This window comes from Notolepis coatsorum (assembly GCF_963971535.1).
Source record: "Notolepis coatsorum genome assembly, chromosome: 1".
In the NCBI taxonomy this organism is placed as follows: domain Eukaryota; kingdom Metazoa; phylum Chordata; class Actinopteri; order Aulopiformes; family Paralepididae; genus Notolepis; species Notolepis coatsorum.
The window spans coordinates 181,850,270-182,426,985 of NC_140165.1; the positions used below are offsets into that span (position 1 = coordinate 181,850,270).

The following is a 576,716-nucleotide window of genomic DNA, read 5'->3' on the forward strand; positions in this document are numbered from 1 at the left end:
TTCCAGGTAGACCCTCTCGTCGTTTGCAGAGATTAGGCCCACCACTACTGTGTCTTCAGCTAATTTGATGATTGTGTTGTTGTTCCGCTGTGCCACACAGTCGTGTGTGTACAGCGAGTAGAGGAGGGGACTCAGAACACCGCCCTGGGGGGCCCCTATGTTGAGAGTGATGGGTGAGGAGGTGCAGTTGCCTGCTCTCACCACCTGGGGTCTGCCCGTCAGGAAGTCCAAGACCCACTGACAGAGGTCATAGTTCAAGCCCTGGTCCCTGAACTTGGCTATGAGTTTGGAGGGGACTATGGTATTGAATGCTGAGCTGTAGTCGATGAATAGCATTCTCACATAGTTCCCCTGCCTCTTGTCCAGGTGTGATGCTGCTGTGTGCAGCACATGGACTATGGCGTCCTCCGTGGACCTGTTGGGGTGATATGCAAATTGCAGGGGGTCCAGGTTGATGGGGAGGGAGGAACAGATGTAGCCCTTCACTAGCTTCTCAAAGCACTTCATGGCTATGGAGGTGAGAGCTACAGGGCGATAGTCGTTGAGGCAAGTGGGTGTGGATTTTTTGGGTACAGGGGTAATGGTGGACTTCTTCAGACAGGTGGGGATGACAGCCTGTTCTAAGGACAGGTTAATATGTCAGTGAATACCGGGGCCAATTGGTCGGCACAGACTTTTAGGATGCGGCCGGGGATACCGTCCGGTCCTGCTGCCTTCCTGATATTCACTTTCTTAAAGTTCCTCCTCACCTCATGTTCTGTTATCCTGAACACTGAGGGGTAGATCCACAAAGAATGGATTGCACGGAGCAAGTTGCACCCTTACTTACAATCAGGGCCGGACTGGGGAAATATTTCATACCGGGAGATATAGCGTGAAATATAGCCCCAGTCAGGCCACTTTTTAAGCGGGGGGTCTGGGGGTCCCCCACCAGGATTTTTTTTTGTTACAAAGACTTAATTTCCTGCATTCTGGTGAATTTTAGTGCATGTGAATCACAAACTAATGAGCCAACAATTGCTTAGTACAATGTACTGTTATGAACCTCAAATAAAACTGTTGTGGCACTAGCAATGCTACTCTCTCCACCTTCAAAAAGAAAAAAGCAAGAGCACAACATATTTGTCTATTTACTATTATAATAGAGTTAACCACTCTCTCCACCTATTCAAACAGAGCAAGAGCACAATACCATATTCACTTTACTGATGCACTACCCATCAACAGTTAAAATAGCCCTTACACAAACATTAAATAACAGACCTTTCATTATTACAAAACGACCTGGCTCACTGCCTGGCTGTTACAGTATTCTGCAGAGTGCCATCTGCCATTCCATTCGCCGCCTCCACTGTCAATCAGTTGTATCGCCTGGTCCCGCCTCCACCAATCACAAGCGGCAGCACGGCTCCATTGTGTGTGTGTGATCCGAGGGAGAGAGTCAGATAGTTCTCCAACTCTGTCGCAGACAGTGAAATCCTGGTTGTTCCCCACCCACCTAGGTTATCTAACTATCGCGCCGCGCCGCCGCCACAACTAGAAACAATGGCCTGGCAAAAATATATATATATAAAAAAAAAAACTCCAGGTGCTCCCGATGGCCAGTCCTGGCCTGCTTACAATTCATTATGAATTGAAAATGGGGGACCCTGATGTAAACAAGACAAAAGTCTTTCTCTGGTCTGCATCCCCTTAACAATTGTGTGTGTATTGAGCCGTACTGTATTGTACCCATTCTGCAATCTGTTAATACAATTTTCATTCAATCAATCACCGTGCAGATTGATTGATTGAATGAAAGTTTCAATCAAGTTTTTCTTAATCCAATGTCAATGAGTGACTGACGGTCATACACATTAAATGCACCAACAGTTGCTACAAACAAAACTCTTAAAACTATAAAAATTAACAAAAGTAAGCACAGTCTCGACGGAGCACACAGAGAGGCAGCCGGACGTAGCAGTGCCATCTTGTTTGTTTCAATACCATAGTCCCCTCCAAACTCGAGGCACTGCAACGCCTCTACTTCCTTAGGCGCATAAGGAAGTTCAAAGTGAGTCAGAAGATCCTTAAGAACTTCCACTCATGCACAATAGAGAGCATCCTGACTGGTAACATCACCTCCTGGTTTGGGAATAGCACCGCACAAGACCGTAGCAGACTACAGAGAGTGGCCCGTTCAGCCGAACGCACAATTAATTTGGAGGTGGGCTTCCCACTCTCCAAGACATTTACAACAAGCAGGGGTAAGGCTAAGGGTAAGGCTAAGAAAATAATCAAAGACTCTAGTCACCCAAACAACTGCCTCTTTGAACTGCTGCGGTCAGGCAAGCGATACTGGAGTCTCATGGCCAGTACAGAGAGACTCAGAAGGAGCTTCTATCCCCAGGCCATCAGGATGCTCAACGACAATAACACTATGTAACAAACCATCAAATACACTCACAGCACACACATCCACACATACACACTCACTTAGTTTTAATAAACAACTCACTGTAGCACCCACTTTACCCACTTTACCCACTTTAGACACTTTATCACACTTTATATTTATTGGTAAAGAGATTTGCACTACAATTCATAACTCATTGCACCTTACCCTAAGTTGTACCTCATCCCATTTCTGCATTGTACTGTATACTGTATTGTATTGTAACTCAGTTACAAATGTGTTCTACTCTGTATTGTATATTGTATATATGTATATTGAACACTTTTGTTTACACTTTGTTTACGTACTTGACTTTCTATTTTATACTTTATCTATTTTTATCTAGCACACTCTCAGGAGCTAAACAGAAAAAAGCATTTCATCCAAAAGTATTCTGTATTTTTGTATGACAACTAATAAAGAAACTTGAAACTTGAACTTGAAACTTGATTTGAACCTGGATCCACAGGCAGCTGCACTAACCAGTTGAGCTAAAGGGTTTGACGATGACTGAAACTGACTAATCCATAGTTTACACTTATCAAGAGCCAATTGCGCAGTCATTCAGTATGTCATGCTAATATGTCATGTTCTACAGTAGGACTTACTACAATGATACCCAATAAAACAAGTCATTAGAATAATAGAAGCCTGCTACTTTGCTGGAATGATTAATTTCGAACGTATACAGTACATTTGTGTGTGTGTGTTTGTGTGTGTGCTTGCGCACTGAGGCTCACTAAGCCTTTCTCCACACATATTTATTTCTGGAGCATTTATTTATCCACTCTGGTTGGATGGTGTATTGTACTTGTGCTGTATAATAACAATACATTGGAATCTAATCTCATTTTGAGATCAGTCGCAAATCGCTTCCTGTTTCCGCTTGTCCTGGCAGCGTCTATTCGAAAGGCAACCGGTTCATGCGTTTTGCAAATCTGATTGGCCACTGACGTTTCTGGTCATGTGACATGTGCGCCCAATCGCGTGACGCGCCCATTTCCGCCTCGACCAGCAGCAAACTACCTAACGCCTAGTTTATCACTGGTTAAGCTTAGGCGACTCTTTCGAAGTTGGTTATGGTTAGAGTTTGGAATCAGGGCTGGCGTTCTATCGCCCTGCTCTAAGACAAACTCTAACCATAACCAACTTCGAAAGAGTGCCTAAGCTTAACCGGCGAAAGAACTTGCCGTCACACGATTGGTGCGACCAGAAACAGCAGTGGCCAATCAGAGCGCAAAACGCGAACGTGGAAGCATGAACCGGTTGCCTTTCGAATAGACGTGTCCTGGCAGCCTAGAATATGACACGCCCACTGATGATGTCACGGTTCACAAGGAAAAAACAAAACAATTTCTGTTCCAGCTGAGCACCGACTTTTCACGTTCCGAACCAATTATTTCTGGTGTGTATGCGCCGCCCGTTCAAGATTAGGTTCAGGAACCGGCATCGGCGCGGAGCCCGGCCGGTGTGAAAGGCCTATCAGTGTACTTTCCAGCCAAAACACTTTTCCCACAACCTGAAATGAACTATTGCTTTTATAAGATGTATGAACCTTCCCTTCAATATGCCATAAAGAAATATTTTTTTTATCAATACGTTCCCGTTTTATACCGTGATGAATATGAGTGTTATATCGGAATGGTCTGGGATAATTCCTGCAAGGCTAGTTATAAGGTGCTAAGCTAATAACGTTAAATCGATTGCCGTTTCGGCCCTACACAAGCTAGAGTTAAAAATCCAAATGCATTTGATCGGTATTATGTTCCACCATAAATGCATGAAAAGGAGGGGGGAGGGGGGCAGGGGAAGTCATGTCTGATTATTGATTACCAGTAACGGCATTAGTATTGAATGCTAAAACCGCTAATCAGCTGGATCGGTATGAAAACATTGCACAATCTAGCCAGAATCGACGTCAGATAGTCCTTACCTGTGGCCGGGAGTATTCCAAAAATAATACTCCAATTGTTTGATCGCCATCTGGTACATCCAATGTCGATTAGGGCCACAGCATAATTAATCACAGCATATGCATCGGATGTCCCGTAGACGTTTGGATGCGACCGATTGAACCTATAACCTTGCCGTCTGGTAAAAATCTGCGCCCGGAGACTTACAGTGTAACACAAGGGTCTGGAACAGGTTTTACTGCAGCTCGATACTGCCACCTGGGAGAATCTGGCCGGTACTGCACCCTCACAGTAGGGCTTCTAACGGCAACATACGGGTCCCTGGCATTAAATAGGATATTAAAAAAAGAAAAAAAAAGATAAATGAACCAAACACGTAATATTACGTGGTCTGGCACCAAACGGTTGTCGGGCAATCACGTAATATTACGTGGGTGGCACTGATTGAGTTAACAAACAATAATAATAATAATAATAATAATAATAATAATAATAATAATAATAATAATAATAATAATAATAATAATAATAATAATAATAATAATAATAATAATAATAACAAACAATAAAAGAATGTGCAAAATTTGCTTTAAAAGAAAATTAAGAAGAAATGTAAAGTGCACACGAAAGAATTAAAACAAACAACTTAGCTAACAAACAATAATAATAATAATAATAATAATAACAATAACAAACAACAAAATAACGTCCACATTTGCTTTAAAAGAAAATTATGTATTGTAAAATATGTTACACAATATAATAATCAAAATATAATAATATGCTAAATAAACAAACGAATAAATAAAAATGACAAATTCACTTTGTTCCTTGCAGTGATTCTGGGCCTATACATATATAGAGAACACACAAGAGCACATATATTGGCTGGATTAGAAATGGCACGACAGTCATTTTTACATTTAATTATTTATCATCACATCAGGAACATCTATTGACATATTGTACTCACCAGAACAAACATGCACAGTGGTCAGTGGCAGGGTGGAATCAGTGGTCATCTCATCAGGATGAGCAGCTTGCTGTTCTGACGTTCCTTCAGGTGGTTCTAGGTCTATAAATATAGAAATAACATAAGAGCAAATATATTGACTGGATTTCACATTAAATTATTTATCATCAGGAACATCTATTGACACATTGCACTCACCTGAGGAAGCCAGCACAGCTGAGGTGCATGGCTGTTCCTTGTCAACTGATGCAGCAGGTGGACCCAGATATTTTTAAAGTGAATCTAAAATGATATGACAAAATGTGTATTATCAACATTGAATAATTTCCATTTGTTAAATGTAGCTATTATTTAGTTAGTAAGCATTTGGACAGCCTGACATTCCAAGATAGGCATAGCTCTTGATTAGTTGAATCAGGTCTGACCTGAAAACATTCAACAGGACTGGAGTTGAGAACCACTGAGCTAGTTAGCTAAAGTTAGCGCACATTATGACAGGGTTGAATTTGGCAAATGTTTGACTCGGATAGTCAATGTGCTTTCTGAGGTAAACTTAACGTTAGCTAACGTTACCAACTAACTAAAATTCCACCACACTGGCTAGCTCGCTACACCAAAACTAACATTGGGCCTCATGCATGAAGCGATATAAGAACAGATTTCGCTAGCATTTCCTCTTACTTGGGATTCAGCAAAGTTTTCTTATTGTTGCTTTTTTCTCAGGCAAGAAGAAATTATAAGAGTGGTCGAGAGCACTCTTACCGAAATAAGAAATTCTTACCCCCCCCCCCAAAAAAAGCCTACCATTGGTCAATTGCTCCTAAATACGCCTTTAAAATCCCAGAACTTGTCAAAAATAATAATTGTTATTATTATTATAACTTATTGCGTGTGTTATGCTTCTGAAATGGATTATATATTGCTGTTAGAACAGTTAGATGCTCTGGCCGCCCAGGCCGTCCGCATAGAACGCATATCTTCTAGATCTATTTGCAGAGCCAGATGAGTGGCTGCTTAACCGTTTCAGATTGAGATGTATGCAATACTCTGGAGCATCAACTCAGACACAACACATGCCGCAGTCGTTCAGTATTGACAAAGCCTACATTGCTGGAACGATTCATTTCACACAAACAATACGTATAAGTCTTCGCAGAGAATATTCCATTATTGAAAAAACACTGATCAGAATTGACACCAGTCTGCCCCACTTCTCTGCGCCTCCGGCAGTAACGACAGGTTATGTATATAACCTAGTTATATGAGTACTGGCTAAGCGTCCTGCTCTTAAGCCATACCGAGATATACCTCATCTCATGTACCTATTGTACTCCATCAATGAAAAAAACCAAATACACCCCTCACCTGCCAGGCCCCGCCCCTTAGTGGCGTGCTACATAGTACTGGGCATGGCCACCACTCACTCTTCCTCGGTAAAAATCGTTTCCAAAGAAAAGTTTCCCCAAGGGAACTCAGGGCACGCTAAGAGCGGGACGCTTAGCCAGTACTCATATAACTAGGTTATATACATAACCTGTCGTTATATAGCGTACTTGCATCACGTCCCGCTCTTAAGCCATACCGAGATATGGGGTAGAGCGGACGCGAGGCCCGACAGATGCACCCCCTGAGGACCCGTAAGCCCATATCAAGGGGGAAGGGGAGTCCCGTCACCCCATCCTTCCTAATGAAGAGGGGGCGCAGTCAACTCCACCCGAGTGTGAACAAGAGGGAACTAGAACTAGAGGGAAAAGCGGCAACATCCCACGGCGGGGAACATTAAAACAGTGCCCAGCATGTCAGCAGTAGTGTTAGCATTTAGCATTAGCATTAGCATTTAGCGTTAGCATTAGTGTTTCAGCAGCACGCTCCAGGATCGCTTGGAACCCGTCCACTTCAGTGGAACGTTCACCAAACCATCCCGCCCCTGGCGCCGACACACAACATGGTTGTGTAACAAAACAACCCAGCATTACTAACACTAGCATCAATGCCTGATGACACAGGGCTCACCTGTGTGCGAGCCGGCTCGATAGCCAACCTCGCACGCTGTTTCCTCGATCTGCTGCCACAAGACGAGGGAACATCAGAATAGACCCGACGTGTCGTTGGAACATACCCCGAAGATGCCAGGGGTAAGCAAATCTCCGTAAGTACCCAATATTATCTAAACTTTTTCAAATCAACTAGTTGCATAGGGCGACTTGCATCCGCTATGATGGAAACTAAATTGGAGGAAGAGTGAGTGGTGGCCATGCCCAGTACTATGTAGCACGCCACTAAGGGGCTGGGCCTGGCAGGTGAGGGGTGTATTTGTTTTTTTCGTTGATGGAGTACAATAGGTACATGAGATGAGGTATATCTCGGTATGGCTTAAGAGCGGGACGCGATGCAAGTACGCTATATAACAGCAAAGTTAGGTCTTACCTGGAGCAGTTTTGTGTTCAGTGTCCCCCTGGAAAGTAATCCACTCGTAATCTGACATTGGTCGCACACACACACATGCACTGAGTCGTGAGACGTGTGTGTGTGTGTGTGTGTGTGTGTGTGTGTGTGTGTGTGTGTGTGTGTGTGTGTGTGTGTGTGTGTGTGTGTGTGTGTGTGTGTGTGTGTGTGTGTGTGTGTGTGTGTGTGCAACCAATGTCAGATTGCGAGTGGAAACTCTCAAGCTGTTTTGCATACACCTCACCTGCCTTATAAGGAGCATGCGGGAGTGACTATATGAAAATGAAGTGAGCGCGAACGCGCATTTGAGTTTAAGAATGAGTGGGATGCATGATGCAACCGACCTGGGTAAGAACAGATTTGGACGGCTTGATGAATGTGGCAGTGGCTTTTCTTATTGTTCTCTTAACAGACAGGTAAGCAAGAATATAAGAAAAATAATAAGAGAGTATTGTTGAATGAGGCCCATTGTTGTTATTATTACAAAGAATTCTATTTCATAGGCGGCTGGGTGGCGCAGCGGACATTGCGCTCGTCACCAACGCAAGAGACACCGGGTTCGACTCCGGCTGTCGGCGTTGCCTCCAGCTTGGGCCAGTCGTCATACTAACTCAATTGGCAGAGTTAGTGGGTGGAAGTCGATGGGTGGTAATCTGGATGTTGTGGACAGCGACTCCTACAGGTCGGTTGGGGACGCCTGCACAACAGAGACAGGAAATGGCGGGGGTAGTGTGAGCCTCCCACGCGTTACACCTCGCCAATGAGAGTCCGCGCTGGCAGGTGAAAAGATGTGACAGGCTGCCTCCTCGTGTATCGGAGGGGACACGTGATGCAAGGCTTCTATCCTCCCTACAACCGGCCAGTGGGGGGCATATGCGAGCAACGTCAAGACAGGGGAGGGGAGAATTGGCACAGCGGGTAATTGGGATGGGAGAAAATTAGAAAAAAGAGGAGAAAAGAAAGTGGATAAAAAGAATAATAATTTCTATTTCATGACAACGAAAATGACGCAAATTGCTGTATTGCTGAACTTGCTATATGTTTAGACTGAATGGCAATAGCAAACGCTGGCTAGCTAATGTTGGCTTGGCTAACTAGCAAGATTACATGATCCATTCGCTAATGTTGACAATACGATAAAAATTGCATACCTTTCACCCTGGCACGTTTCTCTTCTTCTTCTTTTCTTCTCTTTTTATACTGCGCCCCGGATGGCTTTTGCCTCTTCATAGTTCTCTAACGTTAGTCTTTCTTTCCTCAACGCTCAATTTTATAAACACTTGACCGATACCCATCAATGCACAGCGCTCTAGCATGTTCTGACTGTGAACACCTAAAGCCAAGGCTCTTAACACATAAAGTGCCGTTCAGCAGGGGGCACTGTGGGCAAATGCCGGTGTTTTGCAGTGCTAAACCTATATTAAATATTATAGCTATGGATCTAATAACGCCGTAGATTGTCAGTGAGTTTCTTCCGGTCAACATGCAAAAAACAGATACTTTTTTCATCAATACATTTCCGTTTTATACCGTGGTGAATACGAGCATAGTTCCAGAGCGATTCTGTGTAATCCCAGGAAACGCAGCCAAAACAGCGTTTATCTGCATTTCATTTTAAATCGTTTAATTTCTTGCCTGATTATTGAATCGATCTGAAACCAACGCTAGATTATCAGTATTATGTTTCATCATGCATCCTCGAAAGGGTGTGTGGGGGGGGGGGGGTACTATGCTTCGAGCGCCACCAACGGCAAACGCTACACAGTACATTACAGACACAACCTGCGATTGCGGCGAGAAAATCATTGGATCAACGCAAGATTGGTAACATATAGTCCTTACCTTGTCTCTGATGTACTGCAAAAAGAATAATCCAATTATCTGATCGCCATTCCTAATATTCATTGCAATCGTTTATCCGACGTTATCCAGCATTGCAGATGATCTGGCGGGCGGGGACCCTCGTCGAGGCAACTGTGGTGACCACTTGTCTTGCCGGAGTGTTTAGAAGCCCCCACGCCGCAGCTCGGCCAAGAAAACAAACCATATCGTTTCAAATGGAGTGCAATAGCGGCCGCAAGGCGTTAGGCGGCGGTATTGGCCGTTTGCGATCTCAGACACATTCAGGACAGCCTGCGCAAGGTGCCTCAATATATTATGAATGGCAATAGCGAATAAAAGAAATAAGGAAACAGAAACGTTCTACGTTTCTGGCACTCAACTGCTGGGCCACAGAAACGTAGATCTACGTTAACGGCACCCAATGTGTTAAAGACCGACCGACCGTTTTAGATTTTTGGCTCATTTTCCCTTATGTTAGAATTTTTTTTAATGTAAAAATAATGGTTGCAGATATAGAGGGGGCGCCAAAACTGCAAAAAAATTATATATATATATATATATATATTATTTTTATTTTGCAACCGCCTATATCGCCTGTAGGAAGCTCCGCCCCATATTTATTTCAGTGTGTTCAAACCTCTGTAAATCTATTACAGTAGCACTCAGAATGGTTCCTTTAAAAAAAAAGGCCAGACTTGTGCATCTGCTACAAATGGTTCGAGGATAGTTACTGTAATGTTTGTGGTGCACAATAATGAAGAGATAGTGGTTTTATATCAGAGCTTTTACTGAACGTTGTTGCAGGTCGCATTACACAACATAACTCTCTTACGTTATCCTAACGTAGGCTACTGCCTGTGATGTCATGACGTCACTGCGTAGTACAGTAGTTTGGATCACTACATTACAAATTAAATTTTTTTTAAGACAAACTGTCAAATAGTTGGTATCACAACTTAGAACGAAACGAACGAACCTCAGGAATAATGCTGCCCATAAACATTATACTTGTTGCATCTCTGTAATCATGTACATTTACATTTAGTCATTTAGCTGACGCTTTTATCCAAAGCGACTTACAAGTTATGTACAAGTCATCAGGAAGGGCACAACTCTATCAGCTGAGTAACAATGTTCATCAAAGTGTTGAGTGCTACAGTGTAGGTTAGTTTATTAGGACAAGTGCATGACAGTAAGGTTAGTTAGGGTTGGATTTTATTTAATTAAAATTTTGTAATATTTTTTTATTATTATTATTATTTTCTTTTTTTCAGATAGTGGTTGAAGAAGTGCGTCTTTAGTCGACCGCGAAAGATTGGACGGGTTTTGGCTGTCCTAACTGGGGTGGGTAGTTCATTCCACCATTGTGGGGCAAGGACTGAGAAAAGGCAGATTCTCCTTGATGACCCTCCCGGAGCTCGGATAGGAGTGGGTCTGAGACGGCCAGAAGATGCAGAGCATAGGGGTCTTGAGGGTGTGTAGTTAGAGACCATTGACCAGAGGTAGGTGGGAGCGGTTCCCTTTGCCACACGGTATGCCAGTTCGAGGGCCTTGAAGCGGATTCGTGCAGCAATGGGGAGCCAGTGCAGGTCCCTAAGGAGTGGGGGGACATGGGCCGACTTCGGTAGGTTTGATATCAGGCGGGCCGCTGCGTTCTTAATCAAACATTTAAGCTATCAATTATACCTTTAGGCTGTAATCATTAGATCTAGTATAGCATGTACTGTACATCTTTGCACTACAGAACTGGTGTGCGTCAGTATTCAAACATCATACCATTATGATTATAACATGCATAGATGAACCATGAAACATTTCTTTTTTTTTATCAACTTTTTCTATTTTTCTCCCATCCCAATTTCGTATCGTCCAATTCTACCCTCCCCTGTCTCGAACGCTGTTAGGCCATGCCTCCCACAAGCCGGCTGCAATGTGGACGAAGCCTTACATCACGTGTCCCCTCCGGTACTCGAGGAAGCAGCCGTCGCATCTTTTCACCTGCACAGCGCGATCTCTCAGCGATGGGGGTCTGCGTGGGAGGGACACGCCGCCCCCGTCGCTTCCTGATTCTGATGCGCAGGCGCACCAACCGACCTGTAGGAGTCGCTGTCCACAACGTCCGATCCCCACCCATCAGCTTTCCCACCCCTAACACTGCCAATTGTGTTAGTATGAACGACCAGCCAAGCTGATAGCAATGCGGAGAGCTGGGCTCGAACCCAGCGTCTCCTGCATTGGTGGCGAGTGCCTTGCCCACTACACCACCTAGCCGCCACCATGAAACATTTCTGAAGGATACTTGTGAGGTTTAACAGTCTCTTTCAAAATTACTCATTCACAGTCCTTCAGTCATAGTCAAGCAGGTAAGGGGGAGGCTGTCTGTGCTGCCTGACTGGATATCTGGGCGGCGGCGGTGCTGGTTCAGCATCTTCATTGTCGTCCGGATCAGGATCCATGTCTGGGTCTAGATGTGGGGGCACATCTAGGGACACTAAAAAAAAGAGCTAAGGGCAGCCAAGGTCAGCTACAAGGACAGGCTGGAGGGCAGACTACAGGCCAACAACACCAGGGAGGTGTAGGCGGGAGTCAGGAAGATCACTGGAGTCAAACAGCAGGGCACAGCTGTTGAGGGCCCCCCAGAGCGTGCAAACGAGTTCAACTCGTTCTTCAACCGCTTTGACCAAAGTGGCCTCCCCACACCCCTCCCCCCACCCATCGACACCAGCACCAGATCACACCTACAAAGCACCCCCCCCCCCCCCACCCACCCACACCCACCAGCACCGGAACCCCACCCCCAACAGCAGCAGACTGCCTACCACCCCCAACCCTGACGATCACTAACAGTCAGGTCAGTAGGCAGCTCTCCAGGATTAGCGTAAACAAGGCCAGAGGACCGGACAACACCAATCCCAGGGTGCTCAAAGTATGTGCGGAGCAGCTGGCAGCACCGCTCCAACATCTCTTCAACCTCTCCCTGAGGCTGGAGAGGGTGCCCCAGCTCTGGAAGACCTCCTGCATTGTCCCGGTGCCCAAGAAGGGACGACCCAGCACCCTCAACGACTACAGGCCAGTCGCTCTGACGTCACACGTCATGAAGACGTTTGAGAGACTGGTCCTGTAACACCTCAAGCCCCTGGTGCGTGACTCCCTCGACCCCCTGCAGTTTGCATACCAGGCAAACATCGGGGTGGAGGATGCCATCATCTACATGCTCCACAGAGCGTACACGCACCTGGAGAAGCCGCGCAGCTCAGTGAGGATTATGTTCTTTGATTTCTCCAGCGCCTTCAACACCATCCAGCCATCACTGCTAGCGGAGAAGCTCTCCGCGATGCAGCTGGAGCACGGCTTGGTGGCCTGGATCAAGGAGTACCTCACTGAGAGGCCGCAGTACGTCAGACTAAAGGACAGTCAGTCTGACATACTGGTGAGCAACACCGGCGCCCCCCAAGGAACTGTGCTGTCACCCTTCCTCTTCACCCTCTACACCTCAGACTTCTGCCGCAACTCAAGCGGGTGCCACCTGCAGAAGTTCTCAGACGACTCCTCCATCGTAAGCTACATCACCGACGATGATGAGGAGGAGTACAGAGCCCTGGTGGAGAGCTTCGTCGGGTGGAGCGACAGCAACCACCTCCAACTCAACACCAGTAAGACCAAGGAGCTGGTGGTGGACTTCCGGAGGGGCAAGAAGAGGCCCCCCCCCGATTCCCATCACCATCCGAGGGATGGATGTGGAGGTGGTGGACTCATATAAGTTCCTTGGGGTACACCTGAACAATAAACTGGACTGGTCGGATAACACAGAGGTCCTCTACAGGAGACTCAGGTCCTTCAATGTGTGCAACAGACTGCTGCAGTCATTTTACCAGTCTGTAGTGGCCAGCATCCTCTTCTATGCTGTGGCATGCTGGGGAGGCTACATCAACTCAAGGGACACCAACAAGCTCAACAAGCTGGTGAGGAAGGCTAGCTCCGTGGTGGGAATCGAGCTACCTAGACTTGAGGTGATGGCAGAGAGGGGGATGATAAGGAAGCTGGCTGCCATCATGGAGAACCCCTACCACCCCCTCTACGACGAGCTAGTCAAGATGAGAAGCTCGTTCAGCCACAGACTCATTCCCCCCCGACGCTCAACTAACCGCCTCGGACAGTCCTTCATACCAGCGACCATCAGGCTCCACAACAGTGGGCAGCGACTAGCAGCCTCCAGGCTCCACAACAGGGAGCAGCGACTGCTACCAGACATTGACCTGGGACTTATAGGAACCCAAGGAGGACAACCTACACTACCTTAGGCATACTGCACCTTATGTGGATACTGTGATACTGTGATACTGTGAATAATGTATATTTCAGTGGATACTGTGATACTGTGAATAATGTATACTCAGTAGATAGTAAATTATAACACTACCTTATGCATACTGCACCTTATGTGACACTGTGAATAATGTGAATATTTTTTTTCAGCTAGTTAGATAGTAAATTAAATTATATTGACCAAATTGACCTAATTGTTTACACTGCCTGTGTTGTTTTTACTACCTGTACCACCCCCCCCCCTTCCCCCATGCTGATATGATGCCTGAATTTCCCCAAGGGGATCAATAAAGGAATATCTTATCTTATCTTATGTGGCAGCGGATGTTGCTGTGCCTTGGGATGGATATTTTTGAAGAATGAACTGTTCCTCGTTGTGGCATAGCCATGCCGTCCAGCAGTCACCATGGAGCCTTTCACGCTTGTGACTTTGAGTGGTTCTTTTCTGTAGGGTGGTGTGAGTTTGTTCTGCTTCGGCTGACGACAGAGCACAGTGTCACCTGGCACGATGTTGGATGGTGTAGCATGTCGTCGGTTGTCAGAACGAGCTTTCATTTTAGATTCCGCCTCAGTGTCTCTCTTGCGCACCTCGCTGTCAGTAGGGATGGTGATACGACAGGCGGATGGTATATTGGTGTTCATTTGTCTCTGGAAGATCAGTTCAGCTGGTGATCTTCCTGTCGTGCAGTAGGGTGTAGATCTGTACTCAAAGAGGAAGATGTTCAACTGCTGCTTCCATGGCAAACCTTACATCGGGGCTATCCGAATGATCTTGCCAAGAGTACGCATAAATCTTTCGGCAATCGCGTTAGCCTGCGGCCGTTATTTTTCTGTGATGAAATCCCATGTAACTGGCAAACTGGGAAAACTGTCACGATCACCAGCAGGTATTCTCTGGACGGGAGGGGACCGTAGAAGTCTGCACTCACAGAATGCCACGGCACTTCTGGTAGCTCTGACATCTTGAGTGGTTCCGTTCTTGTGATTGGAGTGGTAGCCTGACATGCTAGGCAGTTTCGACTGAGGGCTTCAGCCTGTTGATCGATGTTGGGAAATCACACCTTCTCTCGGAGGAGGGCTTTGGTCTTTGCAATGCCTTGATGGCTTTCATGTGCAAGTTCCAGGACTCTCTGCTATAGGGACAGGGGCATGACGATCCTGCTTCCCCGGAGTATAATGTCCTCGCTCGCTGAGAGTGTGAGTTCCGTGCTGACATGTCTGTACTGCTGTAGTGCATGAGCATTTGCCGTTTTGTCTGTCACTCTGTGCCACGTGTGGTTCTTAATGTGGGCACTGACTTGTTGTAGAGTGTTGTCCTTTAATGTCTCTGTTTTTATCTCTTCCAGCGTCATCGCCTTGGGTGTGGTGAGCAGAGATATGATTGAAGTTGACATATTCCTCTGACACTTTCGAGGCTCTTGTGTTCGTGGATGTTTGTATGGCAGGGGTCGGCAATTAGGTTTGGCCACAGGCCAGATTTCCCCCAAGCCTTTGCTTGGCGGGCCAGGATCAAAAACAATGGCTAATTTAATATACTGATAGTGAAAAATGCAGCACCGCGGCGGGTGCATACACTTAATAATAATAATAATAATAACTTTATTTGTATAGCACTTTTCATACAGAGGTTGCAGTTCACAGTGCTTCACAACAGTAAAAAACAGGCATAAGCGAGCACTCGCAAATGGCGGACCCTGATGTAAACAAGACAAACGTTTTTCTCTGGTCTGCATCCCCTTAACAATTGTGTGTATTGCGCCGTACTGTATTGTACCCATTCTGCAATCTGTTAAATAAAGTTTTCATTCATTCATTCATTCATGAACAGCAGATCAGCTGTTGCAGATCACCGCGGTGGGTGATGAACAGATCAGAATGCATGAAAACACGACTCATCATACCTTGTTTGTTGTTAAGTCCTCCAAAATCCCTGGTAATGTTTGAAACATGTCAAATATCCACTCGCCGCCCTCCAATTCCAGATTGGTGTTGAATGCAGCTACTTTATCTGCCAACTTGAACACAGTTGTCATCATTGCCTCGTTGTTGTTGTTGTTGTTGTTGTTGTTGTTGTTGTTGTTGTTGTTGTTGTTGTTGTTGTTGTCGCCACATATTATGCAGAGAGGACGTCGGCTCGGCACGCAAGAATCACAGACCTGTTGCGATAAACCCGTATTTTAAGTATGGCTCCTGTTTATTAAAAGAAGCGTTATATTTCCTTGTTGCAAAGAAGCTATCCAAAGATGTTTATTTAGTTTTTTTTAACACATTTTGTTACTTGCTTGCATCTCGAACGCGGAAGTGAAAGTGCGTTAGGGAAATATACACGCGGCCCGGTGGGACTATTCCATTGGTTCTCCCAGTCCACGTGACCATTTCTAGCATTTCAATTGGCTATAGTGACAGACATGCTTTTGATGACTACCGGTAGATAGATACAGCTTCACAATAAAAGACACCCTGGCATCCCGAGTGAATATTTCCCGCACGTAAAATAAATATCATATTCTCAAAATAATCTGACGGGCCAGAAATTATTGCTGGCGGGCCAATGTCGGCCCACGGGCCACCTAGTGCCAACCCCTGTTGTATGGAGATCAGATGGCATGACATGTAATCCGCTGGATTGTCCGCTCCCTTTTTGTAGACGATCCGAAAGTCATAGGGCTAGAGCCTGAGTCCCCATCTCTCTATCCGGGCAGGTGGCTTGGACCTTGGGTTGTTCCAAATAATTCATAGCGGCTTGTGGTCAGTCACTAGGGTAAATGGATGTCCGTAGAGATATAGATGGAAATGCTTGCAACTCCACACAATCGCTAGACCTTCTCGTTCTGTCTGTGAGTATCTGGTTCAGGGTTGGGTTTTTTTATGAGCGGCGTGACTCTGGCTTGTTTTAGGGAGGTGGGGACCACCCCAGAGTTGAGTGAGGAGTTGATGGTTGCAGTTAGGAATGGGAGGATGTCTGGTGCTATGGTCTGGAGGAGTGGGAAGGGTAGCTGGTCCAGCTGGCATGCAGTCGGACGGTTCAACGTTACTAGTGTCAGGGTCTCGGCTTCTGTAATGGGAGAGAAAGATGACAGAGTGAAGGATGAGGTTCTCGATTCAGTATTTGGAATGGGTGGGGGTTGGGAGAAGGAGCTGCGGTTGTTCTCCTCTTTTTCCTCAAAGAAGATCGCAAAGTCTTCGGCAGAGAAGTTATGTGTAACTTCACCTGAAAATCCTTTAGTTTTCCTATGCCGGTGAACAGCTCTGGGTAGCTGTAAATCAGTTCATCTGCCATGCTGCAGGTGGCAAGGTCGACACTGTTGATCATTTGAATGAGCCCAAGCTTACTACGTAGCTGTGTCATAACTCAGGAGCGAATGGCCATTTCCTTTCAGCACGTAGAATGTTGCCTCCGTGTTTCTGTCCTTCGCCTGGACACTGCACACGAAGACACCGATGATGGGCACAGCGTTGTCTGACCCATAAGAGAAGATCTTGATCTTTGCTGCACTCATCATTGGTTTTGGCTTGAGCGTGTTAAACACAGTTTCACTTATGATGTTAACCGAAGCTCCAGAGTCAATCAGTACTGCCAGTTTAATGTCATTGAGCCTGACATGCGTTCAAGGGTGTTTAGTGCAGGCTTCGCCATTCACAGCAAACACATATTGGTCGTCTTCACTGCTAGACGAATCTCTGTGCGTGCTGTGTGCACTGTGTGCACTGTGTGCGCAGCAAGATGTAGTGACTTGATTCAGTCTTTAGCGAGCATGCAGAGGGAGCTGAGTGTGGTAAGTGTCCAGATTTCTGAACTTATAAACAAGGTACTGCGTGTTTTTCTTGGGGGAGAAATATCCATTTAGCTTCGTTTTTGTAGCATCATAATCATCCTCAGTCTCTGCGAGAGTGTCATATGTTGTGCACTCGTTCTCCAGCCAAATGCAAAAGTAGAGCCCTTTTCCTGCCATCATTCACAATGTTCATTTCTACTAGGAAATTGTCATAGTGCTGAATCCACTTACTCCATCTCGTTCCCAATGAACTCAGGTCTGTCTCAGTGTCGAACGGCAGAATAGCTGCTTGGCTTCCCATGAGGATGGAGTTCATCTCCTCTTCTTTGTAGCTAACACCACGTTGTCGCTAGTTAGCTTTGTTTAGCTTAGCGTAGCACTTCGGACGGGCAAACTTCATGGTTTCTTCTTCTTTCTTCCAGAAAGTTCGACAAGTCCTTCACATAGCGTATAGCCTATGTATCCAGTTATATCCTCATTGCCACTGTAATGTTTGTGGTGCGCAATAATGAAGAGATAGTGGTTTTATATCAGAGCTTTTACTGAATGTTGTTGCAGGTCGCATTACACAACATAACAATTTTACGTTATCCTAACGTAGGCTACTGCCTGTGACGTCATGACGTCACTGCGTAGTACAGTAGTTTGGATCACTACAGTTACCAATTTACTTTCAGAATGCAATCGACAGGATGTTCCATCCGCTGATGTTCCATCGTCCCACCTACACTGATTTGGCTGTCTATTTAAAGACCTCCCTATTCACACACTCTGTACACTGATGATGTTGTGCCAAGTTGCTGCTGCTGTACCTGCGGATAAGATATTCAATGCTCGTGTTCTCATTTTAGTAGTAGTAGTTGTTTTCTATTCAGTCATCACACACAATACAATTATGCACAATCATTACAGAATGTCAATGGGCTTTCATTTTGGCAGTGACTGAAAAGGTACAGGCTGAAGCATAATGCTTATATATGCCTGTACTATATTCTTATCAAATTAAACCTCCAAATAAAAGAAAATAACAAAATACAAATTATTCACATTTGTAACATTCAGAAATAGCTATACAAACCGTTTTTTTGAAAACCAAAAGCAAATGACTCATTCTTAAATGTATATAAGCATTGTTCCACAAGTTAACCCCAACTATAGAAATACAGCCCCTTTCAATCTATTTGTTAGCCTTTAGGCGAGTCAATCTATGAAAAAAAAGCACTTAACCCAAAAAAAATTTATACAAAAGGTTTTTCGATGGATTCCGATAGTATTGGGCGTGCTAAATAACATACTAAAAGTCGACCAAAATCGACCCCCCCCGAAAGCCGCCATTTCCAAGATGGCATCCCAGATGGCGGTGGAGATATTAAAATGGCTATATCTCAAATTGAGAATATGGTGCAAAGGATTTCTCAACTGATTCTGGTACCTCTGGGCATGTTCACTAACATACTAAAAATCTAGGAAAATACACCTCCAGAAAGGCTTAATTTTCAAGATGGCGTCCAAAATGGCGGCAGACCAAGCTTAAAATGGCTATATATCTCAATAGAAAAATATATAACTATGATTTTTTACTTGATTCTGGTACCTCTAGACATGCTTGTGAACATACTAAAAATCTAGGAAAATACACCTCCCGGAAAGGCATCATTTTCAAGATGGCGTCCAAACTGGCGCCCAGGAGCTTAAAATGACTATACAAATACAAATAGCTTACTAAAAAAGGTGTTTGCACTCTCCAGCTCTCAAGCTAGCATAGTTGAAGCCTTCTTTTTGACCATTATAGTTGTTATAGTTAGAGGTGTTTGCACTCTCCAGCTCCCAAACTACCATCGTTGAAGCCTTCTTTTTCTGAATCAGTTTCTTTCTTTCTTTTCTGACCTAGTCCTGTGTTTGGGCATGCCTGGGCGTGTCTGACCTGGCAGTGTTATTTAAGCCCCAGTTTCATTCTAGTCTTTGACAGAGGTGTTTGCACTCTCAGCTCTCAAGCTAGCATAGTTGAAGCCTTCTTTTTGACCATTATAGTTGTTATAGTTAGAGGTGTTTGCACTCTCCAGCTCCCAAACTACCATAGTTGAAGCCTTCTTTTTCTGAATCAGTTTCTTTCTTTCTTTTCTGACCTAGTCCTGTGTTTGGGCATGCCTGGGCGTGTCTGACCTGGCAGTGTTATTTAAGCCCCAGTTTCATTCTAGTCTTTGACAGAGGTGTTTGCACTCTCAGCTCTCAAGCTAGCATAGTTGAAGCCTTCTTTTTGACCATTATAGTTGTTATAGTTAGAGGTGTTTGCACTCTCCAGCTCCCAAACTACCATAGTTGAAGCCTTCTTTTTCTGAATCAGTTTCTTTCTTTCTTTTCTGACCTAGTCCTGTGTTTGGGCATGCCTGGGCGTGTCTGGCCTGGCAGTGTTATTTAAGCCCCAGTTTCATCCTAGTCTTTGCCAGAGGTGTTTGCACTCTCCAGCTCTCAAGCTAGCATAGTTGAATCCTTCTTTTTGACCATTATCTGATTTCTAAAGTGATGAGTGAATTCAGTGCCCAGATCTGTCCCATTTGTAAATTGGAAGATGGAAGTGATTTTGTTGAGATTCGTCAGAAAGGTGCTGATGGGATCAATAAAGCTAGTGTTAAAAGAGGTGACACTGTTCATGTGACTGCTGGCATGAAAGTACATTCAGAATGCCGCAAAATGTACATACATAGCCGAGATATTGATTTACATTTACAGAGGAAACAGAGCGGTGAATCAAGTACCACAAATAAAAGGACTAGTACTAGGCAGTCTGAAGCTCTATTCAATAGCCAAACTGATTGCCTTTTCTGCGGCACAAATGTTCATGAAGGACGTGCCGACTACAGTTACGTGAAAATAGACAACTTTGCAAAGTCTATATTGCAAAGCTGTGATAAACATAAAAAATAGGGAAACAATGTCCAGGCACGCACTCCAGGTTTTTCCAAATTTATTGGCAGCCTGTAATCATGACGTTTCGGTGTGAACACACCTTCTTCAGAATGGCTTGCATGAAGCATGAAGGGGAAGTGACCCTAGTAAATACAAGTAAAACAGGAAGTGACAACATAGGAAGTGACAACACATTCCCACAAGAGATCTGCAAAAAAGTACAAAATACCACTTACAAGCACAACCTTTTCAGAATTATGTATATCAAAAAGAAGCATGTAAATAAAAATAAATATAAAAAAAAAATAAACAGTAAATCACAAAGAGATATATCTATATATAGTTATATATATTTTATACAGAGTAGGCCTACATCTTAAACTCTAAACATAAACACTCATGACCCATATAAGCCATCTTTCAATTATAAAGAATGATAAATGAAAATAGTAAACAATCGAATGAAATGAAATAATCAAATGAAACAGGTCAAAACATTTTCCTCATTGAGGCCTCTAGGCTCTAGACAATCTAGAAATTGTATGAATGAATATAGAAGCATTCCCTTTGTAGCAAGAGCCTGTCTCTGTCGCCGCCTCTTGGTGGTCTCAAGACCTGCTCTATACCCATGTATTTTAAGCCAGAAATATCATGTCCTAACTTCTTAAAGTGCCTTGCAACTGAAGACTTCTCGTCATTTCTTCTTATAGAACATTTGTGCTCCGAAATTCGATTTTTAAAACGTCTTCTTGTTTTTCCAACATAGTAAAGGTTGCAAGGACATTTAAGCAAGTAAACAACAAAATCAGAATTACAGGTAATCCGGCCTCTAACAGCGATACTCCTACCTGTACTTGGTTGTAAATAAAATTTCTCTTTAATCATGCCATGACATTGGGTACAAGACAAACATGGAAAATTGCCATTTGGAATATTAGCCATAAAACGGGTCAATTTTTTGGGAAAATCTGTTTTAACTAACTGGTCCCTTAAGTTAGGTTGCCGTTTGTAGAAGTATTTGGGTGGTTCCTGGAACACACCTCCGATCTTAGGATCTGACTTTAAAATGTACCAGTATTTGTTCACAATATCACGCATATAGAAATAGGGCTGAAGGTGGACACCAATGCTACTGAGTTGCTTTTTACTTTGTCTTTATGTGTAAAAAGGGATTGTCTGTTTATCTGTTTAATTTTATTAAGAGAATTCTCAATAAGGGCCTCACTATATCCTCTAGATCTAAAGTTCTGACAAAGCTCCTTGGCTTGTGTATCAAAAATGTCATCTGTATTACAGATACGTTTATATCTCAAAATCTGACTAAATGGAAGGCTCCTCTTGAGCTCTGGTGGGTGATAACTGCTATAATGGAGAAACGAATTTCGATCAGTCTCTTTTTTGAAAACTTCGGTATGGACAATATTGTCTCTCTTTTTCACCAATACATCGAGGAATGCTATGGAATGTGAATCATAATTCATAGTAAACTTAATAGTCTCTCTCTGAGAGTTGAGAAACAAATGGAACTCTTCCAGGGCCTCTTTGGTGCCTGACCATACAAAAAAGAAATCATCAATATACCTCCAATAAGCTTTAATGTGTCCAACATATGGATTATTATTGAAAATACATTCAGACTCAAACTTCGACATAAAACAGTTGGCCATATTAACCGCTACCGGGCTGCCCATAGCTAGGCCTCTTTTCTGTAAAAAATATTGATCCTGAAAACGAAAATAATTCTTATTAAGGACTTCCTGAGTCAATGATATTAATGCCTCCGTAGAGGGATGTAGCTCTATTCTCTGATCCAAATAATATCTACATGCACTTAACCCATCAATATGTGGGATGCTAGGATATAAACTAGAAACATCCATAGTACACAAAATATCAATAGCTTCTATACTGCACTCATACAGCTTACTTAGAAAGTCGGTAGTGTCCTTTAAATAACCAGGTTGTGCTGCAGCCAATTCTTTAAGGTGTGAGTCAACAAATTTTGAGATAGGTTCTGTAAGTGACCCGATACCAGCCACAATAGGTCTACCTGGTGGGTTATGAAGATCCTTGTGAATTTTGGGCAAAGTGTAAATAATAGGTCTTACTGGGTTATCATTCACCATGAACTTAAATTCCTTCTCAGAAATCTCACCCTCCTTAAGAAGGCGCTTTAGAACCTCTTTGATCTCAAAAGAGAACCGAACAGTTGGATCTGTGCTTAAAGGAATATACACATCTGTGTCTGCTAATTGTCTATTTATTTCAGCAACATAGGAACTCTTATTCTGTACCACTAAGGCCGAGCCTTTATCGGCCTTCCTGTACACCAGATTATCTAACTGCATCAATTCCTTAAGTGCTAGTCTCTCTGACTCAAGCAGATTAGGGAATAATCTAGTTTCATTACTTTTCCCACATAGAAGCATAACTTCATCCTCCACTAGTCTACAAAATGTGTCAACTGATGCATGATTAATCTGTGGAGTGAACGTGCTACGAGGCTTGAACAGTGTTTTAAATGGTCTATCAGCCGTGTCCAATGAACTGACTTCTGGCAGCACTGTGCTTCCAGGAGTAGAATAAACAATATTGTTGTCGACATCTCTAGAATAAAAAGCTTTAAGCTTAATGTTCCTAAAAAACTTAAACAATTCAACCTTTGTAGTGAAACCGTCCACCTTACGAGATGGTACAAAAGAAAGTCCTTTGGACAGTAGTTTACATTGGGAGTCACTGAGGTCTACCTCTGAAATGTTGACTATGTTTGCCACCTCCCCCTGCGTCTTCGGGTTGGAAGCTCTCTTGCCTCGTCGGGTCTTCCTGTGCCTCCTCTCCCTGGTAGGGGAGGAGAGGAGCCTGGCTGAAAAACCTTCCGGCTCCTCGTGTAAGGGCCGATCCTTTCAGGTCCTGGTTGTGTCTCATCTGAGCTCAGAGCAGAGGGGGAAGAGCCAGGATAGGGCCGAGCCCCAGCCTGGTGTGCTTGCCTGCGCATACGTGTGTGTATGAAAGTCTGTGAAAGCCAAGGGTAAACCCTATTGGATTCATAGTCCTGCGTGTCTCTTCGGCGTTTAGCCTGTTTATGTTGCTCAATGTCACGTTTATATTGTTCAATTTTTGCTGCACAAGCCTCCTTAATGGCCTGCAGTTCCTCTGTGGGGATTGACTCACACATGTCAACCTCCAGTGCAGTGATCTCCTTGCGTAAACTGTCAAGCTTTGTGCTTTCATTTTCGATAATTAAAAGCATCAGATCTAAGGAACACTTATTCAGAATAGTACACCAAGTATCACAAAAAGCAGGGTTCCCTCGACCCAATGTGGGTTCCTTAATGATACGCAAACCTCTAGGAATGATGCTGTCCTTCCAGTACTGTGACAGTGTGGTGCCGTGCAATAAGGAACGAGTCTCTCTCTGTCTCAGGCGCAACAGAGAACTGGACATGGCGACGCTCCCTCTTGTAGTATGGGAGCCAGTCTCTGAAGGGGGAAACAGACCGCAAATCCGTGTAGAGTACTCATTGGAAAATGCGAAGGTCTAGAGGCCTCAATGAGGAAAATGTTTTGACCTGTTTCATTTGATTATTTCATTTCATTCGATTGGACACGGCTGATAGACCATTTAAAACACTGTTCAAGCCTCGTAGCACGTTCACTCCACAGATTAATCATGCATCAGTTGACACATTTTGTAGACTAGTGGAGGATGAAGTTATGCTTCTATGTGGGAAAAGTAATGAAACTAGATTATTCCCTAATCTGCTTGAGTCAGAGAGACTAGCACTTAAGGAATTGATGCAGTTAGATAATCTGGTGTACAGGAAGGCCGATAAAGGCTCGGCCTTAGTGGTACAGAATAAGAGTTCCTATGTTGCTGAAATAAATAGACAATTAGCAGACACAGATGTGTATATTCCTTTAAGCACAGATCCAACTGTTCGGTTCTCTTTTGAGATCAAAGAGGTTCTAAAGCGCCTTCTTAAGGAGGGTGAGATTTCTGAGAAAGAATTTAAGTTCATGGTGAATGATAACCCAGTAAGACCTATTATTTACGCTTTGCCCAAAATTCACAAGGATCTTCATAACCCACCAGGTCGACCTATTGTGGCTGGTATCGGGTCACTTACAGAACCTATCTCAAAATTTGTTGACTCACACCTTAAAGAATTGGCTGCAGCACAACCTGGTTATTTAAAGGACACTACCGACTTTCTAAGTAAGCTGTATGAGTGCAGTATAGAAGCTATTGATATTTTGTGTACTATGGATGTTTCTAGTTTATATCCTAGCATCCCACATATTGATGGGTTAAGTGCATGTAGATATTATTTGGATCAGAGAATAGAGCTACATCCCTCTACGGAGGCATTAATATCATTGACTCAGGAAGTCCTTAATAAGAATTATTTTCGTTTTCAGGATCAATATTTTTTACAGAAAAGAGGCCTAGCTATGGGCAGCCCGGTAGCGGTTAATATGGCCAACTGTTTTATGTCGAAGTTTGAGTCTGAATGTATTTTCAATAATAATCCATATGTTGGACACATTAAAGCCTATTGGAGGTATATTGATGATTTATTTTTTGTATGGTCAGGCACTAAAGAGGCCCTGGAAGAGTTCCATTTGTTTCTCAACTCTCAGAGAGAGACTATTAAGTTTACTATGAATTATGATTCACATTCCATAGCATTCCTCGATGTATTGGTGAAAAAGAGAGACAATATTGTCCATACCGAAGTTTTCAAAAAAGAGACTGATCGAAATTCGTTTCTCCATTATAGCAGTTATCACCCACCAGAGCTCAAGAGGAGCCTTCCATTTAGTCAGATTTTGAGATATAAACGTATCTGTAATACAGATGACATTTTTGATACACAAGCCAAGGAGCTTTGTCAGAACTTTAGATCTAGAGGATATAGTGAGGCCCTTATTGAGAATTCTCTTAATAAAATTAAACAGATAAACAGACAATCCCTTTTTACACATAAAGACAAAGTAAAAAGCAACTCAGTAGCATTGGTGTCCACCTTCAGCCCTATTTCTAGAGATATGCGTGATATTGTGAACAAATACTGGTACATTTTAAAGTCAGATCCTAAGATCGGAGGTGTGTTCCAGGAACCACCCAAATACTTCTACAAACGGCAACCTAACTTAAGGGACCAGTTAGTTAAAACAGATTTTCCCAAAAAAAATTCCCATTTTATGGCTAATATTCCAAATGGCAATTTTCCATGTTTGTCTTGTACCCAATGTCATGGCATGATTAAAGAGACATTTTATTTACAACCAAGTACAGGTAGGAGTATCGCTGTTAGAGGCCGGATTACCTGTAATTCTGATTTTGTTGTTTACTTGCTTAAATGTCCTTGCAACCTTTACTATGTTGGAAAAACAAGACGTTTTAAAAATCGAATTTCGGAGCACAAATGTTCTATAAGAAGAAATGACGAAAAGTCTTCAGTTACAAGGCACTTTAATAAGTTAGGACATGATATTTCTGGCTTAAAATACATGGGTATAGAGCAGGTCTTGAGACCACCAAGAGGCGGCGACAGAGACAGGCTCTTGCTACAAAGGGAATGCTTCTATATTCATTTTCTAGATTGTCTAGAGCCTAGAGGCCTCGATGAGGAAAATGTTTTGACCTGTTTCATTTGATTATTTCATTTCATTCGATTGTTTACTATTTTCATTTATCATTCTTTATAATTGAAAGATGGCTTATATGGGTCATGAGTGTTTATGTTTAGAGTTTAAGATGTAGGCCTACTCTGTATAAAATATATATAACTATATATAGATATAATTATCTCTTTGTGATTTGTTTCTTTTTTTTTATATTTATTTTTATATACATGCTTCTTTTTGCTATACATAATTCTGAAAAGGTTGTGCTTGTAAGTGGTATTTTGTACTTTTTTGCAGATCTCTTGTGGGAATGTGTTGTCACTTCCTATGTTGTCACTTCCTGTTTGACTTGTATTTACTAGGGTCACTTCCCCTTCATGCTTCATGCAAGCCATTCTGAAGAAGGTGTGTTCACACCAAAACGTCATGATTACAGGCTGCCAATAAATTTGGAAAAACCTGGAGTGCGTGCCTGGACATTGTTTCCCTATTTTTTATGTATGATATCAGAGGTTACAGCACCCAGTGTCAAGTCTAGTGAGGTGAGCGCGTTCTACTACTTTTTTCAATTTTTTAAAGCTGTGATAAACGAAATGATGAGTGGTCATTCAAAGTCAAAGGTAGAATTGAATACTATAATAGTGATCTACATGCTGCAGACTGTGTGTATCATAATGCTTGTAGCACACATTTCCGGTGTGACCGTGATGTTCCCATGGAATTTCAGCCTGATTGTAATCCAAAGCGGAGAAAGTCTGGAAGGCCAAAGAATGAGGACCAAGAACAAGCCTTCTCAAAAATGTGTACTTACTTTGAAACTAATGATGATGGACAGCTGACCGTTTCTGCACTTAGGTGTAAAATGCAAGAGTATTTGTCTAAGGCCGATTCCATCCCATATAGTAATCAATACCTAAAAACATTGCTGATGCAACGATATGCAAATAGCATATTTATTGCAGAAGGAGATGGCTTGGATTGTATTGTTACAATAAGAGAGAAAACATCAGACATACTCAGATCCTACTATAACAACACAAAACAAAACAGTGATGAAGAGTCTGAGAAGAGACACTTACTTGAAACAGCTGCAAAACTCATAAAAAGTGACATAATGACTAATGTTCCACCTGTTAATGAGTACCCGACTACAGAGACACTAAAACTACAGAATGCCCTTGATTATATTCCACAATCACTCCACATTGTGTTAAAAGCTTTGTTTGTCGGTAAAGAGACAGAGCAGAAAATTGCTAGTATTGGCCATGCAATCATACAGACAGTCCGACCACGAGCTGTCCTTGCCCCTTTGCAAATTGGCCTAGCAGTGCAAATGCACCACTTAAACCAGTCTCGGTTCATTGTAGATATGCTGAATAAGATGGGATTCTGCTCTTCCTATTCTGAACTGCAGAGGTTTTTTGTTGTTACTGCACCAAACATGCTTGGTAAGGATATTGATGTGTTGAACACGACCATCTTATTTGCTGCAGACAATGTAGATCATAATATTCTAACAATTGATGGGAAAGGGACATTTCATGGGATGGGCATGATAGCTGCCTTGACACCAGGACAGAAGACAGACCAAAGGATTCCGAGGTTCAGAATTAATGAACTGAATCTTGTGCAGAGGTCAAAAGTTGTGATAATAGATTATCACTTTGCCAAACACTTTTGTAGAGACACCACATTTAAAGAACTTCCAAGACTCGCAGAATGTAACAAGATGGTTGATCTGCTTTGGGAGTTATCGTTCAATTTCAAACAGCTTGCACCTGGTTGGCAGGGGATGATGCACATTATTCATAAGGGAGATGAACATCCAGGGCAGTCTTCAGTGAGATACTTACCAATGATAGACATGTACTCCGGAGACAAAACATGCATTCTGTCAACACTGGAGTTCATTTGTGGTCTGGCATCCAAACACCACCTTGCCCCAGTAGTTACATTTGACCAACCCCTATATTGGAAAGCAGCAGAGATAATCCTAGATTCACCACAGTGCAGTCACCTCAAGTCCTTTGTCCTGCTCCTAGGAGGATTTCACACATTTATGAATTTGCTAGGAGCAATTGGTACACTGATGGACGGTACAGGACTTAAGGACATTCTAGGGGTAGTCTATGGGGAGAACTCAGTAGCCCATATGATGACAGGCAAATCAGTTCAGAGAGCATTCCGTGGCCATCTTCTGGTTGACAAATGATAATATCAGAAATGGTAGATGATAGTCATGAATTTGCAGCAATGGTTGAACAGTCTGAAGCAATGTATACCTCAATAGTTAAGGGTGAAATGCCATTGGAAACAGTGTTCACATCAGAGACCATCATTACAATAAATGAAGAGCTGGGAAAAAGGAAGATGGAACTGTGTGCTAGATCCAAAACTAGTCAGTTGTGGCTAAATTACCAACACATGTTAGAAGTTGCTAGGTCACTGATAACAGCAGATCGCACAGGTTCCTGGCTTTTGCACCTACGCGCTGTTTCTGAATGCATGCCGATATTTGCTGCGGCTGGGCATTACAATTACTTGAAATCGGCACACTTTTATGTCCAAGAGATGAGTCAGCTTCACATCAACCACCCAGATGTCTTCAGACAATTTGAAAAGGGTTTTCATGTTATCCGTCGCAGCAGCCAATCATGGGCAGGCCTCAGCTCAGATCTTGTAATCGAAACAACATTGATGAGGTCATTGAAGACTACAGGAGGGATGACACATGGAAGTGGAATGACCGACAATCGGAGATCTCTTTGGACAATGTCAAAGGGCATAACATCAGAGTATAACACCGCAATGCAGGAGTTCTCAAACCAGACATACACAACATCAGAACAGCACAAGGATTCAACAGAGGCAAGGATGAAAAGGGATGCTGCTGACCTGGAGAAGATCACTTCAAAACTTGCTATATGTTCACCTTTCTCTCCAGACTCTTCTTTAAGGAATGTTGTTACAGGTGTTGTCGCTGAGGATGGAGTGAACGTGCATGATTATGACTCTGTTGGACGCAACATCATGCACAAAATGATCGGACAGCCGGCATTCACATTTTCATTTAGTAGAAAGGATAAAGCCATAACCCTTGGACAAAAATCGTCTATCAAGGTTGCTCCTGATCGAATCATTGATTCTGCACTTCTTTTTCAACGTTTCCTTATTGTCTCCCAAACTGGAGAGCTGTCATTGGAGGAGGTTATGCGTTACGAACTCAGTCCTTTCCCTCCTGCCCTCTTTGAAGCCGGAAACGTCTTCCGCAAAGCTGATAAACCACAACTAGCGCACGCGATCTGTGATTATGCAAGTGATGCAATCCTAGATTCTGTACCAGAAACGGAGCATTATGTTCTTGATGGTGGTTCACTCCTTCACCGAATACAATGGAAGCACGGACAAAGCTATGGTAAAATTGCACAGTCATATGCAGACTTCACCATCCAACATTATGGCTCAGCTACAACCATTGTGTTTGATGGCTATGAGGATGGGCCATCCATTAAAGACAACACACATCAAAGAAGAGGAAACAATATTCATCCCATTGTCAACTTCACTGCTGAGACAGAGTTCTCAGGTAAGAAGGAGGAGTTCCTGTCAAGAGATCTGAATAAACAGAAACTGATCCACATGATAAGTGATGAACTGAAAGAACGGGATTGCACTGTGGTCAATTCACTTGGAGATGCTGATGTAGACATAGTAAGGGCCGCAGTGGGATCATCTCTTCTTCACACCACAACGCTGATTGGAGAAGATACTGATCTCCTCGTCTTACTTCTTTACTATGCACAGAGAGATAGCAAGGGCCTTTATTTCAGATCAGACAAGTCGAAAGCTGATGGCAGTTTTAAAGTGTACGCCATAAACCATTTGAAAGAAGTACTCGGACAGGATGTGTGTTCTCAGTTGCTGTTCATCCATGCTGTGACTGGCTGTGACACAACTTCCCGGATCTTCGGAGTTGGCAAAAAGACAGCATTCCAAAAACTTGTAAAAGGGGATCCTGTCCTTCAGGCTTGTGCCAATGCATTCACTGTACCAAACCAGACAACAGATGTGATCGATGACCTTGGGTGCCAAGCAATGGCTGTCTTTTTTGGTGGAAAGTGCACAGATTCGCTTGCAAAAATGAGATATAACATTTTCAGCAAGAAGGTTGTCTCAGCTTCATCAACGGTAACGCCTGAACATCTACCACCAACTGAATCTGCTACCAAATTCCACTGTCATAGAGCATACTACCAGGTCATGGTCTGGATGGGAACAGATGATGGTATAGATGCTCTAGACTGGGGCTGGAACCTGCAGGACAATAGATTTGTCCCACTCATGTCAACAATGAATGCTGCTCCAGACAGTCTCTTGAAGGTCATTCATTGTAACTGTACCACTGCCTGCAAGACACTTCGCAGGCTCATGCAGAAAATATGGACTACCTTGTACTACTGTCTGTGGACCATGTCAACTTCATGAATGTGACAATCCACATAACAAGTTTCTCCCAGAGGATCCTGAAGATGATGATGAGTAGGCCTAAAGACCACAATAAGTGGGTCATTTATTTTGTGTTCAACACCAAAGCCTGCTTTCTAGGTTGAATATAATAACCAATTTTAATTTTAGCCAAAATAAGCTACAGGCAGCCATTTTGATGATGCAAATGATGCATTCCTAGCAGATATATTTAGCTAGATATTTTGCTCGTTATTAATGTATAGAGGTGCCAGAATCAGTTTATAAATCCTTTAGAAATGTTTTCCCATTTGAGATACAGGCATTCTAAGCTCCCAGTCGTCATTTTGGACACCATTTTGAAAATTAAGCCTCTTCGGAAGGTGTATTTCCCTAAAACTTTAGTATGTTCCTAAGTATGTCTAGGGGTACTTGGGGTACCAGAATCAAATGACAAAATCATTTATATAATTTTTATATTGACATATATATAGCCATTTTAAGCTTGGCCAGCCGCAATTTTGGACGCCATCTTGAAAATGAAGCATTTCTGGAAGGTGTATTTTCCTAGATTTTTAGTATGTTAGTGAGCATGCCCAGAGGTACCAGAATCAGTTGAGAAATCCTTTGCACCATTTTCTTAATTTCAGATATAGCCATTTTAATCGCCCCGGCACCATCTGGGACGCCATCTTGGAAATGACGGCTTTCGGAGGGGTCGATTTTGGTCGACTTTTAGTATGTTATTTAGCACGCCCAATACTACCAGAATCCATTGAAAAACCTTTTGTATCAATTTTTTTGGGGTTAAACCATATATTGACTCGCCTACTTTTGAACAGTAAACTTCAAACGTCTTTCAAATCATATTTTCTTTCCTGTATTGAAAAAAAAACCTTTGCACACAGTCCAGCTTTAGCTATATAACAGCTATAACAGTGGTTATATAGCATACTTGGCTATCGCGTCTCGCTCTGCCAATGAGATATCCTCTTATCTCCACGCACATATTGTGCACACGATACAAACAAATGCACCCACTTGCACGTGACCAAGCCACTCCCATGTGTTAAAGTTAGAGGTTCTATGTAGGATTGCAAGTAACTGTCTAACTGTATTTAACTGTTTCCACTGACTGTACATAACTGTTTCCACTAGAGGGCGCTATAGGCAGAGCCGCTAATGCTACCACCAGGTGGAGAGTATTTAAGGAGATGTCTCCTCCCCCTCTATCTCTTTCCCACCTGCCTCTCACGGAGAGAAGAACTCATGTACTGCTGCTTTACCATGCAAATAATAAACCACGCTGATTAATGGCTGAAGGTAGAAACCATGCCTCTTGACCACATTATTGTCGCCCCATAGCCAGACTCTGTCAACACCATGCGTCTCCCTATATGACGCCGGAAATGGTCACACTCCACCTTCCTTATTTCGTTTCCAACGTGGAAGTAGCAGTGCACTCCGTGAACTAGTTGTTATGAAAACGTAGGGAGAAATTACACAATGTTGGGTATTCGCCAGAAGTTCACCAGCCCCCGGAACCTTCCCGGCACATCCTAACAGCGCAACGGGCCTGTCCTGGGTTTTCCTCGTCTCGTGACAGCGGACTGAGGGACATCGCGCGACGGTTAGCAGTCGAGCTAAGTCGTGCACAGGTAGGGCCTGCGCTATCAGGCATTGATACTAGCATGGATAATACTGCTCGTTGTCTCGTGAGACGACCGAGTGATGTATTGGCGCTGGGAGCAGGATATTTGGGAAAACATGACTCTCTTTTGGATGTTTTCCGAGTATCCTAGCAGGCAGCTAATGCTAATGCTACAATGTTGGGGCGCCGTTCCCCTTGTTCCCCGCCGAGGGCTGTCTTTACTGTCTTCCCTCCTCTTAACCATTAATGCTGACGGTCAATCAGTGTCTAATGTTGGGGGTTTAACGGGGGCTTGTTTACCATTTACATGGGTGGATGGGCTGAGGCTCAGGGCAGGTGTGCTTTTTGTGAATCTATGAATAAAAAATGGGGGTCCCTGGTGTGGACAGGACTAACGTTTTCTCTGGTCTGCATCCCCTTAACAATTGTGTGTATTGGGCTAGCCCATTCTGCAATATGTTAATAGAGTTTTCGTTCATTCATTCATTCATTTATCCCTTCATGGGTGCACACCGCAGTGGAGGTTGTTGCATGCCTACTAGTGAGGCAGTGCTTCACTAGTAGTAGACTTTGGTCTGCAGCCACCACTGGTGTTCCGTGCTTAGTGAAGCAGGTGGCATCAGTCCTTTGCCCTGACATGGTGGAACGGTGTCCCACCCTGCCATGAGGCGAGTCGGCCCGGCAGGTGGCTGGTGGGCTGATGAAGCCTCTACCGCCGCGGTACAGAATTAGCAGCGACTGGCAACATTGCTCAATTTGCTGTTTTTTCTCTCAAAAATGGTGTCGGTGGTGGGGCCTTAGGGCCAGCCAACGTCAAAACATTGCGCAAGGTTTTGAGGTTATTCAGCTTTTGACCTAGCCGCAAGCTATAACCGCAGGGAGGGCTAGGATGCTAGGACGGTTGTTCACAGGCATTTTTGGTTGGAGCAATCTCCCCTTGAGGGGTCTCCTCCTCAGGGCTCCCCCCTCCGCGGGTGGACCTTGGTCTGTCCACGGAGGCGCGGGCGGTATTTGACCTGGGCTCCACGCTGCCCCACACCGCGCAGCCAGAGGTGAGAGCACGGCCTCGCCAGCGGCTGCGGCGAGGCCCCCGGCCAGCAGCCATGTTTCCCCCACCTGAGATACCCTGGACACAAAGAAAACAGGTGATCACAAGGCCGACAGCCTCGGCGGCCGAGGGATCGGCTACATTAGATGAGCACACCCTAAAAGAACTTCGCCGTCTAGCTGTGTCTAGCACGCTCTCCGCTCACTCCCCCCCGCTACGGGACACATGGCTCTGATTTGTTCCCTTTGGCTGCGGGCCGCGTGCTTTCAGTGAAGTGCAAGCGGACCCACGTTTCGCTTCTCATGGGGACAGGGGCTGACACTCAGTTGCTAGCTAGGCCTGGGTCTGCCTGTGAGAATGCTGTGCTGTCAAGCGGCTCCCACGCCACACGTTCTGCGTCTGTGTTTGGTGAGCCTGGTGTTGTGTCTGTCGACGGAAAAGGTTGTCAGCGGGGGAACTCGAGGCCCAGGAGGTCGCAGCGGGAGGGACCGAGCCACCTGTCTACGATTCCTAGCGGACCAGCGGCAGTTGGCGGCGGGGGCGCTTTGGAATTTTACCACGTATGGCTGCAGTGGTAGCCATATGTCGGTGTGGATGGAGAGAACGCTGAGGGCGGCGCTTGTGTTACAGTTTACACACCCCTGCCCTCCGTTTTTGGGTTTGGTACAGACTCTATTATCAGAGTCCGCGGCAGTGACAGCCCTGGCCGAGGAGATTTGTTCTCTGACGGCAAAGCAAGCCGTCGTCGTGGTCCCATGAGAGGATGCGGTGAGATGCGTTTCCTCCAGATATTCTCTGGTGCTGGACCTGTCCCATGGAAGGTTCAGAATGTTGACCGTCACCCACCTATTAGGCGCTGTCAGGTGGGGGACTGGTTCACCTCCATAGACCTGTAGGATGCGTATTCGCATCCCGATCTTCCATCCTAGGACATACCTACGCTTCCTTTGCAGGGCTTAGCGTACGAGTACCAGAGGCTGCCATTTGGCTACTCTCTGGCTCCCCGCATCAAACTCAAACTCAACTCTTTCTACGCTCGGTTTGGTGCAGACAGTGGCGCCACTAGCTCAACGGCTAGTGACGTCACTGGCGTGCCGGCTGTTGTGGAGGTGGGGGGGCATCCGCGGGGGGGCGGGGCCGCTCTCTCATTGTCGGTACACTGTGTGAGAAGAGCATTTATGCAGGTGAACACCAGAAAAGCTGCTGGCCCAGATGGAATAACAGGACGCATACTTAAGTCCTGTGCTAACCAACTAGCCCCTGTGTTCACCACCATATTTAATCGATCCCTGGCGGAGTCAGTGGTCCCTGCCTGCTTCAAGATGTCTACCATTATCCCGGTACCAAAGAAACCCTCCCCAACAGGTCTCAATGACTACAGACCGGTGGCACTCACCTCTGTGGCCATGAAATGTTTAGAGAGGCTGGTCAAGGATCACATTTGTGCCTCCCTCCTCAGTGATATGGACCCTATGCAATTTGCATACAGGCCAAACAGGTCCACTGATGATGCGGTCTCCCAAGTACTGCACAGCACCCTCTCTCACCTAGACCGCCAGAAGGGGGGCTATGTGAGACTTTTGTTCATTGACTACAGCTCAGCGTTTAACACCATAGTCCCCACCAGACTGGTGGACAAGCTGATCGAGCTGGGTCTGAGCTCCGCTCTGAGCGCCTGGATACTGGACTTTCTCAGCGAAAGGCCCCAGGCGGTCAGGGTGGGGGGCCAGACCTCCAACACCATCGCCCTGAGCATCGGGTCCCCCCAGGGCTGTGTTCTGAGCCCCCTGCTGTACTCACTATACACACATGACTGTGTGGCCAAGTTCAGCTCCAACTCCATAGTGAAGTTTGCGGACGACACAGTGGTGGTGGGGCTGATCTCGGACAACGACGAGAAGGCCTACCGGGAGGAGGTTGAGGTACTGGAACGCTGGTGCCAGGACAACAGCCTGCTCCTGAACATTGGTAAAACCAAGGAGCTGATCGTGGATTTTAGGAGGAGACAGCAGGAGACACACACACCACTGAGGATAAACGGGGCTACCGTGGACAGGGTGAGCAGCTTCAAGTACCTGGGGGTCCACATCTCAGAGGACCTGACATGGACAACACACATAGACTCAGTCGTAAAAAAGGCGAAGCAGCGCCTCTACCACCTGAGACAGTTAAGGAAGTTCAGAGTATCTGGGAAGATACTCCAGTCCTTCTACTCCGGAGCTGTAGAGAGCATCTTGGCTGGAAACATCACTGCCTGGTATGGAAACAGCATGGCACAGGACAAAAGGCCCTACAGAGAGTGGTGCGCTCAGCCGAGCGTACCACGGGTATTGCACTACCAACCCTGCAGGTCCTATACAACAAGAGGTGCAAATCCAGAGCCTGCAGGATAATGAAAGACCCTCACCACCCCAACAACAGCCTGTTCATGCTGCTGCAGTCAGGCAAACGCCTGCGAACACCAGTAACTAGGACAGAGAGACTTCGGCTCAGCTTATTCCCCCAGGCCATCAGAGCCTTGAACACTGAACTCTCCACGCACAAGCACACATGAGCACACACACAACACACACACTGTACACGCTCACACACTAGCAGCCACTTTAACATGAGCACACACACTCATGCTGCACACTCTCACACTTATGGTCACTTTACAGAAGGAAAGGTCACTTTAAGAATAGTATATTATAGCTTGAGATTGTAAAATATAGCATTGTATAGCAGTGTACATAAAGACTCAGTGCCTCATCCGTAGCTAACAGTGTATTGCACTACCACAGGACCTAGCATGTCCTACCATGCTCTGTAAATAACTCATGTACAGATACCGATATGCCCTACTTTGTTACTTGTTATTGGACAATGTCGTTCTATTGGATTCTTATTATATATTACTATTGTAATTATGCACATCGTTGCGGGCAAGACCCCCCGCATTTAGAATAGAATAGAATAGAATAGAATAGAGTAGAATAGAATAGAATAGATCTTTATTGTCATTGTTACAGTTGTTACAACGAAATAAAAAAATGCAACCCTAGGTGCTAGAAAAAAAAAAAAAAAATCCTAAACACAGTATTAAATATAAAAACAGTGGTGGGGCATAAATAACATTAATAAAACAGGGGGGTATAAAATATAATTGCACTATCCCTTAATGTTGTGTGTGTGTGTGTGCGTGGGGGGGGGGGTGCAAGGAGACTGTTGTTTTAAAATTTTGCTGAGTTTAGTGCACATATGGCCCTGGGATAAAAACTAAACTTCAGTCTGTTAGTCCGGGTGGGCATGACGCTGAAACGCCTGCCCGAGCGCAGCCGCACGAAGTGCTTGTTGCCCAGGTGGTGTGGGTCCTTCAGTATTTTTATTGCTTTTTTGAGGCAGCGGGAGTTGTATAGTCCCTCCAGTGAGGGGAGGGGGCAGCCGATGATCTTCTGGGCCGAGTTGACGACCCTCTGGAGCGCCCTCCTCTCTGTGGCTGTGCAGCTGAGGAACCACACATTTATGCAGTAGGTGAGGATGCTTTCCACGGAGCAGCGGTAAAAAGACCCAAGCAGGTCTTGTCTGAGGTGGTAGTTTCTCAGTACTCTCAAGAAGTAGAGTCTCTGCTGTGCCTTTTTCACTATCGCCGTGGTGTTGATTCTCCAGGTCAGGTCATCCTCCAGGTGGACACCCAGGAACTTGATGACCGTGACTCTCTCCACACATCCCCCGTCGATATACAGGGGCTGTATGTCGGTCTTCTTCCTCCTGTAGTCCACGATCATCTCCTGGGTCTTAAGCTTGTTCAGCTGTAGGTTGTTATCCTTGCACAGGGCTGACAGCTGCTCTATTTCATCGCGATACGCGGTCTCGTCACCTTTTGTGATGCAGCCCACCACGGTGGTGTCGTCAGCGAACTTGATGATGGTGTTGCTGGGGTGGACTGCGGTGAAGTCGTGTGTATAAATAGAGTAAAAAAGGGGACTCAGCACGCAGCCCTGGGGGGATCCGGTGCTGAAGCTGATGGCTGTGGAGGTGTGGGGGCCTATTCTGACCCTCTGGGGGCGGTCAGAGAGGAAGTCCTTAGACCACCGGCAGAGGGGATGGTTTAGTCCAAGGTCCATGAGTTTGGGCACTAGTATGTCAGGCAGGATGGTGTTAAATGCAGAACTAAAGTCCACGAAGAGCAGTCGTGCGTAGCCCCCCGCTCTCTCCAGATGGGACAGGGTAGAGTGGAGAGTCGTGGCGATGGCGTCCTCCGTGGACCTGTTGGCTCTGTAGGCGAACTGGTGGGAGTCTAGTCCGGGTGGGAGGCTAGAGATGATGTGATGATGTGGGGCTTGAGGGTCTTTTCAAAGACCTTCATGGGTAGGGAGGTGAGTGCGACTTGACGGTAGTCATTCAGGCAACTGATGGAGTTATTTTTTGGGACCGGGATAATTATGGAGGTTTTCAGGCAGGGTGGGACGATGGCCTGGGACAGGGACTGGTTGAAGATCTTAGTGAAGACCCCTGTCAGCTGGTCAGCGCAGTCTTTCAGCACCCGTCCCACGACGCCATCCGGCCCTGCCGCTTTCCTAGGGTTCACTCCCTTCAGTGTGCGTCTCACCTCATGCTCCGTGAGGATGATGCTGCTGAGGGCTAGTGAGTGTGGTGAGGCTGCTTCTGTCGGCACGGCCTCGGGGGTGGCGTTGATGTGCAGTGTGGATGTTTTTTTCGGCCTCGCCTCGAATCGTGCAAAGAAGGTGTTCAGCTCCTCTGCCAGCTGAGGGTCACCCTCGTTGGCTGAGAAGTGGCTGGGTTTGTAGTTGGTCATCTGTTGGACCCCCTGCCATACCTGTCTGGTGTTGTTGCTCTGGAAGCAGTCCTCGATCTTCCCCTTGTAGTCGGTCTTGGACCTCTTGATACCTCGCTTCAGGTTGGCTCTGGCAGTGCTGTATAGCTCCTTTAATTTAATTGTATACTTGCCGTGACAAATAAAACTCTTGTATCTTGTATCTTGTATCTTCACCAAGTGCGTGGAGACCGCGCTGGGGCCTCTGCGTCGTCGGGGGATCCCAATTTTATTCTACCCTGGACGACGTTCTGGTCCTCGGCCGGTCAGGGAAGATCGCCAGGTCTCATACCAGGCAGGTGGTGGAATTCCTCACCAGCCTGGGTTTTGCTGTAGACTGGAAGTGGAGTACTCCTCTTCCCAGTCAACGGGTGGAGTACTTGGGCTTATTTCTAAGCTCAAGGTCTATATGGGCACCCCTCTCAGAGCGGCGGCGAGTGAATGTTCTCGGCACACTCGGGAGGTTCCGTGCTAGGACGGTTACGGCGGTGTCCGTGATGCGCCTGCTCGGTATGATGGCATCTGCTCACTCTGTGGTCCCTCTTGGCCTCCTCTTCATGAGGAGGATACAGAGGTGGTTTTTCCAGTATGGAAATGGACCCGGTGAGAGACAAGTGGAAGCGGCTGAAGGTTCCCATGTCAGTACTGGGGGACCTCGTCCTCTGGGGAGGGCCTGGGGCCCTCACCAGCGGGGTCCCCGTGGGCAGCAGGCTGTCACACGGCACGGTCTTCGCCGACGCCTCCCTCACGGGATGGGGGGGGACGTGTCAGGCCAACGCAGTAGGGGGCAGCTGGCAAGACCATGCTGCCCGGTCTGCACTACATTCAATGTGTTGGAATTGAAGGCAGTCCTTCTGGTCCTCAAACGGCTCGGCCACCTTGTGGTGGGCAAGCATGTTTTGATCAGGACGGACAACATGACGTCAGCGTTGTATATTGACAGACAGGGAGGAGTGCGCTCCCCCCGTCTGCACCGGGCGGCGGTCGAGCTCTGGCTATGGGCGTTTCTCCATCTGCGCAGCCTGAGGGCTCTCCACATCCCCGGCAGGGAGAATGTGGGTGCAGATGTGATGTTGCAGGGCGGTCCTCACCCTGACGAGTGGGGACTACGTCCAGACTAGGGATGTGCATCTCCATCACTGAGGCCGATGCGATTCGGATCTCGATACGGTGCCAACGATACGATACATTAACAATACATTTGAAGCACCCGGCGATGCGATACGATTCACCCCTGTTGAGATACGATACGATTTGATTTAACATAATGCGATTCGGGGCGATACGATGCGATTCAACACGATGCAAAATAATGATAAAATGTTATGGTATGACAGAGGATTTGGTTGTATTCCTTATATGCAGCTTATATTATTATTAGAAATTAAATAATCTACTGTAAGACAATTTATATAAAAACTCTTGGGTGCCTAAGACTTTTGCACAGTACTGTGTTTGAATGAATGAATGACTTTATTTGACAATATAAAAAAATAAACATGTGACAGAAGAGCACAGTCGGGATATACTGCCAAGGATGAACACAAAAAAGCTCAGAGCTTATTTCCATTGTGGTCCTTGTAGGGGGGTGGGGGAGTGTGATGCTTAAAACATGCATCATACAAAACGTGACATCACAACACATCACATATACCATTTAACATTTATATACATACAGACTCATACAACATGCAAGGGTGCCTTAAGCTAAGTGTCTAGGTCAAGTATAGTCCCTTTTGAGCCATGTCTTCAGGCTGGACTTGAATCTAACGGCATTGTCTATGATTTTCAGTTCACTGGGCAGACTATTCCAATAGACAGCTGCTGAATACAGAAAGGACTCCTTCCCCATACAGCTTCTGAATCTGACTGGCACAAAGTCAGTTGAGCTGCGCCTAGTTTGGTATACGTGGGTGTCTCTGATTCGGTTGAAGTAGTTGTTAAAGTACACTGGCACTACCCTGTGCACTATTCTGTGAACTAGGCACATCCCTATCTGGTTTACTCTGTCTTCCACCTTAAGCCATCTCATGATCTCAAAGTGAGATGGGTCAAGGTGGGTTCGGGCAGGTAGCCTTAGTATTACCCTGATTAGCTTGTTTTGTGATGTCTGTAGTTTTATTTTCTGACTTTTGGGGGCACTGTTGTACCAGGAGCCACACGCATAGTCATAGTGACACTGTATGAGAGCTCCAGCAAGAATCTTCATCGCTGACTGATCTAAAAAAATTGAGATTCTGGCTAGGTATCTAGTCCTGTTATTTATCTTTGTAAGTGCTTGGTGAGCCATGCTTTCCCCTGATAAGCTGTTTTCCAGGACGCAACCGAGATATTTCACAGATGTTTTGTCTGTGAGAACAGTATCTCCTATTCTAATGTTAAAACCTGGCGATTTTCTGAGCCTGACCTTTGACCCGAATAAAATGGACTCAGTCTTCCCCACGTGGAGGGACAGCTTGTTGTGGCCTAGCCAGTCGCTAACCTTCTCTAGTTCTGCACTCAATGTCTGCTCAACCACTTGTTTGTCTTTGTGAGACACTAGTAGGGCGGAGTCATCTGCGTATAAAAAAAGGTCACATGAGCAAGCTGCTTTCAGGTCATTTATATACAGGAGAAAGAGGAGCGGACCCAAAACACTCCCTTGCGGGACCCCGCACTCTACTGTCCGAGGACTGGAGAGTACTCCGTTTATATCTACCACCTGTTGTCTCCCTGTTAGGTAGGAACCAATCAATTTCTGAGCTGCCTCATTAAAGCCTAGGGCCCTAAGCTTCATTAACAGGATGTTGTGATCCACTGAATCAAATGCCTTCTGGAGGTCTAACATTACCATTCCACAGAACTTTCCCTCATCTACCTCTTTCCGGATGTAATCTGTGAGGAACAGCAGGCAGGTGTCTGTGGAATGGGACCTCCTGAAACCAGATTTGTATTTGTACATGATGTTATTAGTTAAGAAATACCCGTCTATTTGCTCATATACTAGCCTCTCAATGGTTTTTGACGCCCAGGATGGAAATGGGTCTGTAGTTACCCGGTTCCAATTTGTTTCCCTTTTTGTGGAGAGGAATAACTCTTGCCGATTTCATTTCGCTTGGAAATGTTCCTGTGTCAATGGCTAGATTGGTAATGTGAGCTACATATGGCGCACTGATTTCTGCAGCATCCTGCAAACATTTACCAGGGATGTTGTCTAATCCAGTAGCCCTTGAGGTGTCAAGTTTTTTAAGCTTTTCCTGGACCTCCATCTCAGTCACTTTCCTAAAGGAAAAAGCATTTGCTTTAACCCCCTGATCTAGGTAGAATTTATGGACTTCACTCTCTATGTTGTTGCCGGGTTTAGCTGGTATCTTTTCCGATATAGTTTTTGCAATGGATGTAAAATAGCTATTCAGACAGTCTGCCACCTCTGATTGTTCTGACCTGGACTTCTTAAATTGTTTAAAAAGATTGTTCCTTATTTTAATAGCTTTTAAAATGTCATCATTAATCCAGGGCTGTGTCCTCTGCTTTATCCTGACCATCTTCCTGGGTGCTACTCTGTCAACTACTTTAAGAAATGTTGTTTTAAAACCGTCCCATGCTTGATCAACCTCTTTGCAGTGCATTACATGAGACCAGTCCACACCCCTTAAACCATCCATTCTATCGACTTTAGCTAAAAACACACACACACAATGTATATATACACACTACTGTGAGACAATAATAATCACACACAAAGGGATAATGGCTTATAGCAGACTTAATGATTTTATAATATTTCAGATAATGAAATTAAATGTTTATCATCAACTATCCAGTTAGTATTTATATTTTAACGTTTGGCCACTATCATTGAACGTAGAGAGAGAGAGAGAGAGAGAGAGAGAGAGAGAGAGAGAGAGAGAGAGAGAGAGAGAGAGAGAGAGAGAGAGAGAGAGAGAGAGAGAGAGAGAGAGAGAGAGAGAGAGAGAGAGAGAGAGAGAGAGAGAGAGAGAGAGAGAGAGAGAGAGAGAGAGAGAGAGAGAGAGAGAGAGAGAGAGAGAGAGAGAGAGAGAGAGAGAGAGGAGAGAGAGAGAGAGAAGAGAGAGAGAGAGAGAGAGAGAGAGAGAGAGAGAGAGAGATGAGAGAGAGAGAGAGAGAGAGAGAGAGAGAGAGAGAGAGAGAGAGAGAGAGAGAGAGAGCGTTTGAGTTTGAGCGTTCTGATGCTCCGTAGCTAACCACACCATGATGGCATTTTGTCAACAACACAGTTTGAACCTGGAGGAAGCGATATAAAGAAACAAATTGCCAATAAATGTGAAGTTATCTTTGAACCTGTTGTCAAGCATCGTCAATATACCCCCCCCCCCCATTTCCTCACTAATGGAACTGGTGTTGCAGAGTCACATTAGTTAGTTAGATAGTTTAGCGTTAGCTGAACGGCTAACTGGCTAACGTTAGCCAGCGGCTACTAACGTTAGCCAGTTGATCAATTCAATTCATGTCTCAACTTCCACTGTTTGTTGATAACTCGCCTAGCTCTCGCCTTCTGTAGTAGCGAAGCAAAGATAGTATCTGCTGTGTGCAGTGCACTATTTAGTCATAGGAACATAAATAGTTAATGCCAATGAATAAGAACATAAATAGTTATTGCTATTATGTAAGAACATAAGTAGTTAATATTATTGGGTACCAAGTCCTTTGAATTACAGCACTGCCCTTTAATTTACTTCATGATGCGAGATAGATATCACGACAGCCACACCTTTCACTGCACAGACTGGAATGTGTTCTTCGACACAGATAACATTAATGTCTACACGGAGACAGTGCTGGACTATGTTTGTACTTTGGTGGAAGAAACAATCCCCACTACCAAAATGAGAGTTTACCCAAATCAAAAACCCTGGGTAGACCAATCCGTCCGTGAAGCTCTGAGAGAGCGCACCAAAGCATACAACGACGGCCTAGTGGCAGGCAACATGAATGACCACAAGGTGGCGCGACACAACGTAAGGAGGACAGTGTCAGAGGCCAAACGGCGCTACAGGGATAAAATTGAACTCCAGTTTGAACAAGCTGACTCTAGAGCTATGTGGCAGGGGCTCAAAACGATGACAGACTACAAAGGCGCCTCCCTCAAACTGAACAGTGACATCTCCTTAGCAAATGACCTCAATACCTTCTATGCGAGGTTTGATGCTGGTAATAACAACACCAGCTCACAAGCCACGGCAATGGGGGGGGGGGGGGGTCGGCTGCTGATGGAGGCGCAGTGTTCAGGGTAACAGAGCATGAGGTGAGGCGGACCTTTAAAAAAGTGAATATCAGGAAGGCAGCAGGTCCGGACGGCATCCCCTAAAAGTCTGTGCCGACCAACTGGCCCCAGTATTCACTGACATATTTAACCTGTCCTTAGAACAGGCTGTCATCCCCACCTGCCTGAAGAAGTCCACTATTATCCCTGTACCCAAAAAATCCAAGCCTGCTTGCCTCAACGACTACCGCCCTGTAGCTCTCACCTCCATAGCCATGAAGTGCTTTGAGAAGCTAGTAAAGGGCTACATCTGCTCCTCCCTCCTCATCAACATGGACCCCCTGCAATTTGCATACCGCCCCAACAGGTCCACGGAGGACGCCATAGCCCATGTGCTGCACACAGCAGCATCACACCTGGACAAGAGGCAGGGGAACTATGTGAGAATGCTATTCATCGACTACAGCTCGGCATTCAATACCATAGTCCCCTCCATACTCATAGCCAAGCTCAGGGACCTGGGCTTGAACTATGACCTCTGCCAGTGGGTCTTGGACTTCCTGACTGGCAGACCCCAGGTGGTGAGAGCAGGCAACTGCACCTCCTCATCCATCACCCTCAACATAGGGGCCCCCCAGGGCTGTGTTCTGAGTCCCCTCCTCTACTCCCTGTACACACACGACTGTGTGGCTCAGCGGAGTAGCAATACAATCATCAAATTTGCTGACGACACAGTGGTGGTGGGCCTGATCTCTGCCAACGACGAGAGGGCCTACCTGGAAGAGGTCAAGGTCCTGGCGGGATGGTGCCAGGAAAACAGCCTCTCCCTGAACGTCAGCAAAACAAAGGAGATGATTGTGGACTTCAGGAGGTCGGGGGTCAAGGACTACAGCCCTCTCAGCATCGACGGGGCACCGGTTGAGAGAGTCAACAGCTTTAAGTACCTCGGAGCCTACATATCCGAGGACTTGACATGGACCACACAAATTGACAGTGTTGTGAAGAAGGCACGACAACGCCTCTACTTCCTCAGGCGCCTAAGGGAGTTCCAAGTCAGTCAGAAGATCCTTAAGAACTTCTACTCATGTACAATAGAGAGCATCTTGACCGGCAACATCACCTCCTGGTTTGGGAATAGCATTGCACAAGACCGAAGCAGACTACAAAGAGTGACACGTTCAGCCAAACGCACAATTGGAGGGGGGCTCCCCACCCTCCAGAACATTTACAACAAGCGTTGCAAGGGCAAGGCTAAGAGAATCATTAAAGACTCCAGTCACCCGAACAACTGCCTCTTTGAACTGCTGCGGTCAGGCAAGCGATACCAGAGTCTCAAGGCGAGCACAGAAAGACTCAGAAGAAGCTTCTATCCCCAGGCCATCAGGCTGCTAAACGAACAATGAACACTACACAACAACAACCACCAAACGCACATAGCACACACATCCACACGCACACACTCACTTTAAACAAACACACTGTAGCACCCACTCCACACACTTTATAGCACACACCCACTTTAAACAAACACACTGTAGCACCCACTCCCCACACTTTATATTTATTGATGAAGGATTGCACTACAACTCGTACACCTTACTGTAAATTGTACCTAAATTGTACCTCATCCCATTTCTGCTTTGCACTATATAGTACTGTACATTAGTACACTGCATAGTATTGTATATTATATGGTAACTCAGAACATTGTACATATGTCTATACCGAACACTGTGACCTCATTTTCTTCTTCTAAATTACATGCTATACTATGTTATTTGATACTATCTTGTCTAGCACAGTCTCTGGAGCGTAACAGTAAGAAGCATTTTGTATGAAAGTATTCTGTACTTCTGTATGACAACTATTAAAGAAACTTGAGAAACTTGAAACTTGCTTTACGGCAGGTGAGTCTGCACTACGCGCAGATGAGACACACACATCCACGGAGATGACGCAGCTGAATGTTGCTGCTGCCAAGATGAAATAGCATGATAAAAACAGTTATCAAACAGTTATAAAAGATTCCCCCAGTTGCAAAACCGAAGAAGCGTTGCAGTTAAAGTAGCCTGCGGTTTTGCAGGCCAGGTTTTTAGGTTTTCCCAGCACCCCGTTCCACCCTGGAAGCAGTTTGCAGACCACCCATCACCACGTGTGCCCACGCGGGGACGAGGCGGTGTGCCGGACCGATACAAGATGGCGAGCCAACCCACTGAACCTCTGATATAGCTCAAGGCTAATGCCAGCCTGATGTGAATACCCCTCTTGCTCAACCCCTGTTACCTCAACAGTCCGGTAGGATTGAACTGATTGAACTTGAATCATAAGAACTTCCACGGATTGAACTGACTTATATCCTTTTCTGATACACGAACTGATTGAACGAGAATACAAGGACATTCCAAGGGCTTTGACCCCGTTCACCTTTTGTTATTTTGATATTGTGTTTTGTATTTGATTTGATTTAATTTGATATATGACTATCGATATTTCTCCTATAAGAAGGGAGAATTAAAGGGTAAATACGCCCAGTAAGATACCTGAACTACTGATGTTCTCTTGTAAAGAGGACGAGTTAAAGGGTCAATGTACCCAATAAGATACTTGAATCCCATTGATGACATTGATTATAGTTGAATCACTGATGGTTCTCCTGTAAAGAAAGATGGTTTAAAGGGTAATTTCACCTAATAAGGTATTTGCATTCCCATAACCTGGAATATTCCTATTGGTACTTTTGTTGTGTTACACCTTCAAAGGAAGAGTTTAAAGGAGCATTTCACCTAATAAGGTATTTGCATTCCCTGCACATTTAAATTTTTAAATGAATAAGTTTAAACATTTACCTATTGAAATGATAAACTGATATAGTGTTTACTAATGATAAACTGATATAGAGTTTACTGATGATAAAAGGATACATCCAATATCCAACCTTGAACCTAGCTTTTAGCTAGAGATAACCTCAGAGACGTCTGAACCAAACCTAATGTGTTGATCCAATCAATCTAGGACTTGATATCGAACGAACCCTCCTTAAAGGAGAGGTTACTGAAAGAATCTAAAAGGGATACTTCAAACAACTAGTACTTTACGTCTGTATGCCTGTATATCTAGCTAGCGCGCTTTTAGTTAATAAACCGGTCATTGTTAACTCTGTCTACTATTCTTTCAATTGTGCATATTACTCCTCTCCTCATTCGAATCTAGAACTGTGCCCGTGGCGAACAGCTGTTACTGTTAGTGACACAAGTGCTACATAAATTTGGCAAGCCAGCCAGGAGGAGTATATCACAATTAACCTGTTAATCTGTAGACCGTTTTTGCCTAAAGGTACATGCCTAAGTAAATGGAAGATTGCTCCACTTCCGCAATGTCAATTAGCATGTTCTTGGTATTGTGACGTACGTGGGTTGGTCATTACCATTATTACTGTATTTATGACACCATCTGAACATCAGGTTAGTATATTTAAATATATTATGTTTTGGATGTGTGTGTGTGTGTGTGCATGATAGCTAATGCTGTCTCTTTTTCTCTATCAGGTGCCGCCCGTCCCTACACTGAAGAGTGCTGATTGCCTAATGGGTGACAGCTGATGGCAATCACCTCGAGAGGGACGGACGGGTGGACAGATATACCAGACAGCACACACTCGTCCGGGCGCCTCATTCTGTCAATTGCCAGTGACCAGAGTGGAGTGGGGTTGCCATTGTTTTCCACTGTTGTGTGGATTGATCTTGTGTTGGCCTTTGTTTCCACTGTTGTGTGGATTGATCTCGTGTTGGCCTTATTGTCACTATTGTGTGTTCTCATGTTCACACTACTTACCTGGTAGGCATTGTGTCTGTGTTGGTGTTGCTGCCAGGTAAGTGTATATATATATATATTGTGGCCTCTGTGCCACTTGCCACCTATGTGGAATTAGTTAATATATATATCTATGTATTGGGCCTTCTGCCTTTTTGCCTCCCTTGTGTGGAGCTATAGTGTACAGTACATATTTCCACTCTTGTGTGGGTTTGTATGTGTAGTTGGCCTCTGGGCCTATTTTCTTCCCTGTTAAGGGATTACTACACATACTGTTGGCTTTTAGGCCATTTTTGCGTACTCTAGTATACTACCTGTGTTGGCTCTTGTGCTCAACTTAATTATAATTATCTTGTGTGTTCTCCCCTTACCTTTCTCCCTGTTTGTTAATTGTTTGTGGGTTGTTTTTTTCCCTTTGTTAAATACTCATATTACAGGTGGAGGTTTGAATTCCTGCCACAGATAATAAATATAATTTACCTTTTGAAAGCGCGTTTGTGTTGTTTTACTATCTGCCGGGACCTTGCTTTAAAAGCATCTACTGAGGGGGTTGTTTTTGTTCATGTGCAGCCTGCTTCAGTTTCTATTCTATGTGGTCATTAGACCTTGGTACATGACAGTATCTAGGAACATCTAGGGACCTGGGGGTATGTATTTCCAGTATCAGAAATATTGTGTCTGTTACTAGGCTGAGTAAATTGTAATGAATAAATTAATTATGATTAATTATGATTTATGATTTTGATGATGATGATCAAAAATGTATACGGGGCACGATAAAATGCTCACTGAGCTCATTCACCACCTTATTGAGATCATGTGTACAAAAAATCTAAGCAAATGAACCGCGGGAAGATGATTAAACAGAAGGATTTGTAGATACAGTAATTAATGATAATCGACTTTAATTATAAATTCATATTTGACCTTGAACTTGACCTTGACCTTATTATGGCCAAATCATACATCTATGGATAGGGAAAATGCTCCTCTTTCCAATGGCAGGTTTGAATCTTGCGGTTTTTACGATAATTAGCATTTTCCGATAAATTTGTATTTCCGATAAAACATATAAAACATCTGTAAAAATGAAAAAATACAATTTTACTACTGTTTTTGATAGGGTTATGGTCTTTACTCTTGGCTACATTTTTTTTTTTAAAACATTGACCTCTTAACATCCAAGGGCCCACATGTGGACGATTCTTTGCCGACCTCTAGTGGCTCGGGTGTGCATTTATTTTAATACAATATATAGATAGAATTAAAGCCCTATTGGTTGCCTGTCGATTGCCCTTTCAGGTGACAAAATCCGTTCAGCGGTTCTCGAGTTACATGCCGATATGTGAGGCGTGCCCCAAAGTACGCAAAAGTACACATTACCACCCCGGACTCCCGGGGCTCTAGCTCCGTCAATCATTTGGCGATCTCGAAAATCTTTGCACAGGGTTGTAGCCAATGAGTGTGGTTTTCCAATGATACCCCATGATATGATAATTGGGGATCTAATACGGTCTCTATTGATCGATTTATAATAAAGAAAAGCAGGGTCCCCCTATAGGGGGACCTTAAGGCTTAACAGGTTAAAAGGACCAGTCTTTAAGTCAGAAGCTTAAATAGCGTGTAGCGATGGACGTAGTTCAAACTAGTAGCGTGAAAATCCCTAATTCGGTCATAGTCAGCGGTATAATCGATATTACCACTGACCATGAACTGAATGACTTTCTGATGAAACACGGCTCCATTCGGAGAAAGCTCCCCGTAGACCCTTCCGAGTTAGAGCCAGAACCACGTGTTATTATAGAATACGACAGTGGCGAAGCTGTGCAAGCACTTTCCCTTTACCGACTAGACACGGCAGACGCTAGTTACCTCATTAGAGACTTAACCAGCGTTTATGTACCTGTAGTCAGCAACACGGCTACACAGACTATCTCTCAGACCTAAAAGAGATAGCGAAACTGAGTGGCGAAGACCTCGCGGAAGTTCTCAGGAGAAAACTCTTCACCATCGGCAACGTGCTCACCCTGAACGATCCTGAACCCCAAAATGGCAGACCAACATGTTCCAAAGGCTGCAACACAAGCTAGCCCCTCACCCAGAACAATCCCAGAGCAGCAAGTCCGACTAGAGCACAGCCAGTCTCCTTCACCAGCGCGCTCTCAAGAGAATGCACAACCTGCTCTGAGACTCTCCGATGTCAACCCACCTGAGGTGAAAAAGATGATTGTGGAGCACATAGTGCGAAGCGAAGACTCAGCCATGCACAGCCAAGCATCACTGAGACTCAGACTCTTCTCTGGGCGAAGACCTCGGCCCAACAGAGAAGTAGACTACAAGACATGGCGTTCCAATGTGGGGCTTCTTCTCAAAGACACAAAATTGTCTGATCTACACAAGTCCCGGAAACTCCTAGATAGCCTCATGGCACCCGCCATTAACATCATAAGGCACCTGACACTGAATGTCCCCCAGGAATGTACCTGGAGATCCTCGACTCCGCCTTCGGAACCGTCGAAGATGGAGATGACCTTTTTGCAAAGTACCTCCATACAATGCAAAACAATGGAGAGAAACCTTCAGCTTACCTTCCACGACTACAGGTGATGCTGAATACCACCTACAGAAGAGGAGGAGTAGCTGCAACCAACCTTGATCAGCAACTTCTAAGACAATTCATCAGAGGCTGCTGGAACAACACCATGATAACCGAGCTGCAGCTAGAACAGAGAAAGAGAAACCTGCCTACCTTTGCAGAGTTCCTCCTGTTACTCCACACGGCAGAAGACAAGCGCTCTTCCAAAGAATGCCGAATGAGACAGTACCTCAACGTTTCAAAGCCAAGGGTATCGAGTAACTACCAGGGCATCTGGAACCAATGCGAAGAGGAATGCACTTCACAGCCGATTCCGGACACCAGCTCCGAAGTCCGAAGTTTAAAGGCTCTAGTTGCAGACCTACAGACACAGCTCACAAGAATACCAAACGACAACAAGAGAAGACAAGCGAGGCCAGCTCCCAAGCAAGAAGCCCCGGAATCAGTTAAACCGAAGCCGACGACTGACAGAGGTACTCCCAAGTCCCAAAAGTCAGAGACTCCAAACCCAAAGAACTACACAAGCAATAGACCAAGACCCTGGTATTGCTTCAGATGTGGAGAAGATGGACACATAAGACCCCACTGCGAGAGTGAACCAAACCCCTCTCTGGTGGTCTCGAAAAAGAAATTACTAGAGGAGAAACAGCATGCATGGGACGCTGAAAACAAAGCCTCCAAGCCTGATTTAAACTAAAGACAGTTTCTGCTGAGGGACAGGCGGGAACTGAGTCACAAGAGAGATGTCCCAGACGGAAGTGGCGAGCCTCCAATATGTGCTCGGCCTCCCATACCAAAGAAGTAGCCCTACCAAAAGGACTGGTTGGAGCTAAATGCACTGCACAAGTAACCATAGAAGGTAAAGAGTGCAGCTGCTTACTCGATACAGGCTCCCAAGTGACAACGATCCCGAATTCCTTCTATCAAGAGAACATGTCTCATCTACCCATCCACTCCTTATACGACCTGCTTGAAGTGGAAGGAGCCAACGGTCAGGAAATTCCCTACCTCGGCTACGTCGAAACGCCCACCCTAGCGCTGATTTTGCCTGATATGCGCTGATAGTTACAAACACCCCAGATATCCTGTACAAGCAGTACGCAGATACTACCAATCCTTGCCATACAAGGTAGTCTTGAAAACCCTTGGAGCCAGACATAAACAGTCTGCGGATTCCAGCATGGGCGAAGTGAAACTATCGCTTCAGGTCAGACCAAAGTCCTTGAGGGATTAGTGAGTTGCAGAGCAACCAACGCAGGAAGATGGGTGATGATAGAGTCCCCAAGGTCAACAGCCTTGTATACCAGTCATCCTCAAGAACGAGTCCGACCACGATATCACCCTGTCTCCGAAGGTTGTGATAGCCGAGATACATGCAGTCATGAGTGTCCAGTCCCTCAAGACACTTGACGCAGAACTATCGACAGACCCTAACCAAAAATCAAAGCTCAAGTTTGACTTTGGAGACTCTCCAGTACCCCAAGAGTGGAAAGAGAGGATAACTGAATGGCTGAACTCCATGCAAGAAGTTTTCGCACACCACGATCTCGACTTCAGATGCACTGACAAGATAAAGCATCATATAAATCTCAACGACAAGCCGCCATTCAAACATCGGGCGAGACCTATACACCCTCAAGATATAGAAGCTGTGCGCAACCACATTCAACAGCTCCTTGACACTGAAGTCATCCGAGAATCTGAATCACCCTTCTCGTCGCCAATTGTAGTCGTCAGGAAGAAGAACGGCAATGTCAGACTATGCATAGACTACAGGAAACTGAACCTCCAAACAGTAAAGGACTCATACGCCCTGCCCAACCTGGAGGATTCCTTTTCAGCACTGACTGGATCCAAATGGTTCTCAGTGCTAGATCTCAAATCTGGTTTTTACCAGATCGAAATGGAAGAAAAGGACAAGCACAAGACAGCATTTGTCTGCCCGCTGGGATTCTTTGAGTTCAATAGGATGCCTCAAGGAATAATAAATGCCCCAAGCACGTTCCAGAGGCTTATGATGCGGTGCGTGGGAGAACTGATCTTGAAGCAAGCCCTCGTCTTCCTGGACGATCTGATCGTTTTCTCTTCAACGCTAGAGGAACACGAGAAGAGACTCATGCGAGACCTGAGCCATCTGAAAGAGTATGGGTTAAAGCTATCCCCCGAAAAGTGCAAATTCTTCCAGAGCTCCGTAAGGTATCTAGGCCACATAGTGTCTGAGAAAGGAGTCGAAACGGACCCAGAAAAGACAACCGCACTCAAAACCTGGCCAAAGCCAACCAAACTGAAAGAACTGAGAGCATTTCTAGGATTCTGCAGTTACTACCGTAGATTCGTCAAAGACTATTCAAAGATAGTGAAACCCCTCAACGCACTTACTGCCGGATACCCTCCAACGAAGAAGCACGGAAAAGCTACAGTGAACTCCAAGAAGTATTACGACCCTAAAGATCCCTTCAATGACAGATGGACCCCCGCTTGCCAGACAGCTTTCGACGCTATCATAGAAAGGCTGACAACTGCCCCTGTTCCTGGTTTCGCCGACCCCAAACAGTCCTACATATTGCACACAGATGCAAGCACACTAGGTCTCGGCGCCGCCCTCTACCAGGAGCAGCAAGGACAGAAGCGTGTCTTCTTTCGTGTAACGTCAGAGGTCCAACTCCGTATCTTGTAGCCATGCCCTTAACTCTGGTCCCACATCAAAGAGGCTGGCTTCTGAGGGTGGTTTGTATAGGGGGCAGATGGTCAGGATGTGGTCAACAGTCTGCTGAGGGTCTCCACACTCACATGCAGCGCTGTCTGCCAGGCCCCACTTCTTTAATGATGCTTTAAAGCGACCAACCCCAGATCTTAAACGGTTCAGCAGAACCCATTGCCGGCGTGGAAGATCGTCTCCTGTGGCGCCATCTCCTGGATCCCAGATGTGGTGATGGATACGGGTTGGCCCAGCACTCTCCCACTTTCTCTTCCAGGCTGCCGCCAGCCATCCATTTCTGGATAGGTCCTCAGTGGTGGAACGGAGCATCTCTTGTGCCACCTTGTTGTAGGGGTGGCGGGACTTGAGTCTGCTCATAGGTGCTGTTGTTGTTCTGGTGTTGTGTAGGATGTGCCAGTCATGCTTCACTGCCTTCCTTGCTAGGGCGAGAGTGGCAGCCTCTCGTCGTAGGCCGGTGCGATTCCTGCAAGGACTGGCAGCAGGAAGACGGGTGTAGCCTTCAGGCATCCAGTGATGATCCGGAGGGCGTTGTTAATAGCCGCATCAACTTTTTTAACGTGTGGGCTTCTGCTCCAGACTGGGGCGCAGTACTCTGCTGCCGAGAAGACCAGGGCTTGGGTGGATATCCGAAGGGTCTTGGCAGTGGCTCCCCAGGTTGTACCTGCGAGGCGTCGGATCAGCGCAACCCTTGATGTTGTCTTTGCCCTGACATCTTCGAGGTGTTGTTTGAAGGACAGTGTCCGATCCAGACGCACGCCAAGGTATTTAGGGGCTTGCTGGGACTCCAGACGCTTGTGGTCAGCATATACCTCCAGTTCCCTCTTGGCGTCTCTGTTGCAGAGATGGTATGCTGCTGAAACGGTCTTGCTGGTGCTGAGCTGTAGGCGCCACTTTTGTAGATAGGCTACTAGGATGTCCATGTCTTGGTTAAGACCGTCCTCCAGTGCCTTCCATGTGGGTCTTCTCAGCATGATGGCAAGATCGTCCGCATAGCCGTACTTTCTGGATGCTGTGACTGGGAGATCGTAGATGTAAATATTAAACAGCATCGGAGAAAGGACTGACCCCTGTGGGACACCGTTCCTCAGTCTTCTGAGCCTGCTGCGCTGGCCATCGCTGGTGTGTAGGACAAAACTGCGGTTAGACAACATCTCCATGATAAACTTCACCATATGCCGATCAGGTACCATCCTCATCAGCTTCAGGTGGAGTCCACGGTGCCAGACAGTATCGTATGTGGCAGTCAGGTCCAGGTACACTACCCCCGCTTTCTCATTAGCCTGGAAGCTGTCCTCGATGTCTTGAGACAGTAGTGTTACCTGGTCCACTGTTGATCTACCACGTCGGAAACCGGCCTGTTCCTGTGGGAGCTGTGTGTCAATTACTGGCTCAATGCGGCTATGGATCATTCTTTCCAATATCTTAAATGGAACACAGAGCAGCGAGATGGGTCGATATGCCTTGGGGTCTTCCGCAGGTTTGTTTAGCTTTGGCAGAGCAATTACAGAAGCACGACGCCAGGTCTTGGGGAGCTTGCACCTCTGATAGCATGCAGAGAGGAATGCACAGAGCCAGTCAGATGTTGTTGTGCTCTGGTGGGTGATAAACTCCGGGTGGATGTTGTCACGGCCTGGAGATTTGCCCGTCTTGAGCTTACTCATGGCCTCATCAAGTTCATCTGCTGTGAACTCTCCTGAGAGGTTAGAATCTACACTGGCCACCTTGTCAAGATGTGAAACCAGGTATCCTGCCCATAAATTGGAGTTCCTTGGCTTAAAATGGTCGGTAACTGAGAAGTTCCAGGATTACCTCTACGGAAGACCATTTCTCGCTGTCACTGATAGCAACCCACTGACATATGTCCTTACCACTGCTAAGCTTGATGCCGCAAGCTACAGATGGTTATCCGATCTATCAACCTTCGATTTCCAGCTGCAATACAGAGCTGGAAAACAGAATCAAGATGCTGATGGGCTGTCCAGACGACCACACAGCAGACCAGCTGATGACCCAATATCAAGAAAAGAGATGGAAAGAATACAACAGTTTACGAAACGACACCTCCCTGAACCAGAGCACGCAAACATGAGTGAAGACATCATTAGAGCCATCTGCAAAAGACACTTAGTTTGCGAAGTGATCGACAACGGCTCTAAAGAGACACCATCCAGCATTGCATCGGTGGTATCACTTGCCCTCCACCCAAGTGCAATCCCAGACAGCTTCCAAGGAGAAGATCAGCTGGGTGGCCTACCCGTCGTTCCGCTGATATCTCCAGCCGAAATGAGAGAAAAGCAAAGAGCCGACACCTGTATCCGTCAAGTACTACAGCTTGTGGAGTCAGGGGAGAAACCTCCACCGACACTCAGAAAGGAAATCCCCGAACTTTACCTTCTACTAAGAGAGTGGAACCGGTTAGAAGTATTGGACGGAGTCCTGTACCGGAAGAGACAAGAAAGCGCACAAACCCATCATCAACTTGTGCTGCCTGAAGACCTGAGACCTATGGTCTTAAAGAGCCTTCACGATGACATGGGCCACATGGGCGTGGACTGAACCCTAGACCTTGTCCGAAAGCGATTCTATTGGCCCAAAATGTCAGCTGAAGTAGAAACAAAGATCAGGACCTGCAACCAATGTGTACGGCGTAAAGTTCCACAAGAGAAAGCTGCCCCGTTGGTGAACATCACAGCCACACGACCACTCGAGTTGCTGTGCATGGACTTTCTCAGCTTGGAACCAGACTCCAGTAACACAAAATCTAGGTCATTACGGACCACTTTACGAAATACGCAATAGCGATCCCTACCGCAAATCAAAAAGCGTGGACAGTCGCTAAATGCCTATGGGACCACTTCATTGTCCACTATGGTATCCCGGAGAAGCTCCACAGCGACCAAGGTGCGGATTTCCAGTCCCGCACAATTAGAGAGCTGTGTGAGCTAGCCGGCATCAAAAAGATACGAACTACCCCGTACCATCCAAGGGGAAACCCAGTTGAACGCATTAACAGGACCCTGCTTAATATGCTGGGCACCCTGGAGAATCAGAAGAAAAGCCATTGGCGAGACTACGTCAAACCTCTAGTACACGCCTACAACTGTACTAAGAACGACACTACTGGATTCACCCCGTATGAGCTGATGTTCGGGCGACAGCCAAGGTTGCCTGTGGACATAGCCTTCAACTACCAGCCAGGCTCACACTCGCAGTACGTCCGCAGTCTGAGATCCCACCTTGAAGCAAGTTACAGAGTAGCTACAGAAAATGCAAAGAAGACGGCGGACCGCAACAAAGCAAGATTCGACAAACGAGTTGTTGAGTCTACCCTGCAGGAAGGTGACAGGGTTCCCGTCAGAAACGTCCGCATCAGAGGCAAGCACAAGCTACAGGGACAACTGATGACCCGATGACACTGAACAAGACTATCCCATCCGCAGTGAGACCTACTGAAGGCAGTTTACCTGACCCAGATACAGCGGATCGGGAAAATTATTTACCTGACATGGATCAGGAAGAGAACAACCTACCTGAAAATACCTTACCAGTTATGAGTTCAGAGGAGAACAATATTAACATGAATGAACCAGAAACCGAACCAGATGGACAGGAGAATGTCCAAGACAATGTGGAAAGAGAAGAGGAAAGAGATGTCAGAGATGGACAGGAGAATGTCCAAGACGATGTGGAAAAATAAAAGAAAAGAGATGTCAGAGATGAACCCCCAAGAAGTTCGACAAGACATAGAGAACCTCCAAAAGTCCTAACTTATCCCCGACTAGGAAACCCACTAGTAACGATAATCCAGTCACTATTCCAGACTCTACACTCAGTAATCACAGACTCTTTAGATGACTCCGACTCCCAAGAACCCCATAGGATTGTGATAATGTAGTCCTGGGATAATATGCACAGGGACGTGCATTAGGATAGAAGGGGAGGATGTAACCCAGGTTTCAGATTCATAACTATTTAGTCATAGGAACATAAATAGTTAATGCCATTGAATAAGAACATTAATAGTTATTGATATTATGTAAGAATATAAGTAGTTAATATTATTGGGTACCAAGTCCTTTGAATTACAGCACTGCCCTTTAATTTACTTCATGACACGAGATAGATATCACGACAGCCACGCCTTGCTTTACGGCAGGTGAGGCTGCACTACGTGCAGATGAGACACACACATCCACGGAGTTGACGCAGCTGAACGTTGCTGCTGCCAAGATGAAATAGCATGAAGCGTTGCAGTTAAAGTAGCCTGTGGTTTTGCAGGCCAGGTTTTTAGGTTTTCCCAGCACCCCGTTCCACCCTGGAAGCAGTTCCAGACCACCCACCACCACGTGTGCCCACGCGGGGACGAGGCGGTGTGCCGGACCGATACAAGATGGCGAGCCAACCCACTGAACCTCTGATATAGCTCAAGGCTAATGCCAGCCTGATGTGAATACCCCTCTTGCTCAACCCCTGTTACCTCAACAGTCCGGTAGGATTGAACTGATTGAACTTGAATCATAAGAACTTCCACGGATTGAACTGACCTATATCCTTTTCTGATACACAAACTGATTGAACGAGAATACAAGGACATTCCAAGGGCTTCGACCCCGTTCACCTTTTGTTATTTTGATATTGTGTTTTGTATTTGATTTGATTTAATTTGATATATGACTATCGATATTTCTCCTATAAGAAGGGAGAATTAAAGGGTAAATACGCCCAGTAAGATACCTGAACTACTGATGTTCTCTTGTAAAGAGGACGAGTTAAAGGGTCAATGTACCCAATAAGATACTTGAATCCCATTGATGACATTGATTATAGTTGAATCACTGATGGTTCTCCTGTAAAGAAAGATGGTTTAAAGGGTAATTTCACCTAATAAGGTATTTGCATTCCCATAACCTGGAATATTCCTATTGGTACTTTTGTTGTGTTACACCTTCAAAGGAAGAGTTTAAAGGAGCATTTCACCTAATAAGGTATTTGCATTCCCTGCACATTTAAATTTTTAAATGAATAAGTTTAAACATTTACCTATTGAAATGATAAACTGATATAGTGTTTACTAATGATAAACTGATATAGAGTTTACTGATGATAAAAGGATACATCCAATATCCAACCTTGAACCTAGCTTTTAGCTAGAGATAACCTCAGAGACGTCTGAACCAAACCTAATGTGTTGATCCAATCAATCTAGGACTTTGTCACACTCCCAGGTCAGGTCAGACCTGGGAGAGAGAACGCCACAGAACTCCCAGGTCAGGTCAGACCTGGGAGAGAGAACAATACAGACATGATGTGAACATTGGTCCCCTACCTGCTGACATTGGTCCCCTACCTCCTGACATTGGTTCCCTGCCTCCCTCTAGTGGCCAGACTAGCCTGATGGTACAGGCGGCCATCTTGTTTTGGTTCCAAGTGATAGAATTAATATCTAATTATCTTTTATCTTGGGCCATCCCTGTCTGTGTGTGATGTCATCTCCCTGTCTGGTTGTTATGTGTGATTATGTCTAGTTTGGTGTATTCCTAGTGTGTTTATCAGATTTTGCCTTTTTGTATTATCTCCTGGCATTTGCCAGCTGTTAGTCATTACAATCAGTGGTAGTATTTAAGACCTGCTTGTTACTGACTTCCTTGTGGCGTCATTGTCTCATGTACCCTCCTTGTTACCCTCACTCTTCCTCCAAGTCCTCGGTGTTCCCCTGCCCGTCGTGTCTCCTGTCGTCTTCCTTGCTTTGTTGTTTTGTATGGAGAAGTGTTTTGTAAGTAGTTCTAGTATTTTGTTTGTATTGCTTTGGATCTCAAGTAAACATCCATTTCTCAAGCTTCGCTCCTCGTCTCTGCCTCCGTTCCCTCTCTGCAAACCGTGTTCTCACCTTCATTTAGCAACCCCATCGTAACAGGACTTGATATCAAACTAACCCTCCTTAAAGGAGAGGTTACTGAAAGAATCTAAAAGGGATACTTCAAACAACTAGTACTTTACGTCTGTATGCCTGTATGTCTAGCTAGTGCGCTTTTAGTTAATAAACCGGTCATTGTTAACTCTGTCTTTGGTCTACTATTATTTCAATTGTGCATATTACTCCTCTCCTCATTCGAATCTAGAACTGTGCCAGTGGCGAACAGCTGTTACTGTTAGTGACACAATTGCTACACAAAGACGCTAACAACAGATGCATCACGAGTTCAACCTGAATTCTAGCCGATGTGCACTTATTCCACCGGTGCACTCGCATCTTGAAAGTGCATGCCAGTGCACCGATGCGAATCGGTGAATCTTAACATCACTAGTCCAGACATAGTCGGACAGGTCTGGGACCGATTCCGTGGCTGCCCGGGATTCTGTACGCATTCCCCCCCATACACCTGATAGCTCAGCTGTTGGGGCGGGTACGTCGGGAGCGTGGGACTTGATCCTGGTCGCGTCGGGCCGGGGCTCAGCTGTGTGGTTACCGGCCCTGATTCAGCTCTTGGTGGCCCCGCCGTGGCCTGTTCCGTGGTCACCGCAGGCCCTCTCTCAGGCACGCGGAACTCTGTTCTGCCTCCTGTTCTGGGGCAGCCTCTAGGCTTGGCTGCTGAAAGTGTGAATCTGGTGGGGATGCGTCTTGACTCTTCTGTGGTTAACGCCATCCGGAATGTGCACGCTCTGTCCACTACCGCGGCTTACGCTGGGAAGTGGCGTATGGTCGAGTGTGGGGGCAGAACATTGTTCAGCCACCCTCTCGTGAAACGTTTCCTGCTTGGCGCTCGGCGTCTCAAGCCTGTGGAATGTTCTCTGTCTCCGAGTTGGGACCTCCAACTGGTCCTGGGCCGGTTGTCGGAGGCCCCGTTTGAGCCTCTTGAGCAGGCGCCATTGGATCGGCTGTCTTTGAGACCGCGTTCCTTTTGGCCATCACCTCCGCTAAGCGCGTGGGTGAGCTGTGTGCTCTCTCGGTGCGGCCTGAGGGCCTGTCTATTCGGCCGATATCGGTGCGACTCTGAGGCCTAATCCAGTCTTCGTGCCAAAGAATATCCGGAGCTCTTTTCGCTCCAGGGATATTGTGGTTCAGGCGTTCATCCGCCTCCTCACGCTAGTGAGTTGGAGGCGAGCCTTCACCTGTCGTGTCCTGTCCGTGCACTGGGTTTACCTCAGTCGGACTCGGGATCTCAGGGCTTCCGTTCAACTGTTTGTTTGTTACGGTGGCCCTCGCGCGGGTGAGGCACTGTCCAAGCAGCACCTGTCACATTGGTTGTGCGAGGGCATTGCCCTTTGCTACACGTTGGCTGGACAGGTCCCCGCCCCCCCGGGGGCGTCAGGGCACACTCCACTCGTGGAGTGGCGGCCTCTGCTGCCCTGTTAGGGGGGGCCTCGGTGGAGGACATCTGTGCTGCGGCCTCCTGGTCCTCCCCGGGTCCTTTCGTTAAGTTTTACCTCGTGGACATGACTGGGGGTTCTGTCTCCCAGGCGGTTCTGAGGTCTGGGACCTCTCCTGCGTCCCGCCATTTGGTGGGCTAGCAGGGGTGTGTGGGTGTGGACCACGGAGTGCTGTGTCACATGTGGTCCCGCCTGTGCTGTGCGTTCAGGGGCGCACTTTGGTGGAGTTGACTGCATCCCCCCCTTCGTTAGGACGGGCGGGTGGACCACTGGTGTTCCGTGCTTAGTGAAGCAGGTGGCATCAGTCCTTTGCCCTGACATGGTGGAACGGTGTCCCACCCGGCCGACGCCATTAGAGGCGAGTCGGCCCGGCAGGTGGCTGGTGGGCTGACGAAGCCTGTACCGCCGCGGTACAGAATTAGCAGCGACTGGCAACATTGCTCAATTTGTTTTTTCTGTCAAAAATGGTGTCGGTGGTGGGGCCTTAGGGCCAGCCGACGTCAAAACATCGCGCAAGGTTTTGAGGTTATTCAGCTTTTGACCTAGCCGCAAGCTATAACCGCAGGGAGGGCTAGGATGCTGTCAACGGTTGATCACAGGCATTTTTGGTTGGAGCAATCTCCCCTTGAGGGGTCTCCTCCTCAGGGCTCCCCCCTCCACGAGTGGACCTTGGTCTGTCCACGGAGGCGCAGGCGGTATTTGACCTGGCTCCACGGTGCCCCACACCGCGTAGCCAGAGGTGAGAGCACGGCCTCACCAGCGGCTGCGGCGAGGCCCCTGGCCAGCAGCCATGTTTCCCCCGCCTGAGATACCCTGGACACAAAGAAAACAAGTGATCACAAGGCCGACAGCCTCGGCGGCCGAGGGATCGGCTACATTAGATGAGCACGCCCTAAAAAACCGTCGCCGTCTAGCACGCTCTCCGGTCACTCCCCCTAGCTACGGGACACATGGCTCTGATTTGTTCCCTTTGGCTGCGGGTTGTGTGCTTTCAGTGAAGCGCAAGCGGCCCCACGTTTCGCTTCTCATGGGGACAGGGGCTGACACCCAGTTGCTAGCTAGGCCTGGGTCTGCCTGTGAGAATGCTGTTCTGTCAAGCGGCTCCCACGCCACACGTTCTGCGTCTGTGTTTGGTGAGCCTGGTGTTGTGTCTGTCGACGGAAACGGTTGTCAGCGGGGGAACTCGAGGCCCAGGAGGTCGCAGCGGGAGGGACCGGGCCACCTGTCTACGATTCCTAGTGGACCAGCGGCAGTTGGCGGCGGGGGCGCTTTGGAATTTTACCACGTATGGCTGCAGTGGTAGCCATATGTCGGTGTGGATGGAGAGAACGCTGAGGGCGGCGCTTGTGTTACAGTTTACACACCCCCGCCCTCCATTTTTGGGTTTGGTACCGACTCTATTATCAGAGTCCGCGGCAGTGACAGCCCTGGCCGAGGAGATTTGTTCTCTGGCGGCGAAGCAAGCCGTCGTCGTGGGTGAGCTGTGTGCTCTCTCGGTGTGGCCTGAGTGCCTGTCTATTCGGCCGATAGCGGTGCGACTCTGAGGCCTAATCCAGTCTTCGTGCCAAAGAATATCCGGAGCTCTTTTCGCTCCAGGGATATTGTGGTTCAGGCGTTCGTCCGCCGCCTCACGCTAATGAGTTGGAAGTGAGCCTTCACCTGTCGTGTCCTGTCCGTGCACTGGGTTTACCTCAGTTGGACTCGGGATCTTAGGGCTTCCGTTCAACTGTTTGTTTGTTACGGTGGCCCTCGCGCGGGTGATGCGCTGTCCAAGCAGCACCTGTCACATTGGTTGTGCGAGGGCATTGCCCTTTGCTACACGTTGGCTGGACAGGCCCCTCCCCCCTCGTGGAGTGTTAGCCTCTGCTGCCCTGTTAGGGGGGGCCTCAATGGAGGACATCTGTACTGCGGCCTCCTGGTCCTCCCCGGGTCCTTTCGTTAAGTTTTACCTCGTGGACATGACTGGGGGTTCTGTCTCCCAGGCGGTTCTGATGTCTGGGACCTCTCCTGCATCCCGCCAGTTGGTGGGCTAGCAGGGGTGTGTGGGTGTGGACCACGGAGTGCTGTGTCACACGTGGTCCCGCCTGTGCTGTGCATTCAGGGGCGCACTTTGGTGGAGTTGACTGCCTCCCCCCCTTCGTTAGGACGGGCGGGTGGACGGGACTCCCCTCCTCCCTAGCTGGGCCCTCAGGGGTTACACTTGTCGGGCCACGCGTCCGCTCTGCCCCATATCTCATTGGCAGAGCGAGACGCGATAGCCAAGTATGCTATATAACAAAAGGTTATTTCATAACCTAGTTATATGAATACTGGCTGAGCGTCTCGCTCTTAGCGCCCTGAGGTCCCTTGGATGGGTTTCCGCTTATGTAAATCGTTCTGAGGAAGGTGGAGCGTGACCATTTCTGGCATCATATAGGGAGACGCATGGGAGTGGCTTGGTCACGTGCAAGTGGGTGCATTTGTTTGTTTCGTGTGCACAATATGTGCATGGAGATAAGAGGATATCTCATTGGCAGAGAGAGACGCTCAGCCAGTATTCATATAACTAGGTTATGAAATAACCTTTCGATTTGTGTGGTCATAGTAATCAGCCTTATAAATGCCTTTTCATGCAAGTATTTTCTGTTTTCATTATCCTTATTATCCTCTTTCCCACCATGTCCCTGGTCGAGCAGGAGGATGAACTTGAATGAAGTGCAATGAAGATGAGATATTAAGTTGAAGATATTAAGTTGAAGATTGATAATCCAAGCTATTCAACACCATTCACCACCACTGTGAATATTATCCTGGCCACAACACTAACGTTAGGCCTATATGCCTCAGCTGACTTCACGCACCTTTTCCATCCTGCTGCTGCAATTCATCTAATCTCAGGAATCAAATCATAGCGGGGTAATGTTCTGTCAAGTCAGAAGATAAAATGGATGTTCATGTTATTCTAAAGATGCCGACACCTCCATTCAGATTCAGACATTTAGTTAAATGCTTCCGATGCAACATAAATAAATTAAATGCAACATAATAGTAATGATAATCACAGGATATATAATGTGCACATGGATATAGTGCAAAGAAGATATATGTTTTATAAATATATAGAGTAATGTACAGGTATGTTTTAAGGTAGTGGAACAGGTACTTCGACAAGAGGAAGTAGTGAAGTGTACAAATGCTGTGGCCCAGGCTAAGTCAAGTCAAGTCAGCTTTAAAATATAGCATGTTTACAATAATAATAATAATAATAATAATAATAATAATAATAATAATAATAATAATAATAATAATAATAATAATAATAATAATAATAATAATAACTTCATTTTATATAGCGCCTTCCAAAAGACCCAAGGTCGCTTTACATAGGGGGAAAAAATAACAAAAGTAACAAACATAGTGGACAGATGACTAAAAGCCACCCAAAGTGCTTTACAGGTAGAACACAATAAAAAAACACGTACAGTACAGTAACAAATAAAATACACTAAATTACAGTAAATAATTATTAGTACACTAAGAAACAAGAGCAAGGTGCAATATAAAAAGAGACAAGAAGTAATAAAATAGATAAAAAAAAAGTCCAGAGTAACAGCAAACGTAGTTGACAGGTGGCAGGCTAACTCTGATCATAATAGGCCAGGGAGAAAAGGTACGTTTTAAGCAGCGGTTTAAAGGACTCTAGGCTCTGGGCAGATCTAATGTGGGGGGGCGTGGGGGATGGGGGGGGGGCTGTTCCAGAGCCGAGGGTCTGCAGCAGCGAAGGCTCTGTCCCCCCTGGTTTTGAGCCTGGTCCTGGGCACCTCCAGCAGCAGCTGGTCAGCAGACCTTAGGGCTCTGGATGGGGTGTGGTGGCGTAGGAGCTCAGCCAGGTGCAATGGAGCCAGCCAATTCTGAGCTTTAAAAACAGTCAGCAGTCATTTTAAATCGAGATGGACGGGGAGCCAATGGAGTGAAGCCAGGACTGGTGTCATATGGTCACGCTTTTTGGTACTGGTGAGAAGACGAGCAGCCGCATTCTGGACCAATTGTAGGTGATGGAGCAGCGACTGGTCAATGCCAACATACAGCGCATTGCAATAGTCTAGCCGAATTGTAATGAATGCATGGATTACCCTCTCCAGATCCCTCTGGGAGAGATAGGCTTTGGTCTTAGCCAGGAGTCTGATGTGGAAAAAGCTAATCTGTTTGTCAAATTTAAAAGCACTATCGAAGATCACTCCAAATTTCTGATGGAGGAGCGGATATTGGAGCCCAGAGGACCTAGGCCTAGGGCATCGACATTAGGGTAAACAGAAGCGTTTCCAAATAAAATTATTTCAGTTTTGCACTCATTTAGGTTGTGAAAATTGGCACTCATCCATAGGGACGCTAGGGACATGTCATTACATACTTGTCTCACGTAATAGTATGGTACCACCGGGCGAGATATTCTCTAACAATGTCCCAATGGCCATCATACTAGACCAGGGGTCGGCAACCTGCGGCTCCGGAGCCGCATGCGGCTCTTTAGCCAATCAGCTAAATTGGCCCAATTTGGCAAATCTTTTTTTTTTTGTTTTTTTTTTTTTGAGATCGATGTCATACTGTGACACTGAAATGAAACAAATTCATCAATTTCATCAACTAAAATATTTAGTCAACAAAAATATTTCATCAACTAAAATATAGATTCCTAGAATCGCATGCCTCTGTGACTATCGATTCCTCTTATCGATGCCATGTTTTTCCGACAGTTGCTCATTTAAAAACAATAACGTTAGCGCCACGCATGCAGCCATAGCAGACTATTTGATTCCTTGACTAGGAAAACCTAAAGGGCTCAATATTGCGACCGTTTTGTGTGTGCAGTGAAAACTGAAAGTACTTTGCATCCTAGTCATTCATTTACATGATATGATAATGATATGATAATAAATGATAAATGACAATCAGAAATGTCAAGTTGCATGTTGTTATTCTAACCAGCTTAGTTCTGTTGCATTTCCAATTTATTAAAAAAAATCACAAACGTATCAGGAATCGATAAAGAATCAGATCGATAAGCAGAATCGATAATGGAATCGCATCGATAAAATCTTATCAATTCCCATCCCTACTAACCATGGATAAATCCCAAAAAAGGAAAGTCTGAGGAAAATAGAGGGTTTAATTCAGCGTGGACAGATTAATTTGCTTTCACGACTAACGATGCAGGCTTACCTGTATGCCTGATATGTGGTGCGAAATTAGCGAACAACGAAAAATGTTCTTTTTATTTGATAGATTTTCCACAAATAAGGGAAGGACTCAAATAGAGCTACATAGTTCAGGGTTTTATTTCAAAGTAGGTCTACAGATGCCAGTGTTTTTTCTCCTTTTCTGTGTTTTATTTCAAAGTAGGTCTACACACATGGTAGTCTTTTTTCAAAGTGGACTACTTTTTATTTTATAAATGTTCCACAAATAAGGGAAGGACTCAAATAATCCTGAATAGTTCAGGGTTTTATTTCAAAGTCGGTCTACACAGCCAGTATTTTTTCTCCTTTTCATAAGAGTTTGAGGTTTTCCTTTGTTATAACAGGTAAAAACAGCAATAAAAAGTCAACATTTTTCTTTTTGTTGCTTTATAATTCCATTAATGCAACAAACTGTGTGCTATAAGTATAAAGTATAATAAATCGCAAATTACTTTGGGTATGCAATTGTCAAGCGTTTTATGCTAAATCTGGGGTATGCTTGGGGATATATAAAACGTTATCTTCATTTTAAGGGTAAATAGGTTGTGTGGCTCCCCAAGCATTTTATTTTGTGGGAGGGGGGAAAAGTGGCTCTTTTGATAGTAAAGGTTGCTGTTCTAGACCCTTGTCAAAGTCCCCCAGCAGGTTGGATTCATGTTCCATCAGGGGTGTATGTTTTATTTGAGCTTTGCTCGTGACACTTAATATGAAGAAAATAATATGTTTTGCACTAACTAGGTTCTTGATGCAGCTGTCAACCTACACTTTCGCAACAGATAAAGAGGCTCAGTTCTGCAAGACCGCGATGTTGTGAATTATAATACTAAAACTACAGTTTTCACTCTGCAATTTCTTTTGGTCAATGGCTTTTGTTTCCATGGCTTTCCAAACAATCAGCCCTACCTGGTAATAGGGGGTAGACCCAAAGTTGATTTCATTAAAAGCAGAGTATATCACTGGCATAGTTTTCATTATCATGTGTCTAAAGTCATATATCTTTAGACTAGAGGTGGGCATAGATTAATTTTTTTAATCTAGATTAATCTATCTGCAATCCTGGATTTAATCTAGATTAATCTAGATTAAAATGGCTCAAAAAAAAAAAAAAAAACTGCCGAAGGCATTCAAAATATGTGTGTTCTACCCAAATAATGACCAGAAGTTATTCCTTCCTTTTTCTTTCCTCCTTATGTTTCTCAGGCCAGGTGGCCCATTACACCATGAGCCCATCTCCCGTTTCCAAAATGCATTACAGACCGTTTGAAAAAGCTGTTTTGCTATGATAATTGGTAATGAAATATCAAAATAATGTTCAATAAGATGTACTTGTGTTTAATAAGTTGTTTTATTCAGAAGTTAACACAAATAAATAATATTACCAGTACAGTACAGTATCTAGCACTCTCAGGAGCAAAACAGAAAGAATCATTTCAAACTTGAACTATGTGACATGGCTTGAATCAACTGCTCCAGTGGAGTTGCTCAGTGGCCAATGGTGTCAACTGTGGTTGTACTGGGCAGCTCCCAGGTGTGAATGGAACTGTGTGAATGTCAAGCAGGGCGTTCCTGAAAAAGAGCATCTGTGCTCAGCGAACCTACCCTGGGTAAATAAAGGTAAAAAAAAAAAAAAGTAAAAAAAAAAAAAAAAATTTTTTTTTTTTTTTTTTTTTTTTAGATTAATGCGTTAATTATATTATCGCGCGATACTAGTATAGCGTTAACGCAGCACGTTAACGCCGTTAACGGCCCAGCTCTACTTTAGACACAGTATTAAAGGTGCTATATCATAAAATGTATGACATACACGACATACATGGGTGGGGGGGTTTGGATATTTACCGGGGCCAGTTTCTAATTGCAGCCTCCCGTAGGTGCTCTTTGAGAGCGGTTTTGAAGGTGGGTAGGGATTCACATTCTTTTACGGCTGTGGGTAAGGCGTTCCACATTGTTGTGGCATAATTGCTAAACGTGTTTAGTCCCTTGTTTGAGCCGAATCTGGGTTGGACATGATTTGTGGAACTCCCTCTGGTGTTGTGGTCGTGGAATTCACTGACCTTTGGGAAGTATTTCGACATGTACATGGGTATCTTAGTGGTGTAAGTGAAAGGCTAACCTTCTGTAGTGTGTTAGTGAAAGGTTAACCGTCTGTAGTGTGGTAGTGAAAGGTTCTGTCTCATTAGGGGCTCTGCTTGGCATCACTCTGCACTATCTCGCGTACATGCACGCGCACTGAATAAATTCCACAAATGTACCTTTAATACCAGTATTAGTCTGACCACACCCCTCATCAGCTTACCTTCATAAGCAGGTGTGTGGTCACCTGCTCTCCTCCTTCTCGCTTTCACCACAAGGAAGTGCCTGGTAGTACCCCACTTGACGTGTTGTTAGTTGAAAAGAGTTGTGACGAGTTTACATTGTGCTTAATTTTTTCTTCTCTCACATCTGTTGTACAAGAAAAAGTTGGGTCATAATGTATTCCGCGGAGAGTAGACCCGCTAGACCTACTCTTCACCAGCGGTGCTCCATTCCCGCCTCCGTCGTGCGCCTTGGTGCTGGGCTGTTGCCACTTTCGTGGTTGCCGACCCAGCCCGGGAGGCTGCCGGTGGATAGTTTGCCTCACCGAAGAGCCGAGGAGTCGGTGCCGTCGCTCTGGCGATGGCCTGATCTCGACTCTGGTTCCTCTGGTTCCGGGGAATCGCCCGTTGGTGAACGGGGGGTTGTCTTGGAGCCAGAGGATTTGCGACGCAAACTTTTCACGTCTGCCCGTTCACGTCGCAAGATGGTAGCGTGCAGGCGCGAACGGCCTGGGTTTGGGGAACTGCTGGAGACCAGCGAAGATGCGTCCGGCTCTGGATTTCCAACTGAGACTGAGGACTTCATGGACGAGGCGGACGGGTTTTTGTATGATGGCCCCGTGGAGGAGAGTATCCCTCCTCAGGAGACCCCGGAGGGGGGGGAAATGGCTCCATGGGGCGCCCTGTTCGAGGATGTCGAGGAACCACCTTGGCCTCATCAGCAGGATGCCCTACTGTCGGCCACATCAGACTGTGGCTCCTTGACCAGTCGCAGCCTACTGCATGTGAGGGATGCAGGGTCGGTGGAGGAAGGTTCGCAGGGGGAACTGCGGGCCTTGTTTCCCGAGCTCATGGCGGTAGCCGCCGCCGCAAACGGCGTGCCGCTGCCGCTGCCATTGCCTGCACCTGTCCCTGATGACCTCATAGGCCATCCCTGGCAGCGTCCCCCAGTGAGAGGGGTGGACGTTGTCTACCCATTTTTCCCATCGATGGGGGCCTATGTTCGTCGGGGTCAGGCGGTGTCCAACATCATGGGACTAACTCCCGCCTACGTACCAGTTACGCGGGTGTCGGGGTTAGTCAAAGGCATGGGGGAGGGCGTGCCTCGGCTTGACAGTCCGATGGCCGCACTCCTCTGTCCGGATATGGTGTGGGAACCCCTATGCAAGCCGGTCCTCCAGGGGAAATCGGCTAGGCGATTGGCTTATTGGGGTGACCAGTCATTCATCGCTGGTACACAATCGCTAGCTGCGGCGTCTAACATCGCCCACCTGGCTAGATTTGTATCGGGGATAATGACGGGCGGCACGGATCTGAACGAGGTGAAATGCGATCAGATCACCCAGGCTGCGGGAGCTGTCCTGCACCTTTCCCAGGTGCTGGCCATAGCCATGGGGAAAGTGCGCGCCCTGGCCACCCTGGGCCAGCGTCACCTTTGGCTGGAGCAGGCCCGTGTGCCAGAGAAGAAGAGAGCTCCTCTTCTGACGGCCGCCCTCTCCGACGCTGGCCTATTCGGGAAGGCCCTGCGGTTGATGACCTCAACATGCAGAGAGATGGCAGAGGAGAGGTCCATTCTCCAACCCCATTTTCCGCCTCCCGTCCTTGCCGGTGGAGTCAGAAGGCTTCCGCGACGTCGAGCTGTCTCCGTCGCCGCTACCACTGCCTCCGCCACCGCTGCTGGCCCTGCCAAGAGGGCCAGGGGACGAAACGGTGCTTCTGCCACCACCGGCCCATCCACGACCGGAGGAGACGGTAGGGAACGTCGTGTCCAGCAGACTGTAACCTACCGTCCCTCCGGGGCTCCTCGGGGTGGCAAGACTCGAGCGGCGCGAGGTGGCAGACGCCGTTAAGTGACTTTTCCCCTCTGTGTCCCCTCTCCTCTACACCCTCCCCGGCCCCTCTATGATTTTGTGCCTTAGAACACTTTTTAGTTAATAAAAAGAAGTTCCCCGATATAAGGGGGACTGTGTTTTGGCCGAACAAACTGTGTGTTTCTTCAAACAATTCATATGGTGGGGTTGTGTATATATGAATCTGCCCTTTTACATTGTGTGATGAGTCGTGTTGTGTTACGAGGTTAAGCAAGGTCTGCAACGTACACTCAGTAATAGGTTCTATTAGCTTGATGCTCCACATGCAGGTAGAAACTGGTGTTATTCCATTGCTTGAACTAAGTATATGTGTCTCACAATGCTGTGTTGTTTAGTTGCAGTAATACTCGTACACACACATTTCACGGCCTAGCCGTTTACTCTCGATCAGCGTTTTTTTCCTATGTACGACATAGTCAACGGGGGTAGGATTCACACACAGGCGACTTGTGTTTTGTTGTAAAATCCTGTACACATTTGTGGGTAGCGGGCATTGTATTAGCTTATGCTATGCATTGCTTCCTACCGGAGGTTTTCAAGATGGCTACGGTTGTTTTTCTGTGTGTAGGGATGAAGGGTGTTTTTCGGGAGGGGGTGTCGAATAAACCCCTCCTTTTCCCACTTGATTGGTTTAGGGGATTTTTGATCTCTTCTGCTGAGCCAGTCAGGGCCAAGCCGGTGGGACGTCTTGGCGGGGGGGGGGGAGGGTTATTCTACCGACTCCTATTACATGACAGGAGCCGGCAGGTTTCCCCGCCCGTTGTAGCGGTGTTGCTATGGCGACGCCTTCCATGAGTTGAGGTGTCTTAAAGGTGTCGAGTTAGGGCGTAGGGCTCACAGTTCTGCTGCGCCCGATTTATGTGTAAACTTGAGTCGGTTGGTCACGTGACTCACAGTTGGCATATCTTTTTCATGACTATGAACTCATGTGGGAAGGTGTTTCACACACAGACAACATGTCTGAGAGGAGGGGGGGAAGCCCCAGGGAAACCGGGGGGATCACCCCTCCTTCCTTACCCTTGATACGACCAAGTTGAACAGGTAACCCTGTTAATATGTGAACACACTGTTCATTGTCATTACAGGCTGAGAAAATAATTCATTCCTCAATCACATGTCACTAAGCATAGCTTCATAGGTTAATTAACCCCCTTAGTTGTGAGTTTACGCTACATGAACACACAGTGACAAGACAATTCACACACAACACGCGTTGTATCCTCAATGTATTGCAGCAACACACGTTTTGGAAAACATCGTTATTACAAAACATTTAGAAGGGAAGGAAAGAAGAAGTGTTTAAAGTCCGGTCGGGACCTTCCTACCCTGAGCGCAGGCCAAGTGAACTGCAATCTGGCTAACGGGACACCGAAGTTGAACACAGCATCTCCTGTGTTGGCGACGAGGGTAACGTCGCTGCGCCACCCAGCCGCTACGTTTCTCCATGTTGACGTAGTCCTCGCTGGCAGGGCTCCCGGTGTAGGTTTGACTAACATCCTCTGTCAAAGATGACGTCCTAGTCAGAGTGTTTAAGGCATGTTATAGTCATAGCAACGTTCAACAGTGTAGCATCAAGCTAACAGCCGCTCTCGACTGATAGCAACAAGCTAACGTTTCCTAGCCTAGTGACACAACGGGCTAGCGCCGCAGCTAACAGCTGACTGGCTAACAGGTAGGCCACAACTAGCACGCAAGCTAAGCAGCTATCACCTGAACTGTACACAACGACATAACAAGCCACACTTCAGACAGGCCGCCGTCTGAAACCCTCCTCATCCTTTAAGAGAGAAGAGAAAAAGAAATGTCAACACAGTTTACAACAGTGATTTTACCAGACATACGGCGGAGCCGGCACAAGTCCCATCTGGGCTGCAGCCGACTTGAACATGGATTTTCCGATAACGAGCATCCATGCCCACATTTCCTCGTTAGGGTGTACTTTCACTTTTATGTGAAAGATGGGGCCTGCATGGGACAGAGAAGCATCCGCTTGTCCAGAGAATCCTGGGATCACCAGGTCCTAGTCGCGGCCCACTAGTTGACCATAATGGGCTTCAGACCAAGATCCTCCGCCGTCGCCTAAGAGGCCGAACAGAGGACCCTAATCTGGGGCCGGCTTTCGTAAAAATTGTCAGCTAACCCCCATAGCACTAACAGACAACTGGCGCTCGCAAGCAAACATTACTCACCCAGGCTCGAAAACCAACCAGTCCCTCACAACAGACTTCCACAATCCAGCTGCATGGCCGGAGGGCCAAACCCATCAGCCGCAGCAAAGGAGGACTGCAGTTTGGGGAGTATATCAGCGACGCAAGCCCCTAATACGTAAAAAACTGTGGAGGTTTAGAATGATCATCATCTTCCAGACACTCCAGTGACGAAGACAATATCGCCGTATTTTCTCGAAAATAGTGAGAGAGAAAATAATGATATAATGTCAACGTATCTCCTTGTTCTTCTGTTTTCCTTTCCTCAGACTAATATATTTTCTCCACGTCAAGTGGGTATATAACAGGCACTTCTTTGTGGATGAAATTTGAGAAGGAGATGAGTGTGTGGCCCCACCCCTGCTTATGTAGGCAGCAGATGGGGGTGTGGTCAGACGGATGTTGGTATGTAAAGGTACATTTTGAAATTTATTCAGTGCATATCCACTGAAGCGAGATATTATGCAACCGATGCTGAGCGGAGCCATAATGAAATAGAACCCTCTGTAGTGTGGTAGTGAAAGGGTTAAAGGAACACTCTCAGTGTTATTTGGCTCTGAGTGACCTAACGGCCACAGTTTGCTGACACTTTTAATGAGCTTGGTTGGTGCCGGGGTTGGGCTGTGTGTCGCTCAGCTCCGCTGGGATCAGATAACATCTCTGTCAAGTCAGGAAAGTGTGGCGCCTCTTGTCCACACAAGACTGTAGAGCATCAGGGTTCCAACCATCAGAACCACACAAGACCCCTGGTGTCCAGCCTCAGTGTTCCAACCATCAGAACTCATTGGTTCCAACTAGGGATGGGCATTTGAAGGCATATCAATATTCAAATGTTATTTTAAAACATGTTTGGTTAATGTGTTAATGTGTTAAAAGAAAATACTTTGACGTTACTTTAGGACATCATCCATCTGCCACTATCCTGATGCATGGCTTAGTTGTTGTGATTTGGACCAATCTTCTTGTAACTGAACAGTAATTTGCTGTTGACATAATGGATATGGCTGCTGATACACTGTAGGTCAGCTCAATGTGCTACAAAACAAAACTAAATTCCCTCCACAAAATACGGTTAGATATATCTGCATATATCCCTGTTCATATACCTGTATACTTACCTGTACATATTGTATCTATATACCTTACCTACTCTTAATAGTTATACCTCTGGCTTACTCCCATTGTATATGTGTTTCACCGTACATAATTACTGTATACTGTACATACATCAGTTTAGCATATACTGTATTACCAGTACTGTAGCTTGTTATATACAGTATATATCACATTTAATCACTTGTACATTGTATATTGTTAATGCACTTTACTGTTACATTTGCACATTTAACACTCTGGTTAGATGCCAACTTATTTTTGTCTCTTGTACTGTACTTGTGCTGTGCAATGACAATACATTTGAATCTAATCTAATGTAATCATACCTTTATCAAGTCAGGTCACTGAAACCAATTGATTTGGGATCAGCGGAAAGATACAGCATGCCAGACTCCTGCTGCAACGCATCTCAAATTCAGTCCTGTTCCAACTTTCTCACAGGTGCAGATCGCAGTGCAGAATGTCAAACAACTCCCCAACCTCTACATTTCCCTCCAGAGGAGACAAGTCTCAAACAGTGAACCCTGAGGCAAACCTACACACCTGTGAGCCCTTGGGAGCCTCCTGCCAGCAGATGGCGCAATCGCAAGTACTTGAATTGCCTCAAGGCATTCTGTCACATCTTACTGTAATCCACAGCAATTTGTGTGTAGACAAACACCCTCTACTAGCCTAGAGCCTTCCTGGCATCTATTACCAGCCCTGTACTACAGAGAATGTGTTCTAAAAGAAACCCAAACTGAGTTGAAAAAAGTTCAATTATTTAATATCTGTGCAGCATGCCTTGTGAACTGTACAGTTGTACATGTATGTCTTCATTACATAAAGTGCAAATACAGACTTGCTCTTTTGATGACCATCTCATAGAGTAAAGAGGGCAGCAACATCTCACTCAGTCAGCGAGACAGCGCCACCTTCAGGTCAAGGACCACAGGCCAGGACAGGAGACACAGCGCAGACGGAACAACCAACGCAGGCTCAAGGTCGACAGCGGGACAGGGAGTCAGCGAGCCTCAGCGCTTCCATCCCTACCATCGACAGTTGAGCGACGGAGAGGTGTGTGGCTCGAGACGCCCAACGCATGACCCTCCTCCCTATACCTGCCTGCAGGAGGTGGCAAGCCCCGGGTCCTGCACTGGTCCACACACCTCTAGCGGTAGCGAGCAGGCACCATGGGTCCCGTACGACAGCAGCTTCCAAGCCTCCAGGCTTATGGTGAGATCATCTAACCATCAGCTATGCTAAATTATTATTATTATTGATTTGATAAATTGGAAAATGGTTGTCTAATCTAATGTAATCTTTGGGAGTAGGGCTAGACCATATGAACCAGTGTTTGTAGATTTGGAGTAGGGCTAGACCATATGAACCAGTGTTTGTAGATTTGGAGTAGGGCTAGACCTATGAACCAGTGTTTGTAGATTTGGAGTAGGGCTAGACCATATGAACCAGTGTTTGTAGATTGGGAGTAGGGCTAGACCATATCAATCAATCAATCAATCAATCAATCAATCAATCAATCAATCAATCAATCAATCAATCAATCAATCAATAAAACAAATAAAACATACACAACCTATATAAAATTACACACAACAGGCAAAAATAACATCACTTAAAATTAGAGCTGGGCCGTTAACGGCGTTAACGTGCTGCGTTAACGCTATACTAGTATCGCGCGATAATATAATTAACGCATTAATCTAAAAACAAACGATTTTTTTTTTTTTTTTTTACTTTATTTACCCAGGGTAGGTTCGCTGAGCACAGGTGCTCTTTTTCAGGAACGCCCTGCTTCACATTCACACAGTTCCATTCACACCTGGGAGCTGCCCAGTACAACCACAGTTGACACCATTGGCCACTGAGCAACTCCACTGGAGCAGTTGATTCAAGCCATGTCACATAGTTCAAGTTTGAAATGATTCTTTCTGTTTTGCTCCTGAGAGTGTGCTAGATACTGTACTGTACTGGTAATATTATTTATTTGTGTTAACTTCTTAATAAAACAACTTATTAAACACAAGTACATCTTATTGAACATTATTTTGATATTTCATTACCAATTATCATAGCAAAACAGCTTTTTCAAACAGTCTGTAATGCATTTTGGAAACGGGAGATGGGCTCATGGTGTAATGGGCCACCTGGCCTGAGAAACATAAGGAGGAAAGAAAAAGTAAGGACTTACTTCTGGTCATTATTTGGGTAGAACACACATATTTTGAATGCCTTTGTCAGTTTTTTTTTTTTTTTTTTTGCCATTTTAATCTAGATTAATCTAGATTAAATCCAGGATTCCAGATAGATTAATCTAGATTAAAAAAAATTAATCTATGCCCACCTCTACTTAAAATACACATCAGCGTCCCACAAATAGACAGCTGTGCCAATGTCTCCACAGCGGTAACGTGTGGCACTGAGCCTAATATCCGTTAAAACCAGAATGATCTAATTTCCAGAGTGATTTAGCCGACAGATGAATTTATACATAAGATTTCTTAAAATAGCTTGGAAGGTATTGACACATGCAGCCACAAACATTTCACTTGCATTAAACCATCTAGGTCTTTTGAGTAATATTCTCATGGCATCATTATAAGCTATCCTGAAGTCTCTGCAAACTTGCTTTTTTGTAGCTTGACCACAAGTGTGCAGTGTAAAGTGGTGTACAATATGCTCTGAACAGAGACACTTTCACTCCATCTGTACACATACTAAACCTGTGTGAGAGAGTATCATCATCATCTGTCATTTGTTCTGTAATAAAATGTCCAAGATATTTTACCTTTTCACAGACCCAAAGATTATTTTGAGACCATTTGAAGTCAGGACATTTTAGACATTTGTGCTAAAACAACACAAACATATGAACCAGTGTTTGTAGCTTTGGGAGTAGGGCTAGACCATATGAACCAGTGTTTGTAGCTTTGGGAGTAGGGCTAGACCATATGAACCAGTGTTTGTAGCTTTGGGAGTAGGGCTAGACCATATGAATCTGTGTTTGTAGCTTTGGGAGTAGGGCTAGACCATATGAATCAGTGTTTGTAGCTTTGGGAGTAGGGCTAGACCATATGAGCCAGTGTGTGTAGCTTTAGGAGTAGGGCTAGACCATATGAACCAGTGTGTGTAGCTTTAGGAGTAGGGCTATGTAGTATCTTAATAGAAGAGACCGTGGTAGTGCTCAGTTGTGCTTTATTCACAGTTGGTATTAATGCAGGTAAACAGTGAAACCGCAGCCAGTCCCTCTGGCTGCTACCTTACTCTGACACAGAGCGCTCCGAGGCGCCTCTGGTTAATGTAACAGTAACCAATCATAAGCCAGACACGTGACACATTAACATTGGGAGTTGTAGTCCTACACTACACTACAGGCTAGACCATGAACCAGTGTTTGTAGCTTTGGGAGTAGGGCTAGACCATATGAACCAGTGTTTGTAGCTTTGGGAGTAGGGCTAGACCAGGGGTCTCAAACTCAATTTACCTGGGGGCCGCTGGAGGTAGAGTCTGGGTGAGGCTGGGCCACATCAAATATTCCACAAAAAAAGGGTTTCAAGTATTCCAAAAATGTATTAATACATCAACAAACTACCCCTTTGCCTCATCATAAAACCTCACAAACACCAGCAACTGAGCATTCTCAGTGGTGTCAGTGGACTCATCCACAGCTATGGAAATGCACTGTGCATTTTTTTTATTCTATCACAAAGCTGTTTAATGAAATCATCAGCCAGTATTTCAGTTATTCTGGTTGCTGTGCTATCTGAGGAGGATTTGCTTTTGTTTGCCTTCAAACATGGTCTCCATCACTTCAGTCATACATTATTTTATTATGTATGCATCAGAGAATGGCTTCTTGTGTTTAGCCAACACCCATGCCACTGAGTGAGGACTTGGTTGCTTTTTATCGTTGTGACATAACTTTAACAATAATTCTGCTTGCAGCTTGATATGATGATTTCATTCCATTTATTTTTGTGGTTCTTAGTGCTGAAAGGTTGCATCAAAATAACTGTGTTTTGTTTCGTATTGGCGTTTCAAATTGCCACTCTTCACAAGAGCTACCGTTTCTTGGCACATTGTGCTGGTTGGAGGGTGGATGAACGCATATTTTTCAGTCCATTCACCTTTGAAATGCAGCGATTTTCACTGTTGACTTTTATTTTACTGGCCATCTTTGAACATGCCATATTTTTCTACTAGCTGCCTGCTGGCAAAACTATGCTACTAGCTACAGTACCTGCAGATTAGACCACTACTGTAGATGCGCTGTCAACTCTCGCTCTGACTCCGACCCGTTGAAAGAGACAACATGCATTCCGTGAAGACCAGCCCTACTCTGCCTCTGATTCGCAGACTGTGGGTGGGGGGGTGGCGGAATGGTGACGGGACGCTGAATATGATTGGACCAAAGCAGTAGACAGACACAGACAGTTGGAGCAGTGCAGCCGGACAGGAGCTTGCAGAGGAGATAGGGGAGAATTTCGAGGATACCTGCTATACGCACTGATGACAGGATATATTTCCTTCCACTTGGTATCACTCCGGAATCACGTTTCAACCACTAACGTTGCTGCCATGAGCCTGCGCTATGGTAGCCTACAAGTGATAAAATAAATAAAACGCCCAACTCGCGCAACGGGTCGGCAAAAGGTTGCGCGCGGGCACACTAACACTAAACTTTGATGTCAAGTAGGGGACCGCAAAATATCATCCTGCGGGCCGCAAATGGCCCACGGGCCGCAAGTTTGAGACCCCTGGGCTAGACCATATGAACATACGGTTATCCTATAACCATAGTTATATGAGTATTGGCGGCGCTCTGCTGAATACATTTCTCCACATGTACCTATACACACCCATCCGCCTGGCCACACCCCCATCCGCTCCTCTACATATGGCCATACTAACAGCTCCTTCCCAAGTCTTTCACCACCGAAGGCGAAGACCACGGGGTCCTCAGGGAGTCCAGCGCAGAGCGCCGCCAATACTCATTAGGGCTGTCCCCGACTAAGGATTTGGATGGTCGACTAGGATTGGCCAAAATTTGCCGTTAGTCGACTATTGGTCGACAAAAAAAAAAGTATAATATTTAATATTTAATTTTTTTTTTTTTTTTTTTTTTTTTATCAATCCATTTGGGCTGTGGGGGTGCTTAATGTCTGAAGGAGTCGACCGAAGGCTTTTTTTCCTCTGCAAAAGCATGCAATTGGTCCACTGATGGATACATCTTGATATTTGTCTAGTCTAGTGTGTTCATTAGATGGGTGAAATCCTATTTCAGTGCCTCTGTGCCTGTTTTCGTAGGCAGTTAGCCTCTGGTATGCGTGCCATTAGCGTTAGCCACACTTCTAGGCCTCTTGTCTTTTGGAAAGAATGATACTACAAAAAAATAAAAATAAAAAAAATTATTTTAATTTTCTTTTATTATATTCGACTAAGAGGTTGGCCAGTCGACTACGGCTCCTTTCGACCAATTAGTCGACTAATCGACTGATAGGGGTCAGCCCTAATACTCATATAACTATGGTTATAGGATAACCCTATGTTATATATCGTATGGCTTACGCTCTGCGCTGCCTACTGGAACACAGGAGCTGAGCAGAAATGTACCCGCTGATGCACCCCACAACCATCAGAACCGGGGAGGACCCGAGCCCCCGGACCCCCCTAGTGGAGGACGGGAGGGAATCGGATCCGATTGTGCGAAGAGGGTTTAGCAACTCAACGCACAGCGTGAGCAGACCGTGGGACTTACCTTCCCACAGAAGAACCCACGACTACACAGGCGCGCAACCCACATGCCACTAGGGAACGAACGGGAAGAAGAAAACCCTTGTTACAACCCCAATATCATGGGGTCAAGGTAAAAAAAAAAAAAAAAAACTGTGGCAAGGCCGTAGCAGCGGAGCGCGAAGGAGGACCCAGCCCCAGAAGGGTCAGGACCCCCTGGGAAAAGGGGGCCTGGTGAGGCCAACGACGCCGCAGCATCGAGACCCCACCAGGCGGTCACTAGTGACACCACCCCCCACATCACTAGCGTATCGGACAGGACCCATCCAAGAGCAGGCCCTTCCCCCCTACAGCACGCCGCCCTGAAGCACTCAAGAGGCTACACCCCCACAGCGGGACCAGGCAGCGCACCGGGGAGACAACCCCCAAAGAGGTTGATCCCTCAATCCAGGTAACAGGTCAAAAGGACTCGACCTGAGCCTGGAGCACTGCAGACTAGACAGGCGCCAAAGGGGTCTGCTGAAAACAGCACCCCGGTGGAAGGGGCGTACGGTATGCTGTGCACCATGTCGCAGCCTCCACAAAAAAAAACACCCTCTAGAGGGGCCGAGGCAGAGAAGGCTGACACGATTGGCAGACATCATAAAAGGTGCAGGGGCACACTCGCAGGCAGACGGGGTCAAGCCCGGCCTAACCCGAGAGTCGACTCCGCTACCAACACACCTGGAAACCAACCACCACCCAACAGGAGGCGGTTGTTCCTATAACCCCCCAAGAAAGAAACTCCAAAACACAACTGCGGGTATACACCGGCTATACAGCAGTACAAGTGTTTCAGTTCTCAAGAAGGGGTTAACCCAGGCCAACAGGTCGACGAGAACGAGTCCGGACTGGGACGTATACAGGGATGCCAGAGGGGTACAAGAACCACCTCGACAGCCCCCTCCCAGCCCCGCCAAGCAGGAGAAGAGAGGGGCGAATGGAGAAGGACCAGGCTCCTTTAGCACAGCGCAAGGTACAACACAATATGGACCAAGCAATAGTGAAGGATAACACGCAGTGACATAACCACGAACACCTCCATAACATCAAACCCTGCAACGCCCGGGCCAACCCGGCATTTTCCCCCCGAAAAAGCACAAGTCCTTCAGGGTACCAGAACAGCAGATCTGCGCCCCGGCGGACAATGGGTTAACTGACCTGGTCCGGCGCGACCAGAACCAGTCCCGTGTCCTAATCACGCCACCATCCCCAGTCCCAAGAGGGGGGTAGGTACGCGTGTCGATCCAAAACATCACAGAGGGTGCCAACAAGACGGTCAGAACATAAAGCACTGCGCCCGGTGGCCCACCCCAAAAGCGTGAGACCCCTCTGCCAATGCTTTGATCTATTCCATTATCACCCCCCAGAGATGAACGAGAATTCATCGAGACTAACCTAGTACACTGGCGCTCGGAAGAGACAAAACTCCATCCTAGTTGCCCCATAAAAACGCTGTTTCAATGATGAGCAACCAAGGCGCGCAAGCCCATGCGTGGTTCCACACAGAAGCACCCAGGGCCAGCACTATGTACACGTCGAGACCCAAAACATATCAATGGTCATTCTAACAAGAACCCAGATAACGTTCCCTCCAAGCCGCCTGGGAGAACGGCAAGAAGCCGGCCAAAAAACACGGATATGAGTCCCATATGACGTGTCCGAGGGAAAAACAACACCCCTGTCAAACCCTCTCTACATAAAGAGAGGAGACGGGGAACCCCCAGAGAGACTTCCCACGTGAGCAATAAATCGAAAAGATATATGTAACATTGAGCTACGTGACCAAAAGCTCAAGACATATGTAACAGAGCGCAAAGCAGAGAACTTTTGTTTAAGTTCATATGCACCGCAACATGGAGCCTGAAAATAACTCACGGAAGTCTCACAACCAATAGAAATGCGCCCAGTGACATACTCTATGGCGGGGGGAATTCCGTGACCCACCTGGCCAAAAAAGGCGTGGAACCAGGGAACTCCCTACCCCCCCTCTCCCTACCCCGTGCCGCGCTGACCAATCTGTGCGACAGGAAGCCCGAAGGACAGAAGGCCCAACCCCCTGACCAATCAGAAAAGAGGGAAGGATGGGTTTATCAGTTCACCCCCTCATGACCCCACACCCCGGATACGATGAAAAACAACCATCAGCGATGATACCCGTGTAGCCAGCATGCTGTATGAAAAGCGCACATCCACACGGGTAAGCTAAACCAACGCATGCCAGCCACAGACAATAACTCGACTGCGAACAGGGTTTATAACACGGCCGTAGGCTTATGTGCGAACACAACACCCATGTTTCATGTTTTAAGAAAAAAACAGAGAAGTTTAAGAGAGGGTCAAGACCTCGGTACAAGCTACATATACGAGCACTTCTATAGGCTAACACTCCAACAAAGTTGTGGACTCGATGCCATGTTTCCCAACGTAACAGAATACACACAACCCCCTCAGACAACTGTAAAATGTACCACTATAAGAAGAAACATATTTCTTCAGGATGAGGAAAGAAAAGCCTTTCGACCGAGTGCTAGCCACAGGCCTTGCCAAGCACACATATATATAGCGACCAGAACGATTTACAAGAAACTGTCCTGCTCTCCCAAACAACCCCACAGCTAGGCGAGGGTTCACACATCGTATCCCCAACATATACAGTGAATAAACACACAGTTTGTAACAAAAAACAGTCCCTCACCAGGAGGGACCCTTTATTAGTCTTAACAAAATCATATGGTTGGAGCGGGGAAGGGAACAGGGGTAAACAGGGGAAGTCACTAGCGGCGCCTGCCGCGTGCAGCACAGGGCTTGCCCCCATGGGGAGCCGGCACGGAGGGACGGTTCTGGGGCACCTGGTCATGTCGATCCCTACCGTTACCTCCGGGCGTGGTGCGCCTGGCTGCGGCGGACGAGGCACTCCCTCCACTTCTGGCCTTCTTGGACGAAGGCCCAGCAGCGGCGGCGGTGGTGGCGGAGGCAACGGTCGCGGTCCTCCGACGACGTTGTTTCCGTCGGCCATCACCGGTGGCATCAGGTGGGGGGAAATGGGGTTGGAGCACAGCGCGCTCCTCCTCCATCTCTCTGCAGGCAGCCGTCATCTGCTGCATGGCCGACCCGAAGAGCCCAGCATCGCAGAGGGGGGCCGTGAGCAGGGGAATCCTCTTATGTTCAGGCACCCTCGCTTGCTCCAGCCAAAGGTGGCGCTGGGACAGAGTGGCCAGGGCGCGCCCCTTCCCGGCGGCTATCGCCTGTAGCTGAGTAAGGTGCACGATGGCTCCAGTCGCCTGGGCGTGAAGGTATTGTTGACGGTCGTCCAACACCGACCCGCCCGCCATCATCCCCGACATGTAGCGCGCCAGCTGCACGATGTTAGACATCGCAGCCAGGCTCTGAGTTGCGGCGATGAACGCCTGGTCACTCCAGTTAGCCATCTGCCTAGCCGATTTCCCCTGGGGAACCGGCTTCCGCAACGGCTCCCACACCACTTCGGGACAGAGAATGGATGTCATCGGGCTATCAAGCCGAGGCACCCCATCCCTTAGTCCCTGGACCAAACCCGCCACCCGCGTGACTGGCACGTAGGCGGGGGTAAGGCCAGTAATGCAGGAGATTACCTGTCCCTGTCTTACGTAGGCCTCCATTGAATGGAAGAATGGGCAGACAATGCCCGTCTCCCTCACAGGACGACGTTGCCAGAGATTACCTATCATATCATCAGGGACAGGTGCAGGCAGAGGCTGCGGCAACGCCACGCCATTAGCGGCAGCGGCGGCCGCCATGAGCTCGGGGAACAAGGCACGCAACTCCCTTTGCGCACCTTCCTCCACGTCGCCCGCGTCCCTCACGTGCGGGAGGCTGCCATGTCTGGCGCCACCATCCAATGTGGCTGATAGCCGGGCATCTTGTCTCGGGGTCGGAGGTTCTAACCCAACACCGGAGAACAAGGGACCCCAAGGAGACGCAACACCCCCTGTCACACCCTGAGGGGGAGAGTGATACGACTCCATTGGGGCATCAAACAAGAGCGCTCCCGCTCCCTCCATATAATCCTCAGTTTCCATCAGAAACGGAGACAGAGCAAGAGCACCCTCGTTTGGCTCCAGCACCTCCCCACAGCCAGGCCGTTCGCCCCTGCAGCTCGCCGCCCTACGACGGGAGCGAGCAGAGGCGAAGAGCCTGTGTCTCAAATCCTCAGCCACCAGAGGAGCCGAACCAGAGCTGGAACTAGGCCATCTCACGGGAGACGGCCTTGATTCAACAGCCCCTCGGAGAGGCAGACTCCCCACCGGATGCCGCTCGGGCGTGTCAGAGCAGCCCCACGACGCACGGCGGACGCGGCAATAGAAAAGCGCTGGTGAAGGGTGACGTCGCGAGCGTCCGAACCCCCCGAATTAGATGTAGACATTATGACTTAGCTTTTTCTCATAAAATCGTGAGAGAGAGAAAAAACAAGAAACAATGTCCATGCAGCTCCTCTCCAACAACTATTTTGCACTAAACTCAAGTGGTGTATACAGACACTCGCCGTGGTGAAAATAGGGAAGGAGCTGTTAGTATGGCCACAACCCTGCTTATGTAGAGGAGCGGATGTGGGTGTGGCCAGGCGGATGGGTGTGTATAGGTACATGTGGAGAAATGTATTCAGCATCTAGGCTGATATGGGATATGTTCCAGTAGGCAGCGCAGAGCATAAGCCATACGATATATAACCAGTGTTTGTAGCTTTAGGAGTAGGGCTAGGCCATATGAATCAGTGTTTGTAGCTTTGGGAGTGGTGCTAGACCATAATATGAACCAGTGTTTGTAGCTTTGGGAGTAGGGCTAGACCATAATATGAACCAGTGTTTGTAGCTTTGGGAGTAGGGCTAGGCCATATTAATCTGTGTTTGTAGCTTTGGGAGTGGTGCTAGACCATAATATGAACCAGTGTTTGTAGCTTTGGGAGTGGTGCTAGACCATATGAACCTCTAATGGATGTGAATTGAGCCGAGTTGGTATTGAGCTTTAATCCCTCATTCCTGGCACAGAGCTCCCAGCGCATAATATACCCAGAACCACCAGCTGCACCAGCAGAGCCTCCTTGTTTCCTCTCCTCAAGCCACACCCCCTACAGCTCCCTGACCCCTCTGCAGCAGGTGAGTGGGCATACTGTATGTGAAGGAGCGCTCTGCGAGTCATGAAGAATGCAACTCATTCCAAGAAATTGTATATTTAAGTGTAGAACGTTTTGATCCAAATCGGATCTTCGTGAGGTTAGGACACACAGACACACACGCACGCATGCATGCACGCACGCACGCACGCACGCACGCACCCATGCACGCACCCACGCACTCACGCACACACACACACACACACACACACACACACACACACACACACACACACACACACACACACACACACACACACACACACACACACACACACACCTACACACACACAATCAGCCCTACCTGGTAATAGGGGGTAGACCCAAAGTTGATTTAATTAAAAGCAGAGTAGTTCATTATCATACAAGTTATCCTAAGTCATATATCTTTAGACACAGTATTAAAGGAGCTATATCATAACATTTATGACATACACGATATACATGGGTTTGGATATTTACCGGGGCCAGTTTCGAATTGCAGCCGAATCTGGGTTGGACATGATTTGTGGAACTCCCTCTGGTGTTGTGGTCATGGAATTCACTGACCTTTGGGAAGTATTTCGACTTGTACATGGGTATCTTAGTGGTGTAAGTGAAAGGTTAACCTTCTGTAGTGTGTTAGTGAAAGGGTAACCGTCTGTAGTGTGGTAGTGAAAGGTTAATGTCGTATATTATGTAAACATCCTAGGTTAGTCACAGTATACACAGCTTGCTAAATGGAGAGAAGAAGAATGGTGAAATGGTTTCCCCCCTTTTGACTCCACTAGCCAGAGGGAGAATAACGTTTGTAGTCAAAACAACCGAGCTTGAATTCAACTCATATTTTATTGTCTGAGGCCCAAGGTGGAAAAGCATGTTAGGCATACAGGGATTTAATCATTCATCAAACAAATAACTAATACATGGTTATCAATTAGCTGGTGACCTCTAACAGACTTTAAACATTCCAAGCAGAATAGTACTCACATATTAGTCATGTTTTGTAAATGAAAGGAATATACTGTGCAATACATGGTTAACCTGGTCCAAGATAGTGACCTTACATTAAACTAGACAACACAAAACAGTGGTTAATCATGGTTACTCATGCACTGCAAATACACTCTCAGATGGGGCGGTGGGAGACCAGACTGGGTGTTGTCTGGCCTCCTGATTTAACACTGTTTCTCTCTTTTATACTAAACATGACATCACAAGTTAGACTACTTTCAGCCAATCAGAGTTACATCAAAAATATTGTCTCTACCAATGAAATGTCTCCATAATAGACCAAGAGGTTGCTGTCCCTGGATTTTTCCTCTCTGCCTCCCCAAAGACCCCCATGTCTATATATGGGCGTGTGTTGTCCTGCAGCCCAGGTGACCTTGTCTCCTTCTGTCTTCGTGGCAGTTTGACCTCCCCCGGTTACTCAGAAGCAAGTCAGTACTTGTTGTGGCAAATGACCCCAATGAAAACACTTTCTACTTCATAATTTCTAATGTAATATTCAATGTGTATGTAATTTCCTTCAGTTTGATACCAAGCACTGATGTGCTAACAGATAGTTGGACCCTTTACCTTGATCTGATATATGTATAGTAATGAAATATGAATGACATGTTCTCATATGTATAATGTGAAATACATGATATACAGTTATTACAGTTAATACCCCAGAACTCTACATGTATTTTCTCAGAGAGAGATAGACAGAGCAAGATCACACCTATATTCAATTATGTTTTAAGAATAGCCCTTGTCCAATATTCACAGTATGCTTTAAACCCTGTAAACTACTGAGCTTATAACTAGAGAATACCTGTTTAACACCATGTTCAATTGTCTACACCAGATGTGTAATATATTGAAGAGAGAATCACCTATGGTGATCTGCTCCTCCCAAACTAACAAATGACCAGCCGCATTTCATTGTATACCTGTATGCCGTGACAATTAAAACTCTTGACTTGACTTGACTTGACCTTCCAATATACCCCTTCCCAAGTTGACAAGGACATTCCGACACTCAGGGCCACACTCAGACCCCGGAATGTGGCACTGTTTACACAGATGAGCCATTGCTGCTGGTGGTGGGGGTTTTACGACGTCCAGTAAGCGATCTGTCTTATTTTGGCTCACAGTTTCCTGCTGTATGCCGTTTTCAACCTGTTATCTGGCATTTCAACAGTAACCCAAGGTTACACAGTCCTCCTTGCTGAAATGAACCGTCTTATCAAGTCAATGATACCACATTAACCCTCTGTAGTGTGGTAGTGAAAGGGTTAAAGGAACACTTCACCCAAAAATTATAACTCACCCTGTGCTGCCTTGAATTTATGGAGATTTATTTCCCTTTGCATGCCTCTATGGTGAACGTAGAATCCCCCAAAACAGTAGCCATACTTGATGAATTTAAGTTAATGTCAGTACATTTGAACAACAGCAAATAAATATATCAACACAATCAGTTTACAAACTCTCAAACACATCGTGCAGTATGTTCCAAGTCTCATCTGTCCAGTTGTACGCTCAGTACCTCCCAAACACATGCATTTTCACAAAAAACCTGCTAACAAAACATTTCTGGTTAAACGCTCTCACGCTGGAATGAGTAGGCTGCTCAGGAAAACTGATTTATTTGTTTTGTTTTGCAAGGCACACTACTTGTTCCTGCGTAAAAGGTTCTTAGCTAAAATGCATGTGTTTGGGAGGTACTGAACATACGACTGGATAAATGAGATGTAGTAGTAGTAGTAGTTTGATGTAGTTTTGCTGTTGTTAAAATTGGCCCCCATTAATTTCAGTTCATCAAGTGCGGACGGCTAAGAGTTTTTGGGATTCTACAAGGGGAAAAACATCTTTATGAATCTTTATGAATTATTAATTAAACAAGAGCTGCAAGCTCTTCCTTATGACTTGAATTCATGTGTTTCACAGTTGGTCTCAGCACCAAAGCAAGGAGGATGTGTGTCAAATCTATCACAAAGGAGCACTCCACAGCCATCAAAAGTGGGCATGGCATATCGCTGTGTTGGTATGACTGAGATGATTGATAATAGGTTTTGGGGTGAAATGTTATCTTGACAACACATTGGCAATGGGTTCGACAAAGATATGACTACGATTCAAACAATCAAGGAACCTGTTGCTACCCAGTTTGTTTAAATAGCAGGTCATGGTGTGGAGTTAAGGCCTCTGCATGCTACAGAAACTTCAAAGCAACTGCAACACAACATCGACAAAGCAACAGTGTTTTAGACACTCTGCCTTTATGCTTCTGCAACATTAACTTGTCCCTGTGTGTGTCCAGTCATTTCGACTAGCAAACGTTGTATTTAACGTTACCTCAGGACGGATACCATTGTATTTACTTGGTTAGCTATGTAGCTAATGTGGATAGCATTTTGAATAGACCCAATGCTAGCTGGCTGGCTACAGCTTTATTTACTAAATTATGGAGGCTTTTTAATCGTCAAGGTAAGAGAGGATTTGTCATGATCAACTGAAGGCGTATGCTATGGAACAATATGAGCTTGGGTTTTCAGAAAAAGGCGAGCTATGTGACGCTGATTATTTAGCGTCAACGCTGGCTTCAACAATGGAGGATATTATTCTCTGCGGGACTAATATTATTCTATGACAGCCCCGCCCCCATTCGCTAACCAACCAATCACTGCTACGCAATATCAACACAACGGTTGTTCAGATTAGATTCTGGGGACATGTACGCAACGTCCAAGCAACACAGTCTACAAGACCCTCTAAAACAACCGCGCTGAAATCGCGCCGATGTTGTGTTGCAGTTGCTCTGAAGTTTCTGTAGCATGCAGAGGCCTTTAGTCAAGAGGAGCTGTGAGAGTGAGGCTTTGAGTTCAATCTATGCCCCAACCCTATCGCTCAAGAACATGCATGTGTATTTTTGTAAACACAGACAGACAACTATATGTTTTGTTTTTTCCCTGGAGGTGAGGAGGGCAATAGAGGCCTTCCCGGGAATTTTTGTGTAGTTCTCTTTTTTCCAGCATGGCTGCCTGTAACATAGCAGCCAGGCCCGGACTGGCCATCGGGAGCACCGGGAGTTTTCCCTGTGGCCTGGCCTGCACAGATTAAAAAAGAAAATTATATATATAAAAAAGAAAAAAAATATTATTATAATTTTTTTATTTTTTTTGCCATGCCATTGTTTCTAGTTGTGGCGGCGGCGCTGCGCGATAGTTAGATAACCTAGGTGGGTGGGGAACAACCAGGATTTCACTGTCTGCGACAGAGTTGGAGAACTATCTGACTCTCTCTCTCTCCCTCACGCGGACACACACACACAATGGAGCCGTGCTGCCGCTTGTGATTGGTGGAGGCGGGACCAGGCGATACAACTGATTGACAGCGGAGGCGGCGAATGGAATGGCAGACGGCACTCAGATGCAGAATAACAGCCAGGCAATGAGCCAGGTAGTGAGGGACTCGGGAGAGATCAGAGAGCGAAAGTCAATTAACGTTGATGTCAAGATGGACAGTGGAAGAAAGAGAAAGGGTGGAGGAGAGAGGGATAAAACAAAGAAAAAGAAAGGCCCTTACAGGAGAGAGTGGTTAACTGTATTATAATAGTAAATAGAAAAATATGTTGTGCTCTTGCTTTTTTCTTTTTGAAGGTGGAGAGAGTAGCATTGCTAGTGCCACAACAGTTTTATTTGAGGTCCATAACAGTACATTGTACTAAGCAATTGTTGGCTCATTAGTTTGTGATTCACATGCACTAAAATTCACCAGAATGCAGGAAATTAAGTCTTTGTAACAAAAAATGTACTGGTGGGGGACCCCCAGACCCCCCGCTTAAAAAGTGGCCTGATTGGGGCTATATTTCGCGCTATATCTCCCGGTATGAATTAGTTCCCCAGTCCGGCCCTGATAGCAGCCATCGGTTTGTACACAGCAATGGAAAAGACGACAGTTGCTATGTGTTGATGATATGTGTTGATATGAGAAATACATAAACAAAAGCATAATAATTAGGTGTCACAGTCTTGTAAACAAGTCACAGTGGATCAGTAATGTCAGGCTTTTCCAGTGTTATATAGTCGTACTGGCGAATCGCGTCCTGCTCTTCGCCATCGAGATATACCTCATCTCCAGTACCTAGTGTACTCCATCAACGAATAAAACAAATTTTATCTCGATGGCACCTGCCAGGCCCCGCCCTAGTGACGTACTATATAGCACTAGGTGTGGTCACCACTCGCTCTTCCTCTATTTTCGTTTCCATCATGGCGGATGCTTGCACCCTGTGAAACTAGTTGTAATGAAAAGTTTAGAGAAATTACGCAATGTTGAGTGCTTACCGGAGATTTGCCTACCCCTGGAATCTTCGCGGCATGTTCTGACGGTGCTCGTATGGGTTCTGCGACTCTGCAGCGGGATACATTTCGATGCATCTCAGCGTAGAGTCTGTAGTCTCCTCGTCTTGTTGACAGCAGACAGAGGGACGGCGTGTGAGGTGTAGCTATCGAGCTACCTCACACAAGGTAGGATCTGCGCCACTAGGCATTAATGCTGGTGTTAGTAATGCTGCTTGTTGTTTTGTTAGACAACCGAGTTGTATATCGGCGCCAGGGGCAGGATGTTTGGGAAACGGACGTTTCCCGGGCTGTCCTGGAGCGCGCTGCTAATACTAAATGCTATAATGCTGGGTCACTGTTCTACTGTTCCCCGCTGTGGGATGTCACTAGGCATGACAATGCTGGCGTTTGTGATGTGCTCGAGTTGTCCCGGGAGACAACCGAGTTGTGTATTGGCGCAAGCGGCGGGATATCTGGATAAACGTTGTTGTTTTCCCCGTTATCCTGGAGTGCGCGGCTAACGCTATGCTATGTTGGGCTACTGTTTCTGTTTTGTCTCCCTGCTGCGGGAATGTTTGTCTACACTACAGTCTTCCCTCCTCTTAACCATTCATGCTGACGGTCAATCGGTGTCTACTGGGGGAGTATTGCGGGGGGGCTTTGTTTACCTTTTCATGGGTAAATGGGCTGAGGTCTAGGGCTGGTGTGCTGTTTGTGAATATTATGAATGAATGCAGGACTGGTTCTCTGGTCCGCATCCCTTTAACCTTGTGTGCATGGGCTAGCCCATTCTACAGTATATTGGTGGTGTTAGTTAATTTATTCATTTAACCCCTTCATGGTGCACACCACAGTGGAGGTTGCTGGTTGCAACCACCACTGGTGCTCCGTGTTAGCATCAGTCCTTTGCTTTTGACATGTTGAAACAGTGCCCCGCCCAGCCGACGCCATGAGGTGGGTCGGCCCGGCGAGTGGCTGGTGGGCTGCTAAAGCCTGTACCGCCACGGTATGGAATTGGCAGCGATTAGTAACTGTTTTCGAATTGCTGTTTTTTCTGTCAAAAATGGTGTCTGGTGGCGGGGCCTTGAGGGCCAGCCGACGTCGACACATCGCGCGAGGTTGTTGACGTTATTAGCTTTGACCTAGCCGCAAGCTATAACCGCTCAGGGCTCCCCTCTCCGCAGAGGATCTTGGTCTTCCGCTGGAGCGCGGGCGGTATTTGTCCTAGGCCCCACACCGCCTCACGCCGCGCAGCCAGAGGTGAGAGCACGGCCTCGTCAGCGGCTATGGCGAGGCCCTCGACAGGCGGCCATGTTTTCCGCCGCCAGAGGTATCCTGGGCGTTGAGTCGACAGGTGTCCACAAGGCCGACAGCCTTGGCGGCCGAGGGATCGGCCATGTTGGATCAGCTCGGCTTGGAATATCCAAGCCGTCGCCGTCCTGCCGCGAGCAGCCCGCTCTCCGATCACTCCCTCCCCCAACATCAGCGGAAAAGGGGCTCTGATTTGTTTCCTTTGGCTGCGGGCCGCGAGCCTTCGTTGAAGCGCATGCGGCCCCACGTTTCGCTTTTCATGGGGACAGGGGCTGACACCCAGTTGATGGCTGAGCCTGGGTCTGTCCGTGAGAATGTTGTGCTGTCAAGCGGCTCCCACACCATAAGCTGTGTTTGGTTGAGCCTGGTGTTACGTCTGTCAACTACAAGTGTTGTCAGCAGGGGGGCTCGAAACCTTTTTGAGGCACACAGTGCGGGCTTCCCCGACCTCGCCTTCGCCAGGCCGGGTATCATGTTGGTGCCTCCCACTCCTGAAAGATTGGCAGTGGTCTCGCAGGCGCGCGTGATTTGGGTGGTAGTAATATCACTGCAGGGCTACGGTGTGTAGGAACCCATGGGGGCCTCACACCTTGCATGTCCGGCTGCAGAACAACTCCTCAGCATGTTCCGGAGGGGTGTTCAGTGGGGGAGCTTTTGTCACCTAGACTGATGTCAGCTTCCCCCGTATCAAACCGGCCCTTTCTGTCGGGGTCCCCCCTTGGGTGCGATTGCCTCGTGGGTAGTGTCAGGGTCAGATGTCCCGACATGGAACGCTCTGCTCGCACGGGTCCAGGGTTGGCTACGCACAGCGGGTGGGACCGGGCCGCCTATCTACAGTTCCTAGCGGACCTGCGCCACATGGCGGCGGGTGCGTTGGGAGTGTCATCACATATGGCTACAGCAGTACCATATGTCGAGGTGGATGGAGAGAACGCTGAGGCGGGGACTTGTATTTACACAACCCCGCCCGTTTTTGGGTTTGGTACAGACCCTATTGTCAGGGTCACCAGCAGTGACAGCTCTGGTCAACGAGATCCAATCTCTGTGGACGAAGCAAGCCATCGTCGTGGCGTTTTCCTCCCGGTGTTCTCTGGTGCCTGAGAAATCGGGAGGGGGGGTGTCAGACCCATGCTGGACCTGTCCCATGGGAAGGTGCAGCATTTTTTGGATCGTCTCCTACCTGTTGAACACTGTCAGGTGGGGGCCTGGTTCTCCTCCATAGACCTGTAGGATGCGTATTCGCATCCCCGATCTTCCATCCTAGGGCTTACCTACGCTTCCTTTGCAGGGTTAGCGTATGAGTACCAGAGGCTGCCGTTCGGCTTTTCTCTGGCTCCCCGCATCTTCACCAAGTGCGTGGAGGCCGCACTGGGGCCTATGCGTCGTCAGGGGTTACGAAGTGTATTCTGCCCTGACAACGTTCTGGTCCTTGGCGGTCAAGGTGGATCGTCAGGTCTCATACCAGGCAGGTTTCCTACCAGCCTGGGGTTGCTGTAGACTGGAAGTAGAGTACTCCTCTTCCCAGTCAACGGGTGGAGTGCTATGGGCATCCCTCTCAGAGCGTGTTGTCGACACGCTCTGGAGGTTCCGTCCTAGGACGGTTACGGCGCTGTCCGTGATACGCCTGCTCGGTATGATGGCATCTGCTCATTCCGTGGTCCCTCTTGGCCTCCTCTTCACCCCAGGAGGAGGTTACGGAGGTGGTTATTTTCCCGTATGGAAATAGACCCGGTGAGAGGCAAGTGGAAGCGGCTAAGGTTCCCGTGTCAGTACTGGGGGACCTCGCCCCCTGGGGAGGGCCTGGGGTCCTCACCAGGGGGGTCCCCATGGGCAGTAGGCTGTCACACGTCACGTTTTTCACCGACGCCTCCCTCGCTGGAGACGCATCGGGCCAACGCAGTAGGGGGCAGCTGGCAAGCCATGCTGCCCGGTCTGCGCTACGTTCAATGTGTTGGTATTGAAAGCGCTCCTTCTGGTCCTCAAACAGTGTTTGATCAGGACGGACAATACGACGTCAGCGTCGTATATCGACAGACAGGAAGGAGTACGCTCCCCCCGTCTGCACCGGGCGGTGGGCGGCTGGCTATGGGCGTTCTCCATCTGCGCGGCCTGAGGGCTCTCCACATCCCCGGCAGGGTGAATGTGGGTACAGGTGTGATGTCGTGGGGCGGTCCTCACCCTGACGGGTGGGGATTACGTCCGGACATAGTCAGGTCTGGGACCGATGCCGTGCCGCCTGGGATTCTTTCCCCCATACATCTGTTAGGTCAGTTGTTGGGGCGGGTACGTTGAGGAGCGCAGGTCCTTGATCCTGATTGCGCCGGACTGGGGCGCAGCTGTGTGGTTCCTGGTCCTGATCCAGCTATTGGTATCCCCGTCATGGCCTGTTCCTTGGTCATCGCGGGCCCTCTCTCAAGCGCACGGGTCTCTGTGTTAGTTCCCTGTGCTGGGCCAGCCGCTGATGGTTTGGCTGGTGAGAGGGTGAGTCTGGAGAGGATGGATCCTTCTGTGGTTGGTACCATCCGGAACGTGCATGCTCCCTCCACTATCGCGGGTTACGCGGGTAGGTGGCGTATTTTCCAAGAGTGGTGTAAGGCCACCCTCTTGTGAAGCGTTTACTGCTTGGCGCTCGGCGCCTTAAGCCGGTGAAACGTTCTCTGGCTCCGAGTTGGGATCTTTAATTGGTCCTCGGTCGGTTGTCCGAGGCCCCGTTTGATTAAAGGGGCGTGTTTAAAATGGCCATTTTGTTTTGTTAAGTGCCCCCATTAAGGGACTGTTTCCTGTTTACTAGTAGCAACTGATTTGCTAAGTGAGCCACTAAGAGCCTGCCCTGTTTAAAAGCAGAAGTCCAGACTGTGTTGAAATCACTCTGTACTGAGCTCTGTTAAGGAAGGACAGGACACACTCACTGAGAAACATTGCTTTATACTGAAAACTAGGGTAAGCCATTTTAAGCTTATTAGTGAATCTTAAAAGTGAGGAACCAGCTGACTTGATTAAAGGGGCGTGTTTAAAACGGCCATTTTGTTTTGTTAAGTGCCCCCATTAAGGGCCAGGTGTTAAGACAGCACTAATTAGTGATAGAGATTTAAAGGCTTGCTGGTTTAGCGTCAGCGAAGCGTCGAGAAACGAAGAGGGACAAAGAGGAGGAGTTTTCCTGGAGTTATTTGCAGAGGGATCCACCAATCCACCTAGTACACCCTAGTCCTATCTTACACTCCACTCTGAAAAATCTCCCTTTCCCTCCCACTCTGCTATTTCTCTACTTCCTCCCTGCCACTCTTGACAAGACAATGTGTCTCATACCTATATCCACAATCTGCTCCTCTAGAACAGATTCAACCCACCCACGGCAGTTTGCTAGCAACCCGGCGAATCTCTCCTACCCTCCTACAGCCACTAATACACCTGTCACAGTACGGGGAGGCTTATGGAATTGTCAATCAGCAGTCAAGAAAGCTGACTTCATTACTGCCTACGCCCATAGTCTAAATCTGCAGCTCCTGGCTCTAACTGAGACCTGGATAACCCCCAATAACTCATCAACACCTGCAGCATTATCTACAAACTATAACTTCACTCACACACCTCGACCTTCCAGACGGGGTGGAAGCACTAGCCTCATGACATCTCCTTCATGGGCTACAAACGTAACACCACTCCCAGAACTGTCACTCTCCTGTCTCGAATATCATGCAGTATCTGTCTCTAATCCTTTCAATCTCACCATTGTTACACTCTACCGCCCTCCAGGTCCACTCGATCACTTCACAGATGAGCTGGACATGCTTCTAAGCTCCTTACCGAAGATGGTACCCCTCTCCTTCTATTGGGCGACTTCAACCTGCCTGACTCATCTCAGTCAGTCATAGTAGTCTCCCTCCTACAATCGTTTGACCTGACTCCCACTGCCATGCCTCCCACCCACAAAGCAGGCAACTCCTTGGATCTCATATTTTCCCGTAACTCCAGCATCATTAACACCACGGTAACTCCCCTACATGTATCTGACCATTCCTTCATATCCTTCTCACTAACTCTCATGCTTAACCGAAAGGTCTTCACCCCAACTCAAACAGTCTCACTCAGACGCAAACTGCCCTCCCTATCCCCCTCTACCCTCTCCTCTGACATACTATCCACTCTACCTTTGAGTGACACCTTCTCTGCTCTCTCCACAGAGATGGCAACCTCCACCCTCCTTTCAGCCCTTGCAACCTCCTTCAACAAGCTCTGTCCCCTCGTTGAGAAACCTGCCCGCCGTTCCCCACCCAGTCCATGGGTGACAGATCCAGTGAGAGAACAAAGACAGGTCCTGAGAGCAGCTGAAAGGAAGTATAGAAAGTCACGCCTCACTGCTGACATCGACACATATCACAACCTCTTGTTAACATTCTCCAAAACCATCACTAATGCCAAAGCTTCTTTCTTCCACCATAGGATCGAGGCCTCTGCCAAGAATCTTCACAAACTGCATGCTACCATGTCCTCCCTCCTCACTCCCCCCCCCCACCCCCCCCCCTCCCTCATCTTTCTCTGCCGAAGACTATCCACACACAAGCACACATGAGCACACACACGACACGCACGCTGTGCACTAGCAGCCACTTTAACACTTTAACATGAGCGGGCACACACTCATGCCGCACTCACCCACACTTATTGCCAAAAGGAAAGGCCACTTTAAATTAGTATAGCAACAGTAACAGTGTATTGCACTACCAAAGCTACCTAGCATGTCCTATATGCTCTGTAAATAACTATGTACAGATACCGAGATGTCACACCATGTTACCTGTTACCTGTTATTGCACAATGTTGTTTTTATTGGATTCTATTATATGTTGTACCACTGTATTGCACATCGTTGCGGGCAAGACCACCCACATTTCATTGTATACTTGTATGCCGTGACAAATAAAACTCTTGACTTGACTTGACTTGACTTGACTTTGTGATCTTCTTTGAGGAAAAAGTGGAGAACATCCGCAGCTCCTTCTCCCAACCCCCACCCATTCCAAATGCTGAATCGAGAACCTCATCCTTCACTCTGTCATCTTTCTCTCCCATTACAGAACCAGAGACCCTGACACTGGTAACGTCGAACCGTCCGACTACTTGCCAGCTGGACCAGCTACCCTCCCCACTCCTCCAGACCATAGCACCAGACATCCTCCCATTCCTAACTGCAACCATCAACTCCTCACTCAACTCGGGGGTGGTCCCACCTCCCTAAAACAAGCCAGAGTCACGCCGCTCATAAAAAAACCAACCCTGAACCCTACCGTCATAGGCAACTACCGTCCTGTCTCTCTTCTCTCCTTCCTTTCTAAAACACTTGAACGTGCTGTATCCAACCAACTTACTGCTTATCTCTTACAGAATTACCTCCTAGACCCTAATCAGTCAGGCTTCAGGACTGGTCACTCCACAGAGACAGCCCTCATTGCGGTCACAGAGGCACTTCACTTAGCAAAAGCGAAAGGCCTCTCCTCTGTCCTGATTCTCCTAGATCTATCTGCAGCCTTCGACAGAGTCAACCACCAGATCCTCCTTGCGGCCCTCGCAGGAATGGGAGTGGCTGGCTCTGCGCTGACATGGCTGTCATCATACCTCAATGACCGCTCCTACCAAGTGTCATGGAGAGGGACCCTGTCGGCCACCCGCCCCCCTGCGGACGGGTGTCCCCCAGGGCTCGGTTTTAGGACCCCTTCTCTTCTCCCTCTACACTAAATCACTGGGTAACATTATCACGTCTCATGGCTTCTCCTACCATTGTTATGCCGACGATACTCAACTCTTCCTCTCCTTCCCTCCCTCAGATATACACGTCTCTGAGCGGATCTCGGCCTGTCTGTCCGACATCTCCGCCTGGATGACGACCAACCACCTCAAACTGAACCTAAGCTAAACAGAATTGCTCCACCTGCCGGCCAAATCCTCCCCCCTAACCGACCTTTCAATCACAGTCGAGAATGCAGCTGTGACTGCGTCCCCGACCGCCAAGAACCTTGGTGTTGTCCTCGATGACCAGTTGAACTTCTCTGCTCACATCGCAGCAACGACCAGAACCTGCCGATTCCTCCTGAGCAACGTCAGAAGGATCCGCCCCTTCCTGACAAAAGAAGCCACCCAACTCCTCGTCCAATTAACAGTCATCTCCCACCTCGACTACTGCAATGCACTGCTCGCTGGCCTCCCGGCCACTGCCACTAAGCCTCTTCAACTCATTCAGAACGCAGTGGCCCGCCTGATCTCAAACCTACCGAAGTCAGCCCATGTCACCCCACTTCTTAGGGACCTGCACTGGCTCCCCATTGCTGCACGAATCCGCTTCAAGGCCCTCGACCTAGCATACCGTGCGGCAAAGGGAACCGCTCCCGCCTACCTCCGGTCAATGGTCTCTAACTACACACCCTCAAGACCCCTATGCTCTGCATCTTCTGGCCGCCTCAGACCTACTCCTATCCAAGCTCCGGGAGGGTCATCAAAGAGAAGTCGCCTATTCGCAGTCCTTGCCCCACAATGGTGGAATGAACTACCCACCCCAGTTAGGACAGCCGAATCACGTCCAATCTTTCGGCGTCGACTAAAGACGCACTTCTTCAACCATTATCTGAATTAAAAAATACATAAAAGTATTATTATGTCATGCACTTGTCCTAATAAACTAACCTACACTGTAGCACTCAACACCTTGATGAACATTGTTGCTCAGCTGATAGAGTTGTGCCCTTCCTGATGGCTTGTCGTACAGAACTTGTAAGTCGCTTTGGATAAAAGCGTCAGCTAAATGACTAAATGTAAATGTAAATGTTTGAGCCTCTTGAGCAAGGCCTTTGGGACTGCGTTCCTGCTGGCCGTCACCTCCGCTAAGCGCGTGGGTGAGCTCTGTGCTCTCTCGGTGCGGCCTGAGTGTCTGTCTATTCGTTTCGATAGCGGTGCCACTCTGAGGCCTAATCCAGTCTTCGTGCCAAAGAATATCCGGAGCTCTTCCGCTCCAGGGATATTATGGTTCAGGCGTTCATCCGCCTCCTCACGCTAGTGAGTTGGAGGCGAGCCTTCACCTGTCATGTCCGGTCCGGGCTTGGGGATTTACCTCAGCCGTACTCAGGGCCTCAGGGCTACCGATCAACTTTTTGTCTGTTGCGGTGGCTCTCACGCTGGTAAGGCACTGTCGAAACAGCGCCTGTCCCATTGGTTGTGCGAGGGCATTGCCCTTTGCTACACGTTGGCTGGGCTGGCCCCCCTGGGGGTGTCAGGGCGCACTCCACTCGTGGGGTGGCGGCCTCTGCCGCCCTGCTGGGTGGAGCCTCGGTGGAGGACATCTGTGCTGCGGCTTCATGGTCCTCACCGGGTCCCTTCATAAGGTTTTACCTCATGGACATGACCGGGGGTTCTGTCTCCCAGGCGGTTCTGAGGTCTGGAACCTCTCCTGCTTCCCGTCCTTCGGTGGGGTAGCAGGGGTGTGTGGGTGTGGGTCACAATGTGTTGTGTCACACGTGGTCCCGCCTGTGCTGTGCGTTTAAGAGGTTCTAGTTCCCTCTTTTTCGCACTTGGGTGGAGTTGACTGCCGCCCCCTCTTCACTAGGAAGGAGGGGTGACGGGACTCCCCTCCCCCCTGATGTGGGCTTTCGGGTCCTCAGGGGGTGCATTTGTCGGTCCTCGCGTCTGCTCTGTCCCCATATCTCGATGGCGAAGAGCAGGACGCGATTCGCCAGTACGACTATATAACGATAGGTTATGTATATAACCTAGTTATATGAGTACTGGCTGAGCGTCCTGCTCTTAGCTTGACCTGAGGTCCCTTGGGGAAACTTTTCTTTTGGAAACGGTTTTCCGAGGAAGAGCAAGTGGTGACCACGCCTAGTGCTATATAGTACGTCACTAGGGTGGGGCCTGGCAGGTGCTGGGTGTATTTGTTTTATTCGTTGATGGAGTACACTAGGTACTGGAGATGAGGTATATCTCGATGGCGAAGAGCAGGACGCTCAGCCAGTACTCATATAACTAGGTTATATACATAACCTATCGTTTTACCTACTCTACCACTGCACAGGAATTAGGCGATTTCTTAACACATTGACCACCGGAGGTCGCTGTGGGCGTATGGCCGTTTGTGCCAGCGCTGTAATGCAATGGGGGTAGTTGCCGGTGTTTGTAGTGCTAAAACTGTTATGGTTTGTAACCGACCCCAATCGCACAACACAAGTATACACACAGGTATGAGAGTAAGCCAAAACTGGGCAAAATATTTATTATTGAACAAAAGGCGGCACAGTCCCTTTAAGGGAAAACACAAAAACACTGGAGTCAAAGAAAATAGGGAAAATGCGGCACTGTGCCTTTAAGAGGCGAACAGGCTAAGGGACTAAGGCTAAGGGACAGGGCCAGGGCAAAATGTCAAGGACCAGGACCAGGGGCACTGGAGAGGGGGACAGGGACAGAGGCCCGGAGAGGCGGGCTGGAGACAGGGACAGAGAACAGGATTAAGGCCTTGGACAGGGCGAGGGCCAGAGCTGCTTACAGGGATGACAGGGTTCCGACGGCGGAGGCCTGGCACGGGAACAGGGGCCCGACGGCGGAGGCCTGGCACGGGGACCAGGGGCCCGACGGCGGAGGCCTGGCACGGAGATCTTCCTCGGATGCTGCAGACGGGCAGCGCAGAACACCGGGGTCCCAGGGGACCGGGGCGAAGAGACGCATCCTCCCGTGGAACTAGGAAGCGATGCGCGCCGGCTTGACGTCTGGAGTGGGAGCGCGCCGGCTTGACGTCTGGAGTGGGAGCGCGCCGGCTTGACGTCTGGAGTGGGAACACCACTCCAGGCCTGGCACGGAGATCCCCCTCGGATGCTGCAGACGGGCAGCGCAGAACACAGGGGTCCCAGGGGACCGGGGCGAAGAGACGCATCCTCCCGTGGAATTAGGAAGCGATGCGCGCCGGCTTGACGTCTGGAGTGGGAACACCACTCCAGGCCTGGCACGGAGATCCCCCTCGGATGCTGCGCGCCGGCTTGACGTCTGGAGTGGGAACACTGGAAAACCTCCCTTAGAGAATTAGAGAGCGTAGACGGCGTCCCACTCCAGGCAAACGGCGACAGGTGGTGAAGTACAGGGGTGGCACGACGTCTCACGCCGGAGACGCGGCAGTAGATTGTAGTAACAAGAACGACCCGACCAGGACTGGAGGGAGGTCCAGGTATTTAAAGCCCTCTGGGGCGCTAATCATAAACTATGACAGCTGTGAAAGGTAGTCCAAGGGTGGGGGCTGGTGAAGAGTAGAGGAGAGTAAATCATCGCAAGGGTGGGGGCTGGTGAAGGAGAGTAGACAGGGAAAGTCCAAAGGTGGGGGCTGGTGAGGTGAGGAGACAGGGAATAAAGGTCCAGGGAACAGGCGAATCCTCACAAAAACTATATTAAATATTATAGCTATGGATCTAATAACACTGTCGATTGTCAGTGAGTTTCTTCCGGTCAACATGCAAAAAACTGATACTTTTTTCATCCATACATTTCTGTTTTATACCGTGGTGAATATGAGTATAGTTGTAGATTGATCCTGTGTAATCCCAGGGAACTTCGTCAAACAGCGCTTTAGTGCAATTAAACACATTGCCATTTCTCGCCTGATTATTGGCCGCAAGGCGTTAGGCGGCGGTATCGCACCATTGCGGTCTCAGACAGAGTGCAACACAGTCCTACAGCATAGCAGGATGAATTATGAATGGAAATAGCGAATAAAAGAAATAACGATCATAATAACGAGTATACTTGTTGTTGGCGGCCAACGATTGGCGGGCTATAATGAGTTAACTCGTTTTTGGCGCAGAAACGGTTAAGTAAGTGGTTACCAATGGTTACAGGCAGTCATACTGGTAGAAAGAAACTACACAAACATTATCTGTGAGGCCTCTATTGTGTGGCTTGTTTTACCAGTGCCATTTATGGAGGAATGATAAGGTTACAAATAATAAATAAATAAACAAATTAATTATTACAAAAGAAAAACGAAAGTAACACCTAATCTGCCAATAATTTGTGCACAAGTACAAGTGCTAACATTGCAAGTTAGAATATGGTGAAAAACATTGCTGTATTCTGTGTGCATGCATGTCTTGTTATATGTTTGTGTTTGTGGGCATGTGTGTATGTTGTCTCCAGTTCTCCTCTAGTGCTTATACTGCAGATGGCAAGTTCAACAGGTCTCAATTCTCTCTCCAGAGTGTCTCCAGGCCATCTCACCAGGACAACACCATGCATTCCCTCTTTCCCAAGCCTATATACTCTTACAGGTAACACCAAGCCTATATACTCTTACAGGTAACACCAAGCCTATATATATACTCTTACAGGTAACACCAAGCCTATATACTCTTACAGGTAACACCAAGCCTATATATATACTCTTACAGGTAACACCAAGCCTATATACTCTTACAGGTAACACCAAACATATATACTCTTACAGGTAACACAAAACATATATACTCTTACAGGTAACACCAAGCCTATACTCTTACAGGAAACACCAAGCCTATATACTCTTACAGGTAACACCAAACCTATATACTCTTACAGGTAACACCAAACCTATATACTCATACAGATAACACCAAGCCTATATAATCTTACAGATAACACCAAGCCTATATACTCTTACAGGTAACACCAAGCCTATAGTATATACTCTTACAGGTAACACCAAGCCTATATACTCTTACAGGTAACACCAAGCCTATATACTCGTACAGGTAACACCAAGCCTATATACTCTTACAGGTAACACCAAGCCTATATACTCTTACAGGTAACACCAAGCCTATATATATACTCTTACAGGTAACACCAAGCCTATATACTCTTACAGGTAACACCAAACATATATACTCTTACAGGTAACACAAAACATATATACTCTTACAGGTAACACCAAGCCTATACTCTTACAGGAAACACCAAGCATATATACTCTTACAGGTAACACCAAACCTATATACTCATACAGATAACACCAAGCCTATATAATCTTACAGAGAACACCAAGCCTATATACTCTTACAGGTAACACCAAGCCTATAGTATATACTCGTACAGGTAACACCAAGCCTATATACTCTTACAGGTAACACCAAGCCTATATACTCTTACAGGTAAGACCAAGCCTATATACTCTTACAGGTAACACCAAGCCTATATACTCTGTGGTGGAAATATGTTTATGTCATTATACAGGCTGTATTACAATAAGTATTCTATCATAGAGGCCATATGCTGTGGGTCACATGATGTGTGTTTCTTCAGAGCCATAACATATGGTTGTGGGAACTGTTCTGTTTTCCTTCCAGGATGCCTATATTCGAATACCAACAGTTTTGTGCGTTTTGCGAATCTGATTGGCCACTGACGTTTCTGGTCATGTGACATGTGCACCAATCGTGTGACGGCAAGTTATTTCGACGGTTAAGCTTAGGCACTCTTTCGAAGTTGGTTAAGGTTAGAGTTTGTCTTAGAGCATGGCGATAGAACGCCAGCCCTGATTCCAAACTCTAACCTTAACCAACTTCGAAAGCTTAACCAGTAATAAACTAGGCGTTAGGTAGTTTGCAGGCTGTTCGACGCGGAAATGGGCAAAGACACAGCTCGTCATGCGATTGGGCGCACATGTCACATGACCAGAAACGTCAGTGGCCAATCAGATTCGCAAAACGCACAAAACAGTTGGTATTAGAATAGACGCTTCCAGGATAGCCATAACATAGTTGTATTATTGATTATTCTAACCACCATCTTGTTCTTTTCTTGTTATATTCCCTTCTCCTACGTCATTTTCATGTATTAATTGTATGTTCAACCAGACCTTGTTCTCACTTCCTAGTCAGACATTTGTGTGAATGACTTTCTGGTTGGGAACTGAGCAATTGCTTGTGTGGCCATACAGGAATAAATCTATCTAATTTTTATTCAACTTTGGACTCAGAAATTGTTACTTGCGGCTCAAATAATCTATTATTATTATATTTTTCCACAACAACTCTTACAGGTAACACCAAGCCTATATACTCCTACATGTAACACAGAACATAATACTCCTAGAGGTAACACCAGACCAGGCTGCAGAAACAAATTAGTGGGGGGGCATAAAATGTTCTCGGGGGGGCACAATGGTTTTTCAACACAAGTTCCCTTTTATACGTTTCAGCTGGGACAACGGCACTGTGGCTTGCTTGGCGCTGCCCACGGTGCTGAACTAAACAGCAGAGAGGCAATTGAAAAATCTAATTTATCTCTATCTTAAGAACATTCACTTACAGTATACAAAAACAGACTGAACGGATATATATAACAGACCTGCTGGGGTAGCGGACTGAGAGCAGGGGACACAAACAGGCTGGATAAGATGGTCAGGAAGGCCAGTAGCGTGGTTGGGGTGGAGCTGGACTCTAGCGAGGGTGGCGGAGAGGAGGAACCTTGCTAAGCTCCAGGCCATCAGGGAAAACCCCTCCCACCCACTATACACAGACTTGGCTGACAGGAGGAGCATGTTATAGGCTCACACTACCTAAATGCAGCACTGAACGGCACAGGAAGTCCTTCATTCTGACAGCCATCAGACTATACAATGCATCACTGTGCCTCACTGCATCACTGAGCACAGAGTGACAGTTACCATCTTCCTGGACTCTTACTTTTTAAACAGCACTGTGCAATATTACACCTACTGTAGACTTCAGTATATTTTTACTGTATTTATTTACTGTATCTTTTATTCTATTTTTATTCTATTTCATTTTATTCTATTCTTAGGCCATTTGTTTTGTTATTCTTATTCGTGACTTGTTCTGTCTAAATGTTTAATGTTGAGTGATTTGCAGTGTAAAATTTCCCTCAGGATAATACTTTTCTATTCTATTCTATTCTATATCTTTGAAAAGTCTCCATTTATTCAACACTTCTGAATTCACTGACAAACTGAACTGACAAAAATAAGGTGCATAAAAAAGCAAACAAAATTCCTCCACAGACTACTCACCATCATTAGTAGAGCGGCAAGCGGCGTTTGGGGACAGAGTGAAATCTTCTTAAAACACTGCCCCTCTCCACTCATTCCTGAACTTTTTTGTTAAGTCCTTCTCAAATGCCAACTGAATTAAATTGGCCTTGCGTCGATGAAGCATACTAAGGCGATGTTCTGTAAAGACGTTCTTGAGGGTAGAAAACAAATTCTCACAGAGTGCCGTGCTAGCTTCAGTAGTGTTGTTGTTGACATCAGTGCCCACTAGGGCTGTCCCCAACTAAGGATTTGGATAGTCGACTTTGATTGAAAAAAAAAATAAAAAAAAAAATTTACCAGGGTGGGCACAGCTGACTCAGTGGGCGGGCCCGGCCCTCTAATGCCCGCCCATGGCGCCGGGTCTGGGTAACACCAAGCCTATTTAGGCATGATAGAAATGTGAAATCTAGAAAATAAATGTGTCTTGTGTAGCCAAATGTAGATTTCGTGTTTATACCTCTTAACAGAAAATAATTCTGTTTGGCTTTTCCTTAACCCTTTCACTACCACACTACAGAAGGTTAACCTTTCACTACCACACTACAGATGGTTAACCTAGGATGGCTTAGAGTAGACGACAGAGTACAGCAACTTGCAATGTGCCTGGTCTACAAGATGCACTACACCACTCAGGTACCCATGTACATGTCGAAATACTTCCCAAAGGTCAGTGAATACCACGACCACAACACCAGAGGGAGTTTCACAAATCATGTTCAACCCAGATTCGGCTCAAACAAGGGACAAAACACGTTTCACAATTATGCCACAACAATGTGGAACGCCCTACTAGTAGGGTCATCTGTGGCACTTCCGTGACCGTGGAGAGCGAAGATCCGTTTCTCAATGGATTTGTCATCTAGGAGGGTTAATAAACAAATTTAGCCGGGGTGTATTTTTTTAAAAGGCGGGGAAAATTCGTGAGAGACCAAAATCCAAAATGGCTGCCGTGGAAATTAACTTTTTAATGGTTTGACCTACACTACAATGATGCACAATACATGGTTTCAGAGCTTATTTTGATCAAGGAATACATATTTGGTGTTTATATAATGATTTGACCTATTGTTGACCTTCAAATGCAAGATGGCTGCCAATTTTGAGCTCCAAAATGGATTTCTTTCAAAATCGTCACAGAGCCTTCATATTAGGCTCTAATGAAAGCTCTGCTCATGATGAGTTGAGTTATGGACAGAGGGGATAGGTGGCTATCTTCCACCATACTCCATCCATCTGTGAAAGTTGGAGACATGATGATAAGAGCTACAGGTGTCTCTATCTATCTCAATCACCTACTCGAGATAGAACCCTGTGGTCGCCCGATATCCCCCAGCGAGGTGCTAAACTCGCTAAGCTCTCGGGTCAATTACTAATCCTAATCACGCTTATTTCATAGTCACTAGTTAGTTATATCCAGTTCATATGAAATATAAGCGTAGAAGAGTTGTTAACCTCTTCTTTGTTTGTAATAAACCGAATGTATGTCTGGGAAAACTCCTTTCCTATAATAATAATTATATATCATCATTATCATTATCATCATCATCATCATCATTATAGGAAAAGCCTATAATGCTAATCATTTGCAAGCCTGATGATATTACTACTCTTTTAATAAGTAGTACTACTAATAATAGTGTAATATTAGCGTAATAATATTAATAATCATTTGCAAGCCCCAGAAGCTCCGATCAGTTTGACAGTCCATAAATCCGTAGCCCGATCGTCCGGCCCTGCAGTGGCCAGACTCTCAAATTCCCACAAATCCAATATGCCCGTCGCATCTAGAGATACTGGCGCTTGCAAGCAACAAATAGTGATATATATATATATATTATATCATTTATATAACTTTAGCTAAAAGCAGTAACCAGCAATTGATTTAATCTGTATTTCAGGCTACCAGAACATAGTCACCTCAAATGAAAGCAGGGCGCGGCCAGCGTCTTGAAACATTGTGATAGAGCAGCACAATGAAAGCAGTCCATGAATTCGATAAAAGTATTTTAACAAAGTTGGTTTAATTAGAAAATTAGACCACAACCTTGTGAGGCTTGTATCCACATACACGCCTCTCATTAAGAGACAGCCGCCGACCACCATGTCTGTCCCACAGTGGCCTGACGACGTCGAGGAGGAGCTACAGGAGTGTTTCAGGTCGACAGACTGGGACATGTTTGAGAGGGCCCATGGTGATGACATTGATGGACTATCCCATTGCATCACAGACTACATCAGGTTCTGTGAGGAGAGCATCGTACCCACAAAGAAGGTACGCTGCTTTTCAAACAATAAACCCTGGATTAGCAAGGACATTAAACACCTGCTAAACAGGAAAAAGAGGGCCTTCATGGCAGGGGACACTGAGCAGGCCAGGGCTGTCCAAAGGGAGCTAAAAAAAGAGCTAAGGGCAGCCAAGGTCAGCTACAAGGACAGGCTGGAGGGCAGACTACAGGCCAACAACACCAGGGAGGTGTGGGCGGGGGTCAGGAAGATCACTGGTTTCAAACAGCAGGGCACAGCTGTTGAGGGCCCGCCAGAGCGTGCAAACGAGTTCAACTCGTTTTTCAACCGCTTTGACCAGAGTGGCCTCCCCACACCCCTCCCCCCACCCATCGACACCAGCACCAGATCACACCTACAAAGCAGCCCCCCCACCCCCCACCCACCCACACCCATCAGCAACGGCACCCCACCGCCAACACCAGCAGACTGCCCACCACCCCCAACCCTGACGATCACAATCAGTCAGGTCAGTAGGCAGCTCTCCAGGATTAATGTAAACAAGGCCAGAGGACCGGACAACACCAATCCCAGGGTGCTCAAGGTATGTGCGGAGCAGCTGGCAGCACCGCTCCAGCATCTTTTCAACCTCTCCCTGAGGCTGGAGAGGGTGCCCCAGCTCTGGAAGACCTCCTGCATTGTCCCGGTGCCCAAGAAGGGACGTCCCAGCACCCTCAACGACTACAGGCCAGTCGCTCTGACGTCACACGTCATGAAGACGTTTGAGAGACTGGTCCTGCAACACCTCAAGCCCCTGGTGCGTGACTCCCTCGACCCCCTGCAGTTTGCATACCAGGCAAACATCGGGGTGGAGGATGCCATCATCTACATGCTCCACAGAGCATACACGCACCTGGAGAAGCCGCGCAGCTCAGTGAGGATTATGTTCTTTGATTTCTCCAGCGCCTTCAACACCATCCAGCCGTCACTGCTAGCGGAGAAGCTCTCCGCGATGCAGCTGGAGCACGGCTTGGTGGCCTGGATCAAGGACTATCTCACTGAGAGGCCACAGTACGTCAGACTAAAGGACAGTCAGTCTGACGTACTGGTGAGCAACACCGGCGCCCCCCAAGGAACTGTGCTGTCACCCTTCCTCTTCACCCTCTACACCTCAGACTTCTGCCGCAACTCAAGCGGGTGCCACCTGCAGAAGTTCTCAGACGACTCCTCCATCGTAAGCTACATCACCGACGATGATGAGGAGGAGTACAGAGCCCTGGTGGAAAGCTTCGTGGGGTGGAGCGACAGCAACCACCTCCAACTCAACACCAGTAAGACCAAGGAGCTGGTGGTGGACTTCCGGAGGGGCAAAAAGAGGCCCCCCCCGATTCCCATCTCCATCCGAGGGGTGGATGTGGAGATGGTGGACTCATACAAGTTCCTTGGGGTACACCTGAACAATAAACTGGACTGGTCGGACAACACAGAGGCCCTCTACAGGAAGGGACAGAGCAGGCTGTTCTTCCTGAGGAGACTCAGGTCCTTCAATGTGTGCAACAGACTGCTGCAGTCTTTTTACCAGTCTGTTGTGGCCAGCATCCTCTTCTATGCTGTGGCATGCTGGGGAGGCTACATCAACTCAAGGGACACCAACAAGCTCAACAAGCTGGTGAGGAAGGCTAGCTCCGTGGTGGGAGTCGAGCTACCTAGACTTGAGGTGATGGCAGAGAGGGGGATGATAAGGAAGCTGGCTGCCATCATGGAGAACCCCTACCACCCCCTCTACGACGAGCTAGTCAAGATGAGAAGCTCGTTCAGCCACAGACTCATTCCCCCCCGACACTCAACTAACCGCCTCGGACAGTCCTTCATACCAGCGGCCATCAGGCTCCACAACAGTGGGCAGCGACTAGCAGCCTCCAGGCTCCACAACAGGGGGCAGCGACAGCGACTGCTACCAGACATTGACCTGGGACTTATAGGAACCCAAGGAGGACAACCTACACTACCTTAGGCTTACTGCACCCTATGTGGATACTGTGATACTGTGATACTGTGAATAATGTATATTTCAGTGGATACCGTGATACTGTGAATAATGTATACTCAGTATATAGTAAATTATAACACTACGTCATGCATACTGCACCTTATGTGACACTGTGAATAATGTGAATATTCCCCAGCTAGTCAGATAGTAAATTATAGTGACCATATTGATCAAATGGTTTACACTGCATGTGTTGTTTTTTACTACCTGTATACTGTGTTGTTTTACTACCTGTACCCCCCCCTCCCCCCCATGCTGCTATGATGCCTGAATTTCCCCAAGGGGATCAATAAAGGAATATCTTATCTTATCTTAACTCCAATCCAGGAATAATAAGTATAAAACAAAACATCTTTCTCAAGCAGACAAAGAAAAAACTCTCTTGGTTGCTATAAAAATCTCCAACCCCCTCTGAGCGAGCGAGCAGAGCCTTATATACTTAGATCTGCATCATATCAAAACGTCCTACTATTTGTTTGGAAACATTGATGTCATTCTTACCAACCAATCAACACACAATCAGTAAGGATGAACGTTAGGTTATGACTATAACCAAGTTCTGTTAGTATAGCGACGCTCGGCATCGCTCTCTGCACTATCTCGCATATGTGCACGCGCACTGAATAAAGACCACAAATGTACCTTTAATCCCAATATTCGTCTGACCACACCCCTATCAGCTTACCCATATAAGCAGGGGTGGGGCCACCCACTCGCCTCCTTCCCAAGCTTTCGCCACAAGGCGAGGTCAAAGGCTGCAGCAGCGTCGGATGTCGAGCGTCGCTATACTAACAGAACTTGGTTATAGTCATAACCTAACGTTCTGTTTCGTATTCGCTCTCGCTCGGCATCGCTCTCTGCACAAGGGAGGCCGAGCGAGAGCCAACGGCCGACAAATACACCCCGCTGACAGCCCCCCACAACCATCAGAACAGGGAGGGCCGAGCCCCCCCGACCCACCCTAATGGAGGGCACCCCCCCTATTAGGGGCTTCACGGGAGGGCGACGGACCCGACCGTGCGAAGAGGCACTCAAGCAACTCAACGCACAGGGTGAGCAGACCGTGGCTTGACCCCACGACTACACACACGCACAACCCGCATGCCACCCGGGAACGAACGGAGGAACAACCTCATTACTGCCCCCAGAATCACGGGGTCAAGGGCAAACCCAACCCCGTGGCAAGGCCGTAGCAGCGGAGCGCAAAGGAAGACCCAGACCCACCAAAAGGACTGGACTCCCTGGAATGGGGGCCTGGAGAAGTCCATGATGCCAGCATCAAGACCCCACCAGGTGGGCACGTAGTGCCCCGCCCCCCACATCGCCAGCGTATTCGGACAAAGGCCCCTCAGCCGAGCGGGCCCCGTCCCCCCAATAGTACACCGCCTGGCACACTGACCCTGCAACAGGCAGTCAGCATGGCCGTAAGCACACAAAAAAGGTTAACCAACGGAAGCAGGCAGCGCACCGGGGAAAAACCAGGCAACAGGCTATTAACCCTAGCCTGGAGACTGCGGACGAGACAGGCGCCAGAGGGGACAGCTGAACACAGCCGCCCCGGCGGAAGGAGCGTAAGCTGGCGGTGTTGCATGACCAAGCCTCCATTTAAAAACCCCCACCCAGAGGGGTCGAGGCAGAGAAGGCTGACACGATTGGCAGACGTCATGAACGTGCAGGGGCACCCTCAAACGGTGAACCCGGGAGTTGACACTGCTCCAACACACCAGGGAATCAACCACCTTGGTGTTACCCAATGCGGTGGTTGTTCCTATAACCCCTCAAGAAAAAACTCCAAAACACACCTGCGGGTATACACCGGCTATACCGCAGTACAAGTGTTTCAGTTTCCAAAAAAGGGTTAACCCAGGCCTACGGGTCGACGAAACATTACTTCGGACCGGGCCTGGCGGTACGGGAAGCACAGGGTCACCAGAGGAGGTCAAAAACCACCCCCACAGGCCCCTCTTCGCCATGCGTGAGAGAGGAGCGAAAAAGAATGTTGAACCAGCCCCTAAGCACACCGTACTTGGTATTCCCAGGCGGTCTCCCAACCAAGTACTAACCAGGACCAACCTGTGTAGCGGCCGAGATCCGACGAGATCGAGCGTGTACAGAATGGCATGGCCGTAAGCCATTACGACAGTGCTGAGTAAAAACGTACCCAACCAGGGTCTCCATAGCGCTTAACCCTGTGACACCCGGACCGACCTGGCATTTTTCCCCCTGAAAAAAGCCCAAGTCCCTCAGGGTACCAGAACAGCAGATCTGCATCCCCGGCGGACAACGGGTTCAACTGATCCGGACCAGCGTGACCAGAACCAGTCCCGTGCCCTAACCACGCCGACATGCCTACTCCAGGAGAAAGGACAGATATGTGTGTCGATCTTAACATGAAAAGAAGGCGCCACCCAGACGTTCGGGCGAACCGCGCCTGGTGGCCCACCCCAAGGGCGTGAGACCCCTCTACATATGTTCAGATCCATTCCGTCATCATCCCCCAGACATGAACGAGAATCCGTCGAAAACCAACCCAGGTCGTGGGATTTGGTCGTCGGAAGAGGAAAAACCCCCATCTCAGTTGCTTTATAAAAACGCCGTTTTAACCACAAGCAACCAAGGCGTGCCAGTCAGTCGCCTGATTACAGCGAGCTAGCACTATACGTGCGTCGGGACACACCCCCATCAATGAACAGGCTATTTAGACCTGTCATTGAATCCCCAAGGCGCCCAGGGAACGACAAGAGGGGTGTGACACTTCCTAACTCCAACACTTTTTGAATAGAAAAGAAGGAAGCATCAACAGTATGTATCCCAGTCTACACAGCCGGGGGTAAACATTTTTCACATTTTTACATCCCACCACCCTCCCATAGGAAGGAGACGAGGATCCCCAGAGAGACTTCCCACGCGAGCTGTACAGATTGAAAAGAATATATTGCACCTTGAGCCATGTAAAAAATTGGTTTTAGGGCTCTCCGGGGAAGAGGCACTGAACCCATACACACTCAATAATCGAATTGAATCGAATACATATACAATAGAATAGGACACCTTCTAGAGGGTCCACTCACTTTGACAATCTGAGGAGGAAGGCTCTGTACTCTGATGGAGGCTCCCTCACAGGAGTCCGAACTCACAGAAGGCCCGAATAGGCGCTTGGTGAGGAGGAGCCCTGACCACCCCCCTGAAACAGATCCATCACATGGACCTGAACAGCACACGGAAGTCCTACCAACAGAGACGCGCGCGGTGACGTACTCTATGGCGGGGGAATTCCTGCGGTGCACACGCCCAATATACCAGGCCGTGGGACCAGGAAACTCCCCCCCCCCCGTAACGTGCCGAACCGCCACGTGACGGGAACCTTGAAGGACAGGGGGTGTACCCCTGACCGACAGAAACAAGGAGGAGAGGAAAGGTTACCAGTTCACCCCTTTACGACCCCACACCCATGATACGATGCAATGACAAAAAGAGAATATGACACAGTCATAGTCAGCTCTATGAAGCGTTTGACAGCTCCACACAGCGCATGAGCTAACCTGCTATCTGATTTTTACTAAGGAAAAAACACAGAATAGAGAGGGCTCTAAGAGCCCCGGTCCAACATACACATGTGCTTCTGTGGCCAGTGCAACCCAGTTGTAGGTCACATGACACACACAACCCATCATCACCTACAAAAAATGGCAAAAACACTCTACAGAGGAACGCCGTTTTTCATAATGAGAGAATACATAATTCTCGATTAGTATCGGCCACAGGCCTTGCTAAGCACACACGACAGCGACCAAACAATCTTTTCTTTCAGGAAAATAAAGTTTCTCCAGCAGTTTTAGCACAACCTCAGCAATCAAGCTAAGGGTTACATCGCATCCCTACCACACAAAAGACACAATGTAGTGCAACATGTCTGATAGGAGGATGAAAAAGTCCCCAGGGAACCGGGGGGAAACACAATCCTCCTATTTTACCCTTAATACGGCCAGTTAAAACAGGAAAACCTGTTAATATGTGAACACTGTTCATTGTCATCACAGGCTGAGAAAAGAACATTCTTTTACTCACTTGTCACTAAGCATAGCTTCATAGGTTAGTTACCTTAGTTGTGAGTACACGGTACATATAAACACACATGATGTTTCTCACACAACAACCAGATCATTTTCTGTAACAACCCGATTTGCACGGAGAAGCTAACTGCCAGTGACAAAGACAGTTCACACATAACTCGCGTCGTATCCTAAATGCATTGCAGCAACACACGTTTTGGGAAAACATCGTTATTCACAAAACATTTAGAAAGGTAAAACCAGAAGACGTGTTATAAGGTCTGGTAAAACCTTGTCCTACCCGGAACGTAGATCAGCGAAGTGCAGTCACAGACACCGTAGGAACACAGCCGCTCCTGTGTTGTTCGAACTGGGCAGCGTCGCCGCTCCAACCCGCCCTACAGTCCTCTTTGTTGACGCAACCTTGCCGTCCTGGCTCAGGGCAGGGTCGACGAACATCTCCTGTCAAAGACGACGTCGTAGTCCAGAGTGTTTAAAAACATGTTATAATCAAAGCACGTTCAACAGAGTAGCATTAAGCTAACGGCCGCTCCAACCGTTCGGGCGCTACTGCCCCTGCTCGCGAGACGCCGAGCTAACGGCGCACGCGACCAGAAGCGAGCTCGCGGCGGCGCGCGAGGAGCTGAAGCTACCCCGCGCCAGGCCTTGGCCTATAGCAGCAAGCTAACGTTACCTAGTGATCACGACATGCTAGCGCCGCAGCTAACAGCTGACTGGCTAACAGTAGGCCCAACCTAAGTAGGCCATGCAGCGATCCCAGCAGGCTAACGCAGCAGCTAACAGCTGACTGGCTAACCGTAAGCTAAGCAGCTATCACCTGAACTTGTATACAATGACATAACACTCACCCAGACAGGCCGCCGTTCTGAACCCCTCCTCACTTTTTAAGAGAAAAGAGAAACAAGATGTCAACACTGCTTTACAACGGTGATTTTACCAACACCCGACGGAATCAGCACAATACCAAACTGGCCTGTGTAGCTGACTTGAACATGGATCTGCCGCTATCGCACATCCATGCACATATCTCCTCGTGAAGGAATACTCTCATTTGGATATGAAAGAAGGAGCTTAACACGGGACAGAGAGATACCCACTCGTCCAGAACACACAGGGATCACCAGTGTTAATGGTCGCGGCCCACTAGTTAAACAAAAATGGCTTCAGACCAAGGTCTTCTGTCATCTAGGAGACTGAACAAAGGACCCTAGCCTGGGGCCGGTTTTCATAAACATCGTCAAGTAGCCCCCATAGCACTAACAGACAAGTGAAGCCTGCCAGCAAACATAACTCACCAGAACCAGGAACCCACCGCGTCTCACAACCGCGGCGCGTCCTACAGCCCAGCTGTGCCTTTACTGCAACCAGCACACAGCAAGGACTGCAGTTGGAAAAGCATGTAGCGGCACAAACTCCCAATACGAAAACCGGTGGAGGATTTTTAGAATGATCATCATCTTCCAGACACTCCAGTACGAAGACAATATCGCCGTATTTTCTCGAAAATAGTGAGAGAGAAAATAAAGATATGATGTCAACGTATCCTTGTTTCCCAAAGCTGCTCCTAATCCTTTCTTCCAGCATGGTGTCAAGTGTGGGGATCTACCGAGGCACTTCTTCCTTGTGGTGAAAGCGAGAAGGAGGCGAGTGGGTGGCCCCACCCCTGCTTATATGGGTAAGCTGATAGGGGTGTGGTCAGACGAATATTGGGATTAAAGGTACATTTGTGGTCTTTATTCAGTGCGCGTGCACATATGCGAGATAGTGCAGAGAGCGATGCCGAGCGAGAGCGAATACGAAACAGAACCCTCCTCTCTCTTCTAGTTGTTACTGTAACTAGAAAAGTAACTAAATATGGATATTGTTACTGGAAAGTCCCTCTTCGAGGGAGATTGTTTTTTTCCCTTTGGAGCATACAATAGCCTACAGAATGAACAACTTGTACTGTCATGATTGGAAGGCCCTGGATAACAATATACAAGATATATATCCAGGTACTTTAGTATATACAATAAACATATACTAATTATATATATATTTTTACACATCACTCATGTAGTTAAATCATCACCCGTTTGTATGATGGCCCTTCTATCGGTAGTGTGATAGTAAAGGGTTAACCGTGGCAGGAGTGGATCGATTTTCCTCGCTGACCGCCAAGGTCGTATACAGAGGGAGTGAAAGCATACTGGGATCACACATTCCTCAAACACCCATCATTATCAAAAGGTTGTTTCTCTCCACTTTTTGGTGTACATTCCATTAAATGTAGTATAGTTATAGTTTATATAGTTATACAGGTTACATAAGTAGGAGGAAGAATACACAAAGACATTCTTCATAATCACTGATGCTTAAGTCAGGGCCATACTTATTCTCTTAACATATGCTTAGATTTAAAACAGATATATACAATAAACATATGCTTAATCCTTTACATCAGGGGTGTCAAACTCATTTTCACAGAGGGCCACATCAGCATTATGGTTGCCCTCAAAGGGCCAAAGACCGTATAAATGTTAATGTAATGTAAAATAAATGTAGCTACTCATTTACATATTGTTAAACATGTTGTTTCTGTATTTATTACTTATTCAAGTTATACATATTGCATATGCATTTGCATAGATGTAAAAATATATGTTAGCGTATGTTATTTTAACAAATTATTTTAGTTTATCAGAACCCCATATTACTCCATTAATCAATGATCAAACCATTCAAGTAAATAACAAAGAAGAAGATCATCAAATACAAGCTATGACATTAAGTTTGTTCAAAAACCTTTTGTCACAGTCAAGAGGGGCAGAACTAACAACTGAGCTGCAAAGAACACGTGGGACAGATGTAGCAGATGTTACAAAAACAAATGGCTGCACACAACCTTGCAGAGGCCATACATCCAACTAATGGAAGATAGTTTAATTAACTTTAATTAACAGATTGCAGAATGGGTACAGTACAGTACAGCTCAATACACACAATTGTTAAGGGGATGCAGACCAGAGAAAGACTTTCGACAGGGTCCACCATTTTCAATTCGTAATGAAATTGCTATTATGTGTCTGCATGAACACACAACTGTAACTGTACTAAAAAATAACAAAATAAGGGTTGTCTCAGTTCACAACTATATTGGTCAAGTTTTGGGTGGGACTTGTTTGCGTCCCTACAGCTTCTTATTCTTTGAATTGAGCGAGATGCTCGGTTATGTCACACAGCCAGTTTGCATCCGACAGTTCAGACAATATTTCTTCAACCCTTTGTTACCTATTCCGCCTGGATCTTTTTTGTATTTTGGGTAAGTGCTTTTGGCTTTTTTCCTTTGTTACTTCATCAATACCTCAGATGTTCAACATACATGTATGTGTAAGAATGTGTAATAACTAAGGCTGTCAAGGTTAAAGCTTTATTAACGCATTAACCCACAATTATTTTAACACCGCTATTTTTTAACCCAAGATTAATGTTAAAAAAAAAAAAAAAAAATTGCGCTCTTGGGGGGGGGGGGGGGGGGGGCACATCAAATGACGTGGCGGGCCACATTTGGCCCGCGGGCCATGAGTTTGACACCTATGCTTTACATCATACAAGTGACAGAGAGAACAGGATTTCAAAATAAAAAGGGTCACTTCGTGGCTCTTCAACACCCACTCTGTCATCCTGGTCGGTCACTATCCTAATAACATCTGTGATGGGGGGACGGGATGGCAATTGCGGGATCACGATGGCTGTGACTCTCAACACCCCCTCTGTCATCCTGGGCCCTCATTCATCAACGTGGCGTAGAATATGTTCTATTTCCACACGTAAGCACAGAATTTAGAATCAGTGCACGCACAGAAATATTGGGATTCATCAACCGTGCGTACACAGGTCCTATGCTCCTCCGTGTTGATAAATACCACTTTGTTCTACCGTCAATGCTCGTGCATGATTATCCATATATGGTCATGAAAGTGATGAAACACCCCCCATGGGATGTGAAATAATGGACTGACCCGAGCGGAACTCTGAGAAACTTCACGGAGATTGTTCACTGCTGTCGAACCAAGAAGACACAACGCGTGTTATGGGATAAATAAAAGGCGGACTTGTAAACGGTGATGTCAGATATCAACGGCTCCCTAAGACCATTGCTGCAATTCTGCCTGGACAGCTCAAAATACTAATAAAGACCGTTCGTTGACCACTGTTTGGCGTTGGTTGTGTGTCATTATAACCGTGCTGTAATATGAATGCCTTTATTAGTTGTGTTCGATTGGCTATATGATTTTTAGAGGCATCTATTTTGTTGTCGGTATTACCGACAACAAAATAGATGCCTCTAAGAATCATATACTATTAGGTAGCCTATATGAATTACATATAATAGCAGCCATAGCCTACATTATGCAACAGTAACTTGCGCATACCAGTGTATGCGACGGACCAGTGTATACCTTATATCATATCATATTCATATAATAGTTTACTCTATCAGCATACCAGCATGTAATATGTTCTTTGTTAGAACTCAACTCGTTATTATTTTGCACATAGATTGCAGAAATACGGGAACGTTTTGATTTACATTAAAAGGCTTTGACATTGTAAAACTAAATACGTGGAATTCTGTAAGCATAATACAAGTCATATCACCCACACGATATGCTCTGTGTCCAGAGCATGTATGCTTTTCATTCATTTAAGACACATTATTGCAAGGGTTTTGTAATACACATACACCCTGGTGTCATTGCAATGCGTTTTTTATTCTTTCTTATACAGTAAAAAGGGGGAAGAACACTATATCGTGGGTGTTCATATGACTTGTATTCTGCTTACAGCTTCGAAATTCCACTTGTTTCGTTTAACGTAAAGCATTTTAAATATAATCAAAACGTTCCCGTGTTTCTGCGGTCTGTGCGAAAAATAATAACGAGTTGAGCTACGCGGAGCGCAGTCAGTCAGTACACCCTGTATATTCCGATAACGCTATATAAACCATGCTGCATTCATTCTGAGAGAAAGATCTATTATTCCAAATGCTATTTATAGGGTTTTGACCATAATTACACTACTGTTGCTATTTTACAATGAACTATAATGAATTACGGTTCATACAGAACATGCCAGTGTTGAAACTAATGCACAGAAGCTCATTTCCTTGTTGTAATAATATATTCTACCACTGGGCGTCAGCTAAGTGTGCTCCGACCTGTGCGTACACATAAGCACAGAGTCAAGTTCAAGTTGAAATTGATGAATCCGACTCTTTGCTTAGAAATGGTCGTACGCACAGGTTAAGCACAAATCTGTGCGTAAGACACGTTGATGAATGAGGGCCCTGGTTCCCTGGTTCCCTGGCTGGATGGCCCGACAGGATAGGGGCCACGTCGTTGCTTGGTAGCTGGCGGGAAGACTTTCATCTGTTGTTCCCGGCCAATGCACCCAGTTGTTGCCGTCTGAAGAACACAATGTCATAGTTCTATGGTCACCCCCTCTGACCTCTTGGATCTCTGTCGTAGTTTGAGGTAGGTCGAATTGTCACTTATCGGGCGACCCCACGGCAGCAGTCCTCTATTAAAGCGTGGTTGGCCTGGTCGTGTGACCCTGTCCGTAGGCCACGCAGGACATCACAGATACAGTCCACAGAGGACTCATCTCTTTTCTATCTTCCAGGCCCATTCTGGGCTCTCGTCGCCTTGTAACTTGGATCCAGGCCGATGTCTCTCTGTCTCCATGTCACAGGATATGCGGGCATAATATCCCCTGTTTCATCGCCTGCCAATTCTCCTTCACCTTTGTCGGAGACGTCCTCCAATCCTGAGCTCCAGGTCGAGCCCGAGAGTGACTGAAAGGTGGTGCCTTTCAGAGGAGGCCCCTTGCTGATAGGTCTCAGTTTGGCCGGTTTAGCTCTCTTGTTCCGAGGTCTAGGAGGTTCGCCCCTTGGGTACTGAACTCTCTCCCTAGATCTTGACCGAGATGAGGACCTTTGAGGATGCTCTGGAGCTTGACCTATCCCGGTCTTCCTCCATTTCTGAGTCCTGATCTGGATCAGTATACTCCTGTTTGCTACTTGCTGCGTCGTCCAACGACTCCGGGGGACAGCCCACCCGTCTAAGAATGCTCCTGGCCTGAGATAGGGCAGGTTCTGATCCTTCAGGTTCGAACTGTACTGTCGGTCTCCTTGTGTTCTGACGTGAGCACTACAACAGTGAGGTCTCTTCTCTTGTACCGACGTGCTACAACACAGAGGTCTCTCCTTGTGTTCTGACGTGAGCACTACAACAGTGAGGTCTCTTCTCTTGTATCGACGTGCTACAACACGGAGGTCTCTCCTTGTGTTCTGACGTGAGCACTACAACAGTGAGGTCTCTTCTTTTGTATCGACATGCTACAACACGGAGGTCTCTCCTTGTGTTCAATAGGCCTGTTAGTCGCAAGTAGAGTTTTCTACTTAGGTTTTGACTTTAAGTAAACATTACGTTACCCTTTAGTCGTGAGTAAACGCTACTTAAAGTTGTTACTTATCAACCCTCTCTTGTTCCTAGTAGATTTTTTTACCAATTAACTTTTAGGCTGTCTGCTGCGCTCTGCAGACCATCTACGTCACCACTGTTCCAGATCTCGAGCATTAGGAGGAGTCTTGGTTGGAGAGGTTCTGCTGATCTGCTGAATCTTGAGTAAGGTTTTGACTCAAATCTGTAATTCATTTTACTCCAGAGGCACCTGACAGCAGTAATTTCAGTTCATATTCTTTCGGCTGTTAATACCTATTCAATTAGTATAAAGTCCAACTCACGGATGTTCTAAGCCCCAGAACCTCCGATCTGTTTTGACAGACCTATAAACCAGTGACTTGGCCGCCTAAGCACCACAGCGTCCTGTATGCTGAAACTTCCAAGTCCCCATAAATCTGATAGGCCCGTCGAATACAGAGATACTGATGCTCGCTCTGTCCCCCCGCGTCAAGGTGCTAAGCTTGACAAGAGTTTGCAGAGTCTTAATTTTATTTAGCAAGCAAATAGTGATAATTATCAGATAATCATTTCCTCGCAAATCCATAGGCACTGGTGAGTGTACATCTCATGCAGCTGATATGGTTGGTACGAGTGTAATCTACCCAATGGTTGCTGTCAGGAAACCCCCTTTGCCTTGAATTACAAAAAAAATCGTCCTCTTTACTCTGGTTTTTTAGAGAAAAGACAGACATTTTCACATAGTATTGTGGGATTAGTTTCTCCACCATGTTTTCCCCTGGATCTGGACCGGGGGTCCTTAGTTCTATTTCCATCATTTGGGCCATTGAGGCCCTTTCGGGGATCTCCAGTCCTTTGAGATGTCTCAATATGCAAGCTAGCGTCTCCTGAGCTAGCATCTCCTGAGCTAGCGTCTCATGAGCTAGCGTCTCATGAGCTAGCGTCTGTTGCGCTAGCATCTGCTGTGCTAGCATCTCCTGAGCTAGCATCTGTTGCGCTAGCATCTTCTGTGCTAGCATCTTCTGTGCCAGCTTCTCATGAGCTAGCGTCTGTTGCGCTAGCATCTTCTGTGCTAGCATCTTCTGCGCCAGCTTCTCATGAGCTAGCGTCTGTTGCGCTAGCATCTTCTGTGTTAGCATCTTCTGCGCCAGCTTCTCATGAGCTAGCGTCTGTTGCGCTAGCATCTTCTGTGCTAGCATCTTCTGCGCCAGCTTCTCTTTTTTTTTATCAAATTTATTTATTTATTATTACTTACATGAAAACAAGACAACACAATAACCACAATAACAATACACAGAACTTCACAGGGAGATAACAGAAACAATAATAATACAGAAATAACAAATTATAATAAAAAAAAAAAAACAGAGTACAACATTTAAAATTTAAAGGGGTACTATCTCATAAATGGCCTTTCCCAGTATTCAACACCGTTTCCTGGCTGTGTGGCCCTATATTAATAAAAACGTATGTCTCTAATTCTCAAAAAGGCGTATTCTTCCAATTCACCTCACAACATTCACCCTCACCGAACTGAGTCATCTCAAAATGTGCATATCAGTGATGTCAGAGATTTCCCAGCTGCATAACAATGTGGCAGTTGCCACCAGGCCACACAGTGGTTGGAGCCCAGCCTCAAAACGGCCTAAGGTCCTGAGGTAGAAAAACGCTGCTTTTGAGTACCCGAATAGAAATACAAAACAATGAACCTTCTTGAAAAACAAAAACCTACAGAGGTGTTCCATAGACTCACAGGAACCGTGTAAAAGTGCCCAAATAGTGAAGAAATAGCAAAATAGCTCCCCCCCAATAAAATCCCCCCAGTTAAAGTCAAGAGGACAACACAAAAGACAAGACAGACAAGACATTTCCTCCTCCCCCTCCCACGAGACCGCCGGACTCCCCCGGACAAGCACCCCAACCCCGCTCAGCCGCACACGACGGTTCTGACCTTTTCAGCTGCTGCGACCCACAGTTCAATCCCAGCCTGCCCCACCCCAATTACCCGCGCCGTGGATATCTCAAGATAAATCACATCCAACAGTGTTAGGGACCAGTTAATCACTGTGAGCTTCTCAGGCTCCTTCCATCTCAATGCTATAAGCTTCTTCGCTGCTGTGACGCCCGCTAGGATAACCCTTTTTTGTTGTACGGATGCGGGTAGTGTTGTTATATCGTTCAGGAGTAGCGTAACAGCTGTGAATGGGATTGTAAAGCCACATAGATCTGAAAGTTTGTCCGTTATTGACCTCCAGAAGCGGGCTACTGGTGGGCAATCCCAATACATATGCATATAAGTGCCAGTGGCCCTTTGAGAGCACAAAGTACACCGAGAGTCGGTTACCAGTCCCATAGCAAATAGCTTCCTAGGTGTAAGATAGGTCCTATGAATATAATTAAAATTAATTTGCTGGTGATTGGGGTTGCGGGAGGACAATGCCACATTTGTCCAAACCTCATCCCAGTCAAACTCTGGGTCCAACTCCGGGATATCCCCACGCCAGATTGTATCCAATGATACATTTTTATACATGGATTGAATTAAGAGCGTATAAAAGTCTGAGACAAACCCTCTGGAGGTTGTCCTGTCCACTATGAGCCTGAGGAAGGAGTGTGGGGGCAAAGCTTGAGCCCACGGCACGCCATGCGCCCTCAGCGCTGACCTTAGTTGAAGGTAAAGAAAGAAGGACTCGCCGGGAAGATCATAAAATTCTTTTAAGTCCTGAAATGCTCGAAGGCCGTTCTTATCATAAATATCCCCCAGAGTATGAACTCCCCTCCTTTGCCATTGAGGAATACTAACCGCTTTGTGCCCAACAAGTAGTTGCTGGTTATTAACATTTTTTAAATAGGGATAGTGGAGTATACTACATCCTATAATCTTAGCGGTGAGACCGCCGCCACTTCTAAGGAGCGCCAAGATACAGCATCTACAGGGTCTAGCCAGCACATCAGAGGTCTCAGTGAAAAGGACCAGAAATAAAGCTTAAAATCAGGGATTGCGAGGCCCCCATCTTGTTTCCTATGTTGAGTGGTAGCTCTTTTGATTCTCTGGCGTTTGTTATTCCAGACAAACTTAGATATCATCGATTGTACCTTGCGCCAGTGGTCTATTGGAGGGGGCAGGGGGAGCATTGAGCTAACAAAATGTATCCTAGGCAGGACGTTCATTTTGATTATGGAAGCCCGGACTTGTAAGGAGTTAGGAAGGGACGACCATCTATCTAGATCCTGGTGTATTTTATCATAAGTACCCGTGAAGTTGTATTTAGTAGTTTGACTTAGTGTGGGGAATATCTCTATGCCTAAGTATTTAAAATGTTCCACTATGGGGATATCAGCTGGTAGTCGCACCGCCTTGGCCAGCTCATTAAGAGGTAGGCAGGCTGATTTGTTCCAGTTAATCTTAAAGCCTGACAATTTACCAAAGTCGTCGATTATTTCCAGTAATTTTGTGGCCGACTGGGAGGGGTCATTCATAAAAATCAGTAGGTCATCTGCATAGAGAGGAATTTTGTGTGGTGTATTATTGATCATTATGGGGACGATGTCCTCCGATTGCCTAATAAATTGGACCAATGGTTCGAGGGAAAGCGCGAATAGTCCTGGGCTCAGAGGACAACCCTGTCTAGAAGATCTGGAGACTGGAAAAAGTGTGGAACAGTTTTTGCCTGTCAGTATCATCGCCGACGGCGAGGCATACAGGACTTTAATCATATGAATAAAACTCTTTCCAAGTCCCATAACCTCAAGTACCTTCCACAGGTATGACCATTATAGTCTGTCAAATGCCTTCATGGCATCCAAGGACAGAACTGTGGCCGGAGCTGTATTGTCTTTACTGTTATCGATTACATGTAACAGCCTCCTAAGATTATCTGCAGCCAGGCGCCCCGGGATAAAACCAGTTTGATCACAGTGTACCAGTACCGTGATAAACTTCTGCAGGCGGCGGGCCAGTACCTTGGCAAACACTTTAAGATCGGCCCCGAGAAGACTCAAGGGCCTATAGCTACCACAGTCATTGGGATCTCTATCCTTCTTGAGAAGTAAAGAAATCAATGCCATGTTGACATCTCTTGAGAACTCCCCTTGTTCGATAGCGCAATTGATCATATCGAGCATCAATGGACCCAATTGGTCCCAGAAAGCTAAATATACCTCGGGTGGAATCCCATCCCAGCCTGGTGCCTTACCCCTTTGCATTTCAGCAATCGTCTCCCTAAGTTCCATAAGAGTGATCGGTTTCCCCAGTTCCTTAGCCTCTTCCTCAGAAATGTGGGATATCTCAAGCCCGCCAATGAACGATTCAAATTTAGAATTATCGAAATTAACCTCTGAGCTATATAACTGTGAGTAAAACTCTTTAAAAGTGTTGTTGATCTTTTTCGAATCAGTAGTGACTGTTCCCTGTCGCGTCTTGATCGAAGGAATATCCGAGAAATGATCATTCGAGCGTATTTTCATTGCCAGTAGATGGCTAGGCCTGGAACCGTGAAAGTAGTAATTTTGCCTTGTCCTATGTATCAAGAACTCAGACTGTTGTTTAAGTATGGAGTTTATTTCTTTCTTGACTAACTTGCGTTGTGTGTTTAGTCGTTCACTATAGTTAGCTTGCAAAGATGTGTAAAGGTCCGCGTATAATGTTTCCAGTCCTTCTAGTTTTTTTGACCGGGATTTATGCAAATTGGAGGCGAAAAGTGTGACATGACCCCTGATAAATCCCTTCAATGCGTTCCACAGGACCCTAGGGTCTTCGACTGTGCCGACGTTGATCTGCAAGAATTCAACTAGTTTACTCCTGAACTCAGTACAGAAATCATCGCTTTTTAATAAGGTTGAGTTAAAACGCCATCTGGGAGCTCTCGTGGAGAGCTTGCCAAAGGTTGCTATAAGGGAAATCCCATTGTGGTCCGAGAGAGCTAGGGGAACCAATGAGACGTCGAAACTATCAAAAATATTAGGGGACGCGAACGCATAGTCTATTCGAGAGAAGGTTTTGTGTCTGGCTGACAGGTGAGAGTAATCCTTGAGGGTGGGATTGGATATGCGCCAGAGGTCTGCGAGCCCCGTGTCCTGGGCCCACATCCTGAGGGCCTTAGAGGACTGTTTTTGGTCACGTGTTTCAGAGGACCCGGACCTATCCATCTCCGCATCCCAGCACGCATTAAAATCGCCACCCACAATGAGAGCGTATCCAGTAAGTTCCAACATATTCCTTGTGATTGTTTTATAGAACGCTGAATCAAATGTGTTAGGGGCATACAATGCGATTATTGCTATCTTCCTATGAGAAAACTCAACTTTTGCTATAGTAATCCTTCCCTCCCTGTCCGACCACACATCCAGGACTTTGATATCAAGGTTACGTCTTGTAACTATAACGACTCCTTTTGTCTTATTGTCGGCTGAGGATGAGGAGATAACATGATATTGTCGATTTGCTAGCCTTGATACATCACTCACCAATAAGTGCGTCTCACTAAGAAGAGCAATGTCAATACTTCTTCTCTTCAATAACCAAAGGACACTGGTACGCTTGTGTGGGGTGTTAAGACCTCCTGCGTTCCAAATTAAAATATTCAATTTAGCCATGGTCGAATTTGTCTAAATGCGTAGAGAACATACCAGTGCAGAGGCGCTGATCCAGGCGGGCCCAGACGGTCAATCCCAAGAGTTCAGAGGAGGAACAATTACACACATATAGGACAACAGTACAGAAAACACAGAAAAATACCACCCCAGTTACAACCCCCCCTACTTCTACTCTATACACCACCCATCCTAATATTAACCTTCCCTTAATATACCCACTCTCCAATCCCCTCCCTATGCTCCATCCACTAAGGATGGTCATCTTCCTATCGTTTCCCACTGGAATCATGGATCCAATAAAACGCTCTTCACTCCGACCCCCTCTCTAGATAAAACCCTGATTAAACCCCCCACTAGTCCAAGAAACAAAAATAAAAATAAAAATAAAGTTATTGGTCAAGGTGCAAGCATTTCACCATCCCTCTGGTCAGGCACATAGGCTGGAATGACAAAATCCTATATAAGAATAGGAGTAAACACCTTCATTAACTCGGAGGTAGTAATAAGCTATACCTGAGACAACCTGTTATTATATATTATATATATATACCGACATTCAATGACCGGAGCCTAAGGCTCAAATCCGGCCAAACCCAGTCCAAACAACAAACAAAAAAACTAGAAACACAACAAAACAGATCAACCGAAGGTATTACTAGTGAAAACAAATGTGAGCATTGGCCCTAATATGAGCCAACTATAAGGGAAAAATGAGCTATTATTATATAATAACTCAACGCCATCCCTGTAACCAACTACTTCTGAATCTGCGTATCAACGTTGCAATGCTTCAGCACAAATAGATAAAAAAATTAAAAAAAATTAAAGCATACCAGAAGACAGTTAAGGCAGGCCCCGATCACAGTTAAATTGTGCAAACAGATGTCATTTAAACAGCAACAATAAAAAAAATATATAAGCCTCCGGTTACCATAGTACGTTGCTCCTGTATGATCAGCTTTTAGCGTCCCACTACGGACACTCAAATACAAATGGATATAAAAAATTAAAGCATACAAGAAGTTAGTTAACACTTTGGCTGCCATGGGTTAAATTAATGATATACCATAGATTGCCAGCGCTATTTGTCTATGGAGAAAGTCCCCTTCTTTGCAGGGCTATAACTTTTTAAATTCTATTGCTACATTGCCATTATTAGGGCCCATTCAAAGTCCTATATGTATTGTTCATTGTGTAGCAACGTTAAACTTTTTCATTCACATATTCATAGTAAAGTATGGTCTAATGTATAAGTATGTTTTCATCTCTTTCTGCAGCTTTCTCCAGAACGTGATATATAGCCCCAAATGCATTATATTGATGATGAAATACAGTTTGATGGCAATCCGCGCGATATAAAAAATTCCAACTAGACGTACTTCTAGAAGTTACTACACGTCATCTGATGTTGACCGGATGGGCGAGGGGGCGTTTATAATTCCGTGGGCAGCGTTATACCAATCATCTAATGTGGGTCAAATGTTGATAATATCAGTTATTATCGAAGACGGTAACGTTACACGCTGAAACTCACCCCAGTGTCCGCGCGCCGTTGGGCGATCATCGTCGAGTAGAAATTTTATCATTATGGGATATATTATTACCCGGTCCATCTCCAGCTTGTATAATGGTATATACGTCCAAATCATGTTGTTTATCGAGTTATTGGCAATCGATCGCTATGCAGTGTGACGAGCTAGAGTGCCGGAACCTATCCCGAGTGGCCGGAAGCAATACGGACAACTAGCACAACCTCCACTGTGCTTCCTGTTAAGCGGTTGCGCGATCGGCCACCAGATGGCGCTCCTGAACCGCCAGAGAGCTCAGTGGGTCCTGCTGGTGGTTCTCAGGCCAGCGGAGGGACATTATGGATCAGATCGCAGATTTTTGAAATATTGATATAAAGACGACGTACAGCGTCCCCCGGCAACTTTAGCATCGCCAGCAAAGACGTTGTAAATCGTTTTTAGGCAGTCAAAGTGTTAAGGCAGGACCCGATCACAGTTAAATTGTGCAAAACGATGTCACTTAAACAGCAACAACCAAAATATGTAAACATTAACGGATCTCGAATGTCCCGGTACGGGCGATAGACATAGCATGCTAGTTAGCCCGAGGCTAGCGCGTCCGCAAGTGATGAATCCAGCTAGCACGCTAGCATCTGTTATGTACATTGTCCAGCTAGCTCGCTAGCATTCATAGAGGTCAGCATGCACTAGGTCAGCATTAGCAAGTAACAGAAGTCATTGAGATGCCCCGCTAGTTTGGATGGGCAAGGACCAGTTAGCCTGTTTGGGCATGACATTATACATTTGTGATTAGTCCGCCATATCAATGTATTTAGGCCCACATCGCCACGTCACTCACCCGACACAGTTATCAAGCTACGGTCTCGGCTATCCCCCCGAGATATTCCTCCGCTTTAGCCATAGACCGAAAAGATCGACGTTCATCGCCCTTGCACAGCACAGATAATCTTGCGGGGAAGAATAGCGTAGGCCTCAGGCCCAATTTCCATAGCATGGCCATGACCACTTTGTACCCGCCTCTCTGTGCTTGAACCTCCGGTGTAAAGTCTTCGAAAATGGCCACTTTGTGATTGCCGAGACTGAGTTCACCTCTCCTGGCACTTGTTCCCTCCAGGACTGGTCTTGCCCGCTCTGTAAGCCGACTCGCACATGGGTGGGCTGGGGAGGACATCCTCCCCCAGTATCTTTTGCAACAACTCCGGCATGGTCTCCGAGGGACGACCTCCCTCACTGCCCTCCGGGACACCAACGATCCTGATGTTGTAACGCCTCTCCCGGGACTGCATTTCAACAATTACCGTCTGGAGTTTGGCAACGTCAGCCTGCCTAGCCAGCAGGGAGCTTTCCAGACACGCCATCCTCTCGCCCTGTTGTGAGGCCTCTGTCGTTAGCGAAGCTAGTTCGTTAGCATTAGCCGTGGAGGCAGCGTGTAGCGACTCCATCTTCTCTCTCAATGGGTCGACCGCCAACCTAATTTCCTCCGTCACTGCCCGATGAAGGGTATCAAAAAATTCCACCTGTGCTTTTCTTTGCGCTTCAGCGAAGCGTACTTCAAAGTCTGCATGGAGTTTGGTCATGACCGAGAGAACAGCTTCACTTATTTCACTGATTCCGGGCGAAGGCGAGGATGGATTCGGTGACAGTCTGCCGGCTGGCGTACTCATGGCCCGGGTCTCCATTAACACCGCAAAAAGTTAAAAAAAAGTCGCCGAAAGTAGTTGACACTCGACAACCCAACAAGAAAACCAATAACAAATAAAAATAAAATAAAGACTAATGGGGTGAAAAGTGTATTTTAGCACGTCAGTAGGGAGCTCTCGTGAAACACGTCCTACTCCATGAATGCCTGGCTCCGCCCCCTTCTGCACCAGCTTCTCATGAGCTAGCGTCTGTTGCGCTAGCATCTTCTGTGCTAGCATCTTCTGTGCTAGCATCTTCTGCGCCAGCTTTTCATGAGCTAGCGTCTGTTGCGCTAGCATCTTCTGTGCTAGCATCTTCTGCGCCAGCTTCTCATGAGCTAGCGTCTGTTGCACTAGCATCTGCTGCGCCAGCTTCTCCTGAGCTAGCATCTGTTGCGCCAGCATCTTCTGTGCTAGCATATTCTGCGCCAGCTTCTCATGAGCTAGCGTCTGTTGCGCTAGCATCTTCTGTGCTAGCATCTTCTGCGCCAGCTTCTCATGAGCTAGCGTCTGTTGCGCTAGCATCTTCTGTGCTAGCATCTTCTGCGCCAGCTTTTCATGAGCTAGCGTCTGTTGCGCTAGCATCTTCTGTGCTAGCATCTTCTGCGCCAGCTTCTCATGAGCTAGCGTCTGTTGCGCTAGCATCTGCTGCGCCAGCTTCTCCTGAGCTAGCATCTGTTGCGCCAGCATCTTCTGTGCTAGCATATTCTGCGCCAGCTTCTCATGAGCTAGCGTCTGTTGCGCTAGCATCTTCTGTGCTAGCATCTTCTGCGCCAGCTTCTCATGAGCTAGCGTCTGTTGCGCTAGCATCTTCTGTGCTAGCATCTTCTGCGCCAGCTTCTCATGAGCTAGCGTCTGTTGCGCTAGCATCTTCTGTGCTAGCATCTTCTGCGCCAGCTTCTCATGAGCTAGCGTCTGTTGCGCTAGCATCTTCTGTGATAGCATATTCTGCGCCAGCTCATTCATGACCTGTGTGAGGTCTCCGACCATAGTGGGCTCGGGTTCCTCGAACAGGTTTCCCCAGCCATTACGATAGTGTGGTGGCCATGCTTCCATTTGAGCTCTGCGCACCGTGTTTGCTTGGTATTTATCCGGGATCAGCAAGACCACCGCCATTGATGCGGCTGGTATTTCTTGGTAGGCTTCCAGGAAGCACCATATGTTTGTATTGGCATCATAATGCCAAATCCCTATTCCAAACAAGGTCATAACTAGGCTTGTTATGCCTGCGTCCTGGGCTTGTCTGAAAATGTTCCTGTAGTATGCCAGGAGTACTCAGGTTTGGGTTTCAATGTCTGCTCCTGGCAGCACGTCCTGCATGGCAATTGTCAGTATCCCTGCATAACCCTTATTTTTAAGGAGGTAGGGGACTCCCACCAGCACCGTGCCGTCCTTAAGGAGGTTATGAGGTTGTCCGGCCACCTCTCTTGCACACCAGTCGGCGTAGCCTGGTCCTGCCATATCCTGTATGGTTTTTGCCATTCCTCCTCCATTACGTAGGCCTCGGTTGGCCAGGTTAACCACAAACGTGTGGTTCCCTTTTGGTACAAAGTTTTGTAACCATATGGAACAGACCCATAGGTGCTGTATGTGCTTCGGGTTTCCCGGTTGAGTTCTTGGTTTAATAGCACAAGAGATTTCATTTACTCTTGACATGCCAGGTGGCATGGTCTGCTCCCCTCGTGGGGAGTTTGGTGTAGGGATTTGGGGCAGTGGGTTCCACTGTGCCTAAAGTCCCAGACCGTCGGGCCAGTATGCGGGGGCCGTAGCTGTCGTGGCCTTCCGTGTTCCAATTACCGCCTGCTGTACAGCCGGCAGCTCTGGGTATAGTGATTCGCTTGGTTCTGTGAATTCCTCACTTCCCGCAAATGTTTCAGGGGACCCCGGGTGTTCTCCCCGATCTCCTAGGTAGTCTAACCCCCTGCCGGGTGTAAAAACTCCCAATCCATCATCCGAGGGTGAATCCTCATCCTCGGTGACGTGGGAATGATTGTGAGACATCCTTAGGCTGCTGTTAGCACTGGCTAGTTAGCCTGCTGTAGACTCTGGCTATGTAGCCTCTTGTAGACTCGGCTCCTGCCGACAACGCCAGCCTGTATGATTGCGCTGGTGACTCTTTAAATTGCCCGACACAGTTGCTGGTTCCACTTCCGTCACAGTAGCAGGACTTTGCTCCTGCTAGCTTCTGGCTAGTTAGCCTGCTGTTAGCTTCCATTAGCACTGGCTAGTTAGCCTGCTGTTAGCATCTGTTAGCACTGGCTCGTTAGCCTGCTGTGAGCTCTTATTAGCTCTGGCTATTTAGCCTGTTGTGAGCTCTTGTTAGCTCTTGGCTATTTAGCCTGCTGTGAGCTCTTATTAGCTCTGGCTCGTTAGCCTGATGTTAGCTCTGGCTAGTTAGCCTTCAATTAGCTCTGGCTAGTTAGCCCGATGTTAGCTCGGGCTAGTTAGCCTTCAATTAGCTCTGGCTTGTTAGCCCGATGTTAGCTCGGGCTAGTTAGCCTTCAATTAGCTCTGGCTAGTTAGCCCGATGTTAGCTCAGGCTAGTCAGCTCCCAGTTGGCTAGGGCCAGTTAGCTCCCAATTGGCTAGGGCCAGTTAGCTTCCAGTTAGCACTGGCTCGTTAGCCGACAACGCCAGCCTGTATGATTGCGCTGGTGTCTCTTTAAGCCGTCTCCAGTCATTAGAGAGAGGGTCTTCTTGTCTGTCTTTAGCCCAACTTTGCGGCCTTAACCGCTCCACCAGCAATGCCCACAAAAACGCTGACGCCTTTTAATTTGCCTCTGCTTTCCTCTGAGGGCCATACAGATCAATATCCCTTGTCTGGCGCATTCTAAAGCGGAAGGTTATGACTTCCTAGGTGCTGATAAGAGCACATTCAAGTAATGTTTAAACTCACTTCTATAATCTGTTCATTCCAGAGTTCTCCGTTATCAATATTCTAGTTTATTTTATTCTGCTGTTATCTTATACCGATTCCAGCCCAAACGCAGGGATGCCATGATAAGAGCTACAGGTGTCTCTATCTATCTCAATCACCTACTCGAGATAGAACCCTGTGGCCGCCCGATATCCCCCAGCGAGGTGCTAAACTCGCTAAGTTCTCGGGTCAATTACTAATCCTAATCACGCTTATTTCATAGTCACTAGTTAGTTATATCCAGTTCATATGAAATATAAGCGTAGAAGAGTTGTTAACCTCTTCTTTGTTTGTAATAAAACGAATGTATGTCTGGGAAAACTCCTTTCCTATAATAATAATTATATATCATCATTATCATTATCATCATCATCATCATTATAGGAAAAGCCTATAATGCTAATCATTTGCAAGCCTAATGATATTACTACTCTTTTAATAAGTAGTACTACTAATAATAGTGTAATATTAGCGTAATAATATTAATAATCATTTGCAAGCCCCAGAACCTCCGATCAGTTTGACAGGTCCATAAATCCGTGGCCCGATCGTCCGGCCCTGCAGTGGCCAGACTCTCAAATTCCCACAAATCCAATAGGCCCGTCGCATCTAGAGATACTGGCGCTTGCAAGCAACAAATAGTGATATATATATATATATTATATCATTTATATAACTTTAGCTAAAAGCAGTAACCAGCAATTGATTTAATCTGTATTTCAGGCTACCAGAACATAGTCACCTCAAATGAAAGCAGGGCGCGGCCAGCGTCTTGAAACATTGTGATAGAGCAGCACAATGAAAGCAGTCCACGAATTCGATAAAAGTATTTTAACAAAGTTGGTTTAATTAGAAAAAGTAAGTTACAAAGAGACTGTATTGGAGAAGTCCAATCCAGGAATAATAAGTATAAAACAAAACATCTTTCTCAAGCAGACAAAGAAAAAACTCTCTTGGTTGCTATAAAAATCTCCAACCCCCTCTGAGCGAGCGAGCAGAGCCTTATATACTTAGATCTGCATCATATCAAAACGTCCTACTATTGGTTTGGAAACATTGATGTCATTCTTACCAACCAATCAACACACAATCAGTAAGGATGAACCCTCCTCTCTCTTCTAGTCGTTACTGTAACTAGAAAAGTAACTAAATATGGATATTGTTACTGGAAAGTCCCTCTTCGAGGGAGATTGTTTTTTTTCCTTTGGAGCATACAATAGCCTACAGAATGAACAACTTGTACTGTCATGATTGGAAGGCCCTGGATAACAATATACAAGATATATATCCAGGTACTTTAGTATATACAATAAACATACTAATTATATATATATTTTTACACATCACTCATGTAGTTAAATCATCACCCGTTTGTATGATGGCCCTTCTATCGGTAGTGTGATAGTAAAGGGTTAACCGTGGCAGGAGTGGATCGCTTTTCCTCGCTGACCGTCAAGGTCGTATACAGAGGGAGTGAAAGCATACTGGGATCACACATTCCTCAAACACCCATCATTATCAAAAGGTTGTTTCTTCTCCACTTTTTGGTGTACATTCCATTAAATGTAGTATAGTTATAGTTTATATAGTTATACAGGTTACATAAGTAGGAGGAAGAATACACAAAGACATTCTTCATAATCAATGACGCTTAAGTCAGGGCCATACTTATTCTCTTAACATATGCTTAGATTTAAAACAGATATATACAATAAACATATGCTTAATCCTTTACATCATACAAGTGACAGAGAGAACAGGATGTCAAAATAAAAAGGGTCACTTCGTGGCTCTTCAACACCCACTCTGTCATCCTGGTCGGTCACTGTCCTAATAACATCTGTGATGGGGGGACGGGATGGCAATTGCGGGGTCACGATGGCTGTGACTCTCAACACATGATCACCCCTGTTTGCTTCAGCAGGGTGGGTTATTGGCCCCAGATGCTGTTTCCACAAGGTTGTCTGACAGCTTTGTCTGACCTCTCACCCTAGACCTGTCCGGTTTGGTAAAACCTGCTAGGAGTTTCCTCCTACTGGCATAGCTCTCAGGGTTCACTGAGGTACTAAGCTCCCTTACCACGACAAGGTGAACAGTCAAAAGGGAGTTTTTTTCTTTTTTTTTTTTTAATATGTTTTGTAACTTTTGTATAACTATGGTGCTTCAACAAATAGCACCCCAAAATAATAATTGATCAACTAGTAGCCTAATGGCCTTAAGGGCAGATTTGGAGGCAACAGCATCTCCCTCTGGCTGACACAGCAACTGAACCATGTAATGTCAAACTGAAAATATAATTGTTAGAATAAAAACACACTAATGTTCACATCACAATATTAAAAAATAAAGGAAGTAAGGGTGGAGAGAAAAGGCTGGTAGAAAACACAAAATACAGAGTATAGGGATGGATATAAAGTAAGCTAAGCAGATGATATAACGTAACAACTTGTTGTTGATGGATGATGAGAACGGGAGACAGAATCACTATTCTTCATCAGAATCTGTTGATTCTCCACACTGACTCCATTCATCATCACTGCTACTCTCATCTGAGCAGTCATGAGATGTTAGCTGCTGGGGCAAGGGGGGAAGGGTATGACACACTGGCCGGCACTTCCCATTCACTAGTTTCTTATACCCACAGCCGTAAAAGTAATGTGAATCCCTTCCCATGAGCACCTACGGGAGGCCGCAATTAAAAAATTGGCCCCGGTAAACGTCCAAAGTAATGAAAGTCCCTAATGTAATCCCTCACATTTAGCACTCACTCATAAGGATATATTTTTTTTTATATTTGATATTTGTTTTTTTAGACATTACAGTAGACAATACGAACGTGACATACATACACTTATCGACAAAACGAACAAAATACAAAAAGAATAAAAAAATACTTAAAAAAATTATAATAAAAAAACAGACCAACACCAACAAATATGTAGAAAGAAATATATATATATATAATAATAATAATAATAATAATAATAATAATAATAATAATAATAATAATAATAATAATAATAATAATAATAATATTTATAATATATAATAATAATATATATATATATATTATATAATAATAATAATAATAATAATAATAATAATAATAATAATAATAATAATAATAATAATAATAATAATAATAATAATAATTTTTAAAAGATAGGTATATATATATATGAATAAAAAAAAATATCAGAGTATTTTGTGTTACAGAGTTATCCCTATACAGTGTCCTTGTTTCAGGAGGTGAGAGACGTAGTCAACCGTTCCACATACGAGATAAATGGTTGCCACACCACATAAAATTTCCCACTTGATCCCTGTAAAGTATATTTAATCTTTTCAACTTTTAAATGGTACATTACATCGCAAATCCACCTGCCAAATGAGGGAGGATGTTCATCTTTCCAGTTCATAAGAATGAGACGTCTTGCTAGAAGGGAGGAGTATAAGCGATGCAGTTCAGTTGTGCTTTTGGTAGATGTAAGTCGTCGGAAAGGACACCAAAAAAACCCAGGAAGTGACACGGTTCCAGTACCCGACCTGCCCGGTCTGAGTAGAGCTTAAATATGGACGACCAGAAGTCTGCTAGGCTAGGACATGACCAAAATGTGTGATACAGACCGGCCGGGGCTTGTTTGCATCTGTTACAAGTAGGACTAATCTCAGGGAACATTTTTGACAGTTTGAGTTTGGATATATGTAGCCGATGTACAATCTTAAATTGAATAAGCCTGTGTCTCGCACAGATAGATGAAGCGTGATTTTTTTTTAGTATTCTTGACCACACCTCTTCTGATATGTCTGTTTCAAAGTCCCTTTCCCAGTGCCCCTTTATTATTGAGAGTGACGAGTCCTCCATCTCGAATATGTTCATATAAAGCTTAGACATAGTTCCCTTGAGCTCAGGTTTTATCTCCAGGATTGAGTCCAGTGAAGTATCTGGAGGCAGGGATGGAAATGTAGTGGATTGACTACGTATAAAGTTTCTAACTTGTAGGTAACGAAAGAAGTGTTGTGATGGCAAATCATACTTGTTCTTAATTTGTTCAAATGACATAAATATGTTGCTTTCATAGAGCAGTCTTGTGTTCAAAACTCCCTTTTTGAACCACTGAACAAATACGTTATCTAGGAGGGAGGCCGGAAACAGATGATTCGCTGCAATTGGAGCATAAGTAGACATAGAGATTAAACCATAACTTTTTCTAAATTGGGACCAAATTTTCAGGGAGTGTAACACTACAGGATTTAGACAGGACTGGGGAGATTGCAGGGGAATTGAAGAGCACAAAAGAGCGGAGAGTGAAATGCGGGCAGTAGAACTAGCTTCGATGTGTAACCAGGCAGGAGCGTCCGGGGCAGATGTATCATGTAGCCAGAACAGTAAACTTCTAATATTCGCGGCCCAATAATATATTTGGAAGTTTGGTAGGGCCAAACCCCCAACAATTTTCAGTCTTTCAGTCAAAATATTTTCCGGATTCTGGGTGGTTTGTTGTTCCAAATAAATATTGTAAGGATATTTATAATAATAGATTGCTCATAATGCCCCACAGTGTAACTGGATATAGTTACAATGATGAGGCCGCTTCCAAATTGCTTCATGCAGAGACATTGCTTGGCTTTAATGAATAATCCACTATTATAGCACATTATAATCCATTATGGGTGTATATTCTGTGTTACCCGTTATTGCTATTAGCATAGATCTCTCTTCCGTAATGACCAAACGTAGTAGTACAATATGATGACCAGGATCATGTTTCCCAAAGCATCCTGTGCTGTATTTGTGTAACTATACTGCAATAGATAGAGGTGCACCTTGTGCTAGATATGCTGCTGGTACAGTAGGAGGAATGTGGATGTTCCATTCTGGAGGGATTTCCTTCCACTTTTCAGACATCAGGTCGGAAACTTGAGTAACTTATTAGTTCCTACTTCCTACTGTGACGTAAATGTTATCTATGTCCATCTGTGTTAAATCTCTGTACAGCTTTGACTAGTTAATATGATCAACTAGCTACAGCTCAAAGACACTAGGCGACAGTCTTAACAGTGTCTCTTAAACAACAGCCAAGAGGGCCAGGAGATATGAGAGGTCCAAGGTTATTTTTGACTACAGTTCTAGTGTGGAAGTTCAAGTCATAACAAAGCCATAGACCCATTCTTTGTTTTCATTTTCTCACTAGGGCATTGGTTTTGTTTACCTTTTCTTGTCATCTGGTATCTTATGTATGTCATGTAAATTATGTATTCAATGTACGTCTGACCAAAGTTCTTTCTCACTTTCTGGTTAGACGTTTAGTATATCCGATTGTAAACTGAGCTCTTGGCCGCAGAAATAAACTATGTTCTATATATTTTAATATACAAATTGACTCAGTCTTAATTTCTACAGTTCACTGTCATGGCTCATTTGAATATTCCACAACACTACATAATGGTCATTATTATGCCCCCTGAATGGTTGTATGTCTTTTCTGTCTGCAGCATCCTGATCTCCATGGTTGTATGTCCTTTCTGTCTGCAGCATCCTGATCTTCATGGTTGTATGTCCTTTCTGTCTGCAGCATCCTGATCTCCATGGTTGTATGTCCTTTCTGTCTGCAGCATCCTGATCTTCATGGCTCTGAAGAACAGCAGAACAGGAAGCCTGCCAGTCAGTGAGATCTACAGCTTCATGACTGAACAATTCCCATATTTCAAGGTATCACTGCTCATGATGCGACTTCGAGATATTTCCTTTTCTTTGTCCTATTATCATATTTTAAAGATCCCAGGAAATGGTTTTACTAACGGAAATACTTGTTTTCTTACCAAAACTCCTCCGTAATCATCATAGGCATTTTCTTGTCTCATCTGTAATCATCTTTATTTCCTTGTGCAACACTATATCCGCTCCATCTGTGTGTCACAAGCTTGGATTTGTCTAAGGTGTTCTACCATGGTGGGATATTTTGGAGGGATTTCTGACCATGTTTATCTATTCTAGTTTGGTCAAAATGTTTACATTTAGCACCAAATCTGCATAACAAATGGTATTATGGTGGAAATAATTTGCTTGGTAGTTACAAATCTATTAGATCAATAGGAGAATTGGCTTCAGAAGACCAGCCACCCCGGAAGTGGCTCAGAAAATCATGTTGTACATAGTAATTTATACATTATAAAAGGGGTTGGGTTAACCAGGTGAGAGGGGGGGGGGTAGGAGGATGGGGCTGGAAGGTCAAAGGGAGGGGCTGGAGAAGGGTAAAGGAGGGAGGTGGGGTGACAGGATGTCAAGGTGAAAGATTGGAGGGAGGGCTGGGGAAAGGGGATCGTGGAGGGAGGAGGGGTGAGATAGAAAGAAATGGTTATGGGGCGGCTAGGTGGTGCAGTGGGCAAGGCACTCACCACCAATGCTGGAGACGCTGGGTTCGAGCCCAGCTCTCCACATTGTTTTCAGTTTGGCTGGTCGTCCGTACTAATACAATTGGCAGTATTAGGGGGAGGGAAAACTGAGGGGTGGGGATTGGACGTTGTGGACAGCAACTCCTACAGGTCGGTTGGTGCGCCTGCACAATAGAAGCAAGAAGCGATGGGGGTGGTGCCCCTCCAAAGCACAGACCCCTGACGCTGAAAGATCGCGCCGCGCAGGTGAAAAGATGCGACGGCTGCTACCTCGAGTATCGGAGGGGACTCGTGCTATGTATGGCTTCATCCACATTGCAGCCGGCTTGTGGGAGGCAAGAAACAGCGTTCGAGACAGGGGAGGGTTGAATTGGACGATACGAAATTGGGATGGGAGAAAAATAGAAAATGGGAGAAAAAGTGGATAAAAATAATGAAGAAAGACATGGTTATAAGGTGCCTAGGAAATGGTAGGTGTTAGGTAGATAGTGTATTGGAGGGAGAGGGCCAGACGGCTGTCTACCATGAATGAATGAATTAATGAAAACTTTATTTAACAGATTGCAGAATGGGTACAATACAGTACGGCTCAATACACACAATTGTTAGGGGGATGCAGACCAGAGAAAGACGTTTGTCTTGTTTACATCAGGGTCCCCCATTTTCAATTCATATTGACATTTATGACATACTCAATATACATGACATTTATGGTATAGGGACATACAGGTATTTAGTACTGATACATTTGTGACATATACAGTATTCAAATATACAGTACTGTTACCCATAGATTCTGACAGAGTATATACATATGATGGGGAGGGGACTGTACATTAGGAGGGGGTGGGTGGGTGGGAGAGAAATATTACATACGATGGGGAGGAGACTGACTATTTGGAGGGGGTGGGGGTGGGGGGTTTGGACATTTACGGTGGCCAGTTTTGAATTGCAGCCTCCCGTAGGTGCTCTTTAAGAGCGGTTTTGAATGTGGGTAGGGATTCACATTGCTTTACAGCTTTGGGTAGGGCGTTCCACATTGATCATAATTGCGAAACGTGTTTAGTCCCTTGTTTAAGCCGAATCTGGGTTTAACATCATTTGTTGAGCTTCCTCTGGTGTTGTGGTCGTGGTATTCACTGACCTTTGGGAAGTATTTTGTACATGGGTACCTTAGTCGTATAGTGTATCTTGTAGACCAGGCCCATTGCAAGTTGCTGTAGTCTGTCGTCTACTCTAAGCCATCCTAGGTTGTCAAAGTGGGCAGGGTGAGGTGGGTTCTAGGGGTAAGGTCAAGTAGTAGTCTGACCAGTTTGTTTTGTGATGTTTGTAATCTTGTTTTTAGCGCCTTTGAGGTGCTTTGGTACCATGAGGTGCAAGCATAGTCGTAGTACCCTTGAATGAGTGTTCCTGCCAGAGTCTTCAGGGTATTCTTGTTTACCAGAGAGGAGATCCGGTACAAGAATCTAGTTCGTTGGTTGACTTTTTTTATTACATTGGATGCCATTTTGTCACAGGAATGATTTGCCTCTAGGATGGAACCCAGGTAGGTAATTTCATCTTTCCTTGTGACAATATTGTCACCCACTGTAACTGAGAAGCCGTCGGTCTTGCTGAGTTTGTTATTTGAACCGAAGAGAATGGACTCTGTTTTGCCCATGTGTAATGATAGTTTATCAGCGAGCCATATGCAGATTTTGCCTAGTTCCGAGCTGAGGGTTTTTTCAACCTGCAACTTGTTCTTGTCAGAGACCAGCAGGGCTGAGTCGTCCGCAAACAGGAACAAGTTGCAGTCACAAGCTGACGACATGTCATTTGCATAAATTAGGAACAATTGCGGTCCTAGTATGCTTCCTTGTGGAACACCACAGCTCACTGTGAGGGGGGGATAGAGTACCGTTTACCTCCACCATCTGTTCTCTCCCCTCTAGGTAGGATTGCATCCAGCTCACTGATAAACTATCAAAACCAATTGCTTTTAGCTTGTCAATCAGAATGGAGTGATTGACAGTGTCGAATGCCTTTTGTAGGTCCAGCATGACCACAGTATCAACCCAGAAATCGCTGCAAAAACATTTAAGACATTGTTTACCAGACACCCCTAAAGGGGTTGAGCCCCTCAGCTAGTTAGCAATCTCTAGTTGTTTTTTTCTGTTCCTCCTAAACTGTACACATACAGACTTGTACCTCTACAGCAGGCATTCTCTGACCTGCGGATCAATGGCAGCCCTCGTTTCTGGTGCCCCGCAAATACGCCGTGGTCTTCGCAGGTGGTCTTCGCCGTGGTCTGCGCTGGATCCTATTCCAGGGGTCGTCGCCGTCGCACCTCCGTGCCGAACCTCCCGATCCAGTTCCTAGTCCGGCGACGGGAGTGTCCCTCGTCCGGGATCCTGCTCCGGGGTCCTTGCCCCTTGGCTCCAGGTCCCCTGACCGGCTCCCTGTTTCTCTCCCCACCTCCCCTCTCCGGTCCTCTGTCTCTGTTCCCACCCCCCCTCGTCGGGCCTCTGTTCCTAGGTCCAGCCCTCCTCTCCGGGCCTTTGCACCCGTCCCCACCCCCCCTCTCTGGGCCTCTGCACCCATCCCCATCCCCCCTCATCGGGCCTCTGTTCCCAGGTCCAGCCCCCCTCTCCGGGCCTCTGCTCCCGTTTTCAGCCCCCCTGGCTGCTATGCCCCTCCTGGGTTGTTTTCTCGGGGCTCCCGGCCCCAGTTTTCCGGTCCCCCCCCCTCAGCCTTTTTCAGGGTCTCGGGCGTCTGGTAGCCGCCCGTTCGGGGGGACGTACTGTAACAGTTCCAGGGAGGACAATGGAAACAGTGGGAACAGTGGTCTCCTACCTGGTCTCCTACCTCCCTCTAGTGGCCAGATGGCCAGAGATGTTATTTCATGGTGTGTGTTATTGAATGTCCCTTCCCTTGTGTGATGTGTTTCCCCTGTCTACTTGTGGTTTTGTAATTGGCTGTTGTGTTTAGTTTGTTGTTGTGGTATTTTAGTCTGGTCTGGCCAGGTGTGGCCAATTGTAATTAGTCTGTGTATATATGTGTGTTCGGTCTTCTTCTCTGTGTGGTGACATTCCTCCGTTAACCCTGTTCCTGTCGACGTCGTCGTTGCCCTGTAGTGTTGTACTGTCTAAGTAAGTGTATATTAGTGTTCTGTTTTGTTGCTTGTTTATTTTCGAGTTCTCAGTTCGCCTTTTATGTTCTTTTGTAACTTACCTTTGCCCGTCTTTATGTTTGTTTATTTATCAGCTTCTTTACTTGTGTTTTGGTCTTGTGACCTAGTATCGCTCTCACGGTTCTTATAATAAAAGGAACACAGTGTTTGAGAAGAGCAAACTGCCGTCTCCATTTCCTCCTTCCACTCCATTCTACATATTGGGTTCTCCTCTCCTTCCCTCGCCACCCCATCGTAACAGGTGAGGACGCCGTTTCTTGGCCTGGGACGCGTGTTGCTTTTTAACAGCGGAGCAGTGCAAGAATGTGACAATTTGACCATGTGACCGCGGCAACGCGGGAGAGCGGCAGTGCGGAAATAGGCTGTCTCTAAGACAAACTCTAACCTTAACCAGCTCCTTAACAGCGCCTAAACTTAACCGTTCTAACCTTAACCAACTCCGAAACAATGCCTAACCTTAACCTTAACCTTAACCATGCCTAACCTTAACCTTAACCATAGAAAGAATATTGCCATTCTCTAAGACAAACTCTAACCTTAACCAGCTCCTTAACAGCGCCTAAACTTAACCGTTCTAACCTTAAAGGGGAACTCCACCTTTTTGGGAAATTAGCTTATTTAACATCTTCCCTGGAGTTAGACAAGAAGATACATACCTTTTTTGTCTCTGTGCGTGCATTTTAGCTTTGGGAATAGACGCTCCGTTAGCATAGCTTAGCTTCATCACTGGAAGTGAGGCAGGACAGTAGCCTTACAGTGCCTTACAGTGTATTGCAAGGTCTGACATTGACCAAACTTGATATGCATGACCTTGGTGGGCTCTAGGTCAACTCCTGAAAAGGGGGTCAATGTCAGACTTTGCAATAAAAAGTTAGGGGGCTAATAACCCTTGCCATAATTTCAGTGCGCCCCCTAACTTTTGATTGCAAAGTCTGACATTGACCCCCTTTTCAGGAGTTGACCTAGAGCCCACCAAGGTCATGCATATCAAATTTGGTCAATGTCAGACCTTGCAATACACTGTAAGGCACTGTAAGGCTACTGTCCTGCCTCACTTCCAGTGATTAAGCTAAGCTATGCTAACAGAGCGTCTATTCCCAAAGCTAAAATGCACGCACAGAGACAAAAAATGTATGTATCTTCTTGTCTAACTCCAGGGAAGATGTTAAATAAGCTAATTTCCCAAAAAGGTGGAGATCCCCTTTAACCAACTCCGAAACAATGCCTAACCTTAACCTTAACCTTAACCATGCCTAACCTTAACCGGCGAAAGAATACATGTTAAAAAAAAAATCACGTTAAAAAAAAAAAAATTGATGGGATTCGAACTCATCAACAACGGACCGCAGGACCGCAGGACCGCTGCTCTGCCAGGTGAGCTGAGCGCAGAATGAAAAGCATGGCGGATTAGGGCGATTACATAATTCCGCAAGCTCTGCCGCTCTGCGGTTGCCGCGCCTGCCGCGGGGCGTGTCGCAGCCAATCAGGGAAAACGCGGAAGCAAAGGCAGCACTGCTCCGCTGTTATTAAGCAATAGGCGCCTGGGACATCAATTGTTGCTCTCTGTCCAATGCGATTCCTTCCACGCCTTCTACCTTTTGCCAGATTGAAACCAGCCTCATCAACGTATATGAATGTGTGCAGCGATTCCCTGGCATCCAGCTCCAGTACACGTATCGTCTCTTAAAATGGATAAAAATGTACTCTGTGTTGTTTCCTGATGTCCCAAAAAGTGATGAGGTGCTGTAGAATGATTTGGAGACCAAACGTTCGCTCCAATTCTTAAAATCAACAGTTTTATTAACTACACATGGTCGTAATTAATAACTGTTTTACAAAAGGCACACTCTGGAAAAAGGGGTATTCCCTTGGTAGCACTGGGAGTCACTGAAACGAACACGATTTCACAGATTCTCAAAGCAGTTTTACAAAACATTTCCAGACCAGCGTGATGCTTCGTCTTCTAACTATTGCCGATTTGATAGCAAAATTGTCCTTCACCATCAAGCTTTCTCTGGAGGCTGAAACGTCTTCTTACGTAGATTTCTCAGTCTTCTTCTCTTCTCTTGGTTCCCCGAACATGGCTTTTATAAATGAAACCAAGAGGTCGGCCTGGTGATGTCACTTCCGGGTGACGTCACCACGCACATCCAATCGCAGTTTACTGGGGTCAGATTAAAAATGGCGACCGGTTCTAAACCCGCCTCTCGACTCAAAAGTGAGACTTTAATCAAAATTTGGTTTTAGGTCCAAATTAGATTGAATTAATCTTTTGTTTAATAAAGTATACATTTATTGTTCTATGTCTTGTCTTGGCGCACGTTCTAATGTGACTTACAACACTTTTCAACTTTGTACAACACAATTGGCAAATATATTCATTCAAAAGATATTTTTTAATCACTATTTTAAATTGGGTTTTTCCTGAAAGCATGTTGTTTTACACTTTGACGTACTCCAATTATTGGCAAACTGTACAATACCTTCCAAATATACTTGCTGTATCCTCGACCGGTTTTCTAGTCATAAACATTTCTCATATCAACATGTCCGTCTGATTAAGCATATCATGACAGTAATAATGGTAATTCAATTCGGGTCATATTTCATATTGCAAATTACATTTGAATGTTTTACCAATGTCTTTAAGACTAATTTAAAGCCGGGGCGGCTAGGTGGCGCAGTGGGCAAGGCGCTCGCCACTAACGCAGGATATGCTGGGTTCGAGCCCAGCTCTCAGCGTTGCTTCCGGCTTGGCTGGTCGTTCATGGCAGTATTAGGGGGTGGGAAAGCCAGTGGGTGGGGATCGGACGTTGTGGACAGCAACTCCCACAGGTCGGTTGGTGCGCCTGTACAGCAGAATCAGCAAGTATCGGGGGCAGCGTGAGCCTCCCTCGCGTTACTCCTCGCCACTGAGAGATCGTGTTGTACAGGTGAAAAGATGCGACGGCTGCCTCCTCGTGTACCGCGGGGGACACGTGATGCAAGGCTTCGTCCACATTGCAGCCGACCAGTAGGAGCAGGGCCGCCTCAGGGGGTGTGCGAGCAGTGCGGTCGCACAGGGCCTCGCGGGAAGGGGGGCCTCGCAAAAAAAAAAAAATAAAAAAAAAAACGTATTTATTATTATTATTATTTTTTTTTTATTATTTTTTGCGAGGCCCCCCTTCCCGCGAGGCCCTTTTTCATCACAGACCTAAAATCTAGTTTTGCTTATATGCTTATATATTTCACATTAGACACGTTTGTAGAATGTGTCTGACTTGTTCCTGGGTCTGCAGACATACTCACTATTGGAGCTCAGCCTCTGGGGCTCTGCAGCAGACATACTATTGGTTTCAACGAAGGGAGTGGTTACTTACATCATGTGTAGTACGCCGGCGTGAGTCAGCTGCGTTTGACTATTTCGCGCGTGCAGCTTTTGACTATTATGCTTAGTTATGCCAGCCAAGACGAAGAGGTCGGTCATTATCAGTCGGTCGGTCACCAAGGAACGTTGACGAAAGGCCTCTCGCTGGCGGGACAAATGGCCGGAGCCTTGTCATGGTATAGCCATGATGATGTCGGCTAGTAGCTAGCTTAGCTAAAGGCTAACTAGCGTTAGCTAACCTAGAGACAGCGCATGTAGCCAAGATGAAGAGGATGGTTGTTTGGCAGATGAACTTCGTCAACTCCACGCGGTTGTCTCCATCCTCTTGGACGTTTGGTGAGTTTTTAACCTATTCTATTAACTCTATTCTATTCCCGCCGTGGACATCTCTCTCTCTCTCTCTCTCTCTCTCTCTGGAGCTAAACTGGCCGACTAGCTGTTGTAGTACTACTAGTAGCTAACGGTGTGTGGCCTGGTGTCAGCACCTGTATGTAGCCGCATAGCTTGCTTCTGCGTTAGCTAATGGTTAGCGATAGCCTGGTTGAGCTAACTGTTAGCCAGTTAGCTGTTTAGCTACGATGTTAGCTGCCGGCTGCGCTCGGCTGGGAACGTTCGTTTGATGCTATCAGTTAGCCTTGAGTTAGCTGTTAGCTTGTGCTATGACCATTGACATTAGCCGTGAGAATAGCAGGGGGTTATTTTTGTCCCGCCAGCGAGAGGCCTTTCGTCAACGTGGAGACCTGTGTTGCGGCCTTTCGCCCTGCGTTCCTTGGTGCAGGTAAGATTAATGAAAATCATGACATTACCCCACTCTTCCTTCCTTCCCCTCCCGAATGTTTTGTTAATAACGATGTTTTTTTCCAGGCAAAACATATGTTACTTCACAACATTTGGAGATACGACATGTGCTGTGTGTGAATTCATTGTCTTGGTCGTTTGTGTAGCTTGGGTAGCGTTGGGCCGTTGGCCAAAGCTGTGTGTGGCCTGGTGTCAGTAGCCTACCTGGCTAGCCTTTAGCTGTCGGCCATTGGCTCCTTGCTGCTTTGTTTTCTCTGGTATAGACCCTCTTCTCTTTGGTTTTAAGTGTTGATCTTTGTCCTTTTGGATCTATGTATATTCATGTTGCCTTTGTGAAGTTATCTTTTCCTTCTGTTTTGTTCTTTCATTAAAAGTTGAATATCCTTTAGGGGGTCATCTTTGCTTATCTCTCTCATACATGCTCTCTCTCTAACACACATGCTCTCTCTCTCTCTTTCTAACACACACAGTCTGCCTATGGCGGCCTTTCTCGATGGCTAGGCTGTGCTCGCTGAGTCTGTACCTAGTCAAGGATCTTCAGTCACAGTGCTCAGGTATTCTGCCACTGTGTACTCTCTGTTTAGGGCCAAATAGCATTTCAATTTCTTTCCAATGTGTCTCTCTCTCTGTACACTGTATTGACTGTAGAACGGGAGCTCTCTCTCGCTCTCTCTCTTGCTATATGTTGACTGTATCATGCCCAGCCTCGGGCAGCGCTATTATTTACGAATATGTTGACTGTATGAAAAAAAAAATTATATAATTTATTTTTTATTTTTTATTTTTTTACCTTTTGGGGGGGGGGGGGGGGGGGGGGGGGGGGCTCGCGTTTAAATCTCGCACAGGGCCTCGCATTTCTCCCAGGCGGCCCTGAGTGGGAGGCATGGTCTAGCAACGTTAACTAGAACATAAACAACCCCAGACAGGGGAGGACATTAGACTAGGCAGGGCAAGATCACAGACAGCATGAACATAGGCAGTACATTAATCATAGCCGGCCATCCTAGGCACAAATGTATGAGATAGTTCAGTATCTGCAGTTGCCCGCTAGATGGCAGCAGAAGACCACTGTTCACAATGTTCAGGAAGGGACCCCGGCTGGGATTGTGACAATTCGTTTTATAGGGAATGACTTCAGCAGTCATAAGTATAGTTAATTTTGACTGACATGACATAAGCAAATGATAATGTTATAAAACAGCAGAGAATTGTATGAATTTTATGAAAGCAATTGATGCATGATACATAGCCTCCCACTGTAAGTGAGTGAGTGAGTGAGTGAGTGAGTGAGTGAGTGAGTGAGTGAGTGAGTGAGTGAGTGAGTGAGTGAGTGAGTGAGTGAGTGAGTGAGTGAGTGAGTGAGTGAATGAGTGAGTGAAACACCTGAATATGCAACTGGTAGAAACTTAGCATTCTATACCATACCTGGCCAGCTGCCATCCTAGGCCCCTTGACTGCCGTTGTTCACATCTATGTTTTCTATGTCAGGTTGGGAAGTAACTAATTATAACTCCAATAGAAGAATCTCAACATGAAAGCTTGAATGGATATTTGGATTCAAACAGAGAATTGGTTTAATTGCAACAAAGCACTTCCCCTCCAGGTCTTCACATACCAACAAACAATCTGACAGGTTACGATGGACTAAAAGGTTCACAGGTTTGCTTTATCCAGATTTGGCTGACTTTGGAACACTGTAATTACAACCGATTTCAATCATCCATAAATCACTTTGAAATAGCTGAGGGCCTCTCGCAAAGTCCTGGCCTATGTCATCTTGTAGGGATATGATCAACCCAAATCACCTTTTGCCTACAAGTGACTGCTGTAATTACTCTAGCAATCTCCCTAGGATGATTAATGAAACATTCCACAGAGTAGTCCAACGGTGTGGCAAAGCAGTAGCAGTACCAGTGAGGCTGCAGCGCTGGGAGAGATGCATGTCGGGACTTGATCCCCACCTGTGCATCAAAGTTCATTCCTAATAATCCTATGACATATCCTGGCATAAGGCACAAAAACAAGCCTGTATTTAGTTTCTATTTATACTGTCTGGTTTGCATTAATAAGCACTAAGGTTTCTGACCTGCACGGTTTCAGCCAGCTAATCACACAACCCACAAGGGTATGCGATTCGACACAAACCACCATTGACCTCATTTTGACCTCTGACAAGTCCATGATCTCCAGTAAAGGGGTGATAGCATGCGGGTTAAGTGATCATTATATGATTTTCTGTACCCGCAAAAAGCTAAAACAGAAGGCCGGCTGTCACAAAACAGTCACATCTAGAGACCTCAAAACTTACTCTAGAGAGGCCTTTAACCTAGAACTGGGGAGCTTGGACTGGTCAGATGAGCTCAGTGGTACACAGGTTGAAGAAACATGGCTTGGATTCAAAACCAAATTCACAGCAATACTCAACAACATGGCACCGATAAGAACCACCAGGGTTAAAAATCGCGCTGAGGCATGGATGCACACTGAAATACTGGCCGCTATGAAAACCAGAGACAAAAAATGCTCTGAACTTCATAAAAGTCAGACAAAGCTTTCCAAAAGCTCAAACAGTGAACTCCAAGCCCACGTGGTTGAACTAAAAATCCAAAGAAACAGACTAAGAAATGACGTAAACACCATGATCAGAACCGCAAAAAGAAATTTCATCAACGACAAAACTGAGGAAAACAAAAACAAACCCCGCGAACTTTGGAAATTACTCAATAATCAACTAGGCTGCAGTAAAAAACTTAAAACCAGATTCTCAAACATAAACATAAAGACGGACAACACGCTCATCACAGACAAGCTGGATGTAGCCAATTACTTAAACATCTTCTTCACAAACATAGCCACAACACTGGTAAACAAACTACCCTCCCACTCAGGGCATTATGGGGTAGAACACATAGTAGCATACTACAAAAACCTAGGGGTCCACAAAGACGACTTCAAACTTGAAATGGTAACAACCGATGAGGTACTCAAAAAATTGAGCGCCCTCCAACCTAACAAGGCCACTGGCCATGACAACATCCCCTCCAAATTCCTCAGAGACGCAGCAGCCGCCATCACCCCAGTCATCACACACATAATAAACCTCTCGATAAAACAGGGGCACGTCCCCAAGGACTTCAAAATTGCGAGAGTGACCCCTCTACACAAAAAGGGCAGCAAATTAGACCCAGGCAACTACCGCCCTGTTTCTATTCTTACCTCCATCTCGAAAGTCATGGAGAAAATAGTCTACGAACAGGTCGAAAAGTACCTGGCGGAAAAAAACCTAATCTACGAATTCCAATCTGGCTTCAGAACGTCCCACTCCACTGACACATGCCTCCTCTATTTGAACGACCACATCAAACAAGAGGTGGACGCTGGCAAATACTGCGGCATGGTCATGCTGGACCTACAAAAGGCCTTCGACACTGTCAATCACTCCATTCTAATGGACAAGCTAAAAGCAATTGGTTTTGATAGCCTATCAGTGAGCTGGATGCAATCCTACCTGGAGGGGAGAGAACAGATGGTAGAGGTAAACGGTACTCTATCCCCCCCCTCACAGTGAGCTGTGGTGTTCCACAAGGAAGCATACTAGGACCGCTACTCTTCCTAATTTATGCAAATGACATGTCGTCAGCCTGTGACTGCAACTTGTTCCTGTTTGCGGACGACTCAGCCCTGCTGGTCTCTGACAAGAACAAATTGCAGGTTGAAAAAACCCTCAGCACGGAACTAGGCAAAATCTGCATATGGCTCGCTGATAACAAACTATCATTCCACATGGGCAAAACAGAGTCCATTCTCTTCGGTTCAAATAACAAACTCAGCAAGACCGACGGCTTCTCAGTTACAGTGGGTGACAATATTGTCACAAGGAAAGACGAAATTACCTACCTGGGTTCCATCCTAGAGGCAAATCTTTCCTGTGACAAAATGGCATCCAATGTAATAAAAAAAGTCAACCAACGAACTAGATTCTTGTACCGGATCTCCTCTCTGGTAAACAAGAATACCCTGAGGACTCTGGCAGGAGCACTCATTCAAGGGTACTATGACTATGCGTGCACCTCATGGTACCAAAGCACCTCAAAGGCGCTTAAAACAAAATTACAAACATCACAAAACAAACTGGTCAGACTACTACTTGACCTGAACCCCAGAACCCACCTCACCCCTGCCCACTTTGCCAACCTAGGATGGCTTAGAGTAGACGACAGAGTACAGCAACTTGCAATGGGCCTGGTCTACAAGATACACTATACGACCGGGGTGCCCATGTACATGTCAAAATACTTCCCAAAGGTCAGTGAATACCACAACCACTACACCAGAGGAAGCTCAACAAATCATGTTAAACCCAGATTCGGCTCAAACAAGGGACTAAACACGTTTCGCAATTATGCCACAACAATGTGGAACGCCCTACCCAAAGCTGTAAAGGAATGTGAATCCCTGCCCACATTCAAAACCGCCCTTAAAGAGCACCTACGGGAGGCTGCAATTCGAAACTGGCCACCGTAAATGCCCAAAACCCCCGCCACCTCCTAATAGACAGTCTCCTCCCCACCGCATGTATATATTCCCTCCCCGCCGTATGTATATTCCCCTCCCACCCACCCACCCCCTCCTAATGTACAGTCCCCTCCCCATCATATGTATATACTCTGTCAGGATCTAGGGGTAACAGTACTGTATATTTGAATACCGCCTATGTCACAAATGTATCAGTACTAAATACCTATATGTCCCTATGCCATAAATGTCATGTATGTTATGTATGTCATAAATGTCTATATGAATTGAAAATGGGGGACCCTGATGGAAACAAGACAAACGTCTTTCTCAGGTCTGCATCCCCTTAACAATTGTATGTATTGAGCCGTACTGTATTGTACCCATTCTGCAATCTGTTAAATAAAGTTTTCATTCATTCATTCATTCATTCATTCATTCATTCATTCATTCATTCATTCATTCATTCATTCATTCATTCATTCATGTATGTGTCAAGTGAAATTAAGTAGGTTGCATAAAACCCCTTTGTGACTGTATACAAACACCCTTCACCACAACATTTAAGTGAGTGTCAAGGTAGTAACGTCAGTGGGTATAGATGTTGATTGATGTACTGATGTTGTGGACATGATGCAGGGAGGTGTGTATGTCAGACACGTGGGGACGTATGGGGACGCAAGGGGACATATGGGGACGCGTGGGGACGTACTGTATGGGGACGTGGGTGTGTTGTGGTGTATATATTTGAACTAGCATACAAATAAATGTAAGCTAATTCATTAGCACATTTTCAGGTATCATCAATACAACCATTCAATAGAGTCAGAATTTTAAAGGCCAAGATATGCTAATTAAATACAGTAAGATGTCTTGAGAAGTGTGGTGTTTATCTGATGATATTCAATAATGAAAGGTAGAAAACAATAATGAAAGTTAGAAAACATTGTTCAGAGGTTTATTCAAAAGTGAATCAAGCAATAGTTACAAACAGGAAAATAAATACGTTGCAAGGAAAAAGTTACATTGCAATGGGCAGAATAAACTGTAGTGTGGAGACGCCAAGACATCTGCCAAGAACAGAAAGAAACAAGTGACTTATACAATTATAGATGGATGGATAGATAGATAGACCCCTACGCTCTGCATCTTCTGGCCGCCTCTGACCTACTCCTATCCGAGCTCCGGGAGGGTCATCAAAGAGAAGTCTCTCCTTGCCCCACAATGGTGGAATGAACTACCCACCCCAGTTAGGACAGCCGAAACCCGTCCAATCTTTCGCTGTCGACCAGTAGCGGCTGCTGGTTCTCTCTCCACTAGGGGCGCTATACCAAAACATTTTGCAAACATGTACAGTACCACGCAACCGACTCATGGCAAGACGTGAGCGATTCGACTCACGCTCACGGCAATGAATCGGCTCTTATGAACGAGTCGCTCAGCTGTTACTACAACAACACACAACCAGTCAAATAAAGTATAGTCTAATTCACAACTTGAAACACAATATATAAATAGAAAAGTTAGAAACAAAACTCGCTCCGTCTCCAAACACACGCAGATCTCTCCCTCTCTCCTTCTCTCTCTCACACACAGCGCGACGTGGAATCGATTCGTTACACAATCAGACCTATTATATACCAAGAATAACTTCAGTATGAGTACAGGGCTGTACACATATTTTGCATATTGTTAAACGAGCCAAGGCTAGCTATTAAACTATCGATATGAATCGAAAATCTGGGACCCTGATGTAAACAAGACAAACGTCTTTCTCTGGTCTGCATCCCCTTAACAATTGTGTGTATTGAGCCATACTGTATTGTACCCATTCTGCAATCTGTTAATAAAGTTTTCATTCATTCATTCATTCAAACATAGACGATATTGAACAAGCCATAATCCACGTATTTTCAATCCAAAAGAAAGAGAGAGAGAGAGAGAGAGAGAGAGAGAGAGAGAGAGAGAGAGAGAGAGAGAGAGAGAGAGAGAGAGAGAGGGAGAGAGAGAGAGAGAGACTCACTGTTTAGTTGACACGTCCAGGGCAGGAGGGCTTGCCTTGATAAAGTGTATAATCCACTGTTGATGTATTCCAGACCACTGTCCACTGTGTCCAGACTGCATCCGCCATATAGCTTGTTAGCCAAGTGTTAGCTTGTTAGCAGTTAGCACCACACAACACAAGTACTTCATTCCTTTGTCCATTTCCGCGTCGAACAGACTGCAAACTACCTGGCGTTCTATCGCCATGCTCTAAGACAAACTCTAACCTTAACCAACTTTGAAAGAGTGCCTAAGCTTAACAGTCTAAAGAACTTGCAGTCACGGCACGCTCTAAGACAAACAGCTGCATCTCACAACAACACAACTATCTCTACCACCAACGGACCAACCTAGGAATAAGCTAGAATTGGAACATTAGAAATTGGATTTGGCCAATCAGAGATCGTCTCTGTGAAATTCTGCTACGGAAAAAAATACTGGCGTCGGCCAATCAGAGAGCGTCTCCGCGAAATGCGGCTACAGAAATTCTTGACGCTACTGGCTAGACCGCTTCAAATCGCGCCCGGATTCCAACATAATAGTCATATTTCAACGCACAACGCGTTACGCACTGATTGGCTGCGACGGATACAGCGATCAAACCGTGACACGCACTCAGAGCGCTATCGCGTCTAGCCCGGGCCGAGAAATACAAAAAAATAATTAAAAAAAAGAAAAGTGAGTCACTTCCTGTTCAAGAAAACGATTTTTTTTTTTTTATATATAATAACTAGTGCTGTCAAACGATTAAAATATTTAACTCGATTAATCGCATGATTGTCCATAGTTAACTCGCGATTAATCGCAAAAAAAATCGCATTTTAATTTTTTATTTCTTTTTTACCTTAAACAGATCTTTTTCAAGTTCCAAGTTTTAATACTCTTATCAACATGCGAGTCAACAAATGCTTGCTTTGTGCAGCCATTTAACACAAAAGGATGACCCTCATGCATTGCAAATTTGCATCAAATTCAAAACAGAGTGATGCACAAAATAACTTAAGAAAATAATAATTTAAAACAATGAATAAAGTGTGCATGAAATAATAGGGGAAAGAAAACGTTAGGAACTTGTTACATTCACACACACAAGGGCTGATTAATCACACACCCCCCTCTCTCCCTCACACACACTCCCAGATCTTTTTCTCTTTTGCCCCTTCCTCATCTCTCTCACCCCCCTCTCTCTCTATATCTCACACACACACACACACACACTTCAGAAACAAACATAGTATCAATGAGAGCATCAATAATAGAGTGAAGTCTAGTAAATTTTTTTTTTTTTTTGGTTAATCTTGAGTTAAAAAAATTAGTGGCATTAATAGAATCGGGAGTTAACGCGATATTAACGCGATATATTTGACAGCCTTAATAATAACGTTATATTGTGCATTGGAAACACAAACATACTTAAAATGAGTAAATATTATTAATTTTAAACATGTTTATATTATTTATAGGGCTATAAAACTAAAAACTAAAAACGTATTTTTCTTGTTCTCACATATAACCAGGGTAGGGCCTGAGGGGGGGCGGCGCCCGAGCGCCCCTAGTGGCGAGCCGCCACTGCTGTCGACTAAAGACACACTTACAGATGATGGGCTTCAAATAATTCTTTGCAACATTCTGATCCTCCAAAAAAGCAGAGTAAATACCCTAAAATCTCAGCTGATTATCCTGGAGTGCCACAAACAGAGTTTCTTAATCCAGCTCTCCATTTGAGCTGTGAGTCCAAACAGGTCTGTGTCCCGACCTTGTAGTCCCAGATTCAACGCATTGAGTCGGTCAAAGATGTCAGGTAGATAATAATAATAATAATAATAATAATAATAATAATAATAATAATAATAATAATAATAATAATAATAATAATAATAATAATAATAATAATAATAATAATAATAATAATAATAATAATAATAATAATAATAATAATAATAAACAAAGCATGTAGTCCTTTTTCGTTGACTGTTGCAGTTGTTTTCAGCACAGTTTTCTCTCTTTTTTTCTTTCTGAAAGATAGCGGTTCCGTTTTAAATTCAGCATGTCTAGTTTCCAAGTGCTGCTGTAATTTACTTGTCTTTTACGTTATGTTTCATCTGTCTGAGCGTTCCGCTCTAGCCTTATTGGGATATATTCGTTGTCCGTGCGCCTAGAATGTGTGCGCTGAAAAACGTCTACTTTGCACCTTTACATCTACCAAGGCCACGCCCACCCGTTTTCCATAAAACCTAGGGCGGGGCCGTCACTTCCTCCTTCCTTAGTTTTTTCACGCGTGAAGGCTTGCTCATATGCACCAACTAACCGTGGATGCTACAAACGTTATTAGGAGAAAGGAGAAAATAAAGAACATTGTGCTTCCCCACCGCGTCCAGATGGAATATCGCTGGGTGCCCGACGCTGACTTTTCTTCAGATCGCCGGTTTGGTAGAGGACTGGAGAGCGGCATCACGCGGCGCGCGGTAGAGGACAGGAGAGCGGCATCATGCGGCAGGCGGTAGAGGACTGGAGAGCAGCATCACGCGTCGGGCGGTAGCCGAACCGAGCTGCGCTCAGGTAGGGCCGTTAACGGCAACACACGGCGTTGACATTGTCACTGTTGCCCATTGCCTCGGGAACGCAGACAACAAGCGATGTTATTACATGATTTCCCCAGTATTATGGTGTTCGTGGCCACAGCAAATGGGGTACCACTCCTGTGCTTCGGGGGGGACCCGAGCAGCAGGCAGGGTCTGCTGTGTCCGGGGTTTCCCCCGATTAACCCTTATGTCACTGAAGGACAGGTGGTGTCTAGCGTTAAGGGCCTGACTGAGGCTTATCTACCTTTTACACAGGTAGACAGCCTGGTCAGGGGGCTTAAGACAAGCCACTTACCTTGGTCCTTTGCCCAGAAATGGTACAGTGGCACCCCAGTAAAGAAATAGGGGCTCTGTTCCTCCTCAGGCGTTGGGCCACGTTACTATTCCTGCTGGGAAGAGTAAGCGGCCCGACAAATCACTTCTCATGGCAGAGGCTGGCTAGGCCTGGGTCTGTCTATGAGAATGTTGTAATTTCGGAAGGCTCCGCTACCACTCTTGACGAGCCTGACGCTACATATGATGACGGAGCGGGTTTCCCTGTCTCCGCTCGTCAGAGAGAAAGGGAACCCCTGGCCGTGTCACAGCGACGTAGTGTCACAGCGCGGGTTCCCCCAGCCCCACTCTTGCCAGGCTGGGTATTACACTTGTGCTTCCCCCGTCCAGACCACCGGTCCTAACAGCGGCAGCGGTGTGTCGAGCATGTGTAATTTGAATGATAGTAATATCATTACAGGGTCGCAGTGTGAGAATGGTTCTTTATACTCACAGAATAGTAAAGACCACACTGTGTATATATGTTGTCACTAAGACGGGACACAGCTCAGCGGGGGAACGGCGTCATCCGCCCCCTGGCATAAGCGTAAGCGAGTTGACGTTGGAGGTTCCCCTGGTTTCAAACCGCCCCTTTCTGTCGGGGTCCCCCCATGGGTGCAATTGCAATGCACAGCGGGAGGGACCGGGCCTCCTATCTACAATTCGTAGCAGGTCAGCGCCAGTTGGCCGCGAGACCGCTTTGCGTTTTCTACCATGTGTGGCTACAGAAGTGCCACATGTCGGTATGGATAGAGGAAACGTTGAGATTGGGGCTTGTGTTTTCACGCCCCCACCCTCCGTTTATGGGTTTGAACCATACTCTGTTATCAGAGGCTGCAGCAGTGACAGCCCTGGCCAAACAAAGGCCGATTTGGAATCGAGTTCTTTTCGTTTTGGGAAAGCAGGCCATTTACAGCCCCAATGAATGGGCCGAAATGTAAAGGGTCTATCCCCTGTTTTGTGATAAAGAAAACTGGGGGGGGGGGGGGGGGGGGGGGGGGACAGGCCCATACTGAACATATCTCCCAATCAGCTGATTGTAAAAGGAAAACCGTTCAGAATACCATCCTCGCAGGGGCCTGTTAAACAACAGCCACCGGCTAAAGAGAATGACGTCAGCCTGTTCAGTGGCCCCGTCCCCCGCCTTTATGTATTTTTTCCCCCAACAGGAAAATATACCCTGCGGAGGGCGAGAACCCATATGAGTGATATGAGGCCTCAGCCACTGGACCCGGGGGCGGGGCCACATCCAGGGCCGCCTGGGAGAAATGCGAGGCCCTGTGCGAAATTTAAACGCTAGCTACGACAGCTAGCCAGCCCGCTTGGCTCAATATAACGTTAACTACGTTAGCTAGCCGGCCCGCTTGGCTCATTATAACGTTAGCTACGTTAGCTAGCCGGCCCGCTTGGCTCAACATAACGTCTACGACAGCTAGCCGGCTCGCTAGCTCAACATAACGTTGGCTACGATAGTTAGCCGGCCCGCTAGCTCAACATAACATTAGCTACGATAGCTAGCCGGCCCGCTAGCTCAACATAAGGTTAGCTACGATAGCTAGCCGGCCCGCTGGTCCAACAGTACGTCAGCTACGATAGCTAGCCGGCCCGCTGGCTCCACATAACGTTAGCCAACATACCGTTAGCCACGATAGCTAGCCGGCCCGAGAGAGAGAGAGAGAGAGAGAGATCTCCACGGCGGGAATAGAATAGAGTGCATTAAAAACTCACCAAACGTCCAAGAGGATGGAGACAACCGCGTGGAGTTGACAAAGTTCTGCCGAACGACCGTCCTCTTCATCTTGGCATAACAATGCTGCATGCGCTCTCTCTAGGTTAGCTAACGCTAGTTAGCCTTTAGCTAAGCTACTAGCCGACATGGCTATCCCGACTAAACCACACGTTAGCACTCGATATTATAACGTAGCTAAAGCTAACTAGCTGTCCCTGCCTTTAGCTAAGCCGACATGGCTAGCCTGACTGAACTTTCTAACAGGCAACAACTTTCATCTTCAGTCCATCTGCCGAATGACCGTCCTCTTCGTCTTGGCTGGCATAACCTCCAATGCTGCACGCGCGAAATAGTCAGACAATAGTCTCGCAAAAAAAAAAAAAAAAAAAAAAAAAAAAAAAAAAATAATAATAATAATAATAATAATAATAATAATAATAATAATAATAATAATAATAATAATAATAATAATAATAATAATAATAATAATAATAATAATAATAATAATAATAATAAATAAAACATAAAAAAAAAAAATCTTATTTTTTTTGTGCAAGGCCCCCCTTCCCGCGAGGCTCTGTGTGACCGCACTGCTCGCACACCCCCTAAGGCGGCCCTGGCCACGTCCCACAGGACAGCTTTTGCTGACACACGGGAGGTAGACCAGGGGCGTATCTAGAAAAATTTGGCCGGTTTTGGCCAGTTTGTGGGCGAAAATGGGTGGATTTTGTAACTATTTTTTTTAAACTTTATTTCGGTTTTAGGGTTAGGTTAGGGTTATGTTATTTAATTATTTGGGGGAGCCAGCCCCCCAAACTCCTGAAATGCATAGAAATCTATGAAATAAATAAAACAATCTGACATTTATATTAAAAAGAGCTAGCCCCCCAAACCCCTAAAATACATAGAAATCTATGCATTTTGGAACAGTTAATATATATAGTCAAGAAAGCATTTAGTCATACTTAAAGTTTAAAGTGCTTTACTTGCATTGAACATTGCATTGAACATTGAGGAGACATCATTAGAAAGCACAATGTATGTTTCCATAGTTACGCAGATTACACACAATTGTACATCTCCGCTGAACCAAATTATCACACAGCTATAAACTCCATTTCCGCCTGTCTCTTAGCAATAAACAAATGGATGACGAACAACTTCCTAAAATTAAATGAGGGCAAAACTGAAATCCTACTAGTCGGTCCTATAACAAAAAGAGAAATGTTACAGAGCAATATGGGGCAACTTACTCCTTGGATCAAACCCAAAGTTACAAGTAAATAACCTACACTGGCTTCCGGTAACATTTAGAATTGATTTCAAGGTCCTCCTCCTTATATACAAAGTATAAACATTGCGATCATCTACTATTGAAGGTTCCAAGCCACAGTCTAAAGAAAATCGGGGATGCAGCCTTTGGTAACTATGCACCAAAGTTATGGAACACACTACCTATGGACATTAGGGAAGCTAGATCTCTTAATATTTTCAGAAATAAGCTAAAAACGTACCTCTTCACCATAGCCTTCTAATACACCCCGCTGTTGATTGTACTGTAGCACTATTTTACTCTGGCCATTCTATTGCGTAATTTTACTATCTATTCTACTATTCTATTATTGCACTGTATTATTGGTGTGCAAACCAGTCAACTTACAAAAAAGAGCCTGTTGGAGGATTTCAACAAGATAAATGCGACAACATTGCAAAATATTTCACTATAATATTTCAAAGTGAAGTAAAAAATATTATAATAATTATTTGATCATGTTAAATGATCATTTGATCATGTTAAAAAAGGGGAAATAAAAAACATTTGTAAAATTGTAAAAAAAAGAAAAGAAAAAAAAAAGATTTAATCAGTGGGGCACAGATGATCATCAGTAGGGCACGTGCCCTACTGATAGTGGTCTAAATACGCCAATGAGGTAGACGTATGTTTTGAGAGTGGTGTGAGGCTGAGGGTCTGGACCCGGTGTCATGTCCCCTGAACTCGGTTCTGTCCTTCCTCCAGTCTATCCTTGAGAGTCTCTCGGCCTCGACAGTGAAAGTATATGCCGCGGCTATATCTTCATGTCATGTAGGCTTTGAGGGCAAACCATTATTCAGCCACCCTATCGTGAGACGTTTCCTGCTGGGCGCACAGCGTCTTAACCTCTTCCGCCCGTGTGGTCCGGGGGCGGACCACAAATTACATCACGTCATAAATCAAGCTCTCCACACTGTAACCATGTCACAACAGCAGTTATAATGTATATTTTCATCAATACGTTTGTTTACCAATAGGTTAAAGTGTTATTAGTGAGATTTTTTTTCGTTTTTGTGTTGTTGTGTCGCAGGGGTCGGCCATTCTTTTTATTATCAGCCGTTTGGGAAATGTAGTCATTTTGAGGCCATTTTGAGGACATCCAGAGCTTTCAATGAGCGTTGGAATAAAAAAGAAAATACACTTCCCAAAGGCCTCTAGGTCCCGGCAAGCAAATAACTTGTTATGAATATTTTATTACTATATTTTAATATCTTATTACTCTGTATAATATCCCACAAAACTGAACATTATTGGCATATATTGGAGCACAGTTAGTTTGTCTCCCCTATTTTGAGCATTTAGCAACAATTCGCATTGCAAACGGATTCAAAATGGCGGACTTGTCGCAAACATTTTAAACCTACTGTACATACAGTAGATTTCATTCTCTGTTCCTTATGCACGCCTGGTGATACTAAATCCAAATTGAACTCGGCCATTTGAAAGACAAGAGTTGGTGGGCGCTCAAGTAGCATATCACGTACTGCGCTGCGTCGCAACACGGCCGTCCCGGGTTCGACTCCCGGACCCGGCGACCTTTGCAGAATGTCTTCCCCCCGTCTATCTCCCATTCTTCCTCTCTCTCTCTATCGGACTGCCCGGTAGTATAAAGCCAATAAAAATCTACCAAAAACAGAAGAAAAAAAAGAAAATTTAAGAAAGATAAGATTTGGCACAATCCATAAATGTGCAAATTGGCTATAATAAGGTAATTTATAAGCATGCTATTCTTTTTTTTGTCTATTTGTTCTCCCCCCTTTTTTCCGTATTTTTCTCCCATCCCAATTTAGTCGTTATGCCAATTCCCTTCCTGGTCGTTGCGCGCATTTCCCCCCCACTTGCCGGACTAGGGAGGGTTAAAGACTATCACATGCCTCCTCCGATACATGTGGAGTCAGCCAGCCGCTTCTTTTCACCTGACAGTGAGGACTCTCACTGAGGGAGTGTAACGCGTGGGAGGATCACACTACCTCCCCCAGATCCCTTCCCTGCTGAGCAGGCGCCCCGACCGACCAGTAGGAGTCGCTGTTTACAACGACCAGGATACATACCCCACCGGCTTCCCACCCGCTAACACTGCCAATTGTGTTAGTAGGGACGACTGACCAAGCCGGAGGTACCGCTGACAGCTGGATTCAAACCCAGTGTATCTGCGGTGGTAGGCGAGTGCTTAGTCCGCTGCGCTACCCAGCCGCTCTCATAAGCCTGCTATTCTATATTCTATAATAATATTTCAAATTGCATTGGTCCGGATGGGAGAATTCAGTACTGTATATACAAAACCTTCTGTTTAATCATATTCCCTTCATTTCCTTAGATGTTTTGTATACACTTGATCTCAAGAAGGTACTGAATGAGCTCAGTGGCAGTTTTTCATGTCTGGTAATTTTTAGCATGGTGTTATTCACTGTCAAAGATACAATGAAAAATCATAATTCATATTCTCCTTTGTTTTATCACAATTTAAGCAAGCCTAGTTGTAACTGAGGGGTACAATTCCCTGACTGTATTAAATAAGTATGGTATCATTAAACCACTACTGTCTTATGTACATTACTACTGGCCATACAGTACACCAGTATATCAGATGAACACTTCCACAATGACACGGTTCCACACAAATCTGGGTTATAATAATATTTATTAGCAGCAATGATAGTATATTACAATACTTTACGTAGAGTCGCGCTTATAAGGCGAAGAATGTGCGTGAGTAAATCAATAACGTAAGTCCATTATCATATTACGCAGGAGATAATGAATACCACCTGTATCTTAGGAATTATATCTATGGTACACTAGTAGGGCAGCGGGAGATACTGGTAGGGTCCCTCCGGTTGTAAGCCAGCAAGGGGAGAGGATTTGTCGGTAGCAGAGTCTGGGTCAACGAAGAATAGGGAGACTCCAAGTACAGGAGACGGTGCAATAATCTCTTGATCCGCAGACGAATAACAGCTATTCTCCGGCATGCAGCTCCGCATGGAAGAAAGCTAGCCAGCCTCAGGCTTCTTAGAGGCGGGCTCGACGTTGCTCCTCACAGGGTAAATCCCACAAAATTGTGGGTGTAGACGATTCTCCGCTCCATCAGCTACAGGACCAAAGCAAATATAATCCAGCCGAAAAGGGCTATGTAGTCGTCGGGTAGGTTATCCAGTGTACATGTCCACACGGTCCTCGTCTAGGGCTCCTCGGGTGAAGGCGCCAGGGTAAGCTGCCCAGCCTGGATAAACACACTAGCTGGTACGAGGAAACGTTGGTGATGCTGGTCACTGTAGAACGGTAGCCGCACGATACACTATACATAAATAGACTATTACTGAATTAATAGAATAGGTCGAACTCGACGGTACAGCGTTAAACTCTGATACTTCAGCTATTAATTCACACGCGGTCTCAATGCTCTATTTGGGGCCAAACAGGCCTTACTTCACCGCACGTTGTATCGTGGGTGAGGCTTCAACTTATTGGGTAACTAACTTCTGTATTCACCTGCGCCGTATTTATATACGTTAGGTGAACAAACTAGTACCAGCCTTATTCCTGTCTCGTATTCTTGCGCAGAGCCGTTCATGTCCAGGCATGTCTTTGGCGGTGACTTTGAACTAGACCTTGGGGGTATGGCAGTGGCGCCTAAGGGACCGCTGTCCAATAGGAGAACGAAATATTATGGTCTGTACTAGGTAAAGGGATATTCCGTGTATATGTACAAGGAATACACAAAGGATATCAGACGATATACAAATATTATGCAATATATATCAATTAGTAAATATATATATTCGGTTTAATCTGATCCTTCGTAACACTAGTAATAGACACAATGTGTCTGACACTGGGAGTACATTCACTGAGGTCCATAGATGTCCCTAGAACATGCAAATGGACCTTGTAGAAGTGGAGCAATATTCCATTTACTTAGGTATGTATTTTAGGATTTTCAGAAAATAGGGCTCCGGGTTTAAGAGGTTAAGCCTGTTAAATGTACTTTGTCCCCAAGCTGGGACCCCCAACTATTCCTTCGAACCTCTTGAGCAGGCCCCGTTGGAACGGCTGTCTTTCAAGATGGCGTTTCTTCTGGCCAGTCAGGTTTTACCTCATGGACATGACTGGGGGCTCTGTCTCCCATCCAGTCCTGAGTACCGGGACCTCTCCTGCATCCCGCCACCAGGTGGGCTAGCAGGAGTGTGTGGGTGTGGACCACAGGGTGTTTTGCACACGTTCCCACTCACGTTGTGCGTCCAGGGGCGTAGTTTTGGTATGGCAAGGTATGGCACTTGGCAAATTAAAATGTAAAAAAAAAAAAAAAAAAATGTTTATGTTGATTTAGAATTCGAATGTCAACATTATCAAGTTCAAGTTTCAAGTTTCTTTATTAGTTGACATGCAAAGATACAGAATACCTTCACATGGAATGCTTTTTTCTGTTATGCTCCTATGAGGATCATAGGACGCTTGGATCATACACATACAGCTCATTACAGTAATATTCCACAATTATTACATTTTAGATAGTAATAATGGTACAGAGCCTTGAGACAAACATATGCATATTCACCACCGCAAACAGACTGGCAGCCGTCATAGGCAGCGCCATTTACGGAAGGAGGGGGGAGTGGGTTGGGGTTGTTACAGGGCTGTAGGGGGGGGGGGGGAGTGGGAGGGGGGGGGAAGGTGGGGGGGAGTGCACAAGCCAAGTCCTGGGTGGGGGAGGTCTCCCTCACACGAGGCAGCCGACAGTGCAGCGCCAATGCAGAGGAAGGGGGGGGGGGGGGGGGGACTAGGGATTGGGGTTGTGGGACGCCGCTCGCCACTCTTATCTCCCAGAGAGCCTTCGACTCCAGAGCTCTCGGTTCGACCTTGGTCCAAGAATTTGTTTTGGCTGACTGACTGGCACAATTTATCCCAGCCACGTCCCTTTAAATTTGATTTGAATAGAGTGGAATATAACTCTATTGATTTGAGTGGAGTGAGTTTTAACAACTCCGTCCAAATGACTGAATGCATTATTAGTCCAAGTGTCCAAGTGTCTTATCAGTTCATTTTGGTAGATCCTGTGCGCGGTAAACAGATCCAAATTATGAAGGAAGCTTCGAACTATTCGGTACAGCCCTAGCATGTTTTGATATTGTCAATTATCTCACTTTTATTAGGTGACTTTTACTGTGACTAACTGAAATATGCCAAAAAAAAAGGGAAAATGGACATACAGATGTTTTTTTATCAAAGGGCAGCAGAGACAAGTGATACAGGGACACAGGTAAGGTCTTACAATGGCTTAGTGATTATAACAGTGCAGTTCAGCATTCAGTAACCCATACTTTTTGTGAATGTGTTTTTGATACTACATTCTGTTGAACACACCTCAAAACCGTACCTAAGGAAAATTGGCTCAATTGCAAGAACAATAATAGACAGTTATGATATTACATTCTGCATAATTCATATGCAAAATATTGTGGTTCCCTGCTTTAGTCTGTTGACACATTTCTATACTAAAAATGCTTGTGTAGTCCTGTGTCATACCTAAATGTCATATAACTGAATTGTATAGAAACAACTCACCAAAAGTGACTATTGCACAACTGATTTGACAAAAAAATCACCAAGGGGGGGAAACCCCCCCTACCGCCCCCCCCCCCCCCCCCCCCCCTCCCTCCTCGCCATACCATGGCTTTTACTGAAACGACGCCACTGTGTGCGTCCTAGGGTGGCTGTTCCCTATCACGCATAATGGATCGGAGTTCTATCTTTCCGCTCCTCGTTAGGACGAGCGGAGGGTGAGACCCTCCTCTCCGCTTTTTGATGGTCGTAAGGGCCCTCAGGGGGTACATCTACACAGTAAATTTCACTGAGTAAATTTTACTCAAACTGAGTACATTTTACTCAAACTGAGTAACATTTTTCTCACTTGGGCTCAAATGGACTCAGTTTGAGTAAAATTTACTCTTCGAAATGTACTGTGTATCAGTGGCTGCGCGTCCGCTCCCCTTTTTTGTTCCCAATAAGGCTAGAGCGGAACGCTTAGACAGATGAAACATAACGAAGGTTATCCTATAACCCTAGTTATGTGAATACTGGCTGAGCATTTCGCTTTTCACGCCCTGAGGACCCTTGGCTGTTTTTTCTCGCATGGAATTCAGACTCGGAAGGAGGAAGTGACTGCCACGCCCTAGGTTTTATGGAACACGGGGCAGGTGAGTCCTTGGTAGATGTAAAGGTGCAAAGTAGACGTTTTTCAGCGCACAAGCTCTAGGCGCACGGACAACGAATATATCCCAATAAGGCTAGAGCGGAATGCTCAGCCAGTATTCACATAACTAGGGTTATAGGATCAGGGGCGCGAGAAGTCCGCGGGGAGTGGGGGTGCTGAGATATCGATCGTTTTTGATAAAAAATAATTTTTTATATATAATTTTCTTTTTTATATAAAATATATATATTATATAATTATACTTGTAGTTGTATTGTCTGCGAGACATCGCCACCACGCAACACGTCAAAATGCTCGCTATCTGCAAACAGCTCCACTGTCTGTCAGTCATAACCAACACTCTCGTTCACTAGGATACTATGATGAATTGAAAATGGGGGACGGTCCCTGATGTAAACAAGACGAAAGTCTTTCTCTGGTCTGCATCCCCTTAACAATTGTATGTATTGAGCTGTACTGTACTGTACCAATTCTGAAATCTGTTAATAAACTTTTCAATCAAACTTTTCAATCAAAACAGCTGCCCAACTCCGCGCTCTGAGCGTTCTGATGCACACATCACAGCCCAGCTTACACCATCTGGCTGTTGCGCCCTCTGTGTCACTGTCGCAACAACAATAGCTGCAGGAGCGATAATAATAATAACACACATTACCTATTCCGAAGACGGTAAAACACAGAAGGTGGTCTTGCGTTCAGGAGTGGTGGAAATAAACTCCTTCATGACAACATGAATGTCCAGTGAGTCCAGAATATCCGGATGCATATGCTGCAGCAAGTCCAGGTTATTATTATTAAAGAAATCAGATGAGACATTTCTTTTCTGAGACACAAGTAAACACACTCTCCACTTCAGACAGTCCTCCCTCTCTGCAATTCGTTCCCGCATACAACATCGCAGACAGATATATTCCTTTACTGCGAATTGTCCCAAAACAAAAACTATTCCAGGCCGCTATTTATTTTACCAACGGATTTCCAGTTCCGCGTTGACGCTTCCAGGCCGTGTCTATTCGAATCCCAACCGGTTCATGAGTGGCTACACGCTGTTTTAATAACACTGCATTATCGAGACAGCGCCCCTATGGATCTGGCAATGAATTCCAAGAATAGGGTAAATCTGCAGTGCCGTTCCGCTCTATGACATTGAGTAGCGTCGGTATTCCAATGGAATAAAGGCCAAAACCACCTTGCAGTTGCAGTTACCCTCCCCGCCAGCAGGGGGTGCTGGAGCACCCGTCGCACCCCCACTTCTCGCGTCCTTGTATAGGATAACCTTTGTTTCGTTTTAGTAGTGCTGGTCTCGCTACTACTAGATTCCGCCTTTCTTTTGCCAGCATTTGGAACACTCGGCCAAATCCATTGCGAGTGTCCAGGTAACAATACCTGTCCTAAATTAATCAAATCAGCTTTATATGCTTGGCCTGGAAAGTCCCCGCCCCCCCCCCCCCCCCCCCCTGGAATTGCTTTAGTTAAGAGACAGTGCCGATCACAAATATCTGAGTATACATTGACTCACAAAAGACCAGACGGCCTCCGAGATTACATGGGCAGGATGTAGTGAGATGTGTATTGAATGAATGAATGAATGAATGAATGAATGAATGAATGAATGAATGAATGAATGAATGAATGAAACAGTTTATTTTTGAACATGTATTCTCCATATTCCTCCAAACAAATCACGGTATCTAGCTCCGTCAAACCGAACAATCATAACAACAAAAACAATTTAAAAACATTAAAAAAACATTAAAATAAAGGAATTATAAACAAAAAGTCAAGAGCAATGTATTTAGTTAGCAGCCATGTCCAAAAAAGGAGTAGAGGGAAGCTAAGATTATTGATCCCTACCCCCTTACATTTACATTTGTTCTTCCATTAATTTGACTAGTTATAACATAATTTTGTATATTACAATATAGAATATACTTTTACTTATAGTACGAAAAGAAAAAAAACTTGATTCACTTGACAGCAGTGAATACAGTACAGCACTACATAACACAATATAACATAACTTTGTTTATCCTCATTACTCATTTCTGTATTTCTCTAATGCGTATTTTTTTAGCTGCTTTTTAAATTGGAATACTGTGTGTCGGCCTCCGTTGATGAAGGGGCTCGTTTAAAAAAAAATAAAAAATGTATGCGCTGTCACCTACCGGCGACACCACTTTGGGTCGCGACCTGTAGTTTGAGAACCACTGCTTTAGACAGTTACATCTCATATAAAGAGGAGGAGCTTGTTCAAATGTATAAATATCATCACCAAATTTAATCAGATCCAAACAGAGTAAACAAAGCCAATAGGTGGGATAAGGAGCAACATTTGTATAAGCGCTCCTTTGAGGTCCATGTTCAACATTCATGCCCAGTAGAATAAACAATGCTCTTCTGAAGCAGCTGCAGGTGTGAACCTACACTCTATTTGAACCCGGGTCAAGTCACAAATAAGTTACCAAGGTTTCCAGGCATCTACAAATCAAATTCGAGTTCAGATCCAGCCTGGGAAGCAACTCAAAGACGGCATTTACATTCAATAAGGCACCTTAAATGTGGCTGCTGTCCAGACAGCTGTCTGTAATCTTAATCACACAGGCCTCAGGGCGAGATAATGAACGAGATACCAGGTCATGAAAAATGATACTGTGAGCAATAAGTCAGGGATTTTGCCAACGCTATAAAATCTAGGGCACAACAGATCTGAAATCTCTTGTGGTACATTTGAATGGTGAACCCAGGTTTAAAATACCATTGATATCTGATTTGTTGGATACCTCTTTAGTGGTTAGTGGTTAGTGTTTGGATATCTCACACCCAAAAGAAAAGAAAACGTAGGTAGATAAAAACTTGGGTAGATTAGGTAGGCAGTGTTCCTGGCTCCAAAAAGGACAACTAATTGATTGTTTGTTTCCATGGGTAATCAGGTAATACTTCTGATTGGCTTGGTTAATCTGAAGACTTGTTTTACCTTGAGTAGGGGAGACTGGGGTAAATTGAGCATAGGGGTAAATTGAGCCACTCCTTGTATCTATCATCAGTTCAGTGGCGGCTCTGCCACTAGGGGCGCAAGGGCGCCGACCCACCTGCTGTTTAATCAGAGAAGAAGAAAATAAAACTTTTTAGTTTTTTGTTTTATAGCCCTATAAATAATATAAACATGTTTAAAATGAATAATATTTACTCATTTTAAGTATGTTTGTATTTCCAATGCACAATATAACGTTATTATCTAAAATAAAAAACACTCGTTTTCCTGAGCAGGAAGTGACGTTTTTTTTATTTTTTTTATTTTTAGTGCGCGTCACAGTTTGATCGCTGTATCCGTCACAGCCAATCAGTGCATAACGCGTTGTGCGTTGAAATATGACTATTATGTTGGAATCCGGGCGCGATTTGAAGCGGTCTAGCCAGTAGCGTCAAGAATTTCTGTAGCCGCATTTCGCGGAGACGCTCTCTGATTGGCCGACGCCAGTATTTTTTTCCGTAGCAGAATTTCACAGAGACGATCTCTGATTGGCCGAATCCAATTTCTAATGTTCCAATTCTAGCTTCCTAGGTTGGTCCGTTGGTGAGAGATAGTTGTGTTGTTGTGTTGTTGTGAGATGCAGGCAGCAGAGCGTGCCGTGACTGCAAGTTCTTTAGACGGTTAAGCTTAGGCACTCTTTCAAAGTTGGTTAAGGTTAGAGTTTGTCTTAGAGCATGGCGATAGAACGCCAGGTAGTTTGCAGTCTGTTCGACGCGGAAAAATGGACAAAGAAATGTACTTGTGTTGTGCTAACAAGCTAACACTTGGCTAACAAGCTATATGGCGGATGCAGTCTGGAGACAGTGGACAGTGGTCTGGAATACATCAACAGTGGATTATACACGTTTATCAAGCTCTCCTGCCCTGGACGTTTCAACTAAACAGTGAGTCTCTCTCTCTCTCTCTCTCTCTCTCTCTCTCTCTCTCTCTCTCTCTCTCTCTCGCTCTCTCTCGCTATACACAGCTGTCTCCGCAAAATGCGGCTACGGAAAAAAGTATTGACTGTGCTTGCTGAGACGATAATTAATAGGCTAGCGATTCAAAACGCGCTGCTGTGTTGTGAACTATAACATTAATTTAGCTGCTGCTGATGCATAATGAATGAATGGTGAGTTGTTTAAAATGACAACATGTGTTAATTATTTGATTTGATTGATCCGAGAGACAGATTGCTCCAGAGCATCTCAGAGCATTACATTTTCAACTCGACCTATTAACGTGAACTGCGACCCACAAGGCACCAGCGCCAGCGGCCGCCGCTGCATCAGTTTCATGAGGATTGTGTTTAGACCAACATAGATCATTTCAAATGTGTGTTATACCTCAGTTGGGGTATCTATAAGCTAAAACATGAGGTAGTAAACCTAGCATGAAAGTGCACCATTTTAGCTGTTGGGGCTAATTAATTACATAATACTTACTTACTTATCTCTGGGGTAAGTTGAGCCATTTGGCTAGGGGCAAGTTGAGCCAGTGCACTTCAAGGCATTCTCAGGCCTATGTTGAAATGGTTTCAAATGCAATAATAAAACAAAGTTAGACTGAATTGTGTTTAATACATAAAAATACATACAGATTTGAAGTAGTGACTGTTATCTCATTGAGTAGACATGTATAACCGTGGAATATCTTAATCCAGGGAGGGGAGGAGGTGGGGGTATATGGGGAGGGGTGTTAGAAGAGGGGAGAAGGGAGGGTGGGGGGAGGAAGTAGGGATGGAAGGAGGGAGATGGCCCCGCTCCTATGCTCAATTTACCCCATATGTAAGTTGTGCCACAAGACCACTTTTCTTTGACATGCTATATTATCAAAACGGTTATATTCCCCCTGATTCTGATTGTCTGTACGGATTCCCAACATTCTGAAATATATGCTGATACTATATATCAGTTAGCAACAAAACTATGCCTTCATGTAGTGATCCTGAATATGAAAAGTGGCTCAACTTACCCCGGTCTCCCCTACCTACAGTATGTAATTTTCCCTCACTGCCTAAATATTTAGACCGTCAAATCCAGTTTTTAAAGGTGCTATAGATAACATTTTGATGTAGAGTAAAAAGAAAAAAAGAAAATACATCCACAGAACTGTGCGGAATAAAAGTATTGCTTTTCCCCCCAAAGAATTATTGAAAAATGTTGGCAGGGGGCGGTCAGGTGGCGTAGCGGAGATTGCGTTCGTCACCAACACCAGAGACACTGGATTCGCCTGTTCGAATCCAGCTCACAGCTCCGGCGTTGTCACCAGCTTGGCTGGCCGTTCACACTAATACAATTGGCTGTATTAGAGGGTGGGAAAGCTGGCGGGGTGGGTCCGGGTCGTTGTAAACAGCGACTCCTACAGTTCGGTCGGGGGCGCCTGCTCAGCGCGGATAGGATCTAAGGGGGGTAGTGTGATCCTTCCACACGTTACACCCTCTCAGTGAGAGTCCGCGCTGCCAGGTGAAAAGAAGCGGTTGATTGGCTAGACGTGTGTTGGAGGAAGCACGTGATAGCCTCCACTCTCCCAGACCGACTGTGGGGGGTAAGTGCGCAGCGACCAGGAAGGGGATTGGGAATTGGCATAACGACTAACATTGGGATGGGAGAAAATCGGAGGAAAAAGGAGGGGGAAAAAGATCAATAATAAAAAAATAAAAATGTTGGCAGGTCCAAAATGTATGTTGTTGTTCCCCATGTGGAATACACCTGATTGGATTAATTATATGATGGTGCTCTAGTGCAACATCTAGTGGCTGAATGTTATCTATATCTATAGCACCTTTAACTCTCATTTTCATTCTCTAACCTAACTCTCACCAATCCAGACAGCTCCTGATGGCTGGAAGAATTCCGTTCGTCACAACCTGTCGCTGAACAAGTGTTTTGAGAAGGTGGAGAACAAGAGCGGGAACTCGTCCCGCAAAGGCTGTCTGTGGGCTCTGAACCCAGCCAAGGTTGAGAAGATGCAGGAAGAGTTGCACAAGTGGCGTCGCAAAGACCCTGTTACTGTTCGCAAGAGCATGGCGAGACCAGGTAAGGGGGATCTGTGCCCTGTTTCATGGTTCATGGTTCATCTGAACCCATCAGTCAAAGAACCAAACAAGTCCGTTTTAGGATTTGAGATGATTGCTTTTTTAGCTGGACTCAGAGAGCTGGCCTATAATAGTGACTGACTCCCCGACAGTGAGTGTCATGGCCAGGTCCAGCTTAAACTAGTCTTGTTTTTAAATCTCATTATCAAAATTTTGTTTGTATTTGTTTTTATTTAGTTTTTTACATTATAACCAAACTAAGGATGTCTTGATCAAGTTCCTTTTCCCCCACGATCCAAGTAATTTAATATTGAGTATCTGCCAACACAGAGTACCGATGCAATACTTCTGCAATGCATTAAGAAAAAGATTGCCTGCATCCAAGTTGTTCCTTAACTCAATGGAGGCCAAACCCGAGATAAGTCGGGGTTAACTCGCCAGCGGTTGGGCGCCAGACCCGAGATTTCTCGGGTTTTGGTTGTTTATTCCTTTATTCAATATTTGTATTCATTATTCATCCAGGGACCTTGGTGTTACCATAGGGAATGAGTCTGAGATCGCCAAAGTGCAATACTGGCCGCATCCAGGTAGACGGCGGTATCGAGCACCCTTTGTACCCTTGTATCTTGGCCTGTGTAACGGCCAAATGTCTCCGGGCTCATTTTTCTTTGTCGGGCGATTGGAGCGGTTCTCCCGGTTCCATTGAAGCGCGTCAAATATCCCTGATCCATATGTTGTGGTGGGTTATGCCGTGGACCAAACAGACATCGGATGTACCAGATGGCGATCAAACAATTGGAATATTATTTTTGGAATACTCCCGATCACAGGTAAGGACTATCTGACGTACATTTTTGCTTGATCGTGCAATGTTTTTATACCGATCAGGCTGATAAGCGTTTTTAGTGTTCAATACGAATGCTGTTACATAATATCTATGACATACTGTAGATTTGATTTGGGAATAGTAGCGTGTACAGGCAAGAAACGGCAACGTTTATAGTAGAATTGACGTATAAGGCTATAACTCAGCATTTCGGGAATTACCCCAGACTGCTCTAAAACCATACTTAGGTCGCTTTCACACAGGGGCTGTTTGGTCCGGACTTTCGGACCAGAATTCGATAGTCCGGTTTTTCGGGTCTGTGTGAATGCGTGTCGAACTCGGTTCGCGGACCAAACAGTCGAACTCTGGTCCGCCTGAAAACGTGGGTCTCGGTTCGGCTTCATCGAACCAAACGCGAACCAAATATAGGAAGTGATTATTATTACCACTGCTCGCAGCACTCACTGCAAAACAAGCACACTGCATCTAATCTCTCTATCTATCTATCTATCTATCTATATATCTGTGCATCTTGGGAAGAAGGAAGAAAAAACGCGGCTTATTATTATTACCGAGCGCGGCTTATTATATTATTAATAAAACAGCTACTTGTGGGCACTCATAAAAACACTGTGGTCTACAAGTTGTTTAGCGAGAGGATGGTGGTAATGTGCTTCAATAGAACAATGGATCAATGCCATGTCAAAACTCGGCTCCGCTGATCTGGAGGGCTCCGCAGTCTACACACAGACACACACACACACGGGATCGCAGCCACACACACATTTCCACTGTCCAATAGACAAGCGCCCTTTTCGACCGCGTGACATTGTTCAGAAGGTCTCGGTCCGCCTGACATATTTCTATGTGAATGCAGGCGAACCAAATGAAGAATGCAACAATGTTGCAACTTCACCCCCAGAACCGCACGAGTCTACCAAAACTATATGTGAAAGCGACCTTATATTCACCACGGTATAACACGGGAACGTATGGATGGAAAAATTTATTCTTTTTCACATATTGAACGATAGATATGTGATGTCAAATGGGCCATAGTATTGTATCCATAGCTATAATATAGAATAGTTATAGCTCTACAAACAAGGTGACGCACTCCTATCTTTTAAAGCGTGGCCTTGCTATGACGGGCCCCGTCTAATAGCTGGCGCTGAATGAGTTAATATTCTTCAAAGTAAACTAAAGATATGGCTCTTAGTGCAGCATTGCTGTTGTTGTTGTTGTTGTTGTTGTTGTTGTTGAAAAACTAAATAACCAAGTAAACAAGTAACAACTTAAAATATGTCTTTATAGGAGCAGCCGGGTAGCGCAGCAGACTAAAGGCCTCTGCATGCTACAAAAACTGCAAAGCAACTGCAACACAACATCGACAAAGCAACGGTGTTGCAGACACTCTGCCTTTATGCTTCTGCAACATCGATGTGCAGCCTATGCAACATTGTACCCCGGATGTAGCTAGGTCCCTAGATAGATGAAACTTCCCTTCTCAACCAACCCATTGATAACAAGCAGAAAAAGAAGCATTATTTTTACTTCCGGTCGGGGGATTTCAAAATAAAAGAGCGACGTCTAAAAGCACCGTAAATACGTTTATTTTGTACATTATCTAACGTTAACACGAACCTAAACTAGTGTCTGTTGCTAGCAGCTTAACTTTTGTCGGCCGGTTCTGTGCTTTTTCGAGCTAACGTAACGTCATTAGTTTCCAATGGAGAGGAGAGAAAGACCTCGGCTCACATGCAGCTCAAACTACCTGTTGGAATAAATTAATTGATTGATGTTTAACTTGTCCCTGTGTGTGTCCAGTCATTTCGACTAGCAAACGTTGTATTTAACGTTACCTCAGGATACCATTGTATTTAGTTGGTTAGCTATGTAGCTAATGTGGATAGCATTTTGAATAGCACCAATGCTAGCTGGCTGGCTACAGCTTTATTTACTAAATTATGGAGGCTTTTTAATCGTCAAGGTAAGAGAGGATTTGTCATGATCAACTGAAGGCGTATGCTATGGAACAATATGTGCTTGGGTTTTCAGAAAAAGGCCAGCTATGTGACACTAATTATTTAGCATCAACGCTGGCTGGCTACAACAATGGAGGATGGTATTCCTCGCTGTGGGACCAATATTATTCTATGACAGCCCCGCCCCCATTCACTACCAACCAATCACTGCTACGCAATATCAACGCAACGGTTGTTTAGATTAGATTTTGGGGAGATGTACGCAACATCCTCGCAACACAGTCTACAAGACCCTCTGCAACAACCGTGTTGAAATCGCGCTGATGTTGTGTTGCAGTTGCTTTGAAGTTGCTGTAGCATGTAGAGGCCTTAAGCGTCTGTCTACCACCACAGAGACAGTGGGATCAAATCCAGTTGCGGTGCTTCCGGGTTGGCCGACCGCCCATACTAACACAATTGGCAGTGTTAGTATGAAAGTGCGCACATCAGCATACAACACCGGGCTGGTGACAGGCAACATGGAAGAACACAAGATGGCAAGATACAACGTCAGGAGAGCAGTAATAGAGGCAAAACGGCGTTACAGGGATAAAGTTGAACTTCAGTTTGAACAGGCTGACTCTAGAGGCATGTGGCAGGGCCTCAGAACAATGACAGACTACAAAGGCACCCCCCTCAAACTGAACAGTGACATCTCCTTAGCAAATGATCTCAATTCCTTCTATGCGAGGTTTGAGGCTGTGAATAACAACACCAGCCTACAAACCACGGCAATGGGGGGGGGGGGGGGGGGGTCTGCTGATGGAGACTCAGTGTTCAGGGTAACAGAGCATGAGGTGAGACGGATCTTTAAAAAAGTGAATATCAGGAAGGCAGCAGGACCGGACGGCATCCCCGGCCACGTCCTAAAAGTCTGTGCCGACCAACTGGCCCCGGTATTCACTGACATCTTCAACCTGTCCTTGGAACAGGCTGTCATCCCCACCTGTCTGAAGAAGTCCACCATCATCCCTGTACCCAAAAAATCTACGCCCGCTTGCCTCAACGACTACCGCCCTGTAGCCCTCACCTCCATAGCCATGAAGTGCTTTGAGAAGCTAGTGAAGGGCTACATCTGTTCCTCCCTCCCCATCAACCTGGACCCTCTGCAATTTGCATATCGCCCCAACAGGTCCACGGAGGACACCATAGCCCATGTGCTGCACACAGCAGCATCACACCTGGACAAGAGGCAGGGGAACTATGTGAGAATGCTGTTCATCGACTACAGCTCAGCATTCAATACCATAGTCCCCTCCAAACTCATAGCCAAGCTCAGGGACCTGGGCTTGAACTATGACCTCTGCCAGTGGGTCTTGGACTTCCTGACGGGCAGACCCCAGGTGGTAAGAGCCGGCAACTGCACCTCCTCATCCATCACGCTCAACATAGGGGCCCCCCAGGGCTGTGTTCTGAGCCCCCTCCTCTACTCCCTGTACACACATGACTGCGTAGCACAGCGGAACAACAACACCATCATCAAATTTGCTGATGACACAGTAGTGGTGGGCCTGATCTCTGCCAACGACGAAAGGGCCTACCTGGAAGAGGTAGAGAACCTGTCACAGTGGTGTCAGGAGAACTGCCTCTCCCTGAACGTCAGCAAAACAAAAGAGATGATTGTGGACTTCAGGAGGTCGGGGGTCAAGGACTACAGCCCCCTCAGCATCGACGGGGCACCGGTTGAGAGAGTGAACAGTTTCAAGTACCTCGGAGCCCACATATCCGAGGACTTGACATGGACCACACACATTGACAGTGTTGTGAAGAAGGCACGACAACGCCTCTACTTCCTCAGGCGCCTAAGGAAGTTCCAAGTCAGTCAGAAGATCCTTAGGAACTTCTACTCATGTACAATAGAGAGCATCCTGACCGGCAACATCACCTCCTGGTTTGGGAATAGCATTGCACAAGACCGTAGCAGACTACAAAGAGTGACACGTTCAGCCGAACGCACAATTGGAGGGGGGCTTCCCACCCTCCAGAACATTTCCAACAAGCGGTGCAAGGGGAAGGCTAAGAGAATTATTAAGGACTCGAGCCACCCGAACAACTGCCTCTTTGAACTGCTGCGGTCATGCAAGCGATACCGGAGTCTTAAGGCGAGCACAGAAAGACTCAGAAGAAGCTTCTATCCCCAGGCCATCAGGCTGCTAAACGAACAATAATCACTATGCAACAACCATCAAATGCACACAGCACACACACCCACACGCACACACTCACTCAAACAAACAACACACTGCAGCACCCACTCTCCACACTTTAGATCACACAAACACACTTACACTTTATATTTATTGATAAAGGATTTGCACTACAACTCGTACACCTACTGTGAATTGTACCTAAATTGCACCTCGTCCCATTTCTCCATTTCTGCCTTGCACTATATAGTATTGTATATTAGTACACTGCACAGTATTGTATATTGTATGGTAACTACGTCTATTCTGCATCGAACATTGTACATATGTCTAAACTGAACACTGTGACCTCATTTTTTTTACTTCTAATTTTACTATGTTATTTTATTTCATACTTATCTTGTCTTGCACAGTCTCTGGAGCGCAACAGTAAGAAGCATTTTGTATAAAAGTATTCTGTACTTCTGTATGACAACTATTAAAGAAACTTGAAACTTGTTAGCGGGTGGGAAACCCGGCGAGGGTGGGTCCTGGTCGTTGTAAACAGCGACTCCTACAGTTTGGTCGGGGCGCCTGCACAGCAAGGGAAGGATCTAGGAGAGGTAGTGTGACCTTCCACACGTTACACTCTCCCAGTGAGAGTCCGCGCTGCCAGGTGAAAAGAAGCGGTGGGCTGGGTACACATGTGTCGGAGGAAGCATGTGATAGTCTCCGCCCTCCCGGACCGACGGTAGGGGGTAGAGTGCGCAACGACCAGGAAGGGGATTGGGAATTGGCATAACGACTAACATTGGGATGGGAGAAAAACGGAAAAAGAAGGGGAAAAAAAGATAATTCTAAAAAAATTCAATATGTCTTTATACATAGCTCTCAATTCCACTTAACTCATTCAGCACCAGAGGACGCTGTGTACTGTGTGGTTGAAAGGTCAGCGTTCTAAAGTATAGGAATACGTGGCGGTGTTTGCAGGGCTATAACTATATTATATATTATAGCTATGGATACAATACTATTGCCCATTTGACATTGAGTATCTATCGTTCAATATGTGAAAAAGAAAGAATTTTTTTCATCCATACATTCCCGCTTTATACCGTGGTGAATATAAGTATGGTTTTAGGGTAATTCATGGGAGGCTGGTAATAGCCCCCAACGTGTATTATACTAAATGCATTGGCGTTCCGTCCATATGCGTTTTTTTATGCTTTGATCTTCACCAACGGAATACGTTATGGACTAGCGTTACACACATACGCTCGGATCACAATGAAGGCATGCTTTGATCAACACAAGATTGATATCATATAGCCCTTACCTTGACTAGGATTTGTCCCAAAAAGAATATTCCAATTATCTGATCGTGAGTCCCAGTATCCTATTGGTGTCGATCGTGTCGCAAACATAATCCACCATACATCATCCATCTGGAGCATTTGACGCTCCTCAAGCCCATCGGGACAACCGCTCCCCTTGCCCGACATGGAAAAGTCCGCCCGGATCAATATAATCGACGCATAGCCCAAGACACAGAGTTTCAAAGGATGTGCAATACCGGCCGCATCCTACCAGGCGGCGATATTGGACTTTTGCAATCTCAGACTAATTCCCTATGATAACACCAGGATCCCTGGATGGATAATGAATGGAAATATTGAATAAAAGAAAAAACTGCCAAAACCTGACTATACGCAGGTCTGTATATACACTGAACGTTCGGCGAGTTAACCCTACTATCATCGGGTCTGGCGCGGAATGAGTTAATGGAGAACAAAATAAATAACCAGGCAAGTAAAAATAAAAGGGTTTCTTTACTCTTTATAAATGGCTCCTATCAATTACACTTTGAAGTGGCATAATAGTTTAACTTTCACAGTTACAACAAATCAAATCACAAGTCCCACACAGTGCAGCATTATAGTAAAACTAGTACACTAAAACTAAAACTGAATATCAAAATAATACAATCGCAAGGCATTCCTTTGTTATCAAGGAAGGTCAGTTTCCTCTCTCTCATTCAGTTCTGTACTCTCCTTTTGAAGTGAAGGTTATTTTTGAGGAAATTCAGCATCTCTACCCTGTCAGCAGACAGCCGGTTCCTCTTCTCATCGATAATGTTTGAGACTCTGCACTAAAGAGTCTCTCACTGTTCACACTTGTGCAGGGGGCACAGAGAAACTTGGTTGCAATAGCAGCTAGTGAGGGACATTGTGTAGCATGTGCTCTCCAGTACTGTAGTGGATTTTCTGACCTTGGGATCGTGAAGGAGAATGGAGCTTCTTAAGGAAAGTAGACGAGGCTGGTCTTAATTATATCGACAGTAGTTTATTCAATTTAAAGCACTGAAGTTCAAGACAGAACAGAACAGAACAGAACCGGCCGGCAGAAGAAAGAGAAGCCTGGTCTTTCATATTACATTGATATTTATAGACATTCAAGAACAGCTGATCACATGACAAGATGACAAGTTTAAACAGGCGTGTCCTCCCTCAGATCATACGATCTTACATCATCGACAAAGGTCGTTGGGCTTTTGACGAGGCCCCCCTGGTCCTGATGACCTGGCTGGGTTATGGCACCTTGTCCTGCTTTTGTACACATTCTACCTTGAATATTGTTTGATGAAGATAAACACAACCCTTCCCACAGAGGTCTGTTCATGTTAATATGTTACAGAGCTTGAAGGGAAGCTGATATCACTGATTTGTAGATCAATAGTAATTATGTAATAATGATCTTATGGTATAGAAACTATACATTTTCTACTACAATGGTTTGCTCTGCGAGGTAACTCTGGACATATGATGATGAGGTGCTCACAGTCTCTCTTCTAAGATCTCTTCAGAGACACTGCCAAGGCTGCTGCTCACTGTGTTTTGACATGGTACCTTGTCCACAAGCTCTGCCTCTGACTCTTCACTGGCGCCCCTCCTTACCACTCCCCCCAAATTACTTGTGTACATTACAATGTACTTAAATATAAAATCATCTAACTATCAACAGAACTACATAAGAAATAAATAAAAGTGTCAATGCAGCAGAGCGTTAAAACCGTTATGGCAGGGATCACATCAGCTGCTGTTGCAGTATCAGCGCTCGCTACCCTCGTCAGCTCTTCAAAGGGAGCTAAAACCATGACTGTCTTCTCCATTAGTGTCCACTGGTTCACCATCAGTGTAGCTGAAAGGTTGTGGTCAGTTGCATAGACCTCTCTGCAGCATGTAGTGAGTGCTGTTCCATCTAACTTGCACATCTTGCTGTAAATGCTTGACTGGCATTTTCAGATCAATCTGGATATCTTCCAGACGTGCATAGGCCTGTGGTGAATGTTTGAAACGGCCGACAATCTTACATTATATGCTGTACGAGATCAGCAAAACTCATGAGCTTGCAATACTGCACACTTTAAACCAAAAGTGGAGTCGATCCACTGTGCAGTGAGGCTAAGCAAGGACATCGGGCAAACATCAGAAGTCCAAATGTCTGTGGTAAAGCCAATGGCAGTCACATCAGATAAAATACCTCGTAGGTGATCACAAACCTTTTTGTAAAGCTCCGGTAATGTGAAATGTAGTGTTGAGACGGTAGTGCAAACCATGGCTCCAACACCTCCAAAATACAGTGAAAATCAATTAAATAAAATGCATCTCTCAATATTCTTTTTGGCCTTCTCACCATCTCAAGGAAATGTCTCTCTCCTTTTAAACGTTTCCTCCAGTGTGTGTTGCTTCGGTGCAGTCTTTGCCTGCGTTGCCTGAGTGAACACCCTGTATTCTGTTGAGTGTTTGAGTGTTTTTCAGGTGCCGTATGAAATTGGTAGTATTGAACACAGCTCTGTTCGCAAAATGCTCATATTGCACACATTACAAGTGGCTGTTGGACGGCTTTCGTTTTCCAATAAAAAATATTTCCACACTGCAGAAATGTTTGCTAAGCTGTCGCACCATACAGCTTTCCATGAATTAGAAGATAGAATTTAAATTGTACTTGCTATGCCACAAATGTCTGACTTTGTCTAAAAATCAATGGTCTTGAAAAAACAACTACTGAGGATAAGCTTGGTCACATGCTAATCTGAACTATATACTCTGCACTAATAATGAAAACAGAAGAGTAATTCCATTTTGCACCTCAACTGATGCACTCGACTTGATTTCTACAGAGGACCTTGACCGCCTGTTGGGAGAGAGATCTGAGAAGCTCAAGTCCCTGGCAGTGTACCACAGCTCAATGCCCTCACCCAGACTGGCCCCCTCCAACAAAACCACTGCTTCGTCCTTCACACCGCCCCAGCTCCGAGAGCCCTGCCCCCCCGTGCGACATTCTCATTATCCCAATGTCCCTTCCCCGCCTCAGCTCCCCCGTTACCTTCCCATGTCCTCCCCTCATCCCCACCCATTCCCACTCTACTCACCCTGCGGACAGCAGCCCTCATGTGGGGTTCCCATTGCCGCGGGGAGCCTGGTCGTGGTCGGGAAGGTGCCGTTGGGCTACAGCACCACGCTGCGGGCGGAGTTCAGCGTCGGCCCCAGGAGCATGCAGGACTTACTGCTGGAGGGGGACGCGAGTTATGACATCGACACCCTCAACCCCAGTTTGACTGACCTGCAACTCCACGGTACGACCGGGCCAAAGACCAACCAATAGGAAGGGTCGTGTGGGCTTTCATGTGGGAGCTCTCCCAAGAAATGGATGTTGTATAATGCGAAGAAATATCCAACACAGTATTTCATAGAGGCTTATTTGATACCAGGCCATCCTAATGATTTAATACATTCATATGGCACAACAATCTTACCTCAATGAATCACCTCAATGAATCCTCAGGGTCTTTACTCGGAGCTCTCACCCAGTTTAAATGTCCAAAGCGGTCACATCAAAAAACATAATAAAGTACTAATCGACCTGCAGGAAAAAAAGGTACATAATGTACGTTATGTTATAGCCATAAGTAATGTATTTACGTATTGTATTGGCAAAAATCCAAAACAAATGCCACAACCAGGAGTTGAACCAACAATCATTGCAGTCGCAGGTGAGTGCTCTCACCATTATCTAAGAGTTAAGATTAGTTTTAACTAGGGATGTTCGATATTGGCTTTTTTACCGATATCCGATATACCGATATTGTCCAACTCTTAATTTCCAATACCAATATCAACCGATACCAATATATGCAGGGTTCCCCCCCCCCCAAAAACGGAATAATTTCAGGTAATTAACTCATTCCCTGCCAACAACGAGTAAACTCGTTATTTGGTCCGTTTTTCTTTTTTTCGATTTTAATATTCTATTCAATGTCACTGACCTGTATGTTGTCATTAAAAGGCATACTGGGACCCCAAGGGTGCAGTACGGGCCAGATCTGGCTAGGTGGCAGTATCGAGAGTGCAGTTCCAGACCGTGTGTTACATTTAAATCCCTCCGGGCGCTAAATTTAGACGGAGGGAAATCGCTTCATCCGAACACTTCGAAACGCATCTGGCACACTCTATCTATAAATTGTGCCAAATTATGTCCGGGACCAGATGGACACCAATACTGGAAATCGCGATCAGCCAATTGGAATATTATTTTTGGAATACCCCCGACCAAAGGTAAGGACTATCTGACATCAATTTCAGCTTGATCCAACAATGTTTTCATATCGATCCAGCTGATCAGCGTTTAAAGAAGTTTAAAACGATGCAAAAGCGGTAAAATCAAATAAAATCAAATGTATAGCCCGAGATCACATGGAATTGCCCCCATGGGTTTTACAAGTCAAGAAGAAACGTCACAATAGATCCAGAACAAAAACCACCATATTTGCAATATATGCAAAAGAATAATCTACAACAATCAATTGTCAAGTGTCAACATGAAACAGTGTTACTTTAAATCATTCACTGCCAACGACTTGTATACTCGTTATTAAGCGCCAATCGTTGAACGCCAGCAACGAGTATACTCGTTATTTGATCGTTATTTCTTTTATTCGATATTTCTATTCATTACAGGTATACAGACTCGGGGTTAACATGGGGAATCAGCCTGATAATGTAAAAGTGCAATACCGGCCGCATCACGCTAGACGGCGGTATCGAGCACCCTTTATACCCTTGTATCTTTCTCTGTGGGACTCATGTTTCCTTGTCGGGCAATGGCAGCTGGTTCCATCGAAGCGTGTCAAATAACCCCGATCCATATGTTGTGGTGGATTATGCCGTGGGCCAAATGGACATTGGATATACCAGATGGCGATCAAACAATTGGAATATTATTTTTGGAATACCCCCGATCACAGGTAAGAATGATCTGATGTCGATCGGGCTGATAAGCGTTTTTAGTGTTCAATGCGAATGCCGTTACTGACAATCAAATAATCAGAAACGACGCCCCCCCCCCCCCCCCCCCCCCCCCCCCCCCCCTTCATGCATTCATGATGGAACATAATACCTATGATATAGATTTGATTTCAGGATAATAGCGTATACAGGCAAGAAATGGCAACGTCTATAGTGGAATCGACATATAGTAGGGGTGTAACGATGCATCGATTAATCGAAATGCATCGATTCTAATGTGACGATTCAACTGCATCGATTTGAAAATGTTAGAATAGATTATAATAACTCTAAATGAAAATGTTATGTTTTTTTTGTGTGTGTATTGTTTTTATTGACCTATAGTCCATTCATGCTGAGTGAATCAGTTCCCCCAGCCACATTTGTGTATTCAATTTTTTTTGGGGAATTAACTGATAGAAAATGTATAGAAAATTAATCAAATGGAATCGTGGTCAAATGAAGAGATTTCATGATGCATTGAATCGTTGCCTGAATAATCGTAATTGAAATTAATCGTTGTGAGGTCGCATCATTACACCCCTAACGTATAGGGCTTTAACTCAGGATTTCATGAATTACCCTAGACCGCTCTAAAACCATACTTATATTCACCACGGTATAACACGGGAACGTATGGATGGAACATTTTATTCTTTCTCACATATTGAAAGATAGATAGGTGATGTCAAATGGGCCATAGTATTGTATCCATAGCTATAATATAGAATATAGTTATAGCTCTACAAACAAGGTGACTCAGTCCTATCTTTTAAAGTGTGGCAATGTGACCACAGGGCCATGGCTAATCCCCGGCAGTCAATGAGTTAAGTGTAGTATTTTTGTTTACGTTATGTATAAGTGTAGTATTTTTGTTTATATTACGTATACTGTAGGTGTAGTATTTTTGTTTACGTTACGTATAGTTGTAGTATTTTCGTTAACAGTTCAGTGGGTATAGGGGAGGGGTGTGTTACTGCTGTCCACATCTCAGACTCTGCCAAGAGAGGTCTGGAGATATTCACAGTATACTCTAAGTTCAACTCACACGCCAGACCAAAACAAAAAAGTAAACAAAGAGCAATACCAAGCGGTGCTCTTTTGCCTAGAAGTCGCTGTTTGACAGCATTACCGATTATACCTTTATGATATTTTTAAGCTTGGCCGATTTTTCCCATGACTTTCCAGATTAATTTTATTTCCCCTTATTTTACCAAATTTTCTACTGATCACCTGTTATGGTAAACAGTGCTCTAGTACTACTATTCACAGTGTGATACACTTCCTACCAATATGACACTTCAAAGGGGCACTTCACCAAAAAACAATGCTGATTTATTTTGCACAAAATCTCACACAGAACTCTAGTCTAAACAGTTTTACAGTTTAAGATAAGATATTCCTTTATTGATCCCCTTAGTGAAATGCAGGCATCATAGCAGCATGGGGGAGGTACAGGTAGTAAAAAGCAGTGTAAACAATATAACAAATCAATATAATTAACACAACATACATGGACATGTGTGTAATGGTCAACAAGGTGCGAGATGAGGGTATGTGTCTGTGTGTGTGTGTGTGAGATTATGTGCTAAATTAATCATTGTTTTTTGGTGAAGTGCCTTTGATGTAATTGAACATTATGAATTTTCACCCCTCCTCCTCATTTCAGGTAACTTGTGGGAGGAGCTAAGAGAAGACAGCCTGACACCTGATTCACAGACAGTTATCACCACAACCACTTCCACCGCCTCCACCATGTCCATTCCACACTTCCAGACCAGCAGTCTACAGGCCGTAGCACCTGCCAGTCAAACCTCTGTGGTGTTTGCCAGTGGTTCTGGGAGAGGAGAGGAGGAACAGGTTGAGGACGTCAGCCATGGAAGAGGCTCGGACCAGTGTATCAATGGACTATTTCCCGTGGTGTATTCTGGTGTGGAAAGCTTGGCAGGGTATCTGACTTCTGTGTGCACCACACCCATCCCCTTACTCTGAAACCCCTTGGTCGTTATGCACTACAGCAGCCAGGCTTGGGGAGAAGCCAGTGGCTTGGTCTCCCTAACTACTGTGTCAACTCTGCAACTGCATTTTGAACCGCTGACATTTATTTGGACAATGACCTGCACAATCATGGGATATCCCACTGTTTAACTGTTTAGCACCTTACTGTGAAGAGACTGTGTACTAGAAGGCTATGAGGCTAGACTGGAATATTGCGGTGTTTGTACCTAAAAGAAAGATTCAACTTCTTCATGTTTGATGATATAGTAAGCGTAATATCTCCATCTGCCTGAATCCTAGTATCTCCCTCTCCCTGAATCCTAGGTCTCCCTGTGCCTGAACCCATGAAGCCTAATATCTCCCTCTATCTGAACCCTAGAATGTGTAATATCTCCCTCTACCTGAACCCTAGGAAGTGTAATATCTCCCTCTATCTGAACCCTAGGAAGTGTAATATCTCCCTCTATCTGAACCCTAGGAAGTGTAATATCTCCCTCTACCTGAACCCTAGGAAGTGTAATATCTCCCTCTACCTGAACCCTAGGAAGTGTATTATCTCCCTCTACCTGAACCCTAGGAAGTGTAATATCTCCCTCTACCTGAACCCTAGGAAGTGTATTATCTCCCTCTACCTGAACCCTAGGAAGTGTAATATCTCCCTCTACCTGAACCCATGAAGCCTAATATCTCCCTCTACCTGAACCCTAGGAAGTGTATTATCTCCCTCTACCTGAACCCTAGGAAGTGTATTATCTCCCTCTACCTGAACTCTAGGAAGTGTATTATCTCCCTCTACCTGAACCCTAGGAAGTGTAATATCTCCCTCTATCTGAACTCTAGGAAGTGTAATATCTCCCTCTACCTGAATCCTAAGAAGCATAATATCTCCATTGTCCAGGCAGGATTTACCTTTGGCTGACTGGTAGATTTTCCATGCAGGATACTGTTCAAACATCTCTTTGTACCATGTTAACAATGTTCAGGTGTACAGGTAAACCATGAATCCTAAATATTTTGTTGTGCTGTACATGACGGATCACATCAGTGTCCACAGTGTGTTGTGATTTTGAAGTTTACAGATATTATTAAATGTTCATCATCAAGATAAAGTAGTTAAATTAATTTGTTGACACTGCTGTTTGTAATGATGGACACTTACCTTGGATACATGGAGACACTGTGAGATAGTGCAGTAGCTAATATTAGTGTAGTAAAACTGTTGCTTCACAAGATGGCAGCAAAGACCCATAATGACCTGCCTGGGCCCACAGAACTATATAAAACCTGGGTCGTGTCCAAACAGGAAGTATGTTACCATCACATCTTTCTTTGTCCATGGATCATTTTCAGCTTTACGTGTTAAAAAAAAGTGTGGTGAGATCCAACAACATTGCATGATGTTGAATGATCTTTTTGAATCCATGTTGATTAGCTTAACATGGGTTGGGAAGGAATGGATTACATGAGATGTAATTACAAAAACCTGATTACAAAAGTTGAAGCAACAACAACAGCAACTCCACAGTAATAAGATTACAGATACTTTTGAAAATGTGTGATTAATTGTTTTCAAACATAATTTCATATAATTTGAAATAATGGTTACTGGTGGTTATATGGTATTATAATGACATGTAATTCCAGTCATTTTAGAATAAATACAAATTTTAATACATTTTTATCTGACTTTTTAGCTTTAGCAAATTGGATGAGTTCAGCAAAAGTAGGACACTTTTTGTCAAATGCACCACAGCACTACTATAACAATTATTCACTTTCATCAGTGATGTTTTGCAGGGAATTGATCATTTTAATAATGATTATTGTTAAAAACTATAGCAACAAGTCACCCATTTTCCTTAATTCAACAAGTTCAGGTTTAGTGGTACAGCTTGTCTGGTAAAGTGGGGTGCCAGTTCCTGTCTTTTACAGCAAAGGCAATTTGCCTCATTCACTTTGCTGCCATATTGGTCAAGTTTGATGCAATGTGAGGTACGGATGTGGAAGCACCCATTCACTTCAATAAAAATGCCAATTCATGAACCAAAATAGTAAAAACAACAGGCAGAATAACACTGTTGGAATTACAAGCTCATGATTGCCTGACTCACACTGTTTTTCACCACCGCTAGTATTCATAGAGATCTACAAAAACAAAGAGTGCAGTGAATTGAATAAGACGAATAGCCTACATTTTCTATTTTTGACCAATTCAGTACATTTCATAGAACATAGATTTATATTGGTAATTAAATATATATATATATCACAACATTCAGAAGGACTTTTCTTTTATGGAAAATCACCTAATGACATTTAATGGAAAATCACATAATCCAATTGATGCTCATCAGATTGGACTGCATGGTAATGAAATGTGATGCAGTATCAAAATGAAACTTCTAATTTTCAATCAAATGTAATATTTCAGAAATGATTTAGTTGGGAATCTGACTTAATATTTGCTTTTACTCAACACAATATTATTATTATGTTATTATAGTACCATGTTGTCCAAAGCTAATAAATGTGTATGCATTTGGCCTGTTGAGTCCCTGAGTTAGACACATCCTCCTTGTAATAAATTAAAAATAACCCTAACCATAACCCTAAAACTGAGTTACAGAAATATTCTCCTTGTAATAATACTAACCCTTACCCTAAACCCTTACCCTAAACCCAACAATAACCATACCACAACTTACAGAAACTCTGTAATCACCATAACTTTTACCCTGAACCTAACCCTGAGTTACAGAAACATTCTCCTTGTAATTGCCTCTACCCATATAACTCTGTATGATAGCATGTACAATAATGCTGTATATACCATATATATGTAAATGGTGCATTTATATATGGCTTTTATCCAAAGCACTTTACAATTTGTTCCTCTCATTTCCCCATTCACTCACATTCACACCCTGACGACAGAGGCAACCATGCAAGGTGCCAACCTGCTCATTGGGAGCAATTAGGGATTAAGTGTCTTGCTCAAGGACACTTTGACACGCTGCCCAATAGGAGCGGGAATCTAACCGGGAACCTCCGGATTAAAACACTAACACACACTAACTATAATACTGTCCTATACTATCATGAACTCTTCTTACTATACTAATATGTCTTTACTACTATGCACTCAACACTGCAGCACCCAAGTTTCAGCACGATTTGATGAACATTGTTACGCAGCTGTAATAGTTGTACCCTTCCTGCTGACTTGTCGTACAGAACTTGTAAGTAGCTTTGGATAAAAGCGTCAGCTAAATGACAAAATGTAATTGAGCCACTGTCGCCCCCATATGTATCCACATCCGTCTGAATAAACCTGCATATAATCGTTTTTACATACCTGTATATATGATATCTATATCTGTATATTTCCCCATACCTACTCCTATCCCTACCTACTTTTATACAGTACCACTGGCCAGTATGACTTACCACCAGTGTTTGTATGCCTGTATCACTGTATATAATAATACTATAACACTGTACATACATCTGATTATCATTATTACTCAGTAGTACTCATTTATATATATTTCAGTTTAATCAATTGTACATTGTATATTGCTATTGCACTTTACTGTTACATTTGCACTCTGGTTAGATGCCAACTTATTTTCCTTGTACTGTACTTGTGCTGTATAATGACAATACATTTGAATCTAATCTAACCCTAACCCTTACCCTAACCCTGAGTTACATAAACATTATCCATGTAATAACCCTAACCATAACCCCAGGTTTATACATATAATACTACAAGAAACAAGGTGTGGCATGTGATGACATACAAGGTTGAGCGAACCTGCCAGTACATAAGGAAATTGTATGACATTGTATAACAATTTATTACTATATGATAATATATTATTATATATTATAGTATCATTATATTATTAAATGCAGTCCGTTTACCATTATCTGCGGTCCAGCAATGTAGCCCCCCCCCCCCCATCTTCATTTAGTATTCTTTCATATTAAGGAAAAAAACACAAAAAGCATTTCAACACGTCAAAAGAAAAGAATATCACATATATTTATTGCGAGAGTTTCAGCTTTCCAGCTTATTTTACATTTACAACATTTATTCTAAATAAAGTATGTACTGTATATCTTCAGAACTACATAGTATGTGCTGCATATCAAAATGAGTATCTTTTTTTTTGTTGCTATAGAATCTGTCTGACAACGTCAAAGTGACTATTTAAAAAAATACTCCTGACGTCAAACTATGAGTATGTAGATAATATATATATATTTTTTGATCCACTTTTTCTCCTCCTTTTTCAATTTTTTCTCCCATCCCAATTTCGCCTCGACAATTCTCCCTTCAATTCTCCCCTCCCCTGTCTCGAACGTTGCTAGACCATGCCTCCCACTGGTCGGCTGGAATGTGGACGAAGCCTTGCATCACGTGTCCCCTCCGGTACACGAGGAGGCAGCCGTCGCATCTTTTCACCTGTACAGCGCGATCTCTCAGTGGCGAGGAGTAACTCATGGGAGGCTCACGCTGCCCCCGTTGCTTCCTGATTCTGCTGTACAGGCGCAGCAACCGACCTGTAGGAGTCGCTGTCCACAACGTCCGATCCCCACCCACCAGCTTTCCCACCCCTAACACTGCCAATTGTGTTAGTATGAACGACCAGCCAAGCTGGTAGCAACGCAGAGAGCTGGGCTCGAACCCAGCATCTCCTGCGTTAGTGGCGAGCGCCTTGCCCACTGCGCCACTTAGCCACCCCGAGTATGTAGATATATAAACACAACACGTTCACGTGGACAGAGTCACCTACCTCTCTGTTCTGTAATCTACAATGTCAACATGCTCATAAAAAATGTAAATGAAGTACTAATGGACCACAGGAAAAAGGTACATAATGTACGTTATGTTATAGCCGTAACATACAAGTAATATATTTATGTATTGTATAAGTGATATATTTACGTTTCGTACGGGCAGCGACTGGGAGTTGAACCAACAATGATTGTGGTCGAGTGCTCACGCCACTAGACTAAGCCACCCACCCACCCTGACACAAACCTAACAATACTATGATCATGGTTTTAAGGATTAATGGTTATGGTTAAGATATAAAGTTAGGGTTAATGTCATGGTTAGTTTAAGGTAACAGTGTGGTTATGGCTAGGATTTTGGGTTTGGGCGAGGCTCAGACTCAGAAAAGTGTGTCTCTGTAGTTTTGAGGTGAAGGCACTTGCCTCCCATGTGAGCGCCCAAACAGGGGAGCTTAAACATTTTCTGAAAACATTAAATGTTTTTGAATATGTAATATATGGACTTATTTGTAATACATACACATTGTACATGTTTGTAAATACATCAATATATTACTAATGGTTATAACATGATGTACAATTTGTACCTTTTTGCTGTGGTCAATTAGTACTTTATTCACACATTTTAAGCGAGATCGGGCTGACAATGTTCACCTGATTGCAGATCTACTAGAATGATGATAGACCAAGAGCATGGGAAGTGTGATTCCCTCGAGGGCTAAGTAATTTAGATCAAAATGCTGTTATTAGAAGTTCAAGGAACTCTTTGTGTTCTTCTTGAAAAAAAAAAAAAAAATAAATGATGAGATACCTATGGTTGAGATGTATACTGCCCTGTCAAGGCAGACCGCAGTAACTCAAAAAAAGTCAGAATTGAGTTATGAGTGAAATTGAACTTGTCAATAAATGTTTTATCTTGTGACCAAGTTTCAGATGTTAATGTCACTCAGTTTTGGAGATATGGGGTTTTAAAAACTGCAGTAACTACAAAATCACACTCAAAAACCAGGCAGACCGCAGTAACTTCCAAACAGTGAAAAATGGCTTTAAAGTATTTTGACTTGCCATCCAAAATGTGTTATAGCTAGATAGATGATAGTACCCAGATTTAACATGTATTAATGAAGTAATCTTTAGGCATACAAAAATATGACATAATTATTTCAATTAACCCCCAAAAAGCAGATACTGCACTCTGCTGCACAGTTCCCTTAAATAATTATACAGGTAATGTACAGGCAAAGTGCAGTAACTTCAAATACAATGTTGTTTTCCCTCCAGCTTTTATAACTTAACCTAGCCATTTTGAAAATGAAATTTAACACCTGAATATATTGGAATGATGATGATCCAAATAAAATGGCTAGGTTAAGTTATGAAAGCTGGAGGGAAAACAACATTGTATTTGAAGTTACTGCACTTTGCCTGTACATTACCTGTATAATTATTTAAGGGAATTGTGCAGCAGAGTGCAGTATCTGCTTTTTGGGGGTTAATTAAAATAATTATGTCATATTTTTGTATGCCTAAAGATTACTTCATTAATACATGTTAAATCTGGGTACTATCATCTATCTACCTATAACACATTTTGGATGGCAAGTCAAAAAACTTTAAAGCCATTTTTCTCAGTTTCACTTTTTTTAAGTTACTGCGGTCTGCCTTGACAGGGCAGTATAAGTCTGAATGGTCTCATACTCTTGTTTGAAGCCTGTGGACGGGTTGAGAACCATATGTTTTGACAAACTTTTAACCAGCCAATGGGTCACTTCAAATCATTATGAGTGTAAATGTAGGTAGTAATAAATAAATAAATAAATAAATAAATAAATAGATAGATAAATAAATTAATAATGTTTTCTTTTCTTTTTTAAATTCTCATAGGAATGTGGCCATTGAAATGGCCACATTCTTATAATGATTTTCTATAGACAATATTATAGATCTTACGAGAGTTAAAATAGATTTTAATTAGATTTGTCAGACATTTTTAAATAGACTAGGATAGGTTCCTTGTCTAAAGAGTGAATTTGTCTCATGGCAAGTATCTGCTATGTTTCCCCCTTCACACAAGTACTGTAATGTACCATACTGGACCTACTATTTTAGTATTATAGTACAGTACTGCAGTGGGGGGAAAAAACATATGTCTTCTTGTCTCTCCTTGTTCAATGGATGTAAAGTGCGTCCGGCGCCTGGTGCTTGTGATCTGTCCCGTCAGACCATGTGTTCCTGGTCCTGTTAGAGGCATGTAGGGTTTGGAGTGGGTGGTGGTTAGGGGTGTCTAGGGCAGTAGCGGCGTCTAGGGCAGGGCAGGGGTGGGGGGCAGTTGCGGCATCTAGGGCAGGGGGGGGTTGAATAGAGTGGGGGTTAGGGGCGTCTAGGGGTGGTGTGGAGGGAAGGTTGAAGTGGGTGGGAGTTAGGAGCGTCTAGGGGAGGGTGGGGGTTGGAGTGGGTGGGGTTAGGGGTTGGGGTGGTGGTGGTGTTTCTATGGACCGCCGCTGTAGGAGTAATCTGCCTTGTTATGCATCACCAGCTTGTTGTCCACAAAGTAGAAGCTGTCAGACTGCGTCTCGTAAGGATGGAGGATCATCTCACGCACTGAGGGATAGAGAGAGATAACACATTTAGGTTTAATTTCTGTATATTAGTACCATTGTCTCTCTATATATATAATATTTTCCTGTATGTTTTATTTATATTTACTGACATTATTTAATTCGTTTTTTTTAGCTCAACTCAAATACATTTTTGTAATCTGTTTTTAGCTGTGACCAGCAGCTCTATAGATTAGATTAGATTAGATGTTAATATCATTACACAGTACAAGTACAGTACAACAAAATTAAGTATTATATACAGTAGCTCCCTCTGTCTGTCGGTCGCTTGGTCCACAAAGTTATATTTCATTTATGGTTTTGCACTCTGCTCTATTGGAACTGTCCCTTTAATCATATGCTATCATGAAAACTTTCAACCACATGTACGCTCCTCACCTGCCTGGCCACGCCCACATCCGCTCATAAGCGGGGCCATGGCCATACTACCAGCTCCTACCCTACTTTCACCATGTGAAGTCCGTGTATAGCACTGCTTCAAGTTTAGTACTTAAAGTAGTTAGTTAGTTATAGGAGCTGTGTTGGCGTTGTCTTTTGTTTCTCCCTCTCTCACTGATTTACGGGAGAAAGAAAGGATAATGTCGTCACCACCGGAGAGTCTAGAGGATTATTCTGACCACCATTCTCGTCACAAACTCAGCAAGACCGACGGCTTCTCAGTTACAGTGGGTGACAATATTGTCACAAGGAAAGATGAAATTACCTACCTGGGCTCCATCCTAGAGGCTAATCTTTCCTGTGACAAAATGGCATCCAATGTAATAAAAAAAGTCAACCAACGAACTCGATTCTTGTACCGGATCTCCTCTCTGGTAAACAAGAATACCCTGAAGACTCTGGCAGGAGCACTCATACAAGGGTGTCTATGACCCTTGTATGAGGGCCCGGATCCTCCCCGGATTCTGATGGTTGTAGGGGACCTCAGCGGGTACATCTGTCGAGCTTTCTGCTCTGCTCCACTCTTGTGTTCCAATAGAGCAGAGTGAAAAGCCATAAATGAAATATAACGAAGGTTATCCTATAACCCTAGTTATATGAATTATGGCGAGCACTCTGCTCTGACTCACTGAGGACCCCACAGTCTTCCGTTTCGGCGGTGAAAGACTGGGGAAGGAGCTGGTAGTATGGCCATGGCCCCGCTTATGTATGAGCGGATGTGGGCGTGGCCAGGCAGGTGAGGAGCATACATGTGGTTGAAAGTTTTCATGATAGCATATGATTAAAGGGACAGTTCCAATAGAGCAGAGCGCTCGCCATAATTCCTATAACTTGGGTTATAGGATAACCTTCGTTCCCCAGCCTCTGGCAGCCACAGTTTTCGCGCTAGGAGGCTGACAAGGATGAAGGTGTGTGTGTTCATGCCAATCGGCTAAAAGGAGGGTGGTTATGGGGGTGTGGCTATGGGGCTGGCATATCACCAAAAAGACATAACTTCCAAATGGATTCAAAGACTTGCACAAGATTTTGTGGAAACGTTGGTCATGACAGCTGTTAACTGTTCATGACAATTGGCCAAAAGAAAGGGGGGGGGGGTAGTGGGAGTGGCCTATAGAAGCATAACACACAGACAAACACACACATAGACACACACACACATACACTTTTACACTGTTTTCTGAAACTTGTGGGAGGTGTGTGTGTGTGTTTGTCTCTGTCTGTGTTTATTTGTGCAACTGCATGACATACACATGCTGTATGATTTTATGGACCAATATGTGCAATATACTGTATATGTTCGTGCCTATATAATGTGTCATGTTATGTTATGTTTAAGGCTGTCAAAGTTAACGCGGTATTAACACGTTATCGCCCGATTCTATTAACGCCAAAAAAAGTTTAACTCACGATCAGTGTTGTGCTAGTTACTGAAAAATAGTAACTCAGTTACTTTACTAGTTACTTCATTTCAAAGTAACTTCGTTACTGTACTAGTTACTTACACCCAAAAGTAATGAGTTACTGTGAAAAGTAACTATTTAGTTATTAAAAAAAAAAAAAAAAAAAAAATTGCTCCCGAGTCCCATGCCCCAGATACTCAAAATAGGTTGATCAACTTGACAGTTTCCATTCACATCACCGAACTCTGCTAAGCAATGTGGTCTAGATACAAACACAAATATGACACAAACAAATGTTGTCCCGAGTCGATATAATAAGAAGTGCGCCGGTTGAAGGAACAGCCTTGATGTCGCCGGAGCGTTTCATTATAACTAGGGATGTCCGATATTATCGGCCGACCGATATTATCGGCCGATATCGGCAGTAAAATGTGATATCGGAAAATATCGGTATCGGTAAAAAAAAAAAAAAAAAAAAAAAATTTTTTTTAACCTTTATTTACCCAGGCAAGCAAGTAAGAACCAATTCTTATTTTATTTATTGTCAAAAGTATGCATGTTGGTTTAATTCAACAACTTGTATGTTAATTTTAACTTTTTTAATGATCATATTTTGCACAGATAATGCTTACATTTAGAAAGCCTTTTGAATGCATCCAGTGAAATTATTAGTTACCTGAAATTATTCTGTTTTTTTGGGGGGAAACCCTGCATATATCGGTATCGGTTGATATCGGTATCGTATCGGTATCGGAAATTAAGAGTTGGACAATATCGGAATATCGGTATCGGTAAAAAAGCCAATATCGAGCATCCCTAATTATAACCATTATAATTCAAGGGTACTACGACTATGCGTGCACCTCATGGTACCAAAGCACCTCAAAGGCGCTTAAAACAAAATTACAAACATCACAAAACAAACTGGTCAGACTACTACTTGACCTGAACCCCAGAACCCACCTCACCCCTGCCCACTTTGACAACCTAGGATGGCTTAGAGTAGACGACAGAGTACAGCAACTTGCAATGGGCCTGGTCTACAAGATACACTATACGACCGGGGTACCCATGTACATGTCAAAATACTTCCCAAAGGTCAGTGAATACCACAACCACTACACCAGAGGAAGCTCAACAAATCATGTAAAACCCAGATTCGGCTCAAACAAGGGACTAAACACGTTTCGCAATTATGCCACAACAATGTGGAACGCCCTACCCAAAGCTAGGGGTAACAGTACTGTATATTTGAATACCGTTTATGTCACAAATGTATCAGTACTAAATACCTATATGTCCCTATGCCATAAATGTCATGTATGTTGTGTATGCAGTGTTGGGACTAACGCGTTACAAAGTAACACGTTACAGTAACGAAGTTACTTTTTGCCGTTCTAGTACTCTAACGCATTACTTTTTAAATTCAGTAACGCTGTTACCGTTACTAAATGGTTTGTTAGTTCGTTACTGCGTTCTTTTTATGTAGATTCATAGCGAGCGTCTTCCTAACTCCGTTTGATTTCGCCTGAGTTTGTTTTGTTTACAATAGAGAGCGTCTATTTCTTTCCGTAGCCGCATTTCTGGTTTTCGCATTTCTGATTGGCCACTGACTGACGTTCTCTGACGTCCTCTGACCAGAGAGCGTCAGTCAGTGGCCACTGGCCAATCAGAAATGCGCAAACCAGAAATGCGGCTACGGAAAGAAATAGACCCTCTCTATTGTAAACAAAACAAAACGAAACGAACTAACAAACCATTTAGCAACTACTTGGAGAGATAATTAATATACAACATGGAAACGAGATAAAGAACATGTTTGAGGCGCTGCTGGAGTCAACTGGACTAACGTTACTACATCTCGACCACCGCAGACTTTGGTGAGTGCAATGTGTTCACTGAAACTCAAGTTGATCAACGGATTTGGACTGTACGAAATCTGCCAGGGAATCTCATAATACTAATCAAACAATATAAATATAGTCCTTTCATGCACAATTGATATCCTAACTATTCTAACGTTGCAATGCTTTGATTGATATCTTAAACAACGTTGCAACTTGCAAGATGGTGAATGAATGAATGAATGAATGAATGAATGAATGAATGAATGAATGAATGAATGAATGAATGAATGAATGAAAACTTTATTTAACAGATTGCAGAATGGGTACAATACAGTACGGCTCAATACATACAATTGTTAAGGGGATGCAGACCTGAGAAAGACGTTTGTCTTGTTTCCATCAGGGTCCCCCATTTTCAATTCATATAGACATTTATGACATACACAACATACATGACATTTATGGCATAGGGACATATAGGTATTTAGTACTGATACATTTGTGACATAAACGGTATTAAAATATACAGTACTGTTACCCCTAGCTTTGGGTAGGGCGTTCCACATTGTTGTGGCATAATTGCGAAACGTGTTTAGTCCCTTGTTTGAGCCGAATCTGGGTTTTACATGATTTGTTGAGCTTCCTCTGGTGTAGTGGTTGTGGTATTCACTGACCTTTGGGAAGTATTTTGACATGTACATGGGTACCCCGGTCGTATAGTGTATCTTGTAGACCAGGCCCATTGCAAGTTGCTGTACTCTGTCGTCTACTCTAAGCCATCCTAGGTTGTCAAAGTTAGGTGGGTTCTGGGGTTCAGGTCAAGTAGTAGTCTGACCAGTTTGTTTTGTGATGTTTGTAATTTTGTTTTAAGCGCCTTTGAGGTGCTTTGGTACCATGAGGTGCACGCATAGTCGTAGTACCCTTGAATTATAATGGTTATAATGAAACGCTCCGGCGACATCAAGGCTGTTCCTTCAACCGGCGCACTTCTTATTATATCGACTCGGGACAACATTTGTTTGTGTCATATTTGTGTTTGTATCTAGACCACATTGCTTAGCAGAGTTCGGTGATGTGAATGGAAACTGTCAAGTTGATCAACCTATTTTGAGTATCTGGGGCATGGGACTCGGGAGCAATCTTTTTTTTTAATTTTTTTTTTAAATAACTAAATAGTTACTTTTCACAGTAACTCATTACTTTTGGGTGTAAGTAACTAGTACAGTAACGAAGTTACTTTGAAATGAAGTAACTAGTAAAGTAACTGAGTTACTATTTTTCAGTAACTAGCACAACACTGTGTGTATGTGTGGTAGATTTCCATTGATTGATTGATTGATTGATTGAAAACTTTATTAACAGATTGCAGAATGGGTACAATACAGTACAGCTCAATACACACAATTGTTAAGGGGATGCAGACCAGAGAAAGACCTTCGTCTTGTTTACACCAGGGTCCCCCATTTTCAATTCATCAGGACATATATGACATACATGACATACAGATAGTCAGTACTGCTACATCTATACATTTATGACATACCAGATTTGCAAATACAGTACTGTTTGTGATACAGAAGGAGTCAAGAAAAGGGAGTATATACATTTGACGTAGAAACTGTACATTGGAGGAGGTTGGGTGGGGGGGGTTGGGTACACTGGGATATTGACAACCATACTGGGTAATTTACATTGGAGGTGGTTGGGGGGGGGGGGGGGGGGCACACTGTATAAGCAAGCAAAACTGTACATTGAGGGGGGGGAGACTCTGTACAAACAAACAAAATTGTACATTGGACTATTGACAAAACCATACTAGGTAAATGACTGTACATTGGAGGGGGTTGGGTTAGGATATTTACAGGGGCCAGTGTTGAATTGCAGTCTCCCGTAGGTGTCTCTTGAGAGAGGTTTTGAAAGTGGGTAGTGATCCACATTCCTTTACAGCTTTGGGTAGGGCGTTCCACATTGATGTGGCATAATTGCGAAACGTGTTTAGTCCCTTATTTCAGTGGTTCCCAAAGTCGGGGTCGCGACCCAAAGGTGGGCCGCGAGCAGCCACGGGTGGGCCCGAGATGATTCAAAAAAAAAAAAAAAAAAAAAAAAATTTTTTTTTTTTTGTCAGGCCACTGAACTTAGAAGCAGGCCAGGACAGTGTTTCTAGTTGTATTCTAAAATTCTATTCTATTGTATTCTAAAATGTGACTATATGGTTTTATATTAACTTAATAAATAAACAAAAACGAAAAATCTACTTATTTCAACGAACATTTCAAACTAAATAACAGATTATGCACATAAAACGCTGAAAACAACCGAAGCAACAATAGTATTTTAATGAGGCTATGATTATTATGATTATTATTTTGCAACAAGTTAGCCCTCTCATAAATAGCACATATAAATGAATAACTAACTTGAACTAACTTAATAGGATTGAAGTGATATTTGGCTTAAAAAATCGGTCGACTGGCAAAAAAAAAAAAAAAAAAAGCCTGACGATGTGCATTGGGCCGCGGCTCTCTGACGCCTTATTTTCTGGGCCCTGGCCTGAAAAGTTTGGGAACCCCTGCCTTATTTGAGCCGAATCTGGGTTTAACATGATTTGTGGAGCTCCCTCTGGTGTTGTGATCGTGGTATTCACTGACCTTTGGGAAGTATTTTGCCATGTACATGGGTACCTTGGTCGTGTAGTGTATCTTGTAGACCAGGCCCATTGCAAGTTGCTGTACTCTGTCATCTACTCTAAGCCATCCTAGGTTGTTAAAGTGGGCAGGGGTGAGGTGGGTTCTAGGAGTAAGGTCAAGCAGTAGTCTGACCAGTTTGTTTTGAGATGTTTGTAATTTTGTTTTTAGCGCCTTTGAGGTGCTTTGGTACCATGAGGTGCAAGCATAGTCGTAGTACCCCTGAATGAGTGCTCCTGCCAGAGTCTTCAGGGTATTCTTGTTTACCAGAGAGGAGATCCGGTACAAGAATCGAGTTCGTTGGTTGACTTTTTTTATTACATTGGATGCCATTTTGTCACAGGAGAGATTAGCCTCTAGGATGGAACCCAGGTAGGTAATTTCATCTTTCCTTGTGACAATATTGTCACCCACTGTAACTGAGAAGCCGTCGGTCTTGCTGAGTTTGTTATTTGAACCGAAGAGAATGGACTCTGTTTTGCCCATGTGTAATGATAGTTTGTTATCAGCGAGCCATATGCAGATTCTGCCTAGTTCCGAGCTGAGGGTTTTTTCAACCTGTAACTTGTTCTTGTCAGAGACCAGCAGGGCTGAGTCGTCCGCAAACAGGAACAAGTTGCAGTCACAAGCTGACGACATGTCATTTGCATAAATTAGGAACAGTAGCGGTCCTAGTATGCTTCCTTGTGGAACACCACAGCTCACTGTGAGGGGGGGGGGGATACTGTATTTATAATCAAACTGTATTTATTGTACTGCACACCATGGATCGCAGAATGGCAAAAACACCAACAGGTAAAATACATTCACTATTTTCCCTTGCTCCTCTACCTCTATGAACAAAAGAAACGAGACGCATCGCTGATTTGAAAACGCAGCTGCTTGGCTCAAGACTCCTAAAAGGGGTGTTGAAGCAGGCAGATGCTGATTGAGTGAGAGATAGTGTCTCGTCTGATCTTCCTGGGAAAGTCAATAAACATGGGTGATTTTACAACCCAGGGCTCTAGGCAAATGGTCCAACCAAATTGAATACAAAGAAACTGCCTTGAGAGACGCCAGATTGTCTCTGCTAAAAACAAAGAAGCAGTTGATCAAAGAGAAGACCATTTGGCCACTCCGTGACCTAAATTAGTTCAAAACGTCATGGTAGTGAGTCAGCCAATGAGAGCTGAGAAGAAGTGTTCTCCAATAGAAACGCTCGAGGCGAGTTTTGGAAACGCCCGCTTGCCGTAAAATTAGAGGCGGAGCATAAATTGGATATAGCCAAAACTCCTCGCCAGGAGAGAAAACAGAACCAACCCAGAGACCCAGGAAGCAATACACACACCCTTTTTCTCCACTAGAACCCAGCGAGGAGAAGAGACCGACGCAGCAGATCGAAGCCGAGACGCGAGAATGTTTATAGACAAGCTTTTTTATTGAGAATTTAGTCTGAATTCTACGATCCTCCGGCATATTGGATGCATCTCGTAGGTTCATTGCACATATTTCTTTTGTAACATCTGATTGAAATCCATTTTCATTAAAAACGGGTTCTTTTCAAACTGCTCAGATCTCGCTTCATTTCAAACGGCCGCGCCGTATTTTCTCTCTGGGTAAGCAGTAACCAGGTTAAAACAGTGGTTATCTGCATTTGGCAAGAGTGGCAATTCCAAGAGCTTGTAAAAAGGTTTAAATCACAACGCAGAGTATTAGGGAAATTAAGCTAGGAATCCACTTCATATGTCATAAATGTCTATATGAATTGAAAATGGGGGACCCTGATGGAAACAAGACAAACGTCTTTCTCAGGTCTGCATCCCCTTAACAATTGTATGTATTGAGCCGTACTGTATTGTACCCATTCTGCAATCTGTTAAATAAAGTTTTCATTCATTCATTCATTCATTCATTCATTCATTCATTCATTCATTCATTCATTCATTCATTCATTCACCATCTTGCAAGTTGCAACGTTGTTTAAGATATCAATCAAAGCATTGCAACGTTAGAATAGTTAGGATATCAATTGTGCATGAAAGGACTATATTTATATTGTTTGATTAGTATTATGAGATTCCCTGGCAGATTTCGTACAGTCAAAATCCGTTGATCAACTTGAGTTTCAGTGAACACATTGCACTCACCAAAGTCTGCGGTGGTCGAGATGTAGTAACGTTAGTCCAGTTGACTCCAGCAGCGCCTCAAACATGTTCTTTATCTCGTTTCCATGTTGTATATTAATTATCTCTCCAAGTAGTTGCTAAATGGTTTGTTAGTTCGTTTCGTTTTGTTTTGTTTACAATAGAGAGGGTCTATTTCTTTCCGTAGCCGCATTTCTGGTTTGCGCATTTCTGATTGGCCAGTGGCCACTGACTGACGCTCTCTGGTCAGAGAACGTCAGAGAACGTCAGTCAGTGGCCAATCAGAAATGCGAAAACCAGAAATGCGGCTACGGAAAGAAATAGACGCTCTCTATTGCAAACAAAACAAACTCAGGCGAAATCAAACGGAGTTAGGAGGACGCTCGCTATGAATCTACATAAAAAGAACGCAGTAACGAACTAACAAACCATTTAGTAACAGTAACAGCGTTACTGAATTTAAAAAGTAATGCGTTAGAGTACTAGAACGGCAAAAAGTAACTTCGTTACTGTAATGCGTTACTTTGTAACGCGTTAGTCCCAACACTGCTCACGATTCACTTTTAAGAAAAATAAAATTTACTTTATTTTTTTATTTTTTACTAGACTTCACTCAGGTGTATTATTGATGCTCTCATTGATACTATGTTTGTTTCTGAAGTGTGTGTGTGTGTGTGTGTGTGTGTGTGTGTGTGTGTGTGTGTGTGTGTGTGTGTGTGTGTGTGTGTGTGTGAGATATATAGAGAGAGAGGGGGGTGAGAGAGATGAGGAACGGGCAAGAGAGAAAGAGAGCTGGGAGAGTGTGTGTGTGAGAGAGAGAGAGGGGGGGGTGATTACTCAGCCATTGTGTGGGTGAATGTAACAAGTTCCTAATGTTTTCTTTCCCCTATTATTTCATTCATGCACACTTTATTCATTGTTTTAAATTATTATTTTCTATTAAGTTATTTTGTGCATCACTCTGTTTTGAATTTGATGCAAATTTGCAATGCATAAGGGTCATCCTTTTGTGTTAAATGGCTGCATAAAGCAAGAATTTGTTGACTCGCATGTTGATAAGAGTATTAAAACTTGGAACTTGAAAAATATCCGTTTAAGGTAGAAAAAAATTTAAATAAAAAGAATGCGATTAATTTGCGATTAATCGCGAGTTATATGGACAATCATGTGATTAATCAAGTTAAATATTTTTATCTATTGACAGCACTAGTTATGTTATATTGTGTTATTATTTTATGTTATATTATGTTATGTTTAGGGATGCCCCGATCACGTTTCTTGCCACCGATACCGATCACCGATCGTCTATGAGCCATATCGGCCGGTACCGATACCGATCGTTTTTGGTTTTATAAAAAAAAAAATTAAATATATACTTTTTATTTTTATTTTTATAAAATATATATATTATATAATTATACTTGTAGTTGTATTATCTGCGAGACATTGCCACCACGCAACAAGTCAAAATGCTCGCTATCTGCAAACAGCTCCACTGTCTGTGTGTATACTCTGCTTTGGTCAAATCTCATTCAGCATGCCCTCAGCAGGGTATATCTGCGGCTCTGCAGATATACCCTACTCCCTTTCTGCGATGCAAGCCAGGAGCTCGAATACGCACCGAATCAATGTTATAAGACATTGATATCAGGAGCTATCTGTAGCTACTGCTAGCCGGCTAGATAACGTTAAGACAACTCCTCAGTGAACTATTTAGTTTACTTGGTCATTCCGTGTAAACAGGGAGCTAACATGAGCTAACGTGAGCTACCTAACTAACGGAGGTATCATGCACTACTAGACTATTGCTGGAGCATTTGTTGATATCAGGAGCTATCAGTAGCTCGCCAGCTAGATACCGTTAGACAATGCCTCATGTATTAAACTAAAAGTGAATAGTTGACTGGGTCGTTTTGTTTAAACAGTAACGATAGCTAGGTAGCTAACGTTAGCTCACAGAGGTTGCATGCACTAGAGCAGACTATTGCTGGAGCTTGTTGACACGGGTGCGGGAGGGGCAGGGGAGGAGGGGGAGGAGCAGTGCACTGCAGCTCTGTGTGTCTGAGAGAGAAGTCAGCGAGTGAGATCTCCGCTAAGAATTGGATCATGTTTTTCGAAATAAAGCATTATCGGAATTCACCGATCTCATATTTATACTGAATATCGGCCGATACCGATCGCTGGCCGATCGATCGGGGCATCCCTAGTTATGTTATGTTACGTGTTGTGTTTGTCTGTGTCTGTGACTGTGTGTATGTGTACAGGTTGCAGGTGTGTTACATGTGTTTTTTTTTTTTACACAGGTACTCACTGATGTCCTCGGTCAGAGAAGGGAACTCGTAGATGTGTTCGCAGGTGTTCTTGCTGCTGGGCATGCAGAAGCCAAACTCAAAGTCGAAGCTCTTAAGCAGTTGCTCGCGGAAGTAGTGCCTCTCAATCATGCGGAAGTTGTTGATGGGTTGGTCTCCCACGGTGAACTCCACCCTGCCAAACCATTGGAGGGGAAAGAGATCAGAAAACCTGGAACAGCTGAGATCCCTATAGCATCTTCAAATGCACACAAATACAGAATGCTGCAGTGAGATCATTTATTATTGAATTTCTTTTCAAAATATAGACACAACATAAGACAATACAACTATAACAGAACAGCAACACACACTAAGACCCCAAAACCCTCCTAAACCAAGCTGTAATGTCTATTTCGTTTTCAACATGTATTCCTGACATGAAAAGAAGGAGGAGACGCTTCGGAGGAGACACACCAATGCAGACAAGAGCAAGAGCTTGTTATGTGAAAATGTTTTAATAAAATGTACTGTCTCACTACAATATTGTACATTGTAATGACATTGTATGGGAGTCAGAAGAGATGCAGCCAACTCAATTGCCCAGAATGTTACTGAATGAATGAATGATCATTGCATTTATATAGCGTTTTTATTTTTTTATACTTTCTCTTTTTCCGTTTTTCTCCCATCCCAATGCTAGTCGTTATGCCAATTCCCAATCCCCTACCTGGTCGTTGCGTGCTCTGCCCCCTACCGTCGGTCTGGGAGGGCGGAGACTATCACATGCTTCCTCCGACACATGTGTAGCCAATCCCCACTTCTTTTCACCTGACAGCGCGGACTCTCACTGGGGGAGTGTAACATGTGGAGGACACTACCTCCCCCAGGATCCGACCTCGCTGTGCAGGTGCCCCGACCGATCTGTAGGAGTCGCTGTTTTACAACGACCAGGACCCACCCTCGCCGGGTTTTTCCCACCCTCTAACACTGCCAATTGTGTTAGTATGGACGGTCGGCCAACCTGGAAGCACCACAGCTGGATTCAATCCCACTGTCTCTGTGGTGGTGGGCAGACGCTTAGACCGCTGAGCCACCCGGCCGCCTGTATATAGCGCTTTACTAAACACTCATGGCACTTTACAATGTACTGTAGGGTGGAAATGGCCTCCTTCACCACCACTGTGTAGCAGCCAACTTTGGGCTACGCAGGCTCAATGGCTGCAATACACTGGCACCAGGCACACATCACACTACACAATGGCTGAAAGGCTCAGGAGACAGGAATTTATATCAGCCAATAAAGGGGGAGATATGATTAGGTGGCATTGATGTCAGAGACCTTATTGGGAATTTGGGACAGGAATGTCGTGGAACCACCTCCTCTTTGCAATAGACGCCCTGGGTTCTTTCAGTCAGGACCACGGTTTAACGTCTCCTCTGAAGGACGGCACTTGTAATTGTATGGTGTCTCTATCACCGTAACAGGGGCATTGTTACTGACAAGTCCAGAGGACAGAGTGCTCCCTGCCGGACAACATCACCACCAGGTCCAAAGGACAGAGTGCTCCCTACTGGACAACAATGCCACTTTCCGACAACAGCCTTGACCAGGGTTCGAACCGGTCATCTTCTGATCATGAATCACTACCCACCTTCAAAAACACTCTCAAAAAACACCTACGTGAGACTGCAATTCGAAACTGGCCCCTACAAATGTCCTAACCTAGTTGTACAGTAAATGACCAAGTAAGGCTTTGTCAACATTCCAATGTACAGTGTAAAATGTGTGTGTGTCCCCTACCCAACTCCCCCCCCCCCCCCCCCCCCACCTCCAATGTACAGCCCTCACCCAACCCACCCAACCCCACCCCACCAACCTCCTCCAATGTACAGTTTCTACGCCAAATGTATATACACTCCTTTTCTGGACACTTTTGTATCACAAACAGTACTGTATTTGCAAATCTGATATGTCATAAATGTATAGATGTAGCAGTACTGTCTATCTGTATGTCATGTATGTCATATATGTTATGATGAATTGAAAATGGGGGACCCTGGTGGAAACAAGACGAAAGTCTTTCTCTGGTCTGCATCCCCTTAACAATTGTATGTATTGAGATGTACTGTACTGTACCCATTCTGCAATCTGTTAATAAACTTTTCAATCAATCAATCAATCAATGAGTCCGGAGCTCTACCCATGTAGCCACGCTGCCAGACCAAGCTAGGCATCGGTCTCCCTGGCTACTTCTGTCATCAGCATTGAAAAAATATGCAGACCTGAGAGCTCACTCACGTAAAATTACTGATACCAGTAAACGTACAGGAGGCTTATTTGATGGGGCACAACTTTGCAATGTTTACAGTCTTAGACACATATTGACATTTTAAACTCGGAATGTCATTCAGTGGATCTTAAAAAAAAAATCTTGGTAAAAACTTCGTATTAACACATTTACAAAAATCCTCCTCCGGATTCCTGAACGTGTTAAACGGTCTCCGTAAGTGGCCAAAATCTTCACAGGTGGGTTCCCAGCCAAGAGTAAAGACCCTAACCCTATAAAAACAGCAGTCAAAGTGTATATTTTCAGCACTAAGTTTGTTTACCAATGATTTTAAGTGTTATATGAATACATATGAGTTTATAGAAACGCATTGAGTCAGAAACCGGCGGATATTGACGCGAGGAAATGGTGCAGCCAAAAGTGAGTGTAGTCTTTTGAAAAAAGAGATTCAGGGCTTTCGAATTTCATAAAACTACACTACCCAGCTCACGGCAGCCCCTGTAAAACGTGGAGCCGTCTGACGTGAAATCATTTTTCAACGTTATTTCATGATTATGTCTCACGGGTCGAACAAACCTGAACATTGTTGCCATAAAATAGAATGTAGTTTGTTTCTTTAACTTTCTGTGAACGTCTAGAAAAAAGCATTTTGCATTATAATAAAGTTACTGTACTTACAGTAGATTTCATTCACGGTCTTTGCTGCCCTGTCAGGGGTGCCTAGTGGTACTAAATAAGGTCAGTTATAGGCCTGATATTCTATATTCATATTTCAAATTGCCTGTGTCCGGATGGCCTATTGTTCTACTGTATACTACTATAATACCTAATAAAATAAGTCATTAGAATAATAAAAGCCTACTTTGCTGGAATGATTCATTCTGCACGTATTACAGTGCTTGTGTGCTGAGGCTGCCTCACTAAGCCGCTTCTCCACGCATTAATAATAATAATTCGTTCTAGCAACAGGACTACATCAAACAAACAATAAATAATATCATAGAGAAGAAGACATAAGTATATGGCATATTAATGCAGTATATTCCACTATACAGTAGCTATATCTGTGGCGATCGGTTTAGTTCTTATTTATTTAGTTTGCAGTGTGTGTGTGTAATGCTCACAATGCCTCATTGAGTCAGGACTATAAATGCTAAATGTAATTTTTAATGATACAAATATTGTCGTATTTATTATGATTATAATTATTTAATTCAATGGATGTCTGTAGTATCTGCAATCCCCAATGACTTGTCCCAGAGAAAGGTGTTGAAAACACGGGCGCACGCACACTGGTCTGTCCAACTTACGACTGCCTTTCGAGTTCGTAAATCCTACATAAATCATACAACGAATTTACAATACGAAGCCGTTCGAGAATGCCGAATAAGTACATAAAAATCGAGTTACGAAGGATTTCCTTGGTAACCTTTACATATGTCAGTTTGAGAATAAGGACCAATGAGGATAAGCAAGGCTAGCGGTTTGTTCAACATCAAAATTTGTATTGAAATTGACATTCCTGACATTTAACCTCTTCCACCCGTGCGGTCCTTTGGCGGACGGCAAATGACATCACGTCATAAATCAATCTCTCCAGACTGTTTGACAAAAGTATAGTTTTATTTTTTTCAAACGTATTCAAGTATAAACATCATAACCATGTCACAACAGCAGTTATAATGTATATTATCATCAATACGTTAGTTTACCAATAGGTTAAAGTGTTAGATAGATTTTCGTTTTCGTTTTGGTGTAGTTTAGTTCGCGAAAGTCGACCACTTTGGAAAATTTGAACGTCGGGAATTGTAGTTTTTTTGCGGCCATGAGGACACAGACAGCTTTCGATGAGCATTGGAATTTTTCCGAACGACACTTCCCAAAGGCCTCTATGGGGTTTCAAGCAAATTACTTATGTATGATTTTATTTTATATCTCTTATTACTCGGGATAATAAACCACAAAACTTAACGTTATTGGTATATTGAAGCACAGTTAGTTTCTCTTCCCTATTTTTAGCATGTAGCAACAATTAGATTAGAACTCTGGCATTTGAAATATACGATTTGGCACAATCCATAAATGTACGAATTGGCTATAATAAGGTCATTTACAGTATAAGCCTGCTATTCTATATTCTATAATAATATTTCAAATTGCATTGGTCCGGATGGGAGAATTCAGTACTGTATCTACAAAACCTTCTGTTTACTCATCTTCCCTTTATTCATTTCCTTAGATTTTTTGTACACATGATCTCAAGAAGGTACTGAACGAGATCAGTGGCAGTTTTTCATGTCTGGTCATTTTTAGCATGGTGTTATTCACTGTCAAAGATGCAAAGAAAAATCATAATTCATATTCTCCTTTGTTTCATCACAATTTAAGCAAGCCTAGTAATAGACACTATATTTCTGACACTGGGAATACATTCACCGACGTCCATAGATGTCCCTAGATACCAATAATATGCAAATGGACTTGCAGAAGTGGAGCAATATTTTTATTTTTATTTGTTAAATATGTTAACTAAATCCTCAATTTGAATAAAGTGATTCATCTGATTAAATGAGTCTTTTTCTTTTTAGTAAATCAACTTTCCAGCCCCAGACCCAACCCAGGGAGAAGCCCCAGCCCAACTAAATCAATTAAATCAACTTTATTTAATGAATATAACTCATCAGTTTCTTTGGACGGGACAATTTACTGTGTCCAAAAACACAGGTAACACAGACACTGTTCCTATTGACCGTCATTGTATTTGACCTGTATAAAAACAGTATAAAAATGTGATTGTTTTAAAAGTTTGTTTTGGTAGTGCATCAAGCAATTACTTTCCAACACTGGCCACCATTGAGCGTTCACACCATTGTGAAAAGATAGGTTTGATACGTTTTCAGGCGTGCTTATTTCCCCAGTCAGCTGCAGGATATCTCCTAATTTCCCTACCTGGACATTTAATATTACTATGAATCTCCAAGTGACCTAAAACTAAGAGGTAATGACTATTTCTGGGCAACAACGGTCTTCAGTGTGATTTATATCGGTGTGTTTTGTCCAAAAGTTGTAGTTTATGAACCTCTCTAATCCCGGTTTATTCCCCAAGTTGCTTTCCCCCAAAAGGGGTGATTGACGTATTGCTGATCTGATGTACAGGCCTGTTGGCTGAGTGACTTACGTGGCTCCAACCTGCCGCAGCTGCAGGAAGGCCGGGGTGAACTGGTATCTGACAAAACGTCCAGCGTTGGGGTCACAGTCCTTCCTGCCTCCTGCTACAGGAGAGAAAAGGAAACAGAAAAATAATTTTCAATATCCTACTCCATTCATCATCTTGAATGCGTTTAAATTGCTACCCATTTTAAGAATTAATTTATATTTATATTGAGTCATTTAGTGGAAATTTTTATCCAAAGTGACTTACAATTGTCAACATGGTCAGCAAGGGATACACTTCGAGCAGTATTGTTCGTCTAACAGTAGCTACCAAACTTCACTTGGAGTGCATAGAAAGCATGGACTTTTTATGTGAGCTATCGATTGAATAAGTGTGTTTTTTGCCTGTGATGGAAGATTGAGCAGATTTCAGCTGTCCTGACTGTGGTTGGAAGTTAATCACTGTGGAGTCAGGATAGAGAATAACTGGCTCCACGGTGGGTCTCAGAGTGTAGGGGTCTGGAGGGTGTGTAGAGACCAGACTGTACCATGTAGATCAGAGCATAGGGATCTGGAGGGTGTGTAGAGACTAGACTGTACCATCTAGATCAGAGTGTAGGGGTCTGAAGGGTGTGTAGAGACCAGACTACCATCTAGATCAGATCGTAGGGGTCTGGAGGGTGTGTAGAGACCAGACTGTACCATCTAGATCAGAACGTAGGGGTCTGGAGGGTGTGTAGAGACCAGAGTGTACCATCTAGATCAAAGCGTAGGGGTCTGGAGGGTGTGTAGAGACCAGATTGTACCATCTAGATACGAACATAGGGGTCTGGAGGGTGTGTAGTTATAGACCAGACTGTACCATCTAAATCAGACTGTAGGGGTCTGGAGGGTGTGTAGTTAGAGACACTGACTGAAGGATGGTGCCGTTTCCCTTGTTGCAAGGAATGCCAAATCTAGAGCCTTAACTCTTTCACGGCCATACCCGAGTATAGTCGGGTTATCTCGCCAATGGTTGAGCGCCAGAAACCCGAGTATACTCTGGTTTTGATCCTTTGATATTTTCGTTTGATCCCCGTTCTATACGGTCAGCCGGAGCCATCTAGATTGATTGATTGAAAATTTTTATTAACAGATTGCAGAATGGGTACAGTACAGTACAGCTCAATACACACAATTGTTAAGGGAATGCAGACCAGAGAAAGACTTTCATCTTGTTTACATCAGGGTCCCCCATTTTCAATTCATATGGACATATATGACATACACAACATACAGGTATACAGATCAAACATCTAATCCACTCATGACATTTATGACATACATGACATACAAGACATGCAAATATACAGTACTGTTAAACAGATCCTACTGTAACAGTAAATATATACATACGAGGGGGAAGGAAATTTACATTTGGGGGGTGGGGGGGGGGGGGGGGGTGGGTTGTAGGCTGTTCAGACATTTACAGATATCCTAACAGAAAATATATACATACGAGGGGGAGGAAACTGTACATTGGGAGGGGGTGAGTGGGGGGAGGTGGGTGCAAGGTGCAAGCATAGGGAGGGGGTGTTTGGACATTTACAGGGGCCAGTTTCGAATAGCAGCCTCCCGTAGGTGCTCTTTGAGAGCGGTTTTGAAGGTGGGTAGGGATTAAATTTTTTTTATAACTGTGGGTAGGGCGTTCCACATTGATGTGGCATAATTGCAAAACATGTTCAGTCCCTTGTTTGAGCCGAATCTGGGTTGAACATGATTTGTGGAGCTCCCTCTGGTGTTGTGGTCGTGGTATTCACTGACTGTTACAAAGGATCAGATTAAACCGAATATATATATTTATTGATTGATATATATTGCATAATATTTGTATATCGTTTGATATCCCTTGTATATTCCTTGTACATATACACGGAATATCCCTTTAGCCTAGTACAGACCATAATATTTCATTCTCCTATTGGACAGCGGTCCACAGGCGCCAAGGCCATGCCTCCAAAGTCAGGTTCAAAGTCACCGCCGGGGACATGCCTGGACAAGAACGGTATTGCGCAAGGATATGAGACAGGAATAAAGCTGGTACTAGTTTATTCATCTAAGCGTATAAATACGGCGCAGGTGAATACAGACGCACTTAGTCAGAAGTCTTAGTAACTAAAGTTGAAGCCTCACCCACGATACGACGTGCGGTGAAGTATGGCCTGTTTGGCCCCAAATAGAGCATTGAGACCGCGTGCGAATTAATAACTGAATTGTCACAGTTTGGCGCTGTACCGTCGAGTGCGACCTATTCTATTAAGTCAGTAATAGTCTATTTGTGTATAGTGTATCGTGCGGCTAAAGTTCTACAGTGACCAGCATCACCAACGTCTTCCTCGTATCAGCTAGAGTGCTTATCCAGGCTGGGCTGCTTATCATGGCGCTTTCACCCGAGGAGCCCTAGACGAGGACCGTGTGGACATGTACACTGGATTATCTACCCGACGACTGCATAGCCCTTTTCGGCTGGATTATATTTGCTTTTGGTCCTGTAATTAATGGAGCGGAGAATCGCCGACACCCACAAGTGTGTGGGATTTACCCTGTGAGGAGCCACGTCGAGTCTGCCCCTCAGAAGCCTGAGGCAGGCTAGCTTTCTTCCATGTGGAGCTACATACTACGGAGAACAGCTGTATTCGTCTGTGGATCAAGATCTTATTGCACCGTCTCCTGTACTCGGAGTCTCCTTATCATCGTTGACCCAGACTCTACTACCGACAGATCCTCTACGCTTGCTGGCTTACAACCGGGGGGACCCTTCCAGTATCTCCCGCTATATTACTAGTGTACCATAGATATAATTCCCTAAGATTCAGGTTGTATGATTACCTCCTGCGTAATATGAGAATGGACATTCGTTATTGATTTGCCTACGCACATTCCTTTGCCTTATAAGCGCATTCAAAGTGAAGTAAAGTAAAGTATATTATGTACCTTTTGCTGCAATAAATACTTAAATACAGCTTTGTGTGGAACCGATTCATTGTGGGGAAGTGTACTCATTAGATACCTGTGTACTGTATGGCCAGTAGGAATGTACATAAAGACGGTAGTGGTTTAATGATACCATACTTATCAATACAGTCAGGGAATTGTACCCCTCAGTTACAATTGGTCCTTCGAGCCGGAGGGTAATTAGCGTAATATTAATATAGTGGTATTAATATTGACATGGCCAATGATGAACACTCCACAAAACGGTTCTCCTAAAATAGATCGCCCGCAGCGTAGACGGCAGACACCTCAGTACTTAGAGGATTACGTTGCCGATATACTACCTAGCTTTCTACAGACGGTAAACGCGGAAAAAGTAGATAGTAAAATTATGTCCGACCCTATCGACCAAGCTACCCCGCCAATAGAGACCCTAGTGGGTTCTAACGTAACTGACCAAGCTCACGGTGGGGACCAGGAGGGACCTGACATGACTTTACCCCCCACCAAGACCGAAGAAGTAGTCCCCGGAGAGCTCCAGGATAAAGACAGCCCTCCAGGGATGGAACTCGACCCACTACAAGAAGGGGCGAGCACCCCGGAGATGGATCTCCTCGACTCGCCACAGGAGAACGGATCTCCAACGAGTACTACCAGGAGCGGATCACCTCAACCAGCGTCTTCCCCCAGCGAGGCGGACAAGATGCTGGCACAGGCCTTCCTCGCCAGCCTGGCAGCCTCAACAGAGCGCGATCGACTCCAAGCACAGACGCTTAGTGAGCGCGAACATTCTTCCATGGAAAGAGAACGCCTTCAAGCGCAGCAACGGAATGACGAAGACCGTATACGTCTAGAGATTAGACGCCTTCAGACGGAAGAGAATATGGGAAGAGACCGGGCCGAAGCCCAGCACGCCGCCGCCGAAGCCCAGCGCGCTGCTGCCGGTGCCCAAAGAGAAGCAGAGCGCGACCTCGCTCTCACCAAGCGCGAAGCCGAGCGCGACCGATTACAAGCGCAGATAATGGAGCAGCTGATTACCAGGGCAACACCCCCTCCCTCCGCACGGGGCTCCAGGGCCTCGTCAAGACAAGGGTCAAGGGCACCCTCCCCTACCCGATCAAGCGACCCTGAGCCCGACCACCAGAGAGAGCCTATACCCCTCTCCGAACCCCTTCCCCGACCGGTCCAAGCGAGACCCAGCTACAAGGAAGAAACGGTCTACACCGCGGAGAGGCTAAATAGACGACTACAGGATCTAGATGACCTGCCAGAGGAAGAAGAAGAGGGAGAGGAGGAGAGTCAAGCCCAACAGCAGCACAGTACTCCACAGGACCAGGAGGTCCAGTACAGCCCAGGCTTCACCCCCGCGGCTCTGCGCTACAGACCCCCGACTCAATTCACGGGTGAGCTTGACGCACGACCAGCCCCGAGGAACAGCACCTGGGTACGCGGGCCATGGTATCCAGCAGGTACCAGCCCACAAAGACACGTAAGAGGAGACTCGCCTAGGAGGCCTCTCTTCCAACGCTCACCGATGTGCCAGCCATCCATGGCATCGTACATTGGCACACCGACGTTCCCGGACTTCACACACGAGAACAGAGCACAGTACACAGAGCTACGAATGTGCTTAGAGACAATGATGTCCGATGTAGCTGATGAACCGTACAAATATGCTATCCTACTAAAGCACCTCAAGGTGCCCCGAGCGCACAATATAGCGCTGGCATATGCCACCTCTACTACCCCATACACCGCGGCTCTAGCAGCACTCGACCAAAGATATGGACGCATATGGGACTACGTAATACAAGAGATAAGGCATATTGACCGCCTACCCCCAGCCACAGACAATCGCTCACTAGATGACCTGTCTATCAAGGTACAATCCCTGGTAGGGATGCTGGGGGCGCAAAAGGAAAAGGGTATGCACGAACTGTACGCAAACTCTAATGTCGAGAGGATTTTAGAGAAGCTTCCGCCCGCCCGACAAGAGCGCTTCAGGCGGCAAAGAGACCACCGTGATCCTAACGGTCCCGAGCCATCCCTCCTAGACCTAGCCGACTTCCTGGCGAGAGAAGTCAACAGCCTACGGTTGGATACGTTCATGCGGAGCACACCAAGCTCCAGAGAGGGACCTAGGAGAGCAAACGATGGCCGCAGATTGGTGACGTCATGCACCAATCAGAATCAGTACCGAGCAGCAAGAACCACAGTACCCCCTCGATGAAAGAGAAGTGGAAGATGGTGTGCCTGTACTGCGAAAAGGAACACTGGCTGTCACAATGTGACACGTTCAAGAAGATGACCGCCGACGAGGTGAGTCAATGGATAAAGTCCAACCGACGCTGTTACCGATGTGCGCACAGTCACATGGCAGCCGATTGCCGCTTAAAGAAGAGGTGTAGTCGGTGTGACGGAGCCCACTTAGACGTCCTACACGACAGTAACAGAAGAAAGCCTGCACCCTCAAGCAGCACAAAGGCAAGTGTTATGTACATTGACCCCGCCAGCAGCGGGGGCGCCCGGGTGCTCTTAAAGGTGGTCCGCGTAACACTGAGTTACCAAGACAAGGTCATGGACGTTACTTGACGACGGGTCAGAGAAGACCCTTCTCCTCGCGTCCGCTGCGGCCCAGCTGGGGCTGCGGGGGAGCGAAGACCAGATGACGATTCGGACAATAAGAAGAGATCTAAAGACGATAAAGGGCGAGAATGTCTCCTTCACTATCGCAGCAAGCGGGCAGCCAGAGAGACGGTATAGGATCACTAACGCTTTCACCAGCCAAGACATAGGCCTGTCGCAGTACACCTACCCCATCGCCAAGCTGATGGATAAATATGTGCACCTGCGTCAACTACCTATACCGCTCATAGACGGTGCCACCCCGACCCTGCTGATAGGCTCCGACCATGCAGACCTCATCGTCCCGATGGACCGGGTCCACACAGGGCCCAGAGGCTGTCCTGCAGCAGTCGAGACCCGCCTAGGATGGACACTACAAGGCCCCCTCGCTAGGTCTCTTAACTGAATAGCAGCCACTAGCTGCCTCCACTCCAGAGTGACAGAAGAAGACACCACCCTCCTACAGCATGTCGAGAGGCTATGGACACTAGAGACAATGCCCTTTAAGAACGAAAAGAAAGACATTCGTTCCAAGGAAGACATTTACGCTATAGCCCTCCCCGAGCAGGGGACAAAGAGAGTCAAAGTCAACGGAGTGATGAGATACGCAACTCCACTCCTGAGGCGAGAGGGTATGCCTACCTTCCACGCCCCAAAAGAAGCGACGGAGCGGTATCTATTGAACACAGAGCGGCGCCTAGCCAGAGACCCCGCTCAAGAGACTGTGTACCGCGCTGAGATTGACAAGCTAATCACAGCGGGACACATAAAGAAAATTGACATTAAAGAGGCCGATCAGACGACCGAATCATGGTACGTGCCGCACCACAAAGTCCACCACAACGGCAAGGATCGTATTGTGTTCAACTGCAGCTACCAGATCGGATCACAAAATCTGAATAAAGAGCTCTTGCCCGGCCCAACACTCGGCCCCTCTCTACTAGGCGTGTTACTACGTTTCCGCCAAGACAAGCTGGCCATCAGCGGCGACATCAAAGGGATGTTCCTGCAGGTGAGACTAGTGGAGGAGGACAAGCCCCTGCTGCGGTTCCTATGGAGAGAGAGGATCGGGGACGAGCAACCAGCCATCTATCAATGGGAAGTCCTCCCTTTCGGAACCACATGCAGCCCATGCTGTGCTACATTTGCACTGCAAAAACACGTCGCAGAGGACCCAGCAGCCGATGAAGAGGTCCGACAAAGTGTAGGAAATAGTTTCTACGTGGACAACTGTCTGCAAAGCGTCTCGACGCCAGAAGAAGCCGAGGCCCTTCTACTCAAGCTCCGCGCCTCCCTGATCAAAGGCGGCTTTGATCTCAGGCAGTGGGCCAGCAGCGACCCGCAAGTATTGCGCAGCCTCTCCCCCGAGGACAAGGCAGCAAGCAGCGAGACCTGGATGGCGACCATCCCAGGAGAAGCCCAAGAAATGACATTAGGACTAGTCTGGCGCTTCAAAACAGACTCGCTCCATTATAAACACACACCCCTGACCAAGGAGCAGGGAAGGTCGACTGCACTACCGACCACAAGACGGAGTGTATACAGAACACTCGCAAGACAATATGACCCGTTGGGATGTATTCTACCTTACACCACCAGGGCAAAGATGATTGTAAGAGCGTTATGGGACAAGGACCAGGGCTGGGACGACCCCATACCCGAACACCTTGCCCCCACATGGAGAGAGTGGGAGACAGAACTCAGCTCACTCCCAGGTGTCAACATACGCCGCAGCTACTTCCCACCCACAGTGAGGCCGGAGACGTGCCAGATGGACCTGCACGTCTTCAGCGACGCCTCCGAAGTAGTCTACGGTTCGGTGGCCTACTTGCGTGCCCGAGAGGAGGGAGGAGAAATACATACTGCTTTCATCCTGGCTCGCTCAAGAATAGCCCCACGCAAGCAACAATCTATCCCGCGTCTAGAGCTCTGCGCAGCCATAGCAGGAGCGCAACTCGCCACGTTAATCCAACGTGAACTCACCATCCCGGTGCAAAGAACAATCTTGTGGTCAGACTCCACGACAGTACTCACATGGATCCGGTCTGATTCGTGTAGATACAAGGTCTTCGTGGGAGTCAGAGTCACAGAGATTCAAGATTTAACAGAAGCAGCAAGCTGGAGGTATGTGGACACAAAACACAACCCAGCTGACGTCATCACCCGGGGAATGTCCCTGGATGACCTCACCCATCACAATCTATACAGTGACGGGCCAGAGTTCCTCAAGCTCCCGGAAGAAGGGTGGCCTACACCCACCCCACGGGAAGCGAGTAAAGAGGAGGCCGAGAACAAGAAATCTATGTTCTGTGGATTGACCACACTCGTCTCCACAGACCCCGACATAGACGATTGCCTCACCCCTGAGAGTGCGCAGCTAAAGACATTCCTGTGGCACCACCCAGAGGTTCAGCTCACTACTGACATTACCGCAGCTAACTACGAAGAAGCAGAACTTCTTCTCCTACAACGAGCCCAGAGAGACTCGTTTCCCGATGAGCTAGACTGTCTACAGGGAGCAAAGCCCGTCCCGTCAGACAGCAGATTGCTCCACCTAGCCCCCGAGAGCGACGCCCATGGTCTCATCAGAGTGGGTGGTCGTCTGCGGAGAGCTCCAGACTTACCGGATGACGTCAAGTACCCGATAGTCTTAAACAGCCGACACAAGGTCACAGAGCTGATCATAAAGAAATACGACGAGGATGTGCATCACGCCGGGGCAGAGAGAGTCTTCGCGGAGATCAGACGTCGTTATTGGATACTGCAAGGGAGAGAAGCAGTGCGGCGTTTCCAGCGGACTTGTCTAGACTGTCGTAAATGGCGAGCGCAGCCCAGTATACCCCGGATGGCTGACCTACCTCCCTGTCGCCTCCGACTCGGCGACAAGCCTTTTCACTCCACCGGTATGGACTGTTTCGGCCCGCTGTATGTAAAGAAAGGAAGAGGGACCGAGAAGCGGTGGGGTATTGTATTCAAATGCATGACCACCCGAGCGATGCATATAGAACTCCTTCCAACCATGAGCACAGACTCATTCCTTATGGCCTTCCGAAGATTCACATCGCGGAAAGGCAAACCGTCTATACTATTGTCTGATCACGGGACAAACTTCAAAGGCGGAGAAAGAGAGCTGAGAGAGAGCTTCCAAGCTATGGGCCCAGAACTTAAGACCCACCTCGCTCCATCCCAGATTGATTTCCAGTTTAATCCCCCGAATGCACCTCACTTCGGTGGAACTTGGGAACGAGAAGTACGTTCAATAAAGACAGCCCTGTACGCCGTGCTTGGGGCCCAGACCGTGGCGGAAGAAGTCCTAATGACAGTCCTCACGGAGATCGAGGGAGTATTGAACTCAAAGCCCCTCGGTTACGTCTCAAGTGATGTAGCAGATGTCGACCCAGTCACCCCCAACACCCTCTTGATGGGGCGGCTGGACCCTGCGCTACCACAGACAGTGTACAGGCCTGAAGAAGCGAACGGCCGAAGAATGTGGAGGTACAGTCAAGTATTGGCTGACAAGTTTTGGAACAGCTTCCTACTCCACTATCTACCGTCTCTACAGACCCGCCAGAAATGGGTGAAAGAGAGAGACAATTTGACAGAAGGAACAGTCGTCATGATTATCGACCAGTCACTACCCCGAGCTATGTGGCCGGCTGGCCGCGTAAGCAAAGTGATCACCGGTGCCGACGGAAAGGTCCGAGCAGCCGAAGTGCTCGTCCAAGGGCGGATCTACACCCGACCCGTGGCGAGGCTAATAGAGTTGCCAAGGCTTCCCGATACTATTGATGACGACCATGACCCCATGACTTTGTGAACTGCCCTACCCCTCACAACAGACATTGAGTAGTGGACAGTGCGGTTAATCTGTCTCTGCTTAGCTAATTAGGTGGGACTAATTAGGAGGCGGCTGTTACAAAGGATCAGATTAAACCGAATATATATATTTATTGATTGATATATATTGCATAATATTTGTATATCGTTTGATATCCCTTGTATATTCCTTGTACATATACACGGAATATCCCTTTAGCCTAGTACAGACCATAATATTTCATTCTCCTATTGGACAGCGGTCCACAGGCGCCAAGGCCATGCCTCCAAAGTCAGGTTCAAAGTCACCGCCGGGGACATGCCTGGACAAGAACGGTATTGCGCAAGGATATGAGACAGGAATAAAGCTGGTACTAGTTTATTCATCTAAGCGTATAAATACGGCGCAGGTGAATACAGAAGCACTTAGTCAGAAGTCTTAGTAACTAAAGTTGAAGCCTCACCCACGATACGACGTGCGGTGAAGTATGGCCTGTTTGGCCCCAAATAGAGCATTGAGACCGCGTGCGAATTAATAACTGAATTGTCACAGTTTGGCGCTGTACCGTCGAGTGCAACCTATTCTATTAAGTCAGTAATAGTCTATTTGTGTATAGTGTATCGTGCGGCTAAAGTTCTACAGTGACCAGCATCACCAACGTTTTCCTCGTATCAGCTAGAGTGCTTATCCAGGCTGGGCTGCTTATCATGGCGCTTTCACCCGAGGAGCCCTAGACGAGGACCGTGTGGACATGTACACTGGATTATCTACCCGACGACTGCATAGCCCTTTTCGGCTGGATTATATTTGCTTTTGGTCCTGTAATTAATGGAGCGGAGAATCGCCGACACCCACAAGTGTGTGGGATTTACCCTGTGAGGAGCCACGTCGAGTCTGCCCCTCAGAAGCCTGAGGCAGGCTAGCTTTCTTCCATGTGGAGCTACATGCTACGGAGAACAGCTGTATTCGTCTGTGGATCAAGATCTTATTGCACCGTCTCCTGTACTCGGAGTCTCCTTATCATCGTTGACCCAGACTCTACTACCGACAGATCCTCTACCCTTGCTGGCTTACAACCGGGGGGACCCTTCCAGTATCTCCCGCTATATTACTAGTGTACCATAGATATAATTCCCTAAGATTCAGGTTGTATGATTACCTCCTGCGTAATATGAGAATGGACATTCGTTATTGATTTGCCTACGCACATTCCTTTGCCTTATAAGCGCATTCAAAGTGAAGTAAAGTAAAGTATATTATGTACCTTTTGCTGCAATAAATACTTAAATACAGCTTTGTGTGGAACCGATTCATTGTGGGGAAGTGTTCATCATTAGATACCTGTGTACTGTATGGCCAGTAGGAATGTACATAAAGACGGTAGTGGTTTAATGATACCATACTTATCAATACAGTCAGGGAATTGTACCCCTCAGTTACACTGACCTTTGGGAAGTATTTCGACATGTACATGGGTACCTTAGTGGTATAGTGTATCTTGTAGACTAGGCCCATTGCAAGTTGCTGTACTCTGTCGTCTACTCTAAGCCATCCTAGGTTGTCAAAATGGGCAGGGGTGAGGTGGGTTCTAGGAGTAAGGTCAAGCAGTAGTCTGACCAGTTTGTTTTGTGATGTTTGTAATCTTGTTTTTAGTGCATTTGGGGTGCTTTGGTACCATGAGGTGCAAGCATAGTCGTATTACCCTTGAATGAGTGCTCCTGTTAGAGTCTTCAAGGTATTCTTGTTTACCAGAGAGGAGATCCGGTACAGGAATCTTGTTCGTTGGTTGACTTTTTCGATTACATTGGCTGCCATTTTGTCACAGGAAAGATTTGCCTCTAGGATGGAACCCAGGTATGTAATTTCATCTTTCCTTGTGACAATATTGTCACCCACTGTAACAGAGAAGCCGTTGGTCTTGCTGAGTTTGTTATTTGATCCGAAGAGAATGGACTCTGTTTTACCCAGGTGTAATGATAGTTTGTTATCAGCGAGCCAGGTGCAGATTCTGCCAAGTTCCGAGCTGAGGGTTTGTTCAACCTGTAACTTGTTCTTGGACTAGCAGGGCTGAGTCGTCCATGAACAGAGACAAGTTGCACTCACAAGCTGATGACATGTAATTTGCATAAATTAGGAACAGTAACGGTCCTAGTATGCTTCCTTGTGCAACACCACAGCTCACTGGGGGGGGGGGGGGGGGGGAGTGTACCGTTTACCTCTACCATCAGTTTTCTCCCCTCCAAGTAGGATTGCATCCAGCTCACTGATAAACTATCAAAACCAATTGCTTTTAGTTTGTCAATCAGAATGGAGTGATTGACAGTGTCGAAAGCCTTTTGGAAGTCCAGCATGACCATGCCGCAGTATTTGCCCGCATCCACCTCTTTTTCGATGTGGTCGTTCAAATAGAGAAGGCATGTGTCAGTGGAGTGGGATGTTCTGAAGCCAGATTGGAATTCGTAGATTTCATTTTTTGTGCAGGGGGGTCACTCTCGCAATTTTGAAGTCTTTGGGGACATGTCCCTGTTTTATGGATAGGTTTATTATGTGTGTGATGACTGGGGTGATGGCGGCTGCTGAGTCTCTGAGGAATTTGGAGGTGATATTGTCATGACCAGTGGCCTTGTTAGGTTGGAGGGCGCTCAGTTTATTGAGTACCTCATCTGTTGTTACCATTTCAAGTTTGAAGTCGTCTTTGCGGACCCCTAGGTTTTTGTAGTATGCTAGGATGTCAAAATGCCCTGAGTGGGAGGGTAGTTTATTAACCAGTGTTGTGGCTATGTTAGTGAAGAATCTAAGTACTTGGCCACATCCAGCTTGTCTGTGATGAGTGTTTTCTGTAAACATGTCATAGATGTCTGATTCATCTACCTATGTTGGAATTGCAATGACGATCAAATATCACCAGGTGGCAGTATCGCCTACCTTTGAACAGGAATGGCTTGGTGTGGAAACACGTCTTTTTTTTCTTCTTTTTGTAAGGGCTCCTCCTCCTGCTCAAACAGAGGTTCACAGCGATCGCCTCAAAATTCCGTTGCCGAAGCGTATTTCCCATCGAAACGTGTATAGAAATATACACTGGTAATCGCAATGGCGATGCGATTACTTGGAATTATTCTTTTTGGAATACCTTCTGGCTAAGGTAAGGTATTCTATGTCTATTTTACCGAACCTGAAACATGTTTTTCTAACGATCACAGTTTGTGTTTTACAGGACGTAAAACATGCTCGACAAACACGGTCACAGTTTCGAGTTAAGGTACATATGTACATGTTATATACCTTTGATTTGGGAGTATTTGGGGTTTCAGGGGATCAACCAGAACGATTCGGGCTTATTGCATAATGCATCCGATCTCGCGATCTATGGAAAAATACTGATTATTCCGGAAATGGGGTGCTGTTTAGCGTGTAACAAACTACAGTGTAGAAATGAGCTGATTAGTTGGTAATGGGCTATGAACAATGCCTGTAAAATGAGCCATACTATTGTCTCCATAGCTATAATACAGAAAACACGATGGGTCTGCAAAAATAGCTAAAATGGTCATTAACTCATTGAACGCCAACCACGAGTATAGTCGGGTTAACTCGCCATCGCTTGAACGCCAATCACGAGTATAGTCGGGTTTTGGTCGTTTTTGCTTTTATTCGATTTTCCTATAGTAGAGACCCGTGCGCTGGCTCATTTTTGGGTCATTAGAGATGCAATTTTGATCGAATCCACTAGGTGGCAGTCTCTCCCTATATTTGTAACACATGTGTAACACAGCTGGTCTACCTGATGCCTTGGACAGGATGAATAGAGCTCTGCTAGGATTGGTCAATACTAAAGGTCAAACCTTGGCCACCCGGGTATTTAAACGATTCACAGACAGTGAACTCTGAGTGTTGGTGTTGCAAATTTGAGTTTATTGAGAGAGAGATTATTGAGAGATTACCGTATTGAGAATTAAGATATATAGCATTGAAAGATAGTATTTTATTATTAGTAGTAGTAGTATTATTTGTTTTATTTGTAGTATTTATTTGTAGTAGTAGTCGCAGTACTTTAGAAGTACAGTACTTTAGAAGTACTTAGTCATGCTAATTAGTAGTACTAGTTAGTAGTACTAACTAGACACAAAATTACGCTCGCCATGGACGGTCGCAAATCTCTGAGCTCCAGCAAGAACTCCAGCAACAACTATAATCAACATGGAAAACCAACAAGGTTTTTCATACATTTCATCATCTTCCTACTATGGATTACAGATTACTTTAATGCATCAAGAAAGCTAAACCAAACGGATAAAAGAGAAATCGGAAGAGAAAGAGAAAGCGGTAGACACAATGGGTCTCATTCTCGAACGACAAAATATTTCGTCTTAGCCAGATTTCGGCCTATTTAAGACATATTAGGGCTGGGAGTGGGAGTCCTCAAATTTTCCTGAGATCTTATTTGAGAGCAGATCTAAGAGTGCTGAGGAGCACACTTAAATATGCTCTCAGCCCACGATCAAATCTCATGATTGATTGACTAATTTAAAATGTTATTATAACTTGACAGACTGTGTTCTCATAGTGATTCCTTCACGTCAACGCTACAGGCCTCCTTGGAATTAATTACTTAATCATAATTAAAATAAATATGACAATATTTGTACGATAAGAAATTACGAATTTGATGTCGGAAAAATAAATAATATGGATTCATCTGATCACAGGGCAGCTGGATTAACCATATCTGAACCAGCTATTTTGGACAAATAATTACTCAGATATTCAAACACAATTATGCAATTATTGTGAAATGATTGAAAATAATAATAATTTAATGCCTTCTGTGGAATTTGTATTTCTTATTTGTTACACATCTGTTTTAATGATTAATTATATACATTTGAAAGAATGCAGGTCAACATGCAATGTATCCCATTGATTGGTATACAATGGGACAGACCTTTGTTTGATTGATTGATTGAAAACTTCATTAACAGATTGCAGAATGGGTACAGTACAGTACAGCTCAATTACATAAGGGGATGCAGACCAGAGAAAGAATTTCGTCTTGTTTACATCAGGGTCCCCCATTTTCAATTCATCATAACATATATGACACACATGACACAGATAGACAGTACTGCTACATCTATACATTTATGACATACCAGATTTGCAAATACAGTACTGTTTGTGATACAAAAAGAGTCCAGAAAAGAGAGTACATTTGACGTAGAAACTGTTGGAGGAGGTTGGGTAGGGGTGGGTGGGGGATAGACTTACACTGTACAAGCAAAACTGTACATTGGAATATTGACAAAACCATACTTGGTAATTTACTGTACATTGGAGGGGGTTGATATAGCTATAAACCTGCATTCCTTCGAATATATCATTAATCAATTAAACTTATATTGAAATACACTATATAGCCTATACACCAACACTGAAATGACAGTGGATAAATAAATAAGAACTAAAGCTAATCGGTGGAAATAGACTGCATTAATATTCCATAACAAGTCTTGTGTGCGCCTACGAATGAACAGTAGCCTATGGCTTAATTATGGAATAATAAGCCATACTGCGTTCATGCCCGCCGTAGGCTATATATATATTATATGTCATTCATTCATTCATATACAGTACTGCGCACACGCGCGCGCGTGTGTGTCTGTGTGTGCGCGCGCGCTGCGGCAGGTGTGTACCGCAAGCTGTATATGATGCCAATACATTAATCGAATCTAGTTTTGATGGGCGCAAGCGTGATTACGAAACCTAGCCGCATTTCTCAGAGACGCTCTCTGATTGGCACTGACTGACACTAGGTTTCGTAATCACGCGGCTCGCAAAGCACTTCCGCCATTCCATTTCACACAGCTGCTTCACCAGTTGCCTTATAAGGAGCTATGGAGGCGGTGTTTTGTATGCAAATGAGCTGAACGGGAACGCGCTTTGGAGTTTACGACAGAATGCCATTCTCCAAGCAGATATCAGATCATATCATTTCTGCGACCGTTTCAGCCACTTAAGACATATCTCCAGCACGTTCAGGACTCAGAGTGTACTTGTCATAGATTATGTCTCAGTGGTTCCAAGATAAGTCTTCCAGAATATATCTTTGAAAGATTTTCGGGAATGAGACCCAATGACTTTTACCTCTTCGACGGCTCGGAGCAGAAACATCTGGCCATTGGATCCGCAGCTATCCACGGGTTCCTAACGGCAAATCCGGAGCGGAAGAAAATGCCCCCAGCAGGTAAACTAGATCGAAGGACGATAATCATCCTTTATCTACTCCTTGCGGGAGATATTAAATTAAACCCGAGCCCGACTACACGACTACAACAGAAAGTGATGAATCAGAGGCTCCCACAAATAGTGACGGCTACCGTCGCGATCAACAATAATGACAACAACATCCTTTTCAACGACACCAACATCCTAACACCGGCGTCGGGTGCATACATTCCACCCGACACCGGAGCAGTGACGACTGCCGTCGCGATCAACAACAACAACAACAACAACGACAACAACATCCTTTTCAACAACAACGACAACAACAGTGTCAACCCCAGACCCAGCCACGTCAGGACCCCCGTCAGGACGCGAACCCAGAAGCGACGACTGGGTCGGGCACTACAGGATGCAACGATGGCTTCGGGTGCCTACTTTCCACCCGACGCCGGAGCAATCAACACACCCGACGCCGCCGCAGAGGAACACATGGGAGGACGAGACAGGAGTGAAGGTACCGGGGATAATCAACTCGATCAGGTAGCCGGCAAGCTAACACAGCAAACTACCGGAGCCAGAGGACCCTACCCTTCCCCCACCGAAAGCCACCCGGTCAGCGAGACATCACCACAGCAGGGAGCCGGCGGGATGGAATCAACACAGCCCCGGGCCCCTGCCCCCTCCCCATGGAATTTCACCACCAGACGGAATCAACACAGACGCTAGCAGATGAACCAGGGCATGACAAAGAATCACACCCACCCCCCCCTCCCACACACGGACCGAATAATAACAACACAGCCCCCCCCCACCCCCCTCCCATCGCGGGACACCCACCTTGATCAAAGGATCCCCCACCCCCCCTCCGGACATCACAGAGCCCCCCCCCCCTTCCCACAGAAGAAGAACCCTACCTGTATCTCAAGGATATAGACAACACAGCAAATAAAAATGGACTTCATATTTTCCATCTTAATGTAAACAGCCTTAGACACAAACTGGCAGAAATAAGGCATCATTTCATTAGCGGTAAGGTAAACATTCTATGTTTCTCTGAAACTAAACTGGATTCATCAGTAACAGACCCGGAAATTGAATTGGAGAACTATTCTTTAGTCCGCAATGACAGGAACAGGCATGGAGGAGGTGTCTGTACATTCATAAAGACACCAAATTTATTAACCGTACAGACCTAGATCATGAGGCTATTGAAACTGTTTTTGTAGAAATTCTATTTGAAAGGGCTAAATCTGTTCTAGTCGGCACAATTTACAGACCGCCAGACCAAAATGGCTTTTATGATGTGTTGGATGCGTGCTTAGCTGGAGCTGAGGATGCAGAAATTATTCTTATTGGGGATTGGAACACGGATATGCAACAAAAAGATGCACCCGTCTTCAAATCCTACAATAGGTTTTGTGATCTGCACGGCCTCAGCCAGCTAATCACGCAACCCACACGTGTATGTGAGTCAACTCAGACTACCATTGACCTCATCCTGACCTCTGACAAGTCCAAGATCGCCAATAAAGGGGTTATTGTTATGGTTTGAAACCGACCCCAACAGCACGGCACAGACAGGTAGTTCAGAGTTAGCCAAAGACTAGGGCGTATTTATTTCTGAAACAGGAATGAGCGAAATAACAATAAGAACAACAAAGGGGAGAATGTTCTTGGCAGAGTTGTCTGCGGCTCTGCAGATCGTCCCGGTATTGAGATGGAGAAGCGGCGTAGCGCCACTGCCTCTGCAGCTCTGCAGCTACTCCAGGATCCAACTCGGGGAGGAACGGAGAGAGAGAGAGAGTGGTCAATAAACAAGCCAACGGAATACAGAGGCAGTCCAGTCCCCCTTAGCTGAGTCCAGTATAAACACATGTGACTTAATCTTCAGTGTTACCAACACACACGTTTAGCTGAGCCCAGTACAATCCCACGTGACTTAATCTTCAGTGTTACCAACACACAAGTTTAGCTGAGTCCAGTACAAAACAAAAACGGCAAATCTTCAGTGTTATCCAAACAAACAGAAAACAGAGAATCCAAAAGGTTTGTTCCAAAAACTCACCAAAGCGCAAATGCGCAAAGCGGGCAACGAGGCACAGCTCCAACGGATGATAGAGATACACAACAGCGGCGACTTCCATAGACGTCCTGAAGAAAAACAGACGAGGCACAACAACGGGGGGAACAGGCAGTAGCAGTGGAAATCCAAAACGACCCGACAACGATTGACAGAAAGACCAGAGTATATGAAGGGCTCGGGGCGCTGATTACAAGCAACCGACAGGTGCGTGACGGCAATTGGTACTTGACCTAGAAGCGTGTGGTGGCAATGAGCCAATCCTCCTCACAGTACCTTGAAGCATGTGGTGGGAATGGGCCAATCCTCACAGTTATAGCATGCAGGTTAAGTGATCATTATATGATATTCTGTACCGGCAAAAAGCTAAAACAAAAGGCTGGCTGTCACAAAACAGTCACATCTAGAGACCTCAAAACCTACTCTAGCGAGGCCTTTAACCTTGAACAGGAGAGTCTGGACTGGTCAGATGAGCTCAATGGTACACTGGTTGAAGAAACATGGCTTGGCTTCAAAACCAAATTTTCAACGATACTAAACAACATGGCCCCCCTAAGAACCACCAGGGTAAAAAATCGCGCGGAACCGTGGATGCACACTGAAATACTGACCGCTATGAAAACCAGAGACAAAAAATGCTCTGAGTTTCGTAAAAGTCAGTCAAAGCTTACCATAAGCACGAGCAGTGAACTCCAAGCCCACGTGACTGAACTCAAACTGGAAAGAAACAGACTAAGAAATGACGTAAACTCCATGATCAAAACAGCAAAAAAAATGTCATCAATGACAAAACCGAGGAAAACAAAAACAAACCACGTGAACTTTGGAAATTACTCAATAACCAACTAGGCTGCAGTAAAAAACTTAAAACCAGATTCTCAAACATAAACATAAAGACAAGCTGGATGTAGCCAATTACTTAAATAGTTTCTTCACAAACATAGCCACAACACTGGTAAACAAACTACCCTCCCACTCAGGGCATTATGGGGTAGAACACATAGTAGCATACTACAAGAACCTAGGGGTCCACAAAGACGACTTCAAACTCGAAATGGTAACAACAGATGAGGTACTCAGAAAACTGAGCACCCTCCAACCTAACAAGGCCACTGGCCATGACAACATCCCCTCCAAATTCCTCAGAGACTCAGCAGCCGCCATCACCACAGTCATCACACACATAATAAACCTCTCCATAAAACAGGGACACGTCCCCAAGGACTTCAAAATTGCGAGAGTAACACCCCTGCGCAAAAAAGCAGTATATTAGACCCAGGCAACTACCGCCCTGTTTCTATCCTTACCTCCATCTCGAAAGTCATGGAAAAATTTTTATACGAACAGGTAGAAAAATACCTTGCGGAAAAAAATCTAATCTACAAATTCCAATCTGGCTTCAGAACATCCCACTCCACTGACACATGCCTTCTCTATTTAAACGACCACATCAAACAAGAGGTGGACGCGGGCAAATACTGCGGCATGGTCATGCTGGACCTACAAAAGGCCTTCGACACTGTCAATCACACCATTCTGATTGACAAGCTAAAAGCAATTGGTTTTGATAGTCTATCAGTGAGCTGGATGCAATCCAACCTGGAGGGGAGAGAGCAGATGGTGGAGGTAAACGGTACCCTACCCCCCCCCCCTCACAGTAAGCTGTGGCGTTCCACAAGGAAGCATACTAGGTCCGCTACTGTTCCTAATTTATGCAAATGACATGTAGTCAGCTTGTGACTGCAACTTGTTCCTGTTTGCGGACGACTCAGCCCTGCTGGTCTCTGACAAGAACAAGTTACAGGTTGAAAAAACCCTCAGCTCAGAACTAGGCAAAATCTGCATATGGCTCGCTGATAACAAACTATCTCTTCGGTTCAAATAACAAACTCAGCAAGACCGACGGCTTCTCAGTTACAGTGGGTGACAATATTGTCACAAGGAAAGAAGATATTTTTTTTAAACTTTATTTTTTAGCGTTTATCGCTTTTCTGGTCAAGTATGACCGACAGAAACAGGTTGAAACAGGATGTAGAGCAGGGGAAGACATTCGGAGAAATTACGGCGGGTCCGGGAATCGAACTCGTGTCCCCCAGATCCGTGACAAGCACGGTTTTCCCCGACGCAGAAATAGTGCCGAGATATGCGGTGAGCTACTGGAGCTCCCCAGGAAAGAAGATATTACCTACCTGGGTTCCATCCTAGAGGCAAATCTTTCCTGTTACAAAATGGCATCCAATGTAATAAAAAAAGTCAACCAACAAACTCGATTCTTGTACCGGATCACCTCACTGTTAACAAGAATACCCTGAAGACTCTGGCAGGAGCACTCATTCAAGGGTACTACGACTATGCTTGCACCTCATGGTACCAAAGCACCTCAAAGGCGCTAAAAACAAAATTACAAACATCTCAAAACAAACTGGTCAGACTACTGCTTGACCTTACTCCTAGAACCCACCTCACCCCTGCCCACTTTGACAACCTAGGATGGCTTAGAGTAGACGACAGAGTACAGCAACTTGCAATGGGCCTGGTCTACAAGATACACTACACGACCAAGGTACCCATGTACATGTCAAAATACTTCCCAAAGGTCAGTGAATACCACAATCACAACACCAGAGAGAGCTCCACAAATCATGTTAAACCCAGATTCGGCTCAAACAAGGGACTAAACACGTTTAGCAATTAATAATAATAATAATAATAATAATAATAGATTGGATTTGTAATGCACTTTTTGTTCGCTGGGATCCCAAAGTGCTACACTACATGGTTAAAACAGTTAAAAAAAATAGAATAAAATAGTTATTAGTAAAACAATTATGCCACATCAATGTGGAACGCCCTACCCAAAGCTGTAAAGGAATGTGAATCACTACCCACGTTCAAAAACACTCTCAAAAAACACCTACGGGAGACTGCAATTCTAAACTGGCCCCTGTAAATGTCCTAACACAACCCCCTCCAATGTACAGTAAAAATTACCAAGTATGGTCTTGTCAATATTCCAATGTACAGTTTTGCTTGTACAGTTGTATAGTGTCCCACACCCACCCCTCCTACCCTACCCCCCCCCCCCCACTCCTACCCAACCTCCGCCCCCCCCACCCACCCAACCACCTCCAATGTACAGTACCCCCCCCCACCTACCCAACCTCCTCCAATGTACAGTTTCTACGTCAAATGTATATACTTTTTCTCTGGACTATTTTCATATCACAAACAGTACTGTATTTGCAAATCTGGTATGTCATAAATGTATAGATGTAGCAGTACTGTCTATCTGTATGTCATATATGTTACGATGAATTGAAAATGGGGGACCCTGATGTAAACAAGACGAAAGTCTTTCTCTGGTCTGCATCCCCTTAATAATTGTATGTATTGAGCTGTACTGTACTGTACCCATTCTGCAATCTGTTAATAAAGTTTTCAATCAATCAATCAATAGTAAAATGCGGCTGCACGGATACTAACTAGAACTAGAAAAAATTTGATCACATCACACCAGTTTTGTCCGCCCTACACTGGCTTCCTATTCAAGCCCGATCTGACTTTAAAGTGCTACTCCTCACCTACAAAATTTTAAATGGGCTTGCACCGCTCTATCTATCCGATCTCATCTCCCGATACTCGCCCGCTCGTGCTCTGCGCTCACAAAATGCGGGGCTTATATCGATTCCTAGGGTTAAAAAGAAATACGCCGGCCACAGAGCCTTTGTCTACCGCGCTCCCTACCTGTGGAACAAATTACCTGCCATCGTCAGGGGCGCCTGCTCTGTTGAAGCTTTTAAATCCCTGCTTAAGACCCATCTTTTCTCTCTCTCCTTCAACCTACCCTGATCTCACCTGGTTGGGGACTGACCTTTAGATTAATCTGTCTAGTTTAGTTAGGATGTCTATTTTCCCCCATGTCTGCTTTTCTGCAGCACTACAAACATGGGAACTCTCTAACCCCCCCCATCTCTCTGAGTGCCTGTCTCGTAGTGCTGGTGATGGATGCCTCGGGGTCTTGGCCAAGATTGCAGTGACTGCTCTACATGCACCACCGAGGCCATGGATCAGCTCCTTACCGTCTTCTGTCCATGGTCTGTCAACTGGTCTGTCAACGTGGTTTCATTGCTGGGTTAAGTACTTCTATTCTATTCACATAATATGCTTACTTCATATATCTATTCTATTCACATATATGCTTACCACTTGTATCTATTGCTATGTCCGCCCACTACAATCACGCGAGCTGTCTAACGCCTGTCCCGTCTCCCTGTCTCCCTGTGAGTTGCTGTCCCGGAGTGTTGACCGGAGTGTCGGACGTCCCGTGATGAAGACCGGGAGGATGCGACCCTCTCTGCGTGCCCTCCTTTCTCCCCGTCTCCGGCGGTCTCGTAGTGGTGACCGGAGTGCTGGACGTCCCGCGATGATGTCGGGGAGGTTGCGACCCTCTCTGCGCCGCCCCCTATCTCCCTGTCTCCGGCTGTCTCGGAGCGATGACCGGAGTGTTAAACGTCCCGTGATTAAGACGGGGAGGACGCGACCCTCTTTGCACCGCCCCTGTGCCTCAAATAGATTCGCTATCAGCTCTTTTTTTTATCTTTCAAAATGTTCAGTTGCTATCGCTATCAGCTCTATCTTTAATTTTTCTAAATGTTCAGTTGCTATTGCATGCACTCATCTGTGTTTCACTACACACATGAGTGCATGCTTACCACTGTCAGTCTGCAACACTATATACTATCACCGACATCTAAGAAGGGAGATCCCCCCTTGAATGGCCCTTCTAAGGTTTCTCTCCTCCACACTGCCTGTGGTGCTTTTTTCCCTATTGTTAGGTTTTAGTGAGTTTTTCCTTACCTTCGCGTGGGGTATTTCTGGGAGTGTTTGCATTCATTCATTTATTTACATTTATCTTAAATTTGTTGGACCTTATGGTGTTCTTGTTTTGTTCTTGACTTATTGTTGTTTCTTCTTGACTTGTTTAAAGAAGACGTGTCCGGCCCATGGGGACATTAACGTGTGTTGTCGGGCCTTACAAATAAATTTGATTTGATTTGATTTAGTAGTTATTTATAGTCGTTTTATAGTCATTTATAGTTGAGAGTAGGTCTTCTTCATTTGATCAATTTGATCATGAAGAGGAAATGCAAGACTAAGTCGGGAGAGGACGATAGATTTCGTCAAACAAAGCTTCCCTTCGTTGCTGCTACGACTTCCAACACTGGACCGGGTGCCGAGCCAGCAATGGCAGGGCCTAGCCGCGCTGGGCCTAGCGCGTCTGCTAGGAGCGTGTCGCCCCGCTGGCAAAGCACGAGGAAGCGCGCTGTTCAGGCCGATTATTTCCCTGACACATCCGACGAGTCCGACGGTCCGTCCGACATGGACATGGAAGATGATTGGGTTCCAAGTCCAGGTAAATATACCTATCAATTCAATCATGAATCATAAATCAGCACATTGTGTGCGTGTGTTGTAAATGTTTGTAGAGTGCATGCATTCAGCTAGCCTGTGTGCGCGCCGCGGTACAGCTATGTATGCTGAGCGTTTTAGCTACTGTCTATATTGGATAATAGTATTGTATACTGTCCAAAATACGTTAGTTCGCCAACTAACGATAGGTTATGTATATAACCTAGTTATATTAGTATTGGCTGAGCGTCCCGCTCTAGCCTTATGAGATATCCATTATCTCCTAGTACCTACTGTACTCTAATACGAACAACTTAATGCACCCATACCTGATCGGGCCCCGCCACAATGGAGGCATAGCCTATATAACCATGACTATGGTCACCAAACACTCTTCCTCGCCAAATCTCGTTCCAGCAAAAGATCCCTCAAAAGGGAACTCAGGGCCGCTTAGAGCGGGATGCTCAGCCAATACTAATATAACTAGGTTATATACATAACCTATCGTTATATCTCGTATATGGCTATCGCGTCCCGCTCTAGCCTTATGAGATATGGGTTAGAGCGGACGCGAGACCCGACAGATGTACCCCCTGATGACCCGTAAGCCCACATCAAGGGGTGCGGGGAGCCCTGTCACCCCATCCTTCCTAATGAAGGGGGGGCGCAGTCAACTCCACCTGAATGCGAACAAGAGGGAACTAGAACCGCTTGAACACACCGCACAGGCGGAACCACGAGTGACTCAACACACTGTGGCCCATACCCACACACTCCTGCTACCCTACCAAAGGACGGGAAGCAGGAAAGGCCACAGACCCCAGAACCGCCTGGGAGACAGAACCCCCGGTCATGTCCATGAGGTAAAACCTTACAAAGGGGCCCGGGGAGGACCATGAAGCTGCAGCACAGATGTCCTCCACCGAGGCCCCACCCAGGAGAGCGGCAGAGGCAGCCACCCCACAAGTGGAGTGCGCCCTGGCGCCCCCAGGGGGATCCTGCCCAGCCAATGTGTAGCAGAGGGCAATGCCCTCGCACAACCAATGGGACAGGCGCTGTTTCGACAGTGCCTTACCAGCACAAGACCCACCGTAACAGACAAAAAGCTGATCGGTAACCCTGAGGTCCTGAGTACGGCTGAGGTAAATTCCCAAAGCACGGACTGGACATGACAGGTGAAGGGCCGCATCCAACTCACTGGCGTGAGGAGGACGAAACGCCTGAACCACAATATCCCGGGAGCGGAAGGAACTCCGGATATTTTTAGGCACGAAAGCAGGATTAGGTCGCAGAGTGGCACCGCAATCGGCCCGAAAAGACAGGCACTCTGGACGTACCGAGAGAGCACAGAGCTCACCTACGCGTTTAGCGGAAGTGACAGCCAGTAGGAACGCGGTCTTGAAAGACAGCTGCCCCAACGGCGCCTGCTCGAGCGGCTCAAACGGGGCCAAGGACAACCGACCGAGGACCAATTGAAGATCCCAAGTCGGAGCCAAGGAGCGTTGCACCGGCTTAACGCGTCGAGCGCCAAGCAGGAAACGCTTCACAAGAGGGTGGATGAACAAAACAGTCCCCTCAATACCCTCATGATAGGAGGATATAGCTGCCGCATATACCCTCACCGTCGAAGCCGACAGTCTATCAAGAAGAGACTGGAGATAACTCAGGACAGCATCCAGGGGGCAGGAGACTGGGTCCCAGCCCCCCCGTTACACCACTCTTTGAACGCACGCCATCTGCCCGCGTAAACCGCGACAGTGGAGGGAGCATGCGCACACCGGATGGTATCAACCACCGAGGGGTCCATCCTCTCCAGACTCACCCTCCCACCAGCCACACCAACAGGCGTTGGCCCAACACCGGAAACTGGAACAGTGACCCGTCGTGCTGTGAGAGGGCCGTCGCTGACCACGGAATGACCCAAGGAGGAGCGACCAGAAGCTGGATCAAGACCGGGAACCACACTGCCGTGCCCTGGTCCGGCGCGACCAGGATCACCACCCTGTGCTCCCTCCGTATCCGCTCCAACAGCTGACTCAACAGCTGTACAGGAGGAAAGGCGTACAGAAGACCGGGCGGCCATGGAAAGGTCGAGAAGGCATCCACCCCCAAGGGGGGATGATCTGCTCGACTGAGCGAGAACCACAAGGGGCACTTGTGAGAGCGTCGGCACGCAAACAGATCTACCGAGGCCTCCCCGAACCGATCCCAGATCTGTCTGACTATGTCGGGGCGGAGTTCCCACTCGTCGTAACAAGGACCGCCCCGAGACATCATATCTGCCGCCATATTCTCTGTACCAGGAACGTGGAGCGCCCTCAGACTGCGCAGCCTGCAGGATGCCCATAGCAACAGTTCGGCCGCCGCCCGGAGCAGGTGGATGGAACGAGTCCCACCCTGCCTGTTGATATACGCCGCCGCCGTCATACTGTCCGTCCTGACCAAAACGTGTTCGCCTACCACCAGGTGGTCGAACCGTTTGAGGACCAGGAGGACCGCCTTCAACTCCAACACATTGATATGCAGGGTAGCCGGGCCAGCATGACCTGTCCAGCTGCCCCCCACTGCATGGGTCCGACACTTCCCTCCCCAACCCGTGAGAGAGATGTCGGTGAAGACCGTGACGTGTGAGCGCCTGCTGCCTATGGGGACCCCAATGGCGAGGATACCCAGCCTCCTCCAGTGGGCGAGATCTCCCCATATCGACAAAGGAACCGTCAACCGTTTCCATTTGTCCCTCACCGGATCTATTCTCAAAGAGAGAAACCACCTCTGTATCCTCCTCATGAAGAGGAGGCCAAGAGGAACCACCGTGTGAGCAGATGACATAATGCCCAGCAGACGCATCACTTGCAGCGCCGTAACCGTCCCTCCCAGACGGAAACCCCCGAGCGCGTGACGGAGAACCCCCCGACGCCGCTCCGAGAGGGTTGCAATCATGGGCCTCGACCTCAATGTCAAGCCCAAGTACTCCACCTGTTGACTGGGAAGAGGGGTACTCTTCTTCCAATTCACAGCAAAACCCAGGCTGGTGAGGAATTCCACCACCAGTCGAGTATGAGACCTGGCAACCTCCTCCGAACGACTGAGGAGTAGAATGTCGTCGAGATAGAACAGAACTCGTACCCCCCGACGACGTAAGGGCTCCAGAGCAGTCGCCACGCACTTGGTGAATGTGCGGGGAGCCAGAGAATAACCGAACGGCATCCTCTGGTACTCGTACGCTACGCCCTGAAACAGGAACCGTAGGAATTTCCTGTGAGGACGGTAAATGGGGATGTGAAAATACGCATCCTTCAGGTCTATGGAGGTGAACCAGTCTCCCCTCCTGACAGCAAGCAGAAGGAGTTTGACGGTCAACATTCTGAATGGTCTCGCTACAATCAACCGATTGAACGCGGACAGATCCAGTATAGGTCTGACCCCCCTTGTTTTCTTGGGTACCAGAAAATAACGGGAGTAGACGCCTGACATTGCGTCCTCTCTCGGGACCACAACGACGGCCTGCTTCGCCAACAGAGATTGGATCTCGTCGGCCAGGGCTGTCACTGCGTCTGACCCTAACAATAGGGTCGGCACCAAACCTGAGAACGGAGGATGGGGTTGTGCGAACTGCAAAACAAGCCCCCCCTCCAATGTTCCCTCCATCCACCGATTCAGACGGCATTCCTGTCGCCATATGTGAACATAATCCTACAGCGCACCCGCCGTCAACTGACGCTGGGCCGCAAGGAACAGTAGATAGTTGGCCCGGTCCCTCCCACTGTGCGACGCACCCAAGGGGGGACCCCGACAGAAAAGGCCGGTTTGATACGGGAGAAGCTGTCATCAAACTTGTTGACACACACCCCCTCCCTGAACACCCCTCTAGCGCATGCTGAGGAGTTGTTCCGCAGCTAGACACGCAAGGCATGAGGACCCCATGGGCTCCTACACGCCGAAGCCCTGCAGTGATATTGCTACCACCCAAATCACGCTCGCCTCTCCTTTGCAGACCACTGCCACTGTGACGGGAGTGGGAGGCAACAGCGCGATACCCCGCCTGGCGAAGGCGAAGCCGGGGTAACCCCTGCTGAGCATTCAACAGAAGAGGCAACGAGTCCCCCAGCTGACCACTGTAGCTAGTGGCAGCTGTAACACCAGGTTCCTCCCACCCACAACCTGTGGTGTAGGAACCACGCGACGGAACATTCTCACGGACAGACCCAGGCTCAGCCATCAACTGGGTGTCAGCCCCTGTCCCCATGAGAAGTGAAGAATGGGGCCGCATACGCTTCAATGAAGGTTCGCGGCCCGCAGCCAAAGGAGAACGATCAGAGCCCCGCTTCCGTGAGTAACAGAGAGAGGATTGAACGGGGAGCGGGCTGCTCGCGGCAAAATGACGACGGCTTGTTTTACCAAACTCGAATTCACCCAAAATGGCCGATCCCTCGGCCGCCAAGGCTGTCGGCCTCGCGGTACCCTGTTGACTCTCCAACCAGGGCACCACTGGCGGGGGAAACATGGCCGCCTGTCGAGGATCTCGCCACAGTCGTTGACGAGACCGTGCTCCCACCTCTGGCTGCACAGCGTGAGGCGGTGTAGGACCCAGATCAACAACCGCCTGCGCCTCCACAGAACGCCCAAAAAGACTATCTGTGGAAAAAGGAGTCGTGAGGAGAGAAAACCTATCCTCTTCCCCAAGAGGAGATTGCTCCAACCAAACATGCCTAACAATCAAAGTTGATAGCATCCTAATCCTCCCCGCAGTTATAGCTTGCGACTGAGTCAAGATCTCCATAACACCACAAACATGAACCATGTTTACAATGCCGGCTGGACCCAAAGTCCTACTACCCGACGCCACTGTGGATAGGAAACTAGCCAGCTGAGCCATAACACTGGCCGCCGCTAAATACCATCCTGTAGCAGTATACAACTCATCTGACCATACTGCCACCCTCCGAGCCGATTCGCTATCAAGCATCGGCCGGGCGGAACGTCGTTCATCCCCGCCTGGGCACAGGAAAAAAGCTACCTGGCTGCTTAGCCACGGTACCCCTGGCCTGCACCCTGTTGTTAGCCCCTTTACCTGCAAAAAAGGTAAATAGGACTCAGCGAAACCCCCCACATCCACCACCGACTGACCTTCATCAATGAAGCTGGTAAGAGGAGGGAAAAGCGGTATCCCGCGGCGGGGATTATTAGACATTCCAGCGTCAACATCAGCATTAGCAGAAGTAGCAGTAGCAGCATTAACGTTAACAGCATGCTCCAGGATTGCCAGGAAACCATCCACTGCAGTGGAACGATCGCCAAGCCGCCCCGGCCCTGGCGCCGAAACATACTCCACAGCATTACCAACACCGACATTGATGCCTACTGACACAGACCTCACCTTTGTACAAGCCGACTTGCTAGTCAAACCTTGCACGCTGTCTCACGGTCTGCCGTCGTCAGCCGAGGAACCATCAGCACAGGTCTCATGTGTCGCTGAAACAAGCTCCGAAGAAGCCAGGGAAAAGCAATCCTCTGGTAAGCTTTCAACATTATGAATCTTCTCTGATCTTTTCATCCTACTAGTTACATACGGTGCACGCAGCTGATATGATGGAACGAAAATAGAGGAAGGGTGTTTGGTGACCATAGTCATGGTTATATAGGCTACGCCTCCATAGGGGCGGGGCCCGATCAGGTATGGGTGCATTAAGTTGTTTGTATTGGAGTACAGTAGGTACTAGGAGATAAGGTATATCTCATAAAGCTAGAGCGGGACGCGATAGCCATATACGAGATATAACTAACGTTATTCTTCCGTTTATTATAGCTTATCATGCATCGGAAGGTGGTGGTGGTGTCTGGCCTGGAAATCGCTGTCTTCGTGATCCAAGTAACTTTATGCAACTGTATGCAACTTTCCAGTAATTGTGTAAACTACAGCCGATATGTAAATATGTTCTAATGCACAACATCAAGGACACGATATGTTTTCAGAGCAGATGGGCATGCATACCTAAATTCATCCACTTATCTAATTATCTATAGATACATTTTCATTCGTTTTCTTTGTCTTTTGTTATTTGGGCTCGATCTTTTGATACTCGTCGCCCAATGTAACTTGTTAGGGGGAGGTGTGGTCCTTTGATCACGATAAAAGACTGACCTAGCACTGACCTAAAACACTTACTGTGTGTGTGTGTATAGCATTATGCCTTTCATTGTATATTGCAATGCATCTTGTCGTAGAGTTATTTTCTTTGACAAAAATAGGTTATCTGATGTGACAGGTCAAAGCTAATCACTGTAATCATATATCTGTCTCCCTCTTCATTTCTCTCTCTCTCTCTGCTTCATCGTGATCGACATCATGCTGGACATGGCGGAGAGGGAGGGTGTGGAGATCATCTACAACTGCGTGAGAGAGATGTGCTCACGGTGCGTCAATATGGTGCAGACAGAGGAACAGTACATCTTCATCCATGACGCCATATTGGAGGCGTGTCTCTGTCCAGCCAATCAGCTTCGCTCGGTCTACTATGACATGAACTGCCTAGACCCCCAGACTAACTCCTGTCCCATTAAGGAGGAGTTCAGGACTCTGAACATGGTGACTCCAACCCTGCAGGTGGAAGACTGCAGCATCGCCCTGCTGACCCACAACCACGAGAAGAACCGCTGCATGGACGTCCTGCCGCCCGACCGCTGCCTGCCCTTCCTCATCACCATCGACAGGGAGAGCTCCAATTACATCAACGCTGCCGCCATGGACAGTTACAAGCAGCCCTCTGCCTTCATAGTGACTCAGCACCCGCTGCCCAACACAGTGAAGGACTTCTGGAGGCTGGTCCTGGACTACCACTGTACCTCCATCGTCATGCTCAATGATGTGGACCCTGCCCAGTTGTGTCCACAGTACTGGCCGGAGAACGGTGTCCATCACCACAGACCCATGCAGGTTGAGTTTGTCGCTGCTGACCCGGAGGATGACATCATCAGTAGAATTTTCCACATCTACAATGCAGCGCGGTCCCAGGACGGCTACAGGATGGTGCAACAGTTCCAGTTCCTGGGCTGGCCCATGTACAAAGACACGCCCATGCCCAAGCGCTTCTTCCTCAAGCTCATCCGACAGGTGGACAAGTGGCAGAGGGACGTACCGTGGTCCACTGCCTGAACGGCGGGGGTTGCAGTGGGACTTTCTGTGCCATCAGCATCGTGTGTGAGATGCTCCAGCACCAGCGTTCTGTGGACGTGTTCCACGCCGTCAAGACACTGAGAAACAACAATGCCTGGGGAATGCAATGTGTACTGTGGGGGAGGAGGGGCTGAACATATGCATTTGAATGGTAAGTGGTTTTTATGTGTGCTGAAGGAAATGTTTGGGGTTTGTTGGGGTGTGTGTCTGTGCAGGTGAGCGGGCGTGTGTGTTGGTTTTATGAAGATGCCGTGAGATACATTTTTTTTGTGTAAAGCTGACCGTGACGTTTTATTGCAGCCCCAAATTGTGTTTACCATTCATAGATATAGTGTGTAAAAATTGTTGCACATTGTATGTAGGATATAACTGTAAATGCATTAGGTGACAAAGCTGACCGTGCCTTTTGTTATCGCAGAGCCAGATTCCGACACAGGGTCAGATGTGACGGTGGAAGCATCGCCTTCTGGGCAGAGGGGTAAGTTAGGCCTGACTCTCTCACACTGACTCATTCACTCACACACAATGTTTCTAACTATGTATTATAGGAATGTGTGTCTACAGTATAGGGTGTACATGGTAGACTAGTTAGTTATTGTAATATTTGCATAATTTACAGGTCGAGGGATGCGACGGGGATGGGGACAAGGCCGGAGGCCTCATGCCAGAAGCAGGTCAGCTCCTAGTGGGAGCCAGGAGAGCTGGCAGCGAGACAATTGGGTACCAACCGACATCGATTTCGAAGCCACACCAGTACCACTGCAGGATGCAGCCACAATCAGATCAGACCGCCCCGTTGACTTCTTGGGTCTGTTTCTCACAGAAGAGTTCCTTGGTCAGATCGCACATCAAACCAACCTGTACGCCGAACAGACCATTGCCCTCATCGATCCCGGCCGGGTGAGTAGAAGGCTACGTGTGTGGAAGCCTGTCACTGTTGAGGAGCTACAGAGGTTCTTTGGACTATTATTCCTGACGGGGATCGATCGGAAGCCAGCGATGCACATTGGTCGACTGATCCCATTTTTTTGCGCACCATTTCTCCAACACAATGCCCCGCAACAGGTTTGAGATAATTTGGAGGTTCATGCACTTCAACGACAACCAGGAGATTGATGCCAGTGACAAACTGTACAAAGTACGTCCCGTCCTAGACCACCTCTTGTCGCGCTTCCAGGAGCTGTTTCAACCGAACCGGGACATCAGTATAGACGAGGGAATGCTGGCGTGGCGTGGCCGCTTAGCCTTCAGGGTTTACAAGCCCCAGATATGGCATCAAGTCATATATCCTCTGTGACTCACGCACTGGTTACTGCTTTGCAATGCAGCCATATTGTGGGGAAGCGGGGAACCTCAAGGACACAGTCGTAGGGCTCCTAGGACGGCTGGCTGGCGAGGGCTACAAATTATACATGGATAATTTATATAATTCTGTGGCCCTCTCTGACAGGCTCCTACGATTGAGGACCCACGTCTGCGGTACCTTGAGGCAGAACCGCGGAGAACCGGCGCTTGTAAAGCACGTAAACATTGCTGACCTTGAGATGGGTCAGACCATGGCCCTGCACAACAACCAGGTCATGGTCCTGGCCTGGAGAGACAAAAAGATTGTCAAGATGATCAGCAGCTTTCACTAGGACACTTTAGAAGCCTCACACGTGTGGCGGAGAGGTCAGAGAGAGAGGGAAGCCGTGCTGTAACCGGCATGTGTGGTGGCCTATAATATGTGTATGAACGGTGTTGACAAGTTGGATCAGCATATAGCATACTACCCCTGTATTCGCAAGACTGCAAAGTGGACCAAGAAGTTTGTAGTCTATTTGATTCAAATCTGCATGTCCAATGCCTTTGTTCTGTACAGAGCCAGACACCCAGCAGGACAGCACAGGACACTCCTACAGTTTGTGAGCAGTGTGGTAAGAGACTCAGCAGTGGCAGTGGCAGGTGAGGTGGCGGTGGGTGGTGAGGAGGTGGGGGCGAGGAGGTGGGGGGTGGCAGGCAGCCCGGCATGCAGCGTGATCCCAGGGCCCCAAGGGGAGATCTGCAGAGCAGGTTGGGGGGCACCATAGCAACACATACTACGAGGAAGTACGCATCCACCAAAAAGAAGCAGCCGACGAGAGAATGTCGGGTCTGTAAGAAGAAAGGCTTCAGACGGGAAACAGCAACATATTGCATACAGTGTGAAGTTCCCCTGCATCTTGACTCATGTTTCAATCTCTACCATACGAAAAGAGATTATGCTAGCTGAGTATTATCTCTCTTGTATGGTAGAGATTGAAATACGTGGATGGATGCTAGCTGAGTGTATAGTAGTATAGTGTATAGTGTTTTGTAAATATGTAAATAGTGTAAGTATTTCACAATCTAGGTTATAAAACAGTACTGTGAATGGTTGCATAGTGGGTAGTACTGTTTGTACAGAACAAAGGTGTTGGAACATGGAGATATTTGGAACACTATTCTTGGTCCACTTTCAGAGTAGCAATGGTGGTCTCGCTTGTCAATACCGTTCATCATTGTCCTGTGGGAAGCTGGTGATCATCTGTATATATAGTTGTATCGTCTAGCAGTGTAAATGTGTACATTTACGGCCGGATGAGTAACAGCATACATACGCCTCACTTTACTAACTAACGCACTTTACATAAATATATGTTCTAATGCACAAACTGAATGGTGGTTTATCATGGCAATTTTGCCAGGTCAAAACTAACGCACTTTACATGTAAATGTATCAATGTACTGTAAATATGTTGTAATGCACAACATCAAGGACACAGTCGTGGGGCTCTAGGACGCCTGGCTGGGATATATGAATAATCTCAAATTATGTGGCCCTGTACAGTACAGTAAATGTACTGTAAATATGTTATAATGCACAAACTGAATGGTGGTTTACCATGGCCATTTTGCCAGGTCAAAACTAACGCACTTTACATGTATAAATGTACTGTAAATATGTTCTAAATGCACAAACTGAATTGTTTCTGACGGCTTATTTGCATATACTGTGCATCTGTGAAGTAAAAATAAATCTTTTCACTTCATCTTCAAGTTTCAAGTTTGTTTATTATATACAGAATACTTTATAATGCAATGGTTTTTATAACTTGTGTGTCTTAGATTAGAATATACAGAATACATTATAATGCAAGGCAAAAATGTCAGAATACTTGTCAGACTGTACCTGCCATGTATGGACGACTCTACACTGGAACACAGGTAAATGTGCAGAGCAAACACAGCTGAGTATGTGGGTTGCGCCAGCGGTGCGTTCCTGATATCAACTCTGATTGCACGCACGCTAATGACGCCACGTGCACGCGCGCTCCCGGCGTGTGCACGCGCTCCCGCGCATGCGCATAAATGTCCCCTCGCTTGAGCACAGACTAAAGACAGTGCCTAATTGCCTCTACGAATGGAATGTAACACATATCATTCACAAGTTAGGTGTGAATGTATCTGAGAACGTATTTAACACACCTGACGACCGGCGCTATTGATATGCAAAGTAGCCCAGGTGGGTACTTATAGTGAGTTGGCGAGTGCAGCGCATTCCTGTGTGCGTGCACGCGCTTCTGCTCAAATCTTTGGCAGCCTCGTCCCATGAAGAACGCATCCCTGGGTTGCGCCCATGAAGAACGTGCAGAATCTAATTCAAACAGCTAACAGTACAGGAATAACAGACAGCCAATGTGTTATAGCTTATTCGTTTATTCCCCCCCCCCCCCCCAATGTTGTTTTTGACAAATGTTACTCTATATTTGTGCTCATGACACCTAGGACCTGTAAATATGACTGTACCTGATCGGATGCAATAGATATATAGGCCTATAATGTAATCAATACAAGATATCCCTACCTGATCGATATAATAATTTCACTGCATTTCAAATTTGTTATCTGTCATAGTGGAATACAGAATAATATGTAATTCAATGCTTTTGTCTGATTCTAGACATTTACCAGTCTAAATTAGTTATAAACGTGTTCGATCATTTAGCACCCCCCCCCCTCCCCTCCAATGTTGTTTTTGACAAATATTACTATATATTTGTGCTCATGACACCTAGGACCTGTAAATATTACTGTACCTGATCGAATGCAATAGATATATAGGCCTATAATGTAATCGATACAAGATACCCCTACCTGATCGATATAATAATTTCACTGCATTTCAAGTTTGTTATCTGTCATAGTGGAATACAGAATAATATGTAATTCAATGATTTTGTCTGATTCTAGACATTTACCAGTCTAAATTAGTTATAGACGTGTTCGATCATTTAGCGCCCTTTGCAGGAAATGAGCCTCGATTTCAGTCAATGTTTACAATGTTTAGCTTGGAATTGTGAACGAACGAAGGCATGTAGAAACGAATTTTTTTTTTCATATTGTACAGCAAATAGTGTTTGTCAAATGAGCCAAACCATTTCCCCATAGCTATAATATAGAATATAGAAATAGCTCTGCAAAGATCATGAAATATCATAAAATCAGTCCCAAAAGGCTGGCGTGCTAGACCTAATTTGGTCATATAGGTCCGGCGCTGAATGAGTTAACACTGGCCCCAAACAGTGCAGATGGTGATAGCTGCTGGCCGTGAATGAGTTAAAGGTCCCATATTTTGCTTTATTTTTCACTATTTGGGCAATTTTAACACATTTCCTGTGAGTCTATGGAACACATCTGTACGTTTTTTTCAATAAAATTCATCGTTATGTATTTTTAATCAAGTACTTTAGTGCACCACTTTCTGCCCTTCCAGACTCCAAGCTGTTTTTGGCTGGGCTCCGCCCATACTCGCAATGTGCTTTGATTGACAGTCAGCCACCTGCACTAGCAGGTGTGTGATATGTAGGGCTGTCGTAAATACTTCGAAGCTTTGTTCGATGGGCATGGGATTCGAATATGAAAATAAAATTTGATTATAAAAAAAATATATATATATATGATATATATATATTTGTTTTTGCAATATAAACTCTGCCTCTCTTTTTTAACTACAACAAGCAATGCTATTTGTTATTTAAGATGAGGTCGGACTCGGCACTGACAGATTTGTGTTCATTGTGCTGCTTTTATAAAGCCTCAAATGACGGCTTACAATATTTCATGAAAGCAAAGTGTTTTGTTTGTCTAAGATTTAAAAAGGTTTAAACTTTACAGCACTGACAAAGTTGAACAAAGTGCTGTACAAGTCCCACAATATAAATTTTTTTGTTTTTAAAAATATATATATATTATATATATACAGTATATACATTTTTTTTTAATTTATTTTTTATCTCGAAGCTTCGAATTAAAATCGAATCTCGGCCCCGAAGCTTCGAATTCCAAAAAAATATTCGAAGGTCAGCCCTAGAGAGAGAGAGAGAGAGAGAGAGAGAGAGAGAGAGAGAGAGAGAGAGAGAGAGAGAGAGAGAGCTCCCCCCCGAATCCTTCCCACCCATTCTAACCAGCGAAGCTGCTGTCTTCTCTGTGTGATTGGGTTGGCTAGCTAGCGGCTAACGGTACGTTAACATTACGAGGGTGCGTTGCAAAGCTTATTTAGAAGCATTGAAGTTTTCACTGCACATAGAAACAGCGCAGGGGGGAAAGCTGGGATTTATAAGCACTCTGGAGCTATGCTGTCAAACACTTTTGAGGAACTGGAACAGCTGAAGGTCCCTGCTGTCGAAACCGCTTCTGCATTATTTCCACTCGCTGCTCATATAAACGTATCACAGTTGATTGTGGGCGGGCGGTGGCAGATCAGAGTTCTAACACGTATTCTTACACGTCACAGATTGACGTAAATTCAGAATGGCTTAGTTCAGTGGGGGAGGTTCCTGCCTCAGCTATACTGAAGAAACGGGACTGGGTAGAGATTTCACATCTAGTTAGTGTTGGTACAACCCCACATCGCTAGAAAACAATGCAAACCAAAGGAAAAGGCCATTTATAAGATAGGGGACCTTTAACCTCTTCCACCCGATGGGACCGGTGCTGGTCCCAAAATGACATCACGTCATAAATGAACTCTCCAGACTGTCTGACATAATTATCGTTTTTTTTTTTCAAACGTATTCAAGAATAAACATCATAACCATGTCACAACAGCAGTTATAATGTATATTTTCATCAATACGTTTGTTGATGAATAGTGTCAATAGTGTTATTATTAGTGAGATTTTTGTTTAAAAAATTTTTTTGTTGTGGTTGCGGAAATCGACCATTCTGAATTACCGGCCATCAGTGAATGTAGTCATTTTGAGTCATTTTGAGAAGAGGACATCCAGAGCTTTCAATGAGCGGTGGCATTTTTTTAAACTACCCTTCCCAAAGGCTTCTAGCTTTCTGCAAGCAAATGTCTTCCTGATTATAATTTTTTATTTTTCTGGATTATATACCACAAAACTGAACGTTATTGGCATATATTGGAGCGCAGTTAGTTTGTCTCCCATATTTTGAGCATTTAGCAACCATCCGATTTGAAATTTGTTTCAAAATGGCGGAGCTCTTGTAAGAATAAAAAAAACCTACTGTACATACAGTAGATTTCATTATCTGTTCTTCATGCACGCCTGGTGATACTAAATCCAAAGTGAACTCGCCCATTTGAAAGAGAAGATTTGGCCCAATCCATAAATGTGCGAATTGGCTATAATAAAGTCATTTATAGGCCTGCTATTCTATAATAATATTTCAAATTGCATTGGTCCGGATGGGAGAATTCAGTACTGTATCTACAAAACCTTCTGTTGAATCATCTTCCCTTTATTCATTTCCTTAGATTCTTTGTACACGTGATCTCAAGAAGGTACTGAACGAGCTCAGTGGCAGTTTTTCATGTCTGGTATTATTCGCTGTCAAAGATGCAAAGAAAAATCATAATTCATATTCTCCTTTGTTTCATCACAATTTAAGCAAGCCTAGTAATAGACACAATATTTCTGAGACTGGGAATACATTCAGTGAGGTCCATAGATGTCCCTAGATACCAAGAACATGCAAATGGACCTTGTAGAAGTGGAGCAATATTCCATTTACTTAGGTATGTATTTTAGGTGGATTTTCAGAAAATAGGGCTCCGGGCTTAAGAGGTTAAAGGAACACTGCAACATTATGGGAAATGCACTTACCATCTTCTCCAGAGTCAGATGGAGGATGGATACCAATTGCCTCTCTGTGCAAATGAATGGAAGTGGATACAGACCACTAGCCTAGCTTAAAACTCTGGAAGGGGTGTTTTTGGCCAACAGCTAGGCTAGTGGTCCATATCCGCTTCCATTCATTTGTGCTAAGCTAGGCCAGCTTGCAGCCAAATAGCTTTATACTGAACGCACAGAGAGGAAATTGGTATCTATTTTCTATGGACTCAGTAAGTGCATTTCCCATAATGCTGCTATGCTCGTTTAAAGCGGATTCGTGCAGCAATGGGAAGCCAGTGCACTTTAACTCATTCCCGGCCATTGGAATTCCCCGGCCTGTTTAGCCACAACCAGCTTTTCATTACACACTTTCACGTTGTTTGTAGAGCTAAATCTATATTTTATATTATAGCTATGGATACAATATCATGGTAATTTGACAGTAAGAACCTTCCGTTCAAGATGCCGTTTTATACCGTGGTGAATATGAGTGTTATTTCAGAATGATCCGGGGAAATTCCTGGGAGGCTGTTTATAAACCGCAACGTGTATTATACCAAATCCATTGGCGCTACAATAAAAAAATCAAATGCATATGATGTTATGTTTCATCATGAATGCATGAAAGGGGGGGGGGGTCGTTTCTGATTAATTGATTGCCAATAACGGCATTTGTTATTACCACAACATACGCTGATCAGGGGGATGGCTATGAAAACCTTGCACGATCAAGCTGAAATTTACGTCAAATTGTTCTTACCTGTGGCCGCCGCCGGTGGGATTCCAAAAAGAATATTCCAATTATTTGATCGCCATCTGGTAGATCGTATGTCCATTTGGTCGACGACATAACCCACCACAGCATAATTAATCGGGAGTCCCGAAAACTATTCAATGCGATCGGGTGAAGCCCTAGGTTCAGGTTAGTAGAAAAGTCCGCCCGGACAAATATAATCAACGCACAGCCCAATACACAGAGTTTCAAAGGATGTGCAATACCGGTCGCATCCTACCAGGCAGCGGTATTGGACTTTTGCAATCTCAAGACTCATTCCCTATGGTAACACCAAGGTCCCTGGATGAATAATGAATAAAAATATCGAAAAAAGGAAAAACGATCAAATAACGTATATATACGTGGTTGGCGTTCAAAGGATGGTGCCCAATAACGTATATGAACGTTGTTGGGGGGGGGGGGAATGAGTTAATAGTCTATTCCACTATAGCTATATTTGTGCGATTGAGTTTAGTTCTTATTTATTTATTTATTCACTGTCATTTGCAGTGTTTGTGTAGTGCTTTAATTTTTTTACATTACGATGCCTCGTTGAGTCATGAATGAATGAATGAATGAATGAAAACTTTATTAACAGATTGCAGAATGGGTACATGGGTACAATGGGTCATGACTATAAATGTAAAACGTAATTGTTAATGATACAAATATTGTCGTATTTATTATTATAATTATTTAACTCTGAGGATGTCTGTAGAATCGACGTGAATGCAATAGCCAATGATTTCTCCCAAATCAAGCCCTTAAGAACACTGTTGCACACCAGTCTGTCCTATCTCCTTTCTGCCTTCGTAAATCCTGTTCGTAGCTACGAATGAATTTCCGAAAATAAACTCTTCGATCATGCCAAAATGTACCCGGGAAGTTCGCAAGTGGAGTTACGAAAATATTTGTTCGTAGTCCATGAGGTCCATTGTTCCTTTGAAAACGAAGGGTTATGTATATAACCCAGTTCTGTGAGTTATGGTGCGCTCAGCACCTGTCTGCATACAGTATATCTCGCTTCAGCGTATATACACTGAATAAAAAATTCCACCATGTACCTTTACATGCCAACATTCATCTGACCACACCCCCATCCGCTTACCTACATAAGCAGGGGTGGGGCCACACACTCATCTCCTTCCCAACAAATTTCACCACAATGAAAAATCAAGGGCCGCATTCCCAGGTGGTCTCCCAACCAAGTACTAACCAGGACCGAACATATACATAACCCTTCGTTCTGTGTCGTTATGGCTTGCTCAGCACCTGTCTGCATGACAGGGGCTGAGCGGGAGCCATAGCCCGACAAATGTACCCCGCTGAGGCCCCCCACAACCATCAGACCGGGGAGGACCGAGCCCCCCCGACCCTCCCTAATGGAGGATACCCCCCCTATTGGAGGTTCACGGGAGGGCGACGGATCCGACCGTGCGAAGAGGCACTCAAGCAACTCAACGCACAGGGTGAGCAGACCGTGGCTTGACCCCACGACTACACACACGCACAACCCGCATGCCACGCGGGAACGAACGGAAGGAACAACCTCGTTACTGCCCCCAAAATCACGGGGTCAAGAGCAAACCCAACCCCGTGGCAAGGCCATAGCAGCGGAGCGCGAAGGAAGACCCATACCCACTGAATGGACTGGATCCCCTGAAAAAGGGGGCCCGGAGAGGTCAATTACGCCACGCATCAAGACACCACCAGGTGGCCACTCAGTGACACCACCCCCCACATCGCCAGCGTATTCGGCGATAAGGCCCCTCCAAGAGCGGGCCCTTTCCCCCCAATAGCACACCGCCTGGCACACTGACCCTGCAGAACAGGCAGTCAGCATGGCCGTAAGCACTCAAAAGGTTAACCCAGGCCTACGGTATCAACGAAACTTTACTTCGGACCGGGCCCGGCGGCACGGGAAGCACAGGGTTACCAGAGGAGGTCCAAGACCACCCCAACAGCCCCCTCTTCGCCACGCGTGAGAGAGGAGCGAAAAGAATGGAGAACCAGCCCTAAGCACACCGCACTTGGTATTCCCAGGTGGTCTCCCAACCAAGTACTAACCAGGACCGAACCTGCGTAGCGGCCGAGATCGGACGAGATCGGGCGTGTACAGGTTGGTATGGCCGTAAGCCATTACGATAGTGCAGAGTACAACATGTACCCAACAAAGGGTCGCCATAGCGCCGAACCCAGTGACACCCGGACCGACCCGGCATTTTCCCCCCCGAAAAAAGCACAAGTCCCTCAGGGTACCAGAACAGCAGATCTGCATCCCCGGCGGACAACGGGTTAACTGACCTGGACCAGCGCGACCAGACCAGTCCCGTGTCCTAGCCACGCCGACATGCCCACTCCAGAAGAGGGGGTAGGTATGCGTGTCGATCTAAAACATGAAAAGAGGGCGCCACCCAGACGGTCCTATTTGGACCGTGCTCAGTGGCCCACCCCAAGGGCGTGAGACCCCTCTACCTATGTTCTGATCTATTCCGTTAACATCCCCCAGATATGAACGAGAATTCATCGAGACAACCTAGTAAACTGGCGCTCGGAAGAGACAAAACTCCATCCCAGTTGCCCTATAAAAACGCTGTTTTAACAAGCAACCAAGGCGCACTTAGCCCCTGTGTGATTCTTTAACAGAAACACACCGAGCCAGCACTATGTATGCGTCGAGACCCAAACACATCAATGGATAGTCTAGCAAGACACCAAACATTGTTCCTCCAAGTCGCCTGGGAGAACGACACGGAGCCGTCGTGCTTCATGTACCTTCCTCTTTTTATTCAAAAAAGAAAGAAACACAGACTGACATGAATCCCACGTGACGCAGCTGAGGGTAATTTTTTTTACATTTTTACATCCCATCATCCTCGCCATAGGGAGGAGACAGAAATCCCGAGAGAGACATCCCATGCGAGCTGTATAGATTGAAAAGAATATATTGCAACATTGAGCTATGTAATATTTGGGTTAGGCTCTCCGAGGAGGAGGCACTGAACCAATACACACTCAATAATCGAATTGAATCGAATACACACACAATAGAGCAGAACTCCTTTTTGAAGTTCTACCCACCTTGACAATCTGGGAGGAGGCTCTGAACTCTGAGGAGGCTCCCTCACAGGGAAAGAGAGTCCTAACTCACAGAAGGCCAGAGGAGGAGCTTCGTGAGGAGGAGCTCTGACAACTCCCTGAAACAGATCCATCACATGGACCTGAACAACTCACGGAAGTCTTACCAACAGAGACGCGCACAGTGACGTACTCTATGGCGGGGGAATTTCTGCGGTGCACACGCCCAATCTTCCAGGGCGTGGGACCAGGAAACCCCCCCCCCCCCCCCCCTCTTACCCTGTAACATGCCGAACAGCAACGTGACAGGAACCTTGAAGGACAGGAGGTTTTAACCCCTGACCAATCAAAAAGGGGGAGGAAAGGATTACCAGTTCACCCCTTTACGACCCCACACCCATGATACGATGTAATGACAAAAAAGAGCATGACACAGTCATAGTCAGCTACATGAAGTGTCTAACAGCTTCACACAGCTCATGTGCTAACCTGCTATCTGATTTTTACTAAGGAAAAAACACAGAATAGAGAGGGCCCCCTTAAGAGCCCCGGTACCAGACTTACACATGTGCTTCTGTGGCCAAACCTAACCCAGTTGTAGATCACAAGACACACACAACCCTTTATCACAACAAAAAATGGCAAGTACACTCTTGCTACAGAGGAACGCCGTTTTTCATAACGAGAGAATACAAAATCCTCGATTATGTATTGGCCACAGGCCTTGCTAAGCACACACGATAAGCAACCAAACAATCTTTTCTTTAGGAAAATATAGTTTCTCAAGCGATTAGCACAACCCCAGCAATTAAACTAAGGGTTACATCGTATCCCCACAAACACAGTGACACAATATATTGTAAACAACATGTCTGAGAGGAGGGTGGGGAAGCCCCAGGGAAACCGGGGGGATCACCCCTCCTACCATACCCTTGATACGGCCAAGTTGAACAGGTAACCCTGTTAATATGTGAACACACTGTTCATTGTCATTACAGGCTGAGAAAATAATTCATTCTTCACTCATATGTCACTAAGCATAGCTTTATAGGTTAATTAACCCCCTTAGTTGTGAGTTCACGGTACATGAACACACATGTTCTCAACACAACTAACCAGATCATTTTTACACATGTAAAACAACAACCCGATTTCTATGGAGAGAGAAGCCATACCAGTGACAAGACAATTCACACCCGTTTTGGAAAACATCGTTATTACAAAACATTTAGAAGGGAAGGAAAGAAGAAGTGTTTAAGGTCCGGTCGGGACCTTCCTACCCTGAGCGCAGGCCAAGCGAACTGCAATCTGGCTAACGGGGCACCGACGTTGAACACAGCATTCCTGTGTTGACGACAAGGGCAGCGTCGCTGCGCCACCCAGCCGCTACGGTTCTCCATGTTGACGCAGTCCTCGCCGGCCGGGCTCCCGGGAGGTTCGACTAACATCCTCTGTCAAAGATGACGTCGTAGTCAGAGTGTTTAAGGCATGTTATAGTCACCGAAAACGTTCAACAGTGTAGCATTAAGCTAACAGCCATTCGGCTGATAGCAACAAGCTAACGATTACTAGCCTGGTAAACACAGCGAGCTAACGCCGCAGCTAACAGCTGCGCAGCTAACAGCTGACTGGCTAACACAGTAGTCCACAAACTAGCACGCAAGCTAAGCAGCTATCACCTGAACTGTACACAATGACATAACAAGCCACACTTCAGACAGGCCGCTGTCCCAATCCCTCCCCTAACAGGGAAAAGAAAAAGAGTGTCAGAACACAGTTGTCAACGGTGATCCAGACATACAGCGGGGCCCTTTGAGCATGGAACTCCCGATAAAGAAGATCCTATGCCCACATTTCCTCGTTAGGGTATACTTTCATTTGTATATGAAAGATGGGGCCTGCACGGGACAGAGAAGCATCCGCTCGAGAATCCTGGGATCACCAGAACCTAGTCGCGGCCCACTAGATTAACCATCATGGGCGTCAGACCAAGATCCTCCGACCGCCGTTTAAGCCGAGCAGAGGACCCTAGCCTGGAGTCGGCGTTTCGTAAATTGTTAGCTAACCCCCACAGCATCAACAACAACCAGAGCTCGCAAGCAAAACAGTACGTACCCAACCTGGAAACAACCGCTTCTCACAACAGTCGGTGCGTCCTACAGTCCAGCTGTGTTGCCGGAGGGTAACCCCATCCAGCCGCAGCAAGGATGACTGTAGCTGGGAAGCATGTCAGCGGCGTGAGCTCCTAATACGAAAAAGCCGTTGAAGGTCGGAATGATCCAGACACTCCGAAGACAATATCGCCGTATTTTCTCGAAAAATAGTGAGAGAGAAAATAAAGATATGATGTCAACGTATCTCCTTGTTCCTGTTTTCCTTTCCTCAGACTAAATATTTTTCTCCACGTCAAGTGGGCATGTGAGCAGGCACTTCCTGTGGATGAAATTTGAGAAGGAGATGAGTGTGTGGCCCCACCCCTGCTTATGTAGGTAAGCGGATGGGGGTGTGGTTAGATGAATGCTGGCATGTAAAGGTACATGGTGGAATTTTTTATTCAGTGTATATACGCTGAAGCGAGATATATGCAGACAGGTGCTGAGCAAGCCATAACGACACAGAACTGATATATAACTTTTTAAACAGGAATACTATAGGTTTTACTGTAGTTAATATGTGTATGGGACTACCCAACACCTTAGCTCACTATCTGATGGTGGTGGAGCTGTGAGGAGCTGACCTGGCCTGGGGGGCTTGGTAATCTCAAATAGGACAGTGCCCGTCTCCATGTCGCGGATCTTGAACCTGGTGAAGTCGATCATGTGGACGTTTTGATCTGGAGAACATAGGTAATCTGAAACACAAACAGAGAAAAGACATCTTAGTCTAAAATAATATTGTGTCAATCATAATAGCAATCTTAATAAGCAATCTTATTTAATGTTAGATGCTTCATTCATCATTGTAGCTAGATAAGATGGTTTGTTTGGTAATTTTGTTCCTACTCATTCAGCTTGCTATTGTACATATCTATTATCTGGATAAAATTGCTTGACATAACTAGGATACTAGCTGATTTCTTAATATTTATCATGAATAATAATAATAAAAAAAAAAGAATAAGGCATTTTGATACATTGATTGATTGCTGGCTGCTTACGCTGTTGTCAGTCTTGTTTCCATATATATGAAACATGAAAGGGGCATTCTAATCACTTGATGTGTGTGTCAACAATAAATAAAGGTTTCAATCAATCAAACAATGTGGATCAAATTTGTGTTATATTCACTGTTTGCAACCGTATGCAACGCAGTGACTGTAATGCCAGCTAGCATAACATTATCTTTCTAACTGATGAAAAACTACCAGTACATTGCTTGGCAGAAGAATGATTATTTGTTATCAATAGATTATTACATTTTTTGTTGCTGTGTTTATTTCATGAAACCTGAAATACTTATCATATTTTCAAATATCATATTTGCCTTTTCTTTTCAATGCAATCATGGAACTTTTTTCTTTTTCCTCACAAATTGAACTTCATCTATTGAGAACACAAAGGTTCAGTCCAAATATAAAATGAATTATAAAAGGGACCTGATTTTAGAACAGCTAAAGGGGTTTTAGCGACCACGCCCCTAACTGTTCTAAAATCACCTTGTGGCTTATTGCTTATAATACCATGGTATTATTTATGTACAAAAGTGGTACTATGGTGATACGCTATATTTACCATGGTAATAGAATGGTCAATTATTTATACAATGGTATAACTGAAATACTACCATGGTACTTTTTCACGAGTGCAGCTACAGTGAATTTTATGGTTATGGCCATCTCTGAAAAGAACACGCATGTATTTATTCCAGTAGCACACAGATCAAAACTGTGAGAAACGTGCCACTAAGCGCTGTGACCCTTCTCCAAACACCCCAGTGTGACCTCACAGACAGCACCAACAAGGCTATTTTTACTCCTTTAATCTTGTGTCTCTGCCAGGTTGTGACACCTACTGTACAATAGTAAACCACCTCAGCCACTTTGATAAAGGCCCCAAAAACACTGTCCAGCACTTTGTCAGATAACATAATACATAAACCGTTTTGGTGATTTGGTGGTTAATGTCCTATACACTGATCTATGTTTGGATGAAGACCGGTAGACTTAAAAACAAAAACATGGGCCACTTTAAATTTGGACAATGCAACATGCTAGCTTCTCTGAGCTGTTGAAGCTCAGTCAGTGTCAGACTCAGGTCAGTCAGTTTTCAAACTCAATATATATTGTGTGTAGTGTTCACTTCTGGGGGACCCACAACATTATTGGGATTTTAAAACAATAAAGCCATAACTTATATCCCAAGGCCATCAGGATGTGTCTATGCTTTTACCAAACGGTTCGTGTTTCCGCGTTCCCGTTTTGCGCTCTGATTGGCCACGCACATTTCTGGTCATGTGACATGTGCGCCCAATCGCATGACGAGCAGTGTCTTAGCCCATTTCCGCGTCGAACAGCCTGCAAACAACCTAACGCCTAGTTTATCACTGGTTAAGCTTAGGCGACTCTTTCGCAGTTGGTTAAGGTTAGAGTTTGGAATCAGGGCTGGCGTTCTATCGCCATGCTCTAAGACAAACTCTAACCTTAACCAACTTCGAAAGAGCGCCTAAGCTTAACCGTCCAAAGAACTTGCCGTCAAACGATTGGGCGCACATGTCACATGACCAGAAACGTCAGTGGCCAATCAGATTCGCAAAACGCACAAACCGTTTGGTAAAAGCAATGAGGCCATCAGGATGCTCAATGACAATGACACTATGTACTGTAACATCCCATCATCTACACTCACTGCACACACATCCACATGTACACACTCACTTTAAACAAACACTCACCTTACCACTCACTTTAGACACTTTAACACACTTTATATTTATCTATTATTAAAGAGATTTGCACTACATTCATACCTCATTTGCACCTTACCCTAAGTTTTGTACCTCATTTCATTTCTGCATTGTACCTCACTGTTACTCATTTTACTCTGTATTGTATGTATATATGTATATTGACTGAACATTCCTTTACTTACTTTTTACTTACTTCTTAATTACTTTTTTTTGTTACTGTATGAGCACACTCATACAAAAACAAGCATTTCATCATAAAGTATTCTGTATTTTATTATGACAAATAATAAACAAACTTGAAACAATATATTTTTTAATTAAACAAAACAGATGCTAACTTTATGTTTATGAGAGAGGGATAGAAAGAGGTTTGAAATAGGTAGAAGAACGAAGAGTCAAGGAGAAGTGTCTGTTTGGACAAGAACTCACCCCTGCCAGACCGGGCTATACATACTCTACCTCCCCCTACTCCCCTGTTTGATGTGAGCTCCAGGTATTGACAACGCCTATACTACATACCCTACCACATGGGGTATGTGTAGACATAGGAAATATTCTTACAGTGTAGCCACAGTACATATCAGCCTAATTACCACTAGGGAGGCCATGTTATGATATTTTTATAGTACGATTATAGTTAAGTAATTATCACTTCAAAATCTATTTCAAAATCAATTCAAAATCAATCAAAATCAACCGACAACACTATGGAGGGGTAAAGGCGTGGTATAATATATTATTATTATTATTATTATTATAGTTATTATATAGAGTTTAACTAGAAAAGGCTAAAATTATCATAGAATATTGTAGACGCAGATACCACAGCTTCTAAAATGCTCATAGTTGATTGATAAACATACTCCTGTCAGGAAGCTAACTGTCAGGACTGTGGATTGATGAGGAGCTAAAGAAATGTAGGGTGAGAGAGATAAAGCAAAAGTGGCAGCAATTAAGTCTGGCAGTTCATCTGAATGGCAGACATATTGTAAAATAAGGAACAATGTGACTAAACTGAATAGGAAAAAGAAGAAAATGTATTATGAAACTAAGATAAATAATATAAAGCATGAAAGCATAAAGCTCTGGGGTACTTTCAATAATATTATGGGCAGAAAGACCAATTCAACACCATCCTTCATTGAATCAGAAGGGGCGTTTATTACTAAACCTTTAGACATTGCCAATTATTTTAATGATTATTTTATGGGTAAAGTGAGTACATTAAGGCAGGGAATGCCAACATCTAGCTGTGAGATATAATAATGAAGGACAAAAACTGCACCTGTGAACTGTGTAAAGTAAGTATAGAGGAGATGGAAGAATTGTTGCTATCCATCAATAATGAGAAACCACCGGGTATCGACAATTTGGATGGAAAGCTATTTTGATTGTAGTTAATCATATTGCTGCTCCTATTTGCCATCTATTTAATCTGAGCCTTGAATGGAATGGAATGGAATGATATTTTTCCCCCAAACATGGAAAGAAGCTAAAGTCATTCCACTACCTATAATGAGCTAGGAATGCCTTAGTTTACTGGCTCTAACAGCCGACCAATAAGCTTGTCACCGGTTCTTAACAAACTTTGTATTTGACCAAATACAACACTACTTCTCTGTTAACAATCTGACAAGTGACTACCAGCACGGTTATAGAGAGGGCCACTCAACAGCCACTGTACTTACACAAATGACAGATGAATGGCTGAAAGAAATTGATGAAAAGAACATTGTGGGAGCAATATTGTTAGATTTTAGTGCTGCCTTCGATGTGGTTGACCACAAACTATTATTGAATAAATTCATGTATTATGGTTTTGCTCCAACCGCTTTATCATGCATAGAAAGCTCCAATAGAAAACAATTGAGTTTTCTCTATCTTCACTAATGATTTTCCATTTGCTCTCAAAAAAGCATATGCGTATGTATTCTGATGATACAACAATATATATGAATGCACCCACAGTTAATGAAATCACTGCAACCCTGAACAAAGAATTGCAAAAAGTACTAGAATGGGTTACCAGCAATAAACTAGCCTTAAACATAACAAAAACTAAAAGCATTGCATTTGGTACAAATCATTCATTGAGCTCTAAACCTCAGCTGAACCTGATGCTAAACAATGTAGCTGCAAGTAGAGGAAACAAAGCTTCTTGGTGTTATTTTAGATTGTAAGTTGTCGTGGACGGGACATATAGATTCTGTTGTTGTTAAGATGGGGAGGAATATATCCGTTATAAAAAGGTGCTCGGCTTTTCTGACACCACAATTGACCAAACAAGTCATCCAGACTCTAGTTCTATCACATCATTCTAGACTATTGGCCACTGATCTGGTCAAATGCGACCAAGAAAGATCTGGGAAAGCTGCAGCTGGCTCAGAACAGAGCAGGTCGGCTGGCCCTTCGATGCACACTAAGGCAGGCCCGGACTGGCCATCGGGAGCACCGGGAGTTTTCCCGGTGGCCTGGCCTCCACAGATAAAAAAAAAAAAAAATTATATAAAAAAAAAAATATTATATATTTTTTTTATTATACTTTTTTTTATTTTTATTTTTTGCCAGGCCATTGTTTCTAGTTGTGGCGGCGGCGCGGCGCGATAGTTTTTAGATAACCAGGTGGGTGAGGAACAACCAGGATTTCACTGTCTGCTACAGAGTTGGAGAACTATCTGACTCTCTCTCCCTCACGCGGACACACACACACACAATGGAGCCGTGCTGCCGCTTGTGATTGGTGGAGGCGGGACCAGGCGATACAACTGATTGACCGTGGAGGCGGCGAATGGAATGGCAGATGGCACACTCCCAAAAGGAGTTGTTAAATCTGACATTACAAAAAACAATATGTGGTGGTTATGATTGGGGCTGAAGTTGAATAAACAATTTATGAAAGAGAGAGTCAAAATAATTCCAAGATAATTCCAAAGATTACACACCTTTGCCACATTGGCTACAAACATAATCACTGAAAAGTTATCAAAAAAATAAGAATCTGATCAGACACAAGGGTTAAGTTGTTGTTCCCTTTCTAATTTCCTCAAAAACATCTAGTCTAGTTAATGTGATCAATATTATTTGACAATTGATGCTTTTTGTTGGAAATTTCAGTCAGTGAGCTCATACTTTGAGCTCATTTTATAGTTAAAATGATTGAGACAACGCAATCTTCTGTCTTCATTGTGCATGCATGCGTGTGCTCACCACACGTGATACATGTGTCACTATTCTGGTAGTGGCTACTGTTATTATAGTATTGTAATGAAAGGTCTGTTATTTAATGTTTGTGTAAAGGGCTATTTTAACTGTTGATGGGTAGTGCATCAGTAAAGTGAATATGGTATTGTGCTCTTGCCTTGTTTGAATAGGTGGAGAGAGTGGTTAACTGTATTATAATAGTAAATAGAAAAATATGTTGTGCTCTTGCTTTTTTCTTTTTGAAGGGGAGAGAGTACCATTGCTAGTGCCACAACAGTTTTATTTGAGGTTCATAACAGTACATTGTACTAAGCAATTGTTGGCTCATTAGTTTGTGATTCACATGCACTAAAATTCACCAGAATGCAGGAAATTAAGTCTTTGTAACTAAAGTTTTCCGGGTGGGGGACCCACAGACCCCCCACTTAAAAAGCCTGATTGGGGCTATATTTCGCGCTATATCTCCCGGTATGAATTATTTCCCCAGTCCGGCCCTGCACTAAGGTCTAGTGTAAACAATATGCATGTCAAGCTCTCCTGGAGGAAAGTCACAGAGAGGCTGACAGCATCACTCCTTGTTTTTGTTTGAAATATTAATGTATTGAAATATGCTAATTGTTTATATAATCTACTAACACTCAGCTCTAACATACATACATGCATACCACACGAGACATGCCACCAGAGGTCGCTATACAGTTCCTAAAGCTAGAACACAATCAATGCAACACACAGTGCTGTATCGAGCCATGGTTGCATGGAATTCACTTCCAGAACAGATTGCTAAAACACAAACTAAAGCAAGCTTTAAAAGTAGTGCTGTCAGGCGATTAAAAAAATGTATCTAATTAATTACAGGATTTGTAATTAATTAATCTAATGAATCACATTTTAATCGCATAACCATTTTAGGCCTGATATTCTATAATCATATTTCAAATGGCATGTGTCCGGATGGCAGAATTCAGTACTGTATCTACAAAACCTTCTGTTTAATCATCTTCCATTTATTCATTTGCTTAGATTTTTCAGGTCTGGTCAATTTTATCATGGTGTTATTCACAGTCAAAGATAATACATTTTTTATTGATATTCGCATTTGGTTCATTACAATTTACTCAAGCCTAGTAACTGACACAGTATTTCTGACACTGGGAATACATTCCCTGAGATCCATAGATGTCCCTAGAATCAGATACCAAGAACATGCAAATGGACCATATTAAAAAAAAAGTCTGTAAATGTGTATTCTACGTTCTTATGGAATGAATGAGATTTAAAAAAAAATATTAATAATAAAAAAATAGATATTTTTTGAGTTAATTTTCATAACACGATAATTTGCTGTGTAATTAATTTATCTAATTAACACGATAAACTGACAGCCCTATTTAAAAGACAACTGAAACATCTAACAGTACATTTAGACATATACATACACACACACACACACATAAGTTACCATTTGTTTAATTTTATCTTATTTTTAGTGACAGGAATATTAGTAGCCTATACAAATAGGTGGTAGTTTACTTTGCATGTATATCCAGTGCCTATTAATCGGGGTAAGAGTTTAGAGTATTATATACGTGGTATGTATATGGTGTCTCACTGCTTGTGAATTGAGTGCATATTAATATATACTGTTATGTAATGTATATTGTACTATGTATGATTCAATATGATTAGTAATATGTAATATGTTTGATAGAAAGTATATGGTCACTTTCTGACTCTTAATACCACTTGGTTGCTTGTCTCATGTAAATGTCTTATCTGTTGTCATTTATGTTATGTGTGGACCCCAGGAAGAGTAGCTGATGTTTTGAATCAGCTAATGGGGATCCTAATAAAAATCATAAACCATTACTTAATAATAATAATAATAATAATAATAATAATAATAATAATAATAATAATAATAATAATAATAATAATAATAATAATAATAATAATAATAATAATAATAATAATAATAATAATAATAATAATAATACACTTTATTTGTATAGCACCTTTCATACAAGAATATAATAATAATAATAATAATAATAATAATAATAATAATAATAATAATAATAATAATAATAATAATAATAATAATAATAATACACTTTATTTGTATAGCACCTTTCATACAAGAATTGCAGCCCAAAGTGCTTTACAGCTGTAAAATAGACATACAATCTGCATAAAATAGACTAAAAGCAATGCAGAGAATAAGAAAAAGAGTCAAATCAATGCAGATAATAAGAATACAAATATTGATTGAAACAATACAAATATTGATTAATAGTGAAATCATTAATTGTGACATCCCGAATTACCACTGACTTATACTGGGAGAGTGGCTTGGATTGTGCCTGCAGTACAATGACAGGAAGGATCCTAGTGTTTTCTGTTTTCTTACTGTAAGGCAGCCAATCATATCAGTAAGATCAGACCAACAACAGCATCTCTAGAGAGGAGAGAGGGAGGAAGGGAGATAGAGAGAGAGAGGGTTGCCCTATGACTCTCTTCTCCACTCAGGGCAGGATTAGGCCTAAGAGGCTTATATTGTTTCACGTGGACGACTGGGAAACACTAAGCAGAAACACACACACATACATTATGCACACACAATACTGTAACCATAGTCTCATGCTATCTTATTAGTAGGGTTAGGGCTGTGGCTTACACACACACACACACACACACACACACACACACACACACACACACACACACACACACACACACACACACACACACACACACACACACACACACACACACACACACACACACACACACACACACACACACACACACACACACACACACACACACACACACACACTTGCTGAGTTAGGTAGCAGATAGAACAAACAGGCTTTAGCCAATCGCTGGGGGACATTTATAGACTTCCTGACGACTAGCTACACTACAAGGAGTGAGATGTGTGTGTACAGTATGTGTGTGCGTTTCTCCGTGAATGACTCAGTGGCATCGCCCACATCTCCTGTAGAGTGTCACGGCAGTGGGCCATGCCCTTATCATTAGGTTGATTATGGAACAGGCCAATAATAATTTTTTTTATCAAATTTTCTTTTTCAAATTATTATTTATTTTTTTACAACAAACACAACATTGACATCAACAATAATAATAATAATAATAATAATAATAATAATAATAATAATAATAATAATAATAATAATAATAATAATAATAATAATAATAATAATAATGACAATACAAATGCAAAATGCAAAATATAAAATATAGAATATAGAGTACAAAATCAAAAACACTGAACAACACAAAAGTCATTACATTACATTTACATGTAAATTTACATTAGACATTTCATTAGACTTCCTCCCCCAATACCCCCCCCCCCCCAAGACCGCCGGATCCCCCAGGACCAACACCCCCACCCCTACTCCGCCGCTACATCACGCTCTTGACCAACTCGGCCGCAGCGGTCTACAAATCAATACCTGATTGACCCACCCCAACCAACCGAGCAGTCTATATCTCCAAATTAGGGATGTCCGATATTATCGGCCGATATCGGCATTAAAATGTGATATCGGAAAATATCGGTATCGGTTTTCAAAAAATAAATAAAAAAGGTTTTTTCTCTTTTTTTTTTTACATTTCTATAACCTTTATTTACCCAGGCAAGCAAGTAAGAACAAATTCTGATTTAATTTATTGTCAAAAGTATGCATAATGTTGTGTTAATTCCACAACAAGAGATATGTAATGTTAATTACCTGAAATTATTAAATCTTTTGGGGGGGGGGGGAAGCCCTGCATATATCGGCATCGGTTGATATCGGTTGATATCGGTATCGGAAATTAAGAGTTGGACAATATCGGTATATCGGTATCGGTAAAAAAGCCAATATCGAGCATCCCTACTCCAAATAAATAACGTCCAATAATGTCAGGGACCAGTGAATTACTGTGAGATTCTCAGGTTCTTTCCATCTCATAGCGCTAAGCTTTTTGGCTGCTGTAACGCCTGCCAGAATAATTATTTTCTGTTGTATGGATGTTGGTAGTGAAGATATATCGTTTAGAAGTAATGTTTCTGCCGTGAGTGGAATGGATATGTTACTGATGCCCGAGAGTCTAGCTGCTATAGATTTCCAGAAATGGGCCACTGGTGGGCAATCCCAGACCATATGCATATACGTGGCTCTTATAAGGCTGCGGTTACACTAATGGCTAGTTTTCGTTTAGTTGTCAGGGTCAGTTTCGCTTTTCAGAACGCAACGTAATGGCAGGCAAGTTAGACATTGTTTTTGCCTCGTGAGCACACTGATATATGTATATAGATGTAGTACAATGCCAAAGCAGTAGGTGGCGAACATGAAGGCAATTTTCAACCAATCAGAAAAGTTGAATGTGCCAATACACTTCCTGCAAAAGTCCACCATCTTTAAATGCCTCGCGTGAGCCATTTAGCCAGGTTTCAGGTTTCAGGTTTTTATTTAGACTCCACAACATATACAGATCATTAATCCAGCATACATTGCTGTCAAGGATAGTAACGTAAAAGCCTCTTGACTTATTTCCATCGTTGTCCTTGGGTGTCAAGGATGCTAGAAACACACAACTCATTACAGAATTAATCACAATTATTATCTTTGCATAATAATAATGGCACAACCCTAAATTAATACAAACAAACACATTTGTTGATACAATGTTCATTTATGTCGAAAGTCAGTGAGCTTCAGGAAGCACCCTTGGGGGAGGGAATTTGGGGGATGGGAGGGAAAATTGAAAACATAGCATTTATTTTTCAGCAAAGAAAGTGCAATAAAAGTGCAATAAACAAAACGGATACATTCACTGTGTGTTCTGCCTCATTTGTTGATGAAACAAAACTAACATCAACACAATTGACCACCAAGAGCGGATAGTTTAGTCTCACAAAAAGATCTCTGGTGTTGTTAGCTACATGCTAATGTGAATGGCATTCTCAATGTATATAGTTAGCATCGAGGCTATTAACACTTTGAATGCCCATCACAAGATATCTCGGGTTATCAGCCTGCGGGTTGAATGCCCATCACGAGAATTCTCGTTTTATTTTTTTTATTAGCGATCTGAATTCATATTTCATCAACCGAGTCTACCGTTGGTAAACCTGCCCCGCCAGGCGCTCAGATGTGAAAAAAGCACCCCCTATCGTCTCCCAGATGGTAATGCACCATTTTGGATTGGACTCAATGAAAATGGATGAGAAAAAAAAACTCCGGAATCCACATTTTACTTCTCACGCATGTAACCGGAGCCGATCAGATTCATTCTGGACCCTCAGCACAGCGTGTAATATGTGTTTTACAGTATACGCGTTGGATCAATAAAAGGATTGATTTTTGGAATGGCAATCAGGAATTGGAATAATCCATTTGATACCATCTGATCTCAGGTAAGGAATCTATTTGACCAGTCTTAGGATAATCAGACCCGTTTTCACGGAGATATAAGCTTCGGAGATATATGCTTTTCCCCTATAATGTGATATGGCTGTTTGACTGTAAGAGCGATCAGGAACTGAGAGAATCTATTTCAGCGCGCGGCACCAGCGTGCACACGTACACATCTAACGGTTATTTGAAACCGATTCATAAATAGGCCAAAAAATGACAACGTTCTAGAATATTACAGTACAGGGCGATTATCATGTAATCTTTTTTTTTCTCTTGAAAACGAGGGCTTTTCAAAATGCTATAAAACAGAAATGAACCGATAAAAAAACAATCCGCTTCGACAATGTTGACTGGAAATGAGTCATTGATAAGCGACGGGCAGATTAGACACATAGCCATAATTTATTGCACTACTATTTATTCTGTTGGTTATAACAATAAATGGTTGTCAGTCTGACAAGTGTATAACCTAAGCACTCATCTGTTACCCCGCTGTTTGATTAGCTATCTTTAAAAGGGCTCTAGAGAGCAGAAAGGTAGCATGGATATACAGTACTGGTATGATACTATAATGAAATTAGAGATATTGAGGAATCCAAAGGTACTGTACCAGCAACGTCATGCGTCATTACTGGCAAATGGGTAGATTTTGCTCCAAAGTTAAGCTATTTTACTTTTCACCTCAAGATATCTGAATGAAAATTGTCTCAATGGAACCCCACAAGACTCCTCTTTACAGCCAGGCTCATCTATTCTGAATTATTATCACATGTGGAATTAGACCCAAACCAGGCAGGGTAAATTTATTTTGTCACACACTATAAATACTGTAGAAAATAAGTTTTCCTGAAGCATCCTCATGTCAAATGGCTTGGAGCCATCTTTCTTCTAATTAGAAGTGCATCCAACACATTTGTAGGCTTTTATGATCTTAATCTTTTTTCTTTTTTAACTGCACTTCCCCCCAAATAAGGGCTGTGTTGTAAATTGTGACATGATGCCAATCATGACTATAGACTACAGAAGTGACATTCCATTTGTCCCTGCCTCCTTTAATTTATTTAATCACTTGGATGTATAACATTTTACATAATTGCTGTCAAGGGAAAAGCTTGCAGCTCCAAAAGGGTACACTTTATAGGAAAAACATCCTCATTTTCATATTGACATCCATGGTCTTTTTAACTTTATACATCAGGATTTGAATGGGTTTGATTGGCCCTAGAGGTCATGACACTCTCACAGCATAGAGAAGCATGACACTAACCCTAAACCTAACCATGACACTAACCCTAAACCTAACCATGACACTAACCCTAAAACTAACCATGACAACTAACCCTAACCATGACAACCAACCCTAACAACTACCCCAAAAACCTAACCATGGCAAATAACTAAACATGACAACTAACCCTAACCATGACTCTAACCCTGAACCTAACTATGACAACAAACCCTAACCATGATACTAACCATGACACTAACCCTAAACCTACAATAACCATGACACTAACCATGACACTAACCCTAAACCTAACCATGACAACTAACCCTAAACTTAACCATGACACTAACCCTAAACCTAACCATGACACTGAACCTAACCATGACAACTAACCCTAAACCTAACCATGACAACTAACTCTAAACCTAGCCATGACAACTAACCCTAACCATCACAACTAACCCTAATCATGACAACTAACCCTAATCATGACAACTAACCCTAACCGTTTAATTTCATTTTTATTTGTTCCATTCATGGCCATGCACAGCATCATTTCATAGTAAAAAGCACCTCCCAATTTGTATATTCCATGACCGAAAAGGAGCAGGGAGAAGAAAATCGCATTTTGCCTACTGTTACGGTTTCACCTCCACAACTTATACAACTTTGAATAACTTATACAACTTTAATAAACATAAACATAAACCTCCACAACTCTCTTTTCCACTGTCACACACCTCTGTGTCTGTCTCACCCTCCGTGTCTGTCCCATACACCCCCTGCACTTTGGCGCATGCTCTACAGCAGTGGAGGCTGCTGACCAAATTTTTAGGTGAAGCACAAATTATTATATTATATTATATATTAAATAATATTTTTAAAACATCCCCCACTGTGTGTCAGTGGTCAGTGGACACAGATGAAAACATATTAACATTAGGTGACAGCGGACCTGACCAGATGAAAACATATTAGGTGACAGCGCACCTGACCAGATGAAATCATATTAGGTGACAGCGCACCTGACCAGATCAAAACATATTAGGTGACAGCGCACCTGATCAGATCAAAACATTTTAGGTGACAGCGCACCTGACCAGATCAAAACATATTAGGTGAAGGTGACAAGGAAGCCACAGACTCATACCCCCCCGACACTCAACTAACCGCCTCGGACAGTCCTTCATACCAGTGGCCATCAGGCTCCACAACAGTGGGCAGCGACTGCTGCCATACATCGACCTAGAACTAATAGGAACCCAAGTAGGACAATAACACTACCTTATGCATACTGCACCTTATGTGGATACTGTGATACTGTGAATAATGAATAATGTATATTTCAGTTAGTTAGATAGTAAATTATATTGACCTATTTGTTTACACTGCTTGTGTTGTTTTCACTACCTGTACCCCCCCCCCCCTCCCCCATGCTGCTATGATGCCTGAATTTCAAAGGGGATCAATAAAGGAATATCTTATCTTATCTTAAAAGGAAAGATGAAATTACCTACCTGGGTTCCATCCTATAGAGGCAAATCTTTCCTGTGACAAAATGGGATCCAATGTAATAAAACTAAGTCAACCAACGAACTAGATTCCTGTACCGGATCTCCTCTCTGGTAAACAAGAATACCTTGAAGACTCTAACAGGAGCACTCATTCAAGGGTACTACGACTATGCTTGCACCTCATGGTACCAAAGCACCTCAAAGGCACTAAAAACAAGATTACAAACATCACAAAACAAACTGGTCAGACTACTGCTTGACCTTACTCCTAAAACCCACCTCACCCCTGTCCACTTTGACAACCTAGGATGGCTTAGAGTAGACGACAGAGTACAGCAACTTGCAATGGGCCTGGTCTACAAGATACACTCCACCACTAAGATACCCATGTGCATGTCGAAATACTTCCCAAAGGTCAGTGAATACCATGACCACAACACCAGAGGGAGTTCCACAAATCATGTTCAACCCAGATAAAATAATAATAAAAAAAAAAAAACGTTTTTTTTAATAAAAGAAAATAGTCATAACTTAGAAATTAGATTGCATAGGTCTATGAATCGATATCGCAATTCTGTTTCGATTAATTGCCCAGCCCTACAGTGTGTACAGTAAGTTAGCTTGGTGATTATCATTGTGATGTAGGCTAAGCTGCCTAGCTACTGTTAGCATACAAGCACTGTAGCCTACTTACTTTTTCATCCACAACGTTTTTTCTGATCCAGATGCATAAATCCACTTCTTCATGTTGCTCAGTTGCTGGTTTATACTTCGGTCCTAATGTTGGCGCAAAGTTTAATTTAGCCTGACTTGTTATAGCTGTACAGCTTACTAACTACTAAACAACAACTTTCTCATAGTCTCAACTTTCACATAGTCAAAATGGGTCCAGCTGCATGTGAGGAGGATAGGTTTAGCTCGGGCCAATCTCAAGTTTCTCAAGTTTCTTTATTATTTGTCATACAGAAGTACAGAATTTTTGTATAAAAGTATTCTGTACTTCTGTATGACAACTAATAAAGAAACTTGAGAAACTTGAGATTGGCCCGAGCTAAACCTATCCTCCTCACATGCAGCTGGACCCATTTTGACTTTGCAATGCAGAAATCTCTGATTGGATTTGCAAGGCTGCCAATCATATTCAACCTCCGTGTATTGGATGTCAAGGGCTGTCAATCAATCAATCCTCCATTCAATGGCAAGAGTTTAACTGCACAGACCGTGCTTAGATGAAGTTAATAGCCTATTTTGATTCGCTGTTATTTATTATTTATTTAACAATGGGTCACACCTGTGAAGTTTTCTTCACGAATAATTACTGCAGGCAATACTGCAGTGCAGGCCTGCTCAGAGCTGTACATTTTGGCCATTTTTGAAGAAAAAAAAATTCACTGGCATTTTTTTTACAGAGGAAAACATTTATAATAAAAAAATAATAATAATAATAATTTAAAAAAAAAAATATATATATATAGTTTTTTTTTTTTTTTTTTTTTATATAGGTATATGTAAATTAATAATAATTATGAATTATGAGTGAATTTGTGTTTCACGTGTTGTCATAGAGAAACCTCCACTGCTCTACAGGCGTGCAATCGGCACAGGTGATACTAATCACGCTGATGGATGGAGGCTCCGCACCTGTCTGCTAATCACCACACCACACTACAAGATACCTGGATATCCATTCATCAGCGTCAGATCTTCTTTAACTCAATCAGCGCCAGGGGTTGGGGCGCCAGGGGGCGCTAGAACGCCATTGCTTTAATTTTTGTATTTTGTATTTATTGGTTTAAAATACAGAGACAGTGCATATTAAGGAACATTTGACTGTAAATATGCCAGTTTAGCCAAGTTGGCTAATTTTCAACTGTAGTCTCTGGGGCAGGTGACATGAGCACAACAATAATTAAAACATAGTACAATAATTAAAACACAGTAGGAATCGATATAGGTTACAATACACTAAAATACATACAAATAAATACATTAAAATACAACCCCTCAGTTAAAAAACATAGTACAATAATTAAAACACAGTAGGAATCAGTATAGGTTACAATACACTAAAATACATACATTAAAAATACAACCCCTCAGTTAAAATGGTCGCACACTTGACCATCTCTCAACCATGATTTTAAGTTAGTTTTAAATGAGATGTAACTTTGATACTCCCTGAGCCGTGTTGGCAGACTGTTCCAGGTGTGGGCTGCTCTCACGGAAAAGGCTGTCTGACTAAAAGCAGACCTCCTGTTTGGGACTACACAGTCCCCTCTGACTACAGACCTGGTATATCTATCAGCAGATGCTTTCTGTTTTATGAAAGTACAGAGGGGGGGAGGAGCCAAGCCATGTAGGATTTTATAGGTAAGGCAGGCATCTTTGAATTTGACAAGATTGTCCCAGCTCAGTAGGTTCTGGTTTGCTATGCTATAACAATGGTGGTGGCTGTTTGTTTTCCTGTCCAGAACTTTCACAGCCTGATGGTAAACTACCTGTACAGATCGTAATGTTGTACAGGAGGCTTGTGTCCAGCTAGTCAGACAGTATGTTAAGTGTGACATAATAATGGCATTAAAATACAGTGCTGCTGCTTTTGTTGACAGAGAGTTTCTGATGTGACGGAAGTTTGATAAGTGAAACTTTGCATTGTTTACTACCGATTTGATTTGTTTTTTAAATGTAAGATTGGAGTCCATTTTTATCCCAAGGTATCTATATTCGGATACAACTGTCAACCTTTCTCCTCTGACATAGACATCAGGTGAGACAGTATTTTTTTAATCAATGGGGAGACTGCGAGATTTGCGAGTGCTTAAAATAGCATCCTGCCAGAGTATTTAAACCCTGCCTGCACGGCTCAGATCGCCCAAGAAAAGAAACGACACCATTTCTAATAGAGTGCAATACCGGCTGGAAGGCGTAGGCGGCGGTATTTGCCCTTTTGCTAGCTCAGACCCATTCCCAATGATAACATCAGGCTGGATGGATGGAAATTTATGGATATAGCCAGGGCCGCCTCAGGGGGTGTGCGAGCAGTGCGGTCGAACAGGGCCTCGCGGGAAGGGGGGCCTCGCACACAAAAAAATTAAAAAAAAATTCTTTTTCTTTTTTTCTTTTTTCTTTTTCTTTTTAAATTTTTTTTTGCGAGGCCCCCCTTCCCGCGAGGCCCTTTTTCATCACAGACCTAAAATCTAGTTTTGCTTATATGCTTATATATGTCACATTAGACTGAATGTGTCTGACTTGTTCCTGGCTCTGCGGCTCTGCAGATACACTATTGGAGCTCTGGGGCTCTGCAGCAGACATACTATTGGTTTCAACGAAGGGAGGGGTTACATGTGTACAGTCGGCCGGCGTGCATCAGCTGCGTCTGACTATTTCGCGCGTGCAGCATTGGAGGTTATGCCAGCCAAGACGAAGAGGACGGTCGTTCGGCAGATGGACTGAAGATGAAAGTTGTTGCATGTTAGAAAGTTCAGTCAGGCTAGCCATGTCGGCTTAGCTAAAGGCAGGGACAGCTAGTTAGCTTTAGCTACGTTATAATATCGAGTGCTAACGTGTGGTTCAGTCGGGATAGCCATGTCGGCTAGTAGCTTAGCTAAAGGCTAACTAGCGTTAGCTAACCTAGAGAGAGCGAGTGCAGCATTGTTATGCCAAGATGAAGAGGACGGTCGTTCGGCAGATGAACTTCGTCAACTCCACGGGGTTGTCTCCATCCTCTTGGACGTTTGGTGAGTTTTTAATGCACTCTATTCTATTCCCGCCGTGGAGATATCTCTCTCTCTCTCTCTCTCTCTCTCTCTCTCTCTCGGGCTGGCTAGCTATCGTGGCTAACGTTATGTTGGCTAACGTTATGTGGAGCCAGCGGGCCGGCTAGCCTTTGTAGCTGACGTTCTGTTGGACCAGCGGGCCGGCTAGCTATCGTAGCTAACCTTATGTTGAGCTAGAGGGCCGGCTAGCTATCGTAGCTAATGTTATGTTGAGCTAGCGGGCCGGCTAACTATCGTAGCCAACGTTATGTTGAGCTAGCGGGCCGGCTAGCTGTCGTAGACATTATGTTGAGCCAAGCGGGCCGGCTAGCTAACGTAGCTATCGTTATATTGAGCCAAACGGGCCGGCTAGCTGTCGTAGCTAATGTTATATTGAGCCAAAGCGGGCCGGCTAGCTAACGTAGCTAACGTTATATTGAGCCAAACGGGCCGGCTAGCTGTCGTAGCTAACGGTGTGTACCTGGTGTCAGTACCTATTTGCAGTTAGCCTATTTAGCTGATGTCGGCCGTTGGCTCCTTGCTACTTTGTTTTCTCTGGTATAGACCCTCTTCTCTTTGGATTTAAGTGTTGATCTTTGTCCTTTTGGATCTATGTATATTCATGTTGCCTTTGTGAAGTTATCTTTTCCTTCTGTTTTGTTCTTCCATTAAAAGTTGAATATCCTTTAGGGGCTCATCTTAGCTGTCTTGCTTATCTCTCTCTCTCTGTCTGGACCACAGACCCATCTCTCTCTCTCTCTCTCTGTCTGGTCCACAGACTCATCTCTCTCTCTGGACCACAGACTCTCTCTGTCTGGATCATCAGACTCTCTCTCTCTCTCTCTCTCTCTCTCTCTCTCTCTCTCTCTCTCTCTCTGAGCATTGCATTGCTTATAGTTGTCAATTGTGTCGGTCAGTTCATTGCAATTTTTCCTTTAGTCACATTTAGTTTTATCCTGCACCTGGCCTAAAAAAGGTTGGATGTGCACACAGCTGCTCTACTGTGTTTGTAGCAGAGCAACCATACCTGAAGCCTTGTAAACAAAGACATCAACACTAGAGTGTGTACTTCTATCTACACAGTACAGCCAAAGCATTCCCATTGCTAGGCAAAAACTCCACCTGTTTTCTACACTGCTTCTTCCCTTGCTGGATTTTCTGCATTACTGCCACTTGTACATGTGTGTTGTGGAGAAATTTGTACAGTGTTACAAAGCGATAACACTGTATATTGACTGTAGAACGGGAGCTCTCTCTCTCTCTCTCTCTCTCTCTCTCTCTCTCTCTCTCTCTCTCTCGCTATATGTTGACTGTATCATGCCCAGCCTCGGGCAGCGCTATTATTTAAGAATATGTTGACTGTATGTGTTTTCTCGTGATTGGCGCTGAACGGTTGGTGAGTTAACCCGACTTTTCTCGTGACTGGCGCAGAATGAGTTAAGAATGGCCTGGCAAGTAGATTTGATATTACTTCTCGTAATAATGTTTTTGCGTCTGTCTTGTGTAAATCCTCTTCCCGTTGTGTTCCCATGTATCCAACTTTCCCGTGATTTTTGACACTATGTTATCGTGTTTTTGTCATCGTGTTTTTTTCCCTGTGAAGACTTATTTTGTTTCCTCCCTCTGTGTCTTCACAGTTCTACTTCTGTGCTCTCCACCGGTCATGGTCATCCGCCCGCCAGGCTAAAGACGCACACATACCGCACTTGTTCTTTTCCCTTATTTCAACTTATTATTAAATTTGTTTTTAATAATAAATTAAATTAAAGTTTGGGGTTCCCAAACTTTTTCAGCTCGAGACCCAAAAGAGAAATTTGGTGTTTCCCCGGGACCCAAACTTACAAAAATACATCATGAATTGCCATAATATACATTTATAAACTACTGATAAAGAACACAACAAACCATTAATTTCAAATGTATATGAAATGTATTTATTTAATTATAAAGGTACATCACAGCAATAATCAGAGTGTAATGTTAAGTTGCTCACCACCTCATAACATATGTACATACAATTTTGTAACACTTTTAAATGAACAAACATGTTCTACTCTCCTTTCTATTTCTCACCCCTTTTTCAACTCTCCATTTCTTACCCCCTCCCTCCATCCCTCAACCTTAAACCCCAACCAGGGCTGTACACTAAGCTTTTTCACTAGGGGCACACTTGCCCCTAAATGAGAAATTTAGGGGCAAAGAATATTTTTTAGGGGCACATTTTTAAATAACTATTTTACCATTATAGTAGGGCTGGGCGATATGGCCTCTAAATGATATCGCGATATTTTGACATTTCCTCTAAAGCACTTAAAAATGTTTGATTTAACCCTTTGATGCATACAGTCACGCCAATATGATGATTATAATAAGTCCCTGCAACATATGTTTGCATTATTAAACCATGAAGATGCTTTAAAAAATAATTTAATGAAAATGTACTAAGAGTAGTCTACTGACACACTAATAAAAAAAAATTATTTACATCTAAGACAATTTATATAAAAACTCTTGGGTGCCTTTTACACAGTACTGTGTTTTCTATCCACTTTAGCCAAACACACACACACATATATATATATACACACACACTACTGTGAGAAAATAATAATCACATAGACTTAATGATTTTAGATTTCAGATAATGAAATTAAATGTTTATATCATCAACTATCCAGTTAGTATTTATACTGTGTGTGTAACATTTGGCTACTTTAAATCATTGAATGTAGAGAGAGAGCGAGAGAGAGAGAGAGAGAGAGAGAGAGAGAGAGAGAGAGAGAGAGAGAGAGAGGGGGCGAGAACGAACAAGAGAGCCAGCCCCCCCCTTCGGGTTTTGTTCTAGGTTCGCGTTTTGATCGTCTAAGCTGCCGTATGTGATGACGTCACACTCGAATGTAAACAGGAAGTGATGGAGATGCCTGGAGACACACGGAGATGGAAATTTAATGATATACAGAAATGAATAACCAATAAATATGAAGTTATGTTTAAACTTCTGTTGTCAAGCGTTGTCAATATAACCCACCCCCTTTCCTCACGAATGGAACTAGTCTTGTGGAGTCCGCTTTGACCGTTTTCCAGGGTTAGCAGAGATCGCTAGTTAGCTTAGCATAATCATAATGGATATCTTGGTTAGCAGCTACCGTTAGCTCATTGCTCGTGTCAATTAAATTGCATGTTATTAAAGGTCCGCGCTGGTCTGTCTAATGAAATTACAACCGCAACATTATATTGCACTGTACAGCCCTGGTTGTAGGCTAATGTTTTACTACAATTTGTATGGATTAATTTAGGAGTGAAATGCGAATGAAGGGTTGAAATCACCACTCGCAAGCTTGCCCCAGATATTATTTTAAACTCGCACTGACCAAATTAGGGGGCAATTTGCGATCATATCATCGCAATGTACAGCCCTGCCAACATTGAGCAACATTCTGATTAATTTGTACTGACTTATTTTTTTATTCTACTGATCTGACATGCTAGAAGGGGTATAATATTTCATCTATGGCACAATGAAATCTAATGAGAGGTATGTGGCTGGTTGAAGTTTTCACCAGCAGATCTATTCTGGGCTTGGTTTTTGAAAGTGCTATTCTGAGGTCATGCTGAACATTTAGTCTGTTTCTGTATTTGTTTTTCAGGTATGCTAGAGTATAAAACCCAGATTCACATAAGTATGTGGTGCCAAACTGAATCAACACATCTACAGCCTTTTTATTTAAGAAAAAGAAAATTAAAAATTAAAACTATTATTCTTTTTTTAATTGGCGACCCAATAAAAACGGGTCAGCAACCCATTTTGGGTCGCGACCCTAAGTTTGGGAAACGCTGCCCTACGGGGCTGAACATTATCGTGTCTCCCGTGTTGTGCATTTGAGCCTACCTGTTCAGGGCGAATACTTAAGTCCTGTGCTAACCAGCTAGGCCCAGTGTTCACCACTATATTCAACCGAGTCTGTGGTCCCTGCCTGCTTCAAGGTGTCCACTATAATCCCTGTACCAAAACACTCCTCCCCAACAGGCCTAAATGACTACAGACCGGTGGCACTCACCTCTGTGGTCATGAAATGCTTTGAGAGGCTGGTCAAGGATTACATCTGTGCCTCCCTCCCTAGTACCATGGATCCATTGCAGTTTGCATACAGGACAAACGGGTCCACTGACGATGCGGTCTCCCAGGTACTGCACAACACCCTTTCTCACTTTGACAGTCAGAAGGGGGGCTATGTGAGATTGCTGTTCATTGACTGTAGTTCAGCTTTCAATACCATAGTCCCCACCAGACTGGCTGACAAGTTGATCGATCTGGGTCTGAACTCCACCCTGAGCGCCTGTATCCTGGACTTTCTGACCGACAGGCCCCAGGCGGTCAGGATGGGTGGTTACATCTCCAACTCAATCACCCTGAGCATCGGGTCCCCCCAGGGCTGTGTTCTCAGTCCCCTGCTGTACTCACTGTACACACATGACTGTGTGGCCAGGTTCAGCTCCAACTCCATAGTGAAGTTTGCAGACGACACAGTGGTGGTGGGTCTGATCTCTAACGACGACGAGAAGGCCTACCGGGAGGAGGTTGATGTCCTGGTACGCCGGGATAACAGCCTACTCCGGAACATTGGTAAGACCAAGGAGCTGATCATGGATTTTAGGAGGATACAGCAGGGGACACACACGCCACTGTGGATTAATGGGGCTATCGTGGACAGGGTGAGCAGTTTTAAGTACCTGGGAGTCCACATCACAGAGGACCTGACATGGACAACACACACAGACACTGTGGTAAAAAAGGCAAAGCAGCGCCTCTATCACCTGAGACAATTAAGGAAGTACAGAGTATCGGGGAAGATACTCCAGTCCTTCTATTCCAGGGCTGTAGAGAGCATCCTGACTGGAAATATCACTGCCTGGTTTGGCAACTGCACTGCCCAGGACAGGAAGGCTCTACAGAGAGTGGTGCGCTCAGCAGAGCGTAATGCGGGTATTGCACTACCACCCAAATTCAAATTGTAAACCCAGATTTGTTTTGGCAGTCTGGGAGCTGTATGTTGAGTTTTTTTTTTTTTGTGGAGGACATCTTCGGTTTTGGAGAAGGCATGGCACCTGAGACAAAACACACTGTATCCTATATAATTGTATTTGAATTCACCTTGTTTTTCTGTTTATTTACATTGAGTACAGCTTGTGTTATATTACGTTTTGTTGTATTTTCTTGTATTTTTCTTTTTTTTATGGCCATCTTGGTCTATGTCATTTGTTAAGTAATTGGTAAAGTATATTATTATATACTTATTGTTATGTGTCTTGTAAGCCCATATGGGCTGGGCATACATCTGTATGTAAGACACGAAAATAAAAAATATCAAATCAAATAAAAAAACCACCCCTGCAGGACTTATACAATAGGAGGTGCAAATTCAGAGCCTGCAGAATAATGAAGGACCCACACCACACCAACAATAGCATGTTCAAGCTGCTGCAGTCAGGCAAGCGCCTCCGCATACACGCAGCAAGAACAGAGAGACTCAGGCTAAGCTTCTTCCCCCAGGCCATCAGAACATTGAACACTGATCTCTCCACACACAAGCACACATGGACACACACACACACCCTGCACTCTCTCACACACAAACATACAGCTCACAACTGTTAACAGTTTTTGTATAGTATAGTTAGTTAGTATAGCTAGTATAGCATAGTTAGAAATAGTATAACTGTTTATACAACAGGTAGGTCCGACCACACATTGTGATTGGTCGAGAGCGTCCTAAGCTGTGAGTATATTCATGATACACTCATGGTTAAATCACCATGAATATACCACTGCGCTGGCTTTAGAATGTTATAGAAAGTTTCAACTGCCATTCATCAAACGGAAACTGTCAACATGACCTACTCCGCGGACAACGTTACGTTTGATTTAACGTACCTGTAGGAGCTATTTGAATCTCAAACAAGCCTCTTGTTAAATGAGACGGTCTGGTCTACGGAGGAGATTGGGGAATCCCCCACGTCACGGCAGCATATATGCCCATATATGGACCAAGAGCGGTTCAAAATGTGTGTTGGGACGCTTTCACATATAGTTTTGGTGGACTCTGTGCGGTTCGGGGGGTGAAGTTGCAACATTGTTGCATTCTTCATTTGGTTCGTCTGCATTCACACTGCAATTTGTCAAGCGCACCAAACTTTCTGAACAATGTCACACGGTCGAAAAGGGCGCTTGTCTATTGGACACAATAGAGAGTGGAAATGCGTGTGCGTGACTGCGAGCCCTAACGTGTGTGCGCACGTGTGTGTGTTTGTGTGTGTGTGACTGAGAGCCGGAGGCGGTGCTGGTGATGCCTTCTGATGGGTCTCATCTTCGAAAGACTCAACGATATGTTTCGGGCTGGATGTGGGTTTTGTGCCAAGTATAACGTCCAGCCAGGTCATAACTTTATCGTTTTATGACAGACATCTGATAGAGTGTATGCGCCAATAATAACGATAATAATGTGTTTAGCCTATATTAAATAGTCTAATTGTTTTTTCAGCCTGTTAGTGTTAACTTTCAGCCTGTTAATAAATACGTCGTTAATTCAGTATTTAACTTCTTGAATTCATATTCATTTAGGCTATGCTAATTAAAAACACAAATGTTATGGACATCTAATTTAATTCTCTGCTTATTTATTAATATATTACTGACGCAGTTTGTGGCATTGATCCATTGTTCTATTGAAGCCCATTACCACCATCCTCTCGCTAAACAACTTGTACACCGCGTTGTTTTTATGAGTGCCCACAAGTAGCTGTTTAATTTGGTCTTGTGCCCATATTTCTATCAGGGCTTTCTTTCACCTCGTCATTCGCCCACGTCTGTCCACGAGACATGTTTACCGCGGTGTTTGTTTTTTTCCTTCTACCCAAGATGCACGGTTTATCAGGTGACTTCCTATATTTGGTCCGCGTTTGGTCCGATGAAGCGAACCGAGACCTACGTTTTCAGGCAGACCAGAGTTTGCGTGTTTGGTCCGCACCAGAGTTCGACTGAGCATTCACACCACCACAAAAAAAGCGGACTATCCGAGAAAACAAATTCTGGTCCGATAGTCCGGACCAAACAGCTCTGGTGTGAAAATCTGAATCAGACGGATAAAAGCGATGGTTTTGTCCAGATTGTTTGATTATTGACACTTCCACTAAATACATTAATCTAGCTACTAACTGGGGAGACTGATCAATTACGGATAAAGGAATATAGCGGGACGATCGATTACGATAGTTAACCTTAGTTAATTCTTGATGAATTGAAAATGGAGGACCCTTATGTAAACAAAATGAAAGTCTTTTTCTGGTCTTCATCTTCTTAGCAGTTGTTTGTATTGTACCCATTCTGTACCCGTTCTGCAATATGTTAATAAAGTTTTCAATCAATCAATCAAACCTCACATTGTTAAACTGGGCATGCGTCAACCAAAGTCCTGTCACAGCCACTCAATCTCCGAAAACGTTGGAGCAAATGTCCAAACAAGCGTTATTTGGACGAACTGACTACATATTTGAAATCTACATGGGTACATTCTCGCTTGATTTTTATAATAATACAAATAATGGTCCTAGGTCGTACATTAAAACAGTGTTCCACCTTGGTAAATAGGTGGTCGGACCTACCTATTTAAATTAGAATAATACGTCATTTGTTTGCGTTGCCAAGCTGGTTGATAGCCTACTCCATTTGAAATTCCATAGCAACGATACATTTTTAGGAACTATTTTTCTACGCCAAGTTCACTGAAATCAATCAAGTCAAGTCAAGTCAAGAGTTTTATTTGTCACGGCATACAAGTATACAATGAAATGCGGGTGGTCTTGCCCGCAACGATGTGCAATACAGTGGTACAACATATAATAGAATCCAATAAAAAACAACATTGTGCAATAAACAGGTAACAGGTAACATGGTGTGACATCTCGGTATCTGTACATACAAAATATTTACAGAGCATATAGGACATGCTAGGTAGCTTTGGTAGTGCAATACACTGTTACTGTTGTTATACTAATTTAAAGTGGCCTTTCCTTTTGGCCATAAGTGGGTGTGTGCGGCATGAGTGTGTGCCCGCTAGTGTTGTCACGATACTGGAATTTCGACTTCGATACGATACCTTGAAAAGTATCGATACTTCGATATTATTTCGATATCAAAAATATATATATATATATATATATATATATATATATATATATATATATATATATATATATATATATATATATATATATATAATTATTTTCTTTTTTTTTAACAAATTTAGCTTCAAATTTAGCTTCTCTCTGGTACTATAAGAGAAGATAAATATAACAATTTTAAAACCCTATGTTTATCTTTAGATCACACATTTAAAAATAACTGTTCATCTCACTTCAATCATTTATTGCAAATGCAGAACATGGTATTTTCTCAAGCAGACAGATGTAAACACTGTAATCTGTGTTGCATGTACCTGACAAACTGAACTGTTTATATTACAGTTAGTAACAGTTTCGTTTTTATTTAAAGATAACGAGAGAGAGAGAGAGAGAGAGAGAGAGAGAGAGAGAGAGAGAGAGAGAGAGAGGAAGAGAGAGAGGGAGAGGGCGGTAGAGAGAGAGAGAGAGGTAGCGGTAGATAGAGAGAGAGAGAGAGAGAGAGAGAGAGAGAGAGAGAGAGAGAGAGAGAGAGAGAGAGAGAGAGAGAGAGAGAGAGGCTATGCTCGGAGCATCGTTACATTTTCAACAAGATTGCTGCTATTTAAACACTTGATGGAAACGGGGTAACGTTAACCTTATGTCGACTGTAGTATTGTATGACCTCGACATAACGTTTAAACGTTAACGTTACTCCGTTTCCATGCAGTAATTATACAAGTAGCCAGCTAAGCTAACGGAGCTAGCAGTAGCTAACGTTAGCTGGTAGCTGTAACGTTACAACGAATCAGCTGTTGATATTATGCGCCATCAGTAGACAACGTATCATGTATTAAACTAGAGTTAATGGTTTAATGCTTCAGTCACAGTGACGTTGAAAGAGCAGCTGTCACGAACCTCTTTCATTTCTTTATGGAGATCGGCGCTGGCACTGCTCTAACACCGCTTGCAAATAGCATTGGGGCATTTGTAGCTTGTCCTTCGTTGTTTACTTGAAACCCGAAGTACCTCCAAACAGCACTTCTGCTGTTTTCTTTATCCACAAGCACAAGTTGCGGAGGCTCTGCATTTACCATCTTCAGCTAAAATGTTTGTTTACTAACTGAAGAAGACGGCTCTCTGTGAGGGGGAGGGCTGGACTCGGAGGAGCCGGGGGGCAAGCGCGCTGAGCGCTCTGAACAGCGCGTCAACAACTTGCGGTAGAACACTCGCCAGCTGGTACCGATACTGCAGAAAGTATCGGTACTTCGGGAAATGAGTATCGAAGCCGTTTTAAATATTCAGTATCGATATGTATCGATACTTCGATATTTTTGACAACACTAGTGCCCGCTCATGTTAAAGTGTTAAAGTGGCTGCTAGTGTGTGAGCGTGCACAGCGTGCGTGTCGTGTGTGTGCTCATGTGTGCTTGTGTGTGGATAGTTCAGTGTTCTGTGGCACTCAATGTTCATTGTTCAAGGCTCTGATGGCCTGGGGGAAGAAGCTGAGCCTAAGCCTCTCTGTCCTAGTAGCTGGGGTTCGCAGGCGTCTGCCTGACCTCAGCAGCTGGAACAGGCTGTTATTGGGGTGGTGGGGGTCTTTCATTATTCTGCAGGCTCTGGATTTGCACCTCTTGTTGTATAGAACCTGCAGGGGAGGTAGTGCCATACCCGTGGTACGCTCGGCTGAGCGCACCACTCTCTGTAGGGCCTTCTTGTCCTGTGCCGTGCTGTTTCCATACCAGGCAGTGATGTTTCCGGTCAAGATGCTCTCTACAGCTCCTGAGTAGAAGGACTGGAGTATCTTCCCCGATACACTGAACTTCCTTAACTGTCTCAGGTGGTAGAGGCGCTGCTTCGCCTTCTTTACTACTGTGTCTATGTGTGTTGTCCATGTCAGATCCTCTGAGATGTGGACCCCCAGGTACTTAAAGCTGCTCACCCTGTCCACGGTAGCCCCGTTAATCATCAGTGGTGTGTGTGTCTCCTGCTGTCCTCTCCTATAATCCACGATCAGCTCCTTGGTTTTACCAATGTTCAGGAGCAGGCTGTTGTCCTGGCACCAGCGTTCCAGTACCTCAACCTCCTCCCGGTAGGCCTTCTCGTCGTTGTCCGAGATCAGCCCCACCACCACCGTGTCGTCTGCGAACTTCACTATGGAGCTGGAGCTGAACTTGGCCACACAGTCGTGTGTGTATAGTGAGTACAGCAGGGGGCTCAGAACACAGCCCTGGGGGGACCCGATGCTCAGAGTGATGGTGTTGGAGGTCTGACCCCCCACCCTGACCACCTGGGGTCTCTCACTCAGAAAGTCCAGTACCCAGGCGCTCAGGGCGGAGCTCAGACCCAGCCCGATCAGCTTGTCCACCAGTCTGGTGGGGACTATGGTGTTGAACGCTGAGCTGTAGTCAATGAACAACAGTCTCACATAGCCCCCCTTCTGATATATAAAAGACCCTGGAATTGTCTCTATTCATCCTATATTTTTCCCGACGGTGCAACTTGCTTCGCTCTCGTGGCTGCGGGCGCATCACAGCTGTGGCAATATTCCTGATATTCCACTGGTTCTCGTGTATTATTGCTTAAATATTGTAGAGTATATTGTATAGTAGCGCATATAGGACTCATTACCTTTTAATTTGTAAGCTTAGCATTGTATTATTTTATCTTAGTACTTTTTATCATGTCTATTTTATTATCTATTCTATTTTATTCTATTATTATTTGTATTCTTTGCACAATCAAAGCGGGCATGGTCACCTTCATTTCACTATACTGTATGTCTCGTGTATGTATGTGACGAATAAATCTCTTGAATATTCCCGAGCCCTAACACCTGCCCCTTACTCAAAACAATAAAAAAAACAATAGAAATAGATGGTATGTCAATTACACATTTAACAAGCAATACTTACAATTACATGAGAACAAAGAAAGTCATAGGGAAAGCTATTACCCCTCAACTTCAAGTCTCGTAATTCTTTCTTTATACATTTTCTTGAACTGAAAGATATTTGTACAACTCTTTAAATCATCATCAATCCGTAGAGAATTCCATAGTTTTACCCACATACTGAAATACACATCTGCTTTAAAGTAGTCTGTGCATACTAGGGGTGTAACGGTACACAGACAGAAGCCACGGTTCTGTACGTACCTCGGTTTTGGGGTCACGGTTCGGTACGAGTTCGGTACAACAGGAAACAAATATTTATAATCATTTTTTATTAAGTTATACTTAGTTCCAACTAGGCTTGCCGTGGTAGTCAGTGATACCGGTGTCATTCTGTGTTCAGGAATCCACTGAGTAAATTTTGCCTACCGCCCCCACCCCCCACTGGTGTATGCTTTTTAAGTTTCAGTTTCACTTCTAGAGTAGACTTAACTTCACGTGAAGCAGATAAAAAAGACTCTAGAGAAAAGATGACATGTTACACAACAATGGCAGAGGATGTATCAATATTTGGGATTTAAACACTGCAGCAGCTCGACTGGAGTTTAGCTCAGAGGACCAGTCCAGATCAGCAAAAGTATGTTTTTGTGTGTTCTTTTTTTCTCTGATCAGCTGTGAGGGGAAAGTAGCGCAGAAGAAAGTTGGTGTGTGCGTGTGTGTCTTTCTATTGGTTAAAATTATTAGGCGAAGAAAATGATGAACATTTGCAGCCTATTGTAATGTCCCTGCTGTGTTACAAACATATCATTCATTCATGGTTTTGTTTCAGGGACACCTGTAGTAAAGGGGAGGGGAGGAGGGGAGAAACAGCCCAGTTCAAAGTGTGCGGTTGTTAATTAGTTATGTTGGCTTGTCATCATGCCTTTACAAGCTTCAATATTTTATTCATCATCTAAATGTGGCAATACAAGCTTGATATTCAACGTTAAAGATCAAAGTAAGCCAGTGTAAAGTAAACTAAAATGTGCAACCCTAGTTTAACCTAGTGTCTTATGACAGGGGTTCCCAAAGTCGGGGTCGCGACCCCCAGTTGGGTCGCGAGCCGCCGGGGGGGGGGGGGGGGGGGGGGGGGGGGGTGGGGAGTCGCCAGATGGTGTGAATACTTTCGGCAGCCAACATGCCCTTCCGCGTTGCTCTGATTGGCCGAGCGCGCGCATGCGCATGAGCCGCGACAAGCTCCTCAGCCTCTTAACGCAAATTTATACAAATGGAAGTATTGATTATGCCGTAACGAATCATTAAAAAAATATACCGTTAACTGGAATATGTTGTTTCTTTACACATATGTTGGATTACTGACATATTTAACCTGTCCTTAGAACAGGCTGTCATCCCCACCTGCCTGAAGAAGTCCACTATCATCCCTGTACCTAAAAAATCCAAGCCTGCTTGCCTCAACGACTACCGCCCTGTAGCTCTCACCTCCATAGCCATGAAGTGCTTTGAGAAGCTAGTAAAGGGCTACATCTGCTACTCCCTCCCCATCAACCTGGACCCCCTGCAATTTGCATACCGCCCCAACAGGTCCACGGAGGAGGCCATAGCCCATGTGCTGCACACAGCAGCATCACACCTAGACAAGAGGAAGGGGAACTATGTGAGAATGCTATTCATCGACTACAGCTCGGCATTCAATACCATAGTCCCCTCCAAACTCATAGCCAAGCTCAGGGACCTGGGCTTGAACTATGACCTCTGCCAGTGGGTCTTGGACTTCCTGACGGGCAGACCCCAGGTGGTGAGAGCAGGCAACTGCACCTCCTCATCCATCACCCTCAACATAGGGGCCCCCCAGGGCTGTGTTCTGAGTCCCCTCCTCTACTCCCTGTACACACACGACTGTGTGGCTCAGCGGAGTAACAACACAATCATCAAATTTGCTGACGACACAGTAGTGGTGGGCCTGATCTCTGCAAACGACGAGAGGGCCTACCTGGAAGAGGTCAAGGTCCTGGCGGGATGGTGCCAGGAGAACAGCCTCTCCCTGAACGTCAGCAAAACAAAGGAGATGATTGTGGACTTTAGGAGGTCGGGGGTCAGGGACTACAGCCCCCTCAGCATCGACGGGGCACCGGTTGAGAGAGTGAACAGTTTTAAGTACCTCGGAGCCCACATATCCGAGGACTTGACATGGACCACACACATTGACAGTGTTGTGAAGAAGGCACGACAACGCCTCTACTTCCTCAGGCGCCTAAGGAAGTTCCAAGTCAGTCAGAAGATCCTTAAGAACTTCTACTCATGTACAATAGAAAGCATCCTGACTGGCAACATCACCTCCTGGTTTGGCAATAGCACTGCACAAGACCGAAGCAGACTACAGAGAGTGACACGTTCAGCCGAACGCACAATTGGAGGGGGGCTTCCCACCCTCCAGAACATTTACAACAAGCGGTGCAGGGATAAGGCTAAGAGAATCATCAAGGACTCCAGCCACCCGAACAACTGCCTCTTTGAACTGCTGCGGTCAGGCAAGCGATACCGGAGTCTCAAGGCGAGCACAGAAAGACTCAGAAGAAGCTTCTATCCCCAGGCCATCAGGCTGCTCAACGAACAATAAACACTATGCAACAACCATCAAATGCACACAGCACACACATCCACACGCACACACTCACTTTAAACAAACAACACACTGCAGCACCCACTCTCCACACTTTAGATCACCTAAACACACTTTCTATTTATTGGTAAAGGATTTGCACTACAACTCGTACACCTTACTGTACCTAAATTGTACCTCATCCTATTTCTGCTTTGCACTATATAGTATTGTATATTAGTACATTGCATAGTATATTGTATATTGTATGGTAACTCAGTTAGTTCTATTCTGCATCGAACATTGTACATATGTCTATACTGAACACTGTGACCTCTATTTTTACTTCTATTTTACATGCTATACTATTTTATTTCATACTTATCTTGTCTAGCACAGTCTCTGGAGCGTAACAGTAAGAAGCATTTTGTATAAAAGTATTCTGTACTTCTGTATGACAACTATTAAAGAAACTTGAAACTTGAAACTTGATTATGTAATTGGTTTGTCATGACAAACCAATAAAAAATCGCGAATTAACCGGTGGCTACAACAACACACAGTAACTACATGCATCATTGTTTACAATGAACGGTGGGGCTGTTGTTGTAGCCACCGGTTAATTCGCGATTTTTTATTGGTTTGTCATGACAAACCAATTACATAATCCAACATATGTGTAAAGAAACAACATATTCCAGTTAACGGTATATTTTTTTAATGATTCGTTACAACGTAATCAATACTTCCATTTGTATAAATTGCATTAAGCAGCTGAGGAGGCTGAGGAGCTTGTCGCGGCTCATGTGCATGCGCGCACTCGGCCAATCAGAGCAACGCAGAAGGGCATGTTGGCTGCCGAAAGTATTCACGCCGCCAGATGATTAAAAAAAATCCAAACAAAATTATTTTTTATTTTTATTTTTTTTGCAGTCAGGCCACTGAACTTAGAAGCAGGCCAGGCCAGTGTTTCTAGTTGCACCAGCGCAATAGTTAGATAACCTATGTGGGGAACAACCAGGAGATCACTGCAACTCACTTGGAGAACTATCTCTCTCTCTTGCTCTCACACACACACAAAGGGAGCCGCAATGCTAATCATTGACACATGCTAGCCTGTAATAATCCCCCCCAGAAAAATCGACTTTGCATTTGATATATTGCAAATATATGCCATCACACACACTGGCATTTAAAGGGTTAGAATTATAAAATGAATATGTGGTGTTATGATAAGGGCTGAAGTTGAATAAAAGATTGTATTTTTTTTCAATTACAAAAAAAATGAAAATCCATAAAAATCTGTGATGTTGCTAATCATACATTATGCTAGCCTGTTTTTTTAACAATAATTTGTGATGCCATCACAAACACTGGCATTTAAAGGGTACACATTTTAAAATTCCTGCACCAGAATGCAGTAACAAAGAAATTCCTGGTGGGGGACTATATTGCACTATATTTCCTGGCCTGAATGATTTCCCCAGTCCGGCCCTGGTTAAAAGCCTCCAATGCTTATTAGTGTGTGTGCGTTTGAACGTTTGCATGTTTCAACCATACATTTCCATTTATAAAAAAACATAAAAAAAAAAAAAACGTATTAATATTTTTATAAAAAAAAAATTAACCTCCTATAATAGTGAGGGTCGCGGCTCTCTGACACCGTTATTTGTGGGTCGCGGCCTGAAAAGTTTGGGAACCCCTGTCTTATGAGACATATTCGTCGTATGGCTGGATGTACTGAACCGTGGCGTCCATACTGTGAAGTCCCGGGACGAATACGCGTACTGTTACACCCCTAGTGCATACGGATGCTTAAAATTACATTTCCTAGGGCGGCTGGGTGGCGCAGCGGACAATGCGCTCGTCACCAACGCAAGAGACACTGGTATCGAATCCAGCTGTCAGCGTTGCTTCCGGCTTGGCCGGCCGTCATACTGGCTCGATTGGCAGAGTCAGCGGGAGGGAAGCCGGTGGGTGGGTCTGGGTCGTTGTGGACTCCTACAGTTCGGTCGGGGCGCCTGCACAGCGAGGGAAGGATCTAAGAGAGGTAGTGTGACCTTCCACACGTTACACTCTCTCAGTGAGAGTCCGCGCTGCCAGGTGAAAAGAAGTGGTGGGCTGGGTACACATGTGTCGGAGGAAGCATGTGATTGTGATAGTCTCCGCCCTCCCAGACCGACGGTGATGATTGATTGATTGATTGATTTTTATTTAGTACATACAATTTATACAATAGTATAAAAACAAGGGGTACAAGGATACCATGTGAAAGTCTGTCGACTTGTTTCCAACATGGTCCCAAGAAAAATACAATAAATCACAAAGAAAGAGTTAAGAAGATAAAATAGATACAACAAGTAGATAAAATAGACAACACAATTTTCTGAAAGAGCCTCATTTCAGCATGTCATGTTCCTGTTCTTCAAGAGTGGTGGCCAAGCACCCTCTGCAACCTATTGTTGCAGATGTCGCTTCACACCCCTCTTGAAGACAGCAATAGTGGGGGAGTTTTGGATGGCCCTGGGCAGAGAGTTCCACAGCCGGCAGGCTGTAGACAGAAAGCCATTCTGTGAATAGGAACCCTTTCTAGGCTCATAAACTGAGAGCTGTCCAGACCGTAACTGTCGTCCGTGGACCTGGCCACGCAGGACAATACGAGAGCATAAATATCTGGGGGCAGATCCATTTAACATTTTATACATATGTCCCAGTTTCAGAAAGGAGACCCTCTGCTCCACAGGGAGCCATCCCACCTCATTGAAGTGACATGGCTCAATATGGGTTTGAGGTGGCAGATTTAGGACCAATCGTATGGTCTTATTTTGGCTGGTTTGTAGCCTGTGTTTACTTTTCACTGTAACACCACTATACCAGTACGTACATGCATAGTCATATTGGCTGAGGATCATGCAGTTGGCAAGCAGTTTCATAGTTTCCAGTGATAAGAACCTCTTTTTTCTGTGCAAAAATGTCACCCTTGTGTTAACTTTTTTGATCACCTTCAGGGCCATTGTTTTCCCTGAGAGTGTTTGGTCGAGGTCTGCACCTAGGTATTTAACACAGTCTCTAGACTCGACACTGAAGCCATTACAGCTTATCTCAAGTCGGGAACATTCCTTTAATTTATGTTTTGAGCTGAATAGAATTGACTCAGTTTTTCCAAGGTGAATCGATAATCTGTTGTCAACTAACCATTTGTGAAGGATTTCCAGCTCCCTACTGAGACCGGCTTGTATTTCTGCTGTGTCGTCTCCAGACACCAGAAGTGCTGAGTCGTCAGCATACAGTAGGAGTCTGCAGGATACGGCAGACACCATGTCACCATTTCATTATATGAAGATGCGACACCATTTATGTTCACAACCTGGGTCCTCCCAGTCAAGTACGACCTAAACCATCTCACCGACCCATCGTCCATCCCACAGGCTTTGAGCTTCTCAAGCAGGATCTGATGGTCAACAGTATCAAACGCTTTCTGCAGGTCAATCAGAACCATGCCAGTTCGTTTGCCACAGTCCATCTGGGTTCGAATATGGTCAGTGAGATCAATCAGGTAAGCATCCGTAGAATACCCAGGGCGAAAGCCAGACTGGAATTGATAAAGGAGATCTGTCTGTTTAAGAAAATCTGATATTTGATTAAATATGACCTTCTCAAGAACTTTGGAGATGACACTGAGAATAGAAACTGGACGATAGTTTCCCTCGTTTGTCCTATCTCCTTTTTTGTGTAGTGGAACCACTCTGGCACATTTTAAGTCATCGGGTACGATACCCTGTTTCAGTGATAGGTTGATGATATGTGTTAGAGGTTCACTAATCTGGTTTGCTCCGTCTTTGATAAACCTCACTGGTAAGCCATCTATTCCAGTAGCTTTATCCTTGCCTAGGGTATTGATCGTTTTTTCTACCAGGGCCATGTCCACTGGTTGTAATTTGAAGGAATCCTGTGCAACCTTATCTGAATAATAATTAAATACATGACTACTACCAAACTGTCCAGTGGGTTCGGGTAACTTCTTCACAAGTGTTGATGCCACTGTAGTGAAAAAATCATTGAATTTTTGGGCCACCCTTGCACTGTCAAAGCAAATTTCATTATCAATATCCAACCCAATCTTTGAAGAAGCTGAACAATTGTTTCTAATGGGAGCCCCCAGATTTTTTAGAGTTTGCCAAAGTTCTTTGGGGGAGTTTTTCACATCTTGGAATTTTGTTTTGTAGTATTCTATTTTGGCCTTTTTTACCAGACTGGTTACTCTATTTCGCATGTGTCGATACTCATCGAATAGAGTGCTATCGCCGCATTTTCTAAATGTTGCCAGAGTTTTGTCTCTTAACCGAATTTGTTCTAAGATGTCTGAATCCATCCAGGGTTTGGAACGTTGTTTGACTCTGACAAGCCTGATGGGGCATACTTTGTCTAAAACCGATAGAAATATTTCTTTAAAAATTATCCAAGCTTCCTGAGCTTTGTCGCACTCTGTAACCTGACTCCAGTCTTCAGACTGCAATAGTTGTTGGAAATTTTCCAGGTTGTACTTTTTCATTGACCTGATCATAACCGTGCTGTGTTTGCCTATCTGGCTGTGACAGATCTTTCTTGTGCAGTATGTGACAAAATGGTCACTGATTCCTAAAGGTAGCACCCCAGATTGACATATTTTTTCTTTGTCAGATGACAAGATCAGGTCAATGATAGATCTGCTAGTCTTAGGTCGCTTTCACATATAGTTTTGGTGGACTCGGTGCGGTTCTGGGGGTGAAGTTGCAACATTGTTGCATTCTTCATTTGGTTCGCCTGCGTTCACACAGATATCTGTCATGCGGACCGAGACCTTCTGAACAATGTCACGCAGTCGAAAAGGGCGCTTGTCTATTGGACAGTGGAAATGTGTGTGTGGCTGCGATCCCGTGTGTGCGCGCGCGCGTGTGTCTGTGTGTGGAGGACTGCGAGCCCTCCAGATCAGCGGAGCCGAGTTTTGACATGGCATTGATCCATTGTTCTATTGAAGCACATTACCACCATCCTCTCGCTAAACAACTTGTAGACCACGGTGTTTTTATGAGTAGCTGTTTTATTAATAATATAATAAGCCGCGCGCCTCGGTAATAATAATAAACCGCTTTTTTTCTTCCTTCTTCCCAAGATGCACAGATATATAGATAGATAGATAGATAGATAGATAGATAGATAGATAGATAGATAGATAGATAGATAGATAGATAGATAGATAGATAGATAGATAGATAGATAGATAGATAGATAGATAGATAGATAGATAGAGAGATTAGATGCAGTGTGCTTGTTTTGCAGTGAGTGCTGCGAGCAGTGGTAATAATAATCACTTCCTATATTTGGTTCGCGTTTGGTTCGATGAAGCCGAACCGAGACCTACGTTTTCAGGCGGACTAGAGTTCGCCTGCTTGGTCCGCGGACCGAGTTCGACACGCATTCACACAGACCCGAAAAACCGGACTATCGAATTCTGGTCCGAAAGTCCGGACCAAACAGCCCCTGTGTGAAAGCGACCTTAGTAATTCTGGTAAAATCATCAATCAATTGTGTAAAATCAAAAACTGAGCAAAAATTCGGTAGAGTGCGCAACGACCAGGAAGGGGATTGGGAATTGGCATAACGACTAACATTGGGAGGGGAGAAAAAAACGGAAAAAGGAGGAAAAAGATCATTAAAAAAATATATATTACATTTCCTAATATGGTTGTCATCCTCAGAATTTGAAACAAACGACCTCTTTCTGGCAATAATCTTGTTTTTTGCTTTGCACATAACTAATAATATCTTTTTTTTAATCAAATTTTCACATAACTAATAATATCTGAAACTCAAGTATATCTTTACGTTTCATAATTCCTGACTTAATAAACAATATGTTTGTGTGTTCTCTTGAATCCACATTATGAACAATTCGTACTGCTCTTTTCTGTAATATAACCAATGGCTTTATGTTGTTCATGTATGTGTTGCCCCACACTTCTACACAGTAACTAAAATATGGCAAACTAAGTGAACAATACAGAATTCACGTTGCCTTGCAAACATACTTTGCTTTGTTCAAAACAGAAATATTCTTAAAACACCTTTGTTTTAAATTGTTGGACGTATGGTCTGATGCAAATGGCAGAGTAACTATTGCTAAAATAGAATACTGTAACAGGAAAATCGCTTTGGTAGCGGCTTACGCCCCTAATCTTTACGACGCTAACTTCTACACTTCACTCACTAGAGCGATGTTAGATCTCCCTGGGTATTCATTTATAATTGGTGCGGATTTTAATGCCATCTGGGATCCTTCGATTGATAAATCTAATCTCACCACATCCTATGACCAGAAACAGGCCTCTACCGCACTACAGGCCTGGGCCAAGGATACAGGAGTAAATGATCTGTGGCGATCGCTCAATCCAACGGTGCGAGAGTACTCCTTTTTCTCAGCAAGACACAGGACATTTTCTAGAATAGATTATGTTTTTGCATCCCCTAGACTATTTGATAGCTTTGACGTTGAACTGGGGCCCATTGCACTGTCAGATCACAACTATTTACTCCTAAAGGGAGTAGAATGACATCCCAAGCCCCAAGATGGCGCTTTAACTCGACACTGTTGAAAAACAATGAATTCAATCTACAATTCAAAAATAAACTCAGTGAATTCCTGCAGATTAATGCGTGTTCGGTACAAGACCCCAGAACATTATGGAGATCGGTAAAGGGTTTTATCAAGGAAAACACTACTGTCTTTGCCTCCAACCTCCGCAAGAAACGTCAATCCAAATTGGTAGAGCTGGAAGTGCTTCACTCTTCGTTGTTCTCCTCTTTACAACGCAAATACTCGTGTCAACTGGAGTCTCAAAACAGGGGAACTTCTCCAGGGATGTCAATATGGCACTCATATCTATTCTACTTAAAAAAGATAAAGACCCCACCGAATGCGGTAGTTTTCCCTTAAGCCTCCTCGGAACCGATCTCAAGCTGTACGCTAAGGTACTAGCCATCCGACTTCAAAAACATATGACATCTTTAGTTCACCCTGATCAGACAGGCTTCATAAGAGGCCGCGTGATCACGGATAATATTAGACGGTTACTGCATGTGATAGACTCCAGCAAGGATGCCGCGCCTCCTATAGCTGTACTATCCTTGGATGCGATGAAGGCCTTTGACAGGTTGGAATGGTCTTATTTATGGGCAGTACTTGGAAGGATGGGGTTAGGAGAGGGGTTGTATTATTGTTCATGCAAAACCCTACCACCTCCCTACCTCATCTCCTCAAAGTAATAGATGATTTTGGCAATCTATCGGGATTTAAGATAAACTGGCCAAAATCGGCCTTCCTTCCACTCAATGTGACTGCAAAGGCTACCGCCCTCCCAGCAAATATACCCATGGTAGAACACTTTAGATGTCTTGGAGTTGAAATATTCCCCACTATATGCCAAACGGTGAAGTATAATTATTCCGGATTCTTAGATAGGATCACAAATGACTTCGGCAGATGGTCAAAATTTAAAAACTCATTACAGGCCCGATCATCAATAGTTAAGATGGATGTTTTACCCAGAATGAACTTTTTCAGCTCAATGTTGCCGTTAGCCCCCCCTGTTGGTTACTGGAAAAAATTACACTCCGCTGCATATAAATTCATTTGGAACAACAAACCTCCACGAATAAAAAGATCCACTGCACAGAGAAATAAAGCCGACGGGGGTTTAGCATTTCCAGACTTCAACTATTATTTTAAAGCGTTCTCTTTAAGACCACTGATCACCTGGTTTGATTATCAAGCATCTGTATCGTGGAGGCCATTAGAGGAGAACATAGTGGCACCACATAGACTGCAGGATATAGTGTACACCAACTTATCAATTAAGCAATGCAACTCGAGATTTGGCCCTCGTATTACACATGTGATCCGGATATGGCGTGAAACACAGAAAAAGTGTACAAACTGCCATAAATGGCACAGTCATTCTCCCCTATTTAATAACAATTTACTCCTTATTGCACAACAAGATTTCCTAAATGGGAAAAGAAAGGCATACATACATTGGGGGATATCTTCGATGACCATGGTTTCTGCAGTTATCAAGATATACTTAACAAATTTAACCTCACCAGCTCCACTTATTTTTTCTATCTACAATTAAGAGCAGCTTTAAAGGCTCACAGAGTCCCATTAAAGATTCCACTTGAGCACCACAGATTTTACAAAATATTTTATGAAAAGGAGACATCGAGAGGCTTCGTCTCTGACTTTTATCGTCACTTACTTACGTCCTCATATGAAATCCTTCCCTTAGACTTGGTTTGGAGGAAGGATATCCCAAACTTGGAAGTAGATTTTGATTGGGATGAAGTCTGGGCAAACGTACGGCTATCATCACGTAACCCAGATCACCAACAGATTAACCTTAACTTTGTTCATAGGACTTACCTGACTCCTAGACGTTTGCACCTAATGGGGCTCAGACAAGACCCTTGATGCTCCTTATGTTTAAACAGTGATCTTGGTACATTTATGCATATTTATTGGGAATGCCCTCCTGTTAAGATATTCTGGGAAAAAGTAACCACTCAATTATCAGAATTTCTTTTTCTGACCATACCTATACTGCCTTCTGTATTGTTGTTGAATGATGTTTCTCAGTTATCAACCTCTGTACATGTAAAAAGACAAATTTTGTCCGGTCTTACGGCTGCCAAAAAGTTGATAGCGCCACGCTGGATTCAACCGGATAAAATGTGCCGGAAGGTGTGGGTTCTTACCTATCTCGATGTGATTTATCTAGAGCAGTGGTTCTCAAACTGTGGTACGCGTACCACTAGTGGTACTTGGTGGTACTGCTGGTGGTACTTGAAAACATTTACAAAAAAGCAATTTCTTTTTTCTTTTTTTACTATTTTTTTTTTTATTATTTTTTAAACATAACATCAAATTAGACACACAGGCATTAACAGTAAACATCCAGTAAAAATTTTTTTTGCAGTCAGGCCACTGAACTTAGAAGCAGGCCAGGCCAGTGTTTCTGGTTGCGGTGGCGCAATAGTTAGATAACCTAAGTGGGGAACAACCAGGAGATCACTGTGACAGAGAGTAATGCAGTCTAAACAGTCATAAATCTTTAATTCAACTTCAGCCCTGATTATAACCATTTATTTTTAGATTTTTTGTAATGTCAGATAAAAAATCTGACATTACAAAAAATCCATCAAAATCTGTGTTGCTGCTAATCATTGACACATGCCTAGCCTGTAACAATCCCCCCCAGAAAAATGTACTTTGCATTTGATATATTGAAAATATTTTACTTTTTGTGTGTTTTTTTTAACAATAATTTGTGATGCCATCACACAAACTGGCATTTAAATGGTAAACATTAAAAAATGTATTAAATGTGTTTTCTTTTCTTTTTTACAATAATTTGTGATGCCCATCACAAACACTGGCATTTAAAGGGTAAAAATTCAAAAATTCCTGCACCAGAATGCAGGAAATTAAGTTTTTGTAACAAAATAATTGTGTGTGTGTGTGTGTGTGTGTGTGTGTGTGTGTGTGTGTGTGTGTGTGTGAGAGAGAGAGAGAGAAAATTAAGTACATTTGCTGAAATACAGTTGTTCTTAATTTTCTCACTTGCTATGTGAGAATGTTAGTTATTATGTTCTCAATGCCCCTTGCATTGTATGAGTTGTGTGGAAGCGTTTGCTAGTTCTAGTGCTATCCCTTTGTACATTGTGGCTGTGTCTGACAAAAGTTAACAATACATAATGGTATTAGGAATACATTTGCCTCCTGTGTGAACTGCGCATATCTGAATAGACTGTATTTTAACGCCGGTCATATGGTGGTACTTGGAGAGCCAGCTACGTTCTCAGGTGGTACTTGGTGTAAAAAGTTTGAGAATCACTGATCTAGAGATATCTACTGCACAAATTTTAGGTGTTAATGAAGCCAGCATAGCAATCTGGTTAGCTGTGGTGGAGAAGATAAAGGGAAGCATATGAACTTGTAATTTCGGATGTTAAATGGAATAGTGGATGTATAGTCCAAGAGGGGGTCCTGAGGGGGTGGTGGAGGGGGAGAAGGGGAAGGAAAGAGCGAGGAAGAGCGAGCAAGAGCACATGTATTGTATTGTATTGTATTTATTATTTTTATGTCTTTTAATCTACATTTATTTTGATTTAATTACTGGACTGTCATTATTGTTATTATTATTTCTGTCATTGTCCTGTTATTTATCATTGATTTTTACTGTTACTGTATTGTTTGTTTAGTTTTATGTTAAATAATAATACAATTAATAAAAATAAGAATAAGACATAGATGAGACATAACAGTTATAATGTACATACAAAAATACACTTTGCAATACACTTCATATAATTTGATATTGATATACAAAATAAATAGTTTTGGCCGCAAAACCGAGCCTTATGGGACTCCACTTTCAATATTCATACACTCAGATGTATTACCAGCTAACTGTACATTGTTGTCTATTATCTAAATAGCGATTTAACCAGTTTAGGACTACTCCTCTCACATATCAATTTGAAATAAAAATGTTATGATCTATGGTATCAAATGATTTTTTTCAAATCATGTTTATATTTATTTACTATAATCATGTCAATCCCATCACTATCAGTTGATGTCTTGTTTTTGGATTTTGCTACAATGGATCTAATTCCATTTTCATCACACCATCACAACAACTTTCAATTCAAGTATAAAACATGAAACCATGACTGTCAATTCAAACTGTCAATTCAAGTACATAAAGAATGAAAATGACTAATAGCAGCGATATGTGTAATTCATCTTTTTATATTGTCTTTGAGATCCCAGAATAGGCCTACATAGTAACATTACTATTACAGCCAATTCTGTTTTTGAGTTTGAATTTAAAAGGTATCAAATGGAACTTTTTGACCACTAGTTGATATACTATACACCACAGTAGGAGAAAAAGGGGTCCTGGAAAATGGTGTATCATGAGTTCTACCCGTGAGCGCATGAGGACGCACAAGCACGCCACTATGTGATGTAGAACACAACAATAGTGCACTGGAAAGCTTGTAAACATGTCTCAAAGATTATGCCATGCAAGTCTAAGTACACATGGCCGATACAGTAAAACTGCGAATGGCTCATTAAATCAGTTATATTATCGTATAGCTTACGCTCTGCACTCTAGTGGAACCACATCCCTTATCAATCTAATACTGAATAATTTTCTTCACATGTACACACCCATCCGCCTGGCCACACCCACATCCGCTCCTCTACATAAGCGGGGTCGTGGCCATACTAACAGCTCCTTCCCTATTTTCACCACCGTAGAAGTGACTGTATACACCACTTTGAGTTTAGTGCCGAAATAGTTGTTGGAAATGAGCTACGTGGACATTGTATCTTATTTTTCTCTCTCTCGCAATTTTACGAGAAAAGCTAAGACATAATGTTTGCACCTTCGGAGGGTTTGGACGCTCGCAACGTCACCCTTCACCAGCGCTTCACCATCGCCACGTCCTCCGTGCGTCGTGGGCCGTCTCTGGCTCCGTGGTCGTGGCAGCCAGATACGCCCGGGCGGCGACCGGTGGTGAGTTTGCCTCTCCGAGGGGCCGTTGAGCCTCCATCTCCCGTGAGATGGCCTGGTTCCGGCCCTGGTTCCCCCGCCAGTGGACAGTCAGCCAGTAGGACAACAGCTCCTCTGGTGGCAGGGGATTTGCGACGCAGACTCTTCGCCTCAGCTCGCTCTCGTCGTAAGGCGGCGAGCAGCAGGGGCGAACGGCCATGCTTTGATGTTGTGCTGCAGCCGGACGAGAGTTCTCTTGCCTCGTCTCCATTTCCGATGGAGACTGAGGATTATATGGAGGGGGCGAGAGCTCTCTTGTTCGAAGCCCCAGTAGAGACGTATCACTCTCCCCCTCTGGGAGTGGCAGGGAGTGTTGCGTCTCCTTGGGGTCCCTTGTACTCCAGGGTTGGGTTAGAACCTCCGACCCTGAGACAAGATGCCCAGCTATCTGCCGCATCGGATGGTGGCCCCCGTGGCAGCCTCCCGTACATGAGGGACGCGAGTGATGTGGAGGGAGGTACGCAAGGGGAGTTGCTTGCCTTGTTCCCCGAGCTCATGGCGGCCGCCGCAGCCGCTAATGGCGTGGCGTTGCCGCAGCCACTGCCGGCACCTGTTCCTGATGACATGATAGGTCATCTCTGGCAACGTCGTCCTGTGAGAGAGACGGGTGGTGTCTGCCCATTCTTCCTAGCGATGGAGGCCTACGTGACACAGGGACAGGTAATCTCCCGCATTGTTGGCCTTACCCCCGCCTACGTGCCAGTCACGCGGGTGATGGGTTTGGTCCAGGGGCTAAAGGACGGGGTGCCTCGGCTTGATAGCCCGATGGCATCCATACTTTGTCCCGAAATGGTGTGGGAGCCGCTGCGAAAGCCGGTTCCCCAAGGGAAATCGGCTAGGCAGTTGGCTAATTGGAGTGACCAGGTGTACATCGCCGCAACTCAGAGCCTAGCTGCGACCTCCAACATCGCGCAGCTAGCGTGCTACATGTCGGGGCTGATGGCGGGCGGGTCGGTATTGGATGACCATCAACGATACCTTCACGCCCAGGCGGCTGGAGCCATCCTGCACCTAACCCAGCTGCAGGCGATAGCCGCGGGAAAGGAGCGCGCCCTGGCCACTCCCTCCCAGCGCCACCTTTGGCTGTAGCAGGCGCGGGTGCCGGAACAGAGGAGGATTCCGCTGCTCACAGCCCCCCTCTCCGATGCTGGGCTATTCGGGTCGGCCATGCAACAGATGACGGCTGCCTGCAGAGAGATGGAGGAGGAGCGCTCCGTGCTCCAACCCCATTTCCCCCGACCTGATGCCACCGGTGATGTCCGGAGGAAGCAACGCCGGCAGAGGACCGTGACCGTTGCCTCCGCCACCACCGCCGCTGCTGCTGGGCCTTCGGCGAAGAAGGCCAGGAGTGGAGGGAGTGCCTCGTCCCCTGCAGCCAGCCGCACCACGCCCGGAGGTAACGGTAGGGATCGTCGTGACCAGGCTCCCCAGAACCGTTCCTCCGGGCCGGCTCCCCGTGGGGGCAAACTGCACTCTGCACGCGGCAGGCGCTGCTAGTGACTCCCCTGTTTACCCCCCCCCCCCCATAACATATGATTTTGTTATTAAATAAAAAAGTCCCTCATGGTGAGGGACTAGTTTTTGTTACAAAATGTGTGTTTATTCACTATATATTGGGGATACGATGTATAACCCTCACCTAGCTGTGGGGTTGTGCGTTTGCTTAGGGAGTAGGACAGTTTTCTTGAAAATGTTGTTCTGGTCGCTATACATAGGCCTGTGGCTAGCACTCGGTCGAAAGACTTGTCTTCCCTCATCATGAAGATGTAGTAAGAGTGAACTTTACCTTTTTTACCTGAGGGGGTTGTGTGTATTCTGTTACGTTTGGGAAACATGGCATCGAGTCCACAACAAGGTTAGAGTGTTAGCCTGTAGAAATAATCACATATGTAGCTTGTACCGAGGTCTTCGACCCTCTCTTTAAACGTCTGTGTTTTCTCTTTACTTGGTGAAGTATGTAAACACGGGTGACGTGTTCGCACATGAGCCTAAAGCCTTGTATAAAAACCCGTTTTTCACAAATGAGTTTATCGTCTGTGGCTGGCGTGCAATGGTTGAGCTTATCCTAGTGGATATACACTTTTCATGTAGCATGCTAGATAACTGGTATCATGCACTGCTTGTTTGTTTTCATCGTATCCGGGGTATGGGGTTATAAGGGGGTGAACTGATAAACCCCTCCCCCCATTTTTTATGATTGGCCAGGGGGTTGGGCCTCCTGTTCTTCGGTCTTCCTGTCACGCTGTCAGGTCAGCGCGTCACAGGGTGGGGAGAGTGGGGGGGGGGGGGAGTTCCCTGGTCCCACGGCATATTTGGGCAGGTGGGTCACGGAATTTCCCCGGCCATAGAATACGTCACTGGGCGCGTTTCTATTGGTCGTGAGACTTCCGTGAGTTTTTTTCAGGCTCCATGTTGTGGACCGCTGTCATTGTCAAGATTGAGTTATGCTGTGTGTTGGAAACTTTTGTTTTCTGCTCTGCTCTCTATTAGCATATGTGTTGAGCTTTTGGTCACGTGGCTCAATTTTTACATATATCTTTTCAATTATTACTCACGTGGGAGGTCTCTCTGGGGGTTTCCTGTCTCCTCTCTTTTATACAGAGCAGTGTTGACAGGGTTTTTTCCCTCAGGCGCGTCATATGGGGCCCATATTTGTGTCTTTGGCCAGCTTCCTGCCGCTCGTCCCAGGCGGCGTGGAGGGATCATTATCTGGTTTCCTGTTAGAATTACCATTGAGGTGTTTTGGGTCTCAACGTGTACATGGCGCTGGCCCTGGGTGTTTTCAGTGTGGAACCGCGCATGGGCTGGCGCGCCTCGGTTGCTCATTATAAAAACGCAGTTGCTTGGTCCATATTGTGTTGTACCTTGCGCTGTGCTAAGGGGCCTGGTCCTTCTCCATTCTTTTTCGCCCCTCCCTTCCCCTGCTCGGCGGGGCTGGGAGGGGGCTGTCGAGGTGGTTCTATTGTACCCCTCTGGCATCCCTGTGTACGTCCCGGTGCGCCGGGCCCAGGTCCGGACTCGTTCTCGTCAACCTGGGTTAACCCCTTCTTGAAAACTGAAACACTTGTACTGCCTGTATAGCCGGTGTATACACGCAGTTGTGTTTTCGGAGTTTTTTTCTTGGGGGGGTTAAGGGAACAACTGCCTCCTGTTAAACTAAACATAGGGGGGTGGTTGATTCCCCGGTGTGTTGGTACCAGAGTCGACTCTCGGGTTTAGGCCAGGCTTGACCCCGTCTGCCTGCGAGTGTGCCCCCGCACTTTTCATGACGTCTGCCAATCGTGTCAGGCTTCTCTACCTCGGCCTCTCTAGGGGGTCGGGTTTTGTGGAGGCTGCAGTGCGACATGGTGCACAGCATACCGAACGCCCCTTCCGCCGGGGTGCTGTTCACAGTAGACCCCTTAGGCGCCTGTCTAGTCCGCAGTGCTCCGGGCACAGGTCAAGTTACCCTCTTGGCCTGTTGCCAGGATTGAGGGATCAACCTCTTTGGGGGTTGTCTCCCCGGTGCGCCGACTGGCCCCACAGTGTTGTGGGGGTGTAGCCTATGTAGAGTGCTTCAGGGCAGCGTGCTGTAGGGGGGGAAGGGCCTGCTCTTGGATTGGGCCCTGTCCGATACGCTGGCGATGTGGGGGGTGGTGTCACTAGTGACCGCCTGGTGGGGTCTCGATGCTACGGCATCGTTGGCCTCACCAGGCCCCCTTTCCGGGGGGTCCTGACCCTCAGGCTGTTCCTGGGGCTGGGTCCTCCTCCTCGCTCCGCTGCTATGGCCTTGCCACGGGGTTGGGTTCTTGACCTTTGACCCCGTGATGTTAGGGGCTGTAACAGTTTTTTTTCTGTTCGTTCCCTAGTGGCATGTGGGATGCGCGCCTGAGTAGTCGCGGGTCCTTCTGTGTGAAGGGAAGTCCCACGATCTGCTCAACCTGTGTGTTGAGTTGCTAAACCCTCTTCGCACAGTCGGATCCGATTCCCTCCCGTCTGCCTCTAGGGGGGTCCGGGGGCTCGTGTCCTCCCCGGTTCTGATGGTTGTGGAGGGCCTCAGCGGGTACATTTGTCGAGCTTCCGCTCTGCTCAGCTCCTGTGTTCCACTAGAGTGCAGAGCGTAAGCTATACGATAATATAACATACAGTTATCCTATAACCATAGTTATATGAGTATAGCGAGCGCTCTGCACTGACTCACTGAGGACCCCGTGGTCTTCGCCTTCGGTGGTGAAAGACCTGGGAAAGAGCCGTTAGTATGGCCACGACCCCGCTTATATAGAGGAGCGGATGTGGGTGTGGCCAGGCGGATGGGTGTGTACATGTGAAGAAAATTATTCAGTATTAGATTGATAAGGGATGTGGTTCCACTAGAGTGCAGAGCGCTCGCTATACTCATATAACTATGGTTATAGGATAACCGTATGTTATGGTTCCTTTGGTTCCGTGCTTCAATTCGATTGGTCTATACATTGAAATCTAACGAGTCAACCGCTTGTCAATCAAAGGAGGTCGGACTCATTACAACTTCGCCAAAACCTAAAGTGAAACATAGCACAGATGGGATATAAACATTGTGAGAACAAAGAAATGGTGGAAATTGATTTTGCAGAGTTGTAAGAGAGAAAACTCTGTCTATTTGGGTGGAAATAATATGATATATGAATATAAACAAAGGCTACATGTAGAGCCTTCCCTCGCTGGCCTAACGTTACCTCATTACTGCTCACACACAAGACATGTGTACCACACAGCATTTTGGTTTTAACCTCAGCTGCAACGACAACATACAGATACAGCGCTCACAACTCAAACCTCTACTGCTCCTCTACCACTCCTCCACCACTGCACTCCAAACTTATTGTGTGACTCCTATTGTTCTTGACCGGGCCAGATTTCACACCTCCACTTCCTCCCACAGGCTGGGCAGATTTTCATCTTACATTTTTATTCGTCCCAAATGTCCCAGCCCCATCGGATTTCTTAGCTTTTTTCACTGTTTACTTATCATGCATTGCAACACTAATATATGGTCAGTACCCCAAGTCAGACTGCCCATATACAAATTATTTTGGGGGTCTGAGGGCAGTAGCCCCCGACCCCCTCCCTGGGGAAGCACTTAAGTTAAGTGCCCTCCCTTTGTTCACCCAGCCAGTACCAGCCCCGGAAAATTAACACCCGAGTACTAGACTTAAGTGGCAACAAGCAGCAGACAAGCAGCAGACGAGCAGCAGAATTGGTTTGATTTTTGAGCGCTGCGTCTGTAGCGCCATAATGAAGTGTGACCTACAGTAATTGGAATCACACAGCACCAAGCCTCCGCATCTCTTGACTTAATTAATTGTCTAGTTGTTTAGAAGACACATGTCACGACGAGCCAATAATGACACTGACTAATCAGCGATAACTTGTGAAACGGCAATTAGCTGCCTAGACACTGTGGGAGAGCGATGCCGTGTCTGTGCGTGTTTTGCATGTACAGTATGCTATGTATGTATGTGTATGTGTGTGTGTGTGTGTGTGTATGTGTGTGTGATTATGTTTGTCTGTATGTGTATGTGTAGGCCTACTGTTTGTGTATGCGACTGTATCTTTGAGTCAGGGTAGGGCTCATGGAGTGCAGGAAGGAAGAGATGGTGGACAAGTTGTCAAGTCGCTTTACTTTACTTTGCAATGAGTGTTTACTGGTTACAACCAACAGCTAAAACCAAAGGCCAAAACTGAATCCCAGAGTCTTAAAAGAGTGAATGTCTACATGACCCAAGTGGGTCACCTCAATCAAATTATCTATTTAATTTATCTATCAAACGTTTTACTCTCTGTGACTTTTTCAGTGGCGTTGAAAGTGAACCGACCCCAACATGTCCTGTGTGTGTGCTGTCTGTTGGCTGTGTGCTGACCGCTGAGGTCCCCCTCCACCATACACTCTCCCCCACACCTCCATCACACACTCTCCACCTCCATCATACACTCTCCACCTCCACCATACACTCTCCACCTCCATCACACACTCCACCTCCCCCATACACTCTCCACCTCCATCACACACTCTCCACCTCCATCACACACTCTCCACCGCCATCACACACTCTCCACCTCCATCATACACTCTCCACCTCCATCATACACTCTCCACCTCCATAATACACTCTCCACCTCCATCACACACTCTCCAACTCCATCATACACTCTCCACCTCCACCATACACTCTCCACCTCCACCATACACTCTCCACCTCCCCCATACACTCGCCACCTCGATCACACTCTCCACCTCCACCACACACTCTCCACCTCCCCCATACACTCTCCACCTCCACCACACACTCTCCACCTCCCCCATACACTCTCCACCTCCCCCATACACTCGCCACCTCCACCACACACTCTCCACCTCCACCATACACTCTCCACCTCCATCATACACTCTCCACCTCCACCATACACTCTCCACCACACACTCTCCACCTCCCCCATACACTCTCCACCTCCACCATACACTCTCCACCTCCATCACACACTCTCCACCTCCCCATACACTCTCCACCTCCACCTCCATCACACTCTCCACCTCCACCATACACTCTCCACCTCCATCATACACTCCCGACCTCCCCCTCCACCACACACTCTCCACCTCCACCATGTTGTACAACTGTACAATCAAAACTGTACATTGGAATATTGACAAAACCATACATGGTCATTTATTGTACATTTACAGGGGCCAGTTTCGAATTGCAGTCTCCCGTAGGTGTTCTTTGATAGTGTTTTTGAAAGTGGGTAGTGATTCATATTCCTTTACAGCTTTGGGTAGGGCGTTCCACATTGATGTGGCATAATTGCGAAATGTGTTTAGTCCCTTGTTTGTGCCGAATCTGGGTTTAACATGATTTGTGGAGCTCCCTCTGGTGTTGTGATCGTGGTATTCACTGACCTTTGGGAAGTATTTTGACATGTACATGGGTACCTTGGTCGTGTAGTGCAGTGTTTCCCAACCGGGGGTACGCGTACCCCTAGGGGTACGTGGGTGGTCCCCAGGGGGTACATGAAAAGATAATAATTTTTTTTTTTTAAAGTTCAGAGGAAAGAGACATTGACATCAGTATTTCATATTAATTCCCACAGTGGCATAAAAAAGTGTCTTTTCAGTATATAGATTGTCCGTCAGTATAGTCATATACTGTGTAGCCTGCCTGCTTGCAGTTGTGATTTTTAGAGATGAATCATCGTTTAATAATATAATGTGTGGCAAACAAGGTATGTTTATCTCCGTTATATTAGTGAGAAATAATGCAACCTTGGCCCAAAAAGCTAGTACTCCTGGACATTCCCACATCATATGTATGTATGTTCCTATGACATTTTGCAGACATGAAGCACATAGGGGACTTTGTAAAATTTTGATTTGACAGAGTTTCCTGGGTGACAGATACAATCTTTGTATCAGTTTGTAATGAGTTAATTGATTATTATAATTACGAGAGGTTAACGGAATATTATCCCATACATTCTGCCAATTTATGCAGGCGTTGTAATCCTTTAAATCTATGTTCCAAACAGTGGTATTACCTGTAGTTCTGTTTAGTTTTCCTTGTATTTTATTATATAACCCACAAACAAAACCATTAACATTTATGCCACTCACTATAATCATTAAAGGATGAACTGGTAAAGGCTGATTCCATGGGACACCATAAGTGCGCAAAAAGAAGGATGTACTAGGGACATTATAGATTTGTTTGAGCTCTTGAAAGGATCTGAGACCGTATATGTCAGATAGTTTGTGAATACCTTGTCTTTGCCAATTGGGAAATGTAGCTGGTTTCCCTCCCAACAGTAAGAAGTTGTTATCAAAAATAGGGGTATCTAGGTGCCATTTTGTGTCCCACTGTCCCATTTCGGCAATATATTTCCAAACGTAAATTGAATGTGCTATAATTGGGCCGAATTTAGTACGGCAAAAGCTTTTGGATAGACCAGAAAAGAGGATATATTTGAGTGTATATGGAGATACAATGTGCTTCTCCATATTCACCCATGGTATGTCAGAATCATTATTGAACCATCTTAGCAACGGCCTGAGCATACAAGAGAAATAGTACTGTTCGAAATTATGAACCGATAGCCCTCCTGCTTTCCTACTGTAAAAAAAAATAAAAAATGTATGTACAGGAAAACTGTACCTAAATAAAGAATAATGCATGCCAAAATTGGGGTAATTCAAATTAAGTAATAATTTGATGGATATAATATTATTATTGGCTATACTTGTTCTATCGTGCAACGTTCAGCTTCCCACCGGACTGTCAGGTGTTACACCGAGCATCATCATTGTAGTGTAGCTAGTTAGCAAAATATCAAGCCTCTTTAAAAATTTCTGTTAACATTATGGATCAATGGCTGAGTCGAGCTGGTTCATCCAGCAACAACAGCACAGGTGATACTGCTGAATCAGGAGAACCCATTCAGAAGAAAAAGAAAACGGCGAAAGTGAAGAATCGTCAGTTTGGTGAACATTATGTGCTCTCTGGATTTACTGTCACAACTACAGAGCAACCACAGCCAATGTGTTTCCTCTGTGGCGACATGCTTTAGAATAATAGCATGAAACCATCCCATTTACATCTTTTTATATTCAGATCTAATTGTATTGCCTATATTTATGTATTTCTGCTATTACCCTGCCCATACCTATACCTCCCCTCCCCCATGCTGCTATGACACCCACATTTACCCAAGGGGATCAATAAAGGAATATTTCATCTGATTGTATCATATCATATCGCATCGTATCTAGGGCTGACCTTCGAAGCTTTTTTTGGCAATCGAAGCTTCGGGGCCGAGCTTCGATTTGAATTCGAAGCTTCGAAAAAAAATAATTTTTTTTTATATATATATATATATATATATATATATATATATATATATATATATATATATATATATATTTTTTTTTATCTTATGTTGTGGGACTTGTACAGCACTTTCGTAAACTTTGTTGTTTTTAAATGTGCTCTATAAATAAAGTGGGTTGGATTAATTAATTAAGTAGCCCCTTTCGTGACTGTGACGCATCCAACAAGGTTTCACTTGGCTGTGTGATTTAATTCAAGGTGGATCACTGTTGTCGTTTGAACAACTTCAGATTTCATGGGAACTACCAATCCCCCAAATCAAGAATGTTTAAGATGAATGAAGTAAGATTTTGATTATTTGAAATATGGCCTGTGTAGACTAAACTATGCACAGAATTATGTCAGTCTACAAGGTCCGGATTCTACATGGTCCGGCAATGTAGACCTTGTAGACTCCACTACAGACCAATTATCAGTGAATGTTCATGCATTTTTAAGAAGGGCAACTTCCACAAAAAAACAAAGAACTCACCAAAACATCTCAGTAGCACCTTATCTAAATGTTATATTTCATATATGGAGATTCATATTTATTTATGTATTGCATGCATTTCTACATTTTATTTCCTATTTTGTTTATTCATCCCAGTATCTTTCTTTCTTATGTGTGGAATTCTACAAGGCGCGCGCACACACACACACACACACACACACACACACACACACACACACACACACACACACCTACACACTCACCTACACACACACACACACACACACACACACACACACACACCTACACACACACACACACACACACACACACACACACACACACACACACACACACACACACACACACACACACACACACACACACACACACACACACACACACACACACACACACACACACACACACACACACACACACACACACTTACATTTAGTCATTTAGCTGACGCTTTTATCCAAAGCGACTTACAAGTTCTGTACGACAAGACAGCAAGAAGGGTACAACTCTATCAGCTGAGTAACAATGTTCATCAAAGTGTTGCATGTTACAGTGTAGGTTAGTTTATTAAGACAAGTGCATGACAGTAAGGTTAGTCACGTTTTTTTTTTTTTTTCTTTTTTTTTTATCATTTCAGATAATGGTTGAAGAAGTGAGTCTTTAGTCGACGGCGAAAGATTGGACGGGATTCGGCTGTCCTAACTGGGATGGGTAGTTCACACACACACACACACACACACACACACACACACACACACACACACACACACACACACACACACACACACACACACACACACACACACACACACACACACACACACACCTACACACACACACACACACACACACACACACACCTACACACACACACACACACACACACACACACACACACACACACACACTAAGGCTGAGCCCGAACCCTGTTTTTAGGGTTCGAACGTTCGCCAGGGTTTATCGAACGAACGTTCGAACGTCCGTTTTTTAAATTTTTTTAATAAAATCTTTTTTTAATAAATATTTTTTTTAATAAATTTTTTTTTTAATTTTTTTAATAATAATTTTTTTTTATTGTATTATTATAGATCCTACGGAGGGCGGCATTGCATAGTCTATTGGTGAAAAACATGTTGTTTACAGTGGTGGCTGTTCATGTAAACATGTAATTAAACAAAGCACTCAGAAGAAAATAAACAAGCTACTGAATCAAAGTATGATAAACAATAGCCCTTGCAGTCACGTAAGGGGCTAGATAAACAAATGCATTAGTTTTGTGGCATTATAGTTAGTGTTACACGTTCAATAACATGTATTCACTCTTGGTCGACGGGGAGGGGAGCCGGGAGGAGAGGCGCACGCCTCGGCTCAACAGACCCGTCCACCGTCTACCTCGGAACGGCCGGGCTCCCAACACGCCTGCCGCCCGTCCGCCCTACCACCGTTCCGAGGTAGACGGTGGACGGGTCTGTCCACCGTGCGCCTGCTGTTGTTTCCAACGCAACCACCTCCCGCCATGAAGCTCGCGCTCCGTGGCCGAAAAATGATGGTATTTGTAACTGAGGGGTACAATTCCCTGACTGTATTGATAAGTATGGTATCATTAAACCACTACCGCTTTATGTACTTTAACTACTGGCCACACAGTACATGATATAGATATGATGAACACTTTCCCACCATGAAACCAAGTCCACACAAATGTATAAGTCGAATATTTAATATATAGCAAAGGGTATATACAACGTTCACTTAATGACATTTATGATTTGAATGCACTTGTAAGGCAAATGAGTATTCGTAGGCAAATCAACATTGAATGTCCAATCTCTGGTTACGCAGGAAGCAAGTATACAACCTGGTTCTTTAGGGAACTATAGCGATGGTACTTAATGATTATAGCTGGATATACTAAAGGGGGGTCCTGCTGGTTGTAAGTCAGTAGGGGGGGGGGGGGGGGTTAGGAGAGCCGCCGGCGATATCCCATCTGGCCAACGATTTCTTGGGAGAATTCAGAGTGCTGAACACGGTGCCCACAGAACCTTGGTCCACAGATGAATACAGTTGGGCCCTCTTGTAGACGGTAGCTGCCGGTCCACAACGAAGAGACGTGAGGCGACCTCACTCGGGGTAGAGCGCCGTCTCACCTGGACTCCTCTCGGGGGGTAGTTCCAACACTCACCAGTGTTGGCTGTTATCCATGGCATAAATCAAAGCACCCAAAGCAAGTAGATAATCCAAGCCGTGTAGGGCTCGCCGTCGTCCGGGTAAGGTAATCCAATGTGCAGGTCCACTCGTCCTAGCCCAGAACTCCTCGGATGAAAGCACCACACGTGGTCTGCCCAGCCTGGTTAAGACTCTAGATAACGCGAGGAAACGATGGGGGTACTACTCACTGTATAACTCTAACCGAACGATGCACCATACATAATAGACTATTATTAACTTAATAGAAATACGTCCCACTCGACGGTATAGTGCCAAACTATGACAATTCAACTATTAATCCACACGATGTCTCAATGCCATTCTGAGGCCAAGTTGACCATACTGCACCACACGTGTATCGTGGGTGAGGCTTAACGTCTTGCCACTAGGTTGGAGGGTAAAGAACTAAGGGCTAAGGGACTAAAAAGAAAGTTCTACTTTACTTGCGCCATATATATATGCGCTGTGAACAAATAGTACCATTCGTATTTCGCCAGACGTATTCCTACGCGGAACCGGGCTAGTAACGACATGTTCGTCGGCACGATTGAACTTGAACCAAGGGGCTTGGCTGCTGGCGCCAAGTTCTTGTCCAATGAGAGAATGAAACTATTATGGGCTGTTAGTAGACTAAAGGGATATTCAGTGTATATGTACAAGGAATATACAAGGGATATCAAACGATATACAAATACTATTAAATATATATCCATAAATAAATATATATATTCGGTTTAATCTGATCCTTCACAACAGCCGCCCCCTAATTAGTCCCACCTAATTAGCTAAGCAGAGACAGATTAACCGCACTGTCTACCACTCAAGGTCCGCTGTAAGGGTCAGTCAACTCACAAAGTCGTGGGGTCATGGTCGTCATCGATAGTGTCTGGGAGTCTGAGCAGTTCTATTAGCCTCGCCACGGGTCGTGTGTAAGTTCACCCTTGGACGAGCACCTCAGCTGCTCGGACCTTGCCATCGGCACCGGTGATCACTTTGCTTACGCGGCCAGCCGGCCACATAGCTCTGGGTAGTGACTGGTCGATAATCATGACGACTGTTCCTTCTGTCAAATTGTCTCTCTCTTTTACCCACTTCTGGCGGGTCTGTAGAGACGGTAGGTAGTGGAGTAGAAAGCTGTTCCAAAACTTGTCAGCTAGTACTTGACTGTACCTCCACATTCTTCGGCCGTTCGCTTCTTCAGGCCTGTACATTGTCTGGGGTAGCGCGGGGTCCAGCCGCCCCATCAAGAGTGTGTTGGGGGTGACTGGGTCGACATCTGCTATATCACTGGAGACGTAGCCGAGGGGCTTGGAGTTCAATACTCCCTCGATCTCCGTGAGGACTGTCATTAGGACTTCTTCCGCTACAGTCTGGGCCCCAAGCACGGCGTACAGGGCTGTCTTTATAGAACGTACTTCTCGTTCCCAGGTTCCACCGAAGTGGGGTGCGTTCGGGGGATTAAACTGGAAGTCAATCTGGGATGGAGCGAGGTGGGTCTTAAGTTCTGGGCCCATAGCTTGGAAGCTCTCTCTCAGATCTCTTTCTCCGCCTTTGAAGTTTGTCCCGTTATCAGACAACAATGTAGACGGTTTTCCTTTCCGTGATGTGAATCTTCGGAAGGCCATAAGGAATGAGTCTGTGCTCATGGTTGGAAGGAGTTCGATATGTATCGCTCTGGTGGTCATGCATTTGAATACAATACCCCACCGCTTCTCGGTTCCTCTTCCTTTCTTTATATACAACGGGCCAAAACAGTCCATGCCTGTGGAGTGGAATGGCTTGTCGCCGAGTCGGAGGCGACAGGGAGGTAGGTCAGCCATCCGGGGTATGCTGGGCTGCGCGCGCCACTTTCGGCAGTCTAGACAGGTTCGCTGGAAGCGTCGCACTGCTTCTCTTCCTTGAAGTATCCAATAGCGACGCCTGATCTCCGCGAAGACTCTCTCTGCTCCTGCATGGTGTACATCCTCGTCGTATTTCTTTATGATCAGCTCTGTGACCTTGTGTCGGCTGTTCAAGATTAGCGGGTACTTAACGTCATCCGGTAGATTGGGGGCCCTCCGCAGACGACCACCCACTCTGATGAGATTATGGGCGTCGCTCTCGGGTGCCAGGTGGAGCAATCTGCTGTCTGATGGGACGGGGCTTTCCTCCCTGTAGACAGTCTAGCTCGTCGGGGAACGAGTCTCTCTGGGCTCGTTGTAGTAGAAGAAGTTCTGCTTCTTCGTAGTCAGCTGCTGAAATGTCGGCAGTGGGCTGAATCTCTGGGTGGTGCCACAGGAATGTCTTTAGCTGCGCACTCTGTAGGGTGAGGCAATCATCTATGTTGGGGTCTGTGGAGGCGACTGTGCTCAGTCCACAGAACATAGGTTTCTTGTTCTCAGCCTCCTCTTTACTCGCCTCCCGTGGGGTGGGCGTAGGCCACTCTCCTTCCGGGAGCTTGAGGAACTCTGGTCCGTCACTGTAGATGTTGTGACGGGTGAGGTCATCTAGGGACATTCCCCGGGTGATGACGTCAGCTGGGTTGTGTTTGGTGTCCACATACTGCCAGCTCGCTGTTTCTGTTATCTCTTGAATCTCGGTGACTCTGACTCCCACGAAGACTTTGTATCTGCATGAATCAGACTTGATCCATGTGAGTACTGTCGTGGAATCTGACCACAAGATTGTTCTGTGCACCGGAATGGTGAGTTCACGTTGGATTAACGTGGCTAGATGCGCTCCTGCTAGGGCTGCGCAGAGCTCTAGACGCGGGATAGATTGTTGCTTTCGTGGGGCTATTCTTGAGCGAGCCAGGATGAAGGCGGTGTGTATCTCTCCTCCCTTCTCTTGGGCATGCAAGTAGGCCACTGATCCATAGGCTACTTCGGAGGCGTCGCTGAAGACGTGTAGATCCATCTTGCATGTCTCTGGCCTCACTGTGGGTGGGAAGTAGCTGCGGCGTATATTGACGCCTGGGAGTGAGCGGAGTTCCGTCTCCCACTCTCTCCATGTGGAGGCAAGGGGTGCGGGTATTGGGTCGTCCCAGCCCTGGTCCTTGTCCCATAGTGCTCGTACAATCATCTTTGCCCTGGTGGTGTAAGGTAGAATACATCCCAACGGGTCATATTGTCTGGCAAGTGTTCTGTACACACTCCGTCTGGTGGTCGGTATCGCCGTCGACCTTCCCTGCTCCGTGGTCAGGGGTTTGTGTCTATAGTGGAGCGAGTCTGTTTTGAAGCGCCAGACTAGTCCTAGTGTCATTTCTTGGGCTTCTCCTGGGATTGTCGCCATCCAGGTCTCGCTGCTGGCAGCCTTGTCCGCGGGGGAGAGGCTGCGCAATACGTGCGGGTCGCATGATGGCCCACTGCCTGAGATCAAAGCCGCCTTTGATCAGAGAGGCGCGTAGCTTGAGTAGGAGAGCCTCGGCTTCTTCTTGAGTCGAAACGCTTTGTAAACAGTTGTCCACGTAGAAACTGTTCTTCACACTGTGTCGGACCTCTTCATCTGCTGCTGGGTCCTCTGCGACGTGTTTCTGTAGTGCAAATGTAGCACAGCACGGGCTGCATGTAGTTCCGAAAGGGAGGACTTCCCATTGATAGATGGCGGGGTGCTCATCTCCGATCCTCTCTCTCCATAGGAACCGCAGCAGGGGCTTGTCCTCCTCCACTAGTCTCACCTGCAGGAACATCCCTTTGATATCCCCGCTGATAGCCACCTTGTCCTGGCGGAAGCGTAGTAGCACGCCTAGTAGAGAGGGGCCGAGTGTGGGGCCGGGCAAGAGCTCTTTATTCAGATTTTGGGATCCGATCTGGTAGCTGCAGTTAAACACAATGCGATCCTTGCCGTTGTGGTGGACCTTGTGGTGCGGCACGTACCATGATTCGGTCGTCTGATCGGCCTCTTTAATGTCAATCTTTGTCACGTGTCCCGCTGTGATTAGCTTCTCAATCTCAGCGCGGTACACACTCTCTTGAGCGGGGTCTTTGGCTAGGCGCCGCTCTGTGTTCAATAGATACCGCTCCGTAGCGTCTTTCTTTGCGTGAAAGGTGGGCATTCCCTCTCGCCTCAGGAGTGGAGTTGCGTATCTCATCACTCCGCCGACTGTGACTCTCTTTGTCCCTTGCTCGAGGAGGTTTATGGCGTAAATGTCTTCTTTAGAACGAATGTCTTTCTTTTCGTTCTTAAAGGGCATTGTCTCTAGTGTCCATAGCCTCTCGACATGCTGCAGGAGAGTGGTGTCTTCTTCTGTCACTCTGGAGTGGAGGCAGCTAGTGGCTGCTGTTCGGTTAAGAGATTTAGCGAGGGGGCCTTGTAATGTCCATCCTAGGCGGGTCTCGACTGCTGCAGGACAGCCTCTGGGTCCTGTATGGACCCGGTCTATCGGGACTATGAGGTCTGCATGGTCGGAGCCTATCAGCAGGCTGGTGAAAGCATTTGTAATCCTATACCGTCGCTCTGGCTGCCCGCTTGCTGCGATAGTGAAGGAGACATTCTCGCCTTTTATCGTCTTTAAATCTCTTCTTATTGTCCGAATCGTCATTTGGTTCTCGCTCCCCCGCAGTCCCAGCTGGGCCGCAGCGGACGCGAGCAGAAGGGTCTTCTCTGACCCGTCATCAAGGACGGCGTAAGTGTCCATGACTTTATCTTGGTAGCTCAATGTTACATGGACTACCTTTAAGAGCACTTGGGCGCCGCTGCTGCTGGCGGGGTCAATGTACATGACACTTGCCTTTGTGCTGCTCGATGGTGCAGGTGCAGGCTTTCTTCTGTTACTGTCGTGTAGGACATCTAGGTGGGCTCCGTCACACCGACTGCACCTCTTCTTTAGGCGGCACTCGGCTGCCATGTGACTGTGCGCACATCGGTAACAGCGCCTGTTGGACTTTATCCATTGACTCACTTCTTCTGCATTCATCTTTGTGAACAGGTCACATTGTGACAGCCAGTGTTCCTTCTCGCAGTACGGGCACACCATCTTCCACTTCTCTTTTCTCGAGGGGGTACTGTGGTTCTTACTGCTCTGTACTGATTCTGATTGGTGCATGACAGTCACCGATCTTCTTCCATCGTTTATTCTCCTGGGTCCCTCTCTGGAGCTTGGTGTGCTCCGCACGAACGTATCCAGTCGTAGGCTGCTGACTTCTCTCGCCAGGAAGTCGGCTAGATCGAGGAGGGATGGTTCGGGACCGCTAGGATCACGGTGGTCTCTCTGCCGCCTGAAGCGCTCTTGTCTGGCGGGTGGCAGCTTCTCTAAAATCCTCTCGACGTTAGAGTTGGCGTATAGCTCGTGCATACCCTTTTCTCGTTGCGCTCCCAGCATCCCTACCAGGGACTGCACTTTTATAGACAGGTCGTCTAATGAGCGATTGTCTGTTGCTGGGGGTAGGCGGTCAATATGCCTTATCTCTTGGATTACGTAATCCCATATACGTCCATATCTCTGGTCCAGCGCTGCTAGAGCCGCGGTGTATGGGGTCGTAGAGGTGGCATAGGCTAGCGCTATATTGTGCGCTCGGGGTACTTTCAGGTGCTTCAGTAATATTGCATACTTGTGGCGTTCATCAGCGACATCCACCATCATTGTCTCTAAGCACATCCGGAGCTCCGTGTACTGTGCTCGATTCTCATAGGTGAAGTCTGGAAACGTCGGTGTGCCAATGTATGACGCCGTGGATGGCTGATACATCGGCGAGCGTTGGGGGAGAGGCCTCCTAGGCGAGTCTCCTCTTGGGCCTCTCTGTGGGCTGGTACCGGCAGGGTACCATGGCCCGCTGGTCCAGGTGCTATTCCTCGGGGCTGGTCGTGCGTCATGCTCACCCGTGAATAGAGTCGGGGGTCTGTAGCGCAGCGCCGCGGGGGTATAGCCTGGGCTGTACTGGACCTCCTGGTCCGGTGGAGTACTGTGCTGTCGTTGGGCTTGGTTCTCCTCCTCTCCCTCTTCTTCTTCTATCAGGTCCTCTAGATCCTGTAGTCGTTTATTTAGCTTCTCCGCAGTGTATGCCGCTCCTTCCTTGTAGCTGGGTCTTGCTTGGACCGGTCGGGGAAGGGGGTCTGCGGGGGGTATAGGCTTGGTCTGTTGGTCAAGTTCAGGGTCGCTTGCTCGGTTAGGGGATGCTGCCCTTGACTGTTGTCTCGACGAGTTCCTTGAACCCCTGGCGGAGGGAGAGGGTGTTGCCTTGGTGATCAGCTGCTCCATTAGCTGCGCTTGTAACTTGTCGCGCTCGGCTTGTAGTCTGTCGCGCTCGCCCTGTAGTCTGTCGCGCTCGGTTTCGCGCTGGATGAGAGCGAGGTCGCGCTCTGTTTCTCTTTGGGCACCGGCAGCGGCACGCTGGGTGTCTGCTCGGTCTCTTGCCATATTCTCTTCCGTCTGAAGGCGTCTCATCTCCAGGCGTATGCGCTCTTCTTCGCTCCGTTGCTGCGTCTGGAGTCGATCGCGTTCACCCTGAAGACGATCGCGTTCACCCTGGAGTCGATCGCGTTCGGTAGAGGCTGTCAGGCTGACGAGGAACGCCTGTGATAGCATCCTCTCCGCTTCGCTGGGGGAAGACGGTTGTAGAGGTGAGCCGCTCCTGGCTGTACTTGTTGGGGAGTCCTGGAGCTCTATCTCCTCGGCGCTCTCCTCATCTTGTTCCGTGCAGAGTTCTCTCTCTGTAGGGTTGTCTTCCTCCCGGGGCTGGTCGGGGACTACTTCTTCGGTATTGGCGGGGGGTAAAGGCATGTCAGCTCCCTCCTGGTCCCCACCGTGAGCTTGGTCAGTTACATTAGAACCCACTAGGGCCTCTGTGGTCGGGGTAACCTGGTCGTTAAGGTCAGACATAATTTTACTTTCTACTTTTACCGCGTTTACCGTTTGTCGAAGGCTAGGTAGTTGACTGACAGCGTAATCCTCTAAGTACTGAGGTGTCTGTCGTCTGCGCCGCGGGCGTTCTACGTTAGGAGGACCGTTTCGTGGAGTGTTCATCATAGGCCATTTCAATATTAATAACACTATATTAATATTACACCAGTTACCCTCCGGCTCGAAGGACCAATTGTAACTGAGGGGTACAATTCCCTGACTGTATTGATAAGTATGGTATCATTAAACCACTACCGCTTTATGTACTTTAACTACTGGCCACACAGTACATGATATAGATATGATGAACACTTTCCCACCATGAAACCAAGTCCACACAAATGTATAAGTCGAATATTTAATATATAGCAAAGGGTATATACAACGTTCACTTAATGACATTTATGATTTGAATGCACTTGTAAGGCAAATGAGTATTCGTAGGCAAATCAACATTGAATGTCCAATCTCTGGTTACGCAGGAAGCAAGTATACAACCTGGTTCTTTAGGGAACTATAGCGATGGTACTTAATGATTATAGCTGGATATACTAAAGGGGGGTCCTGCTGGTTGTAAGTCAGTAGGGGGGGGGGGGGTTAGGAGAGCCGCCGGCGATATCCCATCTGGCCAACGATTTCTTGGGAGAATTCAGAGTGCTGAACACGGTGCCCACAGAACCTTGGTCCACAGATGAATACAGTTGGGCCCTCTTGTAGACGGTAGCTGCCGGTCCACAACGAAGAGACGTGAGGCGACCTCACTCGGGGTAGAGCGCCGTCTCACCTGGACTCCTCTCGGGGGGTAGTTCCAACACTCACCAGTGTTGGCTGTTATCCATGGCATAAATCAAAGCACCCAAAGCAAGTAGATAATCCAAGCCGTGTAGGGCTCGCCGTCGTCCGGGTAAGGTAATCCAATGTGCAGGTCCACTCGTCCTAGCCCAGAACTCCTCGGATGAAAGCACCACACGTGGTCTGCCCAGCCTGGTTAAGACTCTAGATAACGCGAGGAAACGATGGGGGTACTACTCACTGTATAACTCTAACCGAACGATGCACCATACATAATAGACTATTATTAACTTAATAGAAATACGTCCCACTCGACGGTATAGTGCCAAACTATGACAATTCAACTATTAATCCACACGATGTCTCAATGCCATTCTGAGGCCAAGTTGACCATACTGCACCACACGTGTATCGTGGGTGAGGCTTAACGTCTTGCCACTAGGTTGGAGGGTAAAGAACTAAGGGCTAAGGGACTAAAAAGAAAGTTCTACTTTACTTGCGCCATATATATATGCGCTGTGAACAAATAGTACCATTCGTATTTCGCCAGACGTATTCCTATGCGGAACCGGGCTAGTAACGACATGTTCGTCGGCACGATTGAACTTGAACCAAGGGGCTTGGCTGCTGGCGCCAAGTTCTTGTCCAATGAGAGAATGAAACTATTATGGGCTGTTAGTAGACTAAAGGGATATTCAGTGTATATGTACAAGGAATATACAAGGGATATCAAACGATATACAAATACTATTAAATATATATCCATAAATAAATATATATATTCGGTTTAATCTGATCCTTCACAACAGTATTCATTAATGATCCTTCTGCAGGTCTGGTTCACCTACGGAAACCTTGTTACCGATCACTTCCTCGGAGCTAACTACGGCTCCCCGGTAGCTACGGTAAGTCTGTTGAGGCTTGCCGATTGGTGGTAACAGCAGAGGCGGGTGCAAGCGGTGTGACGTAATTGGCAGAATCGCCTGTCAATCAAAATAGAGCTCTGGTTGAGAAATAGTATCCCGCTGCAGCCCGGCAGACCATACTGGTTGAGCCGAGCGCCTCGCATTCACATCACCCCGTGCGCATCCTTTATTTTTTTTTCACCGAACGTTCGAACCTATTAATTAAAGTCCGAATGTCAGCGTAACGAACGAACGTTTGAACGTTCGAACGTTCGGGCTCAGCCTTAACACACACACACACACACACACTTACATTTAGTCATTTAGCTGACGCTTTTATCCAAAGCGACTTACAAGTTCTGTACGACAAGACAGCAAGAAGGGTACAACTCTATCAGCTGAGTAACAATGTTCATCAAAGTGTTGCGTGTTACAGTGTACTGTAGGTTAGTTTATTAGGACAAGTGCATGACAGTAAGGTTAGTCACGGTTAGATTTTTTTTTTTTTTTCATTTCAGATAATGGTTGAAGAAGTGAGTCTTTAGTCGACGGCGAAAGATTGGACGGGATTCGGCTGTCCTAACTGGGATGGGTAGTTCACACACACACACACACACACACACACACACACACACACACACACACACACACACACACACACACACACACACACACACACACACACACACACACACACACACACACACACACACACACACACACACACACACACACACACACACACACACACACACACACACACACACACACACACACACACAAAATATAGAGACTATTAATTATATATCCTGGGGATCACCACGATTGATTGTGTAGTAGGGGATACTTTAGGTTGGCTTGAAATGCTTTGGGGGTACAGTACTCAAAAAAGGTTGGGAACCACTGGGAGTGTATCTTGTAGACCAGGCCCATTGCAAGTTGCTGTACTCTGTCGTCTACTCTAAGCCATCCTAGGTTGTCAAAGTGGGCAGGGGTGAGGTGGGTTCTAGGAGTAAGGTCAAGCAGTAGTCTGACCAGTTTGTTTTGAGATGTTTGTAATTTTGTTTTTAGCGCCTTTGAGGTGCTTTGGTACCATGAGGTGCAAGCATAGTCGTACAGTAGTACCCTTGAATGAGTGCTCCTGCCAGAGTCTTCAGGGTATTCTTGTTTACCAGTGAGGAGATCCGGTACAAGAATCGAGTTCGTTGGTTGACTTTTTTTATTACATTGGATGCCAATTTGTCACAGGAAAGATTAGCCTCTAGGATGGACCCTAGGTATGTAATTTCATCTTTCCTTGTGACAATATTGTCATCCACTGTAACTGAGAAGCCGTCGGTCTTGCTGAGTTTGTTATTTGAACCGAAGAGAATGGACTCTGTTGTGCCCATGTGTAATGATAGTTTGTTATCAGCGAGCCTTATGCAGATTTTGCCTAGTTCTGAGCTGAGGGGTTTTTCAACCTGTAACTTGTTCTTGTCAGAGACCAGCAGGGCTGAGTCGTCCGCAAACAGGAACAAGTTGCAGTCACAAGCTGACAACATGTCATTTGCATAAAACAGTAGCGGTCCTAGTATGCTTCCTTGTGGAACACCACAGCTCACTGTGAGGGGGGGGGGGATAGGGTACCGTTTACCTCCACCATCTTTTCTCTCCCCTCCAGGTAGGATTGCATCCAGCTCACTGATAGACTATCAAAACCAATTGCTTTTAGCTTGTCAATCAGAATGGTGTGATTGACAGTGTCGAAGGCCTTTTGTAGGTTCAGCATGACCATGCCGCAGTATTTGCCCGCGTCCACCTCTTGTTTGATGTGGTCGTTTAAATAGAGAAGGCATGTGTCAGTGGAGTGGGATGTTCTGAAGCCAGATTGGAATTCGTAGATTAGATTTTTTTCGCCCTGTTCGTATAAAAAAATGTCCATGACTTTCGAGATGGAGGTAAGGATAGAAACAGGGCGGTAGTTGCCTGGGTCTAATTTACTGCCTTTTTTGTGCAGGGGTGTTACACTCGCAATTTTGACTCTCCACCTCCATCACACACTCTCCACCTCCATCACACTATCCACCACACCTCCATCACACACTCTCTCCACCTCCATCATACACTCTCCCCCTCCAACATACACTCTCCCCCACACCTCCATCACACACTCTCCACCACACCTCCATCACACACTCTCCACCTCCATCATACACTCTCTCCCTCCACCATACTCTCCCCCACACCTCCACCTCCCCCTCCACCATACTCTCCCCCACACCGCCATCACACTCTCCACCTCCCCCATACTCTCCCCCACACCTCCATCATACACTCTCTACCTTCATCCCCATCATACTCTCCCCCATACCTCCATCATACACTCTCCACCTCCATCATACTATCCACCTCCACCTCCATCATACTCTCCATCACACGTCCATCATACACTCCCCACCACCATCACATGCTCTCCACCACCACCACCACCACCAGGCAAAAGATTACCATGGTAAGCTGCTCTCCCTCTGAACAGACTCACCAGTGTTATTAACACTTTCAGTGCCACGGTTCCGGTGCCCCAGAACCCCGTTGCGTGCCACCACCCACTTCAATGACAGAGCTCTCATATTTGTGAACGCATAAAGTATATCTTAAATTATGGCTATGTGTCTAATATGGCCATCGCTTATCAATGACTTGTTTGCAGTCAACATTGTCGAAACGGATTGTTTTTTTAATCGGTTCATTTCCGTTTTATACCATTTTGAAAAATGCTAGTTTTTTGAAAGTTCCAGAAAAAAATTAAGATTCTGTGATAAACGCCCTTTACTGCAATACACTGGAATACACAAAACACGTTGTCATTTTTCGGCCTATTTATGAATCGTTTTCAAATAAACGCTAGATTATCGATAGTATATGTGTACTTATGCACGCTATAGAAGCGGGCTGAAAAATCAATTATCTTATTTCCTGATCGCACACACACACAGACACACATATGGCACACGCTGATATATAGGTTGTGACGTACGTGGGTTGGTCATTATCATTGTTACTGTATTAGGAGACCATGTGAACATCAGATTAGTATCATGAGTTGGGTTATGTTGTTCTTGGTGGTGTGATGTGTCATCTTTTAATGCTGCCTCTTCTCTTCTTCCCAGAGACCACTCATCCTCCTGATTGAGCTGATTGCACCTGCTTGATTACACCTGTGGGCAGTTAGTGGGATGAGTGAATATAAGCGGGAAGATGACACACACACGAGAGTCTCATTGCTGGAAGTCACTTGCCTTATGGTGGAGTGGGGAGGCTGCTGTCTCGCCTGTCTATGGCCTAGAAACAACACTGTGTGGCACGGTGCCATTTTATCACATGGAGTGTGGGTTAGACTCCACAGCTGTGGTGGCCTGGGATGGGCCCAAGGTAGTATCGTAACTACTAAGTGTTTGTTTGAGTTGCCTTATATGTATGTCTTGTTTGTCCTCCCCTACCTTTTCCCCTGTGCACCATGGAGGAGGTTTAAACCCCTACCTCCATTCAATATATAATTTACTATTTGGAAAACGTCTTGTGTTGTGTCTTTTTTTCACCTACACCTGGGACCTTGATTTTGAACATATTTACTGAGAGGGGCTGCTTTTGCTCATGTGCCGTCCTCCAGTTGTTATTATCAGACCTGCGTACATGACATAGGTGAAAATAGCTCTGATTATCCCAAGACTGGTAAAATAGATTCCTTACCTCAGATCAGATGTTCTCCAAAAAGATTATTCCAATTCCTGATCGCCATTCCAAATATCGATTTCGTTTATTGATCCAACGCAGGGTACTGGAAACACACATTCTCCGCTGTTCTGGTGGTGGGCGATTACTTGGATCGTCTCCGGTTACTTGTCTGACAAGTAAAATGTGGAAGCAAGACTTTTTTTTCTCCATGCGTTTCATTCAATCCAATCCAAAGGGGTGCAGTACCATCCGGAGAGACGATAGGGGGCGGTATTTTCCCTGTTCGGGTTCAGACAGATCCCCACTGGTAACGTGAGGCTAGATTGATGAAAAATGAATGGAAATCGATAATAAAAAAATTACGATTAAAAACGAGATCTCTCGTCGGTGGCACTCAACGGTTGGCATGAACTAACAAGAAATCTCGTTGCTGGCACTCAAAGTGTTAACAGTGTTGTTCCCTCTGAACAGACTCACCAGTGTTATTAACAGTGTTGTTCCCTCTGAACAGACTCACCAGTGTTATTAACAGTGTTGTTCCCTCTGAACAGACTCACCAGTGTTATTAACAGTGTTGTTCCCTCTGAACAGACTCACCAGTGTTATTAACAGTGCTGTTCCCTCTGAACAGACTCACCAGTGTTATTAACAGTGTTGTTCCCTCTGAACAGACTCACCAGTGTTATTAACAGTGTTGTTCCCTCTGAACAGACTCACCAGTGTTATTAACAGTGTTGTTCCCTCTGAACAGACTCACCAGTGTTATTAACAGTGTTGTTCCCTCTGAACAGACTCACCAGTGTTATTAACAGTGTTGTTCCCTCTGAACAGACTCACCAGTGTTATTAACAGTGTTGTTCCCTCTGAACAGACTCACCAGTGTTATTAACAGTGTTGTTCCCTCTGAACAGACTCAGCAGTGTTATTAACAGTGTTGTTCCCTCTGAACAGACTCACCAGTGTTATTAACAGTGTTGTTCCCTCTGAACAGACTGAACAGACTCACCAGTGGCAGTGTTATTAAATCATTCAGCGCCAAACCCGAGATAAGTCGGGTTTCGCCGCCAACGGTTGAGCGCTATACCCGAGAATTCTCGGGTTTTGATCCTTTGATATTTTCCCTTTGATCCCCGCTCTAAACACTCGGCCGGAGCTCCCCGAGTCTCCCTGGCACAGCTGCCTACGTTGGAATTGCAATGACGATCGAATCTCACCAGGTGGCAGTATCGCCTACCTTATGAACATGCATGGGCCAGCTTAGTGCCAGCCCCACAGCCCCCAAACAACTAGGGACTCGTTGCGAGCAGCAGTGAGAAGGACACGTTCGACAATCACGATCGCCACCCTAGAGCGAACTATTGGATATTATGAAAAAGACTAAATGGATTATATGGATGATGATTATATAATCAATAATGCAGGACCTCTTTAGGGGTGTCTTTATTCGGCATGCAACAAACTGGACATGCAATTGGAGCGGCACACACACACCGGGATACACACACACACATGCATTGTCTTTCCTCAGTCGCCGATGCGATTGAGTCTCTGTGCTTGACCCATCCCGTCGTCCTTCCCCCCATAGGCAGCCGGGAGCAGATATGGCGTCAACGTGAGCCGCGCCCCGAGGACCAATCCAAGTGCTCCTGTCCGTCTTCGTCAAGGACACCACAGATCTGTTGTTGTGCATGTTTTTCCATTGGGTTTATCTTATCGGGGGGGAAACCCTTGCGAGCACGGGGAGAACATGCAAATTATGGACGATAAGGTGCGTTTCCACCAGACTATGGACTATGTTGGACTCAGCACTACTGGTAAAACATAAAAAAAACTATAATCAAACCGACCGATGAGGAAACCTATTCGGCTCCGTCTATAGTCTTATCGGTATTATGTTTCATCATGGATGCATGAAAGGGGCGGAGGGGGCGCCCCTCCGTGCTTTGATTGCTACCAACGGAACACGCCACACACACACCATACACACACACTTATCTGCATTATCTTGGATTCAAACTTATTTAGCAAACCGAAAACAAATCGTTTTTTTTAACACTTTGAATGCCCAGCAGGGGGCGCACATTTAGTGCTTGAATGCCCACATCCACTTCAATGTTAGCATTAATATCGCCTAATCTATGTTTTAAATTATGGCTATGTGTCTAATCTGCCCGTCGCATTATCAATGACCTATTTCCAGTCAACATTGTCAAAGCAGATTGTTTTTTTATCGGTTCATAGCATTTAGAAAACCCCTTGTTTTCATGGAAAAAAAGAGGATTCCATGATAATCGCCCCGTACTGTAATATTCTAGAACGTTGTCATTTGTCGGCCTATTTATGAATAGTTTTCAAATAAACGCTAGATTATCGATAGTATACGTGTACGTGTGCACGCTAGTGCCGTGCGCTGAAAATCGATTATCTCAGTTCCTGATCGCTCTTAGAGTCAAACAGCAAAAAAAAAAAAAAAAAAAAAGCTTATATCTCCGTGAAAACGGGTCTGATTATCCTAAGACTGGTAACATAGATTCCTTACCTGAGATCAGATGGTATCCAAATGGATTATTCCACTTCCTGATCGCCATTCGAAAAAATCGATCCTTTTATTGATCCCACGAGTATACTGTAAAAACACATAATCCCCGCTGCTCGGAGGGTCCAGCATGAAGCTGATCGACCCCGGTTACATGAGTGAGAAGTAAAATGTGGAGTCCGGGTTTTTTTTTTCTCATTCATTTTCATTGAGTCCAATCCAAAAGGGTGAATTACCATCTGGGAGACGATAGGGGGCGCTTTTTTCACATCTGAGCGCCTGGGGTGGCTGATTTTCCAACGGTAGACTCGGTTGATGAAATTCAGATCGCTAATAAAAAAAAAAAACTAGAAAAAACAAATATTCTCGTTATGGGCCTTCAACCCGCGGGGGGTAAACCCGAGAAAACTCGGGTTGGGCATCCAAAGTGTTAATGGGAGTTACTCAGAAGTTAAAACGGTAAGTTATATTATCGTATAGCTTACGCTCTGCTCGTAGTGGAACCCTATCCCTTTCAATCTAATTCTGAATAAAATGTCTCCACATGTACACACCCATCCGCCTGGCCACACCCACATCCGCTCCTCTACATAAGCGGGGTCGTGGCCATACATACAGCTCCTTCCCTATTTTCACCACCGACAAGTGTCTGTATACACCACTTGAGTTTAGTGCCGAAATAGTTGTTGGAAAGGAGCTACATGGACATTGTATCTTATTTTTCTCTCTCTCGCCAATTTACGAGAAAAGCTAAGACATAATGTTTGCACCTTCGGAGGGTTTGGACGCTCACAACGTCACCCTTCACCAGCGCTTCTCCATTGCTGCATCCTCCGTGCGTCGTGGGGCATCTCTGGCTCCGCGGTCGTGGTGGTCAGATATGCCCGGGCAGCGCCCGGTGGTGAGTTTGCCTCTCCGAGGGGCCGCTGAGCCTCCATCTCCCGTAAGATGGCCTGGTTCCGGCCCTGGTTCCCCCGCCAGTGGACAGTCGGCCGATAGGCGATAGGCGAGCAGCAGGGGTGAACGGCCGGGCTTTGATGTTGTGCTGGAGCCGGACAAGAGTTCTCTTGCCTCGTCTCCATTTCCGATGGAGACTGAGGATCATATGGAGGGGGCGAGAGCTCTCTTGTTCGAAGCCCCAGTGGAGATGTATCACTCTCCCCCTTGGGGAGTGGCAGGGAGTGTTGCGTCTCCTTGGGGTCCCTTGTTCTCCGGTGTTGGGTTAGAACCTCCGACCCTGAGACAAGTTGCCCAGCTATCTGCCGCGTCGGATGGTGGCGCCCGTGGCAGCCTCCCGTACGTGAGGGACGCGAGTGACGTGGAGGGAGGTACGCAAGGGGAGTTGCTTGCCTTGTTCCCCGAGCTCATGGCGGCCGCCGCAGCCGCTAATGGCATGGCGTTGCCGCAGCCTCTGCCTGCACCTGTTCCTGATGACATGATAGGTCATCTCTGGCAACGTCGTCCTGTGAGAGAGATGGGCGTTGTCCGCCCATTCTTCCCATCAAAGGAGGCCTACGTGAAACAGGGACAGGTAATCTCCCGCATTGTTGGCCTTACCCCCGCCTACGTGCCAGTCACACGGGTGGCGGGTTTGGTCCAGGGGCTAAAGGACGGGGTGCCTCGGCTTGATAGCCTGATGGCATCCATACTTTGTCCCGAAATGGTGTGGGAGCCGTTGCGAAAGCCGGTTCCCCAAGGGAAATCGGCTAGGCAGATGGCAAATTGGAGTGACCAGGTGTACATCGCTGCGACTCAGAGCCTAGCTGCGACTTCCAACATCGCGCAGCTAGCACGCTACATGTCGGGGATGATGGCGGGCGGGTCGGTATTGGATGACCATCAACAATATCTTCACGCCCAGGCGGCTGGAGCCATCCTGCACATAACCCAGCTGCAGGCGATAGCCACGGGGAATGAGCGCGCCCTGGCCACTCTATCCCAGCGCCACCTTTGGCTGGAGCAGGCGCGGGTGCCGGAGCAGAAGAGGATTCCCTTGCTCATGGCCCTCCTCTCCGATGCTGGGCTATTCGGGTCGGCCATGCAGCAGATGACGGCAGCCTGCAGAGAGATGGAGGAGGAGAGCTCTGTGCTCCAACCCCATTTCCCCCGACCCGATGCCACCGGTGATGTCCGGAAAAAGCAACGCCGGCAGAGGACCGCGACCGTTGCCTCCGCCACCACCGCCGCCGCTACTGGACCTTCGGCGAAGAAGGCCAGGAGTGGAGGGAGTGCCTCGTCCGCTGCAGCCAGCCGCACCACACCCGGAGGTAACGGTAGGGATCGAAATGACCAGGCTCCCCAGAACTGTTCCTCCGGGCCGGCTCCCCGTGGGGGCAAACACCGCTCTGCACACGGCAGGCACCGCTAGTGACTCCCCTGTTTACCCCTGCCCCCCCCCCCCCCCCCCAACATATAATTTTGTTATTGAATAAAAGGTCCCTCCTGGTGAGGGACTGTTTTTTGTTACAAAATGTGTGTTTATTCACTATATATTGGGGATACGATGTATAAACCCTCAGCTAGCTGTGGGGTTGTGTGTTTGCTTAGAGAGTAGGACAGTTTTCTTGTAAATCGCTTCTGGTCGCTATATATATATGTGTGCTTAGCAAGGCCTGTGGCTAGCACTCGGTCGAAAGACTTGTCTTCCCTCATCATGAAGAAGACTGTGTTCTTCTTGCAGTAGTAAGAGTGAACTTTACCTTTTTTATCTGAGGGGGTTGTGTGTATTCTGTTACGTTTGGGAAACATGGCATCGAGTCCACAACCAGGTTAGAGTGTTAGCCTACAGAAGTAATCATATATGTAGCTTGTACCGAGATCTTTGACCCTCTCTTTAAACGTCTGTGTTTTCTCTTTACTTGGTGAAATACACGGGTGACGTGTTCGCACATGAGCCTAAAGCCTTGTATAAAAAAAAACGTTTCGCAAACGAGTTCATCGTCTGTGGCTGGCGTGCAGATGGTTGAGCTTATCCTAGTGGATATACGCTTTCATGTAGCATGCTAGGTAAACTGGTATCATCGCTGCTTGTTTGTTTTCATCGTATCTGGGGTATGGGGTTATAAAGGGGTGAACTGATAAAACCCCTCCCCCCTTTTTCTGATTGGCCAAGGGGTTGAACCTCCTGTTCTTCGGTCTTCCTGTCACACTGTTGGGTCAGCGCGTCACAGGGTGGGGAGAGGGGAGTGGAGGGGGGAAGGGTCCCACGCCATATTTGGGCAGGTGGGTCACGGAATTTCCCCCGGCCATAGAATACGTCACTGGGCGCGTTTCTATTGGTTGTGAGGCTTCCGTGAGTTTTTTTCAGGCTCCATGTTGTGGACCGCTGGGGTCGCAGGGTTTGATGTTATGGAGGTGTGTTCATGGTTACGTCACTATGAGTTATCCTTCACTGTTGCTTGGTCCATATTGTGTTGTACCTTGCGCTGTGCTAAGGAGCCTGGTCCTTCTCCATTCTTTTTCGCCCTTCTCTTCCCCTGCTTGGCGGGGCTGGGAGGGGGCTGTCGAGGTGGTTCTTTTGTACCCCTCTGGCATCCCTGTGTACGTACCGGTCCGCCGGGCCCAGGTCCGGACTCGTTCTCGTCGACCTGTTGGCCTGGGTTAACCCCTTCTTGAAAACTGAAACGCTTGTACTGCCTGTATAGCCGGTGTATACGCGCAGTTGTGTTTGAGTTTTTTCTTGGGGGGGTTAAGGGAACAACCGCCTCCTGTTAAACTAAACCTAGGGGGGTGATTGGTTCCCCGGTGTGTTGGTAGCGTAGTCGAGTCTCGGGTTAGGCCGGGCTTCAACCCGTCTGCCTGCGAGTGTGCCCCCGCACTTTTTATGACGTCTGCCAATCGTGTCAGCCTTCTCTGCCTCGGCCTCTCTAGGGGGTGGGGTTTTTGTGGAGGCTGCGACATGGTGCACAGCATACCGAACACCCCTTCCGCCGGGGTCCTGTTCTCAGTAGACCGCTTAGGCGCCTGTCTAGTCCGCAGTGCTCCGGGCACAGGTCGAGTTACGCTCTTGACCTGTTGCCAGGATTGAGGGATCAACCTCTTTGGGGGTTGTCTCCCCGGTGCGCCGACTGGCCCCACAGTGTTGTGGGGGTGTAGCCTCTGTGGAGTGCTTCAGGGCGGCGTGCTGTAGGGGGGAAGGGCCTGCTCTTGGATTGGGCCCTGTCCGATACGCTGGCGATGTGGGGGGTGGCGTCACTTGGTGGGGTCTCGATGCTACGGCATCATTGGCCTCACCAGGCCCCCTTTGCCGGGGGGTCCTGACCCTCAGGCTGTTCCTGGGGCTGGGTCCTCCTCCGTGCTCCGCTGCTATGGCCTTGCCACAGGGTTGGGTTCTTGACCTTTGACCCTGTGATGTTAGGGGCTGTAACGTTTTTCTTCTTCTTCCCGTTCGTTCCCTAGTGGCATGTGGGATGCGCACCTGTGTAGTCGCGGGTCCTTCTGTGTGAAGGTAAGTCCCACGTTCTGCTCACCCTGTGCGTTGAGTTGCTAAACCCTCTTCGCACAGTCGGATCAGATTCCCTCCCGTCCCCCTCTAGGGGGGTCCGGGGGCTCGGGTCCTCCCCGGTTCTGATGGTTGTGGGGGGCCTCAGCGGGTACATTTGTCGAGCTTCCGCTCTGCTCAGCTCCTGTGTTCCACTACGAGCAGAGCATAAGCTATACGATAATATAACATACGGTTATCCTATAACCATAGTTATATGAGTATAGCGAGCGCTCTGCGCGGACTCACTGAGGACTCCGTGGTCTTCGCCTTCGGTGGTGAAAGACTTGGGAAGGAGCTGTTAGTATGGCCACAACCCCGCTTATGTAGAGGAGCGGGTGTGGCCAGTTGGATGGGTGTGTACATGTGGAGAAATTTTATTCAGAATTAGATTGAAAGGTATAGGGGTCCACTACAAGCAGAGCGCTCGCTATACTCATAACTATGGTTATAGGATAACCGTATGGTATGGAATACCCCAAGGAAGTTGCCTTGGGCCTTTGCTCTACACCATATTTACAAATGACATGCCTCTTGTCCTAAATAAGTCCTATATTTCTAAGTATGCAGATGATTAAACGATTTACACATCAGCCAATGAATTAAAATTAAATACGGTCCTAAAAGCAGAGTTGCAATCAGTGATGGAATGGATAAAGAATAACAAACTAGTTCTAAACATATCAAAGACAAGTAGCATCATTTTCGTTTCAAACCATACTCTAAGAACGAACCCAGTCTTGAAACTTTTGATAAGTGATGTGGTAATTAATCAAGTCCAGGAGACTAAACTCCTAGGAGTAACATTAGACAGTAAATTGTCATGGTCACACACCATATAAACAATATAGTAGTGAAAATGGGAAGAGGGATTTCTGTTGTTAAAAGATGTGCTAATTTCTTACCACTAAATTCTATCAAACAGGTAATTCAAGCTCTGGTTTTGTCAAATCTTGACTATTGTCCTGCAGTATGGTCGAATCTAACGACGAATAAACTGAAAAGAATTGCAAATGGTACAAACAAAAGCAGCATGTATAGCGCTTCGCTGAGAGTACAGAACTAATGTTGCAGCGATGCAGTTGTTTAACTTGGTTACCTGTCAAACATAAGTTACTCTGCTCACTCCTTGTATTCACTACACTGTAAACCCGCATGTTCAAAATAATCAATTCGTTTGAGTAGGGTATACTCAATATTCTATGAAAGTTCTACTAACTTGAATGTCTTGAGTTCGTGTGACGTGTTCTTATGTTTTGAGTAAATAAAACTCATAGTTTTTGATTGACTTGGAACTATTCACTTATTAAGTAAGTATAATGTAAAAGCATAACTTAAGTACAACTTAAGATAATTAAGTAGATACAGACTCTAAACCGCATTATGTTTTGAGTAAATAAAACTCATAGTTTTTGATTGACTTGGAATTATTCACTTATTAAGTAAGTATAATGTAAAAGCATAACTTAAGTACAACTTAAGATAATTAAGTAGATACAGACTGTAAACCGCATTATGTTTTGAGTAAATAAAACTCATAGTTTTTGATTGACTTGGAACTATTCACTTATTAAGTAAGTATAATGTAAAAGCATAACTTAAGTACAACTTAAGATAATTAAGTAGATACAGAGTGTAAACCGCATTATGTTTTGAGTAAATAAAACTCATCTTTTTTGATTGACTTGGAACTATTCACTTATTAAGTAAGTATAATGTAAAAGCATAACTTAAGTACAACTTAAGATAATTAAGTAGATACAGACTCTAAACCGCATTATGTTTTGAGTAAATAAAACTCATCGTTTTTGATTGACTTGGAATTATTCACTTATTAAGTAAGTATAATGTAAAAGCATAACTTAAGTACAACTTAAGATAATTAAGTAGATACAGACTGTAAACCGCATTATGTTTTGAGTAAATAAAACTCATAGTTTTTGATTTACTTGGAACTATTCTCTTATTAAGTAAGTATAATGTAAAAGCATAACTTAAGTACAACTTAAGATAATTAAGTAGATACAGACTGAAAACCGCATTATGTTTTGAGTAAATAAAACTCATAGTTTTTGATTGACTTGGAACTATTCACTTATTAAGTAAGTATAATGTAAAAGCATAACTTAAGTACAACTTAAGATAATTAAGTAGATACAGACTGTAAACCGCATTATGTTTTGAGTAAATAAAACTCATAGTTTTTGATTGACTTGGAACTATTCACTTATTAAGTAAGTATAATGTAAAAGCATAACTTAAGTACAACTTAAGATAATTAAGTAGATACAGACTCTAAACCGCATTATGTTTTGAGTAAATAAAACTCATAGTTTTTGATTGACTTGGAATTATTCACTTATTAAGTAAGTATAATGTAAAAGCATAACTTAAGTACAACTTAAGATAATTAAGTAGATACAGACTGTAAACCGCATTATGTTTTGAGTAAATAAAACTCATAGTTTTTGATTGACTTGGAACTATTCACTTATTAAGTAAGTATAATGTAAAAGCATAACTTAAGTACAACTTAAGATAATTGAGTAGATACAGACTGAAAACCGCATTATGTTTTGAGTAAATAAAACTCATAGTTTTTGATTGACTTGGAATTATTCACTTATTAAGTAAGTATAATGTAAAAGCATAACTTAAGTACAACTTAAGATAATTAAGTAGATACAGACTGTAAACCGCATTATGTTTTGAGTAAATAAAACTCATAGTTTTTGATTGACTTGGAACTATTCACCTATTAAGTAAGTATAATGTAAAAGCATAACTTAAGTACAACTTAAGATAATTAAGTAGATACAGAGTGTAAACCGCATTATGTTTTGAGTAAATAAAACTCATCTTTTTTGATTGACTTGGAACTATTCACTTATTAAGTAAGTATAATGTAAAAGCATAACTTAAGTACAACTTAAGATAATTAAGTAGATACAGACTCTAAACCGCATTATGTTTTGAGTAAATAAAACTCATCGTTTTTGATTGACTTGGAATTATTCACTTATTAAGTAAGTATAATGTAAAAGCATAACTTAAGTACAACTTAAGATAATTAAGTAGATACAGACTGTAAACCGCATTATGTTTTGAGTAAATAAAACTCATAGTTTTTGATTTACTTGGAACTATTCTCTTATTAAGTAAGTATAATGTAAAAGCATAACTTAAGTACAACTTAAGATAATTAAGTAGATACAGACTGTAAACCGCATTATGTTTTGAGTAAATAAAACTCATAGTTTTTGATTGACTTGGAATTATTCACTTATTAAGTAAGTATAATGTAAAAGCATAACTTAAGTACAACTTAAGATAATTAAGTAGATACAGACTGTAAACCGCATTATGTTTTGAGTAAATAAAACTCATAGTTTTTGATTTACTTGGAACTATTCTCTTATTAAGTAAGTATAATGTAAAAGCATAACTTAAGTACAACTTAAGATAATTAAGTAGATACAGACTGAAAACCGCATTATGTTTTGAGTAAATAAAACTCATAGTTTTTGATTGACTTGGAACTATTCACTTATTAAGTAAGTATAATGTAAAAGCATAACTTAAGTACAACTTAAGATAATTAAGTAGATACAGACTGTAAACCGCATTATGTTTTGAGTAAATAAAACTCATAGTTTTTGATTGACTTGGAACTATTCACTTATTAAGTAAGTATAATGTAAAAGCATAACTTAAGTACAACTTAAGATAATTAAGTAGATACAGACTCTAAACCGCATTATGTTTTGAGTAAATAAAACTCATAGTTTTTGATTGACGTGGAACTATTCACCTATTAAGTAAGTATAATGTAAAAGCATAACTTAAGTACAACTTAAGATAATTAAGTAGATACAGAGTGTAAACCGCATTATGTTTTGAGTAAATAAAACTCATCTTTTTTGATTGACTTGGAACTATTCACTTATTAAGTAAGTATAATGTAAAAGCATAACTTAAGTACAACTTAAGATAATTAAGTAGATACAGACTCTAAACCGCATTATGTTTTGAGTAAATAAAACTCATCGTTTTTGATTGACTTGGAATTATTCACTTATTAAGTAAGTATAATGTAAAAGCATAACTTAAGTACAACTTAAGATAATTAAGTAGATACAGACTGTAAACCGCATTATGTTTTGAGTAAATAAAACTCATAGTTTTTGATTTACTTGGAACTATTCTCTTATTAAGTAAGTATAATGTAAAAGCATAACTTAAGTACAACTTAAGATAATTAAGTAGATACAGACTCTAAACCGCATTATGTTTTGAGTAAATAAAACTCATCGTATTTGATTGACTTGGAATTATTCACTTATTAAGTAAGTATAATGTAAAAGCATAACTTAAGTACAACTTAAGATAATTAAGTAGATACAGACTGTAAACCGCATTATGTTTTGAGTAAATAAAACTCATAGTTTTTGATTTACTTGGAACTATTCTCTTATTAAGTAAGTATAATGTAAAAGCATAACTTAAGTACAACTTAAGATAATTAAGTAGATACAGACTGTAAACCGCATTATGTTTTGAGTAAATAAAACTCATAGTTTTTGATTGACTTGGAATTATTCACTTATTAAGTAAGTATAATGTAAAAGCATAACTTAAGTACAACTTAAGATAATTAAGTAGATACAGACTGTAAACCGCATTATGTTTTGAGTAAATAAAACTCATAGTTTTTGATTTACTTGGAACTATTCTCTTATTAAGTAAGTATAATGTAAAAGCATAACTTAAGTACAACTTAAGATAATTAAGTAGATACAGACTGAAAACCGCATTATGTTTTGAGTAAATAAAACTCATAGTTTTTGATTGACTTGGAACTATTCACTTATTAAGTAAGTATAATGTAAAAGCATAACTTAAGTACAACTTAAGATAATTAAGTAGATACAGACTGTAAACCGCATTATGTTTTGAGTAAATAAAACGTTAGGTTATGACTATAACCAAGTTCTGTTAGTTAGGGGCGATGCTTGGCTTCGCCTTCTGCACTATCTCGCGTACGTGCACGCGTACTGAATAAACCACAAATGTACCTCTAATACCAGTATTAGTCTGACCACACCCCTCATCAGCTTACCTTCATAAGCAGGTGTGTGGTCACCTGCTCTCCTCCTTCCCAAGCTTTCACCACAAGGTGAGGTCAAGGGCTGCAGCGGCCGTCCGAAGCCAAGCATCGCCCCTAACTAACAGAACTTGGTTATAGTCATAACCTAACGTTCTGTATCGTTAGTGGCTTAGCTTGGCTTCGCCTTCTGCACAAGGGAGGCCAAGCGGAGCCACTTGGCTGACAAATACACCCCGCTGACAGCCCCCCAAAACCATCAGAACAGGGAGGGCCGAGCCCCCCCGACCCCCCCTAATGGAGGGTATCCCCCCTATTAGAGGCTTCACGGGAAGGCGACGGACCCGACCGTGCGAAGAGCTCTCAAGCAACTTAACGCACAGGGTGAGCAGACCGTGGCTTGACCCACGACTACACACACGCACAACCCGCATGCCAGCCGGGAACGAACGGAGGAACAACCTCGTTACTGCCCCCAGAATCACGGGGTCAAGGGCAAACCCAACCCCGTGGCAAGGCCGTAGCAGCGGAGCACGAAGGAAGACCCAGACCCACCAAAAGGACTGGACTCCCTGGAATGGGGGCCCGGAGAAGTCCATGATGCCAGCATCAAGACCCCACCAGGTGGGCACGTAGTGCCCCGCCCCCCACATCGCCAGCGTATTCGGACAAAGGCCCCTCAGTTACTGCACCTGGTATTCCCAGGCGGAACCAACCAGGCCAGTAAGCCGAGCGGGCCCCGTCCCCCCAATAGTACACCGCCTGGCACACTGACCCTGCAGAATAGGCAGTCAGCATGGCCGTAAGCACACAAAAAAGGTTAACCAACGGAAGCAGGCAGCGCACCGGGGAAAAACCAGGCAACAGGCTGTTAACCCTAGCCTGGAGACTGCGGACGAGACAGGCGCCAGAGGGGACAGCTGAACACAGCCGCCCCGGCGGAAGGAGCGTAAGCTGGCGGTGTTGCATGACCAAGCCTCCATTTAACAACCCCCACCCAGAGGGGTCGAGGCAGAGAAGGCTGACACGATTGGCAGACGTCATGAACGTGCAGGGGCACCCTCAACCGGTGAACCCGGGAGTTGACACTGCTCCAACACACCAGGGAATCAACCACCTCGGTGTTACCCAATGCGGTGGTTGTTCCTATAACCCCTCAAGAAAAAACTCCAAAACACACCTGCGGGTATACACCGGCTATACCGCAGTACAAGTGTTTCAGTTTCCAAAAAGGGTCAACCCAGGCCTACGGGTCGCAAACATCACTTCGGACCGGGCCTGGCGGTACGGGAAGCACAGGGTCACCAGAGGAGGTCAAAAAACCACCCCCACAGGCCCCTCTTCGCCATGCGTGAGAGAGGAGCGAAAAACAATGGAGAACCAGCCCCTAAGCACACCGTTCCTGGTATTCCCCGGCGGTCTCCCAACCAAGTACTAACCAGGACCAACCTGTGTAGCGGCCGAGATCCGACGAGATCGAGCGCGTACAGAATGGCATGGCTGTAAGCCACGACGACAGTGCTGAGTAAAAACATACCCAACCAGGGTCTCCATAGCGCTTAACCCTGTGACACCCAGACCGACCTGGCATTTTTCCCCCTGAAAAAAGCCCAAGTCCCTCAGGGTACCAGAACAGCAGATCTGCATCCCCGGCGGACAACGGGTTCAACTGATCTGGACCAGCGTGACCAGAACCAGTCCCGTGCCCTAACCACGCCGACATGCCCCAGGAAAAGGGCAGATATGCGTGTTGATCTTAACATGAAAAGAAGGCGCCACCCAGACGTCGGGACGAACCGCGCCTGGTGGCCCACCCCAAGGGCGTGAGACCCCACTACATATGTTCAGATCCATCCCGTCATCATCCCCCAGACATGAACGAGGATCCGTCGACAACCCACCCAGGTCATGGGATGTGGTCGCCGGAAGAGGAAAAACCCCCATCTCAGTTGCTTTATAAAAACGCTGTTTCAACCACAAGCAACTAAGGCGTGCCAGTCAATCGCCTGTTTACAGCGAGCTAGCACTATACGTGCGTCGGGACACACCCCCATCAATGAACAGGCTATTTAGACCTGCCATTGAATCCCCAAGGCGCCCAGGGGAACGACAAGAGGGGTGTGACACTCCCTAACTCCAACACTTCTGGAATAGAAAGAAGGAAGCATCAACAGTATGTATCCCAGTCTACACAGCCGGGGTAAAAAAATTTCACATTTTTACATCCCACCACCCTCCCATAGGAAAGAGACGGGGATCCCCAGAGAGACTTCCCACGCGAGCTGTACAGATTGAAAAGAATATATTGCACCTTGAGCCATGTAAAAAACTGGTTTTAGGGCCTCCGGGGAAGAGGCACCGAACCCATACACACTCAATAAACGAATTGAATCGAATATACATACAATAGAAAAGGACCCTTCTAGAGGGTCCACTCACTTTGACAATCTGAGGAGGAAGGCTCTGTACTCTGATGGAGGCTTCCTCACATGGATCACATGGAAGAAGGAGTCCGAACTCACAGAAGGCCTGAGTAGGCGCTTGGTGAGGAGGAGCCCTGACCACCCCCCCTGAAAACAGATCCATCACATGGACCTGAACAGCACACGGAAGTCCTACCAACAGAGACGCGCACGGTGACGTACTCTATGGCGGGGGAATTCCTGCGGTGCACACGCCCAATATACCAGGCCGTGGGACCAGGAACTCCCTCCCCCCCCCCCCCCCCCCCCCCGTAACGTGCCGAACCGCCACGTGACGGGAACCTTGAAGGACAGGGGGTGTACCCCTGACCGACAGACAATGGGGAGAGGAAAGGTTACCAGTTCACCCCTTTACGACCCCACACCCATGATACGACGTAACGACAAAAAGAGAATATGACACAGTCATAGTCAGCTCTATGAAGCGTTTCACAGCTCCACACAGCGCACGAGCTAACCTGCTATCTGATTTTTACTAAGGAAAAACACAGAATAGAGAGGGCTCTAAGAACCCCGGTCCAACATACACATGTGCTTCTGTGGCCAGTACAACCCAGTTGTAGGTCACATGACACACACAACCCATCATCATCACAATGAGAGAATACATCATTCTTGATTAGTATCGACCACAGGCCTTGCTAAACACACATGACAGCAACCAAACCAATTTCCCTTTAGGAAATAAGTTTCTCCAGCAGATTTAGCACAACCTCAGCAATCAAGCTGAGAGTTACATCGTATCCCTACCACACAAAAGACACAATTAATGCACAACATGTCTGATAGGAGGTGATAAAGTCCCCAGGGAACCGGGGGGGGAAAAACACAATCCTCCTATTTTACCCTCAATACGGCCAGTTAAAACAGGAAAACCTGTTAATGTGTGAACTCACTGTCCATTGTCATTACAGTCTGAGAAAGAACATTCTTTTACTCACTCGTCACCAAGCATAGCTTCATAGGTTAGTTGCCTTAGTAGTGAGTACACGGTACACATAAACACCATGATGTTTCTCACACAACAACCAGATCAATACATCACGACCTGCACGGAGAAGCTACTGCCAGTGACAAAAACAGCTCACACACAACCCGCAACGTATCTCAAATGCATTGCAACAACACACGTTTTGGGAAAAAACACCGTCATTCACAATACATTTAGCAAGGCAAAACCAGAAGACGTGTTATGAGGGTCTGGCCAACCCCGTACCTGCCCGGAACGCAGATCAGCGAAGTGCAGTCACAAGCGTCCCGTGTTGTTCGATCCGGGCAGCGTCGCCGCTCCACCAGTCGCTACAGTCCTCTTTGTTGACGCAATCCCCGTCTAGGCTCGGGCAGGGTTGACGAACATCCCCTGTCAAGGATGACGTCGTGGTCAAGAGTGTAAAACATGTTAAAAATCAAAGCACGTTCAACAGAATAGCATCAAGCTAACGGCTGCTCCAGCCGTTCGGGTGCTATCGCTTCCGCTCGCGAGACGCCGATCTACGACGCACGCGATCAGGAGCGAGCTCCCGGCGGCGCGCGAGAAGCCAAGCTCCCCGCGCCAGGCCACCGACCGGCTAACCGTAAGCTATGAACATGTAAACAATGACATAACACTCACCCAGACAGGCCGCCGTTCTGAACCCTCCTCACTTTTTAAGAGAAAAGAGAAAACAAGACGTCAACACCGCTTCACAACGGTGACAATAACACGTCCGGCGGAATCAGCACAGTACCAACTGGCCTGTATAGCTGACTTTGAACATGAATCTGCCGCTATCGCACATTACATGCACATATCCCCTCGTGAAGGAATACTCTCATTTGGATATGAAAGATGGGGTCTTAACACGGTGACAGAGAGAATCCACTCGTCCAGAACACACAGGGATCACCAGTGTCAATGGTCGCGGCCCACTAGTTAAACTATAATGGTCGCCAGACCAAGGCCTTCTGTCGCCTAGACGGCTAAACAAAGGACCCTAGCCTGGGGCCGGTTTCCATAAACTTTGTCTAGTAGCCCCCATAGCACTAACAGACAAGTGGAGCCCGCCAGCAAACACTACTCACCCAACCTGGAACGCACCGCTCCTCACAACAGCGGCATGTCCGACAGTTCAGCTGTGGCCTGACAGGTTTCACCCCAACAAACACAGCAAGGAACTGCAGTTGAGAAGCATGCAGCGGCGTGCTCCCAATACGAAAACCGGTGGAGGGTTTGTAGAATGATCATCATCTTCTAGACACTCCAGTACGAAGACAATATCGCCGTATTTTCTCGAAAATAGTGAGAGAGAAAATAAAGATATGATGTCAACGTATCCTTGTTTCCCAAGCTGTTCCTAATCCAATTTCTTCCATCATGGTGTCAAGTGTGGGGATCTACCGAGGCACCTCTTCCTTGTGGTGAAAGCGAGAAGGAGGAGAGCAGGTGACCACACACCTGCTTATGAAGGTAAGCTGATGAGGGGTGTGGTCAGACTAATACTGGTATTAGAGGTACATTTGTGGTTTATTCAGTACGCGTGCACGTACGCGAGATAGTGCAGAAGGCGAAGCCAAGCTAAGCCACTAACGATACAGAACTCATAGTTTTTGATTGACTTGGAACTATTCACTTATTAAGTAAGTATAATGTAAAAGCATAACTTAAGTACAACTTAAGATAATTAAGTAGATACAGACTCTAAACCGCATTATGTTTTGAGTAAATAAAACTCATAGTTTTTGATTGACGTGGAACTATTCACCTATTAAGTAAGTATAATGTAAAAGCATAACTTAAGTACAACTTAAGATAATTAAGTAGATACAGAGTGTAAACCGCATTATGTTTTGAGTAAATAAAACTCATCTTTTTTGATTGACTTGGAACTATTCACTTATTAAGTAAGTATAATGTAAAAGCATAACTTAAGTACAACTTAAGATAATTAAGTAGATACAGACTCTAAACCGCATTATGTTTTGAGTAAATAAAACTCATCGTTTTTGATTGACTTGGAATTATTCACTTATTAAGTAAGTATAATGTAAAAGCATAACTTAAGTACAACTTAAGATAATTAAGTAGATACAGACTGTAAACCGCATTATGTTTTGAGTAAATAAAACTCATAGTTTTTGATTTACTTGGAACTATTCTCTTATTAAGTAAGTATAATGTAAAAGCATAACTTAAGTACAACTTAAGATAATTAAGTAGATACAGACTCTAAACCGCATTATGTTTTGAGTAAATAAAACTCATCGTTTTTGATTGACTTGGAATTATTCACTTATTAAGTAAGTATAATGTAAAAGCATAACTTAAGTACAACTTAAGATAATTAAGTAGATACAGACTGTAAACCGCATTATGTTTTGAGTAAATAAAACTCATAGTTTTTGATTTACTTGGAACTATTCTCTTATTAAGTAAGTATAATGTAAAAGCATAACTTAAGTACAACTTAAGATAATTAAGTAGATACAGACTGTAAACCGCATTATGTTTTGAGTAAATAAAACTCATAGTTTTTGATTGACTTGGAATTATTCACTTATTAAGTAAGTATAATGTAAAAGCATAACTTAAGTACAACTTAAGATAATTAAGTAGATACAGACTGTAAACCGCATTATGTTTTGAGTAAATAAAACTCATAGTTTTTGATTTACTTGGAACTATTCTCTTATTAAGTAAGTATAATGTAAAAGCATAACTTAAGTACAACTTAAGATAATTAAGTAGATACAGACTGAAAACCGCATTATGTTTTGAGTAAATAAAACTCATAGTTTTTGATTGACTTGGAACTATTCACTTATTAAGTAAGTATAATGTAAAAGCATAACTTAAGTACAACTTAAGATAATTAAGTAGATACAGACTGTAAACCGCATTATGTTTTGAGTAAATAAAACTCATAGTTTTTGATTGACTTGGAACTATTCACTTATTAAGTAAGTATAATGTAAAAGCATAACTTAAGTACAACTTAAGATAATTAAGTAGATACAGACTCTAAACCGCATTATGTTTTGAGTAAATAAAACTCATAGTTTTTGATTGACGTGGAACTATTCACCTATTAAGTAAGTATAATGTAAAAGCATAACTTAAGTACAACTTAAGATAATTAAGTAGATACAGAGTGTAAACCGCATTATGTTTTGAGTAAATAAAACTCATCTTTTTTGATTGACTTGGAACTATTCACTTATTAAGTAAGTATAATGTAAAAGCATAACTTAAGTACAACTTAAGATAATTAAGTAGATACAGACTCTAAACCGCATTATGTTTTGAGTAAATAAAACTCATCGTTTTTGATTGACTTGGAATTATTCACTTATTAAGTAAGTATAATGTAAAAGCATAACTTAAGTACAACTTAAGATAATTAAGTAGATACAGACTGTAAACCGCATTATGTTTTGAGTAAATAAAACTCATAGTTTTTGATTTACTTGGAACTATTCTCTTATTAAGTAAGTATAATGTAAAAGCATAACTTAAGTACAACTTAAGATAATTAAGTAGATACAGACTGAAAACCGCATTATGTTTTGAGTAAATAAAACTCATAGTTTTTGATTGACTTGGAACTATTCACTTATTAAGTAAGTATAATGTAAAAGCATAACTTAAGTACAACTTAAGATAATTAAGTAGATACAGACTGTAAACCGCATTATGTTTTGAGTAAATAAAACTCATAGTTTTTTATTGACTTGGAACTATTCACTTATTAAGTAAGTATAATGTAAAAGCATAACTTAAGTACAACTTTATTAACAGATTGCAGAATGGGTATAGAGGTGTGATAGGTGTGATAGGTGTGAGAGGTGTGATAGGTGTGATAGGTGTGAGAGGTGTGATAGGTGTGAGAGGTGTGATAGGTGTGATAGGTGTGAGAGGTGTGATAGGTGTGATAGGTGTGATAGGTGGGAGAGGTGTGATAGGTGTGATATGTGTGAGAGGTGTGATAGGTGTGAGAGGTGTGATAGGTGTGATAGGTGTGATAGGTGTGAGAGGTGTGATAGGTGTGATATGTGTGAGAGGTGTGATAGGTGTGATAGGTGTGATAGGTGTGAGAGGTGTGATAGGTGTGAGAGGTGTGAGAGATGTGATAGGTGTGAGAGGTGTGATTGGTGTGAGAGGTGTGATAGGTGTGATAGGTGTGAGAGGTGTGAGAGGTGTGATAGGTGTGAGAGGTGTGAAAGGTGTGAGAGGTGTGATAGGTGTGAGAGGTGTGATAGGTGTGAGAGGTGTAGGAGGTGTGATAGGTGTGATAGGTGTGAGAGGTGTGATAGGTGTGATAGGTGTGAGAGGTGTGATAGGTGTGAGAGGTGTGGGAGGTGTGATAGGTGTGAGAGGTGTGATAGGTGTGATAGGTGTGATAGGTGTGAGAGGTGTGATAGGTGTGAGAGATGTGATAGGTGTGAGAGGTGTGATAGGTGTGAGAGGTGTGATAGGTGTGGTAGGTGTGATAGGTGTGAGAGGTGTGATAGGTGTGAGATGTGTGATAGGTGTGAAAGGTGTGAGAGGTGTGAGAGGTGTGATAGGTGTGAGAGGTGTGATAGGTGTGATAGGTGTGAGAGGTGTGATAGGTGTGAGAGGTGTGATAGGTGTGAGAGGTGTGAAAGGTGTGAGAGGTGTGAGAGGTGTGATAGGTGTGAGAGGTGTGATAGGTGTGAGAGGTGTGAGAGGTGTGATAGGTGTGAGAGGTGTGATAGGTGTGAGAGGTGTGAGAGATGTGATAGGTGTGAGAGGTGTGATATGTGTGAGAGGTGTGATAGGTGTGATAGGTGTGAGAGGTGTGAGAGATGTGATAGGTGTGAGAGGTGTGAGAGGTGTGATAGGTGTGAGAGGTGTGATAGGTGTGATAGGTGTGAGAGGTGTGATAGGTGTGAGAGGTGTGAAAGGTGTGATAGGTGTGATAGGTGTGATAGGTGTGATAGGTGTGAGAGGTGTGAAAGGTGTGAGAGGTGTGATAGGTGTGAGAGGTGTGATAGGTGTGAGAGGTGTGAGAGGTGTGAGAGGTGTGATAGGTGTGATAGGTGTGAGATGTGTGATAGGTGTGAGAGGTGTGATAGGTGTGAGAGGTGTGATAGGTGTGAGAGGTGTGATAGGTGTGATAGGTGTGAGAGGTGTGATAGGTGTGGGAGGTGTGATAGGTGTGAGAGGTGTGAGAGATGTGATAGGTGTGAGAGGTGTGATAGGTGTGAGAGGTGTGATAGGTGTGAGAGATGTGATAGGTGTGAGATGTGTGAGAGGTGTGATAGGTGTGAGAGGTGTGAGAGATGTGATAGGTGTGAGATGTGTGAGAGGTGTGATAGGTGTGAGAGGTGTGATAGGTGTGATAGGTGTGATAGGTGTGAGAGGTGTGCTAGGTGTGAGAGGTGTGATAGGTGTGAGAGGTGTGATAGGTGTGATAGGTGTGGTAGGTGTGATAGGTGTGAGAGGTGTGATAGGTGTGCTAGGTGTGAAAGGTGTGAGAGGTGTGAGAGGTGTGATAGGTGTGAGAGGTGTGATAGGTGTGATAGGTGTGAGAGGTGTGATAGGTGTGAGAGGTGTGATAGGTGTGAGAGGTGTGAAAGGTGTGAGAGGTGTGATAGGTGTGAGAGGTGTGATAGGTGTGAGAGGTGTGAGAGGTGTGATAGGTGTGAGAGGTGTGATAGGTGTGAGAGGTGTGAGAGATGTGATAGGTGTGAGAGGTGTGATATGTGTGAGAGGTGTGATAGGTGTGATAGGTGTGAGAGGTGTGATAGGTGTGAGAGGTGTGAGAGATGTGATAGGTGTGAGAGGTGTGAGAGGTGTGATAGGTGTGATAGGTGTGAGAGGTGTGATAGGTGTGAGAGGTGTGATAGGTGTGAGAGGTGTGAAAGGTGTGATAGGTGTGAGAGGTGTGATAGGTGTGAGAGGTGTGAAAGGTGTGAGAGGTGTGAGAGGTGTGATAGGTGTGAGAGGTGTGATATGTGTGAGAGGTGTGAGAGGTGTGAGAGGTGTGATAGGTGTGATAGGTGTGAGAGGTGTGATAGGTGTGATAGGTGTGAGAGGTGTGATAGGTGTGATAGGTGTGATAGGTGTGAGAGGTGTGATAGGTGTGGGAGGTGTGATAGGTGTGAGAGGTGTGAGAGATGTGATAGGTGTGAGAGGTGTGAGAGGTGTGATAGGTGTGAGAGGTGTGATAGGTGTGATAGGTGTGAGAGATGTGATAGGTGTGAGAGGTGTGAGAGGTGTGATAGGTGTGAGAGGTGTGATAGGTGTGATAGGTGTGAGAGGTGTGATAGGTGTGAGAGGTGTGATAGGTGTGAGAGGTGTGATAGGTGTGAGAGGTGTGATAGGTGTGAGAGGTGTGATAGGTGTGAGAGGTGTGATAGGTGTGAGAGGTGTGAGAGATGTGATAGGTGTGAGAGGTGTGAGAGGTGTGATAGGTGTGAGAGGTGTGATAGGTGTGATAGGTGTGAGAGGTGTGATAGGTGTGAGAGGTGTGATAGGTGTGAGAGGTGTGATAGGTGTGAGAGGTGTGATAGGTGTGAGAGGTGTGATAGGTGTGAGAGGTGTGAGAGATGTGATAGGTGTGAGAGGTGTGAGAGGTGTGATAGGTGTGAGAGGTGTGATAGGTGTGATAGGTGTGAGAGATGTGATAGGTGTGAGAGGTGTGAGAGGTGTGATAGGTGTGAGAGGTGTGATAGGTGTGATAGGTGTGAGAGGTGTGATAGGTGTGAGAGGTGTGATAGGTGTGAGAGGTGTGATAGGTGTGATAGGTGTGAGAGGTGTGATAGGTGTGAGAGGTGTGATAGGTGTGAAAGGTGTGAGAGGTGTGATAGGTGTGATAGGTGTGAGAGGTGTGAGAGGTGTGATAGGTGTGAGAGGTGTGATAGGTGTGAGAGGTGTGAGAGGTGTGATAGGTGTGAGAGGTGTGATAGGTGTGATAGGTGTGAGAGGTGTGATAGGTGTGAGAGGTGTGATAGGTGTGAGAGGTGTGATAGGTGTGAGAGGTGTGAGAGGTGTGATAGGTGTGATAGGTGTGAGAGGTGTGAAAGGTGTGATAGGTGTGAGAGGTGTGATAGGTGTGAGAGGTGTGAGAGATGTGATAGGTGTGAGAGGTGTGAGAGGTGTGATAGGTGTGAGAGGTGTGATAGGTGTGATAGGTGTGAGAGATGTGATAGGTGTGAGAGGTGTGAGAGGTGTGATATGTGTGAGAGGTGTGATAGGTGTGATAGGTGTGAGAGGTGTGATATGTGTGATAGGTGTGAGAGGTGTGATAGGTGTGATAGGTGTGAGAGGTGTGATAGGTGTGATAGGTGTGAGAGGTGTGAAAGGTGTGAGAGGTGTGAGAGGTGTGATAGGTGTGATAGGTGTGAGAGGTGTGAAAGGTGTGATATGTGTGAGAGGTGTGATAGGTGTGAGAGGTGTGATAGGTGTGAGAGGTGTGATAGGTGTGATAGGTGTGAGAGGTGTGATAGGTGTGATAGGTGTGAGAGGTGTGAAAGGTGTGAGAGGTGTGAGAGGTGTGATAGGTGTGAGAGGTGTGATAGGTGTGAGAGGTGTGATAGGTGTGAGAGGTGTGATAGGTGTGATAGGTGTGAGAGGTGTGAGAGGTGTGATAGGTGTGAGAGGTGTGATAGGTGTGAGAGGTGTGATAGGTGTGAGAGGTGTGATATGTGTGATAGGTGGGATCGGTGTGAGAGGTGTGAGAGGTGTGATAGGTGTGATAGGTGTGAGAGGTGTGATAGGTATGATAGGTGTGAGAGGTGTGATAGGTGTGATAGGTGTGAGAGGTGTCATAGGTGTGATAGGTGTGAGAGGTGCGATATGTGTGATAGGTGTGATAGGTGTGAGAGGTGTGATAGGTGTGATAGGTGTGAGAGGTGTGATAGGTGTGAGAGGTGTGATAGGTGTGAGAGGTGTGAGAGATGTGATAGGTGTGAGAGGTGTGAGAGGTAGCTGGTGCTAACTAGCTAGCCATCGCTCCCGGCAGCTAACGCCGGTCCCCGACTGGTGCTAAGTAGCTAGCCATCGCTCCCGGCAGCTGACGCCGGTCCCCAACTGGTGCTAACTAGCTAGCCATCGCTCCCGGCAGCTGACGCCGGTCCCCGACTGGTGCTAACTAGCTAGCCATCGCTCCAGGTCCCCGGCTGGTGCTAACTAGCTAGCCATCGCTCCCGGCAGCTAACGCCGGTCCTCGGCTGGTGCTAACTAGCTAGCCATCGCTCCCGGGAGCTGCCGCCGGTCCCCGGCTGGTGCTAACTAGCTAGCCATCGCTCCCGGCAGCTAACGCCGGTCCCCGACTGGTGCTAACTAGCTAGCCATCGCTCCAGGTCCCCGGCTGGTGCTAACTAGCTAGCCATCGCTCCCGGCAGCTAACGCCGGTCCTCGGCTGGTGCTAACTAGCTAGCCATCGCTCCCGGGAGCCTGCGCCGGTCTGTCTGTCGAAGACCGAGGGAACCGCATCAGGCTTCAGCTGATTAGTGGTCTTCTGGACAAACCTTCCACCCCCAACAACATAATCCGAGGCAATGAAGTGTTCGCTGGAGATCTTCATTCCCTGTCCAACAGGCTGATCGCGCCGCCTGAGTGCAGCCAGCCTGAGTGCAGCTAACAGTAGCTACTGTCTGTAACTGTGATGCATTTTCTGTTTGCAGTCCAATGTTCACCAAAACACACACCCACACACTTATAATTTGTTCCTCAACGTTATATAGACAGGTCATGTTTTGTAAACTAACGTTATGTTTAGAATGGAATGAATACATGGGTCGGGAAAGATAGTTAGCTCAAAGCTAATCCGGCCTGTTTAACCACTAGCTTCTGTTAGCTAATGCTGGCTGAGCAAGGAAACTAACAGTAAACGTTTTTACATGAAATACAGCCCAAAAACCCTGCTGATTGATTGATTGATTGAATTGATTGAAAACTTTATTAACAGATTGCAGAATGGGTACAATACAGTGCAGCTCAATACACACAATTGTTAAGGGGATGCAGACCAGAGAAAGACTTTAGTCTTGTTTACATCAGGGTCCCCCATTTTCAATTCATCACGACATATATGACATACAGACAGTACTGCTACATCTATGACATACCAGATTTGCAAATACAGTACCGTTTGTGATACAAAAAGAGTCCAGAAAAGGGAGTATATACATTTGACGTAGAAACTGTACATTGGAGGAGGTTGGGTGGGGTTGTGTGGGGGGAGGGGGGGGGGGGGGGGTTGGGTAGGGCCGGGAACACTGTACAACTGTACAAGCAAAACTGTACATTGGGATATTGACAACCATACTAGGTAATTTACATTGGAGGGGGTTGGGACTCTGTACGAACAAGCAAAACTGTACATTGGAATATTGACAAAACCATACTAGGTAAATTACTGTACATTGGAGGGGGTTGGGTTAGGACATTTACAGGGGCCAGTTTCGAATTGCAGTCTCCTGTAGGTGTTCCTTGAGTGGTTTTGACAAACGTTTGCTTATTAAATACATTCTATACTATAATAATACAAACGTTTCATTGCCTCTCTGTGACGACAAAGTTGTTTAAATAAGGGGAGAAAAGTAGCTAAAACCAATGTATTTGGATGGGACAGGAAGTGCCATTGGCAACCGGAAGTCAGCCGGAAGTGGCTACTATCAGATTGTGCAAGTGGAGAATAGATTCCCCCTCCCCCCTCCCCTCCTCCCCTCCTCCCCTCCCCTTCGAGAGGGTAGTCCTAAGCAACTCGCGAGACCTAGAAGATCTCACGGGACTTGAGGTATTCAAACGTAACTTGTTGGCGCGAGCCGCGCAATGATGTCTTCACTACTGGCTTGACAAATAGTCTGAGCCAAACTCCTTGGTAAGTCATTGACAATATAATGTATTATGCCATTCACATACCATAATCTTGCTGTCATCGTTTGACTACATGCTACTTTGTGAATTATTACCGTGGTGGCAAGCAACTAGTAGCCTACAGTGCAGAACGAAGCTTGTAGCATTGTTAGCATTATTAGCTAGCATGCTAGATAGTATACTAGTTAACTGGTAAGTGAGTTCTTATGGGAATAGTATGATCACGTTCAGATACCATCACCGGGCTGTTATCGTTTGACTAAATGTTATCTCTGTGCCGTGGCAAATAGTTTGGAGCTTGTTTTAGCAAATAGTATTGCATATTATTACAGTAGCTAGCATGCTACTAACGTTAGCTAGCTAGCATGCTACTAGCGTTAGCTAGCTAGCATGCTACTAGCGTTAGCTAGCTAGCATGCTAGCTAACGTTAGTCTGCCATTTTGTTTCGTGATTAAAATGTACGTTTTTAATAGTTACATAAGCATTGTTGTAACTAGTGACCTGTTCCACCCCAGGTGAAAATCTGCATAAAATGTATACCTAGGTAAATGGAATATTGCTCCACTTCTACAAGGGCTATTTGCATATTCTTGGTATCTAGGAACATCTATGGACCTCAATGAATGTATTCTCAGTGTCAGAAATATTGTGTCTATTACTAGGCTTGCTTAAATTGTGATGAAACAAAGGAAAATATGAATTATGATTTTTCTTTTCATCTTTGACAGTGAATAAAACCATGATAATAATGACCAAACTTAAACATTCAGTACCCTCTTGAGATCATGTGTACAAAAGATCTAAGGAAATTGATAAAGGGAAGATGATCAAACTGAAGGTTCTGTATATACAGTACTGAATTCTCCCATCCGGACCAATGCAATTTGAAATATTATTATAGAATATAGAATATATGCTTATACATTACCTTATTATAGCCAATTAGCACATTTATATATATATACATATAGTATATTTCAAATGGCCGAGTTCAATTTGGATATAGTATCACCAGGCGTGCATAATAACAGATACTGATATTTACTGTAATCGACTGTACTATTTTATTTCCCCCACAGTGTAACCATTTTGAAACTAATTTCAGATCTAATTCTTCCTACATGGTAACAATAGTGTGGAGAAACTGACTGCGTTTCAATATTTGTCAAAAACGTTACCTTTTGTAGCTTATTATCGCGAATCATAACAATTATTGATATGATTCATTCAGAACGCTGAACTTTGAACCACCATAGTATGTGACAGGAAGTGTAGATCGGAGAAATTTCAATGCAGGCCGATAGCTAGCGATCTCCTCTACAAAATGGCAAGTAAACTACAATTCCGATGGTTCAACATTTCCGGTTCCGGGTCAGAATAGACGATCGCAAATAGAAAACTTAAAATGATATAAGTACACCTTTAACCTATTGCTAAACTATTGCCAACCTAACGTTTTACATTCTACATGTATTTGTGACATAGAAAGCTGATGCAGACCACATTTGCCCTGCGCCGACAGACCATAGTGAAGTCCAGCCCACCAGTGAAAGAGCTCATGGACCTCTGGCCTGCTCTCAAAATGGAGTCTGAGGTAATATAGATCAGCTCTCTTTCCTGTGTTAACATTTGGCACATTCTGTGTGTTTTAAAGTGAAACTTGTGATTCTTAAGCCTGGTTTATATACTCTAGCGGCGCATCTGCGTGTGTGTTCTGTGCGCCCCCGCGAGCTAGTCATCAGCGACCGATTCCGCAAAGCATGTAATGACATGGTTGACCAGAAATCCCGCCGTCATGCTCTGAAGCCCAAACCAAACAAAGTAAGAGATCCACCAAGTTGAAGTGACTAATTGATGTTGATATACTATATTGTCCTGCTGTTTTTAAATATAGGTGTATGCAGAGTTCCAGCTGATTGCCAACCAGAACCTGCCCAACACATTCTACGCTGAGCTTGACCGCCATCTTCCTCGACTGATGACGTTATTCAGACAGAAGGCGTCCAAAACTGGGAACGCGGCAGATGCTTTGGCTCACATTTTAAAAAATCCACGATGAACAGGTGAATAGATTATTATACATGACATGTCATAGGTCGAACCTCTGTAACATTGAACAGGTTCAATGATTCAAATGAGCTTTTGAATTTTACAATTAGTCCACCATTGTGTTTGCCATTTTTCTGATTGCATTAAAGATGTGAACATGTTATTTGTGGACATATCTGATTGGACTGTTTAAAATCCGCTTTGTTCAGTAAACATTTCCATATAATACAATTCTTTTTTTCTTCTTAATCTTACATCTTAATAGGAAATCCATGATGTTCACACCAGGCGTACCACTGTTCTCCATGCCCTGCCTGTGTATCTGCATGAGGAAGTCTCTGGATTTTTCAAAACCTGCACAGTGAGTCCGAGTGAAAATAATTTACAGTAAAACTGTATATTAAGTGAACAGTTAATCAAAATGCCAGAAATCCCGCCGTCATGCTCTGAAGCCCAAACCAAACAAAGTAAGAGATCCACCAAGTTGAAGTGACTAATTTATGTTGATATACTATATTGTCCTGCTGTTATTAAATATAGGTGTATGCAGAGTTCCAGCTGATTGCCAACCAGAACCTGCCCAACACATTCTACGCTGAGCTTGACCGCCATCTTCCTCGACTGATGACGTTATTCAGACAGAAGGCGTCCAAAACTGGGAACACGGCAGATGCTTTGGCTCACATTTTAAAAAATCCACGATGAACAGGTGAATAGATTATTATACATGACATGTCATAGGTCGAACCTCTGTAACATTGAACAGGTTCAATGATTCAAATGAGCGTTTGAATTTTACAATTAGTCCACCATTGTGTTTGCCATTTTTCTGATTGCATTAAAGATGTGAACATGTTATTTGTGGACATATCTGATTGGACTGTTTAAAATCCGCTTTGTTCAGTAAATATTTCCATATAATACAATTCTTTTTTCTTCTTAATCTTACATTTTAATAGGAAATCCATGATGTTCACACCAGGCGTACCACTGTTCTCCATGCCCTGCCTGTGTATCTGCATGAGGAAGTCTCTGGATTTTTCAAAACCTGCACAGTGAGTCCGAGTGAAAATAATTTACAGTATAACTGTATATTAAGTGAACAGTTAATCAAAATGCCAGAAATCCCGCCGTCATGCTCTGAAGCCCAAACCAAACAAAGTAAGAGATCCACCAAGTTGAAGTGACTAATTGATGTTGATATACTATATTGTCCTGCTGTTTTTAAATATAGGTGTATGCAGAGTTCCAGCTGATTGCCAACCAGAACCTGCCCAACACATTCTACACTGAGCTTGACCGCCATCTTCCTCGACTGATGACGTTATTCAGACAGAAGGCGTCCAAAACTGGGAACACGGCAGATGCTTTGGCTCACATTTAAAAAAATCCACGATGAACAGGTGAATAGATTATTATACATGACATGTCATAGGTCGAACCTCTGTAACATTGAACAGGTTCAATGATTCGAATGAGCTTTTGAATTTTACAATTAGTCCACCATTGTGTTTGCCATTTTTCTGATTGCATTAAAGATGTGAACATGTTATTTGTGGACATATCTGATTGGACTGTTTAAAATCCGCTTTGTTCAGTAAACATTTCCATATAATACAATTCTTTTTTTCTTCTTAATCTTACATCTTAATAGGAAATCCATGATGTTCACACCAGGCGTACCACTGTTCTCCATGCCCTGCCTGTGTATCTGCATGAGGAAGTCTCTTGATTTTTCAAAACCTGCACAGTGAGTCCGAGTGAAAATAATTTACAGTACAACTGTATATTAAGTGAACAGTTAATCAAAATGCTAAGTATCAGTCTTCCTTCCTTCCAGGTCTCCCTTGTGAAAGAGATATTTGATCTCGACAGGACTAACCTGGTTAAATAAAAATAACCTTCTCACCAAAAAAATAGTTCTAACTAAAATATAAACAACTTACAAACACAACTCCATATACTTAGCTTTGTGCTGCACTTTGTAGAAACCATGGATTTATTTGTGATTATTATGTCTCTTTCATTCCTTCAGGACACGCCTGATGAGCCAGAGCTTCAGGGTGTTGCAGTGGCCCTCCTTACTGTCATCAGTGACCATGACACAAGTCCAGTTCACTACCAGCCTGTGACAATCTCTGATTGGTGATTCCTTCCTGGTAATGTTTGGACTAATCTATGCACTACACCTCAGCTACCCCAAGGGACTTACCAACACTTTTGAATTCATTCAGAAGGTTTTACTAGGTCTAGAAGCTGGTAAACTGTTGCCCAGGTTGCAGACTCTCAAGAATGACTTGATGATGCAATCATTTTTTTTTCTTCTGATTTTTCAATGGATTTTCTCCCAGTCCCAATTAGTCGTTGTGCCAATTCCCCCCCCCCCCCCCCCTACCTGGTGCTGTATGCATGTTCTCCTACGAGTCGGTATAAGTGGCAGCGAGGGCTCTCATTGGTGAAGTGTAACGCGTGGGAGGGCACGCTATCTCCACCAAGTCCTGCCCCGCTTAGCAAGCGCCGAGACCTGACCTGTAGGCGTCGCTGTCCACAACGCCAGATTCCCACCCGCCAGCTTCCCCACCCCCTAATACTGCCGAATTGTATTAGTGTGAACGGCCAGCCAAGCTGGTGACAACGCAGGGAGTTGGATTCGAACACGCGAATCCAGTGTCTCCAGCGTTGGTGACGAACGCAATCTCCGCTACGTCACCTGACCGCTCTTGCATTAAACTTTTGAAGGTATTATTTTGACATGACAAGGAAATTAATACCTCACCCCACATCCTTCTTTCAGATGAGTTTCTATTCCTTACTGTAATCAGTGATCATGACACAAGTCCAGTTCACTACCAGCCTGTGACAATCTCTATTGTCATTGAAAGTCATATCATGATCAGCTTCCCCAGATTTGGTGATTCCTTCCTGTAATGTTTGGACTAATCTATGCACTACCCCAAAGCACTTACCAACACCTCAAAAGTGTGTCTATAGAAACTCATCTGAAATGTCTTGTCATGTCAAAATAATACCTTCAAAAGTTGCTGTACTACTTTGCAGATGTTCAGCCAATAGGTCCAAACTACTCAATGTACCTTGTTCTTTATTTTTTATGTAATATGTTTACATTTGAGAGTTTTACAGTTCGAATTTTCTTAACCGTCTATAGCTGGCATTATTGTAATTTCATCCAAGTAAGTTTTAGAGTTGAAAGAGTTTATCAGAATCTCAAAGGCAACATCCAAGTCCCAAACGTTTGTTTCTCGAGGAACAATAGGAGGCAATGGGCATAAATGCCACTCTGCTCTGACTGCTTCCATTGCTTGTAGGCAGTGGTAGAGTTAGTGTTCTCAGTACAGAGTACAAGGCGATATACCAGGAGCCATAAACGCAACACAGAAGCGTTATTATTAACATATACAGAATATGAACTTATACAGAATATGAACTGGTCAATTACACAACTAGAGTGAATAAAGACACAATAATTGATTAATAAAATAACTATTCACCATTAGCTGGACTCAGTTCCGTTTCACTTGAATGAATCGCTTGGGAGTCAGCAGCAGCAGACCATCGATCTTGTATGCTGAGAGTGGGACTGTATCCTTGAGACCTTGTAGGCAGTAGTATACTGCCCTGTCAAGGGCTAACCGCAGTAACTTGAAAAAAGTAAAAATTTAGTTATGAGTGAAATTGACCTTGTCAATAAATGTTTTATCTTGTGACCAAGTTTCAGATGTTAATGTCGCTCAGTTTTGGAGATATCGGGTTTTAAAAACTGCAGTAACTACAAAATCACACTCAAAACCCAGGCAGACCGCAGTAACTTCCAAACAGTGAAAAATGGCTTTAAAGTGTTTTGACTTGCCATCCAAAATGTGTTATAGGTAAATAGATGATAGTACCCAGATTTAACATGTATTAATGAAGTAATCTTTAGGCATACAAAAATATGACATAATTATTTTAATTAACCCCAAAAAAGCAGATATTGCACTCTGCTGCACGATTTCCTTAAATAATTATACAGGTAATGTACAGGCAACGTGCAGTAACTTCCAATACAATGTTGTTTTCCCTCCAGCTTTCATAACTTAACCTAGCCATTTTGAAAATGAAATTTAATACCTGAATATATTGGAATGATGATGATCCAAATAAAATGGCTAGGTGAAGTTATGAAAGCTGGAGGGAAAACAACATTGCATTTGAAGTTACTGCACTTTGCCTGTACATTACCTGTACAATTATTTAAGGAAATCGTGCAGCAGAGTGCAATATCTGCTTTTTTGGGGTTAATTAAAATAATTATGTCATATTTTTGTATGCCTAAAGATTACTTCATTAATACATGTTAAATCTGGGTACTATCATCTATTTACCTATAACACATTTAGTGTTCTTAGTACAGAGTACTGTAGTGTTCTAGTTATCATTCTGCAAACATAGCCTGCTCTAAATGACGGATGGTGCCTCTGACATTCTGACTAACTCTTTCAATGAAAACACCATCTTGTTCCATGATACATCATGGAGCAAATACATGCAGCTGCATTTCCATATGTAGGTATGTGCACTATTAACAGTATTGCCAGCTGTATAGCATGTAATGTGGATTGGTATTTTGGTTCCACATTGGCAGGACCCAATATACAGCACAACGTTTGTGAATTTTACATGTGCCAAGCGGATTGACAATTTTCAGATAATCTATACATTTTATTCTGTACTGTACATAGATACACTGTGTTATCCCAACGGTCACAATAGTTGCCGTCAACATGTTTGCTCATTCTATGACCACACTATACAAATTTGAGTAATTCAGCCAGGATGTAAACGGCTCTGGTCATGTGCACTGCACATATTGAGACCCTTTATTATTTCAATATTTGCTGGAAATACATTGATACATCATTCAGTAACATTTTCAGAGCCTTATAACAAACATTATTACACTATTGTGACCAGAGGGATTAAATGTGTAATATACATTACATTGTATGTACATGTTATAACATGCATGTATTTATTTTCTATATATATTTTCTATATATATATATTTTCAATTTTAACATTGCCATAATGTTGGAGAGGGCAACACAATGTTTTTGTAAGATAAATAGATGTATACTCTTTGAATAGAAATAAATATAAAGAGTTTGAAGTTGTAACACAATGTTTTTGTAAGATAAATAGTTTCGATGAAGAACAAAACCTCCTAAATGCATACAAAAAAAGGGGAAAACTTCATATCTGCACTTTGCAAGGCACTAATACCTGGTCGGTATTGTTAACATATATAGTCCAAAAACAGCGTACGGTGTTTACAGTGTTATTGTACATTGCTAACATACAGATTATATATGTATACTCTTTTATACTCTTTGAATAGAAAAAAATAAAAGAGTTGTTTGAAGTTGATATAATGTGCTTGTGTAGTTATTTTTCTGTTAACTTTTTCACATGGATTTTAAAACTGAACCTTAAGTTATAGTAACTGCAAATATTTGAGTTGATTAACTTAAAAATTTGAGTTGATTAACTTAAAAGAAATGGGGCATGGGATGGCCTCAATGTCGTTGAGTTCTGTTAACTTAATCACATGGATTTAAGGTTGAACCTTAAGTCACAGTAACTGAACATATTTGAGTTGCCTCCACTTGAGAACCTTAAGTCACAGTAACTGAACATATTTGAGTTGACACCACTTTAGAACCTTAAGTCACAGTAACTGAACATATTTGAACTGCCTTAACTGAGAACTGTAAGTCACAGTAACTGAACATATTTGAGTTGACACCACTTGAGAACCTTAAGTCACAGTAACTGAACATATTTGAACTGCCTTAACTGAGAACTGTAAGTCACAGTAACTGAACATATTTGAGTTGACACCACTTGAGAACCTTAAGTCACAGTAACTGAATATATTTGCATTGCCTTAACTGAGAACTGTAAGTCACAGTAACTGAACATATTTGAGTTGACACCACTTGAGAACCTTAAGTCACAGTAACTGAACATATTTGAACTGCCTTAACTGAGAACTGTAAGTCACAGTAACTGAACATATTTGAGTTGACACCACTTGAGAACCTTAAGTCACAGTAACTGAATATATTTGAATTGCCTTAACTGAGAACTGTAAGTCACAGTAACTGAACATATTTGAGTTGACACCACTTGAGAACCTTAAGTCACAGTAACTGAATATATTTGAATTGCCTTAACTGAGAACTGTAAGTCACAGTAACTGAACATATTTGAGTTAACACCACTTGAGAACCTTAAGTCACAGTAACTGAATATATTTGAATTGCCTTAACTGAGAACTGTAAGTCACAGTAACTGAACATATTTGAGTTGACTCCACTTGAGAACTGTAAGTCAGAGTAACTGACCATATTTGATTTGACTTAACTGAGAACCTTAATTCACAGTAACAGACCATATTTGAGTTGCCTTAACTGAGAATTGTAAGTCTTAGCCAACTGAAAACATTTGAGTTTATCAACTTAAAAAAATTGAGGCCATACATGGCCTAAATTTTTTTAAGTTCTGGAAACTTATTCGGGTTTACAGTGTAGGAATATTCTTGTTACAAAGATCCCCTCAATTTTATACAATTTATCTATAAGTCTTGACAGACACAACCATTCCACCAGACATGCTTCTGCACGAGGTTTTACACTTCCAAAAGTGAGGTCGAATGCAATGAAGCGAACTGTCATGTTCCGTGGTATGCTGGAATGGAACTCTCTTCCCAGACATGTTAAGCAGGAGAATAGTAAATGTTTCAAAATCATGGTAAAATGTTCAACCAAAGAAATTGACATTCCCTAATAGATAGTGTGTACGTAAATGAAAATGTATGTGTCTGATAAAGAGATAGGTATATACGTAAATGAAAAGGCATGTGTCTGATAGGGATATATTATTAAAATATTGTATAATACTCGATATATCGCCCACCCCTAACTCCCTCCCATCTGATCACTTGTAAATTAAATCCATCCTTTGATATTTTCTGATGAAAAAGGTCTCCATTCGTCTTCCCCAGCCAGCCCACTCAGAGCGAGACTAAGTCGGCCCGTCTGACCTGGTAGTAGTTGCTTGGTAGGTTTCAATGCAACTCCCGGTTCTCCCTGGCCACAGGTAAACACATGTTTCGCGAATCCTCCCCCAAACTCCTTATACTACCTCCGATTCCTGTACAAAGAGTCGTGTTGACGCTTCCGCCCTAGCCGTCTCATTAGCTGGCGCCAATCTCTGATTGGATTTCAAGGCTGTCAACACAATGTGGTACAACGTGAACGCCAATCAATCAAGTGCGCTCCGTCTCACTACCCGGCTTTTTTAAACTCAAATAGCCTATTTTGATTGGATAATTATATTCTTAAGCCCAACCCGTGCAACTATTTTTGCAGTAAGTGATTGACAGCTGGCCATTACTGCAGTCAGGTCAGAGAGCTCAGAGCTGTCACTTGGACATTTTTGAAGAAAAAAAATATTCACTGCCATTGTTTTTGTTCAAATTCACTGGCATTGTTCACAGAGGAAAACATTTCTAATAAAAAAATAATAATAATAATAAAAAATTATAATAATAATAATACAAATATATATATGTATATGTATATTAACACATTAACTGCCACGCTTCTATCCATCAATGTATGATCACTGCCACCAGTCTAAGCCTATGGAGATGTTCACCTTCTTTGCAGGGCTATAACTTTTTAAATTGTATTGCTAAATTGACATTATTATGGCCCATTCAACATCGATTATCTATCGTTCAGGATGTAGGAACGTTATACTTTTTCATTCATATATTCATCGTCTAGAATATAAGTATGTTTTTATCATTTTCCACACGTTACACTCTCCCGGTGAGAATCTGCGCTGCCAGGCTGGCTGCCGGCTGGCTGCACATGTGTCGGAGGAAAGCACGTGACAGTCTTCGGCCTCCCAGACCAACAGTAGGGAGGGTGCGCAACAACCAGGAAGGGGGTTGGGAATTGGCATAACGACTAACAGTGGGATGGGAGAAAAATCGGAAAAAAGGAGGGGGGAAAAGATAATAAATTAAAAAAATAAAAAATAAATCCAACTGAATACGATCCTAAACATTATGACTCATCATGCGCGGATGAAAGGGGGGGGGGGGTCGTTTATAATTCCGTGATCGTCAGTAAATGCTTTATGTAGTATGGGTGATATATTGATCAGAGCAGTTTGCATTGAAAAGAATAAACAATCAAGCTGAAAGTAACGTTACTGTCCTCTTACCGTTCGCCGATGAGACTGGAGGAAAAAGATCCCACTTATTTGACGTCGATCAACTAGATCCATTTCCGGTTTGTATGGCGCAATAAACGCCCAAATCATATCGATTATTGAGTTATGGCAGCGATCCATATACACGGATGTGTGTCTAGAGTCCCGCAACAATATGTGACTGCCGGACGGATTTCCGAGATGCACCGAGATCACCAGAGATCATTTTCCGGTTGTAACTCGCCCGATCATCCACCAGGCGGCGGTATTGAAGCGTTGCACGGTTGTGCCGAGTCCCACTGTCTCAGCAGAGGCTGGGTGGCGGAATTATGAATACCATGGTGAAAAAATGAAATATGATCTCAATAACGTCGTACGCCGTGGATTGGCGGAATTCGCATGATCAGCAAACCCGTCGTAAGCCGTTTATGGCGGTGGATGTGTTAATAATAATATATATATTTTTTGTCTGTAAAATACTAGTGAAGTACTGCCTCACTAGTTGTCATGCAATAACCTCCACTGCTTCACACTGTCACTTTCTGGAATATTGACTGCACCTTGCAAAATCAAATGCCTTGTGTGTCTTGGTCCTTGGTTAGGGAGGACATTTTTTTCTCTTTTAATAACATATCTTTTGAATAGCCTTGCTCTGCTTTCTTTTCAACTGGATTCCAAGTCAAACAAGTGCCTGACACGTCATGATGCATGTTGCTCTGCTTTTCACACCCATTCACACGCCTTCATCATAGAAACCACAAGCTAGTCTCCCAGTTCCCACATGGGAACACAGATTCAGTACAGGCTTGGCAGTCAGCCACTTGAGTAAAATTAGCACCAATTCCTGAGGCATGCTTGCACTCCTACAGGGAGGGACCTATGTGACACATGATGTCCGCAAGTGGTGTTCATAAAGAGCAAGCAGCTTGCCATTTATAGCCTCGTAATCCCAGAGATTAGCAGGGGAGTAAGTGACTTTTCAGCTTCGCATGCCATTTTTCCCCTTTTCCTATACTGTAGACTCTCAGTTGCCGATCGATGCCAAAACTACCGGATGTGGGATCAAACTCAAAACACGTTGACATGTTTACTTGTGTTCATATAAAAAACAAGCTCTATAGCTGAAGGGGAGACCAACATAGTGTCTCTCTCTCTCCCCCTCTCTCTCTCTCTCTCTCTCTCTCTCTCTCTCTCTCTCTGGTGCCTGCAGGCGGCTGGCGGGCTAGCAGTGAGGATCAGGGAGAGGTGATGTTTTCAGCAGCTGCATGCAGATGTGATTCTTTATATCCGTATCCTCCTCAGACCTGCTCCACGGCATGACAAGAAAAATAAATTGCTGAGTGCTGCGGCAGGAATGATGCATGGATGCTTCCCGGGGAGATATGGTTGATCCTAATGTCCATTATAAGGGTTTATACAATGGCATGCAAATTTCTCGATTCTGATTGGCTAAAACAGTCAAGTTACAGGTGGTTATTTGTCATAACCCCACGCTTGTGGTCCTAGAACCCGCCCACAACCGAATTACGATCACTCCGCCAGTCGTGGATTTAGAAGTGAAAGCAAGATGGCGGACAATAACCTTACGAATGGATATGTTGATAGGGTCATAAAGACTAAATCAAAAACTATTCTGTCACGGCGAATGTGTTAGTTTCTTAAACAATGTTGGATTATGTAATTGGTGGGTCATGAGTCACTTTCTATAGAAGCAGCTGGGAGGTGCGCTGTTTTAAGTGAGCATGGATTATTGAATTGATTGATTGATTGCAAATCTTATTACTGTCCGCCTTGTTTCCAACTGGTTAAGCTTGGCGACTCTTTCGAAGTTGGTTATGCTCAGAGTTTGTCTTTAGAGCAGGTCGATAGACCACCAGCCCTGATTCCAAACTCTAAGCATAACCAACTTCGAAAGAGGGCGACTTCGATAGAGTCGCCAAGCTTAACCAGTTGGAAACAAGGCGGACAGTAATAAAATTTGCAATCAATCAATCAATCAATTCAATAATCCACGCTCACTTAAAACAGCGCACCTCCCAGCTGCTTCTATAGAAAGGAGGTTAAAAAAAATTCCTCCTATAGGGAAAAGAAAACTTTTTAACCTACTTTCTATAGAAGCATCTAAGAATGAAGTTATATAGAAAGTAGGTAAAAAAAAAAGGGAGAAGTTGGATGTGTTAAGTTTGTTGGATGTGTTAGTGCGAACAGTTGGATGTGTTAGTTTGTTGGATGTGTTAGTGAGAACAGTTGGATGTGTTAGTTTGTTGGATGTGTTACTGAGAACAGTTGGATGTGTTAGTTGAGAGACAGTTGCACTTCCGAGCTGCTTCCACAAAGAGGCAACTTCTCTTTTTTTTGGGAACTACTTTTTCTGCGTATGGTTGTCAATAAATCTTCAATTAATGTGTGTTTATTGTATAGCAATAAGGTTGGATGACATCGGCCATTGTATAAAAGCATTAGATCACACGACAGAGTGGGTTATAGAAATTATATCACGCCTATGGGGGTCTAACGACCCTCGGCTGCGCCTCAGGCCTAACAACCACCAATCAATAGGCGTAATCTAATGCTTAATTCACACATAGGACGCAATCTGAGCTGCACTCGCCGCCGGGTTCAGCACACATCTGACTAGATAATATATCATGGCCACTTTTCTGGGTGCCAGTTAACACTTTGAGTGCCACGGACGCGTTTTGTCGTTAGTTCATGCCGACTGTTTAATGCCACCAGCGCTATATAGCGTTTGTTTGTCGTATTTTTTTTTTATTAGTGTTGAAGTTATGTGTTATGTATTGTAGTAGTATTTGGTAACCATAGATCTACATTCTGCCTGAAACTTGTGTTCAAATAGATAAGAGAAAAGGATGTCTGTTACCTTGGGTTAAGGAATTCAGTAACTAATCAATATCATGTGTTTAGGCTTATAGAAACAGTCAAAGTGTAACAGTGGGCAATCAAATATAGTTTAAACCTGATTTGACTAGAGTGACTTAGCTCATAGAGTGTGTGTGTTTACAGAGACCTTGTGCTCACCACAAGAGGTGAATTTGCATACAAAGTGTTGGCAACAGCTGCAGACAATAGGTCAAGAGTCACATATCCTGTGTTATCTGTTAAACTGGCCCTGTGGCATGACATGTTGGAACAGCTGCAAGAGGAGGGACTAGGATTCACTATTTCAGTAAAACAAGTACACTTTCAAATGTCTGTTTCTATACTTAAATTAGCTTAAAATGAACTGCAAATGTTCCTGTTATGTTGTGGTAATAATTCTGAAGCTAATGATATGAAATATGCAATGTTTATGATTAAGAATCACAGAGTTTGAAATTAAGCCACTTCTGGACTACATTGGAAAAATACTCAACGTGCTGAATAATAACTGTATAAAATAGATATTGATTTAAGTTAAAAGAATATGATTAGGAAACTATACAAGTGGAATTAATGATAAAAGACTGTGATTCTGGTCAAGTATAAAGCTGTTTTGAGTAGAAAATGGTATCTATGTGTTCATCTGGTTATCCCCGATTCAAAAATATACATCTTGAATTGTAAGATAAAACTATAAAGTAAATTTAGACAGTAAAGCTATTCTTTGATTGGAAACAAAGGAGACAGCTAGTGGGCTCCAAAGGACAGCCCTTCTTTCAAATTCAAACTTAGGGAGCCCGTGATTGGAGGAAAACATCTGCTTGACGTCACTCCTGTGACGTCACGCAGACAGACCAGGCTCATTGATAAAACGGGGGGTGCTGTGACTGTAAAACACACACTGAAACGGAACCAACACAGGAACACACCCACCTTTTCACACAGAGGACGGCGCGAGCAGAGGAGAACACGGAGAATAAGCTTTTGGAATGAGAACAGAATCTTTTGTTGTCAGCCAGACAACAAAGAACATCAACAACTCAACAACTAACATTCTTTATTCTACTTTTTTAGTCTAGTTTGGATCGCAGACGGCATAGTGTCTAGTGATCCGACTATAGCGTTCGTTATTTTAATTGAACCAGAATTATTGTGATTACACTTTTAACTTTGAATTAAAAACAGATGCTGGTACAATTTCTCCTCTTTTTCTCCTGCATAGCCGCCGTGAAACAAGGCCAGAGTGATGGTCTTTTGAAAGTACAAGGGCTTTTAGGATGGATAATTCACAACGCAGAGTATTGGTTCTGATCTCATCAGAACAGAACATAGACCCTTGGTGACTTCAAAGTGGTGCCGTTACCCTTGAACGTGAAGCGTCCTTGATTTTGATTTCTTTTTACGGCTACACTGGACATCAGGATCGATCAGCTGCCGGAGAGATTCGACACATCAGAAACCTGAAAATAGGTGAGTGGACACAAGCCGTGATGGCAAAACACGAAGGGCGCTCTGTTCGAACTGGGGTTGACAGAGATGATTACCTCAAATATGTCTCTCGGGGAGGGAAATAAATGGGGCGTTGGGGTGCGTAACGCGTAGTTATCATATTGATTAGTTCAATCAGCCAGCGGGGGTGTTTTTAGTACGCTTCTCGCGAATTGAAGTGTCGGGCTGCATTAAGATGAAATGACCATTGAATCGTGGTCTCCGTAGTCTGGTGTCAAGAAGGTCCGATGGAGTGTATCCCGTTTAAAGTCGTTTTTCCCGGGAACGTGCACAGATGAGGTGTGGTAATTTTTTCGTGTCTGAACAAATGGGTGGGTTATGGGTCTACGCTTGCTGGATGAAGCAGATCTCCGCTTGGCGCCGTCTCTCAAACGGCGACAAGCGGGGACCTGAACTATCGGCGGGACGTGGTATCGTTAATGCTCTAAATCCAACATTGTTCGGGTCACGTAATTAGAAGATGTGAGTATGAAGGGCGTCGATATGATAATGGGCGTTACGGGTCGCGAGATGATTAACGTGGAAGTAATATGCAAAGGGTGGCCTCACCGGAGCTATCACGGAGGCTTTTGAAAATATTGTACCGAGGCAGCCGCTCACCGTTTCAAATCAACGGGAGGTGAGCTCTCTGGGCAATATCAGCCGAACTGAATGGAGATCGATCCGTGTTGGGGGTCGGTCAAATGGATTAGGAAGAGGCTGGCTAAGTTTGTCTACAAATGGAGATTTGTGGATTACAGAAAACGATAGTCGGCGGAAATCCGTTTTAGGACGTGTAGACTCTGGGCCATATTTCGGTACACGTCCGTCGCGGCATTGGTGAATAAAAAGTACTTGATAACGATTCGTTGCAATGTGCTGTTTGTAATCTAAACATTCAGTACATTTAAAGTGAACTATTGCTCTTAATCTCGTTTTTAATAGACGCGCGGAAACTATTGAAAAATTTAATGAAATGTAAAAATGTAATAAAATGTGAATCTTAAAAGATGGCCGCGCGGGAGCTCTGATAAAAGTAGCATGAGATCAAATCTGAATGGATGTTTGAATTTTGTCTGAGGTAATGTGTTGCAATAATATGTATGTTTGAGTGGCTGCTAGAGGTTAGGAATGACTGACAAAACGTGAGAGCTTATTGTTGTATTATTATGAAATTTTAATGACCAACAGCCGTGGGGAAATGTAATAGTTGAACGCCGTTTTTTCGGGGGCCGTTGGAACGCAGCGGCATTAGCTGCTACGTTAGCTGCGGGGGCGTCCGAGGTAAACTAGAGACGGAGCGGCGTGGTTTCGAGTATATGAAGTCGATCGGGAATATCATGGGACTACGGGGATGTGTATGGCACTTTAAAATTTTCGAATTCGGCACGCTTAAGGTAATTGTTTAATGAAATAAGGGATCGAATGGAGTCGAAAGTTTGACCCGGAAGTCGTCCTATGCACTGCTGAAACAAAGGCGGTGGAGTCAAGCTAGTGTTTGAGATGGCTTGTGTGTTGTAATGTTTTTATTTTTTTGATTAAATCTGTACACTGGCGTTTTGAGGGGATTAGAGTTCTGTTGTAGGGTGGAGCGGTGGTGCGCTAACATTGCGATGTGTCGGCCTGCGCGGCGAAACGGGACGTTATTACGGTGTCGTGGTTGAAGCTAAGCTAATGCTAACTAGCCGCGCTAACGGAGCTAATGTTGCTAAGTGGTCGCCGGTTGATGACGTCATAGGGGTGAGTGAAGCGGTGGACGTGCTGGCTACCTGTGCTGAGCTAAAGCTAACGAAGCTAATATGCTAAGCTACCTGTGCTAACGACATAGCATGACGAGACTCTCGGGATATCTCGCGATGAAGCGGCCATCTTGAGTAGGGGCGCCGGACGTCCATTTTTGAGGGAAAGGTGGTGTTTGTTTAGGAATGCAGTAGGTGCGGCAGAGGCCAGGTTAAGTTTCCATTCGAAACTGCTTTTGTTTTCATGTGGTTCTACACACAGGAGATTTTTCTTTTAGAGATTAGTTGGATAGTAGAGTTAGATTGTTATGCTGTAATAGTTTGGTGAAATAGTTTAATCTAGTAGTGGAATGTGGGGCCCAGGTTCCCCCCCCCCCCCCCCCCCTCTCTCTCTCAATGGGGCAGTTCAATGCTGAGGACCGCAGAGTCGTGGCTGCGGTGGTAGACCGCGGCGTCATAGCTTGCGGTGGCAAGAGGCTGCCTAACTGCGCGCATTAATGTTGGGGCGTCATGTGTTCGCTGCGTCGTAGCTTGCGGGGGCTAAAGGCTGCCTAACTGCGCGCATTAATGCTGATGCGTCGTGTGTAGGTTACAGTGTAATGATGTTGGGGACACTGTACTTATGGTTAGGACATTTGGTGGCCGTAAGGGGGACACACGCGTGCGCATTAGGCTGTTCGTGTAATGGGTGTGAGAGCTGGGGTCAGTGGGGATGGTGTGTGGTTTAAAGTCCACTAGGGGGCGGAAAAGTCATGTTTTGGGCTCTCGTCCTGGTTTGAGGTTACATTCTGTAAGTGTGGGATCAGTTGATAAGAGGGTCTAGTCGCTAATACTGCATAAATTGAGTTGCATTTATGGTAGTTTCGGCCAATAGGGTGATATATGGACATGATAGCTCTTTAAGTCCTCTCCCCCCCTCTCTTTCTCTCTCTCCCTCCCTTTCTCACTCTCCCTCCCTTTCTCTCTCTCTCTCCCTCTCTCTCTCTCCCCCCTCTCTCTCTCCCTCTCTCTCTCCCCCCTCTCTCCCTCCCTCTCTCTCTCTCTCTCCCGCCCTCCCTCCCCCTCTCTCCCTCTCTCTCTCTCCCTCCCTTTCTCTCTCTCTCTCCCTCTCTCTCTCTCCGCCTCTCTCTCTCCCTCTCTCTCTCTCCCCCCTCTCTCCCTCCCTCTCTCTCTCTCTCTCTCCCGCCCTCCCTCCCTCTCTCTCTCTCCCTCCCTCTCTCTCTCTCTCTCCCGCCCTCCCTCCCCCTCTCTCCCTCCCTCTCTTTCCCTCCCTCTCTCTCTCTCTCTCTCTCTCTCTCTCTCTCTCTCTCTCTCTCTCTCTCTCTCCTCCCTCCCTCTCTCTCACTCTCTCCCTCTATCTCTCTCTCTCTCTCTCTCCCTCTCTCCCTCTCTTCTCTCTCTTTTTGCAGTATTAATATGGGGGCGATGTGATAGGGAGAGACCTGATGAAGACACAGCTGGAGATTGGTCAAGCCGCACACGAGACGCAGAGACTGGAGCAAGAACTGGCGAGAAAGAATGTACTGCTAGATGGTACAGTGACTGAGGTCATGCTTCGGGCGTCGGAATTAGGCCGCCGTGATCAAGCAATGCCCTGTGCCCCGTTGCCCAGACAGGGAGCGGGGCCTCGACAGGGTGCTGAGAGCCTCGGGCGGGGCGAATTTCCAGACCCCTCCCAACAGCAGGCTCAAAGGACGGTGGCTGAACAAAATAGGTACGTGGTTTTCTCCCCAGAACAGGCTCAAGGGGGGCGAAACCAGGAATGGACGGTCAGAGGTGAGAGCCATGGAGATAATGGCAGAGAGCAAGGACAGACTCTGGGCCCGATAAACCCAGGGCCATCCGATTACAGGCGGGGGGCCCACAGGGCCCCACAACCGAGGGAACAAAGACAGGTTTGCTGGATCTGTGGACTGATTTTCAAAGGTCTGCAGAGGCCGCCGGCAGAATAAAAAATATATACAACTGATTAGAATAAAAATAGAATGAATTGAATAAAAAATATATACAACTGATTAGAATAAAAATAGAATAAAAAATATATAGAGGCGTTAGGTGATTAGGTTATGAGTGGAAGTTACTAAAATGGATGTGTGATTAACGTGGAGGGATGAAGTAACTGACGGATGCATGAACTAATCGGACTAACAAGAACATCAAATCAAATATTCCCAGTAGGGAAATATACCAATCATGGATTTTCCTTTTTGCTACAGTGTTTCTGATCAACTCTTGCTGTGGCAGTAAGGAAAACGTAAGAGAGAATGGTATGGTGGACGATTTTTGATGTCTCCCACCTGTGCAGCCTGGCCAAGCTGCACAGATGGGAGAGAGAGAGAAAAATTGTCACCGCAATGGCTTTTGTGGTCATGTGGACTCTGAACTGGGTTAAAACAGTTAATATTGGACAGGAAATATTAGACAGTGAAATGATGTGACACTGCGTCTGCTTGTGATCAGTACTAATTATCCATGCTTAATCAATAATCAGTTTGGTCAAAGTGTGGACTGCATGATTATGAAATTAAGAAGACCTATAGTCTTTCCTAGGGTTTATGATATTGATAGAAGCGCATTAACAATCATGATTATAGGATTTAGAAGTATATTTCTTTTTATTCTTCTTTCCTAGTGGTTTACAAGCAATTCCTGCCTTAGGCCGGAAGCTTTCATTTTGTTTATTCTTTTTATTTTTTCATTTTGTTTCTTAGTATATACGGGGGTGGTTACGCCCCTAGATGATGGGTTAATTTTGTTTCTAGGAGTGAGTGGAAAAAGCAATGCTCACAAATTTTGTTTATTGTTTTCAATTATTGTTTTGGGTAGTTTTTTCTTTGTTTTGTTTCTTTTCTTTATGTTTTCTTAGGAACGGAGGATGGTGACGACACAGCGGGACTGGTAATATATGTCTATACAGTGGACTGAGAACAATGTGAATGGACTAGAGCTGGTTCATGGTGTTGTTCTCCGCTCATTAAAAGTCCAGATCTAGGATCTGGGGGTTGTGTCGCGATTGGTGGAGTGTTGGAAGACATGATTCTCTGTATATTGATAAGCTCAGTAGGTTTTGGTCGCCATTGGCCAAATAGCCTTTGTGTAGGGTGTGGACATGGGCAATTGATAATTGGCTTGTGGGGGACTCTGATGGCTTGTTAGAGGCTGGCAGAGCGTGTGAAAGATGTGTGTTTAAAGCGGACTGTGATTTGTTGCCGTGCGTGTAGGACTACTGGAGGAGAGGTCTCGTCAGTACTGGCTGTCCGGGCCCCGAGGCAGCTGTCCAGGAACAGAGGTATGACGTTTAGAATGTTATTCCACATCAAAGGGTGGTGGGGTTATACTGTTTTGACACCATAATATAATGAGAGCCATGTGAATTTTTCTGAATTTTGAATATTAACGATCTAGAAGCCATGAAATATATAGATGACTAATTTGGAAAGGAAAAGAAAGTTGTCAAACTCAGAACAGTAAAGAGTGTCTGAGAGAGGAAAATATGGATTCACAATCAATTGTTGTGATAGAAGTAACCTGCGTTGTCCACCGAAGCAATATATACTCACTGCAGGATACGAATGGGAGATTGGGGAGTCAGCAGTCATCAGAGTGTGGTACGAGGAAGACCAAGGACTCCATCGGTACTGTTGATCCAGGACACTGGCTAGTGTCTACCCAGCGGTTCCATGGGGAACCACAACACTGCGGGTACCAAGAGATCCAGGAGAAGCCTAACTCTCAAGCGTTGATAGTTCCGGCCAACGCAGTGACCGAGTCTTGAGGCTTCGGAGGGGAACGAGAGAGGCCAAATGACAGGCAATCTATGAGGAGACAGGCTGCAAGGCCTCATCAACTGCTCCGGCTGTCAACAAGACAGGCTGCAAGGCCTTAGCAACTGACCGGGTGTCATCGAGCGAGGGGGTGGAGCCCCTATCGCCCCTATCAACGACCAGGCGGAGGGGGGGAGAATCAAACCTCTTCCACTATTCCGAGGGTCGACGGGGGTTGAGCCAGCGACGACTGTAGGAGACAACACAACCTCCTCAACAGCTGTGACAGCGCCAGAGGGGAGGTCTCATCACCCCACCTGAGATCGACGCAACTGATCCGAGGGAAGAGCTCCTGGTTCAACTGAACAGGCCATACAGCAGGGGGTCATGCCCCTATTTGAGTGACAGCACGAGGCACAAGGCCTCGACAGAAGAAGGGGAGGGATCGGAAGTCAACTGGCTTTCTGATTCTACCTCCCTGTTTTGAAGCCAAGAGTTGGTGGTAGCATTAAGAGTGAGATCAGGGGGGGGGGCAGGTGGCGCACGTAGATTACGTTCGTCACCAACACCGGGAGACACTGGATTCGCCTGTTCGAATCCAGCTCCCGGCGTTGCTATCAGCTTGGCTGGCCTCTCACACTGATACAATTGGCTGTATCAGAGGGTGGGAAAGCTGAAGGGTGGGTCCTGGGCGTTGTGGAGAGCGACCCCTACAGTTCGGTCGGGGCGCCTGCTCAGCAAGGGTTGGAACTAAGGAGAGATAGTGTGGCCTCCCACACGCTACACTCTCCCCGGTGAGAACCTGCGTGGCCAGGTTGGCCTGCCGGCAGGCTGCACATGCATCGGAGGAAAGCATGTGACAGTCTCCGGTCTCCCGGACCAACAGTAGGGGAAAGTATGCAACAACCAGGAAGGGTGGGATGGGAGAGAAATCGGGGAAAAAGAGAGGAAGAAAGATAATAAAAAAAAAAAAGAGTGAGATCAGCAGTCTTGATCTGCACCGTCTCTGAGAAATGAGGAGGGGGTGGCCAGGTCAATCCAGAAAACATTGACCCCCCTCTCCTGGTTCCAAGTCAGAATTTGACACCCCCCAATGGAAACCAGTGGGAATTGATCCTGGTACGAAAAAGAGTGTCAAAAACCTGCACACAGTGAATGCAAATGGACTGCAAATAAAGATGTTTGAGCTATACATAGGAAAGAGATGTAGAAAAATAATGTTGTTTTGATTTTTTAGGATCCAAGTGTGGGATGCCGTATGTATTTTATCCAAGTATGATTTAAAATGTTTTACTTTTATCCAGGTAGTGGAAAGCAATAAGTAGAAGTTAGGATCTATGGTTAGCATATTATACTAGCTAATTAAGGATAGTTAATCTCTATCCAAGTGTGGACTGTAGTAGTATTTGGTAACCATAGATCTACATTCTGCCTGAAACTTGTCTTCAAATATATAAGAGAAAAGGATGTCTGTTACCTTAGGTTAAGGAATTCAGTAACTAATCAATATCATGTGTTTAGGCTTATAGAAACAGTCAAAGTGTAACAGTGGGCAATCAAATATAGTTTAAACCTGATTTGACTAGAGTGACTTAGCTCATAGAGTGTGTGTGTTTACAGAGACCTTGTACTCACCACAAGAGGTGAATTTGCATACAAAGTGTTGGCAACAGCTGCAGACAATAGGTCAAGAGTCACATATCCTGTGTTATCTGTTAAACTGGCCCTGTGGCATGACATGTTGGAACAGCTGCAAGAGGAGGGACTAGGATTCACTATTTCAGTAAAACAAGTACACTTTCAAATGTCTGTTTCTATACTTAAATTAGCTTAAAATGAACTGCAAATGTTCCTGTTATGTTGTGGTAATAATTCTGAAGCTAATGATATGAAATATGCAATGTTTATGATTAAGAATCACAGAGTTTGAAATTAAGCCACTTCTGGACTACATTGGAAAAATACTCAACGTGCTGAATAATAACTGTATAAAATAGATTTAAGTTAAAAGAATATGATTATGAAACTATACAAGTGGAATTAATGATAAAAGACTGATTCTGGTCAAGTATAAAGCTGTTTTGAGTATAAAATGGTATCTATGTGTTCATCTGGTTATCCCTGATTCAAAAATATACATCTTGAATTGTAAGATAAAACTATAAAGTAAATTTAGACAGTAAAGCTATTCTTTGATTGGAAACAAAGGAGACAGCTAGTGGGCTCCAAAGGACAGCCCTTCTTTCAAATTCAAACTTAGGGAGCCCGTGATTGGAGGAAAACATCTGCTTGACGTCACTCCTGTGACGTCACGCAGACAGACCAGGCTCATTGATAAAACGGGGGATGCTGTGACTGTAAAAGACACACTGAAACGGAACCAACACAGGAACACACCCACCTTTTCACACAGAGGACGGCGCGAGCAGAGGAGAACACGGAGAATAAGCTTTTGGAACGAGAACAGAATCTTTTGTTGTCAGCCAGACAACAAAGAACATCAACAACTCAACAACTAACATGCTTTATTCTACTTTTTTGGTCTAGTTTGGATCGCAGACGGCATAGTGTCTAGTGATCCGACTATAGCGTTCGTTATTTTAATTTAACCAGAACCATTGTGATTACACTTTTAACTTTGAATTAAAAACAGATGCTGGTACAATTTCTCCTCTTTTTCTCCTGCATAGCCGCCGTGAAACAAGGCCAGAGTTATGGTCTTTTGAAAGTACAAGGGCTTTTAGGACGGATAATTCACAACGCAGAGTATTGGTTCTGATGTCATCAGAACAGAACATAGACCCTTGGTGACTTCAGTATGATTGCATGTAACTGCTTAACTGTTTCCACAAGAGGGCGCTATAGGCGTAGCTGTTGAAGCTGACGCCAGGTAAGAGGTATAAAAGGAGATGTTGCCTCCCCCTCTGTCTCTTCCCCCGTCGCCTCTCACAAGGAGAAGGTCTCGTGTACTGCTGTGTGCAATGTGAATAATAAACCACGCCAAAGGCTAAAGAGTGGAACCTTGTCGTCATGGCCAAATTATTGTGGCTCCACAGGTGACTGTCAACAGGACTGGTGACTGTTCACAGGAGCGAAATAATAAGGGTAGCAAGTTTAGCTGAAGTATAGGCTAGTTTAGCACCGGGAGCACCGCATGGCTAAGGCTAGGCTAACGGGAGCTAAAGCTACGCCTACCATCAAAAGAGGATGGCGACCAAAGTAAGGAGTAGGGATGCCCCGATCGATCGGCCACCGATCGTTATCGGCCGATAATTAGTATAAATATGCGATCGGGGAATTCCGATAATTAGTCATATTCGCCGATCGCGGAAACTGATCAAGTGGATATCTCACTCGCTTGTCTCAGACGCACAGGACCTGCAAACTGCTCCTCCTCCCTAGCCCCGCCCGCCCCGTGTAGAGTTTGTAAACAAAGAGGTGCGGCTCCTCTGCTCGAGTCTGTAGTGCATTCGACCTGAGCTAACGTTAGCTACCTAGCTATCGTTACTGTTTAAACAAAATTACCCAGTCAACTATTCACCTTTAGTAGGCATTGTCTAACGGTATTTAGCCGGCTAGCTACCGATAGCTCCTGATATCAACAAATGCTCCAGCAAGTCTTGTAGTGCATGTTGATACCTCCGTTAGCTCGCGCTAGCTCGCGTTAGCTGACGTTAGTTCACTGTTCAAAACGAAATGTCTGATTGAACTAAATAGTTGTCTTAACGTCATCTAGCCGGCTAGCAGTAGCTACAGATAGCTCCTGATATCAATGTCTTATAACATTGATTGAATGCGTATTCGAGCTGAGGGCTTGCTGAATGTTAAATGACCAAAGCATAACGTTACCAATAGGGTCCCGCTGCAGCGCCGGAGAATCCTTTTTGGTAGCTGGAGGCTACTAGAGTACACACAGACAGTGGAGCTGTTTGCAGATAGCGAGCATTTTGACTTGTTGCGTGGTGGCGATGTCTCGCAGATAATACAAGTACAAGTCTAATTATATAATATATATATTTTATTAAAAAAAAATATTATATAAAATTATTTTTAATTTCTTTTTAATCAAAAACGATCGGTATCGGATCGGTATCGGCCGATATGGCTCACGACGATCGGTGATCGGTGGCAAAAAACGTGATCGGGGCATCCCTAGTAAGGAGCAAATGGCCCTCGTTCAATGGAAGGGCAGAGGACTATGAGCTCTGGGAAGAGCGAATGTTGTGCTGTATGCACGGAGTGGGACTGAAGACAAGCCCTGGACACCAAGCAAAATGCCGACGCATACTGCGAGTTAGCACCACTGCTAGACGACACAAGCATGGGGCTGATATTCCGCGACACTAAGGACAAAGGCCGAGAGAGCCTAAAAGTGTTGAGAGACCACTATATCGGAAGGGGAAGACCCCGAATTGTATCCCTCTACATAACACTGACCGCGCTGAAGAAAGCGCACACCGAGACTGTGACCGAATACGTCATCAGGGCTGAGCAGATCATTACGGCACTTAAGAGTGCAGAAGCACCGAGCGACGGACTAATGATGGCGATGGTTATGAGAGGACTACCGGAGCTGTACTAACAGTTCACACTACTGGTGACACACGGTTCAGCGGACATGTCGCTGGGGGAGTTCAAGGCCAAGTTGCGAAAGAGGCCTCAGAAGACACACACCCAGTCGCCGCAGAGGCGGGAGAGAGGGTGCTGAAGGCCCGGGCGGCACCGAGAAAGAAGACCAGACCCCCGACGGAGCTGGCGTGTTGGAGATGCTGAGAAAAGGGGCACCGGAAAGATAACTGAACTAGACTGTTTGGTGTAGCTTCTGTAAGAGCACAGGGCACACAGACAAAGTGTGTAGAAAGAAACGCGACCAGATTGCTCGGTACGCGCATGGACAAGATGGCGGCTGTGGACAAGATGGCGACAACGGTGGACGTGAGATGAGTCGAGACGACGCCCGGAGAGCAGCGGGACGAGAGGACTTCATCTTCGGGGCGCAGACAACCTACACCACCCAGTCAACGCAGCAGCAGCAGGTCCAAAGGAAGGGACTGATCGTGGACACAGCTGTGTTGTCCCACATCATCAACGACAGGAATCGATTCAAGTACTTTGACAACACCTTCGAGCCGGAGAGACACAGCATGGAGCTGGCAGACGGGAAGCGCACATTCGGGTTGGCGCAGGGGAGAGGAGACGCACAGGTATGCCTCATAGACAGTGAGGGGCGCCGGTGTACAGTGATGTTAAAGAACGCTCTCTACCTACCCTCGTTCCCACAAGAACTATTCTCTGTAAAATCTGCTACTGCGAACGGTGACAAAGTGTTCTTAAATGAAGGTAAAGATGTTCTTGTAGAGCCTAACGGTACGCGATTTAACATAGAGGTGTACAAGAGAATGTATTATCTACAAACAGAGTGTAATGACAATGATATGTGTAATGTGACTGTCAGTCACGATATCCAGACATGGCATGAGATCATGGGTCATTGTAATTACGAGGATTTACTGAAACTGCAAGCAGTGACAGAAGGCATGCACATTAACGGTGAAAAGCATAGACAAAGAATGTGAAGTGTGTATAAAGGGGAAGTTCACTCAAACGAGGAACAGAAGTCCCACGGGAAAAGTAAAGGTACCACTTGAGCTAGTTAACACTGATCTAGCCGGTCCAGTAAGCAACGAGTCCATAGGTGGATTTAAATATGTACAGTCTTTTACAGATGTGTGTACAGGGGCAGTGTTTGTTTACTTTCTCAAAGCAAAGAGTGACACACTCCAGGCCACGGAGAAATTCCTTGCAGATGTAGCCCCTTATGGAAACATAAGATGCTTGAGGTCCGACAACGGAACCGAGTTCACAAATAGAGAGTTCCAATCACTGTTGAGAAGGAACAAGATAAGACACGAGACGTCATGTCCTTACTCCCCGCACCCGAACGGGGTAGCAGAGAGGGAAGGACGTACTCTTTTCGAAATGGCTAGGTGTAAGCTAATAGATGGTAACTTACCGAAGAGTCTATGGCATTATGCGGTACAAGAAGAAACACCAGAAAAAGGTGTTTTAATAAGCACACGGGCACCACCCCGTATACAGCACTGACAGGGAAAAAGTGTAATCTAGCTAGAATGCACAAATTTGGATCAGTGTGTTATGCTTACCAGCAGGACAGAGGAAAGCTCGAGTCCAGATGTGAAACATGACTCTTTGTAGGGCACGACAAAGGAAGCCCCGCTTTTCTAGTCTATTATCCCGGTAAAGGGAAAGTGCAGAAACACAGGCTAGTCAAATTTGTCACAAAGACAACATGTGAGAACGAGACACAGACAGAGTAAGGTGTGAAGAAAGAGAGACACCTCAGCCTAGTGTACTGAGCACAGTCGTACAGACAGACAGTCAGCAACCCCCAGAGTGCCTCATGCAGTGGGAGGTATCCCTCACGGGAACACAAACCCCCAAGGTATCTGAAAGACTATGCCCAGAGAGAAAGTGGCGAGGATGACAGTACACTTACCAGCATTGATTACTGCTACAGAGTAGTGAGTGGAGTACCTCATACCTTTAAAGAGGCCATGGTGTCCCCTGAATCAAGAAAATGGGAGAGAGCAATGGATGAGGAGATGAGGTCCCTAGAGGACAACCACACCTTTACTCTAACCAAGTTGCCAGAGAGCAGACATACAGTGGGAGGAAAATGGGTGTACTCAATCAAAGAGGGTATTGAAGGCCACGACAAGTACAAAGCCAGGTTTGTAGCTAAAGGTTACAGTCAGAGGGAGGGGATAGACTACGCTGAAACATTCTCCCCCACAGCCAATCTGATCAGTGTAAGGGTAGTGATGCAGAAAGCAGCTGAGGACAGTTTGATTTTACACCAGATGGATGTGAAGACAGCCTACCTGAACGCACCCATAGATAGGGAGATATATATGGAACAACCTGAAGCTTACGAGAAGAAAGGAGAGAAGCTAGTGTGTAAGCTAGAAAAATCCATTTACGGCCTGAAACAGTCTGGGCGAAATTGGAACGAGATGCTTCATACATGTCTCATTGAAGATCACTTCCTACAGAACCCAGTAGACCCCTGTGTTTACTCAGGGGAGTCAAAAGAGTCAGGAAAAGTGATAATTGTAATTTGGGTGGATGATTTGATCATCGCAGCGGACAACACTAGAAACCTAGAGCAGGTGAAAAGTATGCTCTCCACCAGATTCAAAATGAAAGACCTAGGTAGGTTAAAGCATTTTCTAGGCATGGACTTCGAACAGTCTGCCAGTTGTGTAAAAATATCCCAGAAGAGATATGTGGAAAAGATCCTGAAACGTTTTGACATGCAAGAATGTAGAACGAGGGAAACACCATGTGATCAAAAACTAGACTACCAAGAGGATGCTCAGAAATTGACAGATGTAAAAATGTACAGAGAAGCTGTAGGTAGCCTCATTTATTTGACAACATGTACTCGCCCTGACCTATGTTTTGTAGTGAGTAAGGAGGAGCACTGGATTATAGCAAAACATGTTTTTCGCTATCTCAAAGGTACAGCAGATAAACAGCTTTGTTTCAGAAAGAGCAGCGAGGGTTTAGGGCTTAAATTCTACAGTGATGCAGATTGGGCGGCAGACGCCACAGACAGAAGAAGTACCACAGGGTATTGTATTGTGTGAGTTTGGGAACAGACAGCTCACTGGTTTCATGGAAAACAAAGAAACAGCCCACAGTGGCACTATCAACTTGTGAAGCCGAATACATGGCTCTAGCTATGACAATACAGGAATGTATTTATCTAGAACTGCTCGAAGGAATGGATACCTATGTATATAAGAAAACTGTTGTTTATGAAGACAACCAGGGAACCATTGCAATTGCTAGAAACCCTGTGTGCAGACAGAGAGGTGTAAACAACAAAAAATATCACTTCATCAGATCTGTCATCAGGGAAGAAAGGATGACACTTGTTTATTGTCCTACAGGCGACATGGTAGCAGACGCTATGACAAAGCCTGTCTCCAAACTGAAATTGAGAAGATTTGCAGAGGTCATGTTTGGTGTGTAAATATTGCCTGTTATGTAATATTGAATGCCATATCCTTTTTGATGTTCTGAACTGTATTATTTTCTTTGAAAGATGTTTTTGGAAAAGTTGTACAGTATACACGACAGCCATAAGTGGGATTGTTGAAGTTATGTGTTATGTATGATTGCATGTAACTGCTTAACTGTTTCCACAAGAGGGCGCTATAGGCGTAGCTGTTGAAGCTGACGCCAGGTAAGAGGTATAAAAGGAGATGTTGCCTCCCCCTCTGTCTCTTCCTCCGTCGCCTTTCACAAGGAGAAGGTCTCGTGTACTGATGTGTGCAATGTGAATAATAAACCACGCCAAAGACTAAAGAGTGGAACCTTGTCAACACAGTGGCGGCCGCCACTGGGGGGCGCTAGGGCACCGCCCCCCCTTCAGGCCCTGCCTGGTTATATGAGAGTAGAACAAGAAAAAGTATCTTTTTGTTTTTTGTTTTATAGCCCTATAAATAATATAAACATGTTTAAAATGAATAATATTTACTCATTTTAAGTATGTTTGTATTTCCAATGCACAATATAACGTTATTATCGCAATTAAAAAACACTCGTTTTCCAGAGCAGGAAGTGACATCACGTTTTTTTTATTTTTTTTATTTTTTCGTATTTCTCGGCCCGGGCTATACGCGATAGCGCTCTGAGTGCGCGTCACAGTTTGATCGCTGTATCCGTCACAGCCAATCAGTGCATAACACGTTGTGCGTTGAAATATGACTATTATGTTGGAATCCGGGCGCGATTTGAAGCGGTCTAGCCAGTAGCGTCAAGAATATCTGTAGCCGCATTTCGCGGAGACGCTCTCTGATTGGCCGAATCCAATTTCTAATGTTCCAATTCTAGGTTATTCCGGCTAGGTTGGTTCCTAGGTTGGTCGGTGGAGATAGTTGTGTTGTTGTGAGAATGATGCAGGCAGCTGTTTGTCTTAGACGAGCGTGCCGTGACTGCAAGTTCTTTAGACTGTTAAGCTTAGGCACTCTTTCAAAGTTGGTTAAGGTTAGAGTTTGTCTTAGAGCATGGCGATAGAACGCCAGGTAGTTTGCAGTCTGTTTGAGCGGAAATGGACAAAGGAATGTACTTGTGTTGTGCTAACGAGCTAACACTTGGCTAACAAGCTATATGGCGGATGTAGTCTGGAGACAGACTACAGTGGACAGTGGTCTGGAATACATCATCAGTGGATTATACACGTTTATCAAGCTCTCCTGCCCTGGACGTTTCAACTAAACAGTGAGTCTCTCTCTCTCTCTCTCTCTCTCTCTCTCTCTCTCTCTCTCTCTCTCTCTCTCTCTCTCTCTCTCTCTCTCTCTCTCTCTGTGGTTAACGTTAACGTTTGTAAATAGTTTTTTTTAGGAGCAGTACTGTTAGGCTACTGCTGGCCATTCATGAAGCGAGACATTGCTGATTGTTTATTTATTTTATAACACAAGACTATGACTACCAACTGCCTAGCCAGCCGTGTATCAATCTTGGATGCAATAATAACGTTACGTCGTTACCACACTGACTATGTCGATGGCTCATTGATTTAACTACTGCAGCTCTCTCGGATTGAAAATACGTGGATTATGGCTTGTTCAATATCGTCTATGTTTGAATGAATGAATGAATGAGAACTTTATTAACAGATTGCAGAATGGGTACAATACAGTACGGCTCAATACACACAATTGTTAAGGGGATGCAGACCAGAGAAAGACAATTGTCTTGTTTACATCAGTGTCCCAGATTTTCGATTCATATCGATAGTTTAATAGCTAGCCTTGGCTCGTTTAACAATATGCAAAATATGTGTACAGCCCTGTACTCATACTGAAGTTATTCTTGGTATATAATAGGTCTGATTGTGTAACGAATCGATTCCACGTCGCGCTGTGTGTGAGAGAGAGAAGGAGAGAGGGAGAGATCTGCCTGTGTTTGGAGACGGGGCGAGTTACTTTTCTATTTATATATTGTGTTTCAAGTTGTGAATTAGAGTCTAGACTATACTTTATTTGACTGGTTGTGTGTTGTTGTAGTAACAGCTGAGCGACTCGTTCATAAGAGCCGATTCATTGCCGTGAGCGTGAGTCGAATCGCTCACGTCTTGCCATGAGTCTGTTGCGTGGTACTGTACTGTACATTTTTGCAAAATGTTTGGTATAGCGCCCCTAGTGGCGAAGTACCCACCGGCCGCCACTGTGTCAACATGGCCAAATTATTGTCGCTCCACAGGTGACTGTCAAAAATTAGCGATTTGAATTCATATTTCATCAATCGAGCCTCACGCTAGTGCTGCAGACTCTCTCTGAGCTCCATCGTCTCTCCGGATGGTACTGCACCCCATTGGATTAGACTGATGGGGGGGGGATCCAGCCTCCTCATTTTACTTTTCCGGCGAGGCATCTGAAGAGACCGAAGTGATTGGCGAGCCGGAAAACGCGTGGAATACATATTTACAGTACCCGGCGCTGAATCAATAAACGCGATCGATATTTGGAATGGCGATCAGGAATTGGAATAATCTTTTTGGAGAACATCTGATCTGAGGTAAGCAATTTATTTTACCATTCTTGGGGTAATCGGATCTATTTTCACAGAGATATCAGCGTTTGCCCCGTGTGTGTGTGTGTGTGTGTGTGTGTGTGTGTGTGTGTGTGTGTGTGTGTGTGTGTGTGTGTGTGTGTGTGTGTGTGTGTGTGTGTGTGTGTAGTGTGTGTGTGTGTGTGTGTGTGTGTGTGTGTGTGTGTGTGTGTGCGATCAGGAAATGAGAATATATTTTTCAGATCGCTTCTCTAGCGTGCATAAATACACATACCTGTATACTATCGATAATCTAGCGTTTATTTGAAAACGATTCATAAATAGGCCGTAAAATGACAACGTTTTTTGTGTATTCCAGAATATTCCAGTAAATGCCGTTTATAGAATAGAATAGAAATACTTTTATTATCCTGTGGGAAATTTGACACTGCAAATCGCTCAACATTTAAACATTTAGACAGGACAGGTCACGAATTAGAATAATAACACAAATCGATCAAGTTGCCTAGGATAAGAGTAGAGTAAAATAGAATAAAAATGAAATAAAATATACAGAAATAAATACAGTATGGGGGGGAAGGGGGGGGTACAGGGGGGGGGTACAGGTAGTAAAAAACAACACAGCAGTGTAAACAATTTGGTCAATATAATTTAACTATCTAACTAAATGAAATATAAATTCACAGTATTCACAGTATTATCAGTATTATCAGTATTCACAGTATTATCACGGAATCTATATATTTTCCTGAAGCTTTTCAAAATGCTATAAAATGGAAATTAACCGATTAAAAAACAATCCGTTTCGACAATTGACTGCAAACAAGTAATTGATAAGCGACGGGCAGATTAGACACATAGCCATAATTTAAGACAGAGATTATGCGTTCACAAATATGAGAACGCTATCATTGAAGTGGGTGGTGGCATTCAACCATGTTTTACCATGTTAACCAATGGCAACCAAAGTGTTAAGAGATTAATATTCTTTCAAGAAATGTCGATATCTAGGCGTGGCTGGGTGGCGCAGCGGTCTAAACGCTCGTCACCAACGCGTGAGACACCGGTATCGAATCCGGCTGTCAGCGTTGCCTCCGGCTTGGGCCGGCCGTCATACTGACTCAATTGGCAGAGTCAGCGGGAGGGAAGTCGATGGGTGGTAATCTGGTTGTTGTAAACAGCGACTCCTACAGGTCAGTCAGGGCGCCTGCACAGCAAGGACAGGAGATGTCGAGGGTAGTGAGAGCCTCCCACACGTTACACCTTGCCAATGAGAGTCCCCGCTGGCAGGTGAAAAGAAGTGGCTGGCTGACTCTGCATGTATCGATATCTACTCAGCTTTCGGTGTAGCTGAACATGCAACTCAGATTTCAGGGAAGTACAGAGAAGCTATCCCTATACAGGGGAAGAATGTGAAAAATGCACACTGGTGACTGGAGTTCTGTGCAAATAGCAAATAGTAGTCAAAGTCATGTCTCCAAGGGGGGGGAATCTTTAAGAATCTATGTTAATCTTACAGCCTGGCTATAGGGAGGTGTAGTGGTTACGTCATTGCCTTTTTTCGTGTTCCACCCTCTGTCCAACGCAATGTATTTCCCCATTGCCCATTTCTAAATCGTCTCGTTTAAAACAAATAAAGCATTAAAATTTGCATGGTGTACCTTTCTGTGCTTATTCATCCACAATCTATAGCTCAACATGAAAATATTCGCAATCATAAAAAAAAATCGCCAAATTGTATTTCAACCAAAAATGCTTAAACAATAATGTTAGTGATAGGAGGGAACTCATTTTGTGCAAAAATGGAAAGCTTTTAAATGTCCATGCAGCAGAATTGTTACAATAGCCGATATTCCATTTTCCCAATGATAAATCCCTATACGGGTGGAACAACCAGTGACGTCAGACTACACCTCCCTATTACACTTCAACCAGATTAAGTGAGCATGAACAATTCCCTCCCAAAGGCAGAATCCAGAGAACTGAGACTTGAACCTGTGATCAACATCTTGATCTGCTCAGTAAGGAATGAAAGAGAGATCGATTGTTGGGCCCATATAATTCATTATTATTATTTTAATTAAATCAAGAAAACTAGCACCCGTTTAAGATACTTGCAAGCTACAAACCCAAATCTTATAAGGTAAGGTCATTTCTGTATGAGCCAGGATGAGAACTTCAAAACACTTAAAAAGTTACCAGGAGGTGAGGAAGATGGAAGACAGGCGGGAAAATGAATGGGAAGTGATGTCCTCACTGAAAACTCAACGCATGTCATTTACATCATTCACACCATTAGCTAAACTGACTTATTTGACAATAGCTTGGTCTGCCCTCGCTTGTAGCTTGGTCTGGCCTAGCTTGTAGCTTGGTCTGTCCTCGCTTGTAGCTTGGCCTACCCTCACTTGTAGCTTGGTCTGCCCTCGCTTGTAGCTTGGTCTACCCTCGCTTGTAGCTTGGTCTACCCTCGCTTGTAGCTTGGTCTGCCCTAGCTTGTAGCTTGGTCTACCCTCGCTTGTAACTAGTGTGGTCATGTCCAGGGAACAAAATAAACTTTTTGACTTACCAGCCATTTGGCTGGTAGATTTAAAAAACTACCAGCCAGGCAGATTTTTTACCAGCCAAAAATTTTAAATAGCTTTTTAGTATATCGCCATGTGTTATTATTACTATATAATACTCTCATAATATGCTATTTCCAATTAATATCATAAACAACATAAGGAATATTAGCATAATTTTTAGTGGACTAAAGGAATGAGTCAGCGTTAATAGTTTTAAATGCAAATAATTTATTGAAACATAGAAGTGGGGTCGGGACACACACACTGTTTCAACTCACCACCCCCGCATCATATTGTAGTCTAGTCTGTCTTCAAACTTCCACTCCTCTCGAAACTTTTTTATATTTGAATATCAACATTATCTGTCCATCCTCAGTAATCCTCAGTTTACTATAATATACTCCTGACTGACTTCATCGTCTTTCCAAACGCACGCACACACACAGAGAAAGGGAGAGTGCGGCCCCCCCCGCCCATTTCCCTTTCCCCAGTCCACACTGTCTGCTGTTCTCTATGGCTCTGCCTCTGATCAGGATTAGCTTGTTAGCTTACGCTAACGTAACATTCATTTCGGGCGATGTGGGCATAAAGGAATGGCGACAATACAAAGCGTGTTAGATGCATTTGACCAGTTGTGAGAAGAAGAAAAAAAACCACAGACTTATTTCGGGTCGCAAATAGGGGCACTGCTGTGTAGCGCTGCTCGGCTTTAATGCGAGCAGAAGCACGGACTGGGGCGGATATGACTCGCGGAGTTGCCACGGGTTTTTTCAAAATAATAGTATCATATGAACCGAACGCTGCTAGCTGCCGGAGCCATAGATATTATGACTGGAGCTGCGCTTGGGGCGGAAACGAGACCCGCACAGGATTTTCAAAATAAGAGTATCGATATGAACTACACGCCAGGTGGGGGGCAGACCTCTCATGGTTAGTCGCCAAACCTTAAATCTGCCCGCCATTGGCGGTTGGCGGGTACTTATTTTGTTCCCTGGTCATGTCGCTCCACAATTCTTGTTAGGAATGCTCTGATCTGGATTTTTGGGGCCAACACCAATCATAGAAAATCTCAATAAAGTAATATTGCCAGATTCCTTCTGATACAGATCAACTGCAGTAACATACTAACTGTGGCTTTACAAGTTCTAGAATGCCAGTTTACAGGCATAGAAGCAGCTATGTTGCACAGACTTGAGACACGTTTATGTGGAAATTCTGTGTGTTGGTTCTGGGCAGGGACTACAAATAAAAATAATTGGGGGTTCAATAACAGTAATTTACAGTTGCAATATTTTGTAATCAGATTACTGTAATCCTGTTGTGTAAACCGTTAACCCCCCTCCTCCTCTACCAACAGTAACCATGTGACAGCTGCACTGAGACTTAAAGCAGGTCACACCAATCAATTTAATTAAAGCTGTGTCCATTGTGGTGACGGGCCTCTCGTAGAGTAGGAACCCAGTGTGAGTCAGGAGTGGCTAAGGCCCAGTCGACACGAACGCAGGGTTTTATGTAACCGTGATTTAATGTTCGCGGTTGCACTGTTCGTCCACACGCAACCGGGTTTTTGGAACACTGCAACCGTGATCATTTAAAACCAGAGTCCAGGGTGAAGTTTTGGGGGAATCCCGGTTTCAGTGGTTGCGTGTAGACATTAGGGCTGCAACTAATGACTATTTTGGTAGTCGACTAATCTGTCGATTATTTTTTCGATTAGTCGACTAATTGAAAACCAATTATATAAACAAAACAAAAAAGATATATATATTTTTTTGTATTTTATTTTTTTATAATTTTTTAAACAAACACATAAACAAACATGACAACACACGATTGATTATACAAGCATTGTAAAACAGTGTACATCAGTTAACTCATCGTTTGGATAAATGTCTTATACAAGATATACCCCTAATACCTGCTATCTATTCCCCTACACACATATGCTCCTGCTCGCACCCCCCGCCCTGGACCCCCCCATGGATAATCCATCCATTATCCTTCGCTCCTAACCAAACACTACCATTAAATGCTAGATTTTATTCTCTCCACCACTTCTAACCACATTGTCAATTTGGATTCATTGAGACCCAAAATTCTTGCTGTAGATATTTCTAGATAAATCACATCGAGATATGTAAGAATCCAGACCTTTCGGCAAATTTTTTCCGGTTGAAACCATCGTGATGCTATCAGTTTTTTAGCCACTGTAATACCAGCTAAAACCAATCTCTTTTGTTGTATAGGTACTGCATATTCAAAAACATCATTCAGCAGTAATATAGAGGGGTGTACAGGTATATTCAGAATTAAGAGTATATCTTAATATCTTAACTGGTGGGCAGTCCCAATACATGTGCATAAATGTCCCCTCGTCCCCATTTGTACATAAGGAGCATTTGGAGTCTTGTTTAAGACCCATTCTGTTCAGTCTTATAGGAGTCAAGTATGTCCTATGAATATAGGTAAGATTGATTTGTTGATGGTCCGGGTTCCTTGATGCAAGTCAAACATTTGCCCAGGCTTCTTGCCAATCAAAATCTTTTTCTAGGTCTGGTATATCCCTCCTCCAAACAGAGTCTAGGTGGAGGGTTTCATACGAAGCCGCTATTAATTGATGATACAAATCTGATACAAAACCTCTCGATGTCTCTCTTTCATAGAAAAATGTGTGGTATCTGTGGTGTGCAATTGGTGTCTTTAATGGAACACCGTGAGTCTTCAAACATAACAATAATTGTGCGTAAAAAAGAAATGTGGAACCGGTGAGATTAAACTTTTTTTCTATTTCATCATAGCTACAAATACCCTGTTTGTTGAAAACATCTCCTAATGTATGTATGCCTTGCTTTTCCCATCTAGGGAATCTTATAGGTTGTTTTCTAATCAGGAGTGCATTGTTATTGAATAAGGGAGTATGATTATGCCATTTATGTGGATTCGAATATTTTTTTTGTGTTTCACGCCATATCCGGATCGCATGTGTAATTATGGGGCCAAATTTCAGTTCGCATTGCTTAATTGATATTTTGGTGTATACTATGTCCTGCAGTCTCTGTGGTGCTACTATATTTACTTCTAAATTTCTCCAGGATACTGATGCTTGGGGTTCAAACCAGGTTGTCAGTGGTCTTAAAGTGTACGCCTTAAAATAGTGGAAAGAATTTGGGATTGCCATCCGTCCGTCGGCTTTGTTTCTCTGTGCGGTGGATCTTTTTATACGTGGTGGTTTGTTATTCCAAATAAATTTATATGCGAAAGAGTGTAATTTTTTCCAGTAACCATCTGGAGGGGGTAACGGAAGCATTGAGCTGATGAAGTTGATTCTAGGTAAGACATCCATCTTAACTATTGAAACCCGTGCCTGTACTGAGTTTTTAAGTTTTGACCACCTGTCAAGGTCGCATTTTATTTTATTTTGGATTTCTGTGTAATTGTGTTTCACCGTTTGGCTTATGGTAGGGAATATTTCAACTCCCAAGCATCTAAAGTGTTTAACCATTGGTATTTCCCCTGGAAGACTTGTATTCTCTGCAGGGGCGTTCAGTGGAAGGAAAGCCGACTTTGGCCAGTTTATTTTAAATCCCGATAGGTCGCCAAAGTCATTAATCAACTTGAGAAGATAAGGCATTGCGGAGTTAGGGTTTTGATGAACAGTATTACGTTGTCCGCATATAGACTAATTTTGTGTTGTGTGCCCTTGATTACGATTGGTTCTATGAGTTGGGATTGTCTTATATATTGTGCTAAAGGTTCTAGTGATAAATCGAATAGTCCGGGACTAAGAGGGCAACCCTGTCTAGAAGAGCGTGATACCGGAAATATTCCGGAGGTGATTATACCTGTTGTAATCATGGCCGATGGGTCTTTGTATAATACTTTAATCATATCAATGAATCCTTTTCCTAACCCCATCCTTTCTAATACCGCCCATAGATACGACCATTCCAGCCTATCAAAAGCTTTCATTGCATCCAGGGACAGCATCGCCTTGGGTGTGGTGTCGTCCTTGCTGGCATCTAGTACGTATAGTAATCGTCTTATGTTGTCAGTGATCAAACGGTTTCTTATGAAGCCAGTTTGATCCGGATGAACTAAAGATGTCATATGCTTTTGAAGTCTGATGGCTAATACCTTAGAGAACAGTTTGATATCGGTTCCGAGGAGGCTTACGTGTCTATAACTACCGCACTCGGTGGGGTCTTTGTCTTTTTTAAGAAGGACTGTTATGAGTGCAATATTGTCGTTCTTATGAAAGTTCCCCTCCTTGACTTAGTATAAAATCATATTAAGTAATAGGGGTCCAATTATGTCCCAACATGAGAGGTACATTTCTGGTGGGATACCGTCTCTTCCAGGAGCCCTACCACTTTGCATTTCGGATATGGCCTTCCTGAGTTCCTCTAGTGTGATTGGTGTTTCTAACTGTTTAGCATCATCCTCTGAAAGTTTGGGGAGGTTAATTTGATTAAGATATGTGTCCATTTTGTTTTGATCGAAGGTCGTTTCTGATTTATACAAGTTGGAGTAGAATTCTTTGAATGTCGTGTTTATTTCTTTGGTGTCTGTTACAAGTCCTTGTTGTGCTTTAATAGAGGTTATATCTGCAAATTTTGCGTTAACTCTTAATCGCGTAGCTAGTAGGTGACTTGGTTTGGAACCTTGAGAGTAATGCTGTTGTCTTGTGCTACGTATTTGTACTTCAGATTGTTGTCTGTAAATGGCGTTAATCTCTATTTTTAGTAAATTAACTTGAGATTCCAGTCGAGCCGAGTCGTTATATTGTAAAGAAGTAAATAATGTAGAGTAGAGCGTTTCTAATTCCGCCAGTTTTGAGCATCGATTCTTGCGTATTTTGGATGAAAAGCTATCCGTGAAATCCTTGATCATTCCCTTCACCGACATCCATAATATTCTAGGGTCCGGCACCGAGTTCACATTCTCTGGTAGGAATACTGAAAGAGCTTCTTTGAGTTGTGTAATGAATTCCTTGTTATTCAGCAGTGTTGTGTTAAAGCGCCATCTTGGGGCTCGGGATGATAGTACACCAAATGATCCGTTTAGGAGTAAATAACAATGATCTGATAATGCATTGGGTACCATCTCCACTTCATAGTTATCAAATAGTCTCGGTGTTGCGAAAACATAATCTATTCTGGATAGTGTTTTATGTCTTGCTGATCGACAAGAGTACTTCCGGGTTGTGGGGTTGAGTGATCGCCATAGATCGTTTACACCTGTATTCTTTGCCCAATCCTTTAACGTATTAGATGACTTTTTTTGTTCGTTGGAAAAGTTGGGATTAGATTTATCCAACCCACGGTCCCAAATGGCATTAAAATCTGCACCAATTATAAATGAGTATTCTGGAAGGTTTAACATTTCCCTAGTGAGTGCAGTGTAGAAATTATTTTCGTATAGATTTGGGGCATATACCGCTACCAACGCTATTTTCCTATTCTTGTGTATAATCTTAGCTATGGTTATCCGACCATCTGCATCAGACCATACTCCCTTCAATTCAATATTCAATTTCCGTATACAGTATATATAAAACATTATTTTTATTTTTTATTTTTTTAACTACCTATCTTTGTGAAAGTGACTTCTCAGCTCTGGTCCAGCTGAAGACAGAGCAGAGGAACAGATATGACATTGAGCATGACCTCAGAGTTGCTTTGAGACCAAACAACATCCCCAGTTATCCCATTAGTTCCCCCAAACTTACTGTCGGTCTGTTATGTTAAGCTAAGAAGTCTTCAGCTGGCTGGACCAGAGCTGAGAAGCCACTTTCACAAAGATAGGTAGTGCAAAAAAAAAAAAAAATAATAATAATATATATATATATATTTTTTTTAATGACTAATCGACGCAACAATATCTCGTCGACTAATCGTTGCAGCCCTAGTAGACATAGTAACCGAGATGAATGAATGAAAACTTTATTTAACAGATTGCAGAATGGGTACAATACAGTACGGCTCAATACACACAATTGTTAAGGGGATGCAGACCAGAGAAAGACGTTTGTCTTGTTTACATCAGGGTCCCCCATTTTCAATTCATAGTGACATTTATGACATACACAACATATATGACATCATGACATTTATGGTATAGGGACTTACGTGACATACAGGTATATAGTACTATTACATTTGTGACATATATACAATATGCAAATATACAGTACTGTTACCCATAGATCCTGACAGAGAGTATATACATATAATCAGGGACCGAAACTAGAGAGCGCCGCCCGCCATTTGTGGGCAGTTTTTACGTTTGGCGCCTCCCACTTAGAGGACTGACCGCCATGTGGCGGCCAATCAAATGGTCATGTGAAAACCGAAAATCATGATCCAATTCTGAGCGGAGTTCTCACTCGCTGTCTGAGCGCATTGCTGCTCCTAAACCTCCCCTACCTGTTTCTGTATGCTGCATGTAAACACACAGTCACCGTGACTGATGTTAGTCTACTCTAGTCAGAGAGACCTCCGTGAGCTGATGTTAGCTACTGTTACAAAATGACCCAGTCAACTATTCACTTTTAGTTTAATACATGAGGCATTGTGTAACGTTATCCAGCTGGCTAGCTTCTGATAGCTCCCGACATAAACAACTGCAAGTGTCCAGTTACATCGCATGAGGGCTGCAGCGCTGCTGACTAGGGTCCAGGTGCAGGGTAGGAGAATCCTTTCATGCTGAATGTAAGAGTTTAGGGTCCAGCTGTAGCGCCGGAGAATCCTTGCTGGAGCTGGAGGCCACTAGAGTATACACACAGACAGTGGAGCTGTTTGCAGACAGCGAGGTGGCGATGTCTCGCAGATAATACAACTACAAGTATGATTATATAATATATATATTTTATAAAAAAAAAAAATTATATAAAATAATAATACTTTTTTTTTTTATCAAAAAAAAGTTGGCAGGTAAGAAATCTGCTTGGCGGGTAGATTCTTCCCATCTACCCGCCACTGGCCGGTGAGTCAAAAAGTTTATTTCGCTCCCTGCATATGATGGTGAGGAGACTGTACATTAGGAGGGGGTGGGTGGGTGGGAGAGAAATATACATACGGTGGGGGGAGAATATATACATACGGTGGGGAGGAGACTGTACATTAGGAGGGGTTGTGTGGCTGGGAGAGAAATATACATACGGTGGTGTGGAATAATATAATGATTCCCCAACTCCCTCATGTAAAGACATTCCCCTCCCCTTTGTCACCTATCATGTCCCCCCCCCACCCATTTGACCTATCAAATGGGTCCCCCTCCTCCCCCTTTTTCACTATAAAGGGCTCCTCCCGATAGCAATCCTGGTCGCTACCTGGGTCATTCAGCTGATCACCTGGGGCGCGAGCCTCAGGCATTCTCTCTATGTACTATGTATATTTCCATCTGTCCAGTTAATAAACCTTGTTATTAACTGAACCTCGGTTGACTGAGAACCTTCTTCTTCAGGATATCCACAATATCCCACAATTGGCGTCTACGAACTTGTGACGGATTCTTTGCGTCCTCCCAGCGTGCTGTATTGTTTAATCTATACAGAGAAAAGTGAGTATAATAGAATGGTCGACCAAAATGTATGGCAAGGAATTAAAACCTTCCCGCTTTTCTCTGTGCCAGGTGAATGTTACGGTATGTTGTCAATATTGAGATCATGGCTGAGTGAGAGTAATGTGCATTATCACATTAAATGCCGACCCTTCTTTCTCCCGAGGGAGTTAACGTCCATCATCATGATCGGAGTGTACATCCCACCACAAGCAAGCACTGGGGCCGCACTCTCGAAGCTACATGGCGAGGTAAACAAACAACAGACAGCTAACGTAGACGCTGCTATTTTGGTTCTGGGCGATTTCAACAGCGCGCGTCTTAAAAAGGTGTTGCCGAATTTCTATCAGCATGTGACCTGTCCCACCAGAGGCGAGAACATATTAGACCATGTATACTCGCAATTTAAGAATGGGTACAAGTCACAGGCTCTTAGTCCATTCGGCAAATCGGACCACGCCGCCATATTTATTTTGCCAAAGTATAAACAGAATATCAAGCGCACGCCGGTAGTATCGCGAGACGTTAAGCGTTGGACTGTGATGTCAGAGGAGACACTACAGGCTGCGCTGGAATGCACAGACTGGAATGTGTTTCGTGATAACACAGCCAACCTTAACGAATACACTGAAACCGTGCTTGACTTTGTCTATACTCTGGTAGAAGAAACAATCCCCTCTACCACAATTAGAATTTACCCAAATCAAAAGCCTTGGGTAGATAAAACCGTCCGTGAGGCTCTGAAAGTGCGCACCTCAGCATACAACGCCGGGCTTGTGACAGGCAACATGGATGAACACAAGACGGCAAGATACAACGTCAGGAGAGCAGTAATAGAGGCAAAACGGCGTTATAGGGACAAAGTTGAACTTCAGTTTGAACAGGCTGACTCTAGAGGCATGTGGCAGGGCCTCAGAATGATGACAGATTAAAAAGGCACCTCCCTCAAGCTGAACAGTGACATCTCCTTAGCAAATGATCTCAATACCTTCTATGGGAGGTTTGAGGCAGTGAATAACAACACCAGCCTACAAACCACTGCAATGGAGGGGGGGGGCACTGCTGATGGAGATTCAGTGTTCAGAATAACAGAACATGAGGTGAGGAGGACCTTTAAGAAAGTGAATATCAGGAAGGCAGCAGGACCGGACGGCATCCCCGGCCGCGTCCTAAAAGTCTGTGCCGACCAACTGGCCCCGGTATTCACTGACATATTTAACCTGTCCTTAGAACAGGCTGTCATCCCCACCTGTTTGAAGAAGTCCACCATCATCCCTGTACCCAAAAAATCTACGCCCACTTGCCTCAACGACTACCGCCCTGTAGCTCTCACCTCCATAGCCATGAAGTGCTTTGAGAAGCTAGTGAAGGGCTACATCTGTTCCTCCCTCCCCATCAACCTGGACCCCCTGCAATTTGCATACCGCCCCAACAGGTCCACGGAGGACGCCATAGCCCATGTGCTGCACACAGCAGCATCACACCTGGACAAGAGGCAGGGGAACTATGTGAGAATGCTATTCATCGACTACAGCTCAGCATTCAATACCATAGTCCCCTCCAAACTCATAGCCAAGCTCAGGGACCTGGGCTTGAACTATGACCTCTGCCAGTGGGTCTTGGACTTCCTGACGGGGCAGACCCCAGGTGGTGAGAGCAGGCAACTGCACCTCCTCATCCATCACCCTCAACATAGGGGCCCCACAGGGCTGTGTTCCGAGTCCCCTCCTCTACTCCCTGTACACACATGACTGTGTGGCTCAGCGGAGCAACAACACAATCATCAAATTTGCTGACGACACAGTAGTGGTGGGCCTGATCTCTGCAAACAACGAGAGGGCCTACCTGGAAGAGGTCAAGGTCCTGGCGGGATGGTGCCAGGAGAACAGACTCTCCCTGAACGTCAGCAAAACAAAGGAGATGATTGTGGACTTTAGGAGGTCGGGGGTCAGGGACTACAGCCCCCTCAGCATCGACGGGGCACCGGTTGAGAGAGTGAACAGTTTTAAGTACCTCGGAGTCCACATTTACGAGGACTTGACATGGACCACACACATTGACAGTGTTGTGAAGAAGGCACGACAACGCCTCTACTTCCTCAGGCGCCTAAGGAAGTTCCAAGTCAGTCAGAAGATCCTTAAGAACTTCTACTCATGTACAATAGAGAGCATCCTGACTGGCCATATCACCTCCTGGTTTGGGAATAGCACCGCACAAGACCGTAGCAGACTACAGAGAGTGGCACGTTCAGCCGAACGCACAATTGGAGGGGGGCTTCCCACCCTCCAGAACATTTACAACAAGCGGTGCAGGGGTAAGGCCAAGAGAATCATCAAGGACTCCAGCCACCCAAACAACTGCCTCTTTGAACTGCTGCGGTCAGGCAAGCGATACCAGAGTCTCATGGCGAGCACAGAAAGACTCAGAAGAAGCTTCTATCCCCAGGCCATCAGGCTGCTCAACGAACAATAAACACTATGCAACAACCATCAAATGCACACAGCACACACATCCACACGTGCACACTCACTTTAAACAAACAACACACTGCAGCACCCACTCTCCACACTTTAGATCACCTAAACACACTTTATATTTATTGGTAAAGGATTTGCACTACAACTCGTACACCTTACTGTAAATTGTACCTAAATTGTACCTCATCCCATTTCTGCTTTGCACTATATAGTATTGTATATTAGTACATTGCATAGTATATTGTATATTGTATGGTAACTCAGTTACTTCTATTCTGCATCAAACATTGTACAATGTCTATACTGAACACTGTGACTTCTATTTTTACTTCTATTACATGCTATACTATTTTATTTCATTTCTTATTTAATTTCATACTTATCTTGTCTAGCACAGTCTCTGGAGCGTAACAGTAAGAAGCATTTTGTATAAAAGTATTCTGTACTTCAACTATTAAAGAAACTTGAAACTAATATATCTGATCTGTATTGAGAATCGTTACGGGGGAAACACGTGTACCCCGGTCTTCCTCAGGTGTGAAGGAAAGATTTGCTGGGTTAATGGTACCTGTTCCCAGACTGAGTGTTATAGACACTAGCTGAAATACGTACTGGGTCAAAGTTGTACTATACCCTGACTGAGTTTTAACCAGAGACTAGCTAAAAGTATGTGCAATGGGAATGTAGATTTCCTAGTTAGGACCAAGAGGGTACTAACTGAACTAATATGTTGTGACCAGGGGCTGTTGACTTAGAAGATATATACTGTTGGTAAGAGGACCGACTTATTATTATACGTATGGCGTGTTAGTAGTGATATTCTTGGAAACGTTACTTGATTCGAATCCGTTCTATGTTTTTTTCTGCAAATAGGCGGGAAGTAGGACCGAGATGCTAATATTAAGACCGTGATAGGATTTGCCCCGAGTATCATTGTATTATTTCCAAGTTCACACTGACTAGACCTGCGGTCATTAACTTCCTGGAACCGATATAGTCAGGTTAGGTTATCTATTGTCATTACAGATAGGCGGGTAGAGAAACACGGGACATTTTGGTCATGTTGTTCAGGGACCGTGAATTTTTACTATAGTATATTGGACCTCTATATCGTTGTTAATAACGGATTTCAGGTCCGGCCGTGTTTAACGGTGTTTGATTGCTCAACAAGGTGAGATACGTGGGCTTATTAGACGTGATATCCTTGGAAAACGCTACTCTGTTAGAAACTAGCGGGATGAACGACCGAGAGCTGGTTGAATCATGATTCGATTTACCAGAGTGTCGTTGTAATAAGCTCCACTCCTGAAAACGATGTATTCGGATTAGGTGAACCATTGATCAATACAGATAGGCGGGTAGCTGACTACGGGACGTCCCGGTAGGACGTGTCCTACATTAAACGGGACATTAGTTGCATGTTTCGAGACGTGAGTGTTGGTTATGGTATATTGAATCTAATATAGCGCTATTCAATTTCGAAGTTCAGGTTCGGTCGTTATGCTTTAATAACGATGTATATTTAAACCGAGGGTAACCAAGCCTTATCGCAGCATGAGTGCTGGTCGATTAAACGAACAGCGATCCGATACAGAACAGGTATACACACACATTATCTTTTATGTATTATTGTTTTGTTTGTTTGTCTGTTTACGTTTCACATGGAACCGCATATGAAGCACAGGCTCGTTCATTCGGTTACAAAACGCTGGTATTAGGTGAATTCCAGGCTATTGAGAGCACGCGGAAAAGTACTGCATGGATTGCAAAGCGTTATTTCCGAGGTGAATGAGAACGCGTGAACGTCGCTTGGAGCGATGACGTTGTGCGTCATGAAGTTATGAGTTTGATATGAAACTATCCGTGGGCTAACGTGAACTTTAATATGCCCGAGGCCGAGGGTATATGAAATCCATGTGTAGTATCTGTTTTATTTTTATGTGTATGTACACGCTGCTATTAGAACATGTCATGTTACTTTAGCGAGATGCAAAAGAGTTTTTCCAAAGTTGCATTGTCCCAGACCACCGGAGAAACGAGCCGAGCATTGCATTGACGACACATAGCGTGTTACAGCCTCAAGGACCACTATTTGATTGAAGATACACATAAACACAAAAGGGGGTAAGTTATAAGGGTATTCAATAACTGAACACAACTATGACATCAGCACAAACGCTTGTCCGGTGAGTATGAAACAAACATTGATGATGCATGACACAACTAATATCAGTTACAGTGAATTACAACTATCTCAGATCACTTGAGGTTTATGTTGCTTTAATATACACGTTATAAGTCACATAAAGCTAATCTCAGTGTCTGTCTCAGAATATAACGTATTCTGCAACAGTAGATTAGACGTTATAACCTTAGATTACTTTGACACAAACTATAGAGTAAAACAGCCCCCCAAACAGAAACTATTTATGAGTAACACACACTTACTCCCATTATAGGCGATTAGACCTTATAAGCTTTTACAATTATGTTTAAAAATAAGAGGTTTAGATCAACAAGATCTAAAAGCTAAAGAAATAATAACAACAGGCGATTAGACCTTATAAACTTTTTGTGAGATGATGAAATAGATGAAGACTAGATGAACTCAAAATCAAGGAGAACACACTCAAAAATGGTCTTAGAGGAATGGAAAATTAACATGTTTTTTTGTGTTTACAGGAAGCAAGCTCACCCAGAGGAAAACAAAAGAAAAGTGGGAAATTAACATGTTTTGTGTTTGCAGGAACCAAAGAGGCAGACAGATTTGGCTCTGGGGCGGGGTGCAGAGCAGTGTAGACACTCAAATTGTATCACAAAAGACTGAAACTCCAATGATTTGCATCTGAACACAGACAGGACACAGAGTGAGACCAGCTACAATCATGTAAATTAAGACCCCAAATAATCTACATTTGAACACGAAAATCAGCTGAGGACGGTTTTGGAGCTAAAAGACAACCAATTGACCATTCAAAATAAATCGACATCATGTTAATTAAGTTTACAGGAACAAAGAAAATAGCAAAGTGGGCACTTGAAACCCACAAAGGAGGACATGTGGAAGACAAAGAAATGCAAATGCATGCACTCTAACCACACGAAAGGGCTCTGTGAATGCAATGTCTGGAGGTCAACTTGCCATACCGAACACCATGATTCACTTATACTTGATGAATGCAGTCAGGAAATTACTCACAACTCTATTTTCCACTAACTAATAACATGCATGCCTCTTCTTTTTAACAAACTAATACATTTCTATGACTGTAAATATCAAGAACACCAGTGAAACATCAATATAATCATTTACACAATGATTATCAAAATGTACAAGGTGTACATTTACATTGATCATTTAGCTGACGCTTTTATCCAAAGCGACTTACAGGTTCTGTGTGACAGGTCACCAGGAAGGTACAACTCTATCAGCTGAGTAACAATGCTTCATCAAAGTGTTGAGTGCTACAGTGTAGGTTATTTTATTAGGACAAGTGCATGACAGTAAGGTTAGTTAGGGTTAGATTTATTTCTATCAAAATGCACAAGATATATTATAGGATAATTGAATTAATGCTACTTAAGAGTAGACGAGAAAATGAATGATTGTTTTTCATGCAAAATTAACTGGCTGCCTAGATTTTTATTTCTTCTCTATGCTAATATCGTGACACAGAGAGACATGTGAGGAAACCCAACACATCTTCCCACTAATGATAATGCAAATAAGAGACTCAAGGAGGATAGGTAAGTATGGAAACTTGCTCACCATCCTGAGGTAAGGTCAACTTCAATTTAACATCACAGACTATAAAGATAAAGAGCTATTTTGTCTGATTCAACTTTGGCCATTCATTTACAATTTTATTTAAAGCTTAATGCTGTAAGATCTAGTTAGATACAAGATCTAACCTTCTTGGCATAAGGACTCACTGCTAATGCAATTGGCTTGCAATCCCTATTTCAATTAAGTGATTTTATTTCCAATGAATTGAAGTAACCCTAAATGATTTTCCTGTTTAGCAGAAAGGCGTTGAATCATTTATATAAGAGGAATTTTCTAAAGCAAATTGTATCATCCTCAGATCATATTGGTGAGAGGACATGACAAGTGAGAAGGAGTGACACGTGATTGACCTGAACCACGAACGACGGCGGGACCAGGCAAGGAGGAACACAACCCAGAGACCAGGGCGACCCACGGCAGCAGAGGACCACGAGGGACGCCGCCAAGGAGCTGCGGACACAACCTGAGAGAGCCGCCATCCAACCCAGCCCACATGACACAGAGTCCCCAAAGGAAGGGGAGCAAAGACAGAAAGGATGACATGCAGCCTCACCCCGACGGCCCACGGCAGACCAAACTCATCGCCTATAGAAAGGAGCTGGAGCCCCTGACCATCAAGGTGGACATCCATGACAAGATTACCATCCGTGTGAAAGAGAACGTCCTGCTGACTGGCCGATACACTGACAAACCCTCGCCCTCCATCAAGTGGTACCGCAATGACGCCAGGAGTGGATGGCGACCTGAACACACAAGAAACGCCTAACACTTGCAGTAAAACAGGCCTAGCACATATGGTCCACATTGTTTATATTTTTAGATTACTGTCTTACTGTCTGGCGCTGCCACACGACAGACTCACAGAAACATCAACTGAATGTACGATACATTCAACACACATCAAGACCACCACAGAAGGACGCACCCCTGGAAACAGGACAGAATCAGTTAGTTTATTGTCTCATAAAAGAAGACACCAAGTTTTGTTTTTGACCATTGATAGTATATGCACAATATACTAGAACAATGCATAAAACCCTTTATCTAAATTATATACACATGTAGGTTAACACGGGTAGCATAATCATCTATTATATCAGTTTTTTTTTAAATGTTCTCTTTATACACATTAGCCACTAAGGTAATGTCTATTGTAAATATTACTATGTTTGTATGTGTACAACCATGATCTTAGCTCCCATAGAAATTATCATGAAGACACATAGTTACCACTTAAATGTCTGATTCACGACGTGACTGACTGGAGGTAAGTGCCAAGCCAAGATATAGGCACAACTATAGCTTCTAATGATTATGTTATTTGTTGTTGATATCAGAGTTGAGGACCAATCATTGATATAGGTATGTGAGCGGTTAAATCAGACCATTATTAATAAAAGAAAAGGGTTATATCTATTCCCACATCTCTGATATCAAAATAACACACAGACCTCAGTCCAGTCAATCATGTCATAAATCATGTATGCAAATAATTCTATTTTAAACTGTTATGCCAACCACCAGATCAAGGTTTTAAAAATGATTTTCATTCAATAATCCGGTAAACCAACAGATCACATTGGCCAAAATTTTCATTATTTTAATTGGTTTCTATTTCATTCAGTATCTGATAACCGATGGATTACATCGATCCCATTATTTTACCATGTATATTCACTTTTCAATATTTTACCTGTTCCAAATGATCCTGGTATATTATATATATTAATCTCACCTAGGGATGGGCGATATAACGATAACGATAAATATCGTGATATATTTTAATAATCGATATCGAATATATATAAAAAAAAAAACGAAAAATCGTTTTTTTTTTTTTTTTTTTTTTTTTACCTGCAACAGGGCAGTTTTAAAACCAGAGACAGTGGACAGACTTGTCTTTCTTGCCTGCAACTTAAAGTAATGGCTTTGCTTGTCCAAATGACAATACTGACCAAATTGAGATTTATTTCTCTTTTGTCCATTTATTTTGTTTGCTTTCTAATTTAAAATACAGTTTGAAACCGTCTGTACACAGTAGGCTATGTGTGCTAGCAGAACTAGACTCCAGTCATGGTGCACATGTGCGGTGGTTTGTCCACCAAAAAAAGCGCCAAAAGATAGAAAATAAACTAGCAGAGCCAGAACTGTTCAACTCCCCTGGAGCCACAGCCAGCAGAGAAGCCGGTTTACTTTTGCTTTTAAACCAGCTGCAGCCTGAGAACTGGAGTGTGAGGGGATGTAACACTAAAGATGGCGGCAACGACAAAGAATTGCTGCAAAATAAACATATAGCTGTTGTTAAAAAAAAATTATACTTATAACAATTTCGATAATTATCGATATCGAGAAATATGATAACATTATCATATCGTTATCGCGATATGATTTTTTTCCATATCGCCCAGCCATAATCTCACCCACATTATGAAGAGAAAAGTGAGTAACTGTGGAATAATATAATGATTCCCCAACTCCCTCATGTAAAGACATTCCCCTCCCCTTTATCTCCTATCCTGCCCCCCCCCCCCACCCATTTGACCTATCTGTCCAGTTAATAAACCTTGTTATTAACTGAACCTCGGTTGACTGAGAACCTTCTTCTTCAGGATATCCACAATATCACACAGTGGGGAGAGAATATATACATACAGTGGGGAGGAGACTGTCTATTTGGAGGGGGTGGGGGGGGTTTGGACTTTACGGTGGCCAGTTTCGAATTGCAGCCTCCCGTAGGTGCTCTTTAAGAGCGGTTTTGAATGTGGGTCGGGATTCACATTCCTTTACAGCTTTGGGTAGGGCGTTTGTCGTATAATCCTATACAAACCTAAGGTTTATTTGCAGCAAAAGGAGGTTGCTAACTGGAAGGAGGAAAGGAGAGCAATGGAAACATGGTCTTCTCCCCTGACTTAGTCAGATAGAGAAATAAATGTGCAGTCCAGTCAAAAGGAACTATATTTCAACTCAACTGATTTATTTGCCAAAGGGTCAAGGGTGGATAAGGCATCAGTTGCACACAGGAATTATTCAGCATAATACATGATTGTACAGAAGGTTTGATGAGGTTAATCAAAATAGCCCAAAACACGGTGGCTTCCCTACATCAAGACATTGTTGCACATAAAATAGCAGTCATGTTTATCAATGGAATAGAGAATATTCTGAGCATTTCACATGAGTAAACCTGGTCAACAGATCGGAATCTGTACATGTTACTCTAACCAACAATAATGGGTCCATGATTTTACTCACATGAAACGGCACATTTCTCTGGTGGTGTGGTGGGAGGCTCAGCCGGACCCCCCCTGGGGACGGGTAGGTGGGCTGGCCTGCCAACTAACTGTTCTGCTCTCATACTTATAGGCTTAAATGACCTCTCTTATTTTTAAACCGGTTGAACCAATGGTGGACGTCAGCAAAACAAAAGAGATGATTGTGGACTTCAGGAGGTCGGGGGTCAAGGACTACAGCCCCCTCAGCATCGACGGGGCACCGGTTGAGAGAGTGAACAGTTTCAAGTACCTCGGAGCCCACATATCCGAGGACTTGACATGGACCACACACATTGACAGTGTTGTGAAGAAGGCACGACAACGCCTCTACTTCCTCAGGCGCCTAAGGAAGTTCCAAGTCAGTCAGAAGATCCTTAGGAACTTCTACTCATGTACAATAGAGAGCATCCTGACCGGCAACATCACCTCCTGGTTTGGGAATAGCACTGCACAAGACCGTAGCAGACTACAAAGAGTGACACGTTCAGCCGAACGCACAATTGGAGGGGGGCTTCCCACCCTCCAGAACATTTACAACAAGTGGTGCAAGGGGAAGGCTAAGAGAATTATTAAGGACTCGAGCCACCCGAACAACTGCCTCTTTGAACTGCTGCGGTCAGGCAAGCGATACCGGAGTCTTAAGGCGAGCACAGAAAGACTCAGAAGAAGCTTCTATCCCCAGGCCATCAGGCTGCTAAACGAACAATAAACACTATGCAACAACCATCAAATGCACACAGCACACACACCCACATGCACACACTCACTCAAACAAACAACACACTGCAGCACCCACTCTCCACACTTTAGATCACACAAACACACTTTACACTTTATATTTATTGATAAAGGATTTGCACTACAACTCGTACACCTACTGTGAATTGTACCTAAATTGCACCTCGTCCCATTTCTGCCTTGCACTATATAGTATTGTATATTAGTACACTGCACAGTATTGTATATTGTATGGTAACTACGTCTATTCTGCATCGAACATTGTACATATGTCTAAACTGAACACTGTGACCTCATTTTTTTACTTCTAATTTTACTATGTTATTTTATTTCATACTTATCTTGTCTTGCACAGTCTCTGGAGCGTAACAGTAAGAAGCATTTTGTATAAAAGTATTCTGTACTTCTGTATGACAAATATTAAAGAAACTTGAGAAACAATCACAAGTACCGGTCTTCTTTCAGTAAACAGAAGGGGGGGCCGCCGGTGGCCCCCGTCGGTGTCTTCTTGTTGGGGCTGGCCCCAACAGGTCCTTGTCCTCGTGTGGGGGTTGGTGTCGATGGCCCCCTCCTTTGGGCTGTGGCTTCTCATGTTTGGACAGAGAGGGGGTCTGTGTCTCCTCTGAATGCATCAACATTCCTTCATGTACCATTTTTGATTTTCCCATATGGTTTGTGTAATGACCTATAGACCTCTCATATCATCCCAGTACAGTCATTGCCTCTAGGCTGATACCAGACATCATATAGGAGACCACACCAACCTTTATTTACCAGATCATATAAATGTGATAAATATACCAGGATTTATAACAAGAGTGTAATAACACTATTACTTTCATACTCGGGTGACATTCTAAATGGTATTCTTCTTTGTAAGTTACCTTCTACATTGATATGGTTAATGTAATAAGTTACATATTTTAATACCAGATTTTCCTATATAAAGTATGCTGACTTGATACTTCCTTGGATGTGTCTGCTAGTTATCTGCTAGATAGAGTGAGCCACCGTTTCCTCTGTGGGGTGCGACTTATTTACATAGTCTTTGTTGTTCCCTGATTACATTAGTGTGGGGCTTTTTACGACCTGCATCTGTTCTCCTACATACCGTTTGGGTAAGCAGTCTTTATCATAAGAGGGGGTTGGTTTGGAATGTCTCTCTCTCCTACATTATGACTCTCTAATTATTCACACATATTAGTTATGAAATTCAATGTCAAATATCACCACACGTTCCACATTGATGTGGCATAATTGCGAAACGTGTTTAGTCCCTTGTTTGAGACGAATCTGGGTTTAACATGATTAGTTGAGCTTCCTCTGGTGTTGTGGTAATGGTATTCACTGACCTTTGGGAAGTATTTTGACATGTACATGGGTACCTTAGTCGTATAGTGTATCTTGTAGACCAGGCCCATTGCAAGTTGCTGTACTCTGTCGTCTACTCTAAGCCATCCTAGGTAGTCAAAGTGGGCAGGGGTGAGGTGGGTTCTAGGAGTAAGGTCAAGTAGTAGTAAGACCAGTTTGTTTTGTGATGTTTGTAATCTTGTTTTTAGCGCCTTTGAGGTGCTTTGGTACCATGAGGTGCAAGCATAGTCGTAGTACCCCTGAGAGGAGATCCGGTACAAGAATCTAGTTCGTTGGTTGACTTTTTTTATTACCTTGGATGCCATTTTGTCACAGGAAAGATTTGTCTCTAGGATGGAACCTAGGTATGTAATTTCATCTTTCCTTGTGACAATATTGTCACCCACTGTAACTGAGAAGCTGTCGGTCTTGCTGAGTTTGTTATTTGATCCGAAGAGAATGGACACTGTTTTACCCAGGTGTAATGATAGTTTGTTATCAGCGAGCCAGGTGCAGATTCTGCCGAGTTCTGAGCTAAGGGTTTTTTCAACCTGTAACTTGTTTTTTGTCAGAGACCAGCAGGGCTGAGTCGTCCGCGAACAAGAACAAGTTGCAGTCACAAGCTGATGACATGTCATTTGCATAAATTAGGAACAGTAGCGGTCCTAGTATGCTTCCTTGTGGAACACCACAGCTCACTGTGAGGGGGTGGGGGGGGATAGAGTACCGTTTACCTCCACCATCTGTTCTCTCCCCTCAAGGTAGGATTGCATCCAGCTCACTGATAAACTATCAAAACCAATTGCTTTTAGCTTGTCAATCAGAATGGAGTGATTGACAGTGTCGAAGGCCTTTTGTAGGTCCAGCATGACCATGCCGCAGTATTTGCCCGCGTCCACCTCTTGTTTGATGTGGTCGTTCAAATAGTGGAGTGGGATGTTCTGAAGCCAGATTGGAATTCGTAGATTAGATTTTTTTCCGCTAGGTACTTTTCGACCTGTTCGTAGACTATTTTTTCCATGACTTTCGAGATGGAGGTAAGAATAGAAACAGGGCGGTAGTTGCCTGGGTCTAATTTGCTGCCCTTTTTGTGCAGAGGGGTCACTCTCGCAATTTTGAAGTCCTTGGGGACGTGTCCCTGTTTTATTGAGAGGTTTATTATGTGTGTGATGACTGGGGTGATGGCGGCTGCTGAGTCTCTGAGAAATTTGGAGGGGATGTTGTCATGGCCAGTGGCCTTGTTAGGTTGGAGGGCGCTCAGTTTTTTTGAGTACCTCATCTGTTGTTACCATTTCCAGTTTGAAGTCGTCTTTGCGGACCCCTAGGTTTTTGTAGTATGCTACTATGTGTTATACCCTATAATGCCCTGAGTGGGAGGGTAGTTTGTTTACCAGTGTTGTGGCTATGTTTGTGAAGAAAATATTTAAGTAATTGGCTACATCCAGCTTGTCTGTGATGAGCGTGTTGTCCGTCTTTATGTTTATGTTTGAGAATCTGGTTACGTTTTTTACTGCAGCCTAGTTGATTATTGAGTAATTTCCAAAGTTCACGTGGTTTGTTTTTGTTTTCCTCAGTTTTGTCATTGATGATTTTTTTTGCTGTTTTGATCATGGTGTTTACGTCATTTCTTAGTCTGTTTCTTTGAATTTTTTGTTCAACCACGTGGGCTTGGAGTTCACTGTTTGAGCTTTTGGAAAGCCTTGTCTGACTTTTATGAAGTTCAGAGCATTTTTTGTCTCTGGTTATTTCCAGTGTTTATTATTTCAGTGTTATATGAAAATGATTGTAACAAACTTTTGTTCGAAACGTATCGTCCAGATATTAGACCTGGCCACCATCACCAGTAAAGAATCAATAGCAAGCGATATTGGGGGTCCCTGATGTAAACAAGACGAAAGTCTTTTTCTGGTCTGCATCCCCTTAACAATTGTTTGTATTTAGCCGTATTGTATTGTACCCATTCTTTAAATAAAGTTTTCATCCATTCATTCTACTAGCGTTAACGCAGGGCTGTACAATGCAAGATATATATCGCTCGTGCTACAGCAACATCGGTCTGTACGATTAATGGATTTACTTCAGTAGCACTGGTGCGATAGGCATTCGGTTCATATCGATACTCTTATTTTGAAAATCCTGTGGCCTCATTTCCGCCTAAGCGCAGCTCCAGCTATAATAACTATGGCTCCGGTAGCTAGAAACGCTCAGTTCATATCGATACTCTTATTTTGAAAATCCCGTGGTGTCGTGACTCATATCCGCTCGGCTCACAACACAGCAGTACTCGTCTCAGTAGCAGCAGTAGCGTGTGGAACACGCACATTGCAACATAGCAAGGCTAGTGTGCCTATTTCGCCACCCAAAACAAATCCCTGCTGTTTTATTCCGCAACGGGTCAAATGCATATAACATGCTGTGCAATCCTCGCCATTCCTTTATGACCACGTCGTGTTTAAGACCGGAATTAACGTTACATTAGCATAAGCTAACAACAAGCTAAAACAAGCTAACAACAAGTTTACTCGTTGTTGGCACTCAACGCATGGCGGCCAATAACGAGTATACTCGTTATTGGCAATTAATGTGTTAAGCATTAACTTATGTTGGAAATGACAATTATCTATTAATTAATGACGTGATGATTAAAGTATTTTCACTCCATTCCACGATACCAGCGCCTCACCAGCTAACCACACATCTTTGCATGCTATCCCAATAACATTAGCACGTAAGCTAACAAAATCAGCTATCTTTTTGTGAGACTAAACTCTCCGCTCTTGGTGGTAAATTGTGTTGATGTTGGTTTTGTTTCATCAACAAATGAGGCAGAACACACAGTGAATGTATCCTTTTTAGTTTATTGCACTTTGTTCTTGCTGCAAACAAATAATGAATGCTCCCCCGTGTAGCGCAATGATAACGTAGTGACGCGTTCTGATTGGTTGAAATGGCCTTCATGTTTGATCTACATCGCCATTCGCCACCTATTGCTTTGGCATTGTACTACATGTATATTACATCACTCGGTAGCGGATTTTACAGTTCCGTGAGTAGGCGGTTATTTTTTTAAACCACTTGTGTGTACGGAGGATTATTTTTTTTAAAACCTTGGTGTCAAAAATACCCGTGATCGTGTGGACTGGGCCTAAAGCACACTGGCCACATCTCCCAAAATCCACATAAAAGCCAGTTAATTGATCAGGCAATGAGTCAAAAACAAAGGAACCCAGGCTTGTGTTGAATAAATCACCCAGGATGAGGTGAGGTCACACAGCAATGCAGCTTAATGCCTTTGAGTAAAGAGTAAAGACCCTAACCCAGTCAAAACAGCAGTCAACGTGTATATTTTCAGCACTACGTTTGTTTACCAATGATTTTAACTGTTATTAGTGAAATATGAGTTTATAGAAATCTCAGGGCATCGAGTTGGAAAAAGGCGCTTATAGACATGAGGATTTGGCACAACCTAACATGAGTGTAGTCTTTTGAGAGAAGAGACCCAGGGCTTTCGATGAAAAAAAAAAAAAAAAAAAAAAAGACTACACTTCCCAGCTCACGCCAGCCCCATCAATCATCGGACTTCTAGTGTGACTTCTTTCTTTCTCTTATTTTTCGCGATCATGTCCCACAAACCTGAACGTTATTGCCATAAACCAGCGCAGTTATTTTCTCTACCTTTCTGTGAACGTCTAGTAAAAACGGTGTTGCAATATGATGAAAAATGGCGACATTATAAACAAGTAACTGTACTTACAGTAGATTCTAGGGCTGTCTTAAATACTTCGAATCTTCGAAGCTTTGTTCGATGGCACAAGCTTCGAACATTAAAAAAAAATCGAAGTTTAAAAAAAAAATTAAAAAAAATTAAAAAAAAATTAAAACAAAATTATTTTAATTTTTTTTTACTTCGGTGTGTGTGTGTGTGTGTGTGTGTGTGTGTGTGTGTGTGTGTGTGTGTGTGTGTGTGTGTGTGTGTGTGTGCATGGGGCCATTGGGTGGGGCCGATGGACAAATACACTGGAGGAAAGTAACCCAGCTCAGCACTGCCCAAATTATATCATCACTATTGCCTGTTTGAAGGATATCATCCTCAAACACATATACACCACCTACACGCCTATTCTCAGTCCTTGCCCCACAATGGTGGAATTAACTACCCACCCCAGTTAGGACAGCCGAATCCCATCCAATCTTTCGCCGTCGACTAAAGACGCACTTCTTCAACCATTATCTGAAATAAAATTAAAAAAAATGTAATAAAAACAATCTAACCCTAACTAACCTTACTATCATGCACTTGTCCTAATAAACAAACCTACACTGTAACACGCAACACTTTGATGAATATTGTTACTCAGCTGATAGAGTTGTATCCTTCCTGATGACCTGTCGTACAGAACTTGTAAGTCGCTTTGGATAAAAGCGTCAGCTAAATGACTAAATGTAAATGTGAATGTAAATGCCTTGTAGAATTCCACACATAAGAAAGAAAGATACTGGGATGAATAAACAAAATAGGAAATAAAATGTAGAAATGCATGCAATACATAAATAAATATGAATCTCCATATATGAAATAGAACATTTAGATAAGGTGCTACTGGGATGTTTTGGTGAGTTCTTTGTTTTTTTGTGGAAGTAGCCCTTCTTAAAAATGCATGAACATTCACTGATAATTGGTCTGTAGTGGAGTCTACAAGGTCTACATTGCCGGACCATGTAGAATCCGGACCTTGTAGACTGACATAATTCTGTGCATAGTTTAGTCTACACAGGCCATATTTCAAATAATCAAAATCTTACTTCAATCATCTTAAACATTCTTGATTTGGGGGATTGGTAGTTCCCATGAAATCTGAAGTTGTTCAAACGACAACAGTGATCCACCTTGAATTAAATCACACAGCCGTGTTGGCTGCGTCACAGTCACGAAAGGGGCTACTTAATTCATTAATCCAATCCACTTTATTTATAGAGCACATTTAAAAACAACAAAGTTTACCAAAGTGCTGTACAAGTCCCACAACATAAGATAAAAAAAATAAAAAATAAAAATATTAAAATAAATAAAATAGAATTAATTATCATTATTTTTTTTTATTCAAAGCTTCGAATTAAAATCGAAGCTCGGCCCCGAAGCTTCGATTGCCAAAAAAAAATTCGAAGGTCAGCCCTAGTAGATTCTATTCATGTTTTTTGCTGCACGCCTGGTGATACTAAATCCAGATTGAACTCTGCCATTGGAAAAGGGAGATTTGGCAATTTAAACAGGTAATTTATAGGCCTGATATTCTATATTCTATAATCATATTTCAAATGGCATGTGTCCGGATGGCAGAATTCAGTAGTGTATCTACAAAACCTCCCTTTTAATCATCTGCCCTTTATTAATTTGCTTAGATTTTTTGTACACGTGATCTCAAAAAGGTGCTGAATGAGCTCAGTGGCAATGTATCATGTCTGGTCAATTTTAACATGGTGTTATTCACCATCAAAGATAAACAAATTATAATAATAATAAATTAATAAAATGATATTCGCCTTTGGCTCATTACAATTGATCCAAGCCTATAGTAACAGACACAATATTTCTGACACTGGGAATACATTCTCTCTGAGATCCATAGATGTCCCTAGCCTCTTAATGTAAGCTGTATTTCGCCTAAAGGTACATGCCTAAGTAAATGGAAGATTGCTCCACTTCTGCAAGGTCAATTTGCATGTTCTTGGTATCTAGGAACATCTAGGGACCTGGGGGTATGTATTTCCAGTGTCAGATATATTGTATCTGTTACTAGGCTTGAGTAAATTGTGATGAAACAAAGGAGAATATAAATTATGATTTATGATTTTTGCATCTTTGATCAAAAATTGATACGGGTAGGTGAAAATGCTCACTGAGCTCATTCACCACCTTATTGAGATCATGTGTAAAAAAAATCTAAGCAAATGAACCGCGGGAAGATGATTAAACAGAAGGATTTGTAGATACAGTAATTAATGATAATCGATTTTAATTATAAATTCATATTTGACCTTGAACTTGACCTTGACCTTATTATGGCCAAATCATACATCTATGGATAGGGAAAATGCTCGTTATATGCCAATAACGTTAAGTTTTGTGGTTTATTATCCCGAGTAATAAGAGATATTAAAGAAATTCATACAGAAGTAATTAGCTTGAAGCCCCATAGAGGCCTTTGGGAAGTGTCGTTCTGAAAAATTCCAACACTCATTGACAATTCCCATCTGTACATTTTTCAAAATGGCTGACTTTCACGATCAAAACAGCACAAAAATGAATACAAAAATCGCACTAATAACACTTTAACCTATTGGTAAACTAACGTATTGATGATAATATACATTATAACTGCTGTTGTGACATGGTTATGATGTTTATACTTGAATACGTTTGAGGAAAAAAAAATAAATTTTGTCAGACAGTCTGGAGAGGTTGATTTATGACGTGATGTCATTTGCGGTCCACCGACGGACCGCACGGGCGGAAGAGGTTAGATACCAAGAACATGCAAATGGAGCTTGTAGAAATGGAGCAATCTTCCATTTACTTTTTTTTTTTTTTTTTTTTTTTTTTTTTTACTTTTTCTCCTCCTGTTTTGCTGTGTTTTTCTCCCATCCCAATTTTAGTCGTTATGCCAATTCCCCCCTCCCCTTCCTGGTCGTTGCTCGCATGTGCCCCCCACTGGTCGGTCTAGGGAGCCCTGAAGTCTATCAGATGCTTCCTCCGAGACATAGGAGACAGCCAGCAGCATCTTTTCACCTGCCAGCGTGGACTCTCATTGGTGAGGTGTAACGTTTGGGAGGTCACACTACCCTCACCATCTCCCTCCCTCACTGTGCAGGCGCCCTGACCGACCTGTAGGAGTCGCTATTTACAACGACCAGAATACCACCCCACCGGCTTCCCTCCCGCTGACTCTGCCAATTGAGCCAGTATGACGGCAGGCCAAATATGGCTAGGGCTTAACACAGTCTGTGCCAAAAACGGCTTTTTACGTGGCTGATAAGTCAGCTTCACTTTCAGTTTCTCCTCGCGAGTGGCCCCTCCTTCTCCTGGGACAGAAATTCACAGTCCTCGCCTCGGAATTCCGTTGCATAGGCGTATTTGACCATCGAAATGTGTATAGACATATAGACTGGTAATCGCAATGGCGACACACAGCGTCGATCGGGGTAGAAATAAATATCAGATCAACGATCAAATTTATATATAGTGTTCTTACCTTGTATCTGATGTAATGCAAAATAAATAATCCAATTATCTGATCGCCATTCCAAATACTGCTCGTGGAGGTCCGTACCACATTACCGACCGTTACATATGGGCGGGCGGGGTTACTGTTCCATGCCGTCGTTGTATAGACCTACCTCGCCTGAGTATTTAAACCCCGCCGGCACGGCTCAGATCGTCCCAGAAAAGAAACTACACCATTCCCAATGGAGTGCAATACCAGCTGGAAGGCGTAGGCAGCGGTATTTGCCCTTTTGCGAGCTCAGACCCATTCCCAACGATAACATCAGGCTCCCTGTGTACTCCCTGTACACACACGACTGTGTGGCTCAGCGGAGTAGCAATACAATCATCAAATTTGCTGACGACACAGTGGTGGTGGGCCTGATCTCTGCCAACGACGAGAGGGCCTACCTGGAAGAGGTCAAGGTCCTGGCGGGATGGTGCCAGGAAAACAGCCTCTCCCTGAACGTCAGCAAAACAAAGGAGATGATTGTGGACTTCAGGAGGTCGGGGGTCAAGGACTACAGCCCCCTCAGCATCGACGGGGCACCGGTTGAGAGAGTCAACAGCTTTAAGTACCTCGGAGCCTACATATCCGAGGACTTGACATGGACCACACACATTGACAGTGTTGTGAAGAAGGCACGACAACGCCTCTACTTCCTCAGGCGCCTAAGGAAGTTCCAAGTCAGTCAGAAGATCCTTAAGAACTTCTACTCATGTACAATAGAGAGCATCTTGACTGGCAACATCACCTCCTGGTTTGGGAATAGCACTGCACAAGACCGAAGCAGACTACAAAGAGTGACACGTTTAGCCGAACGCACAATTGGAGGGGGGCTCCCCACCCTCCAGAACATTTACAACAAGCGTTGCAAGGGCAAGGCTAAGAGAATCATTAAAGACTCCAGTCACCCGAACAACTGCCTCTTTGAACTGCTGCGGTCAGGCAAGCGATACCGGAGTCTCAAGGCGAGCACAGAAAGACTCAGAAGAAGCTTCTATCCCCAGGCCATCAGGCTGCTAAACGAACAATGAACACTACACAACAACAACCACCAAACGCACATAGCACACACATCCACACGCACACACTCACTTTAAACAAACACACTGTAGCACCCACTCCACACACTTTATAGCACACACCCACTTTAAACAAACACACTGTAGCACCCACTCCCCACACTTTATATTTATTGATGAAGGATTGCACTACAACTCGTACACCTTACTGTAAATTGTACCTAAATTGTACCTCATCCCATTTCTGCTTTGCACTATATAGTACTGTACATTAGTACACTGCATAGTATTGTATATTATATGGTAACTCAGTTACGTCTATTCTGCATCGAACATTGTACATATGTCTATACTGAACACTGTGACCTCATTTTCTACTTCTAAATTACATGCTATACTATGTTATTTGATACTATCTTGTCTAGCACAGTCTCTGGAGCGTAACAGTAAGAAGCATTTTGTATGAAAGTATTCTGTACTTCTGTATGACAACTATTAAAGAAACTTGAAACTTGAAACTTGATGGATGAAAATGAATGGATAGCGCTAATAAAATAAATAACGAATAAAACCTGACTATATTCGTGATTGGCGCTGAACGGTCGGCGAGTTAACCCGACTATCATCGGGTCTGGTGTTGAATGAGTTAAGAAAGCTGTTGACATTTGTTTGAAATTGATAACATCTCACATGACTTTACTAAACTAACTCTACTAAATTGATAACATCTCCCGTAACTTTACTAAACAAACTCTACTAAATTAATAACATCTCCCGTAACTTTACTAAACTAACTCTACTAAATTGATAACATCCCCCGTAACTTTACTAAACTAATGTTACTAAATTGATAACATCTCCCATAACTCTACTAAAACAAACTCTACTAAATTGATAACATCTCCCGTAACTCTACTAAACTAACATTACTAACTTGATAACATTTCCCCTAAATCTACTAAACTAACCTCTACTAAATTAATAACTCCACTGTACTAAAATGTGTACTGTGTGTTAGGGGTGGGGGGGGATCGATACAGCAATATATTGATATGTATCGATATCAAATAAATATATATAAGTGTTACAAAGGGTCAGATTAAACCGAATATATGTATTTATTGATTGATATATATTGCATAATATTTATATATCGTTTGATATCCCTTGTATATTCCTTGTACATATACACGGAATATCCCTTTAGCCTACTATAGCCCATAATAGTTCATTCTCTTATTGGACGAAGGACCAGGCGCCAGGGGACCAGCCCCTGGCGTCAAGTTCAAAGGTACCGACGAGACATGTCCGTACTAGCCCCGGCTCCGCTCAGGGATACGGCTACCGAAATGAGAGTGGCACTATTTGTTCACTGTGCATATAAATATGGCGCAAGTAAATGTAGAAGTCTCTTACCCTTCTTCCCAACTTAGTAACATAACGTGAAGCCTCACCCACGATACGACGTGCGGTGAAGTATGGCCTGTTTGGCCTTAGAATAGCATTGAGACCTCGTGCGAATTAATAACTGAATTGTCAGAGTTTGGCACTGTACCGTCGAGTGCGACGTATTTCTATTAAGTAATAATAGTCTATCGTGTATGGTGCATCGTGCGGTTAGAGTTCTAAAGTGACCAGCATCTCCAACGCTTCCTCGTGTTATCTAGAGTCTTATCCAGGTTGGGCCGACCACATGGCGCTTTCATCCGAGGAGATCTAGGCGAGGACCGAGGGACATGTACACTGGATTACCTACCCGACGACTGCTGAGCCCTATGCGGCTGGAATATATATTTGCTTTGGTACTGTGATTTGTGGAGCGGATAATCGCCGACGCCTGTGAGTGTTGGATTTACCCCCCGAGAGGAGTCAAGTTGAGTCGGCGCTCAGAGAGACTGAGGTCGCCTAGCTTCTTCTTCATTGTGGAGCTACAGCCTACAAGAGAACCAAGGTGTATTCATCTGCGGATCAAGAGTCTATTGCACTGTCTTCTGTACTTGAAGTCTCCATAGATATTGTTGACCAGACGGTCTACTACCGACGGCTCTCCTACCCCCCCTACCGGCTTACAACCGGGAGGACCCCTTCCAGAATATCCCGCTATATCATTAAGTGTACCATAGATGTAATTCCCTAAGAGCCAGGTTGTATACTTGCTTCCTGCGTGACCAGAGATTGGACATTCAGTATTGATTTGCCTATGCATAATTCCTTTGCCTTATAAGCGCAATTAAAGTAAAGTATATTATGTAATAATACCTTTGATGTAATAAATATTCTAAACGAGTACTTGTGTGGAAACCGTATCATTGTGGAGGAGTTCTCATCATATACTTGTGTACGGTATGGCCAGTAATGTACATAAGACGGTAGTGGTTTAATGATACCAATACTTGATTAATACAGTCAGGGAATTGTACCCCTCAGTTACAATAAGTATTAATATAATATTATAAATAGATTTAGCTTGACACTCCCATTTTCTGCAATAAAAATATTGTAGTGAGGTGAACAGCCTGAAAACTTTATTTTATTAGATGATCAGATAATGTATAATAGGGCTGCACGATTCTTGCTAAAATGTGAATCATGATTTCTCTCTCTAAGAATTGAGATCACGATTCTCTCACACGATTCTTATTTTTTCAATAAAATCATTTATTGCACTCTTTCTTAAACAGACAACATAACATATCAAAGTGCTTGACTTAAACTTAAACATAACATATATGAAAGTGCTTGACTTAAACGTAATAGTCTCTTGTAACATACAAAATAACTCAAGTCAGAATCGTCATCATTTAAAAAAGTTAAAAGTCCCATGCATTATAAATGGCCTTTTCCAGTGTTTAGCATTGTTTCCTAGCAATGGGGGATTATATCAATGTGGTCTGTGTCGTTAATGATCATATTGACTCATCAGTCTAGTCTCGAGTTCACGATTTGAGCCGTTCTGATTTGACAGTATTGCTGACGTGAATAAGGTACTGGTTGAGCTGATTGTGATCTGATTGGCTCTGTGGTTGTAGTCACCGCCCACAATTCGCTCAACAACAGAGCAGTGAAATTACTTCCTCAAACAAGGTGCGACAGACAGCAGAGAACGAGCGAGCGAGAGAGGAAGAGAGAGAGATAGAGAGGGAGAGTGAGAGGGAGAGAGAGGGAGAGAGAGGGACCGGACCGCGGCAGGCAGACGGAGTCTGTGTAAAATGTGTGTGCACCGCGGGGATGGGTCTTCTCCGTGCAGTCGGGAGCAGCATTTCACTGTCAAAATATCTTTGCGCACGCTCCCACGCGCACGCCCGTATTCCGATCCGTACAACAATATTCACAGAGGTATATATTGTCATTTGAAACAAGTTACCAATGCATTGTCCCGTGGGATTATGCCCCCCCCGCGCGGCGAAATTAATTAGTATCCCCCTCAATCTCTCTCTGTCTGCCACTCACAGACTGTGTGGGTGACTGTCACTCAAAGCGCTTATGGGCGGAGCCCATCCAATAACAGCCTGAAATCCTGAGGTAGAAAAATGATGCTTTTGAGTACTTCATTAGAAAAACAAAACAATGAATTTTTTTGAAAAAACCTTTACAGATGTGTTCCATAGACTCACAGGAATTGTGTAAAGTTGCCCAAATAGTGCAAGGAATAGCAATGCATGGGACCTTTAAAGGGGAACTATTTTACTATTCCTAGCACTATTTGGGCAACTTTAAACAATTCCTGTCAGTCTATTGAAGACATCTGTACGTTTAAAAAAAAAATGCATTGGTTTATATTTCTAATCAAGTACTCAAACCCATCATTTTTCAGCCACAAGAAATCAGGCTGTTATGGCCCCGCCCATAAGCACTTTGAGTGACAGTCAGTCGAGAGAGAGAGAGAGAGAGAGAGGGGGTGTAGACAGACAGACAGACAGACACCCTATGTCTATACGTTGTGTTAGTTTGCTGCTGCTATGAGAGAGAGAGAGAGAGAGAGAGAGAGAGAGAGAGAGAGAGAGAGAGAGAGAGAGAGAGAGAGAGAGAGAGAGAGAGAGAGAGAGAGAGAGAGAGAGAGAGAAAAAAAAGTGTAAACACTCTGCGTGTCCTCCCGGGAGAGGGAGCCGGGAGGACACGCAGAGTGTTTACAGTTCTCTCTCTCTCGGTTCGGGAGCATGAGCTGTCTGTGGCGCAGCGCGGTGATGGACTTGAGCCGGGAGGACACGCAGAGTGTTTACAGTTCTCTCTCTCTCGGTTCGGGAGCATGAGCTGTCTGTGGCGCAGCGCGGTGGTGGACTTGAGCCGGGAGGACACGCAGAGTGTTTACAGTTCTCTCTCTCTCGGTTCGGGAGCATGAGCTGTCTGTGGCGCAGCGCGGTGGTGGACTTGAGCCGGGAGGACATGCAGAGTGTTTACAGTTCTCTCTCTCTCGGTTCGGGAGCATGAGCTGTCTGTGGCGCAGCGCGGTGGTGGACTTGAGCCGGGAGGACACGCAGAGTGTTTACAGTTCTCTCTCTCTCGGTTCGGGAGCATGAGCTGTCTGTGGCGCAGCGCGGTGGTGGACTTCCTCGAGGGGGAGAGGGAGACGCAGAGCGTTTACAGTTCTCTGCTTCTCTCGCTCGGCGGGCAGCTAGAGGGGGCGGGTGTTATTATGCAAATGCACCATATGACGTCCCATATAGGCAAATTTTCAGATGACTCACTTGAGGGAGGGACATTATTGTGAGGGGAGAATTGGAAGAATGCGCCAAATCGAGAATTAGAGACATAGATTATATTACTATAAGTCCACATAGCTAGAAAATAACCCTAAACACAGGAAAAGGTCATTTATAAGATAGTTCCCCTTTAAGTAAAAAGTAGTGCTGTCAGGCGATAAAGAAAATGTAGATAATTAATTACAGGATTTGTAATTAATTAATCTAATTAATCGCATTTTAATCGCATAACCATTTTAGGCCTGATATTCTATAATCATATTTCAAATGGCATGTGTCCGGATGGCAGAATTCAGTACTGTATCTACAAAACCTTCTGTTTAATCATCTTCCATTTATTCATTTGCTTAGATTTTTCAGGTCTGGTCAATTTTATCATGGTGTTCTTCTTCTTTCGTGTAACGTCAGAGGTCCAACTCCGTATATTGTAGCCATGCCCTTAACTCTGGTCCCACATCAAAGAGGCTGGCTTCCGAGGGTGGTTTGTATAGGGGGCAGATGGTCAGAATGAATGAGATAAAAGAAAAATTAAATAAAAAAAATAATAATAATAATAATAATTAATTTTGAGTTAATTTTCATAACACGATAATTTTCTGTGTAATTAATTAATCTAATTAACGCGATAAACTGACAGCCCTAGTACATTTTTTAATTTTTTTAATAAAAAGTAAAAAAAATTATAAAGATACAAGATACAAGAGATAAAAGAGTTTTATTTGTCACGGCATACAGGTATACAGTGAAATGCGGGGGGTCTCGGGGGGTCTTAAATAAATCGTCATAATTTAGAAATGAGATTGCATAGGTCTATGAATCGAGATCGCGATTTTTTTCTATTAGTCGTGCAGCCCTAATGTATAATATATATTTGTATTGCAGATGTTGACAAAGCTTGCCGTTGAAAAAGGAAATATATCAGAATATCACAATATATTGCGATATTACAATATGGTGACTAGTATCATGATAATATGTTATAGTGGGACCTCTGGTGAATCCCACCCCTACTGTATGTAGTCATTTAGCTGATGCTTCATCCAAAGCAAGTACGGGATACACTTCCAAGTCTTCCATCAGTCAACAATAGGTGGTATTGTTCATCTAACAGTGACAAACCTGGGCGGCCGGGTAGCGCAGCGGACTAAGCGTCTGTCTACCACCGGTCAGTGGGATCAAATCCAGCTGCGGTACCTCCGGCTTGGTCGGCCGTCCATACTGACACAATTGGCAGTGTCAGCGGGTGGGAAAGCCGGTGGTGTGGGTCCTGGTCGTTGTAAACAGTGACTCCTACAGTTTGGTCGGGGCGCCTGCACAGTGAGGGAAGGATCTGGGGGAGGTAGTGTGACCCTTCCACACGTTACACTCCCCCAGTGAGAGTCCGCGCTGCCAGGTGAAAAGAGGCGGTGGGCTGACTACACGTGTCGGAGGAAGCATGTGATAGTCTCCGCCCTCCCAGATCGATGGTAGGGGGTAGAGTGCGCAACGACCAGGAAGGGGATTGGGAATTGGCATAACGACTAACATTGGGATGGGAGAAAAACGGAAAAAGGAGGGAAAAAAAGATCATACAAAAAAAAAAACAGTGACAAACCTAACTGCTCCACTTTGAGCGTATAGAAAGCATATACCGGACCGGAAGACTACCCTGAGTATTGAACAATCCCTTTTTCTGTCGGCGAGCCTGTTGTGTTTTTGACCCTCGGACTGTATCACGACCATTATTTTGCCTTTCCCACTGGATTTTGCCTTTAATTCAATAAATACTTGTATTGATTGATATTCCTCTTGTGTGGACATTCAAATTTGTTTGTATTTGAACCGTGGCAAGTCTGAACCCCTCCAGGCTCATCATAGTAGTATACTAACACAACATCTACAGTACCCGTCTGCTATAGTCACCGCCAGCCACTAGTAAACTCTGCAACTTCCAAACTGTTATTTGTGATGCAGGTCTGTTCTCTGCTCCCCTTTCTCTACAAGTGTAGAGTATTAAGACGCTATTGCTCCGCTTACAAAGCACTTCCTCTCCAATGGCTAGAATACATGTTTTTTTCTCATCTACTTTTTCTCCTCCCTTTTTTCTGTATTTTTCTCCCATCCCAATTTTTTATCGTTATGCCAATTCTCCCCTCCCCTTCCTGGTCGTTGGGCGCATTTGCCCCCCACTTGCCGGTCTAGGGAGCCCTGAAGTCTATCACATGCTTCCTCCGACACATGTGGAGACAGCCAGCCGCTTCTTTTCACCTGACAGCGAGGACTCTCACTGGGGAGGTGTAACACATGGGAGGATCACACTACCCTCCCCAGTTCCCTCCCTTGCTGTGCAGTCGCCCTGACCGACCTGTAGGAGTCGCTGTTTACAACGACCAGGATACACCCCACCGGCTTCCCACCTGCTGACACTGCCAATTGTATCAGTATGGACGACCGACCAAGCCGGAGGTACCGCTGACAGCCGGATTCGATACCAGTGTCTCTTGCGATGGTAGGCAGACGCTTAGTCTGCTGCGCTACCCGGCCGCGCTAGAATACATGTTTTATTCTGGTCTGGTCTGCCTTATCAGCAGCTAACCAGTGTCAGGCCTCGGCCCGCCGCCGTCACCAAAATGGTGGCATTTACCTCCCAAAAGCACAACCGTGAAAGTCATTATTTACACTATGGAGTTGGGCCATTTTCAGCTCCTGCTCCTCTTCCAGCAGCGATTTTCTTTTGACGTTGACACAGTGTGGTGGGGGTGGGGGGGTATAACCTTTGTATGGACTGAGTCATTTTGCACCTCACAGTATGCACTGTGATGATCTTACAGAAAGCAGACCAGGAGCCGGCCAGACTGAGACTCAATGTGTTTTAGCTATAGGTCTATGAACTATGGTGATGAGACACAGAGAGAGAGAGAGGACAATGTTAGGGCCAGTGACCCAAATGCTGCTAAGCTTCGAATCGCTGCTGTTGGTAATCGATGCCAAATTAAGATTCATATGCTTTTGGAGCACAAAAATGTGCCGACATCAGCATAGGAAATAGCTTATGGAAAGAATAATCCAACATTAATTTAGACAATCAGTTCTTCTCAGGCAAGGAACTTTAAGAAAACCTATCAAGCCCATAACTCTCATTTACCCACCGGGAATAGTCATCTGGACAGCCCTAGAACATCATTCCACTGTTAAAATACCCTGCCCATGGTTCAAACCATTATGAGACCATAGCTGACACCTAATGGAATGAGTAATAGTAGTGGTAATAGTGTAGTAGTAGTGGTAGTAGTAGCAGCAGCAGTAGTAATAGTAGCAGTAGTAGCAGTTTAGTTTAGTTTATTAGGATCCCCAATTAGCTACAGCATTGCAGTAGCTATTCTTCCTGGGGTCCACAAAAAAGCGTACATTGCGACTGTGCAACATAATCAGGGGTGCAGTCGTAATATCAGAACTGCCTGGACGCCACGTGCACGCACGCTCCCGCACGCGCATGTGCATACATGTTCCCTCGCATGCACACAGAACAGATGATTATTATGCTGTGACGTACATGGGTACGTGGGTTGGTCATTATCATTATTACTGTATTTGAAACACCATGTGAACATCAGGTTAGTATAGCTCATGTTATGTTTTATATCGCTGCTGTCGGGTCAAAACCTCATAACTCCATTTTTAATTATTATTTTTTTATATAAATCAACTCCGTAGATCATCCTCCATATGTGTGTGTGGGTTTTACAAAGTTTAAACAATGGGAAAGCATTAAACCGATCATCTGTCTAAACCTCCTAACTCTATTCACCCTCAAATCTGTGTTCGTTTTTTTCATCTGCTGAAAAGTTGGGTTTTTGGAGTTATGAGGTTTTGTCCCGACAGCAGCGATATGTAACATGTGTTATGCTTGAGATGTGTGTGTGTCATAGTACTAATGCCTGTCCATTTCTCTCTTTGTCAGGTGCCGCCCGTCCCTACACTGGAGTGCTGATTGCCTGATGAGTGGCAGCTGACGGAAATCACTTCGAGGGACGGGTGGATAAAACCTGACAAGCACACACACATCCGGGCGCCTCATGGAGTCATTTGCCAGTGACCATAGTGTTGGAGGTTGCCCTTGAATTGCCACTGTTGTGTGGAATTGTTATTATGCTGCCCTTTGTTTCCACTGTTGTGTGGGACTGATTTATTGTGTGTTCTTGCTGTTCACACTACTTACCTGGTAGGCATTGTGTCTCTGTTGGTGTTGTTACCAGGTGAGTATATATATATATATATATATATATATATATATATATTGTGGCCTCTGTGACACTTGCCACCTGTGTGGAATTAGTAATATATATATCTATGTATTGGGCCTTCTGCCTTTTTGCCACCCCTGTGTGGAACTATATTGTGCTGTGCACGTTGTGTACATTTGCTGGGTGATTCCCAGACTGCCAACCGCATGGCTTGTGGTTGTGTCCTGTGACACTGGGTCACTAGGGCTTGTGCTTAGCTTAGTGCATTTTTCCTTGTTTGTCCATTTATATTACCTTGTTTGTTCTCCCATTACCTTTTCCCCTACGTGTGTTGCTTTGGGTTTCAATCCCCATCATTATATAATAAATATCATTTACCTTTTTGAAAAACGCTTTGTATTATTTCTTGCCTGCCGGGACCAGTGCATAAAGCACCTACTGGACGGACTGGTTTTCATGTGCAGTCCGCTCCAGCTATATTCCATATAATAATAATAATTATAATAATAACTTTATTTGTATAGCACTTTTCATACAGAGGTTGCAGTTCAAAGTGCTTCACAACAGTAAAAATACAGGCATGGGTGAGCATAGCAGGGTATGGTAAATCACAGTGTTTCACATTAGGATCTAGCATCCTAATAGGCTCTCTATTCAGTAATACAAATAATAAAGTAGTTTAAAATGATTAAGTTTAAAAATAGTCTAAAAATTATAAAATAGAACGGACATACAACAGTAAAAAATGTAAATAGCAAGGTTACAGTAAAAAGTGTGAAAAATAGTTTAAAATTATTCAGTTTAAAAATAGTCATATAACCGACACATGAATTTGATAGGCAGTGTAAAATAAGATAAAATTAGCATAGAAAAGTAGGCAGGGTAAGAATAGTGCAGGTAAGTCATTGAAATGCCTGAGCAAAGAGATAGGTTTTAAGCTGTCTTTTGAAGATGTCTAGCGAGTTGGCTTCCCTGATGTTTTGGGGTAGTTTGTTCCACAGTTTTGGGGCATAGTTGATAAAGGCTGCATTACCGATCCTCTTTTGACTGTTTCTGGGAGCCTCTAGTAGTCCAGCAGCTGATGATCGCAGTGTTCTTGCTGGCGTGTAATTTATTAGAGTGTTGGTGATGTAGCTAGGTCCCTGTCCATATGGTCATCAGACCTTTGCACATGACATATGCATAAATAGTAGGAAACATGTTTGTATAGGAAATTACTAGTTTTTGTTTAGTTTTTGTAAATATTGCCTTGAAATAGAGAAGCTGAAAAAGGTAGCAGGATGTAGCCTTCAATATATAAAGAAATTATATTGTCAACAGATATGGTTGAAAAACAAACAATGTTTTAAATGTAATTGTCGATACAATATTGTAGTTACAATTTCTTTAATTGAATTAACTTAAACTAGAAAAGTAAATACAAACTAAATTAACAATGTAACTTAGTTTACAGGAGGACAGTTTCCTTATGAAGCACAACTTGCCTCATCCTTCAGGTCGGGACCATTTGTCACATAGTGAGAGCTCCACAGATCAAGGAAACCCCCACAGGGCTTGTATTTTGGTTTTGCACTTCTCGTTCTTTGTTATGTTATTGGTATCCTATTATTATGCAAAGTCTAGGTGATAGATAAGTGCCGGTACTTGGCGCACAGCGCAACGAGTCAAGTGAAAGTTGTGAATGCATTTTTGTGTGCACGCGCGTGCACATCCGTGCGCATACTTCTGCTCAGAAAAAACTGCTAGGACGGCGTGGTACCGTGTGGGACCACCACTGCACCACTGAACATAATGCTTACATCATATAACATTACAAGTAATCTGGACAAGGACTAGACTTGGACTAGTACACACACACACAAGACAAGTTCCAATATACAATGATCCAATATACAATAATCAACTATTTGAGATAGCTGAGAATACTGTACACTATATGCCCACATATTTGTTCATAAACGCCTAATTTAACATCTAACTAAATCAACATTGATACATTATGATGTTGTTGCAATGCATAGTCCCATATTTTACCTCATAATTGAGTAGTAGTATTAGTAGCAGTAGTAATAGTAGGAGCAGCAGTAGTACGTAGTAATAATAGTAGTAGTAGCAGCAGCAGTAGTAGTGGTAGTAGCAGCAACAGTAGTTGTAGTAGCAGTCAGCAGTGCGTTCCTGATATCAACTGTGATTGCACGCACGCTAATGGCGCCATGTGCACGCGCGCTCCCAGCGCGTGCGCATAAATGTGCCCTCGCTTGAGCACAGACTAAAGACAGTGCCTAATTGCCTCTACGAATGGAATGTAACACATATCATTCACAAGTTAGGTGTGAATGTATCTGAGAACGTATTTAACACACCTGACGACCGGCGCTATTGATATGCAATGTAGCCCAGGTGGGTACTTATAGCGAGTTGGCGAGTGCAGCGCATTCCTGTGTGCGTGCACGCGCTTCTGCTCAAATCTTTGCTCAAATCTTACTCTGCGCGGAGTGTAATCTCGTCCCAACGCATGCCTGGTAGCAGTATAGTAGTAGTAGTCATAGTAGTAGTAGCAGCAGTAGTACTAGTAGTCAAAATAGTAGTAATAGTAAGCTAGTAATACTACTAGTAGTAGTCATAGCACCTATGGTAGTAGTAGTAGTAGCTTTATAAGGGCCTCTGTCAGACTGAATTTGCGTACTAATTCACTCACATTAATCATAAATAGCCCAATAGTGTATACATTAAGGCTGTCAAAGTTAACGCGGTATTAACACGTTATCGCCCGATTCTATTAATGCCACTATTTTTTTTAACTCACGATTAACTAAAAAAATAAAAAATAAAAAAATCTTTTATCCCCTTTTTTTTTCTTTTTTTACTAGACTTCACTCAGCAGTGGTGAATCCTCCTGGAAGCCAAGGGAAGCCAGGCTTCCCCATTAAAATATTAATATGAAATATGGAAAAAAAAATTATATATATATTTTTATATAGTTTACAATCATAATCAAAAATCATTATTTTTCATCTCTGTGTTATATTTTTTTTTTGAATTTTCTCACTCTCTACACTGTCAGACTCACTGAGGCAGGCTGGCAGTCACTGTGCTCAGTCAGTCACCGAATCCTCTATTAGTGTATCAAACATTTAGCACTTTATTAGCCACTTATTTTTTGCCGGCGGGACATTTACTGAGGACCAGCACAGCACACCACTGTGGATATTATGATTTAACAAATCTATCTGTCCAGGAGGAGCGAGGAGGACCAGTTTATTGGCCAGGTAAGAAGCAGTTTCTAGCTTGGATGCTAAGTTACTAACGTTATCAGGCTAGCTTGGATGCTAACTAACGTGATTGATTGATTGAAAACTTTATTAACAGATTGCAGAATGGGTACAATACAGTACAGCTCAATACACACAATTGTTAAGGGGATGCAGACCAGAGAAAGACTTTCGTCTTGTTTACATCAGGGTCCCCCATTTTCAATTCATCAGGAGAATGGTCATGGTTTATTACTGCAACCCATCATGGGTTGGATGCTAAGTTACTAACATTATCAGGCTATCTTGGATGCTAACTAACGTGATTGATTGATTGATTGAAAACTGTATTAACAAATTGCAGAATGGGTACAATACAGTACAGCTCAATACACACAATTGTTAAGGGGATGCAGACCAAAGAAAGACGTTTGTCTTGTTTACATCAGGGTCCCCCATTTTCAATTCATATTGACATTTATGACATACACAATATACATGACATTTATGGCATAGGGACATATAGGTATTTAGTACTGATACATTTGTGACATATGCGGTATCCAAATATACAGTACTGTTACTCATAGATCCTGACGGAGTATATACATATGATATGATGGGGAGGGGACTGTACATTAGGAGGGGGTGGGTGGGTGGGAGAGAAATATACATCCGGTGGTGAGGAGACTGTATATTTGGGGCCAGGGGCTCGAATACGCAGTCACTTATTCCTCCATAGTAGCCAGGTTAATTTGGACATGTACCTGTGATGTTTGTTTGGTTTATTTAATTCTTTTTGAGGCGTGCTGTCTTATAAATGCCAAGTAATAGTTGTTTCATGGACCAAGACCACAACAGTCTCCTCTCCTATAGCGTCAAATGTTTTATCTGCTGACAAAGCACAATACCTGTTGGTTTTTAGTTTACTCATTGTTCAGGGAAACACATTGTTAATGACATTGACGGATTGTGAATTTTGTGATTGACTCTTTTATTTATTTGGAAAAATAAATATAGTCACTTTATTTGAAGAGTCAAAACTGTTCTCTTGGCTTTGTTTTGTTCATAGTAGTAACGCTGCCGAGCCATACTGTACATGGTGACTGCTTGGTTTGACTGGCAGTGGCCGCCGAGCCATACTGTACATGGTGACTGCTTGGTTTGACTGGCAGCGGCCGCCGAGCCATACTGTACATGGTGACTGCTTGGCTTATGTATAAAAATAAAAATAAATATTAATAAAAAAATAAAAATGTATAACTTTTTTTGGCATCCCCTGTTATTTTACCCACGCGACGCCACTGTTACTCAGGTGTATTATTGATGCTCTCATTGATACTATGTTTGTTTCTGAAGTGTGTGTGTGTGTGTGTGAGATATAGAGAGACAGAGGGGGGTGAGAGAGATGAGGAAGAGGCAAGAGAGAAAGAGAGCTGGGAGAGTGTGTGTGTGAGAGAGAGGGGTGGGGGGGTGTGATTACTCAGCCCTTGTGTGGGTGAATGTAACAAGTTCCTAACGTTTTCTTTCCCCTATTATTTCATGCACACTTTATTCATTGTTTTAAATTATAATTTTCTTTTAAGTTATTTTGTGCATCACTCTGTTTTGAATTTGATGCAAATTTGCAATGCATGAGGGTCATCCTTTTGTGTTAAATGGCTGCATAAAGCAAGCATTTGTTGACTCGCATGTTGATAAGAGTATTCAAACTTGGAACTTGAAAAAGATCCGTTTAAGGTAGAACATAGTTTTTTATTAATTTGCGATTAATCGCGAGTTAACTATGGACAATCATGCGATTAATCGAGTTAATTTTTTTTATCGATTGACAGCACTAGTATAAATATAATAATGAGTCTAAAAAAAGTTCAATCAAAACATCTTGTATAGAAATCACATTATGTACATTAAGAGTTCTGTATAGCAACAACCCTCCTGTTTGGAGGTGGGGGTGAAATCCAAAAGGCGTGTGTATTTGTACAGTATGGAGGGCTATGTACTGTAAACTGGCATCCTTCTCCATCATACTGTATGTTACTTTATACTGACTTCCACATGCAGCAAACATCACATGGTCCCTGATACTCCATGTCTAAGCTGCGATGACACCCCCAACTCAAACAAATTTACACATGGGCTTCCAGTCTGCATCTGGGGACCATTCATTAACTGAAGTGTATCGGGTCGTTGCAGAACGGTGCCTCTGCCTCTCGAACCCCTCCAACATAATCCAGATTACATGTCAGCGGAGAGAAACGGATTACTACGCCATTGTGAGTGATTTATGGGTTATCTCACCACCACAGCCATGATATGAGTGTCCCACACCAAGCGGGCTGGAGAACAATGACAGACATGAGGATGATGGTCAGCAGGGATGAGAGTGCCGGGGCTGGTGTGCCAGTTTCTGGTGGTTGGTCCCGGTGGGTGTGAGAGGTAGTCTGTATGCCCTTTACGGAGTTCAAATCACAAATTGAATGGTTAGAAAAGAGTCTTACTGGGCGGTTAGGTGGTCGAGCGGAGATTGCGTTCGTCACCAGCCCCGGAGCTGTGAGCTTGGTTCGCCTGTTCAAATCCAGCTCACAGCTCCGGGGTTGTCACCAGCTTGGCTGGCCGTCTGCACTGATACAATTGGCTGTATCAGAGGGTGGGAGAAGCTGGCGGGGTGGGTCCGGGTCGTTGTAAACAGCGACTCCTACAGTTCGGTCGGGGCGCCTGCTAAGCGCGGATTGGACGTGAGGGGGATAGTGTGGTCCTCCCACACGCTACGCCCTCTCAATGAGAATCCGCGCTGCCAGGTGAAAAGAAGCGGTGATTGGCTGGACGTGTGTCGGAGGAAGCACGTGGTAGCCTCCACTCTCCCAAATGATCTGACTGTGGGGGGTAAAGCGCAGCGACCAGGAAGGGACTGGGAATTGGCATACGACTAACATTGGGATGGGAGAAAATCGGTGGAAAATGGAGGAAAAAAAAAAAAAAAAAAAAAAAAAAGAGTCTTACTGTATCTTGGTCATTTCCTTCAGTACAGAATAATAAGCGTCCTTGGGTTTCATGAAAGGCGCTAAATGAATCCATTATTATTATTATAAGACTAGGAGTTGGTGTCATCAGGAAAACGTTTGAAAATGACTTCCCCTTCGCCCCTCTAAAACAAATCCAGATAATTAACTCATTCAGAGCCACGCCCCTTTGACCATATTAGGGCTAGCATGCCAGTAAGGAAGTCAATGGGAGGTCGGGGAAATTTGCGAACGCCTAAACTATATCTTAAATTATGGCTATGGGTCTAAAACACCCCTCGCTTATCAATTACTTGCTTGCAGTCAACATGTACGAAACGGATTGTTTTTTCATTGGTACCTCAGCTACAGAGGGAGGTTAGTGGGCACACAGACCCACTCCAGTTTGCATACAAGCAGCAGAGAGGTGTGGATGATGCAATGATAACCCTCCTGCATCACACCTACACACAGCTGGAGAAGCCCAAGTCCTTTGTCAGGATGGTATTCGTGGACTTCTCAAGTGCATTCAACACTGTGCAACCTCATCTGATGGGACAGAAACTCCTCCGGATGAATGTCAACCCCCACCTCATACTGCTCATTCTCCCCTTCCTCACAAATAGACACCAGACTGTTGAAGTTGAAGTACATTTCCGTTTTATAACGAGTATAGTTTTGGAGATTTTGGAGAATTCCAGAGAAATGCCACAATAATAGCCCTTTACTGGAATACACAAAACACGTTGTAATTTTTCGGCTGATTTATGAAAAGTTTTCAAATAAACGCTAGATTATCGATAGTATATGTGTACTTATGCACGCTAGAGAAGCGGGCTGAAAAATTGATTATCCATGCCGTGGATATGGCTAACGTTACGCACACACACACTGCGATGGCGGAGAAAAAAACATCTGATTACCCCAAGACTGGTAAAATAGAGTCCTTACCTCACATCAGATGTTCAGCAAAAAGATTAATCCAATTCCTAATCGCCATTCCAAATATTGATGGCGTTTATTGCTCCAACGTTATAGCACCAAAACACATAATCGACACTGCCCCCAGTGGGGGGACTCAATGCAATGGTATCCAGCTGCATGCCAGAGAAGTAAAACCTGGACCGGACTTATTTTTTTGATGCACAGTCCCACCCAATTCAATCCAATGCTGTGCAATACCATCCGGGAGACGATAGGGGGCGGTATTTGCCCTTTTCGAGCTCAGACCCATTCCCAATGATAACATCAGGCTGGATGGATGAAAAATGGATATTGCTAATAAAAGAAATAACGATTCTTTGGCATGGCGAGTTAACCCGACTAATCTTGTGGTTGGCACTGAATGGGTTAAGAAGTAGTGTTGTCATATCATTCTGGTAGTATATCGATTTTGATCATGTTGTCATAGAAATGAGCGGGATCATGTCTATGTTCCCCGGGTCCTATGTTCCCCGGTAGCGATAGATAGACCACCAGCCCTGATTCCAAACTCTAACCTTAACCAACTTTGAAAGAGTCACCAAGCTTAACCAGTTCGAAACAAGGCGGACATTAATAATTAATAAAATAATAAAAATTAATAACATTTTCAATAAATCAATCAATAAATCGGGGAACATAGGACCCGGGGAACATAGGGATGACCCCAAATGAGCTTTGATTGGACAGTGGTGCACGAGAATCACAAAGTTAAAAGGTTCAACACAACTGCCACTGGAATGTTCCTCTAAATGACTCCATTTGCCACTGATTTCCATGACAACAATATTATTTTTTTTATTTTTTTTTTTTAACTTTCTTTTATTTTGTGTCATAATGAACATCACATTGCAATAATCATACAGTATAATATACTTGATTCACATATTCAATGACATTTGTTACTCAGGCTCTTCCCTCTTATTCAATTTGTTTTCAAAGTATTCAGCGTAATCAAAATAAGCTGTATAATCCGAGTACGCCTCTTAAACAACCCAGTGGGGAGGGATTTTTACAATATTTTTTTTTAGGATTTTTTGTAGGATAAGAAACGAAAAAATAAATAGAAAAATAAATTTAGCAAAAGAAAAAAAAAATGACAACAATAGTATCAACAAAATTACAAACATCTCAAAACAAACTGGTCAGACTACTGCTTGACCTTACTCCTAGAACCCACCTCACCCCTGCCCACTTTGACAACCTAGGATGGCTTAGAGTAGACAACAGAGTACAGCAACTTGCAATGGACCTGGTCTACAAGATACACTACACAACCAAGGTACTCATGTACATGTCAAAATACTTCCCAAAGGTCAGTGAATACCACGATCACAACACCAGAGGGAGCTCCACAAATCATGTTAAACCCAGATTCGGCTCAAACAAAGGACTAAACACGTTTCGCAATTATGCCACATCAATGTGGAACGCCCTACCCAAAGCTGTAAAGGAATGTGAATCACTACCCACTTTCAAAACCACTCTCAAGGGACACCTACGGGAGACTGCAATTCGAAACTGGCCCCTGTAAATACCCTAACCCAGGGCTATTCAACTAAATTGTTCAGGGGGCCACATTGTCAGAAACCCAAGGGGCCAGGGGCCGGACTGCCACGGCGCCTCCCCGTGCTATGAATATATGTACACTTGACACAACACGCAACCACATTTTCACAACTTTTATTTAACTACATTGCAAAAGTAGTATACTTTTCAAAAAAAGTGCTTCATTTATGTGCCACATCTGCAACATCTCCTGCAAAAAGTGCTTCATTTATGACTGTGCAACAACTGCAACATCTCCTCTTCAACATTTCAATATAAAAATAAAATAAAAAACAAACAAGTGCATGATGTGCATCTGAACATTCTAACATCAACACTTGAACAAAAAAACACATTTATAGTGCAGCTGAGCTTATGAAAAGGTGCTTCATGTCTGTGCAACAACAGCAAATCACAGCATCTTATCAGCACTTATTGTCCACTCTTAACTCTCAAACATCAGGGGGGTGGGGGGCAGACAGGCCTAGCCTACATACACACATCTAATGAGAGCGATTGCACTTCTTTGACTGGGCAATGGCAGAGAAAGAGGGTTCATAGGAAGTGAGGGCTACCCGCAAACAGTGATGCAAATGCTCATTTGTCAAGGAGGCACGGTTGCTTGTTTTAATGGCATTCATGTGAGAGAAACTGGATTCACAGGTGTATGTTGAGCCAAACATTGTTAGCACAGATATTGCCAGCGTTTTTATTTTGGGGAATGTCTTGACATGAATACACTTTATCCAAAATGTTGTGGTGGATTCATTCTCAAGTGCCTGCTTCAGAGCAGATGATGCTTGCATGTCAATTATTTCAAGTTGCAGGAGACCTTCATCAATGTGAAGTGATGCAAGGAACTATTGTCCTTTTGTGGAAATAGCAGCTACATTGGCAAATGGGTTGCTCACAAAATGCATCAATTCTCTGGACATGTCAAATTCATCAAATCGACTTGCAAAGTTTTCCCTCAATTTATCAATGAAATCTGTCATTAATTGAGTGACTTTTGGCTCAATTGTGCGTGTTAACGTTGACATGAAAAGAAAAAAGTTTAAAAAAAAAAAAAAAAAAAAAAAAAATTATTATCATGTAATCTTTGGCGGGCCGGTCAGAATCATCCCGCGGGCCGGATCTGGCCCGCGGGCCGCCAGTTGAATAGCCCTGCCCTAACCCAACCCCCTCCAATGTACAGTAATTTACCTAGTATGGTTTTGTCAATATTCCAATGTAGTTTTGCTTGTTTGTACAGTGTCCCCCCCCCCCCCCCCAATGTACAGTTTTGCTTGTTTGTACAGTGCCCCCCCCCCCCCCTCCAATGTAAATTACCCAGTATGGTTGTTAATATCCCAATGTACCCAACCCCCCCCCCACACAACCCCACCCAACCTCCTCCCATGTACAGTTTTTACGTCAAATGTATATACTCCCTTTTCTTGACTCTTTTTGTATCACAAACAGTACTGTATTTGCAAATCTGGTATGTCATAAATGTATAGATGTAGCAGTACTGTCTATCTGTATGTCATGTATGTCATATATGTCCTGATGAATTGAAAATGGGGGACCCTGATGTAAACAAGACGAAAGTCTCTCTGGTCTGCATCCCCTTAACAATTGTGTGTATTGAGCTGTACTGTATTGTACCCATTCTGCAATCTGTTAATAAAGTTTTCAATCAATCATTCAATCAAACATGTAGATTTGAATGGGAAATGGCTATTCTATTCATACAAATTCAATGAATGATCCCGGCTTCTCGTTCGAGCACCTCAGTGTCAGGAGGACACATATGACACCTCATCTTGACTTCATCTCATGGAGGTCAAGCAGAATTAATATCAATGTTGAAGCAAAAGTGAACATAGAAGTCTGAGATGATGATACATAGGTGTGAAACCTAATCCAGTGTTTCCAATGTTTCTGTGATGTTGTCAGTAGTACTAATTAGTGGTGGGACTTGATTAATTCGAGACTTTATGGTTAATTAATATAAATTAGTCACATTTTAAATGCATATCAATATTTGATGCGAAAAACAAATTTGTTCAATTCAAATGGATTTTGGTATACGACTGAATCAATGAATATACATTATACATACGTTTAAGCAGCAACATGTTGTTTAGCTACTACACAGAGGAACAGATCAATGCCATTTTAACAATTTTTGGAATAATATATATAGCGCAAAGAACCTTTTGTAAACTCAAGCACTTATTTTTTTTTTAATTATCTTTTTCCTCCTTTTTCCGTTTTTCTCCCCTCCCAATGTTAGTCGTTATGCCAATTCCCAATCCCCTTCCTGGTCGTTGTGCACTCTACCCCCTACCGTCGGTCTGGGAGGGCGGAGACTATCACATGCTTCCTCCGACACATGTGTACCCAGCCCACCACTTCTTTTCACCTGGCAGCGCGGATTCTCACTGAGAGAGTGTAACGTGTGAAAGGTCACACTACCTCTCCTTCCCTCGCTGTGCAGGCGCCCCGACCGAACTGTAGGAGTCGCTGTCCACAATGACCCAGACCCACCCATTGGCTTCCCTCCCGCAGACTCTGCCAATCGAGCCAGTATGACGGCCGGCCAAGCCGGAAGCAACGCTGACAGCTGGAAAACTCAAGCACTTTCGAGGTACATTCCAGAACAGTTGACCATTGGAAGAAACGTCTTGATTGATCTCAATTTCTCTTATTTGTTCAATATTCTGTATGAACAAACCAGACTAAGAAAAAATGGTTGGCCTGCTCTGTAGAGGACCAGAGCACTGTTAGCCCCCTTTTCATCTTCTGAAGCAAACGGCAGGAGGCTCTTCTTTGCTGGCTCCTCTGTGGGTTCTGGAGTAGCCCTGTTGGGTTATTCTCTCAACAGTGCCTTAACACTTTGAGTGCCAGCAGGGGGCGCACGATTTATCGCTTGAATGCCACCACTGAAGTCAATGAGAGGGCGAGCACATTTGCAAAGGCATAAACTGTATCTTAATTTATGGCTGTGTCTAATACGCCCGTCGCTTATCAATGACTTGCTTCCAGTCAACATGTACGAAACGGATTGTTTTTTCATTGGTACATTTCCGTTTTTTATACCATTTTGAAAAATGCTAGTTCTTGAAAGTTTCCAGGAAAAAAAAGATTCCGCAGGAATCGCCCTTTAGTGGAATACACAAAACGCGTTGTCATTTTTTGGCCTATTTATGAATAGTTTTCAAATAAACGCTAGATTATCGATGGTATATGTGTACTTATGCCCGCTAGAGAAGTGGGCTGAAAAATCTATTATCTATTTCCTAGTCAGCACACACACACACACACACACATATAGGGGACACGTTGAGATATGTGAAAAAAAACTGATTACCCCAAGACTGGTAAAATAGATTCCTTACCTCACATCAGATGTTCTCCAAAAAGATTATTCCAATTCCTGAATTGGAATCCGATCGGCTCGGGTTACATGCCTGCAGGGACGTTGGAACTTAAAATCGGCAGGGGGTGCTGCCTTTCTGAGAATAAATTTTTTTCAGGACGCTTTAATGTGATTTCCAATGTCCTTTTAAATTAAAATGACGTGAGAGGGAGTGGGACGTACATTGTTCAGAACGGCTTTGAAATAGCCTACTATACGTGAATTCTAATGGTTTTTTTTTTATCAAAATGACAACGTGGCAGAGTGAGAGGAACGTTTGTTGTTTAGAATGGCTATAAAAACAAACATCACTTCTGAATACCTGAATGAATGAATGAATTAATGAAAACTTTATTTAACAGATTGCAGAATGGGTACAATACAGTACGGCTCAATACACACAATTGTTAAGGGGATGCAGACCAGAGAAAGACGTTTGTCTTGTTTACATCAGGGTCCCCCATTTTCAATTCATAGTGATACCTCACTCATAACAATGAATTCACACGCTCGCTCGGCGTGCTCTTTTGCATTTTGTAAGCTATTTGGTTTTCATATTATGTTTCCACTCTGATGAAAGAAAGCCTTAATGAAGCTTAGTAGCCTATACAGTACAACCATGTTATTGACTAGTTTACAAAAAACGCGACTCGAACTGCTCTCTGCAAATCGGGGTCTCTTCTTCTCTGCTCCTAAATGTGGAAACAGCGGCGCGGCACCACAAACTCGAGACAGCGCCACTCTGTGGCCAAAATAATACCTGGTAGATGGTAGTCTAAGGATAGATTGTAGATGGTAGTCACTGGCATAGCGGAGGAGCCCCGGAGCTTAGGGGGCCCCGCCCCCACTGTAGGCTATCCTCAGGGGCGGACCTTCCTACAGGCGATATAGGCGGTCGCCTAGAGCGCCACCCAGAGAGGGGCGCCAAAAAAAAATCTCTGTGCAGTTTTGGCGCCCCCCTCTATATCTGCAACCATTATTTTTACATAAAAGAAATTCTAACATAAGGGAAAATGAGCCAAAAATCTAAAACGGTCGGTCAGTCTGAGCCTCAGCTTTAGGTGTTCACAGTCAGAACATGCTAGAGCGCTGTGCATTGATGGGTATCGGTCAAGTGTTTATAGAATTGAGCGTTGAGGAAAGAAAGACTAACGTTAGAGAACTATGAAGAGGCAAAAGCCATAAAAAGTGTGGTGCAGTGGTGAATCTCGCCTAGGGCGCCAAATGTGCTAGGTCCGCTAAAATGTGCTAGGCTATCCTCTTAGATTTCGTAACGCGGGAACAGGGCGCAGAGGGCGGGGCCCCCCTCCCTGCTATATTGCTAGGCACCCCGTCCCCGTCATGTCAGGGTTTCCGTTAGAAAAAATTGTTGCCGGTCTCCGTGACCTGCAAGATTTCAATCTACCGGACAAATGAGATTAATTCCGGTCATAGTTTATTGAGCTTTAAAACAATTGATAGGCAGGCTATATAAAGAATGTCATCCTCAAGGCATGTAGATTTATTTATTTACTAGGCTACTTTTGCGTATACAGTCATTAATATATTCCAAATAAAATAAGTCCCTCGATACTCCGTGCTGCTGCTGACTTGAAATAAAATAGACCGCGTATGTGGGCAGTCGGTCTGACACTAAACAGCAGTCTGTTATAATCACATTTTTATGAGCTAACGAATTCCGTTATATTGGACATTTGTATTAATTATATCAAGCGAAGAACTGAGAAATTTTGCAGAGAGAGACGGCAACATTATCGTGGGTTTGCGTGATGTATATCTCCACCTCCCAACGACTTGGTGCTGGTCATAATGTCCGGTGAAAACAACTCCCTCCAAGCACAACTTGACCACCCGAACCGTACCAAAACAGGCAAAAATTAAATAGCCCATGCGACGAACGATTCATTACATTCGTTTCATCGTTGCTCCACCAAGCAGCTGGTCCAACAATGAAAGCTGTTATCAGCGCGAGCCGGCCGCAGTTAGTTTGCAAGAAGCATCCAGCTGCAGACCCGCAGAGCAGCTTTCCAGGTCTGGGGACCGCACTGTGCCAGCAAAGCTGGTGGGTTCTGTGGGTCTGCAGCTGCATGCCTTCCGCAAATCCAGCAGCAAGCTCTCGCTGAGCGAAGCAACGACAACAAACGCAATGATTGTTTCGTTCATCGCATAGGCCACCCAACTCCAGCCCATCCAAATACAATTCAAATAATCAAACTGTGCCCAGAGGGAACTATTTTCACCGGACACTATGACCGGAGAGATTAAATATGTCGGACTTCAACAGATTTTGCCGGTCAAATACCGGTAATTACCGGCTAACGGAAACGCTGCGTCATGTGTATGCTGTAGTACAACAGTGTATCATTATACAAAGACGTGGACCTCTTACAGGTGACAGCAATGCTTGGTAACGCAACCGATACACTTGCCCAACTCCGAGGAGAGTTTGATGGCTTAAAAGCGCACACGCAAGAGCTGGCATCTCATGGGGTGTCCACAGTCTCTTCAAAGACAGACGCGCAAGGCGCACAAAGAGGCACTTTTCAAAGCTTTGTGAGGACCAGCGGCTCCAGGGCAGGGGAGCATTTTAGAGTGGCGGTATTTTACACAAATATCGATATTGTTGTTGCCCAACTCAAAAAATAGATTTGTTGGAATGAGCGAAGTTGCACAGCGATGTTCTTTTCTGCTTCCCCGCGAACATTTGCGCGCAACAGACAAGGATATGTCTGACAGTCCGCAAGTGCTTTATCAGGCCAGTATAAAGACGACCTGTTGAGTTTATGTGTTATATATGATTGCATGTAACTGCTTAACTGTTTCCACAAGAGGGCGCTATAGGCGCAAGGAGACGTAGCTATTGGAGCTGACGTCAGGTAAGAGGTATTTAAGGGAATGTTCCCTCCCCCTCTGTCTCTTCCTCCGTCGCCTCTCACAGAGAGAGGGTCTCATGGTGCATTATGATATGTGAAGGTCTCATGGTGCATAATGATATGTGAAATAATAAACCACGCCAAAGGCTAAAGAGAAGGACCTTGTCGTCATGACCAAGTTATTGTTGCTCCCCAGGTGAATCTGTCAACACGACCCGTCAGCCGAGTTTCCTTTCCAGATCCTGTCCCTCTGTAATGCTCTTAGGCCTACTATAAAGAAAATTGAGCGTGGAACAATCAAAGACCTTGCACAAACCCTGCTCATTGAAAATCAGTCCATTTTGCCAAGTATCCCCGATGTTGCCACAGCACTGAAACTGTTTTTAACTATACCCGGGACTGTTGCCAGTGCTGAGAGATCTTTTTTTTTTTTTAAAGCAAAAGTTTTTATTGGTGAAGCAAGTTTGTACAATTACAAAGTCAGAATTATTCATTCGCCCTTTTTCCCTTTTTTTTGTATAATCTACCCCAAGTGCATACTTAATCTTCTCTAGTTTTAGAGACAAGACCATATCTTTTAGCCAGGCGGAGAAGGGGGGAGGTGTAGACAGTTTCCAGGCTAGGAGTATTCTCCGTCTGGCCAAGAGCGTGGCAAAAGCCAACATGTCAGTATCGTTTGGCTTAATAGGGAGAGGCTCAGCGGGTACGCCGAAAATGGCCAACAGTGGACAGGGCTGTATTGTGGTATCTAGTACTATCGAGAGCACATTAAATATCGAGGACCATAATGGTCTAAGACCCGGGCAGGACCAAAACATGTGAGAGAGATCAGCTTGTGGGCTATTACAGCGGTCACAATTGGGATTGGAGTCTGGGTAGATTTCAGCTAGTCTTGCTTTGCTGTAGTGTACTCTGTGTACCACCTTTAGTTGTATTAGGCTGAGTCTGGCACAAGTGGAGGAGGAATTCACCCTATCCAGTGCTCCCCCCACCACCCCTCTGTCAGTTCCACCCCCAGCTCCTCCTCCCACCTGGATCTCGTCTTAGCGCTTTTGTCTTTGGTCAAGCACATAGTATTTTGATAAATTTCAGATATAAGCCCTTTTTGGTTTGGTGATAGACCCAAGAGTCTCTCCCAATTTGATCGTTGAGGGGGGCTAGGAAATGAGTCAAATTGTGAACGTACAAAATGACGTATCTGAAGATAACGAAATAAATCGGAGTGTGGAAGACCAAATTGGAGACACAAGGAGCTAAAACTGGAGAAAGTGTCACCGTCATATAGATCCTTGAAACTATTTATTCCAAGTCTGTTCCAGCGTGTAAAAGACGAGTCCAGAGTGGAGGGAACAAACAGGTGGTTATTACTAATAGGCCCCAAGACTGATGCTGCACAGAGTTTAAAGTGGCGACGAAACTGTATCCAAATCTTTAGAGTGGACAGAACAACAGGGTTTGAGGAGTGCCGGGAAGGAGAGAGAGGAAAAGAAGAGTAGACCAGAGCTGCCAGGGAGGATGAACGGCACGATTGCGCTTCTAAGCTACACCAGTCAGTTTCTGGGGCTTTCAACCAAAGGATAATTTTATGGATGTTGACAGACCAGTATTGATTGATTGATTGAAAACTTTATTAACAGATTGCAGAATGGGTACTGTTGTGAAGGGCCAGATTAAACCGAATATATATATTTATTTATATATATATATTTAATTGTATTTGTATATTCTCTAATATTCCTTGATATCCCTTGTATATTCCTTGTACAATATGCATTGAATATCCATTCTAGCCTACTGAACATCCCATAATAGTCTCCATTCTACTATTGGTCGAGACCTTGGTGCCAGGCTGCCATACCCCTCAGACCCAGTTCAAACGTACCGCTCCACATGTACGAACAAGTCCTAGTTCCGCGTAGGAATCTGGCTACCGCACCACTAATGGGACTATTTGTTCATAGTGCGTATATATACTGCGCTACTAAAGTAGGACTTTCTTTTCAGTCCAGTTTCTTACCCTCCAATAGAGTCACAGACGTAAAGCCTCCCCGCGACGCCACGTGTGGGAGTAAGGCCAAGTTCGCCTACCATCGGTATTGAGACATCGTGTATATTAATATTTGAATAGTCATATTTGGCACTATATCGTCGAGTTGGACGTAGTCTATTAAGCTAATAATAGTCTGTTAATATATAGTGCTTCGTGCGGTGAGAATACTACCGTAGTCAGTACCCCATCGTTTCGGGCAGAGAACTGGCTGCTTATCCAGGGTGGTTGACCCCACGTGAAGCTGCACCCGAGGAGCCCCAGAGCCGACGAGCGAGTGGACCTGTATACCGGATTATTCTACCGACGACAGCCCGCCTTCCCAGGCACGGATTATGCTTTGTATACTTTGATTATTCCATGGATAAAGACCCCCGACACTGCCGTGTGTTGGAACCCCCCCCCCTGGAGAGGACGCAAGGTGAGGAGACGCTCTGCAAGACGAGGTCGCTTCACGTCTCTCCTCCGTGGACCGGATGACGCCGGCCCACAAAGAGTCCACCTGCTTTCATCTGTGGTCCAAGGATCGCCGGCGCATTGAACGGCACTACAGTGGGTTCACCTGGGATACCCTTGGCCGGATGAGGCAGCCGGATTCTACCCCCCCCCCCCCCTCCTACTCCTGTCGGCTTACAAGCGACCGGATTAACCCCCCCTAGTGTGTCCAGTATATAATCATTAAAGTATCATTGCTGTTATTCCTTAAACTATTCCAGGTCGTATATGTACCACCTGCGCCTTCAGAGATTGGACATTCTCTATTGATATACCGACGAATACTCTTGCCATAAAAGTGCATACTAATTTCCATTCATAAATGTGATTGATTTGATTAAGTGCTTGCTCTACACACCATCGCTGTGTAGAAATAAAGACCTATTTCTAATTCGTACATTTGTGTTGGATCCGTTTCATCTACGTGACAGTGTTCATCATAATATATTTATGCCGTGTACTGGGTGGCCGAATATTAAGTACAAAGGTAGTGGTAGTAAGTATCATATCTAGTAATACAGTCAGGGAATTGTACCCCTCAGTTACAATTGGTCCTTCGAGCCGGATGGTAATTAGTGTAATATTAATATAGTGTTATTAATATTGAAATGGCCTATGATGAACACTCCACGAAACGATCCTCCTAACCAACGCCCGCAGCGCGAACGACGGCTCCCTCAGTACTTAGAGGCTTACGCTGTCAGTCAACAACCTAGTCTTCTACTAACAGTAAACGCGGTAAAACTAGAAAGTAAAAGTATGTCTAACCCCAACGCCCAGACTACCCCGACCATAGAGGCCCCTACGGGCTCTAATGTAACTGACCAAGTTCACGGTGGGGACCAGTGGGAACCAGACATGACTTCACACCCCGCCAGTACTGAAGAAGTAGTCCCCGATGAGTCCCGGGAGGAATACAACGCTACCGAGAGAGAACTCGGCACGGAAGAAGACGGGGAGAGCACCGTGGAGATAGAGCTCCAAGGCTCCGCAAGGAGTACCCCGAGGGAAGGCTCCCCTATACAACCGCCTTCTCCCAGCGAGGCAGAGAGGACCCTACAGCAGGCCTTCCTCATCAGCCTGAACGCCGCTGCTGAACGCGACCGACTGCAGATCCAGCAGCGGAGCGAAGAAGAGCATATACGTCTAGAACTAAGACGCATTCAGAGAGAAGAGAATGTGGCCCGAGACCGAGCAGACAGCCAGCGAGCAGCTGCTGGTGCTCTACGGGACGCAGAGCGTGACAGACAGCAAGCGCAACTAATAGAACAGCTGATCAGACGGACAACACCCTCTCCCTCCGCCAGAGGCTCCAGGAACTCGTCTAGACACACCTCCAGGGCGGCATCCCCTAGCCGAGTAAACAACCCTGAACTTGACCAACAGACGAGGTCTATACCCCCCACAGACCACCTCCCCCCACCGGTCCAAGCGAGACCTAGCAACCGGGAAGGAGCAGCATATCCTGTGGAGAGGCTAAACCAGAGACTACAAGCACTGGATGACCTAACTGAAGACGAAGAGGAAGAGGAGGAGAACCACGCCCGACGACAGCACAGTACTCTACCGGACCAGGAGGTCCGGTACAGCCCAGGCTATACTCCCGCGGAGCTGCGCTACAGACCCCCGACTCTATACACGGGTGAGCACGACGCACGACCCGCACCGAGGAACAGCACCTGGACAAGCGGGCCATGGTACACTGCCGGTACCAGCCCATACCAAGGAGCGGGAGGAGACTCGCCTAGGAGGCCTCTCCCCCAACGCTCGCCGATGTATCCACAGTCAGCGTCATACATTGGCCCGCCTATGGTACCCGACTTCACCCAAGAGAACCGGGCCCAGTATACGGAACTCCGCATGTGTCTGGAGACCATGTTGGTGGATGTATTGGATGAACGCCATAAATACGCCATCCTACTGAAGCACTTAAAGGTACCCCGCGCACATAATATAGCGCTCGCCTACGCGAATTCCACCACCCCATACACAGCAGCGCTGGTAGCATTGGACCAGAGGTATGGGCGCATATGGGATTACGTGATCCAGGAGATCCGACACATCGACCGCTTACCTCCAGCAATAGACAATCGAGCACTGGACGACCTGTCCATCAGAGTGCAGTCCCTGGTAGGGATGTTGGGAGCGCAGAGAGAGAAGGGGAGGCATGAACTTTACGCCAACTCAAATGTGGAAAGGATCTTGGAGAAGCTGCCGCCCGCTCGACAGGAGCGTTTTAGGCGACAGAGGGACCACCGAGACCCGAATGGCCCCGAACCGAACCTCCTCGATCTAGCAGACTTCCTGGCGAGAGAAGTCAGCAGCCTACGGCTAGATACATTCGGACGGAGCACCCCTGGCTCCAGAGAAGGAACCAGACGACTAAATGATGGAAGAAGATCGGTGATTGTGATGCACCAATCGGAGTCAGTACCGAGCAGCAGGAGCCACAGTACCCCCTCCAGAACGGAGAAGTGGAAGATAGTGTGCCCCTACTGTGAGAAAGAACACTGGCTAGCGCAATGTGACTCCTTCCCCAAGCTGAACGCGGAGGAAGCAAGTCAATGGATAAAGTCCAACAAGCGCTGTTTTCGCTGTGCGCGCTCACACATGGCAGCCGAATGCCGCTTAAAGAAAAGGTGCACCAAGTGCGATGGAGCCCATCTGGACACCCGCACCATCCAGCAGCAAAGCGAGCGTCATGTACATCGATCCCGCCAGCAGCAGTGGAGCCCGAGTACTCCTAAAAGTAGTGCGTGTGACACTAAGCTACCAGAATAAAGTCCTGGACACTTACGCCGTCCTCGATGACGGGTCAGAGAAGACCCTTCTGCTCGCCTCCGCTGCGGCCCAGCTAGGGCTGCGGGGAAGCGAAACCCAAATGACAATTCGGACAATAAGACGAGATTTGAAGACGATAAAGGGCGAGAATGTCTCATTCTCTATCGCAGCAAGCGGCCAGCCTGAGCGACGGTACCAGATTACAGACGCTTTCACCAGCCAAGAAATAGGACTGTCGCGGTACACATACCCCGTCGCCAAGCTGATGGAGAAATATGCACATCTGCGCAAGTTACCGATCCCGCTCATAGACAATGCTATGCCGACCCTGTTGATAGGCTCCGACCATGCAGACCTCATTGTCCCGATAGACCGGGTTCATACCGGACCCCGAGGCTGTCCTGCAGCAGTCGAGACCCGTTTGGGATGGACTCTCCAAGGCCCGCTCGCCAAATCTCTCAACCGAAGTACAGCCACTAGATGTCTCCACTCCCGAGTCACAGAGGGAGAAACCGCACTCCTGCAACACGTAGAGCGGCTATGGACCTTGGAACAAATGCCCTTTAAGAACGGAAAGAAAGACATTCGCTCTAAAGATGACATTTACGCCATTCACCTCCTCGAGACAGGGACCAAGAGAGTCCCGGTCAACGGCGTGTTGAGATACGCCACGCCACTCCTGCGGCGAGAAGGAATGCCTACTTTCCACGCCAAGACAGACGCCACAGAACGGTACCTGCTGAACACGGAGCGGCGCTTAGCCAAGAACCCCGCCCAAGAGAGTGTATACCCCGCTGAGATTGAGAAGCTCATCACAGCGGGACACGTCACAAAGATGGACATTAAAGAGGCTGACCAGACCACTGAATCGTGGTACGTGCCTCACCACAAGGTCCATCACAACGGTAAAGACTGCATAGTATTTAACTGCAGCTACCAGATCGGATCCCAAAATCTGAATAAAGAGTTACTGCCCGGTCCCACACTCGGCCCCTCCCTACTCGGCGTTCTACTCCGCTTCCGCCAGGAAAAGGTGGCCATCAGCGGGGACATTAAAGGAATGTTCCTGCAGGTGAGATTAGTAGAGGCGGACAAGCCCCTGTTACGGTTCCTATGGAGAGAGAAGCCAGGAGATGAGCACCCAGCCATCTACCAATGGGAAGTCCTCCCCTTCGGAACGACGTGCAGCCCCTGCTGTGCTACATTTGCACTACAGAAACATGTAGCAGAGGACCCAGCAGCGGACGAAGAGGTCCGACACAGCGTAAAGAACAGCTTCTACGTAGACAACTGTCTACAAAGCCTTTCAACCCAAGAAGAAGCCGAGGCTCTCCTGATTAAACTCCGCGCCTCATTGATCAAAGGCGGCTTTGATCTCAGGCAGTGGGCCAGCAGCGATCCGCAAGTACTGCGCAGCCTCTCCTCCGAGGACAAGGCAGCCAGCAGCGAGACCTGGATGGCTACAATCCCGGGAGAAGCCCAGGAGATGACCCTGGGATTGGTGTGGCGATTCAAAACAGATTCACTTCACTACAGAGACAAGCCCCTGACTACGGAGCAGGGAAGGCCGGCGGCGGCGCCGACCACCAGACGGAGTGTGTACACAACACTCGCCCGACAATATGACCCGCTAGGATGTATTCTACCGTACACCACCAGGGCAAAAATGATTGTACGAGCATTGTGGGACAAGGACCAGGGCTGGGACGACCCCATTCCCGCACACCTTGCATCCACCTGGAGAGAGTGGGAGATGGAGCTCCACTCACTCCCAGGCGTTAATATGCGCCGAAGCTACTTCCCACCCACGGTGAGGCCAGAGACATGTAAAATGGACTTACACGTCTTCAGTGACGCCTCAGAGGTCGCATACGGATCAGTAGCCTACTTGCGGGCCCAAGAGAAGGGGGGAGAGATCTACACAGCATTTGTCCTCGCCCGCTCGAGAATAGCCCCACGCAAGCAACAATCTATCCCACGTCTAGAGCTCTGCGCAGCCCTAGCCGGAGCGCACCTAGCCACGCTCATCCAACGTGAGCTCACCATACCGGTGTCTAGAACAATCCTGTGGTCAGATTCCACGACGGTACTCGCCTGGATCAAATCGGACTCATGCAAGTACAAAGTCTTCGTGGGAGTCAGAGTCACCGAGATTCAAGACTTAACCGAAGAGTTAACCGGAGAAACAGAGTGGCGCTACGTTGATACAAAACAGAACCCAGCTGACGTCATCACCCGGGGGATGCCCCTGGATGACCTCACCCGTCACAATGCTTACAGTGACGGCCCCGCATTCCTAAGACTCCCGGAAGGACAGTGGCCCATGCCTATCCCGAGGGAAGCAAGTCCAGAGGAGGTGGAAAATAAGAAGCCTGTGTTCTGTGGATTGAGCACTGTTATCTCCGCAGACCCCAACACACTCCTGATGGGGCGGCTAGATCCCGCGTTACCCCAGACAATGTACCGGCCTGAAGAAGCGAACGGCCGACGAATGTGGAGGTACAGCCAAGTATTAGCCGACAAGTTTTGGAGCAGTTTCCTACTGCACTACCTACCGTCTCTACAGACCCGCCAGAAGTGGGTAAAGGAGAGAGACAATTTGACAGAAGGAACAGTCGTCATGATTATTGATCAATCACTGCCCAGAGCTATGTGGCCGGCCGGCCGCGTAAGCAAAGTGATCACCGGTGCCGACGGCAAGGTCCGAGCAGCTGAAGTGCTCGTCCAGGGTCGCACTTACACCCGTCCCGTGGCGAGGCTCATAGAGCTGCCCCGACTCCCAGACACAATCGATGATGACCATGACCCTATAACCCTATGACTTTGTGAAGTTGACTGACCCCTACAGCAAACCCTTATGTGTAAATAGACAACGCGATTAATCTGTCTCTGTTTAACTGATTAGGTCTGGGACCAATCAGGGGGTGGCTGTTGTGAAGGGCCAGATTAAACCGAATATATATATTTATTTATATATATATATTTAATTGTATTTGTATATTCTCTAATATTCCTTGATATCCCTTGTATATTCCTTGTACAATATGCATTGAATATCCATTCTAGCCTACTGAACATCCCATAATAGTCTCCATTCTACTATTGGTCGAGACCTTGGTGCCAGGCTGCCATACCCCTCAGACCCAGTTCAAACGTACCGCTCCACATGTACGAACAAGTCCTAGTTCCGCGTAGGAATCTGGCTACCGCACCACTAATGGGACTATTTGTTCATAGTGCGTATATATACTGCGCTACTAAAGTAGGACTTTCTTTTCAGTCCAGTTTCTTACCCTCCAATAGAGTCACAGACGTAAAGCCTCCCCGCGACGCCACGTGTGGGAGTAAGGCCAAGTTCGCCTACCATCGGTATTGAGACATCGTGTATATTAATATTTGAATAGTCATATTTGGCACTATATCGTCGAGTTGGACGTAGTCTATTAAGCTAATAATAGTCTGTTAATATATAGTGCTTCGTGCGGTGAGAATACTACCGTAGTCAGTACCCCATCGTTTCGGGCAGAGAACTGGCTGCTTATCCAGGGTGGTTGACCCCACGTGAAGCTGCACCCGAGGAGCCCCAGAGCCGACGAGCGAGTGGACCTGTATACCGGATTATTCTACCGACGACAGCCCGCCTTCCCAGGCACGGATTATGCTTTGTATACTTTGATTACTCCATGGATAAAGACCCCCGACACTGCCGTGTGTTGGAACCCCCCCCCCCTGGAGAGGACGCAAGGTGAGGAGACGCTCTGCAAGACGAGGTCGCTTCACGTCTCTCCTCCGTGGACCGGATGACGCCGGCCCACAAAGAGTCCACCTGCTTTCATCTGTGGTCCAAGGATCGCCGGCGCATTGAACGGCACTACAGTGGGTTCACCTGGGATACCCTTGGCCGGATGAGGCAGCCGGATTCTACCCCCCCCCCCCTCCTACTCCTGTCGGCTTACAAGCGACCGGATTAACCCCCCCTAGTGTGTCCAGTATATAATCATTAAAGTATCATTGCTGTTATTCCTTAAACTATTCCAGGTCGTATATGTACCACCTGCGCCTTCAGAGATTGGACATTCTCTATTGATATACCGACGAATACTCTTGCCATAAAAGTGCATACTAATTTCCATTCATAAATGTGATTGATTTGATTAAGTGCTTGCTCTACACACCATCGCTGTGTAGAAATAAAGACCTATTTCTAATTCGTACATTTGTGTTGGATCCGTTTCATCTACGTGACAGTGTTCATCATAATATATTTATGCCGTGTACTGGGTGGCCGAATATTAAGTACAAAGGTAGTGGTAGTAAGTATCATATCTAGTAATACAGTCAGGGAATTGTACCCCTCAGTTACAGGTACAATACAGTACAGCTCAATACACACAATTGTTAAGGGGATGCAGACCAGAGAAAGACTTTCGTCTTGTTTACATCAGGGTCCCCCATTTTCAATTCATCAGGACATATATGACATACATGACATACAGATAGTCAGTACTGCTACATCTATACATTTATGACATACCAGATTTGCAAATACAGTACTGTTTGTGATACAGAAGGAGTCAGGAAAAGGGAGTATATACATTTGACGTAGAAACTGTACATTGGAGGAGGTTGGGTGGGGGGGGTTGGGTACACTGGGATATTGACAACCATACTGGGTAATCTACATTGGAGGTGGTTGGGGGGGGGGGGGCACACTGTATATACAAGCAAAACTGTACATTGAGGGGGGGGGGGGGGAGACACTGTACAAACAAACAAAATTGTACATTGGACTATTGACAAAACCATACTAGGTAAATGACTGTACATTGGAGGGGGTTGGGTTAGGATATTTACAGGGGCCAGTGTTGAATTGCAGTCTCCCGTAGGTGTCCCTTGAGAGAGGTTTTGAAAGTGGGTAGTGATCCACATTCCTTTACAGCTTTGGGTAGGGCGTTCCACATTGATGTGGCATAATTGCGAAACGTGTTTAGTCCCTTATTTGAGCCGAATCTGGGTTTAACATGATTTGTGGAGCTCCCTCTGGTGTTGTGATCGTGGTATTCACTGACCTTTGGGAAGTATTTTGACATGTACATGGGTACCTTGGTCGTGTAGTGTATCTTGTAGACCGGGCCCATTGCAAGTTGCTGTACTCTGTCGTCTACTCTAAGCCATCCTAGGTTGTCAAAGTGGGCAGGGGTGAGGTGGGTTCTAGGAGTAAGGTCAAGCAGTAGTCTGACCAGTTTGTTTTGAGATGTTTGTAATTTTGTTTTTAGCGCCTTTGAGGTGCTTTGGTACCATGAGGTGCAAGCATAGTCGTAGTACCCCTGAATGAGTGCTCCTGCCAGAGTCTTCGGGGTATTCTTGTTTACCAGAGAGGAGATCCGGTACAAGAATCGAGTTCGTTGGTTGACTTTTTTTATTACATTGGATGCCATTTTGTCACAGGAGAGATTAGCCTCTAGGATGGAACCCAGGTAGGTAATTTCATCTTTCCTTGTGACAATATTGTCACCCACTGTAACTGAGAAGCCGTCGGTCTTGCTGAGTTTGTTATTTGAACCGAAGAGAATGGACTCTGTTTTGCCCATGTGTAATGATAGTTTGTTATCAGCGAGCCATATGCAGATTCTGCCTAGTTCCGAGCTGAGGGTTTTTTCAACCTGTAACTTGTTCTTGTCAGAGACCAGCAGGGCTGAGTCGTCCGCAAACAGGAACAATAGTAATAGTAATAGTAATACAGTAATAGTCAACAGTAATAGTGCATGAAATTAGGGAGCGCAAGTCCACCTGACCCCCTAGGTCCTTGTAGGATGGCTTTCCCCCCCAGATAAAGGCAGATATTGCTTGGTCTATTGTGAGAAAAAAGGATTTGGGTAGAAATAGAGGGAGACATTGAAAGACATACAGGAATTTGGGCAGGATATTCATTTTAACACATTGTACTTTACCGGAGAGTGAGAGGGGCAGGCTGCTCCAACGTTGAAAGTCAGCTTTCATGTTAGTGATTAATGGGGGGAATAAGTTAGCTTAAAAAATAGAGTTTAAGGTGTGGGTGATCTTTATGCCCAGATATTTAAAGCCTGTCTGTGACAGACGAAAGGGAATTGAAGATTGTGTAATTTGTAAGGCTGAGTTGTTAATGGGGAAACATTCACTTTTATGAAAATGTAGCTTATAGCCTGAGAAAGAGCCAAACTGTCTTAACATAGATTTTATGTGAGGGATGGAGGTAATAGGATGAGTCAAATAGAGCAGAAGGTCGTCAGCGTAAAGGGAGACCCTGTGTTCGACTCCGTGACGGGTGATACCACGGAAGTGGGGCGAGGACTTGAGTGCAATGGATAGAGGTTCAGCGGTGACGGCAAACAATAACGGAGACAAAGGACAACCCTGGCGTGTCCCTCTGGAAAGTGGGAAATAAGGGGAGTTTATAGAGTTGGTAGTGACACAGGCCAAGGGGGCGGAGTAGAGTAGCCGGACCCATGAAATAAATGTGTCGCCAAACCCAAATTTCTGCAGAGTCGTGACCAAGTATTCCCACTCCACGCGGTCAAAGGCCTTCTCCGCATCCAGAGATATAATTACCTCAGGAGGGAGAGAAGGACCTGAAGTGTGTATAATATTCAAGAGTCTGCGAATGTTAGAAAAGGAGTGGTGACCCTTAATGAAGCCAGTCTGGTCCTCAGAAATAATCAGAGGTAATATGTTCTCCAGACGCCTAGCCATCACCTTGGCAATGACCTTTCCATCGTTGTTAATCAGCGAAATTGGGCGATACGATCCACAATCTGTGGGGTCTTTGTCCTTTTTAAGTAGGAGGGAAATGGTTGCTTGGGTGAGTGTATGTGGCAGTGTCCCATTTTTCAGGGACTCGTTAAACATTTCCATCAGAAGAGTTTGTCACAAAACTTTTTATAAAAACCTGCCTCATAGCCATCTGGACCCGGTGCCTTGCCACTCTGCATAGCATTGATAGCGTCCTTGATATCCTCAATGTTCAATGGTCTGTCTAAATCCTTAGCCAGCTCCGGGTCTATAGACGGGAATTCTAGGTCATTTAAAAAAGTATCCATAGATATTCTGTCGGGAGGGGGTTCGGATGTGTAGAGAGTGGAGTAAAACACTTCAAAGGCCTTGTTAATGTCTTGGGGTTTCGAGACCATGTTATTAGAGCGATCCCTTATCTGTGAGATCAGCCTGGAGGCTGCTCTGCGCTTGAGCTGATGTGCAAGCAGCCGACTGTTCTTGTCTCCATATTCATACGACAGGCCGCGGGAGTGGAGCAGCAGACCTTCAGCTTTCTTTGTGGATAATAGATCGAATTCAGACTGCAAATCCAGCTTCTTTTTATACAATTCAGGTGAAGGGTCTGCGGCATACTCACCATCAAGCTGGAGAATAGAATCTATAAGGTCCTGCAGCCGCTTTCTCTGGGTTTTGTTCGCATGGGCTACATGGGAAATAATTTCACCACGCAGAACCACTTTTAAAGTCTCCCACAACAGTGAGTGAGATATTGAATCCGATCTATTGGTGAGTAAGAAGTCATCAATTGACTTTGAAATTTTGTTGCAAAACCCCTTGTCGGAAAGTAGCAAGGTATTGAATCTCCAGGGAGGGCGATCTTTTCTATTCAGAGTAAGGGAGATGTCCATTTGTATAGGCGCATGAAATTACAATGGCTAAATAGTCAACTGAGCGGACAGAGTCTAACAGGGTTTTATCAATAAAAAAATTATCTATCCTGGTATAAGAGTGGTGTACATGTGAAAAAAAAGAGAATGCCTTTAATAGTGGGTTAGCAGATCTCCATGGGTCCACACATCCATTTTCCCTCATTAAGGCTGATAAGGACCTGGACATTTTAGAGAGTGTTGAGGGTCTTAGAGAAGAGCGATCCAAAACCGGGTCCACAACACAGTTCAAATCTCCCCCCAAAATAAGTTGGTGTGTGTTTAAGTTTGGGAGGGAGGAGAGGATCTTGTTCATAAAACCAACATCATCCCAGTTGGGGGCGTAAATATTGACTAAGAGCACTGGGGTTTGGAATAGAGTGCCCGTTACTATTATATATCTGCCAGTCGGGTCAGAGATAACGTTAGAGGGTGTGAATTGAACTTTTTTGTTTACCAGTATCGCAACACCTCTTGCCCGAATATTAAAATTAGAGTGAAATACCTGGCTGATCCAAGGCTTGTGTAGTCTAGTTTGATCTGCTTTCAATAAGTGAGTTTCTTGCAAAAACATAATATCGGCCTTCAAGTTTCTTAGGTGAGCAAAAACCCTTGAACGTTTGACTGGCCCGTTCATAGATTTGACATTCCACGTGATCAGTCTAACAGAGTTGTCCCTCCCATTATTAGATGAAGTCATGCTTCAGTTCAAGATTTGAGTGGTCTGATTGTCCCATATACAGGCCCCCTGTACAGGGGTATTGTAGACTCCACAAAGTGATAAAGTGATAAAGAAAAAAACAAATAACAAATAAGTAACTATAAACATATGTATGTGTAACCACAACATCTGCAAAAACAACAATAACAACAGAAAATACAGACCTTTCCCGGACCGCATCCGGTGTAAGTAACCCCCAAAATACTCCCCTCCCCATTCCCATCCTAGGTTCCCTTCTCTTCTTCCCACATCTAGAGAACCGCAGGTAATCGCTACTAAACTTCCGGTGCATCTACAGACCTTAACCTAACCTAGAACCTAACCTAGAAGCTAAAACCTAACCTAACCTGGAAGCTAAAACCTAACCTAGAAGCTAACCTAACCTAGAAGCTAGAACCTAGCCTAACCTAGAACCTAACCTAGAACCTAGCCTAGAAGCTAGAACCTAACCTAACCTAGAACATGAGCGTGAGCTCCCAATTTACGAGTGTAGAGAGAAAAATAAAAAATAAATATATATCAAAGAGCATTTTCGCTGTGACAAGCGACACATTATAGAAATAGAAATAACTGAAAGATACTGAACTTGAATAACAACTCGAGATTTGTCGAGCAAAGAAAATAGTAGGGGGGGTACCAACCAGTAGGCTGGTGTGTTAACGTCATTCAGTCCAAGCCAGCTGTTGTAGAATTACATTATAGAAATAGAAATAACTGAAAGATACTGAACTTGAATAACAACTCGAGATTTGTTGAGCAAAGAAGAAGAATAGGGGGAGCACCAACCAACCAGTAGGCTGGTGTGTTAACGTCATTCAGTCCAAGCCAGCTGTTGTAGAATTACATTATAGAAAATAGAAATAACTGAAAGATACTGAACTTGAATAACAACTCGAGATTTGTCAAGCAAAGAAAAGAGTAGGGGGAGCACCGACCAGTAGGCTGGTGTGTTAACGTCATTCAGTCCAAGCCAGCTGTTGTAGAATTACATTATAGAAATAGAAATAACTGAAAGATATTGAACTTGAATAACAACTCGAGATTTGTTGAGCAAAGAAAAGAGTAGGGGGAGCACCAACCAACCAGTAGGCTGGTGTGTTGACGTCATTCAGTCCAAGCCAGCTGTTGTAGAATTACATTATAGAAAATAGAAATAACTGAAAGATACTGAACTTGAATAACAACTCGAGATTTGTCAAGCAAAGAAAAGAGTAGGGGGAGCACCGACCAGTAGGCTGGTGTGTTAACGTCATTCAGTCCAAGCCAGCTGTTGTAGAATTACATTATAGAAATAGAAATAACTGAAAGATATTGAACTTGAATAACAACTCGAGATTTGTTGAGCAAAGAAAAGAGTAGGGGGAGCACCGACCAACCAGTAGGCTGGTGTGTTGACGTCATTCAGTCCAAGCCAGCTGTTGTAGAATTACATTATAGAAATAGAAATAACTGAAAGATACTGAACTTGAAAATAACAACTCAAGATTTGTCGAGCAAAGAAAAGAGTAGGGGGAGCACCAACCAGTAGGCTGGTGTGTTAACGTCATTCAGTCCAAGCCAGCTGTTGTAGAATTACATTATAGAAATAGAAATAACTGAAAGATATTGAACTTGAATAACAACTCGAGATTTGTTGAGCAAAGAAAAGAGTAGGGGGAGCACCAACCAACCAGTAGGCTGGTGTGTTGACGTCATTCAGTCCAAGCCAGCTGTTGTAGAATTACATTATAGAAAATAGAAATAACTGAAAGATACTGAACTTGAATAACAACTCGAGATTTGTCAAGCAAAGAAAAGAGTAGGGGGAGCACCGACCAGTAGGCTGGTGTGTTAACGTCATTCAGTCCAATGAGCGTTGTAGAATTACATTATAGAAATAGCAATAACTGAAAGATACTGAACTTGAATAACAACTCGAGATTTGTCGAGCAAAGAAAAGAGTAGGGGAAGCACCAACCAGTAGGCTGGTGTGTTAACGTCATTCAGTCCAAGCCAGCTGTTAGCCAGCTTACGTTAAATCTGGTGTGTAAACAAACCCCGACCGTTGTGTAGTTACCTCAGTCATGCCAATGAGCGTTGTAGAATGTCTGAGCAGCTGCGGGAGAGTCAAAGTACAACGTTTGGTCTTCGAAGTCCACGCGGAGGCGAGCTGGGTACAGCATTCCAAAACGAATGTCTTTCTTGTACAGTCGGGCTTTCACGTCGTTGTAAGCCGCGCGCTTTCGGGACAGTTCGACGCTGAAGTCCGGGTAGAGTGAGATCTTGTGGCCATGGTACCGCAGATCCTCCCTTCTCTTCCCAAAAACACGCTCCTTGTCCTGGTAGTTGTGGAAAAGTACGATGAACGCTCTCGGTCTGGGGTTGTTTCCTCCGGCTTTATTTTCTTTCCCCAGCCTGTGGGTGCGAGACAGTATGAGCGGCGTGGGGAAAAAATTTGCCCCACAAATCTCTGAGAACAATTCGGTCATGAATTGGATTGGATCCGAGCCTTCCATTTTTTCAGGGATGCCGATCACTCTCAAGTTGGCTCTGCGCGAGCGGTTTTCAAGATCATCCAACTTGTCGGCCAGCCGAGCGTTCTCCGTTTTGAGTTGAGCATATGCGCCTTCCATCTAGACGACTCTGTCGCTGTAGCCAGACAAGCCCGATTCGACGGAGGCGATCCGTTGTCCGTGTATATCCAGCGTGGATTTTATTGCCTCCAGGGTCCTATTCACCGGTGTGAGAGCTGAGTTTAGCAGCGAGGTGACCACTGCCGTCGTGTCGGTGAGTATAGCAGTACGGAGATTCTCCAAGTCGTTGGGCAAGGCTGGCGTCGCTTTGGCTGGGGAAACAGGCATGTCTTTAGCCCCACTAGCAAGTTCCATAGCCCCACTAGCAAGTTCAATAGCTTCGAGGCTAGCAGCAGTTGCCTTCGACATTTCTCTTTTATCAATTCTCTTTGCTCTTCCCGTCATGTTGTGAAACGTAGTGCAGTATTCGTCTTTTAGTCTTAAGTCTTAAAGTTTAGATGGTGCATTGTAGCATGTCGCTTGTCAAATAATTAGATAGTTTGCAAGTTGTGCGGGAGCCACTCTAAACACGTCTATCCCGTCGCCATGCTAAACCGGAAGTCCATGCTGAGAGATCTTTCTCAAAACTTAAATTAATAAAGACCTATTTGAGGAGCACATGTCGCAAGAGAGACTGTCTGGGTTAGCAGTCCTTAGTATTGAGAGCCGACGTGCGCGCAGTATATATTTAAAGACTGTTATACAGGACTTTGCGCAGAAGAATGCCAGGAGACGCGCTCGTATAAAATAATAGGCCTACAAAGCAGCTCCTGATTGCATTCTCTATGTAGCCTATAGGATGTGTTTTGTTTGTTTGTTTTTTGTAGGCTACTTTTCTTTTATACAGAATGTTATATACTATGTGAACTGTTCCGTTGTGTGAACTCCAATGATAGGCTATAACGTTCAACAATATACCTTCCTGTTACAAAAAACACACAGCCACTTGTTTGTATTTGTCAATGATGTTTAAATCAGATGTATATTATTATACAGTTCCTACTGACCTTACTGTTTAAATCAGATGTATATTATACAGAAAGTTCCTACTGACCCTACTGTTTAAATCAGATGTATCTTTATAAAGAAAGTTCCTACTGACCCTATACTGTTTAAATCAGATGAATCTTTATACAGAAAGTTCCTACAGACCTATACGATGCCTGAAAAAATAAACATTTAAAAAAGTGGCCGCGATGTCTATCCCATGTCACTATATTATTGATTTAGGGGAGGGGGCGGGCCCCATGGTCCGACCTGCGGGGGAGCCCCGACATATTGTGCAACGCCACTGATGGTAGTGTCTAGTATGTCTTCGCCCACATGTCACTTTACTGTTATGATAACATAACGATTATTCCGTATGATTGTCTACACAGTGTAATGGTGAAGTGCTTTGAGCAGGAGAAATGTATAACTTGTAATGTTACAGTATATAAAAAGACGTTTTGTGCAGTAACTGAAGCTGCCGCACCCCCCGCACCCCCCCCTTCCAACGTGCCTGCATGCCTGAGAAGTAAAATGTGGATTCCGGATTTTTCTTTTCTCATCCATTTTCATTGAGTCCAATCCAATGCGTGCATTACCATCCGGGAGACGATAGGGGGCGGTATTTTCCCTGTCCAAGCTCAGAGACAGTCCCAATGGTAACGTGAGGCTAGATTGATGAAAAATGAATGGAAATCGCTAACAAAAGAAATAACGATTAAATAATGAGATTTCTCATCCTTGGCACTCAACGCATGGCATGAACTAACAAGTTTCTCATGGCTGGCACTCAAAGTGTTAATGCTGGTCCACACACACCCCGTCTGCCTCTCCTCTTGGTAGACACTTTAAATCCTTAAAGCGTTAAATCACATATCTGCAGTAGATAGTTTAGGAAAGTGATTCATTATTGTACCAATTAACAGTCGATTTAAAAGATTGCTAATAAAAACATCAGCAACGTTATACTATCATGATCAGTACATTTCATTTTGGAAAAGCAATTTAATTTATATTTCACTAATTCACCGTCATTTCACAAAGCTTTAATGGACAGTAACTTAGTAATACATCCCATTAATAAAAGGTTTCTTGTTGTGGGTGGGTTTTTGTTTACCTGCATGGTTCAATGAGGTTCTCTACAGTCCACGGCAATCCAGCGAGCCAGTGTGTTTGTGTCAGGGGGTGTAGGACACACACGCAGACACACACAAAACATTTTGAGGATAACAGGAGGGTTAACAAAACCATTTCAAATAATTTTAGCCCTGCTAGATAGAGGTAGCAAATAACTCTAAGGATGGCAATAATAATAATAAACGTTATTTGTACAAATTCCATACAAAAATTGCAGCCCAAAGTGCTTCACAGCAGAAAATACACTAGAATACATCAAATGAGCATAAAATAGACAGAATAAATGCAATGCAGAAAATTAAAATACAAGATGATAGAAGTAGATGATCGTAGTGTTCTTGGGGGCATGTAGTTGACAAGAAAATTGCCAATATAGCTTGGTCTGGTTCCATTTAGGGCTTTGTACATAAGGAGGAGGACCTTCAAATCAATTCTAAATGTTACCGGAAGCCAGTGTAATAGCCTAGCTGAGAGTTGAATAAGCTGAAGTATTTTCTTAAATCGGCTTGGAATAAAGGCATGGATCCGTTTTTCAGCATCCTTTTGATTTATAAATGGTTGTACTTTAGCTTTGTTTCTAAGGTGGAAGAATTATGTTTTTGTCACCTTGTTAATGTGGGACTTAAAGCTTACAGTAGACCTGAGTCTATGATAACCAAGACTTGTAAGCAAGGAGTAAGTTTCCCCATAATATTATTCAGCAGAATTTCTCTTGAAATAAAAATTTGGTAAATTCCAGTAAATATTACAATTCCGAAACTCTTGAGTATCATAAATGGATTCAGCATCCCGAATAACCCCCAAAACCACTCCAACATTGTTGAAATTGATCAAATAGTTTCCGAGATTTGTCCATTTAGGTGATTATGCAAATGTGGCTAATTATGCAAATAAAAAAAGTTGCCCAACATGTACAACTTAGCATCCGGCAGTTTCTGAGTGCTGGGGATCCGTACTATCCATATCTATCATAAAAGTTTGGTGGTTCCAAAATCTCCGGGTTCATTGTGTTGGCAAATAGACTAAAAAGGGGAATCTTATACTGGAATCGCTGAGCGATGAGGGTGGGGGGGAAAACAAGAATGAAATAAAGATAAAGGCTGTAGGAAACACAAAACACCAGTATAAAATATATTGAGGGAAAACATGAAATGGACAAGCATCCGGCCACAGTCAACCAAGCCTACTTAAAGGCACTGCACACCTGACACCAATCAGGTGGCAATCAAGCCCACACACCTGCCATGGCAATTAACTGGTGTCTGGTGATTGACAGCTCACCAGAGAAAACCAAAAATAACTGGTGTCTGGTGATTGACAGCTCACCAGATAAAACCCAAAATACATCCAAAGCACACTAGAATAAGTAAGGGATAATGTATAGCTACGAGGTCATTGTTGCAAAATAATTGACCGACACGGAGTTTAAAATACCGAGCCGCCTCGGCGAGGTGTTTTAAACGTCAGTGAAGGTCAATTATTTTGCGACAATGATCGAGTATAGCTATACATTATCCCGCTTATTACATGGCTAACTTACTAACAATATACCTAATTCATTTTACATCGACTCGCAACAGTAACACTGGTTCTGGCTCGGCTGAGTGCTCGTCGCTCCGCCCCCCAGCAGCTTCCCCGGCAGCCGGCAGTTTGCACTGATGTCAGTGGGCTTGATTGCGAACAGCTGCGCACAGCGGTCATTATTGTGGGCTTGATTGCGAACAGCTGCGCACAGCGGTCATTATTGTCCCACAGCGGTCATTATTGTCTGATAACTGACCTCTGACGCGCGCTATTGACCAATCACAAGCAAGCATTTCGGCGAATGTGAAAACGCCATGTAATAAACTCAAATAAAACCCACATAAACCGTGATCCATCACAGTTTGTTACTTCGTTAGACGTGGTCTGACTCATCTTAGCTCTGAACCCCATCATCTGGTCTAGTGTGGGTTGGCGACCCTGCTTGCTCATACTAGGGCTAACGTTAGCCTGACCAGCATTATCTCTAGCATCCACGTTAGCTGCAACATGCTTAGCATTGAGGTTATACCGTAGTCTTGAAATGCTCCGGTGATATGCAAAGTCTTTGCAAACACAACCGTACTCGTATCAAAACTTCCATCTGTTTTTTTAATATCTAAATCTCCCATTCAACGGGGCCAAGCAAGCAAGTTGAAGCAACACAGTCTCAACTTTTCCCATGTAGCCTACAACTGTCTGACGTCACCCAATGTACGCTGTGCAACTGTAAGGTATGCCTGGAAATCATTCACTGAGAAACTTTCTGCGGTGTCTGGAGTGCAAAAAAAGTATAGTGTGATAAAATGCGTAATCTTTTTTAACGTTTAATTTTTTCTGTAGTTAATTCATCTAAATTATCGCAATACAGCTCTAGTACTAATATATGTATTTTATACCCAGTTTAATCACCTGTACATTGTATATTACTATTGCACTTTACTATTACATTTGCACTCTGGTTGGATGCCAAACTTCTTTTAGTTGTACTGTACTGTATAATGGCAATACATTTGAATGTAATCTAATCTAATGGTGTTTGGCCTAAACCTATTTAAGAATTTAACTGTGCATCCAAATTGTATTTAAAGCTTAGATACTGTAATTGGCAGGTGAACTGTTTGTCAGTAGACAGTACTGCTGTAACAATAAGAGAGAGCTGTGACTGTAACCCTAAAACCCTTAATCCAACAGTCAAAGGTATCTAACAGCTTGCTTTTGTTTATGTTTACATTTCCACCAAAATAGACAGCTTTCTATTGTTGTTCTATAGTCTACCAGCTAGGGCTGTCTTAAATACTTCGAAGCTTTGAAGCTTCGTTCGATGGCACAAGCTTCGAACATAAAAAAATCAATAAATTTTTTTTCAAACGTTTTTTTTCAATTTTTTTTAATTTTTATTTCGGTGTGTGTGTATGTGTGTGTGTGTGTGTGCATGGGGCCATTGGGTGGGGCCGGGGGACAAATACACTGGAGGAAATTAACCCAGCTCAGCACTGCCCAAATTATATCATCACTATTGCCTGTTTGAAGGATATCATCCTCAAACACATATACACCACCACCTACACGCCTATTCTCAGTCCTTGCCCCACAATGGTGGAATGAACTACCCACCCCAGTTAGGACAGCCAAATCCCATCCAATCTTTCGCCGTCGACTAAAGACGCACTTCTTCAACTATTATCTGAAATAAAATTAAAAAAATTAAATAAAAAAAATCTAACCCTAACTAACCTTACTGTCATGCACTTGTCCTAATAAACTAACCTACACTGTAACACGCAACACTTTGATGAATATTGTTACTCAGCTGATAGAGTTGTATCCTTCCTGATGACCTGTCGTACAGAACTTGTAAGTCGCTTTGGATAAAAGCGTCAGCTAAATGACTAAATGTAAATGTGAATGTAAATGCCTTGTAGAATTCCACACATAAGAAAGAAAGATACTGGGATGAATAAACAAAATAGGAAATAAAATGTAGAAATGCATGCAATACATAAATAAATATGAATCTCCATATATGAAATAGAACATTTAGATAAGGTGCTACTGAGATGTTTTGGTGAGTTCTTTGTTTTTTTGTGGAAGTAGCCCTTCTTAAAAATGCATGAACATTCACTGATAATTGGTCTGTAGTGGAGTCTACAAGGTCTACATTGCCGGACCATGTAGAATCCGGACCTTGTAGACTGACATAATTCTGTGCATAGTTTAGTCTACACAGGCCATATTTCAAATAATCAAAATCTTACTTCATTCATCTTAAACATTCTTGATTTGGGGGATTGGTAGTTCCCATGAAATCTGAAGTTGTTCAAACGACAACAGCGATCCACCTTGAATTAATTCATTAATCCAATCCACTTTATTTATAGAGCACATTTAAAAACAACAAAGTTTACCAACGTGCTGTACAAGTCCCACAACATAAGATAAAAAAAAATATATATATATATATATATATATATAAAAATATATATAAATTTTTTTATTTTTTTTTAATTCGAAGCTTCGAATTAAAATCGAAGCTCGGCCCCGAAGCTTTGATTGCCAAAAAAATCGAAGGTCAGCCCTACTACCAGCTGAATGAATGTCCTACCTCATATAACCTTTGCAAAGTCCATTTTTCTTTTGCCTTTGCTTTTACAATGTCCTATCCATGTTGTGTTTCACTTATGGTTTTGGCAACGTTGTAATGAGTCCAACCTCCTTTGGATGGCAGGCAGTTGGCTTGTTAGAGAATGATTGTATAGACCAATCAATTTGAAGCACAAGGCAGGGCTCCAGGGTGCGCCCGTTCTCAGAGCTGTGCGACTGGATGTTTTCCCTCGAAATCGAAATTAAGGGCACACAACATCATATTAGTTTATATGCGGACGACGTAATACTGTTCATGCAAAACCCTAACACTTCAATGCCTCATCTTCTCAAGTTGATTGATGACTTTGGTAATTTATCGGGATTTAGGATACATTGGCCAAAGTCGGCCTTCCTTCCACTTAATGCCCCTGCAAAGAATATACTCCTTCCAGAAAAAATACCAATGGTTAAACACTTCAGATGTTTAGGAGTTGAGGTATTCCCCACTATAAGCCACAATTACATAAAATTCCAAGATAAGATCAAATATGACTTTGACAGGTGGTCCAAACTTAAAAATTCAGTACAGGCACGAGTATCAATAGTTAAGATGGATGTTTTACCTAGAATCAACTTCATTAGCTCAATGTTACCGTTACCCCCTCCTGATGGTTACTGGAAAAAATTACACTCCACCGCATACAAATTTATTTGGAATAACAAACCTCCACGAATAAAAAGATCCACCGCACAGAGAAACAAAGCCGACGGAGGTATGGCATTTCCAGACTTTTACCACTATTTTAAAGCGTACTCTTTAAGACCACTGACAACCTGGTTTGATTCCCAAGCATCTGTATCCTGGAGAAACTTAGAAGAAAATATAGTAGCACCACATAAACTGCAGGACATAGTATACACCATATTATCAATTAAGCAATGCGAATTGAAATTTGGCCCCCTTATTACTCATGTGATCCGTATATGGCGTGAAACACAAAAAAAAAATATTCTAACCAACATAAATGGCATAGTCATACTCCCCTATTCAATAACAATGCACTCCTTATTGGAAAACGACCTATAAGATACCCCAAATGGGAAAAGCAGGGCATACACACATTGGGAGATGTTTTCAACAAATCAGGACATACATAAAAAATTTAACCTCACCAGTTCCACATATTATTTTGACGCACAGTTATTGGATTGTTTGAAGGCTCATGGAGTCCCATTAAGGATACCAATTGAGCACCACAGATATCACAAATTCTTCTATGAAAGAAAGACATCGAGAGGCTTCGTATCTGATTTTTATCATCACTTACTAACGTCCTCGTATGGAACCCTCCCCCTAGACTTAGTCTGGAGGAGGGATATACCAGACCTGGAAATAGATTTTGATTGGCAAGAAGTCTGGGCAAACGTTCGAATTGCGTCACGTAACCCGGACCATCAACAAATTAATCTTAATTATATTCATAGGACATACCTGACCCCTATAAGATTGAACAGAATGGGACTTAAACAAGACTCCAGATGTTCATTATGTACAAATGGGGATGAGGGTACATTTATGCACATGTATTGGGATTGCCCACCGGTTAAGATATTCTGGAAAGAAGTGTCCCAGCAATTATCAGAACTCTTATCTCTGAACATACCTGACACTAGGGGTGGACGGTATGGTCTAAAATTTATATCACGGTATAATTTGAAGCATAGACGGTAACGGTATATATCACGGTATCAGTGTTTCCGTTAGAATAATTGCACTGTGCAATACTCCAATTCAGCCATTGGCAATTCAGCCGTTGGGTGGGGGGGCGCTGTTGAGCGGGCCTGTGACCAGACCTGAAAGCGCCCCTGGCTCTGCGGCTCTGCAGCTGCATGCTATTCGCAAATCCACTGCTGCAGCCGTCCTCCCGCTGCAGCCGTCGTTTTCATAACACTACACACATATCATAATGTTTACAGCAAACTGTAGTTGATCACCAGGTATGTTTTATTAACGTAGAATAATTCATATAAGAAAAATTATAGGGAAATCTCTTACCTTTCTCCACTGGTTAAAAATGCCAGGAACTGAAATTGAAACTTGCTGTGCGCCGCGGTGATATGTGTTTATTATGAAATGACAATTGCGTGTTGACACGCCCACTGCGCGAAGCCTCCTAAATAACTTTTTCCAGTTTGCACATATCTATTATCTATGACTAATTCTATCTATTCTTAGGGGCAAATGCGATTGAAATAGTCGCGCTGTGGTTACATGACGTCATTGCTATTTTAGAGCTGCTCTACCGGTTACACGGTATAGTCAAAATCCATACCGTAGAGCAAATTCATACCGTTTATACCGTATACCGTTTATACCGTCCACCCCTACCTGACACCCCTCTGTATTGTTGTTGAATGATGTTTTTCAGTTTGCAGCCCCTATACAGCTAAAGAGACTAGTTTTATCTGGTCTCACAGCGGCTAAAAAGCTGATAGCATCACGATGGTTTCAAGCTGAAAAAATTTGCCGGAAGGTATGGGTTCTTACCTATCTCGATGTGATTTATCTAGACATTTCTACAGCAAGAATTTTAGGTGTCAGCGAAACCAACATTGCAATCTGGTTAGAAGTGGTGGCGAGAATAAAAGCTAGCATATGAATTGTAGTGCCTGGTTAGAAACAAATGAAAATGGATGGATTATCCAAGTGGGGGTCCGGGGGGGGGGGGGGTGAGCGAGCAAGAGCATAATATGTATGTAGGGTATTAGATAGCAAGTATTAGGTATATATCTCATATACTACATTTATAATGATTCAAATGGTGATTTCATTGGATGTTTACTGTTAATGCTTGTGTGTCTAATTTGATGTTAAAAAATAATTAAAAAAAAGAAAATACAAAAAAAAGAAAAGCACAGTGTCTCATACTGGTTTCATAATACAACGTTTCCGAATGGACATTTGGATTAAACAAAGTGTATGCAGTGATGCTTTCTCAGCGGAACACAAGCTGCTTAACGTTACACAGGTATGTTATACACGTTAATTAAGCTATGTAACGTCAGGGCGCAGCCCTTTAGCTTTAGCTAACGTTAAGATAGCAGGAGCCGTCGGCCAACAAAGCTGTTTCAACAAATGTATTCACAAAATTATCATTCAAACGTTATTCAAGCCTCCCGTGGCCAGTAAGTAGTTACTACTACTCAACCGCAGAAATGTGCGCTATGTGCCTAAACTTTGCTAGTCAAGACTCGACAGTACGCTGGGTTGAGGCGCAGGCGGAAGTGGCCATTTTTCAAAATAAAATACCCGAAAGACTATTAGTATAGGGAGGTGTAGTGGTTACATTATTGCTGTTTCCGGCCGGTCCACCATCTTGAAAACACAATGTATTTGCCCATTGCCCATTTCTAAATCGTCTCGTTTAAAACAAATAAAGCATCAACATTTGCATGGTGTACCTTTCTGTGCGTATTCATCCACAATCTATAGCTCAACATGAAAATATTCGCAATTAATTTTAGAAAAAAGAAATCGCTGAATTTTATTTCAACCAAAAATGCTGAACAAATAATGTTAGTGATAGAAGGGAACTCATTTTGTGCAAAAATGGAAAGCTTTCCAAATGTTCATGAGGTAGAATTTGTTACAATAGCCGATAATCCATTTTCCCAAAGATAAATCCCTATACGGGTGGACCTCGCAGGCGGTCCAAAGTGACGTCAGACTACACCTCCCTATTTAGGAGCCAATTTTTTGCATGATTAAAAACGATGGTTCGAACATCCGTTCGAAAAACCCTGGCGAATGTTCGAATCTCAAAAACAGGCTTGGGACAGCTCTAACTGGAGCTGAGCTGAATGTGTTAAAATAGACATAAAAAGGTGAATGATTGGACTTTGCGAGCTAACTGTAATACAATGTTATTTTTTACAATAATTTACATAACATCTTAAGAAATTACTAATGTGTATGGAAACTGACAAAAAAGGTAATGGTAAAGGTAATGCTTAAAATGTATTATTGCAGCGGCAAAAGGCGCAGTGGAAAATTTTGGGTGCACCTAGGGCTGGGCGATAAAACGATAACGATAACTATCGCGATAAATTATTTCCTCGAAATAAACATGAAACGTGGTCGCAAAGTTTCGATATATCGATTTTCCAAGCTTGGATATGAGCACGCACTAACAACCAATCGGTGAAGGAGATGGCCGAGAGCGAAGGAGACCCGCGCTGCACCTCTGGGTAGAGAGGTAGGACTCACTCAACAACAAGGCTTGCTAGGCTAATTAGCTTGCACGGTGATGTTTTATATATTTACGTGCCGAGTATGTGTGTGGCGTGAATTCTGAGGCCACGTTTATAGTAGTGTGGGTATACAGTGGACGTCGTTTCAATATATTGTGGCGGAAGAGAGTATTTTAGTGTTATATTTAGCACATTGTCATGGAATACACCGCTTAGAAGCAACAGGCTGGCTAGGTTAACTAGCTTGCACGGCAATGTTTTATATATTTACGTGCCGAGTATGTGTGTGGCGTGAATTCTGAGGCCACGTTTATAGTAGTGTGGGTATACAGTGGACGTCGTTGCAATGTATTGTGGCGGAAGAGAGTATTTTAGTGTCATATTTATTACATTGTCATGAGATATTCCGCTTGTCGGCTAACTGCTAACGTGCGCGGACTGATGACGACATCAACTCGACTCGAGACATTCGCAGCAGCATAAGAAGTTAATTAAACTTGACAGACATTATATCGACGATAATTATCGATATCGAATTATATGAAAATAATTTAATAATTTTATCGCAATAACGTTTTTGGTCATATCGCCCAGCCCTAGGTGCACCTAAATTATGTGCTGGTGCACCTATGAAAAAGTTAGGCGCACTGGTGCAACCAATGTAAAAAGTTAGTCTGGAGCCCTGCAAGCCAAGGGCATGTGTACACGCTTCCAGTGCACTGTTTTTGTGATCTATGTCACCCCCCATGCTCATGGTGTGCTTGTGTGTCCTCAAAACTTTTGGGGACTCCTTTTCAGCATTGTCACAATAGCAGTGCACATATTTTCAGCATTGTTTTCAGCATTGTCACAATATAGCAGTGCACATATTTTCAGCATTGTCACACCATGTCCGCTTCATTCTTTCATATCTCCCCTTTACAGGAACATAACACACAACCAAAGAATGGCTGGGAAAAAATGCACAGTGAAACGAAAATATGAAGACGACCGCATGACACTTTTACCAGAGTGAGAGAGTACATTTTTCTTTGTCGACCGTAATGGTAAGCCATTCTATCTGATATGCCAGACGACATTGGGACATTTCAAAGCTTCAATTATCCAGCGCCACTTCACCACAACACATGCAAACATTGACAAGGACTACCCAAAAGATAATGAACTTCGCCAGCACAAGTTAAATAACTTGAAAAGACAGACACAGAAACAGACCCAGCTGTTCCGTTCATTTACCAAGCAGGCGGAGACGGCGACGCTTGCCTCTTATCATATGTTTGCGACGCGTTTGTGTTTTCTACCTTGCAACTTGTGAAATCAAAGCACAGATCTCTTTTAACTGACACACATGTGAAGGAACTGCTTCGAGTGGCCACAAATGAATACAAGCCGAATCTGAAGAGGATTGTAGCAAGCAAGGGGTGCCAGAAGTCCCACTGAGGAGTGACGTCTAAGACGAAAACACTTGTCACATACTGTTACTGTGTGGTAGGCTATTGTAAATTGTTATATTTTCATGTGTGGATGGAAAGAGAGAGAGAGTGTGAGACAGGCATGGGTAGAGAGAGATAGTGAGTGAGTGAATGAGTGAGTGCTAGCCTTGACAAGAAATAACACAAGCTGCCCCTGTCTCCCATCTGCTCTCAGTCCATGTATGTATTGAGATGTACTGTACTGTACCCATTCTGCAATCTGTTAATAAACTTTTCAATCAATCAATCAATCAGCCCAGCCTAACCCAGGCCAGCCCAAGTATTTTTTTTAAAGTTTGCATTTTTCTCATACAGGCAGTAACAGGCTCATACAGAACCAAGCATTTCACTGTAATGTACATGTACTTTATATGTGACAAATAAAAGCAAACTTGAACTTCTTCTTATTTTAGACTTGGGTGCCTTGGGATTTTAACCCTGACAAGACATTAGCAACTTCAGAGGCCAGAAGGTGGGACCTATAAACACATTTACTATCCAATAGCATTGTGAGGCTGAACAACTGGACCCATTGACTACTGTATGTACATGTGCTTAAAAAAATGTAAATAAACATTTACAGAGTTATTCCCTGCCACGGTTATAACCATCAATGTAGGCTCACTGCCACCACTCTAAGCCTATGGAGATGTTCACCTTCTTTGCAGGGCTATAACTTTTTCAATTTTATTGCTAAATTGACATTACTATGGCCCATTCAACATCGATTATCTATCATTCAGGACGTAGGAACGTTATACTTTTTCATTCATAGATTCTTCCAAAAATACCTTCTCTAGAATATAAGTATGTTTTTATCGTTTTCTGCAGTAATTCATAGAACGTGATTTATAGGCATAAACGCATATATAGATTATCAACTGCCGTTTATTCCCGATACACGCTATATAAAAAGATTCAACTGTATATGATCCTATACGTTATGCTTCATCATGCGCGGATGAAAGGGGGGGGGTCGTTTATAATTCCGTGATCGTCAGTAAATGCTTTATGTAGTATGGGTGATATATTGATCAGATCGGTTTGCAGTGAAAAGAATAAACAATTGGGTTAAAAATAGCGGCATCGTCCTCTTACCGTCCGTCAATGAGACTGGCAGTGAAAGATCCCAGGTATAGGACGTCGATCGCCTAGGTCCATTTCCGGTTTGTATGTCGCAATAAACGCCGAAATCATATCGAGTATTACGTTTATAAAGCGATCGATATGTACTATAGTATCTGTCGGGAGCCTTGCGACAATATCTGACGGCCGGATGAATTTAATGGACGCACAGCAGTCATATCCTGTTTACCAGTGTAACTCGCCCGACCATCCACCAGGCGGCGGTATTGAGCCGTCGTTTTTTTTAGCCGTAGGGTCCAGCTGCAGCGCCGGAGGTGTATATATGAATTATGAATGCCATGGCGAAAAAATTAAATATTGATCTCAATATCGCTGTACAGCGTGGTCTGGCGGCATAAGCATGGTGGGCAATAACGTTTTCAAGCGTTTCCGGCGGTGGATGTGTTAATGGCTAAAAGTTATGTAATTTTGCAACCGAGGGTCTCACAGGGTACTTATGAAGGGTGCCGTGACTGAAAAAAAGGCTGAGAAACGCTGGTATATATGGTGTGGCTCTTTGTGGTATGGTACCACAGTAATTTTTGTGGCTCTTAGTCTCTGGCTCCGTGTGTGTTCTGTTGACATCCGATCCTAGCCTAGTGTGTGACATCATCAACTACGCGACTCAGACGGGCTCTCTCTCTCTCTCTCTCTCTCTCTCTCTCTCTCTCTCTCTCTGTTCAATGATTTAACGTGGCCAAACGTTACAATATAAATACTAATTGGATAGTTGATGATAAGCATTTAATTTCATTATCTGAAATATTATAAAATAATTTAAGTCTGCTATAAGCCATTATCCATATGTGTCAGCAGTTGTACCAGGTGTAAACACTCTTGGGTGGTTGCAGCTAGTGCCATGTACTCTGCTTCACATGTGGACAATGCCACCGTCTGTTGCTTTTTGGTCTTCCATGAGACCAATGGACCAGTCTCATGTAGACTAACACAGTACCCTGTTGTGCTGCGTCGGTCTGTGACATCTGCTGCCCAGTCCGCATCACTGTAAGCATGTAACCTCAAATCAGAATTACACTTCTTGTAACACAACATTTTATCACTGGTGCCCTTTAAGAACCTCAATACATGTTTGACAGTAGCCCAATGTTCCTCAGTTGGTTTGTTAAAATACTGAGACAGTTTACTCACTATGAAACACAGATCTGGCGTAGTACACATAGTAAGATAGATTAGGCTACAGACCACCTCTCTGTACCGGGTGACATTGTTCATTATTCCTGCCCCTTCAGTGTAATCGAGTGCCCGCTCACATGGTGTTGATCTGGGTTTACAGTCCTGCATGTCAAACCTCTCTAGCATTTCTCTTACACATTGCTTCTGTGACATTGTCACACATCCATCGCACTGTTCAAAGTCGATTCCTAGGAAGTGTGTCAATCTGCCCATTAGTGATGTGACGATTCATCGATTTGCATCGGTGCGCCGGCATGCACGTTCACGATGCGCGTGCACCGGTGGAATACGTGCACACCGGCTAGAACTCAGGTTGAACTCGCGATGCATCTTGTTGTAGCGTCTTTGCGTCGGTCAAAACCGATGCATTAATATAATTTCCTCTCATTCGCTTCTGTCAGCAGTGCACTGTGACTGCACACAGCTGATACTATACTACTAATACAGAAGGCGAGAGCCGCGTCACAGTTAACAACAACAAACAGTGGAAGTTGAGAACATGAATAGAATTGGGCTTCCTCTGGCTAACGCCAGTTAGCCGTTCAGCTAACGCTAAACTAAACTACAGTGTCTAACTAACTAACTAACGCAACACCAGTTCCATTAGTGAGGAGGGGGGGGGGGGTATATTGAAGACGCTTGACAACAGGTTCAAAGATAACTTCACATTTATTGGCTATTGGTTTCTTTATATCGCTTCATGCAGCAGGCTATCCAGGCTGGCTCCGTGTGTGTTCTGTTGACATCCGATCCTAGCCTAGTGTGTGACATCATCAACTACGCGACTCAGACGGGCTCTCTCTCTCTCTCTCTCTCTCTCTCTCTCTCTCTCTCTCTCTCTCTCTGTTCAATGATTTAACGTGGCCAAACGTTACAATATAAATACTAATTGGATAGTTGATGATAAGCATTTAATTTCATTATCTGAAATATTATAAAATAATTTAAGTCTGCTATAAGCCATTATCCCTTTGTGTATGATTATTATTGTCTCACAGTAGTACATTGTGTGTGTGTTTTTAGCTAAAGTGGATAGAAAAGACAGTTTATGCAAAAGTCTTCTTAGGCACCCAAGAGTTTTTATATAAATTGTCTTACAGTAGATTATTTTATTTTTAATAATAATATAAGCTGCATAATACAACCAAATCCTCTGTCATACCATAAAATTCTATCATTATTTTGCATCGTGTTGAATCGCATCGTATCGCCCCGAATCGCATTATGTTGAATCAAATCGTATCGAATCGTATCGTATATCAACAGGGGGTGAATCGTATCGCATTGCATCGCCCGGTGCTTCAAATGTATCGTTAATGTATCGTATCGTTGGCACCGTATCGAGATGCGCATCGCATCGGCCTCGTGATGGAGATGCACATCCCTACTGCCCATATCCTTCGTCTGAAATTTCTTTGTGAGCATCTCTTTTACAGCCTTCATTGCATTCTCATTACTGGCTGCAAGAACCAAATCATCAACCCATATAATCATGATTACCTTCTCATGCTCAGTTTCTCTTGTATATACACAGTGATCAGCAGGGTTTTGCACAAATTCATTCACAATTAGATAGTCATGTAACATGTTGTTCCAATTCCGGCCAGACTGTTTTAGACCATACAGTGACTTCTCTAGTTTACACACCAATGTCTCTGTGCCAGATGTCTGTTCATAACCCTCTGGCTGTTCCATGTATATCTCATAATCTATCGGTGCATGTAGGTAGGCAGTTTTAACGTCCATCTGATTTAAAATCCAATTTTCTTGTGCAGCTTTCTGCATCAATACTCTGACACTTGTCAGGTCGGCTGTGGGAGAAAAAGTCTCTCCATAGTCAACACCCCTTTTCTGACTGTAGCCTTTAGCAACATATCGTGCCTTGTATTTATCTGTACCATCTGCATTTTTCTTGATAGCATACACCCATCGACCCCCCACTGCAACTTTGCCCTGTGGCAAGTTGGTCAAAGTAAATGTACCGTTCCCTCTCAGTGATTGCATTTCATCCTCCATGGCACTGACCCATTCCTTTGATTCGGGTGACTTCACTGCATCACTGTAAGTTAAAGGTATGTTACACAACATTTTGTAACAATAATCAACATTAACCTGTGTCTGGGCTTGACTTACTTCATATACACTATCACCAAAATAATCTGGCTTCTTCCGGTCCCTAGAAGGATAGCGTGGAGACTCCTGTTTGACCTCCTGTTCCTCTCTAGCCTGATCCTGGCTGTTCTCTGGCCTGGTCACAGGAATCTGCTGTTTAGCAGTCTCTGGACTAGCATCCATTTGTTTGCTTGTGCTAGCCCTAAGTGGCCCACCAAAATCCTCATCATCTATGGATATCTCAGTCTGTGTCTGCTGCTCACCTACTGTTTTTGGCATAAATTTGACCAGCCTGTGCTTCCTCACCTTTCCACTGTCGGGGTAGAAAACCAGGTAAGCTGGGCTCTTCTTGTCATGCCCGACAAAGAAGCCCTTCTCACTCCTAGGGTCTAACTTTTTCTTGTGCTGTCTGTAGGCATAACACAGAGTTCCAAACTTCTGCATCCTAGACATATTAGGACGTTTCCCTGTCAGCAGCATGTGAGGTGTCTGTTTAGTGCGATTGTTAAAACATCTATTCCTTACTTGAGCTGCAGTCTGTACTGCATAAGGCCATAATGCTTTTGGGAGCTTGCTCTCTAATAGCATGCATCTAGCCATGTCGAAAAGAGTCCTAAACTGGTCTTCTGCAGTACCATTCTGATGTGGCGAATATGGTGATGACGTCTCATGCTTTATACCATTTTTCCTCAGTAGCCCTTGGTACTCTTTACCAGTGTATTCTGTACCATTATCAGACCGGATGCGTCTGATCCTCCCATATGAGGCGGTGTCAGCTATGAACTGCTCTGTTGCTTGCACAGTATCACTCTTATGCTTCAGATGATAGATAAACACAGTACTTGAGTAGTCGTCAGTAAACGAAAGTGTAAATCTATGCCCATCTATGGACACTGGGTCAATAGGACCTGCTAGGTCTGTGTGCACCAACTCTAGAACCTTTTTGGCTCTCACATCAGGCTTCCTGTTGAAGCTTTGTACAAACTTTCCCTGAGTGCACACTTCACAGTTCAGTTTAGACTTGTCAATTTTCCCTTTAATAGTCATACCATCAACAATAGGCTGGAGTTTCTCAACATCAGCATAATTGCAGTGTCCTAGAATTTCATGCCATGTCTGTATATCAAAACAGCCCTTGCTCTGATCACATTGGTCATCCACCATGGGCAAATAATACAGCCTATTATGCTCATGGATGTGAAATTCAGTACCGTCTCTGTGCTGTAGGACGTCTTCTCCTTGTCTGAAGATCACAGTGGCTCCAGTACCAGTGGTGGCTGCTCTCACAGAGAAGATGTCCCGCGGGAATGAGGGGATGTACAGCGCCCCTCTCAGTGTTGTAGTCAGTCGCCTGCCTCTGCTGTCAATCAAGCACACCTCCGCGTCCCCTCTGCGCTCTGCGACCCCGTTGCTCCTCGTGCCGTCAGCCAACTCCACGCAGTGAGACTCGGCCTGGAATCCGTCATCGAATACCTTGAACTTGGCCAGGTCGGTGATTATATGCGCAGTCGCACCGGTGTCCACCATCAGGCCCTTCTTCTTAACACCGCGTCCTGGATCGCCTTCCCTCGTCAGAAACGCATATGTGTTGTTGTCATGACAACTCACTTTCACAGACACGCCTCGCGCATCGTTCTGCTCCGGTCTCCGTATGCAGGTCGCCCCTTGATGTGTGGAGCTTTTACAGTGGTGACACCACAGCTTGCGTCGACAGGTCCTTCTCATATGCCCACTTTGGCCACATCTGTAGCATATAATGTCTGTACGCTGTGCGCTCTGAATGCGCGCGCTCTGGGCATTCTGTGCACCCCGGTCAGACAGGGCTTGGGCTCGCATAACATTGTCATCCGATGTGGTAACGCGCATTTTCTCAGTGTCCTCAAAACTCCTGAGCTTAGTCTTAAACTCAGAAAACACTATAGTCTCATCACTCTGTGTGACAGGTATCGCAAAGGGTTTAAATGCCTCGGGCAGTCCTTTTAATACCATAGCCACGAGTAGACTATCACTCAAAATCTCATTTGCGTTTCTCAGTGCAGTTATTGCCCTTTCTGCCCGAATTACATAGTCAGTCACCGTTTCACTGCTAGACTTGTGCAGTGTAGTCAGCTCTATATAGAGACTGATAATCCTTGGCTTCCCTGAACCCGCATAATAATTGCGCAATATTCCGATGGCTTTCCATCATCAGACGCTTCTCGCATTACCAGCGATAAACTCTTATCGTCCAGAAACTGGATGAGCTCTGCGTATATCAATGCGTTTTTCTCACCATCTTCTCTCAACTCGTCAGCAGACGCCTCGTCAGGGAGATCCGTTTCGAGAGTGTCCTTTAGTCTCTGTAGCCGGAGATGGCCCATGAACTTAGTTTCCCACAGTTCATACTTTTGTTCATCTCCGTCAAACGCTAGACGAGACCAACGCGAATTCTCTTCCGATTGTCTGGTCGTCATGATTCTAGCGCTCTGGGCCCATAACCTGTTGAATGTCGGATATTGCGTATTGGCTAGACATCATAACCTGGACTATACAGTATATAGAGAGAAGGAATAAAACGCTGTGAGACAGGATTCGTGTATCAAGGAAGCAACATTTTTATTTGTGAAGGTCGCTCTTATATACACACACTCAGCTGGTCGATCACTCAGCTGGTGTCAATCAGTCAATCACTCAATGGATGACGGGAGAGCACACTCATTATTGTCAACAAAATTGGACAATGATGAGGACTGAGGCCACATCAAGCCACGTTTTCCTAATAAATAATAATAATAGGTGAATTATTATTATTACTGTTATTATTATTGTTGTTGTAACTGTTATTATTAACACTTTCAGCGCCGGACCCCAGGCCATCAGGCTGCTAAACGAACAATAAACACTATGCAACAACCATCAAATGCACACAGCACACACACCCACACGCACACACTCACTCAAACAAACAACACACTGCAGCACCCACTCTCCACACTTTAGATCACACAAACACACTTTACACTTTATATTTATTGATAAAGGATTTGCACTACAACTCGTACACCTACTGTGAATTGTACCTAAATTGCACCTCGTCCCATTTCTGCCTTGCACTATATAGTATTGTATATTAGTACACTGCACAGTATTGTATATTGTATGGTAACTACGTCTATTCTGCATCGAACATTGTACATATGTCTAAACTGAACACTGTGACCTAATTTTTTTACTTCTAATTTTACTATGTTATTTTATTTCATACTTATCTTGTCTTGCACAGTCTCTGGAGCGTAACAGTAAGAAGCATTTTGTATAAAAGTATTCTGTACTTCTGTATGACAAATATTAAAGAAACTTGAAACTTGGACCCGATGATAGTCGGGTTAACTCGCCGAACGTTGAGCGCCAGGGTTTTCACCGTTATTTCTTTTATTTAGGGATGCACCGAAAATTCGGCCACCGAAAATTATCGGCCGAAAATGGTTAAAAAGGCTCTTTCGGCCAAAAGGGTTTTAGCACCGAAAATATATCACCGAATGTCAAAGAACAGGGATACGTAACGTTCGTAACCGAACGTGTTGTTGTGATGACGTAATCAAAAGGCGCAACGTGTAACGTGAGCAGCTTGGCAGCTCTTCCTGCGTTCTGCAGCCTGTGATAACTAACTCCTCTTGGGAGTCGCGCTGTTTCTATGTAAACTCTGCGACCGCGAGCAACGCATCCAATAAATGCGTCTTTAACATGCTTTATATCCTCGCCATTACTATATGCCCGTCGCGGTTAAAACATTTTGAACTAACGTTAGCGTTAAGCTAGCTGACGCTTCCATTCCTCTTTGACCCATCTCTCATAAGCTACGTCATCCCCCGCTAAGAGTCATGGGAGATGTAGTAAATACAACAGTCCTGTGTGTGTGTCTTTATGTAGATCGTTATGCAGTTTTAAAGCACCTTGGCTTTGTTCTGAATGCACTTTGTTGTAGTTATCCTACAGAGAAAAGAAAATGCACTTGACTTTAATGCACATTTTGTTGTATGCAAAGAGAAAATGTTTAAATTGTACAATCTGTCAGCAGTCAGTCTGGAATTAATGTATGCATTCAAAAGTGCTGAATAAATGTTTTATGGACCCATAATAATGATTATTAATATTATTTAAGTTAAGTTTTGCCATAATCATGTCTTTTGCCATAATCAGGTAGCTAAAAAAAATATATATATACATTATATATATATTTATATTAATAATTTTCGGCCTTTCGGCATTCAGTTTTTGGCCAACTGTTTCCTATTTTCGGTATCGGTTTCGGCAAAAGAATTTCCCATTCGGTGCATCCCTACTTCGATATTTCCATTCATAAAACATCCAGGCAGCCTGTGTTATCACTGGGGATGAATCTGAGATCACAAAAGTCCAATACCGCCGCCTTGCGGCCGCTATTGCACTCCATTTGAAACAATGTGGTTTGGTGTGTGGGTCGATCTGCGGCCTGCGGGCGGAGTCTAACTAGTCGGGCAGGCCAAGCGCTTATAACACATGCATCGACGAGAATCAAGCAGTGATTGATTGAAAACTTTATTAACAGTTTGCAGAATGGGTACAATACAGTACAGCTCAATACACACAATTGTTAAGGGGATGCAGACCAGAGAAAGACTTTCGTCTTGTTTACATCAGGGTCCCCCATTTTCAATTCATCATAACATATATGACATACACGACATACAGATAGACAGTACTGCTACATCTATACATTTATGACATACCAGATTTACAAATACTGTACTGTTTGTGATACAAAGAGTCTAAAAAAAGAGTATATATACATTTGACGTAGAAACTGTACATTGGAGGAGGTTGGGTAGGTGGGGTGGGTTGGGACTGTACATTGGAGGTGGTTGGGTGGGTGGGGGGGGTTGGGTAGGCGGGGTGGGGGAAACTGTACAACTGTATAAGCAAAACTGTAAATTGGAATATCGACGAAACCATACTTGGTTCCAAGAAGAGGGTCTTGTGTATTATTGGGTTAGGACATTTACTGTACATTGGAGGGGGTTGGGTTAGGACATTTACAGGGGCCAGTTTCGAATTGCAGTCTCCCGTAGGTGCTCTTTGAGAGTGGTTTTGAAAGTGGGTAGTGATTCACATTCCTTTACAGCTTTGGGTAGGGTGTTCCACATTGATGTGGCATAATTGCGAAACGTGTTTAGTCCCTTGTTTGAGCCGAATCTGGGTTTAACATGATTTGTGGAGCTCCCTCTGGTGTTGTGGTCGTGGTATTCACTGACCTTTGGGAAGCATTTTGACATGTACATGGGTACCTTAGTCGTGTAGTGTATCTTGTAGACCAGGCCCATTGCAAGTTGCTGTACTCTGTCGTCTACTCTAAGCCATCCTAGGTAGTCAAAGTGGGCAGGGGTGAGGTGGGTTCTAGGAGTAAGGTCAAGTAGTAGTCTGACCAGTTTGTTTTGTGATGTTTGTAATCTTGTTTTTAGCGCCTTTGAAGTGCTTTGGTACCATGAGGTGCAAGCATAGTCGTAGTACCCTTGAATGAGTGCTCCTGCCAGAGTCTTCAGGGTATTCTTGTTTACCAGAGAGTTGATCCGGTACAAGAATCTAGTTTGTTGGTTGATTTTTTTTATTACATTGGATGCCATTTGTCACAGGAAAGATTTGCCTCTAGGATGGAACCTAGGTATGTAATTTCATCTTTCCTTGTGTAACAAGTGCCTTGTTGCCTTGTATGGATAATTACACCCCATCACAAAATACACTTTAATACATTCCACTAATAATCCTTAACGTTTTATTTTATTGATTTGGTTTGATTTAATTGCTTTCGTTTTATTTTATTACACTTTTGGGAGTTAAGGCTTTTATTTTTAAATCGACACCGTCCCTTCCGGAGCACACATATTGTCTGTTTCCTGTTTAACGTCAGTCTCTCCGGGAACACAGAGAGGTGAGGTCTAATTCTTATGTTCAATGATAGACTTCGGTCTAAAAGTAGTTAAATATTGTATGTTACATTCCTAAACTGTAAAACGAGTTTGTAATGTAACTCCTGTTGATAATATGTACCTGTGCAGATTTGTGGGAGGTTTGACTGGGTTAGGGAACTTTATAAATGCACATTAGTAGCCTAGCATGTAGGAAGTTTGCACACACGTGCGCTGGTGACATGTTAATGGAGTCACGTCTTCTCTCAATTGTAGCTCGCACTGCAGATTCCATGACTGTATTCCTAATGCTGGTGCATTTTGTTGCCTTGTAACCTAACAGGTATATGTACAGTAGCTCCCATGTTTTTGGTCCGTTTTGTATTCAATTGTTTATTTTTCCAATGTAATTATTATGTGTAATTCTTATGAGTCAGTCTCTCCGGGAACACAGAGAGCTCGTGCTGCAGATTCCATGACTATATTCCTAATGCTGGTGCATTTTGTTGCCTTGTAACCTAACAGGTGAAAATAAATACGACCAACAGTCATTCCATGTCTGTCATCTTTAAAACACAACGCCGTCAGAGTACACCGGTCACACTTGTGACAATATTGTCACCCACTGTAACTGAGAAGCTGTCGGTCTTGCTGAGTTTGTTATTTGATCCGAAGAGAATGGACTCCGTTTTACCCAGGTGTAATGATAGTTTGTTATCAGTCCCGGTTCATGTTCATTGCTGGATTACGTTGGCAACACGATCGACATCAATACTTGGAATGGCGATCAGATAATTGGAATATTCTTTTCGGGACAGATCCTAGTCAAGGTAAGGGCTATATGGTATCAATATTGCGTCCAAAAATTCCTTCATTGCGATCGGAGCGTGTGTGTAACGTGTTCCGTTGGTGGCAATTAAAGCACAAAAAAACGCATTCATGATGAAACATAATACCAATAATCTAAATTTGATTTGAGAACAGTAGCTAGTCCAGGGAAGAAACAATAACGCTTTTACTAGAATACGCGTTGCCGGCCATTACGCAGCTTTTTGGAAATTACACCAGACCGCCCTGAAACTACACTCATATTCACAACGGTATAAAACAGGAATGTATGGATGGAAAAATTATCTGTTTTTTTGCATCTTGACCGGAAGAAACTCAATGAAAATCGACTATATTATTAGATCCATAGCTATAATATATAATATAGCCCTTAGCGCTTTAAACACTGCCACGTATTCCCATTTGTTTAAAGCGGTGGCCTTTCAACAGTAACAGTAAACAGCAACTTAACTCATTCAGCGCCAGAGGGAGCCGTTTACTGTTACTGTTGAAAGGCCAGCGCTTTAAAGTATAGGAATATGTGGCAGTGTTTGCAGGGCTAATACTATATTATATATTATAGCTATGGATATAATAATATTGCCCATTTGACATCACCTATCTATCGTTCAATATGAGAAAAAGAAATAATTTTTTCCTCCATACATTCCCGTTTTTATACCGTGGTGAATGACTATAGTTTTAGAATAATCCTGTCTAATCCCAGAAAACAACGCTATGCAGCAATACGTGCAATTCACTAAAAACGTTGTCATTTCTCACCTGTACACGCTACTATTTTGAAATCACATCTATATTATCGGTATTATGTTTCATCATGAATGCATGAAAGGGGGGGGGGGGTAGTTTTTTTATGCTTTGATCGTCACCAACGGAATACGTTACACAGTACAATACACACATACACTCCGATCGCAATGAAGGAATTATTGGATCAACGCAAGATTGATACCATATACAGGGCTGTACAGTGCGACGACCTTGTCGCATATTGCTCTTAAATATAGCATGTGCGAATTGAAAATAATATTTGGGGGCACGCTTGCGACGAGTACTGATTCAATCCTTTCATTCGCATTTCACTCCTAAATTAAGCGCAAAATGCTTTCCTCTCCCTCTCGCCTCTCCTCTCGCAGAAAAAAAGTTAGTCACACACACACTCGTCCAAATTACGTCATCTACACGCACATACACGCACGCAAGCGCACACACCTAGCCAGAGACAGAGAGGGGTGGCTTTGTGTGGCGAAAACAAAAGCGACGACTCCGTAGAATTAATTCCAAAAAAGGGTTCTACATCAGTGATAATGGACCTGGTTCGGCTACACGCGAACAGACGTGAGTCAAAGCACCATTCTGTGCAAACTTTGTAAAGCCGGGCCAAGGGGAGGAAAGAAAACACCCAAAACAATATGCCGAAAGCATTAAGTTGCGTGGTAGCACTGGTAGCCCTACTACCTTGAGTGTTTTAAAACCACAGCCAAAACAGACGATGCTAACTACATTTGCATCGCCCGCCGTGTGCGGCTCACTTTATGACAAGAGCAGCAAACTATGGGGGGAGATCACAGATGCGGTAACGTTCCACATAGCCATAGGAAAGGACATGGTTCAATTGACAACTGTGGAAAAGACAGCGCAGTCAACGTTGTCAAAGCCTTGGCTTTGAACAAGTGGACTCGACTCTAGTGTTTGGGCACAGGCTTCATTCACCTGGCCATTGGTAAGTGGAATAGTTCATATAAATGTATGCAAAAGCATTCGATTACCAGTTATAAGATACTAGTTTGTAGATTTACATAAAAAATGTCAGTATTTATATCTAATGTAACAATTAAAGAAAATAAATTAGTCGTCATGTGTGAGTGTGGTGGTTAATTTATTTTTAAACAGTCAAATGTTTCAGTAAACTGTTACACTCCCAGACCTGCACAAGGTTGGGAGAGGCAACCCCACATTGACAGTAGGGACAATAGGAGTTACTGTCCCACACAGGGGATTGATGGTGGTGTTATAGTGCCATCTGGTGTTCACCTGCAGTTAATGCAGTCTGTGAAGATGCTCACTGATTGCATTAGAAATCTACTGTTGTTACAATTAGGTTATTTATTACAAGTGTTATCTGTTGGCGGTCAGGTGGCGTAGCGGAGATTGCGTTCATCACCAACACCGGAGACGCTGGATTCGCCTGTTCGAATCCAGCTCACAGCTCCGGCGTTGTCACCAGCTTGGCTGGCCGTTCACACTAATACAATTGGCTGTATTAGAGAGTGGGAAAGCTGGCGGGGTGGGTCCGGGTCGTTGTAAACAGCGACTCCTACAGTTCGGTCGGGGCGCCTGCTCAGCGCGGATAGGATCTAAGGGGGGTAGTGTGATCCTTCCACACGTTACACCCTCTCAGTGAGAGTCCGCGCTGCCAGGTGAAAAGAAGCGGTTTATTGGCTAGACATGTGTCGGAGGAAGCACGTGATAGCCTCCACTCTCCCAGACCGACTGTGGGGGGTAAGTGCGCAGCGACCAGGAAGGGGATTGAGAATTGGCATAACGACTAAACATTGGGATGGGAGAAAAAATCGGAGGAAAAAGGAGGGGGAAAAAAGATTAAAAAAAAATAAAAAATGTTATCTGTTTAGGTTGTTCTTCTCCTGTGTGTTGTATTAGTTCAGTCCTTGTTCCGGTGTTGTTGATTATTGTATTAGTTTTAGTGCCTTCTTCCCCCAGGTGTTTTCCTTTAGTAATCAGTGTTAATTAGTGTCTGTATTTATTGCTTGTGGTTTGTTGGGATCTTTGTGGCGTCATTGTCTCCTCGTTTTCCCCGTGTCGTGCCTGCCTTCCCTGTTGATGTCTAGTGAGTTCATGCCTGTCTACTAGGGCTGCAACGATTAGTCGACATAATCGACGACGTCGATCATAAAAACTCGTCGACGCAGAATGTTTGTGTCGATTAGTCGTAATTTCTTTTTTTCTTTTTTAATTAACATTTTTTTTTATAACTTTTTTTTTTGCACTACCTATCTTTGTGAAAGTGGCTTCTCAGCTCTGGTCCAGCTGAAGACAAAGCAGAGGAACAGATTGGACATTGAGCATGACCTCAGAGTTGCTTTGTCTACCACCATCACCCCAGACTTTGAGACTCTTGTCAGAAGCAAACAACATCCCCAGTTATGCCATTAGTTCCCTGGGATGTTAAGCTAAGAAGTCTGCTATATATTTTTTTTGTTATTTAAACACTTTAATTTGTATTATTTCATTTATTTATCTTGTTATGAGTGATTGGTCTATTGTTCAAATACATTTAGATTTAAAGTGGCTTAAAATCCAAATTATGACTATCCAAATCCAAAAAGTAATTATTTTAATTTGCTATGGGATCATCATATTATGTTAAGTTAACTGTTAAGGCAGAGGGACTGGACAACAGGGTGACATTCACAGGTGTGCAGACTTGAGCATGTGAGGTAAAACATGCATTGGAGAAGGAGCCATGCCCACAGGAAGCAGAGGTTGAGGGTGACAAAAATAATCGTTAGATTAGTCGACTAATCGAATGACAAAAATAATCGTTAGATTAGTTGACTAATCGAAAAGATTATCGACAGATTAGTCGATTACCAAAATAATCATTAGTTGCACTTGCAGCCCTACTGTCTACCCCGGTCGTTTTCTTGTTTTCCTTTGTTGTTTAGTAGTACTAGTTCCTTTCGTTTGTTTTGTATTTTGATTGAGTCAGTAAACATCCCTTCCTTAACGCAATCCCGCCCGACCACGGATAAATCCGTGTTTCTGGATGTGCAGCCTGTAGCTTGGAATACGTTTTGGGACGCGGATTTCAGTGTGCAGTAAAGGAATAATATGATACACCAGGCGGCGGTATTGGACTTTTGCAATCTAATAAATATAATGTTAACAATCACTTTCCATCACATACCGAAAATCTAGTTTTGCTTACAGGTGTCTAATGTGACTTACATCCATGCTTATATATTTCACATTAGACTCCTCACTATGCCTGCGACAGGCAGTGTGATGCGTGCGTCATCTATCTGAAGCGGCGCGCATATAAAAAGCTTCCATTAAGCACTGGCACGTGGACTGGTGGCAGTGGTGGTCACTCACAGGTGTGTAGAGTAAGGTGGATGACTGAGTCAGAGTGGTGCTAAAAAAAATTAACACAATGTCGACGAGAGAACGCGATAAAGGGACCTTAGGGATGGGAATCGAAAACCGGTTCCTAATTGGCCGATGCCTGGAACCGTGTGGCTCCCGTGACTTTCGATTCCCCTATCGCTGCCAGGTTTTTCCTACAGTTGCGCAATAACGTTAGCATGTAGCCATGGCAGACTCTATTTGATTCCTTAAGGGCTCGAAATTGCCTAGGTTTTGGTAATATGCTCCCGAAATGCTCCCGCTGTTTGGCTACTTCTATGTGCAGTGAAAACTACTTGAATGCTTTAGAACCTAGTCATTGATTTAGTTCAGGTTGAGCTAAAATTAGCCGCGGAGCTAACGTGAGCTAACGCTATTTAATCAAGCTCACAAAGTGAGATAAACAGCTGACAGCGGATAGTACAGGTACAAATACAATAAAACAGCAGGTGGGGGCTGTTGTGTAAACCTTGTACTCTTTAGTTCACATATAATAAGAGACTAGTGTTTGTTTACAAGTCTGTACACTGTAAGCCAGGAAGTACCATGGTGGTGCAACATACAAATGTGTCCGTGTAGCAACACAAGCCAATACCTTATAGGACAGGGGCCCGGGGAGGGAGCTCTGTGTGTGTGTGTGTGTGTGTGTGTGTGTGTGTGTGTGTGTGTGTGTGTGTGTGTGTGTGTGTGTGTGTGTGTGTGTGTGTGTGTGTGTGTGTGTGTGTGTGTGTGTGTGTGTGTGTGTGTGTGTGTGTGTGTGTGTGTGTGTGTGTGTGTGTGTGTGTGTGTGTGTGTTTGTATGTGTGTGTGTGAGACAGAAGTCAGAGGAATAACGACCTGTTATTCAATAGATTAAATTAGTTTAAGAATAAAAAAATAAATACATTTAAGAGAATCTCAAATACATTATTTTATTTAAGTGTAGTGTAACTGAGGGGTACAATTCCCTGACTGTATTACTAGATATGATACTTACTACCACTACCTTTGTACTTAATATTCGGCCACCCAGTACACGGCATAAATATATTATGATGAACACTGTCACGTAGATGAAACGGATCCAACACAAATGTACGAATTAGAAATAGGTCTTTATTTCTACACAGCGATGGTGTGTAGAGCAAGCACTTAATCAAATCAATCACATTTATGAATGGAAATTAGTATGCACTTTTATGGCAAGAGTATTCGTCGGTATATCAATAGAGAATGTCCAATCTCTGAAGGCGCAGGTGGTACATATACGACCTGGAATAGTTTAAGGAATAACAGCAATGATACTTTAATGATTATATACTGGACACACTAGGGGGGGTTAATCCGGTCGCTTGTAAGCCGACAGGAGTAGGAAGGGGGGGGGGTAGAATCCGGCTGCCTCATCCGGCCAAGGGTATCCCAGGTGAACCCACTGTAGTGCCGTTCAATGCGCCGGCGATCCTTGGACCACAGATGAAAGCAGGTGGACTCTTTGTGGGCCGGCGTCATCCGGTCCACGGAGGAGAGACGTGAAGCGACCTCGTCTTGCAGAGCGTCTCCTCACCTTGCGTCCTCTCCAGGGGGGGGGTTCCAACACACGGCAGTGTCGGGGGTCTTTATCCATGGAATAATCAAAGTATACAAAGCATAATCCGTGCCTGGGAAGGCGGGCTGTCGTCGGTAGAATAATCCGGTATACAGGTCCACTCGCTCGTCGGCTCTGGGGCTCCTCGGGTGCAGCTTCACGTGGGGTCAACCACCCTGAATAAGCAGCCAGTTCTCTGCCCGAAACGATGGGGTACTGACTACGGTAGTATTCTCACCGCACGAAGCACTATATTAACAGACTATTATTAGCTTAATAGACTACGTCCAACTCGACGATATAGTGCCAAATATGACTATTCAAATATTAATATACACGATGTCTCAATACCGATGGTAGGCGAACTTGGCCTTACTCCCACACGTGGCGTCGCGGGGAGGCTTTACGTCTGTGACTCTATTGGAGGGTAAGAAACTGGACTGAAAAGAAAGTCCTACTTTAGTAGCGCAGTATATATACGCACTATGAACAAATAGTCCCATTAGTGGTGCGGTAGTCAAATTCCTACGCGGAACTAGGACTTGTTCGTACATGTGGAGCGGTACGTTTGAACTGGGTCTGAGGGGTATGGCAGCCTGGCACCAAGGTCTCGACCAATAGTAGAATGGAGACTATTATGGGATGTTCAGTAGGCTAGAATGGATATTCAATGCATATTGTACAAGGAATATACAAGGGATATCAGGGAATATTAGAGAATATACAAATACAATTAAATATATATATATAAATAAATATATATTCGGTTTAATCTGGCCCTTCACAACATGTAGGCTATAGTTAATGTTTTATTTTTTACAGTTTTTGTATTTTTCTGACATGGGGGCTCAACAATAAATGACAATCAGAAATGTCAAGTTGCATGTTGTTATTCTAACCAGCTTAGACCCCTACGCTCTGCATCTTCTGGCCGCCTCAGACCTACTCCTATCCAAGCTCCGGGAGGGTCATCAAAGAGAAGTCGCCTATTCTCAGTCCTTGCCCCACAATGGTGGAATGAACTACCCACCCCAGTTAGGACAGCCGAATCACGTCCAATCTTTCGCCGTCGACTAAAGACGCACTTCTTCAACCATTATCTGAATAAAAAAAAAGATATCTAACCCTAACTAACCGTACTGTCATGCACTTGTCCTAATAAACTAACCTACACTGTAGCACTCAACACTTTGATGAACATTGTTGCTCAGCTGATAGAGTTGTGCCCTTCCTGATGGCTTGTCGTACAGAACTTGTAAGTTGCTTTGGATAAAAGCGTCAGCTAAATGATTAAATGTAAATGTAAATGTAGTTCTGTTGCATTTCCAATTTATTTATGTAAATTATAAATTGATCAGGTATCGATAAGGGTATCGATAAAGAATCGAATCGATAAGCAGAATCGATAATGGAATCGTATCGATAAAATCCTATCAATTCCCATCCCTATAAAGGGTGGACATTTGGCTCCGGGAATTTACAACGAAAGAAGGCAAAGAAAAATAACTCGATGAGAGGTTCGTTGGATACATTTATCACACAAAATGCACACAAAAAGATTATTATTAGGGCTGTCAGTTTATCGCGTTAATTAGATTAATTAATTACACAGCAAATTATCACGTTATGAAAATTTACTCAAAATTAATTACAATTCTTTTTTTTTTTTTATAATTTTTTTTTTATGATAATGTAGAATACACATTTACAGACTTTTTTTTAATATGGTCCATTTGTATGTTCTTGGTATCTGATTCTAGGGACATCTATGAATCTCAGGGAATGTATTCCCAGTGTCAGAAATACGGTGGGCTAAATCCACAAAGAATGGATTGCATGGTGCAAGTTGCACCCTTACTTAAAATTCAAAATGGGGGACCCTGATGTAAACAAGACGAAAGTCTTTCTCTGGTCTGCATGCCCTTAACAATTGTGTGTATTGAGCCGTACTGTATTGTACCCATTCTGCAATCTGTTAATAACATTTTCATTCAATCAATCAATCTGCGCTGTGATTGATTGAACATTTTATTTTGATCAATTGTAATGAACCAAATGAGAATATCAATACATTTTTTTTAATCTTTGACTGTGAATAACACCATGCTCAAATTGACCAGACCTGAAAAATCTAAGCAAATTAATAGATGGAAGATGATTAAACAGAACGTTTTGTAGATACAGTACTGAATTCTGCCATCTGGACACATGCTATTTGAAATATGATTATAGAATATAGAATAAAATGGTTATGCGATTAAAATGCGATTAATTTGATTAATTAATTACAAATCCTGTAATTAATTAGATTAATTTTTTTTAATCGCCTGACAGCACTAATTATTATTATTATTAATAAAAAAATATATATATTATTAATGTAAAAAAAACTTTGGGGGGGGGGGGGGCCTCACGTTTAAATCGTGCAATGGGCCTCGCATTTCTCCCAGACGGCACTGAGTGTAGTATGAACTTACCATAACATTAACGTTACTCCATTTCCATGAAGTGTTTAATTAAGTCCATCGCAGGTGGATGGTACACTGGTAGCTAGCTAACTTTAGCCACAGCTGCAAAAACGAATTTCAATGATGTTATGAGCTATCAGTAGCTAGCCAGTTAGATAACGTTAGACAAGTGAATAGTTTACTGGGCCATTGTTTAATGCTTCAGTGATGTTAAAAGAGGACCTGCACGCTTGCTATCTTCGGCGAGAATGAGACTGGTCTGTGACAAGACGGGTCTGTGAGGGGGAGGGGCCATGAGGGCACTGCATCAACTGAACCAATCTAAAATCAGCATTCAATGTAAGAACGTCAAGCTCACGTTTGATTGGTTAGAATGGTCACTGTCAACTCACTGGCACATACTGAGTGACAGACAAACTAGCGAATGTACAGAGAAAGGGACGTTTGGGGGGGGGGGGGGGGGGGGGGGTCACACCAGAACAATTATTTTCACTCGCACGAATCTCCCAATTATATTTTGAGGTCGCACAGATACAATTTCGGTCGCATATGCGACCAATTCGGTCGCAATTTCGAGCCCTGTAAGTGGTTGTAGCTACGGCTGCGGGGTGCGGGAGATATGATCCAATAGACTTTTATACGCCCGAGTCTCCTGAACACGGAGAGACCAATTCCAAGTCGATCAGCACTTTCTCTGCCGAGCTATAGTCACTTTTCCGCACCTACTCCCGAACTACGCATGCGCAGATTGCCCGCGGAGTCTAGGTTAATCAATCTGTGCATGCATAGTTCGGGAGTAGTTCAAGTTTCTTTAATAGTTGTCATACAGAAGTACAGAATACTTTTATACAAAATGCTTCTTACTGTTACGCTCCAGAGACTGTGCAAGACAAGATAAGTATGAAATAAAATAACATAGTATAGCATGTAAATTAGAAGTAAAAAATGAGGTCACAGTGTTCAGTATAGACATATGTACAATGTTCGATGCAGAATAGACGTAACTGAGTTACCATATAATATACAATACTATGCAGTGTACTAATATACAATACTATATAGTGCAAGGCAGAAATGGGATGAGGTGCAATTTAGGTACAATTTACAGTAGGTGTACGAGTTGTAGTGCAAATCCTTTATCAATAAATATAAAGTGTGTTTGTGTGATCTAAAGTGTGGAGAGTGGGTGCTGCAGTGTGTTGTTTGTTTAAGTGAGTGTGTGCGTGTGGGTGTGTGTGCTGTGTGCATTTGATGGTTGTTGCATAGTGTTTATTGTTCGTTTAGCAGCCTGATGGCCTGGGGATAGAAGCTTCTTCTGAGTCTTTCTGTGCTCGCCTTAAGACTCCGGTATCGCTTGCCTGACCGCAGCAGTTCAAAGAGGCAGTTGTTCGGGTGGCTGGAGTCTTTGATGATTCTCTTAGCCTTCCCCTAGGTGATAGACTATAGCTCGGCCGAGAAAGTGCCGATCGACTTGGGATTGGTCTCGCCATGTTCAAGAGACTCAGGCGTATAAAAGTATATTGGATCATGTGTCCAGCACCCCCACAGTCATAGCTAGCTACAACCACTTAATAATGTCAAGGCTCTCATCAACATTCATTCATTTTCTCCCCCGCTCTCTCCTCCCTCCATGAGCTCAATGTAACGCGGAAGTGCAGTGGTCTCTTGCCTGTTGCAGTGTTATGTGGCAAGTGATGTAACGAACAACCAGCACCGACTGGGAATTACTAGTGATGTCCTGTGAACATGTGAATACAACAGTCAGGAACGCCAGGATTAGCTTCACACTGCTTGCAGCGTCTGGATGAGGCTGTATTTTAAAGGGGAACTATCTTATAAATGGCCTTTTTGAGTGTTTAGCATTGTTTCCTAGCTATGTGAACTTATATTAATATGATCTATGTCTCTAATTCTCATATTGGCGCATTCTTCCAATTCTCCTCTCACAATATTCACCCTCACTGAACTGAGTCATCTGAAAATGTGCTGATTTGTGATGTCAGAGAGACACAGCTGCATGATAATGTGGCTGTGTGGCATCAGGCTCATGATGAGCTGCACACAGTGGTTGGAGCCCAGGCTCAAAACGGCTTAAAGGGGAACTCCAACATTTTGGGAAATTAGCTTATTTAACATCTTCCCTGGAGTTAGACAAGAAGATACATACCTTTTTTGTCTCTGTGCGTGCATTTAGCTTTGGGAATAGACGCTCCGTTAGCATAGCTTAGCTTCATCACTGGAAGTGAGGCAGATCCGTAGCCTTACAGTGCCTTACAGTGTATTGCAAGGTCTGACATTGACCAAACTTGATATGCATAACCTTGGTGGGCTCTAGGTCAACTCCTGAAAAGGGGGTCAATGTCAGACCTTGCAATCAAAAGTTAGGGGGCGCACTGAAATTATGGCAAGGGTTATTAGCCCCCTAACTTTTGATTGCAAAGTCTGACATTGACCCCCTTTTCAGGAGTTGACCTAGAGCCCACCAAGGTCATGCATATCAAGTTTGGTCAATGTCAGACCTTGCAATACACTGTAAGGCACTGTAAGGCTACGGATCTGCCTCACTTCCAGTGATGAAGCTAAGCTATGCTAACGGAGCGTCTATTCCCAAAGCTAAATGCACGCACAGAGACAAAAAAGGTATGTATCTTCTTGTCTAACTCCAGGGAATATGTTAAATAAGCTAATTTCCCAAAATGTTGAAGTTCCCCTTTAAGATCTTGAGGTAGAAAATGCTGTTTTTGAGGACTTGATTAGAAATACAAAACAATGAATAAAAAAGAAATTACAGAGGTGTTCCATAGACTCACAGGAATTGTGTAAAAGTACCCAAATAGTGAAAGAAATAGTAAAATAGTTCCCCTTTAAGTAGGAATACCAGTTCTCACAAAATATTATGTATAGGCTAATTATTTAATGCGTGGCATATTGTAGGTATGTGGAGTGCCTGCTACCTTAAAAGGGGAAAGTCAAATATATAAAATAATGTTCTAAAAACAAGTAATGGAAGAATAATTGGACTAATGTGGAAAAAAGAATAGCAGTACTTTAAATATAATTTAATTCAGGCTTTAACCTACGAGTGAAATCCTTCCTCGTGTGAACTGAAGCCGCACAGTCAGCAACACATCCTACTGATCATTCTAGAACTGCCATCAGCGGGCTTTGGCCACCTGTTACCTCAGAGGAACAGGTGCGCGAGAGGAAAGGATTTATAAAGAGACGTCATACAGGGAAACTGGAAAGTGCGTGGACTTTTTATTTTATTTTTTATTATGTTGTACTTAGTGGGGTTGTAATACAGTGCTCTGTCTGTCTGTCTGTCTGTCTGTCTGTCTGTCTGTCTGTCTGTCTGTCTGTCTGTCTGTCTGTCTGTCTCTCTCTCTCTCTCTCTCTCTCTCTCTCTCTCTCTCTCTCTCTCTCTCTCTCTCTCTCTCTCTCTCTCTCTCGGGCCACACAAGCACACAAACATACGCGCGCACACATGGCATTGACTTAATTCCATTAACCCCCGTCACCCTCTCTTCTAGGAGGTCGTCACTCACAAGGATAGACACACACACCCTCCAACCCCCGCACGCACGCGCGCGCACACACACACACCCGTGACCAGTCTTGCTACTAGCATATTCGTCTCAATGTAGGCTGGCTGGTCTTACACCATGCATTATGATGATAACATTCTAAGAGCAGATTGAGATGACTGCTATAGGGGCTGTTTTCAATGGCACTGTATATATGAGACGGTTGTACAAATAGAACAGCGCGCAGCGCATCGGCCAGAGGAGCGACACAGCCCACAGGTACTATCCGTCAACGGCGTTTGAAACGCGAGGCTGAACTACCTTCTTCCTATCAATTAGTTTACTTACTTCCAGTGATCTTCTGCAACCCGAGAACATCCTCGGGCGATATCGTGGGATTCCTGAGCAATTCCTCCTCCGTTGTGACCGGAACTCCCGCGTCCGTTGAGTTGCAGCCTTTCTTCACTTTCATTATTGCCGCGGGGGGTTTGTGGTGCGACTGGCTTCGCGAACTGAGACTGTTGTTGCTCTCGGTGTCGCCGCTGCCACCGGTTGTATCGGAGGCCGATTCAGATCTGTTGTTGGTACCGTTAGTTGCGTCCTGGCTATTACTACACTACACAGCCTCTGTGCCGCTACAAGAATAGCTCATTCTCCGCGCCTCCTCATCCTCCCTCCCCCTCCCGATCTGGTAAAGAGATACAAATCACACCCCTCTCTTTCTCCCCCTCCCTCCCTCCCTTGCTCAAGGCTCAGCGGCTCTCTCCTCGGTATTTAATTTAAATCCTTTGGTTCTTTAAACCGCCTGGCCGTGACTGACTGCGTGTCGGTCGGGCCGAATAGGCAAGTGCCTGAGATGCGCGCCTGCTGGAAACAGGGGGAGTTCCGCCTGTAGTGTAGCCTGTATAGCTAGAGGAGACGAACAGGTGGCTTTGTTCCTTATATGATGCCCATTGCCCAAGACTGATCTATAGCACAACTGAAATGTCTCATAACAATAATGGGCTCGTCAGGGCGATTTTACCACTGGGGCACCAGGGGCACGTGCCACCCCTGAAATATCAGGTGCCCCTGAGGTGCCACCCCAGTTTAATTTTTTTCTTTTCTTTTTTTTAAGGGGAGACACTACAGGTGAATAGGGTAAAAAAATTAACTAATAGATATCACAATGAAACTTCCCCAGTTGATTACTTATATTAAGACAAGACTTTTTTGTATTACAAGTTTTCTGAAATTGTATGTTTAAATATGCAAATGAGGCATGATCTACTTAAATATGCACTCATTTGCATATAATTCCAGGACAGAAATCTGAACATTGGATAAAGCCATTTTCAAAATTATAGTTTCATTTTGTTGACATATTAGAGCCAAAGGTTATTACAGAGGGGATTTTGGATATCTCTTTTTATCACTCCATAAATCAGAAAATACTCCATTCAGTAAATTTTTATGGTAAAATTCCATATTTCGCCATGTTTTTAGGAATAAAATGTGATATAAATCAGGGTATGAATGCGATATCAACAAACCCTTCTGTAAATACCTTCAGAACATAGATATGAATAGAACTGGAAGGTTTGGTGTATGTGAGTGCTACTGAAGTGGAGATTTCTGGCTCAGAGTATGAGGAAAAACTCTTAAAACTAATTTTTGGGAAAACGCCTTCAAAGTTCTGTATTGTAAAATGCCATACTTTTTTTTTTTAAACAGATATTTACAAACACAATACCTAATCAAACCATTAGTAATAGACAACCTAAACACATGCCTGATAACTGAATAATAATAATAATGATGTTATTGAACTGAACAAACAGTGTAGTACAGTGTAGTACCCCCTAATAGGCAAAAACAAATTAATAGATATCACTATGAAACTTTCCCAGTTTGTTATGTACATATAAATTAAGAAAAAATATATTGCAAGTTTTCTGAAATGTATGTTTATATATGCAAATGAGGCACTTCTCCATTAAATATGTGCATATTTATGGGTGCAATAAGGCAAAATGAAGTAAAATAAACAACTAAATGTGTGTTATTGACGTTTTATTGTCACTAGTTTCATAGAAGACATGTTTAGGAAGCAAAATATAACAAAATTTCAACAAAAAAAGTATATTTGACTATTCACCTGCAGTGTCTCGCCTTAAAAAATATAACCCTACACTGTAAAAAAGAAATCGGTAAAAAAACGGTAAAAGTCTGGCAGCTTGGCGACAGAGATTTAGTGTAAAATTTACATTGAAATACCCTAATTAAAATAAAGTGGAAAAGCAATAAATTTACAGATAATTCTGTTTATTATTTGAGAACCAGAGAACAGAGATTCACTGTTAATTGACAGGTTAGGTTCAGCAGTGAAACACTGTTATTTTACAGGTTTTTTCCTACATTATTATGATCAAACACCTTCAATAAAGTGACAGAACTTAAAGTTCAGCAGTGAAACACTGTTATTTCACAAGTTTTCCCTACATTTACGATGAAACTCCTTCAATTAAGTGACATAACTCAAAGTTCAGCAGTGAAACACTGTTATTTCACAGGTCTTTCCTAAATTATTACGATCAAACTCCTTCAATAAAGTGACAGAACTCAAAGTTCAGCAGTGAAAGACTGTTATTTCACAGGTTTTTCCTAAATTATTACGATCAAACTCCTTCAATAAAGTGACAGAACTTAAAGTTCAGCAGTGAAACACTGTTATTTCACAGGTTTTTCCTCAATTATTACAATCAAACTCCTTCAATAAAGTGACAGAACTTAAAGTTCAGCAGTGAAACACTGTTATTTTACAGGTTTTCCCATAATTATTACAATCAAACTCCTTCAATTAAGTGACAGAACTCAAAGTTCAGCAGTGAAAGACTGTTATTTCACAGGTTTTTCCTAAATTATTACGATCAAACTCCTTCAATAAAGTGACAGAACTCAAAGTTCAGCAGTGAAAGACTGTTATTTCACAGGTTTTTCCTAAATTATTACGATCAAACTCCTTCAATAAAGTGACAGAACTTAAAGTTCAGCAGTGAAACACTGTTATTTCACAGGTTTTTCCTAAATTATTACGATCAAACTCCTTCAATAAAGTGACAGAACTTAAAGTTCAGCAGTGAAACACTGTTATTTCACAGGTTTTTCCTCAATTATTACAATCAAACTCCTTCAATAAAGTGACAGAACTTAAAGTTCAGCAGTGAAACACTGTTATTTTACAGGTTTTCCCATAATTATTACAATCAAACTCCTTCAATTAAGTGACAGAACTCAAAGTTCAGCAGTGAAAGACTGTTATTTCACAGGTTTTTCCTAAATTATTACGATCAAACTCCTTCAATAAAGTGACAGAACTTAAAGTTCAGCAGTGAAACACTGTTATTTCACAGGTTTTTCCTCAATTATTACAATCAAACTCCTTCAATAAAGTGACAGAACTTAAAGTTCAGCAGTGAAACACTGTTATTTTACAGGTTTTCCCATAATTATTACAATCAAACTCCTTCAATTAAGTGACAGAACTCAAAGTTCAGCAGAGAAACACTTTTATTGTACAGATTGTTAGAAACAAAAAGCTTCAAGTGTTAACAAACGATCAGGATTGTAAAACTGCTTTATTTTGGAAGCAAGTGTGCTGTATAAAACAGATTCAAATGATTTAAAACTTTAGCTTGCAGTGTTTGTTCAAATATAATGTTTAAATACAGTATGTAAAGTTAAAAACCTATAGAAGTACAATCTAAACACTATTTATGGATCAATATGCATGGCAGCTGCCACCATTGGTGTGTGAATGTGTGTGAATAGGTGAATGAGAGGCCATACGCGCTTTGGATAAAAGCGCTATTGCTATATAAGTGCAGTCCATTGAACATAACATAATGGCCAAGTAGTAAATTAAACTTTATGTCCACAATTCTGAACTATCCCTTCAATGTCATCAGATGATTTCAACTTTTAAAAGCGGAGAAAGCAACATATTGTGCTGTTGAACCGAGGGGGTTGTGGTCAGGTCTACAGTTTTTTAGCTTTACCATTTCAGTTTTATATTGTTCTCCACAATATTCTCCCGACCCCTGGGGGCTCCATAATATATGTGAACATTATACTGTTTAATTCAGAATCCCAACTATACAGTGTATTACTAAGTAAAAATCAAAACATACCACACCGCAAAAGGTCAATGAATCAGTGGCACAAGTGAAGAGCAGATAAGGAACAATCCTCCAGATTGGCAGTAATCAGCTGGATCCTTGGTGCATGGTGCATCTGGGAAAATGAAAAAAAAGGACACTATGATTCACTGGAAAGTCCGGGACTGTACATTAGGAGGGGGTGGGTGGTAGGAAAAAAGATATATACGGTGGGGAGGAGACTGTCTACAGATACACCTGTGTGATGTTGCTACGGAGTTAAGCTAATAAACGTATACTATACTCACAACCACAGCAGGGGACACAACTATTTTGTTACCCTGCCATGTGGCGGACAGACCTCGCAAATGTCACTCGCCCAATAGCCTCCAGCTGCAACCACTCGAGTCCCTGAGTGATGACTGCTTGGCGCCGCCTCGGTAGAAAAAATTCCCTTTTCATGATATTTGGCGCCTCTGATTGGCTCAATTTTGTTTCAATCTGTATGCATCTACAAATCATATTATACCAGGTAGTCAATTCCGTTAGACTGCGAATCAAATTGACGGATCTCCCCAATCAAATTGACGGAAATCCGTCTAGAGACGGAACACTTTAATGCCTGCATTCAACATCGATTATCTATTGTTCAGGATGTAGGAACGTTATACTTTTTCATTCATACAAAAATACAAAAATACCTTCTAGAATATAAGTATGTTTTATAATTTTCTGTAGTAATTCCTAGAACGTGAGTTATAGACCTAAATGCATCGATTGCCGTTTATTCCCTAGACACGCTATATTAAAAAATTCAACTGTATATGATCGTATACGTTATGCGTCATCATGCACGGAGGAAAGGGGGGGGGGGGGGGCGTTTATAATTACGTGATCGTCAGTAAATGCTTTATGTAGTATGGGTGATATATTGATCAGATGGTTTGCAGTGAAATGAATAAATTGGGCTGAAAATAACCAGGGTTTAGCCCAGTCAGATTTAAGGCTTTAAGACTTTTTAATGCCAATCAGAATTTAATTTAATACCAATTTCACGATAACAAAATGGCAAAAATCATGGGTACTCTCAGTACTCATTCAAGGGTACTACGACTATGCCTGCACCTCATGGTACCAAAGCACCTCAAAGGCACTAAAAACAAGATTACAAACATCACAAAACAAACTGGTCAGACTACTGCTTAACCTCACTCCTAAAACCCACTTTACCCCTGCCCACATTCAAAACCGCTCTTAAAGAGCACCTACGGGAGACTGCAATTCGAAACTGGCCACCGTAAATGTCCACCCCCCCCCCCCCTCCTCCTAATGTACAGTCTCATCCCCATCATATATATATAATATTTTCTGTTAGGATCTCTGGGTAACAGTACTGTATATTATTTGCATATCGTATATGTCACAAATGTAACAGTACTACAGTATATACCTGTATGTCATGTATGTCCCTATGCCATAAATGTCATGATGTCATGTATGTTTTTACTGTATTTATTTCTGTATATGTTCGGACAGAGATACGGGATGGTTTGAAAGCTCGGCGTTGCTAATAAATATTTTTTATATTTTTTTATAAACTGCTCAAAGCGGCATTATTTCCGCCGTTGGGTGATCACAGCGCCTGCGCACCATCCTGTATCTCTGTCCGAAACCCTCGTGCAACTGTGAGCACATTTGTAATGTCTCTGTGATACTTGTATAACGAACGGTTCGGCCAGAACCAGTCCTTCAGGGTAAATCTAGGTTGGTTTCCCATTGAGGAGCAAGTGACTGTGGATTCACTCGGTGCAGCACAGTCACGAAAGGGGCTAGTATGGACCCTGATGTAAACAAGACAAACGTCTTTCTCTGGTCTGCATCACCTTAACAATTGTGTGTATTGAGCCGTACTGTATTGTACCCATTCTGCAATCTGTTAAATAAAGTTTTCATTCATTCATTCAGCCAGCCGCCGCGCTCACTGGGGCTATTGATAGCGTCAATTAATTGTTGTTGTTGTTGGTACTGCCGCTGCGGATGTGAACGGGCCAGAGGGGCTTTGGGAGGATGGGAAAGTTATTATTATTATTATTATAATAGTAATTGGCTATCATACGTGCCTAGCTAGCGTTAGCTAAAAGAGCCCTCGCAGTGAAGTTATTATTATTATAGCTATCATACTGCAATATAAACTGAGTTTTATAGTGAAAAGAGCAGCTTTATTTTGGTCAAGATTGAAGGCTCTATATTGCAGGAAATTGCACATACAGGTGTTCATTAAATGTAAAAAAAATTAAATAAAAAAAAAAGAATAAAAAAGAATCTTGCACCCCCACTTTCAACTATAACTAGGCGGCCATGGGTGTATATATGAATTTTGAATGCCATGGTGAAAATTCAATATTGATCTCAATAACGCTGTACAGCGAGATCCAATAGGGTCCAGCTGCAGACTCGGAGCCTCGGTCCAGATTGGAACTTCCGCCCTGCCACAGGACTATTACTCCTGTGACAGGGCAATGCGCTGATTGGCGGAAAGTACGGAAGTATCTCGAAGTACGTCTGACGTATCTCGAATTACGTCTGACGTTTCTCTACGTTAGCGAACATTAAACGTTGTATTCATAAAATAATATAAATTCAGCAGCATGGGGAGGGCCGGGGGGAGGGGAGGTACAGGTAGTAGAAGACATAGTTATAGTACAGTGGAGAAGTAAAAATAGAATAAAAAGGCAGTGGAAACAATATACAATATTATTAACTCTAATAATAACACGCCTCGCGGGCTCATTATAATACGAGAGCCGTGGGTCTGCATTGTATAGAGCGGATCCCCCGGCCGTATTCAAGCGCTGGAGCGCTTTGCGATGGATCAAACCGTATTAATATAGTAGTAATAATAGTAGTTGGCTAGTTGCGCGCTTCTGGCCACCTCCCGCAGTGCGCGCATACACACATACTGTCTGTAGCCTATACAGTACGTGCAAAATTAGTTGTCAAGAGCCAATAGCACAGGTTGCCTCATCTCATCTGGCTCTGCAAATAGATCTAGAGTCTGAATATCATATATAGCCTGCTGATGATCTCTCTCAAATCCATTCTGAGAACGGAATGCAGTGCCTGCGACGCAGGTCTTGATTGATTGATTGATTGATTGATTGATGAAAATTGTATTAACAGATCATGCTGGACCTACAAAAGGCCTTTGACACTGTCAATCACTCCATTCTTGATTGAACATTTTATTAACAGATTGCAGAATGGGTACAGTACAGTACAGCTCAATACACACAATTGTTAAGGGGATGCAGACCAGAGAAAGACTTTCGCCTTGGGGGGGGGGGGGGGGGTGGGGGGGGTGGGGTCGGTAGGAGGGGTGGGTGGGTGGGGGACACTGTACAACTGTACAAGCAAAACTGTACATTGGAATATTGACAAAACCATACTTGGTCATTTACTGTACATTGGAGGGGGTTGGGTTACAACACAGGAGCAGAGTATAAACAACAGTACAGGAATGAGAAACAGTACTGTACTGTACTGTACTATAATGGAGAGAGAGAGAGAGAGAGAGAGAGAGAGAGAGAGAGAGAGAGAGAGAGAGAGAGATCATCAGCAGGCTATATATGATATTCAGACTCTAGATCTATTTGCAGAGCCAGATGAGATGAGGCAACCTGTGCGATTGGCTCTTGACAACTAATTTTGCACGTACTGTATAGGCTACAGACAGTATGTGTGTATGCGCGCACTGCGGGAGGTGGCCAGAAGCGCGCAACTAGCCAACTACTATTATTACTACTATATTAATACAGTTTGATCCATCGCAAAGCGCTCCAGCGCTTGAATACGGCCGGGGGATCCGCTCTATACAATGCAGACCCACGGCTCTCGTATTATAATGAGCCCGCGAGGCGTGTTATTATTAGAGTTAATAATATTGTATATTGTTTCCACTGCCTTTTCATTCTATTTTTACTTCTCCACTGTACTATATTATGTGACCTGTACCTCTATGTCTTCTACTACCTGTACCTCCCCTCCCCCCGGCCCTCCCCATGCTGCTGAATTTATATTATTTTATGAATACAACGTTTAATGTTCGCTAACGTAGAGAAACGTCAGAACGTAATTCGAGATACGTCAGACGTACTTCGAGATACTTCCGTACTTTCCGCCAATCAGCGCATTGCCCTGTCACAGGAGTAATAGTCCTGTGGCAGGGCGGAAGTTCCAATCTGGACCGAGGCTCCGAGTCTGCAGCTCGACCCTACTCGCGAGATCTGGCCGGTCAAAGCATGGCGGGGCAATAACCCTTTACAGCGTGGATGTGTTAATAATGATTTGAAGATGTTTACACTTTTTTTACAACCCTACTGTTCTCCCAAGAATTAAATAAAGGTTTGATGATGATGACATGTCCTAGAAGAGAGATATAGATAGAGTGGGTGTGTTTGTGTTTTGTACATGGAAGTTATACTCACATCAGCTTAAGGGAGATGCCATCCATGTCAATTCAGCATAGGATGATTCAGATGGCCTTGTGGTCAGCAGGGTCCCCCCTCTGGCTGCTGGCCTCTGGTAGAGGTGTAGATCACCAGTGTCATCCCTCTGAGAACACAATTAGACTTTAGACAGTGGCTTGCGAGCACGATGAGCCTCATTTCTTTATTTTGTGATTGCTCTATCTATCTGATCTTATTACAAAATACTTGCCTCCTAGATCACTAAATGCGGGGCTCCTATCCTATTGAACATATTTTACTTTGTGTGTTTATTTTAACAATAATTTGTGATGCCATCACACAAACTGGCATTTAAAGGGTACAATTTCAAAAAGTCCTGCACCAGAATGCAGGAAATTAAGTTTTTGTAACAAAATAATTGTGTGTGTGTGTGTGTGTGCGTGTGTGTGTGTGTGTGTGAGAGAGAGAGAGAGAGAGAGAGAATGATGGACAATTGCTTGCTGTGTGAGAGAGAGAGAGAGAGAGAGAGAGATAGAGATTAAGTACATTTGCTGAAATACAGTTGTTCTTAATTTTCTCACTTGCTATGTGAGAATGTTAGTTATTATGTTCTCAATGCCCTTGCATTGTATGAGTTGTGTGGAAGCGTTTGCTAGTTCTAGTGCTATCCCTTTGTACATTGTGGCTGTGTCTGACAAAAGGTAACAATAAATAATGGTATTAGGAATACATTTGCCTCCTGCGTGAACTGTGCATAGCTGAATAGACTGTATTTTAACACCGGTCATATGGTGGTACTTGGAGAACCAGCTACATTCTCAGGTGGTACTTGGTGTAAAAAGTTTGAGAACCACTGATCTATCATGTATAAAATTCAACTCACAATTCTACATGGGCTTCAGGTGGTGGTCTGCGTCTTCAGGTGGTGACATACTTCCCGCAACTGGCAAAGAATCTCTGAAATATTGGATTGTTTGACAGTGACACACAACAGAATATTATTTTATGCCTGAATTTCCCCAAAATGGCTAATTGGACAGCACTTCTCCACCATCAGTGGCTATACGTGTCAGATAGGTGCAGATAGGAGAATCTGTCTGAATGACAAAGAAATCGCTTAACTCTCCCTCCCTCGGCCGCTATTGGCGCGACGGTGTAGCGGTCATTCCTATATGGCTATGACTATGAGCCCAGATGCAATGAGTAATTGTCTACTCAAAATCAACTAAGTGTCATGATTACGTCATTACAACCTGGGACTTGGATGGGAGCGCAGGAAAGATCCAATGTCTTCAGTCAAAAATCCGCCAATCAATGCAAAGGTAAACATACGTCTTTAGAGACGTTTTATATAAGAATAAACACCAGTGAACTTGTGTATAAAATTCAACTCACGCTACAGGCAGTCTCTGCCTGCGTGCAACTGCTGGTCTCTGGTGGTAATTCAGGAATGGCTTCAAGTTCCTCTGGCGAAGAATCTCTGAAATATTGAATACGACAATAAAAATGTTATGCCAGTGAGAGAGGGAGACGGAGATAGAGGGAGAGACAGACATAGCACTGCTGTGTCATCAAATGACAAAGGCTTTGGCAATGTAGGTGTTGTGTGAAGTGGAGGGGGTCGAGGTGAGAGAGACAGAAAGACAGAGATGAAAACACAGATAAAGGTGTGAAGTTTGAAGTGGGGTGAGAGAGACAGACAATATTGAATTGAAAGATAATACTTACTGAGCTGAATCAATGGCAGTGTGGTAATAGGGGCTGGAGTTATACATTGGCATTCCTAGAGAAAGAGCAACATAATTAACAAAATAAGGAAAAAATAAGCACCATCAAAGTAGTTATCAATGAGCACCATATAACCTACAGTAGCAAGTGTACCTAGCTCCATATACCTAGCGCATGTCTGGTGGTAAAAACAAAACATGATTTGAGAATGTGTTAGTTAACTCACCTTGATAGCGGCGATGATTGCCAGCGAATTCTAAAAAGAAGACGATCAAAATATTCAAAAAACCTTGTATGCAATTTATCAAGACTGTGTATATTATATATATATATGTTTAGAGTAGCAGGAGCTAGAAGTTCAAATATGTCAGTCTTTCAAAGCCCCATTTTTTTATATATAACAAAAGGCAGAATGAACATCACTGCCGCCCTGCTGGATTAAATTCTGAATTGCAGGTAGGCCTGAATAAGTATTTACTGTGCAAAATAACCAAAACCAGATAAATAATATCTGTTTTTTTATGAAGCACAGATCATGTTAATTAAGTATTCTGAGTCTGAGCAGACAGAAAACCATCTTACCCTCAGCAAGGGATTACTTTGTGCTGAAGACCCACAATGCAACACAACAACTGCAAGCTAAAATACCTCACATACAAAACGAAATAAAATATAGAGCCATGGCTGTGTCCCAAGTTTAACACAATTGAACTATAATAAAGTATTTGTTAACACTAGTTACAACAATGCTTATGTAACTATTGGGAGGGGGTGGGAGAGAATATATACATATACGGTGGGGAGAAGACTGTACATTAGGAGGGGGTGGGAGAGAAATATACATAATGGGGAGAGAATATATACATATGGTGGGGAGGAGACTGTCTATTATATGTATATTTCTCTCCCACCCACCCCCTCCTAATGTACAGTCTCCTCCCCACCGTATGTATATATTCTCTCCCCATCATATGTATATATTCTCTCCCCACCGTATGTATATTTCTCTCCCACCCACCCCCTCCTAATGTACAGTCTCCTCCCCACCGTATGTATATATTCTCTCCCCATCATATGTATATATTCTCTCCCCACCGTATGTATATTTCTCTCCCACCCACCCCCTCCTAATGTACAGTCTCCTCCCCACCGTATGTATATATTCTCTCCCCACCATATGTATATTTCTCTCCCACCCACCCCTTCCTAATGTAGTCTCCTCCCCACCGTATGTATATATTCTCTCCCCACCGTATGTATATTTCTCTCCCACCCCCTCCTAATGTACAGTCTCCTCCCCACCGTATGTATATATTCTCTCCCCACCGTATGTATATTTCTCTCCCCACCGTATGTATATACCGCCATCTTTCTCCCGGGTTGGTGTGATCACATGACTGACAAAGCCGTGCAGTGATAGGCCAGAAGTCAGTTTGATTGCATCCAGGCTCGATTGCTTATCCTGTCTGGGTAGCCCGGATGCGTGAATACCAAACCAAGCCGCATTTCTCGGAGACGCTCTCTGATTGGCCGACGCCTGTTTTTACACTGGTTAAGCTTAGGCACTCTTCGAAGTTGGTTAAGGTTAGAGTTTGTCTTAGTGCGTGACGGCAAGTTCTTTCGACGGTTAAGCTTAGGCACTCTTTCGAAGTTGGTTAAGGTTAGAGTTTGTCTTAGAGCATGGCGATAGAATGCCAGGTAGTTTGCAGGCTGTTTGACGTGGAAATGGGCAAAGACACAGCTCGTCACGGATTGGGCAAACGCGTCAGTGGCCAATCAGAGAGCGTGGGACGGCAAAAACTTGCCGTCCCACGATTGGCGCTCATGTCACATGACCTGGCCAATCAGAGCGCCAAACGGGAACGCGGAAGGACAAGCCAGTTGCTGAAAGGATTCACGCAGCCCGGATGATGGTTTTTTACATCGAATTTTATACACCGCAATTATGCATCGCATTTTTTATATAGAATTTTATACACCGCAATTATGCATCGTATTTTTTACATTGAATTTTATACACCGCAATTATGCATCGAATTTTTTTACATTGAATTTTATTATGCATTCGAATTTTTTACATTGAATTTTAAACACTGAATTTTTATTTCACATAAGGTAAATTTGGAGCAAAAAAATTCAGATACATGATTTTCAAAGTAATTCTTTTCAATGCTATAAATTCGGTGTCTGAAAAAAAACAGATACATGTTTTCAAAGTAATTATTTTCAATGCTATAAATTCGGTGTCTGAAAAAATTCAGATACATGTTTTCAAAGTAATTATTTTCAATGCTATAAATTCAATTCAGATACGCGTTTTCAAAGTAATTATTTTCAATGCTATAAATTCGGTCTGATAAAATTCAAATACTTCTGTCACTCATTTGCTTCCATATCACAACAACAATAATAATAATTTTTAACAATAATTTGTGATGCCATCACACAAACTGGCATTTAAAGGGTTACAATTCAAAATGTATTGAATATGTGTTTTTTTTATTTTTTTTATATACAATACTTTGTGATGCCCATCACAAACACTGGAATTTAAATGGTAAAAATTCAAACATTCCTGCACCAGAATGCAGGAAATGAAGTCTTTGTAACAAAATAATGGTATTAGGAATACATTTGCCTCCTGCGTGAACTGTGCATAGCTGAATACTGTATTTTAACGTCGGTCATATGGTGGTACTTGGAGAGCCAGCTACGTTCTCAGGTGGTACTTGGTGTAAAAAGTTTGAGACCAGGGTGAGGCCAGGCTATGGAGGGCTTTGAAGGTGAGGAGTAGTGTTTTGAAGTTAATGCGTTCCTTGATCGGGAGCCAGTGGAGGGAGTGGAGGACAGGAGTGATGTGTTCGCGGGACCGGGTGTTAGTGAGGAGGCGGGCGGCTGAGTTTTGGACCATCTGCAGTTTATGGAGGGAGCGGGAGGTGATGCCAGTGAGGAGGGAGTTACAGTAGTCCAGGAGGGATGAGATGAAGGCGTGTATGAGGGATTCAGCAGCAGGGGGTAGAGGCAGTGACGGATTTTGGCAATGTTGCGGAGGTAAAAATATGAAGTTTTGACAATGGAGCGGACATGGGGGTCAAATGAGAGGGTGGGGTCGAGGATGACACAGAGGTTGCGGACTAGGGGGGAGGGGGTGATGGTGGAGTCATTGATGGTGAGTGTGATGGGTAATACAATAATTTATACTGTAGCATTACAAACCATTTGACAGCCAGGTCCTGCACCTCCGTTCTTGTCCTCTAGGAGCCATCGCAGCATGGCCAAGACCTTCCTCATCCAGCATATTGTCCTTCTGAAGCTCTGAAGTCATTAGTGGTCATGAACCTAGAGAGAGAGCGAGAATACGTTAGTAGATAGTCTAAGGCCAGTGATTCTCAATATTATTTAGCATATCTAGGACCTCTAATTTAGTCCATGTCATGCACATCTACATACAATATACTGTAGCATTACAAACCATTTGACAGCCAGGTCCTGCACCTCCGTTCTTGTCCTCTAGGAGTCATCACAGCATGGCCAAGACCTTCCTCATCCAGCATACTGTCCTTCTGAAGCCATTAGTGGCCATGAACCTAGAGAGAGAGATAGAGAATACGTTAGTAGATAGTCTAAGGCCAGTGATTCCAGGGATTAAAGCAAAATAAATACTCCTTTTAAGTACAGTCCTAACATAGTCTCCTAATGTACAGTCGCCTCCTCATCATATGTATATATTTACTGTTAGGATCTCTGGGTAACAGTACTGTATATTTGCATATCGTATATGTGACAAATGTAACAGTACTATAATAGTACTGTTACATTTGTCACATATACAATATGCAAATATACAGTACTGTTACCCAGAGATCCTAACAGTAAATATATACATATGATGACATTTATGACATAGGGACATACATGACTTACAGGTATACCGTAATTCCTCTAATAGTAACCCCGGCTTGTATTTGTTTCAACTGTAGCGGGTACCAGGCTTGTATTAGGAGGAGGCCTGTATAAGAGGGAGGCCTATATTTCAAATTTTCAAACGGATCATAATGAATAAATCAACATTTTGTGTCAGTTTGAACCCAGTAAAATGTACTGGGTTCATTTATTGAAACCAAGTACTGTATGAAATAGTAAACAGTGCAATTACAGGTGGTCACTGGTCATTTCAACGTTTTCAAAGTGAAATCAAGTAACTAGCTCAGTATGCAGCTCAGTATATTAGTAACCCGGCTTGTATTAGGAGGCCGGCTTATAATTGCTTAGCTCAAGAGCGCACCCGGCCATTAATAGAGACCCGGCTTGTATTTGAGACCCGGTTACTATTAGAGGAATTACGGTATTATACATGTAAGTCATGTATGTCCCTATGTCATAAATGTCATGATGTCATGTATGTTGTGTATGTCATAAATGTCACTATGAATTGAAAATGGGGGACGCTGATGATGTAAACAAGACACACATCTTTCTCTGGTCTGTATCCCCTTAACAATTGTGTGTATTGCTACTGGATTTACCAGATCCAGAGTGAATGAATGAATAAAAACTTTATTTAATACACAAGACCCTCTTCTTGGGACCAAGTAAGGTTTCGTCGATAATCCAATGTACAGTCCCCCCCCCCACCCCTCCTACCCAACCACCTCCAATGTACAGTCCCCCCACCCCACCTCCTCCAATGTACAGTTTCTTCGTCAAATGTATATATACTCTCTTTTTTAGACTATTTTTGTATCACAAACAATACTGTATTTGTAAATCTGGTATGTCATAAATGTATAGATGTAGCAGACAGTACTGTCTATCTGTATGTCGTGTATGTTATGATGAATTGAAAATGGGGGACCCTGATGTAAACAAGATGAAAGTATTTCTCTGGTCTGCATCCCCTTAACAAGTGTGTATTGAGCTGTACTGTATTGTACCCATTCTGCAATCTGTTAATAAAATGTTCAATCAATCAATATTTAACAGATTGCAGAATGGGTACAATACAGTACGGCTCAATACACACAATTGTTAAGGGGATGCAGAGCAGAGAAAGACTTTCGTCTTGTTTACATCATCAGGGTCCCCCATTTTCAATTCATAGTGACATTTATGACATTACACAACATTGACATCATGACATTTATGGCATAGCAGGGACATACTACAGGTATATAGTAATGTTACATTTGTGACATATATGATATGCAAATATACAGTAATCAATGTTATCCATAGATCCTAACAGAGAATATATACATTATGATGGGGAGGAGACTGTACATTAGGAGGGGGTGGTAGAAAAAAAGATACATACGGTGGGGAGAGAATATACGGTGCTACGGAGTTAAGCTAATAAAGGTGACTCACAACCACAACAGGGGACTCACGTATTTGTACTGTGAAGTAACTGTTAACATGACAATGACAAACGTGGTTTCTGTTTTTCTTTTTGACATACTTGCGGCACATGGAACAAGTTAACTCACCACTCTACAGCATGCAGTAGCCTAGCCAGTCTCTTGAAACACCGCCATCTTCAAACTTCCATATCTAGGACCTCTAATTTAGTCCACGTCATGCACATCTACATAAAATATACTGTAGCATCCATCAACACTTCTTGATTTGTAAGAATTCTTTGCAGAATAGCTAAAAGTAAGGACATTCAACAGTCAGTATAGGCATTTACAGGATGACTCTTTCCAGCTGTTGAAATGAAAGTCCCAGATTGAAAAGTATATATATACACAGTCACACACAATAAAACATTTTATACATCACTTACAAGCATGACCACTTGAAGATCTTGAAGACTTGGTAGATCTTGACCGTCTTGGGAGAGAGAGAGAGAGAAGGCATTACAGGATGACTCTTTGAAAATGTCCCAGATTAAAAAGTATATATTATATATACAGTCACACACACAATAAAAAAAAATTATACATCACTTACGACCACTTGAAGTATACCGGTAGTTGTTATTGAGCTGTCTTCTGCTTTCATGTCATTGTTGAGATCCAGCACTGTAACAGTATTTGCTGTGAATTATATATTTTACAATTAAATTAAACCATGAAAGATCTGCGTGATATGCATTGGTTAGCTAACGTCAGTATTCTGCAGTCTAGGCCTGCTAGCAGTAGTGCTACTGTAGTTTACAGATCCCACCAGTTTCATAATATCGAGCAAATAACATTACAGTAGACTAGTCACTGAAACACAGACTAAACAGCATTTATATCAGCAGCATGCATTACTTATAAATAATAAAATATATGTGTTGCACAATTACCTGAGATGAGAACAGTTGGTGACGATGTGAGGCTCTGCCTGTAGCAGTGTATGTAGCCTAGTAGCACGTGAGCTCGCGCTACAGTGTATGTAGCCTAGTAGCACTTGAGCTCGCGCTACAGTGTATGTAGCCTAGTAGTAACGTGAGCTCGCACTAGTGTATGTAGCTTAGTAGTAACGTGAGCTCGCGCTACAGTGTATGTAGCCTAGTAGTAACGTGAGCTCGCGCTACAGTGTATGTAGCCTAGTAGTAACGTGAGCTCGCGTGCAGTGTATGTAGCCTAGTAGTAACGTGAGCTCGCGCGCAGTGTATGTAGCCTAGTAGTAACGTGAGCTCGCGCTACAGTGTATGTAGCCTAGTAGTAACGTGAGCTCGCGCTACAGTGTATGTAGCCTAGTAGCTAACGTGAGCTCGCACGCAGTGTATGTAGCCTAGTAGTAACGTGAGCTCGCGCTACAGTGTATGTAGCCTAGTAGCTAACGTGAGCTTGCGCTACACTCACTGAAACACAGACTAAACAGCACTCATTTATATCAGCGGCACGCATTACTTATAAATAATAAAATATATGTGTTGCACAATTACCCAATAGTATGATCTCCAATTACCTGAGGAGAAGATGCAACAGTTGCTCACGGCGTGGTGCAGGCTCTGTCTGTAACGCGCTTCAATTCAAATTTCAAACCGGGATCCCCCACAATGCAACGCATCAGTGTTGCCAGATTGATTGATTGAAAACTTTGTTAACAGATTGCAGAATGGGCACAATACAGTACAGCTCAATACATACAATTGTTAAGGGCATGCAGACCAGAGAAAGACTTTCATCTTGTTTACATCAGGGTCCCCCATTTTCAATTCATCATAACATGACATGTGACATACAGATAGACACTTCTATACATTTATGACATACCAGATTTGCAAATACAGTAGGGCCTACTGTTTGTGATACAAAAAGAGTCTAGAAAAGAGAGTATATATTTGACGTAGAACCGTACATTATAGGTGGGGTGGGGGGGGGGGTGGGTGGGGGACACTGTATAACTGCACAAGCACAACTGTACATTGGAATATTGACAAAACCATGTTTGATACTTTACTGTACATTGGAGGGGGTTGGGTTAGGACATTTACAGGGGCCAGTTTCGAATTGCAGTCTCCCGTAGGTGTTCTTTGAGAGTGGTTTTGAAAGTGGGTAGTGATTCACATTCCTTTACATCTTTGGGTAGGGCGTTCCACATTGATGTGGCATAATTGCGAAACGTGTTTAGTCCCTGTTTGAGCCGAATCTGGGTTTAACATGATTTGTGGAGCTCCCATGGTGTTGTGGTTGTGGTATTCACTGACCTTTGGGAAGTATTTTGACATGTACACATACCTTGGTCGTGTATGTATCTTGTAGACAGGCCTATTGCAAGTTGCTGTACTCTGTCGTCTACTCTAAGCCATCCTAGGTTGTCTTGTGGGCAGGGGCGAGGTGGGTTCTAGGAGTAAGGTCAAGCAGTAGTCTGACCAGTGTGTTTTGTTATGTTTGTGTAGCAGGGTGGATTCCCTACTTTATGAGAGTAGATCGATGTACACACTGTCACCAGCGGTAGGGGGGAACGCAGCAGATCTGAGTCCAACTGAATCCCCGACTTTAGTGCAGGAGTGGAGCTTTAGCAGAGGGTCACAGCCTCTTCACCCTGCTCCCCTCTGGGAGAAGGCTGAGGATCCCAAAGGCTGTGAAAGCTCGACACAGACTGAGCTTCTTCCCCTCAGCCGCCAGGCTGATCAATGCCTCAGGTCCCCCCCCCCCCCCCCCCCTCGGTACCCCCCTCCCCCCCCTCTGCCCCCAAGTGACACTGGCACAATGACACTGACTGCACTGCACTAGTCCGTACTGGATCCCTGCACTCTTCACTTTATATATATATATGTATTTATTGATTAATCCCCCACTGCACTGTTTCGTTTCTTGTCTGTGTTGGTGTTGTTTTCTGTGAAAAAAGAAAGGAAATGCATTCACTGTATTGCTGCAACAATTACCAATGTGTTTTACACAAATGGCTAAATAAAGGAATCTGAATCTGAATCTGAATCTGGGGCCTAGAGGGGCCTGAATCTGAGGCTGAATAGTGTTGAAGGCACTAGAAAAGTCAAAGAATGTTACCCTCACTGAGCTGCCCGGCTTCTCCAGATGTAGATAGGCCTTGTGGACCATGTAGATTATGGCATCCTCCACACCGATGTTCTGCTGATATGCAAACTGCAGCTTGTGCTAAGCTAGGCTAGCTGGTATGCAAACTGCAGCTTGTGCTAAGCTATAGGCTAGCTGGTATGCAAACTGCAGCTTGTGCTAAGCTAGGCTAGCTTGTCCCTACTGCTTCCAGTCATTGTGCTAAGCTAGGTAGGCTAGCTGGTCCCTACTGCTTCCAGCCCTTGTGGTAAGCTAGGCTAGCTGCTCCCTACTGCTTCCAGCCCTTGTGCTAAGCTAGGCTAGCTGCTCCCTACTGCTTCCAGTCCTTGTGCTAAGCTAGGCTAGCTGGTCCCTACTGCTTCCAGCCCTTGTGCTAAGCTAGGCTAGCTGGTCCCTACTGCTTCCAGCCCTTGTGCTAAGCTAGGCTAGCTGCTCCCTACTGCTTCCATTCCTTGTGCTAAGCTAGGCTAGCTGCTCCCTACTGCTTCCAGTCCTTGTGCTAAGCTAGGCTAGTTGCTCCCTACTGCTTCCAGTCCTTGTGCTAAGCTAGGCTAGCTGGTCCCTACTGCTTCCAGCCCTTGTGCTAAGCTAGGCTAGCTGCTCCCTACTGCTTCCAGTCCTTGTGCTAAGCTAGGTAGGCTAGCTGGTCCCTACTGCTTCCAGCCCTTGTGCTAAGCTAGGCTAGCTGCTCCCTACTGCTTCCATTCCTTGTGCTAAGCTAGGCTAGTTGCTCCCTACTGCTTCCAGCCCTTGTGCTAAGCTATAGGCTAGCTGGTCCCTATACTGCTTCCAGCCCTTGTGCTAAGCTATAGCTAGCTGCTCCCTACTGCTTCCAGCCCTTGTGCTAAGCTATATAGCTAGCTGCTCCCTACTGCTTCCAGCCCTTGTGCTAAGCTATAGGCTAGCTGGTCCCTATACTGCTTCCAGCCCTTGTGCTAAGCTATAGCTAGCTGCTCCCTACTGCTTCCAGCCCTTGTGCTAAGCTATAGGCTAGCTGGTCCCTATAATGCTTCCAGCCCTTGTGCTAAGCTATAGCTAGCTGCTCCCTACTGCTTCCAGCTCTTGTGCTAAGCTATATGCTAGCTGGTCCCTATACTGCTTCCAGCCCTTGTGCTAAGCTATAGGCTAGCTGGTCCCTATACTGCTACCAGCCCTTGTGCTAAGCTATAGCTAGCTGCTCCCTACTGCTTCCAGCCCTTGTGCTAAGCTATAGGCTAGCTGGTCCCTATACTGCTTCCAGCCCTTGTGCTAAGCTATAGCTAGCTGGTCCCTATACTGCTTCCAGCCCTTGTGCTAAGCTATAGCTAGCTGCTCCCTACTGCTTCCAGCCCTTGTGCTAAGCTATATAGCTAGCTGCTCCCTGACACATGCCTCCTCTATTTGAACGACCACATCAAACAAGAGGTGGACGCGGGCAAATACTGCGGCATGGTCATGCTGGACCTACAAAAGGCCTTCGATACTGTCAATCACTCCATTCTGATTGACAAGCTAAAAGCAATTGATTTTGATAGCTTATCAGTGAGCTGGATGCAATCCTACCTGTAGGGGAGAGAACAGATGGTAGAGGTAAACGGTATACTCTATCCCCCCCCCTCACAGTGAGCTGTGGTGTTCCACAAGGAAGCATACTAGGACCGCTACTCTTCCTAATTTATGCAAATGACATGTCGTCAGCCTGTGACTGCAACTTGTTCCTGTTTGCGGACGACTCAGCCATGCTGGTCTCTGACAAGAACAAGTTGCAGGTTGAAAAAACCCTCAGCTCGGAACTATATAGGCAAAATCTGCATATGGCTCGCTGATAACAAACTATCATTACACATGGGCAAACAGAGTCCATTCTCTTCGGTTCAAATAACAAACTCAGCAAGACCGACGGCTTCTCAGTTGCAGTGCATGGGTGACAATATTGTCACAAGGAAAGACGAAATTACCTACCTGGGTTCCATCCTAGAGGCAAATCTTTCCTGTGACAAAATGGCATCCAATGTAATAAAAAAAGTCAACCAACGAACTAGATTCTTGTACCGGATCTCCTCTCAAGAAACAAGAATACCCTGAAGACTCTGGCAGGAGCCCTCATTCAATATACTACGACTATGCGTGCACCTCATGGTACCAAAGCACCTCATAGGCGCTTAAATCTAAATTACAAACATCACAAAACAAACTGGTCAGACTACTACTTGACCTTACCCCCAGAACCCACCTCACCCCTGCCCACTTTGACAACCTAGGATGGCTTAGAGTAGACGACAGAGTACAGCAACTTGCAATGGGCCTGGTCTACAAGATACACTATACGACTAAGGTACCCATGTACATGTCAAAATACTTCCCAAAGGTCAGTGAATACCACAACCACTATAGAGGAAGCTCAACAAATCATGTTAAACCCAGATTCGGCTCAAACAATGAACTAAACACGTTTCGCAATTATGCCACATCAATGTGGAACGCCCTACCCAAAGCTGTAAAGGAATGTGAATCACTACCCACTTTCAAAAACACCCTCAAAGAACACCTATACGGGATACTGCAATTCGAAACATGGCCCCTACAAATTTACATTTACATTTACATTTAGTCATTTAGCTGACGCTTTTATCCAAAGCGACTTACATGTTCTGTACGACAAGCCATCAGGAAGGGCACAAGCTGAGCAACAATGTTCATCAAAGTGTTGAGTGCTGGTTAGTTTATTAGGACAAGTGCATGACAGTACGGTTAGTTAGGGTTAGATTTTATTTTTTTTATTCAGATAATGGTTGAAGAAGTGCGTCTTTAGTCGACGGCGAAAGATTGGACGTGTTTCGGCTGTCCTAACTGGGGTGGGTATAGTTCATTCCACCATTGTGGGGCAAGGACTGAGAATAGGCGACTTCTCTTTGATGACCCTCCCGGAGCTTGGATAGGAGTAGGTCTGAGGCGGCCAGAAGATGCAGAGCGTAGGGGTCTTGAGGGTGTGTAGTTAGAAACCATTGACCGGAGGTAGGCGGGAGCGGTTCCCTTTGCCGCACGGTATGCTAGGTCGAGGGCCTTGAAGCGGATTCGTGCAGCAATGGGGAGCCAGTGCAGGTCCCTAAGAAGTGGGGTGACATGGGCCGACTTCGGTAGGCTTGAGATCAGGCGGGCCGCTGCGTTCTGAATGAGTTGAAACATTTCCTAACCCAGTTGTCCCCCCCCCCCCCCTGCCCAACCCCCCCCCCCCCCCCACCTCCAATGTACAGCCCCCTCCCCCCACAGCACCCAACCCCACCCCACCTACCCAACCTCCTCCAATGTATACAGTTTCGACGTCAAATGTATATACACTCTTTTTCTGGACACTTTTTGTATCACAAACAGTACTGTATTTGCAAATCTGGTATGTCATAAATGTATATTATAATTACATTGTCATTTAGCTACCGGCAAAAGACACATATACCTATACAAGCTGTTCTGCGCATGCATGGGAGGTTCTATATAAATCCTCATCACACAAAGAAATAAACTTTTTCTGCCCTGAAAAGCAGGAACAGCAGCAAGACCCAGTAAGACATTTATATTAAGTCATTGTTTTCAAATAGTCATTATATAATAGAAATCTGCGACTGTCGTCTTGTCTTAAAATGTACATTTCCACGTATTTTACCGTAACAATATGCTAGCGTACATGTTTGTTCGTGCAAAGCAGCTAAAGCAATGAATGTGTTCATGCACACATGTAAGAATTAAGAATGGGAAATTCAGAAATAAAAAGTATACACTTGGTAGAATCAATATGAACAAAACGCTGCATTATATTCGAAAATCATTTAAGGTGTATTCGTGCACACGTGTCCCGCATGTCTTTGGAAAGACCAGATTACTTATTTGCCATGAAAGAGTTCTCTGCAGCAGTATATGACAGCAGTCATAGAGTGTATATTTTCAGCAATACGTTTGTTTAGGTTAAGGTTAAACTTATAACCAAGTGTTAGGAGATTTTATCTTTTTTTAAATGTGATAATATTTCCACAGAGGTTGTTACAGCAGGATCTCACTGCCACCTATAGTATAGCCTATGTACATGTATGTACCACGTGAATGGTTTGCAGGTTATTGTTACGAGACCGCCGCCATCTTATGACCGCCGCCATCTTATGACCGCCGCCATCTTATGAGTGAAAACAAACGAATTTCTACCATCAAATGGCATTTCACTATTTCGAAAGCCTTTCTAGGCGAGATATGCGTCAAATAAGCTTGCCCTGATTGACTTGTCCAAATTGGTTCAGTTATCTGCAATATTGGCTGAGATATATTAAACAGATTTGTTTGCGGTTTTTTGATAATCATGTCCTTAATTTGCATATAAATGATACATGGGACACTCTGACAACTTGTTAACATAAGCCTATAATTTTTTTCAAATCTAGAAACACTGGTTAGAAGTATATTTCCGGGGGGTGCATGATACCCCCCTCTATCCTAAAGATGATTAAAGCCCAACCTCCAGGTTAAACCCTACTGATCAATTATGGGTAGTTTACATCATTGGTATATAATTTCATTATTTATTTTTTTCCATTTGACACCGGAAATGCCACTCTGAAAGAGTTAAAAAGGTCCACGCACGAATAACATGCACGTGCGAATCAAAAAAGCTTATCAAACGCCGACGTCACTACAGCCAGGTGCATATTAATGAGCCGAATCTAAAAGCTAGCACGGCCGTGACGTCACTTCAGGAAATGCCTTGCCCGTCCGGGTCATAGTACTAGTTCAATGGTGGCCCACTAGGTGCATCACAGTTAGCCTATATAGTATATAGCTCCGCCGTCCCTGCTGCCTACAGTCAGGACCACTACACTGACGTTAGCCTATGGTTCTCTCCTCTTTGTGTGCCCCCGTCCTCGCGGGTGTCCTGCGGAGGAGCTTGTGGACGCGACAACAGCGGCGGCCGTTGTTAGCTCATAGCTATCGTGAACCACTAGCCTTTACGGGCTCGAGCACCCTACAGCATAGACATCTATATTCTATTATAGATATCTATGCCCTACAGGCTGCCACCATTGTCGCCGTTGTTGCGTCCATGGCCCCCCGGCAGGGTACCCGTGGGGACGGGGTGTACAGAGAGGAGAGAACCATTTTGGGTCGGCCGTTCATGCCGGCCAGCGAGCCGGATGTCGGGATATTTTGTTAGCACAATAGCTACCAAGCTAAGCTATGTTAGCTACTAACGTTATAAACACAATATGTGTACAACGACACAATGATTTACATTATTACAAATATGGTAACGTGGTTGTGGCTTTAGAGATGGGTGGTGGCTTTAGAGATGGGTGGCTATAATCACGGAGCAATAGTGTTAGGTGAAACAGATACATTTTCATTCGGCTAGTAGTAGCAAGCATATATCAGTGCCTGCCACTAGCTGTGTGTGACTCTCAGCGCCCCCTGGTGCCCTGCACCTGTTGTGACGATCATTTCGATTACATATGAACCATTGATTAAAATATGCACGTGCGGTGATTGTGTTGGGCAGACAAAATGTTTGATAAAAACGCTAAAACTGGGTCAATTTCAATACTTTTTTCCCCCATTCTTCATGAAAGTCACTGTTGGCCTATATATTGAACAAAAATACAACAGAAGGTTTTGTAGATACAGTACTGAATTCTGCCATCCGGACGCATGCAATTTGAAATATGATTATAGAATATAAAATATCAGGCCTAAAATGGTTATGCGGTTAAAATGCGATTAATTAGATTAATTTTTTTAATTGCCTGACGGCACTAGAAATAACTTTTTTTGAAGTTTATTTGTGCTTCACTTACACTTATTTTGTCTCAACAGTTTGGATTGCAGTTCCGCTTCATCAGTTGCAACATTTAGCCTATATCTGCAGATTTAGGACAGGTTAGTATACACATGCACACACACAGAACTTCCTGGAATTGTTAGATGTAACATGAGATTTGAGGGAATACTTAACTTCTGAAAAATGCCTGGTCATACATGTAAATGTAAGTCCTGTGGCCTGTCATTCAAATCGCTTAAACGTTATGTTGACCATCAGTTACTTCATAGACATGAAGCAAACAAGCAATTCCCTTGTGGTGTGGCTGACTGCAAACATCAGTTTCTGAAGTATACTGCTTTGAAAACACATATGTACCGTGACCACAGGACCATCTCTGCTTCACAAAGAAATTATATAGGATGTTCATTCAAATGCGAGGCCGCAAGTTGTCAGGAGCAATATACTAATCTCAGGGATGTCATTGCACATCTGAAATTGCATATATTGAAAAAAGAGACAGTAAAATGTCCATTTGCAAATTGTGACAAAACCTATAAAGTAAAATCATCATTCACTAGCCATATCGCACGGTTGCATATGAATCAAACAGAGTTGTTTGTAACCCCTGGCCCTACACAATCGCAGTCTACTCAGGATTCCGCTGAGGTGCAAAGGGATTTAGATGAAAGTCATGTAGCAAGTTCATCTGACGACATGCCAGATGACACTGAAATGAGAGCCCTGTATCAAAAAAATCTATGCCTTTTTTACATGCGTCTGCAGGCTAAATGCCTCATTCCATCATCAACAATACAGATTATTGTTGAAGAAATTGACAGTTTGAATGATACGTGTCATCGGTACACTAAGAAGGAATTCAAAAAGTTAATGGGAGCTAAAACAAACTTGTCTGAGACTGATATTGACAGTGTTTTGAGTATTTTGGGAGAAGCAGATTTGCATTCGCTGTGCAGCTCTCACCTTTCCACTGGGCACAGAAGAAAGATGTTCTTCCAAAAGAACTTTTCATATGTGCACCCACAGGCTATTTATCTTGGCACAGACGAGAATAGAAGGGAGTGCTATGCACAATATATCCCACTTCAGGATACTTTACGATCCATGTTAAAAGACCCAGTTGTGTGGCAACAGTGTGTGAAGCCACAAAATAATGCTGCTTCTACTAATGTGTTCACTGATATTTGCGATGGATCCGTTTTCAAGTCCAATGACTTATTCATGGAGCCAGGTATAAGCTTAAAGCTTATCTTGTACCAGGATGCATTTGAGGTAGTGAACCCTCTTGGATCATCAAAGAAGAAGCACAAAATTGTAGGAGTTTACTTTACACTTGCCAACTTCGAGGCAATCTATCGTTCTAGTGTTGACAACTTGCAGCTTTTGCTTCTGTGTCCTGAGAGGTACTTTAAGTACTTTGCACATGAAAAGTTGTTTGCACGGATGCTGTCAGATATTAGAGAACTTGAGAGGCATGGACTGGTCACTTCATCTGGCCAGGTGGTGCGGGCAACAGTCGTATGTATTCTGGGGGACAATTTAGGCTCTCACTCGATCGGTGGCTTTACTGAGAATTTCAGTACTGCTAGTCACTGCTGCAGGTATTGCTTAGTGCCTACAAATAAAATGGACAACCCGACAGACCGGTTTCCGGTAAGAACAGTTGAGACCTACAAGGAAGCACTGCGACAACTACAGGACTCTGAGGCAACACATGTAAAGGGACTCAAGTTTGACTCTGTTTTCAACTCTCTTAAGTATTTCCATGTATGCCAGCCAGGGCTCCCACCATGCATAGGCCATGACTTGTTTGAAGGCGTAGTAGCCTATGACCTTACCCTTTACTTGAGGTATTTTGTAAAGGTGAAGAAATGGTTCACATACACACAGCTGAACCGACGAATCGCACAGTTCAAATATGTGGGTTCTGATGCTGGTTCTGCTCCTTGTGAAGTAAGTATAAGTGGTATGAAGATTGGTGGTCAGGCGGCTGAGAATTGGTGTCTTTTGAGACTTCTACCAGTGATTATTGGGGATAAGATGTCGGATACTAAGGATCCAGTGTGGCAGTTACTGATCTTGCTGAAAGAGCTTTGTGAGTTGGTGTGTGCGCCCAAGATATCTGTACCTCAAATCTGTTTCCTCAATGTTCAGATTCAAGATTATCTTGAAACAAGGAAACAACTATTTCCCACAGAGAAACTCAAACCAAAACATCACTACCTCGTCCACTATCCCTCTTTGATCATGAAACTTGGTCCACTCATACGGTTGTGGACAATGAGGTTTGAGAGCAAACACTCATACTTCAAAAGATGCATAAGGAGGACACAGAACTTCAAAAATGTGTGTAAGACACTTGCAAACAATCATCAGCTGCTTCAGTCATATCTGAACTCCAGCTCTTTCTTTCCTGCAACTTTGCAAGAAAAAAACATGTTTCCTTACCACACTGACTTGTACAGTGACCAAGTGCGTGATGCGGTTAAAGCAAGCTCGCTCCCACATCCTGAGTTGGTGTCCACAGAAGTGCAGTGGAAGGGTACCCTGTATAGGAAAGGCTATTTTCTATGCATTAAGAATGAAGAGTCAGTGGAATTTGGACAAATTGAGCTCATTCTGATGAAGGAAAACAAGTGTGTGTACTTCCTGGTGATACCACACTCGTCATCCTATCTGGCAGAGTATGGCCTCTATAACCTTGGAGAAGCAGCTAGACAAATGGTTTGCATCAATGCTGAACAGTGTTTGGACTTTTATCCACTAGCTGCATATAGTCTATGTGGAATGACAGTCCTGTCCCTTAAACACAGTGTTCTGGATCAGTAGCTTACTGAATTCGCTACTGACGATATATGGGGTGGCTGATTAGTTGGGGAGGGGATGGGAATCTCAGTTATATTTGATCTTGATTCTTGGGAGTAATGATTCGATTCATAATTGATTGGGTACATACATTCTAAATTCTAAATTGCTGCACGAGGCATATATAACATGTAGTATAGGCATCCAAATCATTCTCATACACACACACACACACACACACACACACACACACACACACACACACACACACACACACACACACACACACACACACACTGAGGACAGACTCAGGCAAAGTGGCAGGATAGGTGTCAGCAGTTGGGCGTTCAGTGTCTTCACACACTTCCACACACTGCAAGGAGGAGCTGGCATCAAACAGCTGTGCCCCTCAGCCAATGCCACCCCAGGTGAGCCAATAAAAACAGCCGTATTTATTTAGCATTGAACTACCATCCTAAACAGCTTTCATTACTGTTTTTTTTTTTATTTTATTTTATCTACTTTTTCTGCCTTTTCTGTGATTTTTCTCCCCATCCCAATTTACCTCTTGTGCCAATTCTCCCTCCCCTGTTCTGATTGTTGCTCGCATATGCCCCCCACTGGTCGGTTGTAGGGAGGATCGAAGCCTTGCATCACATGTCCCCTCTGATACATGTGGAGGCAGCCTGTCGCATCTTTTCACCTGCTAGCTTTTAGCTAAATCTGGGCTCAAGCTGTGTTTATCTTTCTTTGTAGTCATGGGTGACCTGGCCAGTTACATAAATGCAGTGCTTCCAGGCTCTGGACTACAACCTTTACTACTGGATTTACTTGACGGCCTCGGAGTGACTAGTGTGGACGATCTACAGTTTTTGCAACCGCATGAACTTGAAGGTGTACTGAAGCCGGTGGAATCCAGAAAGTTACTTGCTCATGCCAAGCGTAAGTGAAACATTGACTGTCACTCTATTTGAGCATGTCTTCATTTTTATATAGTAGAGTGTATGTCAAACTGACTTTTGTTTAACAAAATGGGATTAATAAAGTATCTATCTTTAGGTTACAACCGCAGAGAATCGGAAGAAGATTCCAGTAGCCCGTCTACAGCCTTTCCTGCCAGTTCAGGCATTTTTTCTTCTAGCAGCAGTAAGTAAAACCATTGTGCACACTTTCCTTTCAAATGACAATACTTGAGAGGTCTGTTACGACCAGAAAGGAGATTGCACTGTGCTCATTACATAATTAGCTGCTGCCTTAATGAGGTACACATGGAATGAGTTCAAGTATTAGGGTTCTAATGGGTTCTCCTATTAAGGGGGGGGGGGGGTAGGCTCCCAGATATACACAGTACATTTCACAGAGTAAATTTTACTCAAACTGAGTAAATTGTACTCAAACTGAGTACATTTTACTCAAACTGGTTTGGGTAAAATCTTACTCAGTTTGAGTCAAATGTACTCAGTTTGAGTAGAATTTACTCTGTGAAATGTACTGTGTACTTTTTTTTGTTATAACCTCTGCATTTGTCATGTCTCGATGGTAATCAATAAATTATGATGTCAAATCAAAATCCATAATGGATAAGGGGTCAGGGGAAGATTTACCTCCACCCAATCAAAACTCAAACCAGCAGGTTTAATTGGACGGCCTAGTTGTGCGTCAGAAGCCGAACCAGAATGCACCTATCATCATAATCTATTGATTACCATCGAGACATTATGACAAATGCAGAGATTATAATAAAAAGTACATCGAAATCTGGGAGCCTACCCCCCTTAAATACACTGATTTAAGCTTCAAATTTGAGTTTCATATTGTGGGCTCAATTTGTTGCCGTCTTCACTGTTAACATCCAACCATGGTCGCACTGAGTAGTGTACTTGCAGAGGTGGTGGTCCAAACAATATGATAATACTCCTCTGTGCCTGTTTTGAAAATAACGTTATCATTCACTACCATTTTGGACCCCTCTACAGACTTTCCCAACAACACTCCAGACAGAGATGCGGATGCGCTGTTTGACTCCTGCCTAAGCTCGCCTACAAGCTCCTTGTCACCTCTGTTCACGCCAAGACTATGCCCCATCACAAATAAACGTGCGTACATTTACCATGTATACTGTTGGGGATGTTGAATTCAATTGGTAAATGGTCGGCCCAAAACTGTTCTTACTGACTATGTAAATGTATTTAAAAAAAATAAACACGTGTCATACAGAATGGCACTATTCTAAAATGGTTCAATGTATGTTAAAAAACAACACATGAATTGAAAGCAGACATTCTGAACTTTTACCTCATAGTTCATTGTTTCATTTAAAATATAAATGATATTGTCTCAGAGGCAAAACAACCAATCTCTCATATCTGTGCTAATTATGGCTTACTGTATTCCAGGTCTGCCGATGTCCTCATTGTCCTCCACCAATGAGTGCTCCATCAGCCGTGAGAAGGGAACAGCAGCACTGGACAATAACTGGCACTTCAGTTTCAAGATACAGTGGAACATCATGCCGTCGAATATACAAAAAATATTGGAGAATAAAGAGCGGCCAACGGCGAGGGATAGAAGAGAAATAGTCAGGTTGATTTCCGCAGAAATCCTGGTTGTCTGCAAACATCCTCAAAAGAAACATTTGAATGAAATTGCCCGCAAGATGGTACAAGATTATCCTAAGTCATTCAAGGATGTGATTGAGGATCAAGTCATAGGTAGTGGCTACGATTCTCTAGCAAAACAACTACAATGCAGAGTGGACAACCACAAAAGGATAGGTCCACCAACGATGACTCAGCCCAGCAGTGTTGACAAGGGAAAGACACAAAGGAAAATGTCTTATGGATGTGTGAACCCAGAACCTCAACTGCGTGCTGCAAATGACGAATCACAGAGGAAGATGAAAGAGGACATAAAATGTTTGAGGAAAATGAGAAAGATGAGAAGAAAATAGAAGCATTGATGACTAACACGTTTGCCTCCCAGAGAAGAGATGTCCTAGATGAGAAAGACACACAGACTTTGAAAAAAGAATGGCCCTATCTTTTCAACACAACTGGCTTGAAGGCTCATTTCAATGAACTGACTGGGGTCCAGATAAATGAAGAATTCCAAGAGGCCATGAATGTAAAATACAAAAGAGTCCTGGGATTTTTCAAGTGTCTGCGCCCAGAAAGAGATAGTGTTGCAGGAAAACTCCAACCTCAAATCCAGGCTGCGGGTTGTGATGACTCCGTTGGGACTGTGTTACTGCTTTTAGCTCACTTCAAAGAAGACCAAAACAAGATGCTCATAAATGTTGACGATACCTGTCTTGCAGCAGATGTGAACTCTCAGGATCTTCCCACAACCCCATGCATATTGCTGTGTGGTAAGTTAAGTAAAGGATAATGTATAGCTATACTCTGTCATTGTCGCAAAATAATTGACAGACACTGCGTTCTGGAACACCGAGGCACAGCCGAGGTGTTCTAAACCCAGTGAAGGTCAATTATTTTGCGACATTGACAGAGTATAGCTATACATTATCCCGCTTATTACATGGCTAACTTACTAACAATATACCTAATTCATTTTACACCATCGACAAGATGAGATCAAATGCAGACTCAGTTGTTCTGTGGCTCCTCTGTCATCGCCGGCACCCGGCAGGTGTGTGGACTTGATTGCACTGATGTAGTGCAGTTGTGCATAATGGTAATGCTTAGCTTTCGTGACTGCGATCAAAATGCTTGATTGTGATTGGTCAATAGCGCTCTGTTGCCCCTGACAGCGGTCATTATTGCGCGTTGCCCATGACAGCGGTGAATTATCGAAAAATAAATGTTTTTTTTATCTACTTTTTCTCCCCATTTTTCTATTTTTCTCCCGTCCCCAATTTCGTATTGTCCAATTACCCTACCCTTCCCCCTACCCTCCCCTGTCTCGAACGCTGTTAGGCCATGCCTCCCACAAGCCGGCTGCAATGTGGACGAAGCCTTGCATCACGTGTCCCCTCCGGTACTCAAGGAGGCAGCCGTCGCATCTTTTCACCTGCACAGCGTGATCTCTCAGCGGCGAGGGTCTGCGTGGGAGAGACACGCCGCCCTCGTTGCTTCCTGATTCTACTGCGCAAGCGCACCAACCGACCTGTAGGAGTCGCTGTCCACAACGTCCAATCCCCACCCACCAGCGTCCCACCCCCTAATACTGCCAATTGTATTAGTATGAACAACCAGCCAAGCTGGTAGCAACGCCGAGAGCTGGGCTCAAACCCAGCATCTCCTGCATTGGTGGCGAACGCCTTGCCCACTGCGCCACCTAGCCGCCCGCATTTTGGCTAATGTTAAAACTTGTCAGCTCAGTTTTGTCTATTTTTCTGTGTGTGTGTGTGTGTGCGCGTGTGTCTGTCATACCTTCACAGGACAGAGCCCACTGACTGCATCTGTCTTCATGGTAGCAGTGGACCAGGTGGTGGTCAATGATGGAGTCTCAACGTTCACTGAAGCAGTCAATGCCATGTTCATGATCTATTATGCCCTCAACATCGACTATCCTGTAGAGCTGGGTGCAACAATGGAGTTTCTTCAAAGGTAATTGTATATTTTTTTCATCTTTTTATTCATTTACCAGCATAATGAACTTTTAATCATAAAGTCCTTGTAGCAGTTTGAGAGTGAATCAATGCAGTGCAGAAGGCAGGGCATGAGTGACAGAGCCCATTCTTTCAAACATTCATTGAGAGCAGCACACACATAGGCTATAGCAGTATCACGGTATGCAGCCAAGGCCCACCAATGTGAGAATGAACGGAATTGTGTAAATGTACACCATTTGATAACGATGTCAATCCTTTTATGTACCACTCCTCTACAGATGCATGTTCAAGATAAATCCGGACAAGGGCTCAAAAGTCCACAAACAAGGCAATAAGAAGTGTCTCGCAGTCAATCCCAAGGTCCTGTCACTCATATCGAAGATATCAGAGCATGACTGGCTGTAATGACTGGTGAGTTTGCTGTTAATTCATTTGATTACTTGTGATTTATTTCATGTCCCTTTTTTCAAAACTATTTGGCAGGTGATCGGATCAACCTCTATTCAGGTAAATCTAATTCTTTCCACCACAAGGTCGGGAGTAAAGCGAATACAGTTTCCACAGGAAAAAAAACCTTCAGTGCTGTTCTTTGCTCTTCCAATTAAGAAACTCATTTCATTTCAGATATAACTAATGTTAATAGCAGCATCTACGCTAACCTCCGCCATTGGTGTTTTGAAATGAACAGTTGCTTCTCACTGTTGTCACACCTAAACCACCTCTTCTCGTAGATTACAAACTTCTCTCTATGGAGATTTGCCAGAATGATGTGGGCAGTGAAACGTGAGCTCACAAGATCAGAATGGTCTCATGTCCAAATTCTGAAGATTTGGACATCAATCTGATGCAATTTCTTCTTTATTTCTCCATGAGGTTGATTGAAATAGTATTTCTGTTTGTGTGTATTACAGAGAATCCAGAGCCATCAGGACTAAAATGAAGCGAAACAAGATACAGCAGCACTGGAAGAAAGAGGATGAATAAGTCACGCCTCACTGCTGACATCGACACATATCACAACCTCTTGTTAACATTCTCCAAAACCATCACTAATGCCAAAGCTTCTTTCTTCCACCATAGGATCGAGGCCTCTGCCAAAAATCTTCGCAAACTGCATGCTACCATGTCCTCCCTCCTCACTCCCCCCCCACCCCCCCCTCCCTCATCTTTCTCTGCCGAAGACTTTGCGATCTTCTTTGAGGAAAAAGTGGAGAACATCCGCAGCTCCTTCTCCCAACCCCCACCCATTTCAAATGCTGAATCGAGAACCTCATCCTTCACTCTGTCATCTTTCTCTCCCATTACAGAAGCAGAGACCCTGACACTGGTAACGTCAAACCGTCCGACTACTTGCCAGCTGGACCAGCTACCCTCCCCACTCCTCCAGACCATAGCACCAGACATCCTCCCATTCCTAACTGCAACCATCAACTCCTCACTCAACTCGGGGGTGGTCCCCACCTCCCTAAAACAAGCCAGAGTCACGCCGCTCATAAAAAAACCAACCCTGAACCCTACCGTCATAGGCAACTACCGTCCTGTCTCTCTTCTCTCCTTCCTTTCTAAAACACTTGAACGTGCTGTATCCAACCAACTTACTGCTTATCTCTTACAGAATGACCTCCTAGACCCTAATCAGTCAGGCTTCAGGACTGGTCACTCCACAGAGACAGCCCTCATTGCGGTCACAGAGGCACTTCACTTAGCAAAAGCGAAAGGCCTCTCCTCTGTCCTGATTCTCCTAGATCTATCTGCAGCCTTCGACACAGTCAACCACCAGATCCTCCTTGCGGCCCTCGCAGGAATGGGAGTGGCTGGCTCTGCGCTGACATGGCTGTCATCATACCTCAATGACCGCTCCTACCAAGTGTCATGGAGAGGGACCCTGTCGGCCACCCGCCCCCTGCGGACGGGTGTCCCCCAGGGCTCGGTTTTAGGACCCCTTCTCTTCTCCCTCTACACTAAATCACTGGGTAACATTATCACGTCTCATGGCTTCTCCTACCATTGTTATGCCGACGATACTCAACTCTTCCTCTCCTTCCCTCCCTCAGATATCCACGTCTCTGAGCGGATCTCGGCCTGTCTGTCCGACATCTCAGCCTGGATGACGTCCAACCACCTCAAACTGAACCTAAGCAAAACAGAATTGCTCCACCTGCCGGCCAAATCCTCCCCCCTAACCGACCTTTCAATCACAGTCGAGAATGCAGCTGTGACTGCGTCCCCGACCGCCAAGAACCTTGGTGTTGTCCTCGACGACCAGTTGAACTTCTCTGCTCACATCGCAGCGACGACCAGAACCTGCCGATTCCTCCTGAGCAACGTCAGAAGGATACGCCCCTTCCTGACAAAAGAAGCCACCCAACTCCTCGTCCAATCAACAGTCATCTCCCGCCTCGACTACTGCAATGCACTGCTCGCTGGCCTCCCGGCCACTGCCACTAAGCCTCTTCAACTCATTCAGAATGCAGCGGCCCGCCTGATCTCAAACCTACCGAAGTCGGCCCATGTCACCCCACTTCTTAGGGACCTGCACTGGCTCCCCATTGCTGCACGAATCCGCTTCAAGGCCCTCGACCTAGCATACCGTGCGGCAAAGGGAACCGCTCCCGCCTACCTCCGGTCAATGGTCTCTAACTACACACCCTCAAGACCCCTACGCTCTGCATCTTCTGGCCGCCTCAGACCTACTCCTATCCAAGCTCCGGGAGGGTCATCAAAGAGAAGTCGCCTATTCTCAGTTCTTGCCCCACAATGGTGGAATGAACTACCCACCCCAGTTAGGACAGCCGAATCACGTCCAATCTTTCGCCGTCGACTAAAGACGCACTTCTTCAACCATTATCTGAAAAAAAAAAAAAAAAAAAAAAAAAAAATCTAACCCTAACTAACCGTACTGTCATGCACTTGTCCTAATAAACTAACCTACACTGTAGCACTCAAGACTTTGATGAACATTGTTGCTCAGCTGATAGAGTTGTGCCCTTCCTGATGGCTTGTCGTACAGAACTTGTAAGTCGCTTTGGATAAAAGCGTCAGCTAAATGACTAAATGTAAATGTAAATGTGATAACATTCTTGTTTTCAGTTCAGTTAATTTTTATATTGGACACATGACAATGGTCATAAATCGCAAGTTTTACCAGCTGCTGTTGCAGCATTGTCCGAAAAGGGCTAGGGAGAAGCACTATATAGCTTGCCGGGCCTACGCCTGAAGACTCCCATTTTTTATACACATATATACCTGCACATATTCATACATGATACATATTCATACATGATGTTTATAGCATTGTTCTGTATATACTGTATACATACACATATACACACACGCATATATATTTATCCCATAAATACTGTATCATATTATAAATAATAAGCTGTACTCCAACTGGGGTGCTCTTTGCCATGGATATGTATGTGTGTGTATATATATATATATATATATATATATATATATATATATATATATATATATATATATATATATATATATATATATATATATATATATATATATATCCATACACACATGGCAAAGAGCACCCCATAGTTGGTATACACAGCTTATTTACAATATGATTAATAAATTAGTGTTGGCATGTATATAAAGTGATATACAGTACATATACACATTATACTGTGGGGTTAGAGTCAGAGGTGGTCTAGGTCTGGTTAATAGAGGCCATAACCAGACCTAGACCACCTCTAACTCTAACCCCTAACCAGACCTAGACCACCTCTAACTCTAACCACTAACCAGACCTCTTCCATGTGGCACTTTAACAGTACACTGACCTCAGAATGTATGTTTTTATGCAAGCAGATTGCAATCAGTGTGTACTACTAGTACTACTGTATTTAGTTTACAGTATCATGTTGTTATAGAATAAACCGCTGCCAGCAGCAGCCCAGCACTGACCAATGACCATCACCAAACTTAACTTAGGTGTTAGAGTCAGAGCCTAGGTGGTCTAGGTCTGGTTAGGGGTTAGAGTCAGAGGTGGTCTAGGTCTGGTTAATAGAGGCCATAACCAGACCTAGACCACCTCTAACTCTAACCCCTAACCAGACCTAGACCACCTCTAACTCTAACCACTAACCAGACCTCTTCCATGTGGCACTTTAACAGTACACTGACCTCAGAATGTATGTTTTTATGCAAGCAGATTACAATCAGTGTGTACTACTGTGTTTAGTTTACAGTATCATGTTGTTATAGAATAAACCGCTGCCAGCAGCAGCCCAGCACTGACCAATGACCATCACCAAACTTAACTTAGGGGTTAGAGTAAGAGCCTAGGTGGTCTAGGTCTGGTTAGGGGTTAGAGTCAGAGAGGTGGTCTTGGTCTGGTTAGGGGTTAGAGTCAGAGGTGGTCTAGGTCTGGTTAATAGAGGCCATAACCAGACCTCTAGACCATCTCTAACTCTAACCCCTAACCAAACCTAGACCACCTCTAAATCTAACCCCTAACCAGACCTTCCATCACCATGTGGCACTTTACACAACAACCTCAAAATGTGATTTATCATTTTATGTTTATGCAAGCAGATTGCAATCAGATTGCTACTGTGTGTACTATACACTATTGTACTGTACTATTATCTACTCAAGTTCAACTACTACTGTGTTTGTTTGTTTACAAAACACAGTATCCTGTTAGTGTTGTTGACACTGTTACACTGGCTGCTGTTACTGTTATTTAATATTTTCAAATAAATCGCTGCCAGGTGAGCAAGGCCAGACATAATGTGACTGTCTTATTAAGTTATTTCTCCATTCACAGATCGACAGTGAGTGCTGCACCCTTCCTGTTTATTACTTGTGCCGCCGACTCAGATTCCCCTAGGTTAAAAAATAAATACGCAATTTAAATCAGAATATGTTCCATGTTGACTATTTCTGACTTCTGCCAAGTTTTTTTCCATTGACTAAAAATAGACAAAAATGTCATCCGTTTACTAAAATGCTCAGACATTTTAGTTGACTAAAACTGACTAAACGAAAAAAATAAATGAAAATGACTAAATATGATAAACGAAAAAGGAGCACTTGACACATTACTAAGACTAAAACTAAAATGAAAATAGCTGCCAAAATGAACACTGGTTTACAGTGACATTCCATATAAATGTTGTGATTTCCATATAAAATGTTGTGCTAATAAATACCGCTCTCCTTCGAGACACCACCGCCGACTCATCTCTCAGCACTATACAATATTATGCTAGATATAGTCGTTTCCTTTTCACCATTGGCAGATTATCATCCACATTGGAGAATAGAGCTTTTAAATGCTTATTTCTACTTTTGACACATTAACTGTACTGACTTTTACAAGGTATATCAACTGTATATATCAACTGTATGTACTCCAAATATACTGAGAAGAGTGCTTGCTTGTGGGTTGTTGAACTGGAGTGCAGCTGAGACCATGCAAAATGAATACTTAACCCATTTAGACATAAAACGCCTGCTAAAAACTCCTATTAAAACCTATGCAATTAGGGTTTTTTGGAAAGATTTTCAGAATTGTCAGTTAATAAAACCTTTTATATCAGCCTCTGGAGCAGATTGAAACATGAAATGAAAACCGATAGATTAGAACTTGGGCTTTTATTTGAACATCATTCATTTTCCCTAATGTGCATTGACATTTAAAAAAGAAAAATGTCTTGTCCAGATACTTTTAAAGGGATTTCAAATAATAGGTAATTTGAATGTAATTTTGAATTTGTATACAGCAGTTGGGCTGTAAAAATACAGAGAATATATAGCAAATATCTGTAAAAAAAAATTCACTGCTGAACTTTGTGTTCTGTCACTTAATTGAAGGAGTTTGATTGTAATCATTTTGGAAAAACCTGTAGAATAACAGTGTTTCACTGCTGAACTTAAGTTATGTCACTTAATTGAAGGTGTTTCATCGTAAATGTAGGAAAAACCTGTGAAATAACAGTGTTTCACTGCTGAACTTTAAGTTATGTCACTTAATTGAAGGTGTTTCATCATAAATGTAGGAAAAACCTGCCAAATAACAGCGTTTCACTGCTGAACGAAGTTCTGTCACTTAATTGAAGGAGTTTGATTGTAATAATTATGGGGAAACCTGTAAAATAACAGTGTTTCACTGCTGAACTTAAGTTCTGTTTCATTAGGGGCTCTGCTTGGCATCACTACTGCACTCGCTCGCGTACGTGCACGCGCACTGAATAAATTCCACAAATGTACCTTTAATACCAGTATTAGTCTGACCACACCCCTCATCAGCTTACCTTCATAAGCAGGTGTGTGGTCACCTGCTCTCCTCCTTCTCGCTTTCACCACAAGAAAGTGCCTCGGTAGTACCCCACTTGACGTGTTGTTAGTGGAGAAAGATTTTTTGTTTACAAGGAAGGAGATACGTTGACATCATATCTTTATTTTCTCTCTCACTATTTTCGAGAAAATACGGCGATATTGTCTTCGTACTGGAGTGTCTAGAAGATGATGATCATTCTAAAAACCCTCCACCGGTTTTTCGTATTGGGAGCACGCCGCTGCATGCTTCTCAACTGCAGTTCCTTGCTGTGTTTGTTGGGGTGAAACCTGTCAGGCCACAGCTGAACTGTCGGACATGCCGCTGTTGTGAGAAGCGGTGCGTTCCAGGTTGGGTGAGTAGTGTTTGCTGGCAGGCTCCACTTGTCTGTTAGTGCTATGGGGGCTACTTGACAATGTTTATGGAAACCGGCCCCAGGCTAGGGTCCTTTGTTCAGCCACCTAGGCGACAGAAGACCTTGGTCTGAAGACCATTATAGTTTAACTAGTGGGCCGCGACCATTAACACTGGTGATCCCTGTGTGTTTTGGACGAGTGGATTCTCTCTGTCACCGTGTTAAGGCCCCATCTTTCATATCCAAATGAGAGTATTCCTTCACGAGGGGATATGTGCATGATGTGCGATAGCGGCAGATTCATGTTCAAAGTCAGCTACACAGGCCAGTTGGTATTGTGCTGATTCCGTCGGGTGTTGGTAGAATCACCGTTGTGAAGCGGTGTTGACATCTTGTTTTCTCTTTTCTCTAAAAAAGTGAGGAGAGGTTTCAGAATGGCGGCCTGTCTGGGTGAGTGTTATGTCATTGTTTACATGTTCATAGCTTGCGGTTAGCCAGTCAGCTGTTAACTGCTGCGTTAGCCTGCTGGATCGCTGCATGGCCTGCTTAGGTTGGGCCTACTGTTAGCCAGTCAGCTGTTAGCTGCGGTGCTAGCATGGCGTGATCGCTAGGTAACGTTAGCTTGCTGCTATAGGCCATGGCCTGGCGCGGGGTAGCTTTAGCTTCTCGCGCGCCGCTGTGAGCTTGCTTCTGGTCGCGTGCGCAGTTAGCTCGGCGTCTCGCGAGCAGGAGCATTAGCGCCCGAACGGTTGGAGCGGCCGTTAGCTTGATGCTATTCTGTTGAACGTGCTTTGATTTTAACATGTTTTACACTCTTGACTACGACGTCATCCTTGAGAGGGGATGTTCGTCGACCCTGCCCTGAGCCAGGACGGCAAGGTTGCATCAACAGAGGACTGTAGTGCGGGTTGGAGCGGTGACGCTGCCCAGTTCGGGCAACACAGGAGCGGCTGTGTTCCTACGGTGTCTGTGACTGCACTTCGCTGATCTGCGTTCCGGGTAGGAACGGGTTTGACCAGACCTTTTAACACGTCTTCTGGTTTTACTTTTCTAAATGTATTGTGAATAACGATGTTTTTCCCAAAACGTGTGTTGCTGCAATGCATTTAGGATACGTTGCGGGTTATGTGTGAGCTGTTTTGTCACTGGCAGTTAGCTTCTCCGTGCAAATCGGGATGTAATGATCTGGTTGTTGTGTGAGAAACATCATGGTGTTTATATGTACCGTGTACTCACAACTAAGGTAACTAACCTATGAAGCTATGCTTGGTGACAAGTGAGTAAAAGAATGTTCTTTTCTCAGACTGTGATGACAATGAACAGTGTGTTCACATATTAACAGGTTTTCCTGTTTTAACTGGCCGTATTGAGGGTAAAATAGGAGGATTGTGTTTCCCCCCGGTTCCCTGGGGACTTTTTCATCCTCCTATCAGACATGTTTGTGCACTAATTGTGTCTTTTGTGTGGTAGGGATGCGATGTAACTCTTAGCTTGATTGCTGAGGTTGTGCTAAATCTGCTGGAGAAACGTTATTTTCCTAAAAGAGAAAAGGGTTTGGTCGCTGTCATGTGTGCTTAGCAAGGCCTGTGGCCGATACTAATCGAGAATGATGTATTCTCTCATTGTGAAAAAACGGCGTTCCTCTGTTGAGTGTTTTTTGCCATTTTTTGTAGGTGATGATGGGTTGTGTGTGTCATGTGACCTACAACTGGGTTGGACTGGCCACAGAAGCACATGTGTATGTTGGACCGGGGCTCTTAGAGCCCTCTCTATTCTGTGTTTTTCCTTAGTAAAAATCAGATAGCAGGTTAGCTCATGCGCTGTGTGGAGCTGTCAAACGCTTCATAGAGCTGACTATGACTGTGTCATATTCTCTTTTTGTCATTACATCGTATCATGGGTGTGGGGTCGTAAAGGGGTGAACTGGTAACCTTTCCTCTCCCCCTTGTTTCTGTCGGTCAGGGGTACACCCCCTGTCCTTCAAGGTTCCCGTCACGTGGCGGTTCAGCACGTTACGGGGGGGGGGAGGGGGGGGGGGGGGAGGGAGTTTCCTGGTCCCACGGCCTGGTATATTGGGCGTGTGCACCGCAGGAATTCCCCCGCCATAGAGTACGTCACCGTGCGCATCTCTGTTTGTAGGACTTCCGTGTGCTGTTCAGGTCCATGTGATGGATCTGTTTCGGGGGGGTGGTCAGGGCTCCTCCTCACCAAGCGCCTATTCGGGCCTTCTGTGAGTTCGGACTCCTTCTTCCATGTGAGGGAGCCTCCATCAGAGTACAGAGCCTTCCTCCTCAGATTGTCAAAGTGAGTGGACCCTCTGGAAGGGTCCTATTCTATTGTATATGTATTCGATTCAATTCGATTATTGAGTGTGTATGGGTTCAGTGCCTCTTCCCCGGAGAGCCCTAAAACCAATTTTTTACATGGCTCAAGGTGCAATATATTCTTTTCAATCTGTACAGCTCGCGTGGGAAGTCTCTCTGGGGATCCCCGTCTCCTTCCTATGGGAGGGTGGTGGGATGTAGAAATGTAAAAAAAATTTACCCCGGTTGTGTAGACTGGGATACATACTGTTGATGCTTCCTTCTTTTCTATTCCAGAAATGTTGGAGTTGGGGAGTGTCACACCCCTCTTGTCGTTCCCCTGGGCGCCTTGGGGATTCAATGACAGGTCTAAATAGTCTGTTCATTGATGGGGGTGTGTCCCGACGCACGTATAGTGCTAGCTCGCTGTAAACAGGCGATTGACTGGCACGCCTTGGTTGCTTGTGGTTGAAACAGCGTTTTTATAAAGCAACTGAGATGGGGGTTTTTCCTCTTCCGACGACCAAATCCCATGACCTGGGTTGGTTTTTCGACGGATTCTCGTTCATGTCTGGGGGATGATGACGGAATGGATCTGAACATATGTAGAGGGGTCTCACGCCCTTGGGGTGGGCCACCAGGCACGGTTCGCCCGAACGTCTGGGTGGCGCCTTCTTTTCATGTTAAGATCAACACGCATATCTGCCCTTCTCCTGGAGTAGGCATGTCGGCGTGGTTAGGGCACGGGACTGGTTCTGGTCATGCTGGTCCAGATCAGTTGAACCCGTTGTCCGCCGGGGATGCAGATCTGCTGTTCTGGTACCCTGAGGGACTTGGGCTTTTTTCAGGGGGAAAAATGCCGGGTCGGTCTGGGTGTCGCAGGGTTAAGCGCTATGGAGACCCTGGTTGGGTACGTTTTTACTCAGCACTGTCGTAATGGCTTACAGCCATGCCATTCTGTACACGCTCGATCTCGTCGGATCTCGGCCGCTACACAGGTTGGTCCTGGTTAGTACTTGGTTGGGAGACCGCCTGGGAATACCAAGTACGGTGTGCTTAGGGGCTGGTCTCCATTCTTTTTCGCTCCTCTCTCACGCATGGCGATGAGGGGCCTGTGGGGGTGGTTTTTTGACCTCCTCTGGTGACCCTGTGCTTCCCGTACCGCCAGGCCCGGTCCGAAGTAATGTTTCGTCGACCCGTAGGCCTGGGTTAACCTTTTTTGAAAACTGAAACACTTGTACTGCGGTATAGCCGGTGTATACCCGCAGGTGTGTTTTGGAGTTTTTTCTTGAGGGGTTATAGGAACAACCACCGCATTGGGTAACACCGAGGTGGTTGATTCCCTGGTGTGTTGGAGCAGTGTCAACTCCCGGGTTCACCGGTTGAGGGTGCCCCTGCACGTTCATGACGTCTGCCAATCGTGTCAGCCTTCTCTGCCTCGACCCCTCTGGGTGGGGGTTTTTAAATGGAGGCTTGGTCATGCAACACCGCCAGCTTACGCTCCTTCCGCCGGGGCGGCTGTGTTCAGCTGTCCCATCTGGCGCCTGTCTCGTCCGCAGTCTCCAGGCTAGGGTTAACAGCCTGTTGCCTGGTTTTTCCCCGGTGCTCTGCCTGCTTCCGTTGGTTAACCTTTTTTGTGTGCTTACGGCCATGCTGACTGCCTGTTCTGCAGGGTCAGTGTGCCAGGCGGTGTACTATTGGGGGGACAGGGCCCGCTCGGCTTACGGCCATACCGACCTGAACACGCCCGATCTCGTCCGATCTCGGGAGCTAAGCAGGTTCTGGCCTGGTTAGTACTTGGTTGGGATACCGCCTGGGAATACCAGGTGCAGTAACTGAGGGGCCTTTGTCCGAATACGCTGGCGATGTGGGGGGCGGGGCACTACGTGGCCACCTGGTGGGGTCTTGATGCTGACATCATGGACTTCTCCGGGCCCCCATTCCAGGGAGTCCAGTCCTTTTGGTGGGTCTGGGTCTTCCTTCGCGCTCCGCTGCTACGGCCTTGCCACGGGGTTGGGTTTGCCCTTGACCCCGTGATTCTGGGGGCAGTAACGAGGTTGTTCCTCCGTTCGTTCCCGGGTGGCATGCGGGTTGTGCGTGTGTGTAGTCGTGGGGTCAAGCCACGGTCTGCTCACCCTGTGCGTTGAGTTGCTTGAGTGCCTCTTCGCACGGTCGGGTCCGTCGCCTTCCCGTGAAGCCTCTAATAGGGGGGATACCCTCCATTAGGGGGGGTCGGGGGGGCTCGGCCCTCCCTGTTCTGATGGTTTTGGGGGGCTGTCAGCGGGGTGTATTTGTCAGCCAGCGGCTCCGCTTGGCCTCCCTTGTGCAGTAGTGATGCCAAGCAGAGCCCCTAATGAAACAGAACGTTAGGTTATGACTATAACCAAGTTCTGTTAATTAGGGGTGACGCTTGGCATCAGACGGCCGCTGCAGCCCTTGACCTCACCTTGTGGTGAAAGCTTGGGAAGGAGGAGAGCAGGTGACCACACACCTGCTTATGAAGGTAAGCTGATGAGGGGTGTGGTCAGACTAATACTGGTATTAAAGGTACATTTGTGGAATTTATTCAGTGCGCGTGCACGTACGCGAGCGAGTGCAGTAGTGATGCCAAGCGTCACCCCTAATTAACAGAACTTGGTTATAGTCATAACCTAACGTTATGTCACTTAATTGAAGGTGTTTCATCGTAAATGTAGGAAAAACCTGTGAAATAACAGTGTTTCACTGCTGAACTTTAAGTTCTGTCACTTAATTGAAGGAGTTTGATCGTAATAATTTAGGAAAATACTGTCAAATGACAGTATTTCACTGCTGAACTTTAAGTTCTGTCACTTAATTGAAGGTGTTTCATCATAAATGTAGGAAAAACCTGCCAAATAACAGCGTTTCACAGCTGAACGAAGTTCTGTCACTTAATTGAATGAGTTTGATTGTAATAATTATGGGGAAACCTGTAAAATAACAGTGTTTCACTGCTGAACTTAAGTTATGTCACTTAATTGAAGGTGTTTCATCGTAAATGTAGGAAAAACCTGTGAAATAACAGTGTTTCACTGCTGAACTTTAAGTTCTGTCACTTAATTGAAGGAGTTTGATCGTAATAATTTAGGAAAATACTGTCAAATGACAGTATTTCACTGCTGAACTTTAAGTTCTGTCACTTAATTGAAGGTGTTTCATCATAAATGTAGGAAAAACCTGCCAAATAACAGCGTTTCACTGCTGAACGAAGTTCTGTCACTTAATTAAATGAGTTTGATTGTAATAATTATGGGGAAACCTGTAAAATAACAGTGTTTCACTGCTGAACTTAAGTTATGTCACTTAATTGAAGGTGTTTCATCGTAAATGTAGGAAAAACCTGTGAAATAACAGTGTTTCACTGCTGAACTTTAAGTTCTGTCACTTAATTGAAGGAGTTTGATCGTAATAATTTAGGAAAATACTGTCAAATGACAGTATTTCACTGCTGAACTTTAAGTTCTGTCACTTAATTGAAGGTGTTTCATCATAAATGTAGGAAAAACCTGCCAAATAACAGCGTTTCACTGCTAAACAAAGTTCTGTCACTTAATTGAAGGAGTTTGATTGTAATAATTATGGGGAAACCTGTAAAATAACAGTGTTTCACTGCTGAACATAAGTTATGTCACTTAATTGAAGGTGTTTCATCGTAAATGTAGGAAAAACCTGTGAAATAACAGTGTTTCACTGCTGAACTTTAAGTTCTGTCACTTAATTGAAGGAGTTTGATCGTAATAATTTAGGAAAATACTGTCAAATGACAGTATTTCACTGCTGAACTTTTAATTATGTCACTTAATTGAAGGTGTTTCATCATAAATGTAGGAAAAACCTGCCAAATAACAGCGTTTCACTGCTGAACGAAGTTCTGTCACTTAATTGAAGGAGTTTGATTGTAATAATTATGGGGAAACCTGTAAAATAACAGTGTTTCACTGCTGAACTTAAGTTATGTCACTTAATTGAAGGTGTTTCATCGTAAATGTAGGAAAAACCTGTTAAATAACAGTGTTTCACTGCTGAACTTTAAGTTCTGTCACTTAATTGAAGGAGTTTGATCGTAATAATTTAGGAAAATACTGTCAAATGACAGTATTTCACTGCTGAACTTTTAGTTATGTCACTTAATTGAAGGTGTTTCATCATAAATGTAGGAAAAACCTGTGAAATAACAGTGTTTCACTGCTGAACTTTAAGTTCTGTCACTTTATTGAAGGAGTTTGATCGTATTTTTTTTAAATACTGAAAGTTGCCTTATTTTCACATTCAGTAAAATGATGAGTATCTTATGTGTTTTTACATACAATTCAATGTAATTTAACATTCAACACAATTAAGCAAATACATGTATTTAAAAATAATTACCTGTAGAATAACTGAAGGTTTTTACTGTTTTTTAATTATATTATTCTCTTTTTTAACATTATTTAACATTACATTTAAAGTTTAACAGCAAAAAAACAGAAAGTTGCCTTATTTTCACATACAGTAAAATGATGTATATTCTAGGTGTTTTACATGTAATTTAACATTCAAGACAATTAAGCAATGGAATAATCCTGTAAAAAAAAAGATAATTTCTTATTAAATCAATCTACAGATTACAACCTTTATTTAATGGTTAATATTTGTATTAAAGGTTATTTACTGTATTTGTATGGAATTTCCTGTATTTTTATGGCATTTACACTTAAAGTAGAAAAACAAAAGTAATCTGTAAAATAATACATTGAAAGTCCCGTAAAAATAAAAAAAATTTAAGAGTGTAACTAACCTTACTGTCATCATGCACTTGTCCTAATATACTAACCTTCACTGTAGCACTCAACACTTTGATGAACATTGTTACTCAGCTGATAGAGTTGTGCCCTTCCTGATGACTTGTCGCTTTGGATAAAAGCGTCAGCTAAATGACTAAATGTATGTGCCCCCATTGTGCCCCTGCCCTAAATGACTAAATGTATGTGCCCCCATTGTGCCCCTGCCCATATTGGCGCAAGCTGATGCAAATTTAAACCAGTCCGTAGTGTTACGATGGCACCAGGTAAGAGCAGGCATGCGTTCTTCATGGGACGGGGTTGCACTCCGTGCAACCCCATATAAGTACTCGCTATTTGCATATCAATAGCGCCGGTCGTCAGGTGTGTTAAATACGTTCTCAGATACATTCACATCTAACTTGTTGTGAATGACATGTGTTACATTCCATTCGTAGAGGCAATTAGGCACTGTCTTTAGTCTGTGCTCAAGCGAGGGGACATTAAATGCGCATTCGCGGGAGCGCGTGCACGCGCGCTCATTTCAATAACGCACCACTGGGTAAGAGTGTAGAGTTCCAATAGTGGTTGGCAATAAGGAGACGGAGAGTAGGTTCGTTCTTCACAATTCGGGTATCCTCTTTATTAGGAACACACTGTAGAGCAGTTAGGTAAATAAGAGTACTAAACAATAGAGAGCAATAGGAGAGAATACAAGTCACCACAGCACTTGTCTCTTGGTACCGCCGCGTACTGGTTCTGGAGATAGTGTGAAGAGCCGACGAGGAACAAAGAAGAAAGGAGTTATTTAAGGGTAACATACCAGACATTCCACAGAGTGACAGCCAATCCCAGGTGACAACCAATAATACAATCAAAGGAGAGGAAAGTGACAGGTGACAGGATGGTAGCCGGGATCTCAGGTCAACCAGACCCGAGAACCCATAATGTTACAGTACCTCCCCCCGACGAACGGCACCCGACGTTCACCTAGGGGCCTCGGGATACAGCCGCCGGAAATCAACGATCAGGCTGGGATCTAAAATATCCCTTTGAGGCACCCAAGAACACTCTTCTACCCCGTACCCCTCCCAATCCACCAAAAACTGAAACCCCCTACCCCTCCGTCTACAACCCAGGATCCTCCACACCGTGTAGGCCGGCTGACCCCCGATCAACCGAGGCGGAGGAACCGCGGGCAGAGGCGGGGACAAGGGCGATGAGAGGAACGGCTTCAACAGGGACACATGAAACGTCGGATGAACCCTCATCGAACTCGGAAGCCGCAACCTGTAAGCCACAGGGTTCACCCGACGAACCACTCTAAAGGGTCCTATGAAGCGAGGAGCCAGCTTCCTGGACTCCACCCGGAGAGGGAGATCACGGGTGGAGAGCCAAACCCGCTGCCCAGGACGGAAAACCGGAGCCGGACAGCGCTTGCGGTTAGCCTGATGCTGGGCCTTAACCGAAGCCTTCTGCAGCGCCGTTCGAACCCGATTCCACGTCTGGTGACAGCGAGCCACATGTGCCTGGACCGAAGGCACCTCCGCCTCCTGCTCCTGCTCGGGAAACAGAGGAGGTTGAAAACCATATTGACACTGAAATGGAGACATACCGGTAGAGGAGGAGAGGAGGGTATTATGCGCGTACTCAGCCCAGGCCAACCTCCTACTCCACATTGCCGGGCACCCGGCAAAGTAACACCTCAAGATCCCCTCCAGATCCTGGTTGACACGCTCCGTCTGCCCGTTCGACTGCGGGTGAAACCCAGACGACAGGCTGACGGAGGCGCCGAGGCTGGTGGCAAACACCTTCAGAACCTGGAGGCGAACTGAGGACCCCGGTCCGACACGATATCCACTGGGAGCCCGTGGACCCGAAAGACGTGCTGTACCACCAGATCAGCCATCTCTCGGGCAGAGGGAAGTTTGGGAAGTGGAATGAAGTGAGCCGCCTTGGAGAAACGGTCCACCACCACCAAAATGGCAGTGAACCCATCTGACAAGGGCAGGCCTGAAATAAAATCCAGGGATATGTGCGACCAGGGACGTTTGGGAATAGGAAGAGGCCGGAGGAGACCTGCTGGTGCACGGCGAGAGGTCTTACTGCGCGCACACACCGGGCAGGCCGCCACAAAGGAACGTGTATCCCCCTCCACTGTCGACCACCAAACTCCAGGGTTCTAGTGGCCCCAGGGTGGCCGGTGAGTGAAGAAGTATGTGCCCACTGCAGCAGGCGTGCAGCCTTGGGCACATACAGCCGTCCCGGAGGACCCCCACCAGGATCAGGCTCCCGTGCCAGAGCCGATCTTACCACCTTATCTATGCCCCAAGACACGGGTGCCAAAATCAAGGCCTGTGGAATAATGGGATGGGGGCTCTCCTCTCGACCCGGAGGATCAAATTGGCGCGACAATGCGTCAGGCTTAACGTTTTTGGAACCGGGTCGATAGGAGATGGTAAATCAAAATCGAGTGAAGAATAACGGCCACCTGGCCTGGCGAGAGTTAAGGCGTTTAGCCCCTTGGATGTAAGCCAAGTTCTTATGATCAGTCCAAACAATGAAGGGATGTGCCGCCCCCTCCAACCAATGTCTCCACTCCTGTAGTGCCAATTTGATTGCCAATAACTCCCGATTACCCATGTCATAGTTACGCTCGGCCGAAGACAGCCGGCGAGAAAAAAAAGCTTAAGGATGCACTTTACCGTCCTTTAAACATCTCTGAGAGATCACCCCCCCCCATGCGATGTCAGAGGCATCCACCTCCACAATAGACTAAGCCTCTGCATCGTAGCGGATCAGTACAGGGGTGGAGGTAAATCGATGTTCGAGGTCGCAGAAGGCCAACTCTGCCCTAGGCCAGTGGTTCCCAAAGTCGGGGTCGCGACCCAAAGGTGGGCCGCGAGCAGCCACGGGTGGGCCGCGAGATGATTTAAAAAAAAATAAAAAATAAAATAAAAAAAATAAAAAAAAATCTTTTTTTTATTTTTTATTTTTTATTTTTTTTTTATTTTTATTTTTTTGTCAGGCCACTGAACTTAGAAGCAGGCCAGGACAGTGTTTCTAGTTGTATTCTAAAATTCTATTCTATTGTATTCAAAAATGTGACTATATGGTTTTATATTAACTTAATAAATAAACAAAAACGAAAAATCTACTTATTTCAACGAACATTTCAAACTAAATAACAGATTATGCACATAAAACGCTGAAAACAACCGAAGCAACAATAGTATTTTAATGAGGCTATTATTATTATCATTATTATTTTGCAACAAGTTAGCCCTCTCATAAATAGCACATATAAATGAATAACTAACTTTAACTAACTTAATAGGATTGAAGTGATATTTGGCTTAAAAAATCGGTCGCATGGCAAAAAAAAAAAAAAAAAAGCCTGACGATGTGCATTGGGCCGCGGCTCTCTGACGCCTTATTTTCTGGGCCCTGGCCTGAAAAGTTTGGGAACCCCTGCCCTAGGCGACCATTCAAAGCCAGGGAGAGAGGACTTAGTGAGAGCTGTTAACGGATTGGCTAAGGCGCTAAAATTGGGAATAAAACGCCTGTAAAAATTTGCAAAGCCCAAAAACCGTTGCAGCTCCTTGAGCGACGAAGGCCGTGGCCAATCCAAGACTGCACTCACCTTGGTTGGATCCATGCGAAGATCACCCTTCGTCAACACAAAGCCCAGGAAGGAAACGGTGTCAGTGTGAAACACACACTTCTCTGCCTTAACAAATAGCTGATGCTCAAGGAGACGGCGAAGCACCTCACGAACATGCAGTTGGTGTTGCACCATATTGCGAGAAAAAATCAGGATGTGATCTAGGTAAACAAAAACTGACACCCCAATTAAGTCCTGCAGCACGTCGTTAACCAGGCTTTGGAAGACTGCTGGAGCATTAGCTAAACCAAAGGGCATGACTAAATACTCATAATGCCCATTAGGAGTATTAAATGCAGTCTTCCACTTGTCTCCTTCTCCAATCCTGACCAGATTGTATGCATTACGTAAGTCAAGTTTAGAGAAGACCTGTGCCCCCTGTAAGCACTCAAAGGCGGTGTCCATGAGAGGTAGGGGATAACGGTTCTTAACGGAAATGTTGTTCAATCCCCTATAATCAATGCACGGTCGCTGACCCCCATCCTTTTTAGCAACGAAAAAGAAGCCAGCGCCGGCAGGGGATGTGGAAGGGCGGATATGCCCCGCGAGCAATGCCTCCTGAATGTAATCGTTCATAGACACAGTCTCAGGGCGAGAGAGGGAGAACATACGCCCACGGGGTGGAGAGGTACCGGGTAGAAGATCAATGGGGCAGTCGTATGACCTATGAGGCGGTAGTGCTTTACTAAAAACGTCTGCAAGGTCCCAATAGATCTCGGGTACACCCATTAAATCAGGATTAGGAGGTATGACAGAATCCGCAACGCTCACCACCATCCTGGAGAGAGAAGAGGGAGACAAAAAAGAAGAAGGGGCGGGTAACCCCTCGCCAGGGGATGACTCAACGCCGCTCCCCACCGAAAGTTCACCCGTTGCCCAATTAATGACAGGATTACGTTCGGCTAACCACGGATGACCCAAAACAACAACACACTGAGGAGATCTGATGACATAAAACTGTACCCATTCCCACCCCCCACCGGCCACTTGAATGTGCAATCGCGCCGTTCTCTGGGTAATGATCCCATCACCCAGTGGCTGTCCATCCAACGCCTGGACGGGAATAGGTACCTGCAATGTCTCTAAGGCTAAACCCCACTGTTCAACCAACCCCACATGAATCAAATTCCCCGCTGCCCCCGAATCCACCAATGCCCTGGTCTTTTTGAAAGTCTCCCCACAACCCACAGTAACCTCAAAAAACGTGCGCAAATCCCGGGTGAAAGGAGAAAGGAGCCCACCTGCTAAAGCCTCTCCAGAGCCTAGCGAGCCCTCCCGTTTCCCAACTCAGCCCGACAACTGCCGAAACGGTGATCGGTCCGCCCACACCGGAAGCAGCGCTTCTGCTCCACGTACCTCCTCCTCTCGGCGTCGGAGAGCGACAGCGCTCCCAACTGCATTGGTTTGGCACCCAGTGGTTCGCCTGTGTATCGCGGAATGAGGTCAGCACCGGAAGAGAAAGGGAATCGTAGCTGAGGCTGAGACGCTGTTGATCCTCTCTCACGTCCTCTCTCCCGATGCCGATTGTCCATTTTATTGGCCAGGTTTATGATGCCATCCAGGTGCTCCGGCAATTCGCGAACCGACAGCTCATCCTTCATGCGAACCGAGAGCCCCTGGACAAACAGAACACAGAAATAAAATCCAGGGATATGTGCGACCAGGGACGTTTGGGAATAGGAAGAGGCCGGAGGAGACCTGCTGGTGCACGGCGAGAGATCTTACTGCACGCACACACCGGGCAGGCCGCCACAAAGGAACGCGTATCCCCCTCCACTGTCGACCACCAAACTCCAGGGTTCTAGTGGCCCCAGGGTGGCCGGTGAGTGAAGAAGTATGTGCCCACTGCAGCAGGCGTGAGCGTGTGTTACGATGGCAGGTAAGAGTGTAGAGTTCCAATAGTGGTTGGCAATAAGGAGACGGCGAGTAGGTTCGTTCTTCACAAATCTTGCTTTTCCCTGTGCCGCTTCGCTCCGTCTCACTACATTCAGAGCTCCACCGATCGGGTACCCGTAGTATAGGAACTATCGTTACCTCTGACGTTGTTGCACTGACATTCTATTATTAAAGGAGAGCTGTGTTATATAATATGTATGTTTACTATTAACATTAAAATGCTTGTTCAACTTGTATCCCTGTCCCTGTGCCGTTAATAGAGTGTCCGCCATTTTGTGTACTTATACTGTCTGGCCATTAACATTCTTTAGCAGTGGTTTAATCTAAACATCTGTTGTGTATTTATCTAAATGAAACATGAAATATAGCAACTAAAACTGTACAAAATGATAAGACAAAATGCTGATTTGACAGAAGGGCCATTTGAAAACCCCATGTTAGTTATCTCTGTGGCACTAGGCGTAAGAGGTTGAGACAGATGGACAGGAGGGAGACACACACAGACCTGGAGATGGACGGACACAGACGGACCTGGAGCGACACACACACCGGCTGACAGGAGGAACCTGAGACACAGAGCCACGGAGACAGACGATGACAGAAGATCGCTTCGCAGCAGGAGATCCTGCCACGGAGAGAGACGAAATCAAGCGCTCCTTGCTTGAGCGCTGAGACTCACCCACCGGAGCTCGAGAGCCGAGCCGGAGACTCAGAGCCACTGACACCCGATGACAGACGATCGCATCGCAGCAGGAGAGCCTGCCACTGAGAGAGACGAAATCAAGCGCTCCCTGCCTGAGCGCGGATACTCACGGAGACCCATGGTTGCCTTAGCAACCACACCAGCCACAAAGAGAAGCCGCGTGTTGTCATGGGAAACCCGAGAGACAACAACACCACCACCGGAGAAACGGCTCTGATCGGCCCTAGCTGATCAGATCATGGACAAAACTGCCACATCAAAGAGACGATTAGATTACAGTAAAGATCTTGTACTGGTTTGATTCATAGCTGTGGTTTATTTAGAAATGGAAATAAACACACCAGTTTGTTTTATTCAGACCACCTCGTCAGCTTCTTTCCTTAATTGAACCGAACATCTGAAATACCAAACAATGCAGAGAGAACAGAGTAGACAAGTGGTTCTCAAACTGTGGTACGCGTACCACTAGTGGTACTTGGTGGTACTGGTGGTGGTACTTGAAAACATTTACAAAAAAGCAAAAAAAAATTTTTTTTCTTTTTTACTATTTAAAAAAAAATAAAAAATTAAACATAACATCAAATTAGACACACAGCCATTAACAGTAAACATCCAGTAAAAAAAAATGTTTGCAGTCAGGCCACTGAACTTAGAAGCAGGCCAGGCCAGTGTTTCTGGTTGCGGTGGCGCGATAGTTAGATAACCTAAGTGGGGAACAACCAGGAGATCACTGTGACAGAGAGTAATGCAGTCTAAACAGTCATAAATCTTTAATTCAACTTCAGCCCTGATCATAACCATTTATTTTTAGATTTTTTGTAATGTCAGATAAAAAATCTGACATTACAAAAAATCCATCAAAATCTGTGTTGCTGCTAATCATTGACACATGCCTAGCCTGTAACAATCCCCCCCAGAAAAATGTACTTTGCATTTGATATATTGAAAATATTTTACTTTTTGTGTGTTTTTTTTAACAATAATTTGTGATGCCATCACACAAACTGGCATTTAAAGGGTAAACATTAAAAAATTTATTGAATATGTGTTTTCTTTTCTTTTTTACAATAATTTGTGATGCCCATCACAAACACTGGCATTTAAAGGGTACAAATTAAAAAATGCCTGTTTTTGTAACAAAATAATTGTGTGTGTGTGTGTGTGTGTGTGTGTGTGTGTGTGTGTGTGTGTGTGTGTGTGTGTGTGTGTGTGTGTGTGTGTGTGAGAGAGAGAGAGAGAGAATGATGGACAATCGCTTGCTGTGTGAGAGAGAGAGAGAGAGAGAGAGAGAGAGACAGAGAGAGAGACAGAGACAGACAAGTACATTTGCTGAAATACAGTTCTTAATTTTCTCACTTGCTATGTGAGAATGTTAGTTATTATGTTCTCAATGCCCCTTGCATTGTATGAGTTGTGTGGAAGCGTTTGCTAGTTCTAGTGCTATCCCTTTGTACATTGTGGCTGTCTGACAAAAGTTAACAATACATAATGGTATTAGGAATACATTTGCCTCCTGCGTGAACTGTGCATAGCTGAATAGACTGTATTTTAACGCCGGTCATATGGTGGTACTTGGAGAGCCAGCTACGTTCTCAGGTGGTACTTGGTGTAAAAAGTTTGAGAACCACTGGAGTAGACTATACGATCACAGAACTTAGATATAAATGAAGCGAAAGATACTTCACATCTAAATACAGTCAGGGTTGTGTAGCCCCTTAGCTACAATTGGTCCTTCGAGCCGGATGGTATCAGTAATAATAATAATATTAGTGATAACATGGCCAGCGGCGGACACTCTCCAATCGGCTCTCCCCCATTAGAGCGCCCTAGGCGCCAGCGCCAGCCCCCTCACCACTTGGAGGGCTACGCTGTAGAGTTACCTCCTAGCTTATCTATGAGGACGTTAAGCAAGGATAACATTGGTAGCTCAAGTATGCCCAACCTTATCGACCTGTCAACCCCAGATGTAGAGACCCAAGCTAGTTTAAGTGAAACTGACTTAGCTTACGGGGGGGACAAGCGGGGCATGACTTGACTATACCCAGAACGCAGCGCCCCCGGGATGGACCTCGGAGCGCACGAAAGTAAAGAACGCCGCGCCCCCGAGATGGACCTCGGAGCGCACGAAAGTAAAGAACGCCGCGCCCCCGAGATGGACCTCGGAGCGCACCAAAGTAAAGAGCACCGCGCCCCCGAGATGGACCTCGGAGCGCGTGAGGAGACCAGGTCACCGCCAAGCCCTGCCAACTCCAAATCACCATCATCAGCGTCATCCCCAAGCGAGGCCGACCAGAGGCTAGCGCAAGTCCTGGTATCTCTACTGCAGCGCTCCGAAACTGATAATGGACTGTACTTCACGACTTTGGGAATTGGTGTGATGAGAATTACTTGGACCTCAATGTCTCTAAGACTAAGGACATGATAATTGACTTCAGACACAACCCCGATCATCAAGCCAGTGTAGCTAGTGTAATTCACGATGAGGACGTCCAGACTGTTGAATCGTACAAATACCTGGGAACTGTGTTTGATTGTAAACTGAAATTCAACCTAAATACAGAGTCTATTCTTAAAAAAGGTCAGCAGAGGATCTACCTACTGAGAAAGCTGAACTCTTTTAATGTTAGTGCAAAGATCCTGAGCACTTTTTATAGTTCTTTTATTGAAAGCCTCCTAACTTTTTCTTTTATCTGCTGGTTCAGTGGCCTGTCCATCAAAGATAGGAACAGCCTACAGTATATTGTGATAGTGTGCTCCAAAATAATTGGAGTAAAACAGAGAGACCTATGTTCTCTCTGGACGGACCAGGTGGTCAAATGGTAAATGGTAAATGGCTGCTTTTTTATATAGCGCTTTTATCCAAAGCGCTTTACAATTTGTTACTTACATATTACCCATTCACACACCGACGGCGGAGGCAACCATGCAAGGTGCCAACCTGCTCATCGGGAGCAATTAGGGGTTAAGTGTCTTGCTCAAGGACATATCGACACGCTGCCCAGGAGGAGCGGGAATCGAACCGGGAACCTCCGGATTGCCAGACGACTGCTCTACCTCCTGAGCCACTGTCGCAGTGGCAGGTGGTCAAGAAGGGGACGAGCATCACAAATCAACCCCTCCATGCTCTGTCTCAGCGGTTTTCACTGTTGCCTTCTGGCCGCCGTTATGACATCCCACCAAGTAGGACCAACCGCTACGCCAAATCTTTTGTCCCCTCGGCTATCAGACTTTTAAACACAGACAGTAGTCATTTTAAGTAGCCTTTTGCACTTGGTTGTCTGTTTTTACTTTTACTTTTATTGCTGGATTGTATCACATGGAGTGTTTCTCTTTTTATTTGCCGTGCTGTCGTTGAGATGTTTTGTTGTTTGTTTGTCTTTGTTGCTTGTAAGCTGCAAATATGAATTGCCCCACGCGGGACCAATAAAGTTGTCTGAATCTGAATCTGAAAAAGTCCTGATCGCCACGATAACCGCTTCGGCGGAAAGGGATCGCCTCCAGTCGCAACGAGAAAGTGAGCGTGAACATTTCAGAGTGGAAGAGAAGCGCCTTCAGGCGTAACGAGAGAGTGAAAGCCAACACCTCAGACTGGAAGAGAGGCGCCTACAGGCTGACGCCACGGCGCAACGAGAGAGTGAGCGCGAACATCTCAGACTGGAAGAGAGACGCCTCCAAGCTGACCACAGACTGGAAGAGAGGCGCCTCCAGGCTAAAGAGACCATGGAGCGAGACCGAGCCAATGCGCAGCGCGAGGCGGAGCGAGACCGTCTACAAGCACAAATGATGGCGCAAGCGCTCCAGAATGGGACTCCCCACTCCTCCACCCGGAGCTCCCGGAGATCATCACGACAAGGGTCGAGGGCACTAGTGCACTGCAACCTTGCCCAGGCCCGACGGGGCCCGGCCCGGCGGGTTCGGGCTAGGTAGGGCTTTTTTTTTAATAAATAATTCGGGCTCGGGCACCGCCGTTTTTTTTTTTTTTTTTTTTTTTTTTCATATAACTAGGGTTATAGGATAACCTTCGTTTTTAAGATTCGTTTTCGCTTTTGCGCCAAGCTGTCATCAGAGAAACATTTGGATGTAATTACCGCAGTGCGCAGGGAGAACTCAGGCCGGGGACAACTCGATTGGTTGTGTTGGAATATAGCCAGTTGGCGAACGTTTTATTTGTACTTGGATCATGTAGCCGGTTGAAGTTTTGTTAAAGTTATTCAACGCGTTGCTGACGTTGTGGTGAGTGATGTTTATTATTTGCTGGGTCGCTCGCTACCTGTTTTGTTGTGCTTTTCATTATTGCTCTGCTCGAAATCTGATTTCTGTTTGTTTGTATATAGTGACTGAGTAGGCTATTGTGTGTTGTGTGTGTGTGTACTGTGTCAAAGAAGATTCTATAGCCTTCAATACGTTTTACGAGGCTGCTCTATAAGCGAGCACTGGGAGGGAGGCATACAGGTAAATGCTTCTTAGTTTTCAGCGTGATATGCGTTATTTAGGCAGACCTATTGGACATTTTCGTTTTTGTTTATTTATTAAGTTAATATATAAAGTGTTTAGAATATTTAAAACAAATACAAAAAAATTTATATTTTAATAATAATAATGATAATTTTTTTTCTGGTTTTCACGCGGGCTAGGGCTTAAAATATTATTTACAGTCGGGCTTATTTTCGAGCAGGGCCTGAAGTTCACGGGCTCGGGCAGGGCTCTGGCTTTATTTCAAGGCCCTTGCAGACCACTAGAGGGCACCCTCCCCTCCCCCACAAAGCTACACGGGACCCCGCCTACGGGAAGAACCTGCTTACGTTGCAGAGCAGCTAGCCGAGCGACTACAAAGCCTGACGGAGGACGAGGGAGGACAGAAAGCCCACCCGCACTACTCCATCTCAGACCAGGAGGCTCAGCGCAGCCCCGGTCTCAGTCCCGACACGCTGCGTTATGAACCCCCAACACGTCCCAGTGGGGAGTTCGAGCACCAGACGGCACCGAGGAATAGTGCCTGGGAACCCAGCCCCTGGTTCCCGCCCAGCACGAACCAACGACCCAACGTACAGGGAGACTCGCCGCGGATGCCTCTCCCCCCACGTGCGTCAGTGTCACAGCCATCCATGGCACCCTACATTGGGACACCCACATTCCCAGACTTCACAAGAGAAGACCGAGCGCAGTATACCGAGCTGCGTATGTGCCTAGAGACAATCATGTCAGGAGTACAAGACGAGTCATACAAGTACGCCATTCTCCTTAAGCATCTCAAGGTAACTAGAGCTCACAACATTGAGCTGGCATACTCCAATTCGCGGACTCCCTATTCTGACGCCCTGACGGCCCTCGACGGACGTTACGGACGCACATGGGACTATGTCATTCAGGAGATACGTGAGATCGAACGTCTCCCCCCGGCTAGAGACAACCGAGCCCTGGACGACCTATCCGTCAAAGTACAGTCCCTAGTAGGGATGCTCGAGTCCCAACGAGAGAAGGGGATGTACGAGTTGTACGCCAACTCCAACGTGGAGCGCATCTTGGAGAAGCTCCCCCCATTTCGCCAAGAACGCTTTCGACGGCAACGAAATTACCGTGACCCGAATGGCCCAGAACAGTCACTGCTGGATCTTGCTGACTTCCTAGCCAGGGAGGTTAGCAGCCTAAGAATTGACACCTTCGCATGGGGTGGCTCGAACATTAAAGAGGGACCGAGGAGGTTTAAAGACCAAAGCAGGCCCATCACAGTGATGCACCAGGCCGAGTCGGTGTCACGGCAGAAGAGTCACAACCCCCCCGCCAAGGAGAAATGGAAGATCGCATGTCAATACTGCGACAACGAACACTGGCTGTCACAGTGCGACGCATTCAAGAAACTGACCACCGCCGAAGTAAGTCAGTGGATTAAGGCTAACAAGTGTGACGGCGCTCACTTCGAAGCACTGCACGAGAGCAACAAGCGAAACTCAGCTCCACAAAGCAACTCGAGAACAGAAGTACTCTACATCGACCCCGCGAAGAGTGGGAGCTCTAGAGTGCTCCTCAAGGTAGTACCAGTACTCTTCAGTCACGGGGACAAGGTACTCGACACCTACGCCGTCCTCGACGACGGGTCGGAGAAGACACTCCTCCTCGCCTCCGCCGCGACCCAGTTGGACCTGCGGGGTCCAGAGGAGACCATGACCCTCCGTACCATTCGTCGAGACTTAAAGACAATCAAAGGTGAAAACGTCTCGTTCACCATTGCAGTGATCGACCAGCCTGAGAAGTGGTACGCCATCAACAAGGCATTCACGAGCTACGACATAGGTTTGTCACGCTACGATTACCCCATCCCACAGCTGAGGGAAAAGTACGACCACCTACGCCAATTGCCCATACCGTTTATCAGCGGCGCTACACCGACCCTACTCATTGGCTCCGACCACAGGGACCTCATTGTCCCAACCGAGGCGGTCCACATCGGACCCAGAGGATGCCCAGCCGCGGTTAAGACCCGACTGGGGTGGACGCTCCAGGGCCCCCTCTCCGGGCCTTCCAGCCGACCAACGTCCATACGCTGCCTTTACACCAAGGCGAGCGACACAGACAACACTCTCCTACAGCACGTTGAGAGGCTATGGACACTAGACGCGCTGCCATTCAAGAACGAACGCAAGATGGTTCGGTCCAAGGAGGACAAGTATGCCATCGCTCTACTAGAGCAGAAGACTACGAGGGTCGAGGTCGACGGAGTGCTAAGATACGCAACCCCACTCTTGAGGCGGGAAGGGATGCCCACTCTGCATGTACCTAAGGGAGCGACGTACAACTGCCTACAGAGCGTATCCACGCCAGAAGAAGCAGAGAGCATCCTAATGAAGCTACAGGCTTCGTTAGCTAAAGGTGGATTCGACCTACGACAGTGGGCCAGTAGCGACCCTCAAGTTCTCCAGCACCTCCCTCCAGAAACTAAGGCCGCTAGCAGCGAGACCTGGATGGCGCACACCCCAGGCGAAGCGCAAGAGATGACCCTGGGCATCGTCTGGCACTTCAAGACAGACTCGCTTCACTACCGACACACACCTCTGAGGACGGATCAGGAGACGTCCACGATTAGACTGACCACTCTGCGGAGTGTGTACCGAACACTCGCCAGCCAGTACGACCCCATGGGGTGTATTCTCCCCTATACCACCCGGGCGAAGATGCTGGTGAGAGAACTGTGGGCCAAGGAGCAGGGCTGTGAAGACCCCATACCCGAGCACCTAGCCACCACATGGAGAGAGTGGGAGGATGAACTTGTCTTACTCCGCGAGGTGGCCATCCCGCGGAGTTACTTCCCCCCTACCGTGCGACTGGAGACGTGTCAGATAGACTTGCACGTCTTCAGCGACGCCTCAGAAGTGGTGTATGGATCAGTGGCCTACCTGAGGGCTCGAGAAGAGGGAGTTCTGAACTCCAAGCCCCTCGGCTACGTTTCAAGCGACGTAGCTGACATCGACCCCATCACCCCAAACTACGTCTTGATGGCGCGGCTGGACCCTGCCCTTCCTCAGACTGTGTACAGACAGGACGAGATGAACGGACGGAGGATGTGGAGACACAGCCAAGTACTGACCGACCAGTCTTGGGCCCGCTTCCTCCTACGCTACTTACCCTCCCTTCCAGCCCGTCAGAAATGGGTGAAAGACAGGGACAACCTGACCGTGGGGACCGTCGTGATGATCATAGACCAGTCACTACCCCGAGCTACGTGGCCAGCCGGCCGTGTGAGCAGAGTGATCAATGGTTCGGATGGGAAGGTCAGAGCGGCAGAAGTCATCGTACAAGGGCGGACTTATACCAGACCAGTAGCTAAGTTGATAGAGCTTCCTGCGTTCCCTGACCCCCCTGACGACGACGATAACCCACTGACTTTATAGATTACTTCCAACTTCCCATAGCCTATTATGGAGAATTTGACTTGAACCTTAATATTAATCTGTGCCCCACATTTTATTTGCTAATTAGGTTCGGACTAATTAGGGTGCGGCTGTTCTGAAGGTCCAGATTAACACTGAAAGTCTGCGTTTATTATTTTGTATAACTTATATATTGTTTATATAAGATATATATTTTCACGTCATCTGTTTGCCTAACAGGATTCATCATTCGCTTATTTGTATATGTCCCATTCTTAACGCCGTAGGCGCCAGTGCGCGCCCCTCTAGACATGTTTCAGAACATGTTCAGACATGCCCGGACAATTGAGAGAGCATATTGATCTGTATGGGTGAACAGGCTCAGTCCACAGGTAACCAACTAACAGAGTGAGAGAGAAGTAACGTTTGGCGCAGTTGTAAACAGGACGGCCAGGCAACGTATCGTTATAGAGAGCCGAACGGCTAATTAGATACAACCATAATAAACAAACAAACATAACTCCCGATTACCCACGTCGTAGTTACGCTCTGCCGAAGACAGCCGGCGAGAAAAAAAAGCGCAAGGATGCACTTTACCGTCCTTTAAACATCTCTGAGAGATCACCTCCCCCCCCCCCCACCGCGATGTCAGAGGCATCCACCTCCACAATAGACTGAGCCTCTGCATCGTGGCGGATCAGTACAGGGGCGGAGGTAAATCGACGCTTGAGGTCGCAGAAGGCCGACTCTGCCCTAGGCGACCATTCAAAGCCAGGGAGAGAGGACTTAGTGAGAGCTGTTAACGGATTGGCTAAGGCGTTAAAATTGCGAATAAAACGCCTGTACAAATTTGCAAATCCCAAAAACTGTTGCAGCTCCTTGAACGACGAAGGCCGTGGCCAATCCAAGACTGCACTCACCTTGGTTGGATCCATGCGAAGATCACCCTTCGTCAACACAAAGCCCAGGAAGGAAACGGTGTCAGTGTGAAACACACACTTCTCTGCCTTAACAAATAGCTGATGCTCAAGGAGACGGCGAAGCACCTCACGAACATGCAGTTGGTGTTGCACCATATTGCGAGAAAAAATCAGGATGTCATCTAGGTAAACAAAAACTGACACCCCAATTAAGTCCCGCAGCACGTCATTAACCAGGCTTTGGAAAACTGCTGGAGCATTAGCTAAACCAAAGGGCATGACTAAATACTCATAATGCCCATTAGGAGTATTAAATGCAGTCTTCCACTCGTCTCCTTCTCTAATCCTGACCAGATTGTATGCATTACATAAGTCAAGTTTAGAGAAGACCTGTGCCCCCTGTAAGCACTCAAAGGCGGTGTCCATGAGAGGTAGGGGATAACGGTTCTTAACGGAAACGTTGTTCAATCCCCTATAATCAATGCACGGTCGCTGACCCCCATTTTAGCAACGAAAAAGAAGCCAGCGCCGGCAGGGGATGTGGAAGGGCGGATATGCCCCGAGAGCAATGCCTCCTGAATGTAATCGTTCATAGACACAGTCTCAGGGCGAGAGAGGGAGAAGATACGCCCACGGGGTGGAGACGTACCGGGTAGAAGATCAATGGGACAGTCGTATGACCTATGAGGCGGTAGTGCTTTAGCACGCGCTTTACTAAAAACGTCCACAAGGTCCCAATAGATCTCGGGTACACCCATTAAATCAGGATTAGGAGGTATGACAGAATCCGCAACGCTCACCACCATCCTGGAGAGAGAAGAGGGAGACAAAAAAGAAGAAGGGGCGGGTAACCCCTCGCCGGGGGACGACTCAACGCCGCTCCCCACCGAAAGTTCACCCGTTGCCCAATTAATGACAGGATTACGTTCGGCTAACCATGGATGACCCAAAACAACAACACACTGAGGAGATCTGATGACATAAAACTGTACCCATTCCCACCCCCCACCGGCCACTTGAATGTGCAATCGCGCCGTTCTCTGGGTAATGATCCCATCACCCAGTGGCTGTCCATCCAACGCCTGGACCGGAATAGGTACCTGCAATGTCTCTAAGGCTAAACCCCAGTGTTCAGCCAACCCCACATGAATCAAATTCCCCGCTGCCCCCGAATCCACCAATGCCCTGGTCTTTTTGAAAGTCTCCCCACAACCCACAGTAACCTCAAAAAACGTGCGCAAATCCCGGGTGAAAGGAGAAAGGAGCCCACCTGCTAAAGCCTCTCCAGAGCCTAGCGAGCCCTCCCGTTTCCCGACTCAGCCCGACAACTGCCGAAACGGTGATCGGTCCGCCCACACCGGAAGCAGCACTTCTGCTCCACGTACCTCCTCCTCTCGGCATCGGAGAGCGACAGCGCTCCCAACTGCATTGGTTCGTCACCCAGTGGTTCGCCTGTGTATCGCGGAATGAGGTCGGCACCGGAAGAGAAAGGGAATCATACCTGAGGCTGAGACGCTGTTGATCCTCTCTCACGTCCTCTCTCCCGATGCCGATTGTCCATTTTAATGGTCAGGTTTATGATGCCATCCCGGTGCTCCGGCAATTCGCGAACCGACAGCTCATCCTTCATGCGAACCGAGAGCCCCTGGACAAACAGAACACAGCAGGGTATTTCGGGCTAGGCCGCCTCCCGGGCCAGAATGCGGAAATCAATGGCATAATCTTAGCGTCCACCGGACGAACCTGCCCATGCCCCACCTGCTTGCCCAAGTAGGTCACAATAGCCTTACCGAACTCACACTTACCGAGGTTCAAGGTCAGAGATGCCTCAGCTAAGCGTGCAAACACCACCCCCAAATTCGCAATGTGTTCCTCCCACGTGTCAGAGTACACCACCACGTCATCCAAATACACATTGCATTTAGGCACCCCTCCCAACACCATGTGCATCAGACGCTGAAACGTGGCCGGAGCATTCCTCATCCCGAAGGCCATGACGGTGTACTGCAGAAAATGATCAGGGGTAACAAACGCCGAAATATCCGAGGCCCGCTCCGTCAGGGGAACCTGCCAGTACCCCTTCAGGAGATCGAGCTTTGTGATAAATACAGCGGGCCCAATACTATCTATGCAGTCATCCATCCTGGGCATCGGGAATGAGTCAGGCACCGTCACCGCGTTTACCTTCCGGTAGTCTGTACAAAAACGGGGAGAGCCATCAGCCTTCGGAGCCAAAAGGCAAGGGGAGCTCCATGGACTACGGCTAGATTTAGCCATCCCATTTTCAAGAAGATACAGAGCTTCCTTTCTCATCACATCCCTCTTCGCCACTGGACAACGATACGCATGCTGTTTGATGGGAGTCACACCCCCAACGTCAATGTCGTGCTCCAGGACGGAAGTCCTAGACGGCACATCAGAAAACAACACTGGATACGTCAACAACAGTTTCCTCACATCATCTCCCTGTGCCTCGGGCAGGTACAACAGACGAGCTGTGACGTCACTCATGAATTCTGAGTTAGTCAACCGCCCTGTCTGCTGACCCTCGGACAATACCTTTAAATCATCGTCCGGCGGGGGGTGCACACATGACAAGACAACAGCCGGAACAGCTCCCGGGTTCCCAGACTGCACATCCTGCGTACCCCCACCTGTTCGGGTGAGATATTTCTTTAACATGTTGATATGACACAACCGCTTCTTTCTGCGCCTCTCGGGCGTACATATCACATAATTGGTGTCTGATATCTTCTTCTCCACTCTATAGGGCCCCGAAAACCGGGCAGAGAGCGCTGACCCAGGCATGGGCAGCAAAACCAGCACCTCATCGCCAGCCTCGAACCGCCGCGCCACCGCCTTCCTGTCAAACCTCACCTTCATCTCCCCCTGGGCAGAGGCAAGGGCTACCCTAGCCAACGAGGACGCACCGTGGAGACGCTCCTTACAGCGGGAGACAAAATCACACACGTTCGACGTGGGAACGGAAACAGACAACATTTTCTCCTTGAGCATCTTCAATGGCCCACGCACACTGCGACCAAACACCAGCTCGGCAGGGCTAAACCCAAGCGACTCCTGTTTAGCGTCCCTAATGGCAAACAGTACAAATGGCACTCCCTCGTCCCAGCCACAACCTGTATCAATACAGTACTTTTTTAGCATCGCCTTCAGCGTCTGGTGCCAGCGCTCTAGCGCCCCCTGCGATTCAGGATGATATGCACTTGAAACCGTGTGACTGATACCCAAAGCCTGTAATGACCGATTAAATGTTTTAGCCATGAAATTGGTGCCTTGATCGCTTTGTACAGTTTTTGGTAGCCCGAAAGTAGCAAAAAACCTGTTTAATGCTCTGGTAATTACAGGGGCCGTAATCGTCCTCAAAGGTATGGCCTCAGGAAAACGGGTGGCAAGACACATAATAGTTAACATATACTGGTTTCCCGCCTTTGTTCTAGGTAAAGGGCCCACACAGTCTATGATCACATGCTCAAACGGTTCCCCAATTGCTGGAACGGGGTGTAGAGGAGCTGGAGGAACCCCCTGATTTGGTTTCCCCACTATTTGACATGTACTGCATGTACCACAAAAGTCTACCACATCGGCCTTCAAGCCGGGCCAAAAAAAATTCTGCAGTATCCTGTCATAGGTTTTAGATATACCCAAATGCCCCAACCAGATATGCTCATGTGCCAGCATCAAGACCTGACGCCTACACTCTACTGGCAACACCACTTGGTGCACCATATTCCAGTCTTCTCCAGACTGCAAGCCCGTCACACCTGGTCTAGCTACCCAGGTGCGCATCAACACTCCCTCTTCCATCAAAAAGGTGTGTTTCTTACTATCAGCAGTACTGGCTACTGCCGCGAAACAGCTTGTTAGTGAGGAATCATTCCGCTGGGCATCAATCAATGCCTGACGTGTCAGTGGCAAGGGCACGTCAGGGAATTTTGACTCCACCCGCGTCCTCTGAACACCACTCACACTCTCCCCCATCGCGCCACTAGATGGCCACCTGTCCCCAGCCAGAGCCTCGCCACAGATAGAATCACCCAGCGACACTGCTTGAAGCCGCTCCCTCTCCTTAGCTCTAGTGACAGCACAAACAGGAAAAACATTTGGGTAACTTTTACTCAATGCATCGCACAGACCCTCAGCCACTGGGGCGTTCACCACCTTCAGAACAGGAATTACCTTTCCCCCCGCTATATCATTCCCCATGATAAAATCAATCCCCGCCACGGGAAAAGAGGGACGAACCGCCACGGAAAAACAACCTGTGACTAAATCTGATTGCACATATATCCTATGTAAGGGTGCGGGTGTAAAACTCATTTCGATACCCCGCACAACAGTACTTAACTTGCAAGATGACTCCTCACTCAATGGCAACACATCCGCCAGGATAAAAGACTACGAAGCACCCGTATCACGAAGGATTTTCACCTCCCGTTGATCACAGACTTCACCCGACACTGACACAAAACCAGAAAAAATAAAAGGTTCAAAACAACCATCTGGTTTCTCCTGCTCCTCTGGCCGTGATATAGGGCCAATCAAGCCCACCCCCTTCGGTTTCTGAGCTGGTCCCCTAGCATCTTGCGGAAATTTCAATGCGTAACAGTCCGCCACTGCATGACCCATCTTTTTACAATAATTACACACAGGGACCCTCCTAGACGGCGGTGAGCGAGGTCGAAATGATCGCTCGTCGCCTCCTACATACACATCATTTCGCACAGAAACATGTGATGCAGAAACATTTTTGTGGATCATTGCCAACTCGTCACACAAAACTGCAGCTTCCTGGAGGGTAGAAACCTTTCGCTCCTCCAACTGTATTATCATGTGTTCGGGCACACATTTTTTAAATTGTTCCATGAGGATTAACTCGCTCAAAGCCTCGACCCCATCCACCAACGAGTGAACATCATCCGTTGTTCATGGGAAAATGCCACATGTGTTTGCGAGGGAGCTTTACTTAGTCCCCTAAACCGCTGCCTATACGCCTCCGGCACCAGTTCATATACGCGCAAGACAGCACCCTTCACTTTCTCATATACCATGCTGTCCTCCTTCGATAATAACTGGCATGCGTCCTGAGCCCTACCCGTGAGCTTATATTGCACTAATAGTGCCCACTGATCCTCCGGCCAATGCGCAGCCCCCGCTACCGGCTCAAAATTAACAAAAAATGCTTCCACCTCAGACTCTCGAAAAACAGGAACCATAGCAATATGCTGCCCAACATTAAAACTGCCCTGGTAACCTTCAGATGAGGGCGAAGAAGAGCCAACACTCTCCAGTTCCATCCTCTTTAGTGTAATCTGGAGCTCTCTCCTTCTCCCTTCCTCGCTCTTCCCTGTCTCTCTCCCTCTCCCTCTCCTCTCTGTCTCGTACAGCCGCTTTGTCCTCTCTGTCTCGTACAGCTGCTTTGTCCTCTCTGTCTCGTACAGCCGCTTTGTCCTCTCTGTCTCGTACAGCTGCTTTGTCCTCTCTGTCCTCTCTGCGCAAAAGCGCTCTCTCCTCCATCTGGAGACGGGCAAAACGCAGACTAGAGCGCGTATGGCCAGAAGACGTGGATTCTTTATCCGAATCGCCAGCCCCCTCACTTTCAGCTCTGGGCGTACTACCATTCTTCCTAATAGCACCACCCTCCGGGTTAAGATCACGCAAGGAAGAGTCAACCCATTCGCCAGTGTGTTCAACCTCCTGATCACTATGACTCACTACTCCCCGAGCCGTGCTAAACACCTGTTGCTCCACCAACCCCGCTATTACAGCTGCCTTCATATCCGCCTTGGATTGGGAACTTTGCACAGTAATATTATAATGCTTAGCAATAAGGCATAATTCTGCCTTAGTGCAACCTTTCACCTGATCCTCTGTCGGATCCGCCACGAAGACTTCAAAAACAAACGCTGATGCAGCCATATTATGTCTTTATGCGTGCGTAAAAAAAATATATATATATATATATATCACGTCCTCACTTAATTAACCATGACCGTGCACAATAATAATAGACACATTCTGCTTTTATACCTCTTAACCAAAACAATCCAACTGACCACATCTACTAAATGAAAACAATAACAAATGGTCCTAACCACTCAACTAGGAGTCACCTGTGTCACTCTAGCCTATCCCAGATAAACTACTCCACTACCTGGATGAAAGGCTACACATATCTTCAGTCGCTTACCGATTTCATTGCGCGCTCCACCGGAATCACGACTCGTGCCCCCCACCCTCTAGCCAAGCAGGTGACCCCCCCCCCCCTGTTACCTATGTGGCAGAAAAATAGAATGGTTAAGAGCATCACAACAATAATGGTTTACATCAATCAACTGTGCACGGACAATGGAACCCACTAACTTACCAATTTAGAAAACGCTATCTTATTACACCTGATATGCTTCAATCGACAAGTCACCCCGTTATTTTACAACAAGGAACCATACAATTGCGCAAACTTAACGAGCCCCCATGTCATGTACAGAGGTCTATCGACCATACAAGATAGTAACTGGGCAGGTGGTACATGAGCAGAAACAACCCCCTCAGTAGAAAAATGCTTTTCAAACAGTCCCGGGTAGGCAGATAGTAAACAAAGACGTTTTTCAAATGGTAAATTATGTTTATTGTAATGTGGGGCTTCCAACCCACGGCCTTTTCCCCAAGGGGAAAAGGGGATGTTGTCAGTGGGGATTTCAACCCACAACACACACAAAGGGACAAGGTATGGGAGGACAAACAAGACATACATATAAGACAACTCAAACAAACACTTAGTAGTCACGATACTACCTTGGGCCCATCCCAGGCCACCACAGCTGTGGAGTCTAACCCACACTCCATGCAAATAAGATGGCACCGTGCCACACAGTGTTGTGCTTAGGCCATAGATAGGCAAGACAGCAGCCTCCCCACTCTACCATAAGGCAAGTGACTCCAGCAACGAGACCGTGTGTGTGTCATCTTCCCGCTTATATTCACTCATCCAACTAACTGCCCACCGGCTTCATAAATGGAAATTACACGGGAAGTGTCGAAAACACGTCTTAACTCCCCAGTAAAGGCGTCCGCATCGTGGCAGATCATCGACCCACTTTCCCATTCTGCCGTAGCCCAGGAGAGGGCCCGGCCGGTGAGAAGGGTGATGATATAGGCCACACGGGACATGGCGGAAGGGAATGACCGTGGCTGGAGCTGGAAGATAAGTGAACACTGGGTGACAAATGCTCGACACCCCTCCGGGGCTCCCCCGTAGCTCTCAAGCGGCGTCAGCCTCGGCTCCCGAACCTCCTCAGGGAACGATCGCCCCCCTTCGCTGTTGGGTCCCGTATCCTCCGACGAGAGACTTCCTGTAGCCCTCGTCTCAGCAGCCGCCTGGCAAGCGATGTTGGCCGAGGCCAGGGCTGAATCCGCCGTCTTCTGGGCAGTACCGGATATACTGCCGAGGCGACCCAGCTCGCTGCCCACCTCCTTCTGGTGCTCCATTACCAACCGCAGACTGTCCTTCTGCGCCTGGAGTTTCGCCAAAATTGCCTCAGTGGAACTCATCTTGGTCGGCTCTTCTGTTACAATGGCACCAGGTAAGAGTGTAGAGTTCCAATAGTGGTTGGCAATAAGGAGACGGAGAGTAGGTTCGTTCTTCACAATTCGGGTATCCTCTTTATTAGGAACACACCGTAGAGCAGTTAGGTAAATAAGAGTACTAAACAATAGAGAGCAATAGGAGAGAATACAAGTCACCGCAGCACTTGTCTCTTGGTACCGCCGTGTACTGGTTCTGGAGATAGTGTGAAGAGTCGACAAGGAACAAAGAAGACAGGAGTTATTTAAGGGCAACATGCCAGACATTCCACACATTCCACAGAGTGACAGCCAATCCCAGGTGACAACCAATAATACAATCAAAGGGGAGGAAAGTGACAGGTGACAGGATGGTAGCCGGGATCTCAGGTCAACCAGACCCGAGAACCCAGAACGTTACACCGTAGCACTCTGGTTACAGTAGTTATACAGGGGACTATAATTTGTCGGCGCGGAAGGAATAAAGGATATATAACCTCTCAAGTTCAATGTGGGTTCTTCTGAACCGGTCACAGCTGATGTCGAAATGATTGACAACCATTGTAGGTGTAGCCAAGCAGCTAATTTTGACTGCTTCAAGAAGCAACCCTTGACAACTCCAGCGCTGATTGCAATTTGGAAGTGCAACGACGACAGACTGAGAAGCCGGGTGCACTGCAGATTCAGAACAACTTCAAGAAGACAAACTTACCTCACTGCTTTCATGTTCAACCCAGATTTGGCTCAAACAAGGGACTAAACACGTTTTGCAATTATGCCACATCAATGTGGAACGCCCTACCCACAGCCGTAAAAAAAAATTGAATCCCACCTTCAAAACTGCGCTCAAAGAAAGACAAAGAGCACCTGTCCCCCGTAAATGTCTAAACCCCCCCTCCCACCCACCAAACCCCTCCGAAATAATGTACAGTTTCCTCCCCCTCATATGTATATATTTTCTGTTAGGATCTCTGTTTAACAGTACTATATATTTGCATATCGTGTATGTCACAAATGTAACAGTACTGTATATCTGTATGTCATGTATGTCATAAATGTCATATATATATATCTGTATGTTGTCGTGTATGTCATAAATGTCATTATGAATTGAAAATGGGGGACCCTGATGTAAACAAGACGAAAGTCTTTCTCTGGTCTGCATCCCCTTAACAATTGTGTGTATTGAGCTGTACTGTATTGTACTCATTCTTCAATCTGTTAATAAAGTTTTCAATCAATCAAAAAAGGTCAGAGCCGGACATCAAAGAGTAAATTATAGGTTGCTATACATGCCTGTATAGCAATATACAGAAGATATGTATATATGCCTCAAATTAACTAATTAATAATAAATAATGCATAATGCTGGTTAGTTACACAGGGGACTAACGGTAACGGAAGGATACATAATAATATAATAATAATACAGACAGTCTGAGAAGGGTGTGCACTAGACTCAGTCAGACTGCAGAAGAACAATTTCATCAAGGACAAGAAGGCAAATTTAGTTAACTGGAGTCACTGCTTTTAAGTTTTATGGTAAGTTGAACAATGCTCTGACACACTTAAATCCTGATATTGAAATGTTTGTGCAATTGGTATTTTTTTTTAATACGTGTCTGTATTAAGCCCCAGTATACCCGGTCAGTTTGATAAGCCCATCAATTAGTGGTCTGCTCGTCTGGCCTCAAACAGCGTCCTGCAAGGCCGTGACGTTCAAACCCCTATGAATCTAAAAGAGTTCATCAGAGACCGGTCATACTGTTTGCTCGCCTCGTCCTCCCTCGGCAAGGTGTTAACCATTTGGTAAGGGTTGCGAGATCTATATTTTATTCTAACAAGCAAGATTTATTGATAATTCTTTCCTTAGTAAATCTACTTGAGTGTTCAAATAGGGTTGTCATCAATCAAGTGATTGTCCCTCCCTCATATGTCATAGGCGCTGGTGAGTGTACATCTCACAGCTTAAATTAATGAGGTAATTTCTTCTAATGCTTGCTGTCTGGAAAACCCCTCTAACATTGAATACAATAGATTACAGATTCTTCTTTACTTCTTTTGCTATTTTTAGAGAAAAGACAGACATCTGTACTTATTATACCTAAGATCTATACATAATAAATGAAGTAGATCCATGCCATGTGTCTGCCCTAATGACAATACTTTTATATATTATTCTCTTTGAGAGATAAGCTGAAACGCCAGGTACTGTGTTGTAAATCTAACATTTAGAAAGTGACAGAATACCATCCTAGGGAGAAGTATCCTTCCAAAACGACCTTTATTCAAGTCTCAATACACCGCATGACATTGAATGAGGTGCTAAAAAGAGTGACAGGATACCATCCTAGGGAGAAGTATCCTTCCAAAACGACCTTTATTCAAGTCTCAATACACCGCATGACATTGAATGAGGTGCTAAAAAGAGTGACAGGATACCATCCTAGGGAGAAGTATCCTTCCAAAACTACCTTTATTCAAGTCTCAATACACCGCATGACATTGAATGAGGTGCTAAAAAGAGTGACATTATAGCTTACCAGTATTTTTAGAAGAAGTAACACGAAGAAAAAGATTTAGTTTCAAAAGGTTTTAATTAAAAAATACAAGAGTTACAAAAGAAATGCACAATTATCATAGTATCTATTACAGCAGAGAAAAGGCCTCAAGTAAAAATGGAAAAGAGACCTCTCCTTGTATCACGGGATGTTTATATAATACAGAAATACGTCATAAGATTACACCCCTTTGGACAGTACAGTCCCAATCAGTGTACAATACGTAATCACAACCCCTCCTCTTCCATCCTTTCGTTACTGTAACTACAAAAGTAACAAATTAATTTGTGTTGGGAAAGTCCCTCTCACCACACTTGTATGTTTAAGCAGAAAAATAAAGAAATATATAGCAATACAGTACTTTTATTTTTATTTTTTATTGATCTTTTTCCCCCTCCATTTTTCCTCAGATTTTCTCCCATCCCAATGTTAGTCGTTATGCCAATTCCCAATCCCCTTCCTGGTCGCTGCGCACTTACCCCCCACAGTCAGATAATCTGGGAGAGTGGAGGCTATCACGTGCTTCCTCCGACACACGTCCAGCCAATCAACCGCTTCTTTTCACCTCGCAGCGCGGATATTCTCCGAGAGGGCGTAGCGTGTGGAAGGATTCCGACTATGTTCTGGCTATTACCTCCACTTAGTTTGGGAAAGAAGATTAAGTCAGTCTTGAAGAATTCACAGTTCTTCCCCTCAGTTTCCACTGTTTTGCCAAAATGTGGGTCTCCCTGCCGAGTCACTTTGTAAATTGTCACCCTGGCTGGCACTATCCCCTGCCAATTCTCACCCTCCAGGATGTTGGAAATACATGATCGCATTTCTGACGCCGTTCTTAAGATAAAATAGTCGTCAAAGGACATTTTGTTAAAAGGGTCATAATGAGGCCTCGCCCCTTGGCTATTCCCCACTATAGTGGTCCAAGTGCTGGGTGACTTCAGTTCCTCATTAGTCATTTTTCTCCCTTCTTCATTATAAAGTTGAGAGCGCCGATCTGCGCCGTCATCCTCGTCATCCCACAGTCCTCGATTAAGCAGCATTCACCTCACCCAGGTTGAGGAGGCAGACGCCTGAGCAGGTGGCGCATTCAATAATGCGATTGACGTCGCCGGTGACTCCACAGGTGACCCCAGATTAGGCATCGTAGGTGATGCTAGGGTAGGTGATGATAAAGGTGACAGGGGTGTCGCTTCTTGGGGGACAGGGGTCTCCTCCCCCAGAATACTCATCACGGAATCCATTTGTCCCTCGTGCAACATGATCTCATCTTCCAAAATGGCAAATCCCGAGGTATCCATCCTTTCAGATCACTTTAGTTCTCTGGTTTGCTCGTTGTGTCTGGTGTTTGCTCTCCGTGTCTGGTAATGAAGAGAATACCGTCGTCTTTTATACACAAACATTTTTTATCTCGTGAGGGGGTCATTTCCTCATAAGAAGTGGCACCCACTTAGCTGTAGGCCTTATCCACTGTCTGACATTATTTATTGTTCCCCCGACCTCGGGGAAGAGGCCCAGGTGATGCAATAATGTTACAGCAACAATCAGCCCCAGTATTAGGAGGCAGGGGAGAGCCCATCGCATAACTCCACACCATCCTGGATGGCTATACCAAGGTCCTCAGCTCCTCTGCCAATAATGGAACCTAATATTACAGCAAATTGTGTGATGGCCATTCCCTTGCTCCATCCGTCAACATGTGTTCGGTCCTGCGAACAGGATCCGTTCGTCATACTGTTAGCATGCGATGCAGGAAAAACACCACCTAGGTGAAATTCCCTCCCTGTCCACCCGATATCTTTGCTCAACGGTCCTCCCGTTTCCAGATAAGATGAGATTGGTTTCCATGGAGATACAAAGTCAAACAGGGCCTTATTGCATCCTGTGCATTTGTTAAACAGGTGTCGGTTACCACCCCCTTTGTTGTTGCAATATTGGGTATTGATGAAGTTCCATCTGTTCAACAGATATGCCTCCGGGGGCCAATAGTAGGGAAATCCTCTGTCAAGAGCATTTTCAAACAGTGTTGCCATGTCTCCACATTTCAAGGTCTTCCCCTGCCATGTGGCTTCGCTCTGTTTAGCTCCTAGCCATGCAGTGGGGGAAGAGCGATAGCAGTTAGCTACCACCAAGGGGATGCTTATGGATCGGGGGAAGGTGGGGTCGTAGTATGGTGCTCCAGACCCCCCCGAAACTGCCCTCCATCTCATTAGGTCATTGGTGTCTCGTGAGACTGGGGAATCGTACCAATGCATATTATTCCATGCATGTTCCTGTGGGGGAGGGTTACGTACAATGTAGTATCTTTCTACTATTCTTCGGGGGTCGCATCCTATCTCCTGGGCCCTTGCCAGAGGAAGAGTACCCCAATGGATCCACGTACCATTAGTCCCATTCCGGGATTTCCCCCTGGTCAGGGTCCGAGTAGAGGCTAAGTCCACCATAGCGGAGGTAGCCTCGTCCACATGTAGGTCTGGATAAGCATCCTTGGCTGTGCACAGATTCTGGTCATTCTGCGTACAATACTGTTTCCCCCACCTACCATAAGTAGTTCTGGGGTAACCCCGAGCTGGGCCCCCGTTGCTTTGAAGCTTGGTTCCAGACCCCATCTCATTATGTAGCCACTGGATGTTTCCTTAGTGAGAATAAGGGGTGGGGGAAGTAGGATGTCGCCTAATTGTCTCTCCTTGACGTTCACCATAGTGAAAGGTATTTGCGGGTCCTTTTCCTTCCAATCGTGTATCCATTCCAATATATCCTCCTTTTCCGACCAATCGGGATTGAGGTTCGGGTTAGATTTGCTTTCTTTCGGGGGAGCTTTGTTGTTGCTCCCCACGGCTACTATCAATGCTCCGGGGTATGGGGTGCTTGACCTTAGGTCTACATGCCTACCCACATTTAGTTGGAAACCCCAAATCTGAGCAGCTAACTGTTGGTGGATGAATAGGGTCAACTTGGCCTCCTCGGATTCTGGCTCCTTCTGCCAGCATGTAGCCACCAATTGTACCTCCTCATCCGTGAGGCCTATTCCTGCATAGGCCTTCCATTCATTGAGGGGTCGAGTTGCCCATCTGGGTTTGTGTTTGTCGTACTTCGTGGGTTCTGGCCTCACCCGATATCTCCTCAAATAATTCCTGAAGTTCACACGACAGGTGGCTTCCTGGCCCAGAGTTCCATTCGTGTATGGACTTGGGACCCCCATATTTTTTGCTTCTCTGCATATAGGGACTAATTCACCCGCTTCGTTAATAATTCTTTTCCCCACTTCAAGGGTGGTGAGACCCCTCCATGCCTGATCAGTTTTGGCTAGGTTAACAGATAAGCAATCGAGGAGAGAGTCCAGTACTCGCGTTCCCCACTTTCCCTCGAGTTTCTCCACCTGGCTCGGGGTCAAGGTCGGGACGTCTGTGTACCATAAGGTCCTTCCCCCCGCCAGGGGGAGGCTACGCACCCACGGGAGTGTAGGTGGGTATGGTTTGATTTTTACCCGTCCTGGGTTTGTCACTGCCACAGTCCATTTAAACCAGGTAGTGGTGGTCTGAAAAGGGCATCCCCCTGCCTGGTCAGTAGCTGTGAGAGGTATATCCTGTTCAGGCCCTTCCTGGACCTGAGCCTCCGTCTGAGGGTCCTGTCTGGGAGTCAAGAATCTCAAAAAGGCCTCAGCCTCTCGTTCCCATGCCGGGGGCCATTTTGTATACAGGGTCACCTTGGCCAAGGTTGATTCTCCTGTGTTACCACTTGGTTTCCTGCTCAGGTTCACTTCTACTGCTCGGGTTCCATTCAGTCTGGTAGTAGAACAGTTAGATAATTCCTCCCAAGGCCCCCACTCCAGGTCACCCTTATACCTAGAATGTGCTATGACCCTGGTGCAGGGGTATATCCTTGCTCCTCCCTTGGCTAGTTTCATTTTAGTTGATATTTCGCCCTTAGGGTCGGAGGGGTACACTGCCATTACCTCGGCCCCCACTGCACCGAGGGATATCTCATCCCTCTGGGCGGCCAAGTCCCTCCATGTCATGTATTGATTACATCCCTCCTCTGGGTTTAGTAACCAGCATTGCGGGTCCGGATCAGGTAGTGAGCAGTCAGGGATTCCTTCCTTTGCCCGACCTGTGTCATTAAAAGAGGTGGATATATAGCCTGACCAGGCCTCCCATCTCTTTGATGTGTTTCTTGGTTCGCATGGGACCTGGGTGATCATTCTATAGTAGGTCACGGGTATTCCTTTGTATTCCTTAATCGTTGGTTCTTCAAACTCCCATTTGGTACGAGTCCTGGGGTAATCAATTGCCCTTATAAATCCCAGGGTCAGTGCGATGGTGAGTGCTACCAGAGTCACTCTCATTATACATTTAACTGCCATAGTCTTGGCTGATTTTTTGGGTCGATTCGCCAGGCTTGGTGATATCTCCTCTATGTTTGGAGTCTCCTTGAGGGAGACTTGACTTGACTCCTTGTCCCCAGATTCATTGTCAGAATCTGATTGCTCCCAGTCCTGGTCTATATCTATTGTCAAGCAGGTCATGCTCTCATTTCGAGCGGCCCTGTCTCCGGGCTTGTCACTTTGGCGGGGCACCGCATATGCTCCTTTGTTTAGGCAGGCCATGTGCTCATATATATAGTCCCTGCCCATAGGCGTTGGTTGTCTGACCATGACTGACAGGTTATTGTATTGTGGGTTTGGTGGTGCCCAATATTCTGATATCAGGGTGACAGGTCCTAGTTTGTCATTTGGACTAGGCCCAGTGTGCATTGGTATGGGTTGCTCCCCGTACTCTGGGGCGACCAGGTCATCGGTGTTTGTGGTCCTCTTCAGATAGGCCATGTTCACCCCTTCTCGCCTTCCCTTCGCTGCCTAAGAATAAAAGGTGAGACGGTTATCGCCTGTGTGCTTCTGAAAAGGGTGTTATCCTGTGTTTCGGTTTGTACTACTTGGTTAGGGCTTTTGGTTTCCGCCAAATGCGATCCCACATACTGGGCGTCCTCAGGCCCGGTCCCATGCCGTCTGGGTAGTGTACCCGCTTTGGTTTGACCATGGACCCCTTGCTAAGGTTTCCTATCACAGGACTGTCCTTCCCAGGGGTGATTTCCACAGAGATGCCTCTGATAGGGTGTGGCATGTGCCCCCCCACAGCGTGACAGAGAGTACCACCCATTGGTATTCTTTCCCATTCACTGGTCTCTCTGTATCTCCTGGTGATATGGACTTCCCTTTTGTGCCCTTTTTAGTTACTCCAGGCCCGTCTCTCACCAGTAGTTCTAGTGATAGGGTTTCTCGGAACCCTTCCCTGAGCTCTCCACTTATAGTGGTCAACCAATCGAATTCTCCACTTTGCCTGTGGTTAGAGTTGGGAAAGGGCAAGGAGATCAGTCCGAGGTTAGTAGCACAGCCCTTTTTGCCAGCATCATGCGCACCAGGCTGGCTACATCCAGTAGAAGGTAATTTCCCTTCAGTCTATCATTTGTCATGACCTCCTGTCCTTTGGTGAACAGCCTTGACCTCTCCTCCGTATCCTTTACCCAGAACGTGTCTGGTCCTTTCACCAGGAACACCTTGTCCCCCCTTGAAGGCATTGCCCTGGGGAAGCAGGTCTTTATGGTTTTCTCGAGATAGGTTTCCATCAGACTGGCCAGGTTTTCTGTGCTGCCCTTGAAAGCTATACCTCCTCGGCCTGCGGCCCCTTTGCGGACTGGGGCATCCCCATCTTGCAGGTATCCGCTGCCTTTTGTCAGGTATATTCCTGAACTTAGTTTTACTTCTGTATGGTCTTTGCATTTGGCCAAAACATAGCCCAGCCATGAGCATCCGCACTTGGACGCTAACTGGGAGGTCATAGGAGGGTACGCTGCCAGCACTATACGGGGTCCGTATTCGATATAACATGCCTGGCAGATAATGGTTCTGCATCCCCTCGGGCCCTCCTTCGGCCCAAAGGTGTAGGTGTCATCGCCAGGGCGATACAGAGGTCTGTGATCCGTGGGGACCTGTTCGGGACGATTCCGTGACGGTCCGTGCCACAGTAGGTTAGTCACTTGGATGAGGCACAAGGTGCATTTATCCAGGTTGTGTCCCCATTTTGTCCATCTGATTATGCTTCCTCCTGGTCCTTCCACAGGTTCTGCTTCCGGAGTGTCGGGGTGACGTACTAGTGATCTATTATCCGACAGATACCCCTTTTTTGCAGCCTTAACTGCTCCGTCAGCCACGCCCATAAAAACGCTGGCGCCTCTTATGTTTCCAGCGTCCCCATTCAAAGGGGACAATCCTGGCGCCATACAGATCAATATCTTGTGCCTGGCGCACTCCAGGGCGAAAGGCATGGACTCCCTAGGTCCTGGAACACCTTACACCCAATTGGGCCATCTTGCTTCCCGTTTCCTGAGGTGTAAGGCTTGAGGCTCCAGTCATTTCCCAATTCTTCACCTGGTTTTGCGGACTTGATCTATGTGTACTATACCTAAGTCCTGCAATCTAAGTCGCCTTGGGCTAATTATTTCAGTGATGGTATCCTTGCATTCACACTTCTTGCTGGGATTTCCTGCCAGGAGTTTTCGGAGTACCCACACGGCTTCACCTAAGGAGAAAGGAGAGGAGACAACCGTGTTATCTTTTGAAACACATCTCTTATCCTCCCTTCCCAAATTCACAGCTTGGTGTATCCTCAGGAGGGAGGTCGGTTCATCCCAGGATCGCAACATATCCTCCTTGATTATCTGATCCTTTATAGAGCGTACAGCTCTCTCTGCCACCCCGTTTGTATTGGGCTGGTAGGGTACAGAGTATTGGGCCATTACACCCGCTTCCTCCAGTAGTTTCTTTACTGATCCGTGAGTGAAGTAGGTTGCATTATCCATCCTGAGGGATTCAGCCTTTGGTTCTTCCCTTAGGAACTCTGATATGCAGTTGCATATAACTGCGGCCGTCGGAGTGGGGATAGGGTACATTCTGAGTCTACCTGGCCCATTGTCCACTATCACCAGTCCCTGCTTGTGTTTCTTTTTTGTCCCCTCTGACATGGGTCCAAACAGGTCGGCAGAAAAATGCAGTCCTGCTTCAGATACTGCTATTCGTCCCGGTGGCACTGGTTCAGGTTTTGTCCCCCTTACCAGCGCACATTGTTCACAGGCCTTTCTGACTTTTATCGCTCTTTGTTTGGCTTTAGGTATGAGAATGTTGTTTGTTCTCAGGTATACCAACATCCTCTTACTTCCGACATGTCCAAGGTTATCATGTACCTGCCGGATCATGTGAGTAGCCTCGTCCTCCGGTACTCTCACCGTGCCTTTGTCTCCCCAGGCCGTAGGCATGACTAAGGCCAGTCTTTTGAGTTGTAACCCTCCGACCTTAAGTCGTTTTTGGGCCAGGGTATCCGCTTCCTTGTTTCCCTGGTAATGGACCCCGGTTTCCTCTGTATGGCTTTTTAGCCATTTCCAGGCTATTTTCATGCCTCTGAATTGTTCCACTATGAGGGCCCAGAAGTTACCATGGGCCATTGGCCTGCCTGTGCTGGTTTCAAACCCTTTGGCTTCCCAGTACTCCAGGTTTTCTGTTCCTCCGTTGTAACAGTATTGGCTATCGGTTACAATAAGTAGTTTCGGTATTTGCTTCCCTTTGGCCATTATTATGCCCTCCAGTATGGCTGTTACTTCAGCCATCTGGGCCGATCCATCAGTCCAGCCACTTGCTGTTTTGATGGTCTCATCCTTGTGTTTTAGAACATAGGCCCACTTTGCCTTTGTTCCGTCCTGTTTTTGCTGACTTCCGTCCGTGTAGAGTACCCAGTTGGGTTCAACCTCAGGCTCTGTGAGCTTGGTTTTCATTTCTAGGGGACACTTGGTTCCCGTTGTGATAAATCTCATTTTAGGATCCGTCAACATCATTGACCAATGTCCCCATCGTGATGTCATGGCCCTTGAGCCCGTAATAGTCCCCTTAGAGGCACTCTGCAGGGCAGGGAACTCTGTGGTCACTATTATATCTTTGTCCTGAGCCAAGTCTTTCAGGGCATTCCAGAATCTAAATACTCCACATAGGATTCGTTCTTCTTCTGTATACCGCATGGATAAAAGCAGACAAGGGGTCTTCCCCTTTCTATTCTGACATTTCAGAGTTATCCCCTGCGTACCCTCTACTTGGGGGAATACTTCCAGATGTTTGGTGGGGTCTCTTTTTTCCAGATCTTTGCAGTTTTCCAGCACGTGGGTCTTGAATACCGTCCAGGCTGGGTCCGCTTCCTCTATGGGGATGTTCCTATTCCTAGGGTTTTTTCCCTCGAGAGCTTTGCCTTTCAGTTTATGGAGTGGTGATGCTTTTGTCGCATAGCCAGGCACATGGGTCATAATGTGGCCGCATTTTCCCATGGCAGAGTCTAGCTGACTCAGGGACACAGGCTTCTCTATGGCCGCTACCTGATCCAGGTATTCCCTGCTGACCGACTTTCCGGTGTCCGTGATATTGAAACCTAGATACCTCAGGGTGTGCTTCGCGATCTCGCACTTTTTGAGGCCTATTTTCAATCCGGCCCTGGAGAGGCAAGTCACTACTTGGTCCAGTAGTTCCAAATGTTCCTTTTCTGAGTCGTTGGTCCAGTACACGTCATCGATGTATATGGTGACGTCCAGACCTTTCAGGATGTCCTCTATGACTCCTTGGAACACATTCGGAGAGTTCTTATACCCTTGTGGTAATACTGTCCATCCATAAGACAGCCCGTTCCAGGTGAACGCCGTCTTTTGGGTGGATAGGTGCTCGATAGGTACTGACCAGAATCCATTAGCCAAGTCAATGCTAGACTTCCAACGTTTGTTGGGCAGGTTCCTGGTTGTTTGTGCTATGTTTATCATTGTCCTGGTATCTGAGCAAGTTCTTGCATTCAGGGCAATTAGGTTGTGCACTAATCTCCATGATCCATCGGGTTTGGGGACCCCCATTACAGGGGTATTTGTTAGAGCAGAGTCCAACATAGTCAATACGCCCATTTGTTCCAATTCCGTGATTGTTTCCATCAGTTCCTTCTTGCACAGGGGTCAACCCTGTGTTGTGCTTGTCTCGGTGGTATGGTCCGTTTTATAGTGTGTGTATACCTGGGGTCCACCTTTCCCACGTCGTTCTTGTGGGTAGCATACAAGCCTCTCTTGAGTATTTCTCGTATGAGGGTTTTCTCGTGACTTTCGGACTCTTCCACAACCTTATCCATTTCGCTCCGTATGTCCACCGGCTTCATATACCTGACACAGACGCTCTGCTGTGGACCTTTCGGGTCACGATTGGGTATGGATATTGCCTTCCCCTCTGTGCTAGATTTTTCCTTTTCGTACACAAAAATGCAGTCCTGCTTCAGATACTGCTATTCGTCCCGGTGGCACTGGTTCAGGTTTTGTCCCCCTTACCAGCGCACATTGTTCACAGGCCTTTCTGACTTTTATCGCTCTTTGTTTGGCTTTAGGTATGAGAATGTTGTTTGTTCTCAGGTATACCAACATCCTCTTACTTCCGACATGTCCAAGGTTATCATGTACCTGCCGGATCATGTGAGTAGCCTCGTCCTCCGGTACTCTCACCGTGCCTTTGTCTCCCCAGGCCGTAGGCATGACTAAGGCCAGTCTTTTGAGTTGTAACCCTCCGACCTTAAGTCGTTTTTGGGCCAGGGTATCCGCTTCCTTGTTTCCCTGGTAATGGACCCCGGTTTCCTCTGTATGGCTTTTTAGCCATTTCCAGGCTATTTTCATGCCTCTGAATTGTTCCACTATGAGGGCCCAGAAGTTACCATGGGCCATTGGCCTGCCTGTGCTGGTTTCAAACCCTTTGGCTTCCCAGTACTCCAGGTTTTCTGTTCCTCCGTTGTAACAGTATTGGCTATCGGTTACAATAAGTAGTTTCGGTATTTGCTTCCCTTTGGCCATTATTATGCCCTCCAGTATGGCTGTTACTTCAGCCATCTGGGCCGATCCATCAGTCCAGCCACTTGCTGTTTTGATGGTCTCATCCTTGTGTTTTAGAACATAGGCCCACTTTGCCTTTGTTCCGTCCTGTTTTTGCTGACTTCCGTCCGTGTAGAGTACCCAGTTGGGTTCAACCTCAGGCTCTGTGAGCTTGGTTTTCATTTCTAGGGGACACTTGGTTCCCGTTGTGATAAATCTCATTTTAGGATCCGTCAACATCATTGACCAATGTCCCCATCGTGATGTCATGGCCCTTGAGCCCGTAATAGTCCCCTTAGAGGCACTCTGCAGGGCAGGGAACTCTGTGGTCACTATTATATCTTTGTCCTGAGCCAAGTCTTTCAGGGCATTCCAGAATCTAAATACTCCACATAGGATTCGTTCTTCTTCTGTATACCGCATGGATAAAAGCAGACAAGGGGTCTTCCCCTTTCTATTCTGACATTTCAGAGTTATCCCCTGCGTACCCTCTACTTGGGGGAATACTTCCAGATGTTTGGTGGGGTCTCTTTTTTCCAGATCTTTGCAGTTTTCCAGCACGTGGGTCTTGAATACCGTCCAGGCTGGGTCCGCTTCCTCTATGGGGATGTTCCTATTCCTAGGGTTTTTTCCCTCGAGAGCTTTGCCTTTCAGTTTATGGAGTGGTGATGCTTTTGTCGCATAGCCAGGCACATGGGTCATAATGTGGCCGCATTTTCCCATGGCAGAGTCTAGCTGACTCAGGGACACAGGCTTCTCTATGGCCGCTACCTGATCCAGGTATTCCCTGCTGACCGACTTTCCGGTGTCCGTGATATTGAAACCTAGATACCTCAGGGTGTGCTTCGCGATCTCGCACTTTTTGAGGCCTATTTTCAATCCGGCCCTGGAGAGGCAAGTCACTACTTGGTCCAGTAGTTCCAAATGTTCCTTTTCTGAGTCGTTGGTCCAGTACACGTCATCGATGTATATGGTGACGTCCAGACCTTTCAGGATGTCCTCTATGACTCCTTGGAACACATTCGGAGAGTTCTTATACCCTTGTGGTAATACTGTCCATCCATAAGACAGCCCGTTCCAGGTGAACGCCGTCTTTTGGGTGGATAGGTGCTCGATAGGTACTGACCAGAATCCATTAGCCAAGTCAATGCTAGACTTCCAACGTTTGTTGGGCAGGTTCCTGGTTGTTTGTGCTATGTTTATCATTGTCCTGGTATCTGAGCAAGTTCTTGCATTCAGGGCAATTAGGTTGTGCACTAATCTCCATGATCCATCGGGTTTGGGGACCCCCATTACAGGGGTATTTGTTAGAGCAGAGTCCAACATAGTCAATACGCCCATTTGTTCCAATTCCGTGATTGTTTCCATCAGTTCCTTCTTGCACAGGGGTCAACCCTGTGTTGTGCTTGTCTCGGTGGTATGGTCCGTTTTATAGTGTGTGTATACCTGGGGTCCACCTTTCCCACGTCGTTCTTGTGGGTAGCATACAAGCCTCTCTTGAGTATTTCTCGTATGAGGGTTTTCTCGTGACTTTCGGACTCTTCCACAACCTTATCCATTTCGCTCCGTATGTCCACCGGCTTCATATACCTGACACAGACGCTCTGCTGTGGACCTTTCGGGTCACGATTGGGTATGGATATTGCCTTCCCCTCTGTGCTAGATTTTTCCTTTTCGTACAGTAGCATCAAGTCTCTTGGGGATAATAGGGGTTCCGAATTAGGTGGTCCTACCACTCCTGATATCCCATGCTTCTCTCCTGTCCCCATGAGGGCGATGGTCCCATTACCTAATTCCACTTCTATAGATCCGGTAATGGGTGTATTTATATGCAGGGAGATTTCCGCCCTGGTGTCTACTAGGTATTGGTCGTTCCCCACTTGACACGTTAACTTCCCACCAGTCTCCTGTGTTTTGATTGCAATAGCGTTCAGCAGGGGCCTCTCCTGGGGATCTATATTGAGGGTTAACAGACCCTCTGTCACCCGGCCTTCTTCCCAGGCTCGAGTGTCATGTGTCATGGCCCCAGGAGGTAAGGATACTATTGTTTCTCCTTTGGATTCCTCCCTTTTTGCCCTCATCTCTGCTTGCTGTTCTGGGGTTAGTGCCGCCCAATCGTCTGCATGGAGGTATTGGGTGTCGGAAAACTTCTTTTTCCCTGTTCTGTCCTTGGTTGTTTTCGGGGGGAACTCCTGGGAGGCCCCCCTTTTGTCGTTTTTTGAGTAGGTAGGTTTAACTTTAGCCGCTGGCTGTTGATGGGCTTTGGGAGGCCGAAGTTGAGCCTTCTCATCTCGTGGGTTCTCCCCTTTCCTTCCCCCCTTATTGTATCTGTGTTGAGAAAGCATTTTGACATGGTCATACAGCATACATTCAGTACGTAACTGGTCTCGGGACCATGCTGCGCATTTGGCTGCCAGAAGGTTACCCCCTGGTACCCCTATGAATAGCTTTTCAAGCAGTAAGCCTGATCCTTGCACAGGTCCTCCACGTATGACTGATTCTGCTGCAACAGTGAGAGACAAGCTCCCGTCTCGCACCTGTGGGATTAGTTTCTCCACCATGTTTTCCCCTGGATCTTGACCAAGGGTTCTTTCTTCTATTTCCATCATTTGGGCCATTGAAGCCCCTTCGGGGATCTCCAGTCCTTTGAGGTGTCTCAAAATGCGAGCTGCATCCGGGTCATCATAGAGAGGCGACCCATGGAAAATCTGAGCAATCCTATGGATATAAGCAGCCTGGGTCTCCCCTTGAAGCATTTCTGGGGCCAGTTTTTTGAGCACTTGAGTTTTGCTTAACAATTCTTGTGCTTTGTTGCTTTCTCCATATAGGGTGCTGTCATGCAGACTCCTGCCTGTATGTGAACTCTTTCCTCTCGGTCGGTAAATGTCTCCGGGAGATTGGGCTAGTATGGAGTGAGGACTCACTTCCGGTCGGGGTGCATCTGTGGTGTGTCTCAGGGCTCGGATTGAGCTTATGGACGGGGCCTCGTTCAACCAGTTTCTTTCTCTCCTGGCTATTTCGGCCATGGCCCTGTCTCGTTTGTACACCTGTTCACATAGTATGTCATAGCCAGCATGTAAATATGCATGCTTGTATGGTTCTGTTATCCCAGGGTGGGACAACACTTTCTCTGCCTCGGGTGACCGGGCTAAGGCCCGAGCCTTTCCCCATGTCACGGGATATGCTGGCATAATATCCCCTGTTTCTTCTCCTGCCAATTCTCCTTCACTTTCGTCGGAGACGTCCTCCAATCCTGAGCTCCAGGTCAAGCCCGAGGGTGACTGGAAGTCGGTGCCTTTCAGGGGAGGCCCCGTGCCTATAGGTCTCAGTTTGACCGGTTTAGCTCTCTTGTTCCGAGGTCTAGGAGGTTCGCCCTTCAGGTACCGAACTCTCTCTCTAGATCTTGACCGAGATGAAGACCTTGAGGATGCTCTGGAGCTTGACCGATCACGGTCTTCCTCCATTTCTGAGTCCTGATCCGGATCAGTATACTCCGGTTCGCTACTTGCTGGGTCGTCCCCTGACTCCGGGGGACATCCTAGTCGTCTAAGAATACTCCTGGCCTGGGACCTGGCAGGTTCGGCCCTTTCAGGTTCGAACTGTACTGTCGGTCTCCTGGGTGTGAATGATCTCCCTCTCTCCGTTGTTCGGGAGGAGTTCTGGGAATTGGACCTTTCCTTCCTGGGGACGGTTCCCAACCCTTAGGGTTTGGAGGGGGAGTGAGAGGTACCGATGCAGGCTCATCGTCCTCGTCTTCCTCACTCTCCCCTGCTTTATCCAAGGCCAGGGTTATTGCCTCATGGTCCTTAGGTTCCACCATGAGACAGATCTCTGTGTGCTCTGCACTCCTTATGCTTGAGATCGCGCTGATTACTGCTTCCCCCAACCATATGCCTCTTTGGCCATATCCTCGAGACCTGCCCCACATCAGGTTTATGGCTAGTCGGTAGGGCATGTCCTTGGTACCATGGCCAGCATAGATTTCTCTTTTTTGCAGTAGTTCCTTCATACGGGACACCAGTTTGTCCCAGTTCTTTTGTGAGGACTGTACCTTCTTGTATCGGTATTGGCTCAGTGTCACATGGACAATTTTCTCCGCGTGAAACACATCATAATCACACTCAGTGATTACTGCCTTGCCTGGTTTCAGGGGCTCTTTTGTCCTTATTTCCATTACCTGTTTCCTCAGGTTCCGGTAGTAAGAGCCTCCTGCCGTTACCATGCTTGTTTCCCATCTACCATAGTTCGTCAATGACGGTCCAGTGAAAGTGAGAATTGACCATGGTGCATCAGAGTTGTCGGTCCAGACTGGGTAGTTAGTGACTGTTATGTCTGGTGTTTGTATGTGAGAGCTTGTAGATGTCACTCTCACCCCTGAGTGTTCACCACGGGGAGATGTATAGGTTGCTCTCGCTTGCCTCACTTCCTCGTGAACACGTGGTCCTGGGCTTATACACCGCAGGGAGTAATCTCACCCTGGGGTTGATGTAGCCATCGGTGTGGTTGATCCCCCCAGTGTCGGGAGTTGTCCCCTGAGTGTAAATCCCCCCATTTCATATCCGGAGGGATCGCTCATTGAGCGGGGAGCCCTCTGGCCCATGTACCTGTGGGTGGGAGCAGGCAGTGCTCGGCCTGTTTCTGCTCCTGGGTCCTGACCATGTTCCTGTGCCATCCCCTCCTGGGTGTGTCTCGCACAGGTGGAGTGGAGCTCAGGGCTTTCAGGGTTAGTGAAACCCCCTGAGCCTTCTTTCTCCGTGCTTGGAGGCCGAGTGTCTGGTGTTTCCTCATATATCCTCCCTGGTCCTGACAGGGGCCACGTAATTTGGGCCCTCTGTTCTGAGTGACTCACTGCTTCCCGTGGTGTTCCCGAGGGACCAGACCATGTCTGGTTTCTGTATGCCAGCTCGTTCATGACCTGTGTGAGGTCTCCGACCATAGTGGGCTCGATTTCCTCGAACAGGTTTCCCCAGCCATTACGGTAGTGTGGTGGCCATGCTTCCATTTGAGCTCTGCGCACTGTGTTTGCTTGGTATTTATCCGGGATCAGCAAGACCACTGCCATTGATGCGGCTGGTATTTCTTGGTAGGCTTCCAAGAAGCACCATATGCTTGTGTTGGCATCATAATGCCAAATCCCTATTCCAAACAAGGTCATAACTAGGCTTGTTATGCCTGCGTCCTGGGCTTGTCTGAAAATGTTCCTGTAGTATGCCAGGAGTACTCGGGTTTGGCTTTTGATGTCTGTTCCTGGCAGCACGTCCTGCATGGCAATTGTCAGTATCCCCACGTAACCCTTATTTTTAAGTAGGTAGGGGACTCCTACCAGCACCGTGCCGTCCTTAAGGAGGTTATGAGGTTGTCCGGCCACTTCTCTTGCACACCAGTCGGCATAGCCGGGTCCTGACATATCCTGTATGGTTTTTGCCATTCCTCCTCCATTACGTAGGCCTCGGTTGTCCGGGTTAACCACAAACATGTGGTTTCCTTTTGGTACAAAGTTTTGTAACCATATGGAACAGACCCATAGGTGCTGTATATGCTTTGGGTTTCCTGGTTGAGTTCTTGGTTTAATAGTACAAGAGATTTCATTCAATCTTGACATGCCAGGTGGCATGGTCTGCTCCCCTCGCGGGGAGTTTGGTGTAGGGATTTGGGGCAGTGGGTTCCACTGTCCCTGAAGTCCCAGACTGTCGGGCCAGTATACGGGGGCCGTAGCTGTCGTGGCCTTCCGTGTTCCAATTACCGCCTGCTGTACAGCCGGCAGCTCTGGGTATAGTGATTCGCTTGGTTCTGTGAATTCCTCACTTCCCGCAAACGTTTCAGGGGACACTGGGTGTTCTCCCCGCTCTCCTAGGTAGTCTAACCCCAGACCGGGTATAAAAACTCCCAATCCATCATCCGAGGGTAAATCCTCGTCCTCGGTGATGTGGGAATGATTGTGAGACATCCTGTTAGCTCTGGCTAGTTAGCCTGCTGTTAGCATCCGTTAGCACTGGCTAGTTAGCCTGCTGTTATCATCCGTTAGCACTGGCTAGTTAGCCTGCTGTTATCATCCGTTAGCACTGGCTCTGCGGTTATCATCCGTTAGCACTGGCTTGGTAGCCGCGGTTATCATCCGTTAGCACTGGCTTGGTAGCCGGCGGTTATCATCCGTTAGCACTGGCTTGGTAGCCGGCGGTTATCATCCGTTAGCACTGGCTTGGTAGCCGGCGGTTATCATCCGTTAGCACTGGCTCGTTAGCCGGCTGTTAGCTCCTGTTAGCTCTGCAGATCACAAAGTAGAGCTTTCTACTTAGGTTTTGACTTTAAGTAAACATTACGTTACCTTTTAGTCGCGAGTAAACGTTACTTTAATCACAAAATAGAGCTTTCTACTGAAGTGTGATATTCCCGAGTAGAGCTTTCTACTCGAGTATGACTTTAAGCATTTTATTTTAGGTTTCTAGTCGCAAGTAGAGCTTTCTACTTAGGTTTTGACTTTAAGTAAACATTACGTTACCTTTTAGTCGCGAGTAAACGTTACTTCAATCACAAAATAGAGCTTTCTACTGAAGTGTGATATTCCCGAGTAGAGCTTTCTACTCTAGTATGACTTTAAGCCTTTTATTTTAGGTTTCTAGTCGCAAGTAGAGCTTTCTACTTAGGTTTTGACTCAAATCTGTAATTAATTTTACTCCAGAGGCACCTGACAGCAGTCATCTAAGTTCATATTCTCTTGGCTGTTTTTACCTATTCAATTAGTATAAAAGCCCAACCACAGGGACGCCATGTATTAAGCCCCAGTATACCCGGTCAGTTTGATAAGCCCATCAATCAGTGGTCTGCTCGTCTGGCCTCAAACAGCGTCCTGCAAGGCCGTGACGTTCAAACCCCTATGAATCTAAAAGAGTTCATCAGAGACCGGTCATAATGTTTGCTCGCCTCGTCCTCCCTCGGCAAGGTGTTAACCATTTGGTAAGGGTTGCGAGATCTATATTTTATTCTAACAAGCAAGATTTTCTTTTTTTGATCAAATTTTTTTATTATTATTCACATGAAACAAGACAACACATTAACACAATCACAATACATAGAACTTCACAAGAAAATAACAAAAACAATAATAATACAGAATAACAATTTATACAGACAAAGAGAAAAGAAAACAGAGTTCAACCTTCTAAATTTTAAATCCAAGGGGTACTATCTAATAAATGGTCTTTCCCAGTGTTCAGCCCCGATTCGCCGTGTGACCCTATATTAATAAAACGTACATCTCTAATTCACCACAAGGACCACTTTTTGAGAACACGACCCGAAAACAGAGCAATGAACCTTCATGAAAAAAACAAAAACCTGTAGAGGTGTTCCATAGACTCACAGAGACCGTGTAAAAGTGACCAAACAGTGAAGAAATAGTTAAATAGCTGCCCCCCCATAAAATCCCCAGCTAAACTCAAGAGGACAAGACAAAAGACAAGACAGACAAGACATTTCCTCCTCCCCCTCCCACGAGACCCCCGGACTCCCCCGAACACGCACCTCAACCCCGCTCAGCCGCACACGGCGGTCCTGACCTTTTCGGCTGCTGCAAACCACAGGTCAATACCTGCCTGTCCCACCCCAATCACCCGCGCCGTGGATATCTCAAGATAAATCACATCCAATAGTGTTAGGGACCAGTTAATCACTGTGAGCTTCTCAGCCTCCTTCCATCTCATTGCTATTAGCTTCTTCGCTGCTGTGACACCCGCTAGGACAACCCTTTTTAGTTATATCGTTCAGGAGTAGCGTAACAGCTGTGAATGGGATAGTTAAGCCACACAGATCTGAAAGTTTGTCCGTTATTGACCTCCAGAAGCGGGCCACTGGTGGGCAATCCCAATACATATGCATATAAGTGCCAGCGGCCCTTTGAGAGCACAAAGTGCACCGAGAGTCAGATACCAGTCCCATAGCAAATAGCTTCCTAGGTGTAAGATAGGTCCTATGAATATAATTAAAATTAATCTGCTGGTGATTGGGGTTGCGGGAAGACAATGCCACATTTGCCCAAACATCATCCCAGTCAAACTCGGGGTCCAACTCCGGGATGTCCCCACGCCAGATTGTATCTAATGACAAATTTTTATACGTGGATTGAATTAAGAGCGTATGAAAATCTGAGACAAACCCTCTGGAGGTCGTCCTGTCCACTATGAGCCTGAGGAAGGGGTGTGGTTGCAAAGCTTGAGCCCACGGCACGCCATGCGCCCTCAGCGCTGACCTTAGTTGAAGGTAAAGAAAGAAAGACTCGCCGGGAAGATCATAAAATTCTCTTAAGTCCTGAAACGCCCGAAGGCCGTTCTTATCATAAATATCCTCCAGAGTATGAACTCCCCTCCTTTGCCATTGAGGAATACTAACCGGCTTATGCCCAACAAGTAGTTGCTGATTATTAAAAATTGGAGAGTCCAGGTGCCATGGGCATTTAACCCCACACGACTTCTGTACATTACGCCACGTTTGGATCACGTGAGTTATGATCGGTCCATACCTCAGTCGGCATTTCGAAATAGGGACAGTGCAGTACACTACATCCTGCAATCTTAGCGGTGAAACCGCCGCTGCTTCTAAGGTGCGCCAAGATACAGCCTCAACAGGGTCTAGCCAGCACATCAGAGGTCTCAGTGAAAAGGACCAGAAATAAAGCTTAAAATCAGGGATTGCGAGGCCCCCATCTTGTTTCCTACGTTGAGTAGTAGCCCTTTTGATTCTCGGGCGTTTGTTATTCCAGATAAACTTAGATTCCATCGATTGTACCTTGCGCCAGTGGTCTATTGGAGGGGGCAGGGGGAGCATTGAGATAACAAAATGTATCCTAGGCAGGACGTTCATTTTGATTATGGAAGCCCGGGCCTGTAAGGAGTTAGGAAGGGACGACCACCTGTCTAGATCCTGGCGTATTTTATCATAAGTACCCGTGAAGTTGTACTTAGTAGTTTGATTCAGCGTGGGGAATATCTCTATGCCCAAGTATTTAAAATGTTCCACTATGGGGATATCAGCTGGTAGTCGCACCGCCTTGGCCAGCTCATTAAGAGGTAGGCAGGCTGATTTGTTCCAGTTAATCTTAAAGCCTGACATTTTACCAAAGTCGTCGATTATTCCCAGTAATTTCGTGGCCGACCGGGAGGGGCCGTCCATAAAAATCAGTAGGTCATCCGCATAGAGAGCAAATTTGTGTGGAGTATTATTGACCATTATGGGGACTATGTCCTCCGATTGCCTAATAAATTGGGCCAATGGTTCGAGGGAAAGCGCGAACAGTCCTGGGCTCAGAGGACAACCCTGTCTAGAAGATCTGGAGACTGGAAAAAGTGTAGAACAGTTTTTGCCTGTCAGTATCATCGCAGACGGCGAGGCATACAGGACTTTAATCATATGAATAAAACTCTTTCCAAGACCCATAACCTCAAGTACCTTCCACAGGTATGACCACTCAAGTCTGTCAAACGCCTTCATGGCATCCAAAGACAGAACTGTGGACGGAGCTGTATTGTCTTTACTGTTATCGACTACATGCAACAGCCTCCTAAGATTATCTGCAGCCAGGCGCCCCGAGATAAAACCAGTTTGATCGCAGTGTACCAATACCGTCATAAATCTCTGCAGGCGGCGGGCCAGCACCTTGGCAAACACTTTTAAAATCGGCCCCGAGAAGACTCAAGGGCCTATAGCTACCACAATCATTGGGATCTTTGTCCTTCTTGAGAAGTAAAGAAATCAATGCCATGTTGACATCTCTTGAGAACTCCCCTTGTTCGATAGCGTAATTGATCATATCGAGCATCAATGGACCCAGTTGGTCCCAGAAAGCTAAATACACCTCGGGTGGAATACCATCCCAGCCTGGTGCCTTACCCCTCTGCATTTCAGCAATCGTCTCCCTTAATTCCATCAGAGTGATCGGTTTCCCCAGTTCCTTGGCCTCTTCCTCAGAAATGTGGGGTATCTCAAGCCCGCCCATGAACGATTCAAATTTAGAGTCGTCGAGATTAACCTCTGAGCTATATAACTGTGAGTAAAACTCTTTAAAAGTGTCATTGATCTTTTTCAAATCAGTCGTGACTGTACCCTGTCTCGTCTTGATCGAGGGGATATCCGAGAAATGATCATTCGAGCGTATTTTCATTGCCAATAGATGGCTAGGCCTGGAGCCGTGAAAGTAGTAATTTTGTCTTGTCCTATGTATCAAGAACTCAGACTGTTGTTTAAGTATGGAGTTTATTTCTTTCTTGACTATCTTACGTTGTGTGTTTAGTCGTTCACTATAGTTAGTTTGCAAGGATGCGTATAGGTCCGCATATAATGTTTCCAGTCCTTCTAGCTTTTTTGACCGGGATTTACGCAAATTGGAGGCGAAAAGTGTGACATGACCCCTGATAAATCCTTTCAATGCGTTCCACAGGACCCTAGGGTCTTCGACCGTGCCAACGTTGATCTGCAAGAATTCAGCTAGTTTACTCCTGAATTCAGAACAGAAATCATCGTTCTTTAATAAGGTTGAGTTAAAACGCCACCTGGGAGCTCTCATGGAGAGCCTGCCAAAGGTTGCCGTAAGGAAAATCCCCTTGTGGTCCGAGAGAGCCAGGGGAACCAATGAGATGTCGAAACTATCAAACATATTAGGGGACGCGAATGCATAGTCTATTCGAGAGAAGGTTTTGTGTCTGGCTGACAGGTGAGAGTAATCCTTGAGGGTGGGATTGGATATGCGCCATAGGTCTGGGAGCCCCGTGTCCTGGGCCCACATCCTGAGGGCCTTAGAGGACCGTTTTTGGTCGCATGTTTCAGAGGACCCGGACCTATCCATCTCCGCATCCCAGCACACATTAAAATCGCCACCCACAATGAGAGCGTATCCAGTAAGTTCCAACATATTCTTCGTGATTGTATCATAGAACGCTGAATCAAATGTGTTAGGGGCATACAATGCTATTATTGCCATCTTCCTATGAGAGAACTCAACTTTTGCTATAGTAATCCTTCCCTCCGTGTCCGACCACACGTCCAGGACTTTGATATCAAGGTTACGTCTTGTAACTATGACGACTCCTTTTGTCTTATCATCGGCTGAGGATGAGGAGATAACGTGATATTGTCGATTTGCCAGCCTTGACACATCACCAGTGATGCCAGTAACGCGTTACTAAGTAACGCGTTATTGTAATCTGATTACTTTCCCCCGAAAATAGTAATCTAACGCGTTAATCTTTAAAAGCCAGTAATCTGATTGCAGTTACTTGTCCAAGTGGCTGTGCGTTACTATTTCGTTACTATCTCATCATAAATTCATAATGCAGGCGGAATGCAGTATTTTATTTTGTTTTCGACAGTCAAAAATACATTTTGAGCTGTTTTTCTTATTTGGGAGTGACGTCGTGTGGCAGTGAAAGGGTTAAATACACAATGTGTCCCGCGGCGTGACTGGACCCTCTGTCTGTGAGTGACTCTGCTTTGGTCCAATCACATTCCCCATCCACACTCTGCGAATCAGAGGCAGAGTAGGGCGGGTCTTCACAGCACGTCATGTGACATATGCGCCAATCGTGTGACAGCAGGGCTCCGTCGTTACAGCCTCGTCTGCAGCACGGAGAATTCCACCCCAAAACGCTCGTCTAAACGTAGCCTCAGTCACTAATTCACGTTTGTGTCAGCTAAGCCGGGTGAAAAAAACATTCATATGCGGAGGAAACAAAATACTGTCTACCGCTAAAAACAGCACATCCAATTGCATTGAAAGCATCTGGAATCACAACACTAGCCGACGCTTCGACTAGGTACAGGAGGACTCGGAGGCCAGCCAAACAGCAAAAGAGAGAGATTGTTTCTTTCCCTTTTGATTAATGTATATTTGATGGTGGCAGAGCAAAAGCTCTTATTTGCCAGATTTACAGTTAATTTACATGTTAAAGAGAGACTGATTGTATGTTTATAGAGAGACATTTATACCCCACGGGGACGGTACCGACCCCTTTTTGACATTATTATCATATATTAATATTTTTATGAGTGATGCAATAAATTAACGTTTTTAAAATCAAACGTTTTCAAGTATTATTATCACTACTATGTCACAAATACATGTAGAATGTAAAACGTTAGGTTGGCAATAGTTTAGCAATAGGTTAAAAGTGAGTTTATATCATTTTAAGTTTTTATTTTTCACTCGCGTTTTTGACGCGGAAGCGGAAATGGAAATGTTGAACCATGGGAATTGTAGTTTTTTAATAATAAGCTACAAAAGGTAACGTTTTTGACAAATATTGAAACGCAGTCAGTTTCTCCACACTATTGTAATCATGTAGGAATAATTAGATCTGAAATTAGTTACAAAATGATTACACTGTGGGAGAAATAAAAAAGTACAGTCGATTACATTAAATATCTGTATATGTTATTATGCATGCCTGGTGATACTATATCCAAATTGAACTCAGCCATTTGAAAGATACTATATGTATATATATATAAATGTGCGAATTGGCTATAATAAGGTAATGTATAAGCATATATTCTATATTCTATAATAATATTTCAAATTGCATTGGTCCGGATGGGAGAATTCAGTACTGTATATACAAAACCTTCAATTTTATCATCTTCCCTTTATTAATTTCCTTAGATCTTTTGTACACATGATCTCAAGAGGGTACTGAATTAGCTCAGTGGCAGTTTTTTAAGTTTGGTCATTATTATCATGGTTTTATTCACTGTCAAAGATGAAAAGAAAAATCATAATTCATATTTTCCTTTGTTTCATCAGAATTTAAGCAAGCCTAGTAATAGACACAATATTTCTGACACTGAGAATACATTCATTGAGGTCCATAGATGTTCCTAGATACCAAGAATATGCAAATAGCCCTTGTAGAAGTGGAGCAATATTCCATTTACCTAGGTATACATTTTATGCAGATTTCACCTGGGGTGGAACAGGGTAATAGTTACTGTTACGAAGGATCAGATTAAACCGAATATATATATTTATTTATTGATATATATTGCATAGTATTTGTATATCGTTTGATATCCCTTGTATATTCCTTGTACATATACACGGAATATCCCTTTAGTCCAGCCCATAATAGTTCATTCTCCTATTGGACAGCGGTCCACCGGCGCCAGGGACCGGCCCCCGGAGCCAGGTTCAAAGTCACCGACACGACATGTCTGTACTTGCCCCGGCCCTGCCCAGGGATACGGCGACAGAAATGAGAGTGGCACTATTTGTGCACCGTGCGTATAAATACGGCGCAGGTGAATGTAGAAGCCCCTTAGCCCCTTACCTCCGTACCCTTCGTCCATTTAGTATGTTACCGATAAGTTGAAGCCTCACCCACGATACAACGTGCAGTGAAGTATGGCCTGTTTGGCCTCAGAATAGAGCATCGAGACCGCGTGCGAATTAGTAACTGAATTGTCAGAGTTTGGCGCTATACCGTTGAGTGCGACATATTTCTATTAAGTCTTTAATAGTCTATTTGTGTATAGTGTATCGTGCGGTTAGAATTCTATAGTGACCAGCATCTCCAACGCTTTCTCGTATTAGCTAGAGTTCTTATCCAGGCTGGGCCGACCGCATGGCGCTTTCACCCGAGGAGACCTAGGCGAGAACCGTATGGACATGTACACTGGATTAATCTACCCGACGACTACATAGCCTTTGCGGCTGGAATATATTTGCTTTGGTCCTATGATTTATGGAGCGGATAATCGCCGACGCCTGCACGGGTTGGATTTACCCCGAGAGGAGTCGAGTCGGCGCTCAGAGAGCCTGAGGCCGCCTAGCTTTCTTCACTGTAGAGCTACAGTCTACAAGAGAACCAAGCTGTATTCGTCTGTGGATCAAGAGACTACTGCACCGGCTTCTGTACCTGAAGTCTCCCTAGTCATCGTTGACCAGACGTCCTACTACCGACAGATCTTCTACCCCCTTGCTGGCTTACAACCAGTGGGAACCCCTTCCAGTATCTCCCGCTATTACTAGTGTACCATAGATATAATTCCCTAAGATTCAGGTTGTATAATTACCTCCTGCGTAACCAGAGAATGGACATTCGTTATTGATTTGCCTACGCATACTCCTTTGCCTTACAAGTGCATTCAAAGAATAATGTAAAGTATCCTATGTACCTTTTGCTCCATTAAATACTTGATTAATACCTTTGACTGGAACCGATTTCATTGTGGGAAGTGTTCATCATATTCATATATCGTGTACTGTATGGCCAGTAATTAAAGTACATAAAGCGGTAGTGGTTTAATGATACCATACTTATCAATACAGTCAGGGAATTGTACCCCTCAGTTACAATTGGTCCTTCGAGCCGGAGGGTAACTAGTGTAATATTAATATAGCGGTATTAATATTGAAATGGCCTATGATGAACACTCCACAAAACGGTCCTCCTAAAGTAGATCGCCCGCAGCGTAGACGGCAGCCACCTCAGTACTTCGAGGATTACGTTGCCAGTATACTACCTAGCCTTCTACAGACGGTAAACGCGGAAAAAGTAGAAAGTAAAATTATGTCCGACCCTATCAACCAGGCTACCCCGCCAACAGAGGCCCTAGTGGGTTCTAATGTAACTGACCAAGCTCACGGTAGGGACCAGGAGGGAACTGACACGACTTTACCCCCCGCCAAGACCGAAGAAGTAGTCCCCGGAGAGCTCCAGGAGAAAGACAACCCTCCAGAGATGGAACTCTGCCCGGTACAAGAAGAGGAGAGCGCCCAGGAGATAGAGCTCCAGGACTCCCCGCAGGAGAACGCATCTCCAACGAGTACTGCCAGGAACGGATCACCTCAACCAGCGTCTTCCCCCAGCGAGGCGGACAAGATGCTGGCACAGGCGTTCCTCGCCAGCCTAGCAGCCTCAACAGAGCGCGATCGACTCCAAGCACAGACGCTTAGTGAGCGCGAACATTCTTCCATGGAAAGAGAACGCCTCCAAGCGCAGCAACGGAGCGACGAAGATCGTATACGTCTAGAGATTAGACGCCTTCAGACGGAAGAGAATATGGTAAGAGACCACGCCGAAGCCCAGCGCGCCGCCGCCGAAGCCCAGCGCGCCGCTGCCGGTGCCCAAAGAGAAGCAGAGTGCGACATCGCTCTCACCAAGGGCGAAGCCGAGCGCGACCGATTACAAGTGCAGCTAATGGAGCAGCTGATCGCCAGGGCAACACCCCCTCCCTCCGCACGGGGTTCCAGGGCCTCGTCAAGACACGGGTCAAGGGCACCCTCCCCTAACCGATCAAGCGACCCTGAGCCCGACCACCAGAGAGAGCCTATACCCCCCTCCGAACTCCTTCCCCGACCGGTCCCAGTGAGACCCAGCTACAAGGAAGGAACGGTATACACCGCGGAGAGGCTAAATAGACGACTACAGGACCTAGAGGACCTAGACCTAAAAACACGTCGCAGAGGACCCAGCAGCTGATGAAGATGTCCGAAAAAGTGTAGAAAATAGTTTCTACGTGGACAACTGTCTGCAAAGCGTCTCGACGCCAGAAGAAGCCGAGGCCCTTCTACTCAAGCTCCGCGCCTCCCTGATCAAAGGCGGCTTTGATCTCAGGCAGTGGGCCAGCAGTGACCCGCAAGTATTGCGCAGCCTCTCCCCCGAGGACAAGGCAGCAAGCAGCGAGACCTGGATGGCGACCATCCCAGGAGAAGCCCAAGAAATGACATTAGGACTAGTCTGGCGCTTCAAAACAGACTCGCTCCATTATAAACACACACCCCTGACCAAGGAGCAGGGAAGGTCGACTGCACTACCGACCACCAGACGGAGTGTATACAGAACACTCGCCAGACAATATGACCCGTTGGGATGTATTCTACCTTACACCACCAGGGCAAAGATGATTGTAAGAGCGTTATGGGACAAGGACCAGGGCTGGGACGACCCCATACCCGAACACCTTGCATCCACATGGAGAGAGTGGGAGACGGAACTCAGCTCACTCCCAGGTGTAAACATACGCCGCAGCTACTTCCCACCCACAGTGAGGCCGGAGACGTGCCAGATGGACCTGCACGTCTTCAGCGACGCCTCCGAAGTAGCCTACAGTTCGGTGGCCTACTTGCGTGCCCGAGAGGAGGGAGGAGAAATACATACTGCCTTCATCCTGGCCCGCTCAAGAATAGCCCCACGAAAGCAACAATCTATCCCGCGTCTAGAGCTCTGCGCAGCCCTAGCAGGAGCGCAACTCGCCACGTTAATCCAACGTGAACTCACCATTCCGGTGCAAAGAACAATCTTGTGGTCAGACTCCACGACAGTACTCACATGGATCCGGTCTGATTCGTGCAGATACAAGGTCTTCGTGGGAGTCAGAGTCACAGAGATTCAAGATTTAACAGAAGTAGCAAGCTGGAGGTATGTGGACACAAAACACAACCCAGCTGACGTCATCACCCGGGGAATGTCCCTGGATGACCTCACCCGTCACAACCCATACAGTGACGGACCAGAGTTTCTCAAGCTCCCGGAAGAAGAGTGGCCTACACCCACCCCACGGGAAGCGAGTAAAGAGGAGGCCGAAAACAAGAAATCTGTGTTCTGTGGATTGAACACACTCGTCTCCACAGACCCCGACATAGACGATTGCCTCACCCTAGAGAGTGCGCAGCTAAAGACATTTCTGTGGCACCACCCAGAGGTTCAGCCCACTACTGACATTTCAGCAGCTGACTACGAAGAAGCAGAACTTCTTCTACTACAACGAGCCCATAGAGACTCGTTCCCCGATGAGCTAGACTGTCTACAGGGAGCAAAGCCCGTCCCATCAGACAGCAGACTGCTCCACCTAGCACCCGAGAGCGACGCCCATAGTCTCATCAGAGTGGGTGGTCGTCTGCGGAGAGCCCCAGACTTACCAGATGACGTCAAGTACCCGATAGTCTTAAACAGCCGACACAAGGTCACAGAGCTGATCATAAAGAAATACGACGAGGATGTGCATCACGCCGGGGCAGAGAGAGTCTTCGCGGAGATCAGACGTCGTTATTGGATACTGCAAGGGAGAGAAGCAGTGCGGCGCTTCCAGCGAACCTGTCTAGACTGTCGTAAGTGGCGAGCGCAGCCCAGTATACCCCGGATGGCTGACCTACCTCCCTGTCGCCTCCGACTCGGCGACAAGCCTTTTCACTCCACCGGTATGGACTGTTTCGGCCCGCTGTATATAAAGAAAGGAAGAGGCACCGAGAAGCGGTGGGGTATTGTATTCAAATGCATGACCACCCGAGCGATACATATAGAACTCCTTCCAACCATGAGCACAGACTCATTCCTTATGGCCTTCCGAAGATTCACATCGCGGAAAGGCAAACCGTCTATATTGTTGTCTGATCACGGGACAAACTTCAAAGGCGGAGAAAGAGAGCTGAGAGAGAGCTTCCAAGCTATGGGCCCAGAACTTAAGACCCACCTCGCTCCATCCCAGATTGACTTCCAGTTTAATCCCCCGAACGCACCTCACTTCGGTGGAACTTGGGAACGAGAAGTACGTTCAATAAAGACAGCCCTGTACGCCGTGCTTGGGGCCCAGACCGTGGCGGAAGAAGTCCTAATGACAGTCCTCACGGAGATCGAGGGAGTATTGAACTCAAAGCCCCTCGGTTACGTCTCAAGTGATGTAGCAGATGTCGACCCAGTCACCCCCAACACACTCTTGATGGGGCGGCTGGACCCCGCGCTACCACAGACAATGTACAGGCCTGAAGAAGCGAACGGCCGAAGAATGTGGAGGTACAGTCAAGTATTGAAGTTTTGGAACAGCTTCCTACTCCACTACCTACCGTCTCTACAGACCCGCCAGAAATGGGTAAAAGAGAGAGACAATTTGACAGAAGGAACAGTCGTCATGATCATCGACCAGTCACTACCCCGAGCTATGTGGCCGGCTGGCCGCGTAAGCAAAGTGATCACCGGTGCCGACGGAAAGGTCCGAGCAGCTGAAGTGCTCGTCCAAGGGCGGACCTACACCCGACCCGTGGCGAGGCTAATAGAACTGCCAAGGCTCCCCGATACTATCGATGATGACCATGACCCATGACTTTGTGAACTGACTGACCCTCACAGCAGACATTGAGTAGTGGACAGTGCGGTTAATCTGTCTCTGCTTAGCTAATTAGGTGGGACTAATTAGGGGGCGGCTGTTACGAAGGATCAGATTAAACCGAATATATATATTTATTTATTGATATATATTGCATAGTATTTGTATATCGTTTGATATCCCTTGTATATTCCTTGTACATATACACGGAATATCCCTTTAGTCCAGCCCATAATAGTTCATTCTCCTATTGGAGAGCGGTCCACCGGCGCCAGGGACCGGCCCCCGGAGCCAGGTTCAAAGTCACCAACACGACATGTCTGTACTTGCCCCGGCCCTGCCCAGGGATACGGCGACAGAAATGAGAGTGGCACTATTTGTGCACCGTGCGTATAAATACGGCGCAGGTGAATGTAGAAGCCCCTTAGCCCCTTACCTCCGTACCCTTCGTCCATTTAGTATGTTACCGATAAGTTGAAGCCTCACCCACGATACAACGTGCGGTGAAGTATGGCCTGTTTGGCCTCAGAATAGAGCATCGAGACCGCGTGCGAATTAGTAACTGAATTGTCAGAGTTTGGCGCTATACCGTCGAGTGCGACATATTTCTATTAAGTCTTTAATAGTCTATTTGTGTATAGTGTATCGTGCGGTTAGAATTCTATAGTGACCAGCATCTCCAACGCTTTCTCGTATTAGCTAGAGTTCTTATCCAGGCTGGGCCGACCGCATGGCGCTTTCACCCGAGAGAGAAATTGAAATGCTATTTGGCCCTAAACAGAGAGTACACAGTG

General features: G+C 44.7%; 1 protein-coding gene across 4 annotated transcripts; it reads right to left on the bottom strand.

Moving 5' to 3' along the window:
* Positions 1 to 188,861: 188,861 nt before the first annotated feature.
* On the bottom strand, positions 188,862 to 477,510 carry unc119a1 (unc-119 lipid binding chaperone a1; the record flags this gene model as incomplete). 4 transcript variants are annotated; one of them, XM_084312434.1, is made up of 5 exons in its annotated part: positions 188,862 to 188,974; positions 199,795 to 199,967; positions 205,241 to 205,334; positions 249,245 to 249,358; positions 477,366 to 477,510. In XM_084312434.1, the coding sequence occupies 5 exons, from the start codon at positions 477,487 to 477,489 to the stop codon at positions 188,862 to 188,864; spliced, it is 618 nt and encodes a 205-aa protein (XP_084168560.1). The 4 variants fall into 4 exon arrangements, with proteins under 4 accessions (XP_084168560.1, XP_084168559.1, XP_084168558.1 ...); XM_084312433.1 differs by having other exon boundaries at positions 249,212 to 249,358; positions 477,366 to 477,492; XM_084312432.1 differs by having other exon boundaries at positions 205,241 to 205,331; positions 477,366 to 477,489.
* Between the last annotated feature and the right edge of the window lie 99,206 nt (positions 477,511 to 576,716).